Genomic DNA, 486,851 nt, shown 5'->3' with positions numbered 1-486,851 from the left:
TTAAGAAAATTCTTGAAAGTCGCGAAGAACATGATGTAATAGATGCCACTTTAAGAAACTGTTTGATGGTAGCAGCACACAACATCAGTTTTAGAACCATCGACCACATAACAAGTGTAACCAAGAAAAATTTTAAGTAGTGTGAAGTTGCAAAAAAAATGGCATTAAAACGCACAAAAAGAGAAATGATTGTAAAAAATGTGTTGGCTTCTGTAATAAAAGACAAATTAAAAGAAGAATTACACAACCAAAAATTTTCTGTACTTTTGGATGAAAGTACAGACATAAGTAATAAGAGACAACTATGTATTCTAGTCAAATACTTATGCAAATCACAGATTAAGACGCAGTTGCTTGATATTAAAGAAATGGGGGCTGATGACGGAACAGCTAAAGGCATTTATTCTTTATTTAAAGAAAGTTTGAGGGAATTTAATCTTGAAGGGGCGAACGTTTTTGGATATTGTGCTGACAACGCAAGTGTCATGATGGGGTCTAAAGAAAGCGTTAAAGTATATTTGCGAAGTGAAAATCCATCTCTAATTGCTAGTGCTTGTATCTGTCATTCAGTGCACTTGATTGCAGTTTCAGCTGCTGACAAGATTCCACCCAATGTGGAAACACTTTTACAAAATATAAGTACGTATTTCTCCAGAAGCCCTAAAAGGCAGAAAATTTTAGAGGAATTTCAAGATTTTATGAAAGCAGAGAAACTCAAATTTTTAAAACCTAGCCAAACAAGGTGGTTGGCTTTATCACATTGCATAGAACGCTTTCTTTTGATGTGGGACGTTCTTAGTGAATTATTCAAAATGGCCGCTTTTGAAGATCAAAATGGGGTTGCTTCTCTCATCCACAACGACTTATGTAGCCCAGTTGTTAAAGCCTACTTGTATTTCCTAAAATATGTTTTGCCAATTTTCAATGAATTTAATATGTTTTTTCAGTCCGAAAAAAGTTTATTACATTTGTTATATTCCGAATGTTTGCGATTCTTAAAGTTTTTAGGTGCAAATTTTTTAAAACCTGAATTTCTTGATGAGACACAAATTGTAAATATTAATGTTTACCATCCAGATGTTTTAAATGACATTGAACAGATTAATGTAGGTCCAGAAGCCTTTGACTTAATCAAACATTTTGATAATAATTTAAGACTGCAATTTAAGCTCAACTGTGTGCAATTTTACCAAAAAGCATTCAGTGAATGTTTAAAACGATTTCCTTTGACTGAATTTTATAAAAATATTATCTTTGTTATTCCAGAAGTAGCTTTAAAAATTGATTCTCAATTCTGTGATATAAGCTGTGTTGCAGAAAACATTTACGCTAATAAAACAGTAGATTGTGTAAGAGAATACAATAAATTAAAAATCTTTTTTAGTGAATCAGAGAAAGAAAATTTGCCCAAAGAGTCTTTACCGTTCTGGAAACATTTACAAACCTTAAAAAATTTCAGTGATGAACACCTGTTCAAAAATATCTCAGAACTGGCACTAACAGTGCTACTAATTCCTCATGGTAACGCGGACGTGGAACGGGTTTTTTCCCTAATGTGTGATGTAAAAAGTAAAAAGAGGAATAAAATGTCAACCGAAATGCTGTGTGCTATTTTGAGGATTAAAATTGATTTGCATAATGAAAATAGTTGCTGCGAAGACTACGTATTTACAAACAAACATTATGAAAAATATAACCAAAATATGTATGACCATAAGAATAAGAAAGATAAACTTGCTGATTAGAATTATAGAATTAGTAACGATAATTAATATAATTAATATATTGTTTTTATTACTTATCTTTAAATATTTTAAATTGTAAAATTTATTTTTGTTATGCGTTTTTGTTAATTTTCACGCTATTTATGTTAGTGTAAAAATTCTATATTTTGTTTTTCTTAGAATTACCCATTTAATTTTGTTAATAAAAATATTAAATTTTTAATAAAGTAATAATTTTTTTTCCAACTGTTAATAAATGTAGTGGTGTAGCGGAATTTTTGTTGTGGTAGCGGAATATCCATGAGATGGTAGCGGGGATAGGTGTTATAGAGTTGGTCACACTGGCGGAAGCGTTACTACAAGTGTTCTAATCAGTGATTCTTCGGATGAGGAGCCTCGCACAATTAAGATCGAACTTCACAGGTTAGTTTGATCTTTCAATTTTACCTGACATAATAAAAAAATACAATAATACCAGACATAGGACTACTGGTTTAAAACCGATTTCAATAAATAAGAAAAACGAACGCAAAATTTTGGATCAAGTTTATAGTCATCTTAAAACAATGGACATTTATAAACCCAAATTTAAAGTTGGTGATTTTGTTCGAATTAGTAAACATCGACATCTTTTTAAGAAAGGGTACACCCCAAATTGGAGTAATGAAGTATTTACAGTTTCGAAGATTCAAAATACTAATCCTAGAACTTATTTGCTACAAGATGTTTCTGGAGAAACAATACGAGGAGGTTTCTACACTGAAGAATTACAAAAAGTTAAATATCCGAATGTATATCTCGTTGAGAAAGTTTTACGACAGAAAGGTAACCGTTTATTCGTCAAGTGGAGTGGAATGGATAAAACTCATAACTCTTGGATTAATTCATCGGATATTACATAGATAATTATTATTATTATTATGAATTGTTTTTTTTTTAATAAAATAAACTAAAAGGAATCACTTAAAACACTTTATTTCATCAATATTATAGGTAGTACATTAAATATCCTTAAATCTATTATAAATCCTCCATATTATTCTACCACTTATTTAATTATAAACTAATTAAATCAAGACGCCTCTTGAAACCTTTTGAAACCTTTAGTTTACCTCGCCTTTAGCGCGCGCCCGACACTGATCAAGGTTAACAAGTCTGCATCACATTACCTATGCATAAGAAGACGCACATAAATAATACATGAATACAAATACTATAAAAAATAAAACTACAACAATGCTATTTTTAGTAACTAATTTGAATTTTTGAATTGTAGTTTCGTCTGTGGAAAGCAATTTCACTTATCCACATTTTGGAGAGTGTTTTTTATGCTCCATAAACGCATCATCACTTTTTTCCCATCGTGAAATTATTACTCCACAAACAAAACACTGGGTACAATCAGATATTTGAATATAAAACAATCCCGCTTTTGCTAAACTCCATGGAGACGGGTATGAATGTACCCAGTTCTTATATGATAACAGTCTTTTATCAAAACACTCGTATAAACTTTTTTCATATTGTCCATCGTCTAGACACATAATTTTTATTCATTTATTTTAAGAAACTATCACTAGCACAAAACGCACACTACTTCACACACATAACTCTTTTTCCGATAATTTCATCCTACTCTTCGGCACCCTCGTTAACTGTAAATGAAATATACATTTCTTTAATTTCTTTTCATCCTCCATTTTACATTATGTTCACTCACCTAATATTTCATCATCAACACGTTGAAACTCAAAACAATGTGCAGATGTCGGGTTTCTAGCATCTTCTTTTCCCAAATATATTAAATATAGTGGACGTGGATCTCGTAATAACTCATCAATTTTCTCCTCAGTCAAATAATCACTTATTCTTCTCGGCAGAAACACTGCATAATTGTCCAACTCAACAAGCACTGAATTTCCGAACAGAGACTTTGTGCGTCTAATATTATGTATGCGGAATCTTGTGTTCAACTCTAGCTAACCAGCTTTTAAAATGGGCTTCTGTCCGCATCGAGCGATTCGATTCAATACATCCATGACCCAGCAGCGAATACTCTTAGACATTAACACAGATATATGCACTTTTTTTATATTCTTATTTCTCGGAGGATTAAATCAGTACTGACTGCTATCAAACTTGTACTAAATTCTATATATTAACTACACCCCCACTTTTTTAACCTTGAATGAAAATGCATCAATATTGTGGCCTTGAAAAAGTGAGATAATGAGAAAAAGTGAGATGAAAACATCAAAGATAAAGAGGGAATGAGTGGTCTTGAAACAGTGAGCGACTCTTTGCTTGCAGGTCACACTTACTTGTATCAGTAGGTTGAAATAGGTGTACATAAAAACATGTAGCTTTTTTTACAACTTTTATTTTTTTTATACATTAATATAATATTTACATTTTACTACGACTACTACTTAACTAAACTTATTCTACACTATTTTCTACAAAAGAACCCCGGCCCTAAAAAAATTCACAATAAATTACTGTTGAAAAAGATTCAATAAAACTTACTTTAATTTAAGGCATTATGATTCTTTTTAGTTTTTAAGAAGTCGAGGTAGCTGGGCTCATTGAAATGATCCCAGTTCTCCTCTTCTTCTTTTACCATCACTTTTCTCGAGGCTTTTTGTTTTTCTTTATCGGCCCGATGAAACTTCCAAATGTGTCTTTCGAGCCGAAACCAGAGCAGTATGTGGTGTTTGTCATATGGACAAACTACCACGTCCTCTGAAAAAAAAATATTTCCAACTAAACTACTAAAAAAATATTAAACTTATCAGGAGTATTATAAATCGATCACTTCCTTGTAACTTCCATTTCTCGTTATTGTATGTTATTGTATTACACAAGAACTGTGTTACACAACACAACACATTAACTTTTATACAGTTTGGGGTGGAAAATGAGTAAGGACAATTGCGCGATTCATCTTGAATGAGTGAGGAGTTGTTGGCCTTGCAAAAGTGGGGAGTAGCATGAATAACCTTGACCTTGAAAACATCAAGGTCCAATAATGTCTTGGCCTTGAAGTGGTGGGGGAAGTGGGAGGGGTTGGCCTTGAAAAAGTAAGAGAGAGAACGAGTGACCTTGAAAGAAAGAGAGGGAAATGGGCGGGGTCAAACTCAAGGTCAAGGTTGTGTTGTGTTACCCCCCATTCGTTATCTACTTATCGAGCACGTAAAAAATGCAAAATATTTTTCCATGATGTTTGATAGCATTCCCGATATTTCTCATAAAGACCAAACAAGCCAAGTTTTGCGATACATTGTGATTTATGGAAATGAAGTGAGAGTTGTAGAGTCATTTATAGATTTTATTGAAACAAAGAGGAAAACGGCCGAGGATATTTCAAATATGATCCTACAAAAACTAAAGAAGGATGGAATTGACATTCAAAATTGCAGAGGACAATGCTGCAGTTATGGCAGGTCAACATACCGGTGTTCAGAAACGCATCAAGGAAATTAATCCAAAAGCGAAATTTGAACTATAGAACGTTTATTCTTGTTTTTTCTTCCTCAACGCATCGTTGGGATGTTCTTACTTCGGCTACTGGTCAAGGTGTCAAGCGTTTAATAGAAACTCGGTGGAGTGCACGGGGAGATGCCGTGAGTGTTGTAAGAAAAACATACTCAAAGATTTTAACTGTTCTGGAAGATTTAACTGGAGAAAAAGAAAATGGAACTACTAGATCGGATGCTGGCGTGCTGCTTGCTGCCTTACAATCGTTTTCCTTCTTGTGCTTTCTCGGCTTTTGGGACTCTGTACTTAAAGATATTAACGACTCACAAGCTTACCTTTAAACAAAAAAATTAAACTTGTAACAATGCGACCTAAAACTCCAAGCTTTAAGAGCATTTTTAATGGAAAACAGGGATCAGACAATTCAGTAACTTATGCCAAAGGTATTTGCGACGATTTTGGAATAGCCATGGATCGCCGATGTAGAAAAAAGAAAACAATGGCTGATGAAACAGCCGGGGATGCTGGATTGTCGTATGAAACTGAATTAAGAAGGGAAATGTATCATTCATTAGACAGAGTCATTCAAGAAATCGCTACTAGATCTGAACAGCTACATAATCTTGCTGAAAAATATGCCTTTCTAAATCCATCCAACCTTGTAAATCCTAAATTTGATCATCATCTAAGTGATGTTCATCATGATGAGATAATTGCTGAGGAGTTTAATATTGAAAGGAAAAGACTGCAACATTTTATATCGGTAGCTACTTCACAGGGTGACATGGAAACCTGGAAAGACGGCCCCCTCGAACTTTTACAGTTTATTTTTACATACCACTTAGAAAATTCGGTTCTGAATATTGTTATCCTTTTAAGAATTTTCCTTACAATTGCTGTAAGTGTTGCTGGTTGCGAGAGGAGTTTCTCAAAACTAAAGCTAATCAAAAACTATTTGCGATCTACAATGAGTAGTTTACGTTTACGAAATCTTGCCATTTTGTCTATTGAGCAGAAACTCAGTAGCGAATTAGATTTTGAGGATGCTATTGATGAGTTTGCTAATAGGAAGGCTCGAAAAATTAAATTGTAAATAAGTTTATTAAAGGTCTTATATTTTTCACATTTTTGTGTTCTAATTTTGTTTTTAAACCCAATTACATACATACTTCTCATTGTTGGTATTAACAAAATTATTTGCGATTGTGCGAGTACTGTTTTTTAGAGGGGCGGCAAAATCTGTGATCGCCCCGGGCGACAAAAGTTCTAGGTACGCCACTGACCAAAACCCAGTTCTCGAAATTAACCGCCTCCACAGAATCATCTCCAAAAAAACCAATCGTCCCACCCCATTAATCCGCGTCATCTCCGACGATAAACCCACAATAGACCACCTTTTAACCCAAGGCATCACCATCTTTTCCCGCGTTTACGACTGCGAAGTTTCCCATCCACCCCCCACAACCCTATTGCAATGCTCCAAATGCTTCCAACTGGGTCACGGCCCCAACGATTGTCCCAACAAACCCATTTGCCCCAAATGCCCCGAATCTCATCACCCATCCAAATACACTGTCATTACCGCCAAATGCCCCTTCTGCCAAGGCTCCCACCCTGCATGGTCCCGTCATCAAAGAAACTCCCATCACCGAAAATACCCCACTTGTCTCCACAAAAATCATTGACCCCCCTTCCGAGTTCGCCGACCGAGACATTACTGAAGACCCCAATTCTGACCCCAAACCAACCCAAACACTCCTCCGTCAAGCCATCGCTTTCTTTGCAAAAATTGTTTTTGACATTTTTCTCCTTCAGAAACCCAAAATGCAACAAATCATTGAACAAGCCTCTTAGCATGCGTTCGAAATTGTCACCAAAATTTCCCACTCCGGCCACCGCATCCCCGAACAATTCGGTTTTCGCCCTCACAGTAACACCTCAAATCCAGTCCTCGAACTTCACACCGACTCCTCTCGTTTTGCCAACCTTGGAAGCAGCACGGTCGCGGTCTTTTTGGACATTGAGCGTGCTTTTGACAAGGTCTGGCACGACGGACTTATCCTAAATCTTATCTTATGAAAATGGTAATTTTTTTTTACCTTGCTTAGTAGGGTAAATTGGGAATTTGTAGACTCTGACATAGACCCTAATAACAAATTCACCTTGTTTCTTAACAACATTTTGCATAATTTTTACTCGGCGTTTCCAGAAAAACAGATAAAATGTAATGGTTCCAAAATTTCTGCTACCAAGTGGTTTAGTCCAGAATTGAAAAAAATGAGAGAAACATTAATGTTCTTGCATGACGCTTATAAGCTGCACGAAACTTTGGAAACAAAACAAATGTTACATAATTTTAAGAAAAAATACAATGATGCAATAAAAAATGAAAAAATTAAAATGAATTCTAAATTTGTAAGACAAAATATCAGAAATCCAAGGTCCATGTGGAATTTAATTGATAATCAGAAACCTAAAACAAATAGAGTTATTCCCCAGATATCACCTCAGGATTTTAACAATTTTTTCTCTAAAATTTCGGAAGACATTAAAAATTTACTCCCACCTCCTCCATATAATCCCATTCAAATCATGAAAAATGTCAACACAAATCCAGATTATTTCCTTTTTGAAACAGTATCTCCTACTCAAGTTAGAGAAGCTTTTGATTCCTTAACAAATTCCAACAGCAAAGATATATATGGCCTTAATTCACTAATTATAAAAACTGTTAAAGATCTTTTAATTTCTCCTTTTACAAAAATATTTAATGCATGCGTTCAAAGTAAAGTTTTTCCTGATTGTCTAAAGGTATCAATTATAAAACCCATTTTAAAAAAAGGCAATGTGCAAGATGTTAACAACTAGGCCGATTTCTCTACTACCTATACTGTCAAAAATTTTTGAAAAATTATTGCTACGGCAAATTATTAATTTCTTGCATAAACATAATCTACTTTCATCCCAACAGTTTGGTTTTCGCAAAGGTATGTCAACATCAGATGCAGTTATGTCTTTAGTACAAAATATTATTCTATGCTTTGAAGAGAGAGGTGTATACGTAAGTTCATTTTTGGCTCTTAGTAAAGCGTTTGACTGTGTATCACATGATATCCTAATACGTAAACTCTTTTTTTATAACTTTCATCCAAATAGTACGAAATGTGTCTCTGTATATGGTGCTTTTTCTGAAAGTCGTGGTGTGGTTAATGGAGTACCTCAAGGTTCAATTCTAGGACCAATACTTTTTCTTTTATACATAAATGATCTTCCATATTTCATAGCCGAGACCGATACTACTTTATATGCAGACGACACTGCTATTGGGGTGACTGGAACTACAAAAGAAATCGCTAGTGTGAAACAACAAAAATCTATGGACTTAGCTGAAAAATGGTTCCTTAGTAATAAACTAACATTAAACAAAGAATAAACTATAATAATGCAATTTTCACTAAAAAAAGTGCTGAAATAATAAATTATTCAAAACTACAAACTACCTTGGATTTTGTATAGATGCAGAACTTACATGGAACCAGCATGGCAAGCTTGTTGCGAACAAAATATGTAAAGCAATTTATCTACTTCGAAATTTGTCTAATAATCTACCCTTACATATTACAAGAATGGCATACTTTGCTCTTATAAATTCGCACCTTGAATACGGCATTCTTATATAGGGTCACAGTTCAAAACTTACTAGACTTTTTAAACTTCAGCGAAGAGCTATTAGGATTATTTCTTCTCTAGCATATCGTGACGACTGCAGAAATAATTTTAGTAATCTAAAGATTCTTACGTTGCCTTCTCTGTATATCTTCAAATGCTTGCAATTTATAGTAAACAACAAATCTCATTACCGTAAACTAAACTCTTCATGCCTACGAAACTAGAAGCCATATAATATCATTCGAAAAACTTAGACTATCTAAATCCCAAAATTTTTACAACTATTACTGTATAAGATTTTTCAATGTTTTCCCTAAAGATTTTATTAAATGTCTTCCCCCAAAAATTCTACTCAATAAAATAAAGACCTATCTAATTAAAAAAACTTTGTATAATATTGAGGAATATCTGAGCAATACCTTTTGTGAAATCTAGAATTTAATTAATTTATGTTTTGAATTTATGTTTATGTGGTTTAATTTTCATTTAAGTTTAGGTTTGTATTTACAGTTAGTGTATAATAGAAAAGATACTGTGTTTGACATGTGCAAAAGTACTTTGTATTTATAGCACGAATAAAGAATTATTGTTATTATTATTATTATTATTATTATTATTATTATCTTATCCTAAGTCTCCAAATCAACCCCCGTTTTGTTCGCCTCATCGCATATTTTCTTACTAACCGATCCTGTAGTGTCAAAGTTCAAAACGCACTGTCAAATCACGTCCTTAGAGTTACCTCCACTATCGCCTGATCTCAACTCAATTGAGCACTGCGGGGATATGTTTCAGAGAGGGTTAAATTTGCACCAGCCACCACCACCAACTCTCCGAGAGTTAAGGGCGGTTCTTCCCCAACTGTGGACAGCAAATTGGGCAAGATTATATAAACAACTTGATCAGCAGCATGCCTAGACGTTGTCAAGCCAGTAATTGATGTCCATGGCGGGCATACAAATTACTGAAAGTGATTTTTAAGTCATTTTATAGACACCTTATTTTGGTGACTTTACAATTTTTTAATTTTTTTCTTTTCTCTTAAAGTAGACTTATTAATTGTAATTGTGTAAATTCTGGTTCACACACATTTAGAATACACGTTTCCATACCGGATGATCTCATTTTGTTACACACTTCCTTAACTTTTGTGGAGCAGTTTATTTGACATACCTCAACATTATAAAAAGTTTTAGGGGTAATGAAGGATGAAAACAACGGAAAAATCATGCTTGAGTTTATTGATCTTCGATCCAAAATGTATTCATTTCGTGTTCACGAATTAAATAATATTGAAGATAAGAAAACGATTAAAAAAGCAAAAGGAGTTAAGACTTCTGGCTTGAAATTTATAAAATTTGAAGATTATTTTAATTGTCTGTTTCACTACGTTGAGCATGAGATTTATCAAAATTTTATTAAGAAACTTAATTTGCATTTTACTGCAAACTAATCATTTTCTGTCCCCAACTGGATTGTTGTCATGAAATATTACTTTAGTCAATCTTCACTATTTCGCTTGGAAGAGAATACAAGATGGTGTACTGAATGTACAAAATTTTTTTGTTTTTGCAAAAATTAATTGTACACCTCTTCAAGCAATTTATATTGCATTGAAACAGTACCTGATAGTTGTTAAAATATAAAGTTTTTTAAGTGAATAATTTTTTTCATCTCTTTTTTATTTTCCTCAAACTGGAACACCAGTACAATGGAGCAACTTTCTACTGCTAAAGAATTATATAAAACCAAAAAAGAGTTGATTGGGAGCCTGCATCAACATTATAAATTGTACCAGGCTCAACCAACAACCCAGGGGGATTGGGACATAATGGAAGAACACTATGCTTGGTGTTGTATAGAGGACGCAATTACTACTAGTTATTGGTTCCAAGAAAATGGAGTGGCCGTGAGGAGGCCCCATGCGGAAGCCTTCTGCAGGGGGTTCGCGGGCTCTTCACCTCCCCAGCTCCACGAACAAAGAACATCGTGGTGCTGGAGCGAGGACAAAAAGTTACAAAGACCAATAAGACAAAAACAGAGTCATCAAAAACCCATGCAAATATGAAGCTCTACTCTCACAACTGCGAATCTTCATTACTTTCCCGTCCCGGTAGAGGTTTTTCTGCAGTTTCCCTCTACCCTACGCGAATGCGGGGACTTTGTCCGAAGCCGGCTGCAAACGCAAAAATTTCTCTTCACACAATTCTTCACAACTTTAACTTCAAGGGCACTCTAACTTCGCAATCAAGCAATTTCAACTTCACTTCAATTTCAACTGGAGCTCACTCCCCCTCACCCAACACTCAACTCAACACAATAGCAACAACAATTACATCATTAAAGCTGAAGAGGCACAACGCCTAGAACGGCCTTGGGAAGCAGCAACGTCGCAACATGAAACCGAACATCTGGCTCAACTGTGTATACGAATCACAGCATGAATGCACTTGTATGTTTCCCAAATAAACGTTTTTTCATTTCATTTTTACTAGTTATTGGTTTAGGATTAAAGTAGATTTACATTATTATTTATAATGTATCCAGTATTACTTTCCACATAGATGTAAAAGAAAACTTTCTATGGTATAATAAATTTGAAAACAAATAATAATGTTTTATACGGTAATACATATTTCCCACAGTTTGTACTAGTTTATCAGACAGAAAACCACCTACTCTAATTATAAATTGAAATGATCGCATGGTATTAACAGGAATGGACACCTAATGTCCAAAGTTGTGCAGCAACCATAACCACAAAATGAAAATGGTTGTTAACCATTCGACAATTTCAAGTTCCACCCAGGTGCCTATCAATTTAGAAAGTGATTCTAAAACATGGGTATAAATTAGTAGTTATAATTCTTAATTTTGAGCCGGCTATGAAAAAGCAATTCTCTTGTATTGCGTGACAATACTTTAATTATATTGCAAATCGTAATATTATCCTATTTGTAAAATTTAAACTCACTTGAAGCAAGGAGTAAACATAAAACAAATCAAACCTTAAATAGATTACCAAGAACAAGGTAACCTTGTCAACCTGGACTAGTTACAAATCAAGAAACACTAGACTATTGGAAATTCCGGTGGAAAAGTTAATAGACATTAAGTCAATGGCATGTAGTTATCTTTATGAATTGTCTGCTATTAGATATCTAGATGTCTAAAACACTAAAAGTATCGAGTATCTATCACTATGAGAAGCAAGAAGGATGATCAAGACACAGAGTCAGAAGAGCGGCTTCACTCGTATGCCCATTAGCGAATCATCCTGCTGGATACTAATCTTAATCATCACCCTGCTAACCATAATTCTTGATCAAATCATAGTTATAGAAAAGGACAAGAAGAGCATTCCTCAACTTATAATCGGTGGTCTAATGTATCCATTCCACCTGAGGTTAACTGTTACAGACTAAAAAGCCCTTGTCTTTTCGTGACGTAATTATTATTCAAAATACCATGTAAAAAAGACCAAATTATACGGTTAAAATCTAGAAAATTATCTGGATTAGAGCAGAAAAGTTCCAAATTAGATCATCATTTAGTGCACAGCCATGTCAGTATATTTGTTTAAAGTTGTAAATAAACATTTTCACCCGGCTCGAAGAAAGGCCATGACACGTGCGTGAGAACTTCGAACAAGAAACACGTCAGATTTGCACCATGTGATCATGTCACATGACTGTGTTAATAATAATGCCCTTCATCTTCAGTGTCTGAATCAACTGTATAGGAATACATTTTAGATCGAAGCCCAACAAATTCAAGCATAATTTTGCCATGATTTTCATCTTTCATGAGCCCTGGACATTTCTTATTTTTTAATTCGATATTAAATTTATTATCAAGTTTATAATCGGAAGTATCAAAGCGATGAATATCTTCCTTAATATTTTTATAAATATCTTCCGTCTTAAAATGATATATTAAACTATCGGTGTCTGTGTACAACAATTTTGCATTATTACCAAACTTATTTTTAATATAGTCATAATGAAATTCGTAAATAAATATTTTTGAAATATCTAAAATACAAAAACCTACATAAATTGGTTTATTTAGTACCACATTTAATTTATTCATTTCAACTATTGACATGTCTTCTTCAAATATAACAGAACTATGAAAATTGGGTTTCGAAATTAAATCGCGCATACCGTACCTACCGTCCCACCTAGTTACAATTCTAATGTCTTTATGTTTACGTACATTTTCCATGCATTTACCATATATAGCATTGATCATTAGTTTAAAAAAATCTTTTTCAAATTAGTTTTGTGACTGCTGTCTTAAGCGTGTATTTAAATCTATATATTCCCTAAGCCATGGACTCTGATTAAATGTTAGGACGCGATGTACTTAAGAATTTTTAAACCAAGTCTTAAATACATTTTTAAATTGCGATAATGGACTATATAATTAATTTTTGGAAACAATGTTAAAAGCAATTTTTCTAATTTTGATTTGGAATTTGGTGGTTTTAAATGTTGTGGTGCTGAAGGTAGGTCACTGTGTAAATCATGTAAAGGAGTTGGATATTCTAAATCACATTCAATTATATAACCATCATTGGAAGTATCTGATGTATTTAAAATTTCTGTAATGTTAAAGTCTTCTAAAAATCTGAAGTTACCATAAGGTAAATATTGAGACATTGCGGCGCCATAGAGACTGTTGACATCAAAATACATGAGATATGAAAGTTCTTCATTTGAATTATATCCATCTTTCATGTAATGATTATTGGCTTTTGCGTATCTATTACTACACTGTGAAACACCTCCTCTAATACCCCGTTCAATAAACATTATCATATCTATATCACTTAATAGCTCTAAACATATTCCAGTAGATTTCAGCATTGCAACGAAAGTTAATCCTGGAAGAGTGAAGTAATGAAGTGGATCTAATTTATAAGTATTTAAACATGTTTCTCGAAAAGTTTCGAAAACATCAGCCAACAAAATAACATCAGTACGTAGATATAGATCACTATATTCTCCCAATGTTTGAATTTTAAATGTCTGCCACACAGTTTCTGCATGTTTATAACTATCTTCAGATATATTAGATTCATGCATTGTACTATAAAAATCTTTTTTTTATGGTAATATTGTTTCATTGAGTTTGTCCCAGCTGTCAACATAGTCATATGGAAATACCCCTTTTTTTATTAATAAATTAAATTCTTCATTTGTTTTACAGAATTTTCGTGTTATTATTTTTTGTTCAGCTTTTAAGTTTGATGAAAGTTGATCAAGACTCTTAGACATAAAACGAAACGAATCTATAAATCGAAAAGTGACATCAGTACCTCCCACAGATTTGGAAAATGATATATATTTTTCTTTATTTATTGGTAGTAATTTAATATTACCGGCAAAAGCTGTTGACAGTTCTTTAATAATAAAATGAGCATCATATCCACTCAAATTATGGAACACAACAGGAATGGTATATGAATCTTGATAATTTAAATTACATCGTTGATGAGCCGGTCCTCTAAATTTTCCCGTTAAATGATTATGATCTCGAACTTTAATTTGATCTGATTCAATAGTTTTATTACAAATGTGACAAATATTGGACTCTTTATATGAACGTTCTTGATCGTAGCTAAGTTTTTCCATGGGTAATTTATTTTTAAATATTTTATCACATTGTTCGGCAATCTCTTTTAGTTCCTTAACAAACCACTGAATACAATCTTGATTACGATATAATTGAAATTTTGAAAGCGAGTCATCATATGAACACTTTAAGTAGTAAGCTATACTACAAGCAATATGTTTTTGGTAAGGGATAGTTTTACTGTGAATATTATTATCAATTTGAGAACATTTTACCAAAATACTTTCGAGGTCAGCATAAATTACAAATGGCACTTTTTCCTTATAAAGATGATTTTTAAATTTCAAAGATGTATCGCGTGGTAATGACACTGAATACTGATTAAGCTTTTGACAGTGAATTTTATGTTTGGTTAGAATGTCTTCGGTTGTAAAATAATTTAAACATCGTTCACAAATAAATGTTTTATGTTCATGAGTAGACAACTGATGTGATAAAAGGCGAGATAAATGTTTAATCCATACAAAATGGTAATATAATTTTTTATTATGATGCGTTTCTTCTTCATCCATATTATTTGTTGGTAGCATGAGTAAATTGATTGTAGGAATATTCTTATTATTATTTTTATTATAAGTGCTTAAACGTGCCGGAAATATTTTATTTTTTTCTTCAATACAATATAAATTAATTGATAAATTGTTCATTATTTAAAATTTTTCAATATCTCTAATTGTTATTGGAAAACTTATATTATCATACCTTAAAACGTTTTCAAAATTTGGAGATGATGATGTTCTGTGGGGATTATTTTTTACAGGATATAATGCAGACACAACTGACCAAAGAAAACAAAATGGATCATTATTCTGTACATTTATTATACAATGTTTTTTTTTAATAAAGTTCGGTACTTCCACAAAACTTGAATTATTTCCAAATTTTATTGGATCATATTGATTAATATTTACTTTTAATCCCAAAATTTCATATGACGCCCAACCACTATCTTTTTCAGCAAATGATTCTAATTTATTTAATAATACATTAACTACATTTTCTTGATACCATTCTCTAATATTAGTTGTTGAATCTATATGATTATTTCTAGTTGCAAATGTTTTTAAATCTATTTCCAACGTAGATGGTTGTATAAAGTTACCTGAAAACACTACATTTACTTTAAGCATTGACTTTGCTAATTCTTTTTTAATTTTTGATACAAAACTTTTATATGCTCGTGTTAAAAATATTGCTGGATCTTTTATATGAATATTTGAAATAAAACCTGAACGAATTCTTCCTTTAAAACAAGAATTTAAATCCTCCCATAAAACCTTTTGACCAAATGTTTTTTTCGGTACATTTGATAATCCCTGACCAACTTTACTGCTTTTATTGTGGAGTAAGTCTTTTTTAATTTGAGTCGATAGTATTTCAAATGAGCAAGACTGGCTTCCAAAGAATGTGGATTTTCTTGAATGTTTGTTTCATGAATTTTATTGATCAAAGCTTTGCTAACTATTTTAACACTCCTATTAATATATTTCGAAAACGAATTAATTTCATCTAAAGTTTTAATTTTACTAATGTATTCACGAATTAAATTTATAGAACGTTTAGCTAAAGAGCTCACTGATTGTCTGAAGACTGTTAAAATTCACGGTTTCACCCTCATATTTATACTGATTAAATATTGCATCATGATCTAAAAATAACAGTGACCTCATGAACTTAAAATAACCATGACATCATGAACTAAAAATAGCAATGAAATTAGGGGATTCCCAATATTTCCGAAAGGGGATTTACCCTGTTGTGATATTAAATGAAATAAAGATATGAGCATTCGTCTTTTGTAACACTATACACATTTCCGCTGATAAAGGGATACAAAATCAAATATAGCTACGTTTGTTCGCACAGGCATCAGATTACACTTGCTGCAAATTTGCAAAATTTTTGCAAAATCAGCATTTTTTGATATCGGATTTCATTTTGTGCAAAGTCAGCATTTTTCGTATCAGATTACATTTTGTGCAAAATCAGCATTTTTTGGTATCAGATTAGATTTTTTACTGATGTCGACAAAATTTTTGCAAATTCAGCAAATTTTAGTATCAGATTACATTTTTTGCTGATGTCAACAAAATTTATGCAAATTCAGCAAATTTTGGTATCAGATTACATTTTTTGCTGATGTCAACAAAATTTTTGCAAATTCAACAAATTTTTTTTGATATCAGATTACATTTTTTGCTGATGTCAGCAAAATCTTTGCTAATTCAGCAATTTTTTTTTTGATATCAGATTACAATTTTTGCTGATGTCAGCAAAAAATTTTTTTTGTATAATCAGCATTCCCCACTCTATTTTACCTCCAAAATGGCGGATTTGTTTTCCTTAAGGCCTTATAAAAGCTTTAGGGGCACTCAAAGTTAACAGTAAAGCTTCATCGTGTGTACATTGTGTTTTTAAAATATGAGTTATTTTGAAGCCTCTACTTCGGCAAATGCCACCACTTCCGAAAATAAAGTAAGTTTTTGAAATTGATTTTAATTACTCTTAACAATTTTTTTAAATCAAATTTACTTCAATAAAATATTTATTATTTTTTACTTTAGTCTAATAATTTTTTATATTTTACAGCTAAAGAGGAAATATTTACTATCGCTTAACAAAAACCAACCTCCACCACCACTACGAAAAACGTAAGTTTTTAAAATTACCTTTAATTAATTTTAAGAAATGCAATTAATATGAATTGTTTTTATTTAATATTATTTTCCTTTTAACTTTATTGAATATTTTTAAATTTTTTATAGATGAAAATAGATGTGTCAATAAACGAGCCTCCACCACCACCGCAAGAGAGTGTAAGTTTTTTTAAATTATCTATAATTAATCTTGAAACGAGAACTATTTTTGTTTAATATTATTTTTCTTTTAACTTTAATGAATATTTTCTAATTTTTTATATTTCTTGTAGAAAATTATTGACCTGGTAACTCCTGCCTACGTAGGCACACCTGCGGGGCAGGAGGAATTTGAAGAGCTCCTCCTAGCTGTAGGGGGAGACTGGGAGTTCTTTAAATTTGGAGAAGAAGAAGTGGACAGTCACCCCAAAATTGTTGTCCACTCCGACAAATTAATTAAACCGGCTGCGGCCACGGGTCGCAAAAACCTTAGCCTCCTAAGGAGGCAGGAGGAAGAAAATTTCTCCGACATGGAGGAGGAGGCTGGGCTCGTGACGCAACCGGTTGAACCGGAAAAAATATTTGAAATAAGAAGTCAGTTTGAAGAGGCGGCTGGGGGGATGCGGCAAGAGATCAGTTCTCTAAAAGGGAAAATAAAGGAAAAGCTAATGTTTTTAAAGGAGAACCGAGTAAAGGGCGAAAAGCTCATTAGATCTCTTGAAGAAAAAATTGAGCAATTAAAAGAAACGCAGGAGGAAGAGGAAAAATATTTTGAAAATATTTTAAAAAATTTGTAATTTATAATTTAGTGTATATATTATTAGTTATAGTTTGTAAATATTTTTAGTTAGTAAACTGTAAATTTGTAAATAGGTATATATTTTTGTTAGTTTAGTTTTTATTTATTAGGTAGGTATTAGGTATTACTGTTAGGAATTATTTTTTTAATTTATTTAATAAATAATAGTTAGTATATCTGCCTTTTATTTTCACATCACAGGTTCAGTGACTGAAAGGTGTTATAGTTGCGTACTACAAGAGGTTGTTGAAACTCAGATCGTTGCATTCAGAAGCGTTCACAAACAGAGACTTACAATACGTATAAAAATTAAAAACCTTTACATTACGCTTTAGTTGCTGGTTGTTCATCATGCGAGTAATAAAACAAAAAACTAAGCTTCCAATAAATATCAGTGATTCTGATATTTTAACGAACCAGAATCGAAGACATGGTGATTTATTACCCTCATCTATTCGATGTTTAATTGTAGGTCCAAGCAATTGCGGTAAAATTAACTTAATTATTAATCTTATTGAACAGATGAATGGAGTCAGATTTGAAAATTTATACATTTATTCAAAATCATTATATCAACCAAAGTATCAGTATTTGGAAAAGCTTAGGTCAACCCATCGAATCACAAGGAGACTCAGTGTTATCAATGTTCACAGCTGATGAAATTGAAAAACTGGCCGAAACCACCATACAAAAAATGTGGGGATGGTTTAGTTGGATAGGAAACATCACTAGTGGAATGATTGGACTTTACATGATCTGGAGAGTATTCAAGTTGTTACTTGAAGTAGTCATCAATGCTATTGCTATACATCGAACACATGGATGGTCATTTAAACTACTCGCAAGTTTCTGGGACAGTCTAACACTATGGTTTCTTCACTTGAAGCATAGAAAGGAGGTTGCCAGGCATTTAGATGAAAGAATTGAAACTTCGGCTATTCCATTAACAAATATTGTTGCTGAGAATGAACCACTAACACTAAGTAAATCCGAACCATATCTTGACGCGTTACATTCGCGAAATATTTATCCAGAATTAAATGCGAGTTCCTCCCGGAACGTAAGTTTTAAGGATAATCCTTCGGAACCACCGAAGAAAACGTGGGTTTGAAAGTAAATTAATCACGTTCTTATAGTAGTATAGCAGTAGTGGTACCGTTTAAAGAAAAAAAAATATACATAAATATAAAGATAATAACAATGTTAACTGATAGTAAAAATTAATAATAATAATAATCAAATTTGATTTTTAGTCCAATAATGGGAAAATATTACTCTTAAATATTAAGTTGTGAATTATTGATAACAAACATAATTAACATAACAAGAGATGGGGCATTGTGGTTACGCAAGATTTCCCCATACCACTCGCTTTCAAATGTGGAAACAGATACGAGATCCAGGCAGTGAGAAGAAGTTCTCAATCCATTACAGCAGATTATACGAAACTATTCTCTATAATCAACCCTGTCCAGAGGTTTCGGACACCTCATTCACTAATTTCTTGAAATACCCTATTCCTACAGTGCCCTGGATTCTTCCAGTTCTTCTCACGCTTACTGCATTAGTGTTCCTGCTGTGTTTCCTTTTATTGGGCCATATGGTTAAAAACTCACGACAAGGGAAGACACACAATGATCAAAACCAAAATCAGGGTTCTACGTATCATCGTTGCTCCAGTATAGCACCTGATCCAGAGGACCCACCAAACGAAACAACTTCAACCAGAGTGGACGTACCATACGATGTACCGCATTCTCCACCAAGAGCCGTGTTCACTCTGCTACCCCACTTCACTCCAGAGAAAGCGATAGAAGCCATTGACATATTGGCCAAACTACAGCCTCCACCAAAACACTCTCACCACCGTTGCCAATGTGTAAAAAGACTACCCAAGATTGTTGAAGAAGTTCACTACGCAAACATTGGTGAGTGCAAAGAAGTGAGTGTGTGTAAAAGTGACCGCGTACGCGAATAGTTTGTCCGAACGTATCAACCCTTGTAAACCCGAGCCATCCTACAGTTTGCTATTGGAATGGAATAATTGTTTTTTTTATCAGAGTAATCAATCACATTAGTAACGGTTCCAATAGGAAAAGAAGGATGTTTAGAATAAGTTTAAGGAAAAGCCATGGGTTATTTGAGAACCCATGTTTTTGTTTTGAGGGGGGAGTGGTTGTGACGGGCCAAAAGGCCCTTGTTTATTTCAAAATTAGGCAATACCCAAATGTCGCAATTGTTCCTAGTAGATAGAGATAGCCGGTTCAAAAACCACCTCCACCTCCCTCTACTGCGCATGTGTGAAAATAGTGTCAGGCGCAGCCGCAAGCGCGTAATCGCAGCTCGCTGGCCTGCGACCAGCTGGTCAGCCGGCCTGCGGCCGACTGACGCCATTTGTAATGATGCAAATATATTTATGTAGTATAATAATAATAATCGTCGCCATCTTGGAAGTTTGAAAGTCGGCGGCGGTCATTTTTGTTTAATGGTAAATTGGCGCCAAATTTAAATTATTTCAAAATTAATATTTGAAATTAGTCGGCCATGTTTGTTTGTTAAAAAAAAATGGCGCCAAAATTTAAATTTATTTAAAAATTAATATTGGGTGTAATGTTGGTTGTCTAACCGTGGTGTAGCCAGCGGTTATGTGACAGATTTTAATTTGTGGTTTTGTTTGAAAAGTCAAATAATGCGTGTTTGTAATGTTGTTTGCCTAACTTGTCTGTTGCGCACCAAGTTTATTTTATTATTTGTTTAAAATATAATGCAAAAAAAAGTTGTTGTTGTTCCTTCCATGGGGAGTCGAACCTCAGGTAGGTAGAGTGGATAGTGCTGTCCATTTTGGAAACCTGAAACAAATTTACATAAGCTATTTGGTTAATGGATAATAATAAAAACAATAAATTACTTTAATTGTTTATTACATCTAAATATAAGTACATGCATACATACATACATACATATTATAATACATAAACATTATAATACAATAACTACAATACAAATTAAATATTATTCCTGAGTTTGAGGAGGAATATTTTTATGACCCCAAGATAATGTTCTACCTTCAGAATTGTTTAAGATGTAACGTTTATCATCTTTGAAAGATAAAGCAATTTTTTTCTTTAATTCTGTGTAAATGTTATGAAGCTTCGAACGAAAGATATTCATTTCTTTAATAATTTCAGTGTTTGGAACAGTAACTGCGTTTTGGTAGTCAATTTTATGTAATTCACTTGTAATTACATTGTGTTTAATACCCTTAGCTTTTTTAGATAATTCACCTTCAACATCCACACAATATGCTTTAGCACCTGTTCCTAAAAATTCTGATATTACACGTCCTTTATATTCATCTTTCATCTTCCCGATGACAGAAGACGATACAGGTATTCCATGAATATTTTCTGCTTTATAATTTGAAGTATCAAAACGCTCTATATTAGATTTAATATCATCATAAATATTTTCACAAAAAATTTCAATTACTAAACTATCAGTATCGGTATACAAAAGCGTTGCATTGTTACCGTATTTAAGTTTTATGAAATTATAATAAAAATCATACATAATAGTTTTACTGATATCTAGAATAGTAAAACCTACATACAGAGGTTTATTGTAGAAAACTTTTTCGTTCTCTAATTGAATAGCTACAAAATTTGGTGTAAAGATAGATGAATTTTTAAAATTTGGTCGTGCAATTAAACTTTCAGCACCTGGTTTTCTACCTATATTATTCCATGATGTTACCAATTTCACGTTTACTCTTTTATCAATTGATTCCATGGTTTTACCAAAAACTGAATTATTCATTAATTTAAATACATCTTTTTCTAACGCGTTTTTTGATTTGTTACGCATTTCTGTATTTAAATCAATATATGTTTTCAACCATGGTGATTGATTAAAACTTAAAACACGGTGAATATTAATTAATTTTAAACCACCTTGTATAGCTTGTCTTAAATTTCGATAATGTAAAACATAGTGTACTTTATTGTTTAAGGTTGCGCAAAGTTTCTCAGTTTTACTAGAGGGAGGAATAAATTTTTCAGGACAAAATGGTAAATCGTTGTGAAGATTATGTAATTCAGAAGGATATTCTAAATCAACTTCGAATATATAACCTACATCAGCGTTATCTGTCAAATTGAGAATTAGGTTATCATTGAATTCATTAGGATCTTCCCATCGAAAACCGCTATAAGGTAAATATTCAGACATTGCTGCTCCATACAAGTTGGTTGCATCAAGGTACATTATAAAAGAAGTTGGTTTAGAAGGATCATGATTTGATAAAAACTTATTATTTGCTACTGCTTTACGTTTTGAACATTGACAAAGTCCTCCTCTAATAGATTTTCGAAAGAAATGTACCATGTCTATATCAGTTAACAATTCGAATTTAATTCCAGTCATTTTTAACATAGCATCCCAGCCTAATGAAGGTGCTGTTAAGTAATGAGCTGGATCTAGTTCATAAATTTTGAGACAAACCTTTCTGAAATTTTCAAAAATGTCTGTAAGTAACAAAACATCAGACTTTAAATAAATGTTGGAATAATCACCTAACGTTTTGCAATCAAATAGATTCCAGACTTCCTGTGCTCGCTCATAATCATGTTCACTGATATCAGTTTTATTAAGATTATCATAAAATTGTTGAATCAATGGTAAATTGGTATCATCTAACTTATTAAAACAATCCAAATATGAATATGGAAAAACACCTTTTTGTCTTATCAAATTAAATTGGTTATCGTCCGGAAAGTGTTTCCGAATGGTTAGACATTCATCAGAAGTTAAAGTCTGAGATAATTTATCTAATGAAAAAGAAAGGAAACGGAACGAATCTACGAATCTAAGCGTTATAAAAATATTGTCAACTGTATTTGTAGTCGTGTTCATGACCTTATCAACTAAAATTTTTTTTGAAAATGTAATATACTTTTCTTTAGTTTGAGCAATGCAATTAATGATGGTCTTTTCTGTTGCTAAAGCTTTAATAAATAAATGACTATCATAATTAGTTAAATTATGACAAAAAACAGGGATATATTTTGGAATCTTATAATTTAAATTACAAATAGAATGGGCAGGTCCTAAAAATTCACCTGTTAAGTGACAATGATTACGAACTCTATCACAATTTAGACTTCCGTAATCTGTTTTGAAAGGTTCTTTACATAAATGACAATGGGTAGATATTTGAAAAACCAATTCATCTAACGGAGTCATTTCAAGTGGTACGATATGTTTGAGGTGATCGTGATAAAGTCTATTTACATCATCTTGCAACCATTTCACAAAAATTTCAGGAGCATCTTTTCCTCGATAAGTCCGATATATTGATAAATTATCATTATATGCACATTTTATGTAATATCCGAAACTATATGGTTCATGTAAATGTGTAACAATTGTACGGATATTATCGGCTGAATTATCATTGCGTAAAGGTTTTAAAATAGATTCAAAATCGAAATAAAATACAAAAGGAACTTTAAGAGATTTATCAAAATTTTGAAATGTTAATTCATTACCAGGCACTTCTTTACCAAATTTATTTATAATCAGATCAGAAGTTGGTAATGTAGTGACAACTTCATTACAAGCATACTTACGATGTTTAACTAATTTTTGTTCACTCGAAAAAAATAATAGACAACCGTTACATATAAATTTAGCATGATTATGTTTGGAAAGTTGTGAACTTATTAATCGAGAAATGTTGCTTATCAGACAGTAATGTTTGATCATTCTTTCATCGTCTACGATAAGTAATAAATTTACATGAATGTCTCGTTCCTTAGAAGTTAAATAAAAGGGACCTATAATATCTGATACCCATTTACCTTTTTCATGATCAAAACGCTGCTCTGTTCCATAGACATTTACACTAATATTATTAAGTGCTTCAAATTTAAAAATATCAGTTAATTTAACCGGAAATGAAATATCTGTAAAATCTAATTCCTCTTCAAACTCACGATAAGCATCAACTCGATGTCGATTAACATTTACTTCAGTTGAATGAAGGTGTGCCAAAACAGACCATTTGAAACATTCATTATCATCATTATGAATATTGATAACCGCTCTCCGCTTCACTATGTCCTTCGGTAATGGTATATATGTTGATGCACGTAGTGGATTGAATTTGTTGATATTAAGTTCCAAAAACAAAATTTCCATTAAAATCCAACCTAAAAAATTTAATACAATAATATGTTTATAAATAAAATTGGTATTACTTACCACTATCTTTTTCCAAGAATTCACTCATTTTGTTTTTTATGACGCCACATATTTCTTCCAGTTCTACCTTAATATTTGTCGATATTGAAATGATGATATTTTTAGTGTTGAATGATTTGATTTCGATAATGTCTTTAGAAGGTAAAATATATTTAGCAAAAAGTTCGAAATTAATTTTAAGTTGGTTAAATTCTCTCAGTTTTCTAGTTATTAAAGTGATAAGTTTATCTTGATTTCTTTCAAAAAAATTGCACACTTCCAAGTCATCTAGTTGTGAATTTTTCAATCGGTATGAGGTAATTCTTGATTTGAAGGCAACTTGATATTCTTCAACGAAATCATCATCATCATTAATTTTGGCGGAGATGACACTTTTATGTTTTAAAGAACGTAAATGGTTTAATCTGGATCCTCTGTAGTGATTATTGCATATTTCACAAAATTGATGAAATGAACATGATGGAGCGTTAGTAGTAACTTCTAAAAACAAAAACAAGTTATAATAATAATATAAACAATATTTACAAAAATACCTTGTAAAGGTGTTCTAGTTGTCAGGCGGGCTTTTTTAGGAGTCATATCATCCGAATCCATTGAACACAATGATGAATTTGTAATATGACGCTTATAGTTATCAAATCTCGTAAATGACGTTTTACATCCGGTGCAAGTGAGTTTAGATAATTTATCACCTTAAAAATGCTCTTAATTAAAACAATTTCTATAACGTAAAATGTATTTACTTACTATGTTTTTTTACATGACGTGTTAAAGCATCTTTGCGAGTAAACTTGTTATCGCATTGAGAGCACTTGAACATGATTGGTTGATTACTTTCATACACGTACAGTCGAAGTAGAAATGAATTAATCATTGATGCGATATGATTTTATATTCTATAAACTTTGCAACCGGATATTGTGGTTTCTTACGTAAAAATTCAAAAAATTCGAAATATAACTGATAAAAATTTAACGTTTTTAAGGAAAAAACGTTAGACAGGAAATATGATAACAAAAATAATCAGAATGAATATTATTTTTTATTAGACATAAAACAAACTACATACTTAAACTAACAAAGTCATACACCTAAATAAATTTTTAATTGCAGTTTTTAAGCCAAACCTAACGCTATGAACATCATAAAAACGATCCAACATGTACAAACAATTCCAAACATTGCTAAAAAGGTAGGAACATGATTAAAACAATTTTTTATTGAAACTACATCATGATCATTAAGTATAAGTCTCTTCCAATCAGTATCAATATAATTACTATTGGTAAAAACTAGTCTTAATTTAAAATATATTACAGAGTTTGCTGTAGAAACATTTTCATATTTAAATATTTCTATTGCAGTATTGCTCAAATAACCCAGATTCATCTTCTTCCATTGGTAATCAACATCGTTGAAAAATAAACTTTTCCAGAGAGGAGACCATCTTGTGTTGTTAGGACTTTCACTAGTGAAGACGATGTACATATCTACAACATCTAGCGGTTTTTGCACATACAACACATTTTGTATAAGAGTAACAAATAAGATGAGTGATGAGTTCAAAAGAGGCATTACACTTGAAACGCAGTGGGTTGTTGTTGTTGTTGTTGTTGTTGTTGTTGTTGTTGTTGTTGTTGTTGTTGGCTTCCTGTATCATCTAAAATACACAAAACACAATTATTTATTGATGAAGGAGGACCATCAAACTGATCTTCGTCAAAACTGTTATAATAATGTTGTAAACATGGTAGATTCAGCTTTATATCATGATCTTGTTGATATGTTTCCGGTAATTTATGAAATATATCCATCAACTGGCACGGTCCTAATTTCAGTAGTTCCAGTTTCATTAGTAATCGAATATCGCTTATGGTTTTTTCAAAATGCAGCACTTTTTTTATAACAGGTTCTACACTCGTTGCCATCTTAAATGGAACTAAATTAGACGTTAAATAATTATATTGTATATATATATATATATATATATATATATATATATATATTTCTTATTTATTAGGTAATATCTTTCATTTCAATCCAACTATTCTGATTATCTGGTAAACCTAACCATTTCACAAATAATTTAGTTCCTTTACGTCGAATCACCTTTTCAACTAAATAGACGTCAGGATATTGAGTTTTTGATAATTCCCAAATATAAAAAGCTCCTTTGATTGGTTGACCTTCTTTATCTTCTAGTAGAAATGTTACAGGATTGGTTAGATTAATCTTACTGATTTTAAAAATTTCCGTTGACCAATTGGGTGTATATCCTTTTTCAAATAACATCTTTTCTTTGCTAATTCTTACGAAATCTCCGACTTTAAATTTTTTTCTGTTTTTATCAACAATCTTTAGATGATCATATGCTGTTATGTCTCCTTGATTCGAAGCGTTTATCTCTGTGGGTTTCCTTCCTGTTGTTCGATGTATTGTAGTATTATAATTTTTGGTTATCTCTTGCAATTTATTTATCCATTTATGTGTCGCAAATAACGTAAAATATCGATAAATTTTTGATTTTAAAGTACGTATAACTCGTTCAGCAATTGCTGCTTTTTTAACGCTGTACGTACTATAGTGATTAATATTATAACGTCTCATCAAATCCTGAAAAGTGGTATTATAAAATTCCTTTCCTTGATCTGACTGTAAATTCTTTGGTATTCGTTCTTTTTCATTCTTTAGTATTGATTCCATAGCTCTGCTAACCTCATTAGCTGATTTCGATTTCAGTGGTCTGGTCCATAAAAATTTAGAAAAACAGTCGATTACGACTAAAATATATTTAAATCCATTATTATGATAAGATAAATTTTGCATTTCTGCTAAATCTACTTGCCATAAATCATCCAATCCTTTAATTATAGTACGTCTTCGTTTAAAATTCTTGCGTGCAGGTTTAAATATCTCGTTTACCAATTTTTGCTTTACATCACTAACTTGCTTTAGTCGAACCATTGCTTATTTACGGTACACTTCTCTACAATTTCCATGACGATCTGACATTTGACCTGGAGGACACTTGTTTTTATTATGAGGCATGGGTTCTATCTTTGGACCTTCTTCTTCACTATTTTCATATGAATCTGTTACTTTCCTTTTCTTTGATATAGGTACATTCTCAAGTTGATCTGTATCACCTGCTTTAGAACGTTTGGAAATGGTTTCTGGTATTATCTTAATACTATCGATTCCTTCAAAGCGTTCTTCAAGTTTTTTTATTCGTTTGGTTATCTCATTTGAATTATTCATAAATTTTTTCCACTTCTTATCGATTTCATAATTTATACTTAAATGTTTGTTATGCAATTCTGATTGAATCGTGTGAGGAATTGTAGCAATTATATTATCAATTTTTCCATCAAGTATTTTGTACTTAACATTCATGGTTAAGTTTAACTGATTAAATTTATCCATCCATATAGCATCTGCTTTATGAACATTATTATTTAAATCCGTTAAAGCAGCTATTACTCCTTCCATCTTTTGGTATATTTGTTTACTTACTAAATCAATATATACCTTATTCGCACAATCTTTGTCTTCTGTTGGATCATTAATGTTACAGATTCTATGATGTTTTAAATCAAGGTCACCATCAGCAGTGAAAACAAATGGTGATGGTGTAGATTTAAAAAATGCACTTGATGCTGATAACACTTTACGTCCGAATAGATCAATGGGCATTTCAACACTGAGGATTAACCAGAAAAAAACTTAAACCTAATATATTACACCACATTCCTTTAATTCTTCTTCTATTGATAAAATTTCATTCAGATGGGAATTGTTACCCGCTTTTGTCGCTGCATGTAATAATGCTAGACGTGACACTAATTCATTTATGTCATCCCAGTAAACATATTCTACACGTTTATTAGTGAATAATCCTTCACCAATAAACGGAGATTTAGGAAATGAAGTAAACATTGGTTGCACAATTTGAGTATATTTTACACCTCTATGACCTTTTAGTTGTTTTGTGGGATCATTATTTTTTCTATGTGTATTAGAAATTTCAAGTATTTTTTTGTATGCTGACCGATCCTCTTTTGTAATTTGAGTGTATTTATCTTCAGGGTTTTTAAAAAATATTAGTCTGTATAAACCAGGAGTACCAGGAAATGATTCATTATCTAAAATTAAATCACCATTTTGACTGATTATTAATTCATGTTTACCCATAAATAGTTTATTCTCTTTTGAATTATATCTAGGACCAAATGTCTGATCACTGGTTTTCTCTAAAACTGCTTCTATTGCATTTCTCGCAACTGGAGGATATTGTTCTAAAAATTCATCTAAAATATGTCTGCTATTAATTAAATCATCCATAGTGTCAGATTTGGTTTCTTCATCTTCTTCTTTTATTTCTGGTATTGACTCATATATTTCTTCTGGTTGTCGTAGTGATGTACTAGGTTCATATGTTTCTTCAACTGGTAGTTCAAGTTCTTGTTTAATCTTTTCTTTTTTTGGTAATTTAAGAAATTGTTTCCTTTGCTTTTGAATATGATGTTTTGGTCTTTTGTGTTGTTTTTGTTGTTGTTGCTGTGGTGGTGGAGATTGCTTCTCCAATTTTATTGAAATTTCTTCTAAAGGATTTATAACAGGCTGAAAAAGTTTTTTAATTGACTCATCCGCTTCACTGCTGTTTAACTTTATGGCTTTATACTTCTTTCGAATTGAATCAGCTGCTTTTAATATATGTCTTTTAAGGTTTTGATCTGGTTTGGTACCCATCATTACCGCTTAATGTTATAAACTAACCGAACAAATCAGAATTATTGTTTATATAACTTCTTATTCTACTGCTATTATAACGGGTCTCAAACTGATATTAACCGATCTCAAACCGATCAGGAACTGCTTTTTAACAGACATTAACCGGTCTGAAACCGATATTAACCGGTCTCTATCCGATAATAACCGCTCTGGAACCGGTATTAACCGATATCACACCGATACTAACCGGTCTGAGACCGATATTAACCGGTCTGGAAACGTTGTCAAATAGATATCAATCTACACTTGAATAAAATGATCAAACCCTTTTCTATATCGACCCTTATTTAATTCATTATCTTTACATATAACCAAAAAACCATATTGGTTTTTCCAACATTCCTGACATATTTCACAGAATTGTTCGAATTTCATATCAGCACCAACATGATCTTCATATACATGTTTTAAATTTAACAGATCTTGTTTTAATATTACCAATAAATTTGCATTATCTCGAATTAAATGTTTCGGTATTTTTGTATATGTTTGACAGAGATAGAAACTATCAATATTTTTATGCCGGCCCATGCAAAAGTAATCCCTTATCTTAGCTTGATTACACATTATGACATCATCAAATATAAAAATGGAGTTATTTTTTGCATCTTTTGGATCTAGCACGTCTTCATTATGTTCATACTGGTTATATTCCATTCCTTTAATTTTTTGTAGCACATCACTAAGCAGTTTATATTTCGGTTGATATAATGATTTACAATAAATATATATGTTTTCAAATTTCAATCCGTTGGGATCAAACAATAAAGACAATAATATGTTAGTTTTTCCTCCACCAGAAGGTCCACAAATTATACAACGTATTGATTCGGGTAAAAGTGTACCATGTCGATGAGACATTTTATGTTTATTATCAACATTATTATAATCATGATTTATGATAGGTAATTGTAATTTTTGCTTTAACACTTTCATTTTCATACTAAATTAAAAACATTTATAAGAAGGTTTATATAGGGAAAAAAGTTCAGTTAAATGTTGTCTTTCAAAGGGGAAGGACTATTAAATACTGCAATCAATAAATTACCTTTTGAATTACATTTACCAGGATATCAATATTGCGGACCTGGTACAAAACTTAAGAAACGGTTAGAACGAGGTGATCCTGGAATAAACAAGCTTGACAGCTTTTGTAAAACGCACGATATAGCTTACGCTAATTCCAACGATTTAAAAGATAGACATCAAGCGGATCGAATTTTAGAAGATAGTGCATGGTCACGTGTTAAGTCTAAAGACGCTTCATTTGGTGAAAAAGCAAGTGCCTGGTTTGTAACTAACGCAATGAAAGTCAAAAGGAAATTAGGTATGGGAATCCAAGGGAAAAAATCGAAAAGGAAGACAAAGAAATCTAGAAAGAGGACACAGAAAAAACAACAACCTTTTCATAAAGCTCTTTTATCAAATTTAGAAAATAAGGGATATGATAATATAAAATCTGCATTATCAGCTGCTCGTATAGCAGTTAGAAAATCTGGAGGTCGTAAGCGTATAAAAATTCCTCGTATTATACCTATAAAAACAGGAGGATTTTTACCATTGTTACCATTAATTTTTGGAGGACTTAGTGCCTTAGGGGCTATGGGCGGAGGTGCTGCTGCTATAACTAAAGCTGTAAATGATGCTAAAGCAGCGAAACAGAAATTAGATGAGAATAAACGTCATAATAAAGTACTGGAAGATATCGCTATCGGGAAGGCGGGAAGTGGTTTATATCTTCGAAAGCAACCACGAGGTTATGGATTGTATTTACGTAAATTTCCAAAAAACTACCAATAAAACTGCCTAATAGGGCACTAACTGATAATGATTTAAGAAGATATGCTAAATTATTAAAACTATCCAAATTTAAAGGCGTTTTTATGAGAGATGAATTAATTCATATGAAACCTGATAAGACAGAATGTGGTATCATTAATTTGGACTCTAAAAAAGGATCCGGAACTCATTGGGTTTGTTATAGAAAAACAAATAAACAGGTTGATTATTTTGATAGTTATGGAAATCTAAAGCCACCTCTAGAATTAGTACGATACTTAGGAAATTGTAATATTTACTTTAATCATGATCGTTATCAATTTTTATCATATAATTGCGGACATTTATGTTTGATGTTTTTACATAATAAAAGATGAGATAATCATGTATTTTATTCAGTCATGTATAAGACATTCTCCCTAACAGGTGTTGAAAGTACGCTGTCTGAACACTATGAGCCACCCATTGACCTTGAAGAAAATTCGAATTATTCTATAGCTTTAATCGGTTTTTATACTAACAATAATATACCAAATATAGAAGAGGGTACAAATAAATTTTATTATTTTGCTCCGAACACTACTGAAGAAAAAGTGATAACATTTCCGAAAGGTGCTTATGAAATAGCTGCTATAGAAAAATATATACAAATAATTCTTAGTGGACGATCTGCAACTGATGCTCAAAAACAGAATACATTTTCATTGAAGGCTAACGAAAACACATTAAAGTGTGAGATATTTAGTATTTACGACATTAATTTCGCTCACGAAGATAGTATTGGTAAATTGTTAGGTTTTTCTAAAAGGAAACTTAAAGCAAGACAATTACATGAAAGTGATTTACCTGTTAACATAATTAAGGTTAATACAATACGTATCGAGTGTAATATTGTAAGAGGTTCTTTCTACAAAAACAAAGAATCTCATACTCTTTATGAAACTGCTTTAAGTGTTAGTCCAGCCGAACAGATTTTTGTGGAACCATTAAATCCTATTTATTTACCTATCATTAATAGATCCAATATACCTAACCTAACTATTGATATTGTTGATCAAGACCATCGTCCTATAGATTTTAACGGTCAAACAATCAATATTCGTCTTGCTCTGAAAAAAGAAGCATAAACATGGGTTTAGTGTTTCAAAATCAATATAAAAAATCATACAATCCATCAAATTATCAGTCAGTATCTTGTCATCAGTCGACATTATCACATCAGAGCGTGCAGATTCTTAAATCGTTAGGATATAATGTCCGCCAGCAAACTTCAGGTTTACAGTTCACCGGAAATAGACGACAGCATAAGTAAAGAGGAAGAACATACATATAGTCCGCAAGTAAGATCTTTCGATAACAATGATGAAATCGAAATTATAATTAATCAGAGAGATATTTGGATTTCTCTCTTTGAATCATTTATACAAGTGGACGGTGAGTTCATACCAGATCCGGTACCGGAAACTGGCGGTGGAAATGTAACCTTGACTAATAATGCAGCGGCATATTTATTTGAGAATGTAAGCTATGAATTGAATAATGTTGAGTTAGATAGTGTACGTGAAGTCGGAACAGTATCTACAATCAAAACTTTTCTATGTTATGGTAAAGATGAAGTAAGAGCATTAACTCTCGCTGGATGGAATGATCAAGAAAGTCAACAACTGAAGACATTTAATGAAACTGATAATACGTTTTCATTTAGAATCCCTTTATCTTATCTGTTAAATTTACCATTTGATTATCATCGGATAGTTAGCGGTCATCAAAAACTTCGATTAATACGAAGTCGTAACGATGCTAATTGTTTCATTTCTACCGGAACGAGAAAAGCGACACTTAAGATTAACAATATTGAATTAAAAGCAAAACATGTTTATCCAAATGATGAAATTAAATTAACTATATTAGAAGGGATCAACAAAGATCGTGTTATATCGTTACCGTTCAGAAAATGGGAAATTCATGAACTTCCATCAGTTCGACAAACTAATAACGACATCTGGAGAGTTAAAACATCGACTCAATTAGAAAAACCAAGATTTATTATCGTTTGCTTTCAAACAAACCGAAAAAATAATCCAAAGTCTGATGTTACTCTATTTGATCATTGTGATGTAAGAAGCGTACGTTTATGGTTGAATTCAAATGTTTATCCATATGAAACATGGAAACTACAATTTGCTAAAAATAAATATTTAGAAGCATATCAAGCTTACGTTGATTTTTATAAGGAATTTAATGGAAAAGATCGTGCTGAACCTATATTAAGCTATACAGATTATAAAAAAAGACCGATATTTGTATTAGATTGTTCCAAGCAAAACGAAGCAATTCGAAGTTCCACCATTGATATCAGCTTAGAATTTGAAAGCGATAATAATTTCCCAGCCGATACAAGAGCTTATTGTATTATCATTCATGATAGAATAATGCAGTACTATCCGTTAACAGGAATAATTAGACAACTGATATAAGGATGAAAAAAAGTGTTACTATAAGTAATAGTGCTCCGGAAGTACATAATCTAATAGTTTGGTCATATGCTTATCAAGATGCTAGAAAAGGAAACTATTGGATACAATGCGCTGCAGACAGAGAAAGGTTTAAGTTTAGAATTAATCAAATGAAAAATATTTTAAAGAAGATCTTAAATTCTGCTCATCGTGAACAAATTTTTCAGTCTAGATTTAAGTGTTCAACATGAAGGTAGTAGTGATTGATGTTCAAGGATTTTATATACCTGAATTCATCGTTAAAGAATTAACAATATTTGATGGACATCGAACTGGTCACTATTTGTTTAAATCACCGGTGCCGTTTCGTCAACTAAGTGCTGATGTAAAAAAACAAGTGAAATATTTAGAATTAAATCATCATCTATTACGTTACAACAGTGGAAATATCGACTATGAAAATATTTATAACATACTAGAAGAAAATATTATCGATGATGTTATCGATATTATTTACGTAAAAGGAAGCGTTAAAGAGGATTTTTTAAGACAATTTTTCGATTCAAAGGACTTTTACCCTAGGATCATCAATTTGGAGGAAGCAAACTCTTGTCCAAAATTGCAACCACAACTTCCGTTATGTATGCATCATTACTTAAAAACTAAAATATGTATCTGTAGTCTTAATAATGTACGGTTTATTTATAATTATGTAATTCAGAATTTACCGAAATAAACGTTTAAAGTTTTAATCTCGTTTCCTTCTCCTACTTCATTAACCTGCCCGCTCCACTCTAGTTAAGATTATAAAAAGTACTGTTTCCGGTTACAGTGTTATTTTAGTTTACTACAAACCATGGAAATAAGTAAGTAATTTTTTTCTTAATCTCGCTTTTAAAACATTTTTTCTTTATAAGTTTTTTAATTTTTTTTGTCAAACTTGCTTTTAAAAATTTTTTCTTTATAAGAGTTTTTACTCAAACTTGCTTTTAATCTTTTTTTCTTTATAAGAGCTTTTTCTGAAACTTTTTCTGAAACTTTTTTATACATTTAGGCGAACAACGAATCATAAACGTCCTTCGACGTGTCCTCCCAGAAAACCTGCGGCACGTCCCGACCATGACCCAAGTCAGCAGGGGGCCACCTAACATACCTGCAGATTATGTAAAACGAACTTATGGCCCTTACACAATAGGGTATAAATTCCATAATAATTTGTTAAGTGTTTGGTTTTTCTACTAAATAAATAAATAAATAAATAAATAAATAATGAATCATCAACCTGTTTTTTATTTGTCTTTTTCATTTTTTTAATTACATATGAACAATATAAGGTAAGATAATTCAGTTGCATGTGAGTTTTCAATCAAACAACATGTGTGTTCTTATTTTATATCTATTGATTTCAACATCGATTGTTACTGCTGATAACATGAATAATAGTGCAAGTGATGAACAAGATGTTGTTAACTTTTTATCTAAATATGGGTATTTGAAACCTCTAAACAACGACATCAATTCAAACAATTCTATCAGATATAAAGAAAATTATAATGAAGCCTTATTTAATTTTCAAGAGTTTTACAATCTACCTGCAACAGGTGAAATTAATCAAGAAACTCTGAAATTAATTAAACAATCACGTTGTGGATTGCCTGATGCTGTTTTATCAGATTATACATTACATCCAAAGAAGTGGTCTCATTTTAATATAACGTGGCGTGCACATGTGGGTGATAGTCATATTAAATCTTTAGTACGAAAAGCTTTTTCAATTTGGGAAGAATTTACAAACCTAAAATTTACTGAAACTCCTCGTAACAGATATCCTAATATCTTTATAGCTTTTACAGCAAGAAAACATAAATATTTTATTCATCAACGTGAATGTTCATCTGATTTCGATGGACCTGGAAACGTTCTTGCTCATGCAGATTTCCCTAATGATATAAACGTTACGGAAATTCATATCGATAATGCAGAAAGTTGGTCTTATTCAACAACTGTAGATGCATCATATTCGGATTCACCTAGTTTATTAAATGTTATAATTCATGAATTAGGACATACGTTAGGATTAGAACACTCCTCTGTTAATACATCAATAATGTACTCTTTTTATTCAAATTCAAGGTCTAAATTAGACCAAGATGATATTTGGGCAATACAGAACTTGTATGGTATTAAATCAAAACAAAAACCCACTTTTAACGTTTCCACAACAACAACGCAAAAATCCCTACTAACTACATCAACCCCTAAAAATGTAACTGTTCTTCCAAAAGATAACAACAACAACAAATTTCCAGACTTATGTAGTTTACAAACAATAGATAAATTTCTAATAGTTAAAACACATTTATACATCTTTTATAAAAAGTGGGTTTGGTTAATTGAAATAGGTAAAAATTCATATCCAAAACCATATTTAATTACTGTGTGGTTAACATTTTTACCAAAAGATTTTGAAGAAATTACAGCAATTTATCATAAACCCTCAACAGATGATATAGTAATTATTGTAAAAGATGAAGTTTATATTTTTTCATTATCTACTTTTAAACTTAAAACTAATTATCCGAAATCTATAAGCGAAGAATTTAAAATATCGAGTCCAATTTCGGCAGCGATAACAACTTACTCAGGTGGTATTTATCTTTTTCTCAGAGATAATACATATATCACATTATCTAGTTGCATCTCTGGATATAATGTTCCTGGTTTAACAAACGAATTATTTGAAGGTGTTCCTAATAAAATAACAGGGGCATTTAGATATTTAAACGGAAAACTGTACTTTTTTAATGAAAATAATTACTTTGAATATGATGAATTTACTAACAGTGTCACAAAAGCGGGACCTAAAACTTTATCTATATTTAACATTAATTGTCCGCGAGAACACATCTTAATTCAATTGAAAAATATGATAAGTAAGCTGATCTCAATTAATGAATCTAATAATTAAGGTATGGAATTTTTTTTATCACCCATGAAACCGCGTTTTTCCTAGTTTACTTTTTATTAATCTATTTCATATCACTTAATAAAAACCGCTGCTTTTTCCTCATTTTAGATTTCCTTTCAGACTTATCATAGAGGGTTACAGCTTAATTTGCGGTAATTCCATATCCGTTTTATAATAATAACATTGAACTCAATTTTTTACTTGTTTATTTGAATGTGAAGCGTGAGTTCTTGCAGTTCCATCTGATTCATGAGTATTAATCTGATAATGACTTCTCGTCTTTATCAACCTAGTTCTTTGTTTTCGTTATCTAGTAATACATTTATTTCTTGCTTAACTATGTCTCCAAATTTTGTAACAAATTTATTTACGATTTTACCAAACCCAATTGCTAATGAAATTTTAACAAATAATGTTTTTTTGCTTGGCCGGTGGCGTAAAATTCGAAGTGAAATAGATAATTTTTGTGACGAGGACGACACGATAACTTACTATAAAAAACTTGATAAATTTAGTTGGGCTGAATGTTACAATTTTACATGGGGAGGGTTTTATGATAGCGATTTTTTTATCCATTTACTTTGGAATAATAATTGGGAACAATATTATAATAGTACCCGTTTATGTTTAAAATTTAAATGTTATAAAGTTCAAAATTTTAATTCTATTTTTATCTGTAAAACTTGTTACAACAATTATACAGCTTATTATTATCACAACTCTGATGACTTAAGTAAATTATCTTTTAAAAAGATTATTACACACAATGCAGTCCTGGTTGAAAATTTAACAGATTATACTCGTGAAGAAGATAGTTGGTGTAGTTGGTGTATTCATCAGTGTTTGTTTACAGTAAGTTTATATTACAACTTAATAAAACGTTCTTTCTAAACATCTAATTTCAGCTTCAGACCTACAAAAGTTGTGCCAAAAAGACGCATCGTAAGTTTATCGAAAATATTGACTTCGGCACAAGTTCTTCATCCACAAGTTCTTCCGATTCAGACTACTGAATTCTTCTCTAAAACCAACATAAATAATCTTTTTTTGGTAAATTCTTTAATTTGTTAAATTTGTTTACCACATTTGATTGCTAAAAAATGTGTTTAATTTTTTAGGAAAATTTTTTATCAAACAAAAAGTCCGTTACAAAATTCTTACGATAAGGTAAACCACAAAATTGGTATTAAATTATATTTTATTTCATTTTTATTTTTTAGGAAAGCGTGTTATCTGTTAACCGCAAAAATTGATTATAAAAGTTCCGTTTTTTACACATTTCACCAGTTTTATTAAAACTATCTTTGTGAGAAGTTGTATGTGCTCCGCTGTGTATTTTTGCATTTAAATTTCAAAGGATTTTATAATGGCTGATCAACTATTAAATCTGAATAAAATTGCTGCCTGTGAATATACTGATACATATGTCAGTGCCAACGATTTGGAAGTGAACAAGAAATATAAAATCATCAATTTAACCAAGGCAAACACACAACATGGGGTTATGATGGTAGCATATCTGGACAACGTCGGTAAAGTTTTTTTACCTAAACGACTAACAGCAGTTATGAATGATACCATAATTACGACATTAATGGAAGGACTCGGATCTTATTTGATTTACATGGGACGTAAGCAAGCTAATGGAAATCAGGAACATGATGCCCACATTTTTAATTTCGAACGTATTATTCACGAAGATTAATGTAAATTTTTTGGTAAGTGTCATGTTCACCTCTATTTAAAAAACTAATTTATGATTTTTTTCTTTTCAGATTAATTCTACACTGCAACACCCCGGACGCAAGAACTAGCAAGAACTCACGCTTCATATTTTTAGATATATTTTATGATAGTTTGTAGAATAGGTATTATAAGTTGTATTGGAATTAAATAAAAAATAAATCAATCAAATTATTGTTTATTATTTGGAGTGTATAAAACCCCCATTCTCATAAAACACATAACAAGGAAAAACTTAAGTAATAGCAGTGTAAACGCTTCATTACAAACACGCATTATTTGACTTTTCAAACAAAACCACAAATTAAAATGTCACATAACCGCTGGCTACACCACGGTTAGACAACCAACATTACACCCAATATTAATTTTTAAATAAATTTAAATTTTGGCGCCATTTTTTTTTAACAAACAAACATGGCCGACTAATTTCAAATATTAATTTTGAAATAATTTAAATTTGGCGCCAATTTACCATTAAACAAAAATGACCGCCGCCGACTTTCAAACTTCCAAGATGGCGACGATTATTATTATTATACTACATAAATATATTTGCATCATTACAAATGGCGTCAGTCGGCCGCAGGCCGGCTGACCAGCTGGTCGCAGGCCAGCGAGCTGCGATTACGCGCTTGCGGCTGCGCCTGACACTATTTTCACACATGCGCAGTAGAGGGAGGTGGAGGTGGTTTTTGAACCGGCTATCTCTATCTACTGTTCCTTATTTGCGTCAATTAGATTAAAAAGGGAGCAATTACCAGAAAAAAAAACAAAACTATAAATTACTGATAAAAATTTAAACACATTAAGAAAATTTCCAAAATTATTACATAAAACAAAGATAGTCGCTCGTCATCGTGGATAATTTCACCAAAATATCGCAATAGGTTAGGGCTAGTTCATGGAAGTTTGTTAGAACCGGAAAACAGAGTCATAAATTAGTAAATTGATAACAAAAGCTGGTCAAAATTGGATATAAAAGCTGACCAACAAAACAAGTCACGAATGATTCAGACTTTTTACTTCTGAATGCATAGTCGCTAATCTCAAGTGAATAAAATCACTATACGTGACGGTTTGTGAAGTTTTACTTCTGGGTGTTGAGACTTGTGAAATTGGTAGTACCAGTTCCTCTTAGAAAATGAGCTGTAAGTGTTATTTTTCTTAAATCCGATCGTTTCAACAAAATGATTAATCACCTATTATTTCGGTTATTAACGTACAATTATGAAAGAAGATCAATCACCAACTAATAACTTTAAGATTTATTAGACAAAATGACCGGGATGAACTCAAATTTTGTAAGAAAATAAACCGTGTAAAGATTGACACGTTTTTCGAACATCTTATCTAAATTACGTGATTTCAAGCCGTCTTTATGATTAATTGAAATTGTGGTTTGTGCTCTTTTTAACCTGTTTTAACCTTTGACTATTCTCAAGAGATTACCGAAAATTGTGACACTACTGATACCACTCTCCTCCAGTAAAACTTTAATTAATTGTTTCATTTTATTTGTTAAATAATTACCATAACTTTGTAACGAATGTTAATCCATGCAGAATCAACACAATGATTAAATCAAAACTTTTGTTCAGATTTCTTTACCTGTATCTTGTAAAGTTTTCTAATCATTTAAAGCTGTATTTATTGTTTAACCTTAGATATTTTCTTTTATACATTATACTCTTTTATCTAAAAATTAACAATGTCTTCAATTGACTGCATTCCTATTCCTGAACATAACTGCTTCCGCAACATAGCCGGAAATCCTACGTTCAAATAAATTTATTCGCTCTGTAGTGGGAAAACTGCTCAGGACTTTTTGGAACTCAAAATAAAAAAATAAATACAAACTGAAAAACTCAAAAACCCGCCACACATGGCTGAAACCCTATATTGATTTAAATAAATACGAGATTGCGAAATCAGAGTAAAAATAAATTTGAAAAAGATTTATTTAAACTCATACATAGCAGTGTGTATGGAAAACTATGGAAAATGTCTATAATCAGGTTGATATTAAACTGGCTACACACTGGAAAAAAAGTGGTCACAAATATGGAGCAGAGACATGGATAGCCAAACTGCAATTTAAAAATTATTCAATTTTTACTGAAAATTTGATTGCAATAGAAATGAATAAAGTTCAAGTGACATATGATAAACCCATTTATGCAGGATTTAGTACATTGGAAATTTCAAAAACTTTAAAATATGACGTTTTCTATAATTTCCTTAAAGTTAAATATGGAAATAATGTAGACCTTTTGGATACGGATTCGTTATCTTAGAAATGTATACGGAAAAAGTATTAAACAGAATATCGATCGGTTTGATACTTCAAATTATCCAGAGAATAATATTCATGGTATTCCTAAAACTGTCTCTGTTATCAGTAAAATGAAAGATGAGTATGCTGGTGTACCAATTGTACTACTTTATGGTACCGGTGCCAAAGCTTGTTGTATGCAAACAGTAAATGATGAAAAGGCTAAAGTTGTAAGTAAACATGTAATTGAGAAATCTCCAACAATGTTACAATATCTCGCAAATCGTAGATTTTGTTAATTTTATACCTAATGAAACTTCAGAGAAAAACAACACAATTTCTACGAGATCTGTGTCCAAAAATTTGCAAGAATGCCTAAAAAATGAATTTTAGGTCATCATGACGTCACAGGCCGAGAACTTTTAGCTTTTTAATAAAGACATAAAAGCAAAACGCTGATTGAATATTATATCTGTTGCAACCTGCAATCAGGACTTGAAGAATAGACAAAGGAATTAGTAACACTTGTTCCTGTTAATACCTACAAAGAAGAATTGCACAACTCTTCCCAGTCTCAGAAGTCTTACGCCCAGTAGCTCTTGCAGACTTAAATTCGGTGATATATTAAACTTAAAAAGTGTTGTTTAGAAGTAAAAAATCTGACGTATTGCAATTTTTTACATTAACTACGGACAAAAAGTTTGTGAGGTGGAGTTTGTGTGAAAAACAATTTTTTTTTTAAATACAACCACTTTAAATCAACACTTAAACGAATACATCCAAGCAATTTGCTGCCTGTGGTTGAAGACAGAAGCGGTGATAACAAAAATAATCCTTCAATTCAACTGAGACATGCGACGAAAAATCCAACAACTTCTGGTTCAGTTGAACGTGCATCCACCTCATACTCTGCAACGCCGCCACAATCAGCATCTTTTGTCAAAACGACAAAAGCAACTGCGGCTATTTGGTTGCACTAGGTCTAACATCGAGTTGTCTGAAGCCGACAACACTGCTTTAAAAGTTGCATTAATAAAGATGATTGTTATGGACTGCCAGCCTCTTAGAGTGTAGAAGATCGAGGATTGCGAGAGTTTGTGTCAAAATTAAACAAACTTTATAAAACTCCATCAAGAAAATTGGTAACTTCCCAGCTGCTTAATCAACTTTACTGGCGAGAAGTTGATGTATTGAAGGAAAAATTGATATCTGTAAGGCATGTTGGTGTAACAACAGACCTCTGGACTTCAGAAAGTACAAAACATTTCGTAAAAGTGACCGTTCATTTTATTCGTAAGTTTTTATAACCATTCGTAAAAATCATAATAATTATGTGTGTTTCGTTATTTAATAATACATTTTTTTCAGTTAATGATGAGCTACATGCCAGCGCTCTCCAGACCAATGAGGTAAAAGGAAGCCAAACTGGAGAACAAATTGCAAATGAATTATCAGACATTTTCAACAAGTGACAAAATAGTGACTGTTATTTCAGACAATGGTGCAAATATTAAGTTAGACATCAATGACCACCATCACCCTTGCGTAGCACACATTAAATTTGTCGGTGAATGAAGCCCTAAAAAAGAACCAAGAACTAAGTTATATTCTAAAAACATGCAGAAGAATTGTGAGACATTTTAAACATTTAAAGAAAAACTGACTCAGATGCAGCAACAATTAATTGGGTGTTAATATATTAAAAGTAAAAGGAGATAACGAATGGGGGGGTAACACAACACAACCTTGACCTTAGCCCCGCCCATTTTCCCTCTCTTTCTTTCAAAACCACTCTTTTTTTTTCTCTCACACACACACTTTTCAAGGCCAACCCCTTCCACTTCCCCCCACCACTTCAAGGCCAAGCCATTATTTGACCTTGATGTTTTCAAGGCCAAGGCCATTCATGTTACTACCCACTTTTGCAGAGCCAACAACTCCCCCACTCATTCAAGATGAATCGCGCCATTGTCCTTTTCTACCCCAAACTGTATGTGTTGTGTTGTGTAACACAGTTCTTGTGTAATACAATAACACCAATTGCTCGAGAAATGGAAGCCATCAGAAAGAGTTCGATTTATAATACTCCTGGTAAGTTTAATATTTTAGTAGTTTAGTTGGAAATATTTTTTTTCAGAGGATGTGATAATATGTCCATATGACAAACACCACGTTTCGGCTCGAAAGGCACATTTGGAAATGCCATCGGGCCGATAAAGAAAAACAAAAAGCCTCGTGTGAAATGATGGTGAAAGAAGAAGAGGAGAAGAACTGGGATCATTTCAATGAGCCCAGCTACCTCGACTTCCTAGAAACTAAAAAGAATCATAATGCCTTAAATTAAAGAAGTAAGTTTTATTGAATCTTTTTCAACAGTAATTTATTGTGAATTTTTTTAGGGCCGGGGTTCTTTCCTAGAAAATAGTGTAGAATAAGTTTAGCTAAGTAGTAGTAGTCGTAGTAAAATGTAAATATTATATTAATGTATAAAAAATAAAAGTTGTAAAAAAAAGTTACATGTTTTTATGTACACCTATTTCAACCTACTGAACAAGCAAGTGTGACCTGCAAGCAGACAGAGTCGCTCACTGTTTCAAGACCACTCAGTCCCTCTTTATCTTTGACGTTTTCATCTCACTTTTTTTCATTATCCCACTTTTTCAAGGCCACAATATTGGTGCATTTTCATTCAAGGTTAAAAAGTGGGGGTATAGTTAATCTATAGATTTTAGTACAAGTTTGATAACAAGTTTAAAATATTTCAAATTTTACTGTACGAATTCTCACACTTGCAACGTCAAGTGTTTCTTTCGTAACCCGACGCTCATAAAGTAGATGACATACATAGTATAACAGTTAACACATGTGACCAAATTAAAATTTGCTTTTGTAATAAAAATGCCAGTGGTTGTGATAAGTTCCGTGACAAAGAAAGTTCAAAATAAAGATTTAAACGTGTTTGAGGACGACTTCCCCTCTGTTTTGTAATCGCGAGCGTACTGCAGATATTAGTGTTAGATCTATTGCGAGTTTTACGTCCGTTTTGTCAGATGTAGCTTTTAATTTTGCATTTTACCCTCATATTTAACTCATATTTATTCGACGTAGACTTAATTATTATCGATATTATATTTACACAGTCAGCGAATTTCTAGTCTATTAGTGTGTATGTTTTGTTGTTAGTATGTGTTTATTTTACTTATGTAATCTATGAATTTTGTGACCTATTCCATGTATTAACTGCATATTAGTGGAATTAATGAATTATTATTATTCCACTAAATTCAGTACAATAATGCGACTCTACCTGAGTACAGGACATAGTTTGTTTATGGATAATTTTTATAACAGCGTTTCCTTCGCCAAAGAACTTCCTATAGAAAAGGATATCCAAATGAGTTGTTCAAGCTAAAGTAAAAAAGGAGAGGTCAAAAGTCGGCACACAGATGGCGTAATCGTTGGAAAATGGCGGGACAAGCGGGTGGTTTTGCTTATATCAACAGAGTTTGCAAACAGATAGGAAAAAGGTGCCGATGATGCTATGAGAAAGAAATTCGTAAACACTCCATTTTTTATCACTTGTGTGGAGGAATGCCGGGACTGTGCTTAGGAACATGCTTTTAATAGTATCATGAAGCAAAAGAATCAAATTATTAAGATATAAGATTTGTTTTAGCATTTTATAACTAAATAATACTTCCGTTCTTGTTTATTTTTAAAATTGTAGTAATTTTGTTGATTTTGTAACATATCTATTTTGTTTACTTTAGTGAAAAATTTTATGCTTGAATAATAGTATATTATGTTATAAGTGATAGAAATGCATCATTATATGCGAGTGAGAATTTTTACTCACTAGCGCACGAGCACACGAGCCTTATAATGGCATTTCGATCACGTGTGACATAGAACATTTTATCTTACAGGTGCAATGTAAAAAAGATCCAAAAAAATCAAGTGAAAACCCGCCTGTAACTTTAGCATAGTTCTATGTATCAGTTTTCTTAGTGACCCGTAGTTGCTATAGTTATGAAATAAACAGTCTCATTGTTTTCCCCAATTTTCCCCAGATTTACTCACTTGTGAGTATAACTGACAGCTTTATCTCACTTGTGAGATAAATTTTATTTCTGTCACTAAAAAAAAATGATAATATACCTAAAAAACTACACCTGTAAGATAAAAACAAGTATCTACAATTCTAAATCATGCATTTTACCAATAAGATTTTTACAGTGACAAAGACCGATGATTTACAAAAAATAAGAAAAATATTATACTTTGACTTAGTCAACTTTATGTGCACAACATATAAAAAGTGTTAATGTTTCTATCTGTTTTTACAAAACGTCATGCAGGCTACGCAAGCACCGTTGGTCATTTCACCGACTCAGAGGCGGACAGGGTGACCAGCGGGTTACCACCCTGGCGGGTTATCTTAGAGGAGAAAAATAATATGTACTTCTTTTGTTTATTTAATTTAAATTTTTATAACTATCCAATTGTGTATAATTTATCAATTTACCCTTACAATCATTTTTCTAAAAAATAAAAGTGGGTTCTTTATTCTTAATTTCTTATTTTTTTTTTTTTTTTTTTTTCATTTAAACATCTGTTCCTATCGGGAACAAATGTTGTTGGGAACGGTAAATACAAATCCTGATTTACACTTCCGAGATTATCGACCTAACGCACTGTTAGGGCTAGGAAGTAATTTTTTAAAGTTATTTAAACAGACAGGACAAGTTTTAACACAATATATTCCCAAATTTTGTACTAAAAACAAGTATAACTTGTAACATCTCTTTTTTAAGTGAATTTCCACTTTTTTATTTATCATTGGATAAAAAATCGGTTAATAGGCTTTTCCAGGTATTAAAAGAAGATTTGAAAATGTATCAAGTACTAATTAATTTAAAAAAATCCCAAACGCCCACTCAATTAATTACGTATCACATTTTTCTAAAAAATAAAAGTGGGTTCTTTATTTTTAATTTCTTTTTTTTTTTCATTTAAACACAATTAAAAAAATGTATGCGTCAAATGCAAAGGCGAAACCGAGTTTCAAGGACGAAGTTGTCTACATTGTGAAGTAAAAAGTTATATGGGTATATAGGACAAAATTATAAATAACAAATATAAATGTTCAAAAATCTGTTTAAGTATAACTGTTATAATAACACACTATCATGGGTAATCGTTACTTATTATGGAAGAAGCCCAGCTTCAAAAAGAGCTGGTATCATCACTAGATTCAGCGAGTGGCGTTGGTACAGATCTTTCTTGGCTATTATTCTAACAACTGTTATCTGCCTGTACCAAGTTGGGTTGGCGTATCGATTAGACAGCAAGCGACCACAATGTCTCTGTTCTGTCAACTCTGTGCACGAGTTACACTGTTTACATTGTGTTTTAACTTCAACCCAAGTTTACGCTCATCGACCAATAGAAAATTTTTGGATATATTAGGACTCATGGTAGACGAAATATCAACTCCACTTGTTATGCTTTCATTACCTCATTAAATACTGTGTAACGGGCCCCTGCTTATTTTAAAATTGGGCAATAATGTCACAATTATTTCATGTCAAAAAGGAGCAAACACCAAAAAAAACACAAAATTGTAAATTTTTGACAAAAGTTTAAACTCAACGAAAGAGAGTCAAAATTGACTAAGAAAACAAGCTGCCAATTTCCGAATTAATACTTCTGAATGCAACGTCGCTAATTTCAAGTGAATCAAAATCACTGTACCTGACAGTTCGTGAAGTTTTACGTCTTGGTGATAAGACTTGTGAAATTGAAGCTACCAGTTCCCTCTTGGAAAATGTGCTGGAACTGTTTTTGTTTCAACAAAAATGATTAATTACATATTGTTTCGGTTGTTAACATACAGTTATGAAAGAAGATCAATCATTTATTAGTCTTAAAATGTATTAGTTAAAAGGCCGAGATGAACTTACGACTTTACGAAAATAAATAAATCGTATTAATTTGTATTCTTTGTTGTTATTATTTAATTAAATTCTTTCATTTTACAATTTAAAATGCTTTTAACTCCCTTCTCCGAAAATCCGAAAGCCGGAAGACCTACGTTCAAATAAATTTATTCGTTCTGTAGTGGGAAAACCGCTTAGGCCCTTTTGGAAAGAAAAGTAGAAAATAATTAAAAACTGAGGAACTCAAAAACCCACAACAATTGAAGCAGATCCCAACTTTTCTTTTCATTCAACAAAAAGTTGTGTCGAAAACTACGTAACAGGCTATGTTGCCCAAAAGCTTATTGAAATTTGTTCCCATCGGGAACAGTTGTTGTTGGGAACGGTAAACACAAATCCTGTTTTACACTTCCGAGATTATCGACCCAACGCACTGTTAGGGCTAGGAAGTAATTTTTTAAAGTTATTTAAACAGACAGGACAAGTTTTAACACATTATATTCCCAAATTTTTTACTAAAAACAAGTATAACTTGTAACATCTCTTTTTTAAGTGAATCTGTACTATTTTATTTATCATTAGATAAAAACTCGGTCAATAGGAAAGAAGATTTGAAAATGTATCAAGTACTAATTAATTAAAAAAAATCCCAAACGCCCACTCAATTAATTACGTGTCACATGGTTGCATGGAAAAGACCGTAGAACTTGTCAAACGAGATTTATATTGGAGAAGGAGAAATACAAAAATATTTTGAAGGATGCTACTCACGTTACATAAAGAAAAACACCACACCAAATTATCAGAACTCCAAACTACATGGACATAGTAGGATCACTCAAAGCGGACACAAAGACATTTTAACAAAATTTAATTTTGTCTTGAAGAAGATTTTATTTATAGTCGATTAACTGTAATAGATTTGCTGTGTCCCGGTCCCTCAACTAGGACATCTGTAAGTAGCAAGTAACCAACGTTATTACTTAAACTATTAATCCCTGTAAAAACCATAGTGGTTTGAATAGGGATGAACCTAGAATCAACATCATTTTGATGTAATTATTAGACCTGCTAATTCAAAATTAATCAAAAATGATGAGACAATTTGAACAATTTGCTAAGTCGTCTTCAAGTCGAGTTTTGACGAAAGATTGCTTTAAAGAGGATTTAATTGAATGTAGTCAGTTAAGTGTAAAAGAGAAGCAATAAGCGCTGTTGCTAATAATGTTCAAATTGTTTAGGGAGATGATGTTCTACGGTCATTTCTTCATCACAACCTGAAAATAAATTATAGTTACCATTCAAGCAATACCTGGCGCAACGTGGTATTGAAAACGATTATTCGAACGACATCTCGTTAACCTTAATAGTACAGTCTATTAAGGATTCACAGATTATTGAGGAAAATGATGTTCTACCAGAGCGATTGGCTGTGGTAGAGGTCGAAAATAACATCATTCGATCACCACAACCATCACCACCATCGTTACCTATAATATTATCACAGGGCGTCAATGACATGCAACCAACTGGATCCTAGGTTGAGTTGGAAAATGTGGAAATCAACATCACGTCTTTGTAGCTAATCCAAAAAGGGTATCTAATAAGTATTCCTCAGTATTACGAGTATAGTGGTAAAAAGATGTGGTATCGTTTTACTTGTGAAGGTGTCATAATAGTGGAAGAAGCGTGTTTCCACAACCAGTTAGAGCACATATCCTTGGAGGGTGGTTGGGAACGTTTTTTCAGTAGAGTGGTTGTGTGTGAACAGTGCAGCACCAAAGACATTTCTATTATTAATCCACATGGGTGGAATAATTCTCTAAGCATTAACATTACGTGTAATGAAGAAGAATTTAGAGAATTACTTAAAAAATATGGTTTCGTATGTCACAAGAACTTTCATTATCATTTACAAAATATCTGCCTCAACATGGTATTGAAAATGATTAATTTTTCAGAGATCTCGTTAACCCTTTTTGCGAAGGATAAAAAGGTTGGCTGTATCTGTGTGTTGGCAAAAGCGTTGAGAAAAGTTAAAAATCCCTATAAAAACCGAAGTGTTTTGAATGGGGATAAACCTAGAAAACATCAACGGTAACGTTGAACAACCCCCTCAACCCAATTCACCGATTATTGAGGAAAATGATGTTCTACCAGAGATTGGCTGTGGTAGAGGTCGAAAATAACATCATTCGATCACCACAACCATCACCACCATCATTACCTATGATATTATCACAGGGCGACAATGACATGCAACAACCATCTGGATCCGAGGTTGATGTGGAAATTAACATCACACCACTCCCTCAACCTCCAACATCGATCGATTATTACTCAGAGTGTCACTGACGCACTGGCAGGAGACAATTTAATAACAAGGTTGAGAATAGGGTGGAGGCTGGAAAGGTTGATGTCGCAGACAAAAGCAACATCATTCCACCCACCCCCCTCGCTCACCCATTTTACGATCAAGGTGGCGTCGGCGCCTTAGAAAGCCCCGCAAACTTAACTTAATTTTGTTTATTAGTACCTATTAGAAAAATTGTAGATATAGAAGAACTGAGGAAGGCGTGCATGTAATTAATTAACTTAATTTTGTTAATTAGTACCTATTGCAATAATTGTAGATATAGAAGAACTAAGAAAGGCGTGCATGTTATTAATCTAGAGTGTTTTTATTTAAGCGTAGCTTTATTTAGCACAAGACTAAAAATCATTAGGTTTCTAAGAGAAATTTTACCCGTCTCATGTATTCGAATAACCAAGTTAGAAAAGACCAAAAAGAACAAAATGTCAATTTCATATTATAGATAATTACGATTTAATGTGTTTATTAAATGTATTTATGAACGAAACTTATTCCATACTCAACCATTCTTTGTCATTTCTGTCGTGAGCTAGAGTCAGCGAATTATTCTGATGAAAATAACTCGTAGAGATCTAAAGGAACTTGAACTTCTCGTTGAAAGTGTTGGTGTCTGATATTGACGCCTACACACTGCACATGCATCCTTATGTAAATGTAAGGAAAATTTTCCTGGATTTATACGAGAAAAAATATGCTAATCGCAATCAAGTCCAAATGTGCATCATGCAAAGGCGAAAGTGATATAAAAGGTCTGTTAGATGTTTTGCATGCAGCATTTAATTAAGATGCAAAGTTTTAAATATTTTCTGCGAAAATATAGAACCAAAGATAAAGAGTAAATTTAATTATTTTCAAACTGCGATTGATTTCAGTGAAATCTAAAAACAATTTAAGGAACACTTAGAAGAGTCTGAAGCTGATGCCTTTACCACTCGTCCACCATCCAACAACAACAGGGGTAAAGGAAGAGGCAAAGAAAAGCAATTTTATGAGAAGTCCTTTTGTTAGCATAAACTAACAATTTTTTGTCCTGGAACGAATTTATATTGTGTATCACCCATACCTGGGTGATTTGGCCATGACAGCTATTCCCTCATATTTATGCGAATACCAATAACAATTGCGACAGTAAGATTTCTCTACCCAGTTTGATTATTAATTAATATTCAAATTATTCCAATCGAACAATAGTTGTAGTTAATCATCAAAAGTGAGCACGAATCCAAATCAACAGAAAACTTGATTACGAATCGAAGTTTTCAAATAAAATATGAAGCACATTGTCCAAGAGACCTACTTCTAATGAACAATTAGGAACTATAAAAAAGAACAACCAGTGCTAAGATGGTTACTAAAAAAAAAGATGTTATAATTCCCGAAAACGCTCGCTCAAACTTATAGAGTTCCTCGACTAAATGAAAAAAAGAAAACTTTTTTGTTTGAACTGTGTGAAGATCGTGAAGATTATAGTAATGAGATTTCATATTTGTCACCTACATGTCACCGCAACTTACCTTACGTGTTTTTGGTGTACCAAACCAAATTCTCATACATATATTTAATGTGTTGTGCAAAATTATTGTACACAGATATCAATCGATCCGATGAGTATTATTTCTCAAAGTGTCATTGACGCACTGGCAGAACCGTGGCAGAGCGAAGAGATGGACATTGAAAATGACATCATTCAACACTCTCAATTTTCATCAATGTCGAAACTCACCCATTTTACCTTTTGGCAAATTTACACAAAAGGTTAAAAAGAGGGTAGGAGAGGTTGATGTCGAAAATGACATCATTGAAGCCACCCGCCCTCTCTTACCCATGTTGTGCTAGTAGTGTGATACTTGAGAATTAGTAATGTGTTCGAATTAGGTACTTTGCAAGTTTTGAAACTTGTGATGATCATGGTGACGAGTGTTCCCAGCACGGGTTGCATAAGCGGAAACACTTCGGTCGGGGAAAGAGGGGACAAACAGCGGGTGTATAGCGCGTGCTCAAAGCTTCTTTTCCCAAACAGCCAATAAGATTCGTTTGCGCAAGAGCAACACGATTTGTCAATTGTCAAAAGTTGAGAAAAATTAACGGTCGCTTTGATTTTTCTGAATATTGTGTTTCTCTCTGTTTTTTCGTGAATAAGGGCCAGAAAATGAGTTCCAGGGGATGTAAGTAAAAATAAAACTGATTTGTAACTGTATTAATTCAATTTTGATGTTTTTTAGAGACGAATAACTTTCTCATGGGGTGAATGTGACGAGCAGGACTTAAATTACACTAACAAAGTTAAGTTGGTAAGTACAGATACTACACTCCACTTAAATATCTGCTTTTAGGTAATTTGATTGATATAGTGTTCCTCGGGTTGGTTTTTTGTCTTTGCCGTCAGCATATTGTTAGTCATGGATGTTGTTCCTCGAAAGAAGTACTGCTGCAAGTAAGTTATCCAGGCTGCAACAACTGGTAGGTACTACATCAACATTCCAAAGGGCTTTGTGAACAAGCACTTTTTTGTGTTTCGAAAAGACCCTACGCAGCATCAGCAATGGAGAAACATTTGCAAGATAAGTTCCAAAAATTCAGATTTTTTTAGAATTTGTGAGGATCATTTTGACGAATCTGCTCTTGTGAATGAGAGAAAAAATCGTCTAAATTTCGGAGCAGTACCACTCGTTCCCACTGAACCATCTGACATTCATTTACTCGTGGATCTGCCACATCTAGATCAACAAAGCAAAATAGATGAAGATCCTTCTTCATCTGATTTGTCTGAGGAAAATGTAAATGTTGTTGGTTCTTTGTCTGTTGAATCACCTTCAACTTCATCTTTTGTAAATTTGGCTTATGATGAATTATGCAGTTCCTCTCATTCGCAAAGTAATAAACAATTCAGATTCCACCATTTCGAATAACAGCTGTTTAGAGGATCATAATGAAACCTCATTTAATGTAAACAAATTTGCCTTTTTGGATAATCAAGGTAGAGACTGTATTCTAACTAAAATTGGCTGTTCCTCCAAAGATTTGACACCGCGAAAAGAGCTGATGTACAAAGCTCATCGAAACATTCAGTCGAAGTTGTGTAGATTGAGCAAAACATTAGAAAAGGAAAAGGGTAAGATGAAGACTTTGTAAAAATTGTACGATGCCGGAAAATTCGAGTTCATCGCCGAAAATTTGAATGAAGCCACTAAGGCTTTCATTAATTCACAATTGCGAAATGTTTCCTGTCAACCGACCGCGCGCAGATGGACAGACGAGGATAAAGCTTTTGCTTTATTTATCTTTGTGCAAGAGAAGTCCGAGATTGTATAAGTATTTATTTGCAAGTCCATTTTCAATTACCCTCTTCCCGCACAGTGAAAGCCATTTTAGCTAAGATTCAGTTCGATAATCCAGGTATTTTGGAACGCATGAAAAATCAGGTCTCAAAAATGAAACGTGCAAATAGTTATTGTTCGTTATTGTTTGATGAGATGTCGGTTTGTCAAGGATTTCATTATGAACGAGCTAAACAGTACATCAGTGTTTACGAGGACATGGGCTCCTTGGGTCGCACTAACAAAGCAGCCAACTATGCTCTTGTTTTTATGATCTGAGAGTTGAGACTCCAGTGGAAACAAGTGATTGGTTATTACTTTACGGCAAATACAGTTAGCGCGAACAATCTAAAGTTTCTTAGTGAAGAAATAATTTCGCATCTTCAGAACATCGGTTTAACTGTAATCGCTGCTGTTTGTGATCAGGGCACTACAAATGTTTCCGCGTTGAATCAGCTTTGTGCCAAACAACATCCCAAGCAAGGTTCATATTATTTCTTCATTAATAATCAGCCGATTGTTTCAATTTTCGACGTGACGTATCTTTTAAAAAAGATTAGTGCCTATTAGAAAAATTGTAGATATAGAAGAACTCAGGAAGGCGTGCATGTAATTAATTAACTTAATTTTGTTTATTAGTACCTATTGGAATAATTGTAGATATAGAAGAACTCAGGAAGGCGTGCATGTTATTAATCTAAAGTGTTTTTATTTAAGCGTAGCTTTATTAAGCACAAGACTAAAAATCATTAGGTTTCTAGGAGACATTTTATGAGGATGTTGAAAATGACATCATTCAACCCTCTAAATTTTCATCGCCCATCCTGGATTGAAACTCACCCATTTTACCTTTTGGCGGCATCTAATCCGGTTGTGGATGAAAAAATTTGTCCTATCAATAATTCAGTTACTGATGGGTTAAATGTATTTGATAATGACATGGTGGTTAGTTAACCTCGTTGAACTAACTATATTAGTTATTTTGAATTAAGTGAGATTTTTTTGTGTACCTCCCAGAGAGGTATAATGCATTTACCGACAGACAATTAACAGAATTGTGTGGTTCTACATACTACATAGTAAATAAAAGACAAGAAGAAAGTAAATCATATAAATGGAGGTAAAGGCAATCGCTTCATCAAGGCCAAGAGATGAGGCATCGCAATCAACTAACATCATGTTTGATAAAGATATACTGTCAGTAGTTAGCTACTTTTAAATTATTGAAATGAAAAAATATAATACGGGTAGAATACAGAAACCGCAATATAATTACTTCAGTGAGTGCATGCAGAAATTAATTCTGTGTTATTTTGTGTAAAACACTCGAATAATATGTGCCCAATTTTTTTTGCTAATTTTAAACCGTGTACCCATGGTAACGAGTGTTCTCAGTGTCCCGGTCCCTCAACTAGGACAACCGTAAGTAACCAGTCATCAAAGTTATTATTTAAAGTATTAAAGGGAAAAGTTGTAAATCCCTATCAAAACCGTAGGGGTTTTAATAGAAATAAACCTAGAATCAATATCGTTTCTGATGTAATTATTAGACCTGCTAATTCAAAATTAATCAAAAATGATGAGACACAATTTGAACAATTTGCCAAGTCGTCTTTAAGTCAAGTTTTGACGAAAGATTGCCTTAAAGAGGATTTGATTAAATGTAGTCAGTTAAGTGTAAAAAAGAAGCAATTAGCGCTGTTGCTAATAATGTTCAAATTGTTTAGGGAGATGATGGTCTATGGCCATTCCTTCATCACAGGCGTCAATGATATGCAACCATCTGAATCCAAGATTGGTGTCGAAATTAACAACACGCCTCTCTTAATTCAATTAAAATCCACCAATGATATTCAGTCTATGCTGAAGATTCTGCTAAGTTCCAGTAGCTGTACGTCCAAGAAGAATTGAATATTATTCAAATTAAATTCGACTTTCAAAAAAACGATTTGCGAACTATGCCAAATTTCTAGGATTTATTATATCTTCCCTTAAATCTATACAAGATACACCTTTAGACGAAACTCGTAAAGCTCACAAGCCATGTTATTTGGAAACTCCCCAAACCTTCAAAAAGGTCAAAAAACTGCGGCTGCATACCCACACACGGTGGAAGAGGAGGTGCCTGAAGTGGAGACTAGAAGATTGAGCAAAAATTCTTATGAAGAACTGAATTCTTGCTCATGAAACATCAACAACCTTTCAAAACGGGAAGAAGAATTGGAGAAGATCAAAAAGTCAATAAATCGATTCAACAAACACAAATTAATAGATCGGAAAATAGTATGAAAATCCTCATCAAGTGTACGAGCATTACTTCCAAGACCAATCTTCACTAAATATTTGGACTGATAATTGAAGATCACCTAACTCAACCTCTCTTTCTACGTTTCACTGTTGTCGCAAATCTGGATTTTTTGGAAAATGTGTTGGCCAATCTGTTGGAACAGATTTACAGAATTTACAAATTGTCTAAACGTAAATAAAGGAAGACATTATTTACAATAATATATCATAAAAACTCATATTTTTCAATGACGAACTTAAATCAGAAAATCGTCATTTCTCGTCATCAGGGTCCAGTTTTACCAGTTCGATGCAGTCAGAAAGCCCACTTGCTTAATCAAGAATATTTAATTATAAATTAATGTACACATATTATTGTACAATGTCTTCCTTGATATTTCTACAATTATCCAGGAAATTAACCTGTCTTTTATGCAAGAGAATTACAATATCTAAATTTTGCTTCTTGAACTAAATGAAAAATAAACCTTCATATGGAAAAATACATGTAAGTTGTTAACTTAGATTACAGACTATTAGAAAAGCCATGTGTTATTTAAACCCATGTTTTTCAGAAAAGGGAGAGTGGTTGTGACGTACTAAAAACCCTAGTCAAGATCGTCACTATCTCATCAATCCGAAGCATTCCGAAAGGCCAGTGGCAACGTGGTAAATTTATAAGCTGTGATTACTTGAAGTAAATGTTTATTTATATATGCGTTTTCCTAAACAAATTAATAAACTTCTCAAAAACTTAACCACTGATTTTACGGAATTATATAAAAAATGTAATAATGAAGAGTTTAAAATAAAACAATCATTGATAAAAAATGAAGATCTTTTAATTAATGATGAATCTCGCTTAAGCAACTTAAACAAATTTAGTATTAACTTATGAGGGAAGTAAATCAGGTGTCATCTGTAATAGTCTTAATTTATAAACAATGTGTGAAAACCCATATTTTCTTTATTATCTCACTTTTATTTTACCTTTTACACTATGCCTTCACTTTATTTCATTTTAATAAGTTAGTTATTTATTAGGTGAGGGTCCTGTGATCAAATAAATTTCACTCGTTCTGATCGTGAGCAAACAATGTAGAGCTGCCTCGAATTTTAATCAAGGAAAACGTTGATATAATCCCTATAAGAGCAATCTAATAATGTTTCTAACCAAAAATCAATAAAACCAATAAACCAAAAATAATCAGACAAAATTTAAGCAATTTTATAATTGCTTTTAATAGTTGACAGAAGTTCGTTATCAACGCCAAGCCACAATTAGAAGAGCACTAGCTGCCCAGTCATGAAATGTAAGTTATGACTCGTTTAACTATTAATTCATTATCCTTCGTAATAATATGCTTAAAATAACTTAAGTCTAGGTCTAGTGAGTTCAAGAGTCGAGTTACGAACGAAAGCTCTTCTAAAAGTTGAAGTTTTCAACGTTTAACTCTCCTGGAAGTAACTATGAGATCAAATTTTCTTGAAGATGAAGCAAATATACAATACTTCAAAAGAAGAACTGCAGTAGCTTACTTTATAACGTTAGTAACTGTACTTTCATTACTTGGCCAATATGGCAAAAGTAAGCTAAGCAATGTAACACTGGTATCAAAGTCGATTACGTGGTTTGACTCTGAACTAAAACAAATCCGTGATAAACTTTTCTTTCTAAATGACCTATATTCTATAACTAAAAGTGATAATGTTAAAGCGGCCAGATTTAATTACCGCACTGCCATTAAAAACGCCACAATTAAGGCAAATGATAACTTTATAAAATCCTCTAAAAACACTTCTGGTGCCATGTGGACTGCAAAAAAATCAAAACGTCGTCGGAACATAAACTATGATAAGAGTGACTGTGATATTACTGCAAATGATTTTAATGTATATTTCACTAATGTTGCGAAAACTGTGATAGATAAAGTTCCAAAACCTGACTGTGATCCTATTGTATTTACAAGTATGTGTTATAACAATAATGTAAAAGTCCCGTATTTTGGTTTTAGTGAGGTTTCGTGTATTCAAGTAAGAGATGCAATTAATGATCTGAAAAATAGTACGAGTAAAGATTGGTATGGTTTCAGTAGAGATATTGTGAAAACAGTAAAGGACGTTATTTTGTCTCCTCTTACTAAATTAATTAATTACTGTATAAGAACATCTACTTTTCCTAACACATGTTCATAAAAAATCTGACAAAAATGATATTAACAATTTTCGACACCATTTCGCTAACACCAATATTTTCAAAATGAAATACTAAAAATAGTCTTAGTCCAGCAATTGACACGGCACTTTGAAGATAACAATTTGTTGTGTCCACATCAGTTTGGTTTCAGAATACAAAGAAGCACAGTTGATGCCATTACGGACTTTACGAACGAGATTCATGTTTGTTTTGAAAATACAAAGTTTGCAAAAGCCACATTCCTTGATTTAAGTAAGGCATTTGATTGTGTTTTTCATACCATATTAGTTGGCAAGTTGTTCTACTATAATATTCTTCCAAATAGTTGCAAATTATTATCTTCGTATTTAAGTGATCGACAACAAAGTGTCAACTTTAAAAATACTGTGTCTGAGAGTCTTCCTGTTGAGTGTGGTGTCCCTCAAGGATCTGTCTTGGGTCCTTTACTTTTCTTAATATACGTTAATGAATTTCCTTATTGTTTAAAGAACACCAAAGTGACATTATTTGCGGATGATACGTCACTACTCAACAGTGGTGAGACCTTGGACACAGCTACAGCAAACAGTGATCAAGCGAAATTGTTGGCCAGCAAATGGTTTTCTTCGAATCAACTGGGCTTGAATACAACAAAAACAGTTGATATGTTGTTTACATTAAAAAACTGCAGTAACATTGATGAAAATTTCAAAAGGTCTACTAATATTTTGGGTATCACCATAGATGACAAGTTACTATGGGACCATCAAGGTAACACGCTTGCAACGAAAGTGAGCAAATTAACATTTTTATTTAGACAGTTAGTGAACAATATATCTCTATCAACTGTTAGAGTTGCACAGTTTGCCCTTGTTCAGTCAGTTCTTTCATATAGTATTCTAATGTGGGGCCATTCTTCTTGTCGGCATCGATTGTTCTCATTACAGAGACGAATAATTCGAATTATAAGTGGTTTAGAATATCGAGCAGACTGTAGATCTACTTTTCGAACTCAAAGAATTTTGACTTTACCATCACTGTCTGCTTTATGTTAAACAAAATACCCAAACTTTTCGATACTATTCTGAAAACCATGCTTATAATACTAGTATTGGTGACAAGCTCATTCCAAAATTCAATAGCCTAAAACGGAACCACACTGGACCAAGATATTATTGCACTTTTTTTTTACAATTAAAAATGACATTTACATTTAATACATTTACACACAGCATCGATGATTAACATCTTTTTCTTCCACGACACTATGTCACCTATGTGTTACGCACCCCTGGGTCAGCCTGTATATGCCCCCTTCAGAAAACGTTCATTTCCAATGAGCAATCTTAAAAATGTTACTTTTTAAAAAAGATGTTTCATAATAGGATAAATTTTAAATTTTTACTCTGTTATTTTTTGGTGTAAAATCGATTTTTTTAATTTTTATTTTTTTAACAGTAATCCCAGAACCGACATAAAAAACTTTAGAGACATGTAAGAAGCTAGAAATACATCCTAATGAGCACATAAAAATAATGGCATGCCATTAAAAAATTATGTTGATGTCATACTTTTGTATGACTTTTGTATCAAAAATATTTTCCTAAAAATGTGTTCTAGAGTCAAAATAATATCTACAAAATAACAGAACTCCAACTCAATAATAACTTGGGCTGTACCACATACCCAGTAGACCTAACAGTGAAGTAAATAGTATTAATAGACTCACCCTGTATATGGTTTTATTTAAACATTCATTTTTTCAAACAAAAAGTATGTTTTTAATAAATTTTTGAAATAGTTGACCTAATGAAATATACAATGTCGCTAAAATACAGGGTGTTCCGTTTTTATTGTCACAAATTTAAACAGGTGATAGAACATTAAATTTTAAGACAAAAGTTTCTTATAAACACGTATCGAAAAATACTTCGTAAGGGTGCTACACCCCCTGAAAGGGGTGCTTCTTTTAGTGAGTTTTTCTTCATATTTCAGAAACCTTTACAGATAAAATTACAAAATTTGTACAGTTAGTAATCTTTATACGGCTAATCGAATTCGAGGATTAAATGTAGAAATTTTTAACTGGAGGGGAGTTGGGTAAAAAATACCGTAACAATTTTGGCTTTAGTTTTTTGACACTTTCGGCAACAAAATCGTAAATTCCATAGATTTTTACACAAAAAGATCTTTTGTGTTCTTTCGATATAACTCACCGTTTTTGAGTAAAATCGATTTAAAATTTATGTTAGAGACCATACACCGCATGGAAATCAGGAAAGATGACCAGAACCAAATTGAAATCTGGGTCTTTTCGGATTAGACCGCATCCATTTGTAAGAAAATGTCGACGTTTTGCCAGCTCTTGTAAGGGGCATCTTCAGGACAGGTTCTGACCGCGAAATTTTCTGTCCATCTCTGATTTTCATGCTGTTTATGGTTTATTAGACAACGTTTAAATTAATTTTACTCAAAAACAGTGAGTTGTATCGAAATCATTTTTGTGTAAAAAATTGACTGTACTAAATTTTGTAATTTTATCTAAAATAGTTTCTGAAATATTGAGAAAAACTCACTAAAAGAAGCACCCCTTTCAGGAGGGTGTAGCTCCATTACGAAGTATTTTTTGATACATGTTTACAGAAAATTTTTGTCTATCACCCGTTTAAATTTGTAACAATAAAAACGGAACTGTATATGAATACAGCACAATATTATAAAAAACTATTCATCAAAACAAAAGTTTTTAAATTCTATATCACATGTTGATCAAATTTCAATCTTCATTTGTTCTGGGAATACAAAGCTATCTTGATTTTTTTAATGCCAGAAAAGATGAAATTTAATATTTAAAAAAAAAGTATTTTTTGGAAATTGTGATAAAACACATGCGTACCCTATTTTTAAATAATTAATTATCGAACTAATAACAAAATCTCGTCCCCTGAACTCTGACCAAAAAATAAGTAAAAGTTAATGATAATTAAAATAACACTTTTAACTAAAAAATATTTAGTATTATATTCAACAAAGGAATCTTTTATCCATTTAAGTGCAGATGTAAATTGACACTCACTGTTATTTGTTGTAAAGTCAGAAAAGTTCAACCTCCAGTACGCAAGAAAGACGCTAAATAAGGCGACATTTAGAGACGCTCTTAAAGAACGACAATGGAATGCAAGCCGCAATGTCTTATTATATCAAGGCCAGCACGATTCGCGGTCTGTCTGGCGTGGTTTTTTTATAATTTTGATAAGAACTTAATTACGTATACTGTGATTTTTTACAATTTTGATAAAAACTAACAATAAAACATAAAATAAATGACTCGTAAAGATACAAGATAATTATGAAGTGTTATAGAAAAGAAGAAAGAATAAATTATGGTGTTTATCCAGACACTTCTAAGCCCCACCCGAATTGGTTTTCACAATTAAATGTTTTTTTACCAGAACTTCTATAAGCCAGAATAAAACAGTAAACTCTTTTTTTACTAAAGTATATTCCAAACAAATGCTTTGTTTAGTCTTTAGAAGCCATGGTAAATTCCTTCAGATAAAAGAAATATGGCGTCACACTCAACGCGAAATATTTATTAACTTTGAAAATTCTTAATTAATATTACAAAAAATTATTGATTCATTAAACTAAACTCACCTGAAAATTGATTAAACGATTTTGGTCTGCACCGCTTGGCAATATTTGCACTTTATGCATTTTTTTGTTTTACAGTACAGACGCCACGCCAACTTGACTAAGCCACAACCTCTAACCACACCAGCACAAGACCAAGTGAAAGTGGGGACAGTTTTCAGTTTCACTAACGGTACCAACGTCCAGTATTTAAACTAACAATTTACTAACTACAGAGCTGTTTTAGTGGTTGCATATAATAAAACCTATCTTTTGATAAAATTTATATCGCAATAGTAGAGGCAACCATAATTACTAATTATAGAGTTAAAGATGCAATAGTTATACTTATAATATAATTTATAAAGTATTTATGATACAGAGTATCTTAACGATTTTAAAAAGTTTATTATTGTCCTTTAAATGTAAAAAAATAATCTTTTTTTAGAAAAACCGTAGATGCAAACACACCTGATTCTCCTAAAATTATTTTTAAGTGTACAGTTCCGAAATTAAGAACAAAACAAACTATGTCTTTTCGAATGGAACACCAAATTTTTTTGCATTTTTATATGTCTCTAAGCTAAATTGTTATTGGTCGATTTTGCTTATTTTTTAAACTATTTGACTTTTTTGATGACATACGTTTTACAAAAAATTGTTATTACATGAAAACTATCAGAATTTTAGAAAAAAGGACTATCACCACTTTAAAGAAAAAGGTTCAAACCTAAAAGACCTATTTTTCAAGAAGTTAAAAAATAAAGAGGTTTGTTGCAAATTGTATAGATTTTAAATGAAACAACTTATTTTTTATTTTCGTATCTAAATGCTCTTGAAATTGTTTCTCTGAAAACAGTAAGTTGTGTCTCTTACTGATAGCTAAAAAAGTTATTAACTTTAAACATTAAAAAAATTATAAACTTAACCGGACTTAAATTTTTTTTATGAGGATGGAAAATAATTGTTACGCACACCGTTTAGGGTAATTATGTCAGTGGTCGAATAATAAAATTTTAAGCTAACAATATTAGTCCATTAATCATCATTTATTAAAGTAAAATAACAATAATTTTAATATTTATGGAGACTTTCTAATACTTATACAGGGTGAGTCATTGATATGGGCATGCTCGATGATATAGATCTGACTCAAAGGGTTTGCAGATTCTGAAATTATTTTGTGAATATTCTATTTTTATAGAGCTTCCTATGACATAGTTTTTTTAATCACGCACCCTATATTTTTATACATATTTAAATTTGTACTTTTTGGGCTTTATAAATCCATATAAATCTTGCAATTTGCTTTAACCGTTCAGAAGTTATTTAATTATTTCATAATTAGTAAATATTACAAAAGATTTCCCACAACAACGAATTTGTCAGAAATAATAAAGAATAGTTTAACTAACTATTTTACATTTTTTCTCAAAAAATTCTGTACTGCAGAAAGGGTCTATTAAAAGTTAAAAGCATAATTTTTACTAGTAATGTGACAGAATTCAGCTTATGCTAATAAATTAATAAATATTATACTTAATTTTTTCACTATCGATGTAAATGCTTTCTAAACTTGTATACAGTTTCTTATAATAATTAAGTAATTAAGTAATGAATAATAATAATAGTAATAATAATAATAAATAATAAGTAATAGGTAATTAAGTAATGAATTAGTATTAAGTGACTAGAAAAAAGTTGTTTAGTTCTTATGTCATTCTAAAACAAACGGAACTTAAATGTTTTTTGTCAAAAAAAATAAGTCGCTATTAGTAATTCAAGTAGACGTAATTTTGAAGCTTGTAACAGTTTTTTTATTTACATAATAAATTAATTAAAATTTAAAATTTTACCTGTATTTAAGTATTAGCTTTAGAATGAAATAACAAAAAATTCTGATGAATTCTGGGTGATTATAAAATATCGAATTTTTTGTTGGTTTAAAATTAAATATTTTAAGTATGTACCTATATGTATTACTAGGTGCTACTAGGTAATTAATATGTACCTAAATTTACGGAAATTAAATATTAAAATACGATAATTTACTAATTTAAGATGATATATTTTTTATTAATTAAAGCGACAGGAAAAATAAAAACATAATTTTTATTGCAATTAATTCTGTTACAAAAACAAACAACACAAAATACGTTTTGCTAAAAACTTTAAATTATCTATTACACAAAAAAGAAAGAAATAAATTAATTGTTGAACTTAGATATTCTTCTAAACTTGCATTTGTAATAGTTATTTACCTAACGAGTTTGGAAATTGCTTTCCAAATAAAATAGGTACAACATTTTTTGTGACAAATCTCTCAAAAAAATAAAAATTAATATTTTTTATAATTTTGTGTTTTTTGCTAAGGGGTTGGTAACAGGACAAACAATCAAAAATTTGACAAGAACTGTCATTTATCGTAAAAAAATAACCGTTTCAATCTCAACGATAGCGATACCAACCTATTAAATGTCCCTAGCCATTGTTGCAAAGTAAAAAACACCGCAGTGCAGGAAAATCCATTAAACTAATAAACAATGAGATTGAAATTCTGTAGAACTAAAAGTGAGTGAAAGAATGAAAGATAAAAAAACTGTAGAACTACAAAGTAAAAACTTTAAGAAATAAAAAAACTCAAATGATAAAACTTAACTTCAACAAATTTGGAAAAAACTAAAAATGACGCTTCAATTTTTTTTTCTGATAATTGTTCAGCATAGAAATTATTTAACCATCCTCGTAGCTCTTATAATAACTGAGATAGAGAAATAGAGATTTGTTATCTAGTGATTTTTTAAGATAATGTACAGAAACAACAAAGAAATATTTTAAACATAAATTAAGCATTGAAAATATTTTGATTTTTTCTAAAAACAATTTTTTGTGTAATTAGGTATCAGTTACACCAAAATTTCTGATTGTACTTATTATTTTTAAAAATAATTACCTTTTTTTTTTAATTTAGCTTCCATTCATTTTTTAATCATTTAAAATTGTAAAATATTATTGTTAATGAGAGCACAATGAGAGCTCCCTTGATACAAATTGTTTCAAAGCCCCATTCAGTTCAAAAGTTTTTCCTTTCGTTTCTTGTAAAGTTTTTCAAAATGAGTAAAATAATAAAATGTGAATATACAGGATGAGTCATGAGTGGATTACTTCTGACATCTCCTAAGATGCAACCAAAAATACTAATTGCACATACCATTTGGACACTTCGTTTGATTTTTAAAAACATTAATTTAACTTTTTTAACGGCCACACCCTGCATGCACAGCACCGTTAAAAACGTTTTTAGAAAAATAAAAAATAAGAATCAATTTATTCTTAATACTAAATCTATGGCTAAAATACAATGTGTTCAGAAATGGTTGATCATCAAGTCACCTGTGAAATTTGAACGTAATGTGCCGCATAATTTAAATTGAGAATGCCGCCAAAATCAAAGTAATCAAAAAAGCTGTGGATACAAAAACGAAGAATAACACAACAACAAAAAACACGAAAATATATAACACAAATCATGTTACACTTGAAACAACTTTGCCAAAAAATGCAAAATAGTAAATAAAACATTTTATTAACTGTGACAACATACTCAATTAATTACCCATATCATGTAGCTTCTGCCTCTTAGGTTACAAAAATAATTATAATTTATCTTTAAAATCTTAAAAATAGTGTTTGACAGATTTCTTCTTTCTTATATAAAAAAATCTTGTAAAAATTAAATGGGCAATGTTTTTGAGATGCAATAATTTTTCTTTTTAAACATAAAATTCTAAAATCTCGATTATTTTAGTATCTTTAATATGTATTGTTTTTTAAATTAGATGTAGACAAATTTCGTCGCAAGTATTAGTTTTTGGAATATTCTGAAAAATATTGTTTTTATTAACCAAACAAAGTAAGTAGCTAACTGAGGTTTTTTTACTTGGCGCAGTCAGTAGGTTTCAAGAAATATTTTTTGCAAAATTCGTACGTTTTAATAGATAATCCAACGAAATACAAACACGACGATAACCAAAATTAAGAGCCCTTTATAATTTTAAAAGACTAGTATATGTATTTCATTTTACATTTTATTAAAACGATTGAAACAGCAATATTTTTAAGAATTTTGAATGGTATGCACAATGTTGTCCATCTCCAGGCTATATCGAAGACTCCAACCTGTACTGCAGGTGTCTTACCAAAGTCGTCTTAAGGTAACAGTCACCTTGGAAGCTGGCGCCTCTTGTTTAACAACCGAACTAAAGAACCAAGTAAAAAAAGTGCACTTCAAAACAAATTTTTAATAGTTTTTGTTTTTTTTTGTGCGTGTGTGTTTGTCACCGAAAGGTAAGCACTATGGTTTTAATTCATTGCCGAAATAATTAGATATAAGCTGTATCTTTAAAAACAATTATTTAGCAATAATCGTGTGAAAAACACGCTCAATTTTGAGGTTATGTTTATGATTTGTGGTTTATTGCGTAAGCGACACTAATATAATTTTTTTGTGTTTAATAAAATATGAATACCAACTTGATTTTATAATTTTGAATTATGCCGTCTAAAAGTGTTTTTTAATTTGTGTTTAAAATCGAAACTCTATTGAAAATTAAATGACCTTGTATTTATAAGATGCCCTTGGTATATTTAAACGAAAAAATAAATTTTTAGATTTTTTTTCTAACAACTTTAAATTTGAATAACAACTTTAAAATCACTCAGTGGTACCAATCCCAATTAAATTAAAACAGCTTTAGGTAACTAGTTCGGATTTTCCCCGGATCGTAATTTATTTTTTCTGTCTGAAAATTGGTTTAGTTTTTAAATAATAATAATAATAATAATAATAATAATAATAATAATAATAAGTTTATTTTTCCAACAGGTACATAACCCAATTACAGGAAAAAAAATTAAAATACAATTAAAACTAAAATACAATAAACACTAGTTACAATTGCAAAAACAACCTAACATACACATTTTATACGTAATCTTTATATGCCAAGCAGACAGTATTAATAATAACAGCTAAATTATCACTATGTATATCACAACGACTACAAATTTTATTAAAGTAAGAAGACATAACAGTAATAGGAGCTTTCAGAGCTAAATTAACGCGACTTATACCTATATAAAAAGTGGGAGTTGAGCGCGAATTAAGCCGTGGAACAGTGAAAGAAAGTTGATTTAGTAATTCACTACAATCAATCTTGTTATGGAGTAGATTATATAAAAATTTTATGGCAATACAAATGCGACGAAGCTGTAGGGATTGAAGTTGAAACCTATCTGATAGCATTTGCTCGTCAATACTTTGTATTGGATAAACACCATCAGAGAGAAACGCCAGATATTTTAAGAAACGTCTTTGCACGTTTTCCAGTTGTACAACGTAAGTGTTATAAATAGGGTTCCATATTAATGCCCCGTATTCCAATCGGGATCTAACAAATGCGAAGTAAAGAATACGAAGAATTTTAATGTTGGTGAATTCCCGACCATTTCTGTATATAAACCCATAACTCTTAAGAGCTTTGTCGACAATTTCCCTTACATGGAAATTAAATGAAAGTTCGGCGTCGAAAGTAATACCCAGGTCCTTTACAGTGATAACGCGATTCAGTACAGAGTTTGAAATTTCCTATGGATAGGTGATGATATTTTGTTTCTTTGTAAAAGATATCACGCAACATTTGGCTAAATTCAGTTGTAGACGGTTCTTGTCGCACCAGATGTTTAAGGTTTTCAGACATTCTTGCAATATTTCTGAATCTTGGAATGAGTTAATTTCCATGTATAGTTTCAAATCATCCGCAAACAATAGTATGTATAGGAGTATGTATAATAGTATGTATAGTAACAATGTATAGGAGAAAGATCAAGGGCCCCAGGTTGGAACCCTGAGGTACACCGGACGTAGTAATGAACTCATTGGACAGAAAGTTATTGTATCTAACTCGCTGCCGTCGATGAAAAAGATAAGATTTGATGAGAGAGACGAGAGAGTCAGAGAAGCCAAAGGTGTTGAGTTTGCTTAACAATATATAATGGTCGATCTGATCAAAAGCCTTCTGAAACTCTGTATAAATAACATCTACTTGGCTTCTTCTGTTTAGCGCCTCCGAGATAAATTGTGTTAGAGTGGCTAAGTTGGTTATCGTAGATCTATTCTCCATGAAGCCATGTTGGTGGGGCGAAATGAGATTTTTCACTGACTTATAGATATAAGAGTAGAGAATTGACTCGAAGATTTTAGAGAAATTGCAGAGAATAGAAATTGGCCGGTAGTTCTCAATTTTATTAGGGTCACCTTTTTTTAAAACTGGGCAGATATGCGTTACTTTCCAAACAGAAGGAAAAGTGGAAGACTCGAGAATCAAATTGAATATATGAAAAAGCGGAGCAGAAAATACAAAAGCACAATCCCTTAAAAGAAAACTTGGTATGCCATCGCATCCCGAGGTCATTGAATTTATAGCTCTCCTTAGCTGTCGCAAGATATCGTCCTCTGAGATTTTGGGCAGCAGGATGTTATTATTCGTTGTCATATTAGCAGAATAATTATTGTCGAGTGAAACAGTGTATACACTTTTGAAGTAGTCGGCGAAATTATTGACGATAATACAAGGATCCGAAATAGCTTCCCCGTTGACAAATATAGTACCAGGAATGCGGGATTTGCCTCGTTTTGTTTGAATAAAGGTCCAAAATTTTCTTGGATCATGAGATATTGTATCCTCCATAGATTTAACATATTCCGAATACCCTTTAGCTATGAGGAACTTTGCTTGCGACCTAAGTTTCTTAAACTCATCAAGATGACGTTGACACTGATACATACGAAATTTTTTCAGAACTCTAGCTTTATGTTTTAGACAATTAATAATAGTGCTGTCAAACCACACAGGGTAAGAACGACGGCTTATTTTACTTATGGACGTTTTAGGGACACACGCTTCGAAAATACATTCAAGAGTATTGTAGAAAAAATCACAAGCAGCGTTGACTTCCTTTACATTAGTCATTTCTGACCAATCGACCTTCGAAAGTAAATCGTAGAGCTTTGGAAAGTCAGCTTTTTTGAAATTAAAAGTAGAATTTTTTCGATTGAGCGCAAACATGTTTTTTTAAGAGCAAAATTTTGGAAATGAAATTAAAAAATACCAGCGGATAAAAAAAGTAAAAAAAAACAAATACGAATGTATAAAATATAAATACAAATAAGTTCAACGACAAGTTGATGCTAAAACTATTGAAAATGACATAACTAGAAAAAATGGTTTCAAAGACTCACAAGTAACTGTAAAGGAATTACCTACTGATGAATCAAAAAATAAATGTTTTTTATAAAAAAAAATTATAAAAAAAACGAAAATATCTAATGAGATACAATGCTGCTCTTAACGTATTGTTATTAATATGAATGTTAGTAGTTTAAAAAATAAATTTCAAGAATGTTATGACTAGACTATAGACTTTCTAATATCTTTGAATCCTCCGATGGTCAGAAAAAATTGAAGCTCTATACCTTTCCTTGAATTGGGGTTGTTTTCGTTTACTACTTGAAAATCCCAAGTGAGAGCAATAGTAGGTCAAAAAAAAATTTTTTTTTCGTAAAATTTAATAATAAATCACAAATAAATTGAGAAAGAAGAATAACGTAGTGGACCAAGAAGTTAATGTACCTCTGCTGTTTCGTTAATAATATTAAAATTTACGCAAATTTTGATAACTCTAGTTCAGCGGTTCTCAAAATTTAGGACTTTAATTTCAAAACGAGATTTTGGGAAAACTAAGCATTTGTGATTTACATTCATTTTATTTAATCGATTTGTCTTGCCATTTTCTTATTTACCTTTAACACTGTATTTTGCCAAATACAGCAGCAAAAATAAAAAAAAAATCTGGTGAGCGATCATTTTAAAAATTAAAACTTTATTTGAGATCTACGATGGTTCAATGATTCAATCTAGTCTAAAATTTTTAAACTTATCAAAATTTGTATTAACTTGTAAGCACACAACTGCTTGAAGTCAAGAGTAAAAATTACCTTTTTCGTACCTTTTTTTTCGTAAAATTTAATATTAAAACACTAATAAGTTGAAATAGAAGAATAACGTACTGGACCAAGAAGTTAATGTACCTATGCTGTTTTGTTAATAATATTAAAATTTACGCAGATTTTGATAATTCTATTTCAGCAGTTCTCAAAATTTGGGACTTTAATTTCAGAACGAGTTTTTGGGAAAACTATGCATTTTTGATTTACATACATTTTACTTAATCGATTTGTCTTGCCATTTTCCATTTATCTTTAAATTTTTGCTAAACCATTCTCTAACCCGCTGTTTATTTATTTAGACGTAACCAACAGTAACGCACAAAATGCATTTCTTTGTTATGGTCCAATTTTCAGGTCGAACAGGTCGATTTTTCTTTTTTAAATAACTACTACGTTTTGAAATATAAACTAAATTTGTTTGATTACACAGTATAATACAAAAAATGTTTATTTTAAAATTTTTGTGATTTAACAATCCCAAAAATTTAGTTCTAGACTTGCGCAGTAGACGAAAGCGGTTTTGTGTCTGTTACTCTCTTTTGAAGATTTTTAAGGTTGGAAATTGGTTTGATTTCATTGAAGAAATAGTCTGTCTTGATTACTAAGATTTATTTAATACCTTACTAAATCGACATTATTTATAAAATAACGTTTGTAAACTTGGAAATGGGTTGTTTTCTACAATATAGTATACCTTTTCGTATTAAGTCTTTCGAATAACTCATTTCTTACTTTGTGATGTTTGGTGACTTGCTAGTTCCCATAGAATAAGAGAGAGGGAGAAGCGAATCTCTCTGTCTACCCCTCATTTTTCGCGAAAGCGCTACCTAACCCTGAGAGAACGAACTAATTTGATAATAGCGGGAACTTCAAACAGGACCTTTTATTTATTTTCCAAATTTAAAGAATTATAAATGTTAAATGTTTCTGTACTCATGCACTGTTACGAGACATTTTAATAAAAAAGCATCTGTAACAGTTGCAATAGCACAAAAACATTTAACATCGCTTAATAAAATGAAACAAAGTATGATAATATAATATGATTATATTAATCTCTAGAAATCGCAATTAATTGTTGTATAGACACCTTTCAGTAACGTTTACCTTAATTTGCCTTAAGTTGATTCATCCTTCATTAAAACACTGTCATTCACACTATACACGAGATTCAAATAAAAGGTCCATAAAAAGTAGAGATGTTTGATCACAAAAACATCCAAAAAATCACGTTATATCGTTTTCTGAAGTCTTTAAAACACATTAAAACAAAATGTCGCCAAAAACGGCAACGATAGCAAAATAATCGGCTGTTTATAAATCAAAACATTAAAAAGAGAAGTGTGCGCACGTCGATTATTTTTAAGTGTACCAACCTTCTTTACTTTTAGCAAAATGTGTGACAGATTCCTTTAAATTTACAGATTTCTTTGCAATTGGCGCGACCTCTAAGCTGGAGTGCACGAACTATTTTAGCCGTTCCCTCCTTTGCCCCACCCCTCCCGGTGAACACATAATTTGTATACACTTTCAGGGGCCTGCTAGTTCCTAAACATTTACTGATACCATAACGATAACTTATCGTTCGCGGTGGACGAAAATCCGTAATTGATTCTGAAGCGCACATGCGCTTTAAATAAATTCTGGACTAGTACAAGATGTCTTCTAAAAATCGTCCGCGAACAAAGTTAATATTTTTTTTTGCTTTAGGCAATTAAAAGTATTTATTTTTTGATTGACGCTTAAACTTGAAACACCCTGTGTAGTGATTTATAACGTCATCCAAAAATATTTTTTGATATTGCTCTTAATTTTCAAGTTATAGTTTTTTCTTATCTTATCTTTAAAAACAATCTTTTGGGGAGTATATTAGCAAGTATGAAAAATGAACAATTCAATTATTGTTTCGATTTTAATATAAAATTAGATATTACTGAAGTTTCGTTTTTTCTTTATTACAGATTTGTGGTAATGGGACCCTAAAAAATTAGAAATAAGGACATGTCAGTGGAAAAAACAGTGGAGCTTTTAATGTTACTAGTTATGTCATGACTCTTGTGAATATCAAAGGTTCTAGCCAAAAGAAAAAGGGACGGTGGAAAGGAAAGAACCCGAGGAAGGGGTCACTGCTAATCGGTTCTTCTCACACTTTTTAATCACTTCATGTATCGCTCAATAAAGACATTTCCGTTATTTTGTTTTTAAGGTTAAGACAGTTACTGTGGTACATACCTTAGGTCGATATAAAAAAAAGTTATTGCCCTATTCATCTATCAGCAAATTTACAATTTCCAGCAAATCAGTTGCTCCTAAAATTTTAAAGAAATTTAGGAATATTACATTTTCACTTTTAACTGCAAACTCAACTTTTTTATGGAAATATAGGTCATTTATCGGGTGTCAAAAGTCGCGGACAAAAAAACTTTAACGCCGAGAAACTAAAAACACAAAAATTAAAAAATATTGCGACTAAAAATCTAAGCGTCTGCAAAACAGAGAAACTGAAAAAAAAATACAAAACTGGAAGACTAAAACACTAATAATAAAAACTAAGTAATGTTTTTTTTACAAACAAATTATACAGGTGGTCCACGAGTAATAATGAGCCTGAAAAATCCTCTAAGGAACGGTCTACGAAATTTCATATTTTTAGCTTGGAAGGTTTATCCACTGCATTTCTCAGTCAGTCAATCACGGAATTCTTCTAGGCTGGTAGATACTACTCGCTGTTTTGCACGCATGTCCACATCTATTTTGAAAAGCGCGAAAGTTCATCAAAAGTTAGTAAGAGAAAATAGGAACACTATTTTATTCTGAACTTTGTTTTATAATTGCAAACAAACTTTCATTCCCTATTTAACCCGTTTGAGTATGTAATTTCTAAAAATCCTGAAACATATATTTCTTTATTTTTAACCGAAAGCCGAATTACTAATTATCATGAATATAACTTAAAAAATGACGGATTTTTATATTTAACCCCTTTTGAGAGTGGAATTTTTAAAAATTAAAAAACACGCGTTTCTCCATTTTTCGCCGAAACCTCAAATACCACTTTTCATGAACGTAAGTCCAAAAATGACAAATTTTTATACAGGCTGCTCAAAAAGTGGCGCACCAACTCAATGGTATGTCATTAAGAAGCAAGTGCAGGTTACGGGAAAAATGTTGAAAAAATTCCTAAAGTCATATTTTAAAAAATCTGGAGCTACAAACTTATTGTGTTAACTTCTTTAGTTTTCATTATTTTTTTATGTTTCTATGTTTCATACCAGGTAATCGTTCCGTAACAAAACGATCAATAATTATTTTTAAATTTACTATCACATTTTAGCAGTTTTTTTAATTTAAACAATTAAAATTTATCCAAAAATCACAATGTGTAGATGTGCCAACACTGGGAATTATTTCTTAGGAAACCGTTTCAAAAATAATTTATTTTTATTGTTGCTCAAATTCTATTGCGATCATGACTGTTAGACAACGTTGCCACATATCATTTATCTAAAATCCGTTATTTATCAATAACTTTAATACAAAGAATTTTTTTACTATTTTTACCTTTATATGTAAGCAGTTTTCTACCACACACCATTGAGTTGGTGTGCCAGTTTTTGAGCACGCTGTATTTAACCCCCTTTGAGGGTGGAATTGTAAAAAATTATAACACACGCGTTTATAGTCTAAATATTTTTTTTATTTTTAACCGAAATTCCAAGTACCAATTTGCGTGAAAATAATTTATTAAATTACAGGTTTTCAAATAAATTTTAACACCCCATTTAACCCTTTTAAGGGTTAATTTCTTAAAAATCCTGAAACACGTGTTTTTTCATTTTTCACCGAAAGCCCACACAACTTGTCATAAATATAAGTTCAAAAATGATGAATTTTTATGTTTTATCTTCTTTGAGGGTGGAACTTTAAAAAGTTATAAAACAAGCGTTTTTTAATTTTAGCCTAAAGCCCTAAGTTCAAAAATGAAAAAATTTTATATTTAATCCCATTAGGGGTGAAATTGTTCAAACTTAAAACATGCGTTTTTCGTATTTAACTAAAATCTCAAGTACCAATTTGCAAGGAAATAATTTTTAGAGTAAAGTTTCACACCACATTTAATCCCCTTAGGGGTTGATATTTCGATAATTCTAAAAAACGCTTTCTTCATTTTCAACGTAAGGCCTAAATACCAATTTTCATAAATGTAACTTTATTATCTCTTTTAAAATGACGGATTTTAATTCAAATTTTAACACCCTATTTAATTCCCTGAGAGGTTGATTTTTCGAAAATCTTGAAACACGTGTTTCTTCATTTTCAACGTAAGGCCTAAGTACCAATTTTCATGAATATAACTTTAATATTTCTCTTAAAATGATGGAATTTTATTCAAATTTTACCCCTTTAAAAAAGGATTTTTGAAAAATCCCTTCTTAGCGGAACCCTACACTCTCTAAGGAACGTATCTTCCAAATTTCGTGTTTCTAGATTCAGTGGTCTAGGCTGTGTCAATCACGGTACTGCATTATTATATACAGATAATATGCCGAAAACTACATTACATTTGCTACAGTTTTGCAAAATTGTTTAAAATACCGAGCCGCACGCAACCGTCGTGAACTGGCCCATTGTTTACAGTACAACATTTAAAATTTTCAAATAACTATCATTATTAGAACTATTTTTTTCGATTGTGCGGTAAAATGTAGTTCAAGATTTTGTGGCATTTTCTGCTTTAATACGCAAATTCTGTTTTAATTATCTATTGATCATATCTTTGCGGCTATTAGTTGTTGAGAAATTTGCAAAAATATCTAAAGTTAAATTAAGTAAAATCAAAAGTTCTTGATACATTCAAAACTATTTTCTTTCAATCATTTTACATAAGTTCACTAAAATATTTCTATTTTTATTAATTAACAAAATAAACATTTTTTTTATAAGGTATCTTGAAATTTATAACCATTTTAAAGATCTTTTTATACTAGTTTGAATAAAACAGGTCTATTCACATTGACTTTAAAAATTGGAAATTTTGGTTTACGAAAAACTTCCACAATTGATTACAGACAAACATATTAACAAATTGTGATTTGGAATAAATAATATACAGGAAAGCTGATCTATAGTTCTCCCGCTAATGGCTTTAGTACGAAATCGCCGCATGCTGTGGCGCTAGCGTATGGAAGTCGGCAGGTGTCGGTAAGGACGGAATCTATACGTTACTCGGGTGGCCCACGTGACAAAAGTGACATTTTAGTAGCATTTCCAACAAGAAAAAGTGCAACAAATTCACAAACTTTAGTGCATTGCTACAGTGTTGTGCTCTTAAATTAAAACACTCAGTTTGGCAAGTGGCTCATCTTCGAAAAACGGTAAGTTTTTACTTTTCTTAGCATGTGTGTGTAGTTAGAGTTTGAGGTTATGTATTCCAAGTAAAACACCACAAATTATCAAATTGGTGTCTTAACAATTCTTCTATTTTCGGAACAGAAGTATAGTTTTTATTATCTCAACTAATTACTTTTCGTGTTGCGGATTTGCAGTGGAATAATTGCAATGGTATTTTATGGCAGTGCCAACTGCAATTCGCAAGGGCCGTATATTTTTTAATTTAATTTACTTTCACGCACTGTTGAAAGTTTAATATGAATAAACTGAATAAAGAACTGTTATAATACTATAATATTTCCTATAATTTTGATCTAGTTATCCATGACAGTTACGTTAACCCGATGTCCATTACATAAATAAATTCCAACATATTTTTTTTATGTTCTTCAGTGAACATTCTGGACATATTGACAGATAAGGCGATGCTGAAGTTATTTACACAATACGTTTCATTGTTGAGGTAACTGTCATGGATAAGTAGATCAAAATTTAAAAGAATCGCATTTTTTACAGTAAATAAATATTTCTTATGAAATATAAAAACTAAACTAATGCACATATGTACTCTGTAGGTAACTAAAGGAATAAAATTTCTTAAGTAGGACAGGTATAAAAAACAATAAGTACCACAAAAAGTATCTTCAGTATTTACAGCTTTTTTCAAAAACATTAAAAATTGTCCCCTCTGAGCTTTTTGTACTTTTATGGCATCTTCTAATACTTTCATATGTTGTGCCTTATCTTGTCCTAACTGTTCATGTTGCTCTTTAAGTAACACCACTACCTTATTAAAATTCGTACTTGAACGAATGGAAGTAGGGTGGGATGAAGTGAATCTGAAATATCAGCATGAATATTAGACTAGCTTTAGACTAGCTCAACACAAACCGATTTTTTATTTCTTTTTGTTCGTGACACCGGATAAATTGGAACTATGTTCACTGTTCCCAGGCGAGGAAGCATTCGAACAGCTTGCTGATGGCTCATCCATGTTATCAAATCTTCCAGATATGGGGGGTTCACCTAATGCTTAATATCCAAAATCGGATTAATTTCATCAAAATATGGTGGTGGGTCTTTTCGTTCTTCACCCGTTGTTAAAAGCTTTTATTTAACTTCCTTTCTCGTCTGTCTGTCTGTTTTATATTTTTGGAGCCAAATTTGAAAGGGTTCCTGTTGTCCCAATGAACTGAAATTTTGCATACTTACTTAATCTGCGTGACAATACAATCTTATGTGGTTAAATACTCCTTAAATGGGGTTTTGAAGTTTTAGGTTATGCTTACAAATGGGTTTTCGATGCGTACAGATTTTACGAGTTATAAATTTTGTCGTTATTTTTATTTAATATTTCATTCAATGTTTTATTCATAATAATAATAACAATCAAAAAGGGGTTTTATTAAATAAGATTAAAGAATAATGAACAGGTGGGGAGGTGAATTCTATCTTGAAGCTATTCAACTTAATCTCAAATATTAACTAATAGATAATATCAAGATACATTGTAAAAAAATAAAATAAAGCCATCATATACATTTTTTAAATCAAAAAACGTCAAAAATAAAAATATAAATTAATAGAAAAAATGCAACGCGTTGGGTGTTTGTCGTTTCTCTTGGAAAAATCCTCAATTTATTGGATAATTGGATAATTTATTGGATGAAAAGAATTCGCAATTCTCTTTAATCTTTCATTAGAAGATAGGACGCTACTTACCTACTGGAAAAGCCTATTTTATATCTGTATTTTTTTTTACATTATAATGGAATGTACTTTCTAATGTCGCTTGTTTACAAATTTTCACTGTTTGTCTGTTGCCGCAAATTTAATTGTTGATTCTGTACACTATTGGAACATGTTTTTTAATTTTTTCGTAACTATGCAAAAAAGGCTTAAATAAACTCTGAGAAAAAAATTACGTAAGTTTTAGAGAAATTTTGTTTTTCAAATATTAATGACTATATTAACAAAATATCACCTTAGCGGTTTAAATAATGTCGTTCTTCATTTCTTGTAAAAAAGGGGAATTTTTTCAAAGATTAAAATACTCTTAACGTTGTAAAAATTTCTTATATATGAATATGTTGAAAAACTCTTTCGGACACAATTCACGAATATTTTCATAGTAATAAACACTAATTAAGTTGGTATTTTTTCAAAAACCATAGATTCGTCAGAGAATTTTAAACTTTGATATTTAGTTTTTCCATAATTTGTGGAATAGAGAATTGTGACATCCAACGGCACCCCATGTACTCTGAACAATTTCTCAAAAATGCATTAGCAGGTAACAACTTATCAAAATGGAAGGATTATGGTCATTTAAAACAAATTTCAAAAAGGAAACACTCAGCAAACACTAATCGTTTGAGTCCAGTTTATGAACTACTGCCCAATAAACACATACACGTAGAAAAAACGTTTAAAAACATAGGGTAACCATAGGTTGATTTGAAGTTATCGAACGACGTTAAAAACATAGTTGACATGTCGCTCGAAAAAACGTTGTGTAAAACCAGTCTTAGAAACGTTAACTTAACGTAACAATCAACGTTACATACATGTTACCACATCACGTTTGAAATACCTATAAATAAACTAATAAAATAACGTATAAAAATTATTAATTTCTACGTGATTACGACGATATAAATTTTACGTTAAGTTTACGTATTTCGCATTTTTTATTTTTAAAAATCGGTAAAAAAACCTTTATTTCATAACACTTTATTAGAAAAAATGAACATTAAATCAAGCGAACATAAAAAACAGTTAAAAATAAAAACAAATCATTTTGTAAATCAAAGAAAACATATTTTTATGATTTTTTCTTGTTTAGTCTACTTTTCGAAAATTTCAACCATTCCTTGACGGTTTTTTCGATTCTGGCGTCATTCTTGTCAGTCTGTTGGAAGTTAATCTTGCCAGCATCTTTGAAATATAAATGACGACTTTAAAAATGTATTTGATAACAAAATAATTCAGTAACTTACCATATATAATTTCCATTAGTTTTGTATCCTTAAAGGCCAGTTTATCTTTGCCTCTCCAATTATATAGCACTCCAAGCTGATTAGCTATCAAGAAGCGCATTATTCGTCTAGTAAGGGATTCCGGATCCGAACCTCCCAAAGCTGCTAATCTTCTAATCTATAAATTAGTTTACTAATTATGATTTATAAAATCTTGTAATTTAAAGGTGATGCGAGGATAAAAAAGTTTGTAGTTTCGTCTAGAAGATATTAAGCCTGTTTCTATAAATAAATTATGTAACGCATCTTTAATTCATTTTGTAATATATAATGGGCCGATTTCAAGTTGAATTAGGCCATTGCATCTTAGTTTCCAGTTGCACCGCCGTAACTTTAACTTGAGATTGACCCCTAATAAGGATTTAATTTTCTATTTCCATACATTATTGCCAGAATAAATATTTTATGTAAACTGAAAAAAAAATGGTTCAAAGTTGCTATTCCTTTTGCATGTGCAAACCCAATCGTCGACATTTTTTCAAATAATTCAAAAAAAAGATAAAGTGTAACTTTTGATCCGCGTATTTTCAAACCTAGAAGAAAAATTTTCCTCTGGTTGTTGTACCGTTACTAAATAGCGTAACTTTGGGTAGATCTTCACCTTACGACACAAGCTGTATATCAAATTATAATAAAATACGGTAGCAGCTAATATTAAATAAAAATAAAATTTGAATAGGCAATTCTAATAATAATTACCATATACTGACGCACAGAAGTATCACTTTGAAGCAATGTTTCAAACCGTTGAAACTCTTCAATGTTTTTTAGTGGAAATTGTGGTAAGTTTTCAGGAGCTATTAATTTTGCGACCATAACATTTTTATTAAATGAAACTAGCTCATTTAATATAATCGATTGTTGTTCTATATCTGTCTGCATTTTGGTTAATATTTTTAGAATATTATTTTCTAAATCTGTAAGAGACCACTAAAATAAATGAAGCAATTGTTTTAATAAATTACCTGAATCAGCTTTAGTAGAAGAAAAAGAAGACGTACATGGGGATGCTGTAGCAGTAGTAAGTGAGGCAAAAGAGCGAGAAGAACCGGGAACAGTAACAACAAACGGTTCTGTCTGAGATGGTGGCACAACAGTTGATGTTAATGTTAAAACGTTGTCGCTTTTTGTGTTGGTGGAACACTTAGTACCAGGTCCATTATTACAAATTCGCTTAATCTGAGGTTCAAGATCCGAGTCAGAACCTTCACTACTTGATGGGCAACTATCTATTGGCTGTTTCTGACTTAGCAAGCTGCGGTTACTCTGATCTGTAGAATTTTCTTCAGAGTTATTAATAAGTAGTTTTAAATGAAGTTCAGCTTCTTCGTAAGATGCTAAGAAAATGTAAAATATTAAAATCAACACTTATTGAAAATAATACTCATCACCTACCTGTTTTAAAATGAACTTCATAAATTTTGTACAAAGGCCACGACCTTTTAAACGGAGTTTGTATTTTTACAAAAGTTTCAAATGCTATGTTGTTTGTTTTAATGGGCCAGTAGCATTTGGTATCGTTTTTTTGCAACCATATCAATGGCACAATTGAGATTTCATGAGAGGAATCCCCATTTGTACCCATAAACTCCACCACGGCGAACATATTTGTTTTTACTAATGCTTGACTTATGAAACTAAAATTGGTAGTATTTAAAAAAAAAATGGATTCAGTCAACAAATCAAATTGTTTAACGGAAAAGCGGCAAACCCATTTTTAAAAGGAAATAATATACATTTATGGAGAATGTCATTTCTATTAAAAGTAATGGCGTTATTCGTTGACATTTTGCGAACATGAAAGATATGTAATTTTGAAGATGCAATCGGGGATTTGTACAGATCATCGTAATATCGAAAAGGTACACCTTCAAATAAGTAAGTTTCTTCAATAAAATGTATGGTTTTAACTAATACAACTTGTTTCTTTTTGGTAAACACACAATTATCTGGATGAAAAACTGATATTACAAAATTAGGCATCTTTAGTTTCTTACATTGAAACGATATTCTGTGTCCACTACAAGCAAATTTTTCTGAATAGTATGAATTGGCTTAAATATTTCCGATTTACTTGGTACTTTACAATTCAAAAGTTCCGCCTCATGTATTCTCCTGTGAATTTGTTGTAAAGCATGATTTTTTGAATGAATTTTGGATTTTAAAGAATTTAAATAATTTTTAAAAGGAAAACATGAAAATTGGTTTATTGTGCCATATTTTTTTACATCGTCAATTAGATGCAATAAACTGTGAACGTTAAAAACTATAAAATCAGCATCAAATATGTTTAAAGATAAATTTACAAATTTTCGTAGACAGTCTTCTGCTGTTGATAAATAATTTTTAATAAAGTACTCATTAGATAAAATAAACGTGGCACAATGTAATAAAATAAAATGGGAATAATATGTATCGTGAATAATATTCCACAAGATAATGGGTCCTGTATACATGACAAAAAGTCTAAATTCTGTAGCTTTCCATCGTTTTATATCTTTAAATGACCTAGGTTTTCTGGCAAATTCGGAAGGTATAAATTCCTTAATTTTTAAAATGGTTTCATTAATTTTTCTTATATTTTTTTGGGATAGTCTATATCGAGCTTTTCCTTCTAAATAGTAGTTAATTAGCAGGCGTTTAGCAACTCCTAAATATATCAAATGCATAGGATCTATTGGAAATTGACTTACAAGACCAATATTTAATTGTAATAAGGGGGAGTAGTTTTTAATATATTCCTTGCGTTCATTCAGATAGAAATCCGAATATAATTTTTTAGGATAATTGTTAATGGGATTATCTGCAAAATTAATTCGATTGTTTAAGCGTTTTCCAATAATATTGCAACGTTCGCATCCTAAAGTGCTAGTGTGACCAAAAGTTTGTTTTAAGAAGGCTCTGGCTGGAGCGTCACATATAAAAAAATTAATATCAAAACTATAGTTTTTTCCTTCATGGCTTTTACATTTTAATCTAAGCGATTTTACTTCAGCAATAAAATCTTCTAAATATTTTTCCAACGGATCTGGTTTACTGCGACCACAAAATATAGCTATAGTAAATGGTGTTTCATCAATAAATTCTTTGCACAGTCCAAGAATTGGATAAAAGTCTAACAAACTGTTTTCAAAGATTGGTAAACCGTCAATGTTAACTTGCAACAGAATTTTAGAAACATTTGATTTTAAACCGCGTTCAAGCTTGGATATAATTTTTTCTTCAATTCCAAAGTAATACATTTCGCCATTGTTTAATTTAGTTGTATCTGTGTTACGTGGAGTTGCCATCAGAGTTCTTACATCTAACGGTAATGTATTGATGTGGGGATTTAGTATTTTTAGCAAAACTGAACAAGAATTATTAGTAATATTATAATCACTTTTCCATTGACGAAGTTGATTCCTCAAATCTCCGAATTTTTCAAAGTTATCATTTTCTTCATCACTAATACTTTGCCATTCAGAAAATTCCAAAAAAACATCAGATCAACTGTTGTCTAGGCTATTAACATCAAAATTATTGGAAAGCACCGAACTTATATTGTTTTCATTTACCACACGTTCATCACAATTTTCTAAACTATCGTTGGTTTCAACTACAAAACTTGGATTTGAGGAATTGTTGTCAACACATCTATTTAAGCAATTATTATCAATACATGGTGCTGTTAAAAGAGATTGTTTTAAAAGATTGAATTGTTTTTTAGCTCTACGTTGAAGCTGTCGCTTCCCCACAATTTGATTTTTCAACATTTTCAGTATTTAAAAAATAATAATACAATTTTAGTTTCACTTTTGTTATTAGTTATGTTACCTAGGCGGCAGTAAGAGTAAGATGCCTAAAACAAAAACCACGTGTAGTAAATAATCGATCGGGTAGGTAAACGTTGAAATTAGATATATTTTTAACGTAGGAACTACCGAGTCAAGGTTATTAGGAAAACTTTGTTCTACAACTTTTTGCATAAAAAGAAAAAAAAATAGCGTACGTAAATAAGTAGTAGGTATACGAATACCACTAGATATTGTTATGATTAACTCCAATTGCAACTTTTGTAGCAATTCAGTTCTCTTAATAACATGCAGTATGTTAACTTGCGCCACACAATACGACAATATAAAAAAGTGTAATGGGATACTTAAATGTGTTAACTGTAATTATACTTACCTACATTTAACAATAATCACACACAGAAATGAAAAGCATAGCAATATGTACAGAGAAGTCGGCCATCAGACACACAAAATGGCAAATTTTACTTTAATCACCACGCAAACGCGTACACTCGCGCTACCCTTACTAACCGACTATTCCACAATATGTGGACTATTCCATATATGCTCGTTGGTAATAAAAGCAACGTAAAAGTAACGTTGCATTTACAATATAAAGTTATTAGTAAAGTATAATAAACTGTTTCATATATGTAATTGTCTTTTGAGTACCTTTATGTTATAGACTTTTATTAACGAGTTTAATTTTAAATAATTTATTAAATTAATAAATGAGCATTATTATTACATACTCAACACTAACATAATACAAAAATCTACGTGTTTTAACGTTGCTTGTAATTTAAACGACTTTAAATCAACGTGAAAAAAAATAAGAAATTGTATGTAAAGTTACGTATCATCCAAAATATAAGATTTAGATATGAATTTTTACGTTTTCTATACGTTAAATATTTGTGAGCGTTTTTTATTATTCCATCTTATAAAACACGTAATATTTAAAGTTAAAGTGCATTTTTTAGTTTACGTTGATCTAGACAAACACATAATATCTAAGAAAAAGTAACGTTTTATAGACGTTGAATTTCTTAACGTACTTTTTTCAACTAATTTTAAACCGTTAAATTTTCAACTGGTAACGACATTTCAACTAATCCAACGTCATACAAACGTTGAATATACGTATGTGTGTTTATTGGGTTGTTTCTTGTGTGTGACTATCATCGGAGTAGACTTTTCGATAGTTAGTACATTTAACTTTTACTTTTCAAAATCGATTTCATTTAAATTTTGGTGAATTGGATTTTTTATAACAAAATCGATTGCTTGATTGATATTATCTAAAGTCCAATGAGCAGGATCGTAGCTTATTTGTGTCACGAGTGAATTTGTTGTTCATAAACTAATGATATATAAAAATTACAGTCAAAAATAAGAAAAGAATTGATTTCTTACCGTCCAATAAGGATGTACCTTCAGATTGATCTTGTGAGTGTCTTAATTTGTCTGACCAAACTTCTTTGTATGTACCAGGTAATGATGTCTCAGAAAATTTCGGTATCGAAGAAACTTGTTTTGGTTTTGTTTTATATTTAGCTTCTAAATATAATTCACGTAGTAGCAACAAAATTAAAAATTAAAAATTTGCTTAGGCTCACCATCAGTTTTTTTCCAAAAAAAGATTCTAACTTTGGAATTTTTTGTAAAACTTCTTCTTGCTTTTCCCCCTTTAGTTTATTTAATTTTCTCCTTTGTGTACCACTTAATTTGTTTTTTCTGGACATTTTTTACAATTGTTAAAAGACGACTTAGGACCGATTTATAGAAGAGTCATTAATTTAATTTACAATTAAATGCGTGATTAACCGATCAAATTGAAGCAGTTTCATTGGTCTATTCGCGTAGTTAACTTTTAACAACGAATTAAATTTTAACAGAGCTTTCTGTAAATCTAAGACCACTTATTTTTCACGATGCATACAATATTTTCAGACGGAAAGTTAACACATGAACTCTAATTACCGATTGATCAAATTCAACTCTTCATGAGTCTTTGTTTAGTTTGTTTAAACATAAATATAAACAGAAGTTCTCCTATTGCTCTTAAGTGGATACTCGTATTTAATCTCCGTTTCGCCCATCTTAATGTCTGTAATATTATAGATTATATTATTATAATTATTATATTATTATATATTATATATTATTATTATATTATCTTATTATATAATGTATATACAGCGTGATTCCTTTATGACTTATATTAGAAACTTTTCAACTTTTACTACAGCTAGAGCTTTAAAATTTTGTATACGATTCAAATCGACCATTCTGAGTTCAACTAAATTATTTTCAAATTATATGATCTTCCGGACCTACAAAAAATTGGCGCCAAGTTTGAAATTTTAAATGGTAACTACACATTTTTATTGCATATTTGAATTCACCTTCTCAAGTTGAGTAAAATGTAGTCAAGTTGTTTGCACTTATCTGTCATAGTTTTTGACATTTATTTTTTTTGTTAAAATTTTCATTTGCAAAGATTTATCTAAGACATCACAGCCCTTGAACCTTTTGCGATAAATGAATAATTTTTGGTGCATTTGGTAACCGAAGGATTGAAGAGTCTTCTAGTTTTCAAAATTGTCAACTGTCAAAATTCATGGCTAGTATGATTTTTTTAAAATGGTTATCAAAACATCTCCTATAACTCCGTTTTTTAAGTGGAACGACCTTATTTTCTTAACGGCAATCGAAAGATCATCGATATTTATGGTGACTTTTATTAATACATCATATACCTATCTCTTACAGTTTTTGAAAAAAATCACAAATAAACAGATTTTACTTCTTAATTTTCATAGTTAATCAAGTAGACTTTGCAAAATGGTCAACAATTGTCAAACATCAACATTTTATTTACTTTTTAGCGAATAAGCAGTAAAATAATATTTAATTATGGTTTATTATAACTTAAAGTATTATGTACAGTAACTCAGTCAGTCCACCATCGAATTTTAAACTTGTTGAATTAAAATGATGAACAAATCGAACATTTCGTTTAATTAATAGCTACCACAATTTTATCGTGTTTTTCCAAAGTTTACTTGATTAAAAATGAAAATAATGAGCTGAAATTCGGTTTTTTGCGATTATTTTCAATACTGTAAGAGATAGATATAGAAAATAATAATAAAATCCTGCACAAAAATTGATGTTCTTTTGATTGCCATTCAAAAAACTGTTTTATAATCATTTTTTAATCATCATTCTCAAAAAATCATAGTAGTCTTACAATTTGACAGTTGACAATACTGAAGATTTAAGAAGAGCCTTCAAACCTTTGGCTATCAAGTGCAACAAAAATATTCACTTATTATAAAGAGTTCACGGACCGTGATATTTTAAATGAACCCCTGCACACTTCTTATGGGAATTTAAAGACCACTCAAATTGGATAATTTTTATATCAATCGACGCATCTCAAAAGGCTGATCAAATCATATCATTGCGCCAAACATGTAGCTTGATTAGGAAAGCCAGAAATCGCGATTGAATTTAAATTATTCCTATTGTTGGAGATATTACTTCTGTCCGCTTAAATCCCTATTTCCATAAAAGTGTCTGTTCCCCATACCTGACCCCCAATCTAGTAATTGTAGCAATACCGCAGTGTTGTAAATCTCGACGATTTACAAGCTCTTTGTACTCACCGAAAAGCCGCCCCAATGCTTTTATTATGGGACAAATCTTCACTTTGATTGCAATTTTCCGCGTTCCTAATTAAGCTACACGTTTGGCGCAATGATATGATTTGTTCAGTTTTTTATGACGCATCGATTGATATAAAAATTACTCAATTTGAGTGGTCCTTAAATTCCCATAAGAAGTGTGCCTAGTCCTTTGTATCAAAAAATTGACATGAGTCAAAAACTATGACAGATAAGTACTAACAACAGGGTACATTTTACTCAGTTTCAAAAGGCGAATTCAAAAATGCAATAAAATTAAGTGCTTACTATTGAAAATTTCAAAGTTGACGCTAATCTTTCGTAGTTTCGAAAATTCAGCCCTATTGTAAGTAATTTAGTTGAACTCAGAATGGTCGATTTGGATTGTACACAAAATGTTAAAACTCCAGCTATAATAGAAGTTAAAAAGTTTTTAATGTAGGCACTAAAAGAATCAGCCTGTATATGTCTTCGGTCTTCCGATATTACAAATTTATTCTATTATTGATGCGTGTCCCTTTAATTTTTTTACGCTTTCTTAAAAGATTCGGGTTGTTTTTTAAATATGTACACGTAATACAACGACAGAACTTGGGATTTTGCCGCTCCGCGGAAAACGTTTTTTGTGCGCCTCGCAAAAAATATTTTTAGAGAAATGTAAAATTTTGGAGCACATAAGCCCTTCATATCCTAATTTAGAGAAATTTTGATATTGTGTTATTGTGAACACGTTTTAATTAATTTTAACCTTGAAAACGACCGTTCTCTATTTGCAAAAGTCAATGAAAAATAAATAAAAATTACCGAAACTAGCAAAATAATTTTGCAGATGGATGCACCAGCGAATTTAATTTCGTAGTGTTTCGTTCTACGGTTTCGTTGATTTCATTCGATGCGAAATGCGATACTTCCCTTGAAAAAAATGCATCTTACGTGATTTCAATCCACTTTGTTCCTGTTGTAAACGCTATCAGTAACTTCATATGTTATTTTTAATCAAGCACGTTGAAATCGTTTAGAACGACTACGTGTGCAAAATAAACGCGCCTCACTTGTCTAACGTCTGACAAATGTTTTTTTATTTTAGGGAAAAAATAATTTCATTTTTAATTTGCAATTTTCCTTTCTTTTGTTTAATGCAGCCTGTTTTCGCCGGCGCCCTATTTAAGCTGGCGCCCCTAGGCTTCAGTCTAGGTAGCCTAATGGGTAATCCGGCCCTGCAGGTAACTACTTATAAAAGTTGAAGGATTATGGTCATTTAAAACCAATTTCAAAAAGGAAACTAATCGTTTGAGTCCAGTTTATGAACTACTGGTTGTTTTCTCTTTGAATATTTTGTGATGGGATCGTTTTCCTTGAACGAAAATATGCATAAATCGAATATGCATGTTTACTTGGCTTATTAATAAAAACTGCATTAGATATGCATAGAGTTTTTAATTTTGTTTAGAAAAATGTATTTACAAAAAAATATGTATTAAATAAATTGTTATTAAAAAAACACTTTTTTTCTCTTTTTTCATAAAGGTTAATAATTGAGTCGTATAGGAAAATTTGATTAGAAAAATCTTTTAAGGTTATTTCTTTGCAATGTCGGACACATTTTTGCCGATAGATTGTAAACTATTGTTTCATAATTTTAAAATGCTTTTCTGTTGAAAGTTGCTTGAAACACGGGAAAACTAGTCTTAAGTTTATAACTTTACCTAGAAAGTTGAGATTGATCCAACGCTGAGATTTTTGTTTACTTTTGATCTTAGTTCATTCCATGTCCACGAGGACATATATAAATAAAATTTCTAAACTTTTTCTTCAACTTTACTTGGAAAGTCAGGGATGTTTGCTATTAGTATTTGAAAGCTTTACATACTTCTAAGCAGTGAATTTAGTAATTTGTTTTGAAATCGTTAATATTTCCGAAACGAAATAAAGTCATGAAAAATGTGAGATAGGGGAACGAGTTGTTTTCATTTAAACAGAGTTCACTATTCTGTTTATTTTTATGTGTAAAATATCTAGTAATGAAATTTAAGAGGATGCTTCATTTTTTAATTAAATTTTTGAAGACATTGTTTTATTATTATATTATTAGTCACAAATGTAAAAGAAGAGCTATAAAAGTCGAATTTACGAAGAAAATGTGATAGCTGTACGCACTTTCCTTTTGTGGTGCTCATTTTTTGTTTCTTCAGGACGTAAGAAATTTATCCACTGTATTAGCATTTTTTACTTTGGTTTTAATTTTGAGCATCATATTTGTGTTCCCAAATTTTCCAATGAATAACAATTAAACTTTTACGTATTTTATGACGAGAGAAATCGTGTATAAGTTCCCCTACCTAAAAATGTTTTCTTGATATGCGCAAGCGCATGCAGCAGTGAAGGCCAATTGTATATAAACCAGGGGTGGGAAAGAACGTTATAAGCAGGCCCCTGAAAGTGTATACAAATTATGTGTTCACTAGGAGGGGTGGGGCAAAGGGGGGAAATGGCTAAAATAGTTCGTGTGCTCCAGCTTAGAGGTCGCGTCAGTTGCAAAGAAATCTGTAAATTTAAAGGAATCTGTCACACATTTTGCTAAAAGTAAAGAAGGTTCACTTAAAAATAATCGACGTGCGCACACTTCTCTCTCTAATTCTTTGATTTATCAACAGCCGATTATTTTGCTGTCGTTGTGGTTTTTGGCGACATTTTGTTTTAATGTGTTTTAAAGACTTCAGAAAACGATTTAACGTGATTTTTTGGATGTTTTTGTGATCAAACATCTCTACTTTTATATGGATCTTTTATTTGAATCTAGTGTATAGTGTGAATGACAGTGTTTTAATGAAGGATGAATCAACTTAAGGCAAATTAAGGTAAACGTTATTGAAAGGTGTCTATACAACAATTAATTGCGATTTCTAGATATTAATATAATCATATTACACCAAGAAGGATCACACAAACTTAGGAGATGAAGACCGTCCTTGGAGATGATAACGGTTCTTGGGATGTAATTGAAAATCCCATGAAGACGAGTTAAATATAATGTGCAGTAATTAATAGGTATATCATAATAATAAATAAATTTATTGTAGTTGCGAAGCTAGTATTTTGTGAAAGCAGGGAGTTTAGGACTTGCTATGGTTCAAGGTTTTCAAATTCGCCATGTCCCTCTATGTCTTAATCTTTTATGTTGTTTTACACCATGTTATAACGCCTATGCCTGTTAAAAAAACAAGGTTTGTCCTTTTTGTGATTGCTTAATTTAGAAACTAAGCGAAAAAACGTATTCTACAAGTACCATACAAGTTAATCAATATTAAAGCCTACTATTATTATAAATTTAAATGATTACATGGTAGTTTTAATCAGTTAACTTCCAGTGATAGTTATGTATATCAGATATGTGGGTTTTTATTTAAAATAATTTTAGCACACTTGTAATTCTCTTGTGTTTGAGTAATTTACTAATAACTATGATGCAATCGAGATTACTTTTAAAAAATTTCAAAACTTATCAAGAACTTTGACATCAAACTGTTAAAGTACGTGTTAGGGCCGCTTTTACAAACGTCCGTAAACCTTATAACCGCGAATAAATTTCGAAAAATAGTTGTTTAAATTTAGCCTTAAGGGACTTAAAAATTGGACTATTGTCAAAGGTTACAAGCAAAATTTTGATATTTTTTTGCTTTTCTGAACAGTCTGTAGACAAGTAATCAAACCAACAAAACTGATGTATTTATACAGACTGATCCCGAAATACTGTGTCTGTTAGCAATCTGAATTTAAATTTTAAAGGATACCAATAGTGTACACTTTCAGGTAGCAATTCAATAATTTAATCTGATGCCAACATACTCAGTTTCTCTGGATCATTGTGTATATTTAGACAATGTATTTACATATATTATTACATCTGAGTATGTTTATGAACAACAATTCGAGTTAAATTAATTTTGCCTATACATTCCAGCACGTTATTATTTTTTTAATAAATTTTTATTGGAAAGACTTTGTTTCATTTTATTAAGCGATGTTAAATGTTTTTGTGCTATTGCAACTGTTACAGATGCTTTTTTATTAAAATGTCTCGTAACAGTGCATGAGTACAGAAACATTTAACATTTATAATTCTTTAAATTTGGAAAATAAATAAAATGTCCTGTTTGAATTTCCCGCTATTATCGAATTAGTTTGTTCTCCCCAGGTTAGGTGGCGCTTTCGCGAAAAAACGAGGGGTAGACAGAGAGATTCGCTTCTTCCTCTCTTTTATTCTATGGTTATAAGTATAGTTGAATGTGGGAAGCGAGTGACGTGAGCTGTTGTTGTGTGCTACCAAAAATATTTCGTATCAACGGATCAGGTAGGATCTTTTTGTTATTCTTGTTTGATGGCGTGTTTTTAACTTTCATGTGGAATTGGTTTTAAGACTACATATTCTTCTAAGGTGAAGATTTTATTTTGCTGAACACTACGTTTTTATGGAACTCTTATCTGCATGTTGTGTTACGATCTTCTCTACCAACTTGCAAATTCAATGACACAGCCGAATTCGTGGTCAAGATATATACCTTTCCTTTGAGGTATTACAAAGGAGGTGATACCATTTACATTTTTTCAGGGGGTTGGTGCTGCTGTTGAGAAAGTTTGATCTTGTAAGCTCTTAAATTAATTGAGTTAATTAAAGACAACGGATATTACAATGAAGTTTTTCGTAGTTATGCAAAAAATGGTTAAATAAACTCTGAAAAAGAACTTACAAAAGTTTTAGAGAAATTGAGAAAAAACGCACAAACACTCAAAGTAACACAGTCATCAACACTACTCCTTGAAAAGAAAAAAATATATCATCAATTGTATCATCTACTAATCGTCACTTTTATCATATTTTGTGAAGTTTTCTTATGGGGTAGTCGCTAGATTATGAAACCTTTACCGCTGTGGTCTTATTTTGTATAAACCTTCTAATTTTTCCATTTATTCCTTATTAGGTGAATCAAATTTCTGTGTATCCCTTTTTATTTTGAATGTTTACGGACGCTTTTAAGAGTCGGGGGTCACCCTAGGGGTTAATTAGAAGCCCTGTATTTTGTCTGTATCTTAATTAATTTTTAGTTTATTTTAATAAACTATTTTATAAACTAAATCCGATGAGACTTAGCAGTGGGAAGGGGTGCCCATTTAAGAAGTAATTACATAACACACACATCTACACCACAGAATAACAGGTTTTACAGAAACGCATCTATCCTTGTCCCGATAGAGCGAAAATGTCACTAGCACATCTATTGTGGCCAGCGCGTACTAAGTGTTATCGCGGGCGATTTGAATTGCCCGTAGTTACTTTTCTTTTAAAGTGATTGCATTTTTCGTATTGTTTGTAAATATTCACAACAATAGTTGCTAATAACACTTTCTGATGTTAGACAACTATTGTTGCTGAATATTTACAAAGAATACGAAAAATAAAATATGAGAACAAATAAAGACAATAAACTTGTAACAAAAATTTATTATCACTAGTCCAATATACACGATACGATAACTATAAACTAATCATTGATCCATCAAATTATTTATATTCCCACAATAAAAAAGTTCAAAAAAGCACACACACGAAAAAAACCACAAAACAGTACTAATTTCACATAAAACAAAGCCGAAGGCGAACACCAAACAAACCAAGCACAAAATGGCGATTGGCACAATGGCAACTGTCACAGGAGTGCGTTCATAAACTAAAGTATCTTGTGTTGTTGTGACGTCAGAGTAAGGCAATTTTCACCTAGAGTGAATGCAGAGCTTTCTGAAGTTTATGAACGGTTGAAGTAGACTGCAACATGACAGTTGACACTCTTGTAATTGTTTGACATAAAAATATAACCTGTCGTTTAAAGTAGGTAAGTGACAAATAATATCAGCTCTTTGGTCCGTTTATGGCATAGGTACATTTAAGCCCACCAATTCAACAAACGAACCGTAACAATGAATGACATAATTACTATCCCTGTTGTATTATCATCGGAAATGTTATTTGGCATTCCGGTTACATATTCTTCTGATGAGGACAGCGATGTAACTGATGAAGAAAATATTGTTACGATGATGCTTATAAAAAGTAGGAAAATTAAGAAACCTCAACGTATTGAGAATTATATTGAAGCAACAATTTCTGGTTATACCAAGCAAGAATTTCAGCAACATTTTCGAGTAACCATTGAGGCTTATGAACAACTCTTACAAACAGTTGGCCCCTATTTAATGCGACAAGCTGCTACTGGACGAAGTACTGTTCAAGTCGAAAAACAATTGTTGTCAGTTATATGGATACTCGTAACACCCGATTCATACAGGTTAGCTAAAATATTATAACTCCACGTTATAATATTGTTGATTTTAGATCAGTTGGAGAAAGATTTGGACTAGCAAAGTCATCTCTTTCACAGTGTTTCAAACGAGTAGTAAAAATTCTAAATGCCGTAGCACCAACTATTATAAAATGGCCAGAAGGGATGCAATTACAAAATGTTGAGAGAAGATTTCATGCATTTGCCAGAATGCCACACTGCATTGGGGCCATTGATGGTACATACGTGGAAATCAAAGCTCCTAAAGAGGATCCTCAATCCTATATTACACGAAAATGCAACTATGCTTTTACGCTGCAAGCTATCGCAGTACCTTCATTGAAATTTACAGATGCATTCATTGGTTATCCAGGATCTGTAAGTGATAGCAGAATATTTAAAAACAGTGATTTTTATAATGCTGTCAATGCCAACATGGGTCATTACTTTGCCGAAGAACATTATTTAATTGGAGATAAAGCATACCCTAATTTACCATGGTGTATTGCACCATACATAAATAGGGGTAACCTGAATGCAGCACAGGTATACTTCAACACTGTACATGCACAGACGCGCCAAGTAATCGAACGATCGTTTGCTCTTCTATTTGGAAGATTTAGGCGACTCAAGTTTTTAGACATGAATGATACTAAATTAATTCCTGCAACTGTGATAGCTGCATGCGTATTACACAATGTCTGTCTAGACTTTCATGATCTCCATATTGATGACTATATTAACAATGGAATTGATTATGTAGTAAATAATAATGATGGTGACGATGGCATTGGTGAAAACGTGGCAATAGAAGGACGGAGACGACGTGATGCTTTATGTCGTCAAATATTTCTTAATCGACATTAATTGTACGCTTTTCTTGTAAGTTTTTGTTAATTGGTATATTTAAGTTACTTATAGGGTTATACCTACCTCTATTGTAAAGTTATCGTAAACTTCATCTTTAACGTGTTCCAAATTGCTGGTATTTTTTTGTACTTCTTAAAAATATATGTTATTTAAGAAAATCTTTTTTTTAGTGAATAACAAAATTATATTTAGTATTTAGACATATTCATATAAAATACAAAAACAAAACAAAAACTCTTATTTTAATAGTCAGTCACAAATCGCAAGTAATAAACGAAAAAAACAAACATGAACTGAAAAGCATTATTTCTCTTCTTTTGGTGCAGTTATTGCTTTAATAAGAGCATCCATTTTATCGGAAAATACATTCAACGATTGTCTACGTAAGGCTAATAGTTCTTCATGACGTTGTGTGCGTCTACTTTCTCGGGATTCCACATTCTTATTCATTGTATCTATAATTGTTTGCATCGGTGTTTTTTTACCTTTAATACTGCCGCTAATTCTACTTTTAACTTTTAATTGTTTGGGGGGCGTTGCCTCTTCAGGCAAATCTTGCTCCTCCACATCCGTGGGTACTAAAAAGCAGTAGTTAACAATTTAAATACAACTTTTACTGTAGTAACAAAATAAACACGCATTGTGTAGCCGTTATTATTTTAGCAGCAGTCAGCAGTAACTTACTGGTATCCCCTCGCGATGAGGAAGCGATCGCAATTGGTGATATAGAATGCTTTTTTCCCAAAAAATCATCCATGCTCTCGAAATATTCAAAATCCATTCGATCTTCCCCACTTCCTCTATTGCCCATATTATCTTTTTTGTAGCATATCTACTTTTTAAATAGCGCCACTTGTCGTTGCATTGTACCGAAGTGTACATAAAACCCATTTCTTTCATTTTCGATGCAAGTTTTTTCCAAACCACTTCGTTTTTCTGGGTTGTTGAACGAAATTCCGGGTCCAACTCTTTCCGAAATGCAATTAGGTTGATAATTGCATTATGGCACCATTTGATTCTTTTATCAGCCGTTCTTTTATCTGAATTTGAAGTCGAAGCAGACCCAGCATCATTATTTTCCACAATGACAAGGCAGCCATCTGCGACAATAAGTACACAATTAGGTAGTACACTACCAACAAGACATTAAGCTGACTTACCTGCCTGCTGCTGAAACACCAAATAGCCTTCATCGGTTTTCAAAGGTTCACCGTTTTCAGTGAACACCTGTTTTAACTTTTCCTCACAGCTACTCATAGTTTTAATTTTATAATCTAATGTTTGGAATAGTTTGAACACTTTTATATTAGAATAAGTGACCGCAAAATAACAGTCATAGCCCATGAAAAAAGTTCTTGTATGCAAATTCAATTCAGAGCAGGTAGTGCAAAAACCGCAAAAACATCAACAAGGTGTCAAATGGTTGACAGCGTCAAACCAAATACGAATGCGCATGTCCGGTGAAAAACGCCGGACTTTTGAGCACGGCGATTCACGAACACTCCGGGTATATCACGCGACAATTTATGAACAGTCGCACAATTTGTGCACGTTCATTTGGACGGCTTTATGAACGACTATAGACCTAGAGTAGACTCAGAGTATCTTTATGAACGCACTCCAGGTCCACTGTTAATTTCTGCCGATATTATAGATAGCTTCGCTAAAATTGACTATACGTGTGTGCGACATCTGCGATGGCAAGCCGAACTACAGTCGATTTTGAATTTGGCGCCTATACTTGGTTTAGTGCATTTAGGTTTCACCACCCTGATCTACACAATCACTCCGCATCCTCGATGCCGCTTTCTGGAACTCCGGGAGTTAAATAATTCGGATAGTGAAACGAATTTTTAAAAACCTAAGGCTCTAGACCCTCTGGGAGCTGGCGCATACGTTTTACGTGTAAACTGTTTTCACTGTTTTTTAGCCGCAAATTTAGACTTGAAGAGTTTCTTGACATTTGCAGTGTTTCTTTATAAGTAAATGTAGGTCGAAGAGTCATTTTTGATTGAAATAAATGCCTAGATATTTTTTTATTAAATAAAATGTCTGTTAATGAAGTTGATACGAATTTTTGATAACGGTGCATTGTATTGAGAATTTAAAAAAACCATTTTATAGGAAATTTAAAAATACAGACTTGAGATATTTTAGATTTTTGTTAACTGTTCTTAATTGTTAGATATAAAGCAAAAATTAAATTGTAAGTAGGCAACTTTTAATGCATCCTTCTTCGAATGCGTAGCTAGCTGGAAGAAGATTTATGACGGGTTTAGGACGCACCGCTGGAGGTAACCACCATTGGGGTGACCCACAAGATAATAATTTTATTGCATTTGTTCAAGACAGAGAAATGTATCGGCACAAATAGGAATTTTAGCGATTTCTCTAATAGTGGTATAAAATTAAAGCACATGATTTCGGAATTAATTTTTTTAACAAAATAATTAGGTACCTATAGATTTGCATTACGTTTTTTTTGTAGACACTGCTATCAACGTATCTTATGAGATTTTGAAATACGAGTAATCACGCTCGCTATTTTTTTGAATACTTTTAACAATAAAATTATTCCTGTTTTAAAAAAATATAAAAAAATATGATTAAAACTTTGGTTGTACTTAGCTTCGTTCTGCACAAGTTTTGTGATAGAACTACTGAGCTCCCTCACCACGACAAGGTGTCAACCCACTGAGGAAGTTTTTTTTACTTTTATTGTTCAAATTAAAAATTATAATTATTACTAAAATGCTTACCATCATATTATGTATTTATGTAAAAATCTCTAAAACTAAACTTGAAATAATATTTACAAATCCTTTTTTATTATGCTGCGTAATGGTAAATTGCGACTATGTCTTGAATCAATTATTTCTGGTAACATGGCATTCATATAAAAATTTTCTAGACAATCTATCATTCTTCCGTTCCAATATTTACTATCGTCTTTCTCAATAATACAATATTTTAAATCTGTAGAGGTGTACACTATAACAAGTTTGGCGATTAGTAATGTGGAGCTGACCTTGTACTTGATACATGTAATTATCTTTTTCTTTTAAAACTATTTTACTATCATCTTGAGAATCTATTTCTAAATATTTAATCAATTTTTGTTCTATGGCAGTTTTAATATTTGTATTTCTTGCGCTAAATGGACATTTAATTTCAACAATAGCATTTGAACCCACTAACTCATCTGGTGTTGCACCTAAAAATTTTTTTTCTTTATCAGCAAAAAAGCCGCATGAATCTACCTTTATACCTGTGATCTGTTCAAACTTCTCCTTTGCTTTCTCTTCATTATCAATTCCCCACTGTAGTGGTTCGGGTAATTTTTTAAATTTAGATAATCCCACACGATACAAGATATCTTTTACAGCATTCGCTGTATTGGTCGTACATTTCATATTAATAATTCTTCCGAAATTACTAGCCGTTAATCTATTATTTCTTTCTTTATCCCACTGCTCATTATTACGTTGACCAATTGTTAACAAAGGAATTTTTAAAATATCGCAAGCATCCAAATCATTCAAGAACTCATTTTTTATTTTGTCATATGTTTCTGTTGGCATGTCTATTATGTCATTAGTCGCACCATAATCCGAATCTGCACTTTGAATACGAATTTTTCTTTTATTTAATTTTGTAGCTTGAAGTTCTTTGGTTTTTAATAAGCGATTTGAAAATTTTGTGGTGTAAATGCCACTATTCCCTGATATTTTCTCCATAATTTTAAATACAAATTTGTTTTTGTTATTTACATTTACGACTGCCGCAAAGCATCTTCCATGATAAGAACCGCGTTCTGAAAAATTTATTCTTTTACCCCCAACAAGTTTGTTAACTACTGAATTAAATGACTCAACAGAATTATTATCGACATCATACAATAGACTTGAAGATAAATTTGCAACTCGTTTTAATGCCTGCATGAACAACTCAAACAAGGAACTATTTTTAAAGTCAGAATATGCAACTGCATTTGTTATTTGACCAACTGTTTTACAAAAATACGTAGCGCACTTTGAATGATTACCAAAAATATGTGCAGGTCCATTTAAAATATCATTTTTCAGGTTTTCTGCTTTTTGATCGAAAGTACAGTTTTCGTTTTTTCTGTATTTTATCGCTGAAACAATTGCGGTTCTAAATTTCAAATAATTGTTGCGCAAAAAAGTTTTTATATTTATGTCAGAACGAGGAGTCTTAGCGATTTCTCTAATTTTAGTACAAAAATTTCGTAGTATATGATTTCGGCATTCAATTTTTTTAATAAAATAATTAGGCCCGTATGGTCTTGCATTACGAATTTTTTTGTAGTCGCTACTATCACCATCTCCTATGAGGTTTTTAAATCTTACGTTATGCATGTCTACTGATTTTTTAAATCCATTCAAAATAATTGCTGCTTCCATTGAAGTTGAAGTGTTTTCCCAATTTTTAAAACATTTATGAGGGGGCGTCGTTTGTTTTTTTTCTTATAATACATACATTTTTTACAATTTTTATTTTTAACTCCCACGTATAAAATTTTTTTAGTCCTTGCACCGACTATTGTTGCAACACCAGAAGATGCGTTGTAATTTGATTTGTAGGAACGTTTAGACCACGCACCATCTACTACAACTGTAATGTAAGGTACTCCATCTTTATCAATCTCACCGGCTTCGATTGCCATCGCACGCTCTTTTTGACCGGCTGCTAACACTTCGTCTAGAGCAACGTTTTCCGCGATATGTGAAATTTTTCCTTCGGTTTTAATATATGTTTTTTATTAAGTTGTGGAATGTTCAAAGCTGCGCAAAATTCTGTTAGTTGAGAATAACCAGCACCTATTGCTACTGTGCCACAGACAGCTGCTTCATTTATGTTATTATCTGCTTTTTCCGTACTAAAAGTCCCTGTTACTCCACACATACTACATTTATATTTAAAAACACTTTTAAATCCAAAATGCGCTTCATGTACTATGTCAACGTTGAAAAAGCTGCAAGAATAAATGTCATGTTTTATGTTTTTTAACTCCGAAAATAAATGACCTATGTCAACAATCCTTCTACCGCTTGGAATATAAATTCGTTCTTGACTAGTATCTTTCTCAATAACAAATACTTCATCATCATCGGAACTTGATTCAATTGACTGAAAGCTACACTCCGCGAGACTTGATTTACTTGGAAATTCCGTTTTAGAACCCTTTCGTTGTTTTTTCCAAAAATTACGCATTATTTGTTTTCGACTTTTTCTTTTTTTTGAAAAACTTAGTTTACTATTATTACCCATAATTTTAAATATACAAAGATTTCAACTATTTACAAGTGATATAATAAGAAATTAGGAAATACACTTACCAACCAGCAGTCGCAACAAATAATTAAATAAAAAGAAATAGATAAAATTGATATTCTGCAAAGTAACAAATTAAAAACTACAAATACCACTGTTTAAAAATTACCACTTATTACAAAACACTGTGCAAGAAAGTGACCAGCACTCTGCAAGGACTCAAAGAGTAAAGAAGTTGTAGAACTATATGTTTTGATTATATATAAGTACCAACCACCACCCTAAACCCTCCACTAAATACAAGTCTGTTTACATGTGATTTCAGTTTCAGGTACCCGAGCTTTAGCAATGTTTACTTATATTTTAAAGAAATACACAAAATTTATATAATGTAAGAGTAACGCAGCTATATCTTCGCAAGCTAGTTATAGAAAAATTGTATAAATTTAATAAAAAAACGAGAAATAATTCCTAAATTCTAAAATAATACATAATTATAAAAGTATCATTTATTTTACTAGGCGTAACGTAAACAAATTATATCCCTAAGACTGGATCTTACAATCTCTCGATACGTTATTTGTACTATAATTATTACTGGGTATAGTTACAATAAATTTTTACAACAATGTATTTTTCAGAATTTATTACCTGGATAAAATTATCAGACGAAAAAGCGGGTTTAAAGAAGTTTTCATCATTTTAATGAGATATTCCTAGTAACTTTTTTAAAGTTAAACTGTTTTCTGAAAGAACAATAATGTTTCACCAATTAATTTTTTTATTTTATATTTTTTCAATGCAAGTGATCCAATTAGAAATGCACATGACACATAATATAGCGAACAGAATTCGGTAAATTAAAACATAAAACCCAATAAATAAATGGTGTAATGGTGTATTATTTTTTACAAAACTATGCTAGTATTTTATTATTCTTTAGTATCAAATTTTTTTAACAAAATAAAAAACGTATTTTTCACTGTATGTTACTTGAATCTCTGAAATAAGAGAAACTATCGTGGGCGATAGTGGAATTCAGTTTGTTTACATTATTTGCATTTTATGAGAAGGGACAAGACACCCCGAGGCGAAGGTCGGATGCCTATCCGATGATTGAAAGCTGTCACTGAAAACAGGTCTAAAAAAAAGTATGCAACTTGTAGTACACCAATTCTCAACAATCGCTTCGGTACCCTGAAGCCTTAAAATTTTGAAGGGGGTTGGTGCTGCTGTTGAAAAAGTTTGATCTTGTAAGCTCTTACAAAAGTTTTAGAGAAATTGTGTTTTTTTTAAATATTAATGGCTATATTAACAAAATATCATCTTAGCGGCTTAAATAATGTCGTTCTTAATTTCTTGTAAAGAAGGGGAATTTTTTCAAAGATTAAAATACTCTTAACGTTGTAAAATTTTCTCATTTGCGAATATGTTGAAAAACTCTTTCGGACACAATTCACGAATATTTTAATAGCAGTAAACACTTACAAAGTTGGTACTTTTTCAATAACTTCGGCAGAGAATTTTAAACTTAAAAATATTTATTTTAATATTTATATTAAATATTTAGATTTTCCATAATTTGTGGAATAGAGAATTGTGACATGCAACGGCACCTCATGTAGTCTGAACAATTTCTCAAAAATGCATTAGCAGGTAACAACTTATCAAAATGGAAGGATTATGGTCATTTAAAACGAATTTCAAAAAGGAAACACTCAGCAAGGTTTTCTAATCGTTTGAGTCCAGTTTATGAACTACTGGTTGTTTTCTCTTTAAATATTTTGTGATGGGATCCTTTTCCTTGAACGAAAATATATACAAATGTCATATGCATTTTTACTTGGCTTACTAATAGAGAGCTTTCAATTTTGTTTAAAAAAACGTATTTACAAAAAATATATGTATTAAATCAATTGTTATTAGAAAGAAAACTGTCTCAATTTTTTTTTTCTTTATAAAGGTTAATAATTGAGTCGTTTAGGAAAATCTGTTTTTTTTTCATAATTTTCAGTGACAGCTGTGGTACTCGTGTACACAGCAGAAGAATTATCAGTGTAATTAATGCCTATTGTCAATAAATGATCATCATCCTTTTCACAATTACCCATTTTTACTGACTTCATTAAGTGCAATTAATTCGAATTTATTTTCGAAAAGATTTCACCGTAGGATTTTTATTCTACCCGCCTCTCTGGCGATAGACAGAAAACAAATTTTCTATTAAGTCTTGCTTTGATGCTCTTGGAGAACTTTATTTAATGAACCTATAGTAGAACTTTTCTTAGAGAAAAGGTACTGCCGTCATATATGTATCTTTCTTTCAATACATCGGACAATTATGTCAGTGCAACGTGTTGCTCATGAATTGCAACAGTTTTTGTTTCTGATGCGTTACACAAATTCACTGTCTCTTGATGAAGTTTTGTTTTATTTACCCTGTGATTTTTTATATTTTTTTAAACTCTGTTTATCGAACTTATTGTCCGCGAACGAATTTAACACGCGCAAGGTATATGCTAAACATAAATTATTACCTTCGGTTTCTTTTACAAAAATGCCATTTTTACTAAATAAAATAAAACAAAGTTTAAAAAACCCACACACCAAACCTTTATTTGAAACGCTACGCGTTTCAGCCACAAAGTGGTCATCCTCAGGTGAGAAATAAACTCAATTTTTACTGATACGTTGCTAACAATTCAGTTAACTCGGCGTGGTTAAATCCATCTATAAGTAAAATTTTCGTTAACAAATTAATAAAAAAAACATTAATGAGATGTGTTACCGTTTTGTCGTGATGTGGACGGTTGGGGGTTTTGATAGTCTGGTACTTTCTCGGCACCTCCGCCTCTTTCCACTATACAGGTGTCTCAAAATTGACGCCCGTGCTCTCGAATGCACTATTGCAGTAGTATTGTATCATTTTAAACCTACAGAAACGAAGGAAATTAATAATACTTGTCACTAGAGAAAGCGATTCAAAAATTTTAACATTGCTAACATCAACTAATGAATTATGTTGGAAAGACAGCATAAAGCTAATTATTTACATTTTTATCAATAACTCGATAACGAAGGATAATTGGCAAATTTTTTACTCTTAACTTTCGATTTGTATTAGTTCCCTGAATCAAAGTCCAAAAGCACGGGCGTCAATTTTGAGACACCCTGTATAATTGTTAGCAGAATATTCAAACAAATATCTAACTTTTTCCAAAGTAAGCAATAACTTACATACTGTAGTTGACCTAGTAGCTTCAGGCTGAGGGTTTTGCGAACTCACTTGGTTTTGCGGTTTTACTAAGAATATATTTATATCAATATGCAATATTGATAATGAATAATGGAAAATGGAATTACTAAATACAGAAGCTCCCTCGCTATTGTCGATACAGCATTTATAATTGTGGTATCAATACCAGACCACCAAAAATATTTTTTTGTCCACCACATCTTTAACCGTTTTTAATAAACCGTACCGCCGGAACATTCTTTGCCTGTACATTGCAAAAATTTCCGGAACCGTAAGCGTATCAATGAATATCTTGAAACTATCCATGTTGTTGTTTGAAAAAACGCACAAAGACTCAAAGTAACACAGTCATCTTTTTTATGCACTACTCCTTGAAAAGAAAAAAATATATCATCAATTGTATCATCTACTAATCGTCACTTTTATCATATTTTGTGAAGTTTTCTAATGGGATAGTCCCTAGTTTATGAAACCTTTACCACTGTGATCTTATTTTGTATAAATCTTCTAATTTTTCCATTTATTCGTCATTAGTTGAATCAAATTTTTGTGTATCCCTTTTTATTTTAAATGTTTACGGACGCTTTTAAGAGTCGGGGGTCACCCTAGGGGTTAATTAGAAGCCCTGTATTTTGTCTGTATCTTAATCAATTTTTAGTTTATTTTAATAAACTATTTTATAAACTAAATCCGATGAGACTTAGCAGTGGGAGGGGTGCCCATTTAAGAAGTAATTACGTAACACACACATCTACACAATCACTCCACATCCTCGATGCCGCTTTCCGGAACTCCGGGAGTTAAATAATTCGATAGTGAAACGTATTTTTAAAAACTTAATTTTATTGTGACGGGCAGAGATTCTGGATACAATTGCTTAGAATTACTATGCTACAAGGGTTTTTATATTCGAAATGAGTTTGAATTATGATAAGCATAATGGATATAGAATGTACTCGTTTATTATTTATTTTGTGTATTTAGGATGACTTAGGCTCTAATATAACTCGGGAACACAATTTTTTGTACGAGGGAATTGTACGGTACTTTTTGCCGCCCTAGAGGTGTCCGTTTTGGACACCCCATATGCGTTCACATTATAAATGTGCATATGTTTGCACCAGACTTTTGCTTTAAGTCTGGCAAACCATTTGTACAGGGTATCCACTTTTTTCAACGCTCGATATGTTGTGAACTTCCTAAATGTTAAATGGTACTCTCCTCTGGAGTAGAGGATCACATATTGTCCATATAATAAATTCATATTGCGGAATAAACTTATATTAACGTACCAAATATTTTGTAAACACAATTTTACGAAATGTACTTGTGTCGCCGAAAGTCAGCTTTTAAAGATGAATTAATAGAAAATATCAAAATACATAGTAAGAATATAAAATAAAATTATAGTAGAAGTTTTTTAAATCAAAAATCGTTAAACATAAATATAGAAATAAAAAATCCTCAATTTTAATTCGTTGGATGGGCCCCTAGCGGAAGAAAAGAATTTGCAATTTTCTATATTCTTTCATAAGAAGATAGGACGATAATTACCTCTGGAAAAGCCTATTTTATATCTGTACATTATAATGGAATGTCACTTGTTTACAAATTTTCAATGTTTGTCTGTTGCGCAAATTTAATTGTTGATTCTTTACACTATTGGAACATGTTTTCCAATTTTTTCGTAAATATGCAATAAAGGCTTAAATCAACTCTGAGAAAAAACTTACAAAAGTAGAGAAATAGTGTTTTTTTAATATTAATGACTATATTGACAAAATATCATCTTAGCGGTTTAAATAAAGTCGTTCTTCATTTCTTGTAAAAAAGGTGAATTTTTTCTTAACGTTGTAAAATTTTATGAATATGTTGAAAAACTCTTTCGGACACAATTCACGAACATTTTATTAGCAATAAACACTTATTAAGTTGGTACTTTTTCAAAAACCATAGATTCGTTTAAGAATTTTAAACTTTATTATTTAGTTTTTCCATAATTTGTGGAATAGAGAATTGTGACATGCAATGGCACCCCATGTACTCTGAACAATTTCTCTAAAATGCATTAGCAGGTAACAACTTATCAAAATAGAAGGATTATGGTCATTTAAAACAAATTTCAAAAAGGAAACACTCAGCAAACACTAATCGTTTGAGTCCAGTTTATGAACTACTGCCCAATAAACACATACACGTAGAAAAAACGTTTAAAAACATAGGGTAACCATAGGTTGATTTGAAGTTATCGAACGACGTTAAAAAAAGGGAAACACTCATCAAGGTTTACTAATCGTTTGAGTCCAGTTTATGAACAACTGGTTGTTTTCTCTATAAATATTTTGTGATGGCATCGTTTTCCTTGAACGAAAATATGCATAAATGTAATATGCATGTTTACTTGGCTTATTAATAAAAAATGCATTAGATATGCATAGAGAGCTTCAATATTGTTAAAAAAATTTGTTTTTTTTTTCATAATTTTTAGTGACAACTGTGGTATATTCGTGTACACAGCAGTAGAATTATCAGTATAATTATCAATAAATGATCATCATCATCATCATCATCCTTTGCACAACTACTGATTTTTACTGACTTCATTAAGTGCGTTAGGCAATTGATTCCAATTTTTTTCCAAAAAGATCGCGCCGTAGGATTTTTATTCTACCCGCCTCTCTGTCGATATACAGAAAACAAATTTTAAAATTATCTAAGCATATTGGGAATGAAAACATATCGTCAAAGCCATCACCGCAGCCCACAGGCCATGAGACTGGATTACATGCCGATGCTATCGTTAAACTTTCCAAAAACGGATCTACTCCATTCGTCTCTCAAAAGCATAACCGAAACTTTAAGCAACTTTTACGCAAAATATCCACATCAGCCACACAATATTTGACAATTTCTCCATTGGTAACTTGATTGTTGTACCATTCCATAAAATCTTCGCGATCTTTTTCCTTCATTGTGTTAAAGCCATAAAACTCCCGATCCGGTAACTGACCAATGTAATATTGATTTTGCTTTGTATTGAAAAAATGAGGAAAGTAGCCTTTGCTTTGCTCAATATTGAAAGCCTTTGGTAGGTAGCTGCGATCTGCGATAATGCAGAACATTTAAACTGTCAATGAAACGTAATGACTTTCCACAGTTAATCACCATTAATTTTGTTCCTGTACGTATAATTTCAAGATTCCATCTACTATAATTGGAGAACATATGTTTTATATACATGCCTCTTGCCTTTTACGACCTCAAAATGCTGAAAGCATGTATTGAATTTTTTATATTTCTCGCAAACTTTCTTTTGGATATGGTTATCAAAACATTTTTGACCACAAAAGTTACGTTGACATGTTTGACATCTTATGTTTTCTAGAGTTATATAGAGTTCCCAATAAAGGAACTCTAATGTTTTCAACATAAATATTGCAAGGTGATTTTTCGAAACATAACGGGCACTGGTAGCGGCAACTTTTATGTCGATTACGCCGTGAAAATCGAATTTTGCAAAGCTCACAAAAATAAGATGTGGAAAATGCACCGGTTAAACTAAGTATGACATTGAAATGGTGCTTCTCGAGCAATAAATTAAGATATTGCCTACTCGATTCCCGAGCCCTCCCTGTCATTGTATACCACTATTGTAAAAATTTTCAAGAAATTTTCAAATTGCTCGATTTGAACATAAGTTCCCCCGTTTGTCAAATCAACCTTAGCGTCATTACATAGACGGTCACTAAGTGTTTGCACAAGAGTTTTTCCAGCAGTACCTTTAAACTTATTGAGGACTTTACGATCATAATTATTTTCACAAAACTTTTTTGCAACTAGTGGCGCCAGTAGAAAGGGGGACCCATTTAAAAAGCAATTAGCGAATTAATGACAAATTAATGACATATTAATTGATAATTAATGACAATTAAATTGATAACGACTGATTAATTTTTTAATATTAATTTAATTTTTTAATATTAATTTAATTTTTTAATTTAATTGAAATTTGATATAAAATTTTCTCTTTTAATTGACCTTCGATATTAAACTTTCTAGATGATAATTAATTAATGACGAATTAGTTGGATCATCAACTTTCTCTGACGCCCTCTGGTGTTCAAACATTTCAGCGGGAAATTTAAATGTGACAGATCTCTGCGTCCTCTGGTGTTTAAGCTTTCCAGCGGGAAATTTAAATGTGACAGATCTCTGCGCCATCTGGTATTCAATTTCGAAATCACTTTTTCAGCGGTAAATTTAAATGTGACGCTAAGCGGAAGGGAATTACACTTGGGTTTCAATAAAAATTAAAATATATCAAAATTAATTACGAATTAATGGAAAATTAATGACACATCAGTTTTATCTTGTTATTAGAAGTTCAATAAAAAACGTTAATAAAAATAAACATATATTTAGAAATCACCCACACAATCATTCTACATCCTCGACGCCGCTTTCTTCTTCAGACTGCTGGTCATCGTCCGATTCCGGGAACACAATTTTCCGTAAAAGGGAATTATAGGGTACTTTTTCCCGCCCTAAATGTGTCCGTCAGGACACCCCATATGTGTTCCCTGGTAATATAGGTGTTTCACACCTCCTACACTTGAGTGTTACATTATAAATGTGTATATGTTTGCACTAGACTTTTTCTTCTAGCCTGGTGTACCACTTGCAGAGGATATTCTCCTCCTGTAACGCTCTATACGTGGTGAACCGCCTAAATGTTAGACGGTACTCCCCTCTGGATTACACATTGTCCATCTAATAATAAATTCATATTACGAAAATAGACCACTACACTCTTGTTTTATTTTCAAAAATAAATTTACATATTCAGTGAATAATCCGTTCGTACCATTTACGCGATTGTACATTATTGTTTGGTACTCCCACATTTCATAAATTGCGACAATTTGGTATCCGAGTTCTAAAGCTTTCTTAATTTTATCCGCAACATACGTACCAACAAATATCCTCCCGGCATCGTCATGATTGCAAATCTCCTGATTCATATTGTCTACACATGTACGACACAAAGGGAAAGTTAATTTTCCATTTGATCTATATGGTAATACAGGGTGATATAAATTTGTTGGTGGAAGTACTGAACATTTAATTAAACCTTCAAAATTATTTATATTAACTTTTGAGCATTCATTTCCACCAACATAAATTTTAGTCGGATGACCGAGAGGATATTTGCCGTATTTATTAACAAAAGGATACAAAGAGCATACATCGAAATATTTAATGACTTCATTCTCGGATTGTTCACATGAATAGTACAGTAGGGTGATTTGAAAATGTCATGCCAATAAACCCCGGTTTGGGATCGGTAGGTACTCGGACCGCAAACATCTGTGGAATAAACTTGCGTACACGAAATAATTTTACTTTTTAATTTGAATCCAACTGCTTAAATTAAGATTTAGTTTTATAATGTTCTTAGTAATTTAAAAAATCACTATGTTAATAAACCCGTTAATCCAATAATTCTGTTCCCTTTTCCGATTCTAATGAAGGTGTCGTTTAATTCTAAATGTGAAATAAAATTGATTTCGAAATAAAAAAAATTAATTAATGAATTAAAAAAAATTGATTGCCTCTAAAGGCCTATTTGTGAATTATGCGTTTTAAGAATTCTTCCTATTTTGATACTTGTTCAATGATTATTACTATTTTTTTAACAAGAAATAGAATATATTAAAAGAAAAGATGGCTCCAGTTAAAAACAAAACTATGTTTTTTATTTGCAAATTTTTATCAGAAATTTGTTTACAGTTTGACACTTTGGTAATTGTGTCTTGATTTTTGTTACAAAAAGGAATGCAATTAGTATTCGCTGAATATCATAGGGAGAACAAATTTAATCAGCAACGCGAATTAAACAACATCTTTATTGAAATTGGTTTCATCGGCCAAAGGTTTCGACGGTTAAATTTACTAGAAACATCAGATCTTTTAAGCAATTGTATTCGAGTCAACTGTTGGAATGAACAAATAATAAAATTTCCATTTTTGATTAATTTTATTCTCAATACGAATTAAATGACAATTGTAATTGTAATGACTTTGAAATTTACTAAAAACATCAAATGAAATCTTATTTTAAGTAATTGTATTCAAGTTGAAAACTAAAATTATTTCGTGTCCTCAAGTTTACGACTAAATATAGTTTATTGCCAACGATGGTTGCGGTTGGAGTACCTAGCGATCCCAAGTGCTGGGGTTTATTGGCATGACATTTTCAAATCACCCGGTCGTACAATTTACATGCATTGAAAAATTACGTCTGTACACTAAATTGCACGCTGAGGCTATGGTAATACATTCAAGAAGCGGGTCAACATTATTTGTTTCTACAAAACACTTTCGAAATTTCAAACATCCCTGACGTAAAACATCAACGTCTGCAATGCAATATTTAATAATTTCATTTTGCATATTAAAAATATAATTGGCAACGACTTGCTTTTCGTACCATTTTAAAAATCTTGTACGATCGGTAGTTTTCCTTGTATTGCAACCGTAATATTTTGTGTCAGGGAGTGGACCTACATAATTTTGATTATTTTTCGTATTGAAAAAATGTGGAAAATAACCTTTTGTTTGTGTTAATTTGAAGGCATTTGAAAATTGCGATAATGGCAAAGCAATGAAATTTAATCTATCAATAAATCTTATCGATGGACCACATTTAATTGTTAACAATTTTGTACCATTTCTTATCACTTCAGGTGGTATTTGACATAGGATAAACTTTGCATATTATGGGCAGTCACCTTAAATCGTTTGGATTTTTCATTTAGAAAATTCTCTAAAATATTATCGCCCTGATATACCTTCATACGCTCGCCGCAATTATTACAATTTTTATTTATCTCTTGATTATTCAAGCATAGGTGACAAGCTTGTTGGGCAATACAAAGATTCACCTCGTGTTGGTATAAATTCTGTTTAAATTCACGATCTTGAGTAGTTTCAGTCATAAAAGACCAAAAGAAATGTTTTTAAATCGTTTTCTTGCTTTTCCATGTTATTAGTTTTAGGTATCATATAACAAGAATGGCGTATGGTTTTATGTCCTTTACAATTAGCACAATATTTTGAGCCACAAATGAGGTTTTATTTTTTTTCCCAATACACTTTTAAACATTGTCCGCATTTTTTAAATTTACTACATAAAGAATTTTTTATGTGATTGTCGAAACACGTTTGTCCTTTAAAGTCACGAGAGCAATAGTCGCAAGTTATTGAATTTGAACGAAGATCGCACGGTGGTGACAATAAGCACAAGTATATGGACATTTCCAATGCCCCTCTTTTTTACTGTACGGTAACGAACATCTTTCGCAGAAATATTTTGCAGTAAATGCACCCGTTAAACTTAAGATCACGTAATATAATAACGCAGGGACGACCATCCTCGTAGTAGAGTGAACGTTCGTCTCGACTATTATATACAACGATCGTATACTGGTTTAAATATTTTTGAAATAAATCAATATGCTCGAAATTTCCACCGTTGTACTTCCTGAACCTGATGCCAATGGGTTTGTCAGGAAACTCTTCGTTTTCAATCATAACGCCGACCCATGTCGTCTCCCATACAACTTTGACCAACGTAGGCCAACACTTCAACACATTTCTAAAAAACATATCATAATTAGAACTTGTTATTACACCATTTTTTTTTTAAATGTATTACTTTTATGTATGCCATCGGATTCTTCTTTGCGACAACTTCAAACTCCTTAAAAGTTAATCTAATGCATCTTGATGTTAGGTTAAAATGTTTGATGAAATTATCCGTTTCGTCAAGTTTATTAAAATAGCGCCGAAGAGATTCATCTGCACGGGTATTGGTTTTTATAACCAATAATAATGATATCAGTGTATCTTACCGTTTTGTTGAGGAGTCGTTACTACTGCCTGGTTATTTCTCACAATTTGGAGTAATTCTCCACCGTCTCCTGCACCGCCTTCACCATTTTGCACTAGGTATTAAAAATGATAATTTAACTATATTATTTTAACACAGTATAAATAACTTAAATGCTATTGACTCATCCAGTATTCTGAATAATTCAGCTAACTCATTGTCATTGAAAACATCTACAAATAAAATTTTTGTTAACAAATTAATAAAAAACATTAATCAATTGTCTTACCGTTTTGTCGTGATGTCGACGGTTGAGGATTTTGATAGTTTGGTACTTCCTCGGCTCCACCGCCTCTTTGCACTATAATTTCATAAATTCAATTAAATTTATTATTTTTCCAAAATATACATTAACTTACATGTTGTAGTCGACTTAATAGCTTCAGGTTGCTGATTTTGCGGTTTTACTAAAAATATATTTTTAGTATTTTTTTAACATACAGGGATTGTATTAATTTATTTTAGAATAGAATTTTTTTTTTACAAGTGATACTGTCCACCATTGCCATTACATCATTTTAAAAACTCGCAGCTTCTGCTCCTAGCCATTCTAAAGGAACCCTAAACGTTTTTTCAGATTCTTCTTCCTCTTTTTCTAAGTTATCGATCAGCTCAATCAATTCTCGGTCTAATGTATTATCCAACCAATCGTCTGGTGTTATCATATGAATAACTTCAGGTGACCGGGGTGCTGTATCAACCGCCACTTGCTTCAGCATGAATTCTATCTTACATAAATCAGCTAAAACAGCATCATGGCCTGTGGACTGCGGTGGTGGCTTTGACGATATGTTTTCATTCGTAATATGCTTAGATAACCTGAAAGATTTCTTAGACACCGCTTGCTTGAGCCGGTTCTCCATCTTAGTCACTTCCGCGAAAACAGCATCAAGACTTGCGGGTTGCGATGAATTTCCTGGTGGGGTTTGGCAACGCTTCGCAGACGATTTTTACATGTATTGAGAGGACATATGTTTTCCAGACATCTGGAGGCAAATTTTTAAGTGTTGGTGTAAAACCATTTGAAGATTATCTTCCAGTTATTAAAATTAGCAATCCTCAACTGACGGCTGCTACATCGTTTATAAAAAGTGAATTTGAGGAATTTGTAAAGAAGATGCGTGATTATGCATACGTTATAACCGATGTCGATAAAGAAATTCCTATGTGTGAACTTAAAAATTACAGAGTGGTATTGTGCAAGAACAAAATCCTTGGCTTTATTCCAAAATTTGAAGACGTGTATAAGCCAAGTTATTTAAGTGTTGAAACAGTGCAAAATGTGATAAGCGTTAGTGATTTTTTTTTCAATTTACTTGATCAGCGCATCATCAAGCAATCATATTATAATAATTACGAGCACTTCATTGACACTGTCGCATTAGATATATTGCAAAATGGTGGAGGTGAAGAGAAAGAATTTGAAAATACTGTCAAAAGACTTATTGTTGAACGTTTCGAATCAAGTTCTGTTTTGTACGAAATTTTCTTTAAGTTACCTCATTCTATAAAATATCATGTACGAAAGAGGCTAGCATACTATAGAGAGTTTAATGATTATAATGCTCCATCTTTATTAGTGTAAATGGTTTTAATTTAAATAAATAAAACTTGTGTTTGACTGTGTTATTTTTTTTTTATTACAAAATAATATATTATGTAAACATGACAATATTAATAATAATAATAATCATCATTATAATACTAATAATAATAACAATTAAACAGCATTTATTTACAAATATTACAATAATAATTTACAAACAGAAACAAACAGAAAAGAGTGCATTATGATTTGTACCCAAAAGGCAAAGTGTCATATAATTCATCGTTCAGACGACGACGCTTAGAAATGTTGACGCGGTATGTTTTCTTTGCCTCTTTGGATATAACCTCATAACGCTGTGTTCGGGCGATAACTCGATCATATAATATTAATTCAGACCCTAACTCTGGATTGAGGATAAATTCTTTAATTTTTTCTAAATTGAGTAATTTTTCATTCTTATAATGTAAGGTTATACCTTTTACTTTACAAACAGTTTTAAATAACCGTTCTTTTGTAACCCAATATCTGTATGCGTAGTTTTTCGGTCCCCCGCTCACAAATTCGGAGATATAGCTGTCTACACCGTTTTTGTTTGTACCGATTTCATCAGTTAAATCACCAAGAAAGTCCCCAATTTCTGGCTGCCATTCATCCTCTTTTTGCGTGAAAATGACGCTGTCTGTATCGAAGTACAGAACACGTCGATCTAATTTCTCCAGGTATTTGTAAAGTTCTAATCGCGCACCGGCTGTAGTATAAGCGGCAATAATTACATTGACTGTTTTTAAAGGGATTATATCTTCACAGACACTGTCCCAACTGGCTAATAAAACATCATTATTTACAATTGTTAAATTATGCGTAATTCGCGAGTGGTTAGTTAATAAATCAAAAAGTGTTCGAGCATCATCAATAATTTCTGTTTTTTGAGGGTTTTCTCTTTGCCCCAATTTTCCCCAAAAACTATTCAACATTATTTTAGAGATGAACCGCATTCCGCTATTTTCGCTGATATTTTCAGCGTCTAACACGGTCCCTTCTTTTTCGAAATATTGTGTTAGATATAATTGTTTTTTATCTTCTGAACCGCACTATGACGGCCAGCCAAAACATTCTTGTTTCATTTTTAAAAATCTATTTACATAATCTGTAAAAAGGCCCTTGGTGTTTGTCTCTTTGTTATATTGCACAACATTGTATTCCCATGCTTCTAAAAATCGCGTTATAACATAACCGAGTTCGACAGCTTTTCTTAATTCGTCAGCAACATAAGTACCGGTGAATTGACGTTCTTCTGGTTTATGACCACAATCGTATTGATTAGAAATTTCGACGCATGTTTTGCATAATGGAAAGGTTAATTTACCTTTGTAACGGTAAGGTAAAATTGGATGGTATAAATGTTGTGGAGGCAATATTATACATTTAATAACTCCTTCAAAGGTTGTTATATCAATATTCAAACAATCATTCCCAACATAGATTTTTTTGGGGTGACCTATTGGGTACTTTCCGTATTTGTTTATAAACGGATACAAGGAACAAACATCGTAATACTTGATTTTTTCGTTATCCTTGCATTTGTAATATAACTTGCACACATTTGTGCGACCTCCAAAAAAACAGTCTCTAGGGTTCAACGGAGTAAACGACTCTAAATTGTGTTCATTCACAAAACGATTTAAATCCGGATTATCTTTTATATCATTACGGAAAGTACACTCCCAAATAGTTCTTATATTGCATCCTAATTTACGAATTTTTTCTTCTTTCGCGAAGGTGTTTTCGCGTCTTAGAAAAAGTGCATTATGTTTATTGTTTAAATTAGATGTTTGGTTGAAAAAACATTTTTCACAACCATGCCACCAACACCCGTAAAATTCAAACACCGTATTAGTTTCTTGACAAAATCCGTCAACTAACAATGACCCATTCAACCGGACCTCTCGACCATTACCAGCATGACTTATATTAATATTTTCGGTTTGCATTAACCATGATAACCAAGTAATAGCTATTTTCGACTGATTGTCGCTACAACGGTAACCATTTTTAGGTATAATACCAATAGTTTCAGACTTGAGAAAATTTCGGCAAAATACCAAGTTGCAAGCTGAAGCAATAGTTAAAGATGCAGAAATGACATTTTAACCGAAAATATCTTTATATGGAACACTTTTACTTTTACGATTACAGTTCTTTACACGCTGAGCAGAGAACCGACTATGATTTTTACTTTGAATTCGTCTTCTTTTTATAACTCCTGACCCAACTAAATTATCTAGTTTATCTTGAGCTTTATGTTTCAAATTTTGAACTGATTCATTTACACGCGTTTTAAATGCCTCTTTTACAGGCACTTCGTTAACAACATCACCAAGAAAATTCGAACCAGTACGTAGTGTTTCTTTACCAATTGTTTTAATACCACTTTTCAGCAACGGTACAACTGTCCGAAATAAGCCCCTTAAAAAACTACCAAAACCGTGTCCTTTTTGATAAACAGAGCCTTTATAAATTGCTCCAACACCGCCCGAACCAGCTTGATTAACATAATAATTGTGATAATGACAGGAATGCATTATGCAATTTTTTAAAATGTAGTTTTACACACAAAGTTTCAAACTGAAATGGTACTTTTTTTTCACCTGTTGAACTTCTTATATCAATTTCGATGTTTTCAAATTCTCTTTTTAACACCGGCACGTAGTGTGGATGTGAAAATAATTGTGTATGATGTGTACCGTAAATGTAATATTTGCTGTCGATAACAACAATACGAATCACTTTAGCCATTATTTCACCCAACAGTTGAGGTTCGATTATATCACTGTACACAAAAAGTTGCGAAGGTAAACCCAATATAATGTTTGCGGGATGTGTTGAAGTTTTGTTCAGTACATTTGTATCTGGTTCAAAACCCAGTTGGAGACTTAACATCGGAGAAAATGATATGCTAGTCAGATATTTGCTACTACTTGTTACAGTTATTTTTTTTGAACCGTCATTTAATCTAAATTCAACATTATCTTGTACTAAAGGTCTTAACGAATTTAAAGCATCCAAAACAGCTTCGATTGTTTCGTAGTTACCAGCTTCAATTCTGGTCTTATATTTCGTGATAATTACATCGCTTTCAAACTTAATCTTTCGCATTTTAAAATCGTACATGAATTCTTTTGAAGACTTGTGTTTTCTACTGCGAATCTGTTCATCGATCCATGTAAAACAACGTGGATCTTTAAACATTATGTCAATGGCTTTTTCACCTTTTTGTATAATCGCCGACACGTTAAATTGAAAAGAGCAGTAAATGATATTTTCACCATTGTTGATAGTTAAGAATGAACATGGATACTGTATTTCCGAAAGTCCAACACACCATTCACCATCCAATTGAACAGTTTTTGGAAGCTGTGTGCAAAAACGCGTTGTCGTGTTTACTGGAAAGTAATTCATTGAACTATTTGATACTAATGTCAAATAAAAATCATTGTAATTATTCATATTGCACTTAGAGAACTGCACGGAATCCACGAGTTAAACTTTGAAGGGTAATTTTTCCACTGTACTAGAAATTCACATTTCCCTCTTTTATATCGCTTTTTCAACACTTTTTCAATATGGAATCTACTTTCGGGGTTGTACGTTACACGCTGTAATTCCGGGTGGTAGAAGACGCCCTCTATTGCTTCACCCATCAAGTCGGAAGTTTTGTACACAACGGGCTGTCTCATTATAACATCAGTTATTTTGAATATTTCACCACTCCAATTACTCATGTAACCTTTTTCAAATACATCTTTGTACTTAGTGATTCTGACGTGATCTCCAACTTTGTACACATTTTCGGGTACAATTCTTTTAATTTCCTTCTTTCTTGCACTCATGATATTATTGTATACTTGTAAAACGTTATCAGGATTTACTTCATTAGGAGCCATTTTAATAGTACGATGGTAAGAATTATTGTAAGAGTGTATAAAATCAGGTAACACGTCTATATAATGCATACTATTTGCGTGTGTGAAATATTTATACATTTTCGTTTTTAATGTTTTATTAAACCTTTCTACCACAGCAGCTTTTACATCAGGATTATTTGTTACATAATAATTTATATCATTTTGTTTAAACAATTTTTGGACATTTTTCGCTAAAAATGCTTTTCCCTTATCAGTTTGAAGATTAACCGGAACACGCTCATCAAATATTTCTTCAAAAGCTGCAGCCACTTCCTTACCAGTCTTTGTGTATAAGGGTTTGACCCATGCAAACTTGGAAAAAACATCAATGACAGTTAAAAGGTAATTTACACCTCGATTATGTTTTGCGATGTTTCTCATATCTACTAAATCAGCTTGAAATAGATCGCCTATGTTTGTTACGTGATAACTATTTCTAGGAAATCGACGACGAACTTGCTTATGTAATGTATAAGATTCCACACCTTCTAACCATTTAATAATTTCTTTCTTGGGTATATTTGTAAACTTAACTAATTTATCAGCACTCGAAAAACTAAGAGGGTCACGAGGTATAAAATATCTTTCCTTTATTTCATTCAGTTTCGTCTAGTTGCTTTTGTACGGCGACCATGGAACTCTCAAGCGTCTTGGTTTTCTTGATAATGTTCGCAATGATTTCTTCGTTATTTGATTTTCCTCTTCTTCTTCTTCTTCTTCTTCTTCTTCTTTTTCTGTTATGAACTTTGACAACGACGACTGTTTTACTTTTACTTTCTCTTTTAACTCTTTCCTTTCAGAACTTTGCTCATTTATATATTTCAAACGTTTTGGATTAACTATAAGTGTACGTGGAACGTTTATTTTATACAAAATTTCTGCAAATTTTTTCCATCCGACAGGTTCGGTACTCAGCTTACTACTACCACCACCACTTTTCATAACATCAGTGATTAGATCAAATACATTGGAACCAGGAATTATGTCTCCATCGAAAATAACGTTACCGGTTTCATTCCTTGCAACACCCTTGTGAGTTATAATGTTTAGTAAAGTATTCGCTTTAACTTGTAATGTTCTTGGTAAGGAACCCAAAATGTTTAGACTAATTCGTTCAGATTGTTTTATTTGATCGTTTCTCTTTTTAGGATAAATTATCGGCAGAGAAACGGGTTCCCGCGAACGGCTTGTAATTTTTAAATATTTTTGAAGCACTTGATTATACAAAGTCCATTTTTCATTATCATCAATGTTTTTCATATCTATGATTCTTTTCATTTCATGATCTAATTCATTTAAGGTGTTTGGTTGAGTGTCTTTGCGGTTATGTAAACGTTCCAGCTCTGATGGATCAATCATTATCATTTTTCTTGCATGTTCCATTACGATTATTATTTATTAAATAAATGACCCAACACTCCCGAAATTATTGGAGCCAACAACAGTGGTAAAAAAGCGCCTCCTTTTTGTACAATTAGTTTCTTCTTCAGCTGAACAGATAATTTACGATTGACTAAATCTCTCAGTATTTTTTTATGTTTCTTTAATTTACTCTTTTGAGAACTGTTTAAAGGAACTTTCCCTAGTAATGTGTTGTGGGCACACTCACATATACAATGTACCAAGTTTTTATCAGCAGAATTAAGAATTGATTTACGATATACTGGTGTTGTTTTATGCAAAAATTTTAGTAACTCGGCATTTCTTTCTAACTTCCGCGACATCTCATATACTACTGACGAATAAGTTACTTGCTTTTATATTTATAATTTTTCTTAGGGGTGTACACATAACAAGGTTCTTCATCTGGTAGAATATTTGTACGAATACGGAAATCGTCTGGAGTATTTTGTTTTAAATCAATCAACAAATAACCGTGAGGTCTCATGGTGGCATCCTTGTAAGATTCTTGCACAAACTTTATATTTTCCGGAAAAATCTGCCTAGCCAAAAAATTAATGTGAGCTTTATCACGAGGATTTTTAAAATAAACGATATAATTTGCATTCAACGAAATATCTCTCTGACCTTTCCCTTGGTAAAACAAATTTTGCGTAATGTAGAAAACACTGAGGTTTCGGTGGTGACTACTTTTTGTAAAAATATCCACAACACTACCATTAGCCTCTCTCATCAGATCATCCAAAATTATCAATGTCGCTTTTACACCATCAAACTTATTTATATCAGGAACGCCTTGACGAAATTCAATTCTTTGTAGATTATTATTGATGTCATTATTTTGATACAACGGCTGCCATTCGTCATAAAACCAAAGCACTCGCTCAAACTCCGTATCACAGATCAAACTCAAATGTTTTATAAATCGTATTATAAAGTGCGTTTTTCCACATGCAGTTGGACCAGCAACAATAGCTGTAAATGGCGATTTGAATCGTAAGTCCATCCTTCTCGTGATCGGAGTTCATGATACATGGCATATTACACATTCTAATTTTACTACATTACTAATATCGACTACAAATACTCTGTGAGAACCACACTCACCAAATTACGGCTTTGTTCCGCTGAAAGATGCAAAGCAATGTAAAGTCAATACTTGTTTACTATATTTTATATAGTTACACACATACTAATGTGATTCACAAAAACAAACATAACATCATTGATTCATAGATTTTATAAATGAAATTATAAATCTTTATCAATAAATTTATTTCCAATATAAAACAATAACAGATTTTTTTATTTTTATTACATTCGGCCATTCTGAAATTTGGCTCGTCCCGAGACATCTTCTACCTCTGTATCAGAATCGTCAGAAACTCCTCCTGGTTTACACCATAGTCTTATTTTATCCGCTGCGTATACTCGTTCATAAACTGTTTTTCTTCTCGTTCTATGTGAATTAGGCATATCTGTAATAACATACCTATCATTTGGTAACACTTTTTTAATAATCATGGGTTGACTATATGGAGTAGTTAATTTCCGACAATAACCAGCTGATACTTCCATTTTGCGAATTACCACAACATCTCCAACCTTGTACTGCCTTGGTAACTTCCTTTTTTTTATCAATCATCGTTTTTTGTTGTTCTTGCATTTTGATTGCCGTTTCGCAAGCTTCTAAACGTGATTTTACCACATCATCAACTAGTGTTGGAATTTTCTGGACTTCATCTCGTAAATATGAATCACTGCCATAACGTGGTTTATATCCAAGCATTAGTTCACTGGGAGATTTTCCAGTAGAAACATTCTTTACATTGTTGATATAAAATTGTGCCTTTGCAACATTTTCATCCCACCGATTTTCTTCCAAAGTTTCGATCATCAACACTGTTAAAATACTTCGATTTAATCGTTCTATTTGACCATTTGCTCTGGGTGTAGCCACTGCGATTTTAACATGTCTAATTTGATGTTGGCTGCAATGTTCTCTAAATCTGGCTGCGTTTAAACAACTTCCTTGATCAGTAATGATCACTTTTGGTCGTCCACATGTCACATATAAGGTATTCAGAAAAGTAAGTACAAAAATTGTTTTCGTTGATTTTACAGGAGTCAAGAAAAGGAACTTTGTACATGCGTCGATCATTGCAATAATGTGAGCATTCCCCTTTTTAGTTTTCGGGAATGGTCCCAAATGATCCAAATGTATCATCTCAAAAGGTTTAGTTGGTCTAGTAATAGGATGAAGAAAACCTTCCTGTTTTCCTGCTGGCTTTTTCTTCATAATGCATGGAATACAACACGAAATGTAGTTTGATACGTAGTCACGCATTCTTGGAAACCAATAACAATCGGAAAGTCTATCTAATGTTTTCTCCACTGCGAAATGTCCTAGTTCATCATGAGCAGCTCGTACAATTTGTTGTCTCATTCCCTTAGGTATTACCCACTGCAAACCCTTAGTTGTTTTCCGGTAAACTCGACCTTCTTGAAGTGTATAATCTTTGTGAACTTTGTTTTCGAACTCCGTTGACGGTGATTTTGACAAGATATCATTTATTTCTTTAATTTTTGGATCCATTAACTGTCCTGCGAGAACCCAATCTGCCTTTTCTATTGCTAATACTTCTTTTATTTTCGTGTTTTCACCTGGATTGCGACTCAAAGCGTCAACATGTTTCATTTGAGTACCTGGTCTGTAATTTACTGTAAATCGAAATTCTAATAACTGCAACCACCATCTTGCTACTCGAGGAATTAATTGAGATTTGCTCGATGCTGCCTTCAACGCATTACAATCAGTGATAACTTTAAATTCAATATCGAGCAAATAAACTCGAAATTTTTTTACACTTTCTACAACAGCTAACATTTCCAACTCATAGGAATGATAATTCTTTTCATGTTCATTAGTTTGACGACTGTAGTATGCCACTGGATGCAATCTTCCATCAGCTTGGTACTGTAGTAACATTCCTGCAATCCCTAAAGAACTTGCATCGGTGTGTAATTCTGTTTGAGCAGTAGGATCATAAATAGCCAATATTGGCCTGGATGTCAAGATTTGCTTAAGTCTTGTAAATGCAATTTTTTGTTCAGTTTCCCAGATCCAAGAAACATTTTTCCTTGTTAAATTTGTTAAAGGTCTTGCAATTCTTGCGTAATCCTTCACAAAATGTCTGAAATAACCCGTCAATCCAATAAATTGTCTAACTTGTAAGACACTTTTTGGAGTATCAAAATTAATTACAGCTTGTATTTTGTCATTTCCAGGGCGAATTGTTTCACTGCTAATTTCAAATCCAAGATAAGTCACAGTTTGTTTTAAGAATGCACACTTTTGAAAATTAAGAGTCAAACCTTCTTCTCTAACTATCTTCAAAAATTTTTTTAAAACAATTAAAGCTTGTTCTTCGTTTCCGTCCACGTGGCGGGGACATCGTATTAATTCACTGTTAACAAAATAACTATTTGTAACACACTTTAAACTAACTTTTACGGGACACCCACAATAATTTTAACAATCACTCAAATAATTTTAATGACACTGTCAATTTAATTTTCACATTTCAAATTCACTTTAAAATTATTAAAGGAGAATAATATCAGAAATCTCTACTAAAACGAACTTCAATACTTTATCTGGTGTCTGGTGTTGGTCTATCCCACTTCTGATAATTTGTAATATAGATATTTTTATTGGGACGTTAATTACATTGTCAATAATAATTCAAATCACAAGTCAGGAAGTTCTTTCGTCAGGCCGTTCCAGCGGATAGACCAACCAGCTCAGACTTCATTCTGTAATGAAGTAAAAAGGGTTGTTGAGTATTTATGTCAACAACTACAAGACTTAACATTAAAGGTAAATTAACATTAACTTATGAATAACTCTTAAGAACCATCTATAGCCAGATCTCTCTCACTGAACTGGACAAATCGTGCAATGGTCAGCCCGCTAAACCCCACTTGTTTAGCCTCCACGCTGACCTGATCTTGCAGCTCCTTCAATACTCAATCGTGTACTAGGGTGGAGTCCACCATCCCTTGATTAGTATTGGATAACCTCCACCAGATTGTGCAATAGGTCAACTTTACAGTCTCCCTAATCCTGGTCTTCGGATGGCAGTCACTACCCTGACTCCATCCGGGACACACCTCATAACATTACAACCAGATCGTGCAATAGATTGGAATCCACCAATCTGACCCTGGCCTAATGATAACTTAACTCTACCAGATTGGCCAATAGGGGTTGGACGTAACCATCCCTAATCCTGGTTTATGACATCTCGTGATCGGAGTTCATGATACATGGCATATCACACATTCGAATTTTACTACATTACTAATATCGACTACTAATACTCTGTGAGAACCACACTCACCAAATTACGGCTTTGTTCCGCTGAAAGATGCAAAGCAATGTAAAGTCAATACTTGTTTACTATATTTTATATAGTTACACACATACTAATGTGATTCACAAAAACAAACATAACATCATTGATTCATAGATTTTATAAATGAAATTATAAATCTTTATCAATAAATTTATTTCCAATATAAAACAATAACAGATTTTTTTATTTTTATTACATTCGGCCATTCTGAAATTTGGCTCGTCCCGAGACATCTTCTACCTCTGTATCAGAATCGTCAGAAACTCCTCCTGGTTTACACCATAGTCTTATTTTATCCGCTGCGTATACTCGTTCATAAACTGTTTTTCTTCTCGTTCTATGTGAATTAGGCATATCTGTAATAACATACCGATCATTTGGTAACACTTTTTTAATAATCATGGGTTGACTATATGGAGTAGTTAATTTCCGACAATAACCAGCTGATACTTCCATTTTGCGAATTACCACAACATCTCCAACCTTGTACTGCCTTGGTAACTTCCTTTTTTTTATCAATCATCGTTTTTTGTTGTTCTTGCATTTTGATTACCGCTTCGCAAGCTTCTAAACGTGATTTTACCACATCATCAACTAGTGTTGGAATTTTCTGGACTTCATCTCGTAAATATGAATCACTGCCATAACGTGGTTTATATCCAAGCATTAGTTCACTGGGAGATTTTCCAGTAGAAGCATTCTTTCACAATACAATAACATCTCGTGATCGGAGTTCATGATACATGGCATATCACACATTCGAATTTTACTACATTACTAATATCGACTACTAATACTCTGTGAGAACCACACTCACCAAATTACGGCTTTGTTCCGCTGAAAGATGCAAAGCAATGTAAAGTCAATACTTGTTTACTATATTTTATATAGTTGCACACATACTAATGTGATTCACAAAAACAAACATAACATCATTGATTCATAGATTTTATAAATGAAATTATAAATCTTTATCAATAAATTTATTTCCAATAGAAAACAATAACAACAGATTTTTTTTTTATTACAGTTGTGTCGATGATGAAAAAAATGTGTAAAGTTCTTGTACACAACTGAAAAAATCGACTGTTTCAATATTTATATTAGCTGCATCATTTACAACCAAATTTAAACTGTGTGCAGCGCATGGCACAAAAACGGCCTAGGATTTTTATCTGAAATTTTTCTTTGTAACCTTTTGTGCTTTCCTCTCATGGTGGCTCCATTGTCATAGCTCTGGCCACGAATGTTTTTTAAGTCTAATTTAAAAGTTCTAGATGATTTCGAATAACTGTAAACAAGTTTTCTGCTGTTGAACTAAATATTTGTGAAAATTCTAAAAAGTGCTCAAGAATTTCAACAGTTTCTGCTGCATTACCCAAATTCACTGCCTTTTGATGACGTTTTGTTTTATTTACCCTGTGAATTTTTATATTCTTTTAAACTCTGTTTATCGAACTGATACTGATACTGATACTTTGCGAACAATTTAGCTAACTCGTCGTCGTTGTATCCATCTATAAATAAAATCTTCGTTAACAAATTAATCAAAAACCATTAATTAGTCGTCTTTCCGTTTTGTCGTGATGTGGACGGTTGGGGGTTTTGTTAGTCTGGTAGTTTCTTGGCACCTCCGCCTCTTTGCACCATAATTGTTAGAAAAAAATTCAATCAAATATCTAATTTTTTTCCAAAGTTAACAATAACTTACATATTGTAGTTGACCTAATAGCTTCAGGCTGAGGGTTTTGCGAACTGACTTGGTTTTGCGGTTTTACTAAGAATATATTTATTCGTAATAACATTGAAGTTGAGTTGAAAAACAAAGTCTTATCTCTCTTACTAACGCGCATCATCATCCTCGTCGCTCAACTCAATCACAGACCGAGACCTTTTCGATGCCGCAAGCTTTCTTATAGTTATATAAGTTATATATAGTTACTGAATTTATAATTATACGCCAGTCATGCAATATTGATAATGAATAATGGAAAAAAGTACTTACCAAATACAGAAGCTCCCTCGCTATTTGTCGATACAGCATTTCTAATTGTAGTATCAATACCAGACCACCAAAAATAATTTTTTTGTCCACCACATCTTTAACCGTTTCCACAAATGGCATCGCCGGAACATGCTTTGCCTATACCGTAAGGGTATCGATGAAAATCTTGAAACTATCCATATTGTTGTTTGAAAAAACGCACAAACAAATAAAGTAACACAGTCATCCTTTTTATGCACTACTTCTTGTGAAAAGAAAAAAAAAACATCTAATAATCGTCACTTTTATCATTATCATATTTTGTGGATTTTTCTTACTCGCTAGATTATGGAAACTTCACCACTGTGATCTTATTTTGTATAAACCTTCTAATTTTTCCATTTATTTCTCATTTGGTGAATCAAATTTCTGTGTATTCCTTTTTATTTTAAATGTTTACGGACGTTTTTAAGAATTGGGGGTCACTCCAGGGGTTAATGAGAAGCCCTATAATTTATGTCCGTATCTTAATCAATTTTTAGTTCATTTTAATAAACTATTTTTTAAACTAAATCCGATGAGACTTAGCAGTGGGAAGGGGTGCCTATTTAAGAAGTAATTACGTAACACACATCTACACAATCATTCCGCATCGTCGATGCCGCTTTCCGGCTCCGGGAGCACAATTTTTTATACAAGGGAATTGTACGGTTTTACCGCTCTAACTTACCAAATATTTTGTAAAAACAATTTAATGAAATTTAATGAAACATTAATATCCGTTGTTTTCCAATGCACTCGACCATTCGTCTTCGCATGCTGTTCACTAAATTTTGGTGTATATTCAAATGTCTAAAATGCCCCCAAACGTTTCTGACATGATTTGATAACATGTCGACATTCCTTATTGTCGCTTGTTTCTGTGCGATGTTCCCCCATTTCCGCACCATGCTTCTTCATAAATTTTTAATTGGATTTAATTAATTTTTAAATACTTATACCGGGTTCGTCAAGTTTTACACTCAGGCACTTTACACCTCTTAGAAGAGAGAAAAAAATATATGAAATAAATATATTCCACTGCACTGATTTCCAATCTCGCTAGGAAAAAAAAATTTTTGTATTGATTCATTTGTCCAATAGAAAAGAAAAAAATCATTTGACCAAAAAATTACATTAGCTGTTTTTTACATCAATGGATCGGAAATACGAAATAAAATTATTCTGCAAAAATTTGACTTGAAAAAAATCGTTAGAATTGGATTAAAAGCCATTTTGATATTATTCATCGGAAATTTCAGTCTAATTTATGAGGGACAAGATTGAGTAGTAATAAATCTCCGCCACAAAAGGACCCACTACCTACCCCAATAACAGTAATGACTGCAGAAATTTTACAACTAGCGTGTTAAAAATTGTTTTATTTAAAAATTACATCAAATGTTCAAATTGATGACCATTTTGGTCTAAACATAAACAAATTCTTCGTTTAAAATTTGCATGAACCCTTGCGGCAAGATTTAACTCATTCATTTCGATGAAGGCGTTTCGAATGCGTTCCCTCATGTCCTCAATGGTCGTGGGTGTTTCCCGATACACCATTTCCTTCACGGTCCCCCACAGGAAAAAATCTGGCGCCGTTAGATTCGGAGATCGAGCTGGCCAATTGACATTTGACGGTTAGATGACCCTCGAAGAAATGTGGGCCTACCACATTATTATCAATTATGCCACCCCAGACCTTTAGCGACCAATAATTTTGTGTCGCTACGTGGCGCATCCAGTGTGGGTTTTCCACTGCTCAATAATGCAGATTATGTTTGTTTACTTGCCCATTCTTTTTGAATGTGCATTTATCCGTAAACAAAACATTTTAAAAAAAAATTTCATTGGCGCGAATCTGCTCTTCCGCCCAATTACAAAAAGTAATGCGATTTTGTGTGGTTGTTGTCCACCATGGACAATAGCCTGGTTGACCTCGTGAGTCACGGGTGCATTTTCGTATTTCTTTTTTTTATGTTGAAAACTTCCTGTTTCCAATAATTGCTCACACAAGGCAGGAAAAGTTGTTCTGTGTGGATGTGAACGGTCTGGAAATTTTTCCGCATACACCCGTGCAGCTTGAGATGCATTTCTCAAACATTCGCCGAAAATTAAAACCATGTCAAGCTTTTCCAAAAACGAATATTGAAACGGCATTTTCAATAACTAAAAATGAATCATTTTTAATTGCCCAATAATAATAAAAATTGTGTTACATACCTTTAGAAAGCGTTAATCAACACGCACTCACTTTTAAAACACTAAAATAAACAAACACAAAACTAACTAAATAAAATCACTAAAATTAAAAAAACTCTAAAAATCAATGTCACGCAAAGGATCGATAGGTAATCGCTATTCGAAATTGTGAAACGTCTGATGTTTCTGTTCCGTAAAGGGAAGATAATTTACCTGAATTAGAAAGTTTGTTCCAACCCTAAATGTGACGTTTACCCTATTTCTGCGAAAAGATTAACATTCCATTTACAGTAAACTGATAAAATAAATGGTAATCCGGGCCTGAAAAATTCTTACTAGCTGCCTCAACCTTCAGACCCAGCAATGATTGCGTGCCAATTTTACGACAAATGTAATAAATTTTTGAAAACCACCACCCTGATGGAGACCTTTTGTGGAAGTGATTTACAATTCTACCAAAATTCATGGGAAAAAAGCTGCCCCAATATCAAAATAGAAATTAAAAATCAACGACACATTTTCTCAAAAATTTAATTAGGCACTTCGATGCACTACCTCAAAATACACCTATGGACCAAAGATCGTTAACATTAGACTATAGTTAACTAAGCGAAAGTGGAAAAACACACCATACAAGTAATCATTTTAAAAATTGGTCAAATCGTTCTTCTATACAATAAAATCACATACGATTTTTTTTAGAATTTTAGATAAATTACAAAGACGTGAAAAGTGCCTGAGTGTAAAACTTGACGAACCCGATATAATTCTACGCGCACACCGGCCGTTGTGTAGCATCCAAGAGCTACATTTACCGTTTTTATGGGTGCTATATCCTCCTCTACACGTTCCCATGTTGCCAGAATAACATCTTCGTTAATGACTAATAAATATACTATATACAATAATTGTATATAGTATATACAACTATTGTGAATGATTCTCATGAGGATCAATCATTATGTCAGTTTGTTTTAAGGTTTTTCTTTTGTCCAAACTTTCCCCAAAAGCTGTTTAACATTATTTTCGCTCAAAATTTTAGACCGAAATTTTTTGAGACTCTAGTTGGATCGAGTTTTATACCTTCCCGTTCCTCGTATTACGAATATATACATTTTTGTCTTTATCGGTAGTTACCAAAGGTGACCAACCTTTAATTTTACGGATGCATTAATGTATTCAGAAAAGAGCATAGAATATGCGGTACATTAGTGGGGGTACATTAGTGCTAATGAGGTTATTATACTTAATTGCTTTTTAATGACCGCTGGAACTCTCCCTTAATTGATTGATTGATGAATTAATTAATTAGGAATGGTGTTTTAAGGATAAAATGAAACAACAAAAATAATAATATAAAATTTATTAATAAAATATAAATTCTATGTTAATTATATATAAAATTACTCTTCAATTCCCCTTACAGCTGCGGACATCCGATCGTCGTCTGACTCGCGGAGGGTGTTCTTCGGATGAAAAAGAAAACAATCCAAATAGCTTGCAAATAATATTTAATAAATAACAGTCAAATTTTACAAACATACATACACACATTTACAATCAAGACTAAGGCTAATACATAAAAAGTTATCTATATCCACATGGAAGCGTATCGAACATTTTTCGATAAGTCGTCGTTTAGTATAGTTAATGCTTAGACCTTATACTAAGCACTAAAGAAAATTAACTAAACAAAATTTAACTTACCGATCAGCTTACTTGTTCAGCAATTCTCTGGTGTACAATCCTGCCGCGGCCATGCCAACAATTTTTCCCCGCATATCAAGAGAGGATTCACGTTGTTGTAAACGTCTTGGCATTTTTAATATGAAGTAAAGATCGTTCGCGCAAAATAGCCTGCCAGATACGCATGCAAATTGCGCTGTAAAACCTGAGAATCGTTTTTTTTTTTTTTTGGAGAGGTGAAATGCTTTTACGCATACCAGACTAGGTCTGGTTATGTGGGACTCGGTCGGTAAATGTGCAAGCCGACAATACCCACTAAAACCCCTCGCGTCACCTTAGGGATCGGAACCATTGGTCCTTCATCCCTGAACGCACGCTGGGCAGCCATGCCCGTTTGCATGGCGCCAGAAGAAAAGAAGAGGGCGCTCCGGGGATTCCCCCGAAGTGATCCATTTGATGGAATCTGAAAAGAGCTGCGACAGATAAATGTGGCAATGACATTTGATGCTTACCAGATTCGGAAGATCTGAGTGAGAAGGCATTTTTCGATCACAAGAGAGCCATCCTTGGCCTCTTGCATCTGGACGGACCGTTTTCGTCGTAGTCAACGGCCTCTCGCACCAGGGGGTTCGGGTGGGCTTCCGCCTTCGAAAAGGCTCGCTCGGCGGTCTCACGGAAGAATTCCTCCATCGTCGGCATCTTCGCCTCTCGGTGCAATTGATTGTTGCGAACAAACCACGGGGCGTTGAATGCTTGACGGAGAAATTTGTTTTGGAAAGTTTGTAACTTATGCATCCGAGTCTTACAGGACGCGAACGCCCAAGCCACAGAAGCATAAGTCATGGTAGGTCGGATCACTGATTTGTACAACAAGAGCTTGTTGTCAATTGACAACGCGCTCCGCCGACATACGAGAGATCTCAGCATTCCCGTGGCCATCTTGCCCTTCGCGAGTGCGTAGTCAAGATGTGGGCCGAAAGAGAGTTTTTTGTCCAGAATGACCCCGAGATATTTGACCTGGTCAGACCAGGGAATATCCGCGTTGAACATTCGAACAAACCCATCAGGGCTGACTCTACGTCGTGCCAACAAAAGCGCTCGGCTTTTGTCGGGGTTGACGTTTATGAGCCACCTGCGACACCAGATTTCGATGCGTTCCATAGACTCCTGCAAGTAGCGGGTAGCCATGTAGGATTGCTTCGATCTGGTGAGAATCGCTGTGTCATCTGCGTATATTGCCAGTGTCGTACGGTCAGTTTTTGGGATGTCGTGGGTGAAAATGGAGTAAAGAAGGGGTGAAAGAACGGAGCCCTGAGGGACTCCGGCTTCCAGGTCCTGGGGATCTGAAACAGAGTTATTGATTCTCACCTGGAAACGGCGTCCAACGAGAAACGATCTGATCATTTGAACCATTGCGAGCGGAATGCCAGTCTGATGGAGCTTATGAATAAGTCCATCATCCCAAACCGCATCGAATGCTTTAGCCACGTCGAGAAACACTGCACCAGTAACTTGCTTGCGCTCGATACTGATGAAAGCGTGCTCTACGACTCGTAGTAGCTGATCAGTTGTTGAATGATTCGACCGAAAGCCGAATTGTTCATCGGGGACAATGTGCCGCTCCTGGGTGAGCTGGAGGAGGCGGGTGCGGATGAGACGTTCTGCGACCTTTCCCACGGCCGACAGCAAGCTGATTGGCCTGTGGTTCTGGGGAAACTTTGGGTCCTTCCCCGGTTTCGGGATGAAAATGACCGTTGCCATTTTCCAACGCTGTGGAAAATATCTGAAACTGAACATTGCATTTAAAATACCTGTCAGTTCGACGATGACTTTCAGCGGGAGGTTCTTGAGAGCCCTGTTGCTGATTTCGTCTGGTCCGGATGCCTTCCGTTTCTTCAGTTTCCGAATCACTCCGGAAACTTCTTCGGGGGTTGTCGGGGTCAGGGGTTCATCTGGGTCCTCGGTGGCGATGGATTCCACGTGATCCTCGATCTCTTCGACGTGGTCCAGGTCCGCATTCGTGAGGTTGAGTGAGCATTGTCTGCTCATGCTCAACGCGAACGCTTCTGCTTTCTCCTCGTCGGTAAAGACGATCCCGTTCTCACTGTGGATTGGTGGAAGCGGTTTTCGGTCGGATCTCAGCACCCTCGACATTCTCCAGACGGAGTTGTCCTCGGTGGTGAGAGATTGTAGCTTGGCTTCCCATCTCTCGTTTCTGAAATCAGAAAGTGCTTTTCTCACCTCCCATCTCAGCCGGTTGGCTTCTGCACGGTCCACCGGAAAACCGGTACGTTGTGCAATCCGTCTGGCTCGCCTTTTTGCCCTGATGAGGTCCCTGATTTCCCACGAAATCTCCAGTCTTGGGGCCGGAGTTCTCCGTTCCCTGGTGGCGGAGGCGATGGCGTCCCGGATCTTCGTCTCGAAGGATTGGACCGCCTCGTCGATTTCTTCTGTGGATCTGATCGGTGGGATTGTTCCGAAGTTGTTCACCAGGTGCTTGGTGAACTTCCCCCAATCCACTGAGGTATAACGACATTCAATCGGATCGTTTGCCTCGTTCCCGATTTGCATCAGGACGGGGTTATGATCCGAAGAGAGGTCGTTTATTGCCGTCAGCCGAACCTGGTGCACGACGTTTTTGACGATTGCTACGTCAAGGATGTCAGCAGCACCGTCCGAGTTTCGGTAGAACGTGGGTTCTACCGGAGCCATGACGGAGATGTCCAGGTGTTGATCCGTGAAGCCGTTGAGGATGTTTCCGTTCCTGTTCGAACGGCGGCTATCCCAGTTGATGTGCTTGGCGTTGAAATCACCAGCAGCGATCGTTGGTGTGTTGCCGTCGAAAAGTGTCCGCAGGTCCTCTTCGAGAATTGGAATTTGTGGTCGGTTGTAGCATGCAAACAGGCGCAGGGGCCCATTTGCAGTGGCTACGTTGATGCCCACGGCTTCCATGTTGCGAAGATCGGGTGTTGCTAGAACAGAATGTTTAACTCTGTTACTTACAAAAATTGCCGTTCCTCCTCCTGGGCCGATCCCTCTGTCCGCCCTGTGGAGAGTGAAACCCCGAATTTTTGGGTCCGTCGTTTGAGGTTGCAACTTTGTTTCGCACACAAGTACGATGTCAAGTTGCAGCCTGTCGACGAATTCTTCGAGTTCGTCCCGGGCCGCTCGAAGACCATTGGCGTTCCAGAACGCCACCTGAAAAGAATTTTGGATCAGTTGATTTGCACCCATCAACGATTCAAAAGAAGAGCGACGAAGGCTGAGAGTTTTTCGGCCAACTCTTCCGGGCTCTTTGCCATTGCCACGGCCGTGGCAATCTGGTTCCTCTGCAAACCAAAGGTCACCGTTTGACGCTGTTGAGCGGTCTTTTTGGCGCCTCCTTTGCCTTTGGTGGCGGTGGGGTTTGCCTTGGGAGCGACGACCTTGGGGGCGGCTGTTGGCTTGGGAGCGGCGGCCTTTTTGGGGGCTGCTGCCTTGGGGGTGGCGGCCTTGGCGGGGGCGGTTGTCCTGGGGGTGGCGGTTTTCTGCAGCTTGGGGAACTGCGGACAGCCTCTGTAATTGGCCGTGTGGGGGCCATTACAATTGGCACACTTGGGAGGCTCCTTGCTCTCCTTTGTGCACACTTTTGTGTCATGTGCTTCCCCGCACTTGACACATCGGTGTTCTGCCGTGCAGTTCCTCTGTGCGTGGAAAAATCGCTGGCACCGATGGCACTGTGCTGCTTTGCCTGATTTCCTCGGTTTTTCAACCTTGACCATCAGGCTGCAGACGGTCTTGATTTGCCAGACATCCTTTGTCTGGCTGAGTGGTGCCTCGACGAGCACCAACGGGAGTTGCCTCTTTCCGGCGTGCATCCGGTGGACGCAGACAGAATTGAAGCCCTGGAGCTTCAAGTCCTGGAGCACTGTCTCCATGGATACCTGGACTGGAATCCCGCGCAGGACGACCCTGGTGTTCTTCTCCTCAGGGAGGGTGAAAGTATGGTACGGGATTTTCTCCTCGTCCATGAATTTCGTGAATGATCTGAAATCAGCTACGGTAGTTGGCTGAATTCGGATCTGGTCACTCACGCTCCTCGCCTTTGTGAATCCGTACTTCCGTTCATTGGCCACGGACGAAACGCGTTGCCATTTTCCTGCGTCTCTCAAGAAAATCGGCGGAATTCGTGGGGCCTTTGAAATGGGGGCTGTCGGGGTGGAGCCCTTGGGGGCTGTCGGGGGAGAGACCCGGGGGGCTGCCGGGATGGAGATCCGGGGGGCTGCCCGGCTGGAGCACTTGGGGGCTGCCGAGGTGGAGCACTTTGGGGCCGCCGCGACGGAGGCCTAAGTGGCGATCCTGGGAGAGGGCTTGGGCGAAGAAGGCTTCTTCTTCTTCCTCCTCTCTTCCATCTCACTTTCTTCCCCATTTTCGACATCCGATGGGGTCGGCTCGAAGTCATCCTCGTTCGACAGGCTCGAGAACCTGTTCCCTGTGTCGATCTCATTGTCGACGGGGGATGGGGATGGAGCTCCTCGCTTCTTCCCAGTTTTCACTGGGCTGAAGCCCTCGGTTTCCATGAAATCCTGGGATTCCCCGGATTTCAGCGAATGTGCTGAAAACCCGGTGAATGTCGAGGTGGAACCGGCTTCGGAGGCTTTGTCTGAAAAGACTGCCTCCTCGAGACGCTGAAGTCTCTCGCTGAGGGGTGCCAGAAGAGTCTTCATGGCACCCATGATGGCTTCGAGTGTCAATGGGGGACTTGAAACCGCCATTTTTTTTCACTCTTTACTTACTTACTTTAGTTATTTGTAAGAAGGAACTTTCCCTCCTTCTAACGTGTTGAAAAACACGTTTCGAAGTCGGAGAAAGTTCGTGTGAAACGTTTTATTTGCCAATCAGCGCGTTGAAAAAACACGCTTTTTGAACAAAAGTCGGCTTAAAAAAGCCGATTTTGAATTTCGGCTTGAAAAAGCCGTGAATGAATTTATTCCGGCTTGAAAAAGCCGAATTTTGAACTTGTTAGTTCAGACGAAGCTAAAATTTAACCATAAGGTTAAATCGAGCCCGACCGTAAACTAAGCAAGGGGGCGGGCATTGACTTAACGCCGAGACGTTAAATTGTACCTGACTGAAGACTGAACGTGGCTCTTCGAAAGTCGATTTGAGAAAATCGGAAACAGGACTGCTCTCGACGGCTGCTCGGACACGACTGATCATGATGTCCTCGCTGAGAATCGTATACGGAGCTCGCCTTTTATACCGTTCGGGCCAGGTACGAATGTGAACATCGTGATCAAATTTGGAGGGGGATGCGTTTGAACCGCGCAGACTAAAGACTTGGGAAAATTCCGAACGCTTCGTTACACCCCCCTCTTTCTTTCAAAATGTCACTTAAGTGACATCAGTTTTCCAATCGCCGGACGCCAAAGTCGCCGAATCCGTTATCTGGGCGTGGAGGCAGGAGGACCCATCGGTGGCCGCCATTAGTTAATAATAATAATAATAATATTTATTTTATTTTCAGTAGGTGAAACACCCAATTACAGAAAATAAACTTAAACTTAACGATCGTGCTGCAAGCAAAAACTAATAATTTAAATAAACTAAAACAAACTAATAATAATACTATAATAATAAATTAAGAAACAAGAACTAAAATTAAATTTTACCTAGCCACTAAAGTAACTAATTATATGATTTTTAATGTAATTAAATGAATGAAAATGAATATCACAACTACTGCTAATTTTGTTAAAATTACTGCACATTACATATAAAGGTGATTTTAATAGAACATTCGTATTACAACTGCAACTGTAAAAAGTCATGGGATGCCGTGAGTTAATTCTAGGAACCAGAAAAATTATCTTATTAACAAGAGCAATACAGTCAATCTTGTTGTTTAGTAATTTATGTAAAAATGCAATACTTGAGATAATTCTCCTAACTTCTAGAGAATTGATATTAAATGTCCTTAAAAGCACTAGTTGGTCACATCCCCTATCGGGGTAATTTTTAAAAGAAATATACCATAGCAGTTTCAAAAATTTTCTTTGGACTGATTCAATACTATTTATGTGTGTGGCATATATAGGTGACCAAATAATTGCACAATATTCTAACTTGGAGCGTACAAGGGCAAAAAATAAGACTTTTAAGGCTCTTAAATTAGTAAACTCTCTACAGTTGCGATAAATAAATCCTAAAGTTTTATACGCGCTATTAATAATATTTGCAATATGATTCACAAATAAAAGTTTGTTATCAAAGGTAACTCCTAGATCTTTAAATGAGTCTGTTCTTTGTAAAATGTGACCACTAACATTATAACTATACATGATCGGAATTTTCCTATTTGTGTAAGACATAATAAAGCATTTAGATATATTTAGGTTTAGCCTATTAGCTTCGCACCACTGGAGGAGATTGTTGATGTTATTCTGCAAGACTTGACAATCATTACCGGTTTTTATGATATTATAAAGCTTAAGGTCATCAGCAAATAGAAGACTGTTACAAGTTACTGCTGCAGTAATATCGTTTATAAATAATAGAAAAAGTAAAGGACCTAAATTTGAGCCTTGCGGCACTCCGGAAGTTGGTACGAAGCTAGAAGATAAACAGTTCCTGTATCTAACAAAGTGTTCACGATTAACAAGATAGGAAGTTAAGAGATCAAGCAGGAAGCTACTGAAACCTATGTGCCGTAATTTATCGAGAAGTATAAAATAATCCATTTGGTCAAACGCCTTCTGAAAGTCCGTGTACACTACGTCGACTTGCCCATTTACATCTAGCTCCACAGCGACATCTTGAGTGAAATGTAACAAATTTGTCACGGTAGACCGTTTCTCCATAAAACCATGCTGAGTAGGCGTTATAATGTGTTTGATGTTTGGGTAAATTCTTCTGTATAATACAGTCTCAAAAATTTTGGCAAAGTTAGATAGCAGTGCGATGGGTCTATAGTTATGAACATCAGAAATATCACCTTTTTTAAATACCGGGCAAATAATAGATTTTTTCCAAACTGCAGGAAAAGTAGAGGTTTTAACAATAAGATTGAATAAATAAAAAAGAGGTTTGACAAAAATATGAGCACAGTCTTTGACGAGGAAACTTGGAATGCCATCAACACCAGAGGTAAACGAATCTTTAGACCGTACTAACGCTTGGAAAATTTCTTCTTCAGTAATGTTATCTATAGAGACCGTGATGTTATTAATCGGTGAGGAAGCATCGTTTTTGTTTACAGTCTGCTTGGACTGATTATACACACTACTGAAATAGTTACTGTATGACTGTATGAGGAAGTTAAAAGTCCGGTCTGATTTGCGGAACTGAGTTTGGAGTAGTAATTCAGTTTTATTAGATCAACTGTCACCACTTTAGGAGTTCCTGGTCCTTTCTTGAAACATTGTCCCATTTCAGACCTAGTGTACCATGTGCCGCAAGAAGTAATCTGTTCAAGGATGCTCAAGTCCTCTTTGTATGTTCCAAAGATGGAATGGAAGATGCATTGAGCAGCTTGTTGAACGGAGTAATTGCCTTCAATTGTTAGTGATTAGTGATCTGGAAGCGGTACCGGACCCTTCCCCGCGGGTTGCTCGGCGGCCGGAACGTCCATAACGAGACCGGAAGCTGGATGGGTTCCGGAGCTGGTGGCACCTTCAGTTTCGGCATTGGCATCTAAGGTATCATCAGCGCCCTCCAGACCTACCATGGGATCTCCTTGCGTGGTGTCACGGGAGAGGTTGGCTCTGGTGAGAAGGCTGTTGGAGTCTTGGGGGATTCCAACCAAGCGGTCGGACTAGCTTTCTGGACGGGCTTTCTGGAGACTCCCCGAACAACTACACGTTCCTGGCTTTCTATGCCTTGGTCGGTGGTGGCGGTGTTTTTGGTGTTTTCGGTTTGCTCGACATACTCTGTAACAGGTTATTATTGATATACGGGTTTTAGGTCTTTTATGTGAATATTAGCCGCGCAGGTTAAAGACTTAGGAAAATTCCGAACGCTTCGTTACAATTGATATTATTATCACAGAGAGTTATAACCTTTATTTTCTCTAGCAATATAAAACTTTACTCTAACTTCGACATCTATTTTTACATTCACAGGCAGTTTCAAAACTATTGTTCATATCGATTTTTAATAATATGAAGTAGTTTTTGACATAAATTTTTATATCCGTTCTTCATAACACCAACTGCAACATTATTTATAAAACTGTCGTAACTTATATTGAATTCTCCTTGCTTGAATTAGATTCAATAAATGCTCGCCCATATCTCTTGGTTCAAAGATTATGCTCATTTCTTTTAAAAAGTTTTCAATGGTTTCAATAGAAGAACCTATTCGCGATATAGTTCTGGTTTGTGAATTTTATTCCAAAGATAAAAGCTTGCTACCAGACTTGGTTTTATTAAACGAAATTTTTCGTTGATTACATTCCGAGCCTTTCTCTCAGCTTCATCTTTTTCAGTTCTACCAATTTAATTTTTTTCGACGTTATCGGTCATGAGAACAACAATCAATATTTTTCTGAATTTTCTTTGTTCTTATAAAATGTTTAACATATAGTAAAATTGTAGCTGCCAAAGTGCAGCGGTCATTATGAGAAAGTTCGTTTTCTAAAGTATACTTCTTAGAATTTCAGACGGCAAACAGGGCGTTTCCACACTGTTTAGAAAATGATCTGATTGGACGTGAAAGTTGTTTTTAAGGTTTGCACGTATCTTAGCTGTAATATGACCTGTTGAGCTTCAGTCAGCAGTAGTCTCCGGGCAGGCATTCGGCGGTGGAAGCCCAACTCATGTAATTTTCTGAACGTTTTGCTAAGATTTAATTTGTTAGACCTTTGGACGGTGTTGAGACTCACAGGTAACTGCAGCCTTTCCCGAAGAACGGAGGAAGAGGTAAATAGAGTTTGATTCATTACCTCCTCTATTCGCTTCTGTTCTTCAGCGCCAGGTTTTTTTTTTTTTTTGGCCCACCAGGTCTTGGTTTGGTTTGTAGGGATCGTTCCGTTTCGTCGTCGCGATGACGCTTGTTCCACCGGTATATTTGTCTCTTCTGCAATAAAAAAAATAAAAAAGTTACTATTATACTATTAAAAAAATCATCATTCGATGAAAATGTTTACTTTGTGTTAAGTCACAATTTAAAAAAATAAACTTACCGATAATCCTGTTTGCAAGGTTATTTTTGATGGTCTAACCCCACACTCCCAAAATCCCGATTATTTGCCCGCTCATTTTGAGACAACTATCTTTTTGATTACGTTCACTGCCCATGATCTTTCAAAGATGTTTGTTTTTGCTCGACGGTCACTTACGAAATGGGTAAGAAACACCTTCGGAAATACCAAGTACTGGTTATTGTCGTGCTTTGCTAATATATTCCAAATTTAATGGATTATGACCGCTACGGGAGGTAGCAGTCATTTGGGGAATCCACAACTGTTCTTCTCTTATTTGCATCATGTTAAAAAACATTAAATCCAAATATGCAAATAGTTGTTAAAATATTACAAACTACTGTATGATTAAGGTAGTGTTTTCTTTACTGTTTACTTATTATTCGAGAGCTTTTTCTACTAGTAAAGAGCCCTCAGGTAAAGGATTTAATGGAAATTAATTATATGAAAATTCGTGCTGTTCTATGCTTTTATAATGCAGTCGTGTAGATTTGTGACGATCACGTCATAAATATCGTGCACGGTAAAGATCACAGAAATACGCTGTCGCAAACGCGCCGGTTGTATTTAGAACCACATTGAAATGATTCTTCTCAAATATTAAATTTATACTTGGCCTTCCTTGAGCCTGTGGATCGACATAATGCACTGATCGACCCATTCTATCGTCGTATACAATAACTGTATAATTTGCCAAATATTTCTGAAATTTCTCAACATGTGTGTAATTACCTTCATTTGCTAAATTAATATCAGCGTCTCTACATATTGTTCTAAGTTTTTTCCCGTTTGTTCCTTTAAATTTTTCTAAAGCGGATCTTTAAAAATTATTTTTGCAATACTTTCTCGTGACTAGTAGTGCTAATGCCAAACAAATATTGTAATCATTTTCAATAACATGTATGCTATTCTTACTAAGACAATGTTCTTTATAACTTCCGGCTAATCTATCGGTGGCGGTACGAAATCCTTTTCTCACAGGTAAAGCCACCCTGTCCACCCGTATCGATAAACGATCATTTACAAAGAACGCACGATTGCTCTGTAGTATATTTGCAAGAGTTTCCATCACCATTGCGACATTGTATTGCGTTAATTTTCGGAAAGAAATATAAACAGGTTGATCGGGGAATTCTTCATTTTCAAAAACTAAGCCGACGTAGTCATCACTTGAAAATCCTCTAACCATATGCGCCAACAGTTCTTGAATTGCAGTCTATTAAACGAAAAAATATCTTTAATTAATTATTTAATTTAGAAACATAACGAGGCACTTACTTGTATCCATTCGATTGCATTCTCCGGTGCATTATCTTTGAAGGAAAACCTCATAGGTCTCGCTAACGTATTAAACTTTTTTACAAATGATTCATTTTCTCCATTTTTATTAATGAAGTTATTGAAGGATTCACATATTTAATTACTTGTTGCTATTACTTACCATCAGAAGAATTTTCATATACTTCATTATCATCATTGACCTGCACCGATTTGATTTACAACTGTATCTACAAACACGTAAATTTATAATACGTAACAACATTGTCGTGGGTTTCCCAGTTTCCGTGCATATTTTCTTGCGCGAACTGGACCTGTTGTCCCTTTGTGAGCTTCAGTCAGCAGTATTCTCCGGACAGGCATTCGGCGGTGGATGTAATTCTCTGAAAATTTTTAAATTATTATATAAAATACGTTCTTCCAAGATTTAATTTGTTATACCTTTGGACGGTGTTGAGACTTACAGGTAACTGGAGCCGCTCCCGAAGAAAGGAGGAAGAGGTAAATGGCGTTTGATTCATTACCTCCTCCATTCTCCTCCGTTATTCAGCACCAAGTTTTTTTTGCGCACCAGGTCTTGGCTTGGTTTGTAGGGGTCGTTCCATTTCGTTGTCGCGATAACGCTTGATCTACCGGTATATTTGTCTCTTCTGCCATAAAAAAATAAAAAAGGTACTACACTATTACTAAAAAATGAAATTTGCGTGATATCTTTAGTGCAAATTCAAAAATCACCATTCGATATAAATGTTTACTTTGTATTAAGTTACAATTAAAAAAAAAACTTACCGATAATCCTGTTTGTAAGGATATTTCTGATGGTCGAATCCCACACTGTCACATCCCTATTATTTGACCGCGAGTTTCGAGAGAACTATCTTTTTGATTAAGTTTACGGCCTCTGATCTTTCAAAGATGTTTGTTTTTGCTCGACGGTTACTTACGAAATGAGTAAGAAATACCCTCCGAAATACTAAGTACTGGTTATTGTCGTTCTTTGCTAATATATTCCAAATTTACTAGTTTATGAACGCTGCGTGGGTAGCAGTCATTTGGAGAATCCACAACTATTCTTCTCTTAAATAAAACAAAGTTTAAAAAACCCGACACACCAAACCTTTATTTTAAACACTACGCGTTTCAACCACAAAGTGGTCATCCTCAGGGGAGAATATTAACTAAACTAATTCTTATAATGTTCTGCCTTGTATACTAATTTTGCCGACTTTCACTTTTCTTACCCCCGACCCCGACTAATGAGTAGAGGGGAGGAAAAGGGATGGGGCCGTTGTCTGAATTCATAAGCTTATTTCTATTCTTAATAATTTCAAGACTTTCGAAAGCGCCAAGAAATTTACAATTATTAACTACTCTAAGAATTTTTAAGTTAGTGCTATCAATTCTATGGTCTTTTTCAAAAATATGTTGAGCAACACTTGATTTTTCAAATCTGTTGAATTTTAAATGTGCTAAATGTTCTTTAAATCCAATGTTAATTGATCGACGTGTCTTCCCAATATATTTTTGTTCACAATCTTTACAATTAATTTCATAAATCCCCGATTTTTCCAAAAATCCAATTTTATCTTTTGGACTTCCGAGAAAACTCTTGAGACTTGTGCCTGAGTTGTAAACAACTTGCAAGTCAAGATTTTTGAAAATTCTACTCAAACCTCTTGTGACTGAGGGAGTATAAGGTAAAGTTATAAAATTTGTCTTCTCGGGTGTGTTTGTAAAACTCGTGGATTGTTTAATCATATATCTATATTTAACTTTTCGAACAATTTTGTCAACTGTTCTTGTCTCAAAACCATTACACCTTGCTGCATCTTTAATAATTTTGAGCTCGTTTTCAAACCTTGCGTTATTCAAGGGAAAATTAATGAGCCTGTGAATCAAAAAATTAAAACTAGCCATTTTATGTTGAGGACAATGATGTGAATCAGCAGTGATGTAGCGAAGTGTACTAGTATTTTTACTATAAATATTAAATTCTAATTTATTGTTACTTCTAATAACTAATGTATCTAGAAATGGTAACTTTCCGTCTACTTCTTTTTCGCAAGTGAATTTAATACTTTTAAACCTGTTGTTTAGAATTTTGATGAAATCTTCTATTGTACATTTACTAAGATCAAAAATAGCAAAAATGACATCCACATACCTTACCCAAACTCTTGGAAAATTTTCAAGCTCATTTTCTAAATCCTTTTCAAATCGGCTCATGAAAAGGTCAGCTAAGAAAGGAGATAATGAGTTACCCATTGCCGTACCTTCTTGCTGTTCGAAAAACTTCCCGGAAAATTGAAAAATGTTTTGCTTCATGCAAAGTTCTGTGAGTTGAATATATTCGTTTATAACCAAATTATTTTGGAACAACAAATCTTTTAAGTAAGTTAAAGTCTGTGGAATTGGAACACTTGGAAAAAGAGAGCTTACATCAAATGAAGCTAATAACTCATCTTCATGCAATGTGATATCCTTGATTTTATTAATAAAATGTAACTTAAAAAAAGAGAAGTCGTTTTTTATACTTTCTTAAAATGTAGGGGAATTCGTTGAATTTTGTGATTAGCAAAATAGGATAATAATCTTCGATTTTTTTTGAGCCTCTTCATTATATAATTTAATAGACAAAGCACTCTATATATTTAAAGCGTCTTGAATCGTTTTTTTTTTCTAAACGTTCTTAGGCCACAAAGTGAATCATAGGAGAATATTTTTGCTTACAAGTTTGGATTCTAAAATTTATAAAAGCTTAAGTCAAGTCTACTTGTAAGCACAAATATTCTCCTCTGATATAAAAACATTATTTTTTTCATTGACTTTACTTAACTTAAAACATAGCAAAAAAGTGCATTCTAAGCACGACATATAACTGAATTAATTTAAACAAAGGGATTTTGCTAATATAATTCCTCCCCTCTTAGTCCGAATCTTCGAAGAGAAAGACTAAAATTTGGGTTCAACTGGTCCAGGAACTTTTTCCTGCGGTGCCGAATATTTTCTTAAGATACACCTTTACGAGTTGGGACAGATTGTAAGCTTGTTAACTTAAAGAGTCTTCACAGTCAATTTAGGTATCTTCATGTTATCCCTTGAGAGGGAAATCCAATATCTTCTAAAATGGTGTGTTCAGCACAAGAAACTTTGGTAGGAACTCGCTCGGGAAATTTAAGAATTGGAAATTTATTGTGTTTTCTAAATGTTAACATAAGTTCTCAGATTATTTCTACAGAGACATTCGTTTTGGATTCTGTTGCAAATGGCTGTCAGTGGCCACAAATAGGACTTGAATTTAAATATTTCGCAGATGGTACAATTGTTTGAAATTTTTGTTCAGGTATCAAGTAAAGTATTATTTACATATTTATTGCACTTATTTATTGTAATAAAGCGTTGTATTTGTTTTCGCGATTAGTGGATTGTCATTTTTAAATATTATATTAAAAAGGGTTGGACCTAAAACTGAACCTTGCGGGACCACCGTTCCAATGAATTTATTTGATGATTGGGTGTTTTATAATCGTACTAGGAGTTGCCGCTTTCTTAAATAGGAACGAATTAATAAAATTATACTTTTCGGTATGTCGTAATGGTTCATTTTGTACATGAAACCCTCGTAGTGACTTTATCTCTATTGTAATTAATTTGGATACCGTTAATGATTCTGGGAAGTTGTTGCCTGTACCTAAAAAGCTATTTTAAAATACAAAACAAAAAATATCGATGGAACTCAAAAGAATGATGACCTGAGTCATAGTAATAATAATTTATTGTGTTCTAGAAAATATTGAAAGTGTCTTTCAAAGGATGTCTTTAAAGTTCAGGATGTTTACAGTAGATTTAATATAAAATTGGATTATCTTGATGATATCTTCATATTGTTGTGTACGATTATCCAACCTGTGTAAAGCAATCGCATCAACAAAACGAGGATAACAAAAATCATTTTAATGTTTCTTATCTGCAGTGTATTTATAAAAAAAATCGTTTTGCTCCAATTAATGTAGTAAGTGTTTTATCTGATATACAAAGCGGCTTGTACACATACTACAAAATTTTAAAACTTTGTTTGGTACTTCTGCCTACACATAGTTTTTAATTCAGCAAAGGGTTTCTTCCTTAACTCCTTACAAAGTTAATCTTTTTTGTCTGCAAGAAATTCCTTAATTCGCCAAACCATACGACTGTTTAAATTCCTTACTGGGAGTTTTTATTATCACAGACGATATTTTTCGTTTTCTAAAGAAGTCTTTCAATTGCAGTCCTCAACCATTTCAATTCTTTATTAGTATGACTTTGGCAGATTTTTGGAATAACCTTCGTTTTATGCTTTTATTTAATTTTGTTTTTTTTTACTGTTGGGCGCCAGCAACTTTGACTTTCATTTTGACATGAGAATCCTTGAAATTAAAGTACTCTTTTTTAAATTTCGGCAACGATTTAAATTGTATTTGCTGGTCCAGATTGAAAACGACCTCGATGTGTTCGAATTTGGCACATTTGTGTGGTTCAAATTGATGTTTACATCGCAATAGCGAGTTTTGCGTGTTTTTCAATAAATACGGTAGATAAAAAATCGTGACGATTATTAGATAAGGCTTTTTGATTGGTGGGACCTTGGTCGCAAACATTTGCAACAACTTCAAGGTCAATTTCCTGAAGTCGACGTATTATTTCTTTAATAAGAACCTTTAAATTGTCAGCAGAAACCGTATGAGCAGTAAAATAATAAAGAAACTACTTGTTTCCATTGCTTTCTGATAAACACAAAGCATGGTTGGTTGCCTTGTTTGTCCGCCCCAAAGAACCCAAGTCTTCAAAACCACTAATTAATTGTTGGTGGGCCTCATAATGAAATCCATGGGGTAAAGATATGTTAATATTCGTATGACTGAAAAAAAGGGCATACTTGTTCATAGAAGAAATTACAAAACTTTTATTGGTAGACAACCAAGTTTTAGCTTATGGTGACAACTCATTAATTTCATTGAAGCCTAGTCCTTGAAAACTTGTAAATCTGCATTTTTCGACAAGACGTTAAACAGTTTCTTTCACATGACCACATTGGCAATGTGGATTTTTTGTAGCAATCCGTTTAAATAACGTTGAATTATATCTGGCATGGCCAGTTCTTAGTCTGTTCAATTTCATCCAGATCCACCTTGGCTAGTCCATTCCAGGTACTCTTTTTGATGGATCCTGTATTAAATCTTTATCGAAAAGTTGGATATTGGTCCACATATTGCGCCAATCATTAATAAGGAAAAAGTTTTCGATGTCAAAGGTTTCAACCCAAAAAGGTTTTCTAGAAATTTCATCAATAATGAAAGTGCAAAATCGATTTTGACTTTTCATTTTGATGACTTCTCCCTGTAAGTGTCCCAAAATTGCCTCCGTTAATTCCAGGACCAAATGGAATTTTAGATAAAATGGCTTTCAAGGTCCGCGAGGAGGGCAAATAGGTTTGCAAATATTTATACAACCGTGGACTGCGTTTATAAACAGATAAAGCAAATGCTTTATCCTGTTCACTCCATCTGCTCCCCGATGGTGGCTTGGTCGCGTTTCTGAGTTGTGAATTGACGAATTCCTTTGTTACAGAATTCAAATTTGCTAGAGTTGAATGGTATATAGTATCTATGAGGGCAAGGTGAGAAATTCTCGGTCTACCACTTTATTTAATTTTGTTCTTTCTATTGTTCCTTGTACTGTTAAATATATAGATTTTTCTCCTCATCAGTATTTACCCATGTTGGCCAATCAGAACACTACACCTTTAATTTTACAAAAGCATTTAAGTTCTCGGAAAATAGAGAACCCGATTTATTAGCACGATCATAAATTTTGACATTGCTTTCTAAAATTTCATTGAATTCTACTATCTTCTTCGAGAGCTACACGTAGTTCACCAGCCACATATGTTCCCGTAAATTGTTGATTGACGTCTTCGTGAAGACAACCGCCTTGTTTAATTATTCGCAGGTGCGACACAATGGAAATGATAATTTTCCATTACATCGAAATTGTGGCACCGGATGTAAAAGTAGAGCAGAAAGTAATACAGTACATTTTACTAAACTTTTGCGCGTTTTTCTTGTCTAACATAAATATTTTTGGGATGCCCAATAATATATTTTACATGTTGCTATTTTTTCGTTTTCGTTTTATTTATAATACAATTTACATGATTTGTTCTTCCTCCGAAAAACCCAATGCAGGGGTTTAAAGGTGTATGTTTACTTACATCCCGATTTTCAATGAATTTTTTTAATTCAACTTTTTCTTTAATTATATCTCTAAGAACACATTCCCTCATTGTAATCAAGTTAAAACCAACAGTTTTGTTCTTGTAATATAAAGAAGCCATCAAAACTCTTCATCATGTTACGAGCGATGGTTATATCTCCAATCAAAATCACGATTATTTCATGTTTTATTTAACCCTTAGATACCCAAGGCTTGCATATCAACGTAAAGGCCCAAGCGGGGTCATCAGGGTGCCCCTTTATTATTTTGGACATTTTAAGCCCACAGTGTGGTAAAACTGTGTAAAATAATTGAAATATTTAATTACTTTTACAAATACATCTGGACATCAATATTCTAAAACATTTCGCACAATTTAAAACAAAAAAGAAATAAAAATCTAACTTCAACATGAAACAAATAGTATAATAACAAAGAAATTTGTTTGGATTTATTATTCCTTTTCGGCACAATTCAAACAAAAGACTTTGGTAGCTTTTTTACGATGGGTTTCGCAAACAAATTTTTTGCAAATATCACAAGATATTTTGCTTTTCTTATCTTCTTTTCGAGGACATTTGTAACATCTAGCACGTTTCCTTTGTTCGACGGCTTGGTTTTCTACAGAGGGAAGTAATTCAATTGCACAATCACTTAAAGCCGTTTTAACATGTCTATGGAGGTTATTTTTAGCACGAAACTCCATATTTTGTTTTGTCAAATCGTCAGCTAGTTTCAAGAGGAATAGGCGTCGACGACAAGAATTTTTACTATTCCATTCTGGATGCTTCTCAGTGTAAATGATGAAAGAGTTCAGGGAGCATATATCAATAATATTCATAAAAAGTCTGAAGGGCCAGCGTGCGGTTCTTCTGCCACATGAGTATTCCGTCACTAACTTATCAGCATTGTCAACAGCATTCTTTGTAGCATTGTAGTCTAATATCATCAAAGGTTTCTTATTTTTTTCTACTGAAATGCTTTTATCATAATGCTGCGATGATAACAAATGAACCATTTTACCTTTCTTTGGTATATAAGAGACCATCGCCAAATCTTTGGTAAAAACAAGTTTTGAGGAATGTTATGGAAGACGGCTTCTTTTTAGTTCATCAGATGTATTTTGTTCATTTTTTCGAACTGTGCCAAGCAATGTAAGATTTTTTGTCAATAGAAAATTAGCTAACTCTACGAGGTAAAAAAAATATCTGTTATAACTCCCCGTCTCGAATGATAATAGGGCTCAACCAAATCGGTTACTACACGAAATCCTTGATTTTGTTCCCTAGCATTACCAGGTAGTTTACCAGTGCAGACTTGCAAATTACAAAGATAAGACGTCCTAACATCAGCAAGCGCCCAAATTTTGATGCCGTATCTAGCAGGCTTTAATTTTATATACTGCCTGAAGAGACACCTTCCTCTGAAGGCCACCAACTGCTCATCAACTGTTATATTTTCTGATGGTTCAAACGCTCTCCTGCAATTGTCAGTAAATTTGTTCCAAATGTCTCTTATCGCCGCTAGTTTGTCTGTTTCTTTTCTTTCAAGTCTGGTCAGCTTATCGTCAAACCGCAAGAAAACTGAGAGTTCTATAAACCTATTTCGCGGCATTACAGCCATGAAAAAAGAGCGACGTATAGTGGGATCAGTGGTCCACATTTCTCTTATTGATTCCCTCCTGCATCTCAAAGCACCCGCTTTTATAAGATTACCTAGAAAATAGTCTAACTCGACATGATCCAAAGGTCCTCATTTTTTTTGTGATTCAGGATGTTGATCAACCCACAAAGTGTAACGTCTTTCTGCTTCCTCGTTGGTATGAAGATAAATCATATCCTTCATTTTCGTAGTTATAAATAAATTAAAAATTTTGACGAATGAGTCGGCAGTGTTACTGTAAGTTGTAAGGCCGGGACGAATATTTACAATATCCCGCTTGGGTATCTAAGGGTTAAAAAAATCTATCGCGGCTCATTATTTCATAAAAGCATGGAATATTGAATAATTGGTCTGTCTTCCAATGATCTTCCATACGTAGTTTTTGACCTAAGGTTTGAACATTCATTTTCCATCACTTCCTGTGCAACATTATTTATAAAAGTATCGTAACACGGGTAAAATTTATATTGCTTCTTGAATGAAGCAAATTTAGCAAATGTTCTCCCATATTCATTACATTTTTAACAGTTTCCAACGATAAAAATATACCCTTGTACACACTCAGCTTGCTACGTATAAATTGAAGCGAATTATATTTGCACATCACCACGATATAACCACTTGACATGCACACCAGCTAACCTTCTGGTGCAATTATTTCATCTTCGTCTTCTCCCGATTCAAACATCTTACTTTCAAGAAGTCTTCAAAAGTTTCGATTGAAAAAGTAATCCCGATGTTAGTTCCTGATTGTGAACTTTCAACAAGGGTGCATAGTCATGGAGCTTTACTCCAATATAGAATAACTTACTACCCGATTTTGTAATTGGATACACAACTTCATGGATCAAACGAAACTTCTCGTTGGTTATATTGTTTAGCGATATGTTCTTACAATTTCGTTATAAAAAAAAGATGCTGTCTTAGGGCACAATCTACTGAAATGTTCTTCTCTTTACTTCTATTATACCATTGTCATACGGACTACCCGTCTGACATTTTGATTTCCATTTACTAGTTGAAGATAGCCAAGGATTATCATTGTAAGCGGCTAAATTCGTATGGGCAGTTCAATTACAAGAGAAAAAAAGTGAAATAAAACTAACGAGAGCGGCGAGCTTGGGGTGGTTCTTACCTTTTGGCGTCTTATGGAAAAATCTTCGCCAGCCGGCTTGTTTTTTCGAAGAAAAAACCACGAAGCGGAACGAACTACCAGATGCTCTTTTTAAAAACCAAGAACTCAACAACAACCTCTTCAAGGTCACACACGCGCCACCACTTTAAACTAAAAAACCACCCTTTGCGAATGGCGCATGACCGCGGGAGAAATTCAAAATAAATAAACAAAAATTCTCTGAGCCCAAACTAAATTCTAACAATCATTTTCAACTCTAAAAATATTTTGGTAATGAAAGAAGCACAACTTGCTTGAACATAATGGAAGAAACATCTTTGCAATTAGGCTTCTCTATAATTATTTTGCCATCTGTTTTCTAGCTCACAATCTATTAACTTATCAAAAATGAGCGATTCAAGTATTTTAACAATAACCGAAGTGAGACTAATGGGACGATAATTAAGCGGGTCAAATTTGTCACCCCTTATAAAGATTGGTTTAACAATGGCGGTCTTCCAATCATTTGGCAATTCACCAGACGCTAAAGAATTGTTCATTATAGAACAAAGAGGCTTGGTTACAGACGAAGAACATTTTTTAATTATCAGAGGACTTAAACCATCAGGCCCAGGAGATTTAGTTACCTTAAGTTTATTTAATTTGTCGCGTAGCTTGGCTTCATTATATATAATTATATTATCGATACACGATTCATTGGGTGCAGTAAGAGGGCAAGGAATTGAGGTAGAAGGTTCATCAGTAAAAACTTCGCAAAACTTATCGGCAAACATGTTGGCATTTGTAATGTCGTTCTCACAAATGTCTCCCGACGCGTCTCTAAGTTTTGGTATGGTTACAGGACCATTGAGTTTGGTACGGATGTATTTAAATAGTCTTTTGGAATCGGCAGAGTTAATAATATTTCTCTCGTAACGTGCCCTAGCATCTCTAATAATCTTTCTCAAATTTGAAAAAGCCCTATGATTTTGATAGTCTACTATACCTCCGGTGCGCCTATAAGCTCTCCAAAGCGCTCTCTTTTTATTTATTTGTCTCAATATTTTACTGTTTATCCAAGGCTTCGACGAGGATTGTTTCTTCACAATTTTACGTGAACAGCTCTTTACTAAGGAGTATACCGTATCTTTGAAAATTTCCCACATGCATTCACTGGACAGATTCAAAAGCACTGCATTCCAATTAATCTTACTGAGTTTCTCATTCAACTCGTCGAAGTTGGTAGACAGTTTAGTTTGACGGTTGACCCGGCCAACTGCAACAAAACACAGCTGAAGATCAACCTTCAGCACGGTATGGTCGGATTTTCCAAGAGGACTGAGATATTCCAAACCACTGACAAGTGATTCGTCAGTAGTCAATATAAGGTCAAGCACCGAAGGTGATTGATTGACCCGAAAGCGCGTAGGTTCCGATATTATTTGAGAGATCCGAGAATCAGAAAGGATATCCAAAAAGAGCTGGGAGGATGGCTTGATAGCCTGAGGAGAAACTCGGCTCCATACTATATCTGGCATGTTAAAATCACCAAATGTGAGAGAATCATACTGGTCGGAGACCTTAACTAATGCATCATATAGCTTCAAGTCATCGGTCATATCACAGTTAGGCGGTCTATATATACATGTATGAACTAAGGCACAATTGCTATTAGTAATTTTGAGGAAAATCGAGTCAATTGCACCCAGATCAAACTGCAGAGGGGTGATTATAAAACTTTCAGCGATATCATCGGCAACATAAACACACACTCCCCCTCCTCTTTTGTGTAATCTGTCCTTACGATAAAGGCCGCTGAGAGCTACGATAGAATCGCTTAAAGTAGGAGTCAACCACGTTTCCGAAATAAGAAAGAGAGCGGGATGGGTGGATTTAACTAGCACTGACAATTCGTGAAATTTGGCTGTTAGTGAAGCGATGTTTGTATACATTATAGGTCTAACAAGATGATGTGATAGTTTGGTTGATTTTACGGTGTTGAAGATGTTTACCAGAGTTTACGGACTTACTCCGTCTCCATACCAGTGTATGGGGCGGGCACTCGGTCACGCGGTAAATTCTCATAAGCTTTTTTAATTCTTTTGCGCGTTCTCTTAATTCTATTCTGCATGCTTCGATGTTCAACCAAGGGAAAAATATCAAACAGCATAGCCAGCAATCCTTCGATGTCGTCAGTGTACTTCGAAACCAAGTTAAGTATATCGTTTTCACCAACAAGCTTTTCCATTAGTTCTATCAGCTCGCTGAAACTTAGCGGGTACTGGGCATTTTTAACTAATTCCCTGATTGGCTGCAACAATTCCGGTGTAGGCGTCAGACTTTCTGTTGAATCACAGGATTTTTGTTTCTTAGGATGTGGTGTATCAAGGTCGTCATCATCTTCTGCATGGGAATCAGAGGATCTCACACAATCTGGTATAGGGGAAATATCGTCTGTGGGCGGTCGCTTAGATCCAACGTCGGTGTGCGAGACATTAGGGCAATCTTGGGCAAAATGCCCAAGTTGTCTACATTTAAAGCAGACGTCGTCAAAATTTAGAAAAATGCGATAGTTGGTGTCCTCGTATTTCAGAACAAGAGAGGAGGGGAGATCAAAGGAATCTTCTGGTTGAACGTAAACCTGTCTGCGGAAATTTAAAACATGTTTGTATTCTTCATTGTTCAAAGCCGCTTTGAGAAATGACATTTTAGAGACTAAGGTAAATCCTATTCTTTTAACCATTTCTTCAACAATGGGGTGCGGAATAGACGGGCACACATTGGATAGGATAATACGTCATGCTGGGTTAATTAAACGCCTTACATTTACCACGTTCTCTTTAACTTTAATTGCAGGGTGCTCAGAAATTATTTGATCGACGAACGATTTATTACTCAAGTATATGCAAATCCGATCATTAGACGTTCTGGAAGCAAAACTAACATTCTTAGGAGCAACTATATCACCTATAGCCGCGACGTAATCAACCAATTTTAAATCTTTAACGGCACCTAGCACAATAGCTTGGTCCTTACTTGGGAACAAAGACTCAGAAGTCTCCATTGGGATTTAAAAGATAATAAGAAAAAAAAATAGAGAAATAAGGCATGTATTAGCTGCACCCGCCAACCGGCGAGCGCAAAAAGGGAGCTCGATAACCAGCCTTCCAAAGAAAACTGAAATCACGCACTGCAAATAATATCAACGAGAAGATAAGCGCCGGCTGAGATACATAAGCAAAGTATGCCAAAATCGGAACAGACTCACCGAATTGCAAAACGACAGATACGGAGCGCCCAAAAACGAACCGTTCACCTTCACTTCACAAGTCAATATCTACTATACTTTTACTATTTACTACTATTACTATTTCTTCTACTATTTACTTTTAGTTTTATCATTTTTTCTGAGTTAAAATAACAATATAATATATTGTTTTGTTTGACTGCCTCCCTATAATTATTTCTCTAGCAGTATTTGGGCATTTTATTTCTATTATTATTGTTATTTTCTTTAAAAAAACTTAGTGCGTGTGCCTCGTTACAAATGCCATAATCTAAAACTTTTGACATCAGTTTTTGATGTTTATTGAAGTTTTGGGTCTAATTTTCTATATTCTTCCGAAATTACTACTCGTAAGCCGAGAATTTTTTTCACTAAACCAATTGAGTAGAACCTCTATTTGTACACAACCTTAAAAATAAGTATTTTAACATCTTCACCACAGATCTTGACATCCAGAAATATCTTTGAAGCCATTAAAAATATCGAACTTTAAATTTTGAATGTTAAATGTACATTTTGTTTTTTATGTTACAAGATTATAATTTCTCTTGAAGCCTGTTCTGATTTCGCATATTTATTGGTTATGATTTAACCGCTGTTAAAATTTTTACTCAAGGAAGATAGTCATACTCTTAGTCATAGTCTTAGTCAACTTTGCGTGTGTTTTGGTGGATTTGTAACTATTTTATACGAAACATGAGTCCTGTGGATGTCTACTGTGTTTTAGGAAATGAAAAACAGGTTCTTAGTTTTCAACATCAATAACGCATGCACGCGCAGTGCTGCCAAAAAGCTGTGAATTTAATTTCTGCAAAAGCACTGAAATACCGGACTTATACAGGTTCGACAAAACTTCATACCGTGGGTATGTTTTGAACTTTTAGAATCATATTTCACATAAGTTAAATATCTTTCACATTTTTTAATTTTCTTTAAATTATAAACTTCCCCATAATTGTGTAATGACATTTTCATTTGCATCGCCCTAATAACAAGATATAGACAGACAACTAGCATTGTAGAAAAACAATGGGTAATTAAAATTATTAAAAAATATTTATTTGTGGATAATTGAAATTATAATTCACTATCGCTGTTCTCCGACTCCACAAAATCATCATCGTCTCCGTCGTTTTCTCATAAATTTATAATAACTTTATAATAAATTTCAACGACGTCCACACCATCTTATGGGGTTAAGAAGTTTTGAAAATCAGTTTGTGTAATTTTATTAAACTGTTATAAATCAGGCTTCAAAAGGTCGTCCGAAAAATGTGTATTCCTTTCGTTTAACCACATTTTCATCTCATCTTTCTTCGCAGTTGTGGGGCATTTATTAGTCTGTTTATTGAGGTACGGAACTTTGTTGATCACAAGAACGCTGAATGTACATACCGCATATTCTACTAAGCCGATGCTTGGAATTTTGCCGCCCCGTGCAAAGCTTTTTTGTGCGCCCGCCGTTATTTAAGTTAATCTAAAATTTTCACGCAATTTATAAACTAGTAACTTTAAGTTCACCTACCTTCTTGTTCTTCCTACCAGAAGCGTAAAGATTCTTGCATTTAAGTTTAAATTTTCGTTTATATACAAAAAAAAATGTTTTTTCACTAACTAAACCAAGAAAGTCACGTATGTACGCTAAAGATTTAAGCGCCTAATAATATAACAATATAACTTTACAAAATACTTTTTCCAAAACTAATGCTTCTGAATAATCATGTTTAAATATTTAAACCGTATATACGGTTTATAAGGTTGCACAAAATTTTACTTATTTGGAAAACAAAATTATTATTATTATTACTATTATTTTATTATAGTAGATCTTAAGCTGATTTGGCGCCCCAGGCAAGGGCCTATAAGTAATATTTTTTAAATTTTGGTCGAATTTTGGTTGTTGTCTTTCTCACTCTTCCGAGAAAGTAGCTAGGAACAAGTAAGATAAACGATGGGCCGCCCTCGGCTCGAGCCAGGGATATGTTGTCAGCTAGGGACAAGCGCAGACAACAAGTAAATTACAACAAGTAAACTATTTACAATTTTTTTTATATTTTAATCTCACTTTCACTAGCTGCATTGTTAAATTCGTCGTAGTCACTATCACTATCATCATCTCAATTCACGTTAATTACATTGTCTTTTTAAACCTGCTCAACACACATTTATTTTTTATAACTTCCTCTATTATTTGTCGTAATGGTTGACTGTGTTGCTCCAAACTTCTGGTGTAACTTGATAATAATAATAATAATAATATGTAATTGTCCCTCAAGTCGACAGTCATGGAGCATGCCATGCACCGTCTTATCGGACTCGTCAATATATGAAATTCTACAAATTTGTAGGGAATTTTGAATAATTGAGGTATTCCTCAATACTATAAAAAGCTTTGTCTTGTAGGAAGAATGACAGGAGACTGCGAAATATATTAAAAGACTTAGATTCCTTAATTTTTTGTTCCAAGTTGTTGTACAATTAGATTCCTCCAGCATATGTAGGATCATGTTGACCAATAGCCAACCTAGAATGTGGCAGCTCAATGTGGTTTCTTGTCCTTGTATCGTATGCGTGAATATCGCTTCGTTTATTAAGAGTGCTTACATGTTGTCGAATAAACAAAAGTAAGTGAAATATATATAAGGATGGGAGGGTCATAATACCAAGTTTTCGAAAGATAGGACGACAGCGAGCTACTGCCTCCGAACTATTCATACATCTTAGAATACGTTTTTGTACTACAAATAGATTATTCAAAAAGCTGCTGGACCCCCAAAAAATAATTCCATAAGTAAGTACAGACTGGACAAGCCCAAAATATAACATTTTAAGAGTGTCACCAGACACAGTGGGCTTTAAATTTCTTATTAAAAACAAATCCCACTTAATTAATTACACAATTTATTTATATGACTTTCCCTTGTTAATTTAGAGTCCAACGTTATCCCAAGAAAATTAATTTCATTTACATTTTTTATTGACATTCCACATAGTTTAATTAGAACACTGTAATCAGGCGTCACATTTTTAGGCAAAAATTTAACCAAATAGGTTTTCTTCAGATTTAATACCAGCCCATTTTTCAAACACCAGTTATTTATAGTTGTAGACACGTAATTTCCACATTCAACCAAGTCTTCATAATTCTTGTTAGTTAATATTGCATTTGTGTCATCTGCATAAATAATTAATTTATTAGATTTTGGATTTGTAACTAACAAAGGTGGTAAATCATTAATAAAAATTAAAAAAAGAATAGGACCCAAAACCGATCCCTGCGGCACACCCAATTCAACATACGCTGGTTCGGACATATGATCATTCAGAGCAACAACTTGTCTTCTTTTATGTAAATAAGTTTTAATCCAATTATTTGAAATTCCACGAATACCACAATGGTGCAGCTTTTCTAACAAAATACCGTGATTCACAGAGTCAAAAGCTTTCGTCAGATCATAAAAAAGCCCAACTGTTTGTTGATTATTATTTAATGAATCATATAACGCAGAAACTGTTTCATTTATAGCAGTTATTGTAGATTTACCTTTTCTAAAACCATGCTGACTAGAAGAGATCAAATTTGTACATTCCAAAAACCTTACCAAGCACTTTGCCACATTTGTAAAATAGATTCATCAATTCATCATTCATCGTCAAAAAATAACCATTTTCATCCCAACGATATTAAATATTATTAATATTATTATATCATATTATCATAAGATCAAACGAACTTACCTAAGTGAAGTTCGATCTTGATTATATGAAGCCCTTCGCCCGAGATGATCAAATATTGTAGTAGTCTGTTCTCTGCCAAAGTCCCACAAAATTTTAAAGTACAGAAAGAAAACTGACTTATCGACGGTGTCCCACAAGCCCACGGATGACATGGAACCGCCATTGATTTAAAGCTAATTTGCTGCTATATGAGATGATCGGGTACAGCTGTAGTGCCTACTTAGAAATATGTAGGATCTCCACACATATCCAATGAAGGGTTCGGGTGGGAATGATCATCTCGGGCGAAGGGCTTCATATAATCAAGATCGAACTTCACTTAGGTAAGTTCGTTTGATCTTATGATTATATTCGCCCTTCGCCCTTCATGATCATATTGTAGATGTTTAAAGCACAGCAGCAAATTTTTATTAACGTTTATTAACGAAGTATAGAATAGTAAAGTAACGTAAGAATCGTGTAACAAGGTAACATTAATCATAAACATAACACAGGCAATACTTATTACGAGTAAATTGCCTTTGCAAACGACTGGTTATTTTGAAGCGGTCTTTTATAAAAAACTGCAAAGGTTTTTGAATTGGAGGACCAGCCCGCTGTTTTCCTGATCACATCTAAGCTGATACCCGTATGATCAGCCTTTGATGTGCTCGCATGGCGAGTAGAGTGAGCACTGAACATGGTCGTATCGATACCACTTTCCTTCAATACTTGTTTGATCCACCGGCTTAAGGTCTGTGTGGATGCTGCTCCATTGGGTCCTCTAGGCGAAATAAAAAGTCTTGTGCAACTGCCTCTCAAGGTTTTTGTTTTTTCCATATAAACTTGGAGTGTGGTTGCCACGCATACCTGGGGCCTTTCTTTAAAATATGGAAGAAGAAGAACAGGTTGTGGTCTGGTTCTCTTGGAAGTCTTTATTCTGTCGGGGATTTTGATGAGTATTTTATCGGATGTGACCTCTATATTTCGAATGTCAATAAGAGACAAGGTCTAGACCCTATGTGCGGTGGTGAGCGCCAGCAGCATAGCCAATTTCTTACCCAAGATATCGAGTGGGATGGACTTATTGTCGCGGGAAGATAGATACTTTAGGACAATATGAGGTTCCCAAGTAGTTCCCAGGACACCGTAAAGGCATCGATAGCTAACGCTCCGGGGTCTCTAAGCCAGGCGACGAACTTCTCACACTTCGCATTGTGTCTATTTGCAAACAAATCGATTTCTGGGTAATCAAATCTTTTTATGATGTCTGAGTATACAAGGTCTGATAATTGCCATTCAGTCTCCGGTTTCAATCGCCTAGATTCAGCGTCAGCTTCCTTGTTATTTGAGGATTCTATGTAGGACGCGAATATCCAAATGTTTCTAGCTTCGCACCATTGCCAGAGAGACCTTGCAACTTTACTAAGATGGGGATATGTTGGACATCTAAGTTTCACGAGTCGCGTTTCGTTTCCGTGTGAACAATAGTTTTGTTTATAGGAGTGTGCCGTGTATTTTTTTATCAATTTCGTCATTTTGTATTTCGATTTACTTTCATTTTAAATATACTTTTATTACAAGTCTCAAGTATCTTATCCCGAAGTTCCAACAGGTTATGGGCCCAGGAACGCCAAGAACGCCAGAAACGCATGTGCTTGTAATTCGGGTTTGATACGTGATTGAAAGTGAATTAACTATCATGTCGGGAAACTCTAGTGTATCGCGAATTGAACTTTTAAACAAAGAAAACTATGATACGTGGAAAATACAGATGCAAGCTGTATTAATCAAGTGTGATTTATGGGACTACACGAACGGCGTCAAAGTGAAACCTGAGCCGGGTGAAGACAATCAAAATGTAGCCGACATAAACGAGTGGATCAAAAATAATCAAAAAGCAAAATCTGAAATGATCTTGTCGATCAGCTCAACCGAACTGCGACAAATCAAAAATTGTGTAACGTCACGGGAAATGTGGTGTAAACTAGAAGAGTGTTATCAGTCAAAAGGACCTCCGAGAAAGGCAACATTATTGAAGAATCTTATTTTGTGCAAGATGTCTGATGGTGACGACGTGCGCTCACATCTTAACAATTTCTTCGCCTCCGTTGACAAGCTAGTAGAGATGAATGTTGACATTAATCCTGATCTACTTGCGATACTGATGCTATACAGTTTACCACCAAACTTCGATAATTTCAGATGTGCAATAGAATCTCGTGATAATTTGCCCACACCAGAAGCCCTGAGAATAAAAATCATTGAAGAAAGTGACGCGTGAAAAGGCAACTCACGTGAAAATTCGTCAGGAGCAATGATTGCAAATAAAAGTGGACAAAGGGAGTACAAGAGAAAACTCACGTACAATAAGGTATACAACGGAAAACACAGCAAAACCACAGAAATACGATGCTTCAAATGCAACAAAATTGGTCATCGAGTGGCAGATTGCAGAAATAAAGGTAAATACGACACTAAAGAGTGTGCGAAAAATGTGTGTTTGGAAATTTCATCCAAATTGGTGCGACGACACATATGTGTAATAAATCGGGACAGTTTCAAGAAGTCAGTTGTGTAAAACAAGGTACTTTGAATCTCGCGAACAATTCTTCGACGGTAACCACGGGTGAAGGTACTGTTCAGTTTTTCGCGAACGTGTACGGTGAAAAAACTCACGTTACGTTAAATAACACGTTACAAGTGCCAGACTTGAGATCAAATCTCATGTCTGTGAGTAAAATTACCGATCGAGGATTCGAGGTTTGTTTTAGCCGTAACAAAGCGGTAATTACTGACTCAAAAGGAGAGGTTTATTTGTGTGCTGATCGTGTTGGTGATCTTTACTACATACGTGGTGCATCAAACGACGCACGAGCTGCATGTACCCTGCAGAAAAGTCAAAAAGTCTCAACCAAGTTACTACATCGCAGATTGGGACATCCCAACATGACATATGTCACTAGTGCCATACGAAATGGATACTTGAAGGGAGTCGAGATGAAAAATCGAGAAGATTTTGAATGTTCTGTTTGTGTGAAAGGAAAAATGGCTAGAACACCATTCCCGAAAAAGTCTAACCGAAAAACCAGTACCCTGGAGCTGATACATTCGGACGTTTGTGGACCAATGAGGACCCAATCCCTAGGGGGAGCCAAATATTATGTAGAGTTCATTGATGACGCTACGAGATGGTGCGAGGTCAGATTTTTGAGAAATAAATCTGACGTATTCAAGGCGACAGCAGATTATATCAATCTCATCGAGAATCAAATCGGAAAATCCGTAAAGTGCCTTCAATCCGACAATGGAACAGAATACACGAACAAAGAACTTGATGAATATTTGAAGAAAAGAGGCATTTCGAGAAGATTGACAGCACCTTATAATCCTGAACAGAATGGAGTTTCGGAGAGGAAAAACAGGACCCTTTTGGACACTGCACGATATCTTCTTATGGAGTCCAAACTACCGAGTTCTTTCTGGGCCGAAGCTGTCAACACGGCCAATTATCTCAGAAACCGACTACCTACAAAAAGTCTAAATGGTCGTACACCGTATGAGGCATGGACAGGCAGAGCACCTGACCTGTCACACTGCAAAGTTTTCGGAGCTCGAGTATTCTACTTGAATAGAGAACGTGACAGAGGAAAATTTGACCCTCGAGCACAAGAGGGGATTTTTCTTGGATATGCCGAAAATTCCAAGGCATTCCGAATTTGGTCGCCGGAAAAACGTAAAGTTTTTATAACTCGGGACGTGAAATTACTAAAACATGATGAAGATAATGAAGACAACTTCGATGTTTTTCCAAGTCCTCCAGATCCAGAGGAATCATCATCGAGTCGAGAGTTTGTTGATATAGAGTTCTTATCTTTGCAGAACGAGACACCATTGGAGTCGACAGAATATGACTAATATTTATCAACGTATTTCTGATGAAGTATTGACGCCTACTCAAGCAGTCGGCGATGATGACGAAGAGGCCTTCCAAGACTTCAACGTCACCGAACAAGTTCAGATGAACGAGAACGCAACAGAAGATAATCGTGTGAAAGCACGAGGTCGACCAAGAATTGAGCGAACTGGACGTAGAGGCCGACCGAAAAAGATATTTCAAATGAGAAGTCGTGTAGCAGAGGACGATAATCGTGATAATGAACTGGAGCAAGAAGAGAACGACATTTCCGAAAATGTCGAGCAAACATTTTTGTCAGAAGTTCCAGTGCGCGAGGCGATGGCAAGCAACGATGCAAGTGAGTGGTTTCAAGCCATTACTTCGGAGATCACATCGATCTTGAAGAACGACACCTTCGAACTAGTTGACCGACCTAAAGAGGGTAATGTCATCGGAAGTCGAGTCATTCTTCGCAACAAGTTCAAATCAAATGGCATGTTGGAACGTAGGAAAGCTAGATTAGTAGCTCAAGGTTTTAGTCAGAAACCTGGTATTCATTTCAACGAAACGTTTGCCCCAGTCACTCGCTTCAGCTCGATACGATTATTGGCAGCATTAGCCGTCGAGCATGGGATGAGAATCCAGCAATTCGACGTGACTACTGCTTATCTTAATGGTGAAATAGAAGAGGAAATTTTTATAGAACCACCGAAAAATTTCGAGCAGATTTTGCAACAAATAATAAGACGAGAGAGCAACAGTACTATCAGATCAAGAGCCAAGCAGATGCTACAACAACTAAGAAGTGGAGACAAAGTGTGCCGATTAAAGAAATCGTTATACGGCTTAAAGCAGGCTGGTAGAAATTGGGACGAGAAGTTGAGTTCTACACTCAAGGAAACCGGAGCTGTCCCCACATCCTCAGATCCCTGTTTCTTTCGTTTGGGTTCAGGGGAAGATATCACCTTCATTGCTGTTTATGTTGATGATATTTTGGTTGCATCACGCAATCGAAACATGATTTCCAAAGTCAAAAATTGTTTGTCTAGTAGATTCGACTTGAAGAGTCTGGGAGACGTGAAGAGCTGTCTGGGTGTGGAGTTCGATCAACGAGACGGACAAGTAACCATGCACCAACGAGGATACATCAATGAAATTCTCGCTCGGTTTGGTATGACCGATTGTAAGCCGGTATCTACACCAACTAACCCAGGCACGAGACTACAAAAGAAAGAAGACGAGAACGAAAAATTGCCGTATCGTGAGCTTGTAGGAGCTCTCACTTACTTGGCAATGACAACGCGCCCCGATATCGCATTTGTCGTAAGTCAACTTGGACAGTTTAATAATTGCTACGACGAGGAACATTGGAAAGCAGCTAAACACGTGATGCGATACCTCAAGGGCACCATTCATTTGGGGTTGTCATTTAGAGCAACGCACAAACCTATTCGTGCTTACGTAGATGCAGATTGGGGAAATTGTACTGAAGACCGTAGATCTTTCACGGGATTCATCTTCCTGCTGAACGGGAGTGCAATTTCCTGGGATACCAAGAAGCAACGTACCGTAGCTCTGTCTACAACAGAGGCTGAGTACATGGCCATGGCAGAGTGTGCCAAAGAGGCCATTTATCTTAGACGATTCATTCAGGAGTTGGGATTTGACAAACTGGCTGACGTAAAAATCTATTGTGATAACCAGAGTGCAATACGTCTTGCTGAGAATCCTATTTTTCATGCGAGAAGTAAACACATAGATGTCCGTCACCATTTTGTACGCGAAGTTTTGAGAGACAAGCAAGTATCTCTCGAGCATATCTCTACAGAACAGCAAGTGGCTGATTTCCTAACTAAAGGACTCGCTAAACAAAAACATATTTGGAGTGTAAATGCAGCGGGACTACAAGTTATCATTAGTTAGGATAGTTGCCAGAAGTTTTAGTGGAAGGACGAATTTTTTTTTTTGAAGTATTCATTCTAACGACACACGACTCGAGGGGAAGTGTTGGACATCTAAGTTTCACGAGTCGCGTTTCGTTTCCGTGTGAACAATAGTTTTGTTTATAAGAGTGTGCCGTGTATTTTTTTATCAATTCCGTCATTTTGTATTTCGATTTACTTTCATATTAAATATACTTTTATTAGAAGTCTCAAGTATCTTATCCCGAAGTTCCAACAGGATACTTTGTACCTCCCATTCTATTTACATGTGCGATAGCTGTTGTGTTGTCAATTCGTAAAAGAATCTCGCAATTGTGTTGGTTCTTTGCAAAGCATTTTAGCCCAAACTGTACCGCGAGAAGTTCTAATTCATTGATATGACAATTTGCTTCTGAGCTTGACCAAAAGCCATAGGCTCTATCATCTCCACAAACGGCCCCCCATCCGGTTTTTGAAGCATCAGTAAAAATCGTCATGTAAAAGATATATGATCTGATATAATTCTTTGATGTGACGATGTGTGTTTTCCACCACTCTAAATCATTTTTTACTGATGAGGAAAGGTGCATTAGGCTCCCGTAATGACCTCGGTTCTTTTTTAAAGCTAGCGTTTTTTGACTTTCTAAATTTTTGGTATAAACCCAACCGTAAGAAACAGCTGGAGACGCAGACGTTAGGAGACCCAGAATGTGGGCCAGTTTGCGAATCTTGCAGAAGTTTTGAGACTGAATCTCTATAATGCGTTTATGAATAAGCTCTCTTTTATCCGAAGGAAGGGCAATCGTCATGGTTTGTGAATTATAAATAAAGCCTAAGTATCTGCATTCCTGATTGGGAATAAGCTGGCTTTTTTCCCTATTAATGACAAAACCGAGGTTGGTTAAAAGTGAGGTGGTCTGACAGATATTCTCGGAACAACAATTGTAGGAATCACCAAGTAATAAAAAATCATCGAGGTAAATAACTGAAAGGTAACCTTGGGTTCTCAAAAGGGAGACTACCGGTTTCATCAGCTTTGTAAAAACAAAAGGTGCGATACTGAGACCAAACGGTAGGCACGTGAATTCGTATAAGTGATTACTGAACTTAAAGCGTAAAAATTTTCGGTATTTAGTCGCGATAGGGACAACATAATATGCCTCTTTAAGATCTAGGGTCGCCATGTAACAATTTTTGCTGATTAAGTTCAGCACTGTGTTCCGGTTTTCCAGTTTAAAGTGGTCCAGAGCTATATATTTATTGAGACTCTTTAGGTTTAAGATAAATCTCAAGGAGCCGTCGCTTTTTGGGGTTAGAAATATAGGTGAAATGAACTCGTTTGGTGTAGAAGAACATTCTTCAATAGCTCCGAGTTCCAGTAAATGTGTTAGCTCTGTGTAAATGGCAACTTTTTCACTTGGTGACCAGTATGGCTCAACAGGGGGTGTGCTATGAGGTACCGGTTGGATAAAAGGAATTTTAACACCTCTTATGTAAGAAAGAATAATGGGGTCACAAGTGATTTCCCTCCATACCTTCTCAAAATGAGAAAGCCTTCCCGCATACGAAGGAGCAGTTATTAGCGGCTGTGTTGGGTAAGAGAGGGTCTGCCCTTCGGGTACTGCGTCTGAGGTCCCCTGTAGTTGTGTGAGTAGGTTCGTGCGTTGGAGTAACGTGGTTGATGGTGTGGCTTGTCCCTCGAAGTCGATGTCGACGGAGCTGTTTGCCGCCCGCTCAATTGGGACTTCTTGAGCGGGCGTTTGAAGTTTAACGATTGCCTCTGAGGTAATCTCGGTTTTGCCTTTACCGCTTTTTCAATTTTAATTCAAGAGAAGATTTTTCAAGAGATTTGGCTTGTTGGAGGCGCTCACTCCAATCTGAACCGAAAAGAAGATCGTCGATAGGTGCCTCTTCCAATGTCTTTTTAAATTTATTATTTAAGGAACCACGAATCAAAGTGCGGCGCAGAAAGGAGTCTTGATAAAATAAATCAGACAGGAGTCTCCCGGAATCACTAAGGGCTTCGATAAAAGAAGTTCCATCAGGCTGTTCATTCTTCAAGAGCAAAGATAAAACTTTGCCCATTGCTGCTAGGCAAGCACTCATTTGCAATTGTTTATTGGATAAACGTAAGTCTCTTTCCAAGACAGAGTCGGTCAGTGAAGCCGAAATTTCGGGATTGACTCTTGGGGTTTTTGCGAACGTGCAATTGGTCCCTACAGGGTACTTCTTGAGCAATTGTTGGGTTATTTCCGGATCTAAACCTTTTTGGAGGACCACGGTCCATCTTTCCGCAATACTGGCATGTATGGGCTCACCCAAAGGTTCCTCTGAATTCTGTGGAGCTCCCAAAAGGAGTAAAATCTCCGGATCAAGGGGTGCCTCCACCGGGAAGGGCAATGGATCAGGAGTCGCTGTCTCCAGAACTGGCCGTTGAGGGTCTAAGTAAGGAGAAAAAACGGTCGGAATAAATACGAAAGCAGTGATTTTGAAAAATTAGGTCGCAGAGGACACCAAACAGAGCTTTACAGTCCCCCAGAGAGGACGTAGGTGATAGATGTAAACCACAAAGGGTCTCTCGTTTTTAGAATCCGTCAAGGTCGCGTAAGTCACGCTACAGACGGGTTTTTGGTCCCATATTACCTTTCCACCCGTGGCGTGGCCGCATAGGACCGATATCAGCCAGGTTTGGTCGCATAGTACTGTTTTACCTTGGCTTGGCCGCATAGGACCGCTATCTGCCAGGATTGTCGCATAGGACAAGCATGTTGAGTTTGAGGTTATGTTGAACAATAATTCAGTACTAACCATCAACGGAAGAGGTCAAAACTTCAATTGATTCTGAGCGTCGACAACGGCGTTTGCAGGTCCGATCCTGGTCCCCGCGAGAAGATGAAAATGGCGACGGGGACCGTAAGCGATGATGTAGTCTTTTGGTTTTGCGCCGTTTCTTCAATTTTTGCTCCAATTTTTCCATGCGTGCCAAAATGTCGGCTCCAATGGGGTCGTTTGAGGTCCCCGTATTCATCGTGAGACGGATTTTGGGGGCGCTTTTCCTATTTTCAGGAATGACGCGTCGGGACACTTTGCACAAAGAGAAAACAATGGCGGTTCCATGTCATCCGTGGGCTTGTGGGACACCGTCGATAAGTCAGTTTTCTTTCTGTACTTTAAAATTTTGTGACACTTTGGCAGGGAATAGACTACTACAATATTTGATCATGAAGGGCGAATATAATTAAATGTAACTAGCCATTGTTGCAAAGTAAAAAACACCGCAGTGCGGGAAAGTCCGTCTGTAAGTAGCTATCTAAACGCTGTGAGTACAAAAAAAGTTTTACTTATCGCCTAAACAACTCCTAAAGTTTTCTTTTTCAGCTAACAAAAACTTAACAATTTTTTTTGATAATTCACGACATTCATACATTTTTTCGAAGTAACTAACATTTACTGTCTATTACCAGACGTAGAAACAACTGACTTTGTGAGCGTGGGATAAGGGTAAAATGACCCTTAAACCCTTAAAACCAACTTTCTAAAGTGAAAAGTCTTATCTACAATCAATAACTTGTGTCTAAGAAACTAATCCTATTTTTATCTTTCATGGTATTAATACCACCATTATGTGTTAGAACGTTGCTGTAGCAGTAAATTAAGTAATTACAGATGGAACATAACAATCTTTTATGAGAATAAGAGACAATTCTGTTAACAAATTGTTTGCATTAAAAAGTCTTTGGGATTTAAAAACCACTTTTAAATTGAAATTCATAATTAACAAGTACATGTTTGCTGATAATAGTAAACATTTTGTTTATAGAGTTGACCAGGCAAATAAACAAAAGACATATTAATTTATTTAACAACAATAAACATAACAAATAACGAAGTGGCATCCCATAGTTTGGGAACGACTGGTAGATCCTCCCATTTTCCGCTACGCTTGACGGTTTGTATTTTGTTCCACTCATTCGCATAGTAACAACAAAGAGAAAACTAGTAGCAGATGAGAATGTATTATTTGATACATTTATACGACATTCAGCCAAAATTAAAAAATTATACTATACTTCGCCTATACCTATTTTCGGCGCTGATTTTAAACACTAACTAATGAAGAACGACCGCTGATGTCTAGCAGCCATTGTCGTCTTCCTCTTCCGGTCGTTTTAATTTTTATTTGATGTTAACAAAATAATGCGAAGTTGGAACTTTGGGGTTCGTAAGTTGGAAACAGAGACCAAATCATATTGCGAATTAGTTATCACGCACTTTACCAATATCCATCAACATGATCGAGTTTCGGACGCTTCCCTGGAACAAATCTTAATGACTTTTAACGTGTTCATGTCTTAAATAAATAAACCAGATTACATTTTAAGCCAAAACAGAACGATTTTGTATCGCAACCGACGGAACAAAATATGATACGGCATGTTAAAGTACAGCAGCAAGGCGGAAACAAAACAAATCAAAACTTATTGTTACTGCAAATCGGCTCGGAAGACCCTGGGTCTCGTAAACTGCTCACTAAGAGGTAGCTAAGTGCTATCTCCACTGTCAACGTGACTGGTCGCAAAATGATACGACTGATCAATTCAATATGGTGATTCGCAATTTTAGATTTAGTACATCAAATTGTTAGAGTTCCTTTATTGGGAGAGTTGGGACACTGAGTCAATTTTGTATTATGTGGATAAGGTATATATTTCTATGCTTTTTTATTAAAATTTTTGTTAGTAACTTATGTCAGAGGTTTATGTCGAAAATAATTTCAAGCTTATAATTTTTGTCAAATGCATAAAATGACATAATTTTACGTCAAATTTAACCAGGGACGTAGAAGACGTAGAAATTGTGGGATTACTATTTAAAAAAAGAAAATAATTGAATACCTACCAATATTAATGTTCACATTTCTAAAAATTTTCGATATTTATTTAATATTAAATACATAACTTAAAACATACTTCAATGCTAAAAATGCTTTTCTTTCAGTCACAATTTTAAGTTAAACATCTCGTCCCAAAAATTGGTCATCACAAACCCTTCATTTTTCCTGTCGTCTTTTTAAATTTTCTAAAAAACGATATTGAAGGTGTTCTCGTATGAAAAACGTAACAAAATCGTGAATTCCCAATAACTTTATAATTTGAAACTGAATCTAAAGTTCACGTAGATGCTAAAGGCGGCCATGCAGCGACAGGTTCAACTTTCCTAAAAATTAGAACCAATTTTGGGTTCAAGTACCTACGTATTTTATAAATGTATAGACAAATTCCCAAAATCTCATAGATTTTGTACATAACATTATTTAGACAATACACTTTTCCAAATGTTTGTTAATAATAAACGTAAAACTTGACAAGAAAGGTTCAATTTCTCTCTCTTTCATCGATGATTACCATTTCTTAAAGTTAAGATAAAAATGTTTATGATGAAGAGTTTAGACGTAAAATAATTGTACTTGCAAAGAAATCTCTTTTAAAATTTGGAGTTCATATGAAAAAACAGTGAATTGACGACGACTGCCAGTCTAAACCATTTCTAAACGCAGTTAGTCGACGAAAAATAGAAACATTTTTTGACAAATTTATTTGACTTTGCGCCACATTTCAAGCGTAACACCACTGATTTCTATCCCAATTTGTTTTTTTACACATTACAACCTACGTATATGAAACAAAATTTCGAAAATTGACATTCAGTGTCCCAACTCTCCCAATATAGGAACTCTAATAATCACTATTTGTAACCATAGCAATTTCACAACATCACAACATTGTTTAAGAGTTGTCTCCATGTAACGGAGACTGATAGAACTCTGTTGACTGGTCATATCCTGCTACAATCTTGGTAGCTTGAACCTATACATCATAGTGGTTTTAAAGCGTCCACAAGTGTACTGATATTTTTATTGAGTTTTCTAGCTTCTAACAGTAATCTCCTAGTTCACGCATTTTGCATGATTGTAACATTTATAAAATGTTTTTCGCGATGTACTTTTAAAAATCTAGCAGCAAACGCACATATCAGGTCATCTTTTTTTGCAGTCAGTGAGATTCCATCCGCTCTCATTCGAGGAAATACCTGCTCTCGGAGATTTGGATCAGTCGGTGCATGGGTTACAAGCAAATTTTGTGCATTAAGACCGCTGAGTTTTATCTGCTTCTTTTTTTTCGGTGTTTCCAAAACTGCTTTAAAGCTAAAAAACCCAGACAACAAATGTGTAGGGTAAAAGTTCTTGAACTATTTCTTAACAACTCAAAAAAATAAAATTTAAACTGTTTAGTTTGTTTTGTTACAATGTTACTCATCTTGAAATTAATGTATATTCGATTTGTTTGCTGTAAAACATTCAATAATTCCCTAACATACTTATCCATCTACAGTTTTTCCTCCACTAGCAAATATAGATAGATCAATCGAGGTACTTCATATGCTCGTGCAAACCACAGCCAAGCGTTGTCTGGACAGGGCCGGCACTTGGAATTTTGTTTTTTTCACTAACTTTATATAGTCACAAAAGTTTAAAAATTATTTTTTCGCACTTTCGTAGACGCAAAGTCTCTCACAAATTCTTTGTAGTCCAATTTTTCAGCGATTTCATATTCAATTGAAATTGTCGCCAAACAACGCGTACGCTAATATATTTTCAAAAAAATTATCGGTCCTACTTGTTCGTAATTTTTTTAGTGTACTTTCTAGCACTGATATTGCGGTGCCAATGTCCATTTCAATATATTGTAATATCTTACTTTCCACATTTATTTGAGTTAAAATATGATTCCATAGTATTAAGCAGCACAAAAATTTTTAATCAGCTAATTTGTATGCTAATACCTCAGCTTCATGACGTGACATTTTATCAAATGATTCATTGTTGACTATTGCATACACTTCACCTATATGATACAATTTTTTTATTTAGATTAAATTGGCTTCAAATCATGGCCTATTACGATTAAAATTTTCAAAAATTTACCCACCCTTAACTAGACGAATCGCCAAAAAATGTTTTTCTTTGTCAGTTACATACGCAAATTTTTTCTCTGACCGAAAATGTTTGAAAAAGTAGGGGGTGCTATTTAAAATTTTAAAGTAGGGGTGGCTAGTGATTAAGGGATGAAAACTACAATGTAACTAATGTTGGTTTTGAACTTCCCCCTCGCGATCCTAATCGACCTGTTTTTGCTTAAAAATAGATTTGCTCATTGACAAAAGTTCAAATTGAGACGGCTCCTTTTAAAATGAAAGCCCTGTATATTCTGAATTTCAGGCGGTACCGTATCATTATTATTATTATCATCATCAAACTCTTCTGGGGAATCCGAACTTTCTTGATAATTTACTTCGTCGCTAGAGGAGGAACTGGATTCAAAAATTCGCTTCTTGTCAGCTTTTAGCCACTTTAAGTTTTCTTTCGACTTTTCTGGTCAATTTTTCTTCTCGACTCTTGGCTTCGGCTTCTAAATCTTTTTTAACGGGGTGCTTGTAAAAATTAAAGATTTTCCCTTTTTACGCTTAATTGAAGTTTTTATTGGGGCAGCTTTTGTTCAGGAGTTATTAATTTTGACGTCCCAGAAAGAGACGTTGCGAGCAAGAGTAGTGCGATTCGTCAGTTGAACAACCGGCTGTGGACTCCTTTATCGACCCCGAAGGTAAAGCCTCTTGTGAGCAAAAAGACTGAGGTTCTTGGCTCGCTGGTAAATGGGGTTCGGGATTTGGTCTATCCGTAACGAATGAAGATAAAAAATCTTCGTCAGAAAAAATGTTGTCATTGAATGGTTCGATGCCTGTTGCCCTGAATCCACTACAAATATTTTTTGGAGTGAACGATTGTAACAAGGCGTCTCCAACAAGACCACCGATGTCGTATATTGTGATAGTTTTTCGTGGATGATTAACCATGTATCGATCACCAGCTGTGTTGTAAATTTTTTAAAAAATGGTAGAAAAAGCCACATCTAAAAGTTGTGGCTTATTAGACTACAGTGAGGTGGTAGAGTTAAAAGAATTATTCCGTTATCTTTAGCAAAATCTAAAGCAGGAATACTTAAATGGCTTTTGTGATTATCTAATATAATCAACGTTGGGTGTTCTTTGGACGGTCTCTCATGTTGCGCAACATACTTCAAAACTAGTAGAAAAATTACGCTGTTCATCCTTCCTGATGTCCGGTGGTGTTTGATATCGGTGTAATCCGATATCAAAATTACTCGCATGATGATGAACAACCAGCAACTAAAGCGTAATGTAAAGGTTTTTAATTTTTATATGTATTCTAGGTCCCTGTGTTTGTGAACGTTTCTGAATGCAACGATCTGAGTTTCAATTACCTCTTGTAGTACGCAACTGTATCACCTTTCAGTCACTGAACCTGTGGTGTGAAAATAAAAGGCAGATATACTAACTATTATTTATTATAAAAACTAATTAAAAACAGATAAACAAAAAATATAAACAAAAAAGAATAATAATAATAATAAAAATTAAATTAAAATATTTTTCAACAGTTCTTCCTTTTTCTGGCTATCTAAAATATTTTGAATATTTTGACGCCTTCTTCTCACAAATGAAATTTGGCGCTCCATATTAGACCGAATTTCTGCCTCTTCTTCTTCGAGGTTCCTCAAAAGGTCCTCCCCGAAGCTGCGGTTCCTTTTGAGCGCTTCCGCTTTGTCAGTGATTTTTCTCTTGAGGGCCCGAATTTCTTCTTCTATACGTTCTCCGTTAATTGAGATTGCAACTTCTTTCACCATTTGTTGCAACCTCATTTCAGGTTGGGTGGCTTCTTCCTCAGAAACGTCCTCAATGAAGGGTTCCCTCAGGAGACTGAGGTCCTTCACTCCTCTTGACCTGCTTAACGGTCTGATAAGTTTATTAGAAATTCTTTTAATTTCCATGTTCTTATCCATCTGCTCTTTCATGTTCTGTTCCATGTTACGCTCAGAGTTTTCCTCCATGTCCTCGCTCACATGGGACACTTGATCCAACTCTAGCTGACTATTCCAGTCACTCCAGCATCCAGAATTAAAAAATTCTTCAAATTCTGGCTGATTTGCTGGAGTGTCCAGAGGGTAAACTAGCGTCAGCAAGTTGATGGTAATTAAACCCTGCAAAAAAAGAAAAAATATATATATCCATTGGAGTTATCAGCAAACTTTTATTAAAAATCAAATGTTTTTGTTGGTTTATAAAATAAAATAAAATAAAATATAATTACAATTTAAATTTTTATAACTTACATTTTCTGTGGTAGTACGTTGTAATCGCCGCTTCGCCAGTTGCAGTTCTGGAGGACGAGGCGATTTGCTAGAAAAAATATAAAAATTAAAAATACATTCATCTGAGTTATATGTATAATTATATTACAAAAATAATATCTTTTTTGATGGCTACATTGTAGAAGATTAATTAAATTTATTTTTAGAAACTTACATTGTTCGTTGTTGTTGAAGATATACTACTATTTATTAAAAAAAAATAAAAATTAAAAAATGCTATTCCTAACACTAATACCTAATAAATAAAAAACTAAACTAACAAAAATATATACCTATTTACAAATTTACAATTTACTAACTAAAAATATTTACAAACTATAACTAATAATAATACAATAATTTTACAAATTTTTTAATATGTTTTCGTAATATTTTCGTTCCTTCTCTTGGGCTATTAATATTGAAGTCACCTCCTCCTGGGTTTTTTTATATGTTCAATATTTGATTGAAGAGTTTTAATGAGCTTTTCACCGTTTGCTCTATTCCGCTTTAAAAGCATTAGCTTTTCCTCTATTTCACGTTTTAGAGCACTAATTTCTTCTCGCATCCCCCCAGCCGCCTCTTCAAACTGGTTCCTCAATTCCTCAATTTTTTCCGGTTCCGCCGGTTGCGCCACGGCTTCAGCCTCCTCCTCCTCCATATCGGAGAAGTTTTCTTCCTCTTGAATCCTTAGGAGGCTAAGGTTTTTGCGACCCGTGGCCGCAATTGGTTTAATCACTTTATCAGAGTGTACTACAATTTTGGGGTGATTGTCCTCCTCTCGCTGATCGTTTTCTGCTCCAAGGTTGAAGAGCTCTTCCCAGTCACCCCCTACAGCTAGGAGGAGCTCTTCGAATTCTTCCTGCCCTGCAGGTGTGCCTACGTAGGCAGGAGTTACGAGCTCAATAATTTGCTACAAGAAATATAAAAAATTAGAAAATATTCATTAAAGTTAAAAGGAAAATAATATTAAACAAAAATAGTTCTCGATAATTGTATCTTTCAAGATTAATTATAGATAATTTAAAAAAACTTACTCTTTTGCGATGGCGGTGGAGGCTGGCTTGCTTGCACATTTCGTTTAATCTATAAAAAATTAAAAAATATTGAATAAAGTTAAAAGGAAAATAATATTAAATAAAAACAATTCATATTAATTGTATTTTTTTAAAATTAATTAAAGGTAATTTTAAAAACTTACATTTTTTCTTAGTGGTGGTGGAGGTGAGTTTTACTTAAGGAAAGTAAATTTTTCCTTTTTAGCTGTAAAAAATAGAAAAATATTAGACTCAAGCAAAAAATGATAAATATTTTATTAAAGTAAATTTGTTAAAAGCAGTAGCATTTGCCGAAGTGGAAGGCACAAATTGATTCATCTTGAAAACACAATTAAGGCACACACGATTAAGCTTTGCTGTTAACCGTTGAGTGCCCCTAAAGCTTTTATAAGGCTTTAAGGAAAACAAATCCCCCATTTTGGGGGTAAATTAGAGTGGGGAAATGCTGATTATACAAAAAAAATTTTTGCTGACAGCAGAAAATGTAATCCGATATCAAAAAAATTGCTGAATTTGCAAAAATTTTGCTGTCATCAGCAAAAAATGTAAAAAATGTAATCTGATTTCAAAAAACAATTTGCTGAATTTGCAAAAATTTTGCTGACATTAGCAAAAAAAATGTGATCCGATATCAAAAATTTGTTGACATCAGCAAAAAATGTAATCCGGAATCAAAAATTTGCTGAATTTGTAAAAAATTTGCTGACATCAGCAAAAATGTAACCTGACACAAAAAATGCTGATTTTGCTTGGACCTACAATTAAACATCGAATAGATGAGGGTAATAAATCACCATGTCTTCGATTCTGGTTCGTTACAATATCAGGATCACTGATATTTAGTGGAAGCTTATTTTTTTGTTTTATTACTCGCATGATGATGAACAACCAGCAACTAAAGCGTAATGTAAAGGTTTTTAATTTTTATGTCTCTGTGAACGCTACTGAATACAACGATCTGAGTTTCAATAACCTCTTGTAGTACGCAACTATATCACCTTTCAGTCACTGAACCTGTGATGTGAAAATAAAAAACAAATATACTAACTATTATTTATTATAAAAACTAATTAAAAACATATAAACAAAAAATATATACAAAAAAATATTTACAAAAATGAATAATAATAATAATAATTAAATTAAAATATTTTTCAATAATTTATTACATTCGTCCTCTTCCTTTTTCTGGCTATCTAAGATATTTTGAATATTTTGACGCCTTCTTTTCACAAATGAAATTTGGCGCTCTATATTAGACCGAATTTCTGCCTCTTCTTCATCGAGGTTCCTCAAAAGGTCCTCCCCGAAGCTTCGGTTCCGTTTGAGCGCTTCCGCTTTATCAGTAATTTTTTTCTTAAGGACCCGAATTTCTTCTTCTATGCGTTCTCCGTTAAATGAGGTACCTGACCTGACCTGACCTGACCCTTCTTTTTTTTTTAAGAGGTTAAGGAGAAGCTTCACAGCCGTCCCCCGGGTCTTTGATGTTCTGAGCGGCCCGAGGAGTGTGGGCCTCTAACCCACTAAACTCCCTTTCCTCTGTTTCAGGCCATCTGCCACGGTTTGCACCCTGCATAGGGCATTATCACGCGGCAGTGCCATCTCCGATTCTTATTCACCGCCATCGTTCTACCTGGCGCTCTTCCTCAAGTCTCCTTTCGTCTGCTTCTTTCTTCCTCAAGATGTTTCTTGCCATTCTCTTAACCGCCTCCCATTCATCGGGACCCTGAAGCAACAGATCCGTAAAGTTGTCCAGTACTGGCCACTGTGCCCTGGCCTTCATGACCTTCAAGCGTTCCTCTTCCCAACGCACACAGTAGAAAAGTGTGTGTTTAGGATCGTCCTTCTCTCCACAGTACCAGCAGGCGTCGCTGTCGCTCTTACCGATTCTGAAGAGGAAACTACCGAAGCATCCATGTCCGCTCAGGGCCTGCGTCAGGTAGAAATTCACCGTTCCATGCCCTCGATTAGCCCATGTCTCTACGTCTGGGATGAGTGCCCTGGTCCACTTGCCGTTTTCAGCTTCTTCCCATTCCCTCTGCCACCGTGCCATAATCCGGCTCCTCGCTACTCGCCTGTCGGTTCCGCGTCTTAAGCTTGCCCTCTCTTCTGCCAACAGGATAATTGGCGGTACTCCCGCAATCACTTGCGCTGCCTCAGCAGACACCGTCCTGTATCCACTGATCACTTTTAGCAAGGATCTTCTTTGAACTGCCACCAGCAATTTCTTATTTTGCTGGAAACGTAGGCCATCTACCCATACCTCAGATCCATACAGCAAGATCGACGTAGCCACCGAATTTAATAGCTTCCTCGTTCCACTGGCGGGTCCCCCTAGGTTAGGCATCAATCTGCCCAGCATCGCAATAGTCCTTTCCGTTCTTGCCACCGTCTGTTGGATGTGCGGTGTAAAGCTCATCTGTTGGTCCAAGTAGACACCCAAATATCTGATAGATTTTTGGGGTCTAATTACCTCATCGCCTATGCTTAACTGGATAGCTCCCGGTCTTCGGTACCCCACCAGTAAAACAGATTCCGTCTTTACCGTCGCTAGTTTTAATTCGGCGTTCACCATCCAGCGCGCTATTTCGCTCAGCGCCTCGTTAGTGAGACGCATCAGTTCGTCCTCCGTCCGAGCCGTGGTCAGTAGAGCAAGGTCGTCGGCAAAAGCCAGTGTCCTGGCTCCCACCGGCAGATCCAGCCGTAGAACCGCGTCATACATGACATTCCACAGAATGGGTCCCAGTACCGAACCCTGTGGTACCCCGCATGTCACCGCAATCTCCTGATCGTCTCCGACAATCAAGCGCCTGCCCTCCAGGTAGCTCATCACCATTGCCGTCAGCCCTGGGGATATGTTCCTCCCCGTCAGCGCGTCCACGATCTTGTCCCACGGTGCCGTATTAAAGGCATTTTCCACGTTGACCGTTGTAAGAGCGCACAGGTCTTTGCGCCCCCAGAATACGCTGCATGCAAAATGGGCAAACTTGATTGCCTCCTCCATCGCATCCAATGTCGAGCGTCCCTCACGAAAACCATATTGGTGTTCTGAGAAACCCCCTCTCTCTTCCAGTTCTTCTAGCAGTCTTGCCCTCAAAAGCTGCTCCAGTAGTTTGCCCAGGCAGTCCAACAAACAAATCGGCCTCAACTTGAGATTACCCTCAGAGTCCCTGCCGTCCTTTGGTATTAGAACCAATCTCGCTCTCTTCCATCGCTCCGGAAATTTCCTCCCGGCCAAGGAGTCGTTCATGACGCGTAGAACAGTCCCGGCGGACACCTCCACAGCCAAGCGAACGACCTCCGCCGGGATTCCGTCCGGACCGGCGGCCTTACCGCTACGAAGCCTCTGTGTGGCCGTCCGTAGTTCCTCGGTAGTAAAAGCCCTCGGCGTTTCCACCTCCGGGATTGCCCATCGAATCTCCGGCCTCACCGAAAACAATTTCTGCACCGCGCGTGCGACCTCGCCCTCGGTTGGCAAGACATCGATCCTCATCTTTCTCGTTGCTATTTGGTACGCTCTACCCCATGGGTCCTGGTCCACGCTTTCAACCAGGGATTCCCAAGCTTTAGCCTTTGCCCTTCTAATCTGACGCCTTAGTTCCTTTCTAGCCGTTCAGTGCATTTCTTTTAACTTTTCTAGTAAATCCTGCTGTTGTTCCCTCACTGCCCTATTGCGGTTTGCCCTCATCAATTTCCTTTTTGACTCGGTACTTGCTTTCCAACTGGCCTTCACCTCGGGTGTCCACCAGTATACTGGCCTCCTTCCCGCATAGTTTCCTTTCTTCCTTAATAGCGACTCATCACATGCCTTTCCTATCGCCTCCGTTAGGTCCTCTGCCATCAGTAGATCACTCCCGAGCAGCCTCCTGTGTAGACAATCGGCCAGCCCGTCTCTTTTGTCTTCATCCCATTTCCACCCCCCTCGCGGAAAGGGCGGATTTGGGAGGCGTTTTGCAACGTCGATTTTAAAACTGATGGGAAGGTGATCGCTACAAACTTCTGCATCGAGCACCTCCCAGCCTACAACGCTACCCGCCATATTGGAAGAAGAAAAAGTTACGTCTATGAAAGACGCACTTTCTCCCCTCTGGAACGTGGGCTTTTCGCCCCTATTTATGACCACCATGTTGAGTTCGCCTATCAGATCTGCCAGGGCCGACCCTCTGGCATCCTCCGTGTGCGAACCCCAAGCATACGCCTTGGCATTGAAGTCGCCTGCCACCACGGCAGCACCACCCCTGCCTCGAAGGGAATCCCTGAGTCTATATAAATAGTTTTCAAAGTCATTAAAACTAACATTTGGTGAAATATAACAACCGAACACGTAGCACAAACTTGTCTGGACCCAAATAAAGCCCAGCTCACTTCCCCAACTAAGCACTTTGATGTCCCGTGATAGGATTTTAATAGCCGCGCTCTCCAGCTCGTCAACATACCACCCTCCTTTACGTATGTGCTTTTTGTTTGGTTCACTCACTATGAGAATGTGAGTGTCAAGTTTCCTCGCGAGGCAGTATAGGCAGTCATGAACGGTCTGACTGCGGTTCATGTTCAGTTGTATACAGTTCATGATGATGTCGGATTTGACTCCTCCTCCATCCTTTCACTCGAAATCCGTTTCCTCTTCTCTGTTTTATCCCGCAGGGCATCTTTGTGTTTTGGGCATGCCATTGTTTCTTCCTTATGGCCATCCACTTTACAGGTTTGACATCTGCTGATTTTCTGTCCTCCCCTGGACTTATGTTCTTTCTTTGCTGCTGCTAGCGCCTGCTTGAACAACCTGCACTTTCCGCTGCCAGCTCTATGGCCTGCGCTTCGACACACAACACAAAACTCTTCCGTGCTTTTGCAGTCTTTAGCCATGTGGTCTTCACCACCACACCTATAGCATGATTTATTGCGTCTTTCTTCCGTGCATTCTGATGCCTTATGGTTATAGCCTAGGCAGTTGAAGCATCTAAGAACCTCCACCCTTCTTTCCACTTGCGCCCTTACCATCCCTACTTGGATCGTTTTTTCCTTTAGAATCTCTTCAGCTTTCTTTTTAACCATTCTAATTGTCGCCGCCTGTGTTTCTCCGCGTTTTGTCTCAACTGGCCTAGTTGAATTTCGTTTTGATCCAGTCTTCCCACCTTCTCTTCGATGGCAGATCTTAACTCTTCTATGTCCGTTGCCGCGTCAATCCCTCTAATATGGATTGTTTCCATTTCCAGTTTTTCACCTACACTTGGAATTCTGAACAATTTCTTGTACTGGTCATTAGTGACTCCGTTCAGTTTATACTTTAGGCTCTTCAGTGCTGCCTCATCCTTATCCAATTTAATGATAACCTTCCCCTCCCGTGTGCTTCTAACTTCCCTAATGGCGTTCTTTGCTCCTTCGTTTGCTATCATAGCTTTGATCTTCCGGACTGTTTCTCTATACTCTTCCTTCTTTGAATCGATGATAAGAGCATATGTATTTCTTTTCCTTGTTGTTCTGTCCTCTGTCCCCCTCTCTTCTTGCTCTCTACTTTGTGTTGTGTAGATGTACACCTTAGTCTTGCCCTCGTGAAAAATGCATGCTACCATTTTCCTCAGGTTGTGGTTCCCCATACAGTTAACGTGGTGTATGGCAACTCTCTCATCGTCCTTCGTCTCTTCCCTTAGTCGTGTTAGACTATCCCAAACGCTCTTCTCATCCGTACCGATGTTAATCTTGATTACCTTCCTTTGAAATGTCTTGGTCTCTCCTTTGATTCTAAGGCGGGACACCTGCTCTAACGTCCCAAAATCGCCCTCCATTTCCTTGAGCTCCGGGTAGCGATCCCGATACAACCTCTGAATGCTCCTACTTATTTCACGATCATCGTGTTCCACCAAGATCACCTTCACCACATTGTCTTCTGAGGCGAGCGGATTTCCAACCTTAACTTCCACATTCCTAAACAGTGAATCGTTCCATCTTTCCAGCGCCGCCAATTTAAAGTTATCGGATGTCTCAATATCCCCTATTGATGTTCTTTCCTTTATCGTTATCTCCGACGTTTGGGCCATCTGTGCTCTCAGACTCTCGTTCTCCTCTGCTAGTCTTTTATTTTCCATTCGCAGTCTTTCCAGCTCGTCTTTTAGATGCATCATTTCCTCCTTGTCTTCGCTCGTATCTTGGCTATATGTATTTGCAGCAATGAGCGCCTCCAGATCCCTTACTCGACTATTTGCATAGTCAAGCTCGCACTGGAGCGCACCACTGCTCTCCCCATCTACCATGTTGACCTGTGTGTCCACATCGTAGGTCACCTTTTCGGCAGGTTCGTATCGGTGTTTCTCCAACCACTCCGTAATTATGGTCCTTCCGAAAATTTTTGTGTTTCTTCAGCGTTTCCACCAAAGAAACCAATTCCGTCTTCGGTTGGTACATACCCTTCACCAGTGACTGTAGCTTGTCCGTTGTCCTCGTCACCGCCGATATAGCCTCCATCAACGTAAATACCTCTGGACTTTCTCTTAGCTTGTACGCACCCTGGTAACCCGTTCCCATTGGGGAGATGTCGCTTGCCTTTCGCTTTTTGTTCGTCGCCTCTGAAAAAGAACCTGATCTCCCAGGTCTTCCCAAGGTCTCTTGTCTCTTTTGCTTGAAGATATCCTCCATTCTCGTCACCAGATCTTTCTTACCTGTCAATTCCTTCCTTGCTTTAGTGGTGTCGGAAGTGGTGCCAGTGCCAGAAGATCGCATAGGCGTCGTCTCCCCAGTATTCTGCTCAGTCTCTATGAAAACCACATCATCCGTGCTCTCTCTCCTTGTCGATTCTTCTTCTTCCATGCTTCCAGTTGCATTCCTGGACATCTCGGCCTGGTTGCCTACCAATGATGTCCGAGCGGTCGCTTGCTGACCGTCGGTGAGAGCCCGCTCGAGCACTCCCTCTCCGACGGGTACTGGGGTGTCCCTCCCCTGCACCGTAGACCGTTGTGCCTTTTTACCGTCTGCCATTGTCGTTCAATTGTTAAGTAGAAGAGTTTTTATAGAGGCTCTCCTAACCCCGCGGCCCCGAAACCGCACGGCCCCCGTTTCCAGACCACGTCTGGAGTTACGGTGTGATCTTGACTGGTTTTGGTCCGCCCCGGGTATTTCATTTCCCCGGTACCACCCATATCTGGGAGGCGTTCCCCTATCCGCCACCTGGGGAGGCGCCCGATGGGAGACCAGTTGAACTCCACACGGGGACTTTTTTTTTTTTTTTTTTTTTTCCGGAGGAGAGGAAAATACGTTACGTACACCCCGGTTTCTATTGTGAGACCGGGGTAGTGTGGGGCTCTCCGACTAGGTGGACGTGTCGGCCTACCCACTAAAAACCTCTCCTCCTGTTCCTCCGCAGATGTTCGGAATCGCTTTCGCATTACTTCGAACAAATGCTGCTTTCTTTTCCGCTAAGTTGGCAGCCTTCCTTCCCTCCTTAGCTCTTCCCTTTCCTTCGTTCTTATAATATTTCTGACGAGTTGTGAGGTGCTCGCCCAGTTCTCTTCCGATGATAGCATCACTTCCACGAATTCCTCAGCATTGGGCCACGTGAGAGTCTTCTTCATGTATTCGAGCCTTTCTCCGTCGAACCTCTCGCACAAGAAGAGGGTGTGCTCCGGGTCATCCCTGTCCTCACCACAGAACCAGCACCTCTCGTCCGCAGTTTTGCCTATCCTGTGCAGGTAGGTTCCAAAACATCCATGACCCGTCAAGGCTTGGGTCAGGTAGAAGTCGGTATGGCCTTGTTTTCTGTCCAGCCAGGGACCGATATCTGGGATCAACTTTCTGGTCCACGCCCCGTTCTGGGCGTTCTGCCAGGCCGCTTGCCATTTCCGGCGGGTCCTGTCCTCAACGGCTTTCCGCGCCCCGGGACCCATCCTTCTGATCTCTACCCTCTCCTCGATCGCCAGGGCCATGGGTTTCGTTCCGGCGATTACCTGTAGCGCCTCGTTCGAGGTGGTACGGTAGGCGCTGGTCACCCGCAGTAGTGCCGTCCTCTGTGCCCTCTCCAGTTTTTCCAGGCTTTTGCTTTTAAGGTGCCTTGACCCCCAGATTTCAGCGCCGTACAGGATCTGGCTCCGCGCCACCGCCACCAGCATCCTCCTCCTGTATGGCTTCGCCCCCCCTGTGTTTGGCATCAGCCTGGACAGGGCTGCCATTGTCCTTTCCGCCTTGGCGGCAACCTCCTCTACGTGTGGTGCAAATCTTAACTCCTTATCGAGCCTGACCCCCAGGTACTTTATGGAGGTTTGCGGAGATATATCTTCGCCCATCAGGGAGAACTTAATCTCACGCGGCCTCCTTCTGCCCGTGAGTAAAGTTGCCTCTGTTTTGTGCGCTGCCACACTCAGTCCAGTGTCCTCCATCCACTCTGCCACCTTTTGTAACGTCTGGTTTACCAGCGCCATCATCTCCTCTTCGTTTCTGGAGGACACCAGGACGGCCAGGTCGTCTGCGAACGCCAGCGTCCTCACTCCTACGGGCATCTCTAGCCTAAGCACAGCATCATACAGGACGTTCCATAGAGTCGGGCCCAAGACCGAGCCCTGTGGGACGCCGCACGTCATCTCGACGTATTCCTCCCCTTCCCCCACCAGGATTCCCCTGTCCTGCAGGTAGTCCTGTATGAGCGCTAACAGGGCTTTGTTGATTCGTTTTCCTTCTAGTGCCTCGATGATTTTCTTCCATGGAGCCGAATTAAAAGCGTTTTCGACGTCTATGGCGACGATGGCACATAGGTCCTTCCGGCCCCAGGTGCCCCGGTTGGCCGTTTCGGCAAACTTTAGTACCTCCTCCATGGCGTCTAAGGTAGACCTTCCTTTTCTAAATCCGAATTGGGAGTCCGCCAGCCCCCCCTTCTCGTCAAGTTCTTTCTCTAGCCTGGATCTGATGAGGTGCTCGAAGAGCTTTCCCATAATGTCGAGGAGACATATTGGCCTAAACTTCCTAATGCCTTCCGAATCTTGCTTCGTTTTCGGTATCAATACAAGTTTGGCTTCTTTCCACCTAGTTGGGAATTCTCCTTTTCCCGCGGATGCATTGATCACCGCAAGAACGTCACTGGTTGCCTCTTCCACCACCAGTTTTACAATCTCGGCTTGGATGCCGTCTGGACCTGGTGCTCTCTTTACCCGGAGTCTGCTCGCTGCATCCCTCAGCTCTTGTTCGCTGAACTCGATCTTCTCCTGGCAGGGCTCCTTTTGCCAAACCGTCCGTTCCCTACGAGGAAAGAGCTTCTTCACAGCTTCCTTCGTCTCCTCCTTGGAGGGCGGCGTCTCTTTTCTGAACTTCCCCATGGCTACCTTATAGCCCTTACCCCAGGGGTCTTCCTCTATCATTTCTATCAGCTCTTTCCACGCCGTTTGCTTCGCCTTCTTTATGTGTCCCCGAAGTTCCTTCTTGGTCATTCTGTACCGGTCTTCTAATTGCTGTATTTGTTCCGACGTAGTTTTCCTGCATTTACGCCCCCGCCCAAGAGTTCTTCTTGCTTTAAGGCACTTTGCCCTTTGCTCGGCAATGTCTCGGTTCCACCAGTACACTGGTCTTTTGTGTGCTGGGTGCCCCCCCCTACATGTGGCAAAGGAGGAGTTGCACATTTCCTCGATCTTTTGCATCAGTGTCCCTGTTGACCAGTGTCTGCCTCTACCACTGATCTCCTTCCTCACGAGTTCTCGATAGATGTTCAGTCCTTCTCCGTCGATTTTCCAGCTCTTCCTTACCCTCTTCGTTCTTGCTTCGTTTTCCTCTTTCGTTTTACATATTTCGAAGTAGATGTCCCTGTGGTCGCTGAGATTCTCCTCTGGGAGTACCTTCCAGTTCTTAATCTTATCCGCAAGGCCGTTCGACGTAATTGTAAGATCTATATTGGAAACGCTCTCCCCTCTCACAAAGGTGGGCTCGTCCCCCGTGTTTTGAATGGTGTAGTCTCTTTGGGCTATCCAATCCATAAGGATCCGTCCCCTTTCGTCCTCTTTTTTGGAGCCCCAAGCCGGCGACTTGGCGTTGAAATCGCCAACAATTATGCACTCCTCTCCGCTGGAATTTAGGTGGCCTTCTAATTCCCTAAGGAGCTGTTTGAACTCATCCAGAGTGGAGTTGGGCGATATGTAGCATCCATATAATGCGTACCCCCTGTACTCCACTCCCACGAAACCATTTCCAATATGTTTCCTAAGTGCCTCCGCCTTGTTGAATTGTCTGATTGCCACGTCTTTCCTCCTATCCAGCGTCCAAGGGCCCATTTCGGATAGTTTCTTATTTGGTTCCGCCACCACCGCGATGTCTATCTGTCTATCGTGAACTGTTCCGTGGAGTAGCTGGAAGGCTTCCCTGCTTCGGTTTAGGTTACACTGCAACACTTTTATTTTGTCTGGGCGTCCTGTTGGTCTTCCTCGTCCTCCTCCGCCCCTAAGACGGAGGGAGTCGCTGGGGAGTCCGGTTGAGACGCATGGGGTGTCGGGTGGGACTGTCCCGGACCGGGCTGCCCCGGCCCGGTCCGGGCACCCTCATGCTTCTCTGGTGAGGGGGGAGGGAAGGTCCCCCTCTATGTGTGGTTTCGCTGTATCCGTCCTGGCTTCTGGCACTTTACCTACCTCCTCGGTCTCCATCTGTGACATGTGTTTTTCTTCCGTTTGGGGTGGATGTCCGTTCTTTGCTGTACTGATGCTACGGATAAGTTTCCTAACTTCTTTTCTGCGAACGGGGCATTTATTTGATCCCGTCCTGTGGCCCTCCTCGTTGCATTGTAAGCAATATTCATTGCCCCGGCAGTCTGAGATTTTATGCCCCGGCTTGCCGCATTTCCTGCACAGGTTCTTTCTTTCCGGTCCGCTACACTTTGTGGAGATGTGTCCCTGTCCCCAGCACTTATAGCATCTTACGAGCTCGACCTTCTCGGTAGTGGTGCATAGACACAATCCTATTCTGATTTGCCTTTGGGTTAAAAGGCTTTCTCCTAGGTCCTTTTTGACCTGTATCGTCGCGACCTGCATTTCCGCTGGTCCCTTCCTTAGTGCTTTAACAACTATTTCTTGGGGCTGTACCTCCATTTTCTTTCCGACAGCTTCCGAGATTTGTTCCGCTGTGATATCGGCTTCGATGTTTCCGATATGTAGCTCCATTCCCTCTCCCCTAGGTCTGCTGATTGTCACCGATATGGCGTTGTCCTCTTCCACTATTGTCTTCCTGGCGTTTGCCAATGCTTCCTCGTTATTCTCGGTAACGATCAGAAGGTCGCCCTTATTGGTCTTGAGTGCCTTATATATTTTAAGATTCTCCGAGTTACCCAATGTCTTTTTGACTTTCTTGAGAAGGTCAATATACTCGCACCCAGGCTTCCGTACTATGAGTGCCCCAGTTTGTTTTTCCACACCTCTTCTCTTTGTTTGTTTTGGATTTGGATTTGCCGTGGGTATCCCGTTTACGGTGAAATTTTGGGGAACATGTATAGCCAGTTCTCTTCCCTTGTTCCTAAAAGCGATTTCCGCCAGTTTTCTTAGCTGATCGAGGGATGCCCTCGGAGGGATTGGGATGGCAACTTTTACCCTACCTTCGACCTGCATTGCATCAGCAATGTCCCTCAGTTTCTTTAAGATTTCTGCATTTAATGCTTTATCTTCCCAATTTGTCATCGACTTCTCGATCCGAATCTTCCATACGTATTTTGTGTTTACCTTTGACTTGAACTTCGTTGTCTGTACAATGTAAGAGATGTCGTCTTGTTCTTCCTCTTCCTCGACCAATTCTGGGTATCTCTCTTTGAACAGCCTCCCCATAGCTGTGGTGTCTAAACCCCCATCCTCTTCGTTGAGGAAAATTCCCAGGTCCCAGTCTCTAGATGCGGCAAGCGGTGATCCCTTGATTACCTTCGTAGCTTGATAGACGTCTTGCGGCCATTCTAGGTTTAGTACTCTCTCAACCTCCGCATATGTGCCGGGACGGTCCATCTGTGTCAGGATTTCCCTCCTGATGGATTCTTTGTCGTCATCGGTGCTTTGGGCGGTGGCGTCTACCCCTTGTTTCTGCTCCCTTTCCCTTTCAAGATCTTGGAGCGTCCGTTTGAGGATCTCAATTTCCTTTGCCTGCTTAGCTGCTTGCTGTTTAACCGCCTCCAGCTCCGCCCTGAGAGTCTTGGTATCCTCAGCCTCCTGTGGCGGGTCCGTCTGCGCATCCGCATCGTAGGTGATCCTTTCTACAGGCTCCCATCTCACTTCCTCCAACCAGGCCTTTATGGACTCATTTGCGAAAACTTTAGTGTTCCTATTGATGCTCTCCACCATATGTACGATCTCTTTCTTGGGCTGGTACGATGCTTTGATGGTGTTATTCAGCTTCTCCGCTATTTTGACGATATTTCCTATTGCCTCAATCGCCGAGAAGGCTACTGCACTTTCCTTTTTATTGTAAGCAGTCTTTGGACTTGGCGATGAGTCGACGTACTTCCTCTTTTTTGTACTGCCCTCCGATAGGGAACTACACCTCTGTAGTCTGCTAGTGAGATTTAATCTGCTGTGTAGAGGACCTGTTTTCGGTGTATCCACCATACTACCAGAAGCTCTTCCAGCCCCCTCCGCTTGGTCTTTCTCTTTCTCTCCAGTAGCAAGAAGCATCTCGGCCTGGTTGCCCACCGAAGGAAAACGAATCAACAAAGCCCTGTTAGCGCTCATACAGGACTACCTGCAGGACAGGGGAATCCTGGTGGGGGAAGGGGAGGAATACGTCGAGATGACGTGCGGCGTCCCACAGGGCTCGGTCTTGGGCCCGACTCTATGGAACGTCCTGTATGATGCTGTGCTTAGGCTAGAGATGCCCGTAGGAGTGAGGACGCTGGCGTTCGCAGACGACCTGGCCGTCCTGGTGTCCTCCAGAAACGAAGAGGAGATGATGGCGCTGGTAAACCAGACGTTACAAAAGGTGGCAGAGTGGATGGAGGACACTGGACTGAGTGTGGCAGCGCACAAAACAGAGGCAACTTTACTCACGGGCAGAAGGAGGCCGCGTGAGATTAAGTTCTCCCTGATGGGCGAAGATATATCTCCGCAAACCTCCATAAAGTACCTGGGGGTCAGGCTCGATAAGGAGTTAAGATTTGCACCACACGTAGAGGAGGTTGCCGCCAAGGCGGAAAGGACAATGGCAGCCCTGTCCAGGCTGATGCCAAACACAGGGGGGGCGAAGCCATACAGGAGGAGGATGCTGGTGGCGGTGGCGCGGAGCCAGATCCTGTACGGCGCTGAAATCTGGGGGTCAAGGCACCTTAAAAGCAAAAGCCTGGAAAAACTGGAGAGGGCACAGAGGACGGCACTACTGCGGGTGACCAGCGCCTACCGTACCACCTCGAACGAGGCGCTACAGGTAATCGCCGGAACGAAACCCATGGCCCTGGCGATCGAGGAGAGGGTAGAGATCAGAAGGATGGGTCCCGGGGCGCGGAAAGCCGTTGAGGACAGGACCCGCCGGAAATGGCAAGCGGCCTGGCAGAACGCCCAGAACGGGGCGTGGACCAGAAAGTTGATCCCAGATATCGGTCCCTGGCTGGACAGAAAACAAGGCCATACCGACTTCTACCTGACCCAAGCCTTGACGGGGACCTGACCTGACCTGACCTGACCTTTTTTTTTATTGTGGTTTAGGAAATCTGCTAAATACTCAGACATCCAGGACAATTTCTTGGTCCTGGATAGTGCCGGGTTGGAAATCACTCTCGGAATCCTACCGGCTAAAACCCTTTCCACATTTTATCCGAGATGGATCAGAACCGTCTTTCGACATTACTTTGATCCATCTCTTGCCTCTATCTTCTTTCTTCTTCTTTCTTTGTCCTTTCTTCTTGTCTCTTTATGTTCATTATTTGATTTATGAACCCATCAATGTAATCCCAGTGCTCCTTATCACGGAGCATTTCCAGTATTATGTTCTCTGTGGTTAAATTTTTGCCTATAGCTTGGGCGAGGTTTTTTCTTTCTTCCTCAAATTTCGTGCATTTTATTAACGTGTGTTCCGCTGTGTCTATTATATCCTTGCAAAACCAGCACCGATCTGTGTGACTCTTTTTGATCTTTTTTCGGAAAGTGTTAAATATTCCATGTCCTGTTAGTATTTGCGTTAGATTGTAATTCAGGGCTCCATGCTTGCGTTCGACCCATGGTTCTATGTCTCGTATGAGTTTCTTAGTCCAGCAGTCTTCTGTGGCGTGCCATCTCTCTTGCCATGCGTCCATAAGTTTCTTTCTCGCTTGTATTTTTGTCTCTCCCTTCATTCTATTGCATCTTTCAATTGCTAGTAATTCTAAAGGGGTCATCCCCACGATTATGCAGACGGCTTCTCTTCTGGCTGTTTTATACGCACTTGCAACTCTTATTGCTAGCCTCCCGTTCAATTGTTCTAATCTACTCTTAAGTTTTTTGACGTTCCATGCTTTCATCCACGTCGGAGCGGCATAAGGAACTATTGAGATGGCGGTCTGAGCGTAGAGCTTTCTGGTCTGTTCTTTTGGTCCTCCTACATTCGGCTGCGCTCTCATGATTGCCATGGCGGTTTTTTCTGCTTTGCCTATTACTTCCTGAACGTGGTTTGCTGTTTTAAGGTCCTTCGATAGCATTATTCCCAAATATTTTATAGTATTTTTGGTAACGATCAGTTGACCCGGAGATATCGTTATTGCTAGGCTTCTGATCTTGTTTCTCCCTGCTAATAACACTGCTTCTGTTTTATCCTCATTTAATGTCAGATCGATTTCCGTTAGTCTTTTCTTTATAGTTGTCATGCATATTTGGGCTTTTTCTTTAAGGTCTCTTTCGTTATCCCCTATTATTAATACTGCCGTGTCATCTGCAAATGCAGTCAGCATTGTGTCTGCAGTTAGTCCTGTTGTTATAACTTTGTCAAATAATAATTTCCATAGTGTGGGACCTAGCACTGAGCCGTGAGGGACTCCGCAGCTCATTTCGTATTTACTTCCTTCGTCTGTTATTAGGTATCTGTCTTTCAGGAAGTTTTGAATCACGGAGATAAGTCTGTTATTTACTTTTTTGCGATCGAGTTAATTTATTATCACTGTCCAATTTGCGGAATTAAATGGATTCCGAATGTCTAATGTGATGAGCAAGCAAAACTTCCTGTCTCTATAGTTTCTTGTATTTACTTTCTCTACCCTATGTATTATCTCTTGGATTGCGTCAACAGTAGATATTCCACTTTTATACCCAAATTGGTTAGGCGCAAAACCTCCTTTCTTTGCGATTTCTTCTTCTAGTCTTGTCTTGATCAGTCTTTCATAAATTCTGCCAGTAACATTTAATATACAAAGGGGTCGATATTCTATCTCTCTATCGGGTTTTCTCGGTTTTTCAATCAGTACCAATCTTCCCGTATTCCAGGTCTTAGGGAACATGCCTTCTTTCCATTGTCTATTAAACATTTCTAGAAAGACATGATCATTTCCTTTTGCAGCTGCCTTTATAATCTCTGGTTTGATGCCATCCGGACCAGGCGCCCTTCTACTTTTTGTTTTAGCTTGTTTTAGCTCTTCCGTTGTGAAGAGATTTCGGGTTTCTACTGGAGGTAATGTGCTGGGTTTCCATTTTTCTATGGGTTTAGTTGGAAATAATTGACTACCTGCTTGTCTATTGTCTCCTTGTCGGGAGGTGGACTACGTTTGAGTTTGTTTTTCAAAATTTTGTACCCTTTTCCCCATATGTCATTGTCGATTTCGTTTAGCATTGTATTCCATGCCTCCCGCTTTGCTTTTTTAATTTCTTTCTTTAAATTATTTTTAGCTATTTTATATGCTTCTAGGGATCTTTGTCGTTCAGGGTCTAATGCCGCATATGTGGTTTTTGCTTTTGTGTAGATCCTTCTAGCCTTAATCGTTGCGGTTCTTAGTGCTGACACTTGTTGGTTCCACCAATACACGGGAGGGCGGCTGCTTTTGGTTTTTTGTATTTTCAGGTTTTTATTACAGATATCGACTATTACCTCCGTGAGGTATTCGGCTACTTTATTTGGATCCTCTAATTTGGGGAATTCCCAAAAGTCTTTGATTTGTTCAGTAATTTTCTGCAGGTTAGCGTTCTTTATACTCCAAGTCGTCAATTGGTTTTGGCCAACATTATGCTTAGACATGCCTTTTATTTCAAATGTGATATTATTATGATCGCTAAGGTTTTCCGTTGCTGTGTCAACTTTCCAGTCTTTTATTATTTGGGCCATGTTTTGGGTGCATAATGTGATGTCTATTATAGAGCTTCCTCTCTCGGTCTGGAAAGTGGGTTGTGTTCCTGTGTTGACGACTATGAGTCCTAATTCTGCTATTATGTTTTCAAGTATTTCTCCTTTTTTGTTTCTTGCTTTGGATCCCCATAAGGGCGATTTTGCGTTTAAGTCTCCAGCCATTACTATTTTTTTTCCTTTATGTTTATATAAACATTGTTTGATGTTGTATATAAATTCCTCAAATTCTTCTTCTCCTCTGTTAGGAGAAAAATAGCATGAGTAATAGATGTGCTCGTTAGTTCTAATCCAAACGTATCCTGCTCCATTTCCGTTTTCTGTTATCTTGATTTTGTATATATCACAGACTATAATTGCTGCCTCATTATTTGTATCGCAGTAATATTTATTTCTGACCATAGCTTTGCTGGGTTCTTGAATCAAAGCAATATCTATTTTTCTTTCTTCAATATGTTTAAACATTAGTGACATTGCCGCTTTACATCGATTTGCATTTAACTGTAGACAGCGCACTTCCGGTTCTGTTTTACTCTTAGCCATTTTAGTATTTTTGGAAGGCCTTCTTCCTCGCCTTTCTCAATTCTTGTTTGAAATTTATGCATTTTATTGTTCCAGCCCTGTGGCCCTTTTCATCACAGATTAGGCAGTATAGTTCCTGTTGTTCGCACTGTTTTGCTATATGTCCCTCTTTTCCACAATTCAGACATAATTTATGTCTGTCAGGGTTCCTACAGTCTTTATTTTCGTGTCCATATTCTAAACATCTTTTGCATCTTGTTATGACTGTTCCTTCCTTTATGCTATATTGGGCAAGCCCAATTATTATCTTTCCTTCTTTTATTAGCTTGGTGGCATTTTCTTTTTCGATTAACAGGGTGACTGCTTGGTTTTCGCCATACATTGGCCCTAGATTCCCTATTTTCAGTTCGCAATCGTGTCCTACTGCATTTTTAACCGCTTGTTCAACTTCTTCTTTGGTGGTAGTCGCGTCCATGTTGTGTATATGTAGTGTAACAAGATTGCTTGAGGCTTTTCTTATCGTAATATTAGCCCCTTCCATATTTCGCTGGAGGAGTGCTTTCACTTCCTCCATCTTCTTGCTGTCCTTTTCCAGAGTTAGTAGCAGGTGTCCGTTTTGTGTTTTTCTCACTCCCCTTATTTCGTTTTCCTTGATTTTGTTGCCTACTACATGTTTTACGTTTTTCAGTATTTCCACGTAGTCTTTACCGGTCTGACTAATTATTATTGCTTCTGTGTTTCTTTTTTTTCTAACGATTTCTTTGTTGGCATCTATTTTCTGTGGCATATAGATGTCAACTTTTATTGGTGTATCCATAAATACACATTCCGCCATTACTCTTAATATTCCTTCTTTATTTTCTTAAGGGCGTGGAATTGCTACCCTTTTACTTGTTCCTTGTCTTATCATTACGTTTTTTAATTTTGTCAACATCTTATACCAGTCATGTTCATTTCCTGTATTTATTATTTTTGTAATTGCTCTTTGCGTCTCGATGCGGTTTCCTTCTTCGTCTGTATATCGTACTATCTCTTCTATGCTGGACCACTCTTGTTGTAGTTCTCCCAGCTCAGGAAACCTTTGCCTAGCCATTTTTGGTAGGCCTTTTTCCATCTGCAAATCGTCTTTATCAACCCAGATGATTAAGTCGCTTTCCTTGGGTGCTGTTAATGGATTACCTAGATTTGTGTTTTCGAAAACTTCCTCTAATATCTTGTCATTTTTTATTTTTTCAAATTCATCAAAGCTGTTGACAGTTTTTAGTCTATCTCTTGTGAGACATGTCGTTTTTCTTCCTATGACTTTTTCAAGGTTTCTAATCTTGTCCTCTTGTTCTGATATAATCTGATGTAGTTTCTCGGTAGTAATAGTTTGTGTTGCTATAATATTTTGCAGTCTCTTTACTTCGGTGTGTTGCTGGTTAGCCAGTTCTTCGTTTTGCACGTTCAGTCTTTCTGTACATATATTTTTCATTATATTGCTTAAGCTCTTTACTCCATTTTTTATTTCCGTTTTCATGTTGTAGCTTTCGTCTACTGTTTTTTGAAGTTTCTTGATGATTATTCTCATATTTTCAAGGTCCGTTCTCAGTTTTATGACTGTTTCCCCTTCAGTATCTTCGTCACTATTTGTGTCGGTTTCGATTCTCTTCCTTTTAGATTGTGCTTTTAGACTTGCTCTTTCCTGGTTTCCCTTTAATAATTGTCTAATCCTTTTAGGAGTTGGGGCTTTGACGTGCCTATCAAAACCACCTGGACCGTCTTCCTCTATGTTCTTTAAAAATGCTACGTCAGTCATCGAGAATGATCGTTCTCTTTGCAACAACACCTTTTGCATCGGTAGTTCATCTAAGTCTGTCTTTTCTTCATCGAAGATCACTATTTCTTCGATTACTTTTTCTCTTTCTATTTCCAAATTTGTTTTTGTTTCGGTATTGAGTCCAAGGGCATTTTTGTCCCTCACTCTGTCTAATCCTGTATCCGAAGATACCGATGTTCCAGTAGTATTGTTTGACATCCCGGCCTGGTCCCCTACCAGGAGTGTCGGAGTGGTCGCAGGCTGACCGTCGAGGGAAGCCCACTCAGGCTTTCGCACCTCCGCTTCGACGGGTACTGGGGATCCTACCCCCTGCACCGTACTTTCTTCTCCCTTTTTATCTGGCATGTTATCGTCCGTAAGTAGAAGAGTTTTTATAGAGGCTCTCCTAACCTCGCGGCCCCGTAACAGCACCGCCCCCGTTTCCAGACCACGTCTGGAGTTACGGTGTGATCTTGACTGGTTTTGGTCCGCCCCGGGTATTTCATTTCCCCGGTACCACCCATATCTGGGAGGCGTTCCCCTATCCGCCACCTGGGGAGGCGCCCGATGGGAGACCAGACGAACTCCACACGGGGACCTTTTTTTTTTTTTTAAGCGGTGGGGGAAAAACTCCTACAGGAGCTCCCGGCTTGGATGTCGTGAGCCGGGGAGTGTGGGGTTGGGTCATGCGATGCATCCCGACCCACTAAAAAACCACCCACCGCTCTTCCAACACCACCACGGAACTTAGTGGGCATTACTTCATGGTGGGTGGGCCATTTGCTCTTGTTAATTTACTTTCACTTCTCCTCTTCTTTGCTTTTTGCTTTTAGAACGGCAGATACAAAGGCGTTGATTTGTAGCCATTTTTCTTCATCTTCCAACATTGTGTCTACTATGTTTTCGGTGGATAGTTTTATATATAGCTTTTCCTCTACGGTTTGACGTTCTAAGTTCCATCTAGGGCAGTATATAATAGTGTGTTCAGCGTCATCTTTCTCGCCGCAATAAATGCATTCATCATCTCTGCTTCGCTCTCTTTCGTAGAGGTATTTTCTACAACTGCCATGTCCCGTCAGAAATTGAGTTAAATAGTAATTCAAGGCACCATGTTTTCTTAGAAACCATTTCCTTATATCTTTTATTAGATATGTTGACCAGCTTTTAGATGCACTCCATTCGCTCTCCCATTTTTCTAGCATGAGGTTTCTACTTTCTTCTTTTGTTTTGCCGTTGAAAATTTGTCGTCTTTCCTGTGTTAGTAGGTGAATAGGAGGTAAGCCGCTTATGGCTAAAATCGAATCTGTAGCAACAGTGCGATAGGCACATGTCACCCTAAGTGCCATTCTACGTTGTAGCGATAAAAGTTTGTTCCGAAGTGATATTGTGTCCATTGCCTTTGCCCATATTGGTGCTCCGTATAAAATTACAGAGTGTCCCACTGTGCTCAACATCTTTCTTTTCATCGTTGACGGACCTCCAATGTTAGGCATTACTGATGACAATGCAGAGATCGTTTTTTCTGCTTTTATAGCGCACTCTGTTATGTGCCTTTTAAAGTTGATATTTCTTCCTATCCACACGCCGAGGTATTTTACTGCTTCTTTTGGCGTAACTAAAGTTCCCATGATATTAAACTGTACGTCCGGAGGTTTTCTTCTGCAATTTAGAAGTACTGCTTCTGTTTTATCGGGTGCTAATTTTAGCTTTTTGCTGTACATCCAGTGTACAATTTTGTCTAGAGTATCATTTGTTTTTTCTACTAAATCCTCTATGGTTTTTGCAGATACAATCACAGCCAAATCATCGGCATATCCCACGAGCTCGACATCTTCCGCAACCGACAGTCTCAGGACACTGTCATACATTATATTCCATAGCAGTGGTGCGAGCACCGACCCCTGTGGAACCCCGCTGTTTACTTCTAGTAGTTTACCATGTTCGGTGAGTATAAACCGGTTGTTCAGGTATGTTCTAATCAGATCTATGAGGGATGTAGATATCCCTTTTAGTTTCAATTCTTGAAGTATAACCTGCCACGGTGCCGAATTAAATGCATTTTTAACGTCTAGAGTTATCATAACGCAAGTTTTACGATGTCTATATGTGACTAGTCTAGTTTTCTCTGCTATCTGTATGACTTTTTGAATAGCGTGGGATGTTGATAGTCCTTTGCGGAAACCAAATTGTTGTGTGGACAGACCGCCCAGTTTTTCAACTTCCTGCTCCAGTCTATAGTGGATAAGATATTCCATTAATTTGCCTGCCGAATCCAAGATACAAATTGGTCTGTATGAACCTGGTTCTTTGTTTGTTTTTCCAGGTTTAGGAAGAAGAATCAGTCGTGCTGTTTTCCAGCAATCCGGAAAGGATTTTCTCCTTAGACAGGTGTTGTATACATTTAGTAGTTTCTTTGTTTCATTTTCCGCTATAATTTTAATAATTTCTGCAGGAATACCATCTGGTCCAGTGGCTTTACCAGGTTTCAGGCGTTTGGCGGCAATTAGTAGTTCTTCCAGTGTGAAATTGTTTATGGGGTTCTTTATTGGTTCGGGCCATACTACTTCAGGATGGCGCGGAAACAGATGCACTACAACGTTTTCCAGTTCATCCTCAGTAAGTTTGTATTCTATTCTGTAGCCAAACTTTCTCATTGCTATTTTATAGCCGTTTCCCCAGACGTCGTCATCAATTGAGGCACATAATTCCTGCCACTTTGAATGTTTTGAGATTTTTATTTCCTTTCGTAGTTTATCCCTTGCTATTTTTAGTGTGTTTACCTTAGTTTCTAGGTTTTGTGACAATGTTGTTTTAGGTCGAGCTCTTGTTACAGCTCGTCTGGCTTTGATAGATTCTTTCCGGAGTTGGGCAATACGATCGTTCCACCAGTAGCAGGGTCTTCGTTTTGGTGAAAAAGATTTCTTTAACATCGCAGCGTTGCATGATTTTTCAAGACTGTCTTTTAGTTGCTCGGGCGAGTTTATACTGCCACACTTATTAAACCTTTTTAGGAGTTTCGCCTTATTCAATGATTTTAGGTTCCACGCTGGGGGTTGGTTTGAATTATACTGATGGCTATCTGGTAAATTTGTTTCCCATTTGAAAGAAATGATTTTGTGGTCGCTGAGGGATTCTGTATCCATCGTTGTCCATCCTTGTATGTTATTTGCGACGTTTTGAGATACTAGTGTTAAGTCTATGATTGATTTTGATGTACCTCTTTCAAATGTATAGTAGTTTGGTTTGTTTTTGGTAATAAAGTTTAGTTCTGCAATCCAGTCGTTTAATATACTTCCTCTTGCATCTGTTTGAGGCATGCCCCATGCTGTTGATTTCGCATTAAAATCGCCTGTTATAATAATATGTGTTTGTTGATGTTTAGTCGAGTCCCGGATATCGTCCAGCGTTTTGGTGTATTCCTCGATGGTTGAATTCGGTGACAAGTAGCAACTGTATATGGTTATATTTTCGTTTTGTATCCAGACAAAGCCTGTCCCTGCCCCTGAGTTTCTTAGTTTAAAGTCTTTTGAAAGAATTCTTATCGCAGCGTCGTTATTTAGGTCGCATATCCAGTTTGGGTTTTGTACCGTAGATTTGTTAGGTTCGCTGACTAGGAGGATTTGTGCGTTTGTCTCCGTTGCTGTTGCAAATAACATGTCGTGTGCTGTTCTGCTTCTGTTTGTATTTAGTTGGAGGAATTTATACATTGGTCTTGGATGATATGTTATTTTCTTTGACTTGCCCTTTGTTTTTTGCTTTAAGTTCGTTTACAACTTTTTTATAGTTTGGGCATGACATACTCGATGGTCGGTGTCCTTCGGTTCCGCAGCTGTAGCATTTTGTTTTATTTTCGCATGTCTTCGCCGTGTGTTCATCGGCGCCGCAGTTGAGACATCTAGGCAGTAATTTTTCTTTGTCTTTTGAAGAGGAAGTTTTACAGTTGCTGGCCGTATGACCAAATTCCATACACCCAAAACATCTGGATAAGCGTATCCTTTCTTCTATACGACACCAATCCCAGCCGATTCGTATTCTTTTATGTTCTAAAATGGTCTTAGCTATTTGGGCAGGCACCGTGGCTACCGCAAATTTTGACCTTTTTCCTTTGTCTGGTGAAACAAACACGTCAATCTCCTTCGATTGGCTATTTGCTGTTTTATTGATGGCTTCTGCAATGTCTTCTGCTATATAGTCTCTGGGAATATCTTTAAGAAAAATTTCTTTTGATGCTGTTTTGGTTTTTATGCTTACAGCGCTCTGGTTGCATATTTGTTCTACTTTTTCGAGAAAGCTCTTTTTCTTTTCTATATCGTTTGCGTAGTATTTGATTCTGATTAGTTGTTTTACGGGTTCAAAAACATCCAGTATCCGAACACCGTACTTAACTGGGTCTATTTCTTTCTTCATTTCTCGGACTACCTTGTGATAGGTAGTTGTCTCTTTTATTCTGGTATCGATGGTTTCTTTCGATTGTTTCGTTGGTTTTAATAGCATCGTCTTCCAGCTTTCAGCCTTTTTAAGAATTTTGACGTTTTGTATGTTTGGGTTGTGTCTTATTAAGTATTCTATAATTTTTGTAGGTACTTGAAGTTTGTGTCTGTTTCCACAATAGTGAGGTCCTGTCTTTTTCTGTCTTCATGTATGGATAATACTTTTTCCAGACCTAGATACATAGTGTCTAGTTCACAGTTGTCTTGTGTGGTTCCTAGAATGTAGTTAATTTTGGTGTTTGATTCTTTTTCTGTATTTTTGTCTTCGAGCATATAGTCTGATGTAATGTTGTAGACCAGTTTTTTTCTCTCAATAATATCGCTTTTCAACACAGTGTCTATTAAATCACTGTGTTTGCACACTCTTTTTATTAAGTCTTTGTTTTGTGCATTACCTACTAGTATAAGCATATCGTTTCCAATTTTTTCTGTACTGTTTATTATTTCAGTTTTATGATGTATACTGGACCAGTTTTCTTCTATAATCGTTTTGTGTACGTCTTTGTTGTTTTCTTTTTCTTTCCAGGCTTTTTGTAGAAGTTCAGTAGATTTAATGGGGCTTACCGGTGGCTTGTTCGTGGTTTCTTCTGTTGTCAGGCAATTAAGCATTTCCCAGTTTGCAATCTGGCTGACCAGACTGCACACTGTTAGGGCTTGATCTCTTAATTGAGTTTTAGTCGTGTTGTTGTCTTTTGCTTGTGTATTTAGTTTCTTGGCCTCTTGACCTAGTTCTCTTATAATTTTCTTCATTCTGTTTCTTAGGTCCGTCTTTGAGTTTTCATTTGGGTTGTAGTACTCTCCTATCGAGAAGCTTCGTTGTATTTTCCTTTGTTTTACGGACTTCTGGTTTGCATCATCAAACATAAGGTCGATGGTATCGTTTAGTCTGGGGTTTGCATATTCTGTAATACTTGTTTCAGGTGTGTTGTCGTCCATAACCTTTCTTTTCTTTTCTTCTGTCTGTGGTGTATTTGTTTTAACCAAAATTTCAGACTCGCTTCCTCTTCTTATTCTGTTGCTGTCTATAGGACTCCTAAACATTTTCACAAAGGCTAATCCTATTTCCTTTTGGGTCTTTGTCTCTTTTTCTTTCTTTTTTGATTGTGTGTCAGAAACGACTTTGCTCCCTCCGTAATCCGTGGAGCAGCTTGGCTCAGCAGCAGCTGAGTCAAGAAGGGATTCCTGGCTAGCCAGACCCTCCCGGAGATTTATTTTAAAGTTCGTTTCGCCCATCCTTGTATTTTGAGCAACTCTTGGTTTTCACTCCTCATAGTCGAGCTTGTCTGGCAAGGGTGTCCCTACCAGGGGCCTCTTCATGCGGCCCCCGCCAGCATAACCTCAACAATCATTGGAGCTACTTAAGCCTCCCCACTACGACAAAGTGGTTGCTCCTCGGGGAGGACACGGGGACTTTTTTTTTTTTTTTTTTTTTAAGAGGATTAGGAAATCTGCTGGACAGACACCCGGAGGAAGATGTTCAACCCTCCGGGTAGTGTCGGGTTGAGCGACCACCGGATCCCAGCTCGACCGACTAAAACCCTTCCCTCTCTTCACGGTTAGCCCCACCCGGAACCGCCTCTCGGCATTACTTCGGGTGGGCCGTGGGATTCCTTCTACTACAGTTCTTCTTTGTCTTTCTGCTTAAGGATTTCTGTTAGCAGTCCACTTATTTTAGCCCAGTTTTCCGGGGATTCCAGCATTACCCCGATAATGTTTTCTCTTGACAGATGTACTCCAACGTCGTCTCTGAAGTCTTTCCAGCGTGGGCAGTATAGGATATGTTCTGCCGAGTCACGTTCCCCGCAGTAGATGCACTCATCGTCAGGGCATCTTTGTATTCCGCTAAGATATGATCGAAAGTTTCCGTGGCCCGTTAAAAACTGCGTCAGGTAATAGTTAAGGGTTCCATGATCTCTTTGGAGCCATACCCGCAAGTCTGGAATGAGTTTAGAGGTCCAGCATTTCCGACCAGTCCACTCTCGTTGCCATTTGTTGATGAGTTTGTCTCTGGCGTCCGATCTGCTCATCCCGTAAAAGATGTCTTTTCGTTCTGTCGCTTGAAGGTGAACCGGGGGGATTCCGCTTATGACCATGATTGCATCTGTCGGAGCGGTTCTGTATGCTGAGGCTATTCTAATGGCCAGTCTTCGCTGTAGTGAAAATAGTTTTTTTTTGTAGGACTCTATAGTCATGGCGTTATGCCATATAGGTGCGCCGTATAACATGGCCGAGTGGGCGACGGATGACAGCATCCTTCGCTTTGAGGAACTTGGTCCGCCTATGTTGGGCATTACTGATGATAAGGCTGTAATTGTCTTTTCAACTTTAATTGCGGTTTGTTGTATGTGTTGTTTAAAACCGCAGTTCTGATCTATCCATACCCCTAGATATTTTATAGAACTTTTTGGGCTGATCTCTGTTCCTAACACGTTAATTTTAACTGCCGGAGGTTTGCGTTTGCATCTAAGGAGTATGCATTCAGTTTTCTCGGGGGCTAGTTTTAAGTGCTTGGTCTCCATCCAGTCTGCTATCTGCGCTACTACATGATTTGCTGTTTCTTCCAAGTCGTCTATCTGCTTACAGGTGATAATAACAGCCAGGTCATCTGCGTATCCTATAAGTTTGACATTTTCCGACGTTGCTATGCGAAGGACACTGTCATACATTACGTTCCAAAGTAGGGCGGCAAGGACAGATCCTTGGGGAACTCCGCTGTTCACTTTGACCGTGTCTCCGTAGTCTGTAATGATTTTCCTGTTGTTGAGGTAATCTCTAATAGTATTTATTAGGCTCGGTGATATTCCCTTCTGTTTCAGCTCTTCTAAAATTATCTGCCAAGACGCTGAGTTAAAGGCGTTTTGGACATCAAAAGTGATCATAAGGCACGTCTTTCTATGCCTATAGGAAGGTAGCTTTTCCTGTTCCGCTGTCCGTATAACCTCATCAATCGCATGAACGGTTGAGACGCCCTTTCTGAAACCAAACTGAAACGGTGAGAGCCCTCCGCGTTGCTCAATTTCGTCGTCTAGTCTCTTGTACAGTAGGTACTCATATAGCTTTCCTGACGCATCTAGGATGCAGATCGGTCGGAATGCATTAGCTGTTCTGTTTAGTTTGCCCGGTTTTGGTAGGAGAATCAGACGTGCGATCTTCCAGCAGTCCGGGAATGTGGAGTCTTTAGCGCACCTGTTAAAGATTTCAAGCAGCGTATCCGGGCGTTCTTCTACCATGATCTTGATGATTTCTCCAGGGACCCCATCTGGACCTGGTGCTTTGCCGGATTTGAGTCTTCTGGCGGCATCCCGCAGCTCATCGTGGGTAAAATCAGGGATCGGTTTGCAGTTTTCTTTGATCCAGTCAACATCGGCGTGTAATGGAAACAGTATGGCTACAATGTTGTTCAGTTGCTCTCTCGGCAGCTTGAAAGGGCAAGCCTGGCCTGTTCTTTTCATTACTGTCTGATAACCGTTTCCCCAAAGGTCGTCTTCGAGCGATAGACACAACTCCTTCCATTTCTCAGATTTTGCTTTCTGTATTTCGTCTCGTAGCATCTTCTGTGCTTGTTTGAGTTTGGAAGTAGTTCCATCGATTAACATCACTGAGACTTGTCTTTTAGATCGGAGTCGAGTTATGGTGCGACGGAACTTCAGAGCATTTTTCCGCAAGTTGGCTATTTTTTCGTTCCACCAGTAGACGGGTCTTCGATTTCGGAAACATCTTTTTTTTGGCATAGCGGCGTTGCAGGCTCTCTGTAGGATCTTATTTAGACTCGCTGGTGTTGATTCGCAGGTTGCTTCTCTCAGTTTGGACAGTAGCTTATCTTTGTCTAAACGTTTTAGATTCCAGCCCGTATAACCTGAGGTTTGGCAGGTCGTTCCCGCATTATCGTCCCACGTAAACGCAATATATTTATGGTCGCTTAACGATTCGGCATCAAGGGTTCTCCAATTGCTCAACTTATGAACTAGATAAGTTGGAACTAGCGTTAGGTCAATAATAGATTGGGCTCGTCCTCTTTGGAAGGTGTACTCATCATGTTTATTAACCGCTGTTAGGTCGTGCTGTGCTATCCAATCGGCCAGGAGAGATCCTCGCCTATCACTGTATGGCATACCCCATTCGGTGGATTTGGCGTTGAAGTCTCCGGTTACGATTACCGGGTCTGACTGCGTTTGCATTGAGGTGGTTAGACTCTCAAGCACGTTAATAAACTCCCCGATTGTAGAGTTGGGGGAGATATAGCAACTGTACACGGTGACTACACTTGTCGAGATCCAAGTGAACCCTGACCCGCTCCCTGAGCATTTAAGTTGTACATGCTTGGAAAGGATGTTAATTGCGGTATCTTTTCGAATGTCGTGTAGGTATCTTGGGTTATCGACAACCTTCAGGTTTGGTTCACTTAGTAGAACGATGTCGGAGTTGGTCTCAGAGGCGGTTTTGTGCAGAATGTCGTGGGCTCTTCTGCTCCGGTTCGCATTTAACTGAAGAAAACTGATCATTTTGTATTAGTAGTAGTCTGCCCGCTAGATTTTTTCCTAAGGGGGCAGTTTCCTGCGTTTGCACGATGTCCAGCAACATTGCAAATTGGACAGAACATTTCATTTTTGCATTCGGCAGCTTTGTGATCATTTTTGCCGCACTTTAGACACAGTTTTGAGCGGTCAGGGCCTTTACAGGTGTCCGCCCTATGTCCTGTCTCCCAGCATCTAAAACACTTGTTTTCTGGTTGCCTGGGTCGGATTTGACAGAGGGTTAATCCGATTCGGAGTTCCTTGCTTTGAACCAGTGCGTCAGCCGTTACTTTTGTAGACTGGATAATTGCTGTCTTAGTGTTTCCCCATGCCGGCCTTAATTGGATGTGTGTATCTTCTAGCGAGATACCGCTTCTCTCGATGGCTTTTTCCACGTCGTCGTTTGTGGCTAAAGCATCTAAGCCCCTTATTAGCAGCGTATTCTGGGTTGGTTGTCCAACTACTCTAATTCTCTGGGCTGATTGGATGTTGGCTAGTTCTTCCTTAATTTTAGTGGCTGCCTTGGAGTTTGGTCTTATTCTGAGGAGTAGATTCCCTTCCCTAGTTTGACGACACCCTATTACATTGTCTTCCTGTTGAGACTTGGAAAGCCCAGATTTAACTTCTTTTAAAAGGTCGGCGTAGGTTTTTCCCTCATTAGCTGTGAGAATTATACCTTCTTGAGCCACTCGTTCATGGTTGGCGGTTCTTCTGGAGGATCTATTCTTGGTTGGGTCTTCAGGAATGTATATTGTGGCCTTCAAGTCTTTAAGAGAGTACTCTAAAGCCTTTCTGATGTTTTCTCTTGATTTAGGGTCGTCCACTAGGATCGCCACAGCCAGTAGTTTGGAGGAGGCCTTCATGGAAGCTTTATTTAGATTAGTCGCTGCTTCAAGATAGCTAGGAGTTGACTCTTCTACAGTTGCCAAAAATGTGGACCGCTTGTTCTGCCCGAGATGTTCCTTTTCTAAGTCGTCTCCCTCTACCTGGATTTCACTTTGGCACGAGATATGTACGACTTTCCCTGGCTTAATTTTGTTCTCTTTAGCGAGGGCTAAGAGGTGTGGGACCCTGCTTGCAACTTTCCGGAAAACGCTTTTGTTTGTCAGGTCTTTTGTATCCCCTATTATTACCAAGTCTGAGTCGGTACTCGAAGAGAATAAGCTTCCACTCTTTGTACTAGTGGTCGTGTATGCTTTTTCTGGCCAGGAACGAGAGAATAAGTTCTCTAGTTCAGGCCCAGTAACTTGTTGGTCGATAGCTTGTCTGATTTCTTCCGTGTTTTGGTCTTCCCATCTTCTGATTAGGGCAATATCTCGTTGACATGCACAAGATGGTTCGTCTTCCGTTTGAGTGCCGATGGTAACCATAGATGGTTCAGTCTGGGTTCCTGTTTCATTGCTTTGGAGTGACTTTTCAGATTTTATATCGTCCCCCACATAGGTGTCCGTTTGGTTATCTTTCAGCAGCTTACCAAGGTTATCAACAGTTACCCGGTGAAGGAGCCCTTTTAATACTGTTATGGACTTCTTTATTTCTCTCTTGGTGTTTGGGTTCTTTGAGACTTCACTTGTAAGCCTCTCCATTTCTCGGTGCGTTGCCTCGACAGCTTTGCATAATTTCTTCCATTCGTCGTTTGTTCCCGCTTGCTGAGCGGTGCTTTTAGGCGTGTCCTCGCGTTTTCTCTTGGGTTGCCTTTCATCTGTAATCTCTTCTGGAGAGCTAAATACACTTACGGTGTCGTATCCCAAGTTTCTTCCTTCTTCTTTCTTCGGGCTCTCTGTCTTCAATGATCTTTTTGGAGTTTTCGGTAGTTCCCCCTGTGTAGATTTCGGGCTGCTCCAAGATCCAGAAACATCCAGCAGTAGAAACCTGTCTCCAGCGTCAAAGCTTTGTGAGCTATTCCCAATACCCATATATGCTTCTCGTCCAGTGCTGGCTCTGCGACCGCTAACTTCCTCCGTCGTCGTTGTAGAAATGTTACGCGCTCTACTTTCGCGACCTTCAGTTATGGTTGTAGGCTCACCTTCTTTAGGGTTGGAGTTGACATTCATCTAATATCCCACGAATTAGGACCAAGTATTCGTCGTCTCCCAGCAGTGGGCCTATACCGAGAGAAGGGCTTCCTACTGTGGGGTGCGCCTGGTGCCCCACAGGTTTTTACGAGCATCTCTCGGTTTATTATAGAGGTTTTTCTCCTCGCAAGCCGGCCGTTTAAGGCAAGCCTCCCGGTTGCGGGTCCCCGAAAAACGTACCCCTGCCGCGCTCAGCAAAGGTTGTTGAATTCGGGCCGCAATTACGGTTTTAAGCAGGCAGGCTACGCTCCACCTCCTGTAGCTCGGATCTACCCCGGGTTTGCCAGTTCCCGTACCACCTAATCTCTTAGGTGGGTCCTGAGGTTTGAGCCGTCCTTTGTTTTTCCTTGCTCCTCTTTGGCCATACTGGCATGGGTGTCCCTGCCAGGAGTCTCTTCCGTGACTCCCGCCAGCATTGCCCGCAGATTCATTGCAAGTACTTAAGCCCTCCCACCAACGACAAGGTCTCACGGCTCCTTGGGAGGGACGGGGACCTGACCTGACCTGACCTGACCTGACCTGACCTGACCTGACTTTTTTTTACGAGGTTGGGGGGAAGCTCTACCTGCCGACCCCCGGGCCTTTGGTGGTACGATCTTAGCGGCCCGGAGAGTGTGGGGCTCTCACCCACTAAACCCCTTTTCCTCATCAGCAATGTGGCAGCCGACCCGGGACTATCCTTCAAGACATTACTTCGGGTCGGCTGTTCGCTGTTGTCTATGCCATCTGCTGGGGGGGGCCTCAGCGTCTAGCGCCTGCGCCCTTTCTGCTTCTCTCTTCCTCTTCTTTGCTTTCCATTATTCTTCGTGCCATAGCTGTGACCGCTTTCCATGTCCTCTCATCCTTTAGCATTTCCCCTACGAGTGTTTCCGGTTCGGGGAATGCCCCCAATATGTGTTCGGCTTCGCTCCTCTCCTCCGTCCACCTTGGGCAATCGAAAAATGTATGTTCAGCGTCGTCTCTCGTGCAGTCGCAGTACCAGCAATCTTCGGTTGCCTCCCTCTCTATCCTAGACAGGTAGGAGGAAAAGCAGCCGTGGCCGGTCATCATCTGTGTGATGTAAAAGTCTAGCAGGCCATGCCTCCTCGTCTGCCAGGGCTCGATCTCGGGAATAAGCCTCTTGGTCCAGCTGTGCCGGCTCTCCTTGTCCCACCTGTCCTTCCACTGTCGAATGGTTTTTTCCCTTTCCGCTTTCCTGTTTTCGGCTCTCTTGAAGGTCGCCCTCCTCTCCAGTGCCAGCATGTCCCACGGCACCATGGAGCACAGTACTTGGAGAGAGGTGGTCGCCACAGTGCGGTAGGCACACGCAACCCTTAACATTATTGGTCTCTGAGCCCTGTTTACTTTCTCGGCGTTGCTTAATTTGTCCAGCCCTTTGGACCATATTTCAGACCCATACATCATTTTGCAGGTGACCGCAGCTGCAATCGTCCTCCGTCTCCCCTCCGAGGCTCCCCGGAGATTCGGGAGAATCCTTGATAGCTTGCCCGTCAACTTGGTGGTCCCCGCAGCGGCTTCCGCTATGTGTTGGGCAAACGTTCCTTTCCTATCCATGTATACCCCCAAGTATCTGGCGCTCTCGCTGGGTTTTACCACGCTGTCGCCGACAATGAACCGGGTATCAGCGTGGTCTCTCCTGCCCGTCATTATAACGGCCTCGGTCTTCTCCGCCACTAGCGTTAAGTGTTTGCTGCACATCCATCGGTTCACGGTGTCGAAGGCAAGGTTCGCATTATTTTGTAACTCGTCAGCCGGCATCCCCATGGCGACCATCGCCAGGTCGTCGGCGAAGGCGAAAAGGCGCACGCCAACGGGAACGTCGAGATGTAGCACCTCGTCGTAAACGAAGTTCCAGAGGAGCGGGCCCAGTACCGACCCCTGGGGCACTCCACATGTCGCGTTGAAACCGTCGCCGTGCTGCACGATGATGAATCGGTCGGTGAGATACGAGCGCACCAGGTTGACGAGGTACGCACTTATCCCTTTGTCAATCAGTGCCTGAATAATGTCGGGCCACCTGACGCTATTGAATGCGTTGGCGACGTCGAGCAATATTAGGGCACACAGCTCCCTTCTGCCGTACGAGCCGGTGGAGCACCACTCGACCACCCTGAGTACATCCTGCATCGCGTCAATGGTCGACCTGCCTCTCACGAAGCCGTACTGGGAGTCGGAGAGCCCGCCCTTGGCTTCGAGCTCATCGAGCAGTCTGGCAAGTATCAGTTGTTCGTAGAACTTCCCCAGGCTATCCAGCACGCATATAGGGCGATACTTGGGTAGTTTGTCGGGCGACTTCTTTGCCTTGGGTATGAGTGCCAATCTGGCCCTCTTCCACTGTTCCGGGAATTTTTGACTTTTTAGTAAGTCGTTGACGAGTCCAGAAATGGTCTCGGGAGACGCCGCTACAGCAGCGCGCACTATCTCGGGGCCCAGGCCGTCAGGTCCGGCCGCCTTGCCCATGCGCATTCTCGCCGCCGCGGCCTGAATCTCTTCGTAGGAGAATAAGTCGGTTCGCAGGCCTCCTGCATGTCGTACATGGGAATGGCGCACTGGGGACAGTTCACGCGCCGCCCTCCACCTTTCTCTCTCGCTGACTTGTTGTCGAGGGGCCCTCCCAATTGCTATTCTACAGCCCTTACCCCATGGGTCGTGTTCGATGTCCTCTATAAGCCTTTGCCAGGCCTCTGCCTTAGCTTTCTTTATTTCCTTCTTCAGTGTTTTCCTCTCGTCCTTGTAGATCCGCCATAGCTCGGTTTTGCGGTCGTCCCTCGCCCTTCCCGCACGTCGTCGTGCGGCGTTGCATCTTTGCCTCGCGTTCCCAACTTCGTCCGTCCACCAGAAGATGGGCTTCCTGTTGTTAGCGATTTTCTTGAGGTAGCGCCGGGCAGCATCGCCGATGGTCCGGCTCACTGAGCTCGGGTCGACCGTATTAATTCAGGGTAGAATTTCCGCCAGTTGTTCCCGGAGCAGCTTATCTCGGTCTTTAGTCCATCTGAGCGCGTGCGCCTTTCCTCCGTATCTATGGTCGCCCGTCGCGGGTCTGGCTCTGCGGTCTTCGATGTCGATGGCGATCGCTCGGTGGTCGCTCATGGTTTACGCTTCGAGAACGGTCCAGCTCCTCACCCTGCCTGCCGCACTATCGTCGATGAACGCCAAGTCGACTATGAACGTTCCCCCCGAACCGACAAACGTTGGAGAGTGTCCAGTGTTAAGGAGGGTCATTCCCAACGCCTCCGTCATCTCGATAATGAGTTGCCCCCTCCTGTCGTTCGTCGACGATCCCCACGCGCGTTGAAGTCACCAATGAGCAGTTTGTTGCCGTGAGGGGTCCTGAGGAAAGCTTCCAGCTCTTGGAGTCTAGTCTGCATCGAGTGCTGAGAGCGTGCGGACGTGTTTTCGAGAGCGGCGTGTACCAGTGCAGCGCGCGGCGAGACAGCGCTCCCCCTGCCGCGCCACGTCTAGACCCCTGCGGCGGCCTGTCCGTTTCTTCACGCTTGCGCGGCTCTACTGTCTGCATTGTTTGTTAAGTTTCTTTGTATCTAATTTAATGTTACAATGACTGAACCCGAAGATATAATTAAGTTAAAAAACATGGAAACCATTAGTGTATCCGGCATGCCCACCAATCCGTCCATACCCGAAGATAAAGCCCTGAGGTGCATCTTGGATGAAATAAATCGCAATTTCAAGGTAATCTCGGAATTTATTTGCTCATCGAAAGACTCACTTAATAAAAGAGTCGAAGCGAGTATTGCGGCCAGTGGTTTACATTCTAACCTAAACGACATCTCACGACTATACACCATATCTGTTACCAATAATCGTACCAGCAACAATCTAGAAGAAAAAATCAAAGATACAATTGTCAATACCCTATGTGAAATGAAGACAGGCATACCAACTTATGCACAGATTGCTACCTCCAAATCAGCAAACGTTTCCCAACCAAACACTCGACCCCACAAAACTACACAAACATTTAAAGTTTTGGTATACCCAAATAACAACGCTAGAAATATTGATACTTCAGAGAAAACAAAAATAGCCTTGACTAAAACTATTAAACCAAAAGATTTAAACTTCAAAGTGGATAAAATTATTCCCATCCGAAATAACGGCATTTTGATTGAATCACCAAATAAAGAAATCGAACAACTAGTAAATAGTCCCCTGCTAGAAAACTCAAATCTCAACGCTAAAATGCCTAACAAAATCTTCCCAAAAATCCTTATTAAAGATGTGGCCAACACAATTGCCCAAGATACTTTGTCTAGCTGCTTAAAAGAAAATGTCGAGGAACAAATCACTCCCCCAGAAAACTGGTTAATACGTTTAAATAAATTCGGCGCCCCTAAAAATAACAGCACCTCTTGGATTGCAGAAATTCACCCGATAGTCTGGAAACTTCTTATCAACAAAGGCAAGCTATATTGTGAAGAGACCTGGTCATCTTACAGAATCGAAAACTTCCTCAGGCTTGTAAAATGCTTCAACTGTCAACGACACGGGCATATAGCAAAAAACTGTCAGTCGGAAAATTGTTGTGGGTACTGTTCAAATAATGAACACAGCTCAAAAGATTGTCCGAATAAAACAACCACTGAGGCTCACAGATGCATCAACTGTATAAGAGCTAAATTTAGGGAAACAAGCCATCATACAGACAACTCTGACTGCCCTATTTACAAATCCAAACTTGAACAATATATCAACAGCATCGACTATGGGGACTAACCTGAAACTTCTTCAAGCAAATCTCCAAAATTCAAGAAGTGCTACAATTCAAACGATTAACTATATCTTGGAGAAAAATGTTCAAGTTTCGTTTCTGCAGGAACCGTATACATATCAGAAATCACCCAACCTTTACGAGATACCAGGCCTACGCAACTTAAAACTAATTGCTAATAAAAGAGAAAAATTTCTAGCTTGTATTATCATAAACGATGATGAGTTAGGTGTAGTTTCTATCCCAAACTCGACCAATACTTTACTAGCTTCATGTTCTTTGTTGATAAATCCAAACCAAGTTTTGATAGCTGCTTCGTCGTATTTTCCTCCGTCAAGAGAATTTGTGGAATGCCTAAATGAACTTCAACAACTCACCCAATTCGCCGGACAACACCCACTACTGCTCTGTGGCGATTTTAATTGTAGGTCGGAGCTTTGGCACGACAAACTTTCAGATAATAATTCTCCTGCAATGGAGAACTTTATAATCGCTAACAATATGTGTATTTTATGTAACCTAATAATCCATCTACTTTTGAAACCACAAACGGCGCAAGCTACATAGATCTTACAATTGGAAGCGAGTTCCTCCTAAACAAGATTCAAACATGGAAAACAGTGGACATCAACACCTCCGATCATAGAGCTATTACTTTCGAATTCAATGATAATTATAATCAAATTTTTCCGGAAGTCAATGCCTCGATGGATCAAAAAATCTGTAACTTTAACATCAAGAAAGCAGCACCCTTGTTGGAACAATTATCTACAGATTTAATCAATAAATATCCCATCCTAATTAGCCAAAATAAAATTGACCAATGCCTGGAAAAATTCTACTTTGAACTAGATAAAATTATTAGCTCGTGCTCTCGCGTCAAAAAGACTTTTAAGAACAGACCCACGTTTTGGAACGAACAAATTGAGGCCCTCAGAAGACAATATCTTAAGGCCAAAAAAGACCTTTACAAAAACAAAAACCCTGATTTAAAAGAAGCACTATACATTTCTATGAGTCAAGTAAAACAAAAATTTAAAGACAGAATAAAGCTGGATAAAGAAAAATCCTGGGAAAATTTTGTGAAGGAAGATTTAGCCCCTAACCCTTGGGGGGTAGTCTACAGAGTTGCTGCCGAAAAGTTCAAAAAAACAAACTTGTTGGGTGTCTTTGAAAATGACGGAGAAACTAGTCTAAACCCATCGGATGCTGCTAAACGACTTCTACATTCACTACTCCCTGACGATAACGAAGAAAACGAAACTCTGACACAAAAAATTACTAGACAAGACTTTAACACAATTGAAATGACGTACAGATACAATATAGATGAGGTGACTAACACGGAACTTGAAATAATAATCAAAAACCTAAAAAAGAAAGCACCTGGACTGGATAAAATCGACGGCAACCTGATCAAAATAATGCACCCTAGTCTATCTAATTTTCTCTTACATATATACAACTCCTGCCTCCGGGCTAGTTACTTCCCAAAATGCTGGAAGATGGGAAATTTAGTGGTCATCCCGAAAGACTCAGGTGTAGATCCTAGTAACATAAAAAATTATTGACCTATTACACTTCTTAATGATTTGGGAAAAATTTTTGAAAAATTGATCAGAACGAGACTCTTTAAGAGCACAGACGTTTTTCACGCTGACAATCAATACGGTTTCTGTGTTGGTAAATCGTCCACTGACGCTCTGCAATCTTTCAAAAATCAGCTTCAAGTCTATAATCAAAAGTACAAATACACTGCGGCTGTTTTTTTCGATATAAGCGGAGCCTTCGACAATGTGTGGTATCCCTCAATAATTAAATCTCTTCGACAGAAAGGTGTCAGTCCTCACTTAATACGAATAATGAAAAGCTACGTTTTAGACAGGAATGTAATATACTCTTACAGAGGTATTGTCAACAGAAAAAACTGCACCAAGGGGTGTCCACAGGGCTCGGTACTAGGCCCCACCTTATGGAACACCATTTTGGACGAATTTCTAAGGAAAAAAATTGCGCCAAACACTGAAACAATCGCATATGCTGATGATATTGTTGTAATTACGGGAGCAAACACAAGAAATGAATTTAGATCCACAATTCAAACTATAGCGACAGCGGTTTGCCAATTTGCAGGAAATCAAAAACTTCAAGTCTCGTCTAGTAAGACAAAAATCATGATGTTTAACTCACCTAAAAGAGTACATAACAGAGATTTGGCAATTAAAATCAACAACTCGACGATACAAATAGTTACCGAACACAAATACCTAGGAATCCTTTTTGACAGTAAATTTAATTTCCAAAAACACATTAATAATGTGTGTTCTAAAGCTAGAACAATCATGATGGCGCTCCGACGCAAAATCAAACTTCGGTGGAACATCTCTGTTGCAGACTCTATAAGTGCTATTTATAATCACGCAATAATTCCCATAGTGATGTACGGATCAGAGGTTTGGGCGGATCGACTAAATATTTCTAAAATCAAAAGCAAACTTACCTCATTCTCAGGGCTGGCATCGAGGTGCATTGCAGGCTTCGGTATCTAACGACGCTGCCCATGTGCTGGCAGGTGTGCCTCCGCTAGACCTGGAGGCGGCAAGAATAAACTGCTGCAAGCTATTTAAAAAGGACTAAAACTGTAATCTCTTGGGTTTTGAGATAGAAAAGAGTGACTTTGACACTTACAAACATGCGAGGGAATATGTGGCGATTTTGGTCGAAGACTTGTGGCAAGAAAGATGGGACTCCTCTACCAAAGGAAGAACTACCTATAGATTTCGTCCGATAGTTCAATCGGGACTTAGATATTCACACTCCTTCGCTGCAACCCAAATCCTAACGGGTCATGGCAATTTTATGTCCCACCTTCAAATGGTGGGTAAAAGTGAGACGGACGAATGCGCGGAATGTGGAGTTAGAGACGACCCTATTCACAGACTTCTGGTTTGCCCCCTCTTCGATGTACCAAGACATGACATCTACAGAAGTGTAAACTCACCTTTTTTGTCCCTAAACTGGATAATCCACCTAAAATCGGAACTTCTGGAACCGTTCACCGCCTTGCCGTAGGTGCTCGGCTACAGTGCGTTGGTGCGGGAGTTTCATGGCCTGTTGCTTCGTATTCGGCCCAGTTTGTGAGTGCGGGGGTGACGAATGGCCTGTCCCGTTTAAAATGTGTGGTTACAAATGTTTCCTACGATACAAACAGACTCTACTACCTATACTTCTTTTATTCTTTGTTAGTTTGTAACATACTTTCCATTTGTTTTTGATCACCGAAAGATCCATGGAGGTGGTTTGTTACATCGTTATCCTCCTCTCTAGTATTTATATAATCTGGCCCAAACGCCGAAGATGTTAAATGATGTAACTTTTTGTTAGTTCCCCTTACTGAGATAACACATAAATTAAAGGTGACGAATTTGTTAGTAACCATTAGAGACACTAGTAAACTTTAAAATTACCTTTTAGATGTTTCACTAAGAATATTGTTTAATTTGCACTTGTTTCTTGTCGCGCCCAATTTGGTGCATTTATGTTAATAAAGGCCCCTTTGGGGTGTTTTTTTTTTTAAAAAAAAAAGCTCTTGGAGTCTTGTCTCAAACGCCGCTGCCGAGATGTTCGGCGAGATGTAGCAGCTGATGTAGGTCATGTCGCCATTCCTGGCCCAGGCAAAACTCGACCCATTTCCACTGTCGGTGATATTTAATCTCCGGTCAGTTATTTTTATTGCTGCGCTCCCTGTGTCGTCAACGAGCCATGCTTCCTTTTCGGCAAGGGTTAAGTTCGGTTCACTTACCGTAACGACCGACGCCTCCAGTTCGTGTGTCAGTTTGGCCAGCATAGCGTGGGCCATCCTGCTCCGGTTAGTGTTAAGTTGTATCACTCTCGTCTTTTTGTAGAGGTGTTGTTCGCACCTGTACTCCTCATTTTTTCTACAAGTGTTCGAAACTTCGGGCAGGCCATGGAATCGGCCCTATGCCCTTGCTGTTCGCATTCATAACAGTGGGGTTCGTTTTGACAGGCTTTTGCGTGGTGCCCCCAGCGCCCGCACTTTAACATCTGTCTCCCTTCTCGGTGTTGGTTTCGCCGGCTTTCTCTTTACATTCTTTAGCTCGGTGGCCGTACTTGAGACACCTATGGCACCTCTCAGGTCTCAGCTTCTCTATTATTCTGCACATAGTCCACCCGATCCTGACTTTCCTCTTTTGTAGGAGATGCAATGCCTCGGTCTCTGGCACCAGCACCGTCGCCGTCTGTTTGTTCGTTCGCTCGTTAGAATGGAACGAACGCACCTGCGTATCTTCTGGGCATGCCGTTTTTTCGGTGTATTGTTGTTGTAACGCTAGGCGTGCCTCCTCTTCTGTGGTCTCTTTGTCGATGCCCGTTATTATCAATTCTTTCCTCGCCGTGGTTATCTTTGCTTCAACCTTGTTTCCGAGTTTCTCTTCAATGGCCGTCCTAAATTTCTCGCAGTTTCCCTTCCCTTTTTCGGTCAGGTTGATCTTGATTCTACCGTCGCTCGTCTCGTAGACACCCTTGACCGCGACACCGATCTCTTCCACGTTGATCTCGCCCTTGAGCCGTTTCAGCATGCTGGCGTAGGTTTGCTCGTCGGTCTCGGCTTTGCTTACGGTTATAGTTTTGGTGGTTCTGCGTCGTTTAGTCCTTTGTTCTTCCCAATCTTCCCTCTCTGGTTCGGGTTCGACCAAGATAGTTACCTGAGTCTCGGTGCCTCTAAAAACTATTTCCGCTATCTTTTGTAACTCCTTCCTTGTTTCCTTATCGGAAGTTGTTATCATTAGGCTCCCTATGCTTCTGATGGAGCTGATTTTTTGATTTTATTTAACAATTTATATGTATTTTTAATTTTTTCTTCTCCAGTGTTTTGTCCTTCCAGATTTGCTAAGAAGGTGTAAGTCTGAGTCTCCTCCCCTATGGTACCATTTTCGTTTGCTACTGTACACGAACTCGAGGTGTAGAGTATTCCTCCTGCTTCAAGTTGCTTTGCGTCTAATGCACTCTTTAATTGCGGCTTTGTTTCCATTAAAGGTTTCATCAGCTTACTGTCCACTGTTTCCTTTAAATCGGTGATTATTGCGAGATCCTTCTGGAAAGTATGTAGTAAAAGTAGTATGTAGTAAAAGTAGTATAGGTAGAAAGTATGCTACCAATTTCTAGTTTGGCTTTCCGGAACACTGAAATAGGCCAGTCTTTTTTTAATACATTAACTACTTCCTCCTCTGTAGGATTATTACTTATAATGTTTTCTATTTCTTGCATCTTAGTTTGTTCTGCTTCTTCCTTTGACATACATGTGTACGTGTGTACACTTCTGTGTTTTCAATATTTCGTTTGTATTTTCCTGCTGCGCCAATTTCGCATTCTGCGGCTCCCTCCCCAGCGTTTTAGTAAGTTCTTCCATATCCTTTGCAAACATTTGGCTTGTGATGTTTCCTATACTAGAAGTGGTTTCTCTAATCTCTCTCTTTGTGTTGGTATTTTCTTTTACTAGCCGATTTAGCCTGCCCACTTCTTTCTTCAGAGAAAGGAGTAGGCTTCTATACTTGTTTGCAAGTCGGTTTTCTGCCGCAGCGTTGGCTTGTGTTTCATCCTCTATCGAGGTGTTTTCTCTTTTCCTTTTCAGGGCATTTGGCGATGCTACCGATGACCTTCTGTCTTCGTCCCAGGTAAGATCAACTATGCCCGTATTTGGGCTCACTGGTGTGCTTAAGCAAACTCTTTTTTCCCTATGGGTAGGTTTATCTAAAACTAGACGTTTTAAGAGGGCACTATGTCCCTTTAGGAGCTCTCGCTTCTTTTCTTCCTTTATGTGTTGCAGGTGGTCCTGTTTCTTCTCAGGTCTTGCATCCTTCTCCTGGCCAGTAACTTTTCCGGGTAATTGACTCCACGCTGATACCTGAGCAGGCGCTTGCTGACGGTCGAGGATGGCCTGCTCGCCCACCACACTCTCGACCGGTACTGAGGTCTCCGTCCCCTGCACCGTAACCGTTTCCTCTTTCTCGTTGCTCAATATATATATATATATATATATATATATATATATATATATATATATATATTCCAAATCTGTGGGAGGAACTGATGTCACTTTTCGATTTATAGATTCGTTTCGTTTTATATCTTGATCAATGTCTTGATCAACTTTCATCGAACTTAAAAGCTGAAGAAATAATAATAACACGAAAATTCTGTAAAACAAATGAAGAATTCAATTTATTAATAAAAAAAGAGGTATTTCCATATGACTATGTTGACAGCTGGGATAAACTCAATGAAACAATATTACCATCAAAAAAAGATTTTTATAGTACAATGCATGAATCTAATATATCTGAAGATAGTTATAAACATGCAGAAACTGTGTGGCAGACATTTAAAATTCAAACATTGGGAGAATATAGTGATTTATATCTACGTACTGATGTTATTTTGTTGGCTGATGTTTTCGAAACTTTTCGAGAAACATGTTTAAATACTTATAAATTAGATCCACTTCTTTACTTCACTCTTCCAGGATTCACTTTCGATGCAATGCTGAAATCTACTGGAATATGTTTAGAGCTATTAAGTGATAGAGATATGATAATGTTTATTGAACGGGGTATTAGAGGAGGTGTTTCACAGTGAAGTAATAGATATGCAAAAGTCAATAATCATTACATGAAAGATGGATATAATTCAAATGAAGAACCTTCATATCTCATGTATTTTGATGTTAACAATCTCTATGGCGCCGCAATGTCTCAATATTTACCTTATGGTAACTTTAGATTTTTAGAAGACTTTAACATTACAGAAATTTTAAATACATTAGATACTTCCAATGATGGTTATATAATTGAATATGATTTAGAATATCCAACTCCTTTACATGATTTACACAGTGACCTACCTTTAGCACCACAACATTTAAAACTACCAAATTCCAAATCAAAATTAGAAAAATTGCTTTTAACATTGTTTCCAAAAATTAATTATATAGTTAATTATTGCAATTTAAAAATGTATTTAAGACTTGGTTTAAAAATTCTAAAGTACATCGCGTCCTAACATTTAAACAGAGTCCATAGCTTAAGGAATATATAGTTTTAAATACACGCTTAAGACAGCAGTCACAAAACGAATTTGAAAAAGATTTTTTTAAATTAATGATCAATGCTATATATGGTAAGTGCATGGAAAATGTACGTAAACATAAAGACATTAGAATTGTAACTAGGTGGGACGGTAGGTACGGTATGCGCGATTTAATTTCAAAACCCAATTTTCATAGTTCTGTTATATTTGAAGAAGACATGTCAATAGTTGAAATGAATAAATTAAATGTGATACTAAATAAACCAATTTATGTAGGTTTTTGTCTTTTAGATATTTCAAAAATATTTATTTACGAATTTCATTATGACTATATTAAAAAATAAGTTTGGTAATACAGTGGAACCTCGATAAGACGAATTTTCAATAAGTCAAACTAATTTTGATGGCAGTATCATTTAGGTATACCAGATACATGTAAAACTTATTCGATAACTCGAAATCCTCAATATGTCAAATTATTTCTCGGGCGCCAGATCTCGATAAGTCGAATTTTTCAAGAAAAAAAAAAATGATTGCATTTTGCGAATTCATTGTTTAGTCTTTGCCATCGGCCCAGTTCAGTTTCAGTTCTGAAGTTACTGTTGATGGTCGTGTACTTAGTTAATATTATTACTCAAAATGCCTCCAAAACGCGTTTTAAAAACTTTAACAATTAAAGATAAATATAAACTTCTCAAAGACGTCGAGGATGGAATGCGGAAAAAAGATGTAGTCGCAAAGTGGTAATTGTATTTACCAATAAAGTTAATTGTTATTTATTGTTATTGTTATACCGAACCGGGCTTTAAAATTGAGATATAAATAGAAGTTTGAAATAAAAAATTTTGAAAAATAGCGAAGGATATAAAAAAATTTTAAAACCCGAATTAAAATCTAACATAAAAAAATCATTATGAAACAATCTTGAAAAAGTTTTTTTAATGTTTTTCTATAAAGGCTATTTAAAAACCCAAATGTTCAAAAAAAAAATGGTCAAATTTGAATCATTTTTGCAGAAGTTATGCCCAAAAATCTAAAAAAAAACAGCAATTTTTTTAGAAAGTCGATATCTTTTGAACGGGTAATCAAAAAAATCTCAAAATTTACCAAAAATGCTACCTTAAGGGGACTAAAACATATCACAAAATTGAGGAAACCAAAACAAAAAATTTCTCAAACCGTCCGATTTGGCGTGGAATGCCCCACATTAAAATACACACATAAAATGATGACGTATTATATACACTTTTCGTAATCTGCGCATGGAATTTGCATGGTATGTGGACTTTGATTAGTGACAATAATTCTTATGGTCGCATCCAAGCTTCTCTCGTCAGTGAATTTATGAGCAAAAGCTTTTAGCGATGTAGCGTGCAAAAACTCCATGTTTTCGATTTTTGGTTTGGTCTTTTTATCTTATTAAATGCAATTGTAAAAATGATTCTTTACCAGAATAAACACAAAACGGTGGGTGATTTTTAGCCCACCACACTGCCTATTATATTTCACAACAGTCTTACTTACAACTTTAAACAAAGACACAGTTTCAATTGAAATGACGAGATTAAAAGTAAAATTTAATAAACCGATTTATGTAGGAATGGCAATTTTGAACATTCAAAAACCTTTTTATATAATTTCCATTACGATTATATACAACATACAATTGGTAATAATGCGCAAAGTTATTGTATACAGTTACTGATTCACTTTTATGTTGATGATATCTATAAATGCATCAAAGAAGATATCAAAAAATGTTGTTACGTTTGGAAAATCCACCCTGACTTAGAAGGGCGGGTCAGGGTGTAATTTTAATGCCCTTAACGGCGTCAGAGTGAACGGCTGACGTCGGAGCGTCAATGTTCCTGTTCCTTCTGTGATGTCCGCTTTTTTTGTCAACCTTACAAAGAAATGTTTTTTTCTTCCTTATATGTGGCTCGGTGCGTCCCGCATTCAGTTGTGGGCAAACTTGAATGTCGCAGCCTTTTAGTGCCCACTGTCCTGAAAATGTTTCTGGTTAAAACCGTAGGTTGGTACCTTGATAACTTAGTTGGGAAAATCGTCGGAAATGCTATCCGTTAGGGCCGGATAGCCTCCTTATTTCCTTTTGCCTGCCCTAGGGGTTCCCATGTGGGCTATGGGGGCCTTAGTTTAATTGCCCATGTCATTGTTTACATTTTCTTATCTGTTTTGAATTTGAATCTAACCTGTAATTGTCAATCTTAGTTACCTTTCTAAACTCCCTAGTTTTCCTCTTATCTTCTGTTTAGCGCGTAAATTTTAAATTTTCGTTTCCGTTTCACTTTTTTTCTGAGTCTCGTTCTTTAAAACTCCGAACGGAAATCGTTCTAGCACTTTTGTCCTAGCTCCGTTGTGGGAGTCATCTCGAGTGATCAGATTTTAGATCATCTCACATTATTGTGGAGATTTGCGGTCATCGAGTGTGAAAATTTAAGTATCGTATGGAGTGATTCGTTGTGAGTGCAGCTTCACTAAGATTTTCGTGGTAAATGCTCGCACCATCGCCGTAGCCGAATAGTCGGATTCGCAGGACAAAATTCTTTTGCTAACACGAGGAAGCCGCCCAACATCAAAGGCTTCAAATTGGGGGGAGTAAAACCTTCGAGGGGACCTAACATCCCATCATCTCTCGTTCCGGACGTGGTCCTTCGCCGTTATCACCAAACCCGCCATCTGCGAGGTCAACAGCTACCTCTGAGGGAGCCCCTCATCGAAAAGACGGTCAGGCAAGCCTTTGTTAATTACGGATGCGCCGGAACCCCCCTAACCTCGAGCCTTTTTGCTGTCTCGTGTGTTCTCTTTCTTCCAATTTTTTTGTTTGATCGCCTCACGATCAAAGGTAATATTGCTGATCTCATTTTGTAATTTAATATATATAATTTCGTTGTAAATCGTCTCTGGACATATCGGTTGGTAGATTCGGTTATTAATTTTGCGCTTATCGATATCAGTCACAAAACATAGATCTATGAGTTTGCGGCCGACAAAGAACAATATTCCGAGCACGTGATCGGTATAAGAGAATCACTTTTCTCCTGTCTACTTGTCCAGCGTAGATAGAATAGTATTTTTTATTTCTTTAATAATTTTTAATTTCCTACATTTTTTAAATCTTTGTTATATAATATTTTAATCCATTAAAATTTAATTTCGGGGAAACCCCTTTTTCTTTCCTTTCTTTTTTTTCCCCCTCTAGTTGGGGTTATACAACTAGTGGCGCCCAATAACTTCGGTTTATAGTTCTTTGTGATCACCCACGCCCAACACCCAGAGCCGGCTGGCACCAACTTGTGTTACTTAGGTAACATATTTTGGCGCCCAAACGTGGGGCCACGTTTTCTGAATTGTGTGGGAATTTGTCGTTGAGTTAGAAATATTCGGGTTGGCCGTTCTGGTCGTTATTACTGTTAAAAGATGGATCCACATCGGTTAGGTCGTGATGAATTAAGATATGAGCTATTAGTAGGGGTTTTTCCGATGTTAGGGCAGAAACATTGAGCTCGTTGCGGAGGAAATTGTCTGAGCTGCTGCGTACCGAGTCATTCGGGGAACTCGTCTTAGATAGTAGCGTAAAGTTAGATAGGGTGGATGAATTAAGAATTGTCAACACGAAAGTGGTTGAATTAAAGCATTCGTTGGAAGCCGTAGCGCGCTTGCAAAAAAATAGTAATGACCACCGAGTTTTTGAAAGCAAGTTACGCCATCTGTACGGTCGGGTAATTCGGGTGCAGCAGTCTCTTAGCTCGGAAACACCTGACGAAGCTGTCGAAAACGCTATCGCCAACATCCTTCAGGAATTGGATGACATAGACATGTCCCTGAACTTAAAACTCTCGAGTGCCGACCCTTCTGTAGCGATGGGAAGTTTGCCATCCCCAATAGTGGAGGGCGCCCAGGGTTTGCCGGTTCAGGTTCGTAGTCATCCACAACCACCAGTACCGGTTTATAAATGGGGCATCACTTTTACCGGAGAGAAGGACGGACTAAGCGTGAATGCGTTTATTGAACGGGTGGAGGAGTACCGAGTGGCACGCTCCTGTACCGAGGCCCAACTGACCGACTCAATTATAGATTTGTTGGGAGGTAGCGCCCTCATTTGGTACCGGTCGGTTCGGGCGGAAATTTCGACATGGACGGATTTTGTGCAACGGTTGCGGGCGGAGTTTTTGCCCTTCGATTACGAAACGGATTTATGGGGCGAGATCCGATCACGGGTTCAAAGCTCGTCTGAACGCGTGGGCAACTATTTCGCTTGCATGGTGAATTTATTTAATCGTCTCCCCACAAAACCTACCGAGGAAGAGAAACTAAAAGTATTGCGTCGGAATATTTCCCCATATTATATCCGCGGTCTCGGGCTGAGCGATGTAACGAGCGTCCAGCACCTCTTAGAACTTTGCAAAAAGCTGGAAGTTTCTAAGCAATATGCTTCTGTCACTCGTCCGGCAATAAATCAGGTAAATTTATTAGAGCCAGACCTTGCAGGTCCCGGAACTTCGGAGCCAGACATTAAACTTGAGCCGATCGAGAGTGTCTGTTGGAACTGTAACGAGCGGGGACACTACTTTTCCGGATGTAAAAAGCCGCGAAGACAAAGGTTTTGCTATCGATGTGGGAAGAAAGATGTGGTAAAAAGTCAGTGCTCTTGCAGTTCGGGAAACGCGGACGGGGATCGTGGAAAAGCCGGACCACGATCTCAGCAGTAACGGGAGCAACGGCGGATAATTCATGGCAGGAGTGGCTTAACCTTATTCGTACCGAATTTAAAAAGGCCAAGATTGAAGCGCTTTTCGCAAAGCAGACGGGGGATCCGCGACCCTATTTAGACGTATCGATACACGGAATTAAGTTCTCTGCGTTGTTGGATTCGGGAGCCACTCAAACGGTATTAGGTTGTAGTGGGTGGGCTAAAGTAAGCTCATCCGGTGTAGTTTTAGAACCACCAAGTAGTGTTTCAGTTAGGGTTGCAAATGGGGAATGTTGCAAGGTTATGGGGTCGGCCAATTTGCCAATTGTTTTGAACGACCGCGTGAAGTTAATTAAGGTATTGGTGGTGGCCAATTTAGAGAGTGATCTCATCTTGGGAATTGACTTTTGGAAGGACATGGATATTATCCCTTGTTTTCGGACTAATCGTTATTGTTTCGGCTCGAGACAAATACCGGATCACATATCAGCAATCGCTGATAAAAAGGTTTCGGAACAAGGGTTGTTAAAGTTTAAAGAAATGATAGGACAGTTCTTTGAAAGAATGGGGTCGGAGCTAGGGTGTGCACGAGGCATACAACACAAAATCACCGTGGGTGATCACCAACCGATTAAACAGCGGTACTATCCCGTGTCGCCGTTCATTCAGGAGAAAATTAATGAGGAAGTGGATAAAATGCTTACTCTAGGCGTAATTGAACCGTCGCGGTCGGCGTGGTCTTCACCAGTTGTGATGGTGAAGAAGCCAAATAACGAGTATCGGTTCTGTATAGATTTTCGGAAGGTCAATCAGATTACCAAACGCGATGCCTATCCACTTCCCTACATCAACACTATCTTGGATCGGTTACGCAATGCAAAGTATCTCTCGTCAATTGACATAAAGAGTGCATATTGGCAGATTGAGCTGGAGGAGTCAAGTAAGGAAATAACCGCGTTTACTGTACCGGGTAAGGGGCTCTTTCAGTTCCGTCGTATGCCGTTTGGTTTGAATAACGCCCCTGCCACCTGGCAAAGGTTTGTCGACCAGGTCCTGGGAGCAGATTTAGAACCTATGGTTTTCGTTTATTTAGATGATGTGATAATCGCCACTCCGGATTTCGCCACTCACTGTGAAGTAGTGAAAAAAGTTCTAGATCGACTTTCAGGGGCGGGTTTGACACTAAATCAGGAAAAATGCGAATTTTTAAAACCCCAACTTAAGTATCTGGGATATGTTGTGGACGAAAATGGTCTTCGGACGGACCTGTCGAAGGTGGAGTGTATGGTCGATTATCCCACCCCCAAAAATGTCCGAGAAGTGCGGCGATTTATAGGGCTTGCTTCATGGTATAGGCGGTTCATTAAAGATTTTTCGACTATATTATCCCCTTTGGCCAAACTTACTCGTAAATCGCAAAAGTTCGTCTGGTCAAAAGAAGCAGAGGAGGCTTTTTGCAAAATTAAACAGTGTCTCGTAACTGCGCCGATCCTGGCGTGTCCAGATTTCTCCTTGCCGTTTATTCTTCAATGTGACGCGTCACAAGTCGGGTTAGGTTGTGTCCTTAGTCAGAATTTTTCGGACGGCGAGAAAGTCATAGCTTACGCTAGTCGGTCTCTGACCCACGGTGAGTCTCGGTTCTCAACAACGGAGCTCGAATGTCTCGCGGTATTGTGGGGAATAGAAAAATTTCGGCCCTATATTGAGGGGACTAAGTTTAGTGTGATAACCGATCACTTCTCTTTACTGTGGCTCCATAAACTCCAAAATCCTTCAGGTAGATTAGCTCGTTGGTCGTTAAGGTTACAAGGTTACGAGTTCGACATTATTCATCGAAAAGGGAAATCCCATGTGGTGCCAGATGCTTTATCGCGGGCGGTTGAATACATTGATGTTTCTCGGGCGGACCAGGACGACTGGTACAAAGACTTAATACGAAAAGTCACTTCTTCTCCCAATGAATATCCCAAGTGGTGTGTTAGAAACGAAAAACTTTATAAATTAGCTCGTTCTGGACCATGCTCGTCTAATCCGGATAGCGAGTGGAAGCTAGTTGTCCCAAAATCGTGTCGCGAAGCCGTTTTGATAGAGCAACATGATGAACCAACTGCAGGTCATTTGGGGTATTTCAAAACGAAAAAACGCGTTGCTGCTTTATATTATTGGCCTAAAATGGATGCAGATATTGCTCGATACGTTCGTCGATGTGAGGTCTGTCAGAGCCAGAAACCCGAACAACGCCCCCCATACGGGAAGATGGGTAGAAGAGAAGTCTCGCAACCGTGGGAATTAGTATGTACGGACCTTATGGGTCCTTTTCCCCGATCCAAAAAGGGAAATCGGTTTATTTTGATTGTAGCTGATTGCTTTACCAAATATGTACTTCTGTTCGCATTAAAATCGGCAACGAGTAAAGAAGTCGCATATCACCTGGAAAACGATTTGTTTTTGGTATATGGAGTCCCAAATTTAATTATATGTGACAATGGGAAGCAGTACGTAAGTAAAAAGGTTAAAGACATGGTTGCGTCTTATGAGTCCAATATAACGTTTAATCCAAACTATCATCCGCAAGCCAATCCTAGCGAAAGGATCAACCGAGTCGCCAAAACTGCAATTAGGTGTTATCTAAAAGACTCTACGCACCAAGAATGGGACGCAAATTTAAGTAAGGTCGGTTTTGCGTTACGAACTGCGGTACATGAGGTCACGGGGTATAGTCCAGCTTATTTAAACTTTGGTAGAGAACTGTTTTTATCGGGAAAGCTCCATAAAATCTTCCAAACTAATGAAAAGGGTGATGTCATAGATTTTGCGGGGAGAGATAGTTTAGCTTGTCACGTAAAGGAATTGCAACAGCTATGCGATATAGTAAAAATGCGGTTAGATCAAGCGTACGCTCATAGTGCTAGGCGTTATAATTTACGGACTCGCCCCCTATCGTTAGAGAAAGGTCAAGTCGTCTGGAAGCGGAATTATGTTTTGTCGAAAGCGGGTGATAATTTTGCGGCCGGACTCGCCCCGAAGTTCGTCAAATGTATCGTACACCGTCGAGTTACGTCCAATGTGTATGAACTACTGGATTTTGAATCAAGGAAAAACCTTGGGTCGTGGCATGTTAAAGATTTGAAACTGAACCGCGGTGACGACTAAATTCTTCCTGGTGTGGGTCCATTTTTTTTTTGGTAAGGGGGGGTTGTTACGTTTGGAAAATCCACCCTGACTTAGAAGGGCGGGTCAGGGTGTAATTTTAATGCCCTTAACGGCGTCAGAGTGAACGGCTGACGTCGGAGCGTCAATGTTCCTGTTCCTTCTGTGATGTCCGCTTTTTTTGTCAACCTTACAAAGAAATGTTTTTTTCTTCCTTATATGTGGCTCGGTGCGTCCCGCATTCAGTTGTGGGCAAACTTGAATGTCGCAGCCTTTTAGTGCCCACTGTCCTGAAAATGTTTCTGGTTAAAACCGTAGGTTGGTACCTTGATAACTTAGTTGGGAAAATCGTCGGAAATGCTATCCGTTAGGGCCGGATAGCCTCCTTATTTCCTTTTGCCTGCCCTAGGGGTTCCCATGTGGGCTATGGGGGCCTTAGTTTAATTGCCCATGTCATTGTTTACATTTTCTTATCTGTTTTGAATTTGAATCTAACCTGTAATTGTCAATCTTAGTTACCTTTCTAAACTCCCTAGTTTTCCTCTTATCTTCTGTTTAGCGCGTAAATTTTAAATTTTCGTTTCCGTTTCACTTTTTTTCTGAGTCTCGTTCTTTAAAACTCCGAACGGAAATCGTTCTAGCACTTTTGTCCTAGCTCCGTTGTGGGAGTCATCTCGAGTGATCAGATTTTAGATCATCTCACATTATTGTGGAGATTTGCGGTCATCGAGTGTGAAAATTTAAGTATCGTATGGAGTGATTCGTTGTGAGTGCAGCTTCACTAAGATTTTCGTGGTAAATGCTCGCACCATCGCCGTAGCCGAATAGTCGGATTCGCAGGACAAAATTCTTTTGCTAACACGAGGAAGCCGCCCAACATCAAAGGCTTCAAATTGGGGGGAGTAAAACCTTCGAGGGGACCTAACATCCCATCATCTCTCGTTCCGGACGTGGTCCTTCGCCGTTATCACCAAACCCGCCATCTGCGAGGTCAACAGCTACCTCTGAGGGAGCCCCTCATCGAAAAGACGGTCAGGCAAGCCTTTGTTAATTACGGATGCGCCGGAACCCCCCTAACCTCGAGCCTTTTTGCTGTCTCGTGTGTTCTCTTTCTTCCAATTTTTTTGTTTGATCGCCTCACGATCAAAGGTAATATTGCTGATCTCATTTTGTAATTTAATATATATAATTTCGTTGTAAATCGTCTCTGGACATATCGGTTGGTAGCTTCGGTTATTAATTTTGCGCTTATCGATATCAGTCACAAAACATAGATCTATGAGTTTGCGGCCGACAAAGAACAATATTCCGAGCACGTGATCGGTATAAGAGAATCACTTTTCTCCTGTCTACTTGTCCAGCGTAGATAGAATAGTATTTTTTATTTCTTTAATAATTTTTAATTTCCTACATTTTTTAAATCTTTGTTATATAATATTTTAATCCATTAAAATTTAATTTCGGGGAAACCCCTTTTTCTTTCCTTTCTTTTTTTTTCCCCCTCTAGTTGGGGTTATACAACTAGTGGCGCCCAATAACTTCGGTTTATAGTTCTTTGTGATCACCCACGCCCAACACCCAGAGCCGGCTGGCACCAACTTGTGTTACTTAGGTAACAATGTAAAACATCAGATTGTCCGCTGAATAATATAAACTGCTCCACAAAAGTTAAGGAAGTCCACTTATTTTAAAAACTATTACTTCCCAGCATTGGGTCCTAATTAAAACAAACCAGTAAACATGTATCTGCCTTTATCTTCATTCTTTTTCTATATTCTTACTGACTTTTGTACAGTTTGCTATCGTGGCTTTGCGGAATTATTATTCGAAGTCTTAAATTTTTCGTTTAAAGTTAAACTTGTGGTAACATAAGAATGCACCGGCGTAGATTAACAGCAAAAGAAGCCAATAGGGAGGGAGAGCGGCTGCAAGCAGAAGTAGCTCACTATTTTAACGTGAGCCAAAGTGTTATTTCACGACTTCGACATCGCTATAATTAGACCGGGGCTGTGGCAGACAGACCATGAAGTGGACGTCCACGGTCCACAACCCCAGCACAAGATCGCTTCCTAACAGTTTCTGCACGAAGGGAGCCTTTTAGTACCAGCCGGATGCTACGGGAACGACTTTTTAACGCCGCAGACATTAATATCTCGATAGAAACGGTTCGGCGACGACTTGGAGAAGTAAGTGCACCTGGCTTCATGTCGTCTACTTCGAAGAGCTTAAACGCCAAAGATTACAATGGGCCACCGAACAAGTTTATTGGCATATTGAAACGCTGTACTTTTTACAGATGAATCACGATTTGAACGCTATTCGGATAGTGATACCGCGCTTAGCGCAGAAATTGCAATCAGGCATAAAGCACGGCGCTTCCCTTTACCACCTCAGTTCACTACGAATTGCAAACCAATCAGCGCGTAGGCCTCGCATCTCGGCACCCCATTGGCTCGGGGGAGTGTAGTGAACCAGGGTATAAGGATGAGTGGTGTCGCACCCTCATCAACCACGTGGCCACTGCAAATGGGCCTCTGCGCCTGTTTGCATGCTACAATCGCCCACAAATTCAAATTCTCGAAGAGGACCTGTTGACGCTTTTCGACGGCAACACTCCAACGATCACTGCTGGCGATTTCAACGCCAAGCACATCAACTGGGGAAGCCACCGTTCGAACAGAAACGGAAACATCCTTAACGACTTCACGGATCAACACCTGGACATCTCCGTCATGGCTCCGGCAGAACCCACGTTCTACCAAAACTCTGACGGTGCTGCAGACATCCTTGACGTTGCAATCGTCAAAAACGTCGTGCACCAGGTTCGGCTGACGGCAATAAACGACCTCTCCTCGGATCATAACCCCGTTCTGATGCAAATCGGTAACGAGGCAAACGATCCGATGGTATGTCGTTATACCTCAGTGGATTTGAGGAAGTTCACCAAGCACCTGGTGAACAACTTCGGAACAATCCCACCTATCAGATCCACAGAAAAAATCAACGAGGCGGTCCAAACCTTCGAGACGAAGATCCGGGACGCCATCACTTCCGCCACCAGGGAACGAAGAACTTCGGCCCCAAGACTGGAGATTCCAACTCAGGCGTTGAGCCTGAGCAGACAATGCTCACTCAACCTCACGAACGCTGACCTGGACCACGTCGAAGAGATCGAGGACCACGTGGAATCCATCGCCACCGAGGACCCAGATGACCCCCTGACCCCGACAACCCCCGAAGAAGTTTCCGGAGTGATTCGGAAACTGAAGAAACGGAAGGCATCCGGACCAGACGAAATCAGCAACAGGGCTCTCAAGAACCTCTCGCTGAAAGTCATCCTCGAACTGACAGGTATTTTAAATGCAATGTTCAGTTTCAGATATTTTCCACAGCGTTGGAAAATGGCAACGGTCATTTTCATCCCGAAACCGGGGAAGGACCCAAAGTTTCCCCAGAACCACAGGCCAATCAGCTTGCTGTCGGCTGTGGGAAAGGTCGCAAAACGTCTCATCCGCTCCCGCCTCCTCCAGCTCACCCAGGAACGGCACATCGTCCCCGATGAACAATTCGGCTTTCGGTCGAATCACTCAACAACTGATCAGCTACTACGAGTCGTAGAGCACGCTTTCATCAGTATCGAGCGCAAGCAAGTTACTGGTGCAGTGTTTCTCGACGTGGCAAAAGCATTCGATGTGGTTTGTCATGATGGGCTTATTTATAAGCTCCATCAGACTACCATTCCGCTCGCAATGGTTCAAATGGTCAGATCGTTTCTCGATGGACGCCGTTTCCAGGTGAGAATCAATAACTCTGTTTCAGATCCCCAGGACCTGGAAGCCGGAGTCCCTCAGGGCTCCGTTCTTTCACCCCTTCTTTACTCCATTTTCACCCACGACATCCCAAAAACTGACCGTACGACACTGACGATATACGCAGATGACACAGCGATTCTCACCAGATCGAAACAACCCTACATGGCTACCAGCTACTTGCAGGAGTCTGTGGAAAGCATCGAAAACTGGTGTCGCAGGTGGCTCATAAACGTCAACCCCGACAAAAGCCAAGCGCTTTTGTTGGCACGACGTAGAGTCAGCCCTGATGGGTTTGTTCAAATGTACAACGCGGATATTCCCTGGTCTGACCAGGTCAAATATCTCGGGGTCATTCTGGACAAAAAACTCTCCTTCGGCTTACATCTTGACTACGCACTCGCGAAGGGCAAGATGGCCACGGGAATGCTGAGATCTCTCGTATGTCGGCGGAGCGCGTTGTCAATTGACAACAAGCTCTTGTTGTACAATTCAGTGATCCGACCTACCATGACTTATGCTTCTGTGGCTTGGGCGCTCGCGCCCTGTAAGACTCGGATGCATAAGTTACAAACCTTCCAAAACAAATTTCTCCGTCAAGCATTCAACGCCCCGTGGTTTGTTCGCAACAACCAATTGCACCGAGAGGCGAAGATGCCGACGATGGAGGAATTCTTCCGTGAGACCGCCGAGCGAGCCTTTTCGAAGGCGGAAGCCCACCCGAACCCCCTGGTCCGAGAGGATGGCTCACCCAGATCTTCCGAATCTGGTAACCATCAAATGGATCACTTCGGGGGAATCCCCGGAGCGCCCTCTTCTTTTCTTTTGGCGCCATGCAAACCGGCATGGCTGCCCAGCGTGCGTTCAGGGATGAAGGACCAATGGTTCCGATCCCTAAGGTGACGCGAGGGGTTTTAGTGGGTATTGTCGGCTTGCACATTTACCGACCGAGTCCCACATAACCAGACCTAGTTTGGTATGCGTAAATGCATTTCCCCTCTCCAAAAAAAAGAAAAAAACGTCATCAACCTCAACCCTCATCAGTCGTACCGCGATTCGAGTAAGATGGACAGTGAATGTCAGCAATGATGGACACAGTGCTCTCGGTATTAATCAACTAGACATCGGTCATATACGCTCACTTCTGAGCATCATAACTAAGAGAATGCGAGAATTGGAGGAAAAAACTCAAGAAGATTTCCCCGGTCTCGCCGTAAAGGAGGACTTTGAACTGGTCAGGCCCAGGTCTCAAGGCTCAAAGCGCAAAAAAACACCCCAACAGCCCGACACCGATAACCTCCAAATAAATGTTAGTAATAAATTTGCGCCTTTAACGTCACCTGAAGATGGAGAAAGCGATTCAAACAAAACGGAAAACCGCGAGCAGCCTCTCACCGAAAAGGCTTATCAAGCAAACACCCAAAATCTAGACCCCGCAAAGTATTCAACGGCCCCTATTATTCTTCGCGATAAAAGCAAATGGGTCCAAGTCAGCAACCTACTAAAAACAAAACACCTAAATTACACCAAAGCAACATCCCTGAAAGATGGAATCAAAATCCAACCCCAGTCTCACGCTGATTATAAAGCCACGAAGGAACTGCTTCTTAACAACCAATACGAATTCCATACTCATCTGCCCAGAAACGAAAAACATTTAAAAGTAGTAATTAAAGGAGTCCCAATTAAAAGTGAGGAAGTTGCAATTGAACTAGAGAGCATTGGCTACCCAGCAGAGAAAATTACCAGAATGAATAAAAAAGGCAACGTGCCTACGCAAATGGTGCTTGTTGAGATTAAACGAGAATACAAATCAATCTATAATATCACCAACCTATTTGGCCTAAGCGTTACCGCAGAACCCCTTAAAAATAAAGGATTCACAATCCAATGCCACAGCTGCCAGATCTTTGGACATGCCCAAATTAACTGCAATGCGCAATTCAAGTGCATGAAATGTGGAGAGAGTCACTCAACACATCTCTGCGCCAAACCAAAAACAACCCCCCCTAAATGTGCAAACTGCCAAGGAGAACACACCTCTATCACATAATCATGTCTTTTACTATTATCATCAAGAAATAATCAAAATTTACTTTGGATTAAATGAAATTGCCATCAAATGTGACAGCAGTGACAGCTGTGTCATTCGTAGTGAACTGTTTCCAAGGTAATTGTACGCTCAAAATTTATACTTTTCTATTCTGCAGTGCAGTGTAGAGTTTAGTTTAATCCAAAATAACTAGAGAACGGTACAGTTTGAGGACATGAAGCAAGAGTACCTTTTTTATTAAAAAATAATTGGGCTTTTGATTTTGGACATCAAAAATACGTGTTTATGGGCCGAAAAGTTGAGTTATCACCTAAAAACTGGAAATGTATAGCTTTTACAAGATTTCCATTTTCACCATATCAAAGAGCTTCTTTGTGTCTCTTGGCATGCAAAATTTCATAATAATCGCATGAACGGTAACAAAAATATTTTCAAAAAACCATTTTTCCATACCAATTTCTGAAAAATTGTAATTTTCCAATTTTTTGAGGTGGGTCAGTAAATACTATCCAATCTATATTCATTTTTAGAGGGGTATTCGTGGTTAAAATTATGCCACATATTTTTGAATCACCCGATATACAAAAAATGCCCTGTCAGACCTAATATTTTAAACACACCTGAAAAGATCACCCAGAAACCAGAAAAACCCTGGAATAAAACGCAAGGAAAGACCACCCGAAAACCCCAAATCGAAAATCTTACAACCAAAACCGACGAAAACCCCACCAACCCTAACAGTAAAACCAAAAAAATCTCACAAATCCTTGGAAATATGCTCCTGGAATTTTGTACCCTAAACCCCACTGATATGCAAATGCAATCTTTCAACAAACAAATTCTCTCAATAATTAACAAAACAAACCTAAAAACGATGCAAAGCAGGATTCCGGACTCCCTGCCAATTAAAATCATGGCTTGGAATGCAAACGGCATCATAAGCAAAAAACTCGAAACAGAGCAATACCTAATTGAACAGCACATTGACATTGCTCTTATAAGTGAAACACATCTACGCCCCGGAGACAAATTCAAAACCCCGAACTACAAAACTTATCGCAAAGACAGAGATCAAAATGGACGCCAAGGTGGTGGCGTTGCAATACTTATCAGAAACTCCAAAAGCACATACAACTTCCAAATACCCCCCCAAATGAGGGAGTAGAAGCCACAAAATGAACTAGACAAACTTTTTAACACCAACACACCAGTACTTGTAGCTGGTGACCTAAACTCAAAAAACATAGTTTGGAACTGCACCACTACAAACACAAAAGGAAGAAGACTTGAACATTTCATTGCAAACCGAGGCATAAATCTAGAAGCTCCGCCAGAACCTACCCATTTTACCCCAACTGGCCAACCGGACATACTGGACATAGTTCTCCACAAACACAACGCCTTTGACCTCAGCATAACAACAGACACGGATCTCTCCTCAGATCATATCCCGCTCATTATCACCATACAAACAACAAAAATCACAACTCCAAGACAAATCAAGATAATCAACTGGAACAAATTCAAAGAAAATCTAACACTTCCCGTGTTTGACGTTAGCACAACTGCACTCCTCGAACATGCCACTTGTACATTAGAGGAAAAAATTATTGAAACCTACAACAAACATACCATAACAAAACACCTAAAGGATAGTACTCCAAAACCCACACAGGAAGTACTAGCGCATCCATGTGTTCCCATTTGGTGGTTCGCTTGGCTGCTTCACCAGTTCTGTGTTTGCCTTCCTTTTTCTTCTTCCAATACACATCCTTCAAACTTTTCCATCTTTTCTTGCACTCCTCAACTTAAATATAAAATACATATTTTAAGTTCATTTTATAAATCGACTCTTGATCCACCAAATACTAACCATTTTTGCTTACCACCTGCGAAATTTCTTCCCAGGTATTATCTCGTACATTCTGATCCTTATATAGATTATGTTTAGGGTCGTACAGAGCAGGATGTTGAGCGACGTCATTGATCAGTCTTTCATCTTCTTCTTTTGAAAACCTTTATTATTATGTTTCGCCATATTTTAAAAAATAATAATAATGTGGAAAAATTCAACAGGCACAGTATTTGACACTATACACAACTTCACATAGAAAAGAGGGCGATTAGCAAAACGTGCGCGTTTAAGTTGCCTCCGAAACAACTCGACTGTGAGACGCGGCGTTTTGCTACGACTTGTTGCGACTTGTCACTGAAAATAGACCGCTTACTCACATACACATATCAACAACCAGCGCGTCTTATCGCTACGTCTAATCGCTTCGATTAATCGCTGCAGATAGACCGCACCTTTTGGCTACTTCGCAAAAAAGATACAGCGATGAATTTAAACAATTCGCTCTTACAATTTTATTTATGTCGCCAATGGCCTATAAATTTTTACTTACCACTTTTATGCTACCAAGCATCAGAACGTTGCAACGATTTACTTCTAAAATATGGATAGAACCGGGAATAGATGAGACCGTGTTTGAAATGTTGCGGCTGAAAGTGTTGAATTTAGATGCAGAAGCCCGGCAATGTGTTATTTGTATGGACGAGATGAGCTTAAAAGCAAATTTGTATTATGATGTAAGCAAGGATCAAATCGTGGGCTTTTCACCAAGTAGATAGCAAAGAATTGCAAGCATTACTGTTTGCTGTTATCAACAAGTTGTACGCTATCGGCCTCCAAGTGAAAGCGGTCATTTCAGACTTGGGCACCTATTTTCAGCAGGTCGCTGCGAGCTCAAAAGTGACGCCCGAAACACCCTATTTTTATTGTAAGGGAATATGTACAGATCGCATTTTTTACATTTTTGATGTGTGCCATCTCATCAAAGCCCTACGAAACAATTTTTTAAAATATCGCTTCCGGTTGGATAACGGGCAAATAATGTATGAGCTTTGACGAATTATGAGAATATGCGCGCATGCGCACTTTGGATTACCTTTACCGCGATCTTTGAAATAATTTTTGATTCTTAATTTTAAGCTAATGATTCAAAAAATAAAATTATTATGCTAATAACTCGTAGTTTATTAATTCATTTTGAAAAAAATAATTACTAAAATGTTTATTAGTGGTAAAAGCAGTTCTACATTTCCCGCCAATAGGTAATATGAGGCTGCTTAACCTCTAAACCGTTAAGGGGGCAAACAGTGCAATATTTTTGTTCAATAAAATTAAATTATTAGGCAAATTAAAATTTTACAATGTCAAGGTAATTTTATTTATAACTTATTCAGTAAGCGCAACTTGTTTATTTTAAATTCTAGTATTTTTCACTTTGTACATAGTGTTCAAAATCATTTTCATCCATATCAACTCGAAATAGACATATAAGAGACATTCACAATGATTCCTTGACCAGCAATTCTCGGATTACCTGCCCAATCTGCAGTATTTCTCATCGTTCATTTACTATTTTTAATGATCATCTTCTTAAAACTCATGACATTCAGTGCAAGTCAGAAGAAATATCTTTTGATACAGTGGCAGATTTTGAGGCATGGAAAGAAAAAATGGAAAAGGAGACTAAGTCTTTTTATGCTTTAGTGAAAACTGCTGAAAGTACATTGGGGAAAACAAAATATTATGCATGTCATCGCAGTAACAACAACAAATTTGAGAGTTCCTGATCGCAGCATGCTCCTAAAGTTAGCGGTTCCATCAAAATAAATGGTGTGTGCCCATCCAGAATAAAAGTTGAAATTCACAGTGCCACTGGTAAGGTCTCTACAACTTTCACCAAAACCCATGCTGGTCATAAGGAAGAATTGAAGTGTCAACCTTTATCGATAAACAGAAAAAAACTTTATCATTGAACAACTCAAGTTAGGAGTAACTTATGAGAGAATTTTAAAGGAAGCAAGATTTGTGGAAAATCAAGAATGCGGCCGACTTAATTTATTAACTATGAATGATATTTACTACATTGCAGAGAGAAACAATCTTGGAGGGAAGAGAAACCTGTGATATTTTTAATTACAAACCGGAAAGATACTCTCGTTCAGGAAATTGTAATTGCAAAATTAAAATTAATTAAAATTAAAAATTAAAATTAAACTCTGATTAAATGTTAGAACGAGATGTACTTAAGAATTTTTAAACCAAGTCTTAAATACATTTTTAAATTGCGATAATGGACTATATAATTAATTTTTGGAAACAATGTTAAAAGCAATTTTTCTAATTTTGATTTGGAATTTGGTGGTTTTAAATGTTGTGGTGCTAAAGGTAGGTCACTGTGTAAATCATGTAAAGGAGTTGGATATTCTAAATAACATTCAATTATATAACCATCATTGGAAGTATCTGATGTATTTAAAATTTCTGTAATGTTAAAGTCTTCTAAAAATCTAAAGTTACCGTAAGGTAAATATTGAGACATTGCGGCACCATAGAGATTGTTGACATCAAAATACATGAGATATGAAAGTTCTTCATTTGAATTATATCCATCTTTCATGTAATGATTATTGGCTTTTGCGTATCTATTACTACACTGTGAAACACCTCCTCTAATACCCCGTTCAATAAACATTATCATATCTATATCACTTAATAGCTCTAAACATATTCCAGTAGATTTCAGCATTGCATCGAAAGTTAATCCTGGAAGAGTGAAGTAATGAAGTGTATCTAATTTATAAGTATTTAAACATGTTTCTCGAAAAGTTTCGAAAACATCAGCCAACAAAATAACATCAGTACGTAGATATAGATCACTATATTCTCCCAATGTTTGAATTTTAAATGTCTGCCACACAGTTTCTGCATGTTTATAACTATCTTCAGATATATTAGATCCATGCATTGTACTATAAAAATCTTTTTTTGATGGTAATATTGTTTCATTGAGTTTATCCCAGCTGTCAACATAGTCATATGGAAATACCCCTTTTTTATTAATAAATTAAATTCTTCATTTGTTTTACAGAATTTTCGTGTTATTATTTTTTGTTCAGCTTTTAAGTTTGATGAAAGTTGATCAAGACTCTTAGACATAAAACGAAACGAATCTATAAATCGAAAAGTGACATCAGTACCTCCCACAGATTTGGAAAATGATATATATTTTTCTTTATTTATTGGTAGTAATTTAATATTACCGGCAAAAGCTGTTGACAGTTCTTTAATAATAAAATGAGCATCATATCCACTCAAATTATGGAACACAACAGGAATGGTATATGAATCTTGACAATTTAAATTACATCGTTGATGAGCCGGTCCTCTAAATTTTCCCGTTAAATGATTATGATCTCGAACTTTAATTTGATCTGATTCAATAGTTTTATTACAAATGTGACAAATATTGGACTCTTTATATGAACGTTCTTGATCGTAGCTAAGTTTTTCCATGGGTATTTTCCATGGTTTTTCGGCAATGTCTTTTAGTTCCTTAACAAACCACTGAATACAATCTTGATTACGATATAATTGAAATTTTGAAAGCGAGTCATCATATGAACACTTTAAGTAATAAGCTATACTACAAGCAATATGTTTTTGGTAAGGGATAGTTTTACTGTGAATATTATTATCAATTTGAGAACATTTTACCAAAATACTTTCGAGATCAGCATAAATTACAAATGGCACTTTTTTCTTATAAAGATGATTTTTAAATTTCAAAGATGTATCGCGTGGTAATGACACTGAATACTGATTAAGCTTTTGACAGTGAATTTTATGTTTGGTTAGAATGTCTTCGGTTGTAAAATAATTTAAACATCGTTCACAAATAAATGTTTTATGTTCATGAGTAGACAACTGATGTGATAAAAGGCGAGATAAATGTTTAATCCATACAAAATGGTAATATAATTTTTTATTATGATGCGTTTCTTCTTCATCCATGTTATTTGTTGGTAGCATGAGTAAATTTATTGTAGGAATATTCTTATCATTATTTTTATTATAAGTGCTTAAACGTGCCGGAAATATTTTATTTTTTTCTTCAATACAATATAAATTAATTGATAAATTGTTCATTATTTCAAATTTTTCAATATCTCTAATTGTTATTGGAAAACTTATATTATCATACCTTAAAACGTTTTCAAAATTTGGATATGATGATGTTCTGTGGGGATTATTTTTTACAGGATATAACGCAGACACAACTGACCAAAGAAAACAAAATTGATCATTATTCTGTACATTTATTATACAATGTTTTTTTTTAATAAAGTTCGGTACTTCCACAAAACTTGAATTATTTCCAAATTTTATTGGATCATATTGATTAATATTTACCTTTAATCCCAAAATTTCATATAACGCCCAACCACTATCTTTTTCAGCAAATGATTCTAATTTATTTAATATTACACTAACTACATTTTCATGATACCATTCTCTAATATTAGTTGTTGAATCTATATGATTATTTCTAGTTGCAAATGTTTTTAAATCTATTTCCAACGTAGATGGTTGTATAAAGTTACCTGAAAACACTACATTTACTTTAAGCATTGACTTTGCTAATTCTTTTTTAATTTTTAATACAAAACTTTTATATGCTCGTGTTAAAAATATTGCTGGATCTTTTATATGAATATTTGAAATAAAACCTGAACGAATTCTTCCTTTAAAACAAGAATTTAAATCCTCCCATAAAACCTTTTGACCAAATGTTTTTTTCGGTACATTTGATAATCCCTGACCAACTTTACTGCTTTTATTGTGGAGTAAGTCTTTTTTAATTTTTTTTAATTTGAGTCGATAGTATTTCAAATGAGCAAGACTGGCTTCCAAAGATTGTGGATTTTCATGAATGTTTGTTTCATGAATTTTATTGATCAAAGCTTTGCTAACTATTTTAACACTCCTATTAATATATTTCGAAAACGAATTAATTTCATCTAAAGTTTTAATTTTACTAATGTATTCACGAATTAAATTTATAGAACGTTTAGCTAAAGAGCTCACTGTGTCAGACATACCTACGTTTTTTCACTTTTGTCACAATAATTATACCTATGAATTATCCACAACTTGTATTTTCACTGTATGAAGATTGTCTGAAGACTGTTAAAATTCACGGTTTCACCCTCATATTTATACTGATTAAATATTGCATCATGATCTAAAAATAACAGTGACCTCATGAACTTAAAATAACCATGACATCATGAACTAAAAATATCAATGAAATTAGGGGATTCCCAATATTTCCGATAGGGGATTTACCCTGTTGTGATATTTAATGAAATAAAGATATGAGCATTCGTCTTTTGTAACACTATACACATTTCCGCTGATAAAGGGATACAAATTCAAATATACCTACGTTTGTTCGCATCAGATTACACTTGCTGCAAATTTGCAAAATTTTTGCAAAATCAGCATTTTTTTGATATCGGATTACATTTTGTGCAAAGTCAGCATTTTTGGTATCAGATTACATTTTGTGCAAAATCAGCATTTTTTGGTATCAGATTACATTTTTTGCGGATGTCGACAAAATTTTTGCAAATTCAGCAAATTTTGGTATCAGATTACATTTTTTGCTGATGTCAGCAAAATTTTTGCAAATTCAGCAAATTTTTTGCAAATTCAGCAATTTTTTTTATATCGGATTACACTTTTTGCTGATGTCAGCAAAAATTTTTTTGTATAATCAGCATTTCCCACTCTATTTTACCCTCAAAATGGCGGATTTGTTTCCTTTAAGGCCTTATAAAAGCCTTTAGCGGCAACCAAGTTAACATATTGTTCTGTGACAAGTGCCAAGTTGTGCGACTTTTTCGAATCCCAACATGAAACATTCAAGACTATCATTAAAGAAGGTTCCAGGCCCTTCAACAACAACGAACAATGTAAGTTCCTAAAAATAATTTTAATTAATCTTCTAAAATATAGCAATCAAAAAAAGATATTATTTCTGTAATATAATTTTACATTAACTTAGATGAATTTATTTTTAATTTTTATATTTTTCTAGCAAATCGCCTCGTCGTCCAGAAGCGCAACTGGCGAAGCGGCGATTACAACAAATACTACCACAGAAAATGTAAGTTATAAAAATTTAAATTGTAATTATATTTTATTTAATTTTTAGTAAAAGTTTACTGATAACTCTTATGGATATATTTTTAATTTTTTATCTTATTTGCAGGATATAATTACCATCAATTTGTTAACGCCTGTTTACCCCCAGGACACTCCAGCAAATCAGGCAGAATTTGAGGAATTTTTTAATTCTGGATGCTGGAGTGACTGGAATAGTCAACTGGAGTTAGATGAAGTGTCCATTGTAAGCGAGGACATAGAACAAAACTGTGAACCTAAGGCCGAACCGAGAATTAACATAACTTCAAATAAACTGATCAGACCGATAAGTAGGTCAAGAGGCGTAAAGGACCTCAATCTTCTGAGGGAATCCTTTATCGAAAGCAGTTCTGAGGAAGAAGCGGAGGAAGTCACCCTAGCCACCCAAGCCACCCAACCTGAAATGAGGTTGCAACAAATGGTGGAGGAAGTTGCAACCTCATTTAATGCGGAACGGATTGAAGAAGAAATTCGGGTCCTTAAAAAAATTTTTTTTGATAAAGCGGAAGCGCTCAAAAGGACCCGAAGCTTCAGGGAGGACCTTTTGAGGAACCTCGACGCAGAAGAGACGGAAATTCGGTCGAATATGGAGCGTCAAATTTCAGTGGTGAAGAGAAGGCGTCAAAACATACAAAAAATTTTAGACACCCAAAAAAAGAAGAGGACGAATGCAATAGATTTCTGAAAAATATTTTAGTTTAATTTTTATAATTATTTTTGTAAATATTTTTTTGTATATATTTTTGTTTATATGTTTTTAATTAGTTGTATAATAAATAGTAGTTAGCATATCTGCCTTTTATTTTCACATTACAGGTTCAGTGACTGAAAGGTGATATGGTTGCGTACCACAAGAGGTTATTGAAACTCAGATCGTTGCATTCAGAAGCGTTCACAAACAGAGACTTACAATACGTATAAAAATTAAAAACCTTTACATTACGCTTTAGTTGCTGGTTGTTCATCATCATGCGAGTAATAAAACAAAAAGCTAAGCTTCCAATAAATATCAGTGATTCTGATATTTTAACGAACCAGAATCGAAGACATGGTGATTTATTACCCTCATCTATTCGATGTTTAATTGTAGGTCCAAGCAATTGCGGTAAAACTAACTTAATTATTAATCTTATTGAACAGATGAATGGAGTCAGATTTGAAAATTTATACATTTATTCAAAATCATTATATCAACCAAAGTATCAGTATTTGGAAAAGCTTGTAAAACCCATAAAAGGTTTGGGATATTTTGCATTTAGTGGATTAGAAAACAATCTTCCGCAGCCGCCTGAAGCAAAACCAAATTCTATATTTATATTTGATGATGTAGCATGCGATAAACAAGATCTTATGAAAGCATATTTTACTATGGAACGACATAAATGTATTGATTCATTTTACTTATGTCAAACATATTCACATGTACCAAAGCATCTAATTCGTGATAATGCAAATTTAATCGCTCTATTCAAGCAGGACAACCTAAACTTACGACATGTATATGATGATCATGTAAATACTGATTCATTCGATTTATAATTTACAATTAATATGAATACAGAAAAATTGAAAAATACAATCCAATTTAAAAAAGAAAATAATTCAAAAACGAAAACAACTTCAACGTAAATTAGCGTTATTTAAAACGAATGAGATTCATCAGCAACGTAAATTTTTACCAATTACTACGGAGCTTAAAACAATAGCGAAGAAATTAGATAAACATGAAGGACACGATGACAATAATTTATATTTCAAAACCGAAATTTCATCCTTTTATCGATACAAATGATTCATTACCATTTTCAATTGGAGAAGATAAAGTTTCGAATCTGTCACATCAGCAAACATCAACACTCGAAAACAGTAATTTTGCTAATGTTTTTGATGTGAGTAATAAACCTGAAATTAGTAATCGGAATCATGATACTAAATTGCAAGAACATTACATTGAAGAAATGATGCATGACAAAGAAAATACTCAGTTTGACAAGACGTTCGGTGTAAGATATGATAAGCGTAAAGACAAGTTTTTTGTTGGATCAGAGGAAGTGGATTTCGATGATTCAAATATTATTATAAAGAAAAAAGTGTATAAAGCAACTCCTGGATTATATGAATTGTTATTTAGAAAACAACCTAATAATACTACACACAACCTACGCATATAAGAGAAACTTTGATCCGCAAGATCGAAATGTTGGCACAAGATCAAAAAAATATAAACAAATTATTGCTCCATTATTACATAAAAATAACAACAATTTCGACGTCAACCCCCAAAACGGGTCGGGGTATGATTAAAGAAGTAAATAGAGATAAAATAGATTATGTACATTGGGATGACCCTAATGAACTTGTTGAACGACTTCGTTTGTTAATAGCATCTCAAGCAGCTGGTAATACAAATCATTCAAATGAAATTGTTTCCATAACTGAGGAATTACGTGAATTCAATATTATAGCTTAATACAATAAGTGATTCAAATTATAAAATATTTAGTCGTTAATGTACAATACGTGCAGGTGGTGCATACTACTGATTGATAAGCTTGTGTCTGAGAAATGAAACGTAGACGTCGAGTTTCTTATCACCTTCAAGAATCATCAATAAAAAAAGATGTAGTCAATGAACTTCACAAGCCTGCCAGACGTAATTTTAATAGACGTAGAGTCATAATAAAAGGTATTAATGACCTCTATCAAGCTAATCTTGTGGAAATGATTCCTTTTGCTAAGGAAAATCAAGGTTTCAAATACATTCTTGTTGTTATTAATTGTTTTTCGAAATATGTATTCTGTGAAAAAGTAAAATCCAAAAATGCAACCGATGTAACTAAAGCAATGAAAAACATTCTGGAAAAATTATCAAAACCACCAAAAAATTTACAAACCGATCATGGAAAAGAATTTTATAATTCAGATTTTCAAAATTTAATGAAAGATTATGGAATTAACCATTACAGTGTTTTTAGTACCAAAAAAGCTTCTATCGTTGAAAGGGTTAATCGCACTTTAAAAAATGTAATGTGGAAACGATTCAGTCTTCAAGGTCATTATAAATGGATACATCTGTTAGATGATGTGGTAAAATTGTATAACAACAACATTTCATTGCACCATTCAAATGAAACCATCAGAAGTGAACGAAAATAATGAAAAGAAAATTTTAAATCAAGCATTTACTCATATAAAATTAGCTCATAAAAATAATAAATTTAAAATTGGTGATCACGTCAGAATAAGCAAGTTTAGAAATGCTTTTGATAAAGGATATACTCCCAATTGGTCAAATGAAATTTTCACAATTAAGGAAATTAAATTAACCAATCCGACAACATATTTGTTGTGTGATGAGAAGGGAGAAGATATATCAGGCGGATTTTATGAGATGGAGCTTCAGAAAGTAAAACATCCCAACGTCTACTTGATTGAAAAAATTATTAAAAAACGTGGAAATAAATTGTATGTGAAGTGGTTAGGTTTTAGTGATAAACACAATAGTTGGATTGAAAAGAATAGTATTGCTTAAAACAACATGCATTTGTATGTATGTGATATTCAAGGGTTTTGTATACCAGAATTTGTTGTTAAAGAATTAACTATAATGGATGCTCAATCAATTCAACATAATCTCTTTAAACCTTCTAAACCATATGAAGATATAGATTTATTTTATAGAAAACAGGTGAAATATCTGGAAAGATATCATCATTTACTACGCTATAACGATGGACTTGAAGCACAGAAGAATGTCGTTGGGATTATCCGAAAATTTCTTCATTTGAATGAATTGAAAAACAGTGAATCCGATATCATCATCTACGTAAAAGGATACGTAAAAGAAGATTTCCTACGAAAAATTTTACTCGACTCATGTGTTCGAATAGTCAACTTAGAAAAAATCGATGAATCACCCAAGTTATGTAAAACAAGAAGAAGATGTGAATTTCATAATCTAGATAATTATGATTTTATGTGTTCGTTAAATAATGCTAAATGTATTTATGAATGGTTATGTACAAAACTTATTCCTCAGTAATAAATTCTTGTATAAATACTTAATGAGTTTTATTCCATCATATGTGTTAAATTTAAATCCTCGAGACATGGTGTCAGCAAATTTTCTTAAGTTACGTAGATATTAACACGTGAAAGTCTACATCCCACGAAGTCTGATATCGTCGCCTACACGCTACACATGTATTCGAGGAAACGTAAAGAGTTGTTGATAATATGGGTTGGGAAAGGTTAAGAAAATGCATGAATAAATATTGCAAAGTTTATTTAAAATATAACTCATTATACATTTCAATACATTATTATACATATACATGAAATAGACTAAAACAATATACCTTTACTAAATAAAAAATTATTCCTCAAAAAATTCTATTTACTAACCATAAATAATTTAATATTTCCACTTTTAATTTTTTCATTCCAGTATCCAATTTGTTCGTCGTTGAGACGGTCAATGAATCGATGTGGTAATATGGTCGAAAATCCCTCGCAGTCAACCATAACTTTCGTTCCAAATTTTGTTGCGAGTTTTTTAAACGCCTTTACACAAAACTTTTCATCAACTTTAATACTTTTAGTGCTAACAAAAGACTCCATTTCTACATCTTTGTTTAAATTTTTAAATTCAACACTGCTCATCTTGAATACTTTCGTTTTCTTCACAAAATAATAATTTGTTATTTAATTCGTACTGATGTAACTAGTACGGGAGATGTGATTAAACTGAATTAAATTTTACGCTTATTACATCGTTTATATAGAAAAAATGAGGGAAAGAGGTGTGAAGAGTGAGGGGTTGTTTTACTTAGAATTATTACATCATGATCTAAAAATAAACATGACGTTATGAACTAAAAATAGCAATGGAATTAGGGGATTCCCAATATTTGTGGTAGGGGATTTACCGGTTTGTTATTACAAGAAATAAATATGTAAATTCATTCGTTCATTCCCAATCACAATTTAACTACAATAGCAACAAGAAGCAGGAAGAAACAGCTTTTGACTTCCTCAACACTATGCCCGTTCCAACCAAATTTGTATGCCCCAAATGCAAAGGTGAAACCGACATTCAAGGACGAAACTGCATGCATTGTGAAGTAAAAAGTTATATGAAGATGTTAGGACAAAAATATAAATAATAGATATATATGTACATACGTTTGTTTAAGTGTAACTGTTATAATAATTAATAAATATGTCTGTACAAAAGAAATACATTTTTATTAATTTGAATACACTACAAAACCCTAAAGCAACCATATCCCACCCTGGCATAAATATCTAAATATAACAATGACCGCAGGGATTCCCATAATTTTCAATGTGAGATTTCTCTGGAGATTCTTATCCTGACGTCATGATCCAAAAATTGCCATGACATCATGATCTAAAAATAGCTACAACATCAGGGGATTCACATAATTTTCAATGTGGGATTCCCCAAAGTGACGCATGCGCAGTTCTTATCCTGACGTCATGATCCAAAAATCGTCATGACATCATGATCTAAAAATAGCTACAACATCAGGGATTCCCATATTTTGCGCCGGTGGAATCCCTGAAATGGCGCATGCGCAGACGAAGTGAATTTGAACCGGAACAGCATATTTGAACCGGAACAGCATATCTACTAACGAGGCAATTTTGGGACACTTACAGGGAGAAGTCATCAAAATGAAAAGTCAAAATCGATTTTGCACTTTCATTATTGATGAAATTTCTAGAAAACCTTTTTGGGTTGAAACGTTGAAACGTTTAACATTGAAAACTTTTTCCTTATTAATGATTGGCGCAATATGTGGTCCAATATCCAACTTTTCGATAAAGATTTAATACAGGATACATCAAAAAGAGTACCTGGAATGGACCAGCCAAGGTGGATCTGGATGAAATTGAACAGACTAAGAACTGGCCATGCCAGATATAATTCAATGTTATTTAAACGGATTGCTACAAAAAATCCACATTGCCAATGTGGTCATGTGAAATAAACTGTTTAACGTCTTGTCGAAAAATGCAGATCTTCAAGAACTAGGCTTCAATGAAATTAATGAGTTGTCGCCCTAAGCTAAAACTTGGTTGTCTACCAATAAAAGTTTTGTAACTTCTTCTATGAACAAGTATGTCCTTTTTTAAGTCATACGAATATAAACATATCCTTACCCCATGGATTTTATGAGGCCCACCAACAATTAATTAGTGGTTTTGAAGACTTAGGTTCTTTGGGGCGTACAAATAAGGCCACCAACCATGCTTTTGTTTTCATGGTCCGAGGCATCAGAAAGCAATGGAAACTAGTTATTATTATTTATTATTTTACTGCTCATACAGTTATTATTATTATTTATTTTTTTACTGCTCATACAGTTTCTGCTGACAATTTAAAGGTTCTTATTAAAGAAATAATAGGTGGACCTCAGGAAATTGACCTTGAAGTTGTTGCAAATGTTTGCGACCAAGGTCCCACCAATCAAAAAGCCTTATCTAATAAACTCGCTATTGCGATGTAAACTTCAATTTGAACCACACAAATGTGCCAAATTCGAACACATCGAGGTCGTTTTCGACCTGGACCAGCAAAAACAATTTAAATCGTTGCCGAAATTTAAAAAAGAGTACTTCAATTTCAAGGATTCTCATGTCAAAATGAAAGTCAAAGTTGCTGGCGCCCAACAGTAAAAAAAAACAAAATTAAATAAAGTATAAAACGAAGGTTATTCCAAAAATTTGCCAAAGTCATACTAATAAAGAGTTGAAGAATTGAAATGGTTGAGAACTGCAATTGAAAGACTTATTTAGAAAACGAAAAATATCGTCTGTGATAAAAAAAACTCCCAGTAAGAAACTTACACAGTCGTATGGTTTGGCGATTTAAGGAATTTCTTGGAGACAAAAAAAGATTAACTTTGTAAGGAGTTAAAGAAGAAACTCTTTGCTGAATTAAAAACTATGTGTAGGCAGAAGTACCAAACAAAGTTTTAAAATTTTGTAGTATGTGTACAAGCCGCTTTATACATCAGATAAAACACTACTTTAATTAGAGCAAAACGATTTTTCTATAAATACACTGCAGATAAGAAACATTAAAATGATCTTTGTTATCCTCGCTTTGTTGATGCGATGTTGGATAATCGTACACAACAATATGGCCACTTTGTGGCCTAAGAACGTTTAGAAAAAAAAACGATTCAAGACGCTTTAAATATATAGAGTGCTTTGTCTATTAAATTATATAATGAAGAGGCTCAAAAAAAATCGAAGATTATTATCCTATTTTGCTAATCACAAAATTCAACGAATTCCCCTACATTTTAAGAAAGTATAAAAAACGACTTCTCTTTTTTTAAGTTACATTTTATTAATAAAATCAAGGATATCACATTGCATGAAGATGAGTTATTAGCTTCATTTGATGTAAGCTCTCTTTTTCCAAGTGTTCCAATTTCACAGACTTTAACTTACTTAAAAGATTTGTTGTTCCAAAATAATTTGGAACAACAAGTTATAAACGAATATATTCAACTCACAGAACTTTGCATGAAGCAAAACATTTTTCAATTTTCTGGGAAGTTTTTCGAACGGCAAGAAGGTACGGCAATGGGTAACTCATTATCTCCTTTCTTAGCTGACCTTTTCATGAGCCGATTTGAAAAGGATTTAGAAAATGAGCTTGAAAATTTTCCAAGAGTTTGGGTAAGGTATGTGGATGACATTTTTGCTATTTTTGATCTTAGTAAATGTACAATAGAAGAATTCATCAAAATTCTAAACAACAGGTTTAAAAGTATTAAATTCACTTGCGAAAAAGAAGTAGACGGAAAGTTACCATTTCTAGATACATTAGTTATTAGAAGTAACAATAAATTAGAATTTAATATTTATAGTAAAAATACTAGTACACTTCGCTACATCACTGCTGATTCACATCATTGTCCTCAACATAAAATGGCTAGTTTTAATTTTTTGATTCACAGGCTCATTAATTTTCCCTTGAATAACGCAAGGTTTGAAAAGGAGCACAAAATTATTAAAGATGCAGCAAGGTGTAATGGTTTTGAGACAAGAACAGTTGACAAAATTGTTCGAAAAGTTAAATATAGATATATGATTAAACAATCCACGAGTTTTACAAACACACCCGAGAAGACAAATTTTATAACTTTACCTTATGAGTAAAACCTCAGTCACAAGAGGTTTGAGTAGAATTTTCAAAAATCTTGACTTGCAAGTTGTTTACAACTCAGGCACAAGTCTCAAGAGTTTTCTCGGAAGTCCAAAAGATAAAATTGGATTTTTGGAAAAATCGGGGATTTATGAAATTAATTGTAAAGATTGTGAACAAAAATATATTGGGCAGACACGTCGATCAATCAACATTGGATTTAAAGAACATTTAGCACATTTAAAATTCAACAGATTTGAAAAATCAAGTGTTGCTCAACATATTTTTGAAAAAGACCATAGAATTGATAGCACTAACTTAAAAATTCTTAGAGTAGTTAATAATTGTAAATTTCTTGGCGCTTTCGAAAGTCTTGAAATTTTTAAGTATAGAAATAAGCTTATGAATTCAGACAACGGCCCCATCCCTTTTCCTCCCCTCTACTCATTAGTCGGGGGTAAGAAAAGTGAAAGTCGGAAAAATTAGTATACAAGGCAGAACATTATAAGAATTAGTTTAGTTAATATTCTCCCCTGAGGATGACCACTTTGTGGTTGAAACGCGTAGTGTTTAAAATAAAGGTTTGGTGTGTCGGGTTTTTTAAACTTTGTTTTATTTAAGAGAAGAATAGTTGTGGATTCCCCAAATGACTGCTACCCCCCGCAGCGTTCATAAACTAGTAAATTTGGAATATATTAGCAAAGAACGACAATAACCAGTACTTAGTATTTCTTACTCATTTCGTAAGTAACCGTCGAGCAAAAACAAACATCTTTGAAAGATCAGGGGCCGTAAACTTAATGAAAAAGATAGTTCTCTCGAAACTCGCGGCCAAATAATAGGGATGTGGCAGTGTGGGATTCGACCATCAGAAATATCCTTACAAACAGGATTATCGGTAAGTTTTTTTTTTAATTGTAACTTAATACAAAGTAAACATTTATATCGAATGGTGATTTTTGAATTTGCACTAAAGATATCACGCAAATATCATTTTTTAGTAATAGTTAAGTACCTTTTTTATTTTTTTATGGCAGAAGAGACAAATATACCGGTAGATCAAGCGTTATCGCGACAACGAAATGGAACGACCCCTACAAACCAAGCCAAGACCTGGTGCGCAATAAAAACTTGGTGCTGAATAACGGAGGAGAATGGAGGAGGTAATGAATCAAACGCCATTTACCTCTTCCTCCTTTCTTCGGGAGCGGCTCCAGTTACCGGTAAGTCTCAACACCGTCCAAAGGTATAACAAATGAAATCTTGGAAGAACGTATTTTATATAATAATTTTAAAATTTTCAGAGAACTACATGAGTTGGGCTTCCACCGCTGAATGCCTGTCCGGTGAATACTTCTGACTGAAGCTCACAAAGGGACAACGGTCCAGTTCGCGCAAGAAAATATGTACGGAAACTGGGAAACCCACGACAATGTTGTTACGTATTATAAATTTACGTGTTTGTAGATACAGTTGTAAATCAAATCGGTGCAGGTCAAGTTGAAGATAATGAGGTCTATCCTCCTGGGACCCACTGTCCATTTAAATGGACAATCAGTTTTTCAATCTTAATATTCTTAATATATATTTTAGCGACTTAAAAGCCACAAAACATTATATTGGACATGTAAGTACACATACTTTGCGTGAACTGAGCGCGAACACCTGTTCTTAAATTTGGTTTTTATAGTGGTGCAATGGCGGCGTTTCGCAATCTAACTTACGATGGTAAGTACGCCGTTTATAATCACTTAAATTGATTTTTTGTAAACAATTTATAACAAGTAGTGTGTAATTGATAGTTTAAATTAATTTTAGATCCAAAAATATTATTTTTATGCTTGTAAACAGTCTTAGAATGAATGGTCCATTTTAATGGACACTAGGTTGTTCTTTTCTAATTAAGCATGTTATTTGATAACCTATTATTCCAATTAAATGGACGCTAGGTCATGCTCGTAAGATATTTACATTTTCTTATTTTTTATTTTCAGCAATATTTGGCAATAAGAAATCCCTTAGACCTGGAGTTGATGACGAGAAACTTCTTGAGCTAATAAATGCCGATTGTTCCGACATAGACATATCAGATGAAGAAAACGAATTGGATCCTGAACCTGAAGAAATATTTAACGACGAACTCCAAAATGAGCAAACGGAGGAGGAGGCGGCAATTGATCAAAGAGAAGAAAGGGAAGACAGCGAGGAAGATGATGATGAAGATGATCTACTTCCGTTGAGTGTTGTTCGAGACAATTTACTTGTAGCTCAAGCTCAAAATAGCACCAGCAAGGCAAAGCGGACATCTTGGAAAAGAAAATCCACCTTTACACCTCCTAATTTTGACTGGACCGAACCTGAAAATGACTTTGAAAGACGTCTCGCTTGGACGGCAAAGGATTATTTGTCCATGTATTTCGCGGATGAAGATTTCCAAAAAATTTGCGATTGTACAAATGCCCGATATGTTGAAGTCAAGGGAGTGTCACTAAATTTAACACTACTTGAGATTAAAAAATTTCTTGGGATGATAACCTTGATGTCTTGTTTAAAATACCCACGTATTCGAATGTATTGGGCTAAAACTACTAGGGTTGAAGCTATTGCAAGAAATATGACACGTGATAGGTTTTTTTCAATTATGAGTAATCTAAAGGTAGTGGTTGATGGCGATGTTACTGCGGCTGAAAGGAATTTAGATAAATTTTGGAAGGTCCGTCCTTTAATGAATAAAGTAAAAAATGCTTGTTTAAGTTTACCTAGAGAAAAAACTGTAGCCGTGGATGAACAAATGATTCCATTTACTGGTGTCTGTGCGATGAAACAGTTTGTAAGAGGAAAACCAAATCCAGAAGGTTTAAAAAATTTTGTTTGTGCTGCCCCAGATGGACTGGTAATTGATTTTGAATTGTACCAAGGAAAAAATACATTTTTGGAAGACAATTATAAGAATTTGGGAATTGGTCCATCAGCTGTAATTCGACTAACACAAACATTGCTACCTGGTACACACCTATACTTCGATAGATATTTTACCACTTTACCTCTACTTGAACATCTACACCAACAAAAAAATGTATGGCACAGGAACTATAATGAAGTCGCGCATTCCTTCAGCTGTTCATTTAACCAGCGACAAAATGATGAGCAAAATGGGATGTGGAGCATCGGAACAGTTATTGCGTGAAGACGAAAAAATTATCATTGTTAAATGGTACGATATGAAGCCAGTTCTTCTAGCGTCCACGGGACAGGGAAGTCAACCATACGACGAATGCAAAAGGTGGTCGAAGAAAGAAGCAAAGTACATTCAAGTACCCAGACCTAACATAGTTTCTAAATACAATGAATGCATGGGGGGTATAGATTTGATCGATCGAATGAGAAGTTATTACAGAATACAAGCAAGATGCAAAAAATGGACCGTTAGAGTTATTCTACACTTCTTTGATTTAGCAATGGCCAATTCTTGGATTCTTTACAGACGCGACATTCGCAAGGCAGTCTCCGTCGATGTCGGTCGATTGCTCCAGTGTCAGCCAAGTGACGTGAACAAAAATCTTGAAAGTGACAAGAATAAAAAACTCGAAAGTTTACAAATTCGTTGAAGGGGGCTACAAAAGCCCGCTTCGTGGAAAAATTACTAAACACCCCAACACTGAAGATTTAAACGAGATGCAAGACGACAACTGCAACCGGACCAGACGAGAAAACTTCTACCCAATCTACAAGAAATCAAAAACCGCCTTAAACAACATAGAAATGGACGACGTCCAAACCTATAACAAATTTGCTCCACTTGCAAATCTTCAAGATTACTGTGAAACCAACAACGAAAACTCTTTAGAAGAAACGACCGAACCTAGGCAAAACCCAAAAGTAACCAAAACTATTCCAACCCAAACAAGGAAAACCAAACAACCACCTATAATCATCAAATCTGCAATTACCAAACCATTACAGTTTCATCAAGAAATCAAAAAAATGATGAAAAATCATCAATTTAGGATCCTATACCTTAAAACAGAAACGAAAATCTATACAGAAGAGAAAGAAGCAAGAAACCTAATCATCAACCAACTCAACCACTCAAACATCAGCTTCTACACATTTACTCCAAAAGACGAAAAGATATATAAGTTAGTCCTAAAAGCAGCACCATTTACGACAATTCAAGAAATCGAAACTACATTGGAGGAACATGAAATTTACGACACAACATGTATCAAATTAAAATCAAGGAATGACCACTCCCAATCATTCCTGATCTCCACCCAACGTAAAGAAGACTTAGAGAAAATTCAAAAAATTAAAACCTTGGACCACATCGATATAAAATGGGAACAATACTACAAGAGAAACCTAATTTCTCAGTGTTACCGCTGCTAGGCCTTTGGACATGGAAGTGGAACCTGTAACCTACCTCCCAGATGCGTAAAGTGCGCCGGCAATCACCTCACAGAACAACATCCAGATCCAGTAGACAACCCCAAGTGCGCCAACTGCAGCGGCCCCCATACGGCTAACCACAAAAATTGTCCAACTTATCTAGAAAGTGTTGAGAAAATTTACACCAAAATAAATACACAGGTAAGTGGCAGAAACCAGCAAGCCAAGTTCACCTCGAAATTTAGTAACTCTCATACAACTTACGCGACAATAGCTAAATCAACTCCCCAGACAATTGCAACACTCTCTCAAACCTCACCGCCTAACTTAACACAAACGAAATCCCACTCACCAAATTCAGACAACCCTAATCTTGATGATTTCAAAACGCTTATGAACGAATTAAAAGAAATAAATCAAATCTGCAATCTAAAAGAACTCATCAACATAGTACGACAATTAAAAGCCCAATTAAAAAATGCAAAAACAACCATGGATAAAATACTTATACTAAACGATCTATCTGATAGCCTAAACTTAATATAAATGAATAAAAAATCTATAAAAATTTTATCTTGGAACTCAAATGGAATTATACCCAAAATTGACGAACTAATCCTTACTATTGACAAACATGATATAGATGTAATATTAATACAAGAAGCTCAATTAAACAACCGAAACCCCCCGCCTATTTTTCAATTCACAAAACTAACAAATCAATTCCATCGTGGTCTCATCACATACATCAAAAACTCACTTCCACACCATCAACTAGAAAACACAGGCATCAGCCTTACTGTAGTCATAGACAACAAAATTAAAATAATAAACGCATATATCCCACCAAACTACAACCTTACTACACGTATGCTAGACAACATCCTCTCCCCACCTCCCTACAAAACTTTTCTTTTTGGCGACCTAAATTCTAAACACACCACCTGGAATTGCCAACAAAACAACACAAATGGAAATCTTATACTAAACTATACCGACACAAACAATCTAGAAGTTATATTCCCCATTAATTTACACACACACTTTCCCTACAACATAAACCACAACCCATCCACAATTGACATCGGCATAATTAAAAACTTAAACTGCACTACCCCAATCACACTAGACCCCCTCCCTTCAGACCATCTACCCATATACACAGAAATTAAACTAAACAATCCGATTTCACTCAACCCCAATAACTACAACAAAAATATCAACTAGAAAAAATTTAAAAATATCCTAAAAACGATACCTTCTATAACTAAAATCGACAACAAAGACGAACTAGACCAAGCAGTTCAAAAAATTAACACAAATATCCAAAACGCTATTAAACACTCTTCACAAAACGCTACATCTCAAAACAAGTACATACTTAAACTACCAACAACACTACTAGATGAAATCAAACTAAATAGGAAACTTAGAAAAAGATTAAACACTTACCCCAATAATGCCCTTAAACAACAAATTAACACGCAAACTCAATCGATCCAATCTCAAATCAGTCAAATTAAAACAGAAAACTGGAACAACAAAGTTAAACAAATTACTAACAAAAACAAAAACTCTCTGTGGAACCTTGCCAGAAACTTAAAAAGAAACACAATCAACTACACTCTTCCTCCCCTAATAAATCCAACAGATAACACGAAATTATACTCAAACTCAGATAAGGCAAACATCATAGCACAAGTCTTTCACAAAGTACACACTATGAACAACAGTTTAGGACAGTGTTCTTCAACCTGTGTTCCGCGGAACCCTAGGGTTCCACCCAAAGGCTTTCGGGGTTCCGCGAGTCATTGCTTCAATTCGAGAGACGTCGGCCGCGCCGCTCTTCAGAATGCACATGCGTCAATCGGAGTTTCATGTTGAAACATGTTATCCATTCGCATAGTTGACTTACACTGCACTTAACCTTAATTTTCAAAAATATGTAACTGTACTTGTGGTCGTAGTTTTGTTGTTGTTTTAGGTTTAGACAAGCAAAGGTAAGTTAACTTACAGTTTTAAAATAAATTGTATTTTGTTTGATCCTAACCTAGAATCGTTCAGAAATATGATGCTGAATTGGCTCAAAAGTGGCAAATTGGAATCACAATCCCAAGAACAATCCTCTTGCTATCTTGAAAATTCCAACTGTCTTCCGCCAACATTAGACTCGACAGATATTATTGGAGAAGAAAATAAAGCGGGAACAACAAGTCGAAAAAAACGAAAATATGATGAAGATTACTTGAACTTCGGATTTACTTGGACTGGTGATAAAGATGAGCCAAATGGACTTTGCGTAATATGTGAGCAAGTAGTGAACAACAGCAGTTTAAATCCTGCAAAGCTGAAGCGACATTTGGACACTAAACATCCGACTTTAAAAGGTAAAAGCGAATATTTTAAAAGAAAATGTAATGAACTAAATCAGAAAAAGCATACCTTTGAAAGATATGTTCGTGATGATAATAAAAATCTACTAAAAGCATCTTATTTAGTTAGCTTGCGCATAGCTAAACAAGGCGAAGCTTATACTATTGCTGAAAAATTAATTAAACCTTGTACGAAAGACTTAACTACATGCGTATTCGGCGAAAAATTTGCAAGCAAAGTCGATCTCGTCCCATTGTCTGACACGACGATTTCACGACGAATTGAAGATATGTCATATTTCTGCGAAGCGGTACTAGTAAATCGTTTGAAAAATGCTAAATGTGGATTTACTTTGCAAATGGATGAGTCCACAGATGTAGCTGGATTAGCAATTTTATTAGTATTTGTGAGATACATACACGAATCTTCTTTTGAGGAAGATATGCTTTTTTGCAAGGCTCTGCCAACTCAAACAACAGGTGAAGAAATATTTAATTTACTTAATGCTTATTTTGAAAAACATTCAATTCCTTGGAATTTATGCTATCACATATGCACTGATGGAGCCAAAGCTATGGTGGGTGTTATAAAGGGCGTAATAGCACGTATAAAAAAGCTGGTTCCAGACATCAAAGCTAGCCATTGCTGCCTTCATCGTCATGCTCTCGCTGTCAAACGGATACCAAATGCTTTGCACGAAGTACTCAATGACGCCGTTAAGATGATTAATTTCATCAAATCCAGACCTCTAAATGCCAGGGTATTTGCCCTATTGTGCGATGATTTGGGAAGCTTACATAAAAATCTCCTTCTTCATACCGAAGTAAGATGGTTATCGAGGGGAAAGGTCCTAACGCGATTTTGGGAATTGCGTGATGAAATTCGAATCTTTTTTAATGAACGTGAATTTGCTGGAAAACTTAATGATACTAGTTGGCTTCAAAATCTGGCCTACATTGCAGATATATTTTCATACCTGAACGAAGTTAATCTTTCACTTCAGGGACCAAATTCTACAATTTTTAAGGTCAATAGCAGAATAAACTCGATAAAATCTAAACTCAAGCTTTGGGAGGAATGTATCACCAAAAATAATACGGAATGTTTTGCTAATTTAAACGATTTTTTGGAAACCAGTAATACTGCATTAGACCCGAATTTAAAAAGCAATATTTTGGAACATTTAAATGGCTTGAAAAACACTTTTTTGGAATATTTTCCTCCTACGTGCAACAATATTAGTTGGGTCGAAAATCCGTTTAATGAGTGTGGTAATGTGGATACCCTCCCAATTAAAGAAAGGGAGCAACTGAAAACAACAGAAAAAATTCTGTTTACGTCGCAACAAAAACCAAGTACAGAAATAGACTTGACGCTGAGGATGATATGCGTCTCCAATTAACAACGATCCATCCCGATATTGATAATTTGTGCAATAATAAGCAAGCGCAAAAAAGTCATTAATTTTTATTTTTTATTTTATATATTATTTTATTTGGAATATTTATCTTTTTGTTTAAAGTTTGTTTAAATAAATGCAAATTTAAATCTTATTTAGAGTTTTTATTACCAAAGCACGGGCTCACCTTGTTCGTAACAAGTCAACGCAGCTGTCCCTAAAATCTCATCTGGGTGTATTACTAAATGAAGGGTTCCATAAAAGAAAATATCTCGACAAAGGGTTCCGCCGGATGGCAAAGGTTGAAGAACACTGGTTTAGGAGACCAAGAAACCATAATCAAAACCAATAAAGTTATTAAAGCTTTCGACGCCATAAATCCGCCTACCCCAACAGACCAAATCCCATCAAACAGCGAAATTAATAATATAATATCTAAAATTAAAGCATCCAAGACCCCAGGGGAAGACAAAATTTATGGTGCAATGATAAAAAAACCTCCCTAAAGCAACCCTAGACAGCATCTATACAATACTGAAAACTTCTATTTCACTACAACACTTCCCAAAAAACTGGAAAAACGCTTTAATTATTCCAATCAAAAAACCGAACAAAAATCATTCCCTCCCCTCCAATTATCGCCCCATCAGCTTACTCCCTATCCTCTCCAAAATTTTAGAAAAATTAATCCTCAACAGACTCAAACGCTTTCTAAAAGCCAACAACACAATAATACCCGAACAATTTGGTTTCAAAGATAAGCACAACACAACCCTTCAACTCGGCAGAATTGTAGATACCATTTCCACCTCATATACAAATAACAAAATTTCCACTCTCATATCTCTTGGCATCGAAAAAGCCTTTGATACCGTCTGGCATCAAGGCCTTATTATCAAACTATTAAAATTTAAAATACCCCACTATCTAATAAAAATTATTAAATCATTCCTCGACAACAGAACATTCCAAGTTTCTCTAAAAAACACCCTCTCTAAAAAACACCCTATCCCCGCAGGAGTTCCACAAGGAGCCGTACTATCCCCAACCCTTTTTAATCTATACATAAACGATATCCCACGATCATCCAATACTACACTATCCCTATTCGCCGATGACACTGCATTAATTTCACAGTCATGGCAAGCCAAAATAGCCAACACTAAAATTCAATCGCACCTAGATAAACTCTCACAATTCTATAACAAATGGAAAATTAAAATAAATGCTAGCAAGACCACCCTAACCCACTTTACACACAAGAAAAAATTTAAAACTACGACAATACATATTAACAATTTCCCCATTTCCCCCACTCCCGACACAAAACTGCTAGGACTTACTCTCGACAAAAAACTCACATTCACCAAACATATCAACAACGTAATTAATAAGGCTCAAACAGCCTATGTCACTCTTCTCCCCTTACTAAACTACAAAAGCCCACTCACAATTGAACTAAAAACTTATATATATCAAACATACATATTACCTATCATTCTCTACGCATCCCCAATCTGGTCACCACTCACCAATCAACAAAACATAGACAAAATTCAAAAATTTCAGAACAAAATACTTAGGACGATTACCAATCTACCAAAATATACACTCACAACCGAACTACACAAAACTACTAACACCCTAACTATAAAAAATAAACTTTCTCAAATAAACAAAAAATTTTTTCAAGAACAAATTAAAAAGACAAACCTTACCAAAAATATTGCCAATCTAAACACCTAAATAGAAACTTTAAATTTCGTAAAAAACTTCTATCTTCCTACACCTAAACCAATCTATCACAATCCCCATGAAGGAATCCCTACACAATTAGTTAACCTACATTAAAACTCTAAGCTGGATTCTGCCACTCCCAACCTTACATATCAACTCACATTTACTCTGTTAAACATTTTATATTTTACCATGTATACTGTAGGGTTTTTTACAAACATTTTTTCCCTGAATACAAATTAAATCATATGTACCTTAAATTTTGTATAAATTTACACAACTGGATAAACAAATGTATACACCAGTACAAAATACTATAATAAGAAATATTACACCACTAACCGAAATATTCAGCAATACCTCGATTTTAAAATTGAGTTTTCTACATATTTGCTGTCAGATCAAAACGATTTCTTTTTGGACTTGCCAAGATCTTTGAGTACCAGAGCCAATTCTAAGGGCAGAGTTGACTCACCAAAAGTATGCGATTCTCCAACTTTAAAGAGAAATCGTCATCATTTTCCGGCAATAGCTTCAATAAAAAATTCCGTAAGGTGTAAAAATCAAGATTGCAAAAAGAAAACAAAGTTCATTTGTGAAGCTTGCAACTTTTTTTTGTGCATTACCAGTGAAAGAAATTGTTTTAAAGACTTTCACAAGTAGATTTAGGACTTTTAAAACTGTTTTTATACTTTTTTAGAATCTTTGTTTCTTTGTGCATATTTAATTTTTTGGTAGGAAAGCAACCTTATGTCCACTAAAATGGACAGTTTTTTTTGAAAACCAAAAAAAAAAATAAAAAAACTTATTAAGAAAAGTTATTTCATCTTGCCTTTTAAAATCACCCATAAAGTTTCATGGTGATCTAATAAAAATAACCTCTCTGGGTCCCAGGAGGATATGAAAATTATGCTGCTGGTAAGTAATAACAACAACTTATTAAATATGTGAATTCTTCAATAACTTCATTAATAAAAATGGAGAAAATGAATCATTTGTAAAAAAGTTTAATACTGTCACACAGCAGTATTTGGCAATACGGTTGCTACAACTGCAGGACTGCTGGGCTGGCAGTTTGAGCAACGGTGTTGCAAGTACCACAAAAAACTAGAACACTCGCAGAGGGGAGGAATTGACGAAGGAGCCCTGAGTTAAAATTACGAGGCAGCCGCGTCTCAATTGCGGAAAAAGTCAACTTACTTTTGCGGGTTCCTCTTCCCTTGAGTGCTGTGTCAGACGAAATCCTGATTCCAATTGTACTTACCAACAGGGATGTCGTCTAATAAGTAAGTACCACTTTTTTTTGTATTTAAGTCGTATTTATTAAACATTGAGATAAACTCCCGTCGCTTATTATACGTCCGGACCACCTGAGCTACCCCCAACTCACGCAGGGCGTGACAATACATTAGCGAGACCTATGAGGTTTTCCTTCAAAGATAATGCACCGGAGAATGCAATCGAATGGATACAAGTAAGTGTCTCGTTATGTTTGTAAATTAAATAATTAATTAATGATATTTTTTCGTTTAATAGACTGCAATTCAAGAACTGTTGGCGCATATGGTTAGAGGATCTTCAAGTGATGACTACGTCGGCTTAGTTTTTGAAAATGAAGAATTCCCCGATCGACCTGTTTATATTTCTTTCCGAAAATTATCGCAATACAATGTCGCAATGGTGATGGGAACACTTGCAAATATACTCCAGAGCAATCGTGCGTTCTTTGCAAACGTTTGTCGATACGGGTGGACAGGGTGGGAAAAGAATTTCGTATAGCCAACCGATGGATTAGCCGTAAATTATAAAGATCATTGTCTTAGTAAAAATAGCATATATGTTAATGAAAATGATAACAATATTTGTTTGGCATTAGCACTAGTAGTCACGAGAGAGTATTGCAAAAATAATTTTTAAAGATCCGCTTTACAAAAATTTAAAGGAACAAACGGGAAAAAACTTTTAAAACAATATGTAGAGACGCTGATATCAATTTAGCAAATGAAGGTAATTACACACATGTTGAGAAATTTCAGAAATATTTGGCAAATTATACAGTTATTGTATACGACGATAGAATGGGTCGATGACCCAATTGATGGCTCAAGGAAGGCCAAGTTTAAATTTAATATTTGAGAAGAATCATTTCAATGTGGTTCTAAATACAACCGGCGCGTTTGCGACAGCGTAATTCTGTGATCTTTACCGTGCACGATATTTATGACGTGATCGTCACAAATCTACACGACTGCATAATAAAAGCATAGAACAGCACGAATTTTCATATAATTAATTTCCATAAAATCCTTTACCTGAGAGCTCTTTACTAGTAGAAAAAGCTCTCGAATAATAAGTAAACAGTAAAGAAAACACTACCTTAATTTTTATGAAAATTTTAATATAATTTAAAAAATCATACAGTAGTTTGTAATATTTTAACAACTATTTGCATATTTGGATTTAATGTTTTTTAATATGAAGCAAATAAGAGAAGAACAGTTGTGGATTCCCCAAATGACTGCTACCTCCCGTAGCGGTCATAAACCATTAAATTTGGAATATATTAGCAAAGCACGACAATAACCAGTACTTGGTATTTCCGAAGGTGTTTCTTACCCATTTCGTAAGTGACCGTCGAGCAAAAACAAACATCTTTGAAAGATCATGGGCCGTGAACGTAATCAAAAAGATAGTTGTCTCAAAATTCGCGGGCAAATAATCGGGATTTTGGGAGTGTGGGGTTAGACCATCAAAAATAACCTTGCAAACAGGATTATCGGTAAGTTTATTTTTTTAAATTGTGACTTAACACAAAGTAAACATTTTCATCGAATGATGATTTTTTTAATAGTATAATAGTAACTTTTTTGTTTTTTTATTGCAGAAGAGACAAATATACCGGTGGAACAAGCGTCATCGCGACGACGAAGCGGAACGATCCCTACAAACCAAACCAAGACCTGGTGCGCCAAAAAAAAAACCTGGCGCTGAAGAACAGAAGCGAATAGAGGAGGTAATGAATCAAACTCTATTTACCTCTTCCTCCGTTCTTCGGGAAAGGCTGCAGTTACCTGTGAGTCTCAACACCGTCCAAAGGTCTAACAAATTAAATCTTAGCAAAACGTTCAGAAAATTACATGAGTTGGGCTTCCACCGCCGAATGCCTGCCCGGAGACTACTGCTGACTGAAGCTCAACAGGTCATATTACAGCTAAGATACGTGCAAACCTTAAAAACAACTTTCACGTCCAATCAGATCATTTTCTAAACAGTGTGGAAACGTCCTGTTTGCCGTCTGAAATTCTAAGAAGTATACTTTAGAGAACAAACTTTCTCATAATGACCGCTGCACTTTGGCAGCTACAATTTTACTATATGTTAAACATTTTATAAGAACAAAGAAAATTCAGAAAAATATCGATTGTTGTTCTCATGACCGATAACGTCGAAAAAAATTAAATTGGTAGAAGTGAGAAAGATGAAGCTGAGAGAAAGGCTCGGAATGTAATCAACGAAAAATTTCGTTTAATAAAACCAAGTCTGGTAGCAAGCTTTCATCTTTGGAATAAAATTCACAAACCAGAACTATATCGCGAATAGGTTCTTCTATTGAAACCTTTGAAAACTTTTTAAAAGAAATGGGCATAAGCTTTGAACAAAGAGATATGGGCGAGCATTTATTGAATCTAATTCAAGCAAGGAGAATTCAATATAAGTTACGGCAGTTTTATAAATAATGTTGCAGTTGGTGTTATGAAGAACGGATATAAAAATTTATGTCAAAAACTACTTCATATTATTAAAAATCGATATGAACAATAGTTTTGAAACTGCCTGTGAATGTAAAAATAGATGTCGAAGTTAGAGTAAAGTTTTATATTGCTAGAGAAAATAAAGGTTATAACTCTCTGTGATAATAATATCAATTGTAACGAAGCGTTCGGAATTTTCCTAAGTCTTTAGCCTGCGCGGCTAATATTCACATAAAAGACCTCAAACCCGTATATCAATAATAACCTGTTACAGAGTATGTCGAGCAAACCGAAAACACCAAAAACACCGCCACCACCGACCGAGCCAGGAACGTGTAGTTGTTCGGGGAGTCTCCAGAAAGCCCGTTCTTGGAACTACATCCGTCACCGTTGCCCCAACCGCTTTCCCCATTTCCGCCAACCCCATCACCAGTCCGGGCCCAGAAAATCCGGTAGGCGCTTCTCCGGAAGATGGGGGCAAGCCCACTACTGGCTAGTCCGACCGCTTGGTTGGAATCCCCCAAGACTCCAACAGCCTTCTCACCAGAGCCAACCTCTCCCGTGACACCACGCAAGGAGATCCCATGGTAGGTCTGGAGGGCGCTGATGATACCTTAGGTGCCAATGCCGAAACTGAAGGTGCCACCAGCTCCGGAACCCATCCAGCTTCCGGTCCCGTTATGGACGTTCCGGCCGCCGAGCAACCCGCGGGGAAGGGTCCGGTACCGCTTCCAGATCACTAATCACTAACAATTGAAGGCAATTACTCCGTTCAACAAGCTGCTCAATGCATCTTCCATTCCATCTTTGGAACATACAAAGAGGACTTGAGCATCCTTGAACAGATTACTTCTTGCGGCCCATGGTACACTAGGTCTGAAATGGGACAATGTTTCAAGAAAGGACAAGGAACTCCTAAAGTGGTGACAGTTGATCTAATAAAATTGAATTACTACTCCAAACTCAGTTCCGCAAATCAGACCGGACTTTTAACTTCCTCATACAGTCAGTCATACAGTAACTATTTCAGTAGTGTGTATAATCAGTCCAAGCAGACTGTAAACAAAAACGATGCTTCCTCACCGATTAATAACATCACGGTCTCTATAGATAACATTACTGAAGAAGAAATTTTCCAAGCGTTAGTACGGTCTAAAGATTCGTTTACCTCTGGTGTTGATGGGATTCCAAGTTTCCTCGTCAAAGACTGTGCTCATATTTTTGTCAAACCTCTTTTTTATTTATTCAATCTTATTGTTAAAACCTCTACTTTTCCTGCAGTTTGGAAAAAATCTATTATTTGTCCGGTATTTAAAAAAGGTGATATTTCTGATGTTCATAACTATAGACCCATCGCACTGCTATCTAACTTTGCCAAAATTTTTGAGACTGTATTATACAGAAGAATTTACCCAAACATCAAACACATTATAACGCCTATTCAGCATGGTTTTATGGAGAAACGGTCTACAGTGACAAATTTGTTACATTTCACTCAAGATGTCGCTGTGAAGCTAGATGTAAATGGGCAAGTCGACGTAGTGTACACGGACTTTCAGAAGGCGTTTGACCAAATGGATTATTTTATACTTCTCGATAAATTACGGCGCATAGGTTTCAGTAGCTTCCTGCTTGATCTCTTAACTTCCTATCTTGTTAATCGTGAACACTTTGTTAGATACAGGAACTGTTTATCTTCTAGCTTCGTTCCAACTTCCGGAGTGCCGCAAGGCTCAAATTTAGGTCCTTTACTTTTTCTATTATTTATAAACGATATTACTGCAGCAGTAACTTGTAACAGTCTTCTATTTGCTGATGACCTTAAGCTTTATAATATCATAAAAACCGGTAATGATTGTCAAGTCTTGCAGAATAACATCAACAATCTCCTCCAGTGGTGCGAAGCTAATAGGCTAAACCTAAATATATCTAAATGCTTTATTATGTCTTACACAAATAGGAAAATTCCGATCATGTATAGTTATAATGTTAGTGGTCACATTTTACAAAGAACAGACTCATTTAAAGATCTAGGAGTTACCTTTGATAACAAACTTTTATTTGTGAATCATATTACAAATATTATTAATAGCGCGTATAAAACTTTAGGATTTATTTATCGCAACTGTAGAGAGTTTACTAATTTAAGAGCCTTAAAAGTCTTATTTTTTGCCCTTGTACGCTCCAAGTTAGAATATTGTGCAATTATTTGGTCACCTATATATGCCACACACATAAATAGTATTGAATCAGTCCAAAGAAAATTTTTGAAACTGCTGTGGTATATTTCTTTTAAAAATTACCCCGATAGGGGATGTGACCAACTAGTGCTTTTAAGGACATTTAATATCAATTCTCTAGAAGTTAGGAGAATTATCTCAAGTATTGCATTTTTACATAAATTACTAAACAACAAGATTGACTGTATTGCTCTTGTTAATAAGATAATTTTTCTGGTTCCTAGAATTAACTCACGGCATCCCATGACTTTTTACAGTTGCAGTTGTAATACGAATGTTCTATTAAAATCACCTTTATATGTAATGTGTAGTAATTCTAACAAAATTAGCAGTAGTTGTGATATTCATTTTCATTCATTTAATTACATTAAAAATCATATAATTAGTTACTTTAGTGGCTAGATAAAATTTAGTTTTAGTTCTTGTTTCTTAATTTATTATTATAGTATTATTATTAGTGTGTTTTAGTTTATTTAAATTATTAGTTTTTGCTTGCAGCACGATCGTTAAGTTTAAGTTTATTTTCTGTAATTGTGTGTTTCACCTGTTGAAAATAAAATAAATATTATTATTATTGTTATTATTATTAACTAATGGCGGCCACCGATGGGTCCTTCTGCCTCCACGCCCAGATAACGGATTCGGCGACTTTGGCATCCGGCGATTGGAAAACTGATGTCACTTAAGTGACATTTTGAAAGAAAGACCCCCCTCTTTCTTACACCCCCCTGTAACGAAGCGTTCGGAATTTTCCCAAGTCTTGTTACCAGCCCCAACCAATCCGCGAGTCGCTCTCGAGAGCCTTCTGGGTTTTCCCCGCAATTCTGCGAAAAACCCCTCAATACGAATTACCGCTCCACCCACACTCACCCCTTGTGAGCCCATTGGATGTCGGCTAAGGGTTGTTTAACATAAAACGAGCCACCCTTAGCCACACCAAGTCAGTAATCAATCAGTCATGAAGTGAGTCTAAGTCAGTGAGTGTTCAACCTGTACTCATTCCCTTCTAAAACCACGCTGGTCTCTGCGATGGGCGCTATCGACCCTCCACCAGCTCTTCCTTTCTTCCCTTGTCTCATTTAATGCTTACTCAGTAGTTTCATTCCGACCAAACCCCGAACTTTTCAGTTCGTAACTTCAAATGAAGTTTCATACAAGTAACGACCATTGTTACCGCTGCTACGCTGAGCTGCGCCACAAGGGCCAAAAAGCTTCGCGGTAACAATTTGGCGCCCGACACGTGGGGCTGTTTCGACGTCGGAGACGCCGACTTATCCACTACCCTTACCCTCATGCTCTCCAAGTGATGCCCAGTACTCGTGCTAGTGCAACATTAAACCAAATCAACGCCATGGACGCCCTGACCGAAGCCATTCGCGAGCTTATTCAAGCTCAAATCGACGCTGCAAGAGCCCAAACTCAGTTCCATGAGTCGCTCCGGACCAACAACGAAACTCCAGCACCGCAAGAACCCTTGCCACTACCAGAGTTTTTCGGCGAAAATCACGAGGACCCACAACGATTCCTGGACACATGCCTCCTTCGAATCAACAACGACAACCAGGAGATTCGCCTTCAGAGAATCGTTTCACAACTCCGGGGGCCCGCCAAAGAGTGGTGGAGACTCAACGGATCGCTCATTCCCACATACGAGGATTTCACCGCCGCTTTCCTGAACCGATACAACGGGGTGAGTCATTTGTTTAAACTCAAAGCGTCACTCTACGGCGACGGTCAACGAAACGAAAACGTGGAGCATTTTCTTCGACGAAAATGGCTCCTAGCAAAGCGAGTAGCACCCGAACTGCCGGAGTCGCAACTGGTGCGACTCACAGCCGGGTTGCTGACACCGGAACTCGCTGCGGCTAGCGGAACTGTATTTCCGCAATCGATGAACGATTTTATCGAAGCCATGATCCAAGTAGAGGAAAACAGAAAGCGTTTACCCTCGAACCACACTCGGCAGCCCCCTTCGCTACCAAAGTGCCGTTTTTGTCCCGGCTTTCACTTTCATCGGGACTGCTCTGCGAAACCACGAACATTTTCGTCGGGAAACGAAAATGGGGCCGTCGCCAAGGCTCAGCCCAAAGCCATGTCGTCCGGTCCCCAGCAGTAAACTTCGCCGAGGCCAAACCTCAACCCCTACTGGAAGAGGGGCCCCAAAATCTGCTTCCAGTGGCGCCCAACTTTTCAAAACAAAAATCCGCGACAGTAAACAGTGCGCCCCCTGAACCGAAATTCGAAACGCAGCCCCATCCACGTCATTCTCCACGTGCCGCCGGCTCTACCGCAGCCCCCACGTCGAGAGCACCCGTTTTCACGCGCACCGTTGGCTCTGACGCAGCCCCCATGCCGAAAACAACCGTTTCCTTGGACAAGGAAACAACTGCTGCGATTTTCAAATCTATCATCGAGGCCGTAACTGTCCCAGTCGCTAAACTAACTCCACGCAATAGCAGCCCCCTTGCTGCTACAACCACTACGAATCAAGGCTCAACCGCAGCCCCAAAAATTCGCGAAACCGAAGGTTCAACCGTAACCTCAACACCAGCAACCGAATTTCGACCTGCCTCGGAGGTACAGCCCCCTATGAACACGACCGTTTCGGTCCAAACCGCTGTCGCCGGCGCCGTTGGCTCGCACGTAGCCTCCACGCCGAGGACAACCGCTTCCTTGGACAAGGAGGTACTGGCTGTCACTTCCGAAACCACGACTAAAGCTCGTCAGGTACCGAACAACCAGGTGTTCTACCACAGCAAAGCCCTCGAAAAAGGGACCCCAAAACGCCATGACAGCCCCCTTGCTGCAAAAAGCGAAGACACTGCGACATCAACACCGCTCCAAGTAAGTGCGTGCCCCGCCAGTGTTTCAATAGACATGCCAAGACACGATAAAGAGATTGCCGAAGACGAAGCCCCCATCGAAGAGCCTCCACCTGAACCACCACCTGAGGTCGACAAACAAGATGGAATTTCCCAGGAGAAAATCCTAACCATAGCAGAAGAGGTCCGACAGGCTCAGATTAGCGATGCCTTAACCCGACGGTTGATTAACCAGCGCCGAGACATGGAGGAAAACCCCCCCGAAGGCAACGGTTGGCAAAGTGGATTCTACAAAAACTATTGCATCGACAATGGCTACCTGTGCCGTCGCCCTAAGAACACGCTCTACGTACCAGCTGGCATTAAGGAGCGCGTGCTCTTCGAACATCACGACGCAACATTAGCTGGACACCCTGGGGCTGACGAAAGTGAGCGCCTAATTCGGAATAATTTTCACTGGCCCTCCTTGAGACAAGACGTGCGAGACTACGTGAGTACATGTTTACTATGCGCGCGGTTCAAAAAACGCCCCAATCAAACCCTTGCACCGTTACGACCGCGTCGCCCCCAAAGGCCCTTCGAAACCATCGCCTGCGATGTCATGGGGCCTTATCCCATCACGCCCAGGGGCAATAGGTTCATTGTCACAATCACGGATCTATTTACTCGATGGGTCGAAGCGTACCCAGTACAAGAAGCCAGTGCGAAAACTATAATAACAATCTTCGACAAGGAAGTTTTTGCCCGGTTTGGCTACCCCAAGAACATCATCACGGACAACGGCCCCCAGTTCACAAGCAGCAGATGGACAAAAGCATGCCAACGTTGGGGATGCCAACCATGGACTACCGCCACCTACACGCCCCGGCAAAACCCTACGGAAAGGCGTAATCAGGAGCTCAAAAAGCTTCTTAAAATCCACCTACATCAGAAATCCCAACTCGATTGGGATATCCAACTTCCGGGTATCTTGTTTACCCTACGAAAACGAAGAAACGCAGCCACGGGGCAACCACCGAGCCAGCTGCTCTACGGGGTGGAACTCCAATTCCCAGGCGAATGGGATGGCCCAAAAGCGAGAGAAGCGCGGCCCGAACCTGAAGCTCTTCGCCAACAAGCGCGAAGGCACCAAGAACACTACGTGGCGCGAAAACTCGATGTGGAACCCCCACATCATCCACCACCCACCTACGAACCTGGCGATCAGGTTCTTATTCAGTTCTTACCGCTGGGAAGCCAGCCGTTCGCGTCCAAATGGAGAGGTCCATTTCCAGTCATCCAAGCGCTCGGAGATGGCGGCATGTACCTAGTGGACTCCGACCCTAAACCAACCAAGGTCCATGTAGACCGGATGCGACCCGCGCCCTTGGCTCGATAAAGACAATATTTTATTTTCTTTCCTGTGTATATAAACCCGCGAGTGAGTGTAGGATAATTACGTAATTAGTCTAAGTTAATTATAAAGTTTGCGGTAACTATTTCTGTAAATACTCGTTAAGGTTAGCTATCTGGCAACGGGCTACGCTAGAAGCTAAGCGGTACGCCTGCGGCTACCATTTTTCATTTTTCACCATGTCTTTTACATTTATTTCGTGCAATTATTGTTGTGATTTTATTTTAACATTTATGTACATTGTTCTTATAAAATAAACACGAGACATTCCTCTCCGCCTCTCCGCCAATAACCCAGAATGCTCCGAGCCCGTCTCGCGTCTCAAACCGGGGGCGACTTGTTACCAGCCCCAACCAATCCGCGAGTCGCTCTCGAGAGCCTTCTGGGTTTTCCCCGCAATTCTGCGAAAAACCCCTCAATACGAATTACCGCTCCACCCACACTCACCCCTTGTGAGCCCATTGGATGTCGGCTAAGGGTTGTTTAACATAAAACGAGCCACCCTTAGCCACACCAAGTCAGTAATCAATCAGTCATGAAGTGAGTCTAAGTCAGTGAGTGTTCAACCTGTACTCATTCCCTTCTAAAACCACGCTGGTCTCTGCGATGGGCGCTATCGACCCTCCACCAGCTCTTCCTTTCTTCCCTTGTCTCATTTAATGCTTACTCAGTAGTTTCATTCCGACCAAACCCCGAACTTTTCAGTTCGTAACTTCAAATGAAGTTTCATACAAGTAACGACCATTGTTACCGCTGCTACGCTGAGCTGCGCCACAAGGGCCAAAAAGCTTCGCGGTAACAGTCTTTAGTCTGCGCGGTTCAAACGCATCCCCCTCCAAATTTCATCACGATGTTTACATTCGTGCCTGGCCCGAACGGTATAAAAGGCGAGCTCCGTATACGATTCTCAGGTTTTACAGCGCAATTTGCATGCGTATCTGGCAGGCTATTTTGCGCGAACGATCTTTACTTCATATTAAAAATGCCAAGACGTTTACAACAACGTGAATCCTCTCTTGATATGCGGGGAAAAATTGTTGGCATGGCCGCGGCAGGATTGTACACCAGAGAATTGCTGAACAAGTAAGCTGATCGGTAAGTTAAATTTTGTTTAGTTAATTTTCTTTAGTGCTTAGTATAAGGTCTAAGCATTAACTATACTAAACGACGACTTATCGAAAAATGTTCGATACGCTTCCATGTGGATATAGATAACTTTTTATGTATTAGCCTTAGTCTTGATTGTAAATGTGTATATGTATGTTTGTAAAATTTGACTGTTATTTATTAAATATTATTTGCAAGCTATTTGGATTGTTTTCTTTTTCATCCGAAGAACACCCTCCGCGAGTCAGACGACGATCGGATGTCCGCAGCTGTAAGGGGAATTGAAGAGTAATTTTATATATAATTAACATAGAATTTATATTTTATTAATAAATTTTATATTATTATTTTTGTTGTTTCATTTTATCCTTAAAACACCATTCCTAATTAATTAATTCATCAATCAATCAATTAAGGGAGAGTTCCAGCGGTCATTAAAAAGCAATTAAGTATAATAACCTCATTAGCACTAATTACCCCCACTAATGTACCGCATGTTCTATGCTCTTTTCTGAATACATTAATGCATCCGTAAAATTAAAGGTTGGTCACCTTTGGTAACTACCGATAAAGACAAAAATGTATATATTCGTAATACGAGGAACGGGAAGGTATAAAACTCGATCCAACTAGAGTTTCAAAAAATTCCGGTCTAAAATTTTGAGCGAAAATAATGTTAAACAGCTTTTGGGGAAAGTTTGGACAAAAAAAAAACCTTAAAACAAACTGACATAATGATTGATCCTCATCAGAATCATTCACAATAGTTGTATATACTATATACAATTATTGTATATAGTATATTTATTAGTCATTAACGAAGATGTTATTCTGGCAACATGGGAACGTGTAGAGGAGGATATAGCACCCATAAAAACGGTAAATGTAGCTCTTGGATGCTACACAACGCGGTGTGCGCGTAGAATTATATCGGGTTCGTCAAGTTTTACACTCAGGCACTTTTCACGTCTTTGTAATTTATCTAAAATTCTAAAAAAAATCGTATGTGATTTTATTGTATAGAAGAACGATTTGACCAAATGATTACTTGTGTGTTTTTTTACCGGTGTGTTTTTTCACTTTCGCTTAGTTAACTATAGTCTAATGTTAACGATCTTTGGTCCATAGGTGTATTTTGAAGTAGTGCATCGAAGTGCCTAATTAAATTTTTGAGAAAATGTGTCGTTGATTTTTAATTTCTATTTTGATATTGGGGCAGCTTTTTTCCCATGAATTTTGGTAGAATTGTAAATCACTTCCACAAAAGTTCTCCATCAGGGTGGTGGTTTTCAAAAATTTATTACATTTGTCGTAAAATTGGCACGCAATCATTACTGGGTCTGAAGGTTGAGGCAGCTAGTAAGAACTTTTCAGGCCCGGATTATTTTATCAGTTTACTGTAAATGGAATGTTAATCTTTTCGCAGAAATAGGGTAAGCGTCACATTTAGGGTTGGAACAAACTTTCTAATTCAGGTAAATTATCTTACCTTTACGGTACAGAAACATCAGACGTTTCACAATTTCGAATAGCGATTACCTATCGATCCTTTGCGTGACATTGATTTTTAGAGTTTTTTTTAATTTTAGTGATTTGATGTAGTTAGTTTTGTGTTTATTTTAGTGTTTTAAAAGTGAGTGCGTGTTGATTAACGCTTTCTAAAGGTATGTAACACAATTTTTATTCTTATTGGGCAATTAAAAATGATTCATTTTTAGTTACTGAAAATGCCGTTTCAATATTCGTATTTGGAAAAGCTTGACATGGTTTTAACCTGCCTTGTGTGAGCAATTATTGGAAACAGAAAGTTTTCAACATAAAAAAAGAAATACGAAAATGCACCCGTGACTCAACCAGGCTATTGTGGTAAACATGGTGGACAACAACCCCACAATGAGCACCAGTGAAATAAGCCTTGCGACCGCTATCGGTCAATCCAGTGTAAACAGAATTTTAAAGAGACACAAATTTCATCCGTACCACCTACAGCTTCACCAAGAGCTCTACGGCAATGATTTTGAAAATCGCATTATTTTTTGTAAGAAGAGCAGAGTCGCGCCGATGAAAATTTTTTTAAATGTTTTGTTTACGGATAAATGCACATTCAAAAAGAATGGGCAAGTAAACAAACATAATCTGCGTTATTGAGCAGTGGAAAACCCACACTGGATGCGCCACGTAGCGACACAAAATTATTGGTCGCTAAAGGTCTGGGGTGGCATAATTGATAATAATGTGGTAGGCCCACATTTCTTCGAAGGTCATCTAACCGTCAAATGTCAATTGGCCAGCTCGATCTCCGAATCTAACGGCGCCAGATTTTTTCCTGTGGGGGACCGTGAAGGAAATGGTGTATCGGGAAGCACCCACGACCATTGAAGACATGAGGGAACGCATTCAAAACGCCTTCACCGAAATGAATGAGTTAAATCTTGCCGCAAGGGTTCATGCAAATTTTAAACGAAGAATTCGTTTATGTTTAGACCAAAATGGTCATCAATTTGAACATTTGATGTAATTTTTAAATAAAACAATTTTTAACACGCTAGTTGTAAAATTTGTGCAGTCATTACTGTTATTGGGGTAGGTAGTGGGTCCTTTTGTGGCGCAGATTTATTACTACTCAATCTTGTCCCTCATAAATTAGACTGAAATTTCCGATGAATAATATCAAAATGGCTATTAATCCAATTCTAACGATTTTTTTCAAGTCAAATTTTTGCAGAATAATTTTATTTCGTATTTCCGATCCATTGATGTAAAAACAGCTAATGGAATTCGCGAGCGCGATGTCTGACGGTGCAGACGCATCCGGGCAGGCTCTCTGCAAGAAATGTAAAAAGCAAACTAACAGTGGCCCCAAATGTATTACATGTGGAGCCAATTATCATACAAGTTGTGCTAAGCTTATAAAAAAAGCCAAGTTTATAAACGATAACGAAGTTAACTGTTGTGCTGTGTGTGATACCGGCGAAATTAGTGATTGCGAATCTCTTGCTCAAAGTGAAGATACGTTTAGCTCCCTCAGGAACGAAATCAAGTACCTCAAGACAATTATCGATCACAAAGATGTAATCATCATGGAATTAGATGAAAAAATCCACCTTCTTAAAGTCAATGCAGCGCTCAGAGAGGTAATCGAAGGCCAACTTAAAAACGATCGCGATAATGGAAGAGAAGTTCGCGAAAAAGTGAATGCAGGTAAACAAGCCTGGCTTATCAACAGCGATGAACCTCCGAAAGTACCTTTCAACTTGCAACGTCCTGCGACGATGATGGATAAGGGTTTGCCAAATTCCAAAAACCTGACAAAAAATAGGGACAGAACATTTCCTCCCACATTACAAGTAACAATTCCTTCAACTTCCGGAGTCTCTACCGCTGATACCAACACAAAAACGCCGCAGAGTGATAAAGAGGACGGCTTCATTCTGGTCCAAAACAAAAAAAAGAAGGCATCCGCGTCTACCAAAGTGGCCCCACAGAGCTTACAAGCAACTAAACCGATCTCGGGAGCTTCTAGAAAAAAACCAATGATTGGCTCATCAGCCAGTACTGTTTTAAAAAGCGTTCCTAAATCAGCTCATCTTCACTTGTCTAGATTAGATCCGGACACCAAGGTCGAGAATATCCTGGACTATATCAAGCCCCATGTGTCCAAAGCAAACTGCGAAAGACTACAATCGAAAAATCCAACCCTATACTCGTCATTCAAGCTATCTGTGCCACTAGGAGAACTTGAGCAAGTCATGAATTCTTCCATCTGGCCCTGTGGAGTTACTATAAATCGTTTTTTCTTCAGGCGCCCCCAAAACAACAATCCACCAAACCAGAGTGTAGTGGCGTAACTGTGTTAAATTTATATCACCTTAATATTCAAAGCTTAAAAAACAAAATTTTAGATCTAAAAGCCTTTTTGCTGTCCGATGGCCCTTTTGAAGTACTATGTATCAATGAGCATTGGATGACGGCTAATGAAATCGAGGTTCTTAAATTAGGAAATTATTGTACAGTTTCTAGCTTTTGCAGAACTTTGCGCTATCATGGTGGAGTAAGTATTTTTGTTCATAATTCCATGACTCATTGCAAATCTTTGAGTTTTGATAGTATTGAGTTTGATTTTGAAGTTTCTGGATGTTTATTAAATGACAACTTAAATGTAGTTACATTGTATCGTTCACCTTCGGGGAATTTTGATGTTTTTCTGAAAAAATTAAATATAATGCTTTCGTCTTTAACCAAAACCAATAATAAAATTATTGTAACAGGCGATTTCAATGTGAAATTTGGCACTTCGGATAAGCTTGCTGTTGCTCTGGTTAATACTTTTCTTTCATATGGTTTATACTCAACTGTTTTTACTCCAACTCGAGGAAATTCCTGCCTAGATAACATTTTCACTAACTTTCAAATCAATGATTATCAAGTAACAACTCATGATCCAGGATTATCTGATCATTGTGGTGTATGTATGAGTGTCTTTGTTCCTACTTCGTCTCTAGTGGCAAATGAAAGTTCTAATACCAAATATAGACCTATAACTGCTTTAGGATTATTCCACCTATATAACTTTATTGAAAATATCAACTGGGATTTTATCAACAATACTAACAATGATGTTGAAGACTTATTTACTCAATTTAACAGTATTCTAGTACATTATGTATCTATTTGTTTTCCTGAAAAAATTTTATCCACTCGAGCATCAAAAAATTGGTTTAATGACAATTTGCGATCTTTACGTAACATGCAAACTCTGCTTTTTCAACTTCAAAACAAACAGATTATTGATAAAGAGGTTTACACTGATTTCAGAAAATTCTATCGCAGTGAAATTGCAAAAGCTATAGTTAAATTTCATGATAACATGATCAACAACGTCCCTAACAAACAAAAAGCATTGTGGGATATTGTCAACACAAAGAGAAAAAATTCTGTTAAATTGCCTACGAATCTGTCGCCTGACACTATCAATAACTATTTCACTAACATTGCTGCCAATACAATTAACGCGTTACCCAAAACATCAAATATTTTAACATCGTTTGAAACTGACTCTCGATTTTCTTTCCATGAAGTTACTTATAATGAAGTTAGGGATGCCATTAATCATTTGAAGAAATCTAATAGTTGTGATGCCTACAATATTAGTTCAAAAATTCTAAAATCGTTAGTAAATCTTATAGTTATTCCTTTGACTAAAATCATTAATAGGTGTATTAGAGAAAGTATATTTCCAGCAGTTCTAAAAACTTCCAAAGTTGTACCGGTTTTTAAGAAAGGAGATCCGAATGACATCAGTAATTATAGACCTATTTCTCTAGTGCCTATCTTAGCAAAGGTTTTTGAGTTTATTTTAAAAAAGCAAATCAACTCGTATTTTGAGAATAATAGTCTCAACTCGCAGTTCCAATTTGGTTTTAGATGCAATCACTCAACATCCCTAGCTATTAACTACCTTAGTGAAAAAATTTTGTCTAGTTTTGAAAATAAGGAAAATACCTATGTTTGCTGTTTGGACTTAACAAAAGCATTTGATTGTGTTGAGCATGGTATATTGTTACAAAAATTAAAATCATATGGATTCTGTGTCAGAAGTATTAGTTTGATGAATTCATACTTAATAAATAGATGTCAGTTCGTTTCTGCTCACAATATTAATTCCAATAAAATGGAAATTAAATTTGGTGTACCGCAAGGATCGGTCCTAGGACCGACTCTATTTCTCATCTTTATAAATGACCTGCCACTTTCTATTAAAGATACTAATTTCTTACTGTTTGCTGACGACACCACTATCTATGGCGCTTTTGATTTAAAAGAGGCTCTGGATCACATAAAAACTTGTGTTGAAACCAAAATTAAAGACTGGTTTATTGGTAACAAACTTACCGTTAATTGTGCCAAAACTCAAGAAATTATTTTTTCCTTAAACAAATCATTTATTACCCCTTCTTATATTAAGCTGTTAGGTGTTTTTCTGGATTGTGGATTGACTTGGGAAACTCATTGCGACTACTTAGTTACTAAACTTTCTAAAAAATTGTTCTTGTTTAGGCAGTTGGTATCTACCTTATCGACTAAAACTTTATTATCAGTTTATCATGCCATATTTCACAGTGTTCTTTCATATGCCATCCTTGCTTGGGGTCATTCGCCACATACAGCTAAATTATTCAAAATACAAAGAAAATGTATCAGAATTATTGCTGGCTGTCACTATCAGAGTGACTGTCGTCAATATTTCAGAAACTTCAAAATTTTAACGGTTCCCTGCACTTATATTTTGCAATGTCTTCTATATACTCATCAAAACTTAAACAAATATGATTCGTTTGATCATACATACTCCACCAGATTCCGGCATTTACTCAGACCAAATTTTCTGCGATTATCACGTACTAGAAACAGCACAAGTTATTACTGTATTAAATTATTTAACATGTTACCTGACACCTATAAAAACCTCGAGTTCAAGGCTTTTAAAAACTGTGTTAAATCTTTCCTGCTACAAGAGGCATTTTACTCTGTTGATGAATTCAGTAATTATTTTTGTAAAATGTCATCTTAACTAAGTTTTCTTATATAATTATTATTATCTGCTTTTGTAAACGGTTAAAGTGTATTTTCTTGTTTTCTCTTCTTTTCTTGGTGACGTATGTAAGATACTTTGTATTTATAACATCAATAAAACATTATCATTAACATTATCATTATCATTATCATTAATGTAATTTTTTGGTCAAATGTTTTTTTCTTTTCTATTGGACAAATGAATCAATAGAAAAAAATTTTTTTCCTAGCGAGATTGGATATCAGTGCAGTGGAATATATTTATTTCATATATTTTTTTCTCTCTTCTAAGAGGTGTAAAGTGCCTGAGTGTAGTAAAACTTGACGAACCCGGTATAAGTATTTAAAAATTAATTAAATCCAATTAAAAATTTATGAAGAAGCATGGTGCGGAAATGGGGGAACATCGCACAGAAACAAGCGGCAATAAGGAATGTCGACATGTTATCAAATCATGTCAGAAACGTTTGGGGGCATTTTAGACATTTGAATATATACCAAAATTTAGTGAACAGCATGCGAAGACGAATGGTCGAGTGCATTGGAAAACAACGGATATTAATGTTTCATTAAATTTCATTAAATTGTTTTTACAAAATATTTGGTAAGTTAGAGCGGTAAAACCGTACAATTCCCTTGTATACAAAATTGTGTTCCCGGAGTGCCGGAAAGTGGCATCGACGATGCGGAATGATTGTGTAGATGTGTGTTACGTAATTACTCCTTAAATGGGCACCCTTTCCCACTGCTAAGTCTCATCGGATTTAGTTTAAAAAAGTTTATTAAAATGAACTAAAAATTGATAAGATACGGACATACATTAGAGGGCATCTCATTAACCCCTGGGGTGACCCCCGACTCTTAAAAACGTCCGTAAACATTTAAAAGAAAAAGGGATACACAGAAATTTGATTCACCTAATGAGGAATAAATGGAAAAATTAGAAGGTTTATACAAAATAAGATCACAGTGGTGAAGTTTTCATAATCTAGCGACTACCCCATAAGAAAAATCCACAAAATATGATAATGATAAAAGTGACGATTATTAAATGATTTTTTTTCGTTTCACAAGGAGTAGTGCATAAAAAGGATGACTGTGTTACTTTGAGTGTTTGTGCGTTTTTTCAAACAACAATATGGATAGTTTCAAGATTTTCATCGATACCCTTACGGTATAGGCAAAGCATGTTCCGGCGATACCATTTGTGGAAACGGTTAAAGATGTGGTGAGCGAAAAAATTATTTTTGGTGGTCTGGTATTGATACCACAATTAGAAATGCTGTATCGACAAATAGCGAGGGAGCTTCTGTATTTGGTAAGTACTTTTTTCCATTATTCATTATCAATATTGCATGACTGGCGTATAATTATAAATTCAGTAACTATATATAACTTATATAACTATAAGAAAGCTTGCGGCATCGAAAAGGTCTCGGTCTGTGATTGAGTTGAGCAACGAGGATGATGATGCGCGTTAGTAAGAGAGATAAGACTTTGTTTTTCAACTCAACTTCAATGTTATTACGAATAAATATATTCTTAGTAAAACCGCAAAACCAAGTCAGTTCGCAAAACCCTCAGCCTGAAGCTATTAGGTCAACTACAATATGTAAGTTTTTGCTAACTTTGGAAAAAATTAGATATTTGATTGAATTTTTTCAATTACTAACAAATAACAATTAATATTATAACTAATTATTAATTAATAATTAAATAATTATTAATTAATTAATTAATAATATAACTAATATAATTAACAATTATAGTGCAAAGAGGCGGAGGTGCCAAGAAAGTACCAGACTAACAAAACCCACAACCGTCCACATCACGACAAAACGGTAGGACAACTAATTAATGGTTTTTTATTAATTTGTTAACGAAAATTTTATTTATAGATGGATACAACGACGACGAGTTAGCTAAATTGTTCGCAAAGTATCAGTATCAGTTCGATAAACAGAGTTTAAAAGAATATAAAAAATCACAGCGTAAATAAAACAAAACTTCATCAAAAGGCAGTGAATTTGTGTAATGCAGCAGAAACTATTGAAATTCTTGGGCACTTTTTAGGATTTTGACAAATATTTAGTTCAACAGCAGAAAACTTGTTTACAGTTATTCGAAATCATCTAGAACCTTTAAATTAGACTTAAAAAACATTCGTGGCCAGAGCTATGACAATGGAGCCAACATGAGAGGAAAGCACAAAGGGTTACAAAGAAAAATTTCAGATAAAAATCCTAGGCCGTTTTAGTGCCATGCGCTGCACACAGTTTCAATTTGGTTGTAAATGATGCAGCTAATATAAATATTGAAACAGTCAATTTTTTCAGTTGTGTACAAGAACTTTACACATTTTTTTCATCATCGACACAACGTTGGAATATATTAAAAAATTCTCAATTCATTTAACATTAAAACTAGTTTTGGTAAGATATTCAATTTTATAAATTATAAATTTTATCAATGACATTTTTAAATTTAAAGATAAGATCCCTTCATCGCCAGGGAAATTATCTTCAACGCCAGGAAGATTATCTGCACCCCATGTTGGAGCACCTGCTGGTAAGTACCTCTATATAGTAAACAATCCTGAATTATCTAAAAAGTAAACATTTTAGATATTGTGGATCTTAGGAAAAACGATTACGCAACTACTCGACTAACAACGATGAGGAGCAATTGATTGAAGGAACAATGCATTATCCTTTACTCTAAGGGCGAGCGGAGGCTGTGGATGATGACGCGGTATCGTGACTTCCAGAATGAACAAATACTGTGCAAGTGGTGCGCCAGGCAAGAGAGAAAGGTTTGGTGCATGCATATCCACGTACACAATGTGACGTTAACATGTACCAGGTGCACGACGGAAATTTTGCACCGAGCCAATCTCAACTGCCCGAGGAGGTACCACCTGGGAAGACAGAAGGTGCGGTATTACTCGGCAAGACGAGTTACAATCTTCATGGAGTCAGACGACGATCGGATGTCCAAAGCAGAAAGCGGGATTGAAGAGTAATTTTATTTACATTGACTTTATAATTTATTAATAAATTTTATATTACTATTTTTGTTGTTTCACTTTATCTTTAAATGAAAAACACAATTCTTAACTATTTAATTAATCAATCAATCAATCAATTAAGGGAAAGTTACAGCGACCCCAGTCCTAGCGGTCATTAAAAAGCAATTAAGAAAAATTACCTCATTAGCACTGATTACCCACTAATGTACCGCCTATATTCTACTACTAGAATATGTAATTTAAACAATGTATATAATAAATATGCATTTACTAAATGTTGTAAATTTATCTCAGATGTCTGGAAAACGTATGTCCTCCCAATCCATGAAAGAATCGTCTGCGAAGTGTTGCAAAACCCCACCAGGAAATTCATCGCAACCCGCAAGTCTTGATGCTGTTTTCGCGGAAATGACTAAGGTGGAGAACCGGCTCAAGCAAGCGGTGTTTAAGAAATCCTTCAGGTTATCTAAGCATATTACGAATGAAAACATATCGTCAAAGCCACCACCGCAGCCCACAGGCCATGATGCTGTTTTAGCTGATTTATGTAAGATAGAATTCATGCTGAAGCAAGTGGCGGTTGATACAGCCCCCCGGTCACCTGAAGTTATTCATATCATAACACCAGACGATTGGTTGGATAATACATTGGACCGAGAATTGATTGAGCTGATCGATAACTTAGAAAAAGAGGAAGAAGAATCGGAAAAAACGTTTAGGGTTCCTTTAGAATGGTTAGGAGCAGAAGCTGCGAGTTTTGAAAATGATGTAACGGCAATGGTGGACAGTACCACTTGTAAAAAAAAAATTCTATTCTAAAATAAATTAATACAATCCCTGTGTGTTTCAATCGCAATGAAATGGATATATATTACTCTCTGCATTTCCTCTGGACTTTAGACGCTTGTTATGTGCTTTCTGAGCAATTTGTTAATGATATATAGTAAATGACCTATTTACCTGCCGCCTAAATGTAAGATGATTTCAAATCAGTCAAAGAAATTGTTAATTCAATATTTAATTTTATTGTAGTAATGCAAATTTTTGCTTTGTAATAAATAAACTATACAAGAAATATTTGGTAAATGAATAGAATTGAAATACAACTTTATTTGAGATTTTTCATTCATAATGACCGCTGCAACTATCAAATTTGTTTGTGATGTATAATAAAAGACCGATTTACATCTAGAATTCCGACTCTTTGCTGTGTCGTCTAAATGTATGAGATGATTTCAAATCCGTATCAAAACTTTCTTATTTCAACATTAAATTGCTATGATACATTTAACAAGCTTTGGTTAACAGTAGATAAATTGTGAACAAGAAATGATTAAATTTGGTGACAATGAATTGAAATACAATTTTGAAATTTTATTTGTGTATTGAGAATTTGTTTGGTACTGTTGATTACTGTAAATAAATAAATAAGTAAATAAATAACATTGTTTTAAGTATTAAAAAAAGATTTCTCTTTGTTAGGTGATTAAGGAGCGTCCTTCTGACCTAATTAAGGTGAAGTACATAGTCACGTACCCTTTTACAAAGTATCCTATATTGTAGAAATTTAGCCTTTAAGAAAACTTAGTATACAGCTGTTATGTACGTTGAAAGTGGGGTTAATATAAATATCGGAAAAATTAGCCAAAATTATTATTATTTTGAGTTAGTGTCTGTGCTTACGCTTGTTCGTGTACACCATGGTTAATTTTATCGAATACTCCAAATGTTTACAATACTCCAAAGTATTGTAAACATATTTAATATGCTTCGTGTGGGTGTTTTTAATTCAAAAGAAATTTTGAAATGCGTCTTCAATTATTTGAACGAAAAAATTATGTGGGACAATTATTCCCTCAATTATTGGGAGAGGTATACCACAAGATACGTACGTGGGACTCGTGTTGGAAAACGACGAATTTCGTGAGAGGCCTGTTTATATATCATTCAGGAAATTGTTAAATTACAATCTGCCTATGATAATGATCACGATATGCATATTCCTCCAAAGTTATAGGACTTTCTTTACCAATGATCGGCTGACTATTCGCATAGATTACGTACAACCGCCAACTGGAAATGGCTTTTCGGCTATCGACAGTAAATCAGTTAGTTTCAATGAATTCAGCCTGTCAAAAAACACAATCTTTGTAATAGTAGTTGCAAAAGAATTTTGTGAAAATAATTATGATCGTAAAGTCCTCAATAAGTTTAAAGGTACTGCTGGAAAAACTCTTTTGCAAACACTTAGTAACCGTCTATGTAATGACGCTAAGGTTGATTTGACAAACGGGGGAACTTATGTTCAAATCGAGCAATTTCAAAATTTCTTGAAAAATTTTACAATAGTGGTATACAACGACAGAAAGGGCTCGGGAATCGAGTAGGCAATGTCTTAATTTAGTGTTCGAGAAGCACCATTTCAATGTCATACTTAGTTTAACCGGTGCATTTTCCACATCCAATTTTTGTAAACTTTGCAAAGTTCGATTTTCACGGCGTGATCGACATAAAAGTTGCCGCTACCCGTTGCCCGTTATGTTTCGAAAAACCACCATGCAATATTTTTGTTGAAAACATAAGATGTCAAACATGTCAACGTAACTTTCGTGGTCAAAAATGTTTTGATAACCATATCCAAAAGAAAGTTTGCGAGAAATATAAGAAATGCAATACATGCTTTCAGCATTTTGAGGTCGTAAAAGGCAAGAGGCATGTATGTGGTATGAAATACTGCGCTATTTGTGGAACCGACAAGCCAGTAAGGCATAATTGTTTTATTAGACCAAACAAATTATCGGAAAATAAAAGTCTAGATAATAATCATTCGTTTCTGTTTTTGTTTTACGATTTTGAGACAACGCAAATTTATACGTATGCCAACAAGTATGCAGTAAATGTATAAATAATGATGATGATGATCTATCGACGGCGTGTACATTTACAATTTACCGGTACATACGTCGCCGATGAATTGCGTGTAGCAATTTATTTCTTACTATGTATTTTGATATTTTCTATTAATTCATCTCGTTACATTTCGTTAAATTGTGTTTACTAAATATTTGGTACGTTAATAAATAAATATAAGTTTATTTTCGCAATATGATTTTTTTTTAATAATAATTTATTTTTTATAAATTATATCACATTGATCTTTGATAGATGACTTCCAAACGTGTGTTACCTCAGCGTGTTCGCTCATCATCGAAACGTTCTAAGACCTCCGATGTGTTGTATGAAACTCCTGGTGAACCTTCTCCAATGTCTCAAGTGTTGCCGCCGCTTCCTCCAGTTGTGGTCTTTGATATGGACTCTGTGATTCCGCCATCGCCTGAGCCTGTTTACACTAAGGAAGATTCGATAAACCCCTGACGACTGGTACTACAAAGACATTAACCAAACCCTGGTCGACGTCGCCGAGAAAGTTGAGAAGAACGAGACTGGGAGAATGGAGCGACACATGACTAACGAAAGGTACCGCCTAGTCCATGAGACTGTTTACCCCATTACAAAGTCCGGCAGCCAATTTCTTTCGTATGGAGTTAAGCCTTTTGCTGATTACGCCCCCACTTTGAAAATCCTGAATCCTGAATACACAGCCGCTATTTGTTTTACAGTCGACACTTTTGAAGATTTTTTAAATCAAATGGAGAAGAAAAGAAATGAGATGATCTCTATTCCAGAGGGTCAAATATTGTGTATGTTGAGTGATTATGTTGTTGTAATGTGTAAGCGTCAAATTTTACAATTTTTACCGTGTAGTACAACTGTGTACAAATCTTTATTTTTGTCTTGTGATACTGTGAACGTAGTTTTAAATATGGGTAACATTTGATGAGTCTTCTTCATTCTAGAAGACTCCAGTATAAATTCTATCCTTGTTATCAAAAATTGATAAACCAAGTAGCATTAGAAGGGATGGAAAAAGGTAGTGAAGATTTTAATCAAAAATTGTTTGATGTAATAAAAAATAGTTATGATGGTACACTCTATGAAATTGTATTGAAATTGCCTGTAAATATTAAACACGATGTCGATGCTAGGATTAAGTATTATAGAGAGCACAACGATTATGATTGTTGGTAATAAATAAATAAACAATAAAAACGTTTAAAAAATTTTCTTTTTTTCCCATACCTATGTAAAACCAGACGGCAACCATTAAGCGATTAAAATTGTGAAAGCCGACAAAAAGCTAAAATGTCTAGACTCAAAAACATTTCTACTTTGTTTGCTAAATATCTGTCTACCAAAAGGATGAGACGAAAAGTCGCTACATCAGATTGAGTGGTCAAAAATTATGAAAATGGGGGGGGGGGTGTAGCAAGTCATTAGAGGAGACTAAACATGTCTAGACACAAATTTTTGTGAACAAATTTTCTATTTGTTTGCTAAATAAATTATAAGTTTTATATAAATTACGATTACAATTTGCGGAGAATATGTTTATCACATATAGAATAAATAAATATAAATAAAATTTAAAGTAGTGTCCGTGAGATGATGAGTCAAGGCGGCGCTAGGGGATTAAAGGATTACTTTTCGGACCCGGAAGGCCGAAACATCTAATGAAGCAAGAATAATAATACTATAAAAACCGCGAAATATTTAATTATTGCCTAAAATTCCTTAGTAAAAGAAGATGGTAATTGTGTCTGAACACAAAATCGTTTATGAATAATAATAATATTAATAATAATAATAATAATAATAGTAATAATAATAATAGTAATAATAATAATAACAATGATAAAATAATTAATCAATTAACCCATTTGGAACTACGGTCCTTTTAAAAGGACGGGTAACATTCGCATAAAGATTTCTGTATTTATCGGTTCCGGGTATTCTCACATTGGTGTTACCACTCTACTTGACATTACAGATGTCTATATTGACGTATGTCATGTCAATTTAAACTTTAGAGTATTTTGGAAAAACCAGCATTTTTTGAAAGTGAGTTAGATTTATTTAGTGAGAAAATGGGAGACTACCAAGACTGGAGGTAAGTTTTTCCTATCATATTATTTTCTTATTTCAATAATTCTCAAAACACACTTTTATAAAGGTCAAAGAAAGACTGCCAAGTTGAAAGACAACACAAAATATTCATAAATTTTTTTTTGCCCCCAAATTTTAGCGTTCGTTTAAAAGGACGGTAGTTTTATTTAGTACTATATTGTGTTTTACAATCAATTATGTTTTAACATTTAGTCGATTGAAAAAACCTCTTACGCTAAACGAATTACTTGAGGAAGTAGAAAATTTAGAAGACGAAACCGTTATACCAGATGAAATTATCCTTTTTCCTCCGGAAAATGCCAACGAATGTAACACCGACGAAGATTCGGGCGAAGAAGATAATGTTGTACTCAACAATTTACCTGGGTCGCAGTTGCGAGGTAATGTGGAAGTTGTTTTAAATCATCAGGATGAAGAAATAAATGATGAAATTGAAAATTGGGATAGTGAAGACGAGATACCCTTGTCATTAGTTGCACAGAAAAAAATAAAACAATTCAAAAATTTTCACTTTACAATTGGCGTTGATCTGCAATATCATTTTCCCAAATGGAATCGAGTCTATATAACAAAAAATAACCTATCACCAGCTGAAACTTTTAAGTTGTTTTTTGATGAAAACCTCATGAAAGATCTTGTTGGATTCAGTAATCAATATGCTCTTCAAAAAAATCGGCCGGGTGACATTACAACTGACGACATGTTTTGTTTTTTTGCTGTTCTAATGTTGAGTGGCTATTGCTCTGTTTCCCGGAAAAAGATGTACTGGCAAAATTCAGATGACACGAATAATAAACTTGTTTCTTCCTCAATTTCAAGAGATCGGTTTCAACATGTCATGAGCAATTTGTCATTGTGTCGACAACAATAATTTGAACAAAAGCGATCGTTTTGCTAAAGTACGGCCACTGTTTTTGTCACTAAATCAAAAGTTTTTGGATCATGCTCCTACTGAAGAAAACCATTCGGTTGATGAAGCCATGGTGCCCTATTTTGGACGCCATGGTTGCAAGCAATTCATAAGAGGAAAGCCAATAAGATGGGGGTAGAAATTTTGGGTTGGAGGCAGTCGTCTCGGATATATTGTATACTTTGAACCATATCAGGGCTCCTCCACCAATTTGTCAGAAAAATACCAGGACCTGGGTCTCGGTGCTATTGTCGTTTTGCAGTACACAGATATTTTGACTTCAACCGGATTTGACAATTTTCATCTATATTTTGACAATTTTTTTACATCGTCGCTGCGAAAAATAAGGGCTACCGGTACCATCAGAAAAAATAGAATTACAAACTGTCCTCTAACTGAAGTAAAAGAATTCAAGAAAAAAAACAGAGGGGCGTTTGAATATGCATTGGTGGAAAATGATCTGATTGTATGTCGTTGGAATGACAATAGTGTCCTAACTATTGTTTCAAATGCTTGCTCTGTACTGCCTCCAAACAAAGCAAAAAGATATTCTCAAGCTCAAAAAACACATATTCAGGTAGACCAGCCTAAGCTAATAAAGGGATATAACGAAAATATGGGCGGAGTTGATCAAAGCGATCAAAATATCGGACAATACCGCATTTCAATTCGGGGGAAGAAATGGTATTTTCCACTAGTAAGCCATTGTATTGATATGGCGGTACAAAATGCATGGTATGTGCAACGGTTCAATGGAGGCAAACTGGACCAACTTGCTTTTAGAAGAGCCATTTTTTTAGGGTTACTAGAAACTCAAAAAGTTTTAAGCAAAAAAGGACCTGCAAGGAAGGCTAGTTCTTATAAAGAACATTCACGTTTTGACAAAATTAATCATCTTGTAATCTATCAAGAAAGCCAGACGAAGTGCGCTGTGTGTCACAAACTTCCGTTGCGAAAAGTGCGATATCGGATTACACATATACAGCAAAATATACAGCAAAATAAATATTAACCAAAATGGTTTATTTTTAATCAATGTTTAATCCTACCGTCCTTTTAAAAGGACGCCCTTTATTTAAAAAACTGCCATTGCATTTTTTTTAAACAATTTCCTATAGTTTTCTGATCATTAATTAAACTTTTAATCATATGTTTAAAAAGAATTAGAAAAAATATTAATTTTAGGGTTATATGGGTTAAAAACGGTAAAAGATGTGGTGGACGAAAAAATTATTTTTGGTGGTCTGGTATTGATACCACAATTAGCAATGATGTAACCGGCAATTGGCAAGGGAACTTCTGTATTTTGGTAACTACTTTTCCATTATGATTCATTATCAATATTGCATGTATTGTTGATGATTTGAATATAATAATAAATTTTATAGAGCAACGTAACATGCCCAGCCCAACGCCAACACCAATTTCGCGAAGAAAACTTGCGGCGTCGAAAAGGCCTCGGGCTGTAATTGAATTGAGCGACGACGATGACGATATGATGCGCGTTAGTAAGAGAGATAACGCTTTTTCTTTTTTCAACTTCTTCAATGTTATTACGAAAAAATATATTTTTAGTAAAACCGCAAAACCAGCAACCTGAAGCTATTAAGTCGACTACAACATGTAAGTTATTGTATATTTTGGAAAAATAATAAATTTAATTGAATTTATGAAATTATAGTGCAAAGAGGCGGTGGAGCCGAGGAAGTACCAAACTATCAAAATCCTCAACCGTCGACATCACGACAAAACGGTAAGACAATTGATTAATGTTTTTTATTAATTTGTTAACAAAAATTTTATTTGTAGATGTATTCAATGACAATGAGTTAGCTGAATTATTCAGAATACTGGATGAGTCAATAGCATGTAAGTTATTTATACTGTGTTAAAATAATATAGTTAAATTATCATTTTTAATACCTAGTGCAAAATGGTGAAGGCGGTGCTGGAGACGGTGGAGAATTACTCCAAATTGTGAGAAATAACCAGGCAGTAGTAACGACTCCTCAACAAAACGGTAAGATACATTGATATCATTATTGTTGGTTATAAAAAGCAATACCCGTGCAGATGAATCTCTTCGGCACTATTTTAATAAACTTGACGAAACGGATAATTTCATCAAACATTTTAACCTAACATCAAGATGCATTAGATTAACTTTTAAGGAGTTTGAAGATGGCGCACAGGAGAATCCGATGGCATACATAAAAGTAATACATTAAAAAAAAAATGGTGTAATACCAAGTTCTAATTATGATATGTTTTTTAGAAATGTGTTGAAGTGTTGGCCTACGTTGGTCAAAGTTGTATGGGAGACGACATGGGTCGGCGTTATGATTGAAAACGAAGAGTTTCCTGACAAACCCATTGGCATCAGGTTCAGGAAGTACAACGGTGGAAATTTCGAGCATATTGATTTATTTCAAAAATATTTAAACCAGTATACGATCGTTGTATATAATAGTCGAGACGAACGTTAAAAGTTGCCTACTTACAATTTAATTTTTGCTTTGTATCTAACAATTAAGAACAGTTAACAAAAATCTAAAATATCTCAAGTCTGTGTTTTTAAATTTCCTATAAAATGGTTTTTTTAAATTCTCAATACAATGCACCGTTATCAAAAATTCGTATCAACTTCATTAACAGACATTTTATTTAATAAAAAAATATCTAGGCATTTATTTCAATCATAAATGACTCTTCGACCTACATTTACTTATAAAGAAACACTGCAAATGTCAAGAAACTCTTCAAGTCTAAATTTGCGGCTAAAAACAGTGAAAACAGTTTACACGTAAAACGTATGCGCCAGCTCCCAGAGGGTCTAAAGCAGCGGTGCCCAACCTACGGCCCGCGGGCCGGATCCGGCCCGCGAAGAAGCTCAATCCGGCCCGCGAGCTCCTAGTCGGATATTCGTAAATTATTGACCAAATACCGCGTATTTTTTAAATTTATTAAAGTATTTTCTGTGAATTTTATTAACTACAATATTTCTGATATTGTTATATGTATTTTGATTGAATAATTTGTATTTGTACATGACATCGGCATGACACGGTGTGTGTGTGTCATGCCGATGTCGACTAGTGCTGCCGCGAGTGGCCGATAGTCGAGGTGACTACAGAGTGAAGTTAGTTATAATCATGGAGTTACTTGTGGTAATTATTTCATAGGAGATGCTCACATATGTTTACATTAACTTTTGTGAAAACTTTAAGTTAATTTTTGATAAATAAGTTATTAAAAAATATAAATTTAATTTTGTGAAAGTTTTATAATATTGAATATTTTTACCCCAAATAATGTCGACGAAAAAACGTAAAGTGGATAGTGAGTGCCGCGTTTTTCAAGAGAAATGGACAAACATGTACTTTTTTGTGGCGCAAGGGGAAAAATGCTTATGCCTTATTTGCAAGGAAAGTTTATCTGTATTTAAAGAACATAACATCAAACGACATTACGATTCCAAACATAAGCAGACATATAACAAATACGTCGGTGTGTGCCGCGAAAATAAAATTACAAATTTACAAAGTGAAATTGGCGGATTAACCAAACTATATAACAACGCGAAAAATATTAATGAGTCGATTGTGCGAGCTAGCTATCGAGTAGGTCACATAATAGGCAAAGAAGTTCATCCATTTTCAGATGGGGAATTTGTTAAAAGGTGCTTAATGGCGGTAGTGGAAGAAGTGTGCCCGGAAAAAAAAAGTGCATTCGAATCTGTGAGTTTATCACGTATGACAATGACACGAAGAATAGAAGATTTAGGAAGTGATCTTATGGTACAATTAAAATCAAAAGCAAGTCAGTTCAAAATGTTTTCCATTGCTACAGATGAATCTACGGACGTGACTGATATTGCGCAATTGCTTGTATTCATCCGTGGAATAAATAATAGTTTTGAAGTTACGGAGGAACTTGCTGCAATGAAAAGTATTAAAACAACTACTACGGGTGAAGATTTATTTAAGGAAGTATCCGAAATTTTTGATGATCTTAACCTTGACTGGAATAAATTAACGGCCATAACCACAGATGGCGCTCCATCTATGGTTGGTCGGCACAATGGGCTAGTAGCCAGATTAAGGAAAAAAGTGCTGGAATCAAATGGATCACCGCCGTTGGATATACATTGTATCATTCACCAACAAAATCTTTGTGGAAAAATTTTAAATTTAGATCATGTTATGAAGGTAGTTACTAAATCCGTAAATTTAATAAGATCATATTCTACGAATCACAGAATATTCAAAGAATTTCTTTTACAAATTGAAGCCGAATATGGTGATGTGGTTTATCATAGCGAAATCCGCTGGCTGAGCCGCGGTAGGGTACTACAGCGATTTTTTGATTTGAGACATGAAATTGATATATTCTTTATTGAAAAATCAACTCAGCTCCACGAACTAAGTAACCCTGTGTGGCTGTGGGATTTAGCTATACTCTGTGATTTAACTGCGTATGTAAATGAACTTAATCTCAAATTGCAATGCAAAGACAAACTTATTTCCCATGTATATGCTGATTTATGTGCGTTTCAAACAAAATTAAAGCTTTTCATACAGCAAACGGAAAAAGGACAGTTGACGCACTTTCCGACTTGCACTGCTTTACGTAAAGAAAGGAAAAATGATCATTTTCCAAGTGAAAAAATTACCAAGATGCTGCAATTACTCAGCAAAAGTTTCGAAGATAGATTTGCAGATTTTCACCGGATTAAAAATGAAATACGCTTGTTTGAAAATCCTTTTACAGTGGATGTTTCTACGGCGCCAGGTGATTTACAATTAGAATTAATTGAATTGCAATGCCAAACACCATTACAGGATCTTTTTCGCGAGAAGTCCTTACCAGATTTTTATGCAGCGTTAGATTCTTATCCGAATTTGAGAAACCTTGGAATGAAAATGACAACGGCGTTTGCAAGCACGTACATTTGTGAACAAACATTTTCAACTTTAAAAAGAGCCAAACCAGCGTCTCGCGCTCGACTTTCAGATGATCACCTTCATTCCATATTAAGGATGAACGTCACTCAACTTGAACCAAATATTAAAAAATTAGTTTCTGAAAAACAACATCAGACTTCACATTAATAAATCGTGAGTACAGATTTTGTTCTTTTGAAATTTTAACCTTTTATGATTTCATTTAATTCTAAAAATAAATTAAAAAACGCAACATTTTCATAAAATTTATAAATATTTAAAAAAAATGAATCAGCACAAACATATTCGTGAATTCATTGAAAATGTTGAATTTTTTTCAAAGGTGTTACTAAGATATGCAATTATAAAGAATCCGGCCCGCGAAATCGTATGTCATGATGAATCCGGCCCACGGACAAAAAAAGGTTGGGCAACCCTGGTCTAAAGCCTTAGGTTTTTAAAAATTCGTTTCACTATCCGAATTATTTAACTCTCGGAGTTCCAGAAAGCGGCATCGAGGATGCGGAGTGATTGTGTAGATGTGTGTGTTACGTAATTACTTCAAGATACAGACAAAATACAGGGCTTCTAATTAACCCCTAGGGTGACTCCCGACTCTTAAAAGCGTCTACGGCAATGATTTTGAAAATCGCATTATTTTTTGTAATTGGGCGGAAGAGCAGAGTCGCGCCGATGAAAATTTTTTTAAATGTTTTGTTTACGGATAAATGCACATTCAAAAAGAATGGGCAAGTAAACAAACATAATCTGCATTATTGAGCAGTGGAAAACCCACACTGGATGCGCCACGTAGCGACACAAAATTATTGGTCGCTAAAGGTCTGGAGTGGCATAATTGATAATAATGTGGTAGGCCCACATTTCTTCGAGGGTCATCTAACCGTCAAATGTCAATTGGCCAGCTCGATCTCCGAATCTAACGGCGCCAGATTTTTTCCTGTGGGGGACCGTGAAGGAAATGGTGTATCGGGAAGCACCCACGACCATTGAGGACATGAGGGAACGCATTCGAAACGCCTTCACCGAAATGAATGAGTTAAATCTTGCCGCAAGGGTTCATGCAAATTTTAAACGAAGAATTCGTTTATGTTTAGACCAAAATGGTCATCAATTTGAACATTTGATGTAATTTTTAAATACAACAATTTTTAACATGCTAGTTGTAAAATTTCTGCAGTCATTACTGTTATTGGGGTAGGTAGTGGGTCCTTTTGTGGCGGAGAATTATTACTACTCAATCTTGTCCCTCATAAATTATACTGAAATTTCCGATGAATAGTATCAAAATGGCTTTTAATCCAATTCTAACGATTTTTTTTCAAGTGAAATTTTTGCAGAATAATTTTATTTCGTATTTCCGACCCATTGATGTAAAAAACAGCTAATGTAATTTTTTGGTCAAATGTTTTTTTTCTTTTCTATTGGACAAATGAATCAATAGAAAAATTTTTTTTTTCCTAGCGAGATTGGATATCAGTGCAGTGGAATATATTTATTTCATATTTTTTTCTCTCTCTTCTAAGAGGTGTAAAGTGCCTGAGTGTAAAACTTGACGAACCCGGTATAGGTATTTAAAAATTAATTAAATCCAATTAAAAATTTATGAAGAAGCATGGTGCGGAAATGGGGGAACATCGCACAGAAACAAGCGGCAATAAGGAATGTCGACATGTTATCAAATCATGTCAGAAACGTTTGGGGGCATTTTAGACATTTGAATATATACCAAAATTTAGTGAACAGCATGCGAAGACGAATGGTCGAGTGCATTGGAAAACAACGGATATTAATGTTTCATTAAATTGTTTTTACAAAATATTTGGTAAGTTAGATCGGTAAAACCGTACAATTCCCTTGTACAAAAAATTGTGTTCCCGGAGTGCCGGAAAGCGGCATCGACGATGCGGAATGATTGTGTAGATGTGTGTTACGTAATTACTTCTTAAATAGGCACCCCTTCCCACTGCTAAGTCTCATCGGATTTAGTTTAAAAAATAGTTTATTAAAATGAACTAAAAATTGATTAAGATACGGACATAAATTATAGGGCTTCTCATTAACCCCTGGAGTGACCCCCAATTCTTAAAAACGTTCGTAAACATTTAAAATAAAACGGGATACACAGAAATTTGATTCACCTAATGAGGAATAAATGGAAAAATTAGAAGGTTTATACAAAATAAGACCACAGCGGTAAAGGTTTCATAATCTAGCGACTACCCCACAAGAAAACTTCACAAAAAATGATAAAAGTGACGATTAGTAGATGATACAATTGATGATATATTTTTTTCTTTTCAAGGAGTGGTGTTGATGACTGTGTTACTTTGAGTGTTTGTGCGTTTTTTCTCAATTTCTCTAAAACTTTTGTAAGTTTTTTTTCAGAGTTTATTTAACCATTTTTTGCATAACTACGAAAAACTTCATTGTAATATCCGTTGTCTTTATTTAACTCAATTAATTTAAGAGCTTACAAGATCAAACTTTCTCAACAGCAGCACCAACCCCCTGAAAAATTGTAAATGGTATCACCTCCTTTGTAATACCTCAAAGGAAAGGTATATATCTTGACCACAAATTCGGCTGTGTCATTGAATTTGCAAGTTGGTAGAGAAGATCGTAACACAACATGCAGATAAGAGTTCCATAAAAACGTAGTGTTCAGCAAAATAAAATCTTCACTTTAGAAGAATATGTAGTCTTAAAACCAATTCCGCATGAAAGTTAAAAACACGCCATCAAACAAGAATAACAAAAAGATCCTACCTGATCCGTTGATACGAAATATTTTTGGTAACACACAACAACAGTTCACGTCACTCGCTTCCCACATTCAACTATACTTATCACGTTCTTTCCCACCCCTGGTTTATATACAATTGGCCTTCACTGCTGCATGCGCTTGCGCATATCAAGAAAACATTTTTAGGTAGGGGAACTTATACACGATTTCTCTCATCATAAAATACGTAAAAGTTTAATTGTTATTCATTGGAAAATTTGGGAACACAAATATGATGCTCAAAATTAAAACCAAAGTAAAAAATGCTAATACAGTGGATAAATTTCTTACGTCCTGAAGAAACAAAAAATGAGCACCACAAAAGGAAAGTGCGTACAGCTATCACATTTTCTTCGTAAATTCGACTTTTATAGCTCTTCTTTTACATTTGTGACTAATAATATAATAATAAAACAATGTCTTCAAAAATTTAATTAAAAAATGAAGCATCCTCTTAAATTTCATTACTAGATATTTTACACATAAAAATAAACAGAATAGTGAACTCTGTTTAAATGAAAACAACTCGTTCCCCTATCTCACATTTTTCATGACTTTATTTCGTTTCGGAAATATTAACGATTTCCAAACAAATTACTAAATTCACTGCTTAGAAGTATGTAAAGCTTTGAAATACTAATAGCAAACATCCCTGACTTTCCAAGTAAAGTTGAAGAAAAAGTTTAGAAATTTTATTTATATATGTCCTCGTGGACATGGAATGAACTAAGATCAAAAGTAAACAAAAATCTCAGCGTTGGATCAATCTCAACTTTCTAGGTAAAGTTATAAACTTAAGACTAGTTTTCCCGTGTTTCAAGCAACTTTCAACAGAAAAGCATTTTAAAATTATGAAACAATAGTTTACAATCTATCAGCAAAAATGTGTCCGACATTGCAAAGAAATAACCTTAAAAGATTTTTCTAATCAAATTTTCCTATACGACTCAATTATTAACCTTTATGAAAAAAGAGAAAAAAAAGTGTTTTTTTAATAACAATTTATTTAATACATATTTTTTTGTAAATACATTTTTCTAAACAAAATTAAAAACTCTATGCATATCTAATGCAGTTTTTATTAATAAGCCAAGTAAACATGCATATTCGATTTATGCATATTTTCGTTCAAGGAAAACGATCCCATCACAAAATATTCAAAGAGAAAACAACCAGTAGTTCATAAACTGGACTCAAACGATTAGTTTCCTATTTGAAATTGGTTTTAAATGACCATTTAAATCCTTCCACTTTTATAAGTTGTTACCTGCAGGGCCGGATTACCCATTAGGCTGCCTAGACTGAAGCCTAGGGGCGCCAGCTAAAATGTGGCGCCGGCGAAAACAGGCTGTATTGAACAAAAGAAAGGAAAATTGCAAATGAAAATAAAAATGAAATTATTTTTTCCGTAAAATAAAAAAACATTTGTCAGACGTTAGACGAGTGAGGCGCGTTTGTTTTGCACACGTAGTCGTTCTAAACGATTTCAACGTGCTTGATTAAAAATAACAAATGAAGTTACTGATAGCGTTTACAACAGGAACAAAGTGGATTGAAATCACGTAAGATGCATTTTTTCAAGGGAAGTATCGCATTTCTCATCGAATGAAATCAACGAAACCGTAAAACGAAACACTACGAAATTAAATTCGCTGGTGCATCCATCTGCAAAATTATTTTGCTAGTTTCGAGAATTTTTATTTATTTTTCATTGACTTTTGCAAATAGAGAACGGTCGTTTTCAAGGTTAAAATTAATTAAAACGTGTTCACAATAACACAATATCAAAATTTCTCTAAATTAGGATATGAAGGGCTTATGTGCTCCAAAATTTTACATTTTTCTAAAAATATTTTTTGGGAGGCGCACAAAAAACGTTTTCCGCGGAGCGGCAAAATCCCAAGTTCTGTCGTTGTATTACGTGTACATATTTAAAAAACAACCCGAATCTTTTAAGAAAGCGTAAAAAAATTAAAGGGACACGCATCAATAATAGAATAAATTTGTAATATCGGAAGACCGAAGACATATACAGGCTGATTCTTTTAGAGCCTACATTAAAAACTTTTTAACTTCTATTATAGCTGGAGTTTTAACATTTTGTGTACAATCCAAATCGACCATTCTGAGTTCAACTAAATTACTTACAAAATGGCTGAATTTTCGAAACTACGAAAGATTAGCGTCAACTTTGAAATTTTCAATAGTAAGCAGTTAATTTTATTGCATTTTTGAATTCGCCTTTTGAAACTGAGTAAAATGTACCCTGTTGTTAGTACTTATCTGTCATAGTTTTTGAGTCATGTCAATTTTTTGATACAAAGGACTAGGCACACTTCTTATGGGAATTTAAGGACCACTCAAATTGAGTAATTTTTATATCAATCGATGCGTCATAAAAAACTGAACAAATCATATCATTGCGCCAAACGTGTAGCTTAATTAGGAACGCGGGAAATTGCAATCAAAGTGAAGATTTGTCCCATAAGAAAAGCATTGGGCGGGCTTTTCGGTGAGTACAAAGAGCTTGTAAATCTTCGAGATTTACAACACTGCAATTACTAGATTGGGGGTCAGGTACGGGGAACAGACACTTTTATGGAAATAGGGATTTAAGCGGACAGAAGTAATATCTCCAACAATAGGAATAATTTAAATTCAATCGCGATTTCTGGCTTTCCTAATCAAGCTACATGTTTGGCGCAATGATATGATTTGATCAGCTTTTTGAAATGCATCGATTGATATAAAAATTTTCCAATTTGAGTGGTCCTTAAATTCCCATAAGAAGTGTGCAGGGGTTCATTTAAAATATCACGGTCCGTGAAGTCTTTATAATAAGTGAATATTTTTTTTGCACTTGATAGCCAAAGGTTTGAAGGCTCTTCTTAAATCTTCAGTATTGTCAACTGTCAAATTGTAAGGCTACTATGATTTTTTGAGAATGATGATTAAAAAATGATTATAAAACAGTTTTTTCAATGGCAATCATAAGAACATCAATTTTTGTGCAGGATTTTATTATTATTTTCTATATCTATCTCTTACAGTTTTGAAAATAATCGCAAAAAAACGAATTTCAGCTCATTATTTTCATTTTTAATCAAGTAAACTTTAGAAAAACACGACAAAATTGTGGTAGCTATTAATTAAACGAAATGTTCGATTTGTTCATCATTTTAATTCAACAAGTTTAAAATTCGATGGTGGACTGACTGAGTTACTGTACATAATACTTTAAGTTATAATAAACCATAATTAAATATTATTTTACTGCTTATTCGCTAAAAAGTAAATAAAATGTTGATGTTTGACAATTGTTGACCATTTTGCAAAGTCTACTTGATTAACTATGAAAATTAAGAAATAAAATCTGTTTATTTGTGATTTTTTTCAAAAACTGTAAGAGATAGGTATATGATGTATTAATAAAAGTCACCATAAATATCGATGATCTTTCGATTGCCGTTAAGAAAATACGGTCGTTCCACGTAAAAAACGGAGTTATAGGAGATGTTTTGATAACCATTTTAAAAAAATCATACTAGCCATGAATTTTGACAGTTGACAATTTTGAAAACTAGAAGACTCTTCAATCCTTCGGTTACCGAATGCACCAAAAATTATTCATTTATCGCAAAAGGTTCAAGGGCTGTGATGTCTTAGATAAATCTTTGCAAATGAAAATTTTAACAAAAAAAATAAATGTCAAAAACTATGACAGATAAGTGCAAACAACTTGACTACATTTTACTCAGCTTGAGAAGGTGAATACAAATATGCAATAAAAATGTGTAGTTACCATTTAAAATTTCAAACTTGGCGCCAATTTTTTGTAGGTCCGGAAGATCATATATATTGAAAATAATTTAGTTGAACTCAGAATGGTCGATTTGAATCGTATACAAAATTTTAAAGCTCTAGCTGTAGTAAAAGTTGAAAAGTTTCTAATATAAGTCATAAAAGAATCACGCTGTATATACATTATATAATAAGATAATATAATAATAATATATAATATATAATATAATAATTATAATAATATAATCTATAATATTACAGACATTAAGATGAGCGAAACGGAGATTAAATACGAGTATCCACTTAAGAGCAATAGGAGAACTTCTGTTTATATTTATGTTTAAAACAAACTAAACAAAGACTCATGAAGAGTTGAATTTGATCAATCGGTAATTAGAGTTCATGTGTTAACTTTCCGTCTGAAAATATTGTATGCATCGTGAAAAATAAGTGGTCTTAGATTTACAGAAAGCTCTGTTAAAATTTAATTCGTTGTTAAAAGTTAACTACGCGAATAGACCAATGAAACTGCTTCAATTTGGTCACGTGATCGGTTAATCACGCATTTAATTGTAAATTAAATTAATGACTCTTCAATAAATCGGCCCTAAGTCGTCTTTTAACATTTGTAAAAAATGTCCAGAAAAAACAAATTAAGTGGTACACAAAGGAGAAAATTAAATAAACTAAAGGGGGAAAAGCAAGAAGAAGTTTTACAAAAAATTCCAAAGTTAGAATCTTTTTTTGGAAAAAAACTGATGGTGAGCCTAAGCAAATTTTTAATTTTTAATTTTGTTTCTACTACGTGAATTATATTTAGAAGCTAAATATAAAACAAAACCAAAACAAGTTTCTTCGATACCGAAATTTTCTGAGACATCATTACCTGCTATATCCAAAGAAGTTTGGTCAGACGAATTAAGACACTCACAAGATCAATCTGAAGGTACATCCTTATTGGACGGTAAGAAAACAATTCTTTTCTTATTTTTGACTGTAATTTTTATATATCATTAGTTCATGAACAACAAATTCACTCGTGACACAAATAAGCTACGATCCTGCTCATTGGACTTTAGATAATATCAATCAAGCAATCGATTTTGTTATAAAAAATCCAATTCACCAAAACTTAAATGAAATCTATTTTGAAAAGTAAAAGTTAAATGTACTAAATATCGAAAAGTCTACTCCGATGATAGTCACACACAAGAAACAAAGTTCCATGGCTCAAGCAACATGAGAATCAACACCTGCTATGTTGTGATTGATAAAATTATCGAACTGACAAAAAGAAAAAATGCTCACGACGTTATCTCAAATAATTTCGGATTTTTGTTTAATTTAGTTACACTAGATATTTTTTTTATTTATTAAATTTATTTACTTTTTTACTTGCGTTTTTTGTTGTTAAAAATCATATAAAACCAGAGAATATTAAGAAACTGAATTTTAATGAATTTTAGAAAAAATGTTCAGAGTACAAGAGGTGTCGTTGTATGTCACAATTTCCTATTCGACAAATTATGAAAAAACTAAATATTATTATTTACAAAATGTTGTTATATTTGATGAGTTTTATTACGTGTTAAAATTAACACACGTATTTCTGATACACCCTGTATATTTTCGTTCAAGGAAAACGATTCCATTACATAATATTTAAAGAGAAAACAACCAGTAGTTCTTAAACTGGACTCAAACGATTAGTAAAACTTGCTGAGTGTTTCTTTTTTGAAATTCGTTTTAAATGACCCTAATCCTTCCATTTTGATAAGTTGTTACCTGCTAATGCATTTTTGAGAAATTGTTCAGACTACATGGGGTGCCGTTGCATGTCACAATTCTCTATTCCACAAATTATGGAAAAACTAAAAATCAAAGTTTAAAATTCTCTGACGAATCTATGGTTTTTGAAAAAGTGTCAACTTAATTAGTGTTTATTGCTATTAAAATATTCGTGAATCGTGTCCGAAAGAGTTTTTCAACATATCCATATACGAGAAAATTTTACAACGTTAAGAGTATTTTAATCTTTGAAAAAATTCCCATTTTTTACAAGAAATAAAGAACGACATTATTTAAACCGCTAAGGTGATATTTTGTTAATATAGTCATTAATATTTGAAAAACACAATTTCTCTAAAACTTACGTAAGTTTTTTCTCTAAGTTTATTTAACCCTTTCTTGCATAATTACGAAAAAAATTAAAAACATGTTCCAATAGTGTACAGAATCAACAATTAAATTTGCGGCAACAGACAAACAGTGAAAATTTGTAAACAAGCGACATTAGAAAGTACATTCCATTATAACGTACAGATATAAAATACGCTTTTCCAGTAGGTAAGTAGCGTCCTATCTTCTTATGAAAGATTAAAAAGAATTGCGAATTCTTTTCATCCGCGAGGGGCCCATCCAATAAATTAAAATTGAGGATTTTTCCAAGAGAAACGACAAACACCCAACGCGTCGCAATTTTTCTATTAATTTATATTTTTATTTTTGACGTTTTTTGATTTAAAAATGTATATGATGACTTTATTTTATTTTTTTACTATGTATTTTGATATTATCTATTAATTAATATTTGAGGTTAAGTTGAATAGCTTCAAGATAGACTTCGCCTCCCCACCTGTTCATTATTCTTTAATTTTATTTAATAAAACCCCTTTTTGATCGATTCTAGTACTATGAAATAGCAGAAAAATAACGACCTTTGTTTATAACGAAACGTAATGAAAATGATTAGGTATTAATATATTTCCCAATTACCAACATACCGTTAATGTTGGTATAAGTTCGATATACGCATCGAAAACCCATTTGTAAGCATAACCTAAAACTTCAAAACCCCATTTAAGAAGTATTTAACCACATAGGATTGCATTGTCACGCAGATTAAGTAAGTATGCAAAATTTCAGTTCATTGGGACAACAGGAACCCTTTCAAATTTGGCTCCAAAAATATAAAACAGACAGACAGACGAGAAAGGAAGTTAAATAAAAGCTTTTAACAACGGGTGAAGAACGAAAAGACCCACCACCATATTTTGATGAAATGAATCCGATTTTGGATATTAAGCATTAGGTGAACCCCCCATATCTGGAAGATTTGATAACATGGATGAGCCATCAGCAAGCTGTTCGAATGCTTCCTCGCCTGGGAGCAGTGAAGATAGTTCCAATTTATCAGGTGTCACGAACAAAAAGAAATAAAAAATCGGTTTGTATTGAGCTAGTCTAGAGATAGAGTCTAATATTTATGATGATATTTCAGATTTAGTTCATCCCACCCTACTTCCATTCGTACGAATTTGAATAAGGTAGTGGAGTTACTTAAAGAGCAACATGAACAGTTATACGACAAGATAAGGCACAACATATGAAAGTATTAGAAGATGCCATAAAAGTACATAATGCACAAAGGGAACAATTTTAATGTTTCTGAAAAAAAGCTGTAAATACTGAAGGTATTTTTTGTGGTATTAATTGTTTTTTATACTCGTACCTGCCCTACTTAAGAAATGTTATTCCTTTAGATACTTACGTAATACATATATGCATTAGTTTAGTTTTTATATTCCATAAGAAATATTTATTTAGTGTAAAAAATGCGATTCTTTTAAATTCTGATCTACTCATCCATGACAATTACCTCAGCAGTGAAACGTATTGCGTAAGTAACTTCAGCATCGCCTTACCTGTCAACATGTCCAGAATATTCACTGAAGAAAATAAAAAAAATGTTGGAATCTTATTTACGTAATGGACATCGGGTTAACGTAACTGTCATGGATAACTAGATCAAAATTATAGGAAATATTATACAGATTGATTTAGAAATACTGAGTCTGTGGGCAACACTAGACTTAAATTTTTAAGGATACCAATGGAGTTCGCTTTCAGTTAACAACAATTTAACATTCTTGTGGGGTTGTACGTCAAATAATTGTCAAGAAAAATCGAATTCCGTTGCAATGTTACAAATTACGAGCACAAATACTTTCAAATGTGTTGCCAACAGACTCAGTATTTCTGGATCAGTCTGTAGTATTATTGTATAATATTGTATTGTAATTCATTTACACGTTTTATTTTCTCAACACAGTTCTTTATTCAGTTTATTCATATTAAAGTTTCAAAAGTGCGGGAAATTAAATTAAATTAAAAAATGTACGGCCCTTGCGAATTGCAATAGGCACTACCATAAAATACCATCGCAATTATTCCACTGCAAATCCGCAACACCTAAAGTAATTAGTTGAGATATAAAAACCTATACTTCTGTTCCGAAAACAGAAGAATTGTTAAAACATGAATTTGATAATTTGTGCTGTTTTAATTGGAATACATAACCTCAAACTCTAACTACACACACATGCTAAGAAAAGTAAAAACTTACCGTTTTTCGAAGATGAGCCACTTGCCAAACTGAGTGTTTTAATTTAAGAGCACATCACTGTAACAATGCACTAAAGTTTGTGAATTTGTTGCACTTTTTGTTGTTGGAAATGCTACTAAAATGTCAATTTTCACGAGGGCCACCTGTGTAGATTCCGTCCTTACCGACACCTGCCGACTTACATACGCTAGCGCCACAGCATGCGGCGATTTAGTACTAAAGCCATTGGCGGGAGAACTTTAGATAAGATTTTCCTGTATATTATTTAATCCAAATCACAACAATTTGTTAATATGTTTGTCTGTAATGAATTGTGGAAGTTTTTCGTAAACTAAAATTTTCAATTTTTAAAATCAATGTGAATCGACCTGTTTTATTCAAACCAGTATAAAAATATCTTTAAAATGATTATAACTTATGTAAAATGATTGCAAAAAAATAGTTTTGAATTTATCAAAAACTTTTGATTTTACTTAATTTAACTTTAGATATTTTTGCAAATTTCTCAACAACTAATAGCCGCAAAGATATCATCAATAGATAATTAAAACAGAATTTGCGTATAAAAGCAGAAAATACCACATAATTTTGAACTACATTTTACCGCTCAATCGAAAAAAATAGTTTTAATAATGATAGTCATTTGAAAATTTTAAATGTTGTATTGTAAACAATGAGCCAGTTCACGACGGTTTGCGTGCGGCTCGGTATTTTAAACAATTTTGCAAAACTGTGGCAAATGTAATGTAGTTTTCGGCATATTATCTGTATATAATAAAACATACCGTGATTAAATGACAGACAACGCACAGCCTAGACCACTGAAACTAGAAACATGAAATTTGGAAGATACGTTCCTTAGAGAGTGTAGGGTTCCGTTAAGAAGGGATGTTTCAAAAATCCTTTACTAAAGGGGTAAAATTTAAATAACAATCCATCATTTTAAGAGAAATATTAAAGTTAGATTCATGAAAATTGGTACTTAGGCCTTACGTTGAAAATGAAGAAACACGTATTTTAAGATTTTCGAAAAACCAACCTCTAAGGGAGTTAAATAGGGTGTTAAGATTTGAATTAAAATCCGTCATTTTGAAAGAGATAATAAATTCATAAAAAATGGTATTTAGGCCTTACGTTAAAAATGAAGAAAGCATTTTTTAGAATTATCGAAATATCAATTCCTAAGGGGATTAAATGTGGTGTTAAACTTTACTCTAAAAATTATTTCCTTGCAAATTGGTACTTAAGATTTTAGTAAAATACAAAAAACGCATGTTTTAAGTTTGAACAATTTCACCCCTAATGGGGTTAAATATAAAATTTCTTCATTTTTGAACTTATTAGGGCTTTAGGCTAAAATTTAAAATTCCACCCTCAAAGAGGATTAAATATAAAAATTCATCATTTTTGAACTTATATTTATGACAAGTTGTCTTTGGGCTTTCGGTGAAAAATGAAAAAACACGTGTTTCAGGATTTTTAAGAACTTAACCCTTAGAAGGGTTAAATGGGGTGTTAAAATTTATTTGAAAACCCGTAATTTAATAAATTATTTTCACGCAAATTGGTACTTGGAATTTCGGTTACAGATGAAAAACGCATGTTTTAAGTTTTGGCAATTTCACCCCTAAGAGGGTTAAACATAAAATTTCTTTATGTTTGAACTTATATTTTTGAAAATTTTTATTTAGACTATAAACGCGTGTTTTATAATTTTTTACAATTCCACCCTGAAAGGGGGTTAAATACAGCGTGCTCAAAAACTGGCGCACCAACTCAATGGTGTGTGGTAGAGAATTGGTTACATGTAAAGATAAAAATAGTAAAAAAAATATTTGTATTAAAGTTATTGATAAATAACGGATTTTAGATAAATGATATGTGGCAACGTTGTCTGGCAGTCATGATCGCAATAGAATTTGAGCATAATAAATTATTTTTGAAACGGTTTCCTAAGAAATAATTCCCAGTGTTGGCACATCTACACATTGTGATTTTTGGATAAATTTTAATTTTTTTAAATTAAAAAAACTGCTAAAATCTGATATTAAATTTAAAAATAATTATTGATCGTTTTGTTACGAACGATTACCTGGTATGAAACATAAAAACATAGAAAAATAATGAAAACTAAAGAAGTTAACACAATAAGTTTGTAGCTCCAGATTTTTTAAAATATGACTTTAAGAATTTTTTCAACATTTTTCCCGTAATCTGCACTTGCTTCTCAATAACGTACCACTGAGTTGGTGCGCCAGTTTTTGAGCAGCCTGTATTAAAATTTGTCATTTTTGGACTTATGTTCATGAAAAGTGGTATTTGAGGTTTCGGCGAAAAATGGAGAAACGCGTGTTTTGTAATTTTTAAAAATTCCACCCTCAAAAGGGGTTAAATATAAAAATCCGTCATTTTTTAAGTTATAATCATGATAATTGGTATTTTGGCTTTCTGTTAAAAATAAAGAAACATATGTTTCAGGATTTTTAGAAATTACATCCACAAACGGGTTAAATGGAACATGAAACTTTGTTCGCAATTATAATAATAAGCAAAACTCGGGTCCATATTGGGTCACGGTTTGAAAGTTCACAATAAAATTGTGTTCCTACTTTTTCTTACTAAGTTTTGTTGAACTTTCCCGCTTTTCAAAATAGATGTGGACATGCGTGCAAAGCAGCGAGTAGTATCTACCAGCCTAGAAGAGTTCCGTGATTGATTTACAGAAATGCACAGGATAAACCTTCCAAGCTAAAAATATGAAATTTCGTTGACCGTTCAGAGGATTTTTCAGGCTCATTATTACTCGTGGACCACCTGTATAGTTTGTTTGTAAAAAAAACATTACTTAGTTTTTATTATTAGTGTTTTAGTCTTCCAGTTTTGTATTTTTTTTTCAGTTTTTCTGTTTTTCAGACGCTTAGATTTTTAGTCGCAATATTTTTTAATTTTTGTGTATTTAGTTTCTCGGCGTTAAAGTTTTTTTGTCCGCGACTTTTGACACCCGATAAATGACCCATATTTCCATAAAAAAGTTGAGTTTGCAGTTAAAAGTGAAAATGTAATATTCCTAAATTTCCTAAACGGAATGCAAGATCAATTTATTTTTTAATATTTATATCATTCGAATTAATAAACAAAATTGAAGATTAAATAAATTTTTCGGTAATTTTACGGTTTATTTTCGCAAAATAATTACGTTTCTTTATTAAAAACGTGGTAATAAAACAAAAACATTAGATAATGTTATTTTTTAGTTGGTGCCAAATTTAGTGACTTTTCAATTCGGTTACATAAAAACTTAAAATGTGTTAAGAATTGAAAAAAGTAAATTGAAAACTCCTTTTGCGACAAAATTTTGTCATTTTTTAGCTTATACTTAACGAAATTTAGTTCAAAAATTTTCAAAATAGAGTAAAGCAGGCAAAATAACATTGTTTCATTTTATTTTTGTGATTTTGAGGCTTGTTTTGATAAGATCCATTTTTGAGATTCAGTTTCAAAAATGCACTAAGGGTGGATTTTACAATCGTTAGATAAATCCCTAATAAGTTATTTTTAGTTAACTTACCATGGTTACAATTGTTACAACAATGTATTTTTCAAAATTTAGCCCCAGGATAAAGTTATCCGACGATTCTAAAATTTGTCCTAATTTGACTGAAAGCTGATATCAGTTTCGATTAAATTTCGTGATTGCCCAATTTAGCGAAATTTTTTGAGAAAAAAAAACAGTTTAAATTCTTGAAAAAAATCAAAAATTACAGTTTATTTCGATCTAAAAAAGACAAAATTAAATATTTTTTATTTGATTTGATGACTATTCTGTTTGTTTTACTTTTATCTCTGAACTTACAATTTTAAGCTTAATTTAACAATTTCGAGAGGAACTAACATCACTTTCATCTTATTTCGTGATTTAGATGTGCGTTGACAAGTTCTTGTAAAATTTTCGTCTTTATCCTAAAAATGATAAGATACATCAATTTCGTACCAATTCTATGAGTTTTTTACTTTAACATGATGTTTTCTTTGGTCTCTTTTAGCGAAATCTCGAAAAAAAAAACATCAAAAAGAAAGTATCTGTTTTAATGGTCCCAAAAAATCTTGATTTATATTAACTTTAGTTGAACGTGTTTTACTCCAAGCAAAAATAAGACAAATAAATGTTTTATGGAATAAAAACACAACTGTTTCATTAGTTCTTTATTACTTGATGATTTCTGGGTGTACAAAGCTTTACGTGATTTACACCTAGCTGTAGGTATAAAAAAGACAAACATACACAAAAGTAAAAACAATTTGTTTGGTCACAAGATTTGCAATAGTTGCTAGAAATTAGTGTTTTAAAACCAATTGCTTCATTGTCTGTATAGCGTATCTGTATCCTTGTGACTCATCTGTGTAAGAAGTGATAGCATCGAATATATCATTTTTCCAATCTACAATAATGTACGTTAATACGACTTGAAACCAAGTAGTGATTAGTGCTTACAGCTGCCCCTAGATTATAATTTATTGCCATATTTTCGGTAAATTGAAAACTCAATGATTTGACAAAATGTACCATAACCATGAGATAAATTTGTTTATTCCGTTTGTTTAAGAGATACCAAGGGATCGAAGACCACGTAACTAAAAGTTCTTCTGTCTACAGTACAAGCAATTATTGTCACTCTAGTACTAGTTTTTGACATACAAGATTCTCAAGCGTTTGGCCAGATGTTATTGTTGCCATAAATGTACTAACTGCTGCTATTGCCAAAGTACCAGCATGAAGGTAGTCACTTATTAGTAGAGTACCAGAAAACTGGAATCATATAACTGTTTTAAAAATTTATCTGTAATATCTTAAATAACCTTAAAATAAAACATGAGGATACTTATACCAAGTACTCCTCCCATAATGGCATACAACAATATGTAAACACTTGTTCTCCGATTAACCGTTTGAATTGACCTGGAACATTATTACAATTCTTGCATCGTGTCAATTATTCATTAGGTACTTGTGTATCATCGAAAAACGATTATCACTAAAAATAATCTTTTTTGTGATTTCTTCTTGAAAGTCCTTGTCGTTTGATAATTTCAAATCATCGCCAAATTCCTTGACTAAGTTGCTCTTAATCGAGTCTAAAAGCATATAGATTTGAAATCTTATATGAGATGCCCCATACACTAATTGGTTGCAGGTTGCTGGTAGTGCAAGTGCCATAACAATATAGCTCGCTTTATACATCCAGCAAAGCTCAGTTTTCCACTTTGGTACATAAATCCCAATAATTCTGTACACATAACATATTTTTTCTGCATTTTTTGATGGAAAAGTGTGAGCAAGACCAGCAATTAATGAAATGACTGTGTTAATAGTGGTGTAAGCTCTGATCAACTCTGTTTGAAATTTGATTCGCTTCATTGGTTGTATTTTCCACAGGTCCATTGACTGGAGCGCTTCAGGTCCAATGGTGGGTAAAGTTAAACATGATGTAAGTGAAAGAATGATCTACAAATTATCAATAGTATTTTATAATAATAAGTGTTTTGAATTATTACAAAAAATGATCCAAACCAGTAAGGCGAATACGATATGAAGTAAAGGCTGTTGAAATTGATGAGAAAATGATATCCTTGAAGTACCATAAGCACTGTGTTGGCCACCAACATCACAAATATTACAAACTTCATTAGTTTGTATTGGAAAATGTCACAACACCAGAATCGGAGTAACCTCAAAACATCATCTGAAATGTGAACGAACGAAGCGAGTTGAAAACCATACGAAAAGCTCGGTAACTCAGTTTAAAGCCGTACATACTAAAGTTTTATTTGTTTCTCTTGTGAGAATACAATTATTTTAAATAAAAGTTTGAGGAACATTAAACTAAGGAATAATAATCTCCAAAAAGTAATACAAACATTATTTAGAAACGGTAATATATCTTATGCACAAATTAAAAGTATGTACTAACACAAGTGTTCGACGTAATCCGGCTCGAGGGACCAGATTCTGGACTTGGTTTTGTTCATTTGTTTTCATTGCTTACAAGTTTCTATTTTTCTTTTGTTTGTTTGTTTTTAAGAAGAAAACTTGTTATTTGTAATTATTTAAAAAATAGTAAAAGATAGATATGTAAGACATGTTGATAAAAGTTTCCCTACAAATCAATCCACTTTCAAATCTTGTTAAGAAAATAAAGCATTTTCATGGCCGTGTTTTGAACCTCATTGACGAAAAATTATACTAGTCATGAAATTTGACAGTTGACAGCAATGAAGATTCCAGAAAAAGTTGTAAACCCTGAGAAGAAAACAACCTAACAAACAATATAAAAATAGAGAATTAAAAGCATTAAAACCAACTAAACAACAGAATTCATTTTCTGTTATAAAAAATTGTTCCGCAAAATTTCAGTAGCAACAAGCCAGAAATTCACCGCAATAGTGTTATTTCCTTTTTTTTCGAGTGTTCCAGGACGTTCAATAATTTTTTTGAAAAATATTTTTGCAAATTACTAAGTTAAGGATAATGGAAGTATAATTGTTCAAATTACATTCCAATAAAATAATGAGGGAAAATAACATTAATTAAATTTTTAAAATAAGTACTGCTTGTAGCTTTTGGTTTTACTAATCAATACTTGCGGCGACCCAACGATAGAAATAACAAATTAAAACTATTTGCAACAAATACAAGCGTTTGAGATATAATCCGGCTCGAAGGACCAGATTCTAAACGCGATTCTGTTCAGTTGGTTTTATTGCTTATAAGTTTCTATTTTGCTGTTGTTTTTTTTACAGAATTAATAAGAAAACTGGTTATTTGTAATTATTTTAAAAATTTTGTTGAGAAAATACGGCCATTGCATCCGTTCTTTGATCGTTATCAACAGATTTTATTTGGCAAATTTCGTTAAAAACAGGTTAAAAATTTATAGAATTAAAATTAAATGACTTTTGTTTTCTTGGGAGTTCTTGAGGTAAATGCTGTTTATTTTTAACTGACAATCATTCAATTGAAATTAACACCAGAATCAAACTAACTATAAAACATCATCTAAAAGGTTGAAGGTTGTAACTAATTTAAATGGACGAGGCAAGATAACAAAACATACGAAAATGGTTTCGTAAACTCAAACAACTTACTAACACAAATTTAAACCCGACACGCTAAACAGTTACAATTATTTCTAATAAAAGTTTGAAGAACATTAAACTAAAGAATAATACGATAAAACGTGTCTCTAAAAGTAATTTACATATAATTTAGGGACGGTATAAATAACTTATATGCTCAAATTAAAATTATTTGCTAGCACAAGCGTTCGAGGTAATCCGACTCGAGGGACCATATTCTGGGCATGATTCTGTTCACTTGTTTTCATTGCTTACAAGTTTCTATTTTTCTTTTGATTGTTCGTTTTTAAGAAGAAAACCGGTTATTTGTCATTACTTAAAAATAGTTGATAATAGACGTAAACAGTTGATGAAAGTTTTCCTATAAATTAATTCACTTTCAAACTTTGTTAAGACAATAACTTATGCACAAGTTAAAATTATTTGCTGGCGCAAGAGTTTGGGGTAATCCGGCTCGAGGGACCATATTCTGGACTTGATTCTGTTGATTTTATGGCTTATAAGTTTCTATTTTGCTGTGGTTTCTGTGTTAAGTAACAAGCGTCTAAAAAAGAATGACATCGTAGTATTTTATCGTATAAACTGATAAAATAACTGACATATGCCAAAAACTATAAGTATACCAACAACCTGGGTAAATTTACTTGGGTAGTGGTACTATGACCGAATAATAGACAGGTTGTGGATAAAATTATTTTAGCAAATTATTCAAGTTTCCATAAATGTATTTCTCCTGAAATTGGTCATGTCTGATATTTTAAATTTCTTGTTTCACAATTTGAATTAAATATAAAAAACACGTTTTAAGTGGTAAATATAACAAACTAAAGAAGTTGTTTTTTTTACGCTACACAAGTTATTTAAAATTCATTTTCATGGAGTTGGTTAATGAATATTATCATTAACCTCGTACTCAAGTAATTTAAAAAATGTTTGTAAATAGTAATTTTAAATTGCTGTCATGATGTCATAAAATGAGTTTTACGGGATTAGATACACTTGCGTGGCAATCACTATTTTAATAATAAATACAAGCGTACGTCATTATTTGCTCGTTTTTTTAATAGATTTTAATTCTTGGAAGCCAAGAAATTATTAGGTTTCAATTACTTTTTTAAATATTTCGTTAAAAATTAATAAAGTTATACGGGGTGCTCAAAAACCGGCACACCAACTCAATGATGTGTGGTAGAGAACTGGTTACATATTTAGGTAAAAATAGTAAAAAAAATCTTTGTATTAAAGTTATTGATAAATAACGGATTTTCGATAAATGATATGTGGCAACGTTGTCTAAAAGTCGTGATCGTAATAGAATTTGATCAACAATAACAATAACATATTTTTGAAACGGTTTCCTAGGAAATAATTCCCGATGTTGACACATCTACAAATTGTAATTTTTTTATAAATTTAAATTTTTTTAAATTCAAAAAACTGCCAAGTCTGATTGTGAATTTAAAAACAATTGAAGAAGTTAACAAAATAAATTTGTAACTCCAGATTATTTAAAATGTAAATTTAAGAATTTTTTCTAGATTTTTCCCGTGATCTACACATGCTTTTCAACAACATACCACTGTGTTGGTGCGCCAGTTTTTGAGCACCCTGTAACATACCTTGAGGATATTGTAATAATTCAGGACTGACAATGTTAGCAGTCATAAGGTAATAGGTTATTAAAAAAAATGATTCAGTTGCACACTTTGATAAAAGAAAAATGATGGAGTTATGGAATCACACATTTTATAAAAGCTGCTAGACTTGCGTACTTTCGTTGTGGATATGGATGTTGCTATGTAATTATTGTTTAAATATTCAACAGTTTAAGCCACGGTGAAAAATTTATGTGATTTTTTTTACGTTTCAAAAAGAAATGTTAAATAATTTCAATAATTAATTAATTGGCACAGTCAGTAGGATTTGCACTAGTATTTTATGTTGTGGCGTGTCCTCGGCCTGTTTTTTGCCAAAAATAAAATTTAATTTATCACTGAACAACTTAGAATAATAAAATATTCATTCTCAGGTGAACGACCGTATCATTCTATGTTATCATTATTATCAGTAATAATAATAATCATGACAAGGCAAAAATAACAATGATTAAGCATTTTTCACCATGACTAGTATTTTTACAGAATTTATTAACACAGTCATAATTAACTGTTGCATCATAAAGATGAAATCTTCCTTTTCTCCTATACTATCTATAGAATATAGTAGTGAATAACCATTTTTCACCATGACCATCAACAAAAAGATATCAAATTATAAAGTCATAATAAATAACACTTTCAAGATTTTTTTTGCGATATTGTGTCAATTTGATTGATGAAATGATTTATCTTTTTTGAAGCAAAGAAAGGAAATCTTCCATAGACATAGACAAAAAAGAAGAATGAATAAATATAAAATGTCAAGAAGTCAAAATAGAATATTTTTCTGCTGTAGCAGATGTTGTAGAGTGTGCTTTGGTTTACTCAAATACAATATCAAGTAGCACTTTAACACCAATGTTGGATAAAAATGATACACATTATTTAAAAAAAACTACCAAAAAGTAAATGACATACAGTGTGGGATTTTTAACTGGAATATAATTCATAACTTGGATATCGGCCACTTTTGTGAAATTTCCAGAAACGTGTCGATTTTTGTTTTTTCTAAACAATCATTTGGTGGATATAGTTTTTGGTTATCTGCTGTCAAAACTGCACAGCCACCTCCAATTTTTTTTTCAATTGTAACGGTATATCGTGTGACACCTCATGTGAAAAAGCATTTCAAAAGCAGTACAACGCACTATTTTTTTTAAATATTGTCAACACCCAAGTGATAAAAAAACTTAATGCACAGCCACCTCTGACTTTTTTTTCAAATGTAACGGTATGTCAAGTGTCACCTCAGGTGAAAGGGTATTTTGCAAGGAATACAACGCACTATTTGTTTTCTGAATATTTTCAAAGCCTACGCGATAAAAAAATTAAAACCAATTTTTAGTCGAAATTAGGCAAATCACACTAGAAATGTTGCAAAATGTTAGAACTTCATACAACTGTCGTTATGTTATTGCCCAAAAGAGGAACGGTGCTAATTTTAAAGGTTTGTTGCATTAAATAATGTTCAACTTAGAAAATTTGTTTTTATTTTTTTATTACGTAAGCTTTGAAAAGAATTGAAAAAACAAATAGTGCCTTATATTACTTGCAAAGTAAGCTTTCATTTGAAAAAAAAAGTTAGAGGTGACTGTACATTTCTGACAGCAGAAAAAAAACATATGCACCAAATAGTGGGCAAGGAAAAAAATTACCTGTTTCTGGAATTTTCACCAAAATCGCCAAAATCAAAGTTATGAATTTTATTCCAGTTAAATATCCCACGCTGAATTTTGTCTTATGAAAGAATAACTTATGCGTATATTTTATAGATTTTAAAATCTTAAGTTATAAGTTATAAGCAAAAAAAAAATCATCTCCGATAGAAACAGTGTACCTAGATTACTACGAAAAAGTTCTGTGTATTGTATTCTTCAATTGGAGAATTAGCTCTAATTTAAATAGAATGTTCAATGTAGAAAAATTGTTCATGATAAAATTTTTTTAAAACACATTGGATTATTTTTGGAGAAGTATAAAAATGCAACAACATAAAATTAGAAGCAACTAGTTAAAAAAAAATTTTTTTTTGGAACAAGATTGAATTAAGGACTCAAAAAAATTGTTTAATTTTTAAATCTCTTTTTTATATTTATACATTATTTCACTTCAACTACTCTTAAATTTACTCCATTTTTATTCATTAAAAATATAGCCCCCGGGTCCAACTGCATTGGAACGGTAGTAGAATCTGTTTTTTCGACGGCAAAATCTTTAAGAATGTAAGCCAAAGCAACTTTGCTCACTAACATGGCAAATCTTTGCCCTAAAACGTCAACATTAGTTATACTCTTGTATAAAGACATGAAAGTCATACCAATACATATTCTTGGACCATCTCCAAACGGCATATAGGTGTATGGAACTATTTTACTTTTATTTTCGTCACTGAAACGCTCCGGGTCGAATTTCTCAGGATTTGGAAAATACTCTTCGTCGAAATGTAATCCCGCAACAGGAATCATGATAGAGGTCCCTTTGTCTATTGTGAGTCCAGACTCTTCAAGCGTGTAATTGGAGACAGCTTCACGATTTAAGAAAATCGTCAAAGGATATTTCCTCAGAGTTTCTAAAATAATAATCTAATCAAGTTTATAGTTATAAAGTTTGCGTACCAACCACATAGGACCATTTCCAAGTACTTCATTTCTTGAATAGCTTCGTAAGTAAAGTCACCATGAGCTTCGTAACGTTTCCTAATTTCTTCACGTAGTCGGTTCTGAATATCAGTATTTAAGGCCAGTTCGTAGAGAGCGAAAGTAATTGTTATGGAGGTCGTGTCATTTCCAGCAGAAAAGAAAGACAAAGCTTGTGCTGCCATTTTCACATCGTCTGAAAAAATCAATGATACTACCAAATGAAAACTGAAATTAGGAATTATATTAATCGTGCAATTAAAGCAAAAAAAAGAATGCACAAAGTACAGTCACGATCAAAAAGAATGATACCCCTAAAATCCCAGCCACAAATCTTCTCGATGTGACACGGTTAATGTGTAAGTTTGACAAGTTTACAAACTAACTAGTTTTTGTGTAAACTACATAGATCGACAGTCAACTAACCTGTTAGTTGAAATACTTACTTGGACATATTTTGCAAAAAAATTAGGAATATACTTTGATAGTGCGAATTATGTCGGTACTTTTAACCTTTTCGAATATTTAAGTTTTAGGAATTTACCAAACCTGGCCATTATTTTTAGTATTTTAAAAAAATTAGATAAATTCGTCAAAAATAAGCTAAAGAATGAACAAACTGAGTCGAAACAGCGTCTTTCTAAGATAATAAATTATTTTTTTGCAATATTTCGCTAAGCTGCCGACAAATTTTAAAACAGGTCAAGTCTAGAGTTCCCATATTGTTCCTATATAGTCAAACTGACATTATTTTCCCTTTTTTTGAGTTATCTAGTTTTGCCAATAATAGAAGTGTAATTAATTCACAAAATGCCCAAAACATATATTTATGTTAAACCTAATTTAATGATTGTTCTGAATTTTGCAAAATTTTTGATTTTAGTAAATTACTTAACGAATTTACTGTCTTTTGGAATTTATTTTTGGATCTGTTTGAAAAACACAGTTTTACAGAAGAGTCAACATTTTACACCCAAATTAACCACATTCTAATGCCTCAAATTTAGCAAATTTCTTGCTTAAAAATGAACATCTTTTGCCCATAAAGTAGCACATTTCAAAATTAATTTGTTATTTTCTATTTTATTTGGATAAAACCGTTTGAATGCAGTGAGTTTTTTACTGAAAAACACCTTAAATCTACGAGTAATGCAAGAAGCATTTCAGATTTAATTTAGCAATTTTTTTGTTTTTTTCTTTGATATTCAAATTTCAAATATATAAATATAACTTTTCGTGCAAAAACGCTATAAATTCGTGAAAACAAGAGCAAACAACCTATTTTGAAATAAAGTTTGTGATTTTTGTTTTTTTTAACATTATTTTCATGAGAAAATAAATAATACCTACATTTTAACAATTGTAAAGTACCAAAACAAGTCAAATTTGGGTTAATTTTTATTTTCTACTTGTTTTAAACACTATAGGCAGGTTTAGAGAACCCTCATTAATTTAATCCGCAATTAAATCGGTGATTAACTGATCACGTGACCAAATTGAAGCAATTTGATTGGTCTATTCGCGTTGTTAACTTTTAACAACGAATTAAAATTTAATGAAGCTTTCTATAAACCGGCTCTATTTCTATTTTATTTGTAAGTTTCCCACTTTTTCTACATCTAAATTTACTATAAAGGCAGAAAATACTTTAGAATTATCAGAAAAAGCACATATGTCTATTTCCTGTTTCAAAACTATAAAAATACCAATTTCGCATTTTCTCTAAACTTAAGTTATAAATTATTCATGCACTTCAAAAAATTAATAGTTAATGTAATTTATAGTTTCGATCAGAGATCTAATCAATATTAACTATTTTACATTTTTATCAACTTTATTTAAAAAATGCGACTTTGACATTTATCCACTTGAAACAGCTTATACTTTGCCTTGACAAATTTTTTCAATTTAGCAAAATTTCCGTTGTAAAATGTCCTAAATTCATGGAAACAGGTTCAAAATTAATTTAGGCTTTTCTGTCATATTTTAGGTAAAACTTTAATGAAAAACTCTACCTAAAAAGTCAAAAATTTAATTAAAATAAAAAATAATTTTTTTTTAACTTTTAAAAATTTTTAGCAAAAATGAAAAAATCTGCAAATCTGGATGAAAATTCTTAATATTATTATTGTTGACTTTTTTAGCCTAAAAGTTGTTTTAAACGTATTAATAATTAAAAAAATAAAGAAGAAAGAAGGACGATTCTCAACTAAAAAACATTATTTTGTAAAATTAAATTTGAAAGATTTTTTTTGTTTTTTTTTTCAACTAAATGTGCGTAAATACCGAATTCTGTCAAAACTAGTTAGCTTTAGTTTATTTTAATATGCACTAATTTATTGATTGTCAGTCCCAGTTTTTAGCGTTTTAATTAATACATTAAGGAAATATTGTTAAAATAAAAATCAACAAAATGTGGGTCGGGTAAGGTCAGGTCAGGTCATTTGGATAATTTTGTAAAAAATAATCTGAAAATCTAGAAATTGAGTAAAAATAGTGTTATTTGTGCCAACTGCTGGCATTTAAGAACTTTTGAAGTAATACTTATACTTTAACTTTTCTCAAAAATCTCGCTAAACCAAAAATAGTAAAAACTGACTTTGTTTGTTCTTTTTTTATAACATAAAGTTGTTTTTAAAATGATTATAGTTGGCTAGAACATTTTTGAATAGTTTATTTTTTGCTGATCAAAAAATATACAAATGGATATAGTTTAATATTTTTATATACTTTTGATTAAAAATACAAGCTCTCATAATTTCCTTATTTTTTTAAATTATAAGCTGTGTTTCAGCTTCAATTTTTAAAAATATTGCGTATATATACAGAGTGTCCCAATATTAAAAAACATTAAAGTTATGTTTTTTAAATGAAACAGCTTAAATTTTATTTGAGATTTTTTTGTAAAATAAAATTTTATTGACAGGAAATCATGATACAATTAATAAATATTTTCGTTTTCCGACATTTCATGTTGAATTAATAAATTGAATGGCAATGTAAGCTTCCAATTATTAATCTACCATTAAATAAGTTTTATTAATCGTAAAAAAGTTAATCTAATAATTCATTATACATCAGCAAGTCATTTATTTTAACTTGCTTTGTTGTCTGCCATATTACGCGAGTTAAATTTGAAATTGTTCCTGTTATCCAAACAAGCTGAAATTTTGCATACACACGTAATCACGTAATGTATAAACAAAATATTAAAAAAAATCGCTATTTGGAAGAGTTCTTGTTATCCCCAGCCAGCTAGACTTTTAGATGCATAAACATTGTGAATGAAAATAAAGAAGTGATGATAGAAAAAAAAACTAATAAAAAGTACAGACTAAAGAGTTATGAATCAGACCTATAAGAAAGTAAAACAAATATTAATTAATATTATAAATAAATATATCATATATTATATATAATATATTATATATTATATATTATATATTATATATTATATATTATATATTATATATTATATATTATATATTATATATTATATATTATATATTATATATAAATAATATTAATACTATTTCCTACCGGATGCGATTTTTTTTGTTATTTTTTTGTTACTTTTTTGTAGTATTTTTAAACATATTTATTTTATTTTTTTATTTGCAGTGTGTATCACTTTTTTTATCTAACATTGAGGTTAAGGTGCTACCTTATGTAGTAACTTAAGTAGAATAAAGCACACTCTAATATAAAAAAGTAAGCCAAAAAAATTGTTTGTGCTAAAAAACTTTATCTATTAATTAATGATAGTTAAATATTATGTTATGTTTCGGCTGCTAACGATACACCTTCGTAAATATTTTTTTTTACTTACAATAAAGTTTGATTATTATTATTATTATTATTATTATTATTATTTTTATTTTTATTATTATTATTAAAATATTTGGTAACTAAGTTTAATTTAGCTTCTTTAGATTTGTTGTTATTTATTGTAACTTTGGCTCCCAGATCTTTATTTAAAACTACACAAATTTATATGAATGGACGTTTCGGCATAAAACATGCCATCATCAGCTATTTTTGACAATTTTTACAACACTACAAAATGGAATTTTTTAGTCCATTAACGTAAAATTGTGTTTTTTTTTTTCAAATAAAGGATCTGGGAACCAAAATTACAGTAAATATTATTAAAATAATCATAACTTACCAAAGGTGAAATCTGAACTGCTACTATTTTCCTTTAAATTGTGCAGCATATCAATCAGGTCGTTGCGAACAATTGTTTTTTTCCGACGTTCGTTTATAGTAGTTTTGAAAACATTCATCAAATATTCGGAAGCTTTCTTGTCCGCAAAAGTTAGTCTAAATATATCGACTAGTTTTGGCATGAAAAAGAAACAGAAGATTGAGATGCTTCTAATAAACGACTTGAAATCAACGAGTTGTGTTGCAATTTGCATAATTTCAGAGTTGTCGTCTTTCAAACAATAAGAATTTATGCCAAAAGCACATGATGATATTATGTCTACGGCATATTTCTTCGTCACATTTCTAGCTTCTATAACTCCACCACTCCGCTTCTTGAAATAGTTGAGCAAATCAGTTCCGCATTCTTTCATCAAAGGGAACATCAGTTTGATTTTTCCTGAAGTGAAAACTGGGGAAATTTTTGCACGGAGATTGCGCCAGTTGTCGTTCTTTGCACTGAAAAGTGTGTGGAAGAACACTGGATCGACCGATTCGTTGGCTGCCACTTTGCGGTTTATAAATTTGTCGAAATCTTTCACTAACACTTTTTTCAATAATTCGGGACTTCGGATCACTAGAGTCGGTTGGTTGAAGATGTAGATGCCAACGTAAGGGGTTGAAAACTTGTCGTAGATTTCTCGAACTTTGTGAAACAAGTGTTTTCTTCGAAGGGCCACATCGTAGAAACTTCCAAAAATAAAAAAGGGTTTTTCAGTCAGAACTCCCTTTGATTCCCAATATTTGTAATTTTTTCGGTAGAGATAGTACAAAAACAGAAGGAAACAACACAAATAAACAAAAATCATCTTGGATGGTTAATAAATCGGTTACTACTCTGACTGCCAGAAATAAACTGTATTTATATGTTTTGATTCGAACTTTTCTTATCTCTTAATTTGTATTTATAGTTTTGTAATAAGTTGTGATAAGTACCCAAACAATTGTAATGTACCCATTATAAATATCCCTTTAACGTTATAATTATCATTATCATTAGTAAACATCTTTCATTATCATTAGCAAACGTCTTAAATTTAATTTGTATCATCTACATCCGGCATGTTCAACTTTGTACCTAATTACTTTACTATCTCGAGTTCACTTTTATTTGTACATTCTTCCGCTTATCGCCTTTCATCCCTCTATATATAAGAAATCATTTTTATGTTAGAGAGCAGTCAGAATAAGTTAGTTGTTACTGTACGACCTAATGTCAATTCCAAATTCCAAATTTTAATAAATTATAGTAGTAGTTAGAAGTAAAGAGCTGGAGTTTCTCTTTCCCATCACCGGACCATCACAAAATTGGTGTCAGAAGTGGGATCGTAATAGTGCGGTTGGAAAATTTATTTCAAATTCAATTTGAAATTTCAATCAGCAAGTTTGGGAAACTTCGATTTGGGCTATCGTCCATCATCCAGTGGTGCAACATCCAGGTCTTCAAGGTTCGTGTATTCGTGCTACCTGCTGCATCGTCGCTACCATAGGTGACAAACGGCGATATTCAACCCCAGACGTGAAGGTTTTCGAAAATCGTGTGGTCCAGTGTAACATAATGGGATTCCAGCAGTTATCTTCCCTTGTGTAAGTGAATTTATTTGTTTGATGCCAACAACGAGATCTATGTCAAAACACAAAAAGGAAGCTACGACGAATTTAGAAGGAGCTACCGCGTCTAATCCACATTCAATCGGTTCAGAAGAAACTAACACGATTGATTCCGTTACGCCCAATTCGGATCAAAGTAGCCTCAATAATTTAAGTATTCAATCATCTAGTAATTTAATTAACCCTAACTTAAATCTCACCAACATGTCGATTTCACTAGAGTTAGCAGAAAAAATGTTAATTAAGTTTGATGGAACCAAATCAATGTTGTTCGAATTTATAGATAATTGTGATCAAGCTCATAATCTTGTTGGAGTTGCAAATCAACCACTTTTACTTTCAATTATTAAAACCAAATTAACGCATAACGCGAGAACTTTAACACGTAATAGAGAATTTGCAAATTGGAAACAATTAAAGAAACATTTACTAGATTTGTATTCAGATAAACGTACAGTTGGTCAATGGCAATTGGAGTTAAATTCCTGTCGGCAAAATCACAATGAAAGTGTCGTTTCTTTTTCAAATCGTGTAGAAACATGCTACGTAAAATTAATAAATTCGTTAAGTGACAATTTAACTGAAGAAGTACGCAACGGAAACATTGATTTACTGCAAAATGAAGCTTTGAACGTTTTTATCACGGGATTAAATAAAGATTTGTCAATTTTAGTTAAAGCTCAAAAACCGGATACATTAGAAAAAGCAATCTCGATCGCGATTAACGAGGAACAGGAACTTAAATCCAAATACGAAATTCATAAATATCAAAACGTAAATAATAATTCGTCAAGTAGATTTTGTAATTATTGTAACAAATCGGGTCATAATTCATTTAATTGTCGGAACAAAAATCAACAACACAACCAGAACAAAAATTTTAATAATGTTCACCGAATTCAGAATCACACACATATCAATTCTCCAAGTACCAGTAATTCCTCAAAATTTAATCGTAACAATTTCCATAATAATAATTCTTCCTCTAAAATCCAGCCAAGATCTAACAATGATTTTCAAAGAAAATTCTGTAATTACTGCAAGAACAATGGTCATTTAATTAACGAGTGTCGTAAATTACAATATAACCAGTCGCGAAAGGAACAAAATAATAATTCCCGCATTAGATCTTCATCACAGTCCCTACAAAATTCAAACGGCAGTAATTTAAACTGCCCGGGCTCTTCGACGTTGGCGGAGAACTCGAGGACTGCCCACCAAATTTCCGCCGAATTGCAACATTAAACATTGCTGCTGTAACAAGTTATATTCCATTAAATATTGCTCAATTAAAAAATCATCCAGGTAAATTCCTTTTAGATACCGGTGCTGACATTTCGCTTGTAAAAATTTCTCATCTTAAAGGTCAAACTCATTGTTATGAAGACAATCTTATCACTCTGAAGGGTATTGATATAAACGTGACTCAGCATACGAAAACATTGTGCTATACTTATTTAGATTTCTATATCGGCAATCAGAAATTTACACATATTTTTCATGCAGTTCCCGATAATTTTCCGATTCCTTTCGACGGTCTTTTAGGTAACGACTTTTTAAAATCGTTCAACTGCCTAATTGATTATCAAAATGATAAACTATTTATAAATGATAAACATCTAGATATATTCCATTTAGAATATCCCATACGTGCGCAAATTCAACGCGATTACAAATCAAAATTTTCACAATCTAATTCTAATCCTCCATTAAGTCAGAACATTCCTGCTTACAATGAAAAATTTTCTTCAAATAAAATAAAAAACAATCAAACTGATTCAAATGTAAAATTTCAACTAGCTCCTAGAACAGAAACAATTGTAAAAATTAAAGCCATAAACGGAGAAATAAAAGAAGGCATTTGTCCAAATATTGATATACTTGAAGGCGTTTATCTCTGTCCAAGTTTTGTAAAGGTTGACAAAGATAGCAACATAATAACCTCAATTTTAAACACTACCGAAAAAATCGTTAATATTAAAAATATCGAAGTCACATTAGATCCAATCGATTATAGTGAAAATAGTGCGAATATTTCCTCATTACGTACGAGTACCTCTGATAATAATTTCAAATCAGAACGTTTAGAAAAAATTTCAAATTTATTACGAACTGATCATCTAAATTCAGAAGAAAAACAATCTTTACTACAAATTTGTCATGAATTTAATCATATCTTTTATATCGATGGTGACAAACTAACATTTACAGATACAATCGCGCATAATATTCCTACATCATCGAAAGTACCAATTAACGCTAAAACATACCGATTTCCAGAAGTTCATAAAGAAGAAGTCAATAAGCAAATTAATCAAATGCTCGATGAAAATATTATCGAACCATCTAATTCACCATGGAATTCTCCTATATGGGTTGTACCTAAAAAATCAGACTCTTCCGGAATGAAAAAATGGCGAATAGTTGTCGATTATCGTAAGCTCAATGATATAACTGTCGGTGACTCATATCCGCTTCCTAATATCTCTGAAATTTTGGACCAGTTAGGACATTCAAAATATTTTTCAACAATAGATCTAACATCAGGTTTTCATCAGATAAAAATGTCTACAGAAGATGCTCCTAAAACTGCTTTTTCTACTCACACAGGTCACTATCAATTTAATCGTATGCCATTTGGATTAAAAAATGCACCAGCGACATTTCAACGATTAATGAATAATGTTTTATCTGGAATTCAAAATAACCGTTGTTTTGTTTATTTAGATGACATAGTAATTCATGCAGATACTTTAGAAAATCATAATAAAAAATTAAGAGAGGTATTTCAAAGACTATCAGAACACAATTTAAAAATTCAACCAAACAAATGCGAATTTCTACGTCACGAAGTAATGTATTTAGGACATAAAATCACTGATCAAGGTGTTAAACCTGATCCCAATAAAGTTAAAGCTATTTCAGAGTATCCTATTCTAAAATCACAAAAGCATGTCAAAACATTCCTTGGATTAATCGGATATTACAGAAGGTTTATTCCAAATTTTTCTTTTTTAACACAACCGTTAACCAAATTATTAAGAAAAAACGCAGAATTTATTTGGACTAGTGAACAACAACGCGCATTTGAAAATTTAAAATCAATATTAACCAATGAACCTTTATTGCAGTATCCAGATTTTACACAAACATTTTATTTGACAACGGACGCAAGTAATTTTGCTATCGGGTCAGTTTTGTCGCAAGGTGAACCTCCTAATGATTTACCAATAGCTTACGCTAGTAGAACTTTGAATAGGGCCGAATCAAACTATTCAACGACGGAAAAAGAACTTCTTGCTATTGTTTGGAGTGTAAAACATTTTCGACCGTACCTATATGGTAGAAAATTTAAAATCATAACTGATCATCGTCCATTAACGTGGTTATTTAATGTGAAAGATCCGGGTTCTAGATTAATACGTTGGCGACTAGCATTAGAGGAGTATGATTACGAAATTCTCTATAAACCAGGTAAATTAAATAAAAATGCAGATGCCCTCAGCCGAATTCCTCTAGATAATCTGTGTGTCAATCATTTCCGAACTGAGGACGACGATGAATCATATGCGAATTTCTTAAAAAAAATAAGAACAACTCTTATCACCAATGATAATATTGAAGAAGTTAATGGTAATATTATCGACTCAACCGATAACATCTGTTTATGCATTTCAAAGGATCTCGAATGTAAGGAATTAGTCCAAATACAAATAAAAGAGAAATTTACTAACAGCTATCAAATGTTACAAACAGAAACTTTAAACGTCAACGAAGTAATCAAAATACCAATAAATTCAGCAAATAACAAAAATATTTACTATATGATAACAAAAGAACATTATTGGGAATCTATATCATACGAAGATTTGTTTAATATTTTACAAAAATTAAAAAACCGATTAATTGCTGATAACGTAAAATCCATAAGCTTACCTAAATTAAACTCTTCCTTTGATAAACTCCATTTTCACAAAATTCGTTCAATGATAAGATACATTTTTAGAAAAACTAACATTAAAATTTACATACTTTCAAATGAAATCGTAATTCCGAACACTCAAGAAGAAATTAAGAAGATTTTAACGGAATATCATTCAAATCCTTGTGCTGGACATTCGGGCTTTCATAGAACCTATAATCGAATCAAACAATATTATAAATGGCCACGAATGAAATCTGATATCAAGAATTTTATAAAAACGTGTGAGTCATGTCAAAAAAATAAATTGGTTCGAAAGAAAAGTAAAGAACCAATGGTGATTACAACAACAAGTGAAACTCCTTTTGAACGCATATTTTTGGACATAGTAGGACCGCTACCGTTATCAGAAAATGGTAATAAATTTATTTTGACATTGCAGGATGATCTTTCTAAATATTCTCAAGCTTATGCAATTCCAAATCATGAAGCAGGAACAATTGCTAAAAAATTAGTTCACGACTTTATTTGCAAACACGGTATACCTTCAACAATTGTAACTGATCAAGGAAAAGATTTTACCTCAAATTTATTAAAACAAATTGCAAAACTGTTCAAAATTAAACAGATAAACTGTACGGCATACCATCCCCAATCTAATGGTGCATTGGAAAGAAGTCATCACACTTTAGCTGATTATTTAAAACACTACATTAGAGAAAACCAAACAGACTGGGATGAATGGTTAGATTTTGCAATGTTTTCCTACAACACAACAGTTCATACTTCAACCAAATATACACCTTTTGAATTAATTTTCGGAACTAAAGCAAATTTGCCTACAAGCATAACAAAATCTCCTGAATTTAAGTACACTTACGATGACTACATGGATAACTTAACTTTAAAACTGCAAAAATCTCACGAAATTGCGAGAAAGCACATCTTAGATTCAAAAGAACAATCTAAAAAATATTATGATAAGAACTGTCAAAACCAAAATTTTAAAATTGGTGACAAAGTATTTCTATTAAACGAACAATCAAAATTAAATAGGTCAAGGAAACTTTCTCCAAATTATTCAGGTCCTTATGAAATTACAGAAATTAATTCACCAGTAAATTACACTATTTTGATTAAAAATAAAAAACATAAAGTTCATAGTAATAAATTAAAACTTGCTTATATTTAAGGCATTTTTATACTATTTTTACTTATCAATTTTTATCACTAATTTTCCTTTATTATTCCAGGCAACTCATTCTGTCTATCAGCTTATTAGCAACACTTGAATACGCACAAATCACCGATCAACAACAGTACACCGTAACACCGATTAACCATTTCTCTGGTATATATTTTGAACACATAAATAATGTGAAATTTCAAGAGACACATTGGCAAATAGTATCCTACCTCGATATAAGTTCATTAGAAGATAAGTTATCGTTCATTGATCATGCTTATAATCAAACTTTGCATCTTTGCCAAAGTAATCAACATTCATTAATGGCGTTATGTCAATCATCGTTAAAACTATTAAAACATATAGTACCTTATTTGCATAAATCAGAAGTAGATCTCAAAAATCTTATTAATAATAAGAGAACTAAACGCGCTTGGTTAAATATCGTTGGCGATGCTCTAAAAACTGCTTTTGGTACACTTGATGAAGCAGATGCTAAATATTATAATGGAATTATAAATCAGATAAACAAAAACGAATATAATTTAGGCAAACTTTTAAAACAACAAATAATGGTAGTAAATTCGACAATAGCGAACTTTAACAATACCATCACAGATTTGAATAAGAACTCCAAAATTTTTGAAGAAAATCTTATACAAATAAGTAACTATTCCCGTAAAATAAACAATAGGTATCTTGCATTAGAATTAAAACAAAATTTAGACGAACACTTTTCTTTATTAAATCTAGTTATTACAACATTACAAAACGAAATAACGACCGTTATGGACACGATTTTACTTTCTAGATCAAACATTTTACACCCTTATGTCATAACACCATTTCAATTGATCGAAGAATTGAGTAAAACAATTCCACATTTACCTAGTTCATCTACGTATCCTTTACCAGTTAGCCGCGAAAATGCACACAAATATTTAGAATTACTCACAATCAAATGTTTCTTCACCGACAACAGAATTGGCTATGTTCTATCAATACCTCTTGTAAATCGAAATCAATTTAATCTTTATAAATTAATTCCATTACCGGTTTTAGACAACTCAACCTCTTATTATAAATTTATTTTACCGTCATTCAATTATCTAGCAATCTCCGAAAACCATAATTTGTATTTAGGTTTAAATGAGTTAACTAATTGTCAAAATTTAGATGAATCAACTTTTATTTGTGTAACTTCGGAACCTTTCTACTATACAAATTCTAGACCTATATGTGAAACCGAACTTTTAAAATCTCCTCTCAATATCCCAATAAATTGCAACATAAGAATTATAACCTCTCGCTTAGAAATTTGGCATAAATTGGATAAACCGAATACATGGATTTATATTTTACCCAAAAGAACTGATATCACCTTAAATTGCTTTCAAATGTCACACATAACCCTTTTCTTAGAAAATACTGGAATTTTAAAAATTAACTCAAATTGTAAATTATACACAAGTTCCGCAACTTTCTTAACCGATAAAACAATTCGTAATAGTACACACAATGCTGTTGTACCTCAGTTAAAATTAAATGACGATTGTTGCATTAATTTAACTAAAACAAAAAATTTTTCTTTAAATCTATTACCTATAACACCTACTAATCTTCACATCGACACATTAAAAGAAGCAAGCCATAAATTACAAGATATTGCCAAATCAACAGACGAATTATTATTAAATAAAGATTTAACTTTCTTCCAGGATACTAGTTATACTAATCATATTTTTCTTTTGATTTTCGTAATTTTCATAATATTCTCATTATATTCGCTGTCTAAATATTGTAAGAAACGTCACTCAAATCACTCGATATTTAATCTATGTAAAAAATCATCATCAGCTCCATCTTATAATGTAAAATATGATAGTTCAGCAGGCTCACATTCAGAATCTCATTCATCAGCAGTAGATATAAGTCCGGTTGCGCCAAATACATCGTCATCACTACCAAAATTAAGAACCGATAAATCGTATTCTTAATTTTCTTTTACGGAGGGAGGTGTAATGTACCCATTATAAATATCCCTTTAACGTTATAATTATCATTATCATTAGTAAACATCTTTCATTATCATTAGCAAACGTCTTAAATTTAATTTGTATCATCTACATCCGGCATGTTCAACTTTGTACCTAATTACTTTACTATCTCGAGTTCACTTTTATTTGTACATTCTTCCGCTTATCGCCTTTCATCCCTCTATATATAAGAAATCATTTTTATGTTAGAGAGCAGTCAGAATAAGTTAGTTGTTACTGTACGACCTAATGTCAATTCCAAATTCCAAATTTTAATAAATTATAGTAGTAGTTAGAAGTAAAGTGCTGGAGTTTCTCTTTCCCATCACCGGACCATCACACAATGAATTTATATTTTTGATTAGAAGCATCAGTCAGCATGAGTTTAATTTTGTTCTATAAAAAGCAAGTAGCAATCCGAAATATTATACAGGGGGAACACAAAAAATTGAATTAAATAAAAGTCATTAGGAAGCCCATTTTTCTAATTTTATAATACATATTTAAAGATCGATATTTTTTTACAAAACTCATAGGTATTAACCCCCTGACTTACCTAAAATAATTTTGAAGCACACAGGGCGTTTTCGAAATAAGCTACATTACATTTGTATTTAAATGGAACACTCTAAATATTTTGCATTTTTGGATGTGTTCCTAGTTTTTAACACTAAATTGTTATTGGTCGATTTTACATAGTTTTTGAAACAATTTTCATTTCTTTGACGTAAGCACGCTTTTAAAAAAATTATTACATGAAAACTAAGAATCCTAGAAAAGTAGGACTTTCTCCACTTTAAAAAAGAGTTCAAACCTTAAGGACATGTTTTTTAGGTCATTCCAATCAAGAAGATAAAAAATAAAGCAAAAAGTAAACAGTTTCTGTTATCCAAAACAGCTGAAACCTTGCATACATACGTAACCACGAAATAAATAATAATTGATAAACAACAATTTATTAAATCACTATTTGGAAGAGTTCTTGTTATCCGAACAAGCTGGAATTTTGCATGCACAAAAATTGTAAAAGAAAATGAAAGAAGTGGCGTTAGAAAGAAAAAATTACAAAAACATTAAGTAAAGACAAAAAAGTAAAGAATCAAAACCATAAAAAAAGTTTTTTATCAAACGTGCTTTGCTACTAAGAAGTAATAAATATTTTTACTACCGGAGATGAAGTTTTTTGTTTATAACGTAAAATTTTAAAATGTATAAAATTTAATCTTAAACTGTCGCAATGTCTATTTCTTTTTGATGGTTTTAAAAAAACATAATTTATGTTTTTATTTACAATATGTATCACTATTATCTACCATTGAGGTTAAAGTGCTACGTGATGAGTAATTTGAGTAGAATAAAGCACACTCTAACATATGCTATAGAAAAAAATATTGTGGCACTTTACTACATTATTTCTTTTTTTTTTCTTGCCTGTTTTTAAAATATTTCCTCTTTTTGTTTTGATACAAAATTGTAGCTCTTTTGACACAATCACGCAAAAGAAGTGTTTTTACACTTATCTTATGACTTAAAAATATAATTTGTTATCGCTTTGTTGGTAAACATATTTATAAAAAGATGCCAATCATAGTAAAAAATGCTTAATCACTACTATTTTTGCCTTGTCATAGGTATCTTAGTCATCACCAGTGTGAGGAAATTTTATGGGATGGCCATGAGGCCACAACCGATCAGCCGACTCGTCGTAGCGCTCTCGCGAGGTTCATATTTATCGATGAAATGGTCCGCTACAGCGTGTGCATTGGCGTAGTTTACTTGGGGTTTATACAATTAATGTTACCGGTCGCTTACAAAAATCTAATTAAAACATAAATATTATTGTTTTATTATAATTACGGAGTACCCAAGAAAAATTGTGGCAATAAAATAGTAGCTAATTTATTAAGACTGCGGTATATTTGTTGAGATTATTTTCTGAATCAATTTTAAAATAGTTGCGAATATCAGCTTCTGATTGGCTAGTTCAAACCCTGACAAGGCACCTAATTTGACATAATCCTTAAAAAATAACTTCATTATTTCCTCAATCTTACACGGACACCAATGAAGATGTTTAATACAGGGGAGCGTAAGTCACTATTACATTTTGAAAATGTTGCGTTTTAATTCCAGTGGAAATTAAAATTAAAAACTAAATAAAAATATTTTAATCATTTTCTCTGAGAAATACGCTTGAATAACTGTGATTCTTTCTAAATTCTCGAAAACTGATTCCGTTTTGCGGTTAAAATATCTTTGAATTTCGAAAAAGATCTTTCTACATCACAGCTGGTTACAGGAGTAAATAAAAAGTTTGGTGCTAATGCAAAATATGTCGAAGATGGTACATTATTCGCTATTTGTTTTAAAACTAGAAAATCGAGATTTCTAGTAACTGCGTCAATTTTTGCATTAAATTTATCTTTAATAATTTAACGACCATTCTACAGATTTTAACTCTATCAACGTAGACTCAAATTTCTCAACTGTAATGGATAATTTAAAATTTTACGTTTCTAGAAATTTGATCGTAGTTGGAATATTTGAAAAATTGTTTTCAATAAAATTAAGTTGAGAAACTAAATTTGTGGTTAAAACTAAAGTTTTACATTGTTTAATGCTTTGTGCATCGTCGTTTAAAGCAATATACAAATGATTTTAATTGATTAAAATTTTTAGAAATTTGCTTCTAACCAAGTCCCCAGCGTGTAACTACAATTGTTGATTCGTCAGAAACGTTACGATTTGTATATTTTTTTAAAAGGGACTTTAAAGAAGGATTATTTAGTTATCTACAAAATGTGCTCGAGGTGAAATCGCAGCGTGGTTGAAACGTGGAGTGGTTGAAAACATTTCAAGGGCTAAAAATGGTAAATAATTAAAAAAAATATTAATGTCACACCAAAGAATACTTTGAAATGAATTACAATTTCGTAATTTAGTTCTACTGGGTCACTTTTATGCTTTTTAAATAAGTACATGAGATAAAAATGTTCTTTTGACTTTTTAGATATTATTAAAATTAACAGAGAGTTAGGGCGGTTAAAAGTAAAGGTATAATATTAATAGATAAGTGGCATTAATTATTTTTTAATTATTTACGAATTACGATTTTTAGCTCTCGAAATGTTATCAAAGGCGATGAACACGCTTCAGAGGGAAATACGGTTTCATCTTAGGCGCATTTTGCAGTAATTTTAAATTGCAATAACTTGGTGAGTCTTACAGATAACGAAATGATTCTTGCACCAAAAATTTATTTCAAGTATTAGCTTTATTTCGTCTCGATTATGTGGGAGTCTATCTTTTAAATTAAAAAACTTTCTCGCATCTCGAAAATTTCACTACACAATTATGCAACGTTACAAGAAAATGTAATTTTTTTGGTTTCCCTTTATCAAAACTCAACCTTGTTAAACTACGTATAAATCTACATTTATTGAAAATTTGTTTGCAAAAAAAAACGGATTTTCTAGCTTTATCCAGAAGGAAGATATGAGTATGTAAACGCAAAATGTGTCCAATTTTAGGTGTTTGCAAATTTTTAGTTAAAACGCCTTTTCAGCCCCTTCGCGAGGGTTGAAACAAAAAATTCTTTGTCTAAACATTTTTTAATACTCTTTCCTAACTTATATCAACAATGCAAGCTGTTTCACAACATTTCGATTTAAAGGTTTATCTGACTGCAAGCGCGCGCCCATGCACTAACCTTCGCCCATAAAATTTCCTCACACTGGTCATCACTGATAACAATGCCATTGGAGCACAAAATGAGAAGTAGTTTTCACATATAAGATTATGATTTTATGTTTTAACAATTTTTTATGGCTGTGTTAATAAAACAAAAAATAGTAGTGAAAGATGCATAATCAATGTTACTTTTGCTTTGTTATGATTATCATTATTGTTGATAATAATAATAACATAGAATGTTTGAATAAACTGTTTTGTCTCCTGAAAATAAAAATTTTGTTTTTTTATTCTAAGTTGTTGAGTAATAAATTAAATTTTTTTTGTCAGAAAAAGAATGATACTGTTGACACGACAAGGTATTGCCACAACACCTAATACTAGTGTAAATCCTACCGACTGCGCCAATTAATTAATTATGTAAAATGTGAAAAAGGTTATAAATAAAAAGAGAGTCTGTATTAAGATATCTATTTAATGACGTTTTAAGGGTATAATTTCTTTTTTCTTCAGATTAAAACAAGTTTACAACAATAATGTACGTAACAATTATAATAATTTAAAACACATACCTAATATAAAGGCTTAGACACTTGAGTGGTTGAAGGAAGACTAAGAGTTAAAGGTTGAACGGTCAAATATTAGAAAGAAGAGAGGGGGTTTTCATTATTCCACCACCCAAATGCTTGTTACTTACATTACTGTTGTAGAGTTGTTTTAATCTGAAAAAAAAGAGAAATTATACCCTTAAAACGTCTTTAAATAAATATCTCAATATAGACTCTCTTTTTATTTATAACTTTTTTCATATATCAATATTGAGTCTAAGAAACCAACAAGTTTTTAAATTATGTAAAAGTTTCAAAGTTGCTATTTAAAGAATTTTTGATATCCGAATTACTCGTAGCTGAAACCCTGCATGCGTAAAAATTGTGAAAAGTGACAGAAGTGGTGATGAGAAGAAAAAATTCTACAAAACAATAAGACTAAAGAATAAAAAATCAAACCTATGCATAAGTAAAAAAAGCTTTAAAATAATATACTAAAAAAATCGTAGATGAATTTTTTTCTTATAGTTTAAAATTTTAAAATTTGTAAAATTAAATATTAAAAGAAAAAAATCTCTGATAGAAAAAATGTCCACTACGCTTTTAGTACCTAGTTTTTCTTAAAGAGGTTAAAGTGCTAGTTGATCTAGTAATTTGAGTAGAACAAAGCAAACTCTAACATCTGCAACAAAAAGTAATATTTTATTTTGGCATTAAACTTATATATATTTTTTGTCTTTGATTATAAGGAGGTAAATCACAAAAATTTGGCTTTGATTAATACTGTAGCTTCTTTAGATAGATTCTCGCAAAAGAAGCGACACAATCACACTTGTTTTTTGTTATCGCTTTACGTTTACGTTATCGCTTTGTTAATAAACATATTTAGAAAAAAATGCCAGTCATGGTGAAAAATGCTTAATCACTACTATTTTTGCCTTGTCATAGTTATCTTAGTCATCATTGATAACGATGCCATTGAGAACACAAAATGAGAAGTTGTTTTCATATTTATGATTATGACTTTATGATTCAACAATTATGGCTGTGCTATTAAAACAAAAAAATCATAGTGAAAAATGCATAATCAATGCTATTTTTGCTTTGTTATGATTATCATTATTGTTGATAATAATAATATAGAATCGTTTAATAACCTGTTTTGTCTCCTAAAAATAAAAATTTGTTTTTTTATTCTAAGTTGTTGAGTGATAAATTAAATTTTGTTTTGTCAGAGAAAGAATTATATTGTTGATACGACAAGATGTCGCCACAACACAAAATACCAGTGTAAATCCAACTGACTGCGCCAATTAATTAATTATGTGAAAGTTTCAAAGTCCTTAGTTAAAGAGTTTCTGCTATTCAAATTAGCTGAAATTTTGCAAAAGTGGTGATGGAAAGAAAAAAATTCTACAAAAAAATAAAACTAAAGAATAAAAAATCAAACCTATGCAAAAGTAAAAAGCTTTTAAAAAGTATACTAAAAAAATCGGAGACGATTTTTTTTTTCTCTTATAGTTTAAGATTTTCAAATTTGTAAAATAAAATATTAAAAGAAAAAAATCTCTGATAGAAAAAATGTCCACTACGCTTTTAGTATCTAGTTTTTCTTAAGGAGGTTAAAGTGCTACTTGATCTAGTAATTTGAGTAGAACAAATCAAACTCTAACATCTGCAACAGAAAGTAATATTTTATTTTGACATTAAACTTATATTTTTTATTCTTTTTTTGTCTTCGATTATAAGGAGGTAAATCACTCAAAATTCTATAGCTTCTTTAGATAAATTCTTGCAAAAGAAGCGACACAATCGCATTTGTTTTTTGTTATCGCTTTACATTTATGTGATCGCTTTGTTAATAAACATATTTAGAAAAAAATGCCAGTCATGGTGAAAAATGCTTAATCACTACTTTTTTTGCCTTGTCATAGTTATCTTAGTCATCAATGATAAATTCCATTGATATCACAGAATGAGAGGGAGTTTTCCTAGGAGGTTAGATATAAGTCCTTGGAGGTTTCATATTTATAACTAGTCATGATGATGAAAAATGCTGAATCATTGTTTTATTATTTTTGCCTTGTCATGATAATTAATGGTCTATAATTGATAATAATGATAACATAGAATAGAATAGGAAGGTAGTGAATGTGAAATGAAAATTTTATTTTATTTTTGTCAAAAAAAGAAAGGTATGTAAATAGTATGAACTTATGTGCCTGTGCATATACATATGATTCGCTTCTTTCTCAAACAATTTTCTTCTTAAATACCTTTGTCTTTATAATACAGACCGAGGAAATAGAACTTTATCTACAGCACACAATATTTGTGAAAATCCTACTGACTGTGCCAATTAATCGTAAGTTTACAAACACAATAACTTGTTTATAAAAAAAACTAAATTACCAAATTCGGAAGATGTTACAAAAAATATATATGTACCTATCTTATCTATTTTTAATAAATTGTTTATCAAATGGTGCAAAAATATAACCAGGTTACCATTTTAAAAAATATTGTTGACAATCACTTCGATTTTCAATGGATTTTGTCAATATGTCAAAATTAAGTTGTCTGCACAAAAAATTATTTATGGTATTTTAGAACCAATTAATATTTTTCTGTAAAAAAATCACTAGTCTCCTCCACAAAAATTAATTAATTTTATAAAAACTAAAAATTAAAATAAACATAATTTTGCTCGGCACTTCATGTAAGCATCATTTATTTTATACAATCACTAGGAATAATAAAATTTCAGTCAATTAATATTTTAATATTTTTTTCAATAGCAATGTTAAACTGTTTCTTTATCAACTCTTTCGTGCAGATAAGATGTTTTAAATTTATTTTGTTCAACTAAATTTACAAATTCCAACATATTAATTTGAAAGGTTAACAATAACTTTTTTCTCTTAAACTTGAAGTCCTTTTAGAAAAAAAAAGTATTGTACAGGATAATAAAGATTGTAAGTATCAGCATTTAGTTTCCTGAATATTAATTTTAAATAAACTAAAGATACAGGAGATAAAAATATAAAAAAATAAACGATTTTTTCATTAGTATTTTATTGCATATTTTTGGTGTAATTTAATTGATTTTAAGTAACAGGTCAAGTGTCGGTCTCTTTATTGCAAAAACAGGAACTAACAATAGTGTGTACTGTGTTTGTTATTTCATTGATCACAACGTACTGACATCCTTGTCACTCATTTGTGTAAGAAGAGATAACATCGAATATATCGTTTTCGCAATCTATAATAATACAACTTAAAATACTTAAACACAAATAACTATTAATTATAATACTGCTGCTCCTAAGTTGTAGTTGACGCTGGAATTTTCCGTGAATCGAAAGTTGATCGGTTTGATATTAACCATAATCATGAGGTAAATTTGTTTATTCCATTTGTTGAACAAATACCAAGGAACCGAGCACCATGTGTAGAGAAGTTCTTCAAACTAGAATGCAATAGTTGTGAAAAGACTGTTTTTGTTTAACGAGCACAATGTTTGCCAAAACGAGTGAGCGCAACGAGTTAAACAATAACAGGCTTTTCATGTATTACAATATTTTTACTAATTCCTTCGTAAATTGAAAATGCATTCCCGCAGTTTAATTTTAACCTCGGCCGTTAATAAGTGACATTTGGTAACGAGATTAAAAAAAATATTTTTCGCCCTTGTACTTTTATTACATACAATATCCTCTAGTTTCTGTCCAGATGTTACTGTTGCCATAAATGTAGTAATTGCTGCTACTGTTAAAGTACCAGCGTGAAGATAGTCACTTATCACTAGAGTGTCTGAAAACTGAATCTTTGCGTTAAAAAATTAAACTAAAACAAAGGAAACAACCTTAAAATAGAACATAAGGATACTTATGCCAAGCAACCCTCCAATAACAGCATACAACAATATATAAATTGCTATTCGCTGGTTAACTGCTTGAAAAGTTCTGAAACATTATTAAATTTGGTCTAACGTACTGTACTAGACTACAGTCACGACCAAAACGAATGACACCGCTAAAACCGTAGCCACAAATCATTTCGAGTGTTATAGTTAATGTATATAAGCTAACTGGAAAGTTTGTAAACTAACTGGTTTGTTGAAATTTTGACTTAAAATGTTTTAGTCAGGCTTTTACTATCCGACCCGGTTGGTAGGCGCGTCATTCTTTTTGATCGTGACTATACGCTAGGAGACAAAACGATGTACACGGTCTAAATAATTCAGCGGTTAGCACAAAGCAAACAAAAACCAAGGCAGATAAACCATTAAATTCTTAATAGTAAGAGACAAAAATAGTGCAAACATTAAACTACAGGGTGAGTCATTGATATGGGCGTGCTTGATTGCTCCTACACTGTCAAAGATATCGAAATAAATCAAATGGCACTGCAAATGGAAAGTCCAAAAATTATTTTGCCCTATACAAGATGTTTCATTTTTACAATGGAACCCCCGGTATATTTGTACATATTAAAATTTGCAATTTTTTAGGTTTTATAAATCAGTTTAGTTTTTGCCATTGACTTTAACCGTTCAGAAATTATTTAATTTTTTCTATAATTTAGTGCGTCTGCAGGCACCTTATTAAAAAAATCTCAGCGTCCTTAGTATTTAGGATATCAAGTTGAGACTTGCATTGTGGTATCACCTTGCAGTGGCACATTAATTTTGGTATACTTTGCAGGAGCATAACATGATTTTTTAAATAGCACTGTATTTTATTACTAATTATTATTCAGCTTCTCATTTTACATTTTTTTACTTCATTAGTTTTGTCCAAAAGTTGATATTTAAAGAGATAATTCGATTTTTCTGAAAAATACACACAAAATTTCTAGGATACTAATGTAGCGTGCTATGAAAAACAAACATTTTGGCCTACTAATGTCATAATGGCATTTATAGTCAGTCATGTTTTAATTTTATTGTGAAAATGAATTTTTTGTGTAAAATGCTCATCTAGACACAAATTTAAATAAAATTTTGACAAGAAATTATTAAATAAAAATGACAGAAGTTTACAAGGAGAAATAAAGAAATAAAAAAACTGAGATACAACAAATCAACAGCGATAACATATTACTTGCAGTTACAAAACTGTTTAAAATGACGGCGTTCTTAATCAGTAAAGTAATACATTGGTCAATTCTTATTCAAAATTCGCCGCTTCTAATATGGCTTGATCAATTCTACCAGAAGTTTATATAATTCTTTCTTGTATATTTTCTCTGGTAGTGCCGTCGTTTTTTTTCTTTTTTGTTTCTTTTAAGTCTATATCTTGATGAGATTTGTATGAAAAATTCATTTTTACAACAAAATCAAAACGTGATGTACAAAAAACTTTAGTCTGAAATTGTTGTGTTAGAATTTATTATTTTACATGGCACACTACGTTGGAATCCAAGAGATTTTTTGTGCATTTTTCAGAAAAACCAAGATATCTCCGAAACATATAAACTTTTGGAAAAAAATTTAAAAGGTGAAAAAGATGTAAAATGAGATGCTGAATAATACTCAGCAATTGAATACAGAGAGTGCTATTTAAAAAAAATAAGTTTTGGTTCTACAAAATTTACTAAAAGCAAATGGACAGTCTTGTTGCCAAAAAATGCCCTTGACAGTTGTCTACAGACAGACAAAATCCCAACTCCATATCCCAAAAACCAAGCGCTCTGCGATTTTTTAATTATGTGCCTGCAGACGCACAAAATTGTAGAAAAAAATATATAACTTCTGAATGGTTCATGTAAAATGCAGAAACTAAACTGATTTATAAAGCCTAAAAAAGTGCATATTTCAATTTGTACAAACATACTTGTATGTGCCATTTAAAAAAACTATGTTAAAGGGTGCACTGTAAAAATAAATGAAATACCCTGTATAAGGAAAAATAATTTTAGAACATGCAATTTGACTTCCCATTTGATTCACTTCGATATCTTTGACAGTGTAGGTGTAATCGAACACGCCCATATCAATGATTCACCCTGTATATTAAAAAAAATTAAAATAAACTTTTGCCAATTTTCGTTCCGTTCCATATTTTTGAAAATCCTGAATATACGGTTGAAGATAGAAAAACAGTGTAAGGAACAAAGTTATAGAGAATTAAATTTCCCTTAAAAATTCCGCGCCAAAATAAATCTTCAACGTTCAACGCGAAACGAAAACTTTGCATGAGGGTCTCGCAACGTTTTTGGGGCCTAAACGGTTGAAGATAAAAATATGGTCTTGCGGACTTTCTTACAGTAAATTTTATTCTCCACAACTTTCTTCCTAACATTTTTCTGGTATCTTTAGTCGTGTTTGTACTGTTTTAAAAAATACTGAACGAAGCGCTATTTGTAAATTAAAATTTTTTTTCATGTTTCTTGTGAAAATTATACTCGTTAGTTTTTCTCAGTGTGCTAAGAATGCAAAGGTCAACGTTTCAGTGTTTTTTTCTATGTAATTAGTAAATTAGTTGAATTTCGATTAGTTTTAAAAGATTTGACGCCGAATAACGCGCCCTGGTGTTTGCTCTGCAGTACTACTTTTTTTGGTACGATTTTGTGTCTCGTTTCGTCTCCTAATCTATAGTCCTCAGTAACAATTAGTTCATTACCTGTGAAATTCTGTGTAACGTTTTACAATAACAATAATGTTTTTTGTAATTTTGTGCTGAAAATCCTTGTCGTTGGGCAATTTTAAATCATCGCAACCCGATTCAATAATGTTGTTCCTTATCCAGTCCAAAACCAAATAGAATTGAAATCGTATGTGAGTTGCCCCGTACACCACTTGGTTGCAGGTGGCTGGTAGTGCAAGTGCCATAACAATGTAGCTCGCTTTATACATCCAACAAAGTTCAGTTTTCCATTTTGGAACATAAATTTCAATGATTTTGTACACATAACATATCTCTTCTGCATTTTTTGATGGAAAAGTGTGGGCAAGACCAGCAATTAGTGCAATAACTGTGTTAACAATGATGTAAGCTGTGATTAATTTAACTTGAAATTTGATTCGATTGATTAATTTTGGGTCAGTGGATTTTATTTGCCACAGCGTTGCTGATTTAATGCCTTCAGGTCCAATGTTAGATATAGTTAAACATGTTGTAAGTGAGAGAATGATCTACAAATTTTCAATTGTAATTTAAAATATTATGATGCACTCAAGTTTTTCGAATGTATATTACAAAAAAGGATCCAAACCAGTAAGGCGAATACGATATGAAGTAAAGGCTGTTGAAATTGATAAGAAAATGATATCCTTGAAGTACCATAAGCACTGTGTTGGCCACCAACATTACAAATATTACAAACTTCAATAGTTTGTACTGGAAAATGTCACAACACCAAAATCGAAGTAACCACAAAACATCATCTAAAATTTGAAGGTTGTAACTAATTTCAACGAACGAAGCGAGTTAAAAAAATATTTCAAATAAAAGTTTGAGGAACATTAAACTAAGGAATAATACTACAAAACGTGTATATACACGTATTATAGTATTATTCCTAAATAGGAACGGTTATAACATCTCATGCACAAATTAAAATTATTGACTAGCACAAGTGTTCGAGGTAATCCGGCTCGAGGGACCAGATTAGGGACTTGATTTTGTTCAGTTGTTTTCATTGCTTACAAGTTTCTATTTTTTTGTTAATTTCAAACTTTAATTAATCACACATTATTTAGAAACCGTAACTATACCTTAAATACAAACAATATTTTAAATTACTTCTAGTAGATGAATTGATGATAATTATAATGTTCTTTGACTAGCTCTACATAATGAAAGCATTATTATTCAATTTACATTCAGTTAAATAACGAGGGATCATTACATTATAGTTATTAATAATACGAGTGCAAAAAGACAAGCTGAAAGTTCGAGAGCTGTCATTATGCAACGGGCGTATGCGAGTTGCATACTTAGACATCCAAGAACTTTAAACGTTATCGCAAAACTGTTATTAATTTTTTTTTGTTGGAACATGATAATTTAAAACAGTTTGCTATGAGAAGCGTGTTTTAAAATTGTGAAAACACGTTGCTATCGAAAACGTGTTTTAAAATAGTGTTTATAAACTAGGATTCAGATATTAAAAAGAAGGCTTAAAATTTTATCACAAAAAAAAGTTTTAAAAAATGCTAACATTTCACATGTAATCCGGCTCGAAGGACCATAAATGGGTTTTGGATTTGAATCTGTTCAGTTGGTTTCATTGCTTACATCTTTTTACTTTCTTCATGTTTGTGTGTTTTTTAATAGTTTAATAACTTGAAAAAAACTGTTTTTTGCTGTTTTTTGAAATTTGAAACTTGACAATATTCTAGAAGATAACTAAACAATGATTTTCAAATTTTACAAAAACTCAAAGAGTTTAAAAGTCATCCGGAGCAAAATCTCTTATGGGAGTTCCAATGTCAATGACGGGGTAGGTGTACGTACCTCAAAAACTACCAAACATATTTTCATAAACTTGCTATTATGTAAAAGAGATTTTTTTTCCTTTTTATCGGTCGTTTTATATTTGCAATAGATTACCTACAAAATGTAATAAAGCTAGAAAAACAAAAATTGAGGAAACATATTTTAAGAGGTTTTTCGAATTTTTAAACGACCTATAAATTTAAGCTTGTTGTTTAACCAGATAATTTTAAAAGTCCGATGAAAAACTGTTTATAAATAACATTTCCACAGAGGTAGCCTTATTTGCAATCGAAAATCGAATGAGTAAGAGATAATTACAACCCTCCCATAAAAAGTAACCGCAAATAATTAGACTCAGACTTTGTAAATAAAAATTTGAACAAACAAATTGATATAGTATGCCAAAAACTCTGACAAATAGGGACTAATAATGTGTATGCGTTTTACTCATCAGTTTCTGAAGACTGTGTTTACATTGTAAGTTGTAATGACTTTAGTGTATACTCGAAAAGAATTACTCAGTACAAGATAAATTAGTTAAATTAGTTTGGTTGTTTGTTTGAACAGATGCAAGCCCTGAATCTGGTCCTTCGAGCCGGATTACATCGCTAGAAAATAATTTTAATTTGTTATTTCTACTATTTGAAGTCACCACAAATCAGTGATCAATAAAATCAAGTACTATAAATAGAAAACTATTACTTAGTTTAGATTTATTTTAATTTCAATATTGGCGCCAGTTTCCCGTAGTTCGCCATTTAATTTAAGTAATTTAATAGAATTTAGAATGGTCGATCATGTTCCTAAGTAAAATTTTGATGCTGTATCTACACTGATAATTAAAAAGATTCTAATGTGGGCCAGAAAAGAATCAGCCTGTATGGGGTAAAACATTGTTAAATTGTTTGATTGTATCCCCATTGTCACCTGACCTGACCTGACCTGACCTGACCTAACTTTTTTTTTTTTTTTAACGAGGTTTTGGGGAAAGCTCATAGCCTAACCCCCGGATCTTTGATGTTCCAGTGATCCGGGGAGTGTGGGATTCTAACCCACTAAAACCCCATTTCCTCTGTTTATTTCCGCAGTCGCCACCCGGGGTAGGGGACCTGACCTAACCTGACCTGACCTGACCTGACCATGATCACTTTGTGACTGAAACACGTTGTGATTTTAAATAACAGTCTTATGGGCCGGATTAAATAAATAAAACAAACAACAGTAAAAGAAAAAGTTATGGACAACAAGACCAAATAAACAGATCAAGTCCAGAATCTGGTCCTTCGAGCCGGATTACATTTTGAATGCTTGTGCAAGCAAGTACATAGTTTTAATTTGTTATTTCTATAATTTGGTTAACGCAAATATTGTTGACTAAACTCAAACACTAGAAAAAAAATTTACACTTATTTTAAAATTTTAATGTAATGTTCCCTCATTATTTTAATGGACTGTAAGTTGAATAATATAACTTCCATTTTATGGAGCTAGTCAAAGTAGATTATCGTTAACTAATAGTAATTTAAATAGAGACCAGTAAATTGAATACGTTTTACTCAATTTTTGAAGATGAATTCAGAAGTGTCAAAAAATAGGTGGTTACGATATTTAAAATCCCAATGTTGGCGCTAATTTCCCGTAGTTCCGCCATTTTGAAAATAATTTAATTACATTTAGAATGGTCTCATGATAATATCTAAAATTTTGAAACCTTGTCTGCAATAAAAATTAAAAACATTCTAATGTCAACACGAAAAAAACACCCTGTATAAGGTAAAACATTGTTAAATTAGTTTGGATGTACGGATGTACCCTTATTCTCACCTGATAATGACCAAACAAAAACAAACCGCAACAAAACATAGAATGTTATAAGCAATAAAAGCAACTGAGCAGATTCAAATCCAGAATCTGGTCCTTCGAGCCGGATTACATCTCGAGTCCTTGTACTCGCAAATAATTTTAATTTATTATTTTTACTATTTGAAGTCACCGCAAATAATCAGTGAACTTAAACCTATAAGCAGAAAATTGTCACTTATTTTAAAATTTTAATGTAATGTTCCCTCGTTATTTTACTGGAATATAAGTTGAATAATGTAACTCCCATTTTATGGAGCTAGTCGTTAACTAATAGTAATTTAAAAAATGTTTGTACATAAAATATTATTACCGTTTGTAAATCATATTTAAATAATTGTTTAATTTAATATTCTTTCAATTTACGTAATGTTTTTAAAAATTAATAACGACCGTACCTTGAGGATAATTCATTAATGCAAAATCCATAATATTTGCAGTCATTTGGATATAAAACAGTAGTTAAGTATCGATTAACTAGACAAGATTAGAGCTAACGAATTATAAGTGTGTATCATTTGAACACTTCTTCAAATGCCAAATATAAAAAGCGGGAACATGAATTTATGGAAGTTGAAGTACTTGCGCATTTCTAGTTGTGGACATAAACGTCGCTAAGTAACTAGTCGTAAATAAATTTTAGTTGTTATAATTAAGAGTAATTATCATTACAATTTATTAAAGACGTTTTTGTTAATAATATATACGAGGGCAAGGTGAGAAATTCTCAACCTACCACAGAATTAACATTGTAATCAATAAAATTTTTATGCGGGAGCAAGTCATCATGTTTCGTCTTAATCGGACAAATAGTTATTTTTCTCAGCATTTTTTTAAGTAAAGGTGCATGTCTGTTTCGAACAATGGATAAAATGGATAATTTCGCCATCATTCTTTGTTTTGAAGGGCTTATTGCTTAGAGAAATTTATCCAAATTTGGTGAGAGTTTATAAAGAGTCAACCTCTTCATATTCTACTGTAAAAAATGGCCAGCTGAATTTGGCTTTGGCAATGAGAAAATTAAGAAATTTAAAACATGAATTATTAGAACATTCTTCATATTCGCCTGATTTGACTTCCCCAGACCTCCACTAACCACGAATTTAAAAAAAAATGTGGTTAGAAAAAATTATCACTCAAATGAAGAGGTGATTGTGATCACAAAAAGTATTTTGCAGACCTACAAGAAAGTCACTTCAGGGATGGGACTAAAAAACTAGACAAACATTGCACTAAGTTGAACTAAATGCAGATTATACAAAAAATTAATGTATATGTGAAGTAAAAAACGTAATCTTTCATTCTTAAGCCGAAAATTTTTCACCTTGCCCTCGTATATTCAGTAATTTAGGTAGGTCAACAAGTTGGTTGGACTCATTTTGAGATATTTACAAAGAATGAGAAAGACCACTTTAAACCGAAATTAATTAAAACAATTAAGCAGCAGATGGGGAAATGTTGAAAAAAACTTTCTTTTTCAATTTTTAGTTCAGCAATAACTGACGTAAGAAAATTCAAAAAGTTACATGATGCCATCCTACAGTTTTAATTGGTTCCAAAAGTAAAGGGATAGTATTGCACCTGAAGTGTTTAATACTAACGACTTGGGTAACTTTTACTCAGCTTGAGAATGAGAGTTGTGTGCTTACTGTTTAAAATTTGAAAGTTGGCACCAATTGCTCGTAGTTCCGGAAATTCACGCGTTTTGAAAATAATTTAGTTGAACTCAGAATCATCGATTTAGATTGTATAAAAAATCTTAAAGCTCTAGGCTATAATAGAAGTTAAAAAATTTCTAATGTAGGCCCTAAAAGAATTAGCCTGTATACATTTTTTATTTCGACCTAACTCGATAAAAAAACTGATATTCTCAAGCTCAAAAAACCGAAAAGACCTTGCTTTGTGCACTTAATGTAAAAATAACTATTTATAAAGGACAGGTTTGAAAGGAAAAACTGTACTTTTCATTTCTAAATATAGCGAGACTCTCTTGCGAGAACACTGTAAAAGTTTAGCAGTGCATTTGGTCTCACATTTTTGAAGTAATAAATTGAGTTAATTAGTGCATTTTACATCAGTGTATTGCTTATTTTTTTGTGCATCATTTGATGTAACAGTGATTTCTTATGTCATCTTGAGTACTACAACGAAGGTAATTTAGTTGAATTTAGTTTATCGGTTTCAAACGATTGATTATCGTGCTGCTCGTCAGATATCTTCAGTTTATCTTCACTTTTTCTTACTTTTTCTTACTCTTGATTATTTGAATTATTTATTTATTTAGCATTTAATTTTTCAAAATGCCTTTTTCTTGTTTAAAATGTAAAGATCCGGTCAATGAAAATCAAACTAAATCATTTATCAAATGCGATGGTTGTGAAAGACCGGTACATGTAAATTGCTCAGATCTCTCGGCTGCTGAAATTAAGTGTTTTGAGTTAAGGCCAAATTCTAAGCGTAGATTTAAATATATTTGTATGGACTGTGAACAGGGGTTGCATCAGCTTCCAAAAATTCTCTCGCTAGTTACTGACTTGAAACAAGAGATCAATAAGTTAAACGACAAGATTGAAAACATTTCTAACCCGGTTAGTTCTAATACTTCACTCTCTCCTATGGTCATGGAAGAAATTATTTCTGAAATATCTGAAAGAAATAAAAGGTCTTCTAACTTACTTATTTATGGTGTAACGGAAGCTGGTTCGTCCAAGAAAGAACAATCTGACTTAGACTGTACCTTGATCTCGGATATATTGAACAATTTGGGCTCATCAGCAACTCAACAAATCAAGCCGGTTAGGTTGGGAAAATATGATGCTTCCAATACAGTTCGATCACGTCCAATAAAGGTTAATCTGTTTTCTGCTAATTTAGTTCAGAATGTCATTAGAAATGTGAAAAAACTGAAAGGTTTACAAAAATTTTCAGCGTTGGCATTCTCTTATGACCGAACTCCTCGACAAATTGAATTATACAAAACGGTGAAACAGGAGTTACTTATGCGGCTACAAAATGGTGAGGAGAATTTAAAAATAATATATCGTAATGGTGTTCCCACCATAATTAATCAGTCCCATTCGGAAAACTAAATTTGTCCAACACCATATCAGGTCAATTTGAAATCTATTATCAGAACGTCAGAGGTTTGAATTCTAAAACGGATCATTTTTTTTCTAATTGTTTGGATTTACATTATGATATTATTTGCGTCACGGAAACCTGGCTAAGTGATTCTGTCTTTGATTCTGAATTACTACCCGATCAATATAATGTGATTCGTTGTGATCGTAAGTTTTCTCTGGTTAAACTGTCGAAGGGAGGTGGTGTTCTACTCGCTATCAAAAATAATATTACTTTCTCCCGAATTAATACTTCTGAACTTTCTGCCGTTGTGCCTTTAATTGATATTGTCTTGTGTAAATGTCTTATAAATATGCAAAGTGTGACTCTAGGAGTTATCTATATACCACCAAATGTCACGGCAAATGAGCTTGATCTATTTACCGCTGGATTAGAACAACTTATTTTGGGCCGTCAGTTTATTTTGTTTGGTGACTTTAACCTACCTGATTTCGGGAAAACAAACGAATCACGAAAATCGCAGGTTTTTCACAACTTCATAAATGTCCTTGACGCTATTCAGCATAACTCAGTAATGAACCCTAACAACAATCTTTTGGATCTTGTATTTTCTTCCAGTGAGATGAACCTAAACGTCACTAAGTGTGACTTTCCATTAGTGTTCGAAGATTTCCATCATCCTTCAATATCTATCTCTCTACAAGTAACAAAAAACCTAAATTATCCTTCTTTTCCTTGTAACAATAGCTTAGTCTATAACTTTCACAAAGCTAATTTTCCTTTATTATATAATGCATTTTGTGATATCAACTGGTCTTTTCTAAATGACTTTTCCAATGTCAATGAAGCTATTGAGTCATTTTACTCGGTTATCTATCAACTATTTGATTTGTATGTTCCGAAAAAACGTAGACAAAAGTCTAGTTATCCGATATGGTTTACTCCTGAAATTAAATACAATCTTAAGACCAAAAGGTACTTTAGGAAAAAATGGCTACAAAGTAATAGAAATATTATGTTTTATTATAACGAATTTAAACGATTACGTAGTCTAACTAAGAAACAAATCTCGATTGCTTATCAATCTTATGTCAGCCATATGGAAACAAATATAAATTCCAATTCTTCCGACATCTGGAAATTTTTAAATCAAAAGAGAGGTTGTTCTCGTATACCAGGAAGAATTTTTACTGAAGATAAATCTTCTGACTTTGCTGATCCTCAAAGTATTGTTAATGGCTTTGCTCATTTTTTTTCTTCGGCTGCACTCATAAATATGGAGGAAAATTTACTCTTTCCTGAAACATGTAACTGGGGTTTAAATTTCCAGTTTTCTTCAATATCTTTGGATCAAACTGTTTCTATTATGAAAAAGCTTTCAAACAAATTTACTGCCGGTGATGACCTGATTCCTTCTTTTATTGTTCGTGATTGTAGCGATGTTTTCGCTCAGCCGTTAACAAGGATATTCAATCTTGCAATTAATACATCTACTTTTCCCGAATTATGGAAGCGAGCTAGGGTATGTCCAGTTTTCAAAAAAGGGGACAATGCTATTATTTGTAACTATCGACAGATTTCTATACTTTCTAATTTTGCTAAAGTCTTTGAGCAGTGTTTGTATCAGGATATCTATTATAGCGTAAAAAATTTCATCTCTCCGGATCAACATGGCTTCGTTAAGGGGCGCTCAACGGTTACGAATCTCGCGCTTATTACACAGTACATTGCAACCAACTTGGATTCTGGTCGTCAGGTAGATGTGATATACACCGATTTTACTAAAGCCTTTGATTCAGTTAGTCATGATATCCTGCTTCATAAGTTAACTTTCTTCGGCTTTTCTTCTTCTTCCCTTCTCCTCCTTCAATCATACCTATCAAATAGAGTTTCCTATGTTTCCTTTAATGGTTTTTCTTCTTTCAATTACTGTGTGAAATCTGGAGTCCCTCAAGGATCAAATTTGGGGCCACTTTTATTTATTCTGTTTATTAATGATTTGTTACTGTCTTTATCCTGTCCTGTTCTTGCGTATGCGGATGATTTAAAAATATTTAATTCTATCACAAATCAAAATGATGCTGACTTGTTACAACTGAACTTAAGTAAAATTGCAGACTGGTGTAACAAATATAAATTACATTTAAATATTAGTAAATGTTGCACAGTTTCTTTCTCTCGATGTCGTTCTCCTTTTCCATCTTCATATTCTATTAACAATTTTGCCCTTGAAAAAAAGGATGCCATTAAAGATCTCGGTATAACTTTTGACTCAGCTATGACATTCATTATCCATGTCGGAAATGTTCGTAATTCCGCCTTCAAGTCGTTAGGTTTTGTTATGCGTATGGGTAAATATTTTTCTGATGTTGTACTGTTAAAAAATCTCTATTTAAATCTGTAGAGGTGTACTCTATAAAATAACAAGTTTGGCGATTAGTAATGTGGAGCTGACCTTGTACTTGATACATGTAATTATCTTTTTCTTTTAAAACTATTTTACTATCATCTTGAGAATCTATTTCTAAGTATTTAATCAATTTTTGTTCTATGGCAATTTTAATATTTGTGTTTCTTGCGCTAAATGGACATTTATTTTCAACAATAGCATTTGAACCCACTAACCCATCTGGTGTTGCACCTAAAAATTTTTTTTCTTTATCTGTTCAAACTTCTCCTTTGCTTTCTCTTCATTATCAATTCCCCACTGTAGTGGTTCGGGTAATTTTTTAAATTTAGATAATCCCACACGATACAAGATATCTTTTACAGCATTCGCTGTATTGGTCGTACATTTCATATTAATAATTCTTCCGAAATTACTAGCCGTTAATCTATTATTTCTTTCTTTATCCCACTGCTCATTATTACGTTGACCAATTGTTAACAAAGGAATTTTTAAAATATCGCAAGCATCCAAATCATTCAAGAACTCATTTTTTATTTTGTCATATGTTTCTGTTGGCATGTCTATTATGTCATTAGTCGCACCATAATCCGAATCTGCACTTTGAATACGAATTTTTCTTTTATTTAATTTTGTAGCTTGAAGTTCTTTGGTTTTTAATAAGCGATTTGAAAATTTTGTGGTGTAAATACCACTATTCTCTGATATTTTCTCCATAATTTTAAATACAAATTTGTTTTTGTTATTTACATTTACGACTGCCGCAAAGCATCTTCCATGATAAGAACCGCGTTCTGAAAAATTCTTTTATTCTTTTAACCAAGTTTGTTAACTACTGAATTAAATGACTCAACAGAATTATTATCGACATCATACAATAGACTTGAAGATAAATTTGCAACTCGTTTTAATGCCTGCATGAACAACTCAAACAAGGAACTATTTTTAAAGTCAGAATATGCAACTGCATTTGTTATTTGACCAACTGTTTTACAAAAATACGTAGCGCACTTTGAATGATTACCAAAAATATGTGCAGGTCCATTTAAAATATCATTTTTCAGGTTTTCTGCTTTTTGATCGAAAGTACAGTTTTCGTTTTTTCTGTATTTTATCGCTGAAACAATTGCGGTTCTAAATTTAAAATAATTGTTGCGCAAAAAAGTTTTTATATTTATGTCAGAACGAGGAGTTTTAGCGATTTCTCTAATTTTAGTACAAAAATTTCGTAGTATATGATTTCGGCATTCAATTTTTTTAATAAAATATTTAGGCCCGTATGGTCTTGCATTACGAATTTTTTTGTAGACGCTACTATCACCATCTCCTATGAGGTTTTTAAATCTTACGTTATGCATGTCTACTGATTTTTTAAATCCATCTAAAATAATTGCTGCTTCCATTGAAGTTGAAGTGTTTTTCCAATTTTTAAAACATTTATGAGGGGGCGTCGTTTGGTTTTTTTTCTTATAATACATACATTTTTTACAATTTTTATTTTTAACTCCCACGTATAAAATTTTTTTAGTCCTTGCACCGACTATTGTTGCAACACCAGAAGATGCGTTGTAATTTGATTTGTAGGAACGTTTAGACCACGCACCATCTACTACAACTGTAATGTAAGGTACTCCATCTTTATCAATCTCACCGGCTTCGATTGCCAACGCACGCTCTTTTTGACCGGCTGCTAACATTTCGTCTAGAGCAACGTTTTCCGCGATATGTAAAATTTTTCCTTCGGTTTTAATATATATTTTTTTATTAAGTTGTGGAATGTTCAAAGCTGCGCAAAATTCTGTTAGTTGAGAATAACCAGCACCTATTGCTACTGTGCCACAGACAGCTGCTTCATTTATGTTATTATCTGCTTTTTCCGTACTAAAAGTCCCTGTTACTCCACACATACTACATTTATATTTAAAAACACTTTTAAAACCAAAATGCGCTTCATGTACTATGTCAACGTTGAAAAAACTGCAAGAATAAATGTCATGTTTTATGTTTTTTAACTCCGAAAATAAATGACCTATGTCAACAATCCTTCTACCGCTTGGAATATAAATTTGTTCTTGACTAGTATCTTTCTCAATAACAAATACTTCATCATCATCGGAACTTGATTCAATTGACTGAAAGCTACACTCCGCGAGACTTGATTTACTTGGAAATTCCGTTTTAGAACCCTTTCGTTGTTTTTTCCAAAAATTACGCATTATTTGTTTTCGACTTTTTCTTTTTTTTGAAAAACTTAGTTTACTATTATTACCCATAATTTTAAATATACAAAGATTTCAACTATTTACAAGTGATATAATAAGAAATTAGGAAATACACTTACCAACCAGCAGTCGCAACAAATAATTAAATAAAAAGAAATAGATAAAATTGATATTCTGCAAAGTAACAAATTAAAAACTACAAATACCACTGTTTAAAAATTACCACTTATTACAAAACACTGTGCAAGAAAGTGACCAGCACTCTGCAAGGACTCAAAGAGTAAAGAAGTTGTAGAACTATATGTTTTGATTATATATAAGTACCAACCACCACCCTAAACTCTCCACTAAATACAAGTCTGTTTACATGTGATTTCAGTTTCAGGTACCCGAGCTTTAGCAATGTTTACTTATATTTTAAAGAAATACACAAAATTTATATAATGTAAGAGTAACGCAGCTATATCTTCGCAAGCTAGTTATAGAAAAATTGTATAAATTTAATAAAAAAACGAGAAATAATTCCTAAATTAGTAGTACACCAATTCTCAACAATCGCTTCGGTACCCTGAAGCCTTAAAATTTTGAAGGGGGTTGGTGCTGCTGTTGAAAAAGTTTGATCTTGTAAGCTCTTACAAAAGTTTTAGAGAAATTGTGTTTTTTTTTAAATATTAATGGCTATATTAACAAAATATCATCTTAGCGGTTTAAATAATGTCGTTCTTAATTTCTTGTAAAAAAGGGGAATTTTTTCAAAGATTAAAATACTCTTAACGTTGTAAAATTTTCTCATTTGCGAATATGTTGAAAAACTCTTTCGGACACAATTCACGAATATTTTAATAGCAGTAAACACTTACAAAGTTGGTACTTTTTCAATAACTTCGGCAGAGAATTTTAAACTTAAAAATATTTATTTTAATATTTATATTAAATATTTAGATTTTCCATAATTTGTGGAATAGAGAATTGTGACATGCAACGGCACCCCATGTAGTCTGAACAATTTCTCAAAAATGCATTAGCAGGTAACAACTTATCAAAATGGAAGGATTATGGTCATTTAAAACGAATTTCAAAAAGGAAACACCCAGCAAGGTTTTCTAATCGTTTGAGTCCAGTTTATGGACTACTGGTTGTTTTCTCTTTAAATATTTTGTGATGGGATCCTTTTCCTTGAACGAAAATATATACAAATGTAATATGCATTTTTACTTGGCTTATTAATAGAGAGCTTTCAATTTTGTTTGAAAAAACGTATTTGTGGTACTCGTGTACACAGCAGAAGAATTATCAGTATAATTCATGCCTATTGTCAATAAATGATCATCATCCTTTTCACAATTACCCATTTTTACTGACTTCATTAAGTGCAGTTAATTCGAATTTATTTTCGAAAAGATTGCACCGTAGGATTTTTATTCTACCCGCCTCTCTGGCGATAGACAGAAAACAAATTTTCTATTAAGTCTTGCCTTGATGCTCTTGGAGAACTTTATTTAATGAACCTATAGTAGAACTTTTCTTAGAGAAAAGGTACTGCCGTCATATATGTATCTTTCTTTCAATACATCGGACAATTATGTCAGTGCAACGTGTTGCTCATGAATTGCAACAGTTTTTGTTTCTGATGCTTTACACAAATTCACTGTCTCTTGATGAAGTTTTGTTTTATTTACCTTGTGATTTTTTATATTTTTTTAAACTCTGTTTATCGAACTTATTGTCTATGCTAAACATAAATTATTACCTTCGGTTTCTTTTACAAAAATGCCATTTTTACTAAATAAAATAAAACAAAGTTTAAAAAACCCACACACCAAACCTTTATTTGAAACGCTACGCGTTTCAGCCACAAAGTGGTCATCCTCAGGTGAGAAATAAACTCAATTTTTACTGATACGTTGCTAACAATTCAGTTAACTCGTCGTGGTTAAATCCATCTATAAGTAAAATTTTCGTTAACAAATTAATAAAAAAAAACATTAATGAGATGTGTTACCGTTTTGTCGTGATGTGGACGGTTGGGGGTTTTGATAGTCTGGTACTTTCTCGGCACCTCCGCCTCTTTCCACTATACAGGTGTCTCAAAATTGACGCCCGTGCTCTCGAATGCACTATTGCAGTAGTATTGTATCATTTTAAACATACAGAAACGAAGGAAATTAATAATACTTGTCACTTGAGAAAGCGATTCAAAAATTTTAACATTGCTAACATCAACTAATGAATTATGTTGGAAAGACAGCATAAAGCTAATTATTTACATTTTTATCAATAACTCGATAACGAAGGATAATTGGCAAATTTTTTACTCTTAACTTTCGATTTGTATTAGTTCCCTGAATCAAAGTCCCAAAGCACGGGCGTCAATTTTGAGACACCCTGTATAATTGTTAGCAGAATATTTAAACAAATATGGTAGCGCTCAGCTCCGTTTGCGTGTGCGTCATCTGACATTTCTGTCACTACGTTTACATAGCAGGGGCATAGCGGTGACAAACTATCAAATATTTTTTGAGGTTACGAAGTGTTTAAATTATGAGTTGTTACAAAAAATACAGATTCACAAAACAAGAACTAATAAATGCAGAATCAAAAACCTAACGAAACGCAAATCACAAAACACAATAAACGAACAGAAAATACTTGCGATTAACACCGATAACACTTTCGACAACCATGCGACGACGTCTATAATTTACTGTCAATGTCAGTTTGACAAATTCGTGACACTTAACGGTGTTGTCGAAGTGCACATGTAAATTAATGTTCAAGGATACCATCCTTAGATACCCCTTAGCTGTTTAAATTTGCATTGTTTTTGATAATTTTTTTACAGCTTTGTGTTGGTAATGAAAAAATGAAATTGATGACGCACACGCAAATCGAGCTGACCGCCACTATATCTAACTTTTTCCAAAGTAAGCAATAACTTACATACTGTACTTGACCTAGTAGCTTCAGTTGTACTTCTTGTATTCTAAGTTCTTACTTCTTAAATGGGCACCCCTCCCACTGATAAGTCTCATCGGATTTAGTTTATAAAATAGTTTATTAAAATAAACTAAAAATTGATTAAGATACAGACAAAATACAGGGCTTCTAATTAACCCCTAGGGTGACCCCCGACTCTTAAAAGCGTCCGTAAACATTTAAAATAAAAAGGGATACACAAAAATTTGATTCAACTAATGACGAATAAATGGAAAAATTAGAAGATTTATACAAAATAAGATCACAGTGGTAAAGGTTTCATAAACTAGGGACTATCCCATTAGAAAACTTCACAAAATATGATAAAAGTGACGATTAGTAGATGATACAATTGATGATTTATTTTTTTCTTTTCAAGGAGTAGTGCATAAAAAAGATGACTGTGTTACTTTGAGTCTTTGTGCGTTTTTTCAAACAACATGGATAGTTTCAAGATATTCATTGATACGTTTACGGTTCCGGAAATTTTTGCAATGTACACGCAAAGAATGTTCCGGCGGTACGGTTTATTAAAAACGGTTAAAGATGTGGTGGACAAAAAAATATTTTTGGTGGTCTGGTATTGATACCACAATTATAAATGCTGTATCGACAATAGCGAGGGAGCTTCTGTATTTAGTAATTCCATTTTCCATTATTCATTATCAATATTGCATATTGATATAAATATATTCTTAGTAAAACCACAAAACCAAGTGAGTTCGCAAAACCCTCAGCCTGAAGCTACTAGGTCAAGTACAGTATGTAAGTTATTGCTTACTTTGGAAAAAGTTAGATATAGTGGCGGTCAGCTCGATTTGCGTGTGCGTCATCAATTTCATTTTTTCATTACCAACACAAAGCTGTAAAAAAATTATCAAAAACAATGCAAATTTAAACAGCTAAGGGGTATCTAAGGATGGTATCCTTGAACATTAATTTACATGTGCACTTCGACAACACCGTTAAGTGTCACGAATTTGTCAAACTGACATTGACAGTAAATTATAGACGTCGTCGCATGGTTGTCGAAAGTGTTATCGGTGTTAATCGCAAGTATTTTCTGTTCGTTTATTGTGTTTTGTGATTTGCGTTTCGTTAGGTTTTTGATTCTGCATTTATTAGTTCTTGTTTTGTGAATCTGTATTTTTTGTAACAACTCATAATTTAAACACTTCGTAACCTCAAAAAATATTTGATAGTTTGTCACCGCTATGCCCCTGCTATGTAAACGTAGTGACAGAAATGTCAGATGACGCACACGCAAACGGAGCTGAGCGCTACCATATTTGTTTAAATATTCTGCTAACAATTATACAGGGTGTCTCAAAATTGACGCCCGTGCTTTGGGACTTTGATTCAGGGAACTAATACAAATCGAAAGTTAAGAGTAAAAAATTTGCCAATTATCCTTCGTTATCGAGTTATTGATAAAAATGTAAATAATTAGCTTTATGCTGTCTTTCCAACATAATTCATTAGTTGATGTTAGCAATGTTAAAATTTTTGAATCGCTTTCTCAAGTGACAAGTATTATTAATTTCCTTCGTTTCTGTATGTTTAAAATGATACAATACTACTGCAATAGTGCATTCGAGAGCACGGGCGTCAATTTTGAGACACCTGTATAGTGGAAAGAGGCGGAGGTGCCGAGAAAGTACCAGACTATCAAAACCCCCAACCGTCCACATCACGACAAAACGGTAACACATCTCATTAATGTTTTTTTTTATTAATTTGTTAACGAAAATTTTACTTATAGATGGATTTAACCACGACGAGTTAACTGAATTGTTAGCAACGTATCAGTAAAAATTGAGTTTATTTCTCACCTGAGGATGACCACTTTGTGGCTGAAACGCGTAGCGTTTCAAATAAAGGTTTGGTGTGTGGGTTTTTTAAACTTTGTTTTATTTTATTTAGTAAAAATGGCATTTTTGTAAAAGAAACCGAAGGTAATAATTTATGTTTAGCATAGACAATAAGTTCGATAAACAGAGTTTAAAAAAATATAAAAAATCACAAGGTAAATAAAACAAAACTTCATCAAGAGACAGTGAATTTGTGTAAAGCATCAGAAACAAAAACTGTTGCAATTCATGAGCAACACGTTGCACTGACATAATTGTCCGATGTATTGAAAGAAAGATACATATATGACGGCAGTACCTTTTCTCTAAGAAAAGTTCTACTATAGGTTCATTAAATAAAGTTCTCCAAGAGCATCAAGGCAAGACTTAATAGAAAATTTGTTTTCTGTCTATCGCCAGAGAGGCGGGTAGAATAAAAATCCTACGGTGCAATCTTTTCGAAAATAAATTCGAATTAACTGCACTTAATGAAGTCAGTAAAAATGGGTAATTGTGAAAAGGATGATGATCATTTATTGACAATAGGCATGAATTATACTGATAATTCTTCTGCTGTGTACACGAGTACCACAAATACGTTTTTTCAAACAAAATTGAAAGCTCTCTATTAATAAGCCAAGTAAAAATGCATATTACATTTGTATATATTTTCGTTCAAGGAAAAGGATCCCATCACAAAATATTTAAAGAGAAAACAACCAGTAGTCCATAAACTGGACTCAAACGATTAGAAAACCTTGCTGGGTGTTTCCTTTTTGAAATTCGTTTTAAATGACCATAATCCTTCCATTTTGATAAGTTGTTACCTGCTAATGCATTTTTGAGAAATTGTTCAGACTACATGGGGTGCCGTTGCATGTCACAATTCTCTATTCCACAAATTATGGAAAATCTAAATATTTAATATAAATATTAAAATAAATATTTTTAAGTTTAAAATTCTCTGCCGAAGTTATTGAAAAAGTACCAACTTTGTAAGTGTTTACTGCTATTAAAATATTCGTGAATTGTGTCCGAAAGAGTTTTTCAACATATTCGCAAATGAGAAAATTTTACAACGTTAAGAGTATTTTAATCTTTGAAAAAATTCCCCTTTTTTACAAGAAATTAAGAACGACATTATTTAAACCGCTAAGATGATATTTTGTTAATATAGCCATTAATATTTAAAAAAAAACACAATTTCTCTAAAACTTTTGTAAGAGCTTACAAGATCAAACTTTTTCAACAGCAGCACCAACCCCCTTCAAAATTTTAAGGCTTCAGGGTACCGAAGCGATTGTTGAGAATTGGTGTACTACTAATTTAGGAATTATTTCTCGTTTTTTTATTAAATTTATACAATTTTTCTATAACTAGCTTGCGAAGATATAGCTGCGTTACTCTTACATTATATAAATTTTGTGTATTTCTTTAAAATATAAGTAAACATTGCTAAAGCTCGGGTACCTGAAACTGAAATCACATGTAAACAGACTTGTATTTAGTGGAGAGTTTAGGGTGGTGGTTGGTACTTATATATAATCAAAACATATAGTTCTACAACTTCTTTACTCTTTGAGTCCTTGCAGAGTGCTGGTCACTTTCTTGCACAGTGTTTTGTAATAAGTGGTAATTTTTAAACAGTGGTATTTGTAGTTTTTAATTTGTTACTTTGCAGAATATCAATTTTATCTATTTCTTTTTATTTAATTATTTGTTGCGACTGCTGGTTGGTAAGTGTATTTCCTAATTTCTTATTATATCACTTGTAAATAGTTGAAATCTTTGTATATTTAAAATTATGGGTAATAATAGTAAACTAAGTTTTTCAAAAAAAAGAAAAAGTCGAAAACAAATAATGCGTAATTTTTGGAAAAAACAACGAAAGGGTTCTAAAACGGAATTTCCAAGTAAATCAAGTCTCGCGGAGTGTAGCTTTCAGTCAATTGAATCAAGTTCCGATGATGATGAAGTATTTGTTATTGAGAAAGATACTAGTCAAGAACAAATTTATATTCCAAGCGGTAGAAGGATTGTTGACATAGGTCATTTATTTTCGGAGTTAAAAAACATAAAACATGACATTTATTCTTGCAGTTTTTTCAACGTTGACATAGTACATGAAGCGCATTTTGGTTTTAAAAGTGTTTTTAAATATAAATGTAGTATGTGTGGAGTAACAGGGACTTTTAGTACGGAAAAAGCAGATAATAACATAAATGAAGCAGCTGTCTGTGGCACAGTAGCAATAGGTGCTGGTTATTCTCAACTAACAGAATTTTGCGCAGCTTTGAACATTCCACAACTTAATAAAAAAATATATATTAAAACCGAAGGAAAAATTTTACATATCGCGGAAAACGTTGCTCTAGACGAAATGTTAGCAGCCGGTCAAAAAGAGCGTGCGTTGGCAATCGAAGCCGGTGAGATTGATAAAGATGGAGTACCTTACATTACAGTTGTAGTAGATGGTGCGTGGTCTAAACGTTCCTACAAATCAAATTACAACGCATCTTCTGGTGTTGCAACAATAGTCGGTGCAAGGACTAAAAAAATTTTATACGTGGGAGTTAAAAATAAAAATTGTAAAAAATGTATGTATTATAAGAAAAAAAACCAAACGACGCCCCCTCATAAATGTTTTAAAAATTGGAAAAACACTTCAACTTCAATGGAAGCAGCAATTATTTTAGATGGATTTAAAAAATCAGTAGACATGCATAACGTAAGATTTAAAAACCTCATAGGAGATGGTGATAGTAGCGTCTACAAAAAAATTCGTAATGCAAGACCATACGGGCCTAAATATTTTATTAAAAAAATTGAATGCCGAAATCATATACTACGAAATTTTTGTACTAAAATTAGAGAAATCGCTAAAACTCCTCGTTCTGACATAAATATAAAAACTTTTTTGCGCAACAATTATTTTAAATTTAGAACCGCAATTGTTTCAGCGATAAAATACAGAAAAAACGAAAACTGTACTTTCGATCAAAAAGCAGAAAACCTGAAAAATGATATTTTAAATGGACCTGCACATATTTTTGGTAATCATTCAAAGTGCGCTACGTATTTTTGTAAAACAGTTGGTCAAATAACAAATGCAGTTGCATATTCTGACTTTAAAAATAGTTCCTTGTTTGAGTTGTTCATGCAGGCATTAAAACGAGTTGCAAATTTATCTTCAAGTCTATTGTATGATGTCGATAATAATTCTGTTGAGTCATTTAATTCAGTAGTTAACAAACTTGGTTAAAAGAATAAAAGAATTTTTCAGAACGCGGTTCTTATCATGGAAGATGCTTTGCGGCAGTCGTAAATGTAAATAACAAAAACAAATTTGTATTTAAAATTATGGAGAAAATATCAGAGAATAGTGGTATTTACACCACAAAATTTTCAAATCGCTTATTAAAAACCAAAGAACTTCAAGCTACAAAATTAAATAAAAGAAAAATTCGTATTCAAAGTGCAGATTCGGATTATGGTGCGACTAATGACATAATAGACATGCCAACAGAAACATATGACAAAATAAAAAATGAGTTCTTGAATGATTTGGATGCTTGCGATATTTTAAAAATTCCTTTGTTAACAATTGGTCAACGTAATAATGAGCAGTGGGATAAAGAAAGAAATAATAGATTAACGGCTAGTAATTTCGGAAGAATTATTAATATGAAATGTACGACCAATACAGCGAATGCTGTAAAAGATATCTTGTATCGTGTGGGATTATCTAAATTTAAAAAATTACCCGAACCACTACAGTGGGGAATTGATAATGAAGAGAAAGCAAAGGAGAAGTTTGAACAGATAAAGAAAAAAAATTTTTAGGTGCAACACCAGATGGGTTAGTGGGTTCAAATGCTATTGTTGAAAATAAATGTCCATTTAGCGCAAGAAACACAAATATTAAAATTGCCATAGAACAAAAATTGATTAAATACTTAGAAATAGATTCTCAAGATGATAGTAAAATAGTTTTAAAAGAAAAAGATAATTACATGTATCAAGTACAAGGTCAGCTCCACATTACTAATCGCCAAACTTGTTATTTTATAGAGTACACCTCTACAGATTTAAAATATTGTATTATTGAGAAAGACGATAGTAAATATTGGAACGGAAGAATGATAGATTGTCTTGAAAATTTTTATATGAATGCCATGTTACCAGAAATAATTGATTCAAGACATAGTCGCAATTTACCATTACGCAGCATAATAAAAAAGGATTTGTAAATAATATTTCAAGTTTAGTTTTAGAGATTTTTACATAAATACATAATATGATGATAAGCATTTTAATAATAATTATAATTTTTAATTTGAACAATAAAAGTAAAAAAAAAACTTCCTCAGTGGGTTGACATCTTGTCGTGGTGAGGGAGCTCAGTAGTTCTATCACAAAACCTGTGCAGAACGAAGCTAAGTACAACCAAAGTTTTAATCATCTTTTTTTACATTTTTTTTTAAAACAGGAATAATTTTATTGTTAAAAGTATTCAAAAAAATAGCGAGCGTGATTACTCGTATTTCAAAATCTCATAAGATACGTTGATAGCAGTGTCTACAAAAGAAACGTAATGCAAATCTATAGGTACCTAATTATTTTGTTAAAAAAATTAATTCCGAAATCATGTGCTTTAATTTTATACCACTATTAGAGAAATCGCTAAAATTCCTATTTGTGCCGATACATTTCTCTGGCTTGAACAAATGCAATAAAATTATTATCTTGTGGGTCACCCCAATGGTGATTACCTCCAGCGGTGCGTCCTAAACCCGTCATAAATCTTCTTCCAGCTAGCTACGCATTCGAAGAAGGATGCATTAAAAGTTGCCTACTTACAATTTAATTTTTGCTTTATATCTAACAATTAAGAACAGTTAACAAAAATCTAAAATATCTCAAGTCTGTATTTTTAAATTTCCTATAAAATGGTTTTTTTAAATTCTCAATACAATGCACCGTTATCAAAAATTCGTATCAACTTCATTAAGACATTTTATTTAATAAAAAAATATCTAGGCATTTATTTCAATCAAAAATGACTCTTCGACCTACATTTACTTATAAAGAAACACTGCAAATGTCAAGAAACTCTTCAAGTCTAAATTTGCGGCTAAAAACAGTGAAAACAGTTTACACGTAAAACGTATGCGCCAGCTCCCAGGGGGTCTAAAGCCTTAAGTTTTTAAAAATTCGTTTCACTATCCGAATTATTTAACTCCCGGAGTTCCAGAAAGCGGCATCGAGGATGCGGAGTGATTGTGTAGATGTGTGTGTTACGTAATTACTTCTTAAATGGGCACCCCTTCCTACTGCTAAGTCTCATCGGATTTAGTTTATAAAATAGTTTATTAAAATAAACTAAAAATTAATTAAGATACAGACAAAATACAGGGCTTCTAATTAACCCCTAGGGTGACCCCCGACTCTTAAAAGCGTCCGTAAACATTTAAAATAAAACGGGATACACAGAAATTTGATTCACCTAATGAGGAATAAATGGAAAAATTAGGAGGTTTATACAAAATAAGACCACAGCGGTAAAGGTTTCATAATCTAGCGACTACCCCATAAGAAAACTTCACAAAAAATGATAAAAGTGACGATTAGTAGATGATACAATTGATGATATATTTTTTTCTTTTCAAGGAGTAGTGTTGATGACTGTGTTACTTTGAGTGTTTGTGCGTTTTTTCTCAATTTCTCTAAAACTGTTCTAAGTTTTTTTTCAGAGTTTATTTAACCATTTTTTGCATAACTACGAAAAACTTCATTGTAATATCCGTTGTCTTTATTTAGCTCAATTAATTTAAGAGCTTACAAGATCAAACTTTCTCAACAGCAGCACCAACCCCCTGAAAAAATGTAAATGGTATCACCTCCTTTGTAATACATCAAAGGAAAGGTATATATCTTGACCACGAATTCGGCTGTATCATTTAATTTGCAAGTTGGTAGAGAAGATCGTAACACAACATGCAGATAAGAGTTCCATAAAAACGTAGTGTTCAGCAAAATAAAATCTTCACTTTAGAAGAATATGTAGTCTTAAAACCAATTCCGCATGAAAGTTAAAAACACGCCATCAAACAAGAATAACAAAAAGATCCTACCTGATCCGTTGATACAAAATATTTTTGGTAGCACACAACAACAGCTCACGTCACTCGCTTCCCACATTCAATTATACGTATAACGTTCTTTTCCACCCCTGGTTTATATACAATTGGCCTTCACTGCTGCATGCGCTTGCGCATATCAAGAAAACATTTTTAGGTAGGGGAACTTATACACGATTTCTCTCGTCATAAAATACGTAAAAGTTTAATTGTTATTCATTGGAAAATTTGGGAACACAAATATGATGCTCAAAATTAAAACCAAAGTAAAAAATGCTAATACAGTGGATAAATTTCTTACGTCCTGAAGAAACAAAAAATGAGCACCACAAAAGGAAAGTGCGTACAGCTATCACATTTTCTTCGTAAATTCGACTTTTATAGCTCTTCTTTTACATTTGTGACTAATAATATAATAATAAAACAATGTCTTCAAAAATTTAATTAAAAAATGAAGCATCCTCTTAAATTTCATTACTAGATATTTTACACATAAAAATAAACAGAATAGTGAACTCTGTTTAAATGAAAACAACTCGTTCCCCTATCTCACATTTTTCATGACTTTATTTCGTTTCGGAAATATTAACGATTTCAAAACAAATTACTAAATTCACTGCTTAGAAGTATGTAAAGCTTTCAAATACTAATAGCAAACATCCCTGACTTTCCAAGTAAAGTTGAAGAAAAAGTTTAGAAATTTTAATTATATATGTCCTCGTGGACATGGAATGGACTGAGATAAAAAGTAAACAAAAATCTCAGCGTTGGATCAATCTCAACTTTCTAGGTAAAGTTATAAACTTAAGACTAGTTTTCCTGTGTTTGAAGCCACTTTCAACAGGAAAGCATTTTAAAATTATAAAACGATAGTTTCTATCGGAAGTTTGGTATCCCGACATTGCAAAGGAATAACCTTAAAAGATTGTTCTAATCAAATTTTCCTATACGACTCAATTATTAACCTTGATGAAAAAAAAAGAAAAAAATTGAAAGCTCTATGCATATCTAATGCAGTTTTTATTAATAAGCCCAGTCAACATGCATATTCGATTTATGCATATTTTCGTTCAAGGTAAACGATCCCATCACAAAATATTCAAAGAGAAAACAACCAGTTGTTCATAAACTGGACTCAAACGATTAGTTTCCTATTTGAAATTGGTTTTAAATGACCACTTCCATTTTTATAAGTTGTTACCTGCAGGGCCGGATTACCCATTAGGCTACCTAGACTGAAGCCTAGGGGCGCCAGCTAAAATGTGGCGCCGGCGAAAACAGGCTGTATTAAACAAAAGAAAGGAAAATTGCAAATGAAAATAAAAATGAAATTATTTTTTCGGTAAAATAAAAAAACATTTGTCAGACGTTAGGCGAGTGAGGCGCGTTTGTTTTGCACACGTAGTCGTTCTAAACGATTTCAACGTGCTTGATTAAAAATAACATATGAAGTTACTGATAGCGTTTATAACAGGAACAAAGTGTATTGAAATCACGTAAGATGCATTTTTTTCAAGGGAAGTATCGCATTTCTCATCGAATGAAATCAACGAAACCGTAAAACGAAACACTACGAAATTACGAAATTAAATTCGCTGGTGCATCCATCTGCAAAATTATTTTGCTAGTTTCTAGAATTTTTATTTATTTTTCATTGACTTTTGCAAATAGAGAACGGTCGTTTTCAAGGTTAAAATTAATTAAAACGTGTTCACAATAACACAATATCAAAATTTCTCTAGATTAGGATATGAAGAGCTTATGTGCTCCAAAATTTTACATTTCTCTAAAAATATTTTTTGGGAGGCGCACGAAAAACGTTTTCCGCGGAGCGGCAAAATCCCAAGTTCTGTCGTTGTATTACGTGTACATATTTAAAAAACAACCCGAATCTTTTAAGAAAGCGTAAAACAATTAAAGGGACACGCATCAATAATAGAATAAATTTGTAATATCGGAAGACCGAAGACATATACAGGCTGATTCTTTTAGAGCCTACATTAAAAACTTTTTAACTTCTATTATAGCTGGAGTTTTAACATTTTGTGTACAATCCAAATCGACCATTCTGAGTTCAACTAAATTACTTACAATATGGCTGAATTTTCGAAACTACGAAAGATTAGCGTCAACTTTGAAATTTTCAATAGTAAGCACTTAATTTTATTGCATTTTTGAATTCGCCTTTTGAAACTGAGTAAAATGTACCCTGTTGTTAGTACTTATCTGTCATAGTTTTTGAGTCATGTCATTTTTTTGATACAAAGGACTAGGCACACTTCTCATGGGAATTTAAGGACCACTCAAATTGAGTAATTTTTATATCAATCGATGCGTCATAAAAAACTGAACAAATCATTTCATTGCGCCAAACGTGTAGCTTAATTAGGAACGCGGAAAATTGCAATCAAAGTGAAGATTTGTCCCATAAGAAAAGCATTGGGGCGGCTTTTCGGTGAGTACAAAGAGCTTGTAAATCTTCGAGATTTACAACACTGCGGTATTACTACAATTACTAGATTGGGGGTCAGGTATAGGGAACTTTTATGGAAATAGGGATTTAAGCGGACAGAAGTAATATCTCCAACAATAGGAATAATTTAAATTCAATCGCGATTTCTGGCTTTCCTAATCAAGCTACATGTTTGGCGCAATGATATGATTTGATCTGCTTTTTGAGATGCATCGATTGATATAAAAATTTTCCAATTTGAGTGGTCCTTAAATTCCCATAAGAAGTGTGCAGGGGTTCATTTAAAATATCACGGTCCGTGAACTCTTTATAATAAGTGAATATTTTTTTTGCACTTGATAGCCAAAGGTTTGAAGGCTCTTCTTAAATCTTCAGTATTGTCAACTGTCAAATTGTAAGGCTACTATGCTTTTTTGAGAATGATGATTAAAAAAATGATTATAAAACAGTTTTTTCAATGGCAATCAAAAGAACATCAATTTTTGTGCAGGAATTTATTATTATTTTCTATATCTATCTCTTACAGTTTTGAAAATAATCGCAAAAAAACGAATTTCAGCTCATTATTTTCATTTTTAATCAAGTAAACTTTGGAAAAACACGATAAAATTGTGGTAGTTATTAATTAAACGAAATGTTCGATTTGTTCATCATTTTAATTCAACAAGTTTAAAATTCGATGGTGGACTGACTGAGTTACTGTACATAATACTTTAAGTTATAATAAACCATAATTAAATATTATTTTACTGCTTATTCGCTAAAAAGTAAATAAAATGTTGATGTTTGACAATTGTTGACCATTTTGCAAAGTCTACTTGATTAACTATGAAAATTAAGAAGTAAAATCTGTTTATTTGTGATTTTTTTCAAAAACTGTAAGAGATAGGTATATGATGTATTAATAAAAGTCACCATAAATATCGATGATCTTTCGATTGCCGTTAAGAAAATACGGTCGTTCCACTTAAAAAACGAAGTTATAGGAGATGTTTTGATAACCATTTTAAAAAAATCATACTAGCCATGAATTTTGACAGTTGACAATTTTGAAAACTAGAAGACTCTTCAATCCTTCGGTTACCGAATGCACCAAAAATTATTCATTTATCGCAAAAGGTTCAAGGGCTGTGATGTCTTAGATAAATCTTTGCAAATGAAAATTTTAACAAAAAAAATAAATATCAAAAACTATGACAGATAAGTGCAAACAACTTGACTACATTTTACTCAGCTTGAGAAGGTGAATTCAAATATGCAATAAAAATGTGTAGTTACCATTTAAAATTTCAAACTTGGCGCCAATTTTTTGTAGGTCCGGAAGATCATATAATTTGAAAATAATTTACTTGAACTCAGAATGGTCGATTTGGATCGTATACAAAATTTTAAAGCTCTAGCTGTAGTAAAAGTTGAAAAGTTTCTAATGTAAGTCATAAAAGAATCACTCTGTATATACATTATATAATAAGATAATATAATAATAATATATAATATATGATAATATAATAATTATAATAATATAATCTATAATATTACAGACATTAAGATGGGCGAAACGGAGATTAAATACGAGTATCCACTTAAGAGCAATAGGAGAACTTCTGTTTATATTTATGTTTAAAACAAACTAAACAAAGACTCATGAAGAGTTGAATTTGATCAATCGGTAATTAGAGTTCATGTGTTAACTTTCCGTCTGAAAATATTGTATGCATCGTGAAAAATAAGTGGTCTTAGATTTACAGAAAGCTCTGTTAAAATTTAATTCGTTGTTAAAAGTTAACTACGCGAATAGACCAATGAAACTGCTTCAATTTGGTCACGTGATCGGTTAATCACGCATTTAATTGTAAATTAAATTAATGACTCTTCAATAAATCGGCCCTAAGTCGTCTTTTAACATTTGTAAAATATGATATACCTGGTGTGGCGCCCTCTGGGGAGGGGACGTCAGTTCTCAAGTCCCGCAAAAACAAAACCGCGTGTCGCGTAATCAGCCTCCATTTGTTATTTTATATGGTTGTACGAATACCGTGTGTGAATAAACCTGGTGTAAAAGAGAAACGTATTTTAAGTACCTCTTAAACCTCCATAACTGGTGACCCCGACGATAGTTCAAGAACACAAAACAAAAAGAAAAAACCGTGCAACATGGCGACCGTCGAAGAGCAAGCCGCGACTATTCAATTGCTACAACAGCAGTTAGCGGACGCCCAAAGACTTTTAACAGAGCGGGGAGCAAACGCAAATCCACCTGACGCCGCACAGGGTAATCCCCCAGCGTCAGGGACACCCAGGCCTGAAGTGGAGGAAATCAATAGTACCCCAAAACTGCCGCCATTTTGGCACAAAAATCCAAGCCTGTGGTTTGTGCAAGTAGAGGCCCATTTTCACGCCAGCCGGGTCAAAGCAGATCTAACCAAGTACTGTAACGTGGTCGCAGCGCTGGACTCTTACACCCTGCAGGCGATAGAGGACTTCCTGCGGAACCCGCCGCAAGCTGACAAGTACGAACGGCTGAAGGCCAAGCTCATAACGACGTTTACGGAGTCCCAGGAACAGCAGCTCCGCAAATTGTTAAAAGAAATTGAGCTGGGGGACAAAAAGCCATCACGCCTCCTTTGCGAGATGAGAGCGCTTGCCAGGGAGCAGGTGAGCAGCGAGGTGGTGAGGACGCTGTGGCTCCAAAGGCTGCCCCCACACATCCAGTTGGTCCTTTCCACTATGGACGGGATGGATGGAGAGAAATTGGCCTCCGTAGCAGACAAACTTACGGAAATTCCAATGGCGAATGTAATGGCGGTAGGCGCCGACGCCAGCGACGCCAACGGCATCTGCGCCGTGCGCACCTCTCACAGCGCATCCGCGCATCAAGCGGCAGCAACTTTAAACGCTGGCGCCACCAACGCGCTTGCGTCTCTACAAAAACAGGTAACTGAATTATCGGCCAAGCTCGACAAACTTTCTGCGACAAAATGGCGGCAGCGTAGCCGTTCTCAATCACGAAGCCGCAACCCTCTTCAACAGCAACAAAATGGCGACAATGTCTGTTTCTACCACAATAAATTTGGTGCTGAAGCCAGGAAATGTCGGCACCCTTGCAGTTTCCCGCAGGGAAACTAATTGCACCGTCCCCAATCGAGGCAATGGGCGACGGTCTCGAACACCGGACACATCGCCTCTTTATCACCGACCCGCCGTCAAACATTCGCTTCCTCATCGACACCGGCGCCGAGGTGTCAGTGCTGCCCAAATGTTTCGCTACAAACTCGGCAACACCAGGGGAAAACGTCCTATTCGCCGCCAACAACACCCCTATTCGAACATACGGCACCCGACGCCTGACCTTAAGTTTAGGGCTCCGCCGGGCTTTTAGATGGGAATTTGTAGTCGCCGGAATTGCCAAGCCAATCCTAGGGGCAGATTTCCTCAACTTCCACAACTTATTGCCAGATCTCCGGAACCGGAAGCTAGTGGACGCTACCACGCAGCTACACACACGTGGGGTCGTCGCCGCAGGACAAAGTGAGGTAATCACCACGGTGGCGAGAACAACCCCATACCACGAACTTCTGGCCGCTTACCCAGAAATTACCAGACCACATACCCCCAAGCCCAAAAGCCAGAGCACCGTGCGACACCACATCTTCACCCAGGGCCCCCCAGTGGCAGAAACCCCCCGGAGGTTATCGCCGGAGAAAATGAAAGTCGCGCGAGCAGAGTTCGAATTTATGAGCGAGCAAGGGTGGTGCCGACCTTCAAACAGCCCGTGGGCAAGCCCGCTTCACCTGGTGCCCAAGAAAGTTCCCGGACAGTGGCGTGCATGTGGTGATTACCGGAAACTCAACAGCATCACTGTCCCGGACAGATACCCAATCCCCCACGTACAAGACTTTGCATACAAATTGCAAGGAAAAAAAGTGTTTTCGACAATAGACCTAGTGCGTGCGTACCAACAAATCGCGGTCGCGGACGAGGACATTCCCAAAACCGCAGTGTGCACCCCATTCGGTCTGTTCGAATTTACAGTGATGTGCTTCGGTCTCCGAAACGCGGCTCAGACTTTTCAGCGTCATGTTAACGCAGTGCTCGGTGACCTGGACTTTTGCCACGCATACATCGACGATATTTTGATAGCCTCGGAGTCCCCGGAGGAACATAAACAGCACCTGAAGGAAGTATTCGAACGGCTGAGGCAGCATAACTTGGTGGTAAATCCTGCCAAGTGCGTGTTCGGTGTGGAGGAAGTGGAATACCTGGGCCACCGAATCACCCCCTCAGGCTGTCAACCACTGCCCAAAAAAGTTGAAGCCGTCACCAATTTCCCCAAACCTAATACGGTGAAGGAACTGCGGCAGTTTTTGGGTATGATAAATTTTTATAGACGTTTTGTGAAAAACGCGGCCCAAATACAAACCCCGTTACTCGAGTACCTCAAAAATTCCACCAAAAACGACAAGAGGAAAATCGAATGGACCCCGCAAGCAGAAGCTGCTTTCTCACTGTGCAAATTGGAGCTGGCAAACGCAGCCCTCCTCGCTCACCCAATGGAGGCTGGCGCGCTCACGTTGACAACAGATGCCTCGGACAACGCCGTAGGTGCCGTTCTCGAGCAGAAGACCGAAGGCACATGGCAGCCTCTGGGCTTCTTTTCAAAGAAGCTGAACCAAGCTCAGAGGAACTACAGCACGTACGACCGCGAGCTCCTCGCCATTTATGAAGCCATAAAACATTTCAGATACATGGTGGAAGGTCGACAGTTCGCGATCAGAACGGATCACAAACCTTTGATTTACGCTTTTCAGCAAAAACCGGATAAAGCGTCCCCGAGGCAGTTGAGGCACCTGGACTTCATCGGTCAATTTTCGACCGAAGTCGTGCACATCGCGGGGGAAAGTAACGCCGTCGCCGACGCGTTGTCACGTATCGACGAGATTGTAACCCCGACAGCCCTCTCGCCTGAGGAGTTGCAAGCAGAGCAAGAGACAGACCCCGAGCTGAAGGACTTGCTCAAGTCTACCACAACCTCACTGAGATTAAAAAAGTGTACGCCAGTGGGAACGACTGCATCATTTTACTGTGATACGTCGACCCAATTTGTCAGGCCTTACGTCCCTCTTCGCCTGAGAAAAGCAGCGTTCAAACTCTTCCACGAGCCCGCGCACTCAGGAGTTCGAGCTACCAGTCGGGCTATAAGACAAAAATTCGTTTGGCCTAGAATGGACGACGATGTGAAGAGATGGACCCGAGTTTGCATACCTTGTCAACGCAGCAAGGTAACAAAACACACCCGAACCGAGCTAAAAAAGTTCAACGTTACAGGGACTCGCTTTGAGCATGTACACATCGACATCGTGGGGCCTTTGCCCGAAGCAGAGGGACACCGATATTGCCTGACTATGACAGACAGGTTCACCCGTTGGCCCGAAGTCACCCCCATGCGCGACATGTCCGCCGAAACTGTCGCCCGAACTTTCTACTCCACGTGGATTGCACGATTCGGATGTCCTCTCCGAATAACCACCGATCAGGGCCGTCAGTTTGAGTCCCACCTCATGACAGCTGTGAGCAATCTTTTCGGCATAAAACGCTGCAGAACCACGGCCTACAGGCCCCAGTGCAACGGAATCATAGAGCGCTGGCACCGTACCATCAAAGCCGCCATCATGTGCCACGAAAACCCCAACTGGCTAACCATCTTACCGACAATTCTGCTAGGGCTAAGAACGGCGCTCAAACAAGATCTGCAATGTTCGCCTGCCGAGATGACATACGGCTCGCAGCTGAGAATCCCTGGCGAATTCTTCTTTAGCGCGCAGACCGACGACGGGTACGAAGACCCAGCAACATTCGTCGGACTACTAAAAGAGCACATGAGAAAGTTGCAGCCGGTACCCGCAACAGCCCACGACAAGCGAAAAGTGTTCGTGCACCAGGAGTTGCAGAGATGTAGCCATGTCTTCTTAAGGGAAGACGCCGTGAAACGACCCTTACAGCAGCCGTACACAGGCCCCTACGAAGTCCTTGAAAGGCGAGAAAATAACGTTAAAATTGACGTCAACGGCAAGGCAGTCCTAGTTCACCTGGATCGCCTCAAACCAGCATTCTTGGCACAGGACGTCGCTGAACCCCAACCTCCACAAACCGTCCCTTTTTCGGCCAGCCGCGCCTCCAGGGAGGATAAGAGATCGACCCGACCTCCGATTAGATTTCGCGACTACATTCCGCATTGACAGCGTCCATGCACCTAGTGTAATGTAGCCACTGGAGGGGGAGTGATGTGGCGCCCTCTGGGGAGGGGACGTCAGTTCTCAAGTCCCGCAAAAACAAAACCGCGTGTCGCGTAATCAGCCTCCATTTGTTATTTTATATGGTTGTACGAATACCGTGTGTGAATAAACCTGGTGTAAAAGAGAAACGTATTTTAAGTACCTCTTAAACCTCCATACTGGTATATCCAAAGAAGTTTGGTCAGACGAATTAAGACACTCACAAGATCAATCTGAAGGTACATCCTTATTGGACGGTAAGAAAACAATTTTTTTCTTATTTTTGACTGTAATTTTTATATATCATTAGTTCATGAACAACAAATTCACTCGTGACACAAATAAGCTACGATCCTGCTCATTGGACTTTAGATAATATCAATCAAGCAATCGATTTTGTTATAAAAAATCCAATTCACCAAAATTTAAATGAAATCGATTTTGAAAAGTAAAAGTTAAATGTACTAAATATCGAAAAGTCTACTCCGATGATAGTCACACACAAGAAACAAAGTTCCATGGCTGAAGCAACATGAGAATCAACACCTGCTATGTTGTGATTGATAAAATTATCGAACTGACAAAAAGAAAAAATGCTCACGACGTTATCTCAAATAATTTCGGATTTTTGTTTAATTTAGTTACACTAGATATTTTTTTTATTTATTAAATTTATTTACTTTTTTACTTGCGTTTTTTGTTGTTAAAAATCATATAAAACCAGAGAATATTAAGAAACTGAATTTTAATGAATTTTAGAAAAAATGTTCAGAGTACAAGAGGTGTCGTCGTATGTCACAATTTCCTATTCGACAAATTATGAAAAAACTAAATATTATTATTTACAAGATGTTGTTATATTTGATGAGTTTTATTACGTGTTAAAATTAACACACGTATTTCTGATACAGCCTGTATATTTTCGTTCAAAGAAAACGATTCCATCACAAAATATTTGAAGAGAAAACAACCAGTAGTTCTTAAACTGGACTCAAACGATTAGTAAAACTTGCTGAGTGTTTCTTTTTTGAAATTAGTTTTAAATGACCCTAATCCTTCCATTTTGATAAGTTGTTACCTGCTAATGCATTTTTGAGAAATTGTTCAGACTACATGGGGTGCCGTTGCATGTCACAATTCTCTATTCCACAAATTATGGAAAAACTAAAAATCAAAGTTTAAAATTCTCTGACGAATCTATGGTTTTTGAAAAAGTGTCAACTTAATTAGTGTTTATTGCTATTAAAATATTCGTGAATCGTGTCCGAAAGAGTTTTTCAACATATTCATATATGAGAAAATTTTACAACGTTAAAAGTATTTTAATCTTTGAAAAAATTCCCATTTTTTACAAGAAATGAAGAACGACATTATTTAAACCGCTAAGATGATATTTTGTTAATATAGTCATTAATATTTGAAAAACACACCTGTTCATTATTCTTTAATTTTATTTAATAAAACCCCTTTTTGATTGATTCTAGTACTATGAAATAGCAGAAAAATAACGACCTTTGTTTATAACGAAACGTAATGAAAATGATTAGGTATTAATATTAATATATTAATATTAATATATAAGTTCGATATACGCATCGAAAACCCATTTGTAAACATAACCTAAAACTTCAATACCCCATTTCACCCCTTTAGAGAGTATTAAACCACCTAGGATTTCATTGTCACGCAGATTAAGTAAGTATGCAAAATTTCAGTTCATTGGGACAACAGGAACCCTTTCAAATTTGGCTCCAAAAATATGAAACAGACAGACAGACGAAAAAGGAAGTTAAATAAAAGGTTTTAACAACGGGTGAAGAACGAAAAGACCCACCACCATATTTTGATGAAATGAATCCGATTTTGGGTATTAAGGATTAGGTGAACCCCTTATATCTGGCAGATTTGATAACATGGATGAGCCATCAGCAAGCTGTTCGCATGCTTCCTCGCCTGGGAGCAGTAAACGTAGTTCCAATTTATCAGGTGTCACGAACAAAAAGAAATAAAAAATCGGTTTGTGTTGAGCTAGTCTAGAGCTTGAGTCTAATATTTATGATGATATTTCAGATTTAGTTCATCCCACCCTACTTCCATTCGTACGAATTTGAATAAGGTAGTGGAGTTACTTAAAGAGCAATATGAACAGTTAAACGATAAGATAAGGCACAACATATGGAAGTATTAGAAGATGCCATAAAAATACATAATGCTCAAAGGGAACAATTTTAATGTTTCTGAAAAAAAGCTGTAAATACAGAAGGTATTTTTTGTGGTATTAATTGTTTTTTATACTCGTACCTGCCCTACTTAAGAAATGTTATTCCTTTAGTTACTTACGTAATACATATATGCATTAGTTTAGTTTTTATATTCCATAAGAAATATTTATTTAGTGTAAAAAATGCGATTCTTTTAAATTCTGATCTACTTATCCATGACAATTACCTCAGCAATGAAACATATTGCGTAAGTAACTTCAGCATCGCCTTATCTGTCAACATGTCCAGAATATTCACTGAAGAACATAAAAAAATGTTGGAATCTTATTTACGTAATGGACATCGGGTTAACGTAACTGTCATGGATAACTAGATCAAAATTAAAGGAAATATTATACAGACTGATTTAGAAATACACACAAATAGTCTGTGGGCAACACTGGACTTAATTTTTAAGGATACCAATGAAGTTCGCTTTCAGTTAACAACAATTTAACATTCTTGTGGGGTTGTACGTCAAATAATTGTCAAGAAAAATCGAATTCCGTTGCAATGTTACAAATTACGAGCACAAATACTTTCAAATGTGTTGCCAACAGACTCAGTATTTCTGGATCAGTCTGTAGTATTATTGTATAATATTGTATTGTAATTCATTAACACGTTTTATTTTCTCAACACAGTTCTTTATTCAGTTTATTCATATTAAAGTTTCAAAAGTGCGGGAAATTAAATTAAATTAAAAAATGTACGGCCCTTGCGAATTGCAATAGGCACTACCATAAAATACCATCGCAATTATTCCACTGCAAATCCGCAACACCTAAAGTAATTAGTTGAGATATAAAAACCTATACTTCTGTTCCGAAAACAGAAGAATTGTTAAAACATGAATTTGATAATTTGTGGTGTTTTAATAGGAATACATAACCTCAAACTCTAACTACACACACATGCTAAGAAAAGTAAAAACTTACCGTTTTTCGAAGATGAGCCACTTGCCAAACTGAGTGTTTTAATTTAAGAGCACATCACTGTAACAATGCACTAAAGTTTGTGAATTTGTTGCACTTTTTGTTGTTGGAAATGCTACTAAAATGTCAATTTTGTCACGTGGACCACCTGTGTAGATTCCGTCCTTACCGACACCTGCCGACTTACATACGCTAGCGCCACAGCATGCGGCGATTTAGTACTAAAGCCATTGGCGGGAGAACTTTAGATAAGATTTTCCTGTATATTATTTATTCCAAATCACAACAATTTGTTAATATGTTTGCCTATAATCAATTGTGGAAGTTTTTCGTAAACTAAAATTTCCAATTTTTAAAATCAATGTGAATCGACCTGTTTTATTCAAACCAGTATAAAAATATCTTTAAAATGGTTATTAAAATGATTGCAAAAAAATAGTTTTGAATTTATCAAGAACTTTTGATTTTACTTAATTTAACTTTAGTTATTTTTGCAAATTTCTCAACAACTAATAGCCGCAAAGATATCATCAATAGATAATTAAAACAGAATTTGCGTATAAAAGCAGAAAATACCACATAATTTTGAACTACATTTTACCGCTCAATCGAAAAAAATAGTTCTAATAATGATAGTTATTTGAAAATTTTAAATGTTGTATTGTAAACAATGAGCCAGTTCACGACGGTTTGCGTGCGGCTCGGTATTTTAAACAATTTTGCAAAACTGTGGTAAATGTAATGTAGTTTTCGGCATATTATCTGTATATAATAATGCAGTACCGTGATTGATACAGCCTAGACCACTGAAACTAGAAACATGAAATTTGGAAGATACGTTCCTTAGAGAGTGTAGGGCTCCGTTAAGAAGGGATGTTTCAAAAATCCTTTACTAAAGGGGTAAAATTTAAATAACAATCCAACATTTTAAGAGAAATATTAAAGTTAGATTCATGAAAATTGGTACTTAGGCCTTACGTTGAAAATGAAGAAACACGTGTTTCAAGATTTTCGAAAAATCAACCTCTAAGGGAGTTAAATAGGGTGTTAAGATTTGAATTAAAATCCGTCATTTTGAGAGAGATAATAAATTCATAAAAAATAGTATTTAGGCCTTACGTTAAAAATGAAGAAAGCATTTTTTAGAATTATCGAAATATCAGTTCCTAAGGGGATTAAATGTGGTGTTAAACTTTACTCTAAAAATTATTTCCTTGCAAATTGGTACTTAAGATTTTAGTAAAATACGAAAAACGCATGTTTTAAGTTTGAACAATTTCACCCCTAATGGGGTTAAATATAAAATTTCTTCATTTTTGAACTTATTATGGCTTTAGGCTAAAATTTAAAATTCCACCCTCAAAGAGGATTAAATATAAAAATTCATCATTTTTGAACTTATATTTATGACAAGTTGTCTTTGGGCTTTCGGTAAAAAATGAAAAAACACGTGTTTCAGGATTTTTAAGAAATTAACCCTTAAAAGGGTTAAATGGGGTGTTAAAATTTATTTGAAAACCCGTAATTTAATAAATTATTTTCACGCAAATTGGTACTTGGAATTTCGGTTACAGATGAAAAACGCATGTTTTAAGTTTTGGCAATTTCACCCCTAAGAAGGTTAAACATAAAATATCTTTATGTTTGAACTTATATTTTTGAAAATTTTTATTTAGACTATAAACGCGTGTTTTATAATTTTTTACAATTCCACCCTGAAAGGGGGTTAAATACAGCGTGCTCAAAAACTGGCGCACCAACTCAATGGTGTGTGGTAGAGAATTGGTTACATGTAAAGATAAAGATAGTAAAAAAAATATTTGTATTAAAGTTATTGATAAATAACGGATTTTAGATAAATGATATGTGGCAACGTTGTCTGACAGTCATGATCGCAATAGAATTTGAGCATAATAAATTATTTTTGAAACGGTTTCATAAGAAATAATTCCCAGTGTTGGCACATCTACACATTGTGAATTTTGGATAAATTTTAATTTTTTTAAATTAAAAAAACTGCTAAAATCTGATATTAAATTTAAAAATAATTATTGATCGTTTTGTTACGGAACGATTACCTGGTATGAAACATAAAAACATAGAAAAATAATGAAAACTAAAGAAGTTAACACAATAAGTTTGTAGCTCCAAATTTTTTAAAATATGACTTTAGGAATTTTTTCAACATTTTTCCCGTAATCTGCACTTGCTTCTCAATAACGTACCACTGAGTTGGTGCGCCAGTTTTTGAGCAGCCTGTATAAAAATTTGTCATTTTTGGACTTATGTTCATAAAAAGTGGTATTTGAGGTTTCAGCGAAAAATGGAGAAACGCGTGTTTTGTAATTTTTAAAAATTCCACCCTCAAAAAGGGTTAAATATAAAAATCCGTCATTTTTTAAGTTATATTCATGATAATTGGTATTTTGGCTTTCTGTTAAAAATAAAGAAACATATGTTTCAGGATTTTTAGAAATTACATCCACAAACGGGTTAAATGAAACATGAAAGTTTGTTCGCAATTATAAAAATAAGCAAAACTCGGGTCCATATTGGGTCACGGTTTGAAAGTTCACAATAAAATTGTGTTCCTACTTTTTGTTACTAAGTTTTGTTGAACTTTCCCGCTTTTCAAAATAGATGTGGACATGCGTGCAAAACAGCGAGTAGTATCTACCAGCCTAGAAGAGTTCCGTGATTGACTTTCAGAAATGCACAAGATAAACCTTCCAAGCTAAAAATATGAAATTTCGTTGACCGTTCAGAGGATTTTTCAGGCTCATTATTACTCGTGGACCACCTCTATAATTTGTTTGTAAAAAAAAACATTACTTAGTTTTTATTATTAGTGTTTTAGTCTTCCAGTTTTGTATTTTTTTTTCAGTTTTTCTGTTTTTCAAACGCTTAGATTTTTAGTCGCAATATTTTTTAATTTTTGTGTTTTTAGTTTCTCGGCGTTAAAGTTTTTTTGTCCGCGACTTTTGACACCCGATAAATGACTCATATTTCCATAAAAAAGTTGAGTTTGCAGTTAAAAGTGAAAATGTGATATTCCTGAATTTCCTAAACGGAATGCAAGATCAATTTATTTTTTTATATTTATATCATTCTAATTAATAAACAAAATTGAAGATTAAATAAATTTTTCGGTAATTTTACGGTTTATTTTCGCAAAATAATTACGTTTCTTTATTAAAAACGTGGTAATAAAACAAAAACATTAAATAATGTTATTTTTTAGTTGGTGCCAAATTTAGTGATTTTTCAATTCGGTTACATAAAAACTTAAAATGTGTTAAGAATTGAAAAAAGTAAATTGAAAACTCCTTTTGCGACAAAATTTTGTCATTTTTTAGCTTATACTTAACGAAATTTAGTTCAAAAATTTTCAAAATAGAGTAAAGCAGGCAAAATAACATTGTTTCATTTTATTTTTGTGATTTTGAGGCTTGTTTTGATAAGATCCATTTTTGAGATTCAGTTTCAAAAATGCACTAAGGGTGGATTTTACAATCGTTAGATAAATCCCTAATAAGTTATTTTTAGTTAACTTACCATGGTTACAATTGTTACAACAATGTATTTTTCAAAATTTAGCCCCAGGATAAAGTTATCCGACGATTCTAAAATTTGTCCTAATTTGACTGAAAGCTGATATCAGTTTCGATTAAATTTCGTGATTGCCCAATTTAGCGAAATTTTTTGAGAAAAAAAAACAGTTTAAATTCTTGAAAAAAATCAAAAATTACAGTTTATTTCGATCTAAAAAAGACAAAATTAAATATTTTTTATTTGATTTGATGACTATTCTGTTTGTTTTACTTTTATCTCTGAACTTACAATTTTAAGCTTAATTTAACAATTTCGAGAGGAACTAACATCACTTTCATCTTATTTCGTGATTTAGATGTGCGTTGACAAGTTCTTGTAAAATTTTCGTCTTTATCCTAAAAATGATAAGATACATCAATTTCGTACCAATTCTATGAGTTTTTTACTTTAACATGATGTTTTCTTTGGTCTCTTTTAGCGAAATCTCGAAAAAAAAAACATCAAAAAGAAAGTATCTGTTTTAATGGTCCCAAAAAATCTTGATTTATATTAACTTTAGTTGAACGTGTTTTACTCCAAGCAAAAATAAGACAAATAAATGTTTTATGGAATAAAAACACAACTGTTTCATTAGTTCTTTATTACTTGATGATTTCTGGGTGTACAAAGCTTTACGTGATTTACACCTAGCTGTAGGTATAAAAAAGACAAACATACACAAAAGTAAAAACAATTTGTTTGGTCACAAGATTTGCAATAGTTGCTAGAAATTAGTGTTTTAAAACCAATTGCTTCATTGTCTGTATAGCGTATCTGTATCCTTGTGACTCATCTGTGTAAGAAGTGATAGCATCGAATATATCATTTTTCCAATCTACAATAATGTACGTTAATACGACTTGAAACCAAGTAGTGATTAGTGCTTACAGCTGCCCCTAGATTATAATTTATTGCCATATTTTCGGTAAATTGAAAACTCAATGATTTGACAAAATGTACCATAACCATGAGATAAATTTGTTTATTCCGTTTGTTTAAGAGATACCAAGGGATCGAAGACCACGTAACTAAAAGTTCTTCTGTCTACAGTACAAGCAATTATTGTCACTCTAGTACTAGTTTTTGACATACAAGATTCTCAAGCGTTTGGCCAGATGTTATTGTTGCCATAAATGTACTAACTGCTGCTATTGCCAAAGTACCAGCATGAAGGTAGTCACTTATTAGTAGAGTACCAGAAAACTGGAATCATATAACTGTTTTAAAAATTTATCTGTAATATCTTAAATAACCTTAAAATAAAACATGAGGATACTTATACCAAGTACTCCTCCCATAATGGCATACAACAATATGTAAACACTTGTTCTCCGATTAACCGTTTGAATTGACCTGGAACATTATTACAATTCTTGCATCGTGTCAATTATTCATTAGGTACTTGTGTATCATCGAAAAACGATTATCACTAAAAATAATCTTTTTTGTGATTTCTTCTTGAAAGTCCTTGTCGTTTGATAATTTCAAATCATCGCCAAATTCCTTGACTAAGTTGCTCTTAATCGAGTCTAAAAGCATATAGATTTGAAATCTTATATGAGATGCCCCATACACTAATTGGTTGCAGGTTGCTGGTAGTGCAAGTGCCATAACAATATAGCTCGCTTTATACATCCAGCAAAGCTCAGTTTTCCACTTTGGTACATAAATCCCAATAATTCTGTACACATAACATATTTTTTCTGCATTTTTTGATGGAAAAGTGTGAGCAAGACCAGCAATTAATGAAATGACTGTGTTAATAGTGGTGTAAGCTCTGATCAACTCTGTTTGAAATTTGATTCGCTTCATTGGTTGTATTTTCCACAGGTCCATTGACTGGAGCGCTTCAGGTCCAATGGTGGGTAAAGTTAAACATGATGTAAGTGAAAGAATGATCTACAAATTATCAATAGTATTTTATAATAATAAGTGTTTTGAATTATTACAAAAAATGATCCAAACCAGTAAGGCGAATACGATATGAAGTAAAGGCTGTTGAAATTGATGAGAAAATGATATCCTTGAAGTACCATAAGCACTGTGTTGGCCACCAACATCACAAATATTACAAACTTCATTAGTTTGTATTGGAAAATGTCACAACACCAGAATCGGAGTAACCTCAAAACATCATCTGAAATGTGAACGAACGAAGCGAGTTGAAAACCATACGAAAAGCTCGGTAACTCAGTTTAAAGCCGTACATACTAAAGTTTTATTTGTTTCTCTTGTGAGAATACAATTATTTTAAATAAAAGTTTGAGGAACATTAAACTAAGGAATAATAATCTCCAAAAAGTAATACAAACATTATTTAGAAACGGTAATATATCTTATGCACAAATTAAAAGTATGTACTAACACAAGTGTTCGACGTAATCCGGCTCGAGGGACCAGATTCTGGACTTCTTTTGTTTCTTTTGTTTTCATTGCTTACAAGTTTCTATTTTTCTTTTGTTTGTTTGTTTTTAAGAAGAAAACTTGTTATTTGTAATTATTTAAAAAATAGTAAAAGATAGATATGTAAGACATGTTGATAAAAGTTTCCCTACAAATCAATCCACTTTCAAATCTTGTTAAGAAAATAAAGCATTTTCATGGCCGTGTTTTGAACCTCATTGACGAAAAATTATACTAGTCATGAAATTTGACAGTTGACAGCAATGAAGATTCCAGAAAAAGTTGTAAACCCTGAGAAGAAAACAACCTAACAAACAATATAAAAATAGAGAATTAAAAGCATTAAAACCAACTAAACAACAGAATTCATTTTCTGTTATAAAAAATTGTTCCGCAAAATTTCAGTAGCAACAAGCCAGAAATTCACCGCAATAGTGTTATTTCCTTTTTTTTCGAGTGTTCCAGGACGTTCAATAATTTTTTTGAAAAATATTTTTGCAAATTACTAAGTTAAGGATAATGGAAGTATAATTGTTCAAATTACATTCCAATAAAATAATGAGGGAAAATAACATTAATTAAATTTTTAAAATAAGTACTGCTTGTAGCTTTTGGTTTTACTAATCAATACTTGCGGCGACCCAACGATAGAAATAACAAATTAAAACTATTTGCAACAAATACAAGCGTTTGAGATATAATCCGGCTCGAAGGACCAGATTCTAAACGCGATTCTGTTCAGTTGGTTTTATTGCTTATAAGTTTCTATTTTGCTGTTGTTTTTTTTACAGAATTAATAAGAAAACTGGTTATTTGTAATTATTTTAAAAATTTTGTTGAGAAAATACGGCCATTGCATCCGTTCTTTGATCGTTATCAACAGATCGTTATCAACAGATTGGCAAATTTCGTTAAAAACAGGTTAAAAATTTATAGAATTAAAATTAAATGACTTTTGTTTTCTTGGGAGTTCTTGAGGTAAATGCTGTTTATTTTTAACTGACAATCATTCAATTGAAATTAACACCAGAATCAAACTAACTATAAAACATCATCTAAAAGGTTGAAGGTTGTAACTAATTTAAATGGACGAGGCAAGATAACAAAACATACGAAAATGGTTTCGTAAACTCAAACAACTTACTAACACAAATTTAAACCCGACACGCTAAACAGTTACAATTATTTCTAATAAAAGTTTGAAGAACATTAAACTAAAGAATAATACGATAAAACGTGTCTCTAAAAGTAATTTACATATAATTTAGGGACGGTATAAATAACTTATATGCTCAAATTAAAATTATTTGCTAGCACAAGCGTTCGAGGTAATCCGACTCGAGGGACCATATTCTGGGCATGATTCTGTTCACTTGTTTTCATTGCTTACAAGTTTCTATTTTTCTTTTGATTGTTCGTTTTTAAGAAGAAAACCGGTTATTTGTCATTACTTAAAAATAGTTGATAATAGACGTAAACAGTTGATGAAAGTTTTCCTATAAATTAATTCACTTTCAAACTTTGTTAAGACAATAACTTATGCACAAGTTAAAATTATTTGCTGGCGCAAGAGTTTGGGGTAATCCGGCTCGAGGGACCATATTCTGGACTTGATTCTGTTGATTTTATGGCTTATAAGTTTCTATTTTGCTGTGGTTTCTGTGTTAAGTAACAAGCGTCTAAAAAAGAATGACATCGTAGTATTTTATCGTATAAACTGATAAAATAACTGACATATGCCAAAAACTATAAGTATACCAACAACCTGGGTAAATTTACTTGGGTAGTGGTACTATGACCGAATAATAGACAGGTTGTGGATAAAATTATTTTAGCAAATTATTCAAGTTTCCATAAATGTATTTCTCCTGAAATTGGTCATGTCTGATATTTTAAATTTCTTGTTTCACAATTTGAATTAAATATAAAAAACACGTTTTAAGTGGTAAATATAACAAACTAAAGAAGTTGTTTTTTTTACGCTACACAAGTTATTTAAAATTCATTTTCATGGAGTTGGTTAATGAATATTATCATTAACCTCGTACTCAAGTAATTTAAAAAATGTTTGTAAATAGTAATTTTAAATTGCTGTCATGATGTCATAAAATGAGTTTTACGGGATTAGATACACTTGCGTGGCAATCACTATTTTAATAATAAATACAAGCGTACGTCATTATTTGCTCGTTTTTTTAATAGATTTTAATTCTTGGAAGCCAAGAAATTATTAGGTTTCAATTACTTTTTTAAATATTTCGTTAAAAATTAATAAAGTTATACGGGGTGCTCAAAAACCGGCACACCAACTCAATGATGTGTGGTAGAGAACTGGTTACATATTTAGGTAAAAATAGTAAAAAAAATCTTTGTATTAAAGTTATTGATAAATAACGGATTTTCGATAAATGATATGTGGCAACGTTGTCTAAAAGTCGTGATCGTAATAGAATTTGATCAACAATAACAATAACATATTTTTGAAATGGTTTCCTAGGAAATAATTCCCGATGTTGACACATCTACAAATTGTAATTTTTTTATAAATTTAAATTTTTTTAAATTCAAAAAACTGCCAAGTCTGATTGTGAATTTAAAAACAATTGAAGAAGTTAACAAAATAAATTTGTAACTCCAGATTATTTAAAATGTAAATTTAAGAATTTTTTCTAGATTTTTCCCGTGATCTACACATGCTTTTCAACAACATACCACTGTGTTGGTGCGCCAGTTTTTGAGCACCCTGTAACATACCTTGAGGATATTGTAATAATTCAGGACTGACAATGTTAGCAGTCATAAGGTAATAGGTTATTAAAAAAAATGATTCAGTTGCACACTTTGATAAAAGAAAAATGATGGAGTTATGGAATCACACATTTTATAAAAGCTGCTAGACTTGCGTACTTTCGTTGTGGATATGGATGTTGCTATGTAATTATTGTTTAAATATTCAACAGTTTAAGCCACGGTGAAAAATTTATGTGATTTTTTTTACGTTTCAAAAAGAAATGTTAAATAATTTCAATAATTAATTAATTGGCACAGTCAGTAGGATTTGCACTAGTATTTTATGTTGTGGCGTGTCCTCGGCCTGTTTTTTGCCAAAAATAAAATTTAATTTATCACTGAACAACTTAGAATAATAAAATATTCATTCTCAGGTGAACGACCGTATCATTCTATGTTATCATTATTATCAGTAATAATAATAATCATGACAAGGCAAAAATAACAATGATTAAGCATTTTTCACCATGACTAGTATTTTTACAGAATTTATTAACACAGTCATAATTAACTGTTGCATCATAAAGATGAAATCTTCCTTTTCTCCTATACTATCTATAGAATATAGTAGTGAATAACCATTTTTCACCATGACCATCAACAAAAAGATATCAAATTATAAAGTCATAATAAATAACACTTTCAAGATTTTTTTTGCGATATTGTGTCAATTTGATTGATGAAATGATTTATCTTTTTTGAAGCAAAGAAAGGAAATCTTCCATAGACATAGACAAAAAAGAAGAATGAATAAATATAAAATGTCAAGAAGTCAAAATAGAATATTTTTCTGCTGTAGCAGATGTTGTAGAGTGTGCTTTGGTTTACTCAAATACAATATCAAGTAGCACTTTAACACCAATGTTGGATAAAAATGATACACATTATTTAAAAAAAACTACCAAAAAGTAAATGACATACAGTGTGGGATTTTTAACTGGAATATAATTCATAACTTGGATATCGGCCACTTTTGTGAAATTTCCAGAAACGTGTCGATTTTTGTTTTTTCTAAACAATCATTTGGTGGATATAGTTTTTGGTTATCTGCTGTCAAAACTGCACAGCCACCTCCAATTTTTTTTTCAATTGTAACGGTATATCGTGTGACACCTCATGTGAAAAAGCATTTCAAAAGCAGTACAACGCACTATTTTTTTTAAATATTGTCAACACCCAAGTGATAAAAAAACTTAATGCACAGCCACCTCTGACTTTTTTTTCAAATGTAACGGTATGTCAAGTGTCACCTCAGGTGAAAGGGTATTTTGCAAGGAATACAACGCACTATTTGTTTTCTGAATATTTTCAAAGCCTACGCGATAAAAAAATTAAAACCAATTTTTAGTCGAAATTAGGCAAATCACACTAGAAATGTTGCAAAATGTTAGAACTTCATACAACTGTCGTTATGTTATTGCCCAAAAGAGGAACGGTGCTAATTTTAAAGGTTTGTTGCATTAAATAATGTTCAACTTAGAAAATTTGTTTTTATTTTTTTATTACGTAAGCTTTGAAAAGAATTGAAAAAACAAATAGTGCCTTATATTACTTGCAAAGTAAGCTTTCATTTGAAAAAAAAAGTTAGAGGTGACTGTACATTTCTGACAGCAGAAAAAAAACATATGCACCAAATAGTGGGCAAGGAAAAAAAATTACCTGTTTCTGGAATTTTCACCAAAATCGCCAAAATCAAAGTTATGAATTTTATTCCAGTTAAATATCCCACGCTGAATTTTGTCTTATGAAAGAATAACTTATGCGTATATTTTATAGATTTTAAAATCTTAAGTTATAAGTTATAAGCAAAAAAAAAATCATCTCCGATAGAAACAGTGTACCTAGATTACTACGAAAAAGTTCTGTGTATTGTATTCTTCAATTGGAGAATTAGCTCTAATTTAAATAGAATGTTCAATGTAGAAAAATTGTTCATGATAAAATTTTTTTAAAACACATTGGATTATTTTTGGAGAAGTATAAAAATGCAACAACATAAAATTAGAAGCAACTAGTTAAAAAAAAATTTTTTTTTGGAACAAGATTGAATTAAGGACTCAAAAAAATTGTTTAATTTTTAAATCTCTTTTTTATATTTATACATTATTTCACTTCAACTACTCTTAAATTTACTCCATTTTTATTCATTAAAAATATAGCCCCCGGGTCCAACTGCATTGGAACGGTAGTAGAATCTGTTTTTTCGACGGCAAAATCTTTAAGAATGTAAGCCAAAGCAACTTTGCTCACTAACATGGCAAATCTTTGCCCTAAAACGTCAACATTAGTTATACTCTTGTATAAAGACATGAAAGTCATACCAATACATATTCTTGGACCATCTCCAAACGGCATATAGGTGTATGGAACTATTTTACTTTTATTTTCGTCACTGAAACGCTCCGGGTCGAATTTCTCAGGATTTGGAAAATACTCTTCGTCGAAATGTAATCCCGCAACAGGAATCATGATAGAGGTCCCTTTGTCTATTGTGAGTCCAGACTCTTCAAGCGTGTAATTGGAGACAGCTTCACGATTTAAGAAAATCGTCAAAGGATATTTCCTCAGAGTTTCTAAAATAATAATCTAATCAAGTTTATAGTTATAAAGTTTGCGTACCAACCACATAGGACCATTTCCAAGTACTTCATTTCTTGAATAGCTTCGTAAGTAAAGTCACCATGAGCTTCGTAACGTTTCCTAATTTCTTCACGTAGTCGGTTCTGAATATCAGTATTTAAGGCCAGTTCGTAGAGAGCGAAAGTAATTGTTATGGAGGTCGTGTCATTTCCAGCAGAAAAGAAAGACAAAGCTTGTGCTGCCATTTTCACATCGTCTGAAAAAATCAATGATACTACCAAATGAAAACTGAAATTAGGAATTATATTAATCGTGCAATTAAAGCAAAAAAAAGAATGCACAAAGTACAGTCACGATCAAAAAGAATGATACCCCTAAAATCCCAGCCACAAATCTTCTCGATGTGACACGGTTAATGTGTAAGTTTGACAAGTTTACAAACTAACTAGTTTTTGTGTAAACTACATAGATCGACAGTCAACTAACCTGTTAGTTGAAATACTTACTTGGACATATTTTGCAAAAAAATTAGGAATATACTTTGATAGTGCGAATTATGTCGGTACTTTTAACCTTTTCGAATATTTAAGTTTTAGGAATTTACCAAACCTGGCCATTATTTTTAGTATTTTAAAAAAATTAGATAAATTCGTCAAAAATAAGCTAAAGAATGAACAAACTGAGTCGAAACAGCGTCTTTCTAAGATAATAAATTATTTTTTTGCAATATTTCGCTAAGCTGCCGACAAATTTTAAAACAGGTCAAGTCTAGAGTTCCCATATTGTTCCTATATAGTCAAACTGACATTATTTTCCCTTTTTTTGAGTTATCTAGTTTTGCCAATAATAGAAGTGTAATTAATTCACAAAATGCCCAAAACATATATTTATGTTAAACCTAATTTAATGATTGTTCTGAATTTTGCAAAATTTTTGATTTTAGTAAATTACTTAACGAATTTACTGTCTTTTGGAATTTATTTTTGGATCTGTTTGAAAAACACAGTTTTACAGAAGAGTCAACATTTTACACCCAAATTAACCACATTCTAATGCCTCAAATTTAGCAAATTTCTTGCTTAAAAATGAACATCTTTTGCCCATAAAGTAGCACATTTCAAAATTAATTTGTTATTTTCTATTTTATTTGGATAAAACCGTTTGAATGCAGTGAGTTTTTTACTGAAAAACACCTTAAATCTACGAGTAATGCAAGAAGCATTTCAGATTTAATTTAGCAATTTTTTTGTTTTTTTCTTTGATATTCAAATTTCAAATATATAAATATAACTTTTCGTGCAAAAACGCTATAAATTCGTGAAAACAAGAGCAAACAACCTATTTTGAAATAAAGTTTGTGATTTTTGTTTTTTTTAACATTATTTTCATGAGAAAATAAATAATACCTACATTTTAACAATTGTAAAGTACCAAAACAAGTCAAATTTGGGTTAATTTTTATTTTCTACTTGTTTTAAACACTATAGGCAGGTTTAGAGAACCCTCATTAATTTAATCCGCAATTAAATCGGTGATTAACTGATCACGTGACCAAATTGAAGCAATTTGATTGGTCTATTCGCGTTGTTAACTTTTAACAACGAATTAAAATTTAATGAAGCTTTCTATAAACCGGCTCTATTTCTATTTTATTTGTAAGTTTCCCACTTTTTCTACATCTAAATTTACTATAAAGGCAGAAAATACTTTAGAATTATCAGAAAAAGCACATATGTCTATTTCCTGTTTCAAAACTATAAAAATACCAATTTCGCATTTTCTCTAAACTTAAGTTATAAATTATTCATGCACTTCAAAAAATTAATAGTTAATGTAATTTATAGTTTCGATCAGAGATCTAATCAATATTAACTATTTTACATTTTTATCAACTTTATTTAAAAAATGCGACTTTGACATTTATCCACTTGAAACAGCTTATACTTTGCCTTGACAAATTTTTTCAATTTAGCAAAATTTCCGTTGTAAAATGTCCTAAATTCATGGAAACAGGTTCAAAATTAATTTAGGCTTTTCTGTCATATTTTAGGTAAAACTTTAATGAAAAACTCTACCTAAAAAGTCAAAAATTTAATTAAAATAAAAAATAATTTTTTTTTAACTTTTAAAAATTTTTAGCAAAAATGAAAAAATCTGCAAATCTGGATGAAAATTCTTAATATTATTATTGTTGACTTTTTTAGCCTAAAAGTTGTTTTAAACGTATTAATAATTAAAAAAATAAAGAAGAAAGAAGGACGATTCTCAACTAAAAAACATTATTTTGTAAAATTAAATTTGAAAGATTTTTTTTGTTTTTTTTTTCAACTAAATGTGCGTAAATACCGAATTCTGTCAAAACTAGTTAGCTTTAGTTTATTTTAATATGCACTAATTTATTGATTGTCAGTCCCAGTTTTTAGCGTTTTAATTAATACATTAAGGAAATATTGTTAAAATAAAAATCAACAAAATGTGGGTCGGGTAAGGTCAGGTCAGGTCATTTGGATAATTTTGTAAAAAATAATCTGAAAATCTAGAAATTGAGTAAAAATAGTGTTATTTGTGCCAACTGCTGGCATTTAAGAACTTTTGAAGTAATACTTATACTTTAACTTTTCTCAAAAATCTCGCTAAACCAAAAATAGTAAAAACTGACTTTGTTTGTTCTTTTTTTATAACATAAAGTTGTTTTTAAAATGATTATAGTTGGCTAGAACATTTTTGAATAGTTTATTTTTTGCTGATCAAAAAATATACAAATGGATATAGTTTAATATTTTTATATACTTTTGATTAAAAATACAAGCTCTCATAATTTCCTTATTTTTTTAAATTATAAGCTGTGTTTCAGCTTCAATTTTTAAAAATATTGCGTATATATACAGAGTGTCCCAATATTAAAAAACATTAAAGTTATGTTTTTTAAATGAAACAGCTTAAATTTTATTTGAGATTTTTTTGTAAAATAAAATTTTATTGACAGGAAATCATGATACAATTAATAAATATTTTCGTTTTCCGACATTTCATGTTGAATTAATAAATTGAATGGCAATGTAAGCTTCCAATTATTAATCTACCATTAAATAAGTTTTATTAATCGTAAAAAAGTTAATCTAATAATTCATTATACATCAGCAAGTCATTTATTTTAACTTGCTTTGTTGTCTGCCATATTACGCGAGTTAAATTTGAAATTGTTCCTGTTATCCAAACAAGCTGAAATTTTGCATACACACGTAATCACGTAATGTATAAACAAAATATTAAAAAAAATCGCTATTTGGAAGAGTTCTTGTTATCCCCAGCCAGCTAGACTTTTAGATGCATAAACATTGTGAATGAAAATAAAGAAGTGATGATAGAAAAAAAAACTAATAAAAAGTACAGACTAAAGAGTTATGAATCAGACCTATAAGAAAGTAAAACAAATATTAATTAATATTATAAATAAATATATCATATATTATATATAATATATTATATATTATATATTATATATTATATATTATATATTATATATTATATATTATATATTATATATTATATATTATATATTATATATTATATATAAATAATATTAATACTATTTCCTACCGGATGCGATTTTTTTTGTTATTTTTTTGTTACTTTTTTGTAGTATTTTTAAACATATTTATTTTATTTTTTTATTTGCAGTGTGTATCACTTTTTTTATCTAACATTGAGGTTAAGGTGCTACCTTATGTAGTAACTTAAGTAGAATAAAGCACACTCTAATATAAAAAAGTAAGCCAAAAAAATTGTTTGTGCTAAAAAACTTTATCTATTAATTAATGATAGTTAAATATTATGTTATGTTTCGGCTGCTAACGATACACCTTCGTAAATATTTTTTTTTACTTACAATAAAGTTTGATTATTATTATTATTATTATTATTATTATTATTTTTATTTTTATTATTATTATTAAAATATTTGGTAACTAAGTTTAATTTAGCTTCTTTAGATTTGTTGTTATTTATTGTAACTTTGGCTCCCAGATCTTTATTTAAAACTACACAAATTTATATGAATGGACGTTTCGGCATAAAACATGCCATCATCAGCTATTTTTGACAATTTTTACAACACTACAAAATGGAATTTTTTAGTCCATTAACGTAAAATTGTGTTTTTTTTTTTCAAATAAAGGATCTGGGAACCAAAATTACAGTAAATATTATTAAAATAATCATAACTTACCAAAGGTGAAATCTGAACTGCTACTATTTTCCTTTAAATTGTGCAGCATATCAATCAGGTCGTTGCGAACAATTGTTTTTTTCCGACGTTCGTTTATAGTAGTTTTGAAAACATTCATCAAATATTCGGAAGCTTTCTTGTCCGCAAAAGTTAGTCTAAATATATCGACTAGTTTTGGCATGAAAAAGAAACAGAAGATTGAGATGCTTCTAATAAACGACTTGAAATCAACGAGTTGTGTTGCAATTTGCATAATTTCAGAGTTGTCGTCTTTCAAACAATAAGAATTTATGCCAAAAGCACATGATGATATTATGTCTACGGCATATTTCTTCGTCACATTTCTAGCTTCTATAACTCCACCACTCCGCTTCTTGAAATAGTTGAGCAAATCAGTTCCGCATTCTTTCATCAAAGGGAACATCAGTTTGATTTTTCCTGAAGTGAAAACTGGGGAAATTTTTGCACGGAGATTGCGCCAGTTGTCGTTCTTTGCACTGAAAAGTGTGTGGAAGAACACTGGATCGACCGATTCGTTGGCTGCCACTTTGCGGTTTATAAATTTGTCGAAATCTTTCACTAACACTTTTTTCAATAATTCGGGACTTCGGATCACTAGAGTCGGTTGGTTGAAGATGTAGATGCCAACGTAAGGGGTTGAAAACTTGTCGTAGATTTCTCGAACTTTGTGAAACAAGTGTTTTCTTCGAAGGGCCACATCGTAGAAACTTCCAAAAATAAAAAAGGGTTTTTCAGTCAGAACTCCCTTTGATTCCCAATATTTGTAATTTTTTCGGTAGAGATAGTACAAAAACAGAAGGAAACAACACAAATAAACAAAAATCATCTTGGATGGTTAATAAATCGGTTACTACTCTGACTGCCAGAAATAAACTGTATTTATATGTTTTGATTCGAACTTTTCTTATCTCTTAATTTGTATTTATAGTTTTGTAATAAGTTGTGATAAGTACCCAAACAATTGTAATGTACCCATTATAAATATCCCTTTAACGTTATAATTATCATTATCATTAGTAAACATCTTTCATTATCATTAGCAAACGTCTTAAATTTAATTTGTATCATCTACATCCGGCATGTTCAACTTTGTACCTAATTACTTTACTATCTCGAGTTCACTTTTATTTGTACATTCTTCCGCTTATCGCCTTTCATCCCTCTATATATAAGAAATCATTTTTATGTTAGAGAGCAGTCAGAATAAGTTAGTTGTTACTGTACGACCTAATGTCAATTCCAAATTCCAAATTTTAATAAATTATAGTAGTAGTTAGAAGTAAAGAGCTGGAGTTTCTCTTTCCCATCACCGGACCATCACAAAATTGGTGTCAGAAGTGGGATCGTAATAGTGCGGTTGGAAAATTTATTTCAAATTCAATTTGAAATTTCAATCAGCAAGTTTGGGAAACTTCGATTTGGGCTATCGTCCATCATCCAGTGGTGCAACATCCAGGTCTTCAAGGTTCGTGTATTCGTGCTACCTGCTGCATCGTCGCTACCATAGGTGACAAACGGCGATATTCAACCCCAGACGTGAAGGTTTTCGAAAATCGTGTGGTCCAGTGTAACATAATGGGATTCCAGCAGTTATCTTCCCTTGTGTAAGTGAATTTATTTGTTTGATGCCAACAACGAGATCTATGTCAAAACACAAAAAGGAAGCTACGACGAATTTAGAAGGAGCTACCGCGTCTAATCCACATTCAATCGGTTCAGAAGAAACTAACACGATTGATTCCGTTACGCCCAATTCGGATCAAAGTAGCCTCAATAATTTAAGTATTCAATCATCTAGTAATTTAATTAACCCTAACTTAAATCTCACCAACATGTCGATTTCACTAGAGTTAGCAGAAAAAATGTTAATTAAGTTTGATGGAACCAAATCAATGTTGTTCGAATTTATAGATAATTGTGATCAAGCTCATAATCTTGTTGGAGTTGCAAATCAACCACTTTTACTTTCAATTATTAAAACCAAATTAACGCATAACGCGAGAACTTTAACACGTAATAGAGAATTTGCAAATTGGAAACAATTAAAGAAACATTTACTAGATTTGTATTCAGATAAACGTACAGTTGGTCAATGGCAATTGGAGTTAAATTCCTGTCGGCAAAATCACAATGAAAGTGTCGTTTCTTTTTCAAATCGTGTAGAAACATGCTACGTAAAATTAATAAATTCGTTAAGTGACAATTTAACTGAAGAAGTACGCAACGGAAACATTGATTTACTGCAAAATGAAGCTTTGAACGTTTTTATCACGGGATTAAATAAAGATTTGTCAATTTTAGTTAAAGCTCAAAAACCGGATACATTAGAAAAAGCAATCTCGATCGCGATTAACGAGGAACAGGAACTTAAATCCAAATACGAAATTCATAAATATCAAAACGTAAATAATAATTCGTCAAGTAGATTTTGTAATTATTGTAACAAATCGGGTCATAATTCATTTAATTGTCGGAACAAAAATCAACAACACAACCAGAACAAAAATTTTAATAATGTTCACCGAATTCAGAATCACACACATATCAATTCTCCAAGTACCAGTAATTCCTCAAAATTTAATCGTAACAATTTCCATAATAATAATTCTTCCTCTAAAATCCAGCCAAGATCTAACAATGATTTTCAAAGAAAATTCTGTAATTACTGCAAGAACAATGGTCATTTAATTAACGAGTGTCGTAAATTACAATATAACCAGTCGCGAAAGGAACAAAATAATAATTCCCGCATTAGATCTTCATCACAGTCCCTACAAAATTCAAACGGCAGTAATTTAAACTGCCCGGGCTCTTCGACGTTGGCGGAGAACTCGAGGACTGCCCACCAAATTTCCGCCGAATTGCAACATTAAACATTGCTGCTGTAACAAGTTATATTCCATTAAATATTGCTCAATTAAAAAATCATCCAGGTAAATTCCTTTTAGATACCGGTGCTGACATTTCGCTTGTAAAAATTTCTCATCTTAAAGGTCAAACTCATTGTTATGAAGACAATCTTATCACTCTGAAGGGTATTGATATAAACGTGACTCAGCATACGAAAACATTGTGCTATACTTATTTAGATTTCTATATCGGCAATCAGAAATTTACACATATTTTTCATGCAGTTCCCGATAATTTTCCGATTCCTTTCGACGGTCTTTTAGGTAACGACTTTTTAAAATCGTTCAACTGCCTAATTGATTATCAAAATGATAAACTATTTATAAATGATAAACATCTAGATATATTCCATTTAGAATATCCCATACGTGCGCAAATTCAACGCGATTACAAATCAAAATTTTCACAATCTAATTCTAATCCTCCATTAAGTCAGAACATTCCTGCTTACAATGAAAAATTTTCTTCAAATAAAATAAAAAACAATCAAACTGATTCAAATGTAAAATTTCAACTAGCTCCTAGAACAGAAACAATTGTAAAAATTAAAGCCATAAACGGAGAAATAAAAGAAGGCATTTGTCCAAATATTGATATACTTGAAGGCGTTTATCTCTGTCCAAGTTTTGTAAAGGTTGACAAAGATAGCAACATAATAACCTCAATTTTAAACACTACCGAAAAAATCGTTAATATTAAAAATATCGAAGTCACATTAGATCCAATCGATTATAGTGAAAATAGTGCGAATATTTCCTCATTACGTACGAGTACCTCTGATAATAATTTCAAATCAGAACGTTTAGAAAAAATTTCAAATTTATTACGAACTGATCATCTAAATTCAGAAGAAAAACAATCTTTACTACAAATTTGTCATGAATTTAATCATATCTTTTATATCGATGGTGACAAACTAACATTTACAGATACAATCGCGCATAATATTCCTACATCATCGAAAGTACCAATTAACGCTAAAACATACCGATTTCCAGAAGTTCATAAAGAAGAAGTCAATAAGCAAATTAATCAAATGCTCGATGAAAATATTATCGAACCATCTAATTCACCATGGAATTCTCCTATATGGGTTGTACCTAAAAAATCAGACTCTTCCGGAATGAAAAAATGGCGAATAGTTGTCGATTATCGTAAGCTCAATGATATAACTGTCGGTGACTCATATCCGCTTCCTAATATCTCTGAAATTTTGGACCAGTTAGGACATTCAAAATATTTTTCAACAATAGATCTAACATCAGGTTTTCATCAGATAAAAATGTCTACAGAAGATGCTCCTAAAACTGCTTTTTCTACTCACACAGGTCACTATCAATTTAATCGTATGCCATTTGGATTAAAAAATGCACCAGCGACATTTCAACGATTAATGAATAATGTTTTATCTGGAATTCAAAATAACCGTTGTTTTGTTTATTTAGATGACATAGTAATTCATGCAGATACTTTAGAAAATCATAATAAAAAATTAAGAGAGGTATTTCAAAGACTATCAGAACACAATTTAAAAATTCAACCAAACAAATGCGAATTTCTACGTCACGAAGTAATGTATTTAGGACATAAAATCACTGATCAAGGTGTTAAACCTGATCCCAATAAAGTTAAAGCTATTTCAGAGTATCCTATTCTAAAATCACAAAAGCATGTCAAAACATTCCTTGGATTAATCGGATATTACAGAAGGTTTATTCCAAATTTTTCTTTTTTAACACAACCGTTAACCAAATTATTAAGAAAAAACGCAGAATTTATTTGGACTAGTGAACAACAACGCGCATTTGAAAATTTAAAATCAATATTAACCAATGAACCTTTATTGCAGTATCCAGATTTTACACAAACATTTTATTTGACAACGGACGCAAGTAATTTTGCTATCGGGTCAGTTTTGTCGCAAGGTGAACCTCCTAATGATTTACCAATAGCTTACGCTAGTAGAACTTTGAATAGGGCCGAATCAAACTATTCAACGACGGAAAAAGAACTTCTTGCTATTGTTTGGAGTGTAAAACATTTTCGACCGTACCTATATGGTAGAAAATTTAAAATCATAACTGATCATCGTCCATTAACGTGGTTATTTAATGTGAAAGATCCGGGTTCTAGATTAATACGTTGGCGACTAGCATTAGAGGAGTATGATTACGAAATTCTCTATAAACCAGGTAAATTAAATAAAAATGCAGATGCCCTCAGCCGAATTCCTCTAGATAATCTGTGTGTCAATCATTTCCGAACTGAGGACGACGATGAATCATATGCGAATTTCTTAAAAAAAATAAGAACAACTCTTATCACCAATGATAATATTGAAGAAGTTAATGGTAATATTATCGACTCAACCGATAACATCTGTTTATGCATTTCAAAGGATCTCGAATGTAAGGAATTAGTCCAAATACAAATAAAAGAGAAATTTACTAACAGCTATCAAATGTTACAAACAGAAACTTTAAACGTCAACGAAGTAATCAAAATACCAATAAATTCAGCAAATAACAAAAATATTTACTATATGATAACAAAAGAACATTATTGGGAATCTATATCATACGAAGATTTGTTTAATATTTTACAAAAATTAAAAAACCGATTAATTGCTGATAACGTAAAATCCATAAGCTTACCTAAATTAAACTCTTCCTTTGATAAACTCCATTTTCACAAAATTCGTTCAATGATAAGATACATTTTTAGAAAAACTAACATTAAAATTTACATACTTTCAAATGAAATCGTAATTCCGAACACTCAAGAAGAAATTAAGAAGATTTTAACGGAATATCATTCAAATCCTTGTGCTGGACATTCGGGCTTTCATAGAACCTATAATCGAATCAAACAATATTATAAATGGCCACGAATGAAATCTGATATCAAGAATTTTATAAAAACGTGTGAGTCATGTCAAAAAAATAAATTGGTTCGAAAGAAAAGTAAAGAACCAATGGTGATTACAACAACAAGTGAAACTCCTTTTGAACGCATATTTTTGGACATAGTAGGACCGCTACCGTTATCAGAAAATGGTAATAAATTTATTTTGACATTGCAGGATGATCTTTCTAAATATTCTCAAGCTTATGCAATTCCAAATCATGAAGCAGGAACAATTGCTAAAAAATTAGTTCACGACTTTATTTGCAAACACGGTATACCTTCAACAATTGTAACTGATCAAGGAAAAGATTTTACCTCAAATTTATTAAAACAAATTGCAAAACTGTTTAAAATTAAACAGATAAACTGTACGGCATACCATCCCCAATCTAATGGTGCATTGGAAAGAAGTCATCACACTTTAGCTGATTATTTAAAACACTACATTAGAGAAAACCAAACAGACTGGGATGAATGGTTAGATTTTGCAATGTTTTCCTACAACACAACAGTTCATACTTCAACCAAATATACACCTTTTGAATTAATTTTCGGAACTAAAGCAAATTTGCCTACAAGCATAACAAAATCTCCTGAATTTAAGTACACTTACGATGACTACATGGATAACTTAACTTTAAAACTGCAAAAATCTCACGAAATTGCGAGAAAGCACATCTTAGATTCAAAAGAACAATCTAAAAAATATTATGATAAGAACTGTCAAAACCAAAATTTTAAAATTGGTGACAAAGTATTTCTATTAAACGAACAATCAAAATTAAATAGGTCAAGGAAACTTTCTCCAAATTATTCAGGTCCTTATGAAATTACAGAAATTAATTCACCAGTAAATTACACTATTTTGATTAAAAATAAAAAACATAAAGTTCATAGTAATAAATTAAAACTTGCTTATATTTAAGGCATTTTTATACTATTTTTACTTATCAATTTTTATCACTAATTTTCCTTTATTATTCCAGGCAACTCATTCTGTCTATCAGCTTATTAGCAACACTTGAATACGCACAAATCACCGATCAACAACAGTACACCGTAACACCGATTAACCATTTCTCTGGTATATATTTTGAACACATAAATAATGTGAAATTTCAAGAGACACATTGGCAAATAGTATCCTACCTCGATATAAGTTCATTAGAAGATAAGTTATCGTTCATTGATCATGCTTATAATCAAACTTTGCATCTTTGCCAAAGTAATCAACATTCATTAATGGCGTTATGTCAATCATCGTTAAAACTATTAAAACATATAGTACCTTATTTGCATAAATCAGAAGTAGATCTCAAAAATCTTATTAATAATAAGAGAACTAAACGCGCTTGGTTAAATATCGTTGGCGATGCTCTAAAAACTGCTTTTGGTACACTTGATGAAGCAGATGCTAAATATTATAATGGAATTATAAATCAGATAAACAAAAACGAATATAATTTAGGCAAACTTTTAAAACAACAAATAATGGTAGTAAATTCGACAATAGCGAACTTTAACAATACCATCACAGATTTGAATAAGAACTCCAAAATTTTTGAAGAAAATCTTATACAAATAAGTAACTATTCCCGTAAAATAAACAATAGGTATCTTGCATTAGAATTAAAACAAAATTTAGACGAACACTTTTCTTTATTAAATCTAGTTATTACAACATTACAAAACGAAATAACGACCGTTATGGACACGATTTTACTTTCTAGATCAAACATTTTACACCCTTATGTCATAACACCATTTCAATTGATCGAAGAATTGAGTAAAACAATTCCACATTTACCTAGTTCATCTACGTATCCTTTACCAGTTAGCCGCGAAAATGCACACAAATATTTAGAATTACTCACAATCAAATGTTTCTTCACCGACAACAGAATTGGCTATGTTCTATCAATACCTCTTGTAAATCGAAATCAATTTAATCTTTATAAATTAATTCCATTACCGGTTTTAGACAACTCAACCTCTTATTATAAATTTATTTTACCGTCATTCAATTATCTAGCAATCTCCGAAAACCATAATTTGTATTTAGGTTTAAATGAGTTAACTAATTGTCAAAATTTAGATGAATCAACTTTTATTTGTGTAACTTCGGAACCTTTCTACTATACAAATTCTAGACCTATATGTGAAACCGAACTTTTAAAATCTCCTCTCAATATCCCAATAAATTGCAACATAAGAATTATAACCTCTCGCTTAGAAATTTGGCATAAATTGGATAAACCGAATACATGGATTTATATTTTACCCAAAAGAACTGATATCACCTTAAATTGCTTTCAAATGTCACACATAACCCTTTTCTTAGAAAATACTGGAATTTTAAAAATTAACTCAAATTGTAAATTATACACAAGTTCCGCAACTTTCTTAACCGATAAAACAATTCGTAATAGTACACACAATGCTGTTGTACCTCAGTTAAAATTAAATGACGATTGTTGCATTAATTTAACTAAAACAAAAAATTTTTCTTTAAATCTATTACCTATAACACCTACTAATCTTCACATCGACACATTAAAAGAAGCAAGCCATAAATTACAAGATATTGCCAAATCAACAGACGAATTATTATTAAATAAAGATTTAACTTTCTTCCAGGATACTAGTTATACTAATCATATTTTTCTTTTGATTTTCGTAATTTTCATAATATTCTCATTATATTCGCTGTCTAAATATTGTAAGAAACGTCACTCAAATCACTCGATATTTAATCTATGTAAAAAATCATCATCAGCTCCATCTTATAATGTAAAATATGATAGTTCAGCAGGCTCACATTCAGAATCTCATTCATCAGCAGTAGATATAAGTCCGGTTGCGCCAAATACATCGTCATCACTACCAAAATTAAGAACCGATAAATCGTATTCTTAATTTTCTTTTACGGAGGGAGGTGTAATGTACCCATTATAAATATCCCTTTAACGTTATAATTATCATTATCATTAGTAAACATCTTTCATTATCATTAGCAAACGTCTTAAATTTAATTTGTATCATCTACATCCGGCATGTTCAACTTTGTACCTAATTACTTTACTATCTCGAGTTCACTTTTATTTGTACATTCTTCCGCTTATCGCCTTTCATCCCTCTATATATAAGAAATCATTTTTATGTTAGAGAGCAGTCAGAATAAGTTAGTTGTTACTGTACGACCTAATGTCAATTCCAAATTCCAAATTTTAATAAATTATAGTAGTAGTTAGAAGTAAAGTGCTGGAGTTTCTCTTTCCCATCACCGGACCATCACACAATGAATTTATATTTTTGATTAGAAGCATCAGTCAGCATGAGTTTAATTTTGTTCTATAAAAAGCAAGTAGCAATCCGAAATATTATACAGGGGGAACACAAAAAATTGAATTAAATAAAAGTCATTAGGAAGCCCATTTTTCTAATTTTATAATACATATTTAAAGATCGATATTTTTTTACAAAACTCATAGGTATTAACCCCCTGACTTACCTAAAATAATTTTGAAGCACACAGGGCGTTTTCGAAATAAGCTACATTACATTTGTATTTAAATGGAACACTCTAAATATTTTGCATTTTTGGATGTGTTCCTAGTTTTTAACACTAAATTGTTATTGGTCGATTTTACATAGTTTTTGAAACAATTTTCATTTCTTTGACGTAAGCACGCTTTTAAAAAAATTATTACATGAAAACTAAGAATCCTAGAAAAGTAGGACTTTCTCCACTTTAAAAAAGAGTTCAAACCTTAAGGACATGTTTTTTAGGTCATTCCAATCAAGAAGATAAAAAATAAAGCAAAAAGTAAACAGTTTCTGTTATCCAAAACAGCTGAAACCTTGCATACATACGTAACCACGAAATAAATAATAATTGATAAACAACAATTTATTAAATCACTATTTGGAAGAGTTCTTGTTATCCGAACAAGCTGGAATTTTGCATGCACAAAAATTGTAAAAGAAAATGAAAGAAGTGGCGTTAGAAAGAAAAAATTACAAAAACATTAAGTAAAGACAAAAAAGTAAAGAATCAAAACCATAAAAAAAGTTTTTTATCAAACGTGCTTTGCTACTAAGAAGTAATAAATATTTTTACTACCGGAGATGAAGTTTTTTGTTTATAACGTAAAATTTTAAAATGTATAAAATTTAATCTTAAACTGTCGCAATGTCTATTTCTTTTTGATGGTTTTAAAAAAACATAATTTATGTTTTTATTTACAATATGTATCACTATTATCTACCATTGAGGTTAAAGTGCTACGTGATGAGTAATTTGAGTAGAATAAAGCACACTCTAACATATGCTATAGAAAAAAATATTGTGGCACTTTACTACATTATTTCTTTTTTTTTTCTTGCCTGTTTTTAAAATATTTCCTCTTTTTGTTTTGATACAAAATTGTAGCTCTTTTGACACAATCACGCAAAAGAAGTGTTTTTACACTTATCTTATGACTTAAAAATATAATTTGTTATCGCTTTGTTGGTAAACATATTTATAAAAAGATGCCAATCATAGTAAAAAATGCTTAATCACTACTATTTTTGCCTTGTCATAGGTATCTTAGTCATCACCAGTGTGAGGAAATTTTATGGGATGGCCATGAGGCCACAACCGATCAGCCGACTCGTCGTAGCGCTCTCGCGAGGTTCATATTTATCGATGAAATGGTCCGCTACAGCGTGTGCATTGGCGTAGTTTACTTGGGGTTTATACAATTAATGTTACCGGTCGCTTACAAAAATCTAATTAAAACATAAATATTATTGTTTTATTATAATTACGGAGTACCCAAGAAAAATTGTGGCAATAAAATAGTAGCTAATTTATTAAGACTGCGGTATATTTGTTGAGATTATTTTCTGAATCAATTTTAAAATAGTTGCGAATATCAGCTTCTGATTGGCTAGTTCAAACCCTGACAAGGCACCTAATTTGACATAATCCTTAAAAAATAACTTCATTATTTCCTCAATCTTACACGGACACCAATGAAGATGTTTAATACAGGGGAGCGTAAGTCACTATTACATTTTGAAAATGTTGCGTTTTAATTCCAGTGGAAATTAAAATTAAAAACTAAATAAAAATATTTTAATCATTTTCTCTGAGAAATACGCTTGAATAACTGTGATTCTTTCTAAATTCTCGAAAACTGATTCCGTTTTGCGGTTAAAATATCTTTGAATTTCGAAAAAGATCTTTCTACATCACAGCTGGTTACAGGAGTAAATAAAAAGTTTGGTGCTAATGCAAAATATGTCGAAGATGGTACATTATTCGCTATTTGTTTTAAAACTAGAAAATCGAGATTTCTAGTAACTGCGTCAATTTTTGCATTAAATTTATCTTTAATAATTTAACGACCATTCTACAGATTTTAACTCTATCAACGTAGACTCAAATTTCTCAACTGTAATGGATAATTTAAAATTTTACGTTTCTAGAAATTTGATCGTAGTTGGAATATTTGAAAAATTGTTTTCAATAAAATTAAGTTGAGAAACTAAATTTGTGGTTAAAACTAAAGTTTTACATTGTTTAATGCTTTGTGCATCGTCGTTTAAAGCAATATACAAATGATTTTAATTGATTAAAATTTTTAGAAATTTGCTTCTAACCAAGTCCCCAGCGTGTAACTACAATTGTTGATTCGTCAGAAACGTTACGATTTGTATATTTTTTTAAAAGGGACTTTAAAGAAGGATTATTTAGTTATCTACAAAATGTGCTCGAGGTGAAATCGCAGCGTGGTTGAAACGTGGAGTGGTTGAAAACATTTCAAGGGCTAAAAATGGTAAATAATTAAAAAAAATATTAATGTCACACCAAAGAATACTTTGAAATGAATTACAATTTCGTAATTTAGTTCTACTGGGTCACTTTTATGCTTTTTAAATAAGTACATGAGATAAAAATGTTCTTTTGACTTTTTAGATATTATTAAAATTAACAGAGAGTTAGGGCGGTTAAAAGTAAAGGTATAATATTAATAGATAAGTGGCATTAATTATTTTTTAATTATTTACGAATTACGATTTTTAGCTCTCGAAATGTTATCAAAGGCGATGAACACGCTTCAGAGGGAAATACGGTTTCATCTTAGGCGCATTTTGCAGTAATTTTAAATTGCAATAACTTGGTGAGTCTTACAGATAACGAAATGATTCTTGCACCAAAAATTTATTTCAAGTATTAGCTTTATTTCGTCTCGATTATGTGGGAGTCTATCTTTTAAATTAAAAAACTTTCTCGCATCTCGAAAATTTCACTACACAATTATGCAACGTTACAAGAAAATGTAATTTTTTTGGTTTCCCTTTATCAAAACTCAACCTTGTTAAACTACGTATAAATCTACATTTATTGAAAATTTGTTTGCAAAAAAAAACGGATTTTCTAGCTTTATCCAGAAGGAAGATATGAGTATGTAAACGCAAAATGTGTCCAATTTTAGGTGTTTGCAAATTTTTAGTTAAAACGCCTTTTCAGCCCCTTCGCGAGGGTTGAAACAAAAAATTCTTTGTCTAAACATTTTTTAATACTCTTTCCTAACTTATATCAACAATGCAAGCTGTTTCACAACATTTCGATTTAAAGGTTTATCTGACTGCAAGCGCGCGCCCATGCACTAACCTTCGCCCATAAAATTTCCTCACACTGGTCATCACTGATAACAATGCCATTGGAGCACAAAATGAGAAGTAGTTTTCACATATAAGATTATGATTTTATGTTTTAACAATTTTTTATGGCTGTGTTAATAAAACAAAAAATAGTAGTGAAAGATGCATAATCAATGTTACTTTTGCTTTGTTATGATTATCATTATTGTTGATAATAATAATAACATAGAATGTTTGAATAAACTGTTTTGTCTCCTGAAAATAAAAATTTTGTTTTTTTATTCTAAGTTGTTGAGTAATAAATTAAATTTTTTTTGTCAGAAAAAGAATGATACTGTTGACACGACAAGGTATTGCCACAACACCTAATACTAGTGTAAATCCTACCGACTGCGCCAATTAATTAATTATGTAAAATGTGAAAAAGGTTATAAATAAAAAGAGAGTCTGTATTAAGATATCTATTTAATGACGTTTTAAGGGTATAATTTCTTTTTTCTTCAGATTAAAACAAGTTTACAACAATAATGTACGTAACAATTATAATAATTTAAAACACATACCTAATATAAAGGCTTAGACACTTGAGTGGTTGAAGGAAGACTAAGAGTTAAAGGTTGAACGGTCAAATATTAGAAAGAAGAGAGGGGGTTTTCATTATTCCACCACCCAAATGCTTGTTACTTACATTACTGTTGTAGAGTTGTTTTAATCTGAAAAAAAAGAGAAATTATACCCTTAAAACGTCTTTAAATAAATATCTCAATATAGACTCTCTTTTTATTTATAACTTTTTTCATATATCAATATTGAGTCTAAGAAACCAACAAGTTTTTAAATTATGTAAAAGTTTCAAAGTTGCTATTTAAAGAATTTTTGATATCCGAATTACTCGTAGCTGAAACCCTGCATGCGTAAAAATTGTGAAAAGTGACAGAAGTGGTGATGAGAAGAAAAAATTCTACAAAACAATAAGACTAAAGAATAAAAAATCAAACCTATGCATAAGTAAAAAAAGCTTTAAAATAATATACTAAAAAAATCGTAGATGAATTTTTTTCTTATAGTTTAAAATTTTAAAATTTGTAAAATTAAATATTAAAAGAAAAAAATCTCTGATAGAAAAAATGTCCACTACGCTTTTAGTACCTAGTTTTTCTTAAAGAGGTTAAAGTGCTAGTTGATCTAGTAATTTGAGTAGAACAAAGCAAACTCTAACATCTGCAACAAAAAGTAATATTTTATTTTGGCATTAAACTTATATATATTTTTTGTCTTTGATTATAAGGAGGTAAATCACAAAAATTTGGCTTTGATTAATACTGTAGCTTCTTTAGATAGATTCTCGCAAAAGAAGCGACACAATCACACTTGTTTTTTGTTATCGCTTTACGTTTACGTTATCGCTTTGTTAATAAACATATTTAGAAAAAAATGCCAGTCATGGTGAAAAATGCTTAATCACTACTATTTTTGCCTTGTCATAGTTATCTTAGTCATCATTGATAACGATGCCATTGAGAACACAAAATGAGAAGTTGTTTTCATATTTATGATTATGACTTTATGATTCAACAATTATGGCTGTGCTATTAAAACAAAAAAATCATAGTGAAAAATGCATAATCAATGCTATTTTTGCTTTGTTATGATTATCATTATTGTTGATAATAATAATATAGAATCGTTTAATAACCTGTTTTGTCTCCTAAAAATAAAAATTTGTTTTTTTATTCTAAGTTGTTGAGTGATAAATTAAATTTTGTTTTGTCAGAGAAAGAATTATATTGTTGATACGACAAGATGTCGCCACAACACAAAATACCAGTGTAAATCCAACTGACTGCGCCAATTAATTAATTATGTGAAAGTTTCAAAGTCCTTAGTTAAAGAGTTTCTGCTATTCAAATTAGCTGAAATTTTGCAAAAGTGGTGATGGAAAGAAAAAAATTCTACAAAAAAATAAAACTAAAGAATAAAAAATCAAACCTATGCAAAAGTAAAAAGCTTTTAAAAAGTATACTAAAAAAATCGGAGACGATTTTTTTTTTCTCTTATAGTTTAAGATTTTCAAATTTGTAAAATAAAATATTAAAAGAAAAAAATCTCTGATAGAAAAAATGTCCACTACGCTTTTAGTATCTAGTTTTTCTTAAGGAGGTTAAAGTGCTACTTGATCTAGTAATTTGAGTAGAACAAATCAAACTCTAACATCTGCAACAGAAAGTAATATTTTATTTTGACATTAAACTTATATTTTTTATTCTTTTTTTGTCTTCGATTATAAGGAGGTAAATCACTCAAAATTCTATAGCTTCTTTAGATAAATTCTTGCAAAAGAAGCGACACAATCGCATTTGTTTTTTGTTATCGCTTTACATTTATGTGATCGCTTTGTTAATAAACATATTTAGAAAAAAATGCCAGTCATGGTGAAAAATGCTTAATCACTACTTTTTTTGCCTTGTCATAGTTATCTTAGTCATCAATGATAAATTCCATTGATATCACAGAATGAGAGGGAGTTTTCCTAGGAGGTTAGATATAAGTCCTTGGAGGTTTCATATTTATAACTAGTCATGATGATGAAAAATGCTGAATCATTGTTTTATTATTTTTGCCTTGTCATGATAATTAATGGTCTATAATTGATAATAATGATAACATAGAATAGAATAGGAAGGTAGTGAATGTGAAATGAAAATTTTATTTTATTTTTGTCAAAAAAAGAAAGGTATGTAAATAGTATGAACTTATGTGCCTGTGCATATACATATGATTCGCTTCTTTCTCAAACAATTTTCTTCTTAAATACCTTTGTCTTTATAATACAGACCGAGGAAATAGAACTTTATCTACAGCACACAATATTTGTGAAAATCCTACTGACTGTGCCAATTAATCGTAAGTTTACAAACACAATAACTTGTTTATAAAAAAAACTAAATTACCAAATTCGGAAGATGTTACAAAAAATATATATGTACCTATCTTATCTATTTTTAATAAATTGTTTATCAAATGGTGCAAAAATATAACCAGGTTACCATTTTAAAAAATATTGTTGACAATCACTTCGATTTTCAATGGATTTTGTCAATATGTCAAAATTAAGTTGTCTGCACAAAAAATTATTTATGGTATTTTAGAACCAATTAATATTTTTCTGTAAAAAAATCACTAGTCTCCTCCACAAAAATTAATTAATTTTATAAAAACTAAAAATTAAAATAAACATAATTTTGCTCGGCACTTCATGTAAGCATCATTTATTTTATACAATCACTAGGAATAATAAAATTTCAGTCAATTAATATTTTAATATTTTTTTCAATAGCAATGTTAAACTGTTTCTTTATCAACTCTTTCGTGCAGATAAGATGTTTTAAATTTATTTTGTTCAACTAAATTTACAAATTCCAACATATTAATTTGAAAGGTTAACAATAACTTTTTTCTCTTAAACTTGAAGTCCTTTTAGAAAAAAAAAGTATTGTACAGGATAATAAAGATTGTAAGTATCAGCATTTAGTTTCCTGAATATTAATTTTAAATAAACTAAAGATACAGGAGATAAAAATATAAAAAAATAAACGATTTTTTCATTAGTATTTTATTGCATATTTTTGGTGTAATTTAATTGATTTTAAGTAACAGGTCAAGTGTCGGTCTCTTTATTGCAAAAACAGGAACTAACAATAGTGTGTACTGTGTTTGTTATTTCATTGATCACAACGTACTGACATCCTTGTCACTCATTTGTGTAAGAAGAGATAACATCGAATATATCGTTTTCGCAATCTATAATAATACAACTTAAAATACTTAAACACAAATAACTATTAATTATAATACTGCTGCTCCTAAGTTGTAGTTGACGCTGGAATTTTCCGTGAATCGAAAGTTGATCGGTTTGATATTAACCATAATCATGAGGTAAATTTGTTTATTCCATTTGTTGAACAAATACCAAGGAACCGAGCACCATGTGTAGAGAAGTTCTTCAAACTAGAATGCAATAGTTGTGAAAAGACTGTTTTTGTTTAACGAGCACAATGTTTGCCAAAACGAGTGAGCGCAACGAGTTAAACAATAACAGGCTTTTCATGTATTACAATATTTTTACTAATTCCTTCGTAAATTGAAAATGCATTCCCGCAGTTTAATTTTAACCTCGGCCGTTAATAAGTGACATTTGGTAACGAGATTAAAAAAAATATTTTTCGCCCTTGTACTTTTATTACATACAATATCCTCTAGTTTCTGTCCAGATGTTACTGTTGCCATAAATGTAGTAATTGCTGCTACTGTTAAAGTACCAGCGTGAAGATAGTCACTTATCACTAGAGTGTCTGAAAACTGAATCTTTGCGTTAAAAAATTAAACTAAAACAAAGGAAACAACCTTAAAATAGAACATAAGGATACTTATGCCAAGCAACCCTCCAATAACAGCATACAACAATATATAAATTGCTATTCGCTGGTTAACTGCTTGAAAAGTTCTGAAACATTATTAAATTTGGTCTAACGTACGGATACTAGACTACAGTCACGACCAAAACGAATGACACCGCTAAAACCGTAGCCACAAATCATTTCGAGTGTTATAGTTAATGTATATAAGCTAACTGGAAAGTTTGTAAACTAACTGGTTTGTTGAAATTTTGACTTAAAATGTTTTAGTCAGGCTTTTACTATCCGACCCGGTTGGTAGGCGCGTCATTCTTTTTGATCGTGACTATACGCTAGGAGACAAAACGATGTACACGGTCTAAATAATTCAGCGGTTAGCACAAAGCAAACAAAAACCAAGGCAGATAAACCATTAAATTCTTAATAGTAAGAGACAAAAATAGTGCAAACATTAAACTACAGGGTGAGTCATTGATATGGGCGTGCTTGATTGCTCCTACACTGTCAAAGATATCGAAATAAATCAAATGGCACTGCAAATGGAAAGTCCAAAAATTATTTTGCCCTATACAAGATGTTTCATTTTTACAATGGAACCCCCGGTATATTTGTACATATTAAAATTTGCAATTTTTTAGGTTTTATAAATCAGTTTAGTTTTTGCCATTGACTTTAACCGTTCAGAAATTATTTAATTTTTTCTATAATTTAGTGCGTCTGCAGGCACCTTATTAAAAAAATCTCAGCGTCCTTAGTATTTAGGATATCAAGTTGAGACTTGCATTGTGGTATCACCTTGCAGTGGCACATTAATTTTGGTATACTTTGCAGGAGCATAACATGATTTTTTAAATAGCACTGTATTTTATTACTAATTATTATTCAGCTTCTCATTTTACATTTTTTTACTTCATTAGTTTTGTCCAAAAGTTGATATTTAAAGAGATAATTCGATTTTTCTGAAAAATACACACAAAATTTCTAGGATACTAATGTAGCGTGCTATGAAAAACAAACATTTTGGCCTACTAATGTCATAATGGCATTTATAGTCAGTCATGTTTTAATTTTATTGTGAAAATGAATTTTTTGTGTAAAATGCTCATCTAGACACAAATTTAAATAAAATTTTGACAAGAAATTATTAAATAAAAATGACAGAAGTTTACAAGGAGAAATAAAGAAATAAAAAAACTGAGATACAACAAATCAACAGCGATAACATATTACTTGCAGTTACAAAACTGTTTAAAATGACGGCGTTCTTAATCAGTAAAGTAATACATTGGTCAATTCTTATTCAAAATTCGCCGCTTCTAATATGGCTTGATCAATTCTACCAGAAGTTTATATAATTCTTTCTTGTATATTTTCTCTGGTAGTGCCGTCGTTTTTTTTCTTTTTTGTTTCTTTTAAGTCTATATCTTGATGAGATTTGTATGAAAAATTCATTTTTACAACAAAATCAAAACGTGATGTACAAAAAACTTTAGTCTGAAATTGTTGTGTTAGAATTTATTATTTTACATGGCACACTACGTTGGAATCCAAGAGATTTTTTGTGCATTTTTCAGAAAAACCAAGATATCTCCGAAACATATAAACTTTTGGAAAAAAATTTAAAAGGTGAAAAAGATGTAAAATGAGATGCTGAATAATACTCAGCAATTGAATACAGAGAGTGCTATTTAAAAAAAATAAGTTTTGGTTCTACAAAATTTACTAAAAGCAAATGGACAGTCTTGTTGCCAAAAAATGCCCTTGACAGTTGTCTACAGACAGACAAAATCCCAACTCCATATCCCAAAAACCAAGCGCTCTGCGATTTTTTAATTATGTGCCTGCAGACGCACAAAATTGTAGAAAAAAATATATAACTTCTGAATGGTTCATGTAAAATGCAGAAACTAAACTGATTTATAAAGCCTAAAAAAGTGCATATTTCAATTTGTACAAACATACTTGTATGTGCCATTTAAAAAAACTATGTTAAAGGGTGCACTGTAAAAATAAATGAAATACCCTGTATAAGGAAAAATAATTTTAGAACATGCAATTTGACTTCCCATTTGATTCACTTCGATATCTTTGACAGTGTAGGTGTAATCGAACACGCCCATATCAATGATTCACCCTGTATATTAAAAAAAATTAAAATAAACTTTTGCCAATTTTCGTTCCGTTCCATATTTTTGAAAATCCTGAATATACGGTTGAAGATAGAAAAACAGTGTAAGGAACAAAGTTATAGAGAATTAAATTTCCCTTAAAAATTCCGCGCCAAAATAAATCTTCAACGTTCAACGCGAAACGAAAACTTTGCATGAGGGTCTCGCAACGTTTTTGGGGCCTAAACGGTTGAAGATAAAAATATGGTCTTGCGGACTTTCTTACAGTAAATTTTATTCTCCACAACTTTCTTCCTAACATTTTTCTGGTATCTTTAGTCGTGTTTGTACTGTTTTAAAAAATACTGAACGAAGCGCTATTTGTAAATTAAAATTTTTTTTCATGTTTCTTGTGAAAATTATACTCGTTAGTTTTTCTCAGTGTGCTAAGAATGCAAAGGTCAACGTTTCAGTGTTTTTTTCTATGTAATTAGTAAATTAGTTGAATTTCGATTAGTTTTAAAAGATTTGACGCCGAATAACGCGCCCTGGTGTTTGCTCTGCAGTACTACTTTTTTTGGTACGATTTTGTGTCTCGTTTCGTCTCCTAATCTATAGTCCTCAGTAACAATTAGTTCATTACCTGTGAAATTCTGTGTAACGTTTTACAATAACAATAATGTTTTTTGTAATTTTGTGCTGAAAATCCTTGTCGTTGGGCAATTTTAAATCATCGCAACCCGATTCAATAATGTTGTTCCTTATCCAGTCCAAAACCAAATAGAATTGAAATCGTATGTGAGTTGCCCCGTACACCACTTGGTTGCAGGTGGCTGGTAGTGCAAGTGCCATAACAATGTAGCTCGCTTTATACATCCAACAAAGTTCAGTTTTCCATTTTGGAACATAAATTTCAATGATTTTGTACACATAACATATCTCTTCTGCATTTTTTGATGGAAAAGTGTGGGCAAGACCAGCAATTAGTGCAATAACTGTGTTAACAATGATGTAAGCTGTGATTAATTTAACTTGAAATTTGATTCGATTGATTAATTTTGGGTCAGTGGATTTTATTTGCCACAGCGTTGCTGATTTAATGCCTTCAGGTCCAATGTTAGATATAGTTAAACATGTTGTAAGTGAGAGAATGATCTACAAATTTTCAATTGTAATTTAAAATATTATGATGCACTCAAGTTTTTCGAATGTATATTACAAAAAAGGATCCAAACCAGTAAGGCGAATACGATATGAAGTAAAGGCTGTTGAAATTGATAAGAAAATGATATCCTTGAAGTACCATAAGCACTGTGTTGGCCACCAACATTACAAATATTACAAACTTCAATAGTTTGTACTGGAAAATGTCACAACACCAAAATCGAAGTAACCACAAAACATCATCTAAAATTTGAAGGTTGTAACTAATTTCAACGAACGAAGCGAGTTAAAAAAATATTTCAAATAAAAGTTTGAGGAACATTAAACTAAGGAATAATACTACAAAACGTGTATATACACGTATTATAGTATTATTCCTAAATAGGAACGGTTATAACATCTCATGCACAAATTAAAATTATTGACTAGCACAAGTGTTCGAGGTAATCCGGCTCGAGGGACCAGATTAGGGACTTGATTTTGTTCAGTTGTTTTCATTGCTTACAAGTTTCTATTTTTTTGTTAATTTCAAACTTTAATTAATCACACATTATTTAGAAACCGTAACTATACCTTAAATACAAACAATATTTTAAATTACTTCTAGTAGATGAATTGATGATAATTATAATGTTCTTTGACTAGCTCTACATAATGAAAGCATTATTATTCAATTTACATTCAGTTAAATAACGAGGGATCATTACATTATAGTTATTAATAATACGAGTGCAAAAAGACAAGCTGAAAGTTCGAGAGCTGTCATTATGCAACGGGCGTATGCGAGTTGCATACTTAGACATCCAAGAACTTTAAACGTTATCGCAAAACTGTTATTAATTTTTTTTTGTTGGAACATGATAATTTAAAACAGTTTGCTATGAGAAGCGTGTTTTAAAATTGTGAAAACACGTTGCTATCGAAAACGTGTTTTAAAATAGTGTTTATAAACTAGGATTCAGATATTAAAAAGAAGGCTTAAAATTTTATCACAAAAAAAAGTTTTAAAAAATGCTAACATTTCACATGTAATCCGGCTCGAAGGACCATAAATGGGTTTTGGATTTGAATCTGTTCAGTTGGTTTCATTGCTTACATCTTTTTACTTTCTTCATGTTTGTGTGTTTTTTAATAGTTTAATAACTTGAAAAAAACTGTTTTTTGCTGTTTTTTGAAATTTGAAACTTGACAATATTCTAGAAGATAACTAAACAATGATTTTCAAATTTTACAAAAACTCAAAGAGTTTAAAAGTCATCCGGAGCAAAATCTCTTATGGGAGTTCCAATGTCAATGACGGGGTAGGTGTACGTACCTCAAAAACTACCAAACATATTTTCATAAACTTGCTATTATGTAAAAGAGATTTTTTTTCCTTTTTATCGGTCGTTTTATATTTGCAATAGATTACCTACAAAATGTAATAAAGCTAGAAAAACAAAAATTGAGGAAACATATTTTAAGAGGTTTTTCGAATTTTTAAACGACCTATAAATTTAAGCTTGTTGTTTAACCAGATAATTTTAAAAGTCCGATGAAAAACTGTTTATAAATAACATTTCCACAGAGGTAGCCTTATTTGCAATCGAAAATCGAATGAGTAAGAGATAATTACAACCCTCCCATAAAAAGTAACCGCAAATAATTAGACTCAGACTTTGTAAATAAAAATTTGAACAAACAAATTGATATAGTATGCCAAAAACTCTGACAAATAGGGACTAATAATGTGTATGCGTTTTACTCATCAGTTTCTGAAGACTGTGTTTACATTGTAAGTTGTAATGACTTTAGTGTATACTCGAAAAGAATTACTCAGTACAAGATAAATTAGTTAAATTAGTTTGGTTGTTTGTTTGAACAGATGCAAGCCCTGAATCTGGTCCTTCGAGCCGGATTACATCGCTAGAAAATAATTTTAATTTGTTATTTCTACTATTTGAAGTCACCACAAATCAGTGATCAATAAAATCAAGTACTATAAATAGAAAACTATTACTTAGTTTAGATTTATTTTAATTTCAATATTGGCGCCAGTTTCCCGTAGTTCGCCATTTAATTTAAGTAATTTAATAGAATTTAGAATGGTCGATCATGTTCCTAAGTAAAATTTTGATGCTGTATCTACACTGATAATTAAAAAGATTCTAATGTGGGCCAGAAAAGAATCAGCCTGTATGGGGTAAAACATTGTTAAATTGTTTGATTGTATCCCCATTGTCACCTGACCTGACCTGACCTGACCTGACCTAACTTTTTTTTTTTTTTTAACGAGGTTTTGGGGAAAGCTCATAGCCTAACCCCCGGATCTTTGATGTTCCAGTGATCCGGGGAGTGTGGGATTCTAACCCACTAAAACCCCATTTCCTCTGTTTATTTCCGCAGTCGCCACCCGGGGTAGGGGACCTGACCTAACCTGACCTGACCTGACCTGACCATGATCACTTTGTGACTGAAACACGTTGTGATTTTAAATAACAGTCTTATGGGCCGGATTAAATAAATAAAACAAACAACAGTAAAAGAAAAAGTTATGGACAACAAGACCAAATAAACAGATCAAGTCCAGAATCTGGTCCTTCGAGCCGGATTACATTTTGAATGCTTGTGCAAGCAAGTACATAGTTTTAATTTGTTATTTCTATAATTTGGTTAACGCAAATATTGTTGACTAAACTCAAACACTAGAAAAAAAATTTACACTTATTTTAAAATTTTAATGTAATGTTCCCTCATTATTTTAATGGACTGTAAGTTGAATAATATAACTTCCATTTTATGGAGCTAGTCAAAGTAGATTATCGTTAACTAATAGTAATTTAAATAGAGACCAGTAAATTGAATACGTTTTACTCAATTTTTGAAGATGAATTCAGAAGTGTCAAAAAATAGGTGGTTACGATATTTAAAATCCCAATGTTGGCGCTAATTTCCCGTAGTTCCGCCATTTTGAAAATAATTTAATTACATTTAGAATGGTCTCATGATAATATCTAAAATTTTGAAACCTTGTCTGCAATAAAAATTAAAAACATTCTAATGTCAACACGAAAAAAACACCCTGTATAAGGTAAAACATTGTTAAATTAGTTTGGATGTACGGATGTACCCTTATTCTCACCTGATAATGACCAAACAAAAACAAACCGCAACAAAACATAGAATGTTATAAGCAATAAAAGCAACTGAGCAGATTCAAATCCAGAATCTGGTCCTTCGAGCCGGATTACATCTCGAGTCCTTGTACTCGCAAATAATTTTAATTTATTATTTTTACTATTTGAAGTCACCGCAAATAATCAGTGAACTTAAACCTATAAGCAGAAAATTGTCACTTATTTTAAAATTTTAATGTAATGTTCCCTCGTTATTTTACTGGAATATAAGTTGAATAATGTAACTCCCATTTTATGGAGCTAGTCGTTAACTAATAGTAATTTAAAAAATGTTTGTACATAAAATATTATTACCGTTTGTAAATCATATTTAAATAATTGTTTAATTTAATATTCTTTCAATTTACGTAATGTTTTTAAAAATTAATAACGACCGTACCTTGAGGATAATTCATTAATGCAAAATCCATAATATTTGCAGTCATTTGGATATAAAACAGTAGTTAAGTATCGATTAACTAGACAAGATTAGAGCTAACGAATTATAAGTGTGTATCATTTGAACACTTCTTCAAATGCCAAATATAAAAAGCGGGAACATGAATTTATGGAAGTTGAAGTACTTGCGCATTTCTAGTTGTGGACATAAACGTCGCTAAGTAACTAGTCGTAAATAAATTTTAGTTGTTATAATTAAGAGTAATTATCATTACAATTTATTAAAGACGTTTTTGTTAATAATATATACGAGGGCAAGGTGAGAAATTCTCAGCCTACCACAGAATTAACATTGTAATCAATAAAATTTTTATGCGGGAGCAAGTCATCATGTTTCGTCTTAATCGGACAAATAGTTATTTTTCTCAGCATTTTTTTAAGTAAAGGTGCATGTCTGTTTCGAACAATGGATAAAATGGATAATTTCGCCATCATTCTTTGTTTTGAAGGGCTTATTGCTTAGAGAAATTTATCCAAATTTGGTGAGAGTTTATAAAGAGTCAACCTCTTCATATTCTACTGTAAAAAATGGCCAGCTGAATTTGGCTTTGGCAATGAGAAAATTAAGAAATTTAAAACATGAATTATTAGAACATTCTTCATATTCGCCTGATTTGACTTCCCCAGACCTCCACTAACCACGAATTTAAAAAAAAATGTGGTTAGAAAAAATTATCACTCAAATGAAGAGGTGATTGTGATCACAAAAAGTATTTTGCAGACCTACAAGAAAGTCACTTCAGGGATGGGACTAAAAAACTAGACAAACATTGCACTAAGTTGAACTAAATGCAGATTATACAAAAAATTAATGTATATGTGAAGTAAAAAACGTAATCTTTCATTCTTAAGCCGAAAATTTTTCACCTTGCCCTCGTATATTCAGTAATTTAGGTAGGTCAACAAGTTGGTTGGACTCATTTTGAGATATTTACAAAGAATGAGAAAGACCACTTTAAACCGAAATTAATTAAAACAATTAAGCAGCAGATGGGGAAATGTTGAAAAAAACTTTCTTTTTCAATTTTTAGTTCAGCAATAACTGACGTAAGAAAATTCAAAAAGTTACATGATGCCATCCTACAGTTTTAATTGGTTCCAAAAGTAAAGGGATAGTATTGCACCTGAAGTGTTTAATACTAACGACTTGGGTAACTTTTACTCAGCTTGAGAATGAGAGTTGTGTGCTTACTGTTTAAAATTTGAAAGTTGGCACCAATTGCTCGTAGTTCCGGAAATTCACGCGTTTTGAAAATAATTTAGTTGAACTCAGAATCATCGATTTAGATTGTATAAAAAATCTTAAAGCTCTAGGCTATAATAGAAGTTAAAAAATTTCTAATGTAGGCCCTAAAAGAATTAGCCTGTATACATTTTTTATTTCGACCTAACTCGATAAAAAAACTGATATTCTCAAGCTCAAAAAACCGAAAAGACCTTGCTTTGTGCACTTAATGTAAAAATAACTATTTATAAAGGACAGGTTTGAAAGGAAAAACTGTACTTTTCATTTCTAAATATAGCGAGACTCTCTTGCGAGAACACTGTAAAAGTTTAGCAGTGCATTTGGTCTCACATTTTTGAAGTAATAAATTGAGTTAATTAGTGCATTTTACATCAGTGTATTGCTTATTTTTTTGTGCATCATTTGATGTAACAGTGATTTCTTATGTCATCTTGAGTACTACAACGAAGGTAATTTAGTTGAATTTAGTTTATCGGTTTCAAACGATTGATTATCGTGCTGCTCGTCAGATATCTTCAGTTTATCTTCACTTTTTCTTACTTTTTCTTACTCTTGATTATTTGAATTATTTATTTATTTAGCATTTAATTTTTCAAAATGCCTTTTTCTTGTTTAAAATGTAAAGATCCGGTCAATGAAAATCAAACTAAATCATTTATCAAATGCGATGGTTGTGAAAGACCGGTACATGTAAATTGCTCAGATCTCTCGGCTGCTGAAATTAAGTGTTTTGAGTTAAGGCCAAATTCTAAGCGTAGATTTAAATATATTTGTATGGACTGTGAACAGGGGTTGCATCAGCTTCCAAAAATTCTCTCGCTAGTTACTGACTTGAAACAAGAGATCAATAAGTTAAACGACAAGATTGAAAACATTTCTAACCCGGTTAGTTCTAATACTTCACTCTCTCCTATGGTCATGGAAGAAATTATTTCTGAAATATCTGAAAGAAATAAAAGGTCTTCTAACTTACTTATTTATGGTGTAACGGAAGCTGGTTCGTCCAAGAAAGAACAATCTGACTTAGACTGTACCTTGATCTCGGATATATTGAACAATTTGGGCTCATCAGCAACTCAACAAATCAAGCCGGTTAGGTTGGGAAAATATGATGCTTCCAATACAGTTCGATCACGTCCAATAAAGGTTAATCTGTTTTCTGCTAATTTAGTTCAGAATGTCATTAGAAATGTGAAAAAACTGAAAGGTTTACAAAAATTTTCAGCGTTGGCATTCTCTTATGACCGAACTCCTCGACAAATTGAATTATACAAAACGGTGAAACAGGAGTTACTTATGCGGCTACAAAATGGTGAGGAGAATTTAAAAATAATATATCGTAATGGTGTTCCCACCATAATTAATCAGTCCCATTCGGAAAACTAAATTTGTCCAACACCATATCAGGTCAATTTGAAATCTATTATCAGAACGTCAGAGGTTTGAATTCTAAAACGGATCATTTTTTTTCTAATTGTTTGGATTTACATTATGATATTATTTGCGTCACGGAAACCTGGCTAAGTGATTCTGTCTTTGATTCTGAATTACTACCCGATCAATATAATGTGATTCGTTGTGATCGTAAGTTTTCTCTGGTTAAACTGTCGAAGGGAGGTGGTGTTCTACTCGCTATCAAAAATAATATTACTTTCTCCCGAATTAATACTTCTGAACTTTCTGCCGTTGTGCCTTTAATTGATATTGTCTTGTGTAAATGTCTTATAAATATGCAAAGTGTGACTCTAGGAGTTATCTATATACCACCAAATGTCACGGCAAATGAGCTTGATCTATTTACCGCTGGATTAGAACAACTTATTTTGGGCCGTCAGTTTATTTTGTTTGGTGACTTTAACCTACCTGATTTCGGGAAAACAAACGAATCACGAAAATCGCAGGTTTTTCACAACTTCATAAATGTCCTTGACGCTATTCAGCATAACTCAGTAATGAACCCTAACAACAATCTTTTGGATCTTGTATTTTCTTCCAGTGAGATGAACCTAAACGTCACTAAGTGTGACTTTCCATTAGTGTTCGAAGATTTCCATCATCCTTCAATATCTATCTCTCTACAAGTAACAAAAAACCTAAATTATCCTTCTTTTCCTTGTAACAATAGCTTAGTCTATAACTTTCACAAAGCTAATTTTCCTTTATTATATAATGCATTTTGTGATATCAACTGGTCTTTTCTAAATGACTTTTCCAATGTCAATGAAGCTATTGAGTCATTTTACTCGGTTATCTATCAACTATTTGATTTGTATGTTCCGAAAAAACGTAGACAAAAGTCTAGTTATCCGATATGGTTTACTCCTGAAATTAAATACAATCTTAAGACCAAAAGGTACTTTAGGAAAAAATGGCTACAAAGTAATAGAAATATTATGTTTTATTATAACGAATTTAAACGATTACGTAGTCTAACTAAGAAACAAATCTCGATTGCTTATCAATCTTATGTCAGCCATATGGAAACAAATATAAATTCCAATTCTTCCGACATCTGGAAATTTTTAAATCAAAAGAGAGGTTGTTCTCGTATACCAGGAAGAATTTTTACTGAAGATAAATCTTCTGACTTTGCTGATCCTCAAAGTATTGTTAATGGCTTTGCTCATTTTTTTTCTTCGGCTGCACTCATAAATATGGAGGAAAATTTACTCTTTCCTGAAACATGTAACTGGGGTTTAAATTTCCAGTTTTCTTCAATATCTTTGGATCAAACTGTTTCTATTATGAAAAAGCTTTCAAACAAATTTACTGCCGGTGATGACCTGATTCCTTCTTTTATTGTTCGTGATTGTAGCGATGTTTTCGCTCAGCCGTTAACAAGGATATTCAATCTTGCAATTAATACATCTACTTTTCCCGAATTATGGAAGCGAGCTAGGGTATGTCCAGTTTTCAAAAAAGGGGACAATGCTATTATTTGTAACTATCGACAGATTTCTATACTTTCTAATTTTGCTAAAGTCTTTGAGCAGTGTTTGTATCAGGATATCTATTATAGCGTAAAAAATTTCATCTCTCCGGATCAACATGGCTTCGTTAAGGGGCGCTCAACGGTTACGAATCTCGCGCTTATTACACAGTACATTGCAACCAACTTGGATTCTGGTCGTCAGGTAGATGTGATATACACCGATTTTACTAAAGCCTTTGATTCAGTTAGTCATGATATCCTGCTTCATAAGTTAACTTTCTTCGGCTTTTCTTCTTCTTCCCTTCTCCTCCTTCAATCATACCTATCAAATAGAGTTTCCTATGTTTCCTTTAATGGTTTTTCTTCTTTCAATTACTGTGTGAAATCTGGAGTCCCTCAAGGATCAAATTTGGGGCCACTTTTATTTATTCTGTTTATTAATGATTTGTTACTGTCTTTATCCTGTCCTGTTCTTGCGTATGCGGATGATTTAAAAATATTTAATTCTATCACAAATCAAAATGATGCTGACTTGTTACAACTGAACTTAAGTAAAATTGCAGACTGGTGTAACAAATATAAATTACATTTAAATATTAGTAAATGTTGCACAGTTTCTTTCTCTCGATGTCGTTCTCCTTTTCCATCTTCATATTCTATTAACAATTTTGCCCTTGAAAAAAAGGATGCCATTAAAGATCTCGGTATAACTTTTGACTCAGCTATGACATTCATTATCCATGTCGGAAATGTTCGTAATTCCGCCTTCAAGTCGTTAGGTTTTGTTATGCGTATGGGTAAATATTTTTCTGATGTTGTACTGTTAAAAAATCTCTATTTAAATCTGTAGAGGTGTACTCTATAAAATAACAAGTTTGGCGATTAGTAATGTGGAGCTGACCTTGTACTTGATACATGTAATTATCTTTTTCTTTTAAAACTATTTTACTATCATCTTGAGAATCTATTTCTAAGTATTTAATCAATTTTTGTTCTATGGCAATTTTAATATTTGTGTTTCTTGCGCTAAATGGACATTTATTTTCAACAATAGCATTTGAACCCACTAACCCATCTGGTGTTGCACCTAAAAATTTTTTTTCTTTATCTGTTCAAACTTCTCCTTTGCTTTCTCTTCATTATCAATTCCCCACTGTAGTGGTTCGGGTAATTTTTTAAATTTAGATAATCCCACACGATACAAGATATCTTTTACAGCATTCGCTGTATTGGTCGTACATTTCATATTAATAATTCTTCCGAAATTACTAGCCGTTAATCTATTATTTCTTTCTTTATCCCACTGCTCATTATTACGTTGACCAATTGTTAACAAAGGAATTTTTAAAATATCGCAAGCATCCAAATCATTCAAGAACTCATTTTTTATTTTGTCATATGTTTCTGTTGGCATGTCTATTATGTCATTAGTCGCACCATAATCCGAATCTGCACTTTGAATACGAATTTTTCTTTTATTTAATTTTGTAGCTTGAAGTTCTTTGGTTTTTAATAAGCGATTTGAAAATTTTGTGGTGTAAATACCACTATTCTCTGATATTTTCTCCATAATTTTAAATACAAATTTGTTTTTGTTATTTACATTTACGACTGCCGCAAAGCATCTTCCATGATAAGAACCGCGTTCTGAAAAATTCTTTTATTCTTTTAACCAAGTTTGTTAACTACTGAATTAAATGACTCAACAGAATTATTATCGACATCATACAATAGACTTGAAGATAAATTTGCAACTCGTTTTAATGCCTGCATGAACAACTCAAACAAGGAACTATTTTTAAAGTCAGAATATGCAACTGCATTTGTTATTTGACCAACTGTTTTACAAAAATACGTAGCGCACTTTGAATGATTACCAAAAATATGTGCAGGTCCATTTAAAATATCATTTTTCAGGTTTTCTGCTTTTTGATCGAAAGTACAGTTTTCGTTTTTTCTGTATTTTATCGCTGAAACAATTGCGGTTCTAAATTTAAAATAATTGTTGCGCAAAAAAGTTTTTATATTTATGTCAGAACGAGGAGTTTTAGCGATTTCTCTAATTTTAGTACAAAAATTTCGTAGTATATGATTTCGGCATTCAATTTTTTTAATAAAATATTTAGGCCCGTATGGTCTTGCATTACGAATTTTTTTGTAGACGCTACTATCACCATCTCCTATGAGGTTTTTAAATCTTACGTTATGCATGTCTACTGATTTTTTAAATCCATCTAAAATAATTGCTGCTTCCATTGAAGTTGAAGTGTTTTTCCAATTTTTAAAACATTTATGAGGGGGCGTCGTTTGGTTTTTTTTCTTATAATACATACATTTTTTACAATTTTTATTTTTAACTCCCACGTATAAAATTTTTTTAGTCCTTGCACCGACTATTGTTGCAACACCAGAAGATGCGTTGTAATTTGATTTGTAGGAACGTTTAGACCACGCACCATCTACTACAACTGTAATGTAAGGTACTCCATCTTTATCAATCTCACCGGCTTCGATTGCCAACGCACGCTCTTTTTGACCGGCTGCTAACATTTCGTCTAGAGCAACGTTTTCCGCGATATGTAAAATTTTTCCTTCGGTTTTAATATATATTTTTTTATTAAGTTGTGGAATGTTCAAAGCTGCGCAAAATTCTGTTAGTTGAGAATAACCAGCACCTATTGCTACTGTGCCACAGACAGCTGCTTCATTTATGTTATTATCTGCTTTTTCCGTACTAAAAGTCCCTGTTACTCCACACATACTACATTTATATTTAAAAACACTTTTAAAACCAAAATGCGCTTCATGTACTATGTCAACGTTGAAAAAACTGCAAGAATAAATGTCATGTTTTATGTTTTTTAACTCCGAAAATAAATGACCTATGTCAACAATCCTTCTACCGCTTGGAATATAAATTTGTTCTTGACTAGTATCTTTCTCAATAACAAATACTTCATCATCATCGGAACTTGATTCAATTGACTGAAAGCTACACTCCGCGAGACTTGATTTACTTGGAAATTCCGTTTTAGAACCCTTTCGTTGTTTTTTCCAAAAATTACGCATTATTTGTTTTCGACTTTTTCTTTTTTTTGAAAAACTTAGTTTACTATTATTACCCATAATTTTAAATATACAAAGATTTCAACTATTTACAAGTGATATAATAAGAAATTAGGAAATACACTTACCAACCAGCAGTCGCAACAAATAATTAAATAAAAAGAAATAGATAAAATTGATATTCTGCAAAGTAACAAATTAAAAACTACAAATACCACTGTTTAAAAATTACCACTTATTACAAAACACTGTGCAAGAAAGTGACCAGCACTCTGCAAGGACTCAAAGAGTAAAGAAGTTGTAGAACTATATGTTTTGATTATATATAAGTACCAACCACCACCCTAAACTCTCCACTAAATACAAGTCTGTTTACATGTGATTTCAGTTTCAGGTACCCGAGCTTTAGCAATGTTTACTTATATTTTAAAGAAATACACAAAATTTATATAATGTAAGAGTAACGCAGCTATATCTTCGCAAGCTAGTTATAGAAAAATTGTATAAATTTAATAAAAAAACGAGAAATAATTCCTAAATTAGTAGTACACCAATTCTCAACAATCGCTTCGGTACCCTGAAGCCTTAAAATTTTGAAGGGGGTTGGTGCTGCTGTTGAAAAAGTTTGATCTTGTAAGCTCTTACAAAAGTTTTAGAGAAATTGTGTTTTTTTTTAAATATTAATGGCTATATTAACAAAATATCATCTTAGCGGTTTAAATAATGTCGTTCTTAATTTCTTGTAAAAAAGGGGAATTTTTTCAAAGATTAAAATACTCTTAACGTTGTAAAATTTTCTCATTTGCGAATATGTTGAAAAACTCTTTCGGACACAATTCACGAATATTTTAATAGCAGTAAACACTTACAAAGTTGGTACTTTTTCAATAACTTCGGCAGAGAATTTTAAACTTAAAAATATTTATTTTAATATTTATATTAAATATTTAGATTTTCCATAATTTGTGGAATAGAGAATTGTGACATGCAACGGCACCCCATGTAGTCTGAACAATTTCTCAAAAATGCATTAGCAGGTAACAACTTATCAAAATGGAAGGATTATGGTCATTTAAAACGAATTTCAAAAAGGAAACACCCAGCAAGGTTTTCTAATCGTTTGAGTCCAGTTTATGGACTACTGGTTGTTTTCTCTTTAAATATTTTGTGATGGGATCCTTTTCCTTGAACGAAAATATATACAAATGTAATATGCATTTTTACTTGGCTTATTAATAGAGAGCTTTCAATTTTGTTTGAAAAAACGTATTTGTGGTACTCGTGTACACAGCAGAAGAATTATCAGTATAATTCATGCCTATTGTCAATAAATGATCATCATCCTTTTCACAATTACCCATTTTTACTGACTTCATTAAGTGCAGTTAATTCGAATTTATTTTCGAAAAGATTGCACCGTAGGATTTTTATTCTACCCGCCTCTCTGGCGATAGACAGAAAACAAATTTTCTATTAAGTCTTGCCTTGATGCTCTTGGAGAACTTTATTTAATGAACCTATAGTAGAACTTTTCTTAGAGAAAAGGTACTGCCGTCATATATGTATCTTTCTTTCAATACATCGGACAATTATGTCAGTGCAACGTGTTGCTCATGAATTGCAACAGTTTTTGTTTCTGATGCTTTACACAAATTCACTGTCTCTTGATGAAGTTTTGTTTTATTTACCTTGTGATTTTTTATATTTTTTTAAACTCTGTTTATCGAACTTATTGTCTATGCTAAACATAAATTATTACCTTCGGTTTCTTTTACAAAAATGCCATTTTTACTAAATAAAATAAAACAAAGTTTAAAAAACCCACACACCAAACCTTTATTTGAAACGCTACGCGTTTCAGCCACAAAGTGGTCATCCTCAGGTGAGAAATAAACTCAATTTTTACTGATACGTTGCTAACAATTCAGTTAACTCGTCGTGGTTAAATCCATCTATAAGTAAAATTTTCGTTAACAAATTAATAAAAAAAAACATTAATGAGATGTGTTACCGTTTTGTCGTGATGTGGACGGTTGGGGGTTTTGATAGTCTGGTACTTTCTCGGCACCTCCGCCTCTTTCCACTATACAGGTGTCTCAAAATTGACGCCCGTGCTCTCGAATGCACTATTGCAGTAGTATTGTATCATTTTAAACATACAGAAACGAAGGAAATTAATAATACTTGTCACTTGAGAAAGCGATTCAAAAATTTTAACATTGCTAACATCAACTAATGAATTATGTTGGAAAGACAGCATAAAGCTAATTATTTACATTTTTATCAATAACTCGATAACGAAGGATAATTGGCAAATTTTTTACTCTTAACTTTCGATTTGTATTAGTTCCCTGAATCAAAGTCCCAAAGCACGGGCGTCAATTTTGAGACACCCTGTATAATTGTTAGCAGAATATTTAAACAAATATGGTAGCGCTCAGCTCCGTTTGCGTGTGCGTCATCTGACATTTCTGTCACTACGTTTACATAGCAGGGGCATAGCGGTGACAAACTATCAAATATTTTTTGAGGTTACGAAGTGTTTAAATTATGAGTTGTTACAAAAAATACAGATTCACAAAACAAGAACTAATAAATGCAGAATCAAAAACCTAACGAAACGCAAATCACAAAACACAATAAACGAACAGAAAATACTTGCGATTAACACCGATAACACTTTCGACAACCATGCGACGACGTCTATAATTTACTGTCAATGTCAGTTTGACAAATTCGTGACACTTAACGGTGTTGTCGAAGTGCACATGTAAATTAATGTTCAAGGATACCATCCTTAGATACCCCTTAGCTGTTTAAATTTGCATTGTTTTTGATAATTTTTTTACAGCTTTGTGTTGGTAATGAAAAAATGAAATTGATGACGCACACGCAAATCGAGCTGACCGCCACTATATCTAACTTTTTCCAAAGTAAGCAATAACTTACATACTGTACTTGACCTAGTAGCTTCAGGCTGAGGGTTTTGCGAACTCACTTGGTTTTGTGGTTTTACTAAGAATATATTTATATCAATATGCAATATTGATAATGAATAATGGAAAATGGAATTACTAAATACAGAAGCTCCCTCGCTATTGTCGATACAGCATTTATAATTGTGGTATCAATACCAGACCACCAAAAATATTTTTTTGTCCACCACATCTTTAACCGTTTTTAATAAACCGTACCGCCGGAACATTCTTTGCGTGTACATTGCAAAAATTTCCGGAACCGTAAACGTATCAATGAATATCTTGAAACTATCCATGTTGTTTGAAAAAACGCACAAAGACTCAAAGTAACACAGTCATCTTTTTTATGCACTACTCCTTGAAAAGAAAAAAATAAATCATCAATTGTATCATCTACTAATCGTCACTTTTATCATATTTTGTGAAGTTTTCTAATGGGATAGTCCCTAGTTTATGAAACCTTTACCACTGTGATCTTATTTTGTATAAATCTTCTAATTTTTCCATTTATTCGTCATTAGTTGAATCAAATTTTTGTGTATCCCTTTTTATTTTAAATGTTTACGGACGCTTTTAAGAGTCGGGGGTCACCCTAGGGGTTAATTAGAAGCCCTGTATTTTGTCTGTATCTTAATCAATTTTTAGTTTATTTTAATAAACTATTTTATAAACTAAATCCGATGAGACTTATCAGTGGGAGGGGTGCCCATTTAAGAAGTAAGAACTTAGAATACAAGAAGTACAACTGAAGCTACTAGGTCAAGTACAGTATGTAAGTTATTGCTTACTTTGGAAAAAGTTAGATATAGTGGCGGTCAGCTCGATTTGCGTGTGCGTCATCAATTTCATTTTTTCATTACCAACACAAAGCTGTAAAAAAATTATCAAAAACAATGCAAATTTAAACAGCTAAGGGGTATCTAAGGATGGTATCCTTGAACATTAATTTACATGTGCACTTCGACAACACCGTTAAGTGTCACGAATTTGTCAAACTGACATTGACAGTAAATTATAGACGTCGTCGCATGGTTGTCGAAAGTGTTATCGGTGTTAATCGCAAGTATTTTCTGTTCGTTTATTGTGTTTTGTGATTTGCGTTTCGTTAGGTTTTTGATTCTGCATTTATTAGTTCTTGTTTTGTGAATCTGTATTTTTTGTAACAACTCATAATTTAAACACTTCGTAACCTCAAAAAATATTTGATAGTTTGTCACCGCTATGCCCCTGCTATGTAAACGTAGTGACAGAAATGTCAGATGACGCACACGCAAACGGAGCTGAGCGCTACCATATTTGTTTAAATATTCTGCTAACAATTATACAGGGTGTCTCAAAATTGACGCCCGTGCTTTGGGACTTTGATTCAGGGAACTAATACAAATCGAAAGTTAAGAGTAAAAAATTTGCCAATTATCCTTCGTTATCGAGTTATTGATAAAAATGTAAATAATTAGCTTTATGCTGTCTTTCCAACATAATTCATTAGTTGATGTTAGCAATGTTAAAATTTTTGAATCGCTTTCTCAAGTGACAAGTATTATTAATTTCCTTCGTTTCTGTATGTTTAAAATGATACAATACTACTGCAATAGTGCATTCGAGAGCACGGGCGTCAATTTTGAGACACCTGTATAGTGGAAAGAGGCGGAGGTGCCGAGAAAGTACCAGACTATCAAAACCCCCAACCGTCCACATCACGACAAAACGGTAACACATCTCATTAATGTTTTTTTTTATTAATTTGTTAACGAAAATTTTACTTATAGATGGATTTAACCACGACGAGTTAACTGAATTGTTAGCAACGTATCAGTAAAAATTGAGTTTATTTCTCACCTGAGGATGACCACTTTGTGGCTGAAACGCGTAGCGTTTCAAATAAAGGTTTGGTGTGTGGGTTTTTTAAACTTTGTTTTATTTTATTTAGTAAAAATGGCATTTTTGTAAAAGAAACCGAAGGTAATAATTTATGTTTAGCATAGACAATAAGTTCGATAAACAGAGTTTAAAAAAATATAAAAAATCACAAGGTAAATAAAACAAAACTTCATCAAGAGACAGTGAATTTGTGTAAAGCATCAGAAACAAAAACTGTTGCAATTCATGAGCAACACGTTGCACTGACATAATTGTCCGATGTATTGAAAGAAAGATACATATATGACGGCAGTACCTTTTCTCTAAGAAAAGTTCTACTATAGGTTCATTAAATAAAGTTCTCCAAGAGCATCAAGGCAAGACTTAATAGAAAATTTGTTTTCTGTCTATCGCCAGAGAGGCGGGTAGAATAAAAATCCTACGGTGCAATCTTTTCGAAAATAAATTCGAATTAACTGCACTTAATGAAGTCAGTAAAAATGGGTAATTGTGAAAAGGATGATGATCATTTATTGACAATAGGCATGAATTATACTGATAATTCTTCTGCTGTGTACACGAGTACCACAAATACGTTTTTTCAAACAAAATTGAAAGCTCTCTATTAATAAGCCAAGTAAAAATGCATATTACATTTGTATATATTTTCGTTCAAGGAAAAGGATCCCATCACAAAATATTTAAAGAGAAAACAACCAGTAGTCCATAAACTGGACTCAAACGATTAGAAAACCTTGCTGGGTGTTTCCTTTTTGAAATTCGTTTTAAATGACCATAATCCTTCCATTTTGATAAGTTGTTACCTGCTAATGCATTTTTGAGAAATTGTTCAGACTACATGGGGTGCCGTTGCATGTCACAATTCTCTATTCCACAAATTATGGAAAATCTAAATATTTAATATAAATATTAAAATAAATATTTTTAAGTTTAAAATTCTCTGCCGAAGTTATTGAAAAAGTACCAACTTTGTAAGTGTTTACTGCTATTAAAATATTCGTGAATTGTGTCCGAAAGAGTTTTTCAACATATTCGCAAATGAGAAAATTTTACAACGTTAAGAGTATTTTAATCTTTGAAAAAATTCCCCTTTTTTACAAGAAATTAAGAACGACATTATTTAAACCGCTAAGATGATATTTTGTTAATATAGCCATTAATATTTAAAAAAAAACACAATTTCTCTAAAACTTTTGTAAGAGCTTACAAGATCAAACTTTTTCAACAGCAGCACCAACCCCCTTCAAAATTTTAAGGCTTCAGGGTACCGAAGCGATTGTTGAGAATTGGTGTACTACTAATTTAGGAATTATTTCTCGTTTTTTTATTAAATTTATACAATTTTTCTATAACTAGCTTGCGAAGATATAGCTGCGTTACTCTTACATTATATAAATTTTGTGTATTTCTTTAAAATATAAGTAAACATTGCTAAAGCTCGGGTACCTGAAACTGAAATCACATGTAAACAGACTTGTATTTAGTGGAGAGTTTAGGGTGGTGGTTGGTACTTATATATAATCAAAACATATAGTTCTACAACATCTTTACTCTTTGAGTCCTTGCAGAGTGCTGGTCACTTTCTTGCACAGTGTTTTGTAATAAGTGGTAATTTTTAAACAGTGGTATTTGTAGTTTTTAATTTGTTACTTTGCAGAATATCAATTTTATCTATTTCTTTTTATTTAATTATTTGTTGCGACTGCTGGTTGGTAAGTGTATTTCCTAATTTCTTATTATATCACTTGTAAATAGTTGAAATCTTTGTATATTTAAAATTATGGGTAATAATAGTAAACTAAGTTTTTCAAAAAAAAGAAAAAGTCGAAAACAAATAATGCGTAATTTTTGGAAAAAACAACGAAAGGGTTCTAAAACGGAATTTCCAAGTAAATCAAGTCTCGCGGAGTGTAGCTTTCAGTCAATTGAATCAAGTTCCGATGATGATGAAGTATTTGTTATTGAGAAAGATACTAGTCAAGAACAAATTTATATTCCAAGCGGTAGAAGGATTGTTGACATAGGTCATTTATTTTCGGAGTTAAAAAACATAAAACATGACATTTATTCTTGCAGTTTTTTCAACGTTGACATAGTACATGAAGCGCATTTTGGTTTTAAAAGTGTTTTTAAATATAAATGTAGTATGTGTGGAGTAACAGGGACTTTTAGTACGGAAAAAGCAGATAATAACATAAATGAAGCAGCTGTCTGTGGCACAGTAGCAATAGGTGCTGGTTATTCTCAACTAACAGAATTTTGCGCAGCTTTGAACATTCCACAACTTAATAAAAAAATATATATTAAAACCGAAGGAAAAATTTTACATATCGCGGAAAACGTTGCTCTAGACGAAATGTTAGCAGCCGGTCAAAAAGAGCGTGCGTTGGCAATCGAAGCCGGTGAGATTGATAAAGATGGAGTACCTTACATTACAGTTGTAGTAGATGGTGCGTGGTCTAAACGTTCCTACAAATCAAATTACAACGCATCTTCTGGTGTTGCAACAATAGTCGGTGCAAGGACTAAAAAAATTTTATACGTGGGAGTTAAAAATAAAAATTGTAAAAAATGTATGTATTATAAGAAAAAAAACCAAACGACGCCCCCTCATAAATGTTTTAAAAATTGGAAAAACACTTCAACTTCAATGGAAGCAGCAATTATTTTAGATGGATTTAAAAAATCAGTAGACATGCATAACGTAAGATTTAAAAACCTCATAGGAGATGGTGATAGTAGCGTCTACAAAAAAATTCGTAATGCAAGACCATACGGGCCTAAATATTTTATTAAAAAAATTGAATGCCGAAATCATATACTACGAAATTTTTGTACTAAAATTAGAGAAATCGCTAAAACTCCTCGTTCTGACATAAATATAAAAACTTTTTTGCGCAACAATTATTTTAAATTTAGAACCGCAATTGTTTCAGCGATAAAATACAGAAAAAACGAAAACTGTACTTTCGATCAAAAAGCAGAAAACCTGAAAAATGATATTTTAAATGGACCTGCACATATTTTTGGTAATCATTCAAAGTGCGCTACGTATTTTTGTAAAACAGTTGGTCAAATAACAAATGCAGTTGCATATTCTGACTTTAAAAATAGTTCCTTGTTTGAGTTGTTCATGCAGGCATTAAAACGAGTTGCAAATTTATCTTCAAGTCTATTGTATGATGTCGATAATAATTCTGTTGAGTCATTTAATTCAGTAGTTAACAAACTTGGTTAAAAGAATAAAAGAATTTTTCAGAACGCGGTTCTTATCATGGAAGATGCTTTGCGGCAGTCGTAAATGTAAATAACAAAAACAAATTTGTATTTAAAATTATGGAGAAAATATCAGAGAATAGTGGTATTTACACCACAAAATTTTCAAATCGCTTATTAAAAACCAAAGAACTTCAAGCTACAAAATTAAATAAAAGAAAAATTCGTATTCAAAGTGCAGATTCGGATTATGGTGCGACTAATGACATAATAGACATGCCAACAGAAACATATGACAAAATAAAAAATGAGTTCTTGAATGATTTGGATGCTTGCGATATTTTAAAAATTCCTTTGTTAACAATTGGTCAACGTAATAATGAGCAGTGGGATAAAGAAAGAAATAATAGATTAACGGCTAGTAATTTCGGAAGAATTATTAATATGAAATGTACGACCAATACAGCGAATGCTGTAAAAGATATCTTGTATCGTGTGGGATTATCTAAATTTAAAAAATTACCCGAACCACTACAGTGGGGAATTGATAATGAAGAGAAAGCAAAGGAGAAGTTTGAACAGATAAAGAAAAAAAATTTTTAGGTGCAACACCAGATGGGTTAGTGGGTTCAAATGCTATTGTTGAAAATAAATGTCCATTTAGCGCAAGAAACACAAATATTAAAATTGCCATAGAACAAAAATTGATTAAATACTTAGAAATAGATTCTCAAGATGATAGTAAAATAGTTTTAAAAGAAAAAGATAATTACATGTATCAAGTACAAGGTCAGCTCCACATTACTAATCGCCAAACTTGTTATTTTATAGAGTACACCTCTACAGATTTAAAATATTGTATTATTGAGAAAGACGATAGTAAATATTGGAACGGAAGAATGATAGATTGTCTTGAAAATTTTTATATGAATGCCATGTTACCAGAAATAATTGATTCAAGACATAGTCGCAATTTACCATTACGCAGCATAATAAAAAAGGATTTGTAAATAATATTTCAAGTTTAGTTTTAGAGATTTTTACATAAATACATAATATGATGATAAGCATTTTAATAATAATTATAATTTTTAATTTGAACAATAAAAGTAAAAAAAAAACTTCCTCAGTGGGTTGACATCTTGTCGTGGTGAGGGAGCTCAGTAGTTCTATCACAAAACCTGTGCAGAACGAAGCTAAGTACAACCAAAGTTTTAATCATCTTTTTTTACATTTTTTTTTAAAACAGGAATAATTTTATTGTTAAAAGTATTCAAAAAAATAGCGAGCGTGATTACTCGTATTTCAAAATCTCATAAGATACGTTGATAGCAGTGTCTACAAAAGAAACGTAATGCAAATCTATAGGTACCTAATTATTTTGTTAAAAAAATTAATTCCGAAATCATGTGCTTTAATTTTATACCACTATTAGAGAAATCGCTAAAATTCCTATTTGTGCCGATACATTTCTCTGGCTTGAACAAATGCAATAAAATTATTATCTTGTGGGTCACCCCAATGGTGATTACCTCCAGCGGTGCGTCCTAAACCCGTCATAAATCTTCTTCCAGCTAGCTACGCATTCGAAGAAGGATGCATTAAAAGTTGCCTACTTACAATTTAATTTTTGCTTTATATCTAACAATTAAGAACAGTTAACAAAAATCTAAAATATCTCAAGTCTGTATTTTTAAATTTCCTATAAAATGGTTTTTTTAAATTCTCAATACAATGCACCGTTATCAAAAATTCGTATCAACTTCATTAAGACATTTTATTTAATAAAAAAATATCTAGGCATTTATTTCAATCAAAAATGACTCTTCGACCTACATTTACTTATAAAGAAACACTGCAAATGTCAAGAAACTCTTCAAGTCTAAATTTGCGGCTAAAAACAGTGAAAACAGTTTACACGTAAAACGTATGCGCCAGCTCCCAGGGGGTCTAAAGCCTTAAGTTTTTAAAAATTCGTTTCACTATCCGAATTATTTAACTCCCGGAGTTCCAGAAAGCGGCATCGAGGATGCGGAGTGATTGTGTAGATGTGTGTGTTACGTAATTACTTCTTAAATGGGCACCCCTTCCTACTGCTAAGTCTCATCGGATTTAGTTTATAAAATAGTTTATTAAAATAAACTAAAAATTAATTAAGATACAGACAAAATACAGGGCTTCTAATTAACCCCTAGGGTGACCCCCGACTCTTAAAAGCGTCCGTAAACATTTAAAATAAAACGGGATACACAGAAATTTGATTCACCTAATGAGGAATAAATGGAAAAATTAGGAGGTTTATACAAAATAAGACCACAGCGGTAAAGGTTTCATAATCTAGCGACTACCCCATAAGAAAACTTCACAAAAAATGATAAAAGTGACGATTAGTAGATGATACAATTGATGATATATTTTTTTCTTTTCAAGGAGTAGTGTTGATGACTGTGTTACTTTGAGTGTTTGTGCGTTTTTTCTCAATTTCTCTAAAACTGTTCTAAGTTTTTTTTCAGAGTTTATTTAACCATTTTTTGCATAACTACGAAAAACTTCATTGTAATATCCGTTGTCTTTATTTAGCTCAATTAATTTAAGAGCTTACAAGATCAAACTTTCTCAACAGCAGCACCAACCCCCTGAAAAAATGTAAATGGTATCACCTCCTTTGTAATACATCAAAGGAAAGGTATATATCTTGACCACGAATTCGGCTGTATCATTTAATTTGCAAGTTGGTAGAGAAGATCGTAACACAACATGCAGATAAGAGTTCCATAAAAACGTAGTGTTCAGCAAAATAAAATCTTCACTTTAGAAGAATATGTAGTCTTAAAACCAATTCCGCATGAAAGTTAAAAACACGCCATCAAACAAGAATAACAAAAAGATCCTACCTGATCCGTTGATACAAAATATTTTTGGTAGCACACAACAACAGCTCACGTCACTCGCTTCCCACATTCAATTATACGTATAACGTTCTTTTCCACCCCTGGTTTATATACAATTGGCCTTCACTGCTGCATGCGCTTGCGCATATCAAGAAAACATTTTTAGGTAGGGGAACTTATACACGATTTCTCTCGTCATAAAATACGTAAAAGTTTAATTGTTATTCATTGGAAAATTTGGGAACACAAATATGATGCTCAAAATTAAAACCAAAGTAAAAAATGCTAATACAGTGGATAAATTTCTTACGTCCTGAAGAAACAAAAAATGAGCACCACAAAAGGAAAGTGCGTACAGCTATCACATTTTCTTCGTAAATTCGACTTTTATAGCTCTTCTTTTACATTTGTGACTAATAATATAATAATAAAACAATGTCTTCAAAAATTTAATTAAAAAATGAAGCATCCTCTTAAATTTCATTACTAGATATTTTACACATAAAAATAAACAGAATAGTGAACTCTGTTTAAATGAAAACAACTCGTTCCCCTATCTCACATTTTTCATGACTTTATTTCGTTTCGGAAATATTAACGATTTCAAAACAAATTACTAAATTCACTGCTTAGAAGTATGTAAAGCTTTCAAATACTAATAGCAAACATCCCTGACTTTCCAAGTAAAGTTGAAGAAAAAGTTTAGAAATTTTAATTATATATGTCCTCGTGGACATGGAATGGACTGAGATAAAAAGTAAACAAAAATCTCAGCGTTGGATCAATCTCAACTTTCTAGGTAAAGTTATAAACTTAAGACTAGTTTTCCTGTGTTTGAAGCCACTTTCAACAGGAAAGCATTTTAAAATTATAAAACGATAGTTTCTATCGGAAGTTTGGTATCCCGACATTGCAAAGGAATAACCTTAAAAGATTGTTCTAATCAAATTTTCCTATACGACTCAATTATTAACCTTGATGAAAAAAAAAGAAAAAAATTGAAAGCTCTATGCATATCTAATGCAGTTTTTATTAATAAGCCCAGTCAACATGCATATTCGATTTATGCATATTTTCGTTCAAGGTAAACGATCCCATCACAAAATATTCAAAGAGAAAACAACCAGTTGTTCATAAACTGGACTCAAACGATTAGTTTCCTATTTGAAATTGGTTTTAAATGACCACTTCCATTTTTATAAGTTGTTACCTGCAGGGCCGGATTACCCATTAGGCTACCTAGACTGAAGCCTAGGGGCGCCAGCTAAAATGTGGCGCCGGCGAAAACAGGCTGTATTAAACAAAAGAAAGGAAAATTGCAAATGAAAATAAAAATGAAATTATTTTTTCGGTAAAATAAAAAAACATTTGTCAGACGTTAGGCGAGTGAGGCGCGTTTGTTTTGCACACGTAGTCGTTCTAAACGATTTCAACGTGCTTGATTAAAAATAACATATGAAGTTACTGATAGCGTTTATAACAGGAACAAAGTGTATTGAAATCACGTAAGATGCATTTTTTTCAAGGGAAGTATCGCATTTCTCATCGAATGAAATCAACGAAACCGTAAAACGAAACACTACGAAATTACGAAATTAAATTCGCTGGTGCATCCATCTGCAAAATTATTTTGCTAGTTTCTAGAATTTTTATTTATTTTTCATTGACTTTTGCAAATAGAGAACGGTCGTTTTCAAGGTTAAAATTAATTAAAACGTGTTCACAATAACACAATATCAAAATTTCTCTAGATTAGGATATGAAGAGCTTATGTGCTCCAAAATTTTACATTTCTCTAAAAATATTTTTTGGGAGGCGCACGAAAAACGTTTTCCGCGGAGCGGCAAAATCCCAAGTTCTGTCGTTGTATTACGTGTACATATTTAAAAAACAACCCGAATCTTTTAAGAAAGCGTAAAACAATTAAAGGGACACGCATCAATAATAGAATAAATTTGTAATATCGGAAGACCGAAGACATATACAGGCTGATTCTTTTAGAGCCTACATTAAAAACTTTTTAACTTCTATTATAGCTGGAGTTTTAACATTTTGTGTACAATCCAAATCGACCATTCTGAGTTCAACTAAATTACTTACAATATGGCTGAATTTTCGAAACTACGAAAGATTAGCGTCAACTTTGAAATTTTCAATAGTAAGCACTTAATTTTATTGCATTTTTGAATTCGCCTTTTGAAACTGAGTAAAATGTACCCTGTTGTTAGTACTTATCTGTCATAGTTTTTGAGTCATGTCATTTTTTTGATACAAAGGACTAGGCACACTTCTCATGGGAATTTAAGGACCACTCAAATTGAGTAATTTTTATATCAATCGATGCGTCATAAAAAACTGAACAAATCATTTCATTGCGCCAAACGTGTAGCTTAATTAGGAACTCGGAAAATTGCAATCAAAGTGAAGATTTGTCCCATAAGAAAAGCATTGGGGCGGCTTTTCGGTGAGTACAAAGAGCTTGTAAATCTTCGAGATTTACAACACTGCGGTATTACTACAATTACTAGATTGGGGGTCAGGTATAGGGAACTTTTATGGAAATAGGGATTTAAGCGGACAGAAGTAATATCTCCAACAATAGGAATAATTTAAATTCAATCGCGATTTCTGGCTTTCCTAATCAAGCTACATGTTTGGCGCAATGATATGATTTGATCTGCTTTTTGAGATGCATCGATTGATATAAAAATTTTCCAATTTGAGTGGTCCTTAAATTCCCATAAGAAGTGTGCAGGGGTTCATTTAAAATATCACGGTCCGTGAACTCTTTATAATAAGTGAATATTTTTTTTGCACTTGATAGCCAAAGGTTTGAAGGCTCTTCTTAAATCTTCAGTATTGTCAACTGTCAAATTGTAAGGCTACTATGCTTTTTTGAGAATGATGATTAAAAAAATGATTATAAAACAGTTTTTTCAATGGCAATCAAAAGAACATCAATTTTTGTGCAGGAATTTATTATTATTTTCTATATCTATCTCTTACAGTTTTGAAAATAATCGCAAAAAAACGAATTTCAGCTCATTATTTTCATTTTTAATCAAGTAAACTTTGGAAAAACACGATAAAATTGTGGTAGTTATTAATTAAACGAAATGTTCGATTTGTTCATCATTTTAATTCAACAAGTTTAAAATTCGATGGTGGACTGACTGAGTTACTGTACATAATACTTTAAGTTATAATAAACCATAATTAAATATTATTTTACTGCTTATTCGCTAAAAAGTAAATAAAATGTTGATGTTTGACAATTGTTGACCATTTTGCAAAGTCTACTTGATTAACTATGAAAATTAAGAAGTAAAATCTGTTTATTTGTGATTTTTTTCAAAAACTGTAAGAGATAGGTATATGATGTATTAATAAAAGTCACCATAAATATCGATGATCTTTCGATTGCCGTTAAGAAAATACGGTCGTTCCACTTAAAAAACGAAGTTATAGGAGATGTTTTGATAACCATTTTAAAAAAATCATACTAGCCATGAATTTTGACAGTTGACAATTTTGAAAACTAGAAGACTCTTCAATCCTTCGGTTACCGAATGCACCAAAAATTATTCATTTATCGCAAAAGGTTCAAGGGCTGTGATGTCTTAGATAAATCTTTGCAAATGAAAATTTTAACAAAAAAAATAAATATCAAAAACTATGACAGATAAGTGCAAACAACTTGACTACATTTTACTCAGCTTGAGAAGGTGAATTCAAATATGCAATAAAAATGTGTAGTTACCATTTAAAATTTCAAACTTGGCGCCAATTTTTTGTAGGTCCGGAAGATCATATAATTTGAAAATAATTTACTTGAACTCAGAATGGTCGATTTGGATCGTATACAAAATTTTAAAGCTCTAGCTGTAGTAAAAGTTGAAAAGTTTCTAATGTAAGTCATAAAAGAATCACTCTGTATATACATTATATAATAAGATAATATAATAATAATATATAATATATGATAATATAATAATTATAATAATATAATCTATAATATTACAGACATTAAGATGGGCGAAACGGAGATTAAATACGAGTATCCACTTAAGAGCAATAGGAGAACTTCTGTTTATATTTATGTTTAAAACAAACTAAACAAAGACTCATGAAGAGTTGAATTTGATCAATCGGTAATTAGAGTTCATGTGTTAACTTTCCGTCTGAAAATATTGTATGCATCGTGAAAAATAAGTGGTCTTAGATTTACAGAAAGCTCTGTTAAAATTTAATTCGTTGTTAAAAGTTAACTACGCGAATAGACCAATGAAACTGCTTCAATTTGGTCACGTGATCGGTTAATCACGCATTTAATTGTAAATTAAATTAATGACTCTTCAATAAATCGGCCCTAAGTCGTCTTTTAACATTTGTAAAATATGATATACCTGGTGTGGCGCCCTCTGGGGAGGGGACGTCAGTTCTCAAGTCCCGCAAAAACAAAACCGCGTGTCGCGTAATCAGCCTCCATTTGTTATTTTATATGGTTGTACGAATACCGTGTGTGAATAAACCTGGTGTAAAAGAGAAACGTATTTTAAGTACCTCTTAAACCTCCATAACTGGTGACCCCGACGATAGTTCAAGAACACAAAACAAAAAGAAAAAACCGTGCAACATGGCGACCGTCGAAGAGCAAGCCGCGACTATTCAATTGCTACAACAGCAGTTAGCGGACGCCCAAAGACTTTTAACAGAGCGGGGAGCAAACGCAAATCCACCTGACGCCGCACAGGGTAATCCCCCAGCGTCAGGGACACCCAGGCCTGAAGTGGAGGAAATCAATAGTACCCCAAAACTGCCGCCATTTTGGCACAAAAATCCAAGCCTGTGGTTTGTGCAAGTAGAGGCCCATTTTCACGCCAGCCGGGTCAAAGCAGATCTAACCAAGTACTGTAACGTGGTCGCAGCGCTGGACTCTTACACCCTGCAGGCGATAGAGGACTTCCTGCGGAACCCGCCGCAAGCTGACAAGTACGAACGGCTGAAGGCCAAGCTCATAACGACGTTTACGGAGTCCCAGGAACAGCAGCTCCGCAAATTGTTAAAAGAAATTGAGCTGGGGGACAAAAAGCCATCACGCCTCCTTTGCGAGATGAGAGCGCTTGCCAGGGAGCAGGTGAGCAGCGAGGTGGTGAGGACGCTGTGGCTCCAAAGGCTGCCCCCACACATCCAGTTGGTCCTTTCCACTATGGACGGGATGGATGGAGAGAAATTGGCCTCCGTAGCAGACAAACTTACGGAAATTCCAATGGCGAATGTAATGGCGGTAGGCGCCGACGCCAGCGACGCCAACGGCATCTGCGCCGTGCGCACCTCTCACAGCGCATCCGCGCATCAAGCGGCAGCAACTTTAAACGCTGGCGCCACCAACGCGCTTGCGTCTCTACAAAAACAGGTAACTGAATTATCGGCCAAGCTCGACAAACTTTCTGCGACAAAATGGCGGCAGCGTAGCCGTTCTCAATCACGAAGCCGCAACCCTCTTCAACAGCAACAAAATGGCGACAATGTCTGTTTCTACCACAATAAATTTGGTGCTGAAGCCAGGAAATGTCGGCACCCTTGCAGTTTCCCGCAGGGAAACTAATTGCACCGTCCCCAATCGAGGCAATGGGCGACGGTCTCGAACACCGGACACATCGCCTCTTTATCACCGACCCGCCGTCAAACATTCGCTTCCTCATCGACACCGGCGCCGAGGTGTCAGTGCTGCCCAAATGTTTCGCTACAAACTCGGCAACACCAGGGGAAAACGTCCTATTCGCCGCCAACAACACCCCTATTCGAACATACGGCACCCGACGCCTGACCTTAAGTTTAGGGCTCCGCCGGGCTTTTAGATGGGAATTTGTAGTCGCCGGAATTGCCAAGCCAATCCTAGGGGCAGATTTCCTCAACTTCCACAACTTATTGCCAGATCTCCGGAACCGGAAGCTAGTGGACGCTACCACGCAGCTACACACACGTGGGGTCGTCGCCGCAGGACAAAGTGAGGTAATCACCACGGTGGCGAGAACAACCCCATACCACGAACTTCTGGCCGCTTACCCAGAAATTACCAGACCACATACCCCCAAGCCCAAAAGCCAGAGCACCGTGCGACACCACATCTTCACCCAGGGCCCCCCAGTGGCAGAAACCCCCCGGAGGTTATCGCCGGAGAAAATGAAAGTCGCGCGAGCAGAGTTCGAATTTATGAGCGAGCAAGGGTGGTGCCGACCTTCAAACAGCCCGTGGGCAAGCCCGCTTCACCTGGTGCCCAAGAAAGTTCCCGGACAGTGGCGTGCATGTGGTGATTACCGGAAACTCAACAGCATCACTGTCCCGGACAGATACCCAATCCCCCACGTACAAGACTTTGCATACAAATTGCAAGGAAAAAAAGTGTTTTCGACAATAGACCTAGTGCGTGCGTACCAACAAATCGCGGTCGCGGACGAGGACATTCCCAAAACCGCAGTGTGCACCCCATTCGGTCTGTTCGAATTTACAGTGATGTGCTTCGGTCTCCGAAACGCGGCTCAGACTTTTCAGCGTCATGTTAACGCAGTGCTCGGTGACCTGGACTTTTGCCACGCATACATCGACGATATTTTGATAGCCTCGGAGTCCCCGGAGGAACATAAACAGCACCTGAAGGAAGTATTCGAACGGCTGAGGCAGCATAACTTGGTGGTAAATCCTGCCAAGTGCGTGTTCGGTGTGGAGGAAGTGGAATACCTGGGCCACCGAATCACCCCCTCAGGCTGTCAACCACTGCCCAAAAAAGTTGAAGCCGTCACCAATTTCCCCAAACCTAATACGGTGAAGGAACTGCGGCAGTTTTTGGGTATGATAAATTTTTATAGACGTTTTGTGAAAAACGCGGCCCAAATACAAACCCCGTTACTCGAGTACCTCAAAAATTCCACCAAAAACGACAAGAGGAAAATCGAATGGACCCCGCAAGCAGAAGCTGCTTTCTCACTGTGCAAATTGGAGCTGGCAAACGCAGCCCTCCTCGCTCACCCAATGGAGGCTGGCGCGCTCACGTTGACAACAGATGCCTCGGACAACGCCGTAGGTGCCGTTCTCGAGCAGAAGACCGAAGGCACATGGCAGCCTCTGGGCTTCTTTTCAAAGAAGCTGAACCAAGCTCAGAGGAACTACAGCACGTACGACCGCGAGCTCCTCGCCATTTATGAAGCCATAAAACATTTCAGATACATGGTGGAAGGTCGACAGTTCGCGATCAGAACGGATCACAAACCTTTGATTTACGCTTTTCAGCAAAAACCGGATAAAGCGTCCCCGAGGCAGTTGAGGCACCTGGACTTCATCGGTCAATTTTCGACCGAAGTCGTGCACATCGCGGGGGAAAGTAACGCCGTCGCCGACGCGTTGTCACGTATCGACGAGATTGTAACCCCGACAGCCCTCTCGCCTGAGGAGTTGCAAGCAGAGCAAGAGACAGACCCCGAGCTGAAGGACTTGCTCAAGTCTACCACAACCTCACTGAGATTAAAAAAGTGTACGCCAGTGGGAACGACTGCATCATTTTACTGTGATACGTCGACCCAATTTGTCAGGCCTTACGTCCCTCTTCGCCTGAGAAAAGCAGCGTTCAAACTCTTCCACGAGCCCGCGCACTCAGGAGTTCGAGCTACCAGTCGGGCTATAAGACAAAAATTCGTTTGGCCTAGAATGGACGACGATGTGAAGAGATGGACCCGAGTTTGCATACCTTGTCAACGCAGCAAGGTAACAAAACACACCCGAACCGAGCTAAAAAAGTTCAACGTTACAGGGACTCGCTTTGAGCATGTACACATCGACATCGTGGGGCCTTTGCCCGAAGCAGAGGGACACCGATATTGCCTGACTATGACAGACAGGTTCACCCGTTGGCCCGAAGTCACCCCCATGCGCGACATGTCCGCCGAAACTGTCGCCCGAACTTTCTACTCCACGTGGATTGCACGATTCGGATGTCCTCTCCGAATAACCACCGATCAGGGCCGTCAGTTTGAGTCCCACCTCATGACAGCTGTGAGCAATCTTTTCGGCATAAAACGCTGCAGAACCACGGCCTACAGGCCCCAGTGCAACGGAATCATAGAGCGCTGGCACCGTACCATCAAAGCCGCCATCATGTGCCACGAAAACCCCAACTGGCTAACCATCTTACCGACAATTCTGCTAGGGCTAAGAACGGCGCTCAAACAAGATCTGCAATGTTCGCCTGCCGAGATGACATACGGCTCGCAGCTGAGAATCCCTGGCGAATTCTTCTTTAGCGCGCAGACCGACGACGGGTACGAAGACCCAGCAACATTCGTCGGACTACTAAAAGAGCACATGAGAAAGTTGCAGCCGGTACCCGCAACAGCCCACGACAAGCGAAAAGTGTTCGTGCACCAGGAGTTGCAGAGATGTAGCCATGTCTTCTTAAGGGAAGACGCCGTGAAACGACCCTTACAGCAGCCGTACACAGGCCCCTACGAAGTCCTTGAAAGGCGAGAAAATAACGTTAAAATTGACGTCAACGGCAAGGCAGTCCTAGTTCACCTGGATCGCCTCAAACCAGCATTCTTGGCACAGGACGTCGCTGAACCCCAACCTCCACAAACCGTCCCTTTTTCGGCCAGCCGCGCCTCCAGGGAGGATAAGAGATCGACCCGACCTCCGATTAGATTTCGCGACTACATTCCGCATTGACAGCGTCCATGCACCTAGTGTAATGTAGCCACTGGAGGGGGAGTGATGTGGCGCCCTCTGGGGAGGGGACGTCAGTTCTCAAGTCCCGCAAAAACAAAACCGCGTGTCGCGTAATCAGCCTCCATTTGTTATTTTATATGGTTGTACGAATACCGTGTGTGAATAAACCTGGTGTAAAAGAGAAACGTATTTTAAGTACCTCTTAAACCTCCATACTGGTATATCCAAAGAAGTTTGGTCAGACGAATTAAGACACTCACAAGATCAATCTGAAGGTACATCCTTATTGGACGGTAAGAAAACAATTTTTTTCTTATTTTTGACTGTAATTTTTATATATCATTAGTTCATGAACAACAAATTCACTCGTGACACAAATAAGCTACGATCCTGCTCATTGGACTTTAGATAATATCAATCAAGCAATCGATTTTGTTATAAAAAATCCAATTCACCAAAATTTAAATGAAATCGATTTTGAAAAGTAAAAGTTAAATGTACTAAATATCGAAAAGTCTACTCCGATGATAGTCACACACAAGAAACAAAGTTCCATGGCTGAAGCAACATGAGAATCAACACCTGCTATGTTGTGATTGATAAAATTATCGAACTGACAAAAAGAAAAAATGCTCACGACGTTATCTCAAATAATTTCGGATTTTTGTTTAATTTAGTTACACTAGATATTTTTTTTATTTATTAAATTTATTTACTTTTTTACTTGCGTTTTTTGTTGTTAAAAATCATATAAAACCAGAGAATATTAAGAAACTGAATTTTAATGAATTTTAGAAAAAATGTTCAGAGTACAAGAGGTGTCGTCGTATGTCACAATTTCCTATTCGACAAATTATGAAAAAACTAAATATTATTATTTACAAGATGTTGTTATATTTGATGAGTTTTATTACGTGTTAAAATTAACACACGTATTTCTGATACAGCCTGTATATTTTCGTTCAAAGAAAACGATTCCATCACAAAATATTTGAAGAGAAAACAACCAGTAGTTCTTAAACTGGACTCAAACGATTAGTAAAACTTGCTGAGTGTTTCTTTTTTGAAATTAGTTTTAAATGACCCTAATCCTTCCATTTTGATAAGTTGTTACCTGCTAATGCATTTTTGAGAAATTGTTCAGACTACATGGGGTGCCGTTGCATGTCACAATTCTCTATTCCACAAATTATGGAAAAACTAAAAATCAAAGTTTAAAATTCTCTGACGAATCTATGGTTTTTGAAAAAGTGTCAACTTAATTAGTGTTTATTGCTATTAAAATATTCGTGAATCGTGTCCGAAAGAGTTTTTCAACATATTCATATATGAGAAAATTTTACAACGTTAAAAGTATTTTAATCTTTGAAAAAATTCCCATTTTTTACAAGAAATGAAGAACGACATTATTTAAACCGCTAAGATGATATTTTGTTAATATAGTCATTAATATTTGAAAAACACACCTGTTCATTATTCTTTAATTTTATTTAATAAAACCCCTTTTTGATTGATTCTAGTACTATGAAATAGCAGAAAAATAACGACCTTTGTTTATAACGAAACGTAATGAAAATGATTAGGTATTAATATTAATATATTAATATTAATATATAAGTTCGATATACGCATCGAAAACCCATTTGTAAACATAACCTAAAACTTCAATACCCCATTTCACCCCTTTAGAGAGTATTAAACCACCTAGGATTTCATTGTCACGCAGATTAAGTAAGTATGCAAAATTTCAGTTCATTGGGACAACAGGAACCCTTTCAAATTTGGCTCCAAAAATATGAAACAGACAGACAGACGAAAAAGGAAGTTAAATAAAAGGTTTTAACAACGGGTGAAGAACGAAAAGACCCACCACCATATTTTGATGAAATGAATCCGATTTTGGGTATTAAGGATTAGGTGAACCCCTTATATCTGGCAGATTTGATAACATGGATGAGCCATCAGCAAGCTGTTCGCATGCTTCCTCGCCTGGGAGCAGTAAACGTAGTTCCAATTTATCAGGTGTCACGAACAAAAAGAAATAAAAAATCGGTTTGTGTTGAGCTAGTCTAGAGCTTGAGTCTAATATTTATGATGATATTTCAGATTTAGTTCATCCCACCCTACTTCCATTCGTACGAATTTGAATAAGGTAGTGGAGTTACTTAAAGAGCAATATGAACAGTTAAACGATAAGATAAGGCACAACATATGGAAGTATTAGAAGATGCCATAAAAATACATAATGCTCAAAGGGAACAATTTTAATGTTTCTGAAAAAAAGCTGTAAATACAGAAGGTATTTTTTGTGGTATTAATTGTTTTTTATACTCGTACCTGCCCTACTTAAGAAATGTTATTCCTTTAGTTACTTACGTAATACATATATGCATTAGTTTAGTTTTTATATTCCATAAGAAATATTTATTTAGTGTAAAAAATGCGATTCTTTTAAATTCTGATCTACTTATCCATGACAATTACCTCAGCAATGAAACATATTGCGTAAGTAACTTCAGCATCGCCTTATCTGTCAACATGTCCAGAATATTCACTGAAGAACATAAAAAAATGTTGGAATCTTATTTACGTAATGGACATCGGGTTAACGTAACTGTCATGGATAACTAGATCAAAATTAAAGGAAATATTATACAGACTGATTTAGAAATACACACAAATAGTCTGTGGGCAACACTGGACTTAATTTTTAAGGATACCAATGAAGTTCGCTTTCAGTTAACAACAATTTAACATTCTTGTGGGGTTGTACGTCAAATAATTGTCAAGAAAAATCGAATTCCGTTGCAATGTTACAAATTACGAGCACAAATACTTTCAAATGTGTTGCCAACAGACTCAGTATTTCTGGATCAGTCTGTAGTATTATTGTATAATATTGTATTGTAATTCATTAACACGTTTTATTTTCTCAACACAGTTCTTTATTCAGTTTATTCATATTAAAGTTTCAAAAGTGCGGGAAATTAAATTAAATTAAAAAATGTACGGCCCTTGCGAATTGCAATAGGCACTACCATAAAATACCATCGCAATTATTCCACTGCAAATCCGCAACACCTAAAGTAATTAGTTGAGATATAAAAACCTATACTTCTGTTCCGAAAACAGAAGAATTGTTAAAACATGAATTTGATAATTTGTGGTGTTTTAATAGGAATACATAACCTCAAACTCTAACTACACACACATGCTAAGAAAAGTAAAAACTTACCGTTTTTCGAAGATGAGCCACTTGCCAAACTGAGTGTTTTAATTTAAGAGCACATCACTGTAACAATGCACTAAAGTTTGTGAATTTGTTGCACTTTTTGTTGTTGGAAATGCTACTAAAATGTCAATTTTGTCACGTGGACCACCTGTGTAGATTCCGTCCTTACCGACACCTGCCGACTTACATACGCTAGCGCCACAGCATGCGGCGATTTAGTACTAAAGCCATTGGCGGGAGAACTTTAGATAAGATTTTCCTGTATATTATTTATTCCAAATCACAACAATTTGTTAATATGTTTGCCTATAATCAATTGTGGAAGTTTTTCGTAAACTAAAATTTCCAATTTTTAAAATCAATGTGAATCGACCTGTTTTATTCAAACCAGTATAAAAATATCTTTAAAATGGTTATTAAAATGATTGCAAAAAAATAGTTTTGAATTTATCAAGAACTTTTGATTTTACTTAATTTAACTTTAGTTATTTTTGCAATTTTCTCAACAACTAATAGCCGCAAAGATATCATCAATAGATAATTAAAACAGAATTTGCGTATAAAAGCAGAAAATACCACATAATTTTGAACTACATTTTACCGCTCAATCGAAAAAAATAGTTCTAATAATGATAGTTATTTGAAAATTTTAAATGTTGTATTGTAAACAATGAGCCAGTTCACGACGGTTTGCGTGCGGCTCGGTATTTTAAACAATTTTGCAAAACTGTGGTAAATGTAATGTAGTTTTCGGCATATTATCTGTATATAATAATGCAGTACCGTGATTGATACAGCCTAGACCACTGAAACTAGAAACATGAAATTTGGAAGATACGTTCCTTAGAGAGTGTAGGGCTCCGTTAAGAAGGGATGTTTCAAAAATCCTTTACTAAAGGGGTAAAATTTAAATAACAATCCAACATTTTAAGAGAAATATTAAAGTTAGATTCATGAAAATTGGTACTTAGGCCTTACGTTGAAAATGAAGAAACACGTGTTTCAAGATTTTCGAAAAATCAACCTCTAAGGGAGTTAAATAGGGTGTTAAGATTTGAATTAAAATCCGTCATTTTGAGAGAGATAATAAATTCATAAAAAATAGTATTTAGGCCTTACGTTAAAAATGAAGAAAGCATTTTTTAGAATTATCGAAATATCAATTCCTAAGGGGATTAAATGTGGTGTTAAACTTTACTCTAAAAATTATTTCCTTGCAAATTGGTACTTAAGATTTTAGTAAAATACGAAAAACGCATGTTTTAAGTTTGAACAATTTCACCCCTAATGGGGTTAAATATAAAATTTCTTCATTTTTGAACTTATTATGGCTTTAGGCTAAAATTTAAAATTCCACCCTCAAAGAGGATTAAATATAAAAATTCATCATTTTTGAACTTATATTTATGACAAGTTGTCTTTGGGCTTTCGGTAAAAAATGAAAAAACACGTGTTTCAGGATTTTTAAGAAATTAACCCTTAAAAGGGTTAAATGGGGTGTTAAAATTTATTTGAAAACCCGTAATTTAATAAATTATTTTCACGCAAATTGGTACTTGGAATTTCGGTTACAGATGAAAAACGCATGTTTTAAGTTTTGGCAATTTCACCCCTAAGAAGGTTAAACATAAAATATCTTTATGTTTGAACTTATATTTTTGAAAATTTTTATTTAGACTATAAACGCGTGTTTTATAATTTTTTACAATTCCACCCTGAAAGGGGGTTAAATACAGCGTGCTCAAAAACTGGCGCACCAACTCAATGGTGTGTGGTAGAGAATTGGTTACATGTAAAGATAAAGATAGTAAAAAAAATATTTGTATTAAAGTTATTGATAAATAACGGATTTTAGATAAATGATATGTGGCAACGTTGTCTGACAGTCATGATCGCAATAGAATTTGAGCATAATAAATTATTTTTGAAACGGTTTCATAAGAAATAATTCCCAGTGTTGGCACATCTACACATTGTGAATTTTGGATAAATTTTAATTTTTTTAAATTAAAAAAACTGCTAAAATCTGATATTAAATTTAAAAATAATTATTGATCGTTTTGTTACGGAACGATTACCTGGTATGAAACATAAAAACATAGAAAAATAATGAAAACTAAAGAAGTTAACACAATAAGTTTGTAGCTCCAAATTTTTTAAAATATGACTTTAGGAATTTTTTCAACATTTTTCCCGTAATCTGCACTTGCTTCTCAATAACGTACCACTGAGTTGGTGCGCCAGTTTTTGAGCAGCCTGTATAAAAATTTGTCATTTTTGGACTTATGTTCATAAAAAGTGGTATTTGAGGTTTCAGCGAAAAATGGAGAAACGCGTGTTTTGTAATTTTTAAAAATTCCACCCTCAAAAAGGGTTAAATATAAAAATCCGTCATTTTTTAAGTTATATTCATGATAATTGGTATTTTGGCTTTCTGTTAAAAATAAAGAAACATATGTTTCAGGATTTTTAGAAATTACATCCACAAACGGGTTAAATGAAACATGAAAGTTTGTTCGCAATTATAAAAATAAGCAAAACTCGGGTCCATATTGGGTCACGGTTTGAAAGTTCACAATAAAATTGTGTTCCTACTTTTTGTTACTAAGTTTTGTTGAACTTTCCCGCTTTTCAAAATAGATGTGGACATGCGTGCAAAACAGCGAGTAGTATCTACCAGCCTAGAAGAGTTCCGTGATTGACTTTCAGAAATGCACAAGATAAACCTTCCAAGCTAAAAATATGAAATTTCGTTGACCGTTCAGAGGATTTTTCAGGCTCATTATTACTCGTGGACCACCTCTATAATTTGTTTGTAAAAAAAAACATTACTTAGTTTTTATTATTAGTGTTTTAGTCTTCCAGTTTTGTATTTTTTTTTCAGTTTTTCTGTTTTTCAAACGCTTAGATTTTTAGTCGCAATATTTTTTAATTTTTGTGTTTTTAGTTTCTCGGCGTTAAAGTTTTTTTGTCCGCGACTTTTGACACCCGATAAATGACTCATATTTCCATAAAAAAGTTGAGTTTGCAGTTAAAAGTGAAAATGTGATATTCCTGAATTTCCTAAACGGAATGCAAGATCAATTTATTTTTTTATATTTATATCATTCTAATTAATAAACAAAATTGAAGATTAAATAAATTTTTCGGTAATTTTACGGTTTATTTTCGCAAAATAATTACGTTTCTTTATTAAAAACGTGGTAATAAAACAAAAACATTAAATAATGTTATTTTTTAGTTGGTGCCAAATTTAGTGATTTTTCAATTCGGTTACATAAAAACTTAAAATGTGTTAAGAATTGAAAAAAGTAAATTGAAAACTCCTTTTGCGACAAAATTTTGTCATTTTTTAGCTTATACTTAACGAAATTTAGTTCAAAAATTTTCAAAATAGAGTAAAGCAGGCAAAATAACATTGTTTCATTTTATTTTTGTGATTTTGAGGCTTGTTTTGATAAGATCCATTTTTGAGATTCAGTTTCAAAAATGCACTAAGGGTGGATTTTACAATCGTTAGATAAATCCCTAATAAGTTATTTTTAGTTAACTTACCATGGTTACAATTGTTACAACAATGTATTTTTCAAAATTTAGCCCCAGGATAAAGTTATCCGACGATTCTAAAATTTGTCCTAATTTGACTGAAAGCTGATATCAGTTTCGATTAAATTTCGTGATTGCCCAATTTAGCGAAATTTTTTGAGAAAAAAAAACAGTTTAAATTCTTGAAAAAAATCAAAAATTACAGTTTATTTCGATCTAAAAAAGACAAAATTAAATATTTTTTATTTGATTTGATGACTATTCTGTTTGTTTTACTTTTATCTCTGAACTTACAATTTTAAGCTTAATTTAACAATTTCGAGAGGAACTAACATCACTTTCATCTTATTTCGTGATTTAGATGTGCGTTGACAAGTTCTTGTAAAATTTTCGTCTTTATCCTAAAAATGATAAGATACATCAATTTCGTACCAATTCTATGAGTTTTTTACTTTAACATGATGTTTTCTTTGGTCTCTTTTAGCGAAATCTCGAAAAAAAAAACATCAAAAAGAAAGTATCTGTTTTAATGGTCCCAAAAAATCTTGATTTATATTAACTTTAGTTGAACGTGTTTTACTCCAAGCAAAAATAAGACAAATAAATGTTTTATGGAATAAAAACACAACTGTTTCATTAGTTCTTTATTACTTGATGATTTCTGGGTGTACAAAGCTTTACGTGATTTACACCTAGCTGTAGGTATAAAAAAGACAAACATACACAAAAGTAAAAACAATTTGTTTGGTCACAAGATTTGCAATAGTTGCTAGAAATTAGTGTTTTAAAACCAATTGCTTCATTGTCTGTATAGCGTATCTGTATCCTTGTGACTCATCTGTGTAAGAAGTGATAGCATCGAATATATCATTTTTCCAATCTACAATAATGTACGTTAATACGACTTGAAACCAAGTAGTGATTAGTGCTTACAGCTGCCCCTAGATTATAATTTATTGCCATATTTTCGGTAAATTGAAAACTCAATGATTTGACAAAATGTACCATAACCATGAGATAAATTTGTTTATTCCGTTTGTTTAAGAGATACCAAGGGATCGAAGACCACGTAACTAAAAGTTCTTCTGTCTACAGTACAAGCAATTATTGTCACTCTAGTACTAGTTTTTGACATACAAGATTCTCAAGCGTTTGGCCAGATGTTATTGTTGCCATAAATGTACTAACTGCTGCTATTGCCAAAGTACCAGCATGAAGGTAGTCACTTATTAGTAGAGTACCAGAAAACTGGAATCATATAACTGTTTTAAAAATTTATCTGTAATATCTTAAATAACCTTAAAATAAAACATGAGGATACTTATACCAAGTACTCCTCCCATAATGGCATACAACAATATGTAAACACTTGTTCTCCGATTAACCGTTTGAATTGACCTGGAACATTATTACAATTCTTGCATCGTGTCAATTATTCATTAGGTACTTGTGTATCATCGAAAAACGATTATCACTAAAAATAATCTTTTTTGTGATTTCTTCTTGAAAGTCCTTGTCGTTTGATAATTTCAAATCATCGCCAAATTCCTTGACTAAGTTGCTCTTAATCGAGTCTAAAAGCATATAGATTTGAAATCTTATATGAGATGCCCCATACACTAATTGGTTGCAGGTTGCTGGTAGTGCAAGTGCCATAACAATATAGCTCGCTTTATACATCCAGCAAAGCTCAGTTTTCCACTTTGGTACATAAATCCCAATAATTCTGTACACATAACATATTTTTTCTGCATTTTTTGATGGAAAAGTGTGAGCAAGACCAGCAATTAATGAAATGACTGTGTTAATAGTGGTGTAAGCTCTGATCAACTCTGTTTGAAATTTGATTCGCTTCATTGGTTGTATTTTCCACAGGTCCATTGACTGGAGCGCTTCAGGTCCAATGGTGGGTAAAGTTAAACATGATGTAAGTGAAAGAATGATCTACAAATTATCAATAGTATTTTATAATAATAAGTGTTTTGAATTATTACAAAAAATGATCCAAACCAGTAAGGCGAATACGATATGAAGTAAAGGCTGTTGAAATTGATGAGAAAATGATATCCTTGAAGTACCATAAGCACTGTGTTGGCCACCAACATCACAAATATTACAAACTTCATTAGTTTGTATTGGAAAATGTCACAACACCAGAATCGGAGTAACCTCAAAACATCATCTGAAATGTGAACGAACGAAGCGAGTTGAAAACCATACGAAAAGCTCGGTAACTCAGTTTAAAGCCGTACATACTAAAGTTTTATTTGTTTCTCTTGTGAGAATACAATTATTTTAAATAAAAGTTTGAGGAACATTAAACTAAGGAATAATAATCTCCAAAAAGTAATACAAACATTATTTAGAAACGGTAATATATCTTATGCACAAATTAAAAGTATGTACTAACACAAGTGTTCGACGTAATCCGGCTCGAGGGACCAGATTCTGGACTTCTTTTGTTTCTTTTGTTTTCATTGCTTACAAGTTTCTATTTTTCTTTTGTTTGTTTGTTTTTAAGAAGAAAACTTGTTATTTGTAATTATTTAAAAAATAGTAAAAGATAGATATGTAAGACATGTTGATAAAAGTTTCCCTACAAATCAATCCACTTTCAAATCTTGTTAAGAAAATAAAGCATTTTCATGGCCGTGTTTTGAACCTCATTGACGAAAAATTATACTAGTCATGAAATTTGACAGTTGACAGCAATGAAGATTCCAGAAAAAGTTGTAAACCCTGAGAAGAAAACAACCTAACAAACAATATAAAAATAGAGAATTAAAAGCATTAAAACCAACTAAACAACAGAATTCATTTTCTGTTATAAAAAATTGTTCCGCAAAATTTCAGTAGCAACAAGCCAGAAATTCACCGCAATAGTGTTATTTCCTTTTTTTTCGAGTGTTCCAGGACGTTCAATAATTTTTTTGAAAAATATTTTTGCAAATTACTAAGTTAAGGATAATGGAAGTATAATTGTTCAAATTACATTCCAATAAAATAATGAGGGAAAATAACATTAATTAAATTTTTAAAATAAGTACTGCTTGTAGCTTTTGGTTTTACTAATCAATACTTGCGGCGACCCAACGATAGAAATAACAAATTAAAACTATTTGCAACAAATACAAGCGTTTGAGATATAATCCGGCTCGAAGGACCAGATTCTAAACGCGATTCTGTTCAGTTGGTTTTATTGCTTATAAGTTTCTATTTTGCTGTTGTTTTTTTTACAGAATTAATAAGAAAACTGGTTATTTGTAATTATTTTAAAAATTTTGTTGAGAAAATACGGCCATTGCATCCGTTCTTTGATCGTTATCAACAGATCGTTATCAACAGATTGGCAAATTTCGTTAAAAACAGGTTAAAAATTTATAGAATTAAAATTAAATGACTTTTGTTTTCTTGGGAGTTCTTGAGGTAAATGCTGTTTATTTTTAACTGACAATCATTCAATTGAAATTAACACCATAATCAAACTAACTATAAAACATCATCTAAAAGGTTGAAGGTTGTAACTAATTTAAATGGACGAGGCAAGATAACAAAACATACGAAAATGGTTTCGTAAACTCAAACAACTTACTAACACAAATTTAAACCCGACACGCTAAACAGTTACAATTATTTCTAATAAAAGTTTGAAGAACATTAAACTAAAGAATAATACGATAAAACGTGTCTCTAAAAGTAATTTACATATAATTTAGGGACGGTATAAATAACTTATATGCTCAAATTAAAATTATTTGCTAGCACAAGCGTTCGAGGTAATCCGACTCGAGGGACCATATTCTGGGCATGATTCTGTTCACTTGTTTTCATTGCTTACAAGTTTCTATTTTTCTTTTGATTGTTCGTTTTTAAGAAGAAAACCGGTTATTTGTCATTACTTAAAAATAGTTGATAATAGACGTAAACAGTTGATGAAAGTTTTCCTATAAATTAATTCACTTTCAAACTTTGTTAAGACAATAACTTATGCACAAGTTAAAATTATTTGCTGGCGCAAGAGTTTGGGGTAATCCGGCTCGAGGGACCATATTCTGGACTTGATTCTGTTGATTTTATGGCTTATAAGTTTCTATTTTGCTGTGGTTTCTGTGTTAAGTAACAAGCGTCTAAAAAAGAATGACATCGTAGTATTTTATCGTATAAACTGATAAAATAACTGACATATGCCAAAAACTATAAGTATACCAACAACCTGGGTAAATTTACTTGGGTAGTGGTACTATGACCGAATAATAGACAGGTTGTGGATAAAATTATTTTAGCAAATTATTCAAGTTTCCATAAATGTATTTCTCCTGAAATTGGTCATGTCTGATATTTTAAATTTCTTGTTTCACAATTTGAATTAAATATAAAAAACACGTTTTAAGTGGTAAATATAACAAACTAAAGAAGTTGTTTTTTTTACGCTACACAAGTTATTTAAAATTCATTTTCATGGAGTTGGTTAATGAATATTATCATTAACCTCGTACTCAAGTAATTTAAAAAATGTTTGTAAATAGTAATTTTAAATTGCTGTCATGATGTCATAAAATGAGTTTTACGGGATTAGATACACTTGCGTGGCAATCACTATTTTAATAATAAATACAAGCGTACGTCATTATTTGCTCGTTTTTTTAATAGATTTTAATTCTTGGAAGCCAAGAAATTATTAGGTTTCAATTACTTTTTTAAATATTTCGTTAAAAATTAATAAAGTTATACGGGGTGCTCAAAAACCGGCACACCAACTCAATGATGTGTGGTAGAGAACTGGTTACATATTTAGGTAAAAATAGTAAAAAAAATCTTTGTATTAAAGTTATTGATAAATAACGGATTTTCGATAAATGATATGTGGCAACGTTGTCTAAAAGTCGTGATCGTAATAGAATTTGATCAACAATAACAATAACATATTTTTGAAATGGTTTCCTAGGAAATAATTCCCGATGTTGACACATCTACAAATTGTAATTTTTTTATAAATTTAAATTTTTTTAAATTCAAAAAACTGCCAAGTCTGATTGTGAATTTAAAAACAATTGAAGAAGTTAACAAAATAAATTTGTAACTCCAGATTATTTAAAATGTAAATTTAAGAATTTTTTCTAGATTTTTCCCGTGATCTACACATGCTTTTCAACAACATACCACTGTGTTGGTGCGCCAGTTTTTGAGCACCCTGTAACATACCTTGAGGATATTGTAATAATTCAGGACTGACAATGTTAGCAGTCATAAGGTAATAGGTTATTAAAAAAAATGATTCAGTTGCACACTTTGATAAAAGAAAAATGATGGAGTTATGGAATCACACATTTTATAAAAGCTGCTAGACTTGCGTACTTTCGTTGTGGATATGGATGTTGCTATGTAATTATTGTTTAAATATTCAACAGTTTAAGCCACGGTGAAAAATTTATGTGATTTTTTTTACGTTTCAAAAAGAAATGTTAAATAATTTCAATAATTAATTAATTGGCACAGTCAGTAGGATTTGCACTAGTATTTTATGTTGTGGCGTGTCCTCGGCCTGTTTTTTGCCAAAAATAAAATTTAATTTATCACTGAACAACTTAGAATAATAAAATATTCATTCTCAGGTGAACGACCGTATCATTCTATGTTATCATTATTATCAGTAATAATAATAATCATGACAAGGCAAAAATAACAATGATTAAGCATTTTTCACCATGACTAGTATTTTTACAGAATTTATTAACACAGTCATAATTAACTGTTGCATCATAAAGATGAAATCTTCCTTTTCTCCTATACTATCTATAGAATATAGTAGTGAATAACCATTTTTCACCATGACCATCAACAAAAAGATATCAAATTATAAAGTCATAATAAATAACACTTTCAAGATTTTTTTTGCGATATTGTGTCAATTTGATTGATGAAATGATTTATCTTTTTTGAAGCAAAGAAAGGAAATCTTCCATAGACATAGACAAAAAAGAAGAATGAATAAATATAAAATGTCAAGAAGTCAAAATAGAATATTTTTCTGCTGTAGCAGATGTTGTAGAGTGTGCTTTGGTTTACTCAAATACAATATCAAGTAGCACTTTAACACCAATGTTGGATAAAAATGATACACATTATTTAAAAAAAACTACCAAAAAGTAAATGACATACAGTGTGGGATTTTTAACTGGAATATAATTCATAACTTGGATATCGGCCACTTTTGTGAAATTTCCAGAAACGTGTCGATTTTTGTTTTTTCTAAACAATCATTTGGTGGATATAGTTTTTGGTTATCTGCTGTCAAAACTGCACAGCCACCTCCAATTTTTTTTTCAATTGTAACGGTATATCGTGTGACACCTCATGTGAAAAAGCATTTCAAAAGCAGTACAACGCACTATTTTTTTTAAATATTGTCAACACCCAAGTGATAAAAAAACTTAATGCACAGCCACCTCTGACTTTTTTTTCAAATGTAACGGTATGTCAAGTGTCACCTCAGGTGAAAGGGTATTTTGCAAGGAATACAACGCACTATTTGTTTTCTGAATATTTTCAAAGCCTACGCGATAAAAAAATTAAAACCAATTTTTAGTCGAAATTAGGCAAATCACACTAGAAATGTTGCAAAATGTTAGAACTTCATACAACTGTCGTTATGTTATTGCCCAAAAGAGGAACGGTGCTAATTTTAAAGGTTTGTTGCATTAAATAATGTTCAACTTAGAAAATTTGTTTTTATTTTTTTATTACGTAAGCTTTGAAAAGAATTGAAAAAACAAATAGTGCCTTATATTACTTGCAAAGTAAGCTTTCATTTGAAAAAAAAAGTTAGAGGTGACTGTACATTTCTGACAGCAGAAAAAAAACATATGCACCAAATAGTGGGCAAGGAAAAAAAATTACCTGTTTCTGGAATTTTCACCAAAATCGCCAAAATCAAAGTTATGAATTTTATTCCAGTTAAATATCCCACGCTGAATTTTGTCTTATGAAAGAATAACTTATGCGTATATTTTATAGATTTTAAAATCTTAAGTTATAAGTTATAAGCAAAAAAAAAATCATCTCCGATAGAAACAGTGTACCTAGATTACTACGAAAAAGTTCTGTGTATTGTATTCTTCAATTGGAGAATTAGCTCTAATTTAAATAGAATGTTCAATGTAGAAAAATTGTTCATGATAAAATTTTTTTAAAACACATTGGATTATTTTTGGAGAAGTATAAAAATGCAACAACATAAAATTAGAAGCAACTAGTTAAAAAAAAATTTTTTTTTGGAACAAGATTGAATTAAGGACTCAAAAAAATTGTTTAATTTTTAAATCTCTTTTTTATATTTATACATTATTTCACTTCAACTACTCTTAAATTTACTCCATTTTTATTCATTAAAAATATAGCCCCCGGGTCCAACTGCATTGGAACGGTAGTAGAATCTGTTTTTTCGACGGCAAAATCTTTAAGAATGTAAGCCAAAGCAACTTTGCTCACTAACATGGCAAATCTTTGCCCTAAAACGTCAACATTAGTTATACTCTTGTATAAAGACATGAAAGTCATACCAATACATATTCTTGGACCATCTCCAAACGGCATATAGGTGTATGGAACTATTTTACTTTTATTTTCGTCACTGAAACGCTCCGGGTCGAATTTCTCAGGATTTGGAAAATACTCTTCGTCGAAATGTAATCCCGCAACAGGAATCATGATAGAGGTCCCTTTGTCTATTGTGAGTCCAGACTCTTCAAGCGTGTAATTGGAGACAGCTTCACGATTTAAGAAAATCGTCAAAGGATATTTCCTCAGAGTTTCTAAAATAATAATCTAATCAAGTTTATAGTTATAAAGTTTGCGTACCAACCACATAGGACCATTTCCAAGTACTTCATTTCTTGAATAGCTTCGTAAGTAAAGTCACCATGAGCTTCGTAACGTTTCCTAATTTCTTCACGTAGTCGGTTCTGAATATCAGTATTTAAGGCCAGTTCGTAGAGAGCGAAAGTAATTGTTATGGAGGTCGTGTCATTTCCAGCAGAAAAGAAAGACAAAGCTTGTGCTGCCATTTTCACATCGTCTGAAAAAATCAATGATACTACCAAATGAAAACTGAAATTAGGAATTATATTAATCGTGCAATTAAAGCAAAAAAAAGAATGCACAAAGTACAGTCACGATCAAAAAGAATGATACCCCTAAAATCCCAGCCACAAATCTTCTCGATGTGACACGGTTAATGTGTAAGTTTGACAAGTTTACAAACTAACTAGTTTTTGTGTAAACTACATAGATCGACAGTCAACTAACCTGTTAGTTGAAATACTTACTTGGACATATTTTGCAAAAAAATTAGGAATATACTTTGATAGTGCGAATTATGTCGGTACTTTTAACCTTTTCGAATATTTAAGTTTTAGGAATTTACCAAACCTGGCCATTATTTTTAGTATTTTAAAAAAATTAGATAAATTCGTCAAAAATAAGCTAAAGAATGAACAAACTGAGTCGAAACAGCGTCTTTCTAAGATAATAAATTATTTTTTTGCAATATTTCGCTAAGCTGCCGACAAATTTTAAAACAGGTCAAGTCTAGAGTTCCCATATTGTTCCTATATAGTCAAACTGACATTATTTTCCCTTTTTTTGAGTTATCTAGTTTTGCCAATAATAGAAGTGTAATTAATTCACAAAATGCCCAAAACATATATTTATGTTAAACCTAATTTAATGATTGTTCTGAATTTTGCAAAATTTTTGATTTTAGTAAATTACTTAACGAATTTACTGTCTTTTGGAATTTATTTTTGGATCTGTTTGAAAAACACAGTTTTACAGAAGAGTCAACATTTTACACCCAAATTAACCACATTCTAATGCCTCAAATTTAGCAAATTTCTTGCTTAAAAATGAACATCTTTTGCCCATAAAGTAGCACATTTCAAAATTAATTTGTTATTTTCTATTTTATTTGGATAAAACCGTTTGAATGCAGTGAGTTTTTTACTGAAAAACACCTTAAATCTACGAGTAATGCAAGAAGCATTTCAGATTTAATTTAGCAATTTTTTTGTTTTTTTCTTTGATATTCAAATTTCAAATATATAAATATAACTTTTCGTGCAAAAACGCTATAAATTCGTGAAAACAAGAGCAAACAACCTATTTTGAAATAAAGTTTGTGATTTTTGTTTTTTTTAACATTATTTTCATGAGAAAATAAATAATACCTACATTTTAACAATTGTAAAGTACCAAAACAAGTCAAATTTGGGTTAATTTTTATTTTCTACTTGTTTTAAACACTATAGGCAGGTTTAGAGAACCCTCATTAATTTAATCCGCAATTAAATCGGTGATTAACTGATCACGTGACCAAATTGAAGCAATTTGATTGGTCTATTCGCGTTGTTAACTTTTAACAACGAATTAAAATTTAATGAAGCTTTCTATAAACCGGCTCTATTTCTATTTTATTTGTAAGTTTCCCACTTTTTCTACATCTAAATTTACTATAAAGGCAGAAAATACTTTAGAATTATCAGAAAAAGCACATATGTCTATTTCCTGTTTCAAAACTATAAAAATACCAATTTCGCATTTTCTCTAAACTTAAGTTATAAATTATTCATGCACTTCAAAAAATTAATAGTTAATGTAATTTATAGTTTCGATCAGAGATCTAATCAATATTAACTATTTTACATTTTTATCAACTTTATTTAAAAAATGCGACTTTGACATTTATCCACTTGAAACAGCTTATACTTTGCCTTGACAAATTTTTTCAATTTAGCAAAATTTCCGTTGTAAAATGTCCTAAATTCATGGAAACAGGTTCAAAATTAATTTAGGCTTTTCTGTCATATTTTAGGTAAAACTTTAATGAAAAACTCTACCTAAAAAGTCAAAAATTTAATTAAAATAAAAAATATTTTTTTTTTAACTTTTAAAAATTTTTAGCAAAAATGAAAAAATCTGCAAATCTGGATGAAAATTCTTAATATTATTATTGTTGACTTTTTTAGCCTAAAAGTTGTTTTAAACGTATTAATAATTAAAAAAATAAAGAAGAAAGAAGGACGATTCTCAACTAAAAAACATTATTTTGTAAAATTAAATTTGAAAGATTTTTTTTGTTTTTTTTTTCAACTAAATGTGCGTAAATACCGAATTCTGTCAAAACTAGTTAGCTTTAGTTTATTTTAATATGCACTAATTTATTGATTGTCAGTCCCAGTTTTTAGCGTTTTAATTAATACATTAAGGAAATATTGTTAAAATAAAAATCAACAAAATGTGGGTCGGGTAAGGTCAGGTCAGGTCATTTGGATAATTTTGTAAAAAATAATCTGAAAATCTAGAAATTGAGTAAAAATAGTGTTATTTGTGCCAACTGCTGGCATTTAAGAACTTTTGAAGTAATACTTATACTTTAACTTTTCTCAAAAATCTCGCTAAACCAAAAATAGTAAAAACTGACTTTGTTTGTTCTTTTTTTATAACATAAAGTTGTTTTTAAAATGATTATAGTTGGCTAGAACATTTTTGAATAGTTTATTTTTTGCTGATCAAAAAATATACAAATGGATATAGTTTAATATTTTTATATACTTTTGATTAAAAATACAAGCTCTCATAATTTCCTTATTTTTTTAAATTATAAGCTGTGTTTCAGCTTCAATTTTTAAAAATATTGCGTATATATACAGAGTGTCCCAATATTAAAAAACATTAAAGTTATGTTTTTTAAATGAAACAGCTTAAATTTTATTTGAGATTTTTTTGTAAAATAAAATTTTATTGACAGGAAATCATGATACAATTAATAAATATTTTCGTTTTCCGACATTTCATGTTGAATTAATAAATTGAATGGCAATGTAAGCTTCCAATTATTAATCTACCATTAAATAAGTTTTATTAATCGTAAAAAAGTTAATCTAATAATTCATTATACATCAGCAAGTCATTTATTTTAACTTGCTTTGTTGTCTGCCATATTACGCGAGTTAAATTTGAAATTGTTCCTGTTATCCAAACAAGCTGAAATTTTGCATACACACGTAATCACGTAATGTATAAACAAAATATTAAAAAAAATCGCTATTTGGAAGAGTTCTTGTTATCCCCAGCCAGCTAGACTTTTAGATGCATAAACATTGTGAATGAAAATAAAGAAGTGATGATAGAAAAAAAAACTAATAAAAAGTACAGACTAAAGAGTTATGAATCAGACCTATAAGAAAGTAAAACAAATATTAATTAATATTATAAATAAATATATCATATATTATATATAATATATTATATATTATATATTATATATTATATATTATATATTATATATTATATATTATATATTATATATTATATATTATATATTATATATTATATATTATATATAAATAATATTAATACTATTTCCTACCGGATGCGATTTTTTTTGTTATTTTTTTGTTACTTTTTTGTAGTATTTTTAAACATATTTATTTTATTTTTTTATTTGCAGTGTGTATCACTTTTTTTATCTAACATTGAGGTTAAGGTGCTACCTTATGTAGTAACTTAAGTAGAATAAAGCACACTCTAATATAAAAAAGTAAGCCAAAAAAATTGTTTGTGCTAAAAAACTTTATCTATTAATTAATGATAGTTAAATATTATGTTATGTTTCGGCTGCTAACGATACACCTTCGTAAATATTTTTTTTTACTTACAATAAAGTTTGATTATTATTATTATTATTATTATTATTATTATTATTTTTATTTTTATTATTATTATTAAAATATTTGGTAACTAAGTTTAATTTAGCTTCTTTAGATTTGTTGTTATTTATTGTAACTTTGGCTCCCAGATCTTTATTTAAAACTACACAAATTTATATGAATGGACGTTTCGGCATAAAACATGCCATCATCAGCTATTTTTGACAATTTTTACAACACTACAAAATGGAATTTTTTAGTCCATTAACGTAAAATTGTGTTTTTTTTTTCAAATAAAGGATCTGGGAACCAAAATTACAGTAAATATTATTAAAATAATCATAACTTACCAAAGGTGAAATCTGAACTGCTACTATTTTCCTTTAAATTGTGCAGCATATCAATCAGGTCGTTGCGAACAATTGTTTTTTTCCGACGTTCGTTTATAGTAGTTTTGAAAACATTCATCAAATATTCGGAAGCTTTCTTGTCCGCAAAAGTTAGTCTAAATATATCGACTAGTTTTGGCATGAAAAAGAAACAGAAGATTGAGATGCTTCTAATAAACGACTTGAAATCAACGAGTTGTGTTGCAATTTGCATAATTTCAGAGTTGTCGTCTTTCAAACAATAAGAATTTATGCCAAAAGCACATGATGATATTATGTCTACGGCATATTTCTTCGTCACATTTCTAGCTTCTATAACTCCACCACTCCGCTTCTTGAAATAGTTGAGCAAATCAGTTCCGCATTCTTTCATCAAAGGGAACATCAGTTTGATTTTTCCTGAAGTGAAAACTGGGGAAATTTTTGCACGGAGATTGCGCCAGTTGTCGTTCTTTGCACTGAAAAGTGTGTGGAAGAACACTGGATCGACCGATTCGTTGGCTGCCACTTTGCGGTTTATAAATTTGTCGAAATCTTTCACTAACACTTTTTTCAGTAATTCGGGACTTCGGATCACTAGAGTCGGTTGGTTGAAGATGTAGATGCCAACGTAAGGGGTTGAAAACTTGTCGTAGATTTCTCGAACTTTGTGAAACAAGTGTTTTCTTCGAAGGGCCACATCGTAGAAACTTCCAAAAATAAAAAAGGGTTTTTCAGTCAGAACTCCCTTTGATTCCCAATATTTGTAATTTTTTCGGTAGAGATAGTACAAAAACAGAAGGAAACAACACAAATAAACAAAAATCATCTTGGATGGTTAATAAATCGGTTACTACTCTGACTGCCAGAAATAAACTGTATTTATATGTTTTGATTCGAACTTTTCTTATCTCTTAATTTGTATTTATAGTTTTGTAATAAGTTGTGATAAGTACCCAAACAATGAATTTATATTTTTGATTAGAAGCATCAGTCAGCATGAGTTTAATTTTGTTCTATAAAAAGCAAGTAGCAATCCGAAATATTATACAGGGGGAACACAAAAAATTGAATTAAATAAAAGTCATTAGGAAGCCCATTTTTCTAATTTTATAATACATATTTAAAGATCGATATTTTTTTACAAAACTCATAGGTATTAACCCCCTGACTTACCTAAAATAATTTTGAAGCACACAGGGCGTTTTCGAAATAAGCTACATTACATTTGTATTTAAATGGAACACTCTAAATATTTTGCATTTTTGGATGTGTTCCTAGTTTTTAACACTAAATTGTTATTGGTCGATTTTACATAGTTTTTGAAACAATTTTCATTTCTTTGACGTAAGCACGCTTTTAAAAAAATTATTACATGAAAACTAAGAATCCTAGAAAAGTAGGACTTTCTCCACTTTAAAAAAGAGTTCAAACTTTAAGGACATGTTTTTTAGGTCATTCCAATCAAGAAGATAAAAAATAAAGCAAAAAGTAAACAGTTTCTGTTATCCAAAACAGCTGAAACCTTGCATACATACGTAACCACGAAATAATAAAAATTGATAAACAACAATTTATTAAATCACTATTTGGAAGAGTTCTTGTTATCCGAACAAGCTGGAATTTTGCATGCACAAAAATTGTAAAAGAAAATGAAAGAAGTGGCGTTAGAAAGAAAAAATTACAAAAACATTAAGTAAAGACCAAAAAGTAAAGAATCAAAACCATAAAAAAAGTTTTTTATCAAATGTGCTTTGCTACTAAGAAGTAATAAATATTTTTCCTACCGGAGATGAAGTTTTTTGTTTATAACGTAGAATTTTAAAATGTATAAAATTTAATCTTAAACTGTCGCAATGTCTATTTCTTTTTGATGGTTTTAAAAAACATAATTTATGTTTTTATTTACAATATGTATCACTATTATCTACCATTGAGGTTAAAGTGCCACGTGATGAGTAATTTGAGTAGAATAAAGCACACTCTAACATATGCTATAGAAAAAAATATTGTGGCACTTTACTACATTATTTCTTTTTTTTTCTTGCCTGTTTTTAAAATATTTCCTCTTTTTGTTTTGATACAAAATTGTAGCTCTTTTGACACAATCTCGCAAAAGAGGTGTTTTTACATTTATCTTATGACTTAAAAATATAATTTGTTATCGCTTTGTTGGTAAACATATTTATAAAAAGATGCCAGTCATAGTAAAAAATGCTTAATCACTACTATTTTTGCCTTGTCAAAGGTATCTTAGTCATCACTGATAACGATACCATTGGAGCACAAAATGAGAAGTAGTTTTCATATTTAGGATTATGATTTTATGTTTTAACAATTTATTATGGCTGTGTTAATATAACAAAAAATCGTAGTGAAAAATGCATACATAATCAATGTTACTTTTGCTTTTGTTATGATTATCATTATTGTTGATAATAATAATAACATAGAATGTTTTAATAATCTGTTTTGTCTCCTGAAAATGAAAATTTGTTTTTTTTATTCTAAGTTGTTGAGTGATAAATTAAATTTTTTTTGTCAGAAAAAGAATGATACTGTTGACACGACAAGGTATTGCCACAACACCTAATACTAGTGTAAATCCTACCGACTGCGCCAATTAATTAATTATGTGAAATATGAAAAAGGTTATAAATAAAAAGAGAGTCTGTATTGAGATATCCATTTAAGGACATTTCAAGGGTATAATTTCCCTTTTCTTCAGATTAAAACAAGTCTACAACAGTAATGTACTTACATTTTACTTAACAATTGTAATAATTTAAAACACATACCTAATATAAAGTCTTAGACACTTGAGTGGTGGAAGGAAGACTAAGAGTTGAAGGTTGAACGGTCAAATATTACAAAGAAGAGAGGGGGTTTTCATTATTCCACCACCCAAATGCTTGTTACTTATATTACTGTTGTAGACTTTTTTTAATCTAAAGAAAAGGGAAATTATATCCTTAAAACGTCTTTAAATAGATATCTCAATATAGACTCTCATTTCTTATAACCTTTTTCATATATCAATATTGAGTCTAAGAAACCAACAAGTTTTTAAATTATGTGAAAGTTTCAAAGTCGCTATTTAAAGAATTTCTGCTATCTGAATTACTCGTAGCTGAAACCTTGCATGCGTAAAAATTGTGAAAAGTGACAGAAGTGGTGATGGGAAGAAAAAATTCTACAAAACAATAAGACTAAAAAACAAAAAATCAAACCTATGCAAAAGTAAAAAAGCTTTTAAAAGATATACTAAAAAAATCGGAGACGAATTTTTTCTCTTATAGTTTAAGATTTTAAAATTTGTAAAATAAAATATTAAAACGAAAAAATCTCTGATAGAAAAAATGTCCACTACGCTTTAGGACCTAGTTTTTCTTAAAGAGGTTAAAGTGCTACTTGATTTAGTAATTTGAGTAGAACAAAGCAAACTGTAACATCTACAACAAAAAGTAATATTTTATTTTGACATTAAACTTATATTTTTTATTCTTTTTTTGTCTTTGATTATAAGGAGGTAAATCACTCAAATTTGGCTTTAATTAATTCTGTAGCTTCTTTATAGATTCTCGCAAAAGAAGCGACACAATCGCACTTGTTTTTTGTTATCACTTTACGTTTATGTTATCGCTTTGTTAATAAACATATTTAAAAAAAATCACAGTCCTGGAGAAAAATGCTTAATCACTACTATTTTTGCCTTGTCATAGTTATTTTAGTCATCATTGATAACGATGTCATTGAGAACAAAATGAGAAGTTGTTTTCATATTTATGATTATGACTTTATGATTCAACAATTATAGCTGTGTTAATAAAACAAAAAAATCATGGTGAAAAATGCGTAATCAATGTTGTTTTTGCTTTGTTATGATTATTATTATTGTTGATGATAATAATATAGAATTTTTTAATAACCTGTTTTGTCTCCTAAAGATTAAAATTTTGTTTTTTTTTATTCTAAGTTGTTAAGTGATAAATTAAATTTTGTTTTGTCAGAGATAGAATTATATTGTTGATACGACAAGATGTCGCCACAACACAAAATACTAGTGTAAATCCTACTGACTGCGCCAATTAATTAATTATGTGAAAGTTTCAAAGTCGCTATTGAAAGAGTTTCTGCTATCCAAATTAGCTGAAATTTTGCATACGTAAAAATTGTGAAAAGTGACAAAAATGGTGATAGAAAGAAAAAAATTCTACAAAACAATAAGACTAAAGAATAAAAAATCAAACCTATGCATAAGTAAAAAAAGCTTTAAAAAAATATACTAAAAAAATCGGAGATGAATTTTTTCATATAGTTTAAGATTTTAAAATTTGTAAAATAAAATATTAAAACAAAAAAATCTCTGATAGAAAAAATGTCCACTACGCTTTTAGTATCTAGTTTTTCTTAAAGAGGTTAAAGTGCTACTTGATCTAGTAATTTGAGTAGAACAAAGCAAACTCTAACATCTGTAACAGAAAGTAATATTTTATTTTGACATTAAACTTATATTTTTTTATTCTTTTTTTGTCTTCGATTATAAGGAGGTAAATCACTCAAAATTCTATAGCTTCTTTAGATAAATTCTTGCAAAAGAAGCGACACAAATTTTTGTTTTTTGTTATCGCTTTACATTTATGTTATCGCTTTGTTAATAAACATATTTAGAAAAAAATGCCAGTCATGGTGAAAAATGCTTAATCACTACTTTTTTTGCCTTGTCATAGTTATCTTAGTCAGCATCAATGGTAAATTTCATGGATATCACAGAATGAGAGGGAGTTTTCCAAGGAGGTTAGATATAAGTCCTTAGAGGTATCATATTTATGACTAGTCATGATGATGAAAAATGCTGAATCATTGTTATTTTTGCCTTGTCATGATAATTAATGGTCTATAATTGATAATAATGATAACATAGAATAGAATAGGAAGGTAGTGAATGTGTAATGAAAATTTTATTTTATTTTTGTCAAAAAAAGAAAAGTATGTAAATAGTATGAACTTATGTGCCTGTGCATATAAATATGATTCGCTTCTCTCTCAAACAATTTACTTCTTAAATACCTTTGTCTTTATAATACAGACCGAGGAAATGGAACTTTATCTACAGCACAAAATATTTGTGAAAATCCTACTGACTGTGCCAATTGATCGTAAGCTTACAAACACAAGAACTTGTTTATAAAAAAAAACTAAATTACCGAATTCGGAAGATATTACAAAAAATATATAAGTACCCATCTTATCTATTTTTAATACAGTCTTTATCAAATGGTGCAAAAATATAATCCAAGTTACCATTTTAAAAAATATTGTTGTTAGTCACCGTCTTGACAAACATTTTCGATTTTCAATGGATTTTGTCAATTCATCTAGGAATATATCAAACTTAAGTCGCCAGCACAAAAAAATATTATTTATGGTATTTTAGAACCAGTTAATATTTTTCTGTAAAAAAAAATCATTAGTCTCCCCCACAAAAATTAATTAGTCTCTAAAAGTCTAAAGTCTCTATTAAAGTCTTAAAGTCTCTAAAAGTCCTTTTAGAAAAAAAAGTATTGTACAGGATGATAAAGATTGTAAGTATCAGCATTTAGTTTCCTGAATATTAATTTTAAATAAACTAAAGATACAGGAGATGAACATATAAAAAAATAAATGATTTTTTCATTAGTGTTTTATTGCATATTTTTGGTGTAATTTAATTGATTTTAAGTAACAGGTCAAGTGTCGATCTCTTTATTGCAAAAACAGGAACTAACAATAGTGTGTACTGTGTTTGTTATTTCATTGATCACAAAGTACTGACATCCTTGTCACTCATTTGTGTAAGAAGAGATAACATCGAATATATTGTTTTCGCAATCTATAATAATACAACTTAAAATACTTAAACACAAATAACTATTAATTATAATACTGCTGCTCCTAAGTTGTAGTTGACGCTGGAATTTTCCGTGAATCGAAAGTTGATCGGTTTGATATTAACCATAATCATGAGGTAAATTTGTTTATTCCATTTGTTGAACAAATACCAAGGAACCGAGCACCATGTGTAGAGAAGTTCTTCAAACTAGAATGCAATAGTTGTGAAAAGACTGTTTTTGTTTAACGAGCACAATGTTTGCCAAAACGAGTGAGCGCAGCGAGTTAAACAATAACAGGCTTTTCATGTATTACAATGTTTTTACTATTTCCTTCGTAAATTGAAAATGCATTCCCGCAGTTTAATTTTAACCTCGGCCGTTAATAAGTGACATTTGGTAACGAGATTAGAAAAAATATTTTTCGCCCTTGTAGTTTTATTACATACAATATCCTCTAGTTTCTGTCCAGATGTTACTGTTGCCATAAATGTAGTAATTGCTGCTACTGTTAAAGTACCAGCGTGAAGATAGTCACTTATCACTAGAGTGTCTGAAAATTGAATCATTGCGTTAAAAAATTAAACTAAAACAAAGGAAACAACCTTAAAATAGAACATAAGGATGCTTATGCCAAGCAACCCTCCAATAACAGCATACAACAATATATAAATTGCTATTCGCTGGTTAACTGCTTGAAAAGTTCTGAAACATTATAAAAATTGGTCTAACGTACAAATACTATAGTACAGTCACGACCAAAACGAATGACACCGCTAAAACCGTAGCCACAAATCATTTCAAGTGTTATAGTTAATGTGTATAACATAACTGGAAAGTTTGTAAACCAACTGGTTTGTTGAAATTTTGACTTAAAATGTTTTAGTCAGGCTTTTACTATCCGACCCGGTTGGTAGGCGCGTCATTCTTTTTGATCGTGACTATACGCTAGGAGACAAAACGATGTACACGGTCTAAATAATTCAGCGGTTAGCACAAAGCAAACAAAAACCAAGGCAGATAAACCATTAAATTCTTAATAGTAAGAGACAAAAATAGTGCAAACATTAAACTACAGGGTGAGTCATTTATATGGGCGTGCTTGATTGCTCCTACACTGTCAAAGATATCGAAATAAATCAAATGGCACTGCAAATGGAAAGTCCAAAAATTATTTTGCCCTATACAAGATGTTTCATTTTTACAATGGAACCCCCGGTATATTTGTACATATTAAAATTTGCAATTTTTTAGGTTTTATAAATCAGTTTAGTTTTTGCCATTGACTTTAACCGTTCAGAAATTATTTAATTTTTTCTATAATTTAGTGCGTCTGCAGGCACCTTATTAAAAAAATCTCAGCGTCCTTAGTATTTAGGATATCAAGTTGGGACTTGCATTGTAGTATCACCTTGCTGTGGCACATTAATTTTGGTATATTTTGCAGAAGCATAACATGATTTTTTTAAATAGCACCCCCTGTATTTTATTACTAATTATTATTCAGCTTCTCATTTTACATTTTTTTACTTCATTAGTTTTGTCCAAAAGTTGATAATTAAAGAGATAATTCAATTTTTCTGAAAAATACACACAAAATTTCTAGGATACTAATGTAGCGTGCTATGAAAAACAAACATTTTGGCCTACTAATGTCATAATGGCATTTATAGTCAGTCATGTTTTAATTTTATTGTGAAAATGAATTTTTTGTGTAAAATGCTCATCTAGACACAAATTTTAATAAAATTTTGACAAGAAATTATTAAATAAAAATGACAGAAGTTTACAAGGAGAAATAAAGAAATAAAAAAACTGAGATACAACAAATCAACAGCGATAACATATTACTTGCAGTTACGTTCTGGTGTTTGCTCTGCAGTACTATTTTTTTTTGGTACGATTTTGTGTCTCGTTTCGTCTCCTAATCTATAGTCCTCCGTAACAATTAGTTCATTACCTGTGAAATTCTGTGTAACGTTTTACAATAACAATAATGTTTTTTGTAATTTTGTGCTGAAAATCCTTGTCGTTGGGCAATTTTAAATCATCGCAACCCGTTTCAATAATGTTGTTCCTTATCCAGTCCAAAACCAAATAGAACTGAAATCGTATGTGAGTTGCCCCGTACACCACTTGGTTGCAGGTGGCTGGTAGTGCAAGTGCCATAACAATGTAGCTCGCTTTATACATCCAACAAAGTTCAGTTTTCCATTTTGGAACATAAATTTCAATGATTTTGTACACATAACATATCTCTTCTGCATTTTTTGATGGAAAAGTGTGGGCAAGACCAGCAATTAGTGCAATAACTGTGTTAACAATGATGTAAGCTGTGATTAATTTAACTTGAAATTTGATTCGATTGATTAATTTTGGATCAGTGGATTTTATTTGCCACAGCGTTGCTGATTCAATTCCTTCAGGTCCAATGTTTGATATAGTTAAACACGTTGTAAGTGAGAGAATGATCTACAAATTTTCAATTGTAATTTAAAATATTATGATGCACTCAAGTTTTTCGAATGTATATTACAAAAAATGATCCAAACCAGTAAGGTGAATACGATATGAAGTAAAGGCTGTTGAAATTGATAAGAAAATGATATCCTTGAAGTACCATAAGCACTGTGTTGGCCACCAACATTACAAATATTACAAACTTCAATAGTTTGTACTGGAAAATGTCACAACACCAAAATCGGAGTAACCACAAAACATCATCTAAAATTTGAAGGTTGTAACTAATTTCAACGAACGAAGCGAGTTAAAAAATACGAAAATGGTTTCGTAAATTTAAACAACTCGTTAGTTAACTCAATGGGAAGTCCTACATATTAAACTTTTATTTTCCTTCTCATGTGAGAATACAATTATTTCAAATAAAAGTTTAGGGAACATTAAACTAAGAAATAATACTATAAAACGTGTATTTAGGAACGGTAATAATATCTTATGCACAAATTGTTGACTAGCACAAGTGTTCGAGGTAATCCGGCTCGAGGGACCAGATCAGGGACTTGACTTTGTTTCGGTGCTTACAAGTTTCAATTTTTTGTGTTTATGTCAACTCATCGTATAAGAATACAATACTTTTTTAATTTTTGGAAAAACATTAAATTAAAAAAATTAAATTAATTAATTATAATTAAAAAATAACACATACTGCAAAACGTGTCTTTAGAGTTCAGACTTTTCTTATTCACATATTATTTCGAAACCGTAATTATATCTTAAATGCAAACAATATTTTAAATTATTTTTAGTTGAGGAATCGATGATAATTGATAATGTTATTTGACTAGCTTTACATAATGAAAGCATTATTATTCAATTTACATTCAGTTAAATAACGAGGGATCATTACATTATAGTTATTAATAACACGAGTGCGAAAAGACAACTTTAAGCGTTTTCGCAAAACTGTCATTAATTTTTTTTTGTTGGAACATGATAATTTAAAACACGTTGCTGTAGGAAACGTGTTTTAAAATAGTGTTTATAAACTAGGATTCAGATATTAAAAAGAAGGCTTAAAATTTTATCAACAAAAAAAGTTTTAAAAAATGCTAACATTTCACATGTAATCCGGCTCGAAGGACCATAAATGGGTTTTGGATTTGAATCTGTTCAGTTGGTTTCATTGCTTATATCTTTTTATTTTCTTCATGTTTGTGTGTTTTTTAATAGTTTAATAACTTGAAAAAAACTGTTTTTTGCTGTTTTTCTTTCAAAAATTGTGGAAGATAGGTAGGCACGAAATATGTTGTAAAAACTCAATAAAAACCTACCTTTTTCGAATTTTGTTAAGAAAATGGTGCCATTCCACTAAACAACACCTGAGTGACGACCGTTTTTTAATCAAGACATTTAAGAACAGTATTCTAGAAGATTCTGCAAGCCTTTGGTTAACACATTTTTTTTAATATTCACTGTGATTTTTTGAATGCAAAATTTATGTTTGTTTTGAAATTTGAAACTTGACAATATTCTAGAAGATAACTAAACAATGATTTTCAAATTTTACAAAAACTCAAAGAGTTTAAAAGCCATCCGAAGCAAAATCTCTTATGGGAGTTCCAATGTAAATGACTACCCCTGTACGTACCTCAAAAACTACCAAACATATTTTCATAAACTTGCTATCATGTAAAAGAGATTTTTTTTCCTATTTATCGGTCGTTTTATATTTGAAATAGATTACCTACAAACTGTAATAAAGCTAGAAAAAGTTTGACAAAAATTGAGGAAACATATTTTAAGAGGTTTTTCGAATTTTTTAAACGACCAATAAATTTAAGCTTGTTGTTTAACCAGATAATTTCAAAAGTCCGATGAAAAACTGTTTATAAATAACACCTTCACAGAGGTAGCCTTATTTACAATCGAAAATCGAATGAGTAAGAGATAATTACAACCCTCCCATAAAAAAGTAATCGCAAATAATTAAACCCAGACTTTGTAAATAAAAATTTGAACAAACAAATTGATATAGTATGCCAAAAACAAAGACAAAAAACAAAAACAGATAGGGACTGATAACGTGTATACGTTTTACTCATCAGTTTTTGAAGACTGTGTTTACATTGTAAATTTGTCATTATATCAGTAAACTGATCACTACCTATAAGCAGAAAATTGTCACTTATTTTAAAATTTTAACGTAATGGTCTCTCGTTATTTTACTGGAATGTGAGTTGAATAATATTACTTCCATTTTATGAAGCTAGTCGTTAACTAATAGTAATTTAAAAAATGTTTGGACATAAAATATTATTACCGTTTGTAAATTATATTTAAATAATTGTTTAATTTAATATTCTATCAATTTACGTAATGATTTTAAAAATTAACAACGACCGTACCTTGAGGATAATTCATTAATTCAAAATCCACAATATCTGCAGTCATTTGGATATAAAACAGTAGTTAAGTACTGATTAACTAGACAAGATTAGAGCTAACGAATTATAAGTGTGTATCATTTGAACACTTCTTCAAATGCCAAATATACGAAACGGGAACATGAATTTATGGAAGTTGAAGTACTTGCGCATTTCTAGTTGTGGACATAAACGTCGCTAAGTAACTAGTCGTAAATAAATTTTAGTTGTTATAATTAAGAGTAATTATCATTACAATTTATTAAAGACGTTTTTGTTAATAATATATACGAGGGCAAGGTGAGAAATTCTCAGCCTACCACAGAATTAACATTGTTATCAATAAAATTTTTATGCGGGAGCAAGTCATCATGTTTCGTCTTAATCGGACAAATAGTTATTTTTCTCAGCATTTTTTTAAGTAAAGGTGCATGTCTGTTTCGAACAATGGATAAAATGGATAATTTCGCCGTCATTCTTTGTTTTGGAAGGCTTATTGCTTAGAGAAATGTATCCAAAGTTGGTGAGAGTTTATAAAGAATCAACCTCTTCATATTCTACTGTAAAAACTGGCCAGCTGAATTCGAACGTGGTCACACATCTTTCAACATCTTGTGAAAGACGACCAAAAACAGTTACCACGAATGAAAATTTTAAAAAATGCACAATTTGGTATTGGATGATCGGTGAATTAAAGTGTATGAGATAGCTAAGGTCATAAGGATATCTGAGAAAAGGGTGTAGTTTGAGTCGAATGCACCTGCCCACAAAGGCGCTTTGGCAATGAGAAAATTAAGAAATTTAAAACATGAATTATTAGAACATTCTTCATATTCGCCTGATTTGACTACCCCAGACCTTCACTAACCACGAATTTAAAAAAAAATGTGGTTAGAAAAAATTATCAATTATCATAAAAAGTATTTTGCATGATGCCATCCTACAGTTTTAATTGGTTCCAAAAGTAAAGGGATAGTATTGCACCTGAAGTGTTTAATACTAACGACTTGGGTAACTTTTACTCAGCTTGAGAATGAGAGTTGTGTGCTTACTATTTAAAATTTGAAAGTTGGCACCAATTGCTCGTAGTTCCGGAAATTCACGCGTTTTGAAAATAATTTAGTTGAACTCAGAATCATCGATTTAGATTGTATACAAAATCTTAAAGCTCTAGGCTATAATACTGCCGTGCTAAGCAAGAACGTCGTAACTGATTTTATATGAATCTTGAGTTATGTCTTGTTTTCTACATTTTCAGAGTGGACTGTTATTTTAAATGCTAGTAACATAGAATATTGAAGTCAACCTAACAATTTATTTGTAAAAAGGAAATATGTATGCAATTGTATCCATTATTTTGCCAAATCGCTGTTATTCCACATACGACGTTTAATTTTTTAATTTTTTTTTAATTAAGTAAAAGTAACTAAGTAAAAAAGTCGTAACTACAAAAATATTTATTAACGGCTTTAAACAAATGAAATAATACGTAACAACAGGAAATTTATAAAAAAATGTACCCAAGAAATTACACCTAGCGTACGATACTTTTGAAAGAAAAGCAAATTTTGCCAAAAAATCAATCGGTTTTCTGGTAGACTATTTTTAAATTTTTTTAAGAGTTCCTGTTTTCTTTCTGTATCTATGCCATTTGTTGTGTGTTTTTGAGTGGGTTTTTTGAATATGATGTTATTTATGTTAGGAAATTTAACTCTATAAAGTCACTCAAAACTGCATCTACATTTCATGTTTTTTTTTCCTCGTTCAAACGTAACGTTAACTATGTCGCTTAGGTAAGGTCGATTAATAATTTTGGTCAATTTGTACTGTGAACTGTAGTCTTGCCATTTGAAAAAGTTTTCAATTTTCATTTGTTTAATTTTAGTTCTTGTACCCGTCCTTCCAACCGAATTGACAAAATCGTCAAAGTCACACACTTTTTTTTTGTTTTCTTAATTGTAAATCGACTTGGTAATCAACCAAACTTGGTGGTACTTAATGTTTTTGATTAATTTTAGAAAATATACAATTTTTGATTCATTAATGAGTGGGTTTCATATACATTTTATAGTTACGACTTTCTTGCTAAGTAATATTGCACAAACCCCACATACGTCAATTTTATTTACGTATTTCGTCTTATTAATTTCTGGATAATATCTATTAAAGTTACTTAGAATCAAAGTTATTGCACTATTGATCTCAGATTTTGTGTTATCTCAAATTTGACAAAAAAGTCAGTTACGACGTTCTTGCTTAGCACGGCAGAATAGAAGTTAAAAAATTTCTAATGTAGGCCCTAAAAGAATTAGCCTGTATACATTTTTTATTTCGACCTAACTCGATAAAAAAACTAACATTCTCAAGCTCAAAAAACCGAAAAGACCTTGCTTTGTGCACTTAATGTAAAAATAACTATTTATAAAGGACAGGTTTGAAAGGAAAAACTGTACTTTACAAAACATATATGTATTTATAAATTATTAATACTAAATAAAATTTTATGTACACTTCCAATGACCTAAACTCTTCATAATTCATTTTATTTAAGATCACACAATAAAAGATTATCCTTGAGCGAAACATTGTGAATCCTAAAATCGAGAAATTAAATCACCGGATCATAGAAATAAAAACACCCACCTTTTCAAATGTGTTGCCAAACTATGCTCTTTTGAAAAACTATTAGCGCAATAGAAACACGAATATGGCCTATACCCCTCATGTATCCTTTTATGCTTCTCCAAATCCTCCTCCGTATCAAATCCCTTTTCACACTTCGTACACCTAAACTTCTTATCCACACCGTGGATTTTTTTATGTTTCCTTAAAACATCTTTAGACGCGTATTTCTTGTGACAAATGTCACATTCCAAATTCCTCAGTTTTTCGGCTGGTGTTGTTGGTTCACTTGGCGGTTTAACCGTTTCTTGCAATAAGTCTTGATCGGTGTTAACCGTTTTAAAATTAACAAGTGTCCCATCGTCTAGTTGAATCAAAGACGACGAAACTAAATTATATTGCAACAAAAAATTCGATTGCAACTGTTGCAAAAGTAACGGTTCGAGTTGTGTCGATTCGGTTAATGCGTTCTGACCGGAATCATCCAGAAGATTTAACTAAAACCAACATCGTTGTTTTACCGTATTCCACCAGAAAACAGTAATTTATATATTGAATTTCCAAAGAAATTAACGAAACCACCAGAATTATACAAGGTAAGGCTGCTAAAGTACATATATTTCGAAAACTACTAATTACATAGAATTTTTTTCTCTATGCATATGATTATTTAAATCGCTACAAAAAATATTATTTCTTATGTTCAAGAAAAGCGATATTTAAATGTTGTATTTGGTAACAAATACATTAAGTTACTCGCCTCAAAAAAATTAAATTTTTATGTAAAAATTTAGACCAAGTTGATTTAAACGAATTTTTATAATTTTGACTCGATTGCTATAAAATGTTCCTTAGAAATAGATAATTAACCAGTAAAAAGAGCTGCAAGTCGTTGTAAATAATTTTTTTGTTTTTATTTTTGGTATTGTTATTTTGGTATATTTCGTCCAATATTTCAAAAACTACGAACCATGGAAGAATAATTAATATAGATTTGAAATCCTTAGACAATTCTACGTTAAATAGGCATACTTTTGAAATAAATTTGCGGTTACTGTGATGGTGATAATTTTTGTATAGGTAGGTAGGTGAATAAAAATTTTGAGCAAGTCGTATAACCAGATTATTTGTACAATTTTGACTCAATTGCTACAAAATTTTGTACAGAAGTAGATGATTAACTAGTAACGACTACAAGTCATTTTAGATCAATTTCTTTTTTATTTTTAGTAGATTGAAAAAATTAAAATCGACCATATTTCAACCAATATACCGGGTACTCAAAAACCGGTGCACCAACTCAATGAAGTGTGGTAGAGAATTGCTTACACATAAAGGTAAAAATAGTAAAAAAATTCTTTATATAAAAGTTATTCATAAATGACAAATTCTAAATAAATGATATGTGGCAACGTTGACTAACAGTCGTGATTGCAGTAGAATTTGATAAACAATAAAAATAAAATATTTTTGAAACGGTTTCCTAGGAAATAGTTCCCAGTGTTGGCTCATCTACAAACTGTGATTTTTTTATGAATTTTAATTTCTTCAAATTAAAAAAAACTGCTTAAGTCTGATAGTAAATTAAAAAATAATTATTCATCGTTTTGTTAGGAAAATAAGTTTGTAGCTCCAGAGTTTTTTAATTGTGGTTTTAGAAATTTTTTCAAAATTTTTCCCGTGATCTACACATGCGTCTCAACAACGTACCACTGAGTTGGTGCGTCAGTTTTTGAGCACTCTGTATACAAAACTACGAATCGTGAAATAAAAATGAAGACAAATTTAAAATTCCCAGACACTTTTACGTCAAAAAGACATATTTTTGACATAAACTTTCGGTAATTGTGATTTTCATGATTTTTTTATTAAAAGGTATAAGATAAGCAGAAATTTTGACCAAATTGTTTTAAACAGATTATTTGCATAATTTTGATTCGATTGCCACAAAATTTTGCTGAGAAATAGAGAATTAATCAGCAAAAAAGGCTACAAGTCAAAATGACTAAAAAGATTAATTTATGTATTTTTTTAAATTTTTATTGATTTCTGGTTGATTGGAAAAAATTAAAAACAACCATATTTCATCCGATATCTGCAAAGCTACAAATAGTGGAACAAAAATGAAAGTAGAATTGAAATCCTCAGACAATTTTACATCAAATAAGCTCTAGACATAAACTTTCGGTTATTGTGGTCTTGATGATTTTCTTATTGGTAGATGTGTAAGTAAAAATTTTGACCAAGTTCAATTATTTGCATAATTTTGACTCAATTTCTACAAAATTTTGCACAGAAATAGATGATTAACTAGTAAAGGGCGCTACAGGTCGTCTTAAATCAATTTCTATTTTTTTATTTTTATTTCTTTGTAAACTGAAAGAATTAAAAACAACCATATTTCATACCATATCTGCAAAACTACAAATCGTGGAACGCAAATGAAGGTAGATTTGAAATATCTAGACAATTTTACGTTAAATAGGCATACCTTTAAAATAATTTTTCGATTATTGTGGTCTTGATGATATTTTTATTGGTAGATGGGTAAATAAAAATTTTGACCAAGTTTTTTTAAACGGATTATTTGCACAATTTTGATTCAATTGCTGCAAAATTTTGCACAGAAATAAATGATTAACTAATGAAGAGCGCTCCAAATCGTTTTAGATCAATTTCTATTTTTTAATTTTTTATTTTTGGTAGATTGAAAACATTAAAATCGACCATATTTAAACCAATATCTACAAAACTACGAATCGTGGAACAAAAATGAAGACAAATTCAAAATTCCCAGACAATTTTAGGTCAAAAAGACATATTTTTGACATAAACTTTCGGTAATTGTGATTTTCATGATTTTGTTATTAAAAGGTAGAAGATAAGCAGAAATTTTGTTTTAAACAGATTATTTGCATAATTTTAATTCGATTGCCACAAAATTTTGCTGAGAAATAGAGAATTAATCAGCAAAAAAGGCTGCAAGTCAAAATGATTAAAAAACATTAATTTGTGTATTTTTTTTAATTTTTATTGATTTCTGGTTGATTGGAAAAAATTAAAAACAACCATATTTCATCCGATATCTGCAAAACTCCAAATAGTGGAACAAAAATGAAGGTTAATTCGATATCCCTGGACAATTTTACGTTAAAGAGGCATTCCTTTGAAATAATTTTTCGATTATTGTGGTCTTAATGATTTTTTTATGGCAGGTAGGTGAATAAAAATTTTGAGCAAGTCGTATAACCAGATTATTTGTACAATTTTGACTCAGTTGCTACACAATTTGTACAGAAGTAGATAATTAACTAGAAAAGGCCACTACGAATCGTTTTAGATCAATTTTGATTTTTTTATTTTTTATTTTTGGTAGATTGAAAACATTAAAATCGACCATATTTTAACCAATATCTACAAAACTACGCATCGTGGAACAAAAATGAAGATAAGAAGATAAGCAGAAATTTTGTTTTAGACAGATTATTTGCATAATTTTGATTCGATTGCAACAAAATTTTGCTAAGAAATAGAGAATCAATCAGCAAAAAAGGCTACAAGTCAAAATGACTAAAAAGATTAATTTATGTATTTTTTTAAATTTTTTATTGATTTCTAGTTGATTGGAAAAAATTAAAAACAACCATATTTCATCCAATATCTGCAAAACTACAAATACTGAAACAAAAATGAAGGTAGATTTCAAATCCTCACACAATTTTACGTTAAATAGGCATACCTTTAAAATAATTTTTCGATTATTCTCGATGATTTTTTTATTGGTAGATAGGTAAGTAAAAATTATGACCAAGTTGTTTTAAACGGATTATTTGCACAATTTTGATTCTATTGCCATAAAATCTTGCATAGAAACAGACAATTAACTAATGAAGGGCGCTGCAAGTCGTTTGGAATCAATTTCTACTTTTTATACATTTTTTTTTTGGTAGACAGTGAAAATAAAAATCGACCATATTTCGTTCGTTACCTCCAAAACTACAAATTACAAAACAAAAAAGAAAACAGATTCTGCATCTTCAGGCAATTTAACTTCAAATAAGTATACTTTTCAAATAAATTTTCGTTTATTGTGATCTTGATCATTTTTTTATTTGGTAGGTAGGTAGCAAAAATTTTCACTAAGTTGTTTTAAACAGACCATTTGACCAATTTTGATTCGACTGCCACAAAATTTTGCATAGAAATAGATTGTTAACTAGTGAAGAGCGCTACAAGTCGTTTTAGATCAATTTCTATTTTTTTACACATATTTTATTTCTTTTGGTAGTCTGTAAAAATAAAAAGTGACCATTACCTCCAAAACTACAAATCACAGAACAAAAATAAAACCAGATTCTGCATCCTCAGACAATTTAACCTCAAATAAGTATATTTTTCAAATAAATTTTCGTTTATTGTGCTTTTGATCATTTTTTTCCTTGGTAGGTAGGTAGTAAAAATTTCCACCAAGTTGTTTTAAACAGGCCATTTGACCAATTTTAATTCGATTACCACAAAATCTTGCATAGAAATAAATAATTAACTAATGAAGGGCGCTGCAAGTCGTTTGAAATCAATTTCTACTTTTATACATATATATTTTTTTTGGTAGACAGTGAAAATAAAAATCGACCATATTCCGTTCGTTACTTCCAAAACTACAAATTACAAAACAAAAATGAAAACAGATTCTGCATCCTCAGGCAATTTTACCTCAAATAAGTATATTTATCAAATAAATTTTCGTTTATTGTGATCTTGATAATTTTTTTCTTTGGTAGGTGGGTAGTAAAAATTTCCACCAAGTTGTTTTAAGTAGGCTATTTGACCAATTTTAATTCGATTACCACAAAATCTTGCATAGAAATAGATAATTAACTAGTGAACGGCGCTGCAAGTCGTTTGAAATCAATTTCTACTTTTTATACATTTTTTTTTTTTGGTAGACAGTGAAAATAAAAATCGACCATATTTCGTTCATTACCTCCAAAACTACAAATTACAAAAGAAAAATGAAAACAGATTCTGCATCCTCAGACAATTTAACCTCAAGTAAGTATATTTTTCAAATAAATTTTCGTTTATTGTGATCTTGATCATTATTTTCTTTGCTAAGTAGGTAGTAAAAAATTCCACCAAGTTGTTTTAAACAGGCCATTTAACCAATTTTAATTCAAATACCACAAAATCTTGCATAGAAATAGACAATTAACTAATGAAGGGCGCTGCAAGTCGTTTGAAATCAATTTCTACTGTTTATACATAGTTTTTTTTGGTAGACAGTGAAAATAAAAATCAACCATATTTCGTTCATTACCTCCAAAACTACAAAGTACAAAACAAAAATGAAAACAGATACTGCATCCTCAGACAATTTAACCTCAAATAAGTATACTTTTCAAAAAAATTTTCGGTTGTGATCTTGATCATTTCTTTATTTGGTAGGTAGGTAGTAAAATTTGTTACTAAGTTGTTTTAAACAGACCATTTGACCAATTTTAATTCGACTGCCACAAAATTTTAATAGAAATAGATTATTAACTTGTAAAGGGCGCTACAAGTCCTTTTAAATCAATTTCTACTTTTTATACATACTTTATTTCTTTTTGGTAGACATTGAAAATAAAAATAAATAAAATAGATTCTGCAACCTCAGACAATTTAACTTCAAATAAATCTACTTTTCAAATAAATTTTCAATTATTGTGATCTTGATGATTTTTTATTTAGTATAGGAGTAAGTAAAAATTTTGATCAAGTTGTTTTATTTGTATTATTTGCATAATATTCACTTGGTTACTAGAAAATTTTGCTCAGAAATAGATAATTAACAAGTTAAAAAAACTACAAGTCTTTTTAAATTAATTCATATTTTTTATTTATTTTTGGTAAATTGGAAAAATTAAAATCGACTATATTTCGACCAATATCTTATGAAATTTTACTCAAATAAACCTAATATCAAAAGACATGATTTCTATTTTTTTGAGCATATTTGAGAAATTTATACAAAATAATACTTTCAGCAGACTCACCATGGATATTAGTGTCACCAGCGCGAAAAAACGATACGCGTATCTCAAAATTAATGTTCAACTTTCAAACGCCGATTACAGTGAAACTGACAGAAACTCCGTTGTAATCGGCGTTCGAAAATCTTGGCCTTGAAGTCTTACCGGCTCCTGCACCACAAGAACATTTTCCAAACCCCCAACTTGTTCACTTTGCTCAGTTTGCTCCGTTTGTCCCAACACATCCATTGCAACGGATTCGAGCAAATTCGTAACTTTGTTTTTCGTTTTCTTCTTTGACGGATTCACGTGATAATTATTCTCGTGCGATTTTCGATGAGCCGCCGTTCGGAATTTAGCCGAACAAAAACTACACTTATAGCTTTTATCACCTGTATGCACACTCATGTGCACCTTGAGGCTAGACTTTGACGTGAAAAATGAGTTACAAACGACACAATTAAACTGTTTGTGACTGATCGGATTATGAGTGCGCTGATGCGACAATAGAGTTGATTTTAGTGAAAACTTTTTCTCGCACTTGTCACAAGCAAACGGTTTTTCCCCCGTGTGTGTGCGAATGTGGCGTATCTAAAAGTAAAATTACAGGGAACTGTAACTAAGCAAAAAAACACTAACCAAATCAGAGTGTTTCTTGAAGCTTTTCTCACAGAAACTGCACTGGTGGAAACCGGCGACTTTTTGCCGGTCTTTGTGGCTGTTAACATGTTTCAAAAAAGTTTTCTTGTTAGTGAACACTTTGCTACATTTATCGCAAGTCATTCGATTTTTCGCTTCGTCGTTTTCTTTCGCAGGTTCGACGTTTAAGTCAGGCACTTCGTTTATATTAATATCAGGTAAATCGCAATTGTTTGAAACGAATTCAGTGTCTAGATTGAACAGTAGATTGAGTTCAGATTGTGGATACAATGGTATGTTGGTAGTTAGGAGATTATCATTCGAAACTTTATCGGTTGAAGTGCTATTGGTTTGTCCATCATTAAATGTTTCGGTGTTTTGTGTTGAAAAATCTCCATTCAAGGCATTAATATTGAAAGTGTTTTCATTCATTGGATCAAACAAAACTGAATTTGTGTTCGTTGAATACAAGTTATCGCCCAATGGTAAATTGTCGCAATTGATGAAAATAGTCTGTATTTGGTTGGGATCTTGGACAAGATCCTTGTCACTGTTTGTAATTATTTGGATAGAGTTTGGTGTTATTTCATAAAATTGTTGGTCAGTTGGATTCTAAAAATTTCAGTAGAAAAAAACCTAAAAATGTGTAAAAACTTACCACAATTTCGTTCACATTTGGTTGAGTAATTAACTGGAGATTAGTGGTTTCTAGAGGATCTTGGTTATTTGTTAATAAACCAGAGTTGGATATCGAATCAGGTATAAGAAGTAGCTTTGGTTTATCAATATCCAAATTTTTGGTTTCATTAGATATGTTTTGAACAGTGATCTAAAAATTTATAAATTTAAAACTAAAAAATCACTCGACCTATCAAAACACATTCATATATCACATTCATATATTTGTGACGAAGTCACGAGTAAATTTTTTCAAGAGTAGATAATCTTTATCGTCGTGTATAATACATTTTTTTATAGCAGAACTTCAGGTTTAAGAGAAAAAAGTTATGAAATTTGTAAATTTACTTGAAGACAATAAATTTAAAACGTGTTTAAAATGCTATTTATCAACTCACAAGAAATATAAAGAAATCGATTAACATCTGCTACAGAAAAAAATTAAAGGTTTAATTTGGTCATTTAAAAGTGTTTTGTTAAATAAATTGTAATAACTAGCTTTTCGAAATAAAATTTATTAAGTAGTACTTCAATTGAAATTGCATTTTTATTAAATCACTCAGCACGATTTGAGTTGGCAACAAAACTTGTATTTTTGTAAACTTTTTTTGCAATTCGCAAAACTGTTTAGTAATCGAAAGTAAACTGATAAATGAGATGAAGTAAGGAATTTTTTATTGCTGTTGATCAAGCGAACTTTTGTGTTGCCAATTTAATTTTGAAATAATGAACCACTTTAATGAAAAACTTAATTAAACACCTGAATTCCTCTCTTTGCTTAGGTGATAATTTGATAAACTGATAAAGAATGAGTGTTTGAGTTGGCAACGTAGGCGCATAGTGTCACTTTGACGTAATATTGTTGAATATTATAATTTTATTTCAATATAAAATTTTATTAATGAGAAACCGTTAAAAGGGGGTTACTCTAAAAATAACTCCGGGTTTACCAAATTAAAACATAATTCAGTGTTGCCAACTTTAACAGTCAGTCGTGGTCACCCGGTATAAAAATGCATTTAATTAAATTAGGATACCATTACTCTAAATCATTGGATGCTATAGAAGCACTATTTGAGTTGGCAACACAATTTTGAAAACTTTTTGACTTAACATTAGTAAAACAGACTAGTAACCGAAAGTGAAGTAATGAATAGGATGAATTAATTTTTTCTTTCAAACAGTTTCTCATCAAGAATTCAAAATTTGAATTTTTTTTAAGTTGCCACTGCCATGTTGCCAATTTAATTTCGGAATTATGACCCTCTTCAATTAAAAAATTAATTAAACGCCTGATACTTTTAGAGCATTCGGGTGATCACAAATGACTACTTGAGTTGGCAACAGGATAGTGTTACTGTACATCATATATTTGACGTCATAGTGTTGCAGAATATAATTTTATTTCCATAAGAAATTTAAAGTTACTCCAGAAATAACACCTTTTTTAGCACATTAAAACAAAATTCAGTGTTGCCAACTCTAATAGTATAGTATATCCCATTTCAGTTCACAGTTCACAGAATTGCACCAGCGCATTTTATTGTTTTGGAATGGAAAATAAAGCACAAATTGAGAGTTTCTGTAAAAGAAAGAATTTTGTGTTAAACTAAATCCCAGCGACACGTTTTCAGCTAAGAAGATCCACCAGAAACTCTCAATTTGTGCTACATTTCACTCCAAAAAAGTCAAAAGCGCTGTTGCAAAATTCTGCTATAAACTGAAATGGGCTATATGTACCCGTTTATAAAATTTAATATATAATGCTTCAAATTAAATTACATCTTTATTGAATTAAAACAACGTTACTCCAAATACAAGGGTGTTGTAAAGTGCTATTTGATTTGGCAACAACATTTTTGAAACTTTTGACCTAAACAATTGGCTAAACTGTCTACTAGCCGGAAGTGAACTGATAAATAAAGTGTTTCATCAAGATTTCAAAATTGTGAAATTTTGGTTTTAAATTGCCACTCCTATATTGCCAACTCAATTTCGGAATTAAAGCCAGTAAAGTTTTTCATAAAGATTTCAAAATTGTAAAATTTTGGTTTTAAGTTGCCACTCCTATGTTGCCGACTCAATTTCGGAATTAAAGCCGATAAAGTTTTTCATCAAGATTTCAAAATTGTGAAATTTTGGTTTTAAGTTGTCACTCCTATGTTGCCAACTCAATTTCGGAATTAAAGGCGGTATAGTTTTTCATCAAGATTTCAAAATTGTGAAATTTTGGTTTTAAGTAGTCACTCCGATGTTGCCAACTCAATTTCGGAATTAAAGCCAGTAAAATTTTTCATAAAGATTTTAAAATTGTAAAATTTTGGTTTTAAGTTGCCACCTATGTTGCCAACTTAATTTCGGAATTAAAGCCGATAAAGTTTTTCATCAAGATTTCAAAATTGTGATATTTTGGTTTTAAGTTGCCACTCCTATGTTGCCAACTCAATTTCGGAACTAAAGCCGGAATTATTTTTAAAATAATTTTTGATAACAAGAATCAAGTTAGTAAGAAGTTACTTTAAAAAGTACCAGCTGCACCACTTTAAAATAAAAATCAGCGTTTTCAACACAAGCATTTAAACATATCCATTTTTTTTTGAACTGGCAATAAAAATGAGTTGACTAGTCTTTAAAAGCAGCACTTAATCAATATAACAAAATATACAGAATGTACCTGTTTTTCGGCAATAAAGTTTAATAAACACCATTAGTTCAAATAATTGTGTTATGTGTATCGTGAAAGTGCTATTTGAGTTGGTAACAAGATATGTAATTTTTGGGCGTTACAATTGGCAAAACTGTCTACTAACCAGAAATAAACTGAGAAATGAGATGATTTAAGTAACTTTTAACAAATAACTGAAGTTCAAGAATATTGGAATTAAGTTGGCAATTCTATGTTGCCAATTTAATTTCAAAATAAATTAGCCTGAATTACTTCAAGCTAGTACTTTGCATATTTTTATCCGCTTTTGTTAAAACTGAGAGCAAAAAGATGTAGATTTTTTAAATGCATTTTAGACGTTAATAAAGCAAAACCTAGTTCAAATTATTGGGTATTGTAAAGTAGGTACTATATGAGTTGGTAACAAGATGCATAATTGTTAGAAATTTTTTTTGTCTTTATAATTGACAAAACCATTTAGTAACAAATGAGATACAGTAAATATTTCTTTTGTTGTTAACACAAAAATTCATTTGGAATTAAATTGGTACTTCTATGTTGCCAATTTAATTTCCGCATTATAATCCAATTTAAGCAAAAATTTAACTAAACGCATAGGTTTTTAAATTCCAATTCTTTGCTTTTGGGTGATCAAGAATGACTGTTTGAGTTGGCAATAGTGTAAGCAGACAATGTCACTTTTCAGATATTTGACGAAATATTATTGTATTATTGTTACATTTCTATTCGTATTCAAAACTTGTACTTTAAATATCAACAACCAGAAATTGCCTACTCAATGTTGCCAACTATAAGAAGTGTATATTTTAAATTTGAGGCACTCTCGCTTCGCTCGTTCGCATTCACACAAAAAATCTGACTCACCTGTAGATCCTTCTTGTGTACGTTCATATGTTTGCGACACAACATAACACTTTTAAAATTCTTGCTACAGTATGGACAAACATAAGGCTTGTTCGTACTGTGACTGAGAGTGTGTCTCTTCAATAACGAAGCCGTTGTATATTTTTTCCCACACACTTTACATCCGAAATTTTTAACACCAGAATGACACAACACATGTTCCTTCAAAGCATGAGCTGTATAATACGACTTCATACATTGACCACACTTGTGCTTTTTTCCGCCGTTATGTAGCAGCATATGACGTTTTAAATTCGGTACTTTACTAAATCGTACACAACAAATCGGACATTGGATTTGTTTTGAATTTGTTGAATGTACGGATTTTGGTGGTGGCACTGGTAATAAACCATCAGGTGTGTTAACTAAAGGTTGCTTCAGAATTATTTCCGAGTCTTTTTCAGATCGTCCACTGTGAGCTTCTTTATAGTGGAGTTTGGCTTTTTGAATCGAACTGAAACTTTTGTTGCAAGATAAACATTTGTATTGTGGCTTCTCCGAGTGTCTCCTAAAAATACATTCTCAACATTTGGAAAAATAATCCACTCAAATAAGCCTTCAAATCAAAACTTTGAAGCGTATATTTAATTATTGTGAAGTATTTGAAACAGTTGAATCAAAGATTTATTAACACCGAGAAGGTTTTCTTTTGATATTAATCAAAAATCATTGAATAAAATCATGAAATTAATTACTGAATTGAAATACAAAGGTGGTTTTTTAAAATTAAAAAATGTTTTAGTGAAAACTAAGTTTTTGTGTTTACATCCTCGTATGTACCTTCCTTCTAGATAAAATTAAAAACGTCATTTTTTGCAGAAGATTCGCCAATGAATGTAGATTCTACACAAGCTTCAGTTTTAAGAAAAAAAATCTAAGAAAATTGCAGTTTTCTTCTAAGGTTTCATATTTGTGTTTTGAAATTTTCGAGAAGCGAGAAGTTTTTTATTTTGAAAAACAAACTCATATTTAATCGAGACGATGTGAAGCTAATACTTCAAATAAGTCTTTGGGACAAGTATCATTACTGTATCTGTATCACATTTATCATTACTAAGCGCCGTTCAACTTCTCTTAGTTTGCGGCTCATTTTTTTATTAGGAACACTTCGAGGTCCAGAAAATGGTAAATAATCAAAAAATCAATTATTGTTACGTCGAAAAATATTTATTTAAATTGGTTAAAATCATGTAATTTAGAGAATATTGATATTAAAAAATCCTCCATTTTTCATGAATTAAACTGGACGAAAAAAAAATCAGAGTAATCCTATGTATTATGTAATCTTATTTTACTCGCACATCAATTCTGTAATAAGATTGGTAAGTTACTAGTGTTTATTTACGTAAATATTTTAATTACTTTAGTGTCGCTAAGTGTTATATGATTGTGGACTGTATTTTCGATTAATTATATTGATGGTTGTAGTCCATTATCCGGCTCGAGAAACCAAAAATATGTTATATAAATGATTGTGGACTGATTAGTTGAAAACCATGTTTATCACTGCCTGATAATGCTGTTATTTATTTTATTTTATTTTATTTATATATAAGGTGATATAATTTTATATTTCAATTAAAATATAAATTGAAAACGCAACATAAAATTTAATTTTTAGTTGTTCTTATTTGTGTATTAAAAAACAAAGTTGATAATATAGTGGAACCACTGACAATCGATAAAACCAAGCTGGATCATTTATGAAATACATATTGAAATAAAGTAGAAAACACAAAAAAATAAAACAAATAACATAAGTAATAATTGAGATTTGTGTTTGATAGTCTGTTTTTATTGTCCAACTAATAAATTTTTTATGAATTAATTTTTCATTGTCGTTTTTTTATTTTACAAAAACAGGTTTCCAATTTTTTTTAGATCTTAGAACAATTCTTCCGTTACAATGATTTTCGATGTGTCCTAGTTTTTTTAAACTACTGTATTTGCTGTTTCTTTTTTGTATCATAAAATATTACCACAAAGTACTCTAATACATTTTTTTCTTAAATTTGTCGATGTTTAGTAAAGTTAGATATAAACCATTTACAATTACATTTACATTTACAATAGACAGCTCAAAACTACTAACCGGTATTTTATATTTTTACCGACATCATTGCGAAATACTATTGTATACAGGGTTAGTCTGCCAAAAATATCTTTCACTATGTTTCAAAAACAGACTTTCGCAAGTAATCCACTGTGTACTATTAAATATTTACTGTCTTTCTCTATGTATGTGAATTTTTTCAAAATTTTTCTACACTTCCTTATTATACAGGCTGTTCTGTCTGAACCCCACATTAGAAGTATTGGTAGTTCTAATAATGATAGTCATTTAAAAATTTGTATAGAACAAGGGCCTGCTCAATGAAAATATTTTCAAGATGGTGACACTTCCGGTTATACCGGAAGTCGCTAACAACTTTCTTATTTTAAATGGAAAGCTATGTTTTTCACTGCGTTTTTGGATAAGTTGAGTTATTATAAAACAGTTTTTATCAGCTTTTCTTATACCTAAGTGTAACCGTTTTGGAGATATTTAAGATTTTTTGAAAATTTTGGGATTTGCAACTGTTACTTAAAAAATCAGTACTCTCTTAGTTTTAAAGATTTCGAAATCATGTTTGAAGAATTAAAAGAAAAGGCCTATATCTGTTCTCCAGTGTGTTTAAAATTGGAAAAGAAATTAATAAACCCAACAATTTTCAGATTAAATTTGAACAACTTCAAGTACCCATGGTTAGTTTTTTCAAATGGCATGTCCCAATTGTTTTTTACTAGATGAAGAATTTTTTTCTGCATCGATCTGTATTAGCATTCCCTATACTTATCTGTGATAATTTTCAAGTTATGTTGTTTTTTTACATTGTAGAAATTTTCTTACTATCCACAGCTATTTTTGCATAGTTTGACATAAAAACATTTCTGATTAAACAAACGACAAACTCTGTTCAAAATTGTGTTAGCCGTCCTGTGAAAACAAGATAAATTCATTGAATGTTGGTTTAAAGAAACTTTAATTTCTCACTTTTTTTTTCTTGTTTCCATAACAACCTATGAGAAATGGCCTGAGAAATGGCCAGTTAATGAATTTTTCAATCCCAACAAAAAGTTATTGTAACTTGAAAACACTCAAACATAAGTATAATGAATGCTAATACAGATCGATGCAGAATTTAATTCTCTACCATTTATTGAAAATAAAACTTGTGGCATTTTATTTAAAAAAATTAGTTATAGGTTATAGGCTTTAAGTTCTGAAAATTTAACTTTCAACATTTGGGGTTTCTTATTCGTTTTTAGAAATTTAAAAACAACAAAAGAAAAATCTAGACTTCTTCTTTCAAATGAGCTAAAAAATATTACCAATTTTTTAAAACTGCAGAGTTACCGGTTTTTTAACTGGAAGGTGCCAATCCAAAAAAAAATAAATTAAAAACCTTAAATATTTCGTAAACGGCTAAATTTAGGTATAGGGAAAGCCTACCAAAATTACGTTAAAATACCTATAGTAATCCAAAAAAGCAATAAAAAATATAACTTTCGTTTAAAATAAGGAAGTTGATAGCGACTTCCGGTGTGACCGAAAGTGTCACAATCTTAAAAAATATTTCCATTGCGCAGGACCTAAGAGATTGTATACAAATTTTTAGACGTCTTTCATTATTAGAACTACCAATATTTCTAATGTGAGGTTTAGGCGGAACATCTGTATATATCACCATACGAGAGTTTGTCCGACACTTTTGAATCATCCTGTCTTATTATTATTATTAATACAGGAAGAATCTTTACTATTCATAGTCTAAAAACACTTAGGTGATTTCAGTCGTTCAGCGACTTAATTCATTCTTGAGTTAGAAAATAAGTCACTTATTTCGAAAAACTAAAGAGTGACGAATTAAGAATAAACTTAATGTCATTAATTAATAGTTTGACTTTTTATCACTTTCTGAAGCTCAAAATCTTTGTAATAAACTAAAAGAAATAATGAGCTGCAAACTAAGAAATGTAAGATCTGTTTTTTTTTTAAATTAAACGATAATTTCACTACAGAAACATGAACGTTACAAGTTAACTCCAATTTTCTTGTAATGTTATGTATATGTGTTCACTTCTGCACAAAAATTAAGTTTCAAACCCCATTCAGAAGGAAAAAAAGAGAATGTAAATAACCTTCTTAGTAGAATATTTCATGATTTTATTCTATGATTTATTAAATCGTAGTGTTCACCCCAATTCTGTTAATTTTAACAGTTTAAGAGTTTTGATTTTAAAGGCTTATTTGATAGAAACCAAACAAACCTCAAGTGCAAGTTAACCGAACGAGCCGACGAAAATTTTTTCATACAAATCGAACAAAAGTAGTTATTATTCCCAAGGTGGGTTTTAACGTGTGAAAAAAGGCTCGTTTTTAGGGAAAACGAGGCACCACATTTGTTACACTAGACAAAAAAATTAAAAAATTGAATTAAATGCAATTGTGAAATTTTACCACAAATGGTTTTTCCCTCGTATGAACCCTTGTATGTCTGATAAGATCCGACGGTTTTTTGAACTCTTTGTTACAGTAGTTACAAATGTACCATCTGACATCGTTCACTTTCTTCTGCTTCACCAAATATCGTCTGACTGTTCCATCAAGGAACGATTCAGCCAATCTGACAAAACTTGTATTGGGATCGTCAACACGTTCATTTTCCTGTACAGTCTCACTGTGTGAAGAAGGCATTGCTACTTGTTCCAGTTCTTTCAACTGATTCATTACACTCGAAATACTCGTGGAGTCTTCGCCGTTTGAATGAAACTTCGTGATATGGACGTTCAAAGAGGCAATTTTTTTAAAAATGCAAGTGCAGTGTGAACATTTATACATTTTAACGCCTGGTAAAGGCGCTGTGTGTGTTTTTTCAACATGTACCCGAAGATTGCCTTTTTGGCTGAATTTCGCCGAACATAAAGTGCACTGGAATGGTTTATGCCCCGTATGTTTACTGTAATGAATTTGTAGAGTGCCTTTTTGGTTGAAACCACGAAAACAGTATTGACACTAGAATTGTTAATTATTTTTATTGTTTGTTGGAAAAATTCTGAGGCTTACAAGGAAAGGTTTTTCTCCACTGTGGATACGTGAGTGTCTTTCCAGGAGCGAAACTCGCGAAAAACTTTTCGAACAAATGTTACACACGTGAGGGTATTCTTTGTTGCCGTGGGTTTTGCGGGATTTTTTTCCCGATAAAACCATCTTCTTCACCTGTAATTTTTTTCCAAGACTTAGGGCCGGTTTATTAAAATTTAATTCGTTGTTAAAAGTTAACAACGCGAATGGTTGAAGTTAATTACGCATTTAATTGCAGATTAACTTCTATAAACCGACACATTATACAGGGTGTATCAGAAATACGCGTCTTAATTTTAACATGTAACCGAACTCAACAAATAAAACATCTTTTCTATTCGTAATTTTTAAATAAAAAATTCGCAAATTTACTTAAAATTTGGAAAAAATAAAGCCGAACTATTTTCGTTGTGATAGAAACGGCCAATTTAAACAATTTTAAACAATAGTGAAAATTGTTGCTATGAATACAAACTAATTATTAAACAATGACTGGTTCGTTTGCAAAAAAGAATGAAGGAAAAGAGTGAAAATTTATATAAATAAGACGTTATAATTATAAATTATAAATAAAACGCAAAACGTTATTTAGAAAAGCTGTTGTTTTTGATGAGTTTTATTATTTGTGGTCCACCCTGTATAACAAAGATAAGAACATTTCTTATACTTAAACAGTAACGTAAATACCATGAAATAAAAAAAGAGAAAAAAGTTTTATTTTTGCCAGAAATGTAATTAGTTTCGCAAAATTTCCAAAAATACGCCGAATACTTAACAGAATATTTACAGAAGAAAATTTTAGCGATTTAGAAAATTTGGAATAGTAGTCAAAAATCAGCTAAAGAATTTAATAATAATAAAATAAGGCAAAACAAGGGAAATTTTGTAGTTTTGTCCTTTCTGAATATTATTTTCACTGTAATGCGATTCTAGATTCACAGAAAATAAAATGTTCTAGCACTAATTTCAACGTTTTACAGTATTACAAAACTTTTTTTACTAGTGGAAAATAGTTTCAAACTTAATTTAGACGATTGAGAAACTTAATGCAAAAAAAATGTATCGGAAAAAATATCAAATTTAGCTAATTTAGCGATTTTTCGTGTTTGTTTTCCCAAAATATATTTATTTTAGGAAATTATTTTGGATTGACCCAGGAATGCATAATCGGTCTATAACTTTTTTGTTACTTGAAATATTGCCAATCCTTTTAATTATCCGTAGATCTATCTAAATTACACTAACTATACACATGGTGTTGTATACAGGACGGTGAACCAAAGTTATATTTTTTTAAAAGCACAACCAATATATTTTTGCGTAATTAAATCTACGCAAAAAAATAATGTAACTTTGTATAGATAATATAAAAGGACAATGTATTATTGTCCTTTTTTTGTCATACGAGTATATATATATATATATATATATATATAAGGTTGTACATATATATATATATATATATATATATATATATATATATATATATATATATATATATATATATATATATATATATATATATATATATATATATACAAATCATTAGACAGCCTATGAAAAATGCTATCGATACGTGTAAAGGAATACATGATGTTTCATTTAAAAAAATGACTTATTTAACTTTTTAGGTTTTGGCACACCCTGTACATTATTTCCGTGTTTCAAGAAAAAGTCGGTTAATTCCTAAAACTACAAAGTATCCTGAATTATTCTGTAGCAAATCTACAGGAAAATATTCATAGGCGACTTTGCAGCGATTTTTCAAATGTTGGTACTTTTTATAACGAAAAGTTGAATAATTCCGAAACGAAGAGACAGACCCATAGTAGTTTACATAAAGTTACATTATTTTTGTAAGTAAAATCTAATTCTACAAAAAATATATAGGATGTGCTATTTACAAATATATAACATTGATTTACCACTCAGTATACGACATCCTGTGTATAATAAAAATATTTTTACTTTATGGACTTAAAGTCAATCTATCGGATAATGAAAACGGCATAACAATATTTCAAGTAACAAAAAAGTTCTAGACCGATTACGCACTCCTGGGTCACCCTGTATGTAGTTGTAATTAAATGAGGTTCTAACTGAAAATTGCTCCAAGAATTACAGAAAACCATTCATTTCGCACATTAAATCGTTAAAATTTTTGAGAATTTCGTTCATAAAAATGAATCTAATTGCTATTTTGTTTTAACAAAACGAGAATAATTCACTTTATCTTTTTAAATCCTTAATAAATTTATTAATTTAAATTTAAATTTATTTTTTATTATCTAGTCACGCCATTGGTTTTCAAAATAACAAAAAAAAAATTTGAGCAAAACATGTCCAAATTAATGTCATTTTTTGCCAATTGTCCGCATTTAGAGCATTTGGGATGACAGATTAATTTTTCCAAAATATTTCGTTAAACTGGAACAGGTTTCAAAACTAACATTATTTTTTCTTTTTTTTAGTTAGCAAAAATAATAAATAAATAATAAATAATAATAATTTGGTTAAAAAATAAACTGGAAAAAATATACAAAAAAAATCATCCTTGCAAAAAATTTCCCTAAAATTGGAACAAAAAAAATAGTAAACTGGGTGTAAAAATATGAAATTATTAATTTTCCAAAATTATTAATTAATTTTTCAAACATAAAAAAGCATAAAATTTCACTAAAACTGAAACAAGAAAGTAGTAAACTGGGTGTAAAAAATTAAAAATTATTAATTTAATTTTTCAAACAAAAACTACTTTAGCGAAATATTGTCAAAAATAAGCCAAACAATTACCGAATTGTGTCGAAAGTAGTTACCTTAAGTCGTTTTCAAATATTAAGCACTTTTTTGACTCCACTTTGTTTTTTCTCTAGGTTTAGTTACACCTTGACAAAAAACTATTAAATATACAGTTTAAAATAACATAATTTTTTGTAGCGTTTTAAAAAATATGGATAAAAAGTCAACAAATAAGACCGAAAAAAGTAATATTTTATCAGCAGTTTTGACGAAATCATTTAATTTTTGCGTAAAATTTCGCTAAACTAGACAGAAAAATCATTATTTGTTACGTCTTCGAACGATTTAGCGTATTTTGTAGAAAGAAATACAACTATAGTGGCGGTCAGCTCGATTTGCGTGTGCGTCATCAATTTCATTTTTTCATTACCAACACAAAGCTATAAAAAATTATCAAAAACAATGCAAATTTAAACAGCTAAGGGCTATCTAAGGGTGGTATCCTTGAACATTAATTTACATGTGCACTTCGACAACACCGTCAAGTGTCACGAATTTGTCAAACTGACATTGACAGTAAATTATAGACGTCATCGCATGGTTGTCGAAAGTGTTATCGGTGTTAATCGCAAGTATTTTCTGTTCGTTTATTGTGTTTTGTGATTTGCGTTTCGTTAGGTTTTTGATTCTGCGTTTATGAGTTCTTGTTTTGTGAATCTGTATTTCTTGTATTTTTTTAATTTAAACACTTCGTAACCTCAAAAAATATTTGATAGTTTGTCACCGCTATGCCCCTGCTATGTAAACGTAGTGACAGAAATGTCAGATGACGCACACGCAAACGGAGCTGAGCTCTACCATAGTTCGCGAAATTGTAAAAAAAGTGAAAAAATATAGACAAATTGAACTGGGTCAAAAATTATACTCCTAATATTAGTATTGCTATTATTATTATCATTTTTCACACAAACATGCAATTACTTTTGGAAATTACGTCAAAATTTCAATTTTTTTGTGATATATCACAAGACTTCACTAAATCGTGCTAAAAACATTACTAAATAATTACTAAATTTCACTAATATTTTTTTCTGGTGTTTTAGATATTTTGGAAAATTAATTTAATATTTTCGCAAAATTTCGATAACTGACAAGAAAAAACAAGAATTATTTTTTCGGTTTGAGCGGCTTAGTTTTCCGGTCAGAAACACTACTAGTTCATAAATATACAAAATAAGTTAAAAAAGTGTAGAAGCATATTTTTCAGAGTTAAAGAAATATTACATTCTTTTCGTAAAATTCAGCTAAAACCGAGTAAAAAATTCTAAATTAGATAAAAAATTAGATTACTTTGTAATTTTGTAATTAGAACCATGTAATCGAGAGTGGTTAACTTCCAAGTCGCATTTTTCTTCATGAGCTAAACCGGATCACAAAATCATCAAATAAAATTGGAGCTAAAAAACAACTAACTTGTTTTTGTAAATTGATATAATTAAATTAATTGCCTTAATTTAGTTTTATTTGCTAGCTAATCAGATGTGACTCCTTACCTTGACATGATGTGAAATGTGCTCTTTATAACTTTTTTGATCATCCAATTGAACACTACAGTAAGTACAAACCAAATTATTATTTTCCTTGGCGGTATTTTCCAAATGACTATGAAAATGTTTTTCTAATTCTTCCTAAAAACAAATAACAGTAAAAGTAATTAATAAAGAAATCAATCTCACTTCTTTTTCAAATTCAGCTCCACATTCTTCACAAGTGCACAATTCCTCAACTTGATGCAACATTAAATGAGATTTTAAACTTGCCAATCTTTGAAACGAAATATTGCAAATTGGACAAGTAGGCTTCCCTTCACTATGCATTGCCATATGAATTTTTAAATTTGTTTCCACATTATAACCTACTGAACATTTCTCACATTTGAATTTTTTTATACTTCGGTGCCACATCATGTGTTTTCGATATAAGACAAGTTTTTCGAACACTTCCTTGCATTTGGAACACTTGTATGTTTGTTTAGGTGAAGTTTCCTTATTTACACTAAAATATTAGTTATTAATAGTATTAATATTAGTAATTAATAAGTAATGTAATTTGTAGTTTCAAAGAGAGATCTATCATTAATAACTATTTTACATTTTTAGCAACCTTATTTAAAAAAATAATTCGGTAAAATACGGCGATATTAATTTTAAGTTTTTGACATATAATAAAAAATACTTTTAAAAAATTTGTCACTACGGCCAAAATAAATAATTAAGTAAAAATAAAAAAATAAATAAACGTAAGCAATAATGAAAAAAAATTGTTGTGCTCAAAACATTATTTGTTTAAGAATGAGGTAAACTTATTTGATTATTATTTTCAGATTGTTAATTAATATTTATTACAAGGAATTTGAAAAAATTATAAAAAATCACATGAATACAAAGAGATATTAAATAATTATTAACAAACGCCGACCTCTGCGCGACTATCAGTTTTTGAGATATAGTAAAAAATATTTTAGAAAATTTGCCTTCCATTTTTATTAAACTCTTAAAATTCTAACTGGTAAAGGGAGTTGGAATTTTGTTTTCTGGTTTGGCAATACTTAAAAAGGCAGTCATCTGGTGGCAACATTGCTTCAAATGACAGCTTAACACCGATAGTCAATGTTGCCAACTTAATTTTAAAATCACAGACATGTATAACGTTATTATGACTTTCTTACGTTACTGTTGGCTTGTCTGGAGTGGCGTTAGCCACCGGCGTAACGTCAACAGGGGGCAAATAAGTTACTTCGATTTCTTGTGGCAATCCTTCATTAACCTAAAAATAAAAACAATTACACAAGAATTTAATGCACAATACTAATACTTGCCTCATTTGCGTCTATAATACAAACTGAACCATCAGATAATTTTTTAATGATTGCATTTTTGATTATGCGAAATTGTTCAGGTTTTTGGAGGATGTTATTTTCCAAAGTATCCACTGGTAGGGCGACAAAAGTCGAAATGTTATCCATATAACTTCCTTCAGCCATTTCAACATATAATTACGAAATTATCAAAAAATAACTCTCGGTTATTTGTAGGTTAACTCACTAACAACTGTCACATTATGCACTACAACAGAATTTTAGTAATCCCGAATTGATAATTATAAAACAACGACACACTAAAATCACGATTTGTCAATACCGTGACGTTGGAAGCACTTAATTACTGGGCCAGACCCGTAACTATAATTATTTAATACATCACTAAAGTTTTCCAAATTCGTGCCAATAATAATTCGCGAAATGACGACACATTGTTACACAACTGTCAACAAAATTCTGTGAAAATGTCTCAAGCAGTTAGGGCTGCAACAAAACAAGTTAGGCCAATTCTATCAACCGACCCGCACGAAGCTCGACGAAGAGTCCTAAATTTGTACAAAGCTTGGTATCGCCAAATCCCATACATAGGTTAGTCAAGTGGACATAACCTCACTTCTACTAACTTTTTTCCAGTCAAGCAATACGATATTCCGAAAAGTGTTGATAATTTGAAAGCCAAGCTGCGAGAAGAGTTCAGGAAGAATGACCACATCAAAGATATTCGTTTGATTGATATGTTGGTTGTGAAGGTTAGTAAAAAAATGTTTAATTTCTTACTACAGTGTGTGATTTAGGGCCAAATGGAGCTGAAGGAAACGGTTAATTTTTGGAAACAGAAAGGGACTTTAATGAGTTATTTCAAAGACACCGTTGAACCCAAACAAAAGGATTTTTTGTCGAAGTTTTTTTCAGGCCATTAGATAAAATGTAATAAAGTAGTGATAATGTATGCATAAACAAATTAATAAAGCGATACGAGTAGCTCTGATAATTTATTATTAATTAACTCGGCAACATTCAAGCATACAATAATTGTTACATAACCTCCAAAGTCAATCGTAGTTTGTGTTTTAAACGCGTCAAAATGCATTATGTGGTGTTTCCCGCCGTGTTATTATTAACTTTTTCGTTAAATTTATCATCGGGTGCGTTCCCCAACGTCTACGGCCCCATCAAACAACAGCCAAGTGAAAACCCGGGGTTGCCCCTAATCCTAACCCCACTTATCGAACAGGGGCGGATTAAAGACGCTTTAACCGCATCGCGCGTTTACTTCAACGGTTTCAAAACCATCGAAAGTTACTCCGGGTACTTCACCGTGAACAAAGCGTACAATTCGAACTTATTTTTCTGGTTTTTCCCCTCACAAACCGACTATGCAAACGCACCGGTCGTTTTGTGGCTACAAGGGGGCCCCGGGGCCACCTCCCTTATCGGGTTATTCGCCGAGAACGGCCCCTTTGCCGTTATGAGGCAACATGGGCTCAAATTGCGCAAGTATTCCTGGGTTAAGACACATTCGGTCATTTATATCGACAATCCTGCTGGGACCGGTTACAGTTTTACCAACAATGGGTTCTGCCAAAATGAGACACAAGTGGGGCTTGATTTGTACAATGCGCTTCAACAGTTCTTCCTGTTATTCCCCGCGTTGCAAAAAAATGATTTTTTCGTTTCGGGGGAGTCCTATGGGGGGAAGTACACCCCAGCGATTGCGTATACTATTCATACGAAGAACCCCACAGCTAAATTGAAGATTAATTTGAAGGGGGTTAGTATCGGGAACGGGTTAACTGACCCAGTTCATCAGCTTGATTATGCCGATTATTTGTACCAAATTGGTTTGATTGACTCAAACGTGCGAAGTACTGTGAAGCAGTACCAAGACCAAGGGATTAAATACATCCAGAGTAAAGACTGGGTCAAGGCGTTTCAACTGTTTGATAATCTCCTCAACGGCGATTTGAACAACCACACTTCCCTCTTCAAGAACGTGACAGGTTTCGACAATTATTTCAACTTCTTGTACCCCATTGATCCGTCTAATGAACTGATTTATATGGGAGAGTACATTCAGAGAGATGATGTGAGGGCGGCAATTCATGTGGGGAATGCAACGTTTCATGGGGAAAGTCAGGAGGTTGAGCTGAATCTAATGACGGATGTTATGCAGTCGGTTGCCCCCTGGGTTGCAGAATTGCTGAGTCATTATAGAGTGTTGATTTACAACGGACAGTTGGATATAATTGTGGCGTATCCTCTTACAGTTAACTATTTGCAAAATTTGAATTTCTCCGCTGCTGATGAGTATAAAAAAGCGCAAAGGTACAAATGGTACGTTGATGAGGATTTAGCTGGGTATGTGAAACAAGCCGGGAATTTGACGGAGGTTTTGGTGCGGAATGCTGGGCATATGGTACCAGCGGATCAACCCAAATGGGCGTTTGATTTGATTTCAAGATTTACTCGTAATAAACCGTTTCACTTGTAATCTGTGTTTATAATATTATGTAATACCTACTTTGATATTTCTTATGTGTATACCCAAGAACTTTTTTGTCTCTGAAATAAACATATAATCTTTTGTCGTTTTCTTTATCACATCAGTGCAAAATATCACCAGGTGATGTGCTTTCCAACAAACTAAATAAAACAACATAACATATACCTACATTTTAATCGACCATATACTTGATTGGAAGAAGAAAGAACAAAAGGTGTTTGCAAGATAATATCTTTATTATTTGGTAAAATCGAAAGGAGATATCGTAACACGGTGGTGGATGAAGTTGTAACACACATTAACAAGAATCGACCATTCAAAGAAAATACTCTAGACCGATTACGGAGACTTTTGTTTTCCAATATTTTTAATATTTTTCCCTCTTTTTCTGTAAACAAGTCAACTGTTTAAGTTTCTTTATTTTTCACTTGTATATTATTGCTTTTTTCGTCTATGATACGCGTTATACAGGGTCGCTAAAAAGTATAGATACAGTTAAATATTATTAAAACTATTCATCAAAACTTATTCATATTTGGTGTATGCTAAAGAGTATATAAATTATATCGTTTCAGATGATTATTAAATTTCTGTCTCTATTTGTTCTTCAGATACAAGGCTAACTTGATTTTTTTGTAATAGCAGCATGGGTCAAATGTAATATTTTTGAGAAGAGGATGCATACCTTAATTTAATCGAAACTTAAAAATTTTGAAAAATGTAAAATTTTGTTAGCCTTGAAAATGTTGACTTATCTATCGTTAGCTTTTTCTGTTTAAATATTGACCAAAAAATAAGTAAAAGTTGAAAAAAATTGTTAAAACATGAAAAAGAACACGTTTTAAGTAAAAAAATTAAACACGAAATATTTGATTTTTATGCTTGATTAAAATGATTTCCACTAACTTCTTAGCTTTCTGACTCCATTCCATGACAAAGCAACATGAGAATTTTTTTCGCTCAGTTTTACTTAAATGTTATTAAACTAATTACTGCACCCAAGTTTAATTTTTGGCTAATAGACGAGCGACAGATATCGCTAATAACAGTATTTATAATGATAACTTAGTTTTACTATTCCAGAAATTTTTTAAACTTTAATTTTTTTCTTTTTTAATAAAAGTAAAGTTGAGTAACATCACTGAATTCAGGAAAAAATGCTTTTTTAAGAATGATTACATTTGACCCTTCGTGCCATTAAAAAAATCAAGTTAGCTTTGTATTCACAAAATAAATGACGATAGAAATTTGAAAAAGCTCTCAGATGATAGAATTTACACACGTTTAACTGTTTATCAAATTTTAAGGTTCTTTGTTAAATCGTTCTGAAAATATTTAACTGTATCCATACTTTTTAGCGACCCTGTATAAACCTGTTCATTATGCCCTAGGGCCATAAGAAGTGGGCATAATGATTACGCTCGCTAATTCGTACTAATGCTGACAAAAATAAATCATTTTATTTTCATATTCTAAGTGAATCAATGAATTCAGGAAAAAATGCTCTTATAAGAATGATTACATTTGACCCTTCCTGCCATTAAAAAAATCAAGTTAGCTTTGTATTCACAAAATAAATGACGATAGAAATTTGAAAAAGCTCTCAGATGATAGAATTTACACACGTTTAACTGTTTATCAAATTTTAAGGTTCTCTGTTAAATCGTTCTGAAAATATTTAACTGTATCCATACTTTTTAGCGACCTTCTATAATTCTGTTCATTATGCCCTAGGGCCATAAGAAGCGGGCATAATGATTACGCCCGCTAATTCGTACTAATGCTGACAAAAATAAATCATTTTATTTTCATATTCTAAGTGAAAAATAAAACGTTATATGCACCACGGGCACAACTCGATTTTATAAATCTTGGACAACTTAAAATCTCGGGCCGGAGGCCTTCGACTTTAACTGTTGCTCTCGAAAGTACACATCTTCATTATGCTTTTGGTGCATAAAATACTATTAATTTTTAAGTTCGGTTTTTACTGTGTTCACTTTTATAAGTATTTTTTTTAACTTAATTTTTTTAGACTTGTTCAATTCGTTTGTTGTTTCTTTCTTTTTTACATTTTTTGTATGACGAAATAAACTTCTTCTTGAAGAACAGTGAAAGAGTTTTTTTTTCTATCAATTAATCAAATTTACTTTGAACTGAATTAACAATTCTTATCTGGATATTTATTTATATGCAAAATATAAAATGAAATATGTATTATTTTTACTATTACTATGTATTATTAGCATTATTACGTACAACGGTGACCAGAAAAAAGCCCACACGAAAAATGCGCACAGGAAAAAAGCTCACATACATAAAAACCCACAAAGAAAAAAGCGTACGTCGAGAAAATCTCACATGAAAAAAAGCTCACACAGAATAATGCCCACATGGAAAGAAACTCACACTAAAAAAAAAACACATAGATAAAAAATCACGTAGAAAAAGGCTCACACAGAAAAAAAAACACAGAAAAGGAATAAGCTATTACGTTTTCTCACTGGTTCCTATTCATTAATAAACTGCTTTTTTTCCTATTCCGCTCTCATAACTTATTAAAAAAAGCATTTTATAGCATTTATTTAAATTCACGATAGGTACTAGTACGGGGAGTTGTAAAAGCGTACGCATCGATGCTTTTCTTGTTTAAGAATTACTCAAAAAATGCACTATAAGTATTTTGCATTAGGAAAGAAAAAAAAAAGAAAATCTTACTTTTACCCTAAACGTTACGTTGTGCACTTTTGATAATACAGCTTGCGGTGATCAATGATTTCACATACATATTTAGAGATTGCGAAAACATTGAATGAAATTCATCAATCGTTTGGTATTGATAATAAAAAAATAGCTGGCACCGTGACGGACAATGCGAAAAATTTTTGTAAAGCTTTCCAAATTTTTTGCGATGATGACATCAATGACAAGGTTGGCTTTCCTCCGCAAATAAAAAACGATAGGGCGGATGTTGATGCGGTAG

The 486,851-nt window shown here is 33.9% G+C and overlaps 14 protein-coding genes, 11 long non-coding RNA genes and 1 other non-coding gene across 33 annotated transcripts; 12 read left to right on the top strand and 14 right to left on the bottom strand.

Annotated features, from left to right (window-relative positions):
* Positions 1–20,641: 20,641 nt before the first annotated feature.
* Positions 20,642–25,081, bottom strand: LOC135265501 (uncharacterized). 3 transcript variants are annotated; one of them, XR_010333216.1, is made up of 5 exons: positions 24,954–25,079; positions 24,740–24,898; positions 24,207–24,686; positions 23,973–24,154; positions 20,642–20,794 (listed from the first exon to the last, which is right to left on the bottom strand). It is a non-coding gene; the product is annotated as an uncharacterized LOC135265501 (long non-coding RNA). The 3 variants fall into 3 exon arrangements; XR_010333217.1 differs by having other exon boundaries at positions 24,004–24,154; XR_010333215.1 differs by lacking the exon at positions 20,642–20,794 and having other exon boundaries at positions 20,804–24,154; positions 24,954–25,081.
* Positions 25,082–36,426: 11,345 nt separating this feature from the next.
* LOC103314376 (uncharacterized) lies at positions 36,427–38,119 on the top strand. 2 transcript variants are annotated; one of them, XR_010333219.1, is made up of 5 exons: positions 36,427–37,052; positions 37,106–37,250; positions 37,319–37,367; positions 37,421–37,918; positions 37,976–38,119. It is a non-coding gene; the product is annotated as an uncharacterized LOC103314376 (long non-coding RNA). The 2 variants fall into 2 exon arrangements; XR_010333218.1 differs by having other exon boundaries at positions 37,106–37,367.
* Positions 38,120–40,287: 2,168 nt separating this feature from the next.
* LOC107399042 (uncharacterized) lies at positions 40,288–42,893 on the top strand. Its single transcript, XR_001575725.2, has 4 exons — positions 40,288–41,511; positions 41,587–42,309; positions 42,356–42,566; positions 42,618–42,893. It is a non-coding gene; the product is annotated as an uncharacterized LOC107399042 (long non-coding RNA).
* A 30,277-nt stretch (positions 42,894–73,170) lies between these two features.
* On the top strand, positions 73,171–189,308 carry LOC135265502 (uncharacterized). The gene is made up of 5 exons (XR_010333220.1): positions 73,171–73,386; positions 187,821–187,978; positions 188,358–188,422; positions 188,487–188,650; positions 188,702–189,308. It is a non-coding gene; the product is annotated as an uncharacterized LOC135265502 (long non-coding RNA).
* LOC103313249 (uncharacterized) lies at positions 75,815–78,591 on the bottom strand. Its single transcript, XM_064355134.1, has 5 exons — positions 77,836–78,591; positions 77,406–77,777; positions 77,140–77,357; positions 76,402–76,558; positions 75,815–76,339 (listed from the first exon to the last, which is right to left on the bottom strand). The coding sequence occupies exons 1-5, from the start codon at positions 78,044–78,046 to the stop codon at positions 76,227–76,229; spliced, it is 1,071 nt and encodes a 356-aa protein (XP_064211204.1). The 5' UTR covers positions 78,047–78,591; the 3' UTR covers positions 75,815–76,226.
* LOC135265383 (uncharacterized) lies at positions 86,557–89,448 on the top strand. Its single transcript, XR_010333024.1, has 2 exons — positions 86,557–86,766; positions 86,816–89,448. It is a non-coding gene; the product is annotated as an uncharacterized LOC135265383 (long non-coding RNA).
* Positions 89,617–91,263, top strand: LOC135265382 (uncharacterized). The gene is made up of 3 exons (XM_064354847.1): positions 89,617–89,796; positions 89,853–90,249; positions 90,297–91,263. The coding sequence occupies exons 2-3, from the start codon at positions 89,882–89,884 to the stop codon at positions 91,108–91,110; spliced, it is 1,182 nt and encodes a 393-aa protein (XP_064210917.1). The 5' UTR covers positions 89,617–89,796; positions 89,853–89,881; the 3' UTR covers positions 91,111–91,263.
* LOC135265425 (uncharacterized) lies at positions 157,483–160,329 on the bottom strand. Its single transcript, XM_064354906.1, has 2 exons — positions 159,975–160,329; positions 157,483–159,607 (listed from the first exon to the last, which is right to left on the bottom strand). Exons 1-2 carry the CDS (start codon positions 160,192–160,194, stop codon positions 158,970–158,972), a joined length of 858 nt encoding a protein of 285 aa, XP_064210976.1. The 5' UTR covers positions 160,195–160,329; the 3' UTR covers positions 157,483–158,969.
* LOC100141865 (uncharacterized) lies at positions 165,574–291,769 on the bottom strand. Of its 3 annotated transcripts, none has more exons than XM_064355135.1 (6): positions 291,617–291,769; positions 167,634–167,695; positions 167,470–167,518; positions 166,608–167,345; positions 166,415–166,481; positions 165,574–166,282 (listed from the first exon to the last, which is right to left on the bottom strand). In XM_064355135.1, exons 3-4 carry the CDS (start codon positions 167,506–167,508, stop codon positions 166,860–166,862), a joined length of 525 nt encoding a protein of 174 aa, XP_064211205.1. In that variant the 5' UTR covers positions 167,509–167,518; positions 167,634–167,695; positions 291,617–291,769; the 3' UTR covers positions 165,574–166,282; positions 166,415–166,481; positions 166,608–166,859. The 3 variants fall into 3 exon arrangements, with proteins under 3 accessions (XP_064211205.1, XP_008198667.2, XP_008198617.2); XM_008200445.3 differs by lacking the exon at positions 291,617–291,769 and adding an exon at positions 174,144–174,688; XM_008200395.3 differs by lacking the exon at positions 291,617–291,769 and having other exon boundaries at positions 167,634–168,069.
* LOC107397604 (uncharacterized) lies at positions 244,702–247,231 on the top strand. The gene is made up of 2 exons (XR_010333221.1): positions 244,702–245,305; positions 245,360–247,231. It is a non-coding gene; the product is annotated as an uncharacterized LOC107397604 (long non-coding RNA).
* Positions 268,175–269,705, top strand: LOC135265503 (uncharacterized). Its single transcript, XR_010333222.1, has 5 exons — positions 268,175–268,313; positions 268,471–268,542; positions 268,600–269,269; positions 269,326–269,513; positions 269,564–269,705. It is a non-coding gene; the product is annotated as an uncharacterized LOC135265503 (long non-coding RNA).
* On the top strand, positions 276,720–278,229 carry LOC103314671 (uncharacterized). The gene is made up of 6 exons (XM_064354921.1): positions 276,720–276,973; positions 277,053–277,287; positions 277,346–277,417; positions 277,474–277,533; positions 277,592–277,684; positions 277,940–278,229. The coding sequence occupies exons 2-6, from the start codon at positions 277,212–277,214 to the stop codon at positions 277,948–277,950; spliced, it is 312 nt and encodes a 103-aa protein (XP_064210991.1). The 5' UTR covers positions 276,720–276,973; positions 277,053–277,211; the 3' UTR covers positions 277,951–278,229.
* Positions 291,770–295,806: 4,037 nt separating the features above from the next.
* Positions 295,807–300,450, bottom strand: LOC103312175 (uncharacterized). The gene is made up of 7 exons (XM_008192153.3): positions 300,370–300,450; positions 297,170–297,357; positions 296,623–297,119; positions 296,474–296,573; positions 296,313–296,423; positions 296,109–296,264; positions 295,807–296,055 (listed from the first exon to the last, which is right to left on the bottom strand). The coding sequence occupies exons 1-7, from the start codon at positions 300,413–300,415 to the stop codon at positions 295,975–295,977; spliced, it is 1,179 nt and encodes a 392-aa protein (XP_008190375.2). The 5' UTR covers positions 300,416–300,450; the 3' UTR covers positions 295,807–295,974.
* A 2,011-nt stretch (positions 300,451–302,461) lies between these two features.
* Positions 302,462–308,105, bottom strand: LOC135265517 (cytochrome P450 6k1-like). The gene is made up of 4 exons (XM_064355234.1): positions 307,213–308,105; positions 303,028–303,240; positions 302,726–302,977; positions 302,462–302,674 (listed from the first exon to the last, which is right to left on the bottom strand). The coding sequence occupies exons 1-4, from the start codon at positions 308,057–308,059 to the stop codon at positions 302,508–302,510; spliced, it is 1,479 nt and encodes a 492-aa protein (XP_064211304.1). The 5' UTR covers positions 308,060–308,105; the 3' UTR covers positions 302,462–302,507.
* An 88-nt stretch (positions 308,106–308,193) lies between these two features.
* On the top strand, positions 308,194–315,001 carry LOC135265518 (uncharacterized). Its single transcript, XR_010333255.1, has 2 exons — positions 308,194–308,837; positions 314,037–315,001. It is a non-coding gene; the product is annotated as an uncharacterized LOC135265518 (long non-coding RNA).
* Positions 315,002–323,331: 8,330 nt separating this feature from the next.
* Positions 323,332–328,747, bottom strand: LOC107399014 (uncharacterized). The gene is made up of 5 exons (XR_010333213.1): positions 326,870–328,747; positions 324,109–324,208; positions 323,953–324,063; positions 323,560–323,712; positions 323,332–323,505 (listed from the first exon to the last, which is right to left on the bottom strand). It is a non-coding gene; the product is annotated as an uncharacterized LOC107399014 (transcript).
* A 36,594-nt stretch (positions 328,748–365,341) lies between these two features.
* On the bottom strand, positions 365,342–369,991 carry LOC135265496 (uncharacterized). Its single transcript, XM_064355125.1, has 7 exons — positions 369,913–369,991; positions 366,705–366,892; positions 366,158–366,654; positions 366,009–366,108; positions 365,848–365,958; positions 365,644–365,799; positions 365,342–365,590 (listed from the first exon to the last, which is right to left on the bottom strand). The coding sequence occupies exons 1-7, from the start codon at positions 369,956–369,958 to the stop codon at positions 365,510–365,512; spliced, it is 1,179 nt and encodes a 392-aa protein (XP_064211195.1). The 5' UTR covers positions 369,959–369,991; the 3' UTR covers positions 365,342–365,509.
* Positions 369,992–372,005: 2,014 nt separating this feature from the next.
* LOC135265495 (cytochrome P450 6k1-like) lies at positions 372,006–377,650 on the bottom strand. Its single transcript, XM_064355124.1, has 4 exons — positions 376,757–377,650; positions 372,572–372,784; positions 372,270–372,521; positions 372,006–372,218 (listed from the first exon to the last, which is right to left on the bottom strand). Exons 1-4 carry the CDS (start codon positions 377,601–377,603, stop codon positions 372,052–372,054), a joined length of 1,479 nt encoding a protein of 492 aa, XP_064211194.1. The 5' UTR covers positions 377,604–377,650; the 3' UTR covers positions 372,006–372,051.
* An 87-nt stretch (positions 377,651–377,737) lies between these two features.
* On the top strand, positions 377,738–384,545 carry LOC135265497 (uncharacterized). The gene is made up of 2 exons (XR_010333207.1): positions 377,738–378,381; positions 383,581–384,545. It is a non-coding gene; the product is annotated as an uncharacterized LOC135265497 (long non-coding RNA).
* An 8,328-nt stretch (positions 384,546–392,873) lies between these two features.
* Positions 392,874–398,292, bottom strand: LOC135265498 (uncharacterized). The gene is made up of 5 exons (XR_010333208.1): positions 396,415–398,292; positions 393,653–393,752; positions 393,497–393,607; positions 393,104–393,256; positions 392,874–393,049 (listed from the first exon to the last, which is right to left on the bottom strand). It is a non-coding gene; the product is annotated as an uncharacterized LOC135265498 (long non-coding RNA).
* Positions 398,293–434,886: 36,594 nt separating this feature from the next.
* LOC103314951 (uncharacterized) lies at positions 434,887–439,529 on the bottom strand. Its single transcript, XM_064355126.1, has 7 exons — positions 439,458–439,529; positions 436,250–436,437; positions 435,703–436,199; positions 435,554–435,653; positions 435,393–435,503; positions 435,189–435,344; positions 434,887–435,135 (listed from the first exon to the last, which is right to left on the bottom strand). Exons 1-7 carry the CDS (start codon positions 439,501–439,503, stop codon positions 435,055–435,057), a joined length of 1,179 nt encoding a protein of 392 aa, XP_064211196.1. The 5' UTR covers positions 439,504–439,529; the 3' UTR covers positions 434,887–435,054.
* Positions 439,530–441,550: 2,021 nt separating this feature from the next.
* LOC658029 (cytochrome P450 6k1) lies at positions 441,551–447,203 on the bottom strand. The gene is made up of 4 exons (XM_015978171.2): positions 446,311–447,203; positions 442,117–442,329; positions 441,815–442,066; positions 441,551–441,763 (listed from the first exon to the last, which is right to left on the bottom strand). The coding sequence occupies exons 1-4, from the start codon at positions 447,155–447,157 to the stop codon at positions 441,597–441,599; spliced, it is 1,479 nt and encodes a 492-aa protein (XP_015833657.1). The 5' UTR covers positions 447,158–447,203; the 3' UTR covers positions 441,551–441,596.
* A 4,812-nt stretch (positions 447,204–452,015) lies between these two features.
* Positions 452,016–455,009, bottom strand: LOC107397562 (uncharacterized). Of its 3 annotated transcripts, none has more exons than XR_010333196.1 (4): positions 454,159–455,009; positions 452,648–452,903; positions 452,255–452,407; positions 452,016–452,200 (listed from the first exon to the last, which is right to left on the bottom strand). It is a non-coding gene; the product is annotated as an uncharacterized LOC107397562 (long non-coding RNA). The 3 variants fall into 3 exon arrangements; XR_010333195.1 differs by having other exon boundaries at positions 452,255–452,903; positions 454,159–454,670; positions 454,735–455,009; XR_010333194.1 differs by having other exon boundaries at positions 452,255–452,903.
* A 4,530-nt stretch (positions 455,010–459,539) lies between these two features.
* On the bottom strand, positions 459,540–481,780 carry LOC100141752 (zinc finger protein 236). Its single transcript, XM_015978167.2, has 14 exons — positions 481,663–481,780; positions 481,363–481,609; positions 481,213–481,310; positions 480,221–480,539; positions 480,038–480,172; positions 475,728–475,880; positions 475,122–475,676; positions 474,932–475,071; positions 470,582–471,128; positions 467,012–467,182; positions 466,354–466,965; positions 465,880–466,305; positions 459,725–460,200; positions 459,540–459,675 (listed from the first exon to the last, which is right to left on the bottom strand). Exons 2-14 carry the CDS (start codon positions 481,525–481,527, stop codon positions 459,624–459,626), a joined length of 3,849 nt encoding a protein of 1,282 aa, XP_015833653.1. The 5' UTR covers positions 481,528–481,609; positions 481,663–481,780; the 3' UTR covers positions 459,540–459,623.
* ND-B14 (NADH dehydrogenase (ubiquinone) B14 subunit) lies at positions 481,779–482,346 on the top strand. Its single transcript, XM_964226.4, has 3 exons — positions 481,779–481,953; positions 481,999–482,114; positions 482,160–482,346. The coding sequence occupies exons 1-3, from the start codon at positions 481,830–481,832 to the stop codon at positions 482,283–482,285; spliced, it is 366 nt and encodes a 121-aa protein (XP_969319.1). The 5' UTR covers positions 481,779–481,829; the 3' UTR covers positions 482,286–482,346.
* LOC657714 (uncharacterized protein) lies at positions 482,335–483,949 on the top strand. Its single transcript, XM_964156.5, has one exon. It carries the CDS (start codon positions 482,450–482,452, stop codon positions 483,854–483,856), a length of 1,407 nt encoding a protein of 468 aa, XP_969249.1. The 5' UTR covers positions 482,335–482,449; the 3' UTR covers positions 483,857–483,949.
* Positions 483,950–486,851: the final 2,902 nt, after the last annotated feature.

This window comes from Tribolium castaneum, chromosome 2, assembly GCF_031307605.1.
Source record: "Tribolium castaneum strain GA2 chromosome 2, icTriCast1.1, whole genome shotgun sequence".
NCBI classification, from domain to species: domain Eukaryota; kingdom Metazoa; phylum Arthropoda; class Insecta; order Coleoptera; family Tenebrionidae; genus Tribolium; species Tribolium castaneum.
The sequence above is the reverse complement of the archived record's forward strand: the minus strand, read 5'-3'. Positions and strand labels throughout refer to the sequence as shown.

Excerpts from the sequence above, each read along its gene's own strand:
- LOC103313249 (XM_064355134.1), bottom strand. The coding sequence starts at position 78,046 with ATGTTCGCCGTGGTGGAGTTTATGGGTACAAATGGGGATTCCTCTCAT. Across the intron at positions 77,358-77,405 it reads TTCTACTAAAGCTGATTCAG|ATTTAGAAAATAATATTCTA; the intron begins GTAATTTATTAA and ends GGTCTCTTACAG. Across the intron at positions 76,559-77,139 it reads CTTCTGTGCGTCAGTATATG|ATTAGAAGATTAGCAGCTTT; the intron begins GTAATTATTATT and ends ACTAATTTATAG.
- LOC135265382 (XM_064354847.1), top strand. The coding sequence starts at position 89,882 with ATGAATGACATAATTACTATCCCTGTTGTATTATCATCGGAAATGTTA. Across the intron at positions 90,250-90,296 it reads GTAACACCCGATTCATACAG|ATCAGTTGGAGAAAGATTTG; the intron begins GTTAGCTAAAAT and ends TGTTGATTTTAG.
- LOC135265425 (XM_064354906.1), bottom strand. The coding sequence starts at position 160,194 with ATGAATACGGGGACCTCAAACGACCCCATTGGAGCCGACATTTTGGCA. Across the intron at positions 159,608-159,974 it reads TTTGACCTCTTCCGTTGATG|ACCCTCAACGGCCAGTTCTG; the intron begins GTTAGTACTGAA and ends CTCCTTACTTAG.
- LOC100141865 (XM_064355135.1), bottom strand. The coding sequence starts at position 167,508 with ATGTGCAAGCAAGCCAGCCTCCACCGCCATCGCAAAAGA. Across the intron at positions 167,346-167,469 it reads TCCACCGCCATCGCAAAAGA|CAAATTATTGAGCTCGTAAC; the intron begins GTAAGTTTTTTT and ends TATTTCTTGTAG.
- LOC103314671 (XM_064354921.1), top strand. The coding sequence starts at position 277,212 with ATGTTATTACGAAAAAATATATTTTTAGTAAAACCGCAAAACCAGCAA. Across the intron at positions 277,288-277,345 it reads TATTAAGTCGACTACAACAT|TGCAAAGAGGCGGTGGAGCC; the intron begins GTAAGTTATTGT and ends ATGAAATTATAG. Across the intron at positions 277,534-277,591 it reads ACTGGATGAGTCAATAGCAT|TGCAAAATGGTGAAGGCGGT; the intron begins GTAAGTTATTTA and ends TTTAATACCTAG.
- LOC103312175 (XM_008192153.3), bottom strand. The coding sequence starts at position 300,415 with ATGACTGCTAACATTGTCAGTCCTGAATTATTACAATATCCTCAAG. Across the intron at positions 297,120-297,169 it reads ACTGGTTTGGATCATTTTTT|ATCATTCTTTCACTTACATC; the intron begins GTAATAATTCAA and ends GATAATTTGTAG. Across the intron at positions 296,574-296,622 it reads CGTTTTTCGATGATACACAA|GTCAATTCAAACGGTTAATC; the intron begins GTACCTAATGAA and ends ATAATGTTCCAG.
- LOC135265517 (XM_064355234.1), bottom strand. The coding sequence starts at position 308,059 with ATGATTTTTGTTTATTTGTGTTGTTTCCTTCTGTTTTTGTACTATCTC. Across the intron at positions 302,978-303,027 it reads CTTGGAAATGGTCCTATGTG|AAACTCTGAGGAAATATCCT; the intron begins GTTGGTACGCAA and ends TTATTATTTTAG. Across the intron at positions 302,675-302,725 it reads TGGTCCAAGAATATGTATTG|GGCAAAGATTTGCCATGTTA; the intron begins GTATGACTTTCA and ends TTGACGTTTTAG.
- LOC135265496 (XM_064355125.1), bottom strand. The coding sequence starts at position 369,958 with ATGACTGCTAACATTGTCAGTCCTGAATTATTACAATATCCTCAAG. Across the intron at positions 366,655-366,704 it reads ACTGGTTTGGATCATTTTTT|ATCATTCTTTCACTTACATC; the intron begins GTAATAATTCAA and ends GATAATTTGTAG. Across the intron at positions 365,591-365,643 it reads ATTATAATCTAGGGGCAGCT|ATTGGAAAAATGATATATTC; the intron begins GTAAGCACTAAT and ends ACATTATTGTAG.
- LOC135265495 (XM_064355124.1), bottom strand. The coding sequence starts at position 377,603 with ATGATTTTTGTTTATTTGTGTTGTTTCCTTCTGTTTTTGTACTATCTC. Across the intron at positions 372,785-376,756 it reads CAGTTCAGATTTCACCTTTG|ACGATGTGAAAATGGCAGCA; the intron begins GTAAGTTATGAT and ends TGATTTTTTCAG. Across the intron at positions 372,219-372,269 it reads TGGTCCAAGAATATGTATTG|GGCAAAGATTTGCCATGTTA; the intron begins GTATGACTTTCA and ends TTGACGTTTTAG.
- LOC103314951 (XM_064355126.1), bottom strand. The coding sequence starts at position 439,503 with ATGACTGCTAACATTGTCAGTCCTGAATTATTACAATATCCTCAAG. Across the intron at positions 436,438-439,457 it reads ATTATTACAATATCCTCAAG|ATGATGTTTTGAGGTTACTC; the intron begins GTATGTTACAGG and ends TTCACATTTCAG. Across the intron at positions 435,345-435,392 it reads GCCAAACGCTTGAGAATCTT|ACAGAAGAACTTTTAGTTAC; the intron begins GTATGTCAAAAA and ends CTTGTACTGTAG.
- LOC658029 (XM_015978171.2), bottom strand. The coding sequence starts at position 447,157 with ATGATTTTTGTTTATTTGTGTTGTTTCCTTCTGTTTTTGTACTATCTC. Across the intron at positions 442,330-446,310 it reads CAGTTCAGATTTCACCTTTG|ACGATGTGAAAATGGCAGCA; the intron begins GTAAGTTATGAT and ends TGATTTTTTCAG. Across the intron at positions 441,764-441,814 it reads TGGTCCAAGAATATGTATTG|GGCAAAGATTTGCCATGTTA; the intron begins GTATGACTTTCA and ends TTGACGTTTTAG.
- LOC100141752 (XM_015978167.2), bottom strand. The coding sequence starts at position 481,527 with ATGGCTGAAGGAAGTTATATGGATAACATTTCGACTTTTGTCGCCCTA. Across the intron at positions 471,129-474,931 it reads TCGGTTAACTTGCACTTGAG|GAGACACTCGGAGAAGCCAC; the intron begins GTTTGTTTGGTT and ends ATGTATTTTTAG. Across the intron at positions 467,183-470,581 it reads TACACAAGAAGGATCTACAG|ATCACTGTTCAAAACATATC; the intron begins GTGAGTCAGATT and ends ATAAATTTTTAG.
- ND-B14 (XM_964226.4), top strand. The coding sequence starts at position 481,830 with ATGTCTCAAGCAGTTAGGGCTGCAACAAAACAAGTTAGGCCAATTCTA. Across the intron at positions 481,954-481,998 it reads TCGCCAAATCCCATACATAG|TCAAGCAATACGATATTCCG; the intron begins GTTAGTCAAGTG and ends ACTTTTTTCCAG. Across the intron at positions 482,115-482,159 it reads TTGATATGTTGGTTGTGAAG|GGCCAAATGGAGCTGAAGGA; the intron begins GTTAGTAAAAAA and ends TGTGTGATTTAG.
- LOC657714 (XM_964156.5), top strand. The coding sequence starts at position 482,450 with ATGCATTATGTGGTGTTTCCCGCCGTGTTATTATTAACTTTTTCGTTA.